This window comes from Panthera leo, chromosome B1, assembly GCF_018350215.1.
Source record: "Panthera leo isolate Ple1 chromosome B1, P.leo_Ple1_pat1.1, whole genome shotgun sequence".
Lineage (NCBI taxonomy): Eukaryota > Metazoa > Chordata > Mammalia > Carnivora > Felidae > Panthera > Panthera leo.
In genome coordinates this window covers 165,094,427-165,510,855 of record NC_056682.1, presented here as the reverse complement: position 1 = coordinate 165,510,855, position 416,429 = coordinate 165,094,427, and the positions used below count along the sequence as shown (strand labels likewise).

Below are 416,429 nucleotides of genomic sequence, written 5' to 3'. Positions count from 1 at the left end.
AGATTTCCCCCTTCAGTGTAGCTACTTCCAATTATATTTTTGTTAACAGATGTATTTAAGATCAACTGAAGATAATAGCATAGATATATCATTTTATTTTATTTCATAGCCTTTCATTTATGCTGTACTTTATATTACTTAAAGAAGTTATATGTTGGGTGTTACTGTCTGAATCTTTAAAAAATATTTTTTTGTCACTAGGAATTTTAAATTAACTCTAACATTAAAAAATTACAACTTACCAGAAGTTACAAATATCATTAAATATGCTATTATTTTTATATACATTTCTATCCATTCTGATTCAGATTGTGAGTGAACCCTGATTGCCTGTATATAACTGTACAGAAATATAAAGGTGTTAAAATTATACATATAAATTCCTTATTTAAAGTTAATAAAAGTCTTTCATTGCTATGCTTGATAGAATTTGAATTAGGTTCAATTACATAACCCCCAAACATCATTATGTTAAGCCAGCCACATATTATAAATTTACCATAAAGCTTTATCTCTGATATGGTAGAATACAAGTGAAATAGATTGCCCTAATGCTGAAGTCTTACTTCAGAGTTCACATACCTACGAAATGCCCTAAAAATTAATACAAAATTTTGTATTCACATAAGTATGTGCATTTTTCTTTGAGGCTCTTTATGACTTTCATCAGAGTTTCAAAAGCTATGGACAACGATAGTACAGACTAATGTTTTAAAATAAAAGATTAAATATATAATAGAACAATCAACCAAATAGGTGGAAAACATTTGTAACTAGTGTGTAGCAAACATCTCTATCCCATTTGATACCCTTATTCATGGCCAGTTTCCATAGACTGTTATGTAGATCTTGGGTCTCCATTGAAGGTACTCAGCTCCATTTACTGTCAATTTATCAAACATCCAATTAGCTTGGCACACAAAACTTTGGAGTGGTAATAAAATGAATTTGAAAGAATTCAACCCGTTTTTGTTTCCATTAATTGCCTCCCTTAATTTTATTTGTGTATATGTGTGTATGTTTTCAAAGTTTCCAAAAAAAAAATACTATTATCAAGTAACAGATTTTTTTCTATATCTAATAGTAATGATTAGGAAGGGAAATTCATGTGTTACCAATAATGCCCCAAGTTAAACTATTGTTAAATTTTCTGCCAAGTGTCTGTCTTATGATATATACATTAGGTTGTCGCCTTCTTCTTCTCCTTCTCCTCCTTCTCCTTCTCCTTCTCCTTCTCCTTCTCCTTCTCCTTCTCCTTCTTCTTCAACAACAGAAGTTAATTTTCTCACACTGAAGGCTAGAAGTCCAGGACCAAGGTGTCATCAAATTTGACTTCTTCTGAAGCCTCTCTTCTTGACTTGCAGATGGCCTCCTTCTCACTGTGTCTTCTCGTGGTCTTTTCTCTGTATTCAGGCACTCTGTGTTCAAATTTCTTTATAAAGACACCGGTCCTGTTGGATCAGGGTTCACCCTAAAACCTCATTTTAACTTAAAGGCCTTTAAAAAAATCCCTATTTCCAGATAAGGTCACATTCTGAGGCTCCAGAGGTTATGACTTTAACTTATGATTTGGGTGAGTGGGGGGACACAATTTAGTGCATAACCGTGGTGATCTTCCTTCAACTATATTTAAAACAAAATGAAAATAATATACATATAGTGAGTTTTAAAATTCATTAAGCCATAAAGGCAATTTGGACATTCTTATACGAATAGTAATAATTATGATGATAATAATCTTTATTATAATAATAGCAATTATCCTTTATTAAGTACCTAATTTCATTCAAATCTTCAGAACAAATATTTATGGTTAGGTATTATTATTCTCATGTTATGAATAAACTGAAGCTTAAACATGCTGAGTAATTTGTTTATGGTGAGCCAAATCAATGGAAAGATCAAGATTTTATTCTTTGTCCCTGGAGGACTAGCTGGATAAAATGTAATTTTGTTGTTCTTGTTGTTTAATTTGACATAGACATATATTCTGAAATGATTACTACAATAATGTTAGTTAAGCCATCCATCATCTCACAGTTATTTTTTATATGTGTGGTGAGAACATTTAAGATCTAGTCTCTTAGCAAATTTCAAGTACACAATACAGGATTGTTAACTATGTACAACAATGTTAACTAAGTACGTCACTACGCTTTACTAGATCCCTAGGACTTATTCATCTTATAAACAGTTGAAAGTTCATACCCTTTGGTCAATATCACCCCATTTCCCCTATCTGCAGTCCCAACCACCTGTTTTCTCTGAGTTCATGCAGCATTTGTCTTTCTCAATCTGTGTTGTTTTATTTCCAGAGCGATACCGGACTAATACAACCAAATTGGAAAGCCATTTGGCAATAGTTGAAGTTGAACATGAATATGCCCTATGATCAAGCCATCTCCTGCCTGTTTTATAGTCCATAGAAGTTCTCAAACATTGCAAGGAGGCAACTGAAAAATAGTACATTGTTTGTAATTGTGGGGAAACAGCAACAAAATAAAAGTCCTTTGATGGGAAAATGGACACACTGCATTATGGTATAAACAGAGTACTATAAGGTAATTAAAATTAAGAAAACCAGGTATAGGAGAAAAATAAGATAAGTAAAATAAGCAAGTGACAGAATAATACCCTCAGTAAAATATCATTTATACAAAATTTAAAACATGAAAAGTAACATTGTACATTGTTTATGGGTATGTATGTAGTGATAGAGAACCCACATGAAAAAAGAAACATCAAATTAAAGGCAATGGATATCTATGGAGAGGAAGAAAGGGGACTAGAATAGAGAGAGGAAATTGACTACTTCAATTATTTAAGTATTGGAGCAAATATGAAAAAATCTTAAATATTGACAGATCTGGTGGTAGGGACTTGAGTGTTCATTATATTACTTTTTTCATTGTCCTGATCATCTATTGCTGTATAACAAACCATTGCAAACCTTGCTGGCTTAAAACAGCAATTTATAATGATCTCTCTGTATTCCTGGTTTGACCGCTTTCATCCGGTGGTTCTCCCTGGAGATGCCTCAGGGAGATGCCTGTTACAGTTACATGGTAGCTGGCGCTGTAGTCATCTGAAGGTTTGACTGAGCTGGCCACTGAAGACAGCTTATTACTTCACATGACTGGCACCTTCGCTGGGACATCTGGAACAGTTGGAGGGCTGGCTGGATCTCTCTCTCTCTCTCTCTCTCTCTCTCTCTCTCTCTCTCTCTTTCTATTTCTTTCTCTGGCCTCCCACTTAATTAGCTTGGATTCCTGACAACATGAAGCTGGCTTCTCCAAAATAAACATTTCCAGAGTTGGGCTGAAACTGTAAGACTTCTTAAGAATAAGCCCCGGAAGTTACAGAGTACCACAACTACTGCATTCTACTGGTCAAATCAAGACGGGAACAAACCACATCTGTGCAGAGGAGATGCACAAGGAAATCACTGGGAGGTATGGTTTTTGGGTGGCCATCTTTGAAGACTAGCCACCATATGTACTTTTCTGTATGCTTGAAATAGTTCATAGAAAAATGAATAACATTTTATAAGAGTTGTATAATAGTTAATTTTATGTGTCAACTTGACTTGGCCACATTACCCAAACATTAAGTCAAACATTATTCTAGATGCTTTTGTGAAAGTATCTTTAAATGAGGTCAACATTGAAATCAGACTTTGAGTAAAGTAGATTACGTTCCATAATGTGGGTGGGCCTCACCCAATCAGTGGAAGGCCTGAATAGAAAAAAGACTGACCTCCCCATAGGAAAAGTGAATTCTGCCAGCAGACTGCCTTCATACTAAAACTGTAACCCATTTCTGGTTTTCCAGCCTTCTGTCCTATCTTACAGATCTTGCACTTCCAGCCTCCATTATTGTGTGAGCCAAAATAAATGACTAAATCCCATCCCCTACTCACCACCATTGATTCTTTTTCTCTGGAAAACCCTAATCTAACACAAGTGGTAGAGGAAGACAAGACTAAATGTTTACTGAATCTCTTGGATATGAGTAAAGTTTAATGGCTCAGCCCATTTAACAAATTAAAAATTTTCTTGCCTTTCAAATGTCACTGAGTTCTTCTGAAAGAGAAATTGTATAAAATTATAATAGAATCTTGAATCAGTTATTACAACATACTGTCATTGTTGCTTTTAGGATGCTTTTTAGATTTTTGTAACACCAGTAAAGGTTCATGACATGTGAGCATTTATAAATGTTGAACATCCATGAGCCATAATTTTGGTTCTAAATTAATCACTTGCAGGACCTCCTGGGTTGGTTCAGTGTGTTGGATGTGCAACTCTCGATTTTGGTTCAGGTCATGATCTCACCATTTGTGGGACTGAGGCCTGCATCTGGTTCTGTGTTGACAGCCGAGCCTGCTTGAGATTCTCTCTCTCTCTCTCTCTCTCAAATAAATAAATAAACATTAAAAACTCATCACTGTATTTAAGTCTTATTGTTTTGATTTTTTTTAATCAGCCAAATAATGCATGCACATTGTAGAAATTTTGAAGAATACAGGGGCGCCTGCGTGGCTTACTTGGTTGATCATCTGATTCTTGATTACGGCTCAGTCTTGATCCCAGGTTGTAAGCTGTGGATCCTGCTTGGGATCTTTCTCTCTCTCTCTCTCTCTCTCTCTCTCCTTTCTCTCTCTCTCAAAAAAATTTTTTTGAAGAATACAAAACAATACAGCAAAAAAAACCTGTACAATGCAATTATTCAAATAAAATGCTTTTAAACTCTAAAAAAAAAAGAAAAGAAGCCTAAGCTTTTGAAGAGATATCACCATTTCCTTAATAAGCTTTGGGAAACACAATAGTAAGTGGACATATTTAGCAATTACATCAGCCCAAGAAACAAAGACGTGAAATGTATTGTATATTTTATGTAATTTTATTGCATATATTTGCATCGGATATGTTAATTTTATCTATTTTTTCACTGGTGATATGAAGAGATTCTCACTTCAAATATATTAATAAACAGAAGCAAAAAATGAACCTGAAAACATATTTATTGTCACTAATTGTTCTAGACACACATATTCTGGTCTTTCAAATTGTTTAAATAACAAAAACCTTAAAGAAAAGCATAACGTCAGGTGTTCAGGTGTCTTTTTTAGTATTTTTAAGTCCTCAATACAGAGCTTAACATGCAAATCGGGTTCAGGCAAAATAAATTGGCAAAATATCAGAGATTTACACTGGCCTGCTATCAAAGCGAGACAGCGTTCAGAATTAAATTTTCCGTACAAACCTGTGAAGTCTTAACGGGACACAGTGGCAATATATTTGGTCCTCTGAAGACTATGTAGCCAGACTGCTCTTCATTACCATCTGGTGGTTGCTGCATGGAGTGGCATTAAACATAACTCTCAGAGAGAGTTAAAGGAGCTGAATATCATACTTAAGAATAGAGAGAAGAACCTGAGTATTACTGATGAATATGACAAACGAGTGAGGATAAAGACCAAAGAATGACTTGGGACTTGACTTACAATAAAAAAAAAAAAAAAAAAGCATATCATAAACAGTTAATTTGGAAACAACTTACAATGGAGAAAAGTTGGATGTCTGGTAACAATGACTTAGGAACAGCATAAGACTCCCAAATCACACCTATTTGCTTTATGACAGAAAAAGACATGCAATTTTTCTTCTGGTGAGGTATTAGATGTAAGCATTTTTTTTTCTGGACTTACTAAATCTTTCAGTCATCCCTGTATATTCATATCCCATCTTCCAAAGAAGCATCCTCTTCCATTTTATCTACCTGGCAAACACTTCTATCTCTCTAAAATTTTAGCTTAAATGGTGCCTCGTTTCAGAAGTCTATCTGTGCCGTCCCGGCTAAGGGTTCTGCTTATCCACCCCTACAGAGTGCTGATCATTTGTGTAATGGTTTCTTTTCATGCCTGTCTGAGTTTCTCAAGGGTAGAGACTGTGCCTTATTTATTCTTGTAAGACCCAGGTTCTAAGCATTTAATGTGTATTTACGCAAGGAATTAATCCATGCAAGTTCATTGTTATTTAGGAAATTTAAACCAAAAGAAACCTCTGACATTTCAAGCTTAACAGACAGTAAAGCAAGGAAAAAGTTAGATTTTAGAGAAAGGAAATGTCCATATTGACCTTTTACATTTCCCACTTCCATCATAGAACTGCAAAGCCAAAATACAACCAGGGAAATCATCTAGTTTTGCCACATAATTTTCAGTGTGAGATAAGGCTCAGAGAGAATATGACTTTCTCAAACGTCTACGATTAACAGCTACCAGAATCAGGATTTCAATCCCTGTCTTCTGACTCTCCATCATTGAGATTTTTATTCTACTGGCTAATCCCTAACTTCTCTTCAGAGAAAACTTAGTTCTAGGGCACGGAACTTGAAATCTAAAAATTAAAAGCCTTTTTATGGATCTGAATTCTATTCTTGATCCATGACCCAGCCTACAAATATTTATGGACAAGTTAGGAAATCATTAATTATGTTATTGGGCAATATAATATATTTAAATGTTTTAAGGGCTTGGATTTTGTGCCACTAGGTCTATGAATTTACTCTAAAAAAATAACAAGGCATGCATGCCAATATTACGAGCACGATGAGCAACAAACAGCATTATTAATACTTACTTCTGACAAAAAGGATAGACTCCCTGGTAAAATTTCTGGAATGTTTTGCTCTTATGAGATATACTTTAGGGCTGAGTAGGAGGTTTTTGAGATGCTCCAAACACACCTTGTTTTTTAATTGCCTACTCTAAGTAGATGCCAAATCCATGTGACCTCACTATACGAACAGATGACACAGTCTCTTGGAATAGGTTTCTAATAAGATATGTTGGCTAAAATCCAGAACCACTTTTCTTCTGGGAATGTGTATATGGTGCCATATCATGCGGTTTTTTCAGCTTTAGAAATTATACTTCTAGAGAAAAAAATGCTTTTGGCATTTGCAGTCTTAACATTTATAGTTTCATAGTTTTGGCATTTCCACAGGTCTCTGGCACATGGTGATTTGTAATTTCTGCTAAGGCGTAAATATAAATAGTGGGTGCTGGGAGGCCAGGGGGCAGACACAGCCAGGCACTGAACCAGAAAGAATTCAAGCCAAGGACGCACCTGGGCTGAGGCCAAACACAACGTGGCTTTGTGGTTCCCAGGGCTACTGTCCCACATGCAGAAACTCTCCTGGGGTGAATTTAAAAAATATAGAGACAAATATAGAAAAAAAAGTGGTTCTTGGTGAAGTAATAACCATCTAGTAAGATTTTAAATTTTGGTGCGTGCTGAAAAATGTAGCAAACTTATGGTTTGAGCACAGTATCTGAAAAGGAATCCTTTGGCACTAAAAGGAATAGGAATTCAAGAGAAAGTAGTGAGGCAGTGAATCCATTTCAGTATTCATAAAGTTGAGACTATCAGTGGTCTACCTTAGAGTCAACTTTTTAATAGCTTTCTGAAGACACAGGCACTGAAAATATCCTTTTTATTAGGTGGTTGTTGTTTTTTTTTCAGTCACTGAGAACATTACTTCTCCCTCTGTAAGTTCTTTAAAACTAGAAACCAGTGGCTCGTCAATGACTAGCAAATCTCTTTAGCTAACTAGGCTAGCTGCAATACACGATGCTTAGTCCGCCTTACTCACAGCCAACTCTCAGCATTTTAACCCCTTTCTGCACAAATAAGTGTTCTCTTCTTTCCCTCTTCTTTTCTTTCTTCCTGCTCTTTTTAAAAAATCTTACCTGAAATTTGCAAGTATCTGATTTTGAGATACTTTTGATATTATGTCTTTTTTCAAGCCATCCCATAAAGATGCGATGATGTCTTTTTGCTTTCTCCGTGCTTGATATAACCCAACTATTTTTCTGATTCATTTCGATGTTCTTTGAGAAGGGAATCTCTTCAATTGAATTGTTTACAACAAAATTATAATGATAAATGTGTTTTTCCTTTCTCCTTCCCTATCAAATTATGACCATAGACTTTGACTTTAGGTTGGAATTGGCTTTTAGAAATTTTATAAAGCTGCCTGACATTCACAGACAGACCCCTCATTAAGTTATACTGAAAAAGTCTGGCTCTTGGGAAAGATATTTAACATATTATAATATTATTTCATTATTCCAAAGTACATATTCTCACAAAGTTCACAGTAACAAAAAATAAAACAAGGAAAAAAATGTAAAAAAAAATATCCTGTAATACTCATAAAGATAGAACTCTTTCCTTTTTGAGTCTGGTACATCTATTACATCTATAATTTGTCTTACATCATGAATACAAAATTACTGCAAAATCAAATTGCTTCACTTGCTTTTGATTACAATGACTTGAGTTATGATAAAGTATCTATCCTATAAGCAAACTGTTCCTAAAATAAGGAATTATAGAAGCCAGGCATTGAAACACATTTTATGTGGGTTTGGCATAAGATTCAATAACTAACATGTTTTCAACATATTTTGCTTTGCTTGTAACACAAAATTCTGCCATATGTGAACCCAAGCAGAACACAGAATAAGTGGGACAAATGGAAAATATAGAAAGATGATAGATTTAAACCCAAATATTCCAATAGTTACATTAAATACGAGAGAAAATATTGCAATTGAAAGACAAAGATTGCCAAACTGAATAACAAAATAAAGCTCCATTATATACCACTTAAAACAGACTAACTTTAAATGTAAGACAATTTTATTTTTTTTGTTTTTGTTTTTGTTTTTGTTTTTTGTGGTTTTTTTGGAGACCACTAGTAAGCTTAATTTTTTTTTTTTATGACACTATTTTTATTTTTATTATTTTTTTTCAATATATGAAATTTATTGTCAAATTGGTTTCCATACAACACCCAGTGCTCATCCCAAAAGGTGCCCTCCTCAATACCCCTCACCCAGCCTCCCCTCCCTCCCACCCCCCATCAACCCTCAGTTTGTTCTCAGTTTTTAAGAGTCTCTTATGCTTTGGCTCTCTCCCACTCTAACCTCTTTTTTTTTTTTTTCCTTCCCCTCCTCCATGGGTTTCTGTTAAGTTTCTCAGGATCCACATAAGAGTGAAAACATATGGTATCTGTCTTTCTCTGTATGGCTTATTTCACTTAGCATCACACCCTCCAGTTCCATCCACGTTGCTACAAAAGGGCATATTTCATTCTTTCTCATTGCCACGTAGTATTCCGTTGTGTATATAAACCACAATTTCTTTATCCATTCATCAGTTGATGGACATTTAGGCTCTTTCCATAATTTGGCTATTGTTGAGAGTGCTGCTATAAACATTGGAGTACAAGTGCCCCTATGCATCAGTACTCCTGTATCCCTTGGGTAAATTCCTAGCAGTGCTATTGCTGGGTCATAGGGTAGGTCTATTTTTAATTTTCTGAGGAACCTCCACACTGCTTTCCAGAGTGGCTGCACCAATTTGCATTCCCACCAACAGTGCAAGAGGGTTCCCGTTTCTCCACATCCTCTCCAGCATCTATAGTCTCCTGATTTGTTCATTTTGGCCACTCTGACTGGCATGAGGTGATATCTGAGTGTGGTTTTGATTTGTATTTCCCTGATGAGGAGCGATGTTGAGCATCTTTTCATGTGCCTGTTGGCCATCTGGATGTCTTCTTTAGAGAAGTGTGTAAGACAATTTTAAAATAAAGTGTACCCCATGTTGTCAAATACAGTAACTTTATGTGCAAGAAGCGTTATTAGAGATCAAGGTGAATGTTTTACATTGAAAAAGATATGGTAAATTGTGGTGAATGTTGGGGCACTTTGGTAGCTCGGTTGGTTAGCATCTGACTCTTGGTTTCGGCTCATGTCATGATATCGTGGTTCGTGAGTTTGAGCCCCTCATCTGGCTCCATGCCAGGTGGCTCCCCTCATCTGGCTCCCTCTCTCTGCCCTTCCCTGGCTCGCTCTCTCTGTCTCTTTCAAAATAAATAAATAAAAACTTTAAAAACATTGAAAAAGATGTAAGCTTATCAGAATAATATAATAATTCTTAAATTGTTTGCACCTTCATTCATAGCTTTAAAAAAACACTATAGGAAACATTGACAAAACTGCAGAGCGTATATTCTTTTCAAATGACGTGAAACATTACCCCTAAGTGACCGCATGCTGGCATCTTAAAACAAATCAAAGCAAACGTGAAGGGATTGAAATTATACCAAGTGTGTTCTTTGATCACAGTAAAATTAACAAACATTAGTAACACATAGATAAGCAGAATATCCTTCTAGAGATTGGAGAAAAGTAGAGGGAGATAGAACAAGTGTTCAGGGAGGTAGGTGGGGCCCAGGTCATGGCGAGGCTTAAGCTGTACCTTTACTAAGGCACTTTTATCCCGACAGAACATTGGGAGAACATTCAAAGATGTATATTTTAGGACTGATATAATCAATTTTACATTTTAAAAACATCATTCTGGCTGCAACTGTGCTGATGGGTTTGAGGGGAGTGAGACTGGGTAAAGAATGGTTTGAAGTGAGGAAAAGTCTAGAGGGAAGGAGGTCAGTTAAGGAGTGCTTACAATGTTACAGGTGAGGGTGGTTGCCTGAACTGGAATAGCAGCAGGGAAACAAGGATGGAAATAAATGGAAAGAAGTAGAGACATATTTAGGTGACAAGATAAGCATTGTTTGCATTTGGTGACAAAAAGATGACACCCAGATTTTTGTGTTGGTTCAGTGGTAGGTTGTGGTATCAGTCACCTAAATACAGGATTCTTCCATGAAGGCAGGGGGGAACTGGTGATAGTGACCACAAGGGGGTTGTATAGTCACACTGGTTCTGAATAGTGTTCTGGACCTGTAATGTACATTTGAGATTGTAAGTGGGAAAGCCACGTGAGTAGATGAGATTGCACCAAAAAAAAAAAAAAAAAAAAAAAAAAAAAAGAGTAGAAAGCTTATTGTAGAATCTAAAGAATGGCAACTTTTAAACTTCTGATACTGACTATCATTTGGGGAAAAAATAAAATATTTTTCTTATGCCTGGAGTTTTAAAATATCACCATTATAAAATACTTACCCTATAGGTTTATTCATTTAATTTAAGGAGTGACATCTAAAATTAATGTATTCAACACTATTAATAAACACCATCTACTAAGCTTCAGATGTGTTCAAAATGTATCAATTTTAACTTTTTTAAGGAGAAGAAAAAAATAGAACCTGAGAATTAGTGAGTCCAATTATACAAATCATGGTTAAGATAGTTGATAAGAGATGTATAAAATGGGTGGCCATGAGGGTCCTGATGGTGTCAGAGGTCATATTCCTGTAAGCATAAATTCATGTAATTGAGAATTGTCTTCAACGGTGCTCTGGAATTAAACTGTAGTAGTGGCAGTCCATTGGTTGAGGGGATTTAAGTTGGACAGTTTCAGGGCTGGTCCAATGGATATGTGTAAACTAAGAATTCTTGCCTGCCACAGCTGACATTTTAACCAAGACTCTGCTCATCTCTGGATAAATGTGACTATTCTGTTCCACATTCTCAGCCAGGCTTAGCTTTAGTATATATTCAGGGAAGATTTCTCAGTGAGTGGAGTGCACGGTCTTGACCTCCCTTTCCTAAGTAACACGGCAATGTAGCAGGAACTGTATTGGCATTTCCCTTCCACAAACCCCAGGTTCGTATCCCTGCCTCTGACATGATGGCTGCAACAAAAATCAATTCTTGGTGGTGTTTCATATGATGAACTAGAAGAAAAACAAGTGCATGGGTCTGGAAGTATTGAGGAGGACACAAATGTCTCCTTTGGAAGAATCTGAGGCAAAGATTCATTTAAGCAGCACCATCAGAACACTCTGGGACTAAACTTGAACTTACTCTTGCAGTTTATATGGTTCCAAACTTGCACTCCAGTGAGGACTTGCTCCCTGTAACTCAGTCTCTCCCTGTAACTTAGATAGAGTCCTATAGTTTTTCTCCTTACCTAGGGAGTGGAATCCTCCTATGCAAAACTTCCAGATTCCTGGGTTGTAGTTCCTCTGTTTATAGATTTCCATGGTAAAACTCTCCATATGTCAATTCGGACATTTAATTGCTGCTTACTCTTCAGCCTTATGGAGATGTGCCCTGATCATTGGCCCGAGCATGTTATTCTTGACGTTAGATTTCACTAGATGCTTGCTATCAATCTTCACAGATACCAATTTGTCAGTTACCCTTCCTGATGTCTATCTCCTCCTTCCAGTATCTGTTTTCTTTTTCTGTCCGTGTCTGTCCCACAGACTGCTTCCACTCCTCATTGTTGCCTACTACGGTATCCTTAGCCCTTTCCACTTGACCTGAGCTAACATCTGAATAGTATATTATTGTTTCCAGGACGGAATCAGCAATGGTGTCACATCTGAAATGGAATGACTGTCCAACAAATGTCAGGACTTGCAAGTCTGCCCACAGTCAGCTGAATAGAGATCAAAACTAAGACACCAAATAGTGAACATTAGGAATTAAGTCTTTCTTTTCTTTTTTTCTTTTCTTTTTTTTTAATGTTTAAGATGTGATTAAATAATCATGTTACTGGAGCAAAAAGCCGTAATAAATTACAACCCCAAATTCACCAGCACCATTTTACAGAGTATTAGAGCAGAAAAAACTTTTAAAATTATCTAGGTCAATTCCCTGCCTCCTATTCCAGTGTTTGTTTAATGATTACCTAGCAATTATTGTGTTGTATACTAATGAAAGAACTATGGTAAGCAATGCTGAGATTACCTTATTTTAATAGTGCAGGTAACTACAATCAATTGAAATAATGGCTCATTTCCCTGAGACCATATATTGTGGTGAAACTATCGTGCCATCATCATATAATCCTTAACATGTAACAAAGCTTCTCTTTTTCCCCAAAGCTGGATATTAGTGACTCTGACCTATTCTAATTCTGGCTACCCCATTTCTTAGCTGTTTGCCCTTGGAAACGTCTTTTTACTACTTTGTGCTTCATTTTCATCATTTGCAAAATAAGGACAATCATAGTGCCTATTTTATAGAATTGTTAACAAGGATTAAATGTGCTAATACATGTTAAAACAATTCAAAGGATGTCTGGAACATAGCACTATTAAAGTGTTAGCTATATTAATAACTAACACATTAAATTTTTGAAGCTCACACTTTTTTTAACTCATTGTCACTGATGGAGAGAAAATCTTTCTACAGCAAGAGGTAAAAAGCTTCAAAGTGTTAAAGCATTAGGGAGTTAACACATTGATGGAAATAAATTTTAGTCAAAGTGAAAATGAGAGCATCCGACAATTTGCAGTTTCAATGGTGGACGAAGGTCAAAGGTCAAGGTACCTACAAATTGAAATGCAACTGAGTGGGGGAAGTTAGCAAATGAGGATGCTGGCAGCCCTGGGACAAACTTCAAAGACTTTCCAATTTGTTGGAGGAGGTCATCGAGAGGACGTGACCACCAGTTGACCCATGGACTGGACCCAAACTATCAGAGGCTCCTCATTATATCCCTGTCTTTGGAATTATCTTGTATCCACCGTCTTCACACTAGGAACCATTTCTTCTCTCTCTTTTTTTTTTAATGTTTATTTATTTATTTTTGAGAGAGAGAGAAAAGAGGGAGAGAGATTGTAAGCAGGGGAGGGGCAGAGAGAGGGAGAGAGGGAACCCTAAGCAGGCTCCCGGCTGTCAGCACACAGCCCAATGCGGCTGGATTCCATGAACCGGGAGGTCATGACCTGAGCCAAAATCAAGAGCCAGATTCTTAGTCAACTGAGCCACCGAGGTGCCCCACGCTAGGAACCGTTTCAAGGATTCACCTTAGGAGAGCAAGGTGTTGTTGGGACCCGTCTGTACTCAGCACTGACTGAATGCAGGTAAGGCCTCTGTATAAAGTTTTAAGATTCTGGCCAGTGGGTGGGGAGCTCTGTTCGTCTGCTGCCACCCAGGAAGGGAGCCAGTTTGTGAACCGGCGCAGTTTTTCCCGACGTCACCTTATTGCCGCAGCAGGAATGAATCCAGAGATGTGACCAGGGTCCCTCTTTCCTGTTTGACCATGCAGACACACACGAGCGGGCAGTCAGACTGAACGGCTGCAACAGGCACTGAGCCCAGCTGTGAACTGCCTAGGCAGCAAGTACTAAGAAAACTGGCGGCAAGATGAATGTGGGGCCAAGTCAAGGAAGTTTGCACTGTGCACTGCTTGCCTGGGGCTGCAAACGAGGTGCAGGAATCATGAGAGTAAGGTCCAAGGTGGGGGCAAATGGTCATGCTTGACTGGAAAGCAGAGACATAGCAGATGCAGGGAGCAGACTATTCCCAGGGAGATCTGCTCGTGGGCACTTATACCTGTGCTCCATGGGGACGGCGTTCCAGCACCTTGTGGGGGGCTTAATGAATCTGACTAATCCCTGCTTCACTTTGTATTTTCCAACCTCTTCCAATTCTGGCGCAGCTCATATGTTTATACTCACTAAGTAGAATACATTTCTGGGCAAAGAGAAAAGACTTCCGTTTTTCAAGTTTTAGGATTTGTGCTTAAATCTAATTTTACATGTTTGATGAATATGCACAAATTTCGTCTCCAACTATTCACAATTTATAAACTTCTATCCAAACTCCTCTCAGTCCTTATAAGTTGATTTTATAAATATTTCACAATCGGTGGGGGGGGGGGGGGGGCGGTGGGTGCCTGGGCGGCTCAGTCGGTTGAGCATCTGACTCGTGATTTCTGCTGAGGTCATGATCCTAGGGTCCTGGGATCCAGCCCCAAGTCCGGCTCCATGCTGAGTGTGGAGCCTGCTTGAGATTCTCTCTCTCTCTCTCTCTCTCTCTCTCTCTCTCTCTCTCTCTCTTTCTCTCCATTTGCCCTTCCTCTGCTTGTACATGCACTCTCTCTCTCTCAAATAAAAATTAAAAATAAATAAATAAATCTTTCAAAATACAGGGGGAATAAAAAACAACCACCAAAAGTTCACCATTCTGGTGCCCCACAGTCAGATCAACTTAATTCTCACATTTTGTCAAAATTGATTCAGAATTTGTTTAGTAAAACATTACAGGGCGCCTGGATGACTCAGTCGGTTAAGCATCTGACTTTTGATCTCCGCTCAGGTCGTGATCTCATGGCTCATGAGATTGAGCCCAGTGTTAGTCTCTGTGCTGATAGCATGGAGCCTGCTTAGGATTCTCTCTCTCCCTTTCTCTGTCCCTCCCCCACTCATGCTCTCTCTCTTTAAACAAATAAACACATAAATAAATAAATAAACTTTAAAAAAAGTTGCAAATGCAACGGAAACTTCCAGAATGCTCCAATACAACTGTTCTTCCGACTTTAAAAATAGCCATCACATTGAATTTTGTAGTTTTTTCTGTGCATATTTGTGTTCTTATTACATTACTATACAAAGTAAATGATGTTATTTATTATGCTTTTAATATTTTATATATATTATCATCATGCAATTTGCTTTTTATATTAACATTTTGCTTTTTGAGATTATTCATTTTTATACATTTTCATGGTAATTGACCCTAGCGTCTATAACAAACAACATAATAATGCATTAAAGTGGGAGAAAGAGGAAAAGAAGGGAAACACACTAGATATGTAACCATCTTGGCCAAAAAGTAACCCATAACATTTCTTTTGACATTTGATTGTTTGGAACATGTCATACAGTCACTCTAACAGCAAGGGAGTTACTGAGATGCAAAATTGATACTAAATGGTTTCAGGGCATTAATTAGAAAGTGTTACCATTAATTGCCTGCTTTAATTTGTTGAGATTTTTCTTCCATTTATGGGCATGGACTAATTCTGCATGGGCTAATTCTGCAATATGTTTATACTCTCCATTAACAAGAAAATGAACTGAGGTTTTTGTATCCATTCATACAGCCGTTGTATATCTTAACTCATTCCATTTTTCATTTATTTAAGATGTACGTTTCATCTCCTACAATGTACCAGGACTTTTGCTATACCACAGATATTATTCTTAGAGGACACAATCTAGCAGAGAAAATGTATATCTAGCTAACTACAGAATTATGGGGAAGATGTTTGAATAGAGGTTCTGGCTAAATGTTGTAGCAGCTGGAGTATTGGGGAGAACTACACTTTAACATTCTTAAGGTTGGAAAGGGCACAGGAGCACTGCTGAAATAAAATCCAGCGTATAAAAGGTTCATTTATGATTACATAGAAAATGGAAGCATTTCAGTGTTTTAAATATCAAGGACATGGTAATAGGGGAGGGGTTCAAAGAAGGAAAAACAATAGAAATAATGTAAGAGATAGGGTCATCGTTCCCTATGTCCCCAAGTATAGCATGCTGCCTTCAACAAAATATGAACCAGACTACAAAAGACAAAAACTCCTTAAAAATGCTTCACACTTTTCCTTATATATTCATATAAGGAAAATTCATATTCTTGGTTAAAAGAATAACCAATAAGCTTGGTGAAAAGCCAAGCTTGTTATTTCAATTATTTTTTCTTTTCCATCATTAAAAATATTCAAGCTCTTTTAATAATGATTCAATAGAAAATTTTGGAAAACCATAATCATTTGATTGATCACTAAAGTGACATAGTAACACTAGTGAATTATAAAATTGCTCAATAATCTTCTGAAGAAAAGGAAAATCAAAACCAGAAATTTTCTTTATCTTCCCCTAGATGACAAAATTTCTGTTATGCAGATAATTTAATGAACAAAGTTATGTTCCTTGGTTGAAATGAGAGTAGAATCAGTTTTTGAACAGGATGCTAAAATGTCCAACCTGCTATAATTAGAAAATTTAGTTTTTAATAAATAGCATGGACTATTTTGAAAGAAGAATTTGAGAATGTGAGGATTAATACTATGTTTTTTGACTGGAGAAAGATTAATGTGTTGTTGTTTGAAGAGAATGATATTTTGAGTTAACTGACCTAGGACATAATTCCAGGAGTGTAACTTACCAAACGTGTGGACTTCTGCATGTCATAAAGTTTCTATGTATCTCACTATTTCTCACCTTAAAATGAGAGTGTTTGGCCAGATTGTTAAATTCCCTGCTGGTGTTAAGATTCCAGGAGCAGTTGGCATCATGCTTTTGATACAATATAACTGGCAGAGAAAAGTATTATGACTCTGGCAACTATATGACATTAAGCACAGCTTCAGGGATACTTTCATAAGTATGATGCTTTTTTGATGTCGTATTTCTTATGTATTTACGCAAACTCCTAAGAAAATTAAAAGTGAATATTTTCTTAACTGAGTACTGCATGCAATATGATTTTAGAGAAATACTGAGAAAAGATGAAACAGACTTCCAGGAGAATTGTGCTGTGACAAACACTGTAGGAAGCCACCTAAGGGCTAAACCTAAAGAAACAATAAGAAACAAGTGAAAACGAATAAGAATATGTAAAATAAGAAAGTAGCTTCAAACAACAAATCATCATCATCTTCAAAATCTAATGATTTATTCCTTACACACACACACACACACACACACACACACACACACACACACACACACTTCTTTTTAACCACTAACTATGGAATATTGTCAAGATACTTAACTTTTGTAGGCTTAACATTCTCATCGTGATTATTTTTTGACTAGCGGCTGGCTAATCTCCCAATCAAAATTTTGCACACTGCTACATGAACACTGCTTTGGAGCCCTGTGAGTATCTATCCAGATTCCTAAGGGAGTCCAACATTAGTTGAAATAACAGGTTATTTTCTCCCAGAACTCAAGTAATTAATTTGTTGTTAAGTCCTAGTTTCAATTATTGACTTTTCCAAACTTCAATCTCTTACCACTTTCCCTAATGGTTACCCATGTCTTTATTTAATTTTTCCTTTTATAAATATTAGTAGCCCTTTCCTTTTTAACAGAGAATCCCTTTTCAGCTACTCAATTGTTGAATTTTAATGTTTGTAGCTCTTAGCAATAAAATGAATACCCAAGAAAACAATGTGGTAACACTGGAGAGCTAAAATTTATAATATATTCTTCTTCATCTTTTGGCTCATTCCTGATAATTTATGAAATTTATATGCATCACTCAGCACTAAAAAGGAACATTGATTTTCTCTGAAAATAAGCTTTCAAGATCTTCCATTCTGATATTTGGTATAGCTTAAAAATCTTCATGAGATGGAGTTAAAGTCACTTGAAACTGAAACACCTCAAATTCACTAATTTTGGAAAAAATAATACATTTATCATCTGCCTAATGGAAGATTCACTGTGTCCTCCTATTGATTGATCTATCAGAAGTAATTGGTACCATAACTGATCATTTCCTTTTCCTTTGCATACTTCCTTCCCTCTGCTTTCAGGACGCCCTACTCTCCTGGTTTTCTTCCTGCTTATGTCCCTTCTCAGTCTCTTTTTCTAGGTCCTTTCCATCTACCCCAACCTCAAAAGATTGTAAAGCCCCAGGGCACCCAGAATTTCTTCTTTTCTATCTATGCCCACAATATTGGTGAGGTTACATAGTCCATGGCATTAAATACTGATATTCGTGTGCTAGGGCTGCTTTAACAAACTACCACAGATTAGGTGGCTTAAATAGAAATTTATTTTCTCATGATTCTAGAGGCTGGAAGTCCAAGATCAAGGTGGGGGCAGGTTTGGTTTCTGCTGAGGCCTGTCTCCTCAGAAATGGCTCTGTTCTTGCTGCGCCCTCACATGGCTCACTGTTTTCAAGTAGCCCTGGTGTCTCTTTTTTCTTCTCCTAAGACATTAGTCATATTGGAATTAGTGCCACACCCTTATAACCTCATTGAACTTTAATTATCTCTTTAAAGGGCCCATCTCCAAATAAAGTTACATTGAGGGTAGGGCTTTAACATATGAATTTTACGAGTAGGTAAATTTTAGGTAAGGCCAATGTTTTTCAAATTTATATCTCTAGTCAAGATCTCTTCCTTTAAATGGAATTATCAAAATATAGTTGGCCCTTGACCAACATGATTTTGAACTGCAGAGGTCCACTTATAAGCAGATTTATGTTGATAAAGAGTCCAGTACTATAAATGTATTTTCTCTTCCTTTTAACTTTCCTAATAACATTTTCTTTCCTCTAGCTTACTCTATTGTAAGAATACAGTATATAATACATATAACATACAAAATATGTATTAAATGGCACTTTGTGTTATCAGTAAGGTTTTTTTTTTTTGGTCATCAGTAGGCTATTAGTAGTTAAGTTTTGAGGGAGTCAAAAGTTACATAGGGATTTTTTACTGTGTAGGGTTCAGAGCCCCTAATCTTCCCATTGTCCAAGGGTCGTCTGTACATCCAGTTTAGAAAGTCCTGAACAGACTCAGGACACAAAGTCCCTTTCCCAAATGATTTCTCCGCGTCTTCCCCAACTCTGGCATCTACTCAGCTTATCGACTTTGAAGCCACCCCTAATTCCTCTCCTCCCCTCACACACCACTTCCAGTCTGTCAGGATGCCCTGATAACTCTAGCTTCAAAATACATCCAGAATACTACCCCTTGTCATCACCACCATTACTATTCTGAGTTTTCCACCTGGACTTGTGACATAACTCCTTCTACACTTGCCCTCTAGCAGTCTATAACCTAGCAGCTAGAGTGATTCTATGAAAAAGCAAGTCAGATCAAATCCTGGATTGTCCACATCAAATCCTTCTGCTGATTTTCCCTCTTACTCAGAACAAATCGCTTAGCTCTAACACCTCTCCTGTTACCTTTTCTGCCCCTCCCTCTGCTCTCGCAGCACTGGCCCCTCTTAAACACACCAACACATCCCCACCTCCATATCTCTATACTTGCTGTTCTCTGTTGGCAATGTTCTTCCTCACCCCATCTACAAGGCTCACTCCCTCACTATCTATGGCCTTTTACTCAAAAGTCAATGAGGTCTTCCCTGACCATTGTTTCTAAAGTTTCAACAAACTCAGCTCTCCCCAGATTCCTATTTCTATTCCCTGGTTTGCTTTTTATTTTTCTTTCTTTCTCTCATCACTGTCTAAATATACAGTATACTTTGCTTATGGTCCATTTCCCTCGCTACAATATAAACTCCATGATGGCAAGGGTGGATTTTCTTCTGTTTTGTTCACAGCTGTGTACTATTTAGAATAGCGCCTGGTTCACATTAGACATTCAATAAATGTGGCTAACTTTATTTATTTGTCCACTCATGCAACAAATGTTTATTGCATATCTATTTTGTGTCAGACACAGTTCTAGACCAGGGATATACTTGGGTGAGTTAAAGAAAATGCTTCTTTCCCTCATAGAGCTTCAATTTAGTAGTTTTATTGTAAGAATGTATGTGATAGTAAAGAACAGAGAAATCTTAGCCACAATACTTGGTCACATAAGGACGTAGGAAATCCTGAGCCATTAGGAATAGCAGTTGCCATGATGGCTTTGGACATGAAGATAGAAGGCAGTCACAGCAGCCCACAAGTGTGGCTGTACTCTCGGCTTCTCAGAAGGTGTGTAGATTTTCAGTCATGTGTGGTCTTTTCTCAAGCGTTTTACTCTTACTGCTGCTCAACTACTGTCTCAGGGACTTCTCATTTTCTAAGGGGAATTTTCCATTATCCCTTCACCAGCATTTGGATATCTCACTCTCTGTACTCCACATTTTCTCCAAGAAGGAGGGTACATAGCAGTTCATAATACTGGCTTTGGATTTTAACTTTGTGAGCTTGAACCCTGGCTCTGTCTCATCTGAGCTGTGCCACCAACAGCAATTTGCTTTACCCATCTCTTCTTCTTTTAAAAAAACTGAAAAATCAAGGCAATGTTACTAGAATCTAGAAATGTTAGATATGCATGGGATAATATTTTAAAAGACTTAAAATAGTGTGTGGCACATAGTAAGCATTAAATAAATGATAGTTTTTGTTTTTATTTCATTATTTCTACTTAAAAATCATGGCTTATTCAAAATATATGTTCCTTCCTATTTCACTGCAGCCCGTCAACTTCATGGCACCTTCTCTAACTCATAAATGTTTAACTTCTATACTTTTGCCTATAGCTGCAGAATAATTTCTTAACATTTGCTTTTGATCTCACTGCATTTAACCTAAAAATTGAAGAATAATTCTTTACCCATTTATTTGCTTATCAGTTCATTTTGTGTCTTAATTTCCTCTTTCTTTTACTGATGTTTTGTTTTGCTGTAGTTATACTTAAGTAATTCCTGCTGAAAGGGTTTGTGGGGGCAAAACTTTCAGTCCTTTTATGTCCCAAACTGACTTTAAGTTGCCAACACAACTCAGTGCTAATTTGTAAGAGTAAAGAATTTGCACTTCAAAGTCATGTTCACTCAGAATTTTAAAAACATTGCTTCTATGATTTCTGGTACTAAATTTGTTGATAAGAATTTCTGATGCATGGGGTTAATAAATTTCTGTTTTTCTCTCATTTTTTTTTTAAATTTTTTTTCAACGTTTTTTATTTATTTTTGGGACAGAAAGAGACAGAGCATGAACGGGGGAGGGGCAGAGAGAGGGAGACACAGAATCGGAAACAGGCTCCAGGCTCCGAGCCATCAGCCCAGAGCCTGACGCGGGGCTCGAACTCACGGGCCGCGAGATCGTGACCTGGCTGAAGTCGGACGCTTAACCGACTGCGCCACCCAGGCGCCCCTGCTTTTCTCTCATTTATAAACAGGAATTTCTGGTACTAAATTTGCTGATAATAATGACAAATTATTCTCTTTTCTATGTTGTTAATATGATTCCCCCCGCACCCCCAGGAGAATTCTACAATTTTTTTCTTTATCCAAGATGTTTTGAAAATTCATCAGAATATGACTAATTAATGCTGTTTAACTTCCAATGAACTTGTTCAATCACAAAATGAATAACTTTTGTCGTTTCTGGGACATTACTATTTCTTCTATTATTTGCTCCTCTTTTTGTCTTCTATTCTCTCCTTATGTAACTTCTGGATCTCTTTTCAGTGACATTTTATTTTGTCTTCTGCAATGTAATCTTGATAACTATTTGATTCTATTATTTGGCTCACTAACAAAATCATCAGTTGTGTCTTTCAATTCATCTACTGAATTTTCTTTTAAAATTTGCAATTACATTTCAATTTCTTAGAATCCCAGCTTTTAATTTGTGTCCTTGTTGACTTCTGTTTTCGCCTAACAGTTTGTTGTTTTTACTGGCTATTATGTATCTACTTAACTCTTTCTCAAGCTATTTATGCTTGCTTTAAAAGAGTTCTCTTTCCCAACAGGATTTGGTTTCCTTCTTATGGAATTTATTCCTCTTCTTCATGATGTTGTTTTTCCTTAAATGTGCTGACTTTTGACTACCTGTCTCTATTTGTATATGAAGGTCCATATTACAGTATTTGATTTCTTGCACCCAAATTAGAACCATTCCATGCCTGTGGTCTGTACATTTCTGATTCCAGGAAGTGAAGGAGGCCTGCAACTTTCAAATATTTTACCCCATATTTATTCAGCGTTACTATATAATAGAAGTGACTTATGACCAAAGAATATATTTTGTTGTTTAAAATGTGAGAAGATTTAGGTTTTAACTTTAAGAAGGAAGATGGTTTTATAAGTTTCATTTCTTTACTCAAAAATGATAACAGCAATTTTGAAAATAACTAATTACTCTGTTACAATGTCTTATCTGTGATCAGTCCAAATATCTAGATCTTCCAATTTTGCCTTCAAATACCTCTTAAAATAATTGAAAGAATTATAATGACAACAAAATAAAAATGATAGGTCAGTCGTGTTTTGATCTCCATTTAGCAATGGGCAGGGGAAAAAAAAACAGTTTTATTTTCCAACCAAATCTCCTATTTTCTTTTTCTAGTCTTGTTCCTGGTTAGCTAAAAGTTGGAATATCTCCCTCTCCTTGGCTTCCTCCCTCCCTCTTCTCTGGAGTCCCTCCAGTTCTCTCACCACTGCAAACACCATCTATGCTCCATTCTCCCTGTAATACTACCATTTCTTTCATCAGATGGACTGTGCAACCCAAAGCTTTTGCTTGTGTTTGTCACCTGCCCCAACTTCTCCCAACTTCTTAATTCCATGAACTGAAGGTCTAGCAGAAGGTTTCAACTTATTGAGGTGTTTTTCCTGATATTTCAAGGTTGTGTTAGAAAGAAAACCGAAGTCCAAAATGGAGTCACCAAACCAGAGTTTGATACCTACCTTAACTGCAGTTCCAAATGTAGTCTTAGCTGGTATGTCAGCACCTTCAGGATAGGTAAACTGTCACAGGAGCCCTTTCCATCCCCCAAAGGAAGATGAAGTAATCCACCTAATAAGACCCCCTCTCTCCTTCCCCTCAGGGGAGAAGACTTTGCCTGAAGCCATCTTTTCTTTTCTTTTGCTAATAAAAGCCCTCCCACCCTCTTTCCTATAAAAAACTTTAATTTTGTACAACTTCTGGAACTCCTTTCTACTTGCTGGGTGGAATGTTCCCTGATTTATGATGGGCTTAATAAAACCAATTAGATTTTCAAATTTCTTCAGTTAAATTTTCTTTTTTTTTATCAATATGATGGAATGTTCTTTTCTCATTTTTAGTATTGTTTGCATTATATACTGGTTATTTGGAAGTGTTTACCCTGATAGTTTTTATCTTTTATTGTTGCATAGCTCTAAAAATATTTTTGAGTAAATAAATGAATAAGCCCTAGGGCCATAGGTTTAGACAGAAAAGTGTTCACCGGGCTAATCACCTGGCTAGTTGTAATACTTTTGTTACTTAGATAATCTCAGGTACCAAAAATTTAGTCTATGAAACAAGTGAAATGAAAAGTATAAGCAGTTTCTACTAAGAAAATAACAGGAAAATATCTGCACATTAACAGAAGTACAAATGGCAACACTTCTAAAAGACAGTTTCAAGCAGTAGTAACTGGTAACAACCTTAATAGTCATTCTCTTGAACGCATACCCACAGCATCCCACTGGTCAAATGAAGGTCAGCTGAAGGTCAAGACACTATGTGTACTTCCAGTTTTCAGAGTGACCCTTTACAGGTTCCACTTGGGAAACATAGGTCTGCTGTGTTTCCGGAAAAAAATCTCGAATTTTGGCTTGTTCTAAAAATGTAAGTCACTCATAGCATAGGGTAAACTCTAAATGCTTGTAATTACACAGGAGAATTTGCAAAAATCATATAATTAACTCAATAAAGGTTAAAGGAGTGTTTTATGGTGGCAACATTTTTTCATATTTAGTAGTGTACGGGTAAAAAGTATAGACTCCCATTAGACTGCCTGAATTTAAATTCTGTCTCTATCATTTAATCGGATAACCTTGGATAAATTAATGAACTTTCTGTGTCCCAATTACTTTATCTGTAAAACATAGTATGACCACCTAATAAGGTATTATAAGCACTAAATATATCAAGTGTTTAAAATTGTGTTGGTAAATAATAAGCCTATAAAAGTGTTAACTATTCTTACTAACATAAATTAGTATTTTTAATATATTTAACAACTTGGAATGTCTTTATTAATAAGATAGAAAATACAGTGTTGCATGTAAGTGTTGAATCACTAAATTGTATATCTGAAACTAATATTACACTGTATGTCAACTAGCTGGAATTTAAATAAAAACTTAAAAATGAAACAAAAAACATGAAATCATATATTTATTTGGGTAGACTTCTCCTTAAAACAAGAAAAGAATATTCTTATAATCACTCCAAACACTAGAAAGAGTAGAAATACTATAAATAGTAATTTCAAAAGAAATTCAAAACAAAAATAAATATAGGGAAAGAATAAAACATGAATTTATTTATTAAAGATAATTATAAAATTGCTATAGCATTAAGATGAAAAAATAAGAGTAAAAGGAGGTAAAAATATACTTGGCTCTATTACATGACATAATTTTTATCTTCAAAAGTCCACATTATAAAATTTGAATAGGAAGAACTGAAAAATACAAAGTAAAAAAAGGCATTTTTTTATATTAGCAGCTAAAAATTTGTTAACTACCTGAATATTAATATAGCCTGAAAATAATAAGCCCTTAGAGAATAAATTCATATGCAAAAAATAAAGTAAGGCTATTTCCATTAAGACAGATAAAAATAGTATTTAAATTAATTAGTAGACTTAATGTAATATCAAAGTTATACAAAATTTATAATTTTAATAAATTAATGCAGAACTTAATCTACTAAAAAAAGAAAAAGATGAAAGCATAACAAAAAACATATAAATATTTTTTAAAGTAGTGATAGTGTGGCTATCTTACCAAAATTCAAATCTTCCTAACAGTGGTTTGATACAAACATATCATATAATAAGTGAAAGTTTGTACTCTTTGACCAGTTATAAGATGAATTAGTTCTGGGGATCTAATGTACAGCACGGTGATTATATTTAATCATGTATTGTATACTCAAAAGTTGCTGCAAGTAGATCTTAAGAGTTTTCATCACATACAAAAATTGGTAACTATGTGAGATAGTGGATGTGTTAATCAACTAGGTTGTGGTAGGCATACCACAATGCATATGTCTATCAAATTGTCATTATATTTATATATATAGAATATAGTTTAAATCAGAAAACCTGATCAACTAAAAGGAATGGAAGTCTACAAATAGATTCACAAAGTAGCATTGTATGGCTATTAGTATTACAAATTGTCCTTAATAGATTGTGGTAATTTATACTACCCCAAAAGTGTATAAAATTATATTTCTTTGCAGCCCTCATGATATTTGATGTTATAAACCTTTTTAAAATAGAAAACTAATAAATAAAAATGGTACTTCATATTTTTAAAAAATTCTATTCATTGTATTGCTGCTGAGGTTGAAAATTTGTAATATATCTATTGGTCACTTTCTTTGGTGAAATGCTTGTTCTAATCATTTTCCTACTTATATATTTGGTTTATTTTTTTCTCTTATTGATATTTATCAACATTTAAAAAATATAAGTTTCAAATATATCTTCCCAATTTGTCACTTACTAGTTTTAATCGATTTTTATAAAATATTTCAAATACCTGGAAATAAAGAGTAGAATAATGAACATTCACATATCATGTTTTAATTAATTTGCTTGAGGGTTTTTTTCTTGGATAAAGTATTATAGATTCAGTTGAAGCCTGTCTTATATCCTAAAATCTAGTATCTTTCCTGTCTTTGTTTATTTTTACAATAGATACATATCCATCTAAAACCTATCTCTCTATATATATAATAATATATGTTTTGGTTTTTGCACTTAAATGTTTTTAACTTTACTTAATGCTATCATAGTCATTCTGCACCAACCTCTTTGTTTGGATTGTTTGTACTTAATATTTTATGTTGTGATCTATCTATGTAAAGCATGTGATATTTGTATATTTTATTGTTGGATTCCATTGTGTAACTATGTCAATATTTATTTATTCCCAATAGATAAAACATTTAGGCTGTTGTCAATTTTACACCATTAAAAGCCACATTGCAATGGGCATTCTTAGACCACATGAGTGTATCTCAAGGGCATATTCCTAGTGGTGGAAATTCCGTGCCAAAGGACATGTGCATCTTCAACTTTACCAGCTGTGCCCAAATTGCTTTACAAAGTGCTCAGATCAATTTGTATGCCTACTGAAAGTATATCAAAGTTTCTAACCAATATTTGGCATTCTTACATTTTGCATACGTAATAAGTTTGAAATGGTGTGCATTGTTTTAATTTGCAGTTCCTCATTTACAGTGGTTCTTTGTCTTTTTTTCTTTCTCTCTTATTTACTTATAGGAAATTTTTCTTTTTTGGTAAAGAGTCATACTAAACCGTTCACAAGTTCACAGTTAAATTTGCTGCGTGGATGATAATTTTTAGGATCCCCCTAGGAGTCTATCAGTAGAAGATAATAAGAGTGGAGATGGCCAATGGCTTTCAGGGACAGCTTTAATTAAAAAACAAAAATGGAAATTGAGTTGAATCTTGAAGGGGGAAGGTCCTAATTAAGAGGATTAGTTTAGAAAAGAAATAAGCAACTTCACAGAGGAAGTAACTGTCGACATTTGAAGCCATAAAAAAAAAAAATCCTACAGTGGGTCTGGGTCTGATGATTTTTAGCATGTTTCAATTATTTACTTATTCTTTTTTATTATTTTGAATTTATTCCCATTAGTTCCAAAATTTATTCAAGACAGTTTACACACTATATATAATCAGTGCAGCATATCTGTTTTTAAATTAGGAAAATGTGACACAGAAAAATTAATTTAGGATTGGAAGGCATCAGGGAGAAATGTAACATAACAAAATGCAGGTCATTAAGACCTTACATAATGACGAAAGCTGAACTGTACTTATAACTCAGAGATTCCCAGTGACCGAAGCAAATAAGGAAATTAATGAATTTTAGGATTCCTATTGCTTTTCACAAAGTAGGGTCTGGTAAAAATTTTCTTCCACAACTCCTCATACATAAGATACTGAGTGATGCAGTGGGTTCCATCCCCAATAGCACTCCAATATTAGATGCTATTATAAGTATCTAATGACTTTTTGTAGTGTCCTTCCATATAAATGGAGACATAATTTAAAAGCCATATTCATTGAAACTGACCCAATAGCACCCCAATATTAGATGCTATTATAAGTATCTAATGACTTTTTGTAGTGTCCTTCCATATAAATGGAGACATAATTTAAAAGCCATATTCATTGAAACTGACTCACCCCAATATTAGATGCTATTATAAGTATCTAATGACTTTTTGTAGTGTCCTTCCATATAAATGGAGACATAATTTAAAAGCCATATTCATTGAAACTGACCCAAATTAAGGTAAACTAAACATTAGGATTCAATTATATGAAATGACCCCATAATCCTCCTCAATTCCAGGATAAAATCTTGGCTCTTTTACAGACGCTGGTAAATACAATCCTGGCTGTTATTCAAAAAGGAATTTTGGGGGTTTATGCGCAAATGGAAAACATGTATCCCAATAAAAGCTATATTAACTGGCAAAACTTAAGAACACTTAACTAAATACTTCTTTTATGAATTGAATTCTGTTAGCAAGGCTAAAATCTGCCACCTCCAAAACATGGGTAAATTGACAAATTTCATGTGGAAAGGGACCCTGTTTGCTATTTTTTTTTTTTTTACTGTTGTATCACCCGGTTTGAGCAGTAAGTCTGACACTTAGTAAGTGGTCAATGAATATTTGGAGAAATAAATGGATGGACAAATGAATGAAATAAACCTCCACAAATTTCATTTTCTACAATGCAGCTTTTGCAGAGTTCTGCCACATGAGAGGTTCTATGCTTCAGCAAGGACCGGAAGCACAAATAACTCTTTTCTTTTGCTCATTAGAAGCAGATACATATGAATTAAAAGAGGTAGCCTTGACATACTTCTCAGAAAATTAAGAAACCTGATTAGGAGTTAGGTATCATTGTCCCCGGAAGAAATGGCCTCAGTGTTTAAGGATGTTATGAGGCTCAAATGAGAAAATGAAGTTAATATATGAAGAATGTCAAGATGTACACATGTGTACATGTTTGTACAATTCTTTAGTTACCGTCCACATGTCTCCATGGGCTGACCTTTCCAGCTATCTGATGTCTCCATTACACTTCTGAAAATTTGCACTAGTGGGTCACCTCTTCTCCATGCTAAACACTATCTGACTTTAGTTCCTTTTGCCTGGGGCATTGTAATAACCCTTCTCCCTTCTCCTTGTTTTCCGTGTCTCTGGTTCCTCCTCTTGGGGTCAATACTTCATGGCATAGAGTAGTCAGGTCTGTGGATTCTGGGTTGAAATGCTGATTCGACCATTTATAAGCTGTTTGATATTGAACTAGTTACATCACTCTGATTCATTCTCAGTATCATCTATAAAATGAGAATAATATTAATATCTATCATATTTGAATTGTTATGAAGGCTCAAATATGATTACCTACGTAATGTGCACAATAACCAGCAAATAGTCAGCAAGCGATAAATTCTAATTATTCTCATCATGATTATTCTACCAAAACATTCTGCCTGAAACCGACATCTGACCCTGACCATCCCTACTTAAATCTTTCAGTGATTTCTAGAGGCCTAAATTGGCAAAGTACAGGATGTAACTTCCGGTACAGTCTGGCTTCAGCTTCCCTTTGCACCCTCTTCACCACCATCCCTACCCCTCTCCTTTTATATTCTAACCAATTATTTCTGGGTTCAGCTCTCCCAGCAGACAATAGCCTTTCAAGTCTCCAAGATTTGGCAGAACAAGAGTTGGCTGTTTTCACCTTCTGGAATACCCTTCCCTTTCTGCTCTGACAAAAAGCTTTCTCCTTCTCTGGACACCAATATCTACCTCTCTCTGGTCTTACTAACGAGCCCCCCGTCACTTTGTAAACTACCTAGAGATACACTGAATTTGTTTCTATTTGTGTCCGTCGTCCTGACAGAGAGCCTGTGAACTTCTTTAGGTGGGGAACCCTCTTTAAGTCTATTCTAAGTTCCAGAATGCCTAAAACATAGTAAAGATTTAATATATACCATTAAACAAACGAACGAACTCCTAGCCCAGGGCCTCCCGCATAACATGTGCTCAATGGCATTTACTGAATTGCATTGACTGAATTTAATATAATTCAAACAACTCTTGCTCCTTCAGAACCCCAATCTATTTTCGAACAGAGATTAGACCCTCCGGGTGTTTCACAGTTCTGTTCTGGGCTACTAATGCGACTTAACATGCCGGCAATTTTAAGAAAGAGGTTTTCCTTACCAGAACCTTACAAAGAAAGTGGGACTTGCGGCAGATGGCACCAGAAAAAGGGTTGCCTGCCCAGAGATGCTGCCTCATCGCTTGTTTCCCTTAAATCCCGTGCCTGGAGAGACACGAGAGGGGGAGGGAAGAAAAGTGGGAGAGCGAGTGAAAAAGTTGGCCCGCCTCTTCTCCTCCCCCTCCCATAGAGAAGGACTACACTCAGGCAGATGTCCTAAGACGCCTCCCAAGGGGACCTGGTTCTTGGTTGGAGTCCTCAAATACGTTCTGAGTTCCCTCTGCCCCTTCCCTTCTTCTGTGGGTCTTCTTCTCCACTTATCAACCCCTCCCCGCCCCGACCCCCTCATCCCCCTATCACACGAACAGAGGCACACACTGGAGACCAGAAAACCTCCCGCCTCCAGACTCTCAGTTCTAGGACCACCGTGGCTGCCAATGAAGGAAGCCAGTAGCCAGATCCCTGGGAGTTGAGTAAAAAAAAAAAAAAGAAAAAAAGAAAAAAAAAAAAATCAGGTTGAGGACAGAAAGGAAATGCACATAGCAACCTCCAAAGCACGAAGAAATCTCAGTATGCAAATGCCTACAGGATCCCGAGCAAGGAAAGAGCAGGATATCTCCGACTACCCAGAGGACGTGCAGCACCACAAACAGGAACTTTAAAGGGATTGAAATCTGTTGCCTGTTCCACTAGGAATATTGTTTGCAAGGCACAAGGTGTCTTTTGGTAGTGAGCACCCTCTGCGCATGCGCAGGTCCATTCGGGAATTACTGCCCTGCCGCCGACTAAGTTGCATTCCTTGAATCTTCGCAGAAAAGACAATTCTTTAATCAGAGTTAGTAATGTGGACAGTACAAAATCGAGAGAGTTTGGGGCTTCTCTCTTTCCCTGTGATGATTGCCATGGTCTGTTGTGCACACAGGTGAGCTGCTGATCTTGAACGTCTCTTTTTTTCCTTGGTGTTTTTCTTTTTTACATGCTTGCTGGATCATGTAGCTTGTTATTTGGGGGTAGGTGTGCTTGTCTATATTTATGTCTGCTCGCAGTTTGTGTTCATTCTGAATACGGTCCCTACTTCTTCCCTTCAGCGCCAATGAGCCCAGCAACATGTCATACGTGAAAGAGACAGTGGACAGATTGCTCAAAGGATATGACATTCGCTTGCGGCCGGACTTTGGAGGTAATGCTTCATCTTTTTTCAACCTGTAACCCATATCTAGTTCTCCTTTCCTGTCAAAGATAAATGTCAAAAAAAAAAAAAAAAAGCATGTCATTTCCGCAAGTGTGCGCTACGCCCAACGCCCTGGACACACACACACACACACACACACACACACACACACACCCCGGACCCTCAGTCTCAGGTGGATGAAGCCCCAGGCAGAGCCGACCTTCCCCGGCCCGACACACCCTCTGCATAGTCACTGCATCACGCGTGTGCCCACACCTGTTTTCCCAGGCTGTCCCCTGCAAGGGGGAGTGGGGGATGGAGGAAGCCCATTCAGACGTAGAAGGCACAGGGAAGCCCCCCGCCTCTCCCCATCCTGTCGCCACTCTGAGAATGTGTCCATAATGTGTCCCACCTCCCCGCAGGGCCCCCTGTGGACGTAGGGATGCGGATCGATGTCGCCAGCATAGACATGGTCTCCGAAGTGAACATGGTGAGTGGCCTCCCGACGCGCCCGCGGCCGGGCTTACGCAGATGTGAAATGGACCGGTCCCCGCGCCCTCTGCGTTTCATTGGCGGTCACCTCGCCCGGCCCCGGGAGTCCCACTCCGCGCGCTCCCCACACTGGCACACACTCCCCACTCCCCACTCCCCGTTGCCCCTGGTTTGTATTTCCAACACACACACACACACACACACACACACACACACACACACACACACACAAGCTACTGCAGTGTTCCGGAGGAAACGTGCTCGGCACTATTTGGGGAAGGACGGGTGACTGTGGTGCTGGAGGATCGGGTGGGGCGGAGTCTGAGCGTTACTTTAGCAGGGTTTCCTTTGGTGTTCCGATGAGGAGGGCACCACCTGCCGGCGGCCCGGCGGCCTGCAGCAGGGTCCCCGGACCGCGGTTCGCCGCCGCCTCCGCTCCGGGAGCGGTGGCCCAAGCCCCCCAGCCCGCCCAGGTCCCGCCACCGAACGCCCAAGCACTCCTTCAGGGTTTCAGACTGTCCCCTCCCTCGTTCCAGGCTCTGGCACACCTTGTGGCAGGAGCAACAGGCTGAGACAACAGTCCATGCTTGTTAATGGGAAAGTGCTCAAGACAGTTTCTGGGGAGGCTTGTATTGTTCCCTTGTGAGGGTTGATGAATTTGTCTTCCAGCATCTCGCAAATTTAAGTGGAAACCGAATGGGTCGAGATACTGCTTTGCTTTATCCTAGAAACTTAAGCAGGCCGGAAAAGCCTGATGATTAAAGGGACCGTGGAAATTGCGGGGGGGGGGGGGGGGGGGGGGGGGGAAGAGGGCGGTAGTAACATAGCGCCCTCCTTTCAAAAGGTTAGCATTCTTTTATTTCCACATTTTCTTCTCCCTTTCTGAAGCTGTTGCACAGTAGACTGAAATCATAGCCGTCATCTTCTCTATTGGCTGTTTCCAACCACTGCGGGGTAGCAGTTTTCTAGTTGTTAGAGTTTCTAACTGTTGCATCTCGTAAGGTAGGGGGAAAAAAAGCCTGTTGCTTTTCTAGAACCAACCATCCAGGGAATAGCTAGATCTACGTGAGCAAAATGCCATTTTTATTTCATTTGCGAAAAAATATTGTGGCAGCAGAAATTTTAGACAGCCTGAATAATTTAAAGACTAAAACCCTCTGGGATTTTGTCACTCTATAGCTGTAAAGGCTATTGAATTGTCATTTCATTACGAGTGTGCCATGTTATCTTAACATGCTAAGATTTAAGAATTCTTTCTTTTTTTAGCTTGTGTCGAGGAAAAATAAATGTGTTTATAATCTATTGAAAAGGATTAGAAGAAGTCTATTAAATTTCTGTATTTTATAGTTGTAACTTCTCCTGCTTTAAATAGCTTATTTAAAATAAGGTGTCTCTGGTGGTTGTATTGGAAAAAGAAAAACAATTTTTAAAAATGAATGCATGGTGAATATTTCCTGACTCAAGGAAGGTTTTTTAACAGACTGGCTTATTAATCATATTCTGTTCGTATACATCTCAGTACCACAAAGCAACCCAAAACACACTATTTACAAACACTGGAGAACGTAGTAACGTGCACATACACAAATCATACCTAATCTATGCCATTGCAACTGGATAAATTAGATAATGAATTACAAAGTAGTCTATATCTTGTAGATAAATGATGATAATATTTTCCTTTCCAAGTCATTTATTTTGGCATCTTGTAAGTACCAACATAGATAATTTATAAAATGGGAGAAGATTCAGACAGCTTAAAAGGTAAACAGTGCCTTTGCTGGTGGTCTATTTTCTGTATAGGGTACTATGCTTTACAGAATTTTTAAAAATGTATAATTCTGTTGACTATATTTACAAACAACTTTGGAGCTACAAAAAGAAACTGAATTGAATAGGGAAGTTGCTATTAACCAAAACAACCATTTCCACAAAAAAAGCTCTGTGTAACTAGTTGTTCAACTGAATTCATACGTAGCCCAGACAAAGAGGATTGAGTTTAATTGCAGTACCCTTGGAAAAAGCTCCTAATGATGGAATAATACAGCCTACTTACTTACTGTACTATGTATATATGTACTTGAGGTTTTAAAAATACTCCCCCAACAGATAAGCCTTTGAAAAATATATTGTACTAAAATACCAATTACCTTTCCACTGGGGTGTTAGAAACATGGTGGGAAAATAGAAAACACTAAACATTGAAAAATAGTAAACCTTGATTTACTTACTGTTCCTTGTTTCTCCTTTTAAATGAGAGCTACCAACAAGATCCAAGGTCTATTTTACCTTCTCTAATATATGACAAAGCATTGAGATAAATAGGTTGGAAAAAACACCAAGAAAAATTGAAACAAAGAGGACTTTTAAGATCAAGGGTTATCACCACAACCTCAATAGTTAGTTCTGGTTAAGAGCATTGTCTACAATATGCTTTGAATTTTAGATAATATAAGTAGGGCTGAAATGTCAGTGGGAAATAAGGCTCAATGATTTTTATATTAAACATGTTTTAGTACCCTAATAGGCAGTAACTTTTGAGGTTATTTAAAAGGAATTTTTTTTACCAAAATTGACAAAAATTAAGAATGGACAAAGAATATAATAAAAAATAGCTCTAAAGAAACTTCAGACTAAAGTCCATTCCTAAAACACTGTTCATTTTTATATTTTTATTCATTAGCATTATTACCCACCCATTCCATAGCTGGGAAAATGACATGATAATTGTACATTACATTAATGGGTTGGAAAATGAGGCTTTGTTAGGTTTTGTTCTTTTCTTATGCTACCCTATGTGAAATATAATTCTATGTTGGTTTATAACATTATCAGTTTTCAAGACTAACATAACATTGAGTATTTTCTGATTCATGTTCTTCAGGACATAGAATGCTATTCCCAGATTAAGAAAATAAAAGCTAGCTTTTATGGTCAAGAACCTATACAATCCAAAATTATTGACTCTGAGCAGTGAATTCTGAGCAGCATTCCTCTGAGGAGTAATTCCAATGCAGAAAAAAAGAAAACTATACTGAGGAGCAAGACTTTTCAGGAATTAATATTATTGATTAAATTAGGAAGAATTTTTCTTGTGGTAACATGGGATATACTATGCATGCGATAGTGATTATACACTGTTATTTTTTGAACAGTTATATTTTAAAAACTACTGTGATTTCCATTTGTTGTTTTATTAAACACTTCAAACCTCCCCTTAGTTTCTGCCAAGCCATAAACCTACTCTGTCTCTCTCTGTCTCTGTCTCTTTCTCTCTCTCTGTAGACTAAAGATAAACAGAAGGCAGTTGGGGCAAAAAGGAGACAATAGACCCCATAAATTGCCTTTAAGTAACACTAATATCTCTCAATATAAATTCAGTGAAACACAAATGATAATAAGCAGATCTTCTCTTTGAGCAGAAGACTGGGGAAGCATGATATTAACTACCTGCAAACAAGAGTTGAATTCTTGCATTTTAGATTCCAATAACTAGTTGTTCCTTCTTATTAAGGAGGTGGCTTCTGATGATCAGGTAGGAGTTCCAAGCATAAAACTCTCTTTCCCTGACCTAGAGAACAATGTTCCAAGTGGGCACTCCCAGAAGACTTTACATCTATTGAGTCCTGACCCAAGTAGCCATTCCTAGTAATAGATAGCACCATGCATTCATGGTTTCTTTTCTTCCTTCATGCATGGGTGGATGCAATAGTGAATGCTCTTACAGGCATTGGAAATAACAATGAAAAGAGTAAAAAAAAAAAAAAAACAAAACCTTACAAAAGCCTCAAATGAGCCAGTTACATAAATAATACCTAAAAGATAAACAAATATAATTTACCAAGTATCCACTGTTGTTAAATTGCCCTGTTGTTGCTGTTGTGATTTTAATATTTGATTGCAGAGGTTTCTGGTGCATACTTTAGTTATGTCCAATTATCATCATCTTGGTGACACAAAACAGTCACTACTTTCAGTATCCCCCTGCCCATTTCTTTAAGTCAGTGTTTTTCAATCTATACTGCATACCTGAATTGCTCTGAGATCTTAAAATGATAAAATGCAAGTTCTGAATCAGAGGTGTGGGATGCGGTTGGCATTCTGCATTTCCTAGGTGACACCCCTTACTAGCGTGTGGACGGCACTCTGTGCTGCAAGGTTGTAGTGCGTTATTCTGAGATCTTGCATTATTGAGAAATGAGCACTTTTTTCTCTTAAATTTCCTGAGGAATGCTATTATTTCAAGGTTCCAAATTGAGTTTTAAGTTAATTTCTAGATAACCAGGTAGCTGTGCTCAAAGGGGAACATTAGTTTAGTAATTGATGATTAAGCAATAGGACAAAAACAAGAGCCTGGATGATGGGGCTTGACTTTAACTAATAAGCACTTCTCCTAAATGTGTCAATACTCATGAGTCAGCCAACCTTACATGAGGGCTATGAAAGTGTTTCCAAGCACAGTAACTCCGACAATACTATCCTGCTGCTTTACAGAACACCAGTGACTTTTCTTAGTCAGAATAGAGAACATTGCAAACTGTCCCCTCCCCACCCCCCGCCACTAAAGAGCTTGCAATAGCTTTGTAAAATAGCCTAAACATTCCCTTGTTGCTGTCAGGAAATTCTCTGAGGTTATAACAAAATCACTTTGCAAATAGAGCAAATAGGTCAGTATCATTTAAAAGTAGGAACAGCTATCAGCAGTTAAATAAAGATAGAAAGGCATTTTTCTCTTATATGAGTAATCAACCAGGTCTCACTTCTAGGTGCTGGGTTACAATATTACACCATCTTGAGAAGCTGAGAGAGGAAAAATGTCCCTTTGCCATTCTGTTTCGAGATAACAGAAAGATCTTTTTGTACCCTAAGCCACATCAAAGCAAGGCTATTCAAATTTTTTGAATGTTTGGGTTCACATTTGAAAGCCTATGTTCTTGGAATCATAAGGCCCTGGGTATTAAAGTGTGCAATACGATGAAAATAAATAGTAACACTTATTGAATACATCCTGTGCATGAGTTATGTTTATGGGGTGCTTTATATCACTAGCTCATTTAATCCTAGATTTAAGGTTATGGGGTTATTATCCTGCATTATAGATGGAGAAACTTAGGCTATAGTGATTAAATGTTTGCTCAGATGTTACAGAGCTAGTAAATGGCATGGCCCAAGTCTGAAACCAGGCAACCTGACTCCAGGGCCTGGCTCCTATCTGCCACGCAAACAGAAATATATTCCCAGTATGTAGCTTTGGAACCTTGAGTGAGTCATTTGACTTCTCTGGGCCTCAGGTTTCCCCTCTGTAAAATGAGAGTAAATGGCACTATCGCTAAACCTGTTTTCAGTGCAAATATTCTATGACATAAACTTAGACCTTTAAAGATTTTAGACTCTGCCCAAAATAAGATTCTTCCATTCCATCTTATTCTTCTGTTATAGTCTATCTTCTTCCATTTAGTTCTCCTGTTAGATATGTCAATCAACAAACATTTATTGAATTCTTATGGAGTACAAACTATGGTGGTCTCCTGGGAACAGCACAGCAATGATTGTGTGTCATCTGGGGCCTCTTAAATCACCATTTTCATTGGTCATGGCATTATTGTCCTTTTTTTTTTTTTCCTAAGCACATTTCCAAAGACAGCAATAAGAAACAGTGGATCAATGGTCTTCAAAATGAGACTTGACTGATTCCTGGTTTACATTGTACCGAATGTTGGAGCCAGCACCTAGACGGAAATATTTCTATCCAATTCTGTCCACTGTGTTCAAACTGGGAACATCACTCAACTCTAAATTAATAAATTTTTCAACACTTAACGTGAAACAGTAAGAAACCATTACTCTCCAGGATCTGGGTATCCCAAAGATTTACCCAAACCACTTAAAACCTTTCCATCAGGTGGTCTGGTGGCAACAGTAAAGCTAAAGTGTTCATCTCAGCTGAATATTACTTGATATCAATTCTCTAAGTGTTTGATACTTTTTGTCTTGGCAGACCCCCAAAGTCTCAATAGCACCCTCAAAACACAGAGGAATGAAATCTTGCTATTATCAAGGAAGGTAAAAAATTTCAAAAGAAAAATAATGGTTGTAAGTGTTCCCAACTGACTTGAGTTTTAATAACTCAAATGACATTACCACACTTGAAGATAATAGGAGGATAAATGGATATATGCTAATAATTGATTAAATGTTAGTACAGAGCTTCCTCATGAACTTTTTCAGAGCACTAAATCCTATTTTTTTTTATAATACCAGAATACCATTCTGTATTTTAGAATACTTGTTTTCAGCAGATTGTACATTTCATGAAATCTTTTGATTATCCACCGAAGGAAGTTAATAGTCTGTGACATATAACAACTTATATTACATACAACAACATATTACTCAGCCCTTGACAGAAATGTTCAAGAAAGGATTTACAATTAATTCCTATAAGTGGTTATACATTAGAGAAAAGGTTGGCCAAAGAGTAAAAGATGTGTGGGTTTTCTTTTTTGTCAGCCCTGTTATCCTGTTTTAGAATCTTTAGTCCTCATTGTTTTTCTACTAGAAGTTTTTTTCTGCTACCCCTCTGTTAAGCACTTAATGTATGCCCCCTCTTTCAGCCCAGTAAAACTTGTCATTGTATTGCATATTTAAGATTAAAAGGCTTTTTTTCCAAGAGCATTCATTCAACTACTCTACTAGTCTCTGTCCTCGTAGAATTTACATTCTTCTCAAAAAAATTATTTAAAACTTTATTTGGCAGAATGAAGATTCTTCCCCTTTGAGAGATTTGGAAACATTTATAGTTATTTTGTTCTTGGGGTGTTTTGGTTCAACACATACTTATAGAACAATTCTTTTTTAAAAAAATGTTTTGAAATGGGTCCTAGGGATGGAAATATGACTAACATATGCTCCAAACCTTCAAATATTTTACAGTATACAAGACAATGTATACCTCAAGTTATTTTATTTATTTATTTGGGAGGGGCTGCTTGAACCCATGAACCATGAAGTCATGACCTGAGCCGAAGTCAGATGCTCAACTGACTGAGCCACCCAGCCACCCCACAAATATAATTTCTTCATTAAATGCATGTAAATTGTTTCAAATTGTGTCTATCACATAGTAAGCACTAAATAAATGTTAGCTATTAACAATTATTTTTTAATATGAAATTTGTTGTCAAATTGGTTGAAGATATTTTAAAATGATGTGTTAGGTGCTATGATGGAGACATGTATGTCCAAGATTCTATGGGAACATGGAAGAGTGGTTTCCAAGGTGTAGTAAAGGGTTAACCCTGAGGAGAATCTTAAAGAGGAATAGTAGTTAGCACCATGTATAGGCTACAAATGAAAAGAAGAATCTTTCAAGCAAAAAATAAGGGCATAAGCATTGGCAGGTGTGTATGAAAATAGCCTGAGTGTTCCAGAAACCACAGGTTAGTCACTCTTGTGAGAACTTAAAGAGCACGGGGAAGATTGTCAAGAGATAAGATGATATTAAAAGCAAGGTGTAGGACAGTGTTATTGAATGTTCTCCTGTGTATAAAAAGAAGGCTGTCTGTCTCTGTCTCTGTCTGTCTGTCTCTCTCTCTCTCACTCTCTCTCTCTCCCTATACATATATATATATATATATATATATATATATATATATTTATGTGTGTGTATATACATATATATATATACATATATATACATATATATATACACATATATATACATATATATACATATATATACATATATATATACACACATATATATACGTATATATATATACATATATATATATACACATATATATGTGTATATATATATATATACATATATATATATATACACACCACATACGTATTTACAGAACACACACACACAGTATATGCACTGACCATTTCTGGAAGAATATACAAAAAATGAATGGTTGCCTCTTGGAAGTGGAACTAGGAGTATGGCCTGAAGGGATACTCATTGTATTTTACATACCTGCTTGAGTTGTTTGATTAAACAAAAATCTTACACATGTTTTAAGCTTTCACTCTAAAAAGACACACACAAACGCACACGGAAAGAAATGATGCTGGAATATGTATGCTAAGAAAATGAATACTAATCCTGAAATACAGAAAACGTGCTAAAGGTTTTAACAGGTGCTATGTTTTACAGGTCAGAGAGATCATTCTGGAAGTGATGTGGAGGATGAGGTAGAGGAGGATAAAATTGGGGGCAACATTCCTAGTTAAGAAGCTAAGAGGGTGGTTCAAAATCCAGGTGAGAGGGGATAAATGCCTAAAGTAGAAGAAGAATGACCTTAGGAATTGGAAGTAAAAAAGAAGAAGAGATAATCAAACAGAGGCAAATTGGAGGGACTTTATGACTGGCTATTTTTTTTAAATTTTTTAAGTTTATTTATTTATTTTGAGAGAGACAGCCTAAGTGGGGGAGGGACAGAGAGAGAAGGAGTGAGAGAATCCCAGGGAGACTCCATACTGCCAGCACAGAACCAGACCTGGGGCTCAAACTGAAGAAACCATGAGATCATGACCTGAGCCGAAACCAAGAGTTGGACACTGAGTTGGACACTTAACTGACTGAGCCACCCAGGAGCCCCATGTGACTGGTTATTTACTGGAGATTAGAGAGAAGATGATCCTAGAATGCCCTATGAGGTTCCATGTCAAATGATCGGCACATGTGGTACCATCTGCCCAAAGATGGAACACAGGAAAAGAAGCTCCAACCATCTTATTCACCACTGAAGTGGGTATGTTATCAGAATTTTAAAAAACAAAATTGCCAGAGCATGTTACTATAAGCTTACTTGTGGGGATACTGGGGTAGAATATTGGAGACTGAAACTGTACTGAAGAAGACTAGTTCTTGGGTGAGTTTTCTAATTCTGTTCACAAATAAGGCAAGCTCTACAGGGAGAAATCCTGGGGTGCATCAATGTGGTGGCTCAAATGAGCTGATTAGAGATAAGGAGAAAGGGTGTTGGCCAGAGACAGAATAGAGTGTAGTCAACTTTAATCTGTAGCAATATTGGTCTTTCTCTGTGAGGACCTAGACCCTGATAGTATGTAAAACATACATCGCAAATTCGTCCAGGGATGTAATCTTTGTACTCTGTTTTAGTTGCCTTTATAAAACCAAATAGGTGGGGGAAAAAGATGTGTGGAGAACTCACTTACGCAGCATCTGCTCTCTTCTCTACCACGTCCCCAAAATGATTCAGAGCCCTTCTGGAACACTGTGTTTCCATGTGAAGTCATGTGCAAGCACTGTGAGTTCTTGCAGAAAGTGTATTTGGTGATGACATGAGACCAACAGAACACAAGTGAGGCCAATAGCATGCCTCGAGAAGTGAATCTTAGCTGCCAGGGAATTAAAAAGTAATTCCCAGCTTTGCTGAAGAACTGAAACATCTGAATGGCCTGATGGGAATGATTTTAAACAAGAATTCAACAGAGCCCTGCCCCTCACAAATGTTCTCATGGAAAAGGGATAGCTATTTAAGCAGAGGTGTATTCATACATTGTAATATTTGGTTTAGAGAAAAAAGGTAGAGATGTAGCTGGAGAAATAGATCCAAATAGAAAAGGAATCTTAGGTAGCTATTAGCAATCAGCTAACCCATACTAGAGTATGGGTTAAGGCACTTCAGATACAACAGGAAAGTTAGACGCTAGATGCCTCGCTCTTGTTGCTGAATGGATTAATCAGGGAAGTTGCTAGAAGTGAATCCTGCTTGAATGAGAGGGTTATTTGGGATCCTTCCTGAAAGCGGGGGAATAGATTTGTTGAAAGCTCAGGTTCCCTGCCTACTCTAACCCTCTGTGACTCATGGTGAGATTTTTTTTTTCTCTCTTTTCTTCTGATCTATTATTTTCAAGAGAATGATACACAATTCTCTAGTCAAGAGGAACAGCTTTGTGGTTTCCATAGAGACATTTCAGTGACATTTAGTTGAAATCCTACCTAGAATATTTCTCATGTCAGAGGCCTTCATTTCTCCCTCCTACCACCTGCAATCCCTCTCCCACCCAAATCCATCTAGATCTACTTTAAAGCCCACAGGAAGTCGTCTTTCTTCTGTGGAGCCTTTTCTGTAGCCACACCAGAGAGAATTATGCTGGAGAAAGAGTATACAGGGCATATAAACAAATCAAGACTCCAAAGAGGCAAAAGACCCAATATAATATAACGATCCTCTTTTAGTCCCAATAAGGTTTTTATTGACCTTGTCTTTTTAGCCTGCACTATGTAAGCTCCAGGAAGTTTAGGATTATATTCTTTATGCTCTCTGTGTAGCTCCTAGCATATTATGGGAACTTAATAATAACATTTATTAGGATTATAACATGATTTTCTGGTCATAAAGAAGTGTTAGTAATAATGTCATTTGAATTTATTAATTCAGAAATTAATAGGTTCTCTGTCAGGTCTACCTTATGCCTGAATCTGTAATTTTCTTTTAGGTTGACCATGAATCAGGAGCCGTTTCTATAGAAACAATTTTATCACATGGCACAGTCAGTTTCACACACACAAAACTACTTCATGACAAATATCAGTGCAATGTACACACACACACACACACACACACACACACGCAACCACCTAACTTTTCTTCAGCATTAAAAAATAATGACTGCTTTTCATTCTTCAAAATGTCATTTCCATACCGGCACCTGGACTATCACTGTTTCTGGAAATATTTAAGAAATTGTTAAAGAACCACTTGATTGATGACTATAAGGCGAGTGACATTTAAAAAGAAGGAAAATCAAACTTAACAGGTAGCATATGAAAAGGGATTCCTCAGCCAATCTGGAGAGGTTATGAATAAGTAGATTTTAAGAGATAACCCAATAACTTTATTAAGTTTCAAAATATAAACTAAAAAAAACATGTCTAATTGAGAAATATACATATTTAATGTATGTGTTTATAATCTATCTATCCATGTAGTTATTTTTGCTCTAATTGTATCCTTGCTGCTACATGCTAAGTTTGCTTTCAAATGTCAACTTTTGTCTGAAACTTCCAGATCCACAGAGTAATTGGTCATAACTAGTAAATGTGTTTATTCAACTGCCACACTAAATGGTGATAAAAGATTCTTTTTTAAAAATTTTTTAGATGTTTATTTATTTTTGAGACAGAGAGAGACAGAGCATGAATGGGGGAGGGTGAGAGAGAGAGGGAGACACAGAATCCGAAGCAGACTCCAGGCTCTGAGCTGTCAGCACAGAGCCTGATGTGGGGCTCAAACTCACGGACCGCGAGATCATGACCTGAGCCGAAGTCGGATGCTCAACCGACTGAGCCACCCAGGTGCCCCATGATGAAAGATTCTTTCAACTGACATCACCACCTCTGTGCCCACCCCTCACACACACACACACTTCAGCACATCCCAAAGAAACAACTGAGAGAACAGATTCCCAGTTCAAACTGACTGCTGAGTTGAGGCTGGTGAGAGCAGACAGAGAAAATTCTCTATAAAGCTTAGTTGAAATATAATTGAATATATTCAATTTGTGAATTCAATATAATTGAAACTCTTGGCTTAATGTGATAGGAACTGCTTTTTAGAAGTTTTGAAGTTGGAAATTGGAAGAGGAAGACTGGCTGAAAAATTTGTAGAGTAGAAAGTACTCACAAAACTGGAAAATTATATTCAGTCCTTGTGGGTTATTGGTCCATATCTCCTATGTCATGCTACCACCAGTTTTGGATATGCTCCTATGTGCTCTGTTGCCATGAAGTTTGAAGGGGACTTTATAACCAGGGGCTCTGAAATTATGGAAGGATATCACAGGTGACACCTGCCCTACTGTGTTCAACATCACTACCATAGAACATAAGCGTGTCTTGATGAATCATGTGTTTGAATAGTCATAATGAAGTTTTTCCACATTTTGAAGGATTTGTACCTTTGGTTCTGCAAAACAGACAGAGATACGTGAACCCAAACTCAAACAAAGCAGTTGCTATTATTCTTTTCCAATACTGTTAGGTCTCACTGACTGGAGGTTTGTTATTGAGGCAAAATATGGGATTCTGTCGGTATTTAGGTTGGGAGTACCAGTGGGAAGCTAACAGCTTCAAATGCCATCATTTGTTCCCGATACCCTCAGTTTTGATTACTGCTGAATTGCAAATAACCCCAGAGAGAGGCAACAATAATGCCAGAGTTTAGTTCCTGTATTTACATCAGAGTATGAAGGAGTGGTTTAGTGAGGGAATAGGTTTGCTTAAGAGACAAAGATTAGAAAAGGATATGAAGAGAGGAAGGAAACAGGAGTTATTTCATACTTTTCTTAGAATCAGCGGTTTCCTGACTTTGCGAGCTGATATGAAACAGCTAGAAAAAGTGACTGAGGTGTGCTGAGACAGCATTTGTGTGGTCCACACTGATCCTCTGCCCTCAAAATGTATTTTGCTTGATCTGACAGCAATGCCTGATATTTTGTAACCTGAGATATGAAATCAACAAACTCACCTCCATTCTCTGGAGATGTACCATCCATACTGATGGGCAAGGTGATGATAATATCTGGCAGTTTTAATTATAGGATAATATCTTGTAGTTTTAATAACTTTGTAGACAATGAATCTTATAGTTAAAATCAGTGTCTAGTGGGCAGCATACTGGCAACTTTTTAAGTCCAGACACTCCCCATCTGGCGTATATAATTTTGGTTTTTCTCCTGAAGTACATTCCCCTTGAATGTGCTTCTGTCAAGTTATATTTGAATAATTTTAAATCACTTTAAAATGTCAGGATGATGTTGTATCCTCATTTATACTCTCAAGCATAAATCTTGTGACTTAAGCCCCTTGATTCTCAGTTTCATGTAAAATGGAAATAATAATTTCTGCTTCACCTATTTCAGGGAGCTGTGAGAATCAAAAGAAATAAATCATATACAAATATATGGTCTGTATATGTGATATATAAATTGCAAATTACTATATAAATATTAAATGCTGGTTTTTTCATTATTTTGCCATCGTCTCCAAAGCTTATAACGAATTTCTCTGTCTTTAATGCCAGGACATCAAGAGTAACATTGATTCACAACATGAATAATCAAATATAGTATTTTTGTTTAATATTGGGGTTTTCATCATGCAGTTGAAATTTATAGTACTTCTAATTGTGAAACTATTCTGTGAGATCTGAGAGAAAGAAATGGAAAATTTCGTTGACTTTCTCTTGGTTCTCACTTCTCAAACTTAAAGTTTCAGTCTGTGTAGGGTCCTCCCATACCTCTCTAAATTTCATATTTTGTATTACTCCCTGGTAATGTGGTTTTCCATAGGCTTAGCCTAGGAATTAGGGCTCTGGAGTTGATTTCTTCAATTACAGACCCTCCACCTGCAGGATCTGTTACCTTGTATAATTTGTTTTCTAAGCATGCACTTTTGAGAATAAAAGGGAACACTGTTAATATTACCTGGGACAGGAAGTGTAACCAACACAATGCTGGGAAAGTCAAGACTACGACCATTTTGTGACACTGAAAGCCTGAATTTTTTCGTCTTTAAGATGAGGATAAGTGCTACTTTCTTCTTAGGTCATTAAAAGCAAAATAAGATAATGTGTTCCCAGGCTTGGGGAAAATATTGGTTATTTTTTAAACTGATGCTTCTTCTTTATTGGGCACTTACTGTGTATGAGGCATGTTATGAGTGCTTTATATGTCAATATCAACATAGAATTATGTGGATGAGATAAGATAATAAGAGTTTTAATCCTAAAGTTTGAGATAATCAAATTAAAATATCATCTATCAACTTACTTTTGCTTACCAAGAACTTCATAAGAGCTAAGAATTGTGAAAGGTTATTAAAAATTGTAGCATTTACTTTATTCCTTCAAGGAACATCCAAAAATCTCATGGAGAAGGTAAGTTAAGAAAAAGTAACTGTCTTCATGAGGTCATAATTGACCATAAGTAGCACTAAAAAAAAAAGTGCCCTGAAGATGAGATCACAACTCAGGACATCACAGAGAAAATGCAAACACGCTGAGATGTTCAAGATGAGATCATGTAGGTAGGAAGGTGATGAGTATTTCGGGCAGAGAAAATAGAACTAAAAAGACTGTAGAGAGATAAGAATACTAAGAATACTCAAGAAGAGAGAAATTCACTAACAATATTTGAATTTTAAGGCTTGGAAAACCATTCCTGCATCTTAATAATGAAAATTGATACTTATTGAGCACTTCTACAAAACAGGTACCATTTAAGTACTTTATAATTATTAACCCATTTAATCCGTCATGCAGCCATATGAAGTATGTCACTATTGTTTCTTTTTTTTTTAAGGGAGAAGTATTTTATTTTTTCATTTTTTTAAATGTTTATTTTATTTGTTATGTTATAAAACATTCATTTTAAATGTTTATTTATTTTGAAGGAGAGAGGAGAGGAGGGGCAAAGAGAGAGGAAGAGAGATAATCCCAAGCAGGCTCCACACTGGCAGCATGGAGCCCTACATGGGGCTTGAACCCACAAAGCAGGAGATCATGATCTGAGCCAAAACCAAGAGTCAGATGCTTAACTGACCAAGTCACCCACGTGCCCCTCATTATTATTTCTATCTTATGGGTAAGGGAACTGAGACATAATAAAGTTAAGTAACTTCCCCAAAGTTACACAACTAGTAAGTGATAGAGCTGTGATTTGCACTCAAGTCTGTGATCTGCATGCCAGATCTGAAGATGCCTTCATAGTCTGTGTGTGGTAGTTTTGTCATGAAATCAGGTCATAAAGCATCATTATTTCCAATAACATTTTTAAGTTGATTTATTTATCTTGAAGGGGAAGGTCAGAGAGAGAGAGAGAGAGAAAGAGAGAGACTCCTAAGCAGGCTCTAGTGCAGAGCCCAATGTGGGCTTGAACTCATGAATCTCTAAGATCATGACCTGAGCCAATCAAGAGTCAAACACTTAACCAACTGAACCACCCAGGCACCCCTCTAATAACATTTAAACGTAGGTTTCAAAGATTAGGAAACACGATTAATAGTTAGCAAAATGTGTCCTACAATGAAATGCATTAGCAATTGATATTACTTAGCCCAAAGTTAAACTTTAAAAAGATTAAAGAGTACCTTGATTAACGTCTTTAGGTTATGAAAATGTTTGATCCATTCACGGATTTAAGTCACATTGGACGATTTAATGCAAGGTGTCACTTAAAGTGCTGTGTAAGGTACTTACTGGAAATAGAAAGAGAAAATGGATTTGATGCTGCCGCTGAGAGAACTCAACTTGAAAAAAGAAGCAAAGTTTAGATTGGACATAAGGAAGAACATCTTGACTGTAATGAGTAAGAAGATGCTGGAAGGAGCTATGAAGAGTATCTGGGAAGTGTCCATCCTTAGAAAGCCTCAGAACAAGAAAAGTTAATTATATCTGTCCCAGTTGGCTTATATGGCTCTTCTGTCTAAAGGCAAGAGGGCGACATAAGAAAGACCATTTCTCTAAGACCCTTCCCAATTGAGAAATTTGAACTTCGAAGATTTTTACTTGATAGTTACAAACAATTCATTGTAAGATCTTCAAAAATCCCCACATTTTGATTACTTTTGCAGTATATACTTAGTTAAGAGGATTACAACCACACACTCAGAGCATGTGAACAGGGCACTTGGCTGGGCTGTCATTAATTCAGTGGCTCTTTCTGGAACAGCTAACTTATTGACCTTATAGTGCATGTTACTCAAACTTCTATCTCAGAAAAAGTTGCCATGTCACTAACTTTCGGGGTAGTTAATGAAGAAGAGAGATGCAGGAGATATTAAATCCTCAAATGCCAAGAGTTTCCTGTAATGAGAGCTTCTTAAAGATTGTGCCTAATAAATGCCTTCTGCACAGGGCAGGCTGAATAAAATTATGTTGAATTAAATTGAAATATAATGCATTCAATTCAAGTCTGTGTACACATTATTACATCAGTATTTAGTCCTGGGAAAAAGGGCAACTCTTAATGTTAAGAATAGAAAGTTATTAAAATATAATGAATACATACCATGTATTGGGTATCAGAATAAGTATTTGAAATCAGTTTTTACAAGAGCCACCTGAGATAGGAATATTTAATATCTCTCTTCCACAGAGAAAGAACTGAGAATAGTAAGGCTCTGGGACATTTGAGATGGAGTTGTGTTTAAAGTTCAGGCCTGCTTGACTTCAGAGTCATACATCTAACCCCCTCTCTTTGGTTCTGGGACCCAAATCCAATGTGTGTGTATTGGGGCAGGGAGTGATTCTGCACACATACAACAAGCAATTCTCTGGAAACTAGCTGGGTGTCCTATAGTTCAACTTAATTCTGACACTATCTATCTTGAGATATCATCAGGTTCTCCAGGTTAAAGTTCAACCCTACAAGACTGTTTCCCACTTCAGATTCTAGTCTCAAACCCTCGTTTTTCCCTGTACTTCTGACTGACTGGCATTAAATCAGAGGTTCCCATGATCTCCTCCTTGGGTTTGATTCTTTTTTGCTGTAGTGGCTGATAGAACTCAGAGAAACATTTTACTTATAGATGACAGTTTATTATAAAAGAAATATTTTCTCAGAAATAACCAGATGAAACAGATGCATGAGACAAGATATAAGGAAAGGCTTCTATGTCCTCTCCAGGAATAGTGTTGTCCCAGCACCTCCAATGTGCTCGCCAAGTGGGAATCTCTCCGAACTCCATCTGAGGAGCTCTGTGGCAGAAAATACGGGGGCAAGGGTGGGTGAGGGGAGACCAAATATGTATTTCTTATTCTAAATCACAATATCATATGCCCCTTCTCATATTATCCAGCCATCAATTCTTTCTGTTTTAGAGTTCACTCAGGGGGCGCCTGGGTGGCGCAGTCGGTTAAGCCTCCGACTTCAGCCAGGTCACGATCTCGCGGTCCGTGAGTTCGAGCCCCGCGTCAGGCTCTGGGCCGATGGCTCGGAGCCTGGAGCCTGTTTCCGATTCTGTGTCTCCCTCTCTCTCTGCCCCTCCCCCGTTCATGCTCTGTCTCTCTCTGTCCCAAAAAAAAAAAAAAAAAAAAAAAAAAAAAAAAAAAATTGTAGAGTTCACTCAGGTCTGAATTGTGTTATAAAAACAGATCTTTTTTTTCCCTCTACATGAAGGGTCAGGCAGAATCCTACTCAAAAGGATCAAGTTTTGGGGTTCCTGGGTGGTTCAGTCGGTTGAGCCTCTGACTCTTGTTTTCAGCTCACGTCATGATTTTCTGGTTTCGTGAGTTCGAGCCCTGTGTGGGGCTCTGCACTGCCAGTGGAGAGCCTGCTTAGGATTTTCTCTTCCTCTCTATCTGCCCCTTCCTCACTTGTACTGTGTCTGTCTCTCTCAAAATAAATAAATAAACTTTAAAAAATTTAAAGAAAGGATCAAGTTTTGACTTTCAGGGCTCAAAATAAGCATATGCATAGGAGTAGTTGTCATTCCTGATCCGGTTCAGCAGGATTACAGATCTTTCTCGACCTGAGGATGGAGTTACATCTCGTTGACCCATTGTAAGTTGAAAGTATCCTTAGATAGAAATGTATTTAATATTCGCAGCTTCCCGGACATCGTAGCTTGGCATAGTGTATCTTACTCATCTCAGAATTCTCCTATTTGCCTACTGTTGGGTAAAATCATCTCCAAAGCCAATTTTATAAGAGAGTGCTGAATATCTCATGTAATTTATTGAAGATGGTATTGACAGTGAGAAGCAGAATGGTTGTCTGGGTACAGGATGGGAGTCAGTGTATGGGCTGCTGACGATTGTTCCTGATCTTCCGGCTGACTGGGAGCTGGGACTGCTGTCGCTGTTGCAGCCCAGCGTTACGAGAGTATCACACTGCGTATCACTAGCCTGGGAAAACATCCAAATTCAAGATTCCAAGCGTGGTTTCTGCTGAATGCCTATCGTTTTTGCACCCTCCAAAAGTCAAAAAAAAAAAAAAAAATCATAAGTAGAACCATCATAAGTCAGAGACTGTCTGTATTTCCCTGGACAGAGCCTTACCTCTTAATCTTTGCATGTTCAAAGACTTAAAAAAAAAAAAAAAATGACTCACACCAGAGGAGAGTGTCGTTTGGTGGGAGCCCAGTTTCTTGCTTCTCCCTCCATTGACATCCTTGTCATGGTCCATAAAGCAGGCAACACAACATTTTTCCTGTCAGGTTTGCCTGCAAGGGTGATTTCTTTGTTTGAGTTCAAGACGAAGACCCAGAAAATCTAAAATCTGTTATTTTTCAATTCACAAGATTTCCTGCAAGCGGAAAGAAAGAATTGCTCTCCACTCCAGGATTCTCTAATGGGGACAGGCGGCAACAAACAGGAGGGGGGCAGCATGCCAACTGTTTCTTGGTGGGGAGAGTAGGGAAGCTAATTAGACAACCCATTTCTGGGTAGAGAAGACAGAAAAGGCTCAGGTATATTTAGCTCTTCTTATTTTTCCCACTGACACTGAGAGAGAAATCAGACAGGAATATGTAAAGGTCAGATCATCTCGTCACTGTCCTTTTAGAAATGGGAAATTACATTATGAAACGCGGATGGCATCTTGAGGTTAAAATAGCAAGTTATTATACCACAAAGCTTACAGGGGATATTTTTCACTTTTCCGCCTCATGGAGGAAGATACATTCAAAATACATTTGTTTTACTTTTTTTTAATGTTTATTTATTTTTGAGACTGAGGGAGACAGAGCGCGAGTGGGGGAGGGGCAGAGGGAGAGAGGGAGACACAGAATCTGAAACAGGCTTCAGGCTCTGAGTTGTCAGCACAGAGCCCGATGCGGAGCTCGAACCCACGAACCGTGAGATCATGACCTGAGCTGAAGTCGGACGCTTAACCGACTGAGCCTCCCAGGAGCCCCTTAAAATATATTTATTTTAAAAATTAAATACAGATACTAAAACATGTGAAAACCTGTGTTTCTTTGGCTTCATCGGAATGATGGCAATGGAGATATAACAATTACTTCGCTTACCTCCACCGCAATAATAAACCGAAAGGATTTCTGTATATATTTCTGACTTCTATATATATTCGATATCTATTTCTAAAGTAGAATACAGTCATGGAACACAGTTTGGGGGAAAAACAACTTGCTTGAAATAAACTGTTGTTCCTGTATTTCAAAAATGCAGAGTTAGCCTATTCAAGAGACCACTAAATTCTGCTGAAGCCATTACAGGCTTTCACGCTTTCTTTCTTGGGGTACTAAATAAGGCATAGTACTGATACTCGCTAACATAGATCTTGCTGCATTTGTTGATTCCTCGCAGCTGAGGAATAATATGTGCTCTTACGTCTCAGTGGGGAGTTTAGCAAGGACATGCTTAACTATGCATGTGCTTTTGCCACAGACTGAAGTCCCACACAGGTCCAGGCACACCTGGATCAGGTCACGTCAGAACTTTATTATCTTTGGTTCCAGGATTTTGCCAAGTTCCCGGGCTAAAGGGTGGGTGCAGCACAAAGTGGCTTCAAGAAAAGTTATAATTTTCGGCGTGATGCATTGTGGGTTTTACTGAGGTATGAAAATATGTAATTTTGGAATAATGTTCATAATTCACATCATCAGACTAGCACATTATTTTATAACTTCTAAATTCCTTTAACTTCTGATTGTATTAGAGAGTTAATAGGGGGGAAAAGCCCATGTCAGCCAATAAATATATGTATTTTTAAGAGTTTGCAGCTAGGAATTCCAAAGAAGGCGTTTGTTTTTGCTTTTTTGAGAGATTTCAGATACAAAGGGGAAAATAAAGGCCAGGGCAAACAGTTCAGGGAAGCAGAGAATTATTTTGATAAATTAGAGTTTATAGATACCTGCCTATCATTTTTGTTGAACAGCTGCTTTGCACATGGCTTGCTATAAGCATACATTCAGCATTGGGAGAAAGACTATTTTCCCTCAAATTGCCTCCTTTGCATTGAGAAACAAATTAACAGCAAATGTTCAGTTCTGTCTCCTGACTCCTCACATCCCCCCCCCGCCCCTTACTCTACATGAATGCAAAGAAAAACTTCAATCACAAACTCAATTTCAGTGTCATTGACAATTCCTCTGTCTTCTTCCACCTTTCCTTCACTCTCCTGCTCTTTCCCCCCATGTTTCCTTAATTTAGTAATTAATGGAGACTCATCTGACCACCATCTGTTCTGAAAAAACAACATGGTAGAAAACGTATGGGTTGTTATTTAGCCCACCCTGGGTTCTGGCGCTGTTTTTGTGAATGCTCTCTCTGTTAATTTCCTTGTCTCTGAATGTTGGAGCAAGGGAAAAAATGCCATTCAGACTCACTGAGTCTGCTTCTTCTTTCTCAGGCAGGCAGGCACAGATTATGTCAGTAAGAAGATACATATTTAGGTTGCCCCTTCTGCTTACTGAGGAAAGCAGGAAGGAAGGAAAAGAATATTGAGATTTCAAAGGCTCTACCAGTTATTCCGTGGAGCTAAAGGGCAAGACCCAGAATAACTGGCCGTTTGGGTAGGGGAAATGTTAGTGAGCTTTTGGAAATATAAATTATGTCTAGAGTTAGGAAGGGGAGAAGAGCGAAAATTCTCTGAGCTATAATCCAAGAGGAGTTGAGGGCAGAATAGAAAATGGAGGACCAGGGTGAAAAGGAAGACTGGAGACAAAAAGAGCTGGGGAAACTAGTCAAGAAGTTGAAATTCTCACGAAATAATTCCCAGTGCCAGAGTGGCTGAAGGACTTTAAAACTGGGGTTTTAACTGTTTGATGTTATGTTATTTTTCATTGCTGTCATATAAACCACCATTGCTTCTCTACATTTTCAAAAAAGTCTGTGATTTTAGAAATGCTTTGTTGGAATGGTTTTGAGGAGTGAGTTCCACATCTGGGTCAGCTTGGAATATAGGGAAGACAACAGCCATGTACTTAAGACCAGAATGATAATAAGAATGCAGAAGAAATAGGAAATCAGAGCCAGAGGTGACTGTGACATGTCTGGACATGCACAAAAATCCCAGGGAAAACACTGGAGTTTTAGTAGTATATGATGAAGGGCTTGGGTTAATTGATTTCAGTCTCAGAGGATGTCAGCTGACATCTGGTTATGCATAAAGTATGATCAAAGCCACCATGTAGGAAGCAGAGAGCCTGGTGCCTAGTAGGTGCTGAATAAACTTGGGGCCCCTCATTTCACAGAAATAATATGGAGGCCACTGTGCCACTACAGGAAAGGATTATGGGAAGACTTGAGTACATAGGAAGTCAAGAGCATGGCAGTAAGGCATGATCAGTGTTTTCTTTCCTGATTTCCTGTGGGACCTCCCATGGAGGCTGAAAACTCATGCGTGAATATTGATGTGCATTTTCAGACATAGACCGAAAGTGTGGGGAGAGGGCTTTCTGGCAATTCAGTCCCTGTAACACATGCATAATTACTTAAAAGAACATGGCCACCAATTTAAAGTTGTTTTGCACACAGACTCAAAAGCATGAAGCTGCCATAGTCACAATGTGCCTTAAGACCTAGTTTGTGCTGCCCCCTTTTAAGTACCAGAGGTAGTGAAGCCCAAGAATTCTGAACCAGTGCCTTAAACTCATCAGAGACATGTACCCTGTTCCTGGCTATTGCTGGTTCTGCTGATCTTTCTGTTTGTATCCCATGCTTTCTAACTTCCTGTTCAGTTCTTCCATTTTCCTCCCTGGCTTTATCTTAGCATTATGATTCTTCCTGTCAATGTACCTATTCTTTTGTGGATTAGCTTCCAAAATATTCAGTGGACTTACATACCAGGTGATTTGAACCTGCTGTCCCTATGGAAACAGATGAGGCCCCTAGCTGGGCATACGCTATTGGGCAAACTTGGGGATAAAACAACTGCAGAGTCCATAAAGGAGATAGGCATGTTGACAGGAAGACGCCTAACGTTAAGGCAGATACAAGGAGGTAAATTAGAGATCCAGGCAGAACACTTCCATTTGTGAACAAAGCTGAGATGTCCAGAGGAGAGAGAGAGAGAGAGAGAGAGAGAGAGCACCAGCTAGGGCTAGGGTGAACTCAGCAGGTACAGTTAACTGATGGAAATCAGAGAGGAAATTCAAATATGAGGAAAAAGAGAGGAGTAGGAAGGGACGTGTTGCAGGTTGGGCTTTTCTGTTTATCAGGACGTATTGGAGGATGCTCTCAGGAACAACTGCTGTGGGACAGTGAGAGCACAACACAAGGCAAAAGGAGAGGTGAAACTTTGGACTTTAATAGTACATGATGCAGTGAAATTGAGTTAAGATGCCATTGCCACAAATGCATAACTAACCCCAAGGGGAAATTTGGAGCCAGAATGACATCAAATTACCTGGAGTTGAGGCATATGGCCTGGGTCTTTACATTCTCACCTTTGCACCCCCACTCCACCATCACCAGCTCCTGGAAAGGAGATGTGAGTGACTGTGATGGGGACATTCTCCAGCCAGGGCATTCCTGGAGAGGGACTCAGCAAAGATATCAGCCACCACTCCCAAGAGCTGGAGAAATGAGTGTTTCAATCTTGAAAGGGCTGCGAGGTATGGGCTGGGCCTCACAGCATCTCCCTCACACCCCTAGAGACAGAACACAACCGACTTAGAGTGAATTTCCCTGAGAAGCTCTACGGAACTTAGTCTAGCATCATCCACACCGATTGTTTCATGTGCATTGGTCTTGCTTTTTACCTAAGCTCTAAACCCATTGAGTACCAGTATCTCATGTCATATAATTTTCTGTCTCAATAATTCCTTTAACAGAGTAATTGGCCCAATCTAAAATCAACAGGAAAGCAAGCCCATTGCCTGTGGTAATATGATGCTGAAATATTTAAAAATTCTTTCTCCATATTTTGAGAAGGTTTAAATGATCTCTCACTTACCAAGTTTTGTCTTTCCTACCATGCATGCACGTAAATGGTTCCTGACTGAACAGGTTATGAAACTCTGTAGCAGTAACAGGCAGCTCTGTATCTTGAAAACTCAAAGGGAAAGGTAAGGGAGACCAGGAGAATGTAGGTGTGAAAGCGAGAGTCTGTGTTCTTCAGTGGAAAGAACACTTGACCAGAATCTGAAGACCAGCTTGTGTTTCTTGCTGTTCTGTTTCTTACCACAGGATCTTGAGAAAATCAGCTGAACTCTCTGAGACTGCCTTCTTTTCTCCTGTAGTGATCAGGCATCATGTTTGTCTGCTTTATCTTCTTGAGTAGCAGTGGGGGTTGGGCTGAAGGATTGTGATAAGGATCAATAGATGATTGTCTAATATGTGTGACGTCTAAAATGCAGTTCAGGAGAAGTTTTATTATTATTATTAGTTTATGAATGGAGTTTCTAAAATTTTTAAATTTTTTTTAACTTTTATTCGTTTTTGAGAGACAGAGACAGAGTGCGAGTGGGGGAGGGGTAGAGAGAAGGGGAGATGAAATCTGAAGCAGGCTCCAGACTCTCGACCAATCAGCACAGAGCCTGAAGCAGGGCTCCAACCCACGAGCTATGAAATCAGGACCTGAGCCAAAGTTGGACGCTTAACTGACTGAGCCACTCAGGCACCCCAAGTTTCTAAATTTTTTTCCCACTTGTTATATTGTATAGAGTAACAAAAACATCATTTAGGCTTTTTTTTAAATCGGTAAATGTAATAGAAGAAATATACTTCATTCATGATGGTAGGACATGAATTGTTACATGGGCTTCTAGATTCCTCATTTTTGAAGTGAACAGTGAGGTAAGTTAGATGGTCTCATAGATAGATAGATAGATAGATAGATAGATAGATAGATAGATATGGTTTCTAAACTTCATAAACATGCATCTTCCACACCAACATTCCCATCAACCAGGGGAAATGAGACATTGATGCTTCTTGTGTGGTTAATAAAGTTACTTGTTCGAGGGAAGAATGGTACTGTGGATGTGTATGTAGCATAGAATCTGGGAGAGAGTTTAGAAGAATTTCAAAATGCCCAGGGAAGAAAGGTTAACCTCAAATAATTTCAGACTGCCAAACCTAATTATGGGTTGGAATTAAATGTTCTCCATTAATGCAGTTATCCATTGAGTTGAGATTGAAGGAGCTCAGTAGTGGGCTTTTTAATTACCTGTTTTGGTGTAGAAGGTGCTCAAGTGGTAACCAAGCAGACACCATTTACATGGGCAAGCACTTTGTCTAAATATTGTTCAGAATTCTAATTACATTCCTCAAATGGAATGACTTTTTTTTTTTTTTCTTTTTTTTTGCTGATCTTAAGTTAAACAGGTCCTCCCATAGCAGAGGCAGAGATGCTGGGTGAAAGGTGAAATGGTGACAGAGTTAAGCATTATTGTTAGCACCCAAACAGACACTGCTTGTTTGCCAAGCAAACAAGTGTTCGGGGAGTCACCAGCCATGGAACAGGACACCTTGAGCAAAGCTGTCTTTTCGCTCCTACTTTTTCATATCTAGGTTTGGCCTTTCCCAGGTTTCCATGGGTACCTGTTGCTTTCAGATGTTTTATACCTAGTCCTCTATTAAAGAAAAAAAGCCTATCTTCACGATTGGGTACGACACCTATTTATAATCATATTCAATCCACTGAAAAGGCTTATGCCACAAATGTGCTTGGGGGCATTTTGCTCTTACAGAATACAAAGGCTTAAGTTCATGAATGGGTTTTTATTAGTGAAAGTTCTGGGATTGGTAAATCCTAGGCCAAGATATTCAAATCATCAATGAACACCTATTAAGTATCTTCCATGCGATGGTATCAGTTATGTTCTATTGATACATCTAGATTCCAACTCTTATTCTATCTATGATCCAGTCTGCATCCTTTCTAGAGCACTTAATTCCTACCCTTATTGAAAAATAGAACTTAAATTGATTAAAAACAAAACCATAGAAACATAGGAAGAACTATTCTCTCAGAGGTCTTTAAATTTGTCTCCATTTTCTTTGGTGAAGAAAAATTAAAATCAATTATTTTCACTGTGTCCTTTTGAGAAGCCAACTTCTCTAATTCAGCTTCGAAAGCATTTTCTCAGGGGTGCCTGAGTGGTTCAGTTGGTTAAATGTCTGACTTCAGCTCAGGTCATGATCTCATGGTTCGTGGGTTCAAGCCCCACATCTGGCTCTGTGCTGACAGCTGGGAGCCTGGAGCCTGCTCTGGATTCTGTGTCTTCCTCTCTCTCTGCCCCCCCCCCCCCGCCGCTTGCACTCTGTCTCTCTCTCTCTCTCCAAAATAAGTAAACATTAAAAAAAAAAAAGATATGTTTTTTTTTTTTTTTTTCAAAATCAGTGTTTCTGCTTCACTTGAGTTTGCCTGGACTAATAAATACTGATTTCCCACCTTTTACGCCTGGGTTTGTGCAAGGACTCCTAAGGCCCTAACTCGTCAGGGGATGAATGAGGTAGGGCGGGGTGTCTAGGAACTGGTGTCCTGACACAGTCTTTACCACACTGTTTGAAATGAGTGGGAGGAAAAGAGAGAGAAAGGGAAAGAGACTGAGAAGTGATTTATAAGACCATAACTCATGGTCCAACATATAGTTCTTCATTCTACTTTTACACCACCAATAACAATAAGGAGGAGACAAATGAACTAAGGAAGCTAGGTCTCTATCGTTGTGTCTCTGATTGAGCCTTCAATCTGGTAAGAAAAGACATGATTTCTTTAATGATCCTGGTGAAAATTTTCTAGTAAATAGCAGCCATTTGTGATTTTTTTAATGTCATGTGATCCAACGAATTGTTACTAAGATGATGATTCTCATTATTTAAAACTAATTTCTCCAGGATCAGGTCATGATCCCGGGGTCATGGGATCGAGCCCTGCATTGGGCTCCATGCTAGCATGAAGCCTGCTTGAGATTCTCTCTCTCTCTCTCTCTCTCTCTTTCTCTCTCTCTCCATTCTCCCCTGCTAGCTCTCTCTTTATCAAAAAAATAGATGTAATTTCTCCATAGTGTTGACATTAGATGCAAAACAAAAGATTAACTATGAAAATCTTAAATAAAATTAGAAACCATCAGAAGAGAACCTAGATAGGACAATTCTAGCACATTTAATGCCTAGAATAAAGATGACTTCCTTTATGTAGTAACACAATTGGAATTGTTTTCTGAGAAACTAGTTTATTCAGTGCACACCCACTACAACTAACGTCCAACGAATAAGCTTAGTTATGTAATATGTCACCGTCTTGCACATCCACCTTGGCTAACTACGTACATCATAATAAACTTTCCAAAATTGATTCACTTTTCCCCCTCAACTCATAAGATGAGCTGTGGATCTGATACAACTCCTGAGAGGAGTGTGTATACTTTGTGCAAATACAGACAGCAGTTTGGCATTGGCCTGTCCCAGAAAGACACAATCATCAACATGGAATAGTCACTACTATTGAAGCTAGGCAATTCTTTCTTACCCTAGTATAGAGATCTTATACAGAATATTGACAGAAGTGGGATTAAGTAGGTTCCTAAAAGGAAGTGATTATAGCTATGGTAAAGGGAAAAGCTCTGACCAAGAGATGGAACCTGGAGAACACACAACGTACAGCATGGATGTTCCATGACAATATGCAATAGTAAAAACGACCACCTGCAAAAGATGCCCAGAGCTGTAGTTGTAACGGGCAAATGATTCATTTGGAAGATAGTTTTATATAATCTGTAAGGTTAAAGAAGGCCAAGACTTCTTTAGATACACTGATAGTATCTAGAATTTCTATTTAGAGAACAAAGCTTTCATTTCTGTGCAGAAGGGTCCATCATCATTCAAGAAGCTCTCATTAGTCACTGACCTGTATACAGAAGCAGGTCATTGAACAAATACGCAAATAGAATCTATTGGGAAAAAGTCTATATGGTTTCTATAAGTGGAAATCATGCCTGACTGAACAACCTGAATTCTCTCAGGCATAAATAGATCTTTTAAAAAAAATAAACGAATGCCTTGTAGACAAGGAATTACTAGTAGAAGTAATTTAATTAGACATGCAGAGAACCTTTGGCAAGGTATACCTCATAAGATATGTAACTAGAGGAACTTTCCAAACCCTGGATATTCATGCATCCACGTTTGGAAAGATGATTCACATCCAGTGGGGAGCTGGATTGCTCAGGAATGTTCCAACTGTGCCTCTTGGACTTACACATACGTGCCCTGAAAGCCATGCATGCCCAGAGAAGCTAATGGTGGACTTTGCATCATTGGGGAAGTTCCAGATTTGTTTTACATATTGCACTCCTTGTAGGGTTTCATACAAAGGGCTTGAAAACAGTTGTATTAGAGTACCTCTGAAATCCCTTCTACTTGTATGACGAACCTGTAATTGTCATTCTTGCCTACTTTAATAGATATAAACAGTCATTTTTCTCTACCCCTTATTTACTAAGGGACTTGGATAATTTTTTGAAACAGAAAACTGGATTTAAAGCAGGATATGAAGCATAGTGACAAATGGAATATCTTCTAGTGAAAAAAATAAAATGGCAGTGCCTACTAAGGATCAATGCTGAGGTTCATCTAATTAATTGATTAATTAATTAATTAATGTGTATTTAGCGAGATTGCAATACCCAATTTTGCAGTTGAGTCTAATTTATCTTGGAGAAAAATGTCAGTTCAGTTGGCACAAATATCACCTTAATGTTCATGCTAGGCAAAATCGAGAAGGAATGCTATGAGCTAATTCAATCTTAGAGAAAGTTCTCTACGCTATGGAAGATTTAGGATACTCTAAATAGGAGTCACTTCCTAGTCCTTTCACAGTCCAGTTTTACTCACCGGTAGCTGACTGGGTTGAGAAGCATACTGTTCAACCCTAAGTTTTCTTTGTAGTATGTGACATCCTATGGTAAGACTAGGCCCCATGGCTTCTCTGTTTCATATGGCCAGTTCATGGATGTTACTTTAATTAATGTCGTTTCCTAGTGTTTGAGGAATAATGAATGTATTAGACCTAAAGGCTATTTAATAGCATAGATTTCTGTGTAGTTCTCAAGATATTTTCTTAGTACAACATAAAGACCAAAGGAAAAAAAATATATAAGCAATTCCATGCTGAATAAAATCTAGAATACATGGACACCAGGGTTCTGTCCCTGATAGTCAAAGATGAGTTGTAGAGGGCCAAGTCATCTCTCTAAAATACGCATTTTAGAGATCACATCCAATTTTATTACTTTCAATATAATCTGTATGCTGTTGACTTCCAAATACATAGCTCCAGTCCCAATCTGTCCTCCATATATTTAGTCCCTTATTCAATTGCTTGCTAGTCATATAATTTCCAGTTATAAAAATGAGCAATTCTCAAACACAATATTCCCAAAATGGACATACTGTAACCTTTTTCTCCCAAATTAGCATTTCCAGTATTCTCAATTTCTGTTAATGGGACTACACAAGCATCAAACTAGGGAGTCATCTTTGCTCCTCACCTGTGTTCTTTCTACTACCTTATACTCTACCCAGATAAGTATACTTGAATGACCACTCTCTGAGAGCAGCCCCTTAGGAAAGAGTTCACAAGGTCTTCCCATGCTTTATAATTCATGGATTTCATTTGTCAGAACAGGCTTCAAGGAATAAATATGACCTCCAGTGGTGAACTTTCTAACATATATTCCACGTGGGTGATAAGCTGTAACCCATATACAGCATCATGCTGTATAAGGGAAGTAGAACTAGAATATAAGGGAAGTAGAATATAAGTAAGGGAACTAGAATATAAATACAGGCCTGCCAGACTGTAACTGTAAGGCCACTGTAAAGTCATCATCACCTGTTGAATCCCAGAGAAAGTAAACAGTGGCTTTGTCATTTATCAGTGTGTGTGTGAGTGGGGGGGGGGACCCCAACAGAAATATCTCAGCTTTCCAGAGGTTTACCTTATAACTGAAGAATGAAGGCAGCCCTTTCACCAATTCTGCATTTGCATTGGTGAGGATTATTTGTGGAATTAACCTTCGTATGTCATTTTTAGTCATAGAAGTGTAAGTAAAGAATTACAGAGTTTGCAGTTGAGTAGAAAGCATACAAGAAATTTCTCCTTCGACTTTACATGTGGTTAAAAAACTTGTTATGGTGTCTCCTCAGGCTAGTGGCATGTTTGGTACCTCTGAGAGTTTCCCACTTTAACACTTCTCTCTACAAGGTGCAGATTGGCAGGCAGATCTTAGTGGATTCAGAAGCTTCAGTTAATTTCCAGTATAGAAATGGCCTTAGGATGAGTCATGTAAGCTGCCCAAAAAAAGATGGCACTTGAAGGTCAATGTGCAGTGTTGATCCACCCCATTTCCCTATTCGTTCTCCATTATGTTATTCAGAGTTGGTTGGACAAATCGTACTATTATTCATCTTAAAGCATTCTGCTGTTAAAAGTAAGTGTCTAATTCCAAGATTTAATGGTTTCAATTGAAGAATTAATGTCCCGTGGTGAATCTACAATAAACATATTTAATCTTCTATCCCATCATTGTGAGCCACACAATTACTACAAAATAGTTATCAAATCCATCTATTAAAAAATGTTTTCCTAAGAATATAATGATGCTTCCTGTGCTCCCACTTTTCAAATGGCTTTGATGTGTGATTTGAATTTCTCTTTGGGTCAGAAATCTGTATATCAGTAATTGGACTGTCAACTCTCCCAAGGCAAAACTTGATTCTGAAAAATAAAATGACTTTTTGCTTGTTTTTCCCCACTGCATACATTCTAAAGATGCTAACAGAGGTGAACTACACGTATGATACTTTTTTCTATTGCATTATTGGTCTCCTCTATGAAGATAATTCAATTAGAGGTTTGAGGAGTCATAAAATTGAATAAAATTGTTATTTTTCCTTTACTGGACTCAGTGAGAGAGAAAAAAAAAGCAGGTTGTTAGAAGTAAGGAAGTTGGGCTTCCTTGGGAACCCTCCCAAGAAAATAACCTGCTTTTCTGCAGGAATACCTGCAGTTACCTAGTGTTTTGAAGAATAAACTGAACTAAAAGAAATAAGTCATGTTCGTGAGCAAGGCAAATTCCACGATGCCTTTGCTTCACGCAGAAGGTACACGGAAAGCATTTAGGTCAATGCAGGAAAATGTCTCATCTTCAAAGCAATTCCTCTGGGGGAGTGGTCTTTTTAGAATCACATTTATCAACCCACGGTTTCTCCCCCAAATGCTCATCACTGTGTGACTACCTTGTTAATACTTTCTTTTGATTCATCTTGTGGTGCGCCCTGCTTTTCCTCAGGTGAATTTGTCACATGAGCCTTATTTCAATTTATCCCCTCTCAACTTCCAAATGGTAATAGCCATTCTTACTTTTCATCCTCACATTGAATTCTGCATTCTGTAATAGCGACAGATATGATGCTGCCAAGGTAGATCAGAGTCATATTTATCTTCTCCTTGGAGACCTTCTTGCATTATTTACTATTATGAGGTCTTTTCATTTATGCCGCTGTGCACCTTGTTGGGTCCCGAGGTCCTGGTGAGCCTGCTTCCCATCTGATGTGACACTGGTGATAGCATTTGAACTGCATCACATTAAGGGGCACTTGTAAGCCATTTCTATCAAATTCCACTAAGAACAGAGCAAAAACCAGGCAGGGTCATTTTCTCAAAAGGATTTTTCCAGTCCTGAGCTATTCTCGTTAGATTTCTAGTGACTCCTTCAGGTCAAGCTTGAAGCAATGTCTTTTTTTTTTTTGACAAGGCAGAGATTAATTTATTGCTTGGTTCTTTTGCTGACTCAATAGAAACTTGTTTCCACCAGAAAAATATTATGCCTTTCCCTGGATAATTTGGCCTAGCTAGAATGTTCTTTGAGGATGTGTATGTTTTAAATGCCAGCGAGACAGATAAGGCAGTTTGTTTTAAATTGGTTATATTGACATAACTTGATTTGAACATTTAAGTTTATTCTAGAAAGACACAATATTTTATTTTTCTTCCTCACAAACAGAATTTTCTAACTTTCCATAACATTCAGAAGATTGTCTTACTGGTCTTCTGATTCTCATAAAAAGATTGCAATGGAAAGAGAACTGTTATCAATGTCAGGAGACCTAGTGTTCTCACGGCAAGCAATGAGTTTTTTAAACTTCTTTCTGTCGTGGTTTCTTCACCTACTGGTGGTCTTATCCAGTCCTTGTCCTTAAACACCAACAGTAGTGCTTTGATAACTGAAATTTATGTGACCAATATCTCTGATTGGATGTGTGGAAAACATCTCAGATTTTATACATACAAAGTCTAGAATTTACTCCAAACCTGTTCTTCCCTTAGTGTTTTCCATTTCAAAATGGCACCACCATTGACTCAGTTACCTAGGCCAAAAATTTTGAAATCACCTATAATTCTCTCACACTTCACATCCAACCCATCAACAAATCCAAAACAAATTTGAAATCCTATATATTCAAATATACACTTGGAATCTATTCCAAATTTGACCACTCTTACCAGGTTCATGAGCACCACCCAAATCCAAGCCATATCATCTCCTTCCTGAATCACTGCAGTAGTTCCTAACTGATTTCCCAGTTTCCAATCTTGCCACTAATGAATCCATTCTCCATATAGAAGCAAGAGAAATATTTCTAAAACACTGTTCAGGTTATATCACTTCTCTTTTTAAAACCCTCTAGTGGCTTCTCCTCTTCATTAGAATAAAACCTGTGAACCTTGTTCTAGCTTCTAAGGCCCTAGGCAATCTCCCTGGAACTTTCCAAGCTCGTCTCTCATCTTTCTCCCTGGTACTCACTTTGCTCAAGTTCTACTGGCCTCCCCCCATGCAGGTATTGAACATGCCATTTGCAGCAACATGGATGGAACTGGGAGGTATTATGCTGAGTGAAATAAGTCAGTCAGAGAAGGACAGATATCATATATTTTCATTCATATGTGGATCTTGAGAAACTTAACAGAAGACCATGGGGAAGGAAAGGGGAAAAAATAGTTACAAACAGAGAGGGAGAGAAGCAAACCATAAGAGACTCTTAAATACAGAGAACAAACTGAGGGTGGACAGGGAGGTGAGGGAGAGGGGAAAATGGGTGATGGGCATTGAGGAGGGCACTTGTTGGGATGAGCATTGGGTGTTGTGTGTAAGCCAATTTGACAATAAGTTATATTTTAAAAAAAGAACATGCCAAGCACACTCCCTAGGTGCTGCCTAAAAGGTTCTACGAGCCTAATGCTTATTCAATTTTGAGAATTGTTTTCAGGCAATAAAAATACAAACATTAGATATAAAAGTGAATATTTAACCGAATAAATGGCAGTACTTTACAAATTTGAATAAGCTGGCAAACAGCATAATGATATTTTTATTAATTAATTATATATTTTTTGCCTTGGCACGGTGGATGTAGGCATATACTTGGATACACCTACAACTGGGAAGGTGGTAATAGCTTAAGTAAACAATGACTACAAACCACATAAACCCATGAAAACCAAAATAAATGAGTCTCCTTGTGATCCCAACAATGCCCTGGCCACACCAATACCACCTGATAGGAAGGAGAGAAATGGGCTGGAGGTAGGAGCTGGAATGGAAAGAGTCAGCAAACATATAACCAATTGTGGTTAAAATTCCTTATTGTGCAAACTTTACAAAAAATATATGACCCTGTGAACACATAGCTAGGACCCTTTCCAGGGCCTTGGCAGAAGTCTGTTTAAGTGAGGGACTTTGAAAGCTTCAGCCTCTTTAGCTTCAAGATGAGTCTACCTGTAGCCTGGAGTTACCTTCCTGAATGCTATGTCCCATATGGTTCTCTACTTAAATGTCCCCCTTTCAATGAGACCTTTCTTGACTATTCTAACAAAAACAGGACAACTCTTCAAATAGTCCTCTTGACTATTCTAACTAAAACTATTCTAATGGAAACACTTCTTCTCCCTTCCTCTTCCTTATTTTTCTTCACAGCATTTATCAGCCTAATATTATTGAATCTGTCTACTTATTTATTTACTTATTATTTACTTCCTCTGCTAGAATGGCAGCACCCTGACTGCAAGGACATTGTTTTGCTCCCCAGGGTCTAGAACTGTTTTTCGTATGTAGTACGTGTTCAATAAATATCTACTGAATGAGGTAATGGGTGTATTATCCCTCAAAATGTTTGTGAAAGCCAATGGGATTAAGGCATTTGAAAATGATATGAGAACAGAAAGGTTTCATTGTTATAAAGACATTAGTGATTCAGTTTTGGCATCTCCAGAAGCCTGCTTCCTCATAGAAAGGATATTTAATTGGGAAATACACAGGAAGGACGTTGGCAGTGCAAGGAGAGATTTGGCTGGGTTTTAATTATGAATTTGTTAAAATTGGCTTGTACTCTGTGAAGTGGTTTGAATGCCGTTCCCATGGTTTTACCTCACCACTGGGAAAAACTGGTGACATTTTAAATGGCAATAGATGTTGGAAAGACAAATGGCATATTAAAACCCACACACCAGTATGTAATGCTGCCTCAAACCAATTACAACCCTTCTTAATAAAAACAGTGTCTCATCCCTTGCATAATAAAGGTTTCTTCCCTTCAACCCAAATGTGCATTGTCTATTTTGTGCAGACATGTGATATTTTTCTCCCCTTTAGCGTAAGTTGGAAAGCTGCCTTGTTGTTGAAGCCATGCAATTTCTCAGCTCTCCCAGGTTAGCTAGGCAGCTCGTCACTCACAATGATAGCTCCATTCACAAACTGACATCCTAAAAACACGAAGGAAGATAAAGAAAGTATCATGTAAAGAACTTTAAGACCAGAGAAAAAATAAACCCTTTGGATACTTCAGAATACAATCCCAAAGAGCAGTGAATGGCAATGCCTTGAAATTTCTCTGTTTTAAATTCCTCTTGATATGAGAACTCCAAATCATTGGGTGAAATCACAGCTTGCCAGTCTTCAGATTAGCCAAGCACTGTGAACAAGTCCCACAAATTGAACAATGATGGTTGTTCTGCTTTCGTACCCATAGGCTACGAAATGTGGGATGAAAAGATGGCCTCCATCTGAAGTACAGAAAAGAATGAAACCATTGATAAACCTGGGGTCACAGAATTTCTTAAGCCTGGAAAAAACTAGGTTAACCTTAATAAAAATTGATGATGGGAAAACAGCACTTATTTAATTATTATTGAAAATTTTTTTTGGTGGAGGAGGGAGACACAATAGGTTCCAAATTATGTGTTAGTGTTTGTTATATGTCCCTACTCAGGGGATAAATGTTAAGCGGGAGACCTGTAACTCATCAAAGTGTCTTCCATTTTGAGTCAACCAACTTAATAAATTAGCCGTAAGATGTGTGGATCAGCTTTCAAGGCCCTGAGAGCAGTTGCTTAGATGCCTGGAACAGAAAATCCCTGGCTTCAGGAAGGGGAGACAATGAACAACAACAGAAAGAGAGCCAAGACCGGACTTCCTCCAGAAAGTGATGATTTCTCCATGTTTGTTTGTTATCACTTTGAGCTTTTATTGCAATCGAATCTCTTCTCTGAATTTTACCTTCCCATCCCCAGTTTTGAAGGACTCAGAATCGCCCTACATAGGATTAATTTAGATCAGCATTGGATCAGGAAATCTGGTGTAAAAAGGAAATCTACTTCCCCAAACCAATATTTTCCTCTTCTCTTACCCACATGAAAAGCATCACCAATCTTCCCAAACCCTCCAGAAACCTTGGTGCTGTCACCAGACTCCTTTTCTGCTCAGTCACTGATTATCTACTTTGGAAATATTTCTCAAATTTGTCCTATTTCTACCTCCTGGTTGAGGCCTCCACCCCTCCTCTAAAAAATAAAGATATTTTCTAATTATCTCCATCCATTCCGCGCAATCCTCCAATTTACTTTCCAACTCAAACATTCTGCCAGAGGTACCATTAAAAATACACATCTGTTGAAACATCTCTGCTGTTCTGTGTTACATTACGTAAATTCTAAACTTCTCAGTCAATGTGCAGTAGTTTCCACAATTTGACCCTCACCTACTTTCCTGGTTGCATTTTCTTCACTCCAGTTTATGCTCCCAGGAGCCATATTCTCAAGCCACATCTCTCACTGCTATTCCTAAAATAATTCTGTGCTTTATATATGCTCTTCTGACTAGAACGGTCTTCTTCCCACCCCTGTTCATCAAAATCCTTTAGATTGCCACCCCTTTAGGGCCTTCCATTTCCCGCTCCAGGAAAAAAAACAAAACAAAACAAAAAAACCTTCCCTTTTCCTATTTTCCATGGTATATTTTATTTTTAATATAGTCCAATTTTTCTCTCTATAACAAAAACATTAGAAGAAGTGTTGACTATACGAGTATCTCCAATTTTTCTCTTCATATTTCCTTTTGAACCTATTGAAATTAGATTTTCATTTCTCCACCATTTCTCCACCAAGACAACTCACATCTGAATCAACAAACCCCTCTCTGTTACTATACCTAATGGCCAATTCTCAGACACCTTACTCAGGGAGGATATTACATTTGCCCTCTTTCTTGAAATATTTTGTCCATTTGGCTTCCAGGATACAACTCAGTGTACATTTCTCCCTACCTTGTCAACCACTCCTTCTCAGTTCCCCTTGCTAGTTATTTATTACCTCCCAACTTCTAAACTTTGTAGTAACCCCAGACTTCATTTTTTCCTAGATTTGCTCTTTTCAGCCTGGTCCCTGAGTGGTGATTTTATCCAGTGTAATGGCTTTAAATATCAGCTTTACTCTAGGGACTTTCAAAGTCAGCTATCTCAAGCATGAATTCCAGACTCCTTATCCAACTACCTATTTGACATCTCCATTTAGATGTCTAATGTGCATATCAAAGTTAACATGCCCAAAAACAAAGCCTGATTCCCTTATCCCCGTTCTGACCTAGGCTTCGCCCATAATTTTTCTAACTCAACAAGACAGAATACTGTCCTTCTAACTGCTGAGATCATCCATTTAAGAGCGTCATCCTTAATGACTCTCACATCCTCTACTAGATCCCTCAGCTAGGCCCAAATGCTCTGACTTCTTACTATGTTCAGAGTCTGATCACTTCTCACATCTGCTGCCATTGGGAGTACTGGATGGTGGCAAAAGCTTTTGATCTAATTTTTCTGCTTCTGTGCTAAGCCCCTACAATCTATAGGAAACAGAGCAGCCAGAGCAATACTGATGCTCCTAAACCCCAAGTCAGACCATGTTCCTCCTTTGCTTCCACATTTCAGTGGTTTCTCTTTTTCACTCAAAATAAAATACCATGCCTTAAGTTGGCCTATAAAGTCATTCTGGCCCTAGCTACCTTTCTGATTGGACTTTTTCCCACTTTCCCCTGTACTCCTACAGCCCCAGCCACGCCTGCCTCCATTCCTTTCCTCAAACATTCCCCGCATTGCCTTCGCAAGGTCCTTGCAATAGGTTCCTCTGCCAGGAATGTGTTTATCTAGATCCCTGAATGATTTTTCTCTCTCCCTTCTTTCAGGTTTCTGCTCCAATATCATTTCCTCAGTGAGGATTTCCCTGAATACCCTACCTACACACCCTCTAATCAGCCCCCACCTTGCAATCTTTATTCTCATTACCTTATTTTTACTTTATCAATAGGACTTACCAACAACCAAAATAGCACATATTTTCTTATGTATGTGTTTTCTTTTCCCATCTCTTTTCAACAGACAATGCTAACTGCAAGAGGATGGGGGCTTCTATCTAGTTCTTCAGTGTATTCCCAGAACTAGAAGTGTCAAGCATATGGAAGACATTCAATAGATACATATTGAATAAACTTTATTCTATTTTTAGATTCCTTATTCTCAAGTCAACTAGTGGAAACATAGTACATATAACCTATTTTTCAGTAAAGCATAGAATTCCTGTTCTATTTCAATTGGGTGGTGAAGGTGATGGGGATGATGAAGCTGAGGTTAGAATATCTTGAGAACTATTATGTGATTGTAAATTACCTGAAACAGCTCTTTTACAGAGGAAATGAAGTCATTGTAATCTCTTAGTCATCAGTAAAAAAAACAAGTAGAGACGATGCAAGGCAAAAAGTCATTTTGACTGGATATTTTCATGCTTTGGAAAAGCTTCAGATTTCTTTTTTAAGTTGTGCCCTCTCAAGTAAACTTTGACTCTCAAGTATATTTATTCAATCAAGAAGATTATTATTACATTGCAGTGCTTAGGAGTAGTGGCTTCCTGTGGCTTTACAATTTTAAGCAAGTGATGACATTTACCATAGAGATTACACATGGATTACAGTTTGGTAGAATACATTGTTGAGGTTTTCTTTTGGTATCACAGTCAAAGGAAGAAGGTTAGAGTTTAATATTTTATAACTCACAGCAGGTTACATATTCAAGCTAAACATATTTTAGTAGCAATTCTTCAAGCTACAAAAGGGCATTGCTCCTAGAGAAAAAGGAAATGTTAGTTTGCTACTATGACTCCCAGTGGAGTCCATACTATATAAGCAGCATTATAAAGGAATCTACTGGTTTATTTCTATATTTAGCTAAATACAATTTTCACTATGTGGAACCATGTTTGATAATATTTCTCTGTCTGACGGAAAACATGAGTTTGCATAATGATCAGGCCGTGATGTAAATTTTAATCTACTCATATATGTTTTGTTCCTAAGAGTGACATTTCCGTGGCACTTAGTTATATACTGTACATACTGTTACAATGATATCATGGCTACAAATGGATTTAATAAGCTGGTTTCTATTTTCTCCTGTGATAAATTTCTTGAAAACTGTTATTTATTTGTTGCCATTAATTTAATTAACATTCAGAAATTATACAGCCCATTTGGCAGTGCTTTAAATTAATGTAACAATTTATCTGGAATTGTTAATGTGATTTGAAACACTGATAGCGTCACCATTATCGAGTATTTGCTGAATATTTCTGCCATTTAACACCCTTACAATGTTTTGTCTTTTTCATGTAGATAGTTCTTATTAAAGACCTATACACTGTCACTTATCAGAAAGGATATTAAAGCACTACATAGAGTTAATCTGAAAATGTGTCCAGAATTGAATTAAATACAGACTCTTAACGGCCCTGGCTGCTTCTCTCCTTATCTGCTTTGGAAATTATGAAAGGATGAGGAGAGTAAACTCATCAACGACATGCTAGGAAGGAAAATAACATCATCCCTCTGCCACCATTCAGAGGTGTGAAAGTATTTACAACAGTCTTTATAAAAAATGGATATATTCTATCACAAGCATATAAAGGCAAGTTATTTTCCTTAATTTGATATAATTCTTTCTTGTTTCTTCCATACTCTCAAAGTGTTTGAGAAAATACTTTCAGTTAAGCATCTTTGATGTTACGTTGAAACTGCAAACATACACCAGGTAATACAGTATTCTAAGTGGGTACAAAGCTCAGATCTATATGGGAAAGTGACTAAAGTGGATGTGAACCCAATAAGAGAAGGCCAAAAGAGTAAAAAGCAGATTTTAGGATGACTCAAAACTGGAAAAGCTAGAAACACTGGCCTTTTATTTATACTTTGAAGAAACTCTTTGTTTCCTGAAATTACTTTGGCCTTTCTGTTGAGCCACATTCTCCTGCTTTTATTTTATTATTATTATTTTTTTATTTTTAAAATTTTTAAAATTTTTTTAAATTTATTTTTGAGACAGAGAGAGACAGAGCATGAGCAGGGGAGGGGCAGAGAGAGAGAGGGAGACACAGAATCCGAAGCAGACTCCAGGCTCCGCACTGTCAACACAGAGCCCGATGCGGGGCTCGAACTCTCGGACTGTGAGATAATGACCTGAGCTGAAGTTGGACACTTAACCGACTGAGCCACCCAGGCGTCCCTCTCCTGCTTTTAAACAACCAACAATTATAAATATAAAAGTTTGGTGCTCAGAGGAAGGATTCAACATTTTCTCTTACTTAGGCACCATCTAGAGTGTCATGTTAGTGAACTGGAGGCCGCTTGCTACAGAGATAGGAAAGTTATCTTTCCGTTACTTAAAAATAAGTGACTTAAGGGAACTCTTTATCTGATATGAGGTCAGTAAGCAGCCAGAATACAGAGATGTCATTGAACACCATGGGATGAGAGTTTATTGTGAGTTGATGGCTAAAATATAGATTACTAGGTATCTCTCACTCCCATTTTTTTATTGGGGAATATCACTAATTTCAAGGTGTCATTGGATCATTTTTAAAGTACATAGAATATGTATAAGATAAATACAAATTTCTTCTGATAGAATTTCATAAACAACATTGCTCTTGTCAAAGAGTTTGTAATGATATTTTAACAGTAGTTTTTCTAGGGAAAAATGGGATGGTGAACGCTCATTATATATATATAAAGAACATCCTTACAAACAAATATGCTGAAAGACTGCATATTTTAAAAATGCCTGTATAAAAAGGAACGAAATTAAAGAACATGTACAATGGGCTCAATCGCACCGTTGAAGCCTCTGTCTACAAGTAGCATACAATTCAAGAGTTTAAAGTATTTTGCAGCTCTTCAGAAATAGATCCTCCTTGTAGCATGTAAAGCTACTGTTTGGTTAAATTTGATAAAATACTTTCTAAAATGCACTAAGTAAGGAAGCAGGGGGACTGCCTGGCAGAGATGCGAGAGGCAGGGCATTTTTACCCGTGAAATGGGGATACTAATTTTACATCTCTCGTAGAATTCTTGCAAGTTTTAATGATATCATGGCTATAAAGTGCTTATCATGGTACTTGATGCATAAGAATTGCTCATTCAATGTTTGCTATTGTTACAGAATTATTACTATATTTTTAGGGCATACACAACATGCTAAAAGTTCAGGGGCAGGAGTCACAGAAGGAAGGGTTCAGAAGATGTGCCACCTGAGCCTTATCTAGAATATGAGTATACAGCTGTCATGTAAAGATCGAACGGGGCTCCCACTAAAAGAATTATAATTATCAGTGAGGTTGCAACTGTTAATTGAATTTCAGACCACTTATCTTTTCTCTGCACAGTACCAAAAGTAACTAAATGGCAGATGTGGTACTAGGAAAATCTTAGGATTATCTCAGCATTTAAGGGCAAATCACTTAAAATATCTATGTTACTGAAATGGAGGAATTTCCTTCCTTTCTTGCCAAGGTCTGGTGAGGAAGAGCTGTTTTTAGAGCAAGTTTCTTCCAAAATTAAAAATGGCTTCCATGAGGATTTTCACTGCCAATATGAGGCTGTGTAAGTCGTTTCTGTTTCATGCAGGAGCCACTAACACTTAGAATTAAATCAGCCGAAATCGGAGAGCAGGGCTACTGCTGGGAATGTTCCTGCTGCAGCAGCAAATCAGAAGCATCCTGTGATTTTTTTTTTTCTTCCATGCAGCTTCTGGCCCCACAAGAGTGACGCTCGAACAATCCCACTGGTACCAGCGAAATTAGCTTTTGCAAATGTTATGAGAATTTAAACTTACTCTGAAATACACACAAATTGGAGACACATACATGATGCTATCAGTTATTAATGTACTGACGCAATTAGAAATAAAGCCTGCAGACCAAGTTGAGTTGTTTTCATGAATGCTGGGGTTGAATAGGCCATCTATGCTTGGTCTTCCTGTCTCTCCCAGCAGGCGAATCAAGCAAGTGAATCAAATGTTAAACTTTCTCTCCAAAAATAATGAAAAAAGGACTGAAATTTGTACCCCAGCTTCCAACCAGCGTGTTTGTGGTATCTGGAGAATTCTTCTTGATATTGTGTGTTTCTGTCTCTTTCCTTAACAAGAGATTTGGTCCTTTCAAAGATATTTGTTCTTTATGGAAATTGCTGGTTTTCACACCAATATGGGGTCATATGAAATAGAACGCAGGTGGAAACAACGTAAAGGGAAAACAAGAGATGCAGCACATCGATGGGGGCAGCTCCTGGCAGTGGATATTTAAGACCATTAAGATTAGCGCTTCCAGGACTTTAACTCTCCTCTTCCTTTTCCAAAAATGTGAGAGTCACTGAGGCCTGGAAACCTAGGCCCCCTTGGAACCTGCCTGAATCAATCCAGAAATGATTATTAAGTTATAGCCAGAGATGAAAATCTACCAGCCAGTGGAGTCTGGAATGAGTTTGACTTGTGTAACCTTTGCATGGATGGGGGACTCCTTGTCTTGGAGTGTTCACCAAGCCATAAACACGCCCTAATCTTCACTCTATTTTCCCAGTCAGATGCAGCTTCCCAAGCAGGTGCCTTGTTTCTTGGCTTCCGTTCCAGTTCCCCAGGTTGGACTGTCTCTCTTTTCTGTCTTCAGCAATCTTGGCTAGGGCCCTGACCTCCTGTCTAGGCCTGGTCCATCTTTTCCTCAGCAAAAGCTGGTCTCTGTTACTGTTCCTTCAGTCACTGGGGGAAGTCTTGCTCCCATGAAGCTCTTGATTCAATGGTCCACTAGCCTAAGGTACCTCTGCTTTGTCTCATAACCAGACCAGCCACATGTCCCTTGAATACACACCTGTTTAGGCCCAATAAGAGTTCCATATGTTATTTTAAACATGGGCTTCTGGCCATTTCTTTTGTGAGTCATCCCTACAGCCGAATTGGTCTACTAACCCCAGTCTAGAACGTTGGGGGCCGGCCTAGACTCCCGAGAAGGGTCTGATGAATTTGTTCTCAACAGCTGTGAGCAGACCTGTGAAGGATCCCAGTGACTCCCTTTTTTGGAGAATGCCTTTGTTTCAATGATATTCTTGCTTGATAACTTACCTACACTCTTCTCAGCAGCCAGCAGTCAATGATATAAAAAGGGAAGCATCCTGGTCTCAAGGTAGGACCGACTCTGTGGTACAGTTTGTGTTCCAGGGTGAGGGACAGACCAAGCTTTTCCCCACACTTGCTTAACTGTTTTCCTCATCTGATCCCCATATCTCTTGCTACCTTTTTGAATGAATCCCCTTATATAATTGGCTTTTCCAAGAATCCCCCTTCTAGGCTCTGCTTTTAAAGAAGCTGACTGAAGACAACTTTCTTTCCTCCTTGGCCCACTGCTAGGATCCCAGGCTTGAGACCCAATCATGAATTAACCGTCTCTCATGCCATAAGTTAGGCTATAAAATCATCTCAGCGTGGCATACCATCTGCCAAACCAGCCAAGGCTATACTCAACCTTATTTTTCTCCTTAACCCCCACAGACCCTAAATATCACCTCCTCTTTACCCCTACCCAAAGGAACTTTGGCAGGGCACAAAGCTTGTCGCATAAGCCTGGAAATACAATGGAACTCTATCGGAAACTGAAATGTATCTGAGTCCCCCAAATCAATGTATCTTACTAAGGGTATCACTGGATCTTGACTTAAAGATGTTAGTTTCTATAGAAGGTTATTATGTACTCCCTTATTTCTTAGTTTGTTGGGATCTGGACTTCCTTTTTGAATAGAGCGGTCCTTTACAGACTTTAGGCCACAAACTATTTTAAGTTTTGCACGCAATATGCATTAAGCAACCCACGTGGAAAGGATGACCTCCTTACCATCCACCTGGAGCATGGAACAAAAATAATGAACTGAAGTGAAACATGAAATATCCATAGACTAGCTATTTTTCTTATTCCTTGTCATCTGTATTATGTTCCTTAAAAATGCCTTTGAGGCAAGTGTATTTTGAGTAGAATATACAATCAGCAAGTTTTCTATTATTTACAAATTGCTAAGTATATCCTGTCAAAACATTCCCTAAAAATACTTCACATTCTCTCAATCATGCTAAGAAATACACAATAACTCAAGGAAGAGTTTGCCTACAGAATATCACACCCTTCTAAATAAAGTTTTAGGGAAACCACATGAGATACTTGGTTCCACTTTCACCCTTTGCTAAAAATTAGCTTATCCACAACCTGCAGAGAAGTTTTCCAAAGGCTTCATTAGCTCATGTTTTTATTAATGATTAGAAATATTGCTGTATTATCAGTCACTAGAAAAATTTAGTGGATGCATGGCTAATTGCAGGTATAGGCTATTCTTTCTTTTTCCCCCCTCTTTCACAATTGTTTTTTATCCCACATTCTTACCCTTTCCATAAAAACTGCCACTTCCACGCCACAACTTTTCACTATTTACTGAAATAATCTTAATCTAGTTAAAATTCTGTCTAAACCATCCTTCAGCCAATTGCAAGGCGAATAGAAGCACCTTATATGAAGTCAGGAAGCCTGACTTATTTCAGCTCTGCTTTTTTTCCCCTTTCTGTGTGTGTTGTCCTGTTCGTTTCCTAGTCTTTCTTACAGCTCTCATGTTGATCATCTGTAAAATAAAAGTGTGAGAACACTGAACCTGAAGATATCTTTCAACAGTAACACCCTAGAAGACTGTAATCTATTTCTAGGTGTCTTTTCCCTGTCATCCTATTTCCAGCTTTTCTTACAGCAATGACTTATTATTGGCCACTGCTCCTGGACACAGAGCTACTCCTTAGACTTTTGTGTTTTTTTTGTTTGTTTGTTTGTTTTTTTTTTTTGAGAGAGAGAGACAGAGAACCCATACAAACAGAGGGAGGGGGTCAGGGACAGAGGGAGAGAGAGACTCTTTAGCAGGGGCTCTATCTCAGGACAGTGAGATCATGACCTGAGCCAAAATTGAGTTGGACTTAACCGAATGAGCTACCCAGGAGCCCCTAGACCTTGTCTTTTATCCTCCAATTCATCTTTCCATCCTGTGTCCTGTTCCTTCAGAATTTTACTCTCTGCATAGAAAGACCCTTGGCCATTCAACAAAGAACTAGGGCCCTGTTTTACCACTAATTAGCTCTACACACATGACGAATGACAGGCACTTCCTGCTCCTCATGGGTGAAACGGAACTAATAATAGCATTCTGTAAGTTTTGAGATGTTAAGAGTTAGAAGAATGAGAGAGAAGTGAGTGTGAAGTCTTGTCAGAAATGCAGTGTATTATGATAAATGGACACATTAGCATGGACTGCTGTGTAGTCTATCCTAGGTAACTCCTGTTCTTTCTAATAAGACCTTCAAGAGACAAATTTCTTAATCAAAAACAATGACCCTGAAGGTCTTGTGAACGGTCTGCCGATCTGGTGGGGGGAGATGCATATGGCAACTCTCTAGTCATACTCCAATTGACAGTTTTGTAGGTAAACACAAAGGGGATTTGTTTAGATTTATGTCTTTATGGGTCAAATTGTTCTAACTATACTTAACAGTATTGTGAAGCCTTCTCAATATGCAAGCTCAGCGCATCAGGTGGATCTATGTTTATAGTTTGAATAGTATGCAGAAGCTGGGATGAAAAGGAAGGGGATTTAAGTCAAATCCTGTAAGATTATGTTTTACAATGAATAGTCATCCTGAGGAACGGAAGATTGTGAATTAAAAATAATCCCAGTTTAAGATGATATAATACAGCCTTTGATACCTCTGAAAAACTGTCCAAAACTAAGACCCACGGTATTTAATGGATCAGCCACAGCCACAAAGTCAGATTTTTCTTTTCCCAAATCATTATGGGGATATGGCAATGGAGGCATATTTGTCCAAATATCAGGGCACTATTCAACAAGCCTTAGCCCTGGCATTTAGGTTCTTGGAGCCTCTGTTTCTTCGTATATAGAATTAAGATAACCTAAACCACTTGGTTGTTTTGAAGGTTCAATGAAATGATGCGTGTTGAAGTAGCACATATAAACTTGACCCAATTCAGGTGATTAGTCCAGTCCACACATTTAGTATTATATCTGTCTTTTTATTCTCTGAATTTTATACACCATATTCAAATAAGGTATTGGATTTTTGTGTTTAGGAATCATAGTATTATACTTTAAAAACATCTATCACTTCCATCTTCCTTATACACGATGACTAATGCATATCAATTTATCCAATTATCATGCATTGAAAGTTTTAGATAGGAGAGACTGCAATAGCTTTTCCATAGTATTAGGTGTTAAAACCCATAAAATATCTAACCGATATCTTACCGGCTATTTTGTGCAGCAGACTTTCCATTCCCATTAACTGGTGGGGCAAGAATGTTTCTTGCTAGAAGAGTGGGCTATGTAACAGGCAGATTAACCTCTGTAGAAAATGATTTTAACTTTTCTTGGGACTCTGCCATTTGTTTATTTTGTGATCATATAGAAATTGTTTCATTTCTCTGAACTTCATTATCCTCCATTATGAAATAAGGACAGTAAAGCTGGCTTGGCTAATTTCACAAAATTGTTAAATAGCTGCAGATGACTCTAGATAAGATATGAAGAGATATGAAGTTATAAAAATATAACACTTGATGATATTACAATTAGTGGTATAAATAATTCTGCCATATTGGGTTTCACTCAACTTTAGTCCCCTGATACCACTTTTACAATTTCTGTAGCAGCCAGGGATCACCAGAGCTTTTACTTACATAATATTTTGTATCAACACTATCTTGTTACCAAAATTAATTTGCTTTTAAAAAGAAACCTATCACTGTTTTAAATGGAAAACAAGTGTCACTTTGAAAAATAGTAGATAACTTTAAAAATGAATGCAATTAATAAATGCCATTGAATTCTAGGTAGATGCTGCTGTCTTCTGTGACCCTGACCTGCTCCATTTGTTAAAATCAGAAATTAGTAGATGTTACGAGAGGCATTAACCATTACGCTAGTTTTACACCAAGGCTTTCCACTAGATGTAAGTCAGAAGTACTGAAAAATATTTAAAAGGGGTATCATTCTCACTGTATCATTTTTCTGGCTCTTTCTTAAATGACTTCAAATTATCTTGCCTACCTTCTGTAGGTCATATCCCCATTTGTAGGGGAATTGGTGCCACAGGAAGTGTATTAGGCTGGAAGTATATGTTCTGCCTCAGACCTTGACATGTCACTAATATCCATGAGCCTTAGTTCCTCAACTTCAAATAAGGGTGTTAAGATATAGTATCTCTAAGGTCTCTCTTCCCTGTAATACTCTGCAGGGTATTTTATTTATGCATGAAAAATACTTCATTTAGTAACTATCCGAGAACGTCTAGATTTTCACTTTTAGAAGAATGATCTTGTTCATCATAATGTTCTATCTTTGTAAATAAGGTAATTCTGAACTTCTTTTGACATCACCCATTCAAGAGATGGCCAAGTTTATGGGGGAAATCATGGAATTCACTTTAATACTGCCTGCAGTGGAGGATTATATACCATCAAGTATGTGAAATTATCAGGTATTCATGAGAAATAGGCTCCCTTGACCTCTCCTGCTAGAGTGCTACAGAAAAGTCTTGATTGATAGTATGCTTTTACAACAGAAAAGTAAAAAGGATAGATTACTCTGCTTTGCAAGCACACCTGAATCAATACAGCACTAGATGAATTTGGGGGACCATTAGTTTTGTGTCGATGGGTTCTGAATGATTTAATGATGATTTGAAACTCGGGCCTTTGATAATGTCCTCAATTCTGCAAATAAGTTCATTTAAATTGGTTAGTGACACTGACCTATGCTTCCTATTGGATGTTTTATACTTTAGCTTTCTTGAGACTGTCATTACACATGTACACACACACACCTGTCATATATTATGTATTAGCACAAGGTAGGGCAAAGCTTATTTGCCTTTTTAAAATTTTTGGTAACCAGCTTTTCTTAATGTCTTATTTTATTAAATATATGCTCTCATAAAGTCAATTATCATATCATATGATTATCATAGTAAAGTGACAAATGTATACCAAGAGCTTCGTATTTAAGGACTGGGATGAGAGGCTTGCTTAAGGGAACTGATCAGTGATTAAAGTGGGGCAGTCCTCCCTCAGATCTTCCCTAAGTCTTCTGTCAGGTATACAATTGTTTGTCAACGTAGCTAATCAATCATTAGCTACTTATCCCCACTCCAAGACTCTTCATGCCCCACACCAATGTCTACCCTTACCTGACTTACCTCTCCTTTGGAATTGCAGTCCTTACCCTGAAAACCTTAGATCTGTTGATGATGCCCCAAACTTACCTTTATTACACACCACTCATTAATTGTTCTGGATTTCTCCTAAACTCTACTCATCTATTTTCATCTTCTGATCAAAGACCTACCTCACTAGACTCAGCCACAATTAGGCCCCCAGAGATCTCACTCTGTCACCTAACCCCAGTCCCCCAGCCCATGTGTATGGGTTATAGCATTGTGTTGCCTCACATGGAAAACTCTCAACTGTAAAGGGGTGGGGGGGGGCAGGCAGGGAGAGGGAAGACAAGAAAAAATACAGTTTGATTCCTTTAAATTAAAACTGATTATTTTTTAATCAAAGGAATTCTTAGAGTAAGTCATCAATATAAATGTAAAGTAGCTGTGGTTTCTTTCATGGAGGATAAATTAAATTAAAAGTCTCAAGGACAAACATCAATAACAGCTTAAATAAATAGAATGTGTTGGACTGAAATGTCACTCCATTTCTATTTCAGCCTTCTCTGGGAATGCTTCTGCCAATATGTGGTTTTGGCTTTGCAAGGCAAACACAGGAGAAGCTGTATTTTGTCTTTCAGATCTTCAATGGTAATCAGTATAACCTATCACTACTGAATTGGTTAAGCCTAATTATTTTCGACCTTCACATATGCCTTCAAACCAGGATTACTCATCCCTGTACTTCAATATCAGCCTAATGAAAATAAATGTAAAGTACCAGAGCATCTTTGATGCAGGACTTATAGGCTCTCTCTCTCTTTCACAGTGTTTACATCCTCATGGGGTGCCTGGGTGGTCTGTTGGTTAAACATGGGACTCTTGATTTCAGCTCAGGTCATGGTCTCATGGCGGTGAGATGGAACCCCTCGTGGGGCTTCACGCTGATAATGTAGAGCCTGTAAGATTCTCTCTCCCTCTGCCCCTCCCCTGCTTGTACTCTTGCTCGCTCTCTCTTTCAAAAAAAAATCTCATGATTATCTGGGTTGTTATCTGAGCAGTGCTCTGCTAGTCTAATCTGGAGTCACTCATGTGTCTGCAATTATCTGACAAGTCAGTTGCAAACAGCTTTATTACCACCTGGCATTCCGGGCTGGCTCTACCTGTCACTTCGCTGGCATCTCACTTCCACAGCATGGTAGTTCAAGGTTCCAGGAAGGCAAGAACAGAGCTGCAAGGCCTCTTAAGACCTAGAGAGAGTTTACAGTGCCATTTCTTGCCACATGGCAAGTCACGAGGCCATCCTAGATAGATGAAGTAGACTCCAGCTTTTGATAGGAGTAGCCAACTCACATCGCAAAAGGGAGTGGATACAGGGAGGAGTGATTTATTATAACAATCTGTCATGCCGATATACTGTTTCCATAAAGACAATTTAGAAAGAGCTCTTTTATCCTCATGGTCTTACTATTCTTGATTTTAAATACTATGTTACCCAAAGATTTGTAATTCTTACAATTAGCTCAAAGTATTCAGAGAATAACATAGAGAATTTCTAAAGATGACAGCTTTCCAGATGTTGAGGATTCCTAGTCAAACATTCAACTGTTTAATAATAAATTTTTAGTCTATGGGAAATGGTTAATGGTTCTTCTGAATTTGAAATGGAACTTCCTTGCCAAAAAATCCTTTTATTTTTCTTTAAGAAAGCCATTGGCTACATAATTCTTAAGATATTTTATCTAAAGCAACCCACCCAAACGAAGTCTTTGATACATTCTTTTGTATAGAGGCTTTTTAAATAAATATGAAAAAGGCAAAAGCTGGAGAAAGGACAGTATTATTGCAAATTATTGATATAAAAAAGGAAATTATGAGCATTCGGCTCATCTGAACTCAGAACGTCATTAATGAAGAAGTCAGAAGTCACCGAAGTATCAGTAATGGGCATGGTAAGCCAAGCCGAAAACTAGAACAGAAACCCCTAGCATGGTCTGTGGAGTGAATACAAATGCTCCTGTACCTGTCAGATTATACCACTCTCAATTCATTGGCTCATTAACCCCTACCTGTGTCACAGGATGGCTTGGAGTCCACAGAGGTGCCTCATGTGATCACTCCAATAGGGCTCATAGTTCTTGCAAGACAGTCCTCTTGCTGGTGTTCAGTGTCTGGGGGGCTACTATTGTGTGACGCTTCCGTACTGCCTCTGACACCTCCAAGGGAGTGATCACTCTGGTTCTCCTAATCCTGACATATTCATGGTGCTAAAATGTTACTAGATTTCTTTTTGTTCTCGTAGTGCTGTGATCATACTCTATCCTGTGTAGAACTGAGGGCAATGTTGGCTTCCCCATTGTGTACCACATTTTTTTTTTACCTGTGGCCCTAGGCTCTACTGCTTATACTCCTATGTCTCACAAAGTACTTCAGGAATTTGAGAAGTCCAGTCAACCTCTGCCTGCATTTTCTCCAGAGTGTTTATACTTAGTCAATGAGGATGGCATAGGGTAATTGTAGTAGTCAGGGTTAGAAAAACAGAACCAAGAGGATATATGCAAATATATATTAGAGAAGATTTATTGTAGGAATCAGCTCACTTTGTTGTAGAGGCAAAGAAATCCCACAATCTTCCCTCTGCAAACTGGAGAAACAGGAAAGCCAGGAGTAGTATAATTTAGTCCCAGTCTAAAGGCATGAAAACCAGGGGTGGGAAATGGTGTAACTCCAAGTCCAAAGCCCCAAGAACCAGGAGCTCAAATGTCTCAGGGCAGGAGGTGGATGCCCCAACTCAAGAAGAGAGAGAATTCGTCCTTCCTTAGCTTTTTAGTTTCCTTGGGACCGTCAATGGCGTAGATGATGCCAACCCACATTTGTGACTATAGGTGTCTTTACTCAGTCTACTGAAGCAAATGTTAATCTCTCCCACATATACCCTTACAGACACACCCAGAAATAATGTTTAACCAGCCCTTTGGGCATCCATTATTTCTGTCAAGTTAACACAAAAATTAACCATCACAGCAATGACCCAGGCTATTTTTCCCATTGACCACTTTTCTCTCCGTTTAAACAAGCACAGGAAGATTCACCCCCTCATCCCCTAGGCAACTTTCCCCACTGAAAATAGGCAGGTACAGTTCTCCACAAGCAAATAGACACTGGGGAAAGATGACCATCTGTCGATTTCATCAGTTCATGAGACATCTGAAGACATACCTGAAGTTCAGTCTAGACTCAGCTAAGATTTCGGGCATCTAACTTAACAAATATGTTAAGTCATGACATTAATACTTAATTTTCAGGGTTTCTCAGGCAGGAAAGTCAAATTCTAGAATATATAGTGTCAAATCATGTGACAGGTAACCCTAAAATTTTCCATAGTATTATGGGACTTTCCTTTGAATAAACTTTTTGAAAACACATTGAGAAAACAGCATAGTATGGTGAAAAGAGTTTGGAGTCAGACAGATCTTTGTAAACTAGCTCTCTCTCAAATTAGCATCATGTTTTTAAGGCATGTTTTCCTCATATGGAAAATAAGGATAATAAAACTTAATGTAGGATTATTTCAGGGATTAAAGAAGAACATGTGTGTAAAGCTTCTAGCACGCTATTTAATAAGAGGTAACAGCCTTTTGATACAAAGAAGCTAGCATTGTTTTTGCAATCCAGCAACTTACTTCAAACCTGAGAGAAATTATTACCTTCTTGATTATGTATATATTAAAACAGTAATTTCTATATATCATAATATTATATGGAAATGATAATTTGTATATTAATTCTTAGTATTGTTATTAGAGAAGAGTGATGATAGAGAAGAGATATGAAATAGTATAAGACATCCCTACTATGACAGCACTTTAAAAGTAGAGGGGTGCCTGGGTGGTTCAGTTGGGTAAGAGGCTGGCTTCAGCTCAGGTCATGATCTCGGGGTTTGTTAGTTGGAGCCCCACATCAGACTCTCTGCTGTCAGCACAGAACCTGCTTGGGATCCTCCTCTGTCCCCCCCTCTCTCTCTGCCCCTCTGCCACTCTCTGTCTCTCTAAAAAATAAACATTTTTGGGGCACCTGGGTGGCTCAGTCGGTTAAGCCTCCGACTTCAGCTCAGGTCACGATCTCGCGGTCCGTGAGTTCAAGCCCCGCGGGGCTCTGGGCTGACGGCTCAGAGCCTGGAGCCTGCCTCCGATTCTGTGTCTCCCTCTCTCTCTGCCCCTCCCCCGTTCATGCTCTGTCTCTCTCTGTCTCAAAAATAAATAAACATTTAAAAAAAAGAAAAAAAAAAAGAAAAAATAAACATTTTTTTTTAAAAAGTAGAAATATTGGGGCACCCGGATGACTCAGTCGGTTAGGCATGCGACTTGACTTTGGCTCACGCCATGATCTCACGGTTCGTGAGTTCTAGCCCTGCATTGTGCTCTGCGCTAACCAGTGCAGAGCCTGTTGGGATACTTTCTCCCTCTCTCTCTGCCCCTCCCCCACCTGCTCTTTATCTCTCTCTCAAGAAAAAAAGTAGAAAGTACTACTTTTTCTACTTTTAGAAAGATATGAGGCATTAGAATTCATGCAGCAGACATTTATTGAACACTAGATAGGGAGGAATACAGTCCAGGATGCTGAGGATAGAGTGCAGAAGGAGACATGTGTAATCCCTGCCCTCATGAAAGAGAGGCAGACAATAAACAAATGCTATATTATACATAGGAGGATGAGAAAGGAATATTTGAGTCAAAGAAAATAATTTTCAGTGGTGAGGTGGGGGCATCTCTCTAAGGAAAAGACATCCAAATGGAGACCTGAAGAAGGAGAAGCATCTAGCAATATAGAGACTGGGGGTACTAGTCTGGGGAAGAGCCAAAGCAAAATCCCAGGAGAAAGAGCCTGGTATGTTTTCATGGCCAGGCTTACAGAAAGGGAGAAATGTGGTAGGAATGAGGCTCGAGAAGCAGGAAGCAAGGTAAGGTAGAACCATGGGGTTCTGAGCCTTAAGCCCTGAAGAAAGGGTTCTTTCTTTCTTTTATAGCTGTGTCATTGAGAAGGCCAGCTAATATCACAAGGATCCAAATGTTTGAAATTCTTATTGTATTCAGTATTTAACAAATGATATATTATTAACCACTGAACTACCAACTGCTATTCCTTATGCAAAGAATGAGCTACTGACCATCATTCTGTCTGCCTGCTTGATTTTGCAAAAGACCAGTTAACTATAATCTCCCCTAGCTATAGTCAGTGTTACAGGACCTGCTTTTGTTTGCAAAAATAAGAAATATTGTATTTTGTGAAAGAGAGGGCAATATGGCTGTCCCTGCAAAACACACAAACCGTTCAGAATTCTATCCATGACCAAAGTTGACCTCTTCGCTTTGTGTGAAAAGCAAGGACTCCATCTAGTTTTCTTATCTTCAAGTTGCCAATTAAACTTTAAAAAAAAAAATGGGGGGTAATCTTTCACCTCAAGCCTAGATGATGGGTATGATTTGATCATTCCATCTTCTCTTTTTGAAACAAAGAAGTTTTCATGTGACTCACTGCCAGTCACAATGATTGACTAACACTGGAGAGAAGGAAGGGGTAGAGGAAAGATCTTTAAAACTGAGATGTTGTCCTCTTTGGAGATGTCTGGTCTCTAGCTGCTTTTGTACTTTGGAGGTTCAGAGATGATTCAGTGGATTGTGTCCTTAGATTTTATTCCTGAGAGGAGAGCTCATCATTTTCCCTTTCCTTCTTTCACAATCTGCCTTTTCTCAATAGCACATGGGCCTATGGGAAAAGCCTTGACTTTGGGAACCAAAGGCACTGTGCTCTAACGTAGCTTCACCTCAAGGTGCCAGTCTGAAGTGTGCTGTGGCTAAACATTTGAGACTGTTTTCTCATTAGGAAGTGAGAAGAGTAATCTCTACCCCTTCACAGAATTTGGGTGGAGAACATATGAAAAAATATCTGTATGCTAAAAAAAAAAAAACACGCAGAATCAAGAGGCTTTAAATAGAAGGTATGAAGCATACTGTATTTTACAAATAAAGGAGAAGAAAATCAATTATTTAAGAATTTCAATATGCTTATAATCACATAATCAGATAATCAATAATCAAATATATGATCATTATTCTATTCTATTCAAATCTGGGAGGATAACAGAAACTATATATGGAAGTAGGTATTATAGAAATAAGGCTGTGTTAGTAATTATGTTTTTAAAATAAATTATAGGATCTTTTTAACCATAATAAGAATAGTTGAGGGGCAGCTGGGTGGCTCACTTGGTTAAGTGTCTGACTCTTCTTTTTGGTTCAGGTCACTATCTCACGGTTCATGGGTTAGAGTCCCACATTGGGCTCTGTGCTGGCAGTGCTGAGCTTGGGATTCTCTCTCTCTCCCTCTTTCTCTCTGCCCCTCCTGTGCTCTCTTTCTCTCAAAATAAATAAACTTAATAAAAAAGAACAGTTGAAAATATCCCAGTTGTTACCACATTATTTGCAAGTAGCATATTTAGGGCAGAAGCCATACTTCTTCTTTTGATAATTCTAGAGAATAATTTCTGTCTAATGTCATCTTAGTTTTATCACATTTGTGACTCTTCTTCCTTCAGTAGATTTTCTCATCAAGAAACTGCTAATGTTATCAGACTTTTAGTTAAATATACAAACAATTACTGCTGTGATTGGGGAGGATATTAATGCCATACGTGACCCATCTGAGGGATAGGAAATTGGAAATAAGTTGTTTACTTTTATATCCTGTTAGCAAAGAGTTTTGAATGGCATGCTATTAATTTCATGAAATAGAAAATGTCTAGTACAATCAATGGTAACCAGGCTTTCCTACGATAGACTTACACAATCCCATCTATTTTAGATTATAAAATTGCACAAAATTTGTCATGGCACGAAAAATCAGTCAAACTGGTGGATATTTCTCTGGCAACTGACCTAGACAGACACAGTCTTGGATAAATCTTGAGGTGTTAACAAGAGAATATTGGAATAATTTGAAATTTGCATGGTCTTACCCTGATTATATTTTCTATCTCTCAAGAATTAAGGACAGGACCTTATGCTGACTGTTTCTACTGATCTCATGGCATTAGGGAAATAAAAAGAAATTCTACCTCACCAGTTGCTGAAGATTAGAGAACTTACTAAAATTAAAGTGTGGATATAAGCACCTTACCCAGTGACCTCAGAAAGGCGAGTGTGGGTGGACCAGAAAGTATGGACCACTGTAGCATAAGAAGAGTTGTCAATCTTGAACAAGCTGTACAATTTGAGATATACTTACCTGGCCTACCACTTTTCTACTGTTTCTTCATGAGCCACCCCAAGTATCATGTCTTCTATGAAACTTTTCCAAAGGATGTCTCCTCAACAAGTAAAGGTTTCTTATACTCTGGTCCCATGTGTATAACTCAGTATTGGCACTAATCACATTTTAATATGATCAGTCCATTTATACCATTGGGCAATTTTGTCCCCTGGGGGACACTGGGCTGTGTCTGGAAATATCCTTGGTCATGACATGTATGGAGAAGGTGGCTTGCTACCAACATCTATTAGATAGAGGCCAGGGATACTGCTAAACATCCTGCAATGCACAGGACAGCCCCCCACTACAAACAGTTGTCTTGCTCAAAAACCAGTTGTGATGGGGTTGGGAAACCCTGTAACTGCTCATTTTAAAACTCTCAGTAAGTATCAGAGCCTGTGCTAGGTTCAGAAGAAAGAGAAAAATAGTTAAGTTAACAGGGTCAACTTATTTGTTTATATGGCTATCTCTCTCTCCCCATATTAAAGTGATGATGTTGTTCAAGGAGAAACCATTCTTGTGACTCTCCCAGATGACCAGGCTCTTGGCTGAATGGATAGCACAACTGTTCATTCAATCACTCTGCTCCTCAAGACCAGGAGTCTCTGTGGTCTCTTATCTCCTATTTCCAGTTGATTACCAAGTCCTTCAGATGTTACCTACTCCATCCCACCTGCTAGATGTAGATTAAAATTTTCCACTGACCTTTAGCTACTGTTAGGATAAAGACTAAATTCTTCCAAGGCTTTTCACTTTGTTCCTCTGCTACTCCCCTAGCATCATCACACATTATGCCCTTCCCTGACCTCTTGTTTTCTGCTTTCCAATGATATAAGCTTCCTTTCAGGTTCTTGGGCTATTTCCCATTGCTGGGCCTTCCTACACCCTATTACCTCTGAGTTCTGTTTCCTTTCCTTTGTTTTCCTGGTTAAATCTGATTCATCTCTCTTCAATTTTTTCTTCCTCAGAGATACTTTCTCTGCTCACACACTGGGTCTGTGCTCTCCCCATACCCTCCTAGCCCCTTTCTTCACAGCATTTGTCATTGAAATTATGCCTTAATTTGTGTGATCACATTTGCTTTTGCTCACCATTAATCTCTAGCAATTCTAAAGGGCCCAGCTCATCTTTAGAATTCATTAAACACTTGTTGAATGAATGAATAAATAAAGGAAGGAAGGAATTTGTGAATCTGAGGCCATGTTACAGATATCAGTTGGCAAAACCAGTTCCTGACATCATTCACAGTGTTTTGTTTTGGAGTAAGGACGTATGTTTTATTCATTTATTTTTTAATTTAAATTCAAGTTAGTTAACATATGGTGTAATAATGGTTGCAGAAGTAGAATTTAGTGATTCATCACTTCCACATAACACCCAGTGCTCTTTGAAACAAGTGCCCTCCTTAATGCCCATTATCCACTTAGCCCATCCCCCACCCACCTCCCCTCCAGCAATCTCAGTTTGTTCTGTCTTTAAGAGTCTCTTATCATTTGCTTACCTCTCTGTTTTTATCTTATTTTTCCTTCCCTTCCCCTGTGTTGATCTGTTTTGTTTTTTAAATTCCACATGTGAGTGAAATCATATGATATTTGTCTTTCCCTGACCTATTTCACTTAGCATGATACCCTCTAGTTCCATCCACGTTGTTGCAAATGGCAAGATTTCATTCTTTCTGATCACCAAGCAATATTCTACTGTATGTCAACCTGAACTAGAATTTGAGAAGATGCTTCAAGAGAAAAAATTCCAGTAGAAAAGCTTGGCTTAGGGCAAAAAATCTCCAATACAGCACAGCGTTTGTCTGAGGATTTAGCGAAGAATGTGGCTGCTAAATGCAAACTTAAAAGTCATTCCACGAAAATGTAGTAAGACATGGGGCACAACGCTTTGACACCCTTTTAACAGAGTATCAAACAGAATTTACATAAGAATGAGAGAGAAATGCAATTATGAATTTTTTGATGGAACTCCAAACAACTCTGGGAACTTAGATGCCTATGGGGTACTAGGAAGGGCAAACAAACATGGCAGAAGCATCACCGGCACCTGGCAGAGGTAGTGGTAGCTGGCAAGGGCAATAGCAGTCTATGGCAACATGCGAATGATTCTCAAGTTCTCAGAAAAGAGGACCAGAACAAGAAATGAAGAAAAGGACTGTGTTTGGCAATTAAATAATGGCTATACTTGAGGGCCTGGTTCATGTGCACAGGTAAGAAGTTTATCAAGAGGTGGTGTTGTGCATCTTGCGTATGCAAAGGGGGACCAAGAGCCACTGGAACATGGTAACTATTCTGAATGCCTACCATTTGTACCAAAAGACTGGTGAGGACTGGGGGAAAGACTGGGGACACTTATGACTCATGAAACTCATAACTCAGTTCTTGATTCATACTGATCTTTTAATCTTCACATTCTTCTGTCACTTTCATGAGCTGTCAGTACTGAGTTGGTCTCTTTCATAATATCACAGATGTGGATATCAATGTATTCTTTGCAAATTGTGCTTATTCTTCAATGGAAGTATTATCTTCAATCATTTAATGAGGACTTTTATTCCAAAAATCAGTCACATGCATCAGATTCCATAAGCCATGGGTCAACCTTTACCTAGAATTTAAATGAGAATGATTACTTAATTAACTTAAACTTTATCTTGAGGCGAGGTGGGCAGGAAGAAACATCTGACAGACTAACCATATGTTTGAAGAACAATGCAAAATCTTTTCAATTATAAAATGCTTAGAGTAGGATAATGACAAATATTTCACTTTTCTTTTATTGAGCCCGTTTTTATTCTATGTAAAGGACTTTTGTCATGGAGTCATAAAGCTGGAAACATACCTCCACATGTCATATATAGTCTATTCTCCTGCCACACAGATGGTGGTCTAGCACACTTTAATATATCTTCAGGGATCCCTTTTTCTGAGCTCATGCCAGTGTGAATATTAAAACCCCTATTCATGGAGAGAAAATACAGCCTCTTATATTGCTTTTAGATCCTAGAAGTCTTTTTGGCATTCCATTATTTTTGTGTTTTGCCTTCTTACTGATTAGAATGGATACTTCAAGCTAAATAGGTAGGAAACAGGTCAGACTAGGAGGGACGAGATGGTGGAAATAAAACATGGCTACTGAGGTGAGTCTATCCCTGCAGAGAATTAGTGGTTTGTAAAGGGAACAGGACACAGGCACAAATAAGAATAATATAGGTAAAAGAAAGATTGTGGTTAAGTTTGTGTGGTAAACAGAATAATACTTCCCCCCTCCCCACAATCAATTATAGCGCCCCAATCCTTAGGACCTATGAATGTATTAGTTTATATAGCAACAGGGACTTTGCAGATATAATTACGTTAAGGTCCTTGAGATGAGGAGATTATCCTGGATTATCCAGGTAGGTACAATCAAATCACATGACTCCTTAAACATGGAGAATCTTTTCCAGATGTGATAGGAAGGAAGAATGTTGAGTCAGAGTGAGATATGCTTATGGAAGAACATCAACAGAGAAGCAATGCTGCAGGCTTTGAAGGTGGAGGAAAGGCCCACGGGCCTAGGAATGTGGGCAGTCACTTAAAACTGGAAAAAAGCAAGGAAATCAGTTCTTCCCTAGAGTTTCTGGAAAGGAACTAGCCTTACAGACACCTTGAGGTTAGCCCAGTGAGACATGTGCAGACTTCTAACCAACACAGCTGTAAGATAACAAAGTCATACTGTTTTAAGCCTCTAAGTTTCTGGTCCTATTTTATAGCAGCAGTAGAAAACGAATGTGGTTAGATCTTCCTTCTTCTGCCCTTGACTCCCTACATTTTACCCTTAAAATAACATCTGAAGTGATCCTATTAAAACAAAAGACAGACTATGTCTCTTTGCTCCTCAAAATTCTCTAGTGGCTTCCCATGTTAGAATAATAACAAAAATCCTCATGGTGGCCTCTAAGGCCCTACACCATCTGTCTCTTCACTGCTTCCGACTTTTCCCCTACTCCTCTCATCCTGACTCCCTCTGATCCAGCCCCACTGATCGCCTTGTTCTTTCTAGACCACATCTGGCATGCTTCTGCCTTAGGACTTGGTGTTTAGTGTCTCTGTGACTGAAAACCTCTTTCTCTTGTTACCTGCCTGACATGCTTCTGTATCTTTTTTAGGTCTTTGTCCCAATGATACCCATCAAACAAATCTTTCATGACCACAAATAAATTGGAATTTAAACCTCCTATTTTCACCCCCAGAATAATATACTCCTTTGTTTTTTGTCACAACACTTTTACATATAATATGCAACACCATTTTACATATATTTCACTTATTGATATTGTTCATTATCTTTCTTCCTCCATGAGAATGTAAGGCCTATTAGGGCATGGATTTTTTTTTCTATTTTACTCATTGCTGATTCTCCAGTATCTAGAATGTTTCCTGGGAAATAGTGGATGCTGAATACATATTTTTTAATACATTGAATGAAGGTGATATTGGAATTAAAAAGAGGAAATTACCTCTTTTTGCTTATTCTGTCCTTGATGCTATAATGACATTTATATTCAACGCAACCCAGGTATAAGCATTCTAAAAACATATGCCTCTCTACAGAAATCCACAAATCAGGAATTAGGTTGGTTTACTTAGACTCACAATTAGTCTTTCTCTAGTTCAAGATTTCTCTTGAACTTATTTCTCAAAAACTTAGCATCGGTACAATGTATGAGTATCTGTGATTATGAATTTTGCCTTGGGGTCCTGTTTGTTTCACTCATTTGGTCTTGTCAGGTTGGCATATACTTAACCACATATGTGCTATCTTTCCACACCTCTTCTTAAATAGAGTTCATTGGGCACAACAGCTGTAACTCATTTCTCTATCACTAACAGTTAGCATGGTAACCTGGAATGTAGTTTGGCCACACACACAAAAGTTATTTCCTGATCGAATTTCTTTCTTCCTTCTCCCTTTATTTCCATTTCAACTTCAGTAAAATTCGCTAAGCCTTCCTTAGAGTTAGGTCTCCCTTTCTCACTCCAAATCAATACAAGTATCATTTACTTTGAGGGTTTATTGATTCACTGTACATAGGTTAAAGAGCTCATTACTGGGTTGGCATTTTATCATGAAACTTTGTCAGTGAATGCTGTCATTTTCACAGAGGAATAGCTCTAAACTCTTCTGCTGTCTGCCATTTGGAACTGTTTATTTCCCCAATTCGGGTTTCTACCAAATGTTATTTAAAAACAATTTTTTTTTACAAATGAGAGTCCTGATTGGGCAGGGTATTGAGGCTAATTTATCACAGAAGGCTAACGGTGCTTTATATTTCATACCACTGATATCTGTTATCTCACAAGAATCTCACCACAGTATAAAGCCTATGTAGGATAAAACTTGACTATTACTTAGGTTTAAATAAAGCCTAAAGTTAAGCAATTATTAAGGAATTTGAGGTGATGGTGAGGGAGCTGAGGCACTGTGGTGTTGTATTATATTGTGATGCCCAGTATTGAGATGCTGATCTGGAGTGTTCCCAATGAGCCATGTTCATTTTCTATGATAACCCCAGGTAGACACCACCTAGTCCTTGTAAATTTTCATTGAAAGAAAGTGCAACTCTTTAAAAGTAAACCATTCTATTTTCAGTCTATCATATGTAAGGCAGCTCTTATACTCAAGGGGAAAAATAGCTAAGTGATTTTTATCCATTGGTTGGAACATAAAGTGCTGGTTTCTGGGAAAACACAAAGTACTTTCTATTCTTGTCTACATTTGACAGTATAGGTAACAACATGGTATAGGTATAGCCTTGATAAAGAAACTCTGTCTTGGGTGTGACAATTCCATTATGGAAGAAAACATGCAAATAAGTTACAGAACAGTGTTTCTCAAATAAATAGGAGGAACATACTAACATCATGACTTCCAGGAACCACTGTACTTCATGGGATATAGGAGTTTGGTCATATTCCTCATGTATATTAAACAGAAAAAAGATTGAAATTTGCTGCTACAGGGAATGATTTCCATCTCTCCAATGACCGTATTATGACGCCACTGTTGAGCTTCGATAGGTAGTTGTTATGAGCGCCCTCAGTGGCAAAGTAGCTCTTCCAGGTTCCTTGCTTTTTCTTTAAGCTAGACAGATATGTCCACCTGCTGATGAAAGTTCACAGTGAGCAGTAAAACTCTAACTCTCCTCCTAAATACAAATAAAGTTCATGGCGGCTTGTTGTCTGCTGCGTGCAGAACCCTATGCTTGTCCTTTAAAGCTATAGAAGCAAAAAATATTTCAGAGCTAGAATTTAACTTTAAATTTTTTTTTTTTTTTTTTACTCACCACACCTGCAGAGAAGTCTCTCTGGGGATGCTGGGTGGTTGTTGAGCAAGAAAGTTAGGAGGAGTCACTCCCCCATGAAGGAATTCATGTGGATGTTTCCGCAAATGCGTGAAGATTGGAAGTGCCTAGTGTTGTTAGCGTTCTGCCTTAATGAGCATGAACTTAACTTTGAAACAGCCCACCAATTTTCTGTAAACAAGCTTCTCAGTTAAATGCCTTATTTAGTGATTGCAGAAAAGGCATTTAGTTGTAAACTCGCCTACATGATTTGATTTAAGAATATTTATATTCTATTTTACTCTGGAAACTACATCGAGAAATTATCCAAAGAGGAATATAATAAAGCAAACAGATTGCATATACTTACTTAAGTCTTTTACATTAAAGTTAAATGCTCCGAGTTTCAAATACTTAAGAGACAGTTTAAGAGAATGCTATTTCATTTTATGTTTTCAGAGAATGGGACCTATTTTTAATTAAAGGGCAATAAAAAGCGAATCACAAGAAAATTATTTCTGGAGAAATTTTGTTAAGGTAAATGTTTATTTAATAACATTTTAAGGATAATAACTCATGCAGGATCATGTTTATTGTATATTACTCATTTATAAAATTATATCTAAGAGCCTAAAATTGCTGATACAAATTTCAAAATTGCTTTTCCTTCAGGAGACTTTTTGACTTTTTAGGATACAGGGTCTGGGCAAGAAAAATTCAACAAAGAAAAGCTGATTAGACTTTCTTGAGGAAAAGGAGCAGTATAATATTTTCCCGGCTTTTTGAATAGTATTATAAGTGAGTCTGAAATATTTCGATTATTTTTATGTGCAACTAATTTTGGGTTTATTTTTTAATTTTTTTGGAATAATTTATTATGAAGCAGTAAGTAAATGAAACATGATCTTTTTTTTAAAATGCCCTCCTTAATGCCCATTCCCCATTTAACCCATCCCCCCAACCCACACACTCTCCAGCAGCCTTCAGTTTATTCTCTGTATTTAAGAGTCTCTTATGGTTTGTCTCCCTCTCTGTTTTTACCTTATTTTTCCTTCCCTTTCCCTGTGTTCATCTGTTGAGCTTCTCAAATTCCACATATGAGTGAAATCATGTGATATCTATCTTTCTCTGACTGACTTATTTCACTTAGCATAATACCGTCTAGTTCCATCCATGTTGTTGCAAATGGCAAGATTTCATTCTTTTTCATCACTGAGTAGTATTCCATGGTAAATTTTGGTGTAATTTTAAGTGAAACGGGCCCCTTCTTTCTGGAAGTCTTTCCTGATTCTTCATCTAGAATTAATCATTCCTTCCTCTTCTCCCACCAAATTTCCTTGGCTTAAATAACATTTTAGTTAGCTCTGCATGTAGCTTGTCACCATGCGTTGTGGAGAATAGGGATGGGAAGGATAAGGAAGAGAATAACAAATATATGTATAACAAAGTACTTATAGCAAAAGTAAAAAGTAGAAAGCTATAGAAATAACCATCAGAGGCCAACTCTACCCAAGTATTAGGCTTAAAGAAGAAAAAACTAAGACAATAACAGCAGGAACTTGAAGGTATTTCTAAGGACAGGTCAGCTTGTGTGAAGTCAAGAATGTGTGGAATGGGTATACATATGAGGGTTATCTGAAAATCAGGTACTGTGTCTGTTACACAGGGTATATATGGCGTATGGACTTAAGTGAGGCTGGAAAGTTAGGTCGTAGTGAAATTGTGAACAATTTCAAATGCCATGCTAAGAAGGTTGGACTTAGTCTTTGCATATATTGGGGGTTTTAGATGACAGTCACCCTCACTAGAGTAGACTGCCTTAGAACAGGGTCTGTCTGCACTCACATAAAACATGTGAGTAAGCTAGACTCTATGCCCCAGCATATACCTCAATGCATAGCATACTAGAATTGTAAATATTTGTTGAATGAATGCATAAGTGCATGAATCATGCGTGAAACCAGATTATTTCCATAAAATTAAAAGCTCTGGTGTGGGAGAGGAACATGTCACTTAATAGCCTCAAAACAAGAGGAACAGAAATGTAGAGTTAAAAGCAACTTTGCCTTGTAAATGATTTTTAAGTGTGAAAAAAAAGGGGACTTTAGAAATTTTCATTACTTTGTTCCATTTTTCCAGAATATATACAATATGCAATTTCTTGAAGCTGAATTTAATTAAGATGCACAGTATCTTTATTTTAACCTCCTTTATTTGAGCCAGATTCCTTACTGCCACTCTAACCTACAGCTCCTTTTGACAGTAGAACTGAAGAGAAGAAAAAATATCACTTCTCCCTGAGATCATCTCTGCCGACCCGCCTCCTGTGATGGTTTGCAACTATTGTTTATGTTTGGTTCTAAGTGCTTGTATGTGAAAAAACATGCAGATTACATGGCAGCAAGCTGAAAACACATTTCTATTTTGAGTGCCAGAACCGATCAAATGATGGAGAAATGTTCAGGTATAGAGTATTTTCTAATCTGATTTTGAAAACTTGGTCCTGAGATGTGAAATGCTTATTTCAGAAAGACAATGAAGTGACAGATGGGTGCTCGTTTTTGTTTTTTTCTTTGAACTTAGGCATTTTTATTTTTTTTATTTTTATTTTTTTAAACGTTTATTTATTTTTGAGACAGAGAGAGACAGAGCACAAACGGGGGAGAGTCAGAGAGAGAGGGAGACACAGAATCTGAAACAGGCTCCAGGCTCCTAGCGGTCAGCACAGAGCCCGACGCGGGGCTCGAACTCACGGACTGTGAGATCATGACCTGAGCCGAAGCCGGACGCTTAACCAGTTGAGCCACCCAGGCGCCCCTGAACTTAGGCATTTTTATAAAAGCACTTCCTTCACCTCTGAAGTGTATCTCTAGATAGGAAGAGGGAGAGGGCTATTCTTTGTAGGAACAGCAAATAAACACTCTGCCATCGTAATTAGCAGAGAACCTGACTTCTACTGCAGAAATTGAAAAATGAAATGATCAGGACTCAACCAACATTTGGCCAGTTGTTATAAGGACTTGACTATGAAGGTACAGGGTGAAGGAACCCCACAGTTTCACAGGTCTTAGTAATCTGCCTTTACAAACAGGGTTGACTGTTTAAGTAACCAAATAGGGAGGGAAGTTTTGATTTAAGTTGGAATTTAAAATCAAGGTAAGATGTTTTGCTTTGGTTGTGTGTGATTCAGCCAGAAACCATTAACAACAAATAACCACGTGGTGCCTACCTACCCTCAAGGACACTCTTCTAACAGATGTGGATCTAAGAATGAATATAATCTTTCACCTAGTCTCAAGAAATTTAAGGGATTGTTGAGGCAAACAAGTACATAGGCAAATTGGATAGCATGAATGTATATTAAAAAGGAAGATTATGGAGAACAGTAGGAGTAGGTATGAAGAGTTGAGTCCCCTCACCGATCTGGGAGTAAGGAGTCAAGGTAAGATACCAGAGAAGTGAAGTCTAAGCTGAGTCCTGAAGACTGGTAGGAGCTATCCATTTGAAGGAAGGGAGAAACAAAATGTCAGAGATGAGCAAGAAAATAGAAGCTTTGAGAGCTTTAAACTATATAATGTGACCAGAATATAAAGGCCACAAGGGGCAGAGAGATAAGGATAGAGGAAAAAGCAGGGTAGAGTGTATGAAGAACAGGGAACTTAAACCATCAGGGTAGGATAAACAGATTTGTACTTTAGCTACATAGGCTGAAAAAGACTAAGACTGGAATGAGGGAGAGTCATGATGTTATTTCAATAGTTTAACATATGACTTCACTCATATGAGGACTTTAAGAGACAAAACAGATGAACATAAGGGAAGGGAAACAAAAATCATATAAAAACAGGGAGGGGGACAAAACAGAAGAGACTCATAAATATAGAGAACAAACTGAGGGTTACTGGAGGGGTTGTGGGAGGGGGGATGGGCTAAATGGGTAAGGGGCACTAAGGAATCTATTTCTGAAATCATTATTGCAATGTATGCTAATTTGGATGTCAATTTAAAAAAATAAAAAATAAAACAAGTTAAAAAAAAAGAAATAAATATAGATGTTGACAATAAATAAATAAATAATTAAATAAATAAATAATGTTCTGTTAGCCACATTTAAAAAATTAAAAGTAGTTTAGCAAAGAATGACAAATCTCTGTCACATCCATGGCAGAGAGATCCAAAAAAAAATGTAAGGGAGGTGGAATTAACAGTTCTTAATAATTACAGAGGGATAATGGGGAGAAGGAAAGGATGATTTCCATTTCCCCATGTGGACAACTAGGGAAGTGGTTGCACATTCTTTGAGATCTAGAACACAGAGGATAAGCATGGAGGCTGGTCTCCTGGGGTGAAGAAAGATGAGGAGGGAAGGGATAAACAATGGCTGCAGAATTTGCAGGATATCCAATGAAAAAAATTCAAAACACTGAACTTAAAGTAAGTAATTTATATAAGACTCTGAATATATAAAAGCAAAATAAAGGAAAAGCTTCTGTTCTTTATATCCTTGAGTTACCATTATTACGTATCTTTCAGTGTCAAATGTGAAAAACATACCTGTGGCCTCCAGAAATATTGAAGAGATATTTTATAGTCTCTGGCTGGAAATCTTTTCCAAAATAGTACTTTTCTATATGCATCTTGAAAGGCCATAAAGTAAACCCTATTGCAACCCAAGTTATTTTATTGAACTCATAGTTTTTGGTGTCAAAATTACTGTGTAGTAAGTTTGATACTTAGAAATAATTTTATTATTAGATTACTTATTGTACTATTCTATTTAACTATATCATTGTGTTTATCATTAAAAGAATTACCTTTCCACAATATTGTTTTTGTTCAACACAAGAAAGTTTAGATTGTTCAAGTTGTTTCTGGTGAAATTCAAATTGCATTTTATATTTCTACATAGAAACTAGTCAATAGATAGCCAAGATTGAATTAATCATATGGATTAAGTTGGAAAAACAATAAAATATTTTAAAATATAATTTGTTTGGGGTATAACAGAAAGTTTGAAAGAATTATACAAAATTACCTTTGCAACCATAACATGTAATACACCTATAGGAAAATAAATCAGACAAACTTCTGGCTAGTGATCATCCTACTATGAAAGCCAACATTTTGAAAAAACTATGAGCTAACATCTGTCAAATATGAACTACGTGCTGAGGATCATGGGAAAAGTTTATCCTGCCCTTCTTTATTAATTTTTTTGCTATAGTTTATGTGATACAAAAATATTTAGTTGAATTTTTGATAAATGTATAATTTATATACAATAAAATTCCCCTTTACACTGTTTAGTTGTAAGTTTTTAAGTGTACGTACAGTTACTTAACTTACACAATCAAGACAGAAAACAAAGCTCATCATTCAAAAGCCCAATCCTGTGCCATTTTACAGTCAAGTTTTCTCCCAACCCTTAACCACCTCTGGTCTGTTTTCTGGCTTTATAATTTTTCTATATAAATGGAAGCATATAGTATGCAGTGTTTTAAGTCTGGCTTCTTTCACCAGCATAATGTATTTGAGATCCATCCACATTGTTGTGTATGTTGTTACTTTGTTCTTTTTTATTGTTGAGTGTTGTTCCATTGTATAGATGCATTGCGATTTACCATTCCGTAAGGAGATATTTGGATTATTTTTTGGTGATTACAAATAAACATTCACATATGGAATAGTGTGAAAATAAGTTTCTAAAGTGGCTATGCAATTTTGTATTACCATCACCAATCTATGAGAGTTCCACTGGCTTGCTTTCTTGACAACACTCTTGGAATTGTCCATGTATTTTGGTCAGTTAAAAATAAGAAAATCAAAAACAAGAGCAATCAAAAATAAGAAAAAATAAATTTTGCATTTGCTTTCACTTATGCCTTATCTAGAACTCTATTTCCCGATGCAATATTTTTATTTAAATAAAATTTATAAAATAAAATTGTTTTATTTCAAATTCACTTAGTTAACATATAGTGTCATAATGGTTTCAGGAGCAGAGTTTAATGATTCACCACTTACATATAACACCCAGTGCTCGTCCCAACAAGTGCTATCATAATGCCCATCACACATTTAGCCCATCCCCCCACCCACCTACCCTCCAGCAACCTTCAGTTTGTTCTCTGTCTTTTAGAGTCTCTTATGATTTATCTCCCTCTCTCTTTTTATCTTATTTTTCCTTTCCTTACCCTATGTTCATCTGTTTTGTTTCTTAAATTCCACATATGAGTGAAATTATATGATGTTTATTTTTCTCTGACTTACTTTGCTTAGCGTAATGCACTCTAATTCCATCCATGTTGTTGCAAATGGCAAGATTTCATTCTTTTTGATCACTAAGTAATATCTCATTGTGTATATATATACACATGTCAGTCAATAGATATTTTTCTTTCCATAATTTGGCTATTGTTGATAGTGCTGCTATAAACATTGGGATGCATGTGCCCCTTTGAATCAGCATTTTTGTATCCTTTGGATAAATACCTAGTAGTGCAATTGCTGGGTCACAGGCTAGCTCTATTTTTAACTTTTTGAAGACCCTCCATACTATTCTCCAGAGTGGTTGCACCAGTTTGCATTCCCACCAGAGGCGCAAAAGTGTTCCCCTTTCTCTGCGTCCTTCCCAACATCTGTTGTTTTCTGAGTTGTTAATTTGCCATTCTGGCAGGTATGAAGTGGTATCTCATTGTGGCTTTGATTTGTATTTTCCTGATGATGAGTGATGTTGAGCATCTTTTCATGTTGAGCATCTTTAATTCTAGTCATCTGGATGTCTTCTTTAGAAAAGTGTCTGTTCATGTCTTTTGCCCATTTCTTTACTGGATTATTGGTTTTGGAGGGTTGGGTTTGATAAGTTCTTTATAGATTTTAGATACTAACCTTTTATCTGATAGGTCATTTGCAAATGTCTTCTCCCATTCTGTCGGTTGCCTGTTATTTTTGCTGATTGTTTCCTTTGCTGTGAAGAAGCTTTTTATCTTGATGAGGTTCCAAAAGTTCATTTTTGCTTTTGTTCCCCTTGCCTCCACAGACATGTCCAGTAAGAAGTTGCTGTGGCCAAGGCAAAGAGTTGTTGCCTGTTTTCTCCTCTAGGATTTTGATGGTTTCCTGTCTTACATTTAGTTCTTTCATCCATTTTTAGTTTATTTTTATGTATGTGTAAGAAAGTGGCCCAGGTTCATTCTTCTGCATGTCACTGTCCAGTTTTCCCAACACCATTTGCTAAAAAGACTATCTTTTTCCATTGGATATTTTTTCCTTCTGTGTTGAAAATTTGTTGGCCATACATTTGTGGGTCCATATCTGGATTCTCTGTTCTGTTCCATTGATCTATGTGTCTGTTCCATTGATCTATGTGTACTGTTCCAGTACCATACTGTGTTGATGATTACAGCTTTGTAACACAGCTTGAAGTCTAGGATTGCGATGCCTCCAGCTTTGGTTTTATTTTTCAACATTGCTTTGGCTATTCCTTGATGTAATTTTAAGTTTGGTTATATTATATTCTTTCTGTATGAAAAATGTCTTTTAAATTTTCCTTTAGTGCAAGAATTCTGGTAATAAATTCTCAGTTTATATTTATATGAAAGGATCTATTTCCCCTCTATTTTTGAACGGTATTTTCACTGGATATAGAATTCTGAGATGATGACAGTACCCCCACCCCCAGCACTTTAAAGGTATCACTCCATCTTCTTCTAATTTGTGTGGTTTTGAATGGGAAATGAACTATAATTCTTATCTTTGTTCTTCTGAATGTAATGAAAGAAATGTATGATTTCTTCTTTTTTTTTTCTTTTTTTGGTAATGAATTGTAACTAGTTCCCATAAAGACTAAGCAGATCCTGCAGGATACCATTTCATGTTGAATTCAGTCAGATTTTCTTTCAGGTTCTGAAAACCCTACTAACTCTTCTGTGCTTTATAATGACCTCAGTCTATATATTTACTTCACTATATTCTTTCTTGCTTTTTTCTTTTTCTTTATTTCTTTCTTTTTAAATAAGGTTTTGTATAATAAGAAGACTTCCATCTCTTTTTAGTTTCTTTTTTTTGAGAGACAGAGAGAGAGAGATCGAGCATGCATGAGAGTGCAAGCAGGGGAAAGGCAGAGCAAGAGAGAGAAAGATAATTTTTTTTTAAGTTTATTTATTTTGAGGGAGGCAGGGAGGGGCACAGAGAGAGGGAGAGAATCCCAAGCAGGTTCCACGCTGTCAGCGCAGAGCCCAATGTGGGGCTCAATCTCTCAAACCATTAGATCATGACCTGAGATAAAATCAAGAGTCAAAAGTTTAACCAACTAAGTCACCCAGACACCCTCCTTTTTTTGAGAGAGAATCTTAAGCAGGCTCCACGTCCAGCATGGAGCCTAATGTGGGGCTTAATCCCATAACCATGAGATCATGAATTGAGCCAAAATCAAGAGTCCAATGCCTAACCAACTAAGCCACCCTGGTGCCGCATCTTTCCAGTTTCTTAATGTGTAGTCTTCACTTACTGGTGTTAAGCAGGCCTGACTGTCCTAAAATAAACCTACAAAAATGAATAACTGTTTTTGTTTATCTCTCAGATGTGGGTTCACTTTCTTTGAGTGATCTTCTCTTCACTGCCTGGCTCTATTCTGAGCAACCTTTGTTTTCTGGGTAGCTGTTTCTTATTCTGTTCTGTATTCTCTATCACATCATGGCGATTGGGTGCCTTCTTAGTAAACTCTTTAGAAGACTTTCCCAATGGAATGTTATTTTCTTTGGGGCATGGAAATAAAGTTGATCTAACTCCCTCTCTGAAATATTGTCATTTACCAGCTAAAGAGCATCTGAAGGGTTGTAAACCTCTCAAGGCAACCATTGAATGGACTCTACAAAATTTGGTTTGACAGAAATATAGCATATTCCCTAGTCCTTTGGCTTATTATGACTTCCATCATCAATGTGTAGTGATGTATTTAGAATTCTAAATTCTTAGGATTGGATAGAGCCTCTGGGACCCTTCCTACACTATTTCTCATGGGTTGATATCCGGCTTCTACCTAATGCCTCTCTCAACTACTCAGCAACCTAATTACTTTCCTCTGGACAAATTCTAGTTTTTGTGTCCTATTGAGATTTTTACAATATTGACTTCACCTACTAGAATTGGGACAATTAATAAGGAATAATATTTTCATTGGGTATCACTGCTTTTAGCAAAATAATAATGATATCTTGACTATACTACTTTCTAGTTGCATCATATTGGAAGTTAATCTCCCTTCACCTCTGTGTGCTCATCTGTAAAATGGAGCCAATGATATTAACTTCTATAAATAACCTTTTAGGGATTATAAAAAGTAAATGAGTTAATATGAATAACACCATTAGAATCGTGTTTGGCACATAATAAGATTCAGCTACTAATTTGTGCGTTGGGAGGAAAATCAATCTGGAGAAGAAACAAAAGTAGCTGCTTATTAATTATCCCAAATGTCTAGGGGGTTTTCTTAAAACAGAATTTTCAGATAAACTTAAGAGAGACAAAATCTCATAAGGGAGTAACTTTTAGATAGTATTATTTTATCTTTAAGAATGACAGAGTAACCCAAAAGAAATTAATAAAAACTGCTAAAGATTGAGGGTTTTTTTTATCAGTCATATTTTGTTTTTGTTCTTATTTTCCATTTTCTGGAAGCCAGCAATTGTGTTTACAATAACCCAAATCTCCTCTCCTTTCCAATTTAAATGAACCCACTTTGAATCCACTTCAGAGGCATGGTTTTATAATTTTATATTCGCGACGTGCTATTCATCTTCTCTGAACTTGCCTTGCCACCACTGACAATCAGAATCCCCTCAGATGAATTTCGCAGACCCTTGCAAATTAATCCTGCGAAAGGTTGAGGAGGCCATTGAATTTTTTAGAGAACACTTTCGGCTCAGATCTCAGTAGTCATCTGAATTAATATATCCAGGCTTATCTTCCACTTTTTGAATAATAAGTATATCCATAAAGGAAACGGGAAAGGATCAATGGAGAGGAAATTTTGAAAAACCTTCTGGAGTAGATGCTTCATGATTTTATTCTGAAATAATCCTAAAGCCATCAGGTAAATACAAATCTAGTAAGAAACACATTGATATCAATAGTATGTTATGGATTTTCAATATTTCATTACTTCTTTAATAAAAATGCATAAATTTCTGGCTCTAAATTTCAGAGGTTCATACACAGTAATAACTATTAATTACAAAGCAAAAACAAAAAGAATTTTCCAACTAGTCATGTTTTAATAAATCATCTATTGCACTTGAGCCATACTGTCATATTAATGAGTTTAGAATTATGTGTTCTAATCATTGTGCCTATTGCTTTTGGCTTGTATGAGGGCCTCTTCAATGAGTATTCGTTGTTATTCTAGGAAATTGTCAAACAATGGCATAATTTCACTACAGGTGTTACCTAAACAGTCTTCTTTTTTTGACAAATTTCTGACAAAATGAATGAATCCTTAATAGCCAGAACACGAGGTGGATCATGGAGAAAATAAACATCATTTTCCATGGACTTCAAATTATCTACCTTATTTATTATTGAGACATTAACTCAGCTGCTGAAGTAAAGCTTGGTGAACTTATTTAAAGTCGTTTGCTTCCTGGGGCACCCTGGTGGCTCAGTTGGTTAAGTCTCTTGACTCTTGATTTCAGCGCAGCTCATGATCTCCCAGTTCCTGAGAGCCCTGTATAAAGCTTTGTGCTGACAACACGGAGCCTGCTTGAGATTCTCTCTTTCTTCCTCTCTCTCTCTCTCTGCAAAACCCACACCCCCCCCCCCCGACCATGTGCATGTGCACACTCTCTTTCTCTCTCTCTCAAAATAAATAAATAACTTAAAAAAAATGGTTTGCTTACCGAAGTGTCAGGGATGAGGAAAATGCTTTTCACTCTGAACTACTTTGAATATTAAGATTGTTATGAGAATTAGGGGCACCTGGGTGACTCAGTCAGTTAAGCATCTGACTTTGGCTTGGGTCATGATCTCACAGTTTGTTTGAGCCCCACATCAGGCTCTGTTGCTGACAGCTCAGTGCCTGGAGCCTGCTTTGGATTCTGTGTCTCCCTCTCTCTCTGCCCCTCCCCTGCTCATGCTATGTCTCTCTCTGTCTCAGAAATAAATAAAACATAAAAAAATTAAAAAATATTGTTATGAGAATTCAAGTGAAATCATGTGAAAATTCTTTGAAACATTAAAGCATTCTGCAAGTGTGATATGTTTTGGTACACTATGGTATATCATTAATATTTATAGCAGAGTACAGATATAATCAAATTTATTTCAGGATGATTAAATTATGTGAATATAGTTTGAAGGATGGCCTACAGTGGGGAGAGATTACAGGTTAGATTATTGGCTTGTGAATGAATCACTGGGACAAGAACGGGCAGGACAAACACTATGGAAGTGGGTAACTTCAGTGATCATTAAGGTTCCTTTAATATTGACATTCTTCATTAGAATCTGATAAACACACACACACACACACACACACACACACACAACTATGCCTTGCCGTACATTACACACAATTTTATATGATTCTCTCTAAAACCTACAAATACTTAAACTTCTTATAGAGTGTGAGAGAGAGGGAAATGCTACATAACCCAGATGTTTGGTTGCAGGTTGATTTGGAAGAATGTTGGCATTCAATAAAAATAAGAACAGCAAGAGGAACTTGCAGGTGATGGCATGCAAAAAGCTTGGGGGTTAAGATAGGAAAGATATGACAGATAAGATGCTCGGGGTGTTTTTAATTTTAGAGGCTAAAAGGATATACAAAGGGAAATATGTATTATGCATATCACTTGGGGTCTTGATGCTTGTGAGCATGGTCAATTTAGAGAGTTAACTCTTACTTTTGGGGTTGTCTGCATATGGAAGATGAATGTTGGGAATACTGAAAACTTTGGAGTAGTTCATTTCTGACCTTTCGAAAATTCTATTTTTTTTTCAATACCAAGGATTAAACCAGGGCTTTGGGTGTGCATTTCTAGGTCCTTATCATTACTGAAGCACTCATCTGCAAAGCTAGTGTCATTGTGTAAGTCCCTGTGAGCTGAAACGGATCAGCCAGAAGCAATAAGAGGAGAGCACTGCAGTAGAAGAAGGAAGCCAGAAATCAGAGGTTAAGGACCAAAAGAGTGATACTAAACATCACAAAAGAAGCTGTGATTAGTGAAGGCATAAAAATGAAATTAATTAGTTCAGGAATAGATGGGAACCTAAGGAATCAGTAGATTGAGGTTAATGGTTTGGGGCTATTTCTGAGAACACAGCAGGTTGTGGGGAGGCTCTTTTTCAAGATATTGGGCCAAGTCTGATTGTAGGACAGACTTACCAAGATAATCAGCCCATTCTCCATCTTCACTATGTTTTCCATCAATGTCTCCCTTTCTAACTATGTACAAATCTCAAGATACACTGCTAACCTTATCTTATCATTAAATAAAGCTTTCTTCCATAAGCAGCAGTAACTTCATTTCCTCAATACATGCAATGCTATCTTTTCTTTTGTTAACTGCATTATAACATAACAAAAAGAGATGCGAAAGCCATAAGTGTATATATCTCTTGGATAAAGCTGTTTAATATACCTTTGTCAAATTTTTTTCTAATAAAAATTTTAAAAATCATGGTGTTAATTAAATAAGTTTATTATAGTCAGTTCCAATAAACCATAGAGATATTTTGTTCCAAAGGCATTGAAGGGAATCAATTTTATAAGTGAGAAACATTTTTATTGATGGTATAGAAGATTGGGTCTGATTTTCACTCAATCAAAACATTTTAAAATATTAATGAAAGACAAGTTTGGGAAATCATACCTGCTTTGATACTGGTAGAATGATGGTTCATTAAACACCATCAGTTCTGCCAGTGGAAACTAAAAGATGGAGCAACATCGATTCCTTATTCAGAAAACCAGTTGCCAAAATGTGGAAGTATGTGAGTTTCAATTCATTCAACAAATATTTAGTGAGCTCTTACCATATGCCAGGGACTTTTAACCTATATTTCTCTGAAGAAGCTGGGTGAATTTCAACTATGAGGCAAGTGAATTCAGATTACAAGGGCAAATAATAAAAAGATATTATAACATGAAGCTGGAATCTTTTATTCCTATAAGAACTGAATTGAATTGGATCTAGTCAGTGATACCTCTCACTGTGGTTTGGGGGGAAAAAATGATGTATTCGTTTTCAGTTGCTCTTCAGAAGACCGTATCTCTGAGCACTAAATCAGAAGAATTTCTAGGTAAAAATTAGTTTCAGTTTGGTATGTCATTGTATTGCTCTATGACTTAAAATGTAGGGGGTACAACTATAGTTAGAGAATATTTTTCACAACTTCTCACAAGTATCTGGTATTATTAAGCTTATGAGGGGATAAGGACAGTCTTAAGTGAGATCTGCATCCAACTAAGAAATAAACTGTGATGGGTCACCTGGGTGGCTCAGTCGCTTAAGCATCTGCTTTGGATTTTGGCTCAGGTCATGATCTCATGATACGTGGGTTTGAGCCCCACATCAGGCTCCGAGTGGAGCCTGCTTGGGATCTTCTCTGCCTCTCTTTCTCTGCACCTCCCCAGTTGGTGCTCATGTGCACTATCTCTCTCTCTCTCTCAAAATAAATAAACTATAAAAATAAAAAAGCTGTTATAGTTCAAAACTGAACTATAAATTTCTTAGAGACATAAACTCATGCTTCTAAGTATATATATCAGAATTAATTTCAAATTAAGATTGATCTTTCTAAATGTCGTGTTAGAAGGTGGAGGGTAGTAGAATTATAAACTTGAAATTGGTGCCTAGGCTGATGCCATTGCCTGTCAAAGAGATCCTTACAAGAAATCCAATAAGCCTTAGGGAGTTTTTTACCTATGTCCAATTTGAAAAATTATTTGGTATATCAGATGTCCTATTTTCTCTTGCTTCCCCCAGTGAATAAAAAGTAGTATACTACTATTTTGTTACTGTAGAGCAGAAAGTAAATGACTTTTGGAGGGACCCAAGCAGGTCTTGGTTTGATTATCTGATCCTCCCTGTACTGCTTTATATCGTCTTAGTCCAGTTATTTAAACTTTGGGAGCCTCCTTTATTTATTAAGTCTGGGGATGAAAATGGAAATAATGCATAGAATGTACACAGTGCCTGTCAGTTTCTTTCCCTTCTTGTGCTGGATACTCGGTGTCCATAATTCATCCTTTCAATTATTCATTTAACCAGTTAATTCAATTAAATCCGTGAACATTGAGCATCTACCCTATGCCAGACATTGCATTAAGCACTGGGGAAGCGGCAATGAAATAAAAATGCCTTGCCCTTAAGGAGCTTATATCCTTATTTGTGAGATGTTACTACGATCCTTTTTTAAAAATATTTTTTTAATGTTTATTTTTGAGAGAGACAGAGCACCAGAGGGGGAGTGGTAGAGAGAGAGAGGGAGACACAGAATCTGAAGCAGGCTCCAGGGTCTGAGCTGTCAGCCGAGGGCCTGACGCAGGGCTCAAACTCGCAGACCAGAGATCATGACTTGAGCCAAAGTTACATGCTTAACCGACTGAGCCACCCAGGTGTCCTTACTGCATTCTTATTAAGAAAGTTAATCACATGCTTGCTTCTGAAGTTATAAACATATAATTATAAAATTATTTAAGCTAAAATATTCCTATTTCTAAATCCATCTTTCTTTTTTCTCTTACTTCCTTTCTTTTAGCCCTTTCTGTTTTCCCTTCAAACTTTACACTTAAACTTGAAATGAGTTAGAGGGTTGGGTGATGAGGGTATACAAAAGTGTAAATCCCTAACTTCAAGAAGCTGAATGTCACAGCAAAGAAAGAAAACATATAATTAGGAATAATAGCTCAAATCACATTATAAAACATAATCACACATTAAATGATAAATATCAATATAGCCAATGCACATTCAGAGAAGAGATAAATATAAGTCAATGGAATTTGCCAAATAAACTTCATAAAAGAAGTGGAGTTTAAGCCGTTAAAGAATTAGTAAATTTTAGAGACATGGAGAAAGGAAGAACAATCATGAAAGGGTAAGTTTTTTTTTTCCTCTCAGCTCCTAATGCCCAGGTTCTTAATTAGTATCATTACTCTAGTTGTGCTAGATTTCAGATTGATAAAACACCTTGTCAATTTAGCAAAGCACAACCTGGAAACAAACTAAAGATTTTCGTTGGCTTCCTCAATAAATCCAAATTTCCCAGGTATCGTTTTTGATCATTCAATTTATCCAGCTATAAATGAGAAAGATCCTTACAGTTTTGCTTTTAAATAACAGAATACATACAGTGTCCTTAGACTGTCTATGGTCAAGTAGGGTCCACCCCCTACTACGGAGGCCGGAAGGCAAGGTATATGTCCACAGCCTGTTGGCAATTTGTTATGACTGACAAGGCTCAGTTCATTCTACATTGATGGTTAGGGTTATCCACCCGAGTTAGAGATGCATGCGCAGTTTGCAGTCCTCTGGCTCTGAAATACTCTGCCACAGCTCATCAGCAGCATTCACTGTTCATGCCCTTACTGTCTTCACCCCTGCGTACAGTGGTTTTCTTGGGCAGCTAAGCATTCCAGGGTGTAGGAAGAGAGGGGTGGAAACCTCTCTTGCCACCCTTTACTTCCTTCATGGGCCATTCTCCAAGTGCTTTCACAATGCGTGCAGCAGTTGAGAACTAGTTGGCTCAGGTATGGGACTCTCACCTTGGTTCCTTTCAAAGTTAGTTCCTAAATATTTGGGGGAAGTAGGCCTTTTTCTCTCTGGTCTTGGCAGTCCCTCCATACCAAGATTAGGTACGAAAAGTGGCAGTGAATCACAGGGTTCGTCCCCATCCCTGCCTAGATTTTTTGTGGCCATCTGCCTGTAATTCTGGGCATCCAGTATTAGGTATGTTGTCCAAGAATGTGTTTTTCCATTCATCTTCATCAAGGAGGCAGATCATTGAATTTCTTCCCAGATTTTTGGCATGTGGCTTTTCTAATTTATTCGTTTGTGGCATTATTGCCAGTTTTTTGTCTGTTTTCATACAGTCACAGGTATTTTAATAAGAATCCTGAGAGTCATTTATCAGTTCACCCCCATGCTGACTGGAAAGTTTCTCTTCCATTTTTGAAATCAGGACCAGCTACATAATTTGTGTGGCCTGGTGCAAAGTGAAAATGTGGGGTCTTTTGTTTAAAAACTCTTCCTAAGGGCCCACAAAAACAGAGTGCTCAACAAACATTGCAACCTCAGTGCTGGATCCTGGGCATCTGCCCACAAAGCTGGCCCAGCTTAAAACTGTCTCCATCTTCGGCTCTGATGCCTTTGCTGTCTCCCGGTGTTCTCTTTCTTTCTCCTAGAGCTTCTCCATGCCTTAACTGACTTCATTCTTCTTCTTAAAACCCCTAAGTACAAGTGGACCCAAGATTACACCTTCAGTTTCCTCACATTCTTTTTCTACCATGTAATTCTCAGAAATGCCAACTAGTTTAATGATCTCAATCACTCCTCTCTGAGGATGGCTCTAAACTCACTACCTCCAGCTTTACTGGTTCCCCTAAGTATGAAGTACAAATTTCTAATTGCAAAGAGACATGCGCACTGACAGCTGAAACACCTATAGTGGAATCCTTCGTCTTATCCTTTATTAACCTCATTCTTTCACATGAATTTTCTTTACGCTAACTCTTTGAATATTGTCTCTCCCTGGATTCACAAATCTAAGTAACAATCAACCTTTGATCTTTTTTTTTAATTGGGGGTACTAACTCAGTATTTTTCTGTTTTTTTTGTTTTGTTTTGTTTCAGTTTGTTCTATTTTGTCACGTTCTCTGAGTGTTTTAAGTACTTTAAATATATTTTTTAAAGTTTATTTATTTTGAGAGAGGATACAGAGTGAGCAGGGGAAGGGCAGAAATAGAGGGAGAGAGAGAGAGAATCACAAGCAGGCTCCACACTGTCAGCACAGAGCCCGATGCAGGGTTGGAACTCACGAACTGTGAGATCATGACCTGAGCCCAAACCAAGAGTCAGACATTAACTGACTGAGCCACCCGACACCCCAGTACTTTAAATCTATTTTGGGGGGCGCCTGGGTGCCTCAGTCATTAAATGTCCCACTTCGGCTCAGGTCATGATCTCATGGTTTTTGAGTTCCAGCCCCACATTGGGCTCTTGCTGTCAGCGCAGAGCCCCCTTCAGATTCTCTCTCTCTCTCTTTCTCTCCCACTCTGCCCCTCTCCTGTTCACACTCTCCCTCTCTCTCAAAAATAAGTAAAGATTAAAAAAAAATTTTTAATAAAGTGTTAAAAATAAATAAATAAAATAAATAAATCTATTTTTTGGGTGGGGGCAGAGATTAAGATTTAGTAAAATAAATAAGATCTTGACAAAAACGAGTTTGGGCACATAGATGAAAACATAAAAAATACTTTTTTTTTTAAGATATGTTCAACTTATATCATCTTTAAATCTTGGGTGATATACTTGGTTTTCAATTATTATTATTACTATTATTATTATTATTTTAATTTGAGAGAGAGAATGCATGAGCGGGGAGAGGGGCAGAGAGAGAGAATCCTAAGCAGGCTCCATGTTCAGGGTAGAGCACAATGTGGGTCTCAACCCCATGACCCTGGGACCATGACCCAAGCCAAAACCAAGGGTGGGTTTCTCAACCACTGAGTCACCCAGGCACCCCCTTGATTTTCACCTTTGGTGTTAAATTGTAGGAAGCATCCCTGCTAAAGAATCAACTAAAAATTGTTTTCATATATTTTGATGTGTGTAAAAGGAAAAAACACATAACTTTTATAGTGTATAAATATTGAAGTGGAAAAGACTTTTTTTGAAATATCAAGATCATTGAGTCAAAGATACTGTGTGAACAAAATATCGTAAAACAAAGTTTTAAATCAGAATTTTCTCTGATTTTTAAATTTTTTTTAATGTTTATTTATTTTTGAGACAGAGAGAGAGACAGGGTGCAAGTGGGGGAGGGGCAGAGAGAGAGGGAGGCACAGAATCTGAAGCAGGCTCCAGGCTCTGAGCTGTCAGCACAGAGCCCCACGCGGGGCTCGAACCCATGAACCATGAGATCCTGACCTGAGCCGAAGTCGGATGCCCAACCGACTGAGCCACCCAGGCACCCCTCTGATTTTTAAACGTAAGGATATCATTTCCCAACTCATAATTTTGAGTCCATGTTGCATTAATGTAAAACAAACCACATGGTACCATGCTTTTCTTTGTATTGTACTTTGTAACTTCCCATTTGTTAACTTCATTTTATTCTTACTGTTAATGACCGTGTTAGTTGGGCCATGTCATTTTGCCAAGGATAACTTTGGAACATTTTATACATTTAACCAATATAAGCCACTTATAGCATTGGTGTTCTATCTTGCTAATTTGAGGGAAAGCAAGCTTCAACGTTTAAAAATATTTTTGCAGGTAGCCTCTGATTTTTAGCTGTTGCTTTTATTTGAACATTTTGTAACAAAATAAATTGCTAAGGTTGGTATACTCTACAGCTAGTTACTTAATGCAGTGTTTATGGGCTTCAGAAAGAGAAAGGTTTGTTTTGTTTTCTTAAGAATTATTTTTCTGTCCTGCTAGTGAAGTATTTGCAAGTTCATTTCTAGCCAAAGACATTCATCTCAATTATTTGAATTGGCTCCCTGCAGATAACCCTTAATATGGAATATTATTCACTTACAAAATAGTTGCCACAGACATCTGCCAGTGCTCAACCTGGCGGCAAAGATGTGTAAAACCGTTTCAAATTATGTCTTCGGACACGCGGTGACTATCACTATACCATCATGTTCAGTGCTATGGTTTGTCTTCATTCACTATCTCTACTTATCTGGTCTCCTAAGTCAGCAGAATTGTCACAGCTAAATATTTTGGAACATGTAATGGTAAATTAGTTTGGCTGTTAAACTAGGTGGGAGAGTAAAAGGTATACATTTACTAATTTTTCTTTGGGGCTTCTGGTTAGATTTTATGGTTTATTGGTTCCATATTTCTTACTGTCATAATGATCACGCTCTGGAACTTTTCTTTGGGCAAGAAGAACAAAACACAAGCTGTTAGAAAGCTCAGAAACTACCACGTTTGTGTATAATGGAGGGGTCACTATATTTTTTAATAGTATTTTATGCCATATTTTTATATTATGAGAGAAACAGGTCCTCTGAGTTTTTTAGAGAAATATTTCAGTTGTTTTTGAAGTCCACGGACCTCAAAGTACGCACATACAGATGAAGTTCAACCACCTCTAACATGCATGATAGAGCCATGTGACATGTGCCATCAGACCTCCAGATCTTTGCATGAGGAAGACTTTGTGCTCTAGATACCTTCTTCAGCCTTTCTGATTGTTGGGGAGGATGCTGCTTTCCGCTGGGAAGGGCCATTTGTCAAGATTCAGTTCAGATACATTCTCCCCTGTAAAATCCTCTCTGAGAACAATAGCTGTTTATCATCGACACATTCCAACTCTCAAACTCCTCCCCAATAGTCTAGTTAACATCATCTTGGAACTTAGGTAATGGCAATGGTTTTGCAATATCTCTGGTTTGACCACTTAATAGCACTAACATTTAGTAGCCATAGGGCTACTTTTTGGTGTTTGGCTCCAGAAAACATCTCTGTTAAAGAATCAATCGAAAAATTCTTCTATTTTGGTTATGAAATTCCATATAATATCCCATAATAAGGTTTGATTATGAACTACACTGGGAGGAAATTATTTATAGTACATAAGACTGTTTTTGTAGTAATACTTGCAATCTGTACATGCATATGAAAATATGCTCTACCAGATTTTAAAACTTATAAAGTTACTGTAGTTAAGACAGGGTGATATTGATATGGGAAGAAATGAATAAAGGAACAAAAATACGTGTATATGTAAATGTATCTATCTATACATACAAGAAAATTTGGTATAAAATCGGAATAGCTTTACAAATCAGGGGAGAAAAGATTGACTATTCAATAAAAACATGCTGGAAAATTGATTATAAATATGAAATAATACAGAATTCTATTTTTAATTATTTTTATGATGTTTATTTTTTAGAGATAGAAAGAGACAGAGCACAAGCGGAGGAGGGGCAGAGAGAGAGGGAGACACAGAATCCAAAGTAGGCTCTAGGCTCTGAGCTGTCAGCACAGAGCCCAACTCAGGACTGGAACTCACACACTGCGAGATCATGACCTGAGCTGAAGTCGGACACCTAACGAACGGAGCCACCCAGACATCCCCAAATTCTATTTTTATTCACACTTAACCTTAAGTAAATTTCAGATATACATACAACCAAAAGGAAAGCATTCAAATTTACAAGAAAATAGAGGCAGATATATATGACTTCAGGAGAGAAAATCGTTTTTAAACAAATTACCAAAAAGACGAGACACAAAATAAAAATTTGGTAAAATTGACCACATCAAAATTAAGCCATTAACCTCAACCTAAGACACCAGGAATAAAGTTCAAACACAATGCTCCAAGCTGAGGGAAGATTTACAAAGTGTGTACAAACACATAGCATTACTATCTGTAATATATAAAACTACCCAGTAGAAAATTAGGTAACAGATTTTAAAGGGTAGCAGAAAAGAAACCCCATGAGGCCAATAAGCACCTACACTAGTTCACTGTAACTAGTAATCAAGGACATGCAAAATAAAGCAATCAGACATCATGAAATATTCATCATGGAGATACAAATGAAGGTGTGAACCGATGGTAGTGAGGGGCTGGAGAAACAGGTACATTCTGGTTCTGTAGGAAGGAGTGTTCATTGGTGCAAGCCTTGTATTGACCCTATATAGTATGGTTGAAGATGTGTTTAACATTCAAACCAAAGGACCCCACTTCTGGCTGTGTACCCAAGAGAACCAGAACTCATAAACGTGAGGAGATATGCACTATAATGTTCATGGCAGCATTGTTTATTTAAGAAAATACTGGAAACAAATTTACTATTCATTATGGAAGCATATATAAGTGAATTGTAGCACACTTATAATGAAATACTTAAAGCCAGAATGGATGAACTAGTGCTACCACACGTCAACATATATAAAGCTCGGGAATTTAATTTTGAGCAGAACATATATGGCGGAACGATATGTCATATATAACTTATATAACATTTGAGAAGTTACAAGAGAATTATATATACTTTGAGAATACATATACATGAACTAATAGTATAAAACACAGATGTAAAAGAAAGACATCAAGGGGCGCCTGGGTGGCTCAGTCGGTTAAGCGTCCGACTTCGGCTCAGGTCATGATCTCGCGGTCTGTGAGTTCGAGCCCTGCGTCAGGCTCTGTGCTGACAGCTTGGAGCTTGGAGCCTGTTTTGGATTCTGTGTCTCCCTCTCTCTGACCCTCCCCCATTCATGCTCTGTCTCTCTCTGTCTCAAAAATAAATAAACGTTAAAAAAAATTAAAAAAAAAAAAAAGAAAAACATCAAAATCAGCTTAGAGTTACTTTAGCAATGAAATTTGGGAAAGGATTTTTGGGGCATGCAAAATTCTTCAATTAAATGGGTAATTATTTACTATAAATATTCAAAATCAAATCTAGCAAACTGTTAAGATTTAATAAAATTAAGTAAGTTCTCAGTGCGTTATCCACTCCTATTTTCTGTAGCCTTAAAAATAGTTCATAATTAAAAATGTGTCTTCTTTACAAAAGAGCCTATTGTGTGCCCCTTAAATATTAATGTCTCCTAGATGGTTTAAAAAAGAGTTTTGTTTTTTGGGGTGCTTGGGTGACTCAGTCGATTAAACGTCTGACTCTTGATATCGCTCAGTCTGTGATCTCTCAGTTGGTGGGATCGAGCCCTGCATTGGGCTCTGCACTGACAGCATAGAGCCTGCTTGGAATTCTCTTCCTCTCTCTCTGCCCCTTCCCAGCTTGTGTGCACTCTCTCTCTCTCTCAAAATAAATAAATAAAAACAATAATAATAAAAAGTTTTATTTTCAAAATTTATATACTAAATGTATATAACATATAAAAACACATAAATACCATTACACTGAGATGAGCTGTACTTAGATATTCACAGATACAAAGTATATCTGTAAAGATATATTTTGCATATAGAAATGGATTCTATATCAAAGGATATAGACAAACCAATTTCATATAGTGCCGTCATATTTAAATTATTTTATATAAGGGAAAGAAAATACTTATTTGGGGCAGGGGACGCCTGGGTGGCTCAGTCAGTTAAGTGTTGGACTTCAGGTCATGGTCTTGCATTTCATGAGTTCGAGCCCCACATCTGGCTCTCTGCTGTCAGCACAGAGCCCGCTTGAGATCCTCTGTCTCCCTCTCTCTCTTCCACTGCCCTGCTGGAGCTCTTCCTCTCTCTCTCAAAAATGAATAAACATTAAAAAATTAATAAAAAAAAAAAAAAAAAGAGGAGAACCTGGGTAGCTCAGTCAGTTGGGCGTCCAACTTCAGCTCAGGTCATGATCTCACGGTTCATGGGTTCAATCCCCACATCTGGCTCTGTGGTGACAGCTCAGAGCCTGGAGCTTGCTTCAGATTCTGTGTCTCCCTTGCTCTCTGCCCCTCCCCAGTAGTGCTCTGTCTTTATCTCAAAAATAAATAAACATTAAAAAAAGAAAAAAAAAAGAAAAGAAAATACTTGTTTGGGAATTTTGAGGTGGTTTCCTTATAGTAGAGACTTATAAATAATTGTGGTAAATAAACACCACATATGTATAATCCATGTCCTTTGATTTGAATACATCTCAAAATATTTAATTTCTTAATGATTTAATTTTTAATAATTAATATAAATTTGTTAGGTTTGATCTTGTGAATTAAAAAAATAGATATTTCTATTGTCTGGTTTTGTAATCCACTTCCATGATGTCTATATCTTTAATTCCTCTCCCGCTTACTGTTCAGGCTCTCCGACTCCACAAACAGCCTAGAGCAGAGCTTCTGGGGAAACCCTGTCATCATTTAATGTGATCATCCTGTCACTGTAATATTGCCCAGAGCTGTACTTCCAAAATCATATAACTGGATTTATGCTTGAAAACTTGGAATCATCAGTGGTCAAGGAAACACTTTTTCCGCAGAGAGGTTTAGAATTTTAGTTGATAATGTTGAATCTCAATTTGCTGAATTCATTCTGGGTGAAATAACTTTCAGACCATTTGGTTCTTCATTTTTTACAGGAAAACTATTCTTTTTGCATTTGATGTAGTAGGCAACTGAAAGAGTAAAAAGAGAATTCAAAGACATCATGGAAATAATCATTCTGAAAGCAGCTACCACCCCCATGGCTGGTGAAACAAGGAAAGAGGTTGGAATTATTAAAACAGACACTTGGGGAAGGGGCCCCATGGAGTAGAAAAGTCAGGTCCCTGAGAAATGGCCAAGCTCAGCAGGAGCTGGTGCCTCTGAGGGGCAGCAAGATGGAGATGTTCTGCCAGTGTTGGGAAAAGTGCAACAGCTTCTGTTGCAGGGCAAACTGTCACCACGAGGGTGAAGAAGCCTTCCTGAGGGGAGGCTCACAGAAACCATGTGGACAGGAAGCTCACAAGAAACCCACGGGGAAGAGCACAGTTCTTTCTCTAGACTTGCAGACTCCCTCTAGCTGTCTCCACTGGCGGAGACTAAGACTCAGGAGCTGGCCACACTTGAATTTAGTGGAATCACGGTCCCAGTAAAGTAAGTTGGGGTTGGAACTGAGACACAGTAACTTAGAGCTGTCATGCTGTCTGTTTCAACATACAAAGTAGGAGGCTGTCATTCTACATGATCTGAAAGCAGATAGATGGGCAAGCCAGAACTCTCCTGATCTCTTCAAATGCTCTAACCTTTGACATCATAAATGTCTCTTGGGAATGTTCATTCAATAAATCCAGTATTTCTTTATTCACTATTTTAAATAAAATGTATTCATATCCACTTTACAAGAAGTGCTATTCTGGGCTAAGATGACATAAACTCAGTTCCTCTCTTCAAAGAATTGAAAACCTAAAAATGAGATTTTATATATATATATATATATATATATATATATATATACACACACACACACACACATATATATACACATATATATAATCTGTATATATATAAAATATGTATTATGTGAAACCTAAAACTGAGATAATATATAATCTGAATATATAAAAATATAAATATATGTAAGAATATATACATATACATACATATATATATATATAATACATATATCTAAAAAAACAAAACAAATGAACCAACACCAGACTTTTAAATACAGAGAACAAAATGGTGGTTGCTAGAGGGGAGAGATGGGTGGAGGAATGGACGAAATAGACAAAGAGGATTAAGAGATACAGACTTCCAGTTATAAAATAAGTCAGTCACAGAGATGCAAAGTACAGCATAGGAAATATAGTCAATAATACTACAAGAATGGTGTATGATGATGGATGCTGACTACAATTACCATGGTAAGCGCTGAGTAATGTATAGAATTGTCAAATCTCCTGGAGCTAATATAACATTGTATGCCAGTTATACTTCAATAATGAAAACACATTTATCTATGTATATATACATATATCTATATGTAAATATAGATATATTTATTCATATATACATCAATATATATTCTATATTTAAATTAATAGGAGAATAAAAGCTGTACAACCTAACTATACATCCTAAGGTCATAGAGCTCCAGATATGTGTATTAATTCTTTAACTGATAAAGGGATCAAAAGACTGAGGGATCATTTATAAAAGACTTTATAGGAGGAGTATCTGGGTGTCTCAGTCGGTTAAGCGTCCAACTCTTGATTTCAGCCCAGGTCATGATCTCGCAGTTCCTGAGTTTGAGCCTGGCTTGGGATTCTCTCTACCCCTCCCTTAGGCATGCACTCCCCTCAGCCAAATAAATAAATAAATAAATGTTAAAAAAATAAAATAAAAGACTTTCTTGGAGAGACTGCAAGCTTTTGAAAATGGGTAGGATTTTAAAATTGGATATTGGCATTAGGAAAGTCTTTACAGACAAAGAGACTGGCATGTTAAATCTGGGCTTACAGGAAAAGAAAAAAAAAATTTTAATGGCAAAAAAGCATTGGATTTACACTAACTATGATGTTGATGTAAGGATAATGAGAGAGAAGTCTGAGGATGAAATTAAAAATCAGACTATGAAGACTTTTAATGCTATGCTAGGAAATTTGTTATTTATTTAGTGGATAAGCTACTGGAAATTTTTACACAAATAGGTAAAAAGCTTCACAGAGTCAGGCTAATGGCTGTGTACAGGTTGAGTCATAGGAGAAAGAACACACTGGCAAATAATACAGGGAAATCAGTAATGAAGCTGAACCAGTAGAAAAGAAGGAATAAAGGACTTCAACAAAATATATATTTCCATCTATTTTTTTTTCTACAGTGAGCCTCCATTCTGCATAAGCTAGATGAGGTGCTAAAAATGTTTTTTATGTAGGTGGTTAGCCTCTGCTTCCACGTTCGTAATACAGCTGTCCCTGTCCATGTTATTTTTAAGAATTATAAAAATAGGGCAAAATCAGATACAGTTTGAGTAAAAAAAAAAAAATTAGAATGCCTCCTTATATTAAGCCTCATATTTTTAAAAAATGTTTATTTATTTTTGAAAGAGACAGAGAGACAGAGCGTGAGCAGGGGGACAGAGAGAGGGAGACACAGAATCTGAAGCAAGCTCCAGGCTCTGAGCTATCAGGACAGAGCCCGACGTAGGGGTTGAATTCACAAACTGTGAGATCATGACCTGGGCTGAAGTCGGACACTTAACCAACTGAGCTACCCAGGCCTTAAGCCTCATATTTTTATTATAGTATCTTTTATGGATCAAATACTTACAATATTAATTATGAGAATAATCAGCTGAAGAACTTTATTTAGATCAGACATATAGGAATGATATCAATATGTTCATAATTTATAAAGCACTAGGATTATAAAAAGAAAGACTAACCCAAACATAATCAGATACATACACACATATAGATATATATGCATACACACACACACACACACACACACACACACACACATATATATGTACTCATTTATCATTAGAACATTTGGAAGTACAAATTAAATTAGCCTCAACTAGTTTCCATAGCCAACAATGTCCAGGGAAATAAATAGAAAGTTTTAAGAAAATTATTTTTAGGAAATTATTTTTATGGAAATTATTCCTTCTTTTCTCCATTGCTACCAGTTTCTAGGACCTTATTGTTTTCTTCATAAATTAATTCATTAGCTATCAAAGTACTTCAGTATCTGGTCTCTTTCTCTCTCTCTCTTTTTTTTTTTTTTTTTCGTATCTTTCTTTTACTGTCTGTCATTAATGTTTTCTCACTATATCATTGCTCACATGCTATTCTGCACATGAGCTCCTCCATCTGGGCTAAACTCTGTGTTTCCCTTTCAACAATTTTCTTTGCCTCTTACAAGCTGTATGATCTCGGGCAAGTATATAAAGCTTTCTGTGCTTCTAGTTATTTCATCTGTAAAATGAGATTTAAAATATTGCCTCCCACTGTGATCAATTATAGATGCATATTGTAAACATAGAGCAACCACTAAAGAAAGTTAAATGTAGATGAGTAGATAGTAACCCAATAGTGGGCAGAAAATAAGATACTAAAAATTTAATTCATCTAAAAGAAGGCAGAAAAAGAAAAAAAAAAACAAATAAAAAGATAAATAGAAAACAAATAGCAATAAGATAGATAAGATAATAAACATAACTGTATCATTCATTATCTTAAATGTAAATCATATGTAAACACTCCAATGAAAAGGCACAGTCAGAATAATGTCTATAAGAAATCCATTTCAGATGCAAAGATGCAGATAGGCTAAAGTAGAGTAATATGAAAAGATGCAACATTTGAGCATTAGTCATAAGAAAACCAAAGTAGTGGGGCACCCAGGTGGCTTAGTAGGTTAAGTGTCCGACTTCGACTCAGGTCATGATCTCGTGGTTCTTGAGTTGGAGCCCCGAGTCGGGCTCTGTGATGACAGCTCAGAGCCTGGAGCCTGCTTTGGATTCTGTGTCTCCCTCTCTTTCTTCTCCTCTCCCCGCTTGCTCTCTCTCTCTCTCCCTCTCTCTCTCTCTCTCAAAAATAAAATAAACATTAAAAAATTAAAAAAAAAAAAAAAAGAAAACCAAAGTAGTTATATTTTGGACTAAATTAAAATGATGATTCTATAGATCAAAATTATGGAATGTAGCTAAAGTAGTGCTGACAAGAAAATATAAAGCTTGTAATGCTTATATTAAAAATAAAGACGGGGTGCCTAGGTGGCTCAGTCGGTTAAGCGTCTGACTTCAGCTCAGGTCATGATCTTGCGGTCCGTGAGTTCAGGCCCCACGTCAGGCTCTGTGCTTCCAGTTCAGAGTCTGGACCCTGCTTCAGATTCTGTGTCTCCCCCTCTCTCTGCCCCTCCCCTGCTCATGCTCTGTCTCTCTGTCTCAAAAATAAATAAAAGCATTAAAAAAATTTTTTAAAAATAAAAATAAATTTAAAAAAAGAAGAAAGATCTCCCATCAACCATCTAGGCTTCATCTTAAGAAGCTAGGAAGAGGAGGGAAAATTAAATCAAATTAAGTATAGGAAAGGAAATAATAAAGAAAAAAAGAGAAAATCAGCAAAACAGAAAGACTTCTACCTAGACCTAAACTAAGAAAATAAAAAGATAAGATACAATTTAATAATATCATTTAATAAAAGAAAACTGTTATTTCATCTCAAAAACATGTTGAACATAAGAAGGTAGATACAAAAACTGTGTTGTATAATTCCACTTACATGAAATTCTAGAATAAGTAAATCCAACCTAGATAAAAAAGCATATCATGCAGATGATTTCATATATAAGTTTCTTATTTTATCGTCTTTCAGAGAGCTACCATATTTGAGAGTATTCCCCCTTCTGGAATGTTTAGACATAACTGCTAATGGGGCAAAGGACTTTATTACCCAGGAAAAAGGAGAGAGCCATGGATCTCGCCAGGCACTGGTCTTTTCTTCTATTGCTTTCAGTCTGTATTATACCAGCATTGCTTTCATAAATTACCGAAACTTGTTTAAGTTTAGGGAAATTGCTTAAGTACAAAGCTGTATATTGGTAAATAATAGTAACCTACTGGCAACCTATGTCTTGTGGCAAAAGATAAAGAAGTTAAAGAAAAATAAAATAGTATCATCAATATAAAATACACGTACTAATTGTACTAATGCACCACAGATTTGCTGCTGTGAATGTTTTCCTTTGGGGAAAAGAGATTGGAGCAACCCTATGTAGACTATCCATAGAATTAATGATTTCTTGACGTTGGTCATGGATTCCCCCAGGCATAGGATATGCTTCAATGGGTAGCTAAAATATCATAGGCTATTTCTCTCATTTCTCATAAATATTTATTCAGTGTTGTGATGGCTTTTATAGCCAAAAAAAAAAAAAAAAAAAGAGAGAGAGAGAGAGAAACGGGTTTCTTGTATTTTTGAGAGGAAAGTCATATTCATATGAATGAAATCCGTCTCACTTCAAAAGAGGGTGACCCTGGGGGCTCTGAAACTAAATTTCAACTCTTAGCACAATCAAGTGCTGCAAAGTGACCAGGTCATAGCAACAGCCCTAGAGTGTGATGATTAAAGGTGGAATCTCTCTAGATGAGCTGATATGTTGCATAAACTTTGAGTCTTAAGCAGAATTCTTAGTAGTGATTGAATTTGCCATGAGACTATCTTTGCCAAAAGGCAGCTCACAGGTACACAATGTCAAAATGATTCCAGTAAGGAGTGAAATTCCAACATCATTTATTTCCAAATATATCATTCCTTCCCACCTATCCACCTACCTTTCTCTCTCCTCTCCCACCCAAAGTTACAGAAATTAGATATCTTCTTCAATTAACTGTTGGTCCATACCAGAGTCTGCTCTCAAGAGTATTCATCATAAGAGAGGCACGATGGATAACCACTAGCAAAGCAGATCCAAAACTGATATAAATTAGATGCCCCTCCTCAGAAAATAACATAAACCAAATACCAACATGGACTGTCACCCTAAAACACACACACACATACAGATATTTCAAAATACCTGGATTTGATCTTGTCAAATAAATTATATTGTATTGCATTCAGTTAACTGACAAATACTTACTCAGTTCGTATGATGTTCCAGGTGCTGTAGGTATGTGACATAAAATGATGTCATGATAAACATAGTTTCTACCTTCAAGGCACTTATAGTTGAGTGAGAGAAACAGAATTAGATTAGCAGTTATGAATAGTCAATTAAGGCCCATGGCCTATCTTGTCCAATGGGAGCCACCATGAATGTAGCAACCCCTGACTTAAAGAGTCAATTTAAGGCTTCCTGGAGAAAGGCATACTTAACTAAGTCCAAAGCATGATTAGAAGGCAAGAGCATTCCCTGAAAGAGGATATGTCAAGTGTTCAAAGACACCAGGCAAGAAGAGATAACCAACCATCCAGGAATGGAAAATAGGTCAGCATAGAAGAAGAAAAATTAAAGCAGGAAGATAAATGTATAAACAGATAGATGGATAGGTAGATATAGTCTGGCTTTCCTTTTTCAGTGTATAAATCATTGTCTCATTTTTAAACATCTGTTTTTTGAAACGTATATTGAAAATTCTGCTAAAAATGTCCCAGGAAATCGCGTGTCCTCAATTATCTTGCCTGGTTGATTGTTTCCTGCATAATCTCCCAACTGATCTCCACTCCTCTTCCTCCCCCCACAATGTCTCCCCCTCACCAAACCAAGGATTATCTTTCCAAAATGCAAATTGGATCATGTCTCTTCCCTGTTTAACCTCTTTAATGTTTTCCCACTGCCCTCAGGATAAAGAGCACAAACCTTAACCAGCCCTGGGGGTTGCTGGCCCTGCTCATCTCTGCAGCCTTGTCACTGCACACTACCCCATGACATCTGGCTCCAGCTACCATGGCTTTTCTTTCACACACATACCCCACCCCAAACCAGGAATGCTCAAATCCTCCTGTTCCATGCTTTTCTAGAGACATCCACCCTCTTTTATGACACGGGTAGTTACTGTTTTATTTTTATATTTAATTGTATAATTGTTAAATAGAGCCTGTCTCCTGCCGTAGGTCATGTACATAATGGGCGCAGGTACCCTATATGTTCTTAGGGCCAAGAGGACAGGGACTCTTTTGTGTTTTTTCCATTACTGTATCCCCAGCTCTCAGCACTGTGTTTGGGACATAGTAGGGCTTAACAGGTCTTTCTGGACTGAAAGAGTCAGTGTTATGTTCAGGAAAGCTGATTGCAAGTCAAGTTTTTCATGTCCTTGAAATGCAAGTGCAGGAAACAGGCCTCCTGAAGACGGACTGCTGATCAGACTGACAGGTGGCATAAACCAAAACTGAAGGTCTGTCTATGCATTTGCAAAACTATTTCCACTTATAACACACCGCCAGGATTCAAAGCTTCTGTATGCCCACATTCACACATACATTCTGTATTGTCTTTCACTCCGGAAGAAAACTGAAGTAACTATTTTCTGATTGCTGAAGTCCAGTGTTCCTTTGTGAGAGGCCTGTTATTTCTGAGTGCAAGTCAGTTTTATATAATGTAGCCATTGTTTCAGATTTTATCACTGCCTGCTTCCCTAGCATTGCAGAAGTCAAATTTGCCAGAGTAGAGGGAATATTTATTTATTTTCAAATGAGCCATGCCGTGTTATGATACAATGAAAGGACTAATACCTGGAGTTTGGTGGCCCAGTTTATATTTCTATTATGCTGCCAACTCACCATTAATTTGTGCAAACGACTGAACTCTTAGGTAAGGTTGACTCTGAGAAGGGATTTAAGGACTCTGGATGTCTTCTGCATGACAAGTACAATACCTGAGAACCATTACTGATTTCTCTGGCAAGGAAAACAATTTTTTATAGCTCATAGAATTAGTTCCATATTTAGTTATGTTTTCTCCTTTCCTTTTTTTTTTTACATTTATAATTTAATTTGACAAACAGCCTCTTGCCTACTGCCTCAAAAAGAGAAGAAGTTTCATGAGTTTTCATATATTTAGGACTTAAGTTTATTTTATTTGCTTTGGTTTATTGAATATTTTTTGAATATTTAACTATGGTGATATTGAAGGTGAGTAAAAATTTATAAAACATTGCATGGGCTGATTGTATTGGGAAGCTGCCAATCAGTTTTAATTTTTCCCTTTTTTTACAGTTTTATTTTGTTTCCTTTTTGGCAATATGAATCACTGTTTATCTGTTATGTGCCAGCTTTCTGTCTTGATATTTTCCTGTTGACGTGCGAGATAGCATAATGACACAGATCCTCATGTTAGCATTACTGTTAAAATACTCCAATGTTCTTAGGCTGGTTTAGAACCTCTGTGAAAAAGTTATCTGTTTTTGGTTTGTATTGAAATTACTTTTAAAAAAGCATACGAGTTCATTTTCGAAAGATGGTTTTAAAAAATCTTTTTGTTCAAGATAACAACCTGAACCTACTCATTGAAGTTCATAGTTATAAGCTAAACTTTCCTGGCAATCAACAAAGGATGAAGTCATTAATGAACTAGAAATCTCAATGAATTTCCTTGATGAAGGGAAGTACATGAATAAGCGTGGTGTGATGGAGCTGGATGGAAATAGACACTATATAGATTATGTTCTGAGGACCTTGCTGCAAGGTAGGAAGTCAGCATTTCTGCAGAACCCCAGACAGTCTCGAAGGCAAGAAAGAGAAGTATTTATAATTACTTCAGGAAAAATCGCATCTTGCCTTGCATTCCTGATCCCTCTGCTTACAGCATGCTTCCTTTTTTTTTTTTCCTTAAGTTTTTTTACATTTATTTTGAGAGAGAGCGAGAGAGAAAACAAGTCGGGTAGGGGAAGAGAGTGAGAGAAAATCCTAAGCAGGCTCCGCACTGTCAGTGCAGAGCCCATATGGGGCTCAAATTCACGAATTGCGAGATCATGACCCGAGCTGAAGGCAGACGCTTAACCAACTGAGCCATCCAGTCGCCCCCAGCATGCTTCCTTTTAATACCTCTGTTTTTCTTCCTTATTTCTTTCAAGTCCCTATTCAAATACCACTCTATCAAAGAGATACTCCTGAACCATTTTATTAGGCAAGAACTGTCTCTCCTTTTTCCCTCAAACCCATCACTCTATATCTATTCTACCCTGCTTTCATTTTTTTCATTATACCTAGCATATTATATCTTTATGCTTTAATTTGTTCAATGTGTCTCTTGCAAAAGAAAGTAACCTTCAAAAGAGCATAAAATTTATCTGTTTAGTTAACTAATTTGTGGACTATCAATAAAAATTTGTGGATTTTTTTTGATGTTTATTTTTGAGAGAGAGAGAGTGTGTGTGTTTGTGTGTGTGTGTGTGTGTGTGTGTGTGTGAGCAGAGGAGGGGCAGAGAGAGAGGGAGACACAGAATCTCAAGCAGGCTCCACGCTCTGAGCTATCAGCACAAAGCCCAATGCAGGGCTCGAACCCACAAACTGTGAGATCATGACCTGAGCCGAAGTCAGACGCTTAACCCACTGAGCCAACCAGGTGCCCCAACATTTTGTGAACTTAATAAGTGAATGAATGGTTGAAATGTAAATATGAACCTGGGTATGTTACCTTCACCCCATCTTCACACTTCCTCAATACAATATTTACAATATCTAGTAGCCAGACATTTCTCCCAATTTGGAAGGGTAAGGAAAAGGAGTAGATTTTTCTAAAATGAATGAAGGGTCAAAAGCAAACTACAGCAGCTAGAATAGATGTTGGTACTTTGGGCAGTATATTGGCTGGGGTCCCATTAATTCATCGAAGTCCACAAACTTCCAGTCAACATATTTGCTTCATTCTTAAACATAATGATCGGTCAAGATTTGCCACACATTTGAAGAAAGCATGTGGGATGACAAAGATCAAGCAGGACAAACAGAAACACCTTACTCTATAAAAACAAAGAAAATGATTTAAAAACAGAAAACTTTAAACAAAATCTAATTCATATTCTTAGAGAGTTTTGAGAAGATATTGCATCCTCAACACTAGAACAAGATGCTATGAAGAGCCCTTAGTAATTAAAAATATACCAGGTAAAAATTAAAAAGAAAGCCAAAAGAAGGAAAAAATAAAAGTGAAGGAATTCCCCGCAATGTAGAGAATAAGATATAAAGAGGCTCAGTCTAGGAAGTTCAAATTTCAACTATTAGGAAGTCCAGAAAGAAAAAAAAAAATATAGAAGCGGAGATTCTCAATAAAATAAGTAACATTTCCTAGAAATGAAGAAAAGCATGGATCTTTAAATTCAAAAGGCCTAGTAAATATAAAGAAGAATAAAGGACAAAAGTAGCACACATAGGAATATCATCGTTAAACCATATGCCACTGAGGATAAAGAAAAAACCTTAAAATCCCCAGTGAAGTGGAAAAACAAAGGAACAATAACAGTACATGTTAACCAGCTAGAATGTAAATAAAAACTTAAAAAAAAACTGGTCACCACTAAAGAATGAGAATCATACTTCCATAAATTTCAGCAATACCAAATGCTAATATACATAGATATTTAAGTTCAAGTCTTGAGAGAAATAGTTTGAAATCTAAAATCCAATGGCCAGAAATACTATCAGTAAATTAAAAGGGCAAAGTACAGGCATTTCAAGATTTGCAATAGCTTAAATTTATCTATGGTAAACTCTTACTTAGAAAATCACTTGAGGATATTTATCAGAAACTTTAGGGAGTAAATTTTAAAAAGAAATAAGTATTCGGGGGGGTGCCTGGGTGGTTCAGTCACTTGAGTGACTGACTCTTGATTTTGGCTCAGGTCATGATTCCATGACCCATGAGGCCCATGATTTTTGGCTTCAGATTGAGCATGGAGCCTGCTTAGGATTCTCTCCCTCCCCCAGTACCCCTCTCTCCACTTAGTGTGTTCTCTCTTTCTCTCTAAAAACAAAACCCTATAAAGACATTTCTGTAAGCAATCTGAAAGGGAGCCAACCCACATAGGATCAAGCTGATGGAGGACTCCAGGAAAGAAGTGTTCTGGGGAGATGGTGTGGAGTGTGTCACAAAAAAGAAAACAAGGTTGAAAGTTAGAAAGAATTTAAGATTAGGTCAAAAGAGTAGAATATAAGTAAAAATAAAGAAAACTAAAACCTTAAGAAGAAAAATAAAGTTAAAAGTCAGTGTTTTTCAAAAAAAAGAAAAAGAATGAATTCCAATCATGAGTCAGAAGACATGGGGAATATGGTTTCTTCTCCTGTCTTCCAAACACACACACACACACACACACACACACACACACACACACACACTTTTTTTTTTTACAGAATTATTTGAGAATAAATCGCAGACATTATGTTATTTTACCCCTAAATACTTGAGTGTATATTTTTTAAGAACAAGGACATTCCCTTATACAATCATAGTATAATTATCAAAATCAGGACCTATATCATTGACACTTTGCTATCTGTTCCAAAGTTCACATTCAAATTTCTTCAGTTATCTAGATTTTTCCTCAGTTCAGTGGTCTTTTAGAGCTAGCTATATTTTTTTTTTCCAGTTCCACTATCCAATCCAGGAGCACAGATTGTAGTTAGTGATGATGTCTCTTTAACATGAAACAGTTCATCAGTCTTTCTTTGTCTTTCATGATCTTGACATTTTTTAAGAGGCAGACAAGCTGTTTTATAGACCATCTCTCAATTTGAGTTTGTTTGATGTTTCCTCATGATTAAATTCAGGTTATGCATTTTTGGCAGGGATCTCACAGAAATAAGACTGTGTTCTCACTGCATTCCATCAGAAGCACGTCATGTTGGTTTGTTCCAATATTCCTGACATTACCTTTGATCATTTGGTTGAGGTAGAGGCCTTCAGATATTTTCATTATAAATTAGAATTTTCCTCTGTAATTACTAGAGAGTTCTTTGACACTATACAAATATCTTCTTTCTCATCAAATTTTTATCCACTGACTTTAGTGTGGAAATATAGTATTTTACATGGTAAGAAGGTGAGAGAAAGTTTTAGGGAATAATAATCTTTCGTTTTTATGTCAGTATTCAAAGAACTTTCAGTCAATATTTCACCTCTTTAAAATAATTATAGGGAGATTTAGAACCAGCAGTGCTGATTTCATTCATACATATTTTACTATTTGTGATTTTTAAAAAGCTACCTCTTTTACATTTAGTAATTTAGGTCATTTCTAACAATAGATTAATAATCAGTTGTTTCTAATCATACTCCACTGATTCACTCTGAAGCTGAAAATAAAGGTGATGCTACAGTCTTCGTCTGTGCATTGGAAAGGATTAGTACTTTTTATCCTATCACTACAAGTACTAGATAATTTTACCCTCTATTTGCTAACAATTAGATGTGGGGTTATATCATAGGAAATATACACAATAAAACCACCCATAATTAGCTTGAGTTGAAAAAGGAGGAAAATAAAAACAAGGTAACTAATGTCACCAATGTGTAAAGTTGAAAAAAACAAAACAAATAAAATTTTCAAATACTAGTGACAATGCAATGATAAATGACCTTGGGAAAAGAACCAAAAAAAATCTATTATCTGTCTATCTATCTATCTAGATATAAAAATTGATTTATTTTGCATACTTGATTGTATTAGATTCTTTTAATAGGTAAATAAACTACCAACTTAAAAGTATTACCAATAACAAAAAAATTTTCTGCCAAATTTATCAATAAGTATGACTTTACATTACCAGAAAATTTGAGTTTAGTCTTGAAGTAGTTAGTGATAAAAAGGAAAGATTTCTGTTTTCTAAATGTATGTCACACTACGTTAAAAAGGGCAGGAAGGGACATTAGCAAAAAGCTTTGGCTGGAAATGCAATGAAGGACAAGTAAGACTAGAATACTTATTGTCAAAATAAGCAAGAAATAACAAGGGTTGGAAAGGACGTAAAGAAAAGGGAACCCTCATACATTGCTGGTGGGAATGCAAACTGGTGCAGCCACTATGGAAAATAGTGGAAAAACTAAAGAGTAGAAATACCATATGATCCATCTATTCCACTACTGGTTATTTATCTGCCAAATACGAAAACACAAATTTGGAATGATCCATGCACCCCTCTGTTCATTCAGCATTATTTATAATATCAAGATATGGAAATAACATAAATGTCTACAATGGATGAATGAATAAAGAAGATGTGGTATACACACACACACACACACACACACACACACACACACACACACACACAGTGGAACATTACTCAGCCATAAAAAGGAATGAAATCTTGCCACTTACAACAACATAGATGGATCTGGAGGGTATTATGCTAAATGAAATAAGTCAGAAGCATAAAGACAAATTCCATATGATTTCACTCATACATGGAATCGAAAAACAAATGAACAAATGAACAAATAAACTCATAGATGCAGGGAATAGATTGGTGGTTACCAGAAGGGAAGGAGTTTCGAGTGGGCAAAACAGCTAAAAATAATCAATTGTAGGGTGATGGATGGTAACTATACTTTGGGGGTGATCACTTTGTAGTGTATTCAGATGTCAAATTATAATATTGCATACCCGAAACTTATATAATAAAACAAACAAGCAAAAGACTAGACTACTTAATAGATACAATAAGTAAAGTAGAGAATAATAAAAACAATAAAATATTGCCATTCTGGGAAATCTACAGAATGACTATTGGAGACTTTTTAATGATAATGGTGAGATGTTAGTTTTAGGAGGAAGATGTTGAGCTCCATAATAATATGGTAAGCTTCAAAAATTGGCAGCATACGCATGGAAGATAGCCTACCAGCAATTGGTTAAAGGGACAGAGAGATCAGAGCTATTAACGCTATCATCATTCAACAGATGAACCTATGGCAGATGCCTCCCAGGAGAATCAGAGATGGGACACAGCACCAGGGGTTTCAGTTTTGGCACAGCTTATTCAAAGTGTAGAAAAAGAAGAAAACGCACTGGAGATTTTCAGTGGGTGGAAGAAAAATAAGTAAAAGCACCATTCACAAATATGTCACCAAAGTCCTAATGATTCTCCCTTCTTAGTATCTCTTCAATCTCTTTTCTCCATCTCCACTGCCTATTTCTGGGTGCAAGCTTTAATCAGCCAGCTAGTGGTCTCTGCTTCTAGGTTCCTTGGCCTCCCTTTCCCAATTTATTTTCTGAACTGCTGTGTGATCAGAGTGATCTTTATAAAATATTCAACTAACCAAAGCATTCTCTTGATCATTCTTTTTACTGGATTCCTCATGTCTTTATATTTAAATCTAAATTATGATACTGACATATTTACTACTCAAAATTCCCAAGTCCTCTATGTTATTACACATGATGGTCCTTCTAAAAAAGGTTATATACTTTGCTTGAAACAGACTCCTCTCTTCCTCGCCTGATAATTCCTACCCATTCTTAAAAACTTAGATCAAATGCCACCTCTAGGAAGACTTTCTTTCCCTGGAAACAGGTGTCTTTCCTATGTGCTTTCTTCTGTCATAACTTCAGTCACATTACAATCACTTTGAGTGATTTGTACAGCCTGAAAAGTAATAGTACTCAGCAGACTTTGTTGAATGAAAGAAGCAAGAAAAACAACAACAAAAAAAGAATGGATGAAGACAATCCTTGGGAGGCTTATGAACAAAAAGCAACTATGCTACAGAGACCTAAAAAATACAGAAAACTTATAAAAGCAAAGAACAAGTCAAAATGACTGCTGAATTCACCTAGAGGCTCAGGGGAGACCATAATAGTTTCACTGAAATGGAAAGGTTTGCATATTCTAGGGAAATAAGAGTATGCCCCATCGCTCTGATAGGGCCACATCACAAAATCTTGTTGCTTAATGCATAGATTCTTCTATTCTGTTAATAATATGACAGCTTCTAAGTATCCACATGGTAGCCAAATGGATATCTATAGACCCAGATATACCTGCTCTATCTCTCCAAACTAAAATATCAGAGTTATTGTATATATCTGGTCTTTAATTTTATTATAGAATTGGAAACTAACAAAATATAACGAAGAACGACACCATGACAGCAAAGCCTACGGTGTAGAGGACAAATTTCCAACAAAATTTTGCACGTATCAAGCACTTACAAAAAAGTTACCCAAAATCATTATACAAAGAGTATAATTACAGGTAGAGTAGGACTAACTTTACCGACATAAGAATGGAGGAAAGGGGATGTAGGAGATTAACTTGCCCTGAAGGTTGATTTATAACCAACTTCTCCCCTGGAGTTAAATTGGAAAGTCAAAGCTTGAGAAGTCATTCTCAAATGGTCTTTAAAATGATGAAGGAAGGGGAGGTTTCAGGTGGATAAGAGATCCAGGGGAGAAGAAGGAACAGCAAGAAAGAGGGGTTTGGAGGTAGACTGATGAGCACCAGAGATTCTCAGGATTGCTCATGTCAGGCCTCTGCTGGGTTTCTAGTATGACGGTATGTGGGCTGACTGGACCACTTGAAGACTGAGAATAGAACAGATAGGAGGTAAGATATTTTAAGAAAAATTTTAGAAGTAGTAGTTTTTGTCAGATGAAATAAAATGCGGTGTTTATCATTGTTCACCAATCTGTTCATCTAATATAGATGCCTGTGTCCTGTTGAGATGATTACCATTAGTGGGTACCATTAAACACAAAGTGAGTACCATTAGTAGGAAGTAGCCATAAAGACGATTGCCTCTCTAGTGTGAAATATTTATTTCTGTTTGCAAAATAAAAAATTTTCACTGCTAGTAATGAGCAACCACAACATTTATATCCCAACTCCAAAACATAGGCTAATATAGACTGACATCTGCCAAATGCTTGTCAACAATTCTTACTTAATGACAGGAATTTAAGGCATTTGGTTATTCGACCATGTGTTTCTTGCAAATTCTCCTAAAATGCAGTAATATGTAACAGTAAAGCAAGTTAACCTTTAGGGAACTTTTCAAGTAAAATTAATTCAATCTGTTTCAATTCAATATATGTATATATAAACAAATGAATGCAAAAACTAATTTGACCCAGGGAACTAGAGGGATCGAAATACCCGTATATATCAAAACAGTCATGATTAAATTGATTGTTTCCATTGTATTGAGGTAAGCTGTCCAGAAAAAAAATATTGAAAGTGTGTCTGATCAGAAGGTATTGAAAGCTGCATGGACAGCATATCACAACTTACCACTGATTCTTCATGAAACAAACTAAAACTGGTGAGGTTCTACACTCTTCAGTTTTTGAGACAGTCTCTTCTGGGCATTTAAAGGAAGTAGTAAATTTACTGATTCGGGCCACCGGAATAATATGGATGTTTCAAAAGTAAAAGAGAAGTATGTTAACCTGAGATCAATTTGGAATCAGTGTCTTGTGGATGGCCATTATTTATTAGTATCATAAGATATTGAGCCTGACTACTACAGTTCAACCTGACTACTACAGTTAACATACATATTTTTGCCCAGAATTCCTTGCTCAAGGCGAATCACCTGCCCCTTTCCCTCAGTAATCCTTTTTAGTGCCCGTAGTTCTGATAGGACTGATAAGGTCGAGCATGTTCCAAGCCCAACCAGAGTTCTTCATCAGCCTAATCAGAGTGATTAAGACATAAGCATATAACCAAAGCTGGACCTGTGAGAAACTTCTAGGGGACTATTACCAAAGTTATCAAGAAAAATACTATTCCCTTCTTTGGGAATCACAAGTGATAAGAGCTGGATATTCTTTGCACTCCAGAAGCCATCTTTCAGGCCTCTAAAGCTGTGTCGTTTGAGAAGGAAGACAAGCAGAGTAGAACAAAGGTGAGAGATGGAATAAGGCAGAGGTCTGACATTTAATACCTGGATGTAGTTGAGCCCGAAATAGAAAAGATGCACCTTTTTGGCCCTCTGAGCTATGAGAATGGGTGAATTCCCTGATTTTAGTTTAAATGAGTGTGAATTGGATTTCTGACATTGAAATTAGAGGCCTGATAGGGGCGCTTGGGTGGCTCAGTCAGTTGAGCGTCCGACTTCAACTCAGGTCATGATCTCACAGCTCGTGGGTTCGAGCCCCACGTCGGGCTCTGTGCTGACAGCTCGGAGCCTGGAGCCTGCTTCGGATTCTGTGTCTCCCTCTCTCTCTGTCCCTCCCCTGCTTGTGCTCTGTCTCTCTCTGTCTCTCAAAAATGAATAAATTTTTTAAAAAATTTAGAAATTAGAGGCCTGAGTAATTCACCATGAATGACTTAAATTAATGGCTCCCAAGCATTTGGGGTAAAAGTACAACTATAAGAATGCAAAGGTCAACCTTCTTCCACTTCACTTCTTACACATTCCGACAGAATATTTCTATTCCTGCATTCCCTTGTGCACATGATTTCTCTACAAAGATAGTTTAATTTTTTAACTTGATCACGATTGTGAATCTATCATTCTCCCCACAGACTCTGAATCCTTGCAGGCCTAGAAGTATAACACCGGGAAAAGACAGGCTTCGAGAGAGCAATGCTTCAAAACAGTTTCCAACAGTAAATAAAAACATCATTTACAATATTCTTTAGACCTCAGCAAAGCAGACATGTAATGACAGCCTCCAGACAATATTCTCTATTACGTGCAGGGTCTATATCATCTCAGTCATTTTGCTTTTAACTCACCACCAACTTATAAATTTACATTATTTATCCATCTTAGAACAACTGAAGAAGGTTTATTGTGCTTGAATTAGGTACCGATATTTTGAAATCATATCCTTGAGAAAGTGAAGATTTCCAGGGCATAAGCCTATCATTTGATGTTCCTAATCACCTGAGGAACCTGACAAACGACAGACTCCAGGGGTTCACTCTGGCCCTGCAGGATTAAAGTTTGAAGGTGAGAGGTCTTTCATTTTTAGTCAACACTCCAATTGGCTTAAGTCCATAATTTGAAATGGCCAGAATTGAAACCAGTACACAATTTTAATCAGTAACTTAAATAAATTTGTTTTAGCTTGCTCTTTTTTTATTTTTATTTTTTAATATTTAAGTTTTGAGAGGGAGGGTCACAGAGAGAGAGAGAGCGAGCGAGCATGAGCAGGGGAGGGGCGGACAGAGAGAGACACAGAATCTGAAGCAGGATCCAGACTCCAAGCTGTCAGCGCAGAGCCCAGTGCAGGGCTAGAACCCACAAACCCAGAGATCATAACAACCCCTGCTGAAGTCTGACGCCCAATCAACTGAGCCACCACAGCGCCCCTGTGTTAGCTTATTCATAATACTCTAATGGCAGTTTTATCTAACTTTTTTTTGATGTTTCTTTATTTTTTGAGAGAGACAGAACGTGAGCAGGGGAGGGCAGAGAGAGACACACACACACACACACAGAATCTGAAGCAGGCTCCAGGCTTCGAGCTGTCAGCACAGAGCCAAACGTGGGGCTGGAACTCATGCGGGGGGGGGGGGGGGGGGTCATGACCTGAGCTGAAGTCAGTCACTTAACCAACTGAACCACCCAGGTGCCCCGGTTTTATCTCACTTCATAGTGAATATGAAACACCTGACTCTTGTTAAAATGCACATTCAGTAGATCTGAGGTATGGCCTGAGATTCTGGATTTCCAATCAGCATCCAGGTAATAAGTTCACAGACTGTACTTTGATTAAGGCACCTCTAGTGCATTTCGCAAAAGATATGAAAAACTCAACAAAACTAAGTTGTAAGTAAGTAGTAAATCTGGGCTATGAAAAAATAAAGGTAGAACAACAAAGATAAGAATATCACACAGAAGCACAGGTTTCATGACCCTATAGAGTTGTGGAAGACTACATGTCTATTTTCTAGGCACTAAATCACGTAAGGGAAAGCACCCTCTTACAGGGTTCCCAAGATACGTGAAAAGAGCAAATTAAGTCTTAGGAAGAAGCACAAATTCTGTGAACACTATGAGATGTAACAGCTGTTGTAATGTTATCATACAATAAATGTGTCTAAATTTTTTGTTAATTTTATTTTTTATTTTTTTTAAATTTACATCCAAATTAGCATATGGTGCAACAATGATTTCAGGAGTAGATTCCTTAGTGCCCCTTACCCATTTAGCTCATCCCCCCTCCCACAACCCCTCCAGTAACCCTCAGTTTGTTCTCCATATTTATGAGTCTCTTCTATTTTGTCCCCCTCCCTGTTTTTATATTATTTTTGTTTCCCTTCCCTTATGTTCATCTGTTTTTTCTCTTAAATTACTCATATGAGTGAAGTCATATGATATTTGTCTTTCTCTGACTAATTTCACTTAGCATAATACCCTCCAGTTCCATCCACATAGTTGCAAATGGCAAGATTTCATTCTTTTTGATTGCTGAGTAATACTCCATTGCGCATACACACACACACACACACACACACACACACACACACACACACATATACCACATCTTCTTTATCCATTCATCTATTGATGGACATTTGGGCTCTTTCCATACTTTGGCTATTGTTGATAGTGCTGCTATAAACATGGGGGTGCATGTGTCCCTTCGAAACACCTGTATTCCTTAGGTAAATACCTAGTAGTGCGATTGCTGGGTTGTAGGGTAGTTCTATTTTTAGTTTTTTGAGGACCCTCCATACTGTTTTCCAGAGTGGCTGCACCAGCTTGCATTCCCACCAACAATGCAAAAGAGATCCTCTTTCTCCGCATCCTCGCCAACATCTGTTGTTGCCTGAGTTGTTAATGAGCCATTCTGACAGGTGTGAGGTGGTATCTCATTGTGGTTTTGATTTGTATTTCCCTGATGATGAGTGATGTTGAGCATTTTTTCATGTGTTGATTGGCCATCTGGATGTCTTCTCTGGAGAAGTGTCTATTCATGTGTTTTCCCCATTTCTTCACTGGATTATTTGTTTTTTGGGTGTTGAGTTTGATAAGTTCTTTACAGATTTTGGATACTAACCCTTCATCTAATATGTCATTTGCAAATATCTTCTCCTATTCTGTTGGTTGCCTTTTAGTTTTGCTTATTGTTTCCTTTGCTGTGCAGAAGCATTTTATTTTGAGGAGGTCCCAATAGTTCTTTTTTGCTTTTGTTTCCCTTGCCTCTGGAGAAGTGTTGAGTAAGAAGTTGCTGCGGCCAAGGTCAAAGAGGTTTTTGCCTGCTTTCTCTTCAAGGATTTTGATGGCTTCCTGTCTTACATTTAGGTCTTTCATCCATTTTGAGTTTATTTTTCTGTATGCTGTAAGAAAGTGGTCCAGGTTCATTCTTCTACCTGTTGCTGTCCAGTTTTCCCAGCACCACTTGCTGAACAGACTGTCTTTATTCCATTGGGTATTCCTTCCTGCTTGGTCAAAGATTAGTTGGCCATACGTTTCTGGGTCCATATCTGGGTTCTCTATTCTGTTCCATTGATCTGACTGTCTGTTCTTGTGCCAGTACCATACTGTCTTGATGATTACAGCTTTATAGTATAGCTTGAGGTCTGGGATTGTGATGCCTCCTTTGGTTTTACTTTCCAGATTGCTTTGGCTATTAGGGGTCTTTTCTGGTTCCATACAAACTTTAGGATTATTTGTTCTAGCTCTGTGAAGAATGTTAGTGTTATTTTGATAGGGATTGTATTGAATATGTAGATTGCTTTGGGTAGTATCAACATTTTAACAATATTTGTTCTTTCTATCCAGAAGCATGGAATCTTTTTCCATTTTTTTGTGTCTTCTTCAATTTCTTTCATAAGCTTTCTATAGCTTTAAGTGTATAGATTTTTCACCTCTTTGGTTAGATTTATTCCTAGGTATTTTATGGTTTTTTGTGCAACTGTAAATGGGATCGATTCCTTGATTTCTCTTTCTGTAGTTTCATTTTTGGTGTATAAGAATGCAACCGATTTCTGTGCATTGATTTTATATCCTGCAACTTTGCTTAATTCATGAATCAATTCTAGCAGTTTTTTGGTGGAATCTTTGGGTTTTCCATATAGAGTATCATGTCATCTGCGAAGAGTGAAAGTTTGGCCTCCTCCTCGCCAATTTGAATGCCTTTTATTTCTTTGTGTTGTCTGATTGCAGAGGCTAAGACTTCCAATACTGTGTTGAATAACAGTGGCAAGAGCGGATATCCCTGTCTTGTTCCTGACCTTAGGGGGAAAGCTCTCAGTTTTTCCTCATTGAGGACAATATTGGCATTAGGTCATTCATATATGGCTTTTATGATCTTGAGGTATGCTCCTTCTATACCTACTTTCTTGAGGGTTTTTATCAAGAAAGGATGCTCTATTTTGTCAAACGCTTTTTCTGCATCTATTGAGAGGATCCTATGGTTCTTGTCCTTTCTTTTAGTGATGTGATGAATGATGTTAATTTTTCTGTGGATATTGAACCAGCCCTGCATCCCAGGTATTAATCCCACGTGGTCGTGGTGAATAATTTTTTTAATGTATTGTTGGATCTGGTTGGCTAATATCTTGTTGAGGATTTTTGCATCCATGTTCATCAGGGAAATTGGTCTATAATTCTCCTTCTTAGCGGGGTCTCTGTCTGGTTTTGGAATCAGGGTAATGCTAGCTTCATAGAAAAAGTTTGGAAGTTTTCCTTCCATTTCTATTTTTTGGAAGAGTTTCAAGAGAATGGGTGTTAACTCTTCCTTAAATGTTTGGTAGAATTCCCCTGGAAAGCCATCTGGCCTTGGACTCTTGTTTTATGGGAGACTTTTGATTACTAATTCAATTTCCTTACTGGTTATGGATCTGTTCAAATTTTCTATTTCTTCCTGTTTCAGTTTTGGTAGTGTATATGTTTCTAGGAATTTGTCCATTTCTTCCAGATTGCTCATTTTATTGGCATATAATTTCTCATAATATTCTCTTATTATTGTTTTTATTTCTGCTGTGTTGGTTGTAATCTCTCCTTTTTTCATTCTTGATTTTATTTATTTGGGTCCTTTCCTTTTTCTTTTTGATCAAACTGGCTAGGGGTTTATCAATTTTGTGAATTCTTTCTAAGAACCAGCTTCTGGTTTCATTGATCTGTTCTACTGGTTTTTTGGTTTTGATAGCATTAATTTCTGCTCTAATCTTTATTATTTCCTTCCTTCTGCTGGTTTTGGGTTTTATTTGCTGTTCTTTTTCCAGCTCCTTAAGGCCTAAGGATAGGTTGTGTATCTGAGATCTTTCTTTCTTCTTTAAGAAGGCCTAGATTGCTATATACTTTCCTCTTATGACCGCCTTTGCTGCATCCCAGAGGTTTTGGGTTGTGGTGTTATCATTTTCATTGACTTCCGTATACGTTTTAATTTCCTCTTTAACTTCTTGGTTAGCCCATTCATTCCTTAGTAGGATGTTATTCAGTCTCCAAGTATTTGTTACCTTTCCAAATTTTTTCTTGTGGTTGATTTCGAGTTTCATAGCATATTGTCTGAAAATATGCACAGTATGATCTTGATTTTTTTGTACTTACTTAGGGCTGATTTGTGTCCCAGTATATGGTCTATTCTGGAGAACATTCCATGTGCACTGGAGAAGAATGTATATTCTGCTGCTTTAGGATGAAATGTTCTGAATGTATCTGTTAAGTCCATTTGGTCCAGTGTGTCATTCAAAGCCATTGTTTCCTTGTTGATTTTTTGATTAGATGATCTGTCCATTGCTGTGAGTGGGTTGTTGAAGTCTCCTACTATTATGGTGTTACTATCGATGAATTTCTTTATGTTTGTGATTAATTGACTTATATATTTGGGTGTCCCACATTTGGCACATAAATGTTTACAATTGTCAGGTCTTCTTGGTGGATAGACCCCTCGATGATGATACAATGCCCTTCTGCATCTCTTGATACAGTCTTTATTTCAAAGTCTAGATTGTCTGATATAAGTATGGCTACCCCGGCTTTCTTTTGTTGACCATTAGCATGATAGATAGTTCTCCAGCCCCTTACCTTCAATCTGAAGGTGTCTTTAGGTCTGAAGTGGGTCTCTTGTAAACAGCATATAGATGGATCTTGTTTTCTTATCCATTCTGTTACCCTGTGTCTTTTGATTGGAGCATTGAGTCCATTGATGTTTAGAGTGGGTACTGAAAGATATGAATTTGTTGCCATAATGATCCTTGTAGAGTTGGAGTTTCTGGTGGTGTTCTCTGGTCCTTTCTAATCTTTGTTGCTTTGGGTCTTTATATATAAATATATATATTTTATAAATATATATATATAAATATATATATATATATTTTTTTCATCTTTTCTCCCCTCAGAGAGTCCCCCTTAAAATTTCTTGCAGGGCTGGTTTAGTGGTCACAAACTCCTTTAATTTTCATTTGTCTGGGAAACTTTTTTTCTCTCCTTCTATTTTGAATGACAGCCTTGCTGGATAAAGAATTCTTAGCTGCACATTTTTTTGATTCAGCACACTGAATATATCCTGCCACTCCTTTCTGGCCTGCCAAGTTTCTGTGGATAGGTCTGCTGCAAACCTGATCTGTCTTCCCTTGTAGGTTAAGGACCCTTTTTCCCTTATTGCTTTCATGATTCTCTCCTTGTCTGAGTATTTTGTGAATTTGACTATGATATGTCTTGTTGATGGTTGGTTTTTATTGAATCTAATGGGGGTCCTCTGTGCTTCCTGGATTTTGATGTCTGTGTCTTTCCCCAGGTTAGGAAAGTTTTCTGCTATGATTTGCTCACATATCCCTTATACCCCTATTTCTCTCTCTTCCTCTTCTGTGACCCCTATGATTCTGATGTTGTTCCTTTTTAATGAGTCACTGATTTCTCTAATTCATAAACTGTGCTCTTTTGCCCTAATCTCCCTCCTTTTTTCTGCTTCATTATTCTCCATAAGTTTGTCCTCTATATCTCTGATTGTCTGTTCTGCCTCATCCATCCTTGCCGCTGCAGCATCCATCTGTGATTGCAGCTCAGTTATAGCATTTTTTTATTTCATTCTAACTCTTTTTTACTTCTTTTATCTCTGCAGAAAGGGATTCTAATCTATTTTCGACTCCAGCTAGTATTCTTATTATTGTGATTCTAAATTCTGTTTCAGACATCTTGCTTGTATCTGTGTTGGTTAAATCCCTGGCTGTTGTTTCTTTGTGCTCTTTCTTTTGGGGTGAATTCCTTCGTTTTGTCATTTTGAAGTGAGAAAAGGAATTAATGAGGTAGAAAAATTAAAATTAAAAAATATTAAAATTAAAAAATTAAACACACACACACACACACAAATCAAATAAATGATGCTAGGTCCTAGGTGTGTTTTGGCCTGGGTGTTGAAAGTAGTTTGACAGAATAGAGAAAAAAAAGGGGGGCGGGGAAAGGAAATAGTTTGAGAATTTGAAAACCTGAATACACTGAAGTAGACTAAAATGAGACGATGGGAGTAAAATAGAATTTGAAAAAATTGACACAAAAGTAAAGAATATAGTAGAAAAATAAAGAAAACTATTTTTAATAAAAATTAAAAATAAAAATGAGTTTTTTCTTTCTTCATTCAAGAAAAATAAAAGAAATGAAAAAGAGAAAAAAAGAGAAAAAAAGGAAATCATTTGAAAATTTGAAGAAGTGAATACACTGTAGTAGACTAAAATAAAATGATGGAAGTAAAGTAGAATTTGAAAAAAATTACATAAAAGCAAAAAATATAGTAAAAAGAATTACAGAAAAATATTTTTAATAAAAATTGAAAGTAAAAAGGAAGTTATTCTGTTTCTGCATTCAAGAAAAAGAAAAGAAACAAAAAGAAAAAAGAAAAATAAAAAGGAAATCATTTGAAAATTTGAAGAAGTGAATACACTTAAGTAGACTAAAATAAAATGATGGAAATAAAATAGAATTTGAAAAAAAATACACAAAAGTAAAAAATATAGTAAAAAATGAAAGAAAATATTTTTAACAAAAATTGAAAATAAAAATGAATTTTTTCTCTTTCTGTATTCAAGAAAAAGAAAGTTAGTGAAAAAGAAAAAAAATTGAATAGATGGACCTGCTACCAGATTGAAATAGGGCTGAAATTACTTTGTTTTCCTGTAGAAGTCAGACTATGAAACACTTTATAGTCCATAAGCTAAGTAGGCAGTGAAACTTGTGTTCTTGATTAGCAAGGTTGGCCCAGTTGGGCGTGGCTCAGGGTAACGGCTCCATTCTCCACTAGATGGCGCTGCTCGCCTTCTGGGGTGGAGTGTTGTGGCGTTCATAGGTGTGTATGCTCATGCGCTGGAGCAGTGAAAATGGCGTCACGCAGCTAGCCAGTCTCTAGTATCAGAACTCTGTTCTCCCGGATCAGCAATTGCGCACCAGTCCTTTGTCTTCAGCTTTCCTCCACTCCCCGCTTCTTCACTGTCCATGACGAAGCCCCAGGCAATACCTCTCTCCTGAGTTTTGTCTCAGATGCAGCTGTTTTCCTGGTGCCTTACTTCTGAAGGACTGCAGCTTTGACCTGTTCATCCCCTGTGCAGGAGGGTCTCACCAAGCAATGGCCGAATGCCGGCTGCACGCAGTAACGCCTGCTGCTGCCAGTGCCCCAACACTGCGGCCAGGTCCCAATCCGCCCCAGAAAAAGTTCACAAGATAGTGTAGCAGCAGCTTTTCAGGGATTATGGAAAATCACAACACACATCTGGCACCAGGCTTCACCCTTAATGACCTTGTTCCAGCACCAGCGAATGTGGCCATTTTCTGGGGTCTGCTGGGACCAGGTGGCTTCAACAGTCTCTACCAAATGTCCTTCCATCAGTGGAACTACTTTTCCCCATGTGGCCCAAGAACCTCCCAGACCCCACTCTGTTCCTGGGGATTCACCCTTCCCACTGGAGCACTGCCAGGTATCGAGCTGCAGAGTTGCAGCCTTTGTGCTCCCCTTGTTTACAGTCTTAATGGACTTTAAACCCTCTCCTTTCTCCTTTCTCCCTTTTTAGTTTAGTCCCTGTGGCTGTTTCCAATTTTCCACTTTCTCTCCAACTGTTTTTGGGGAGGGGTGCTTTTCCTGTATTCTCCCCTGCCCCCGTCTCCATCCTCTCTCCACTCGCAAAAGCACCTCCCTTCCCACGGCTTCTCACTGCCCACGTTCACCTCTCCATGCCACGTACCTGCTGAATTCTGTGGTTCAGGTTGTGCAGATTGTTGTGTTAATCCTCCAATCAGTTTTCTAAGTGTGCAGGATGGTTTAGTGTTGGTCTGGCTGTATTTCATGGATGGGAGACACACAAAAAACTTCCATGCTGTTCTGCCATCTTGGCTCCTCCCTAAATTTCTTACTTTATCTCTTATATCAGACCTGAGGTCATAATAAGGAAGGAAATGTAATTGAGAAAGACTAGTTTTCTTGGAGCCAAAGAATTTCTGATCAAAATATGTAATTCTCTGGTGGCTTTGCTTGGTACAAATGTAAATTTTACAATTGCTAGACAAATGAATGTGAATGACTGTCAAGCAAGTTAAGTGCCAGGGAAATTTAGAAAATTCAAAAGGCTCTTAAAATGTTTTTCCTACCTTGAGGAAAAGTACAGAATTGTCTTAGCAATGATCACATTTGTCAGGTATGAGTTAAAAATAGTACGTGGGCCATGACATGCAAAACAAAATGGGTAATCAGATCACAGAAACATTCCTCTCTTCCTCCTAGTTCTTTTTTTTCTTAACTCTCCCAAGAGAAAAGAGCCCCCCTCTCCTTCTCTACCATGAGTCATGTATACTTTTGCTCATTATTTCTTTGATCTGTCCTTCATAATTAAGAGTTCTTTGGTTCTTTTTTATTCTTTCCAAAATCTTATTTAAATTCCAATTAGTTAACATACAGTGTAATATTAATTTCAGGTGTAGGGTTTAGTGACTCATCACTTACATACAGCACCCAGTGCTCATCACAAGTGCCCTCCTTAATCCCCATCACATATTTAATCCATCAGTCTGCCTACCTCCTCTCCAGTAACTATCAGTTTATTTTCTATAGTTAAGAGTCTGTTTCTTGGCTTGATTCTCTTTTTTCCCCCCATGTTCATTTGTTTTGTACTTCAATTCCACATATGAGTGAAATCATTTGGCATTTATCTTTCTCTGACTGACTTATTTCTCTTAGCATAATACTCTCTAGTTCCATCCACATCATTACAAATGGCAAGATTTCATGGCTTTAATAAGTCATGGCTTATTAATTGCTGAGTAATATTCCATTTTATATATACCACATCTTCTTCAGCCACTCATCAGTCAATGGATATTTGGGCTTTTTCCATAATTTGGCTATTGTGGATAATGCTGCTATAAACTTCTGGGTGCACGTATCCCTTCGAATTGGTATTTGTGTATCCTTTGGGTATATACCTACTAGTGCAATTACTGGATCACTGGGTAGTTCTATTTTTAACTTTTTGAGACACTTCCACACTGTTTTCCAGACTGGCTGCACCAGTTTGCCTGCCCACCAATAGTGTAACAGGGTTCCTCTTTAAGAGATCTTTGGTTCTTAAAAAATAGAACCAACTTAAGCTAGCTTATCCAAAGAGAGAGAGAGAGAGTGAGAGAGCGAGAATATTTTCTCTAATGGATATGGAGACACATGTGATATTCAAACCATTTAACAACTCCCAAATCACAACCTTCTTTGCCAAGAGCTTAAATAGGCCTTCAGTGATTGTGTATCCTCAGAGTGTTTGTAAGACAGATATTTGAAAAATCAGATTTTACTACTAATGGCTTTAGGATGACCAGGACTGAAAGATAGAAAACACTTAAAAATGAATATATTATAGGTGCCAATCAGTTTGAATGAATTATAGTTGTAAACAAACTGATATTACTATACTAGTATATTCAGCTAAATTCTATCCCTATACAATCTTATTATATATATTATATGTATATTATATTATATGTATATATTATATATATATATATATATATATATATATATGTATATAACTTTCCTGAAGTTGTGAATCATTTCTCAGAAACACTTGAAATCCTTATTAATGGCTTTTAATCTATGACTAAAAGGCGTATTGTGTTGTATGCTTGGGGTTTTTTTCTTCTATAGATGTACATCCCTCATTAACTTCAAGGTGAATTCAAGTAAATATAAACACTGATCCCACCAAGCGTCATCCCAAGACCATGTGTTAATAAGTGACTAATGTATTAAAGATATTCCTGGGCCAATTACTCAAGTAACACAGAGGCAGACTCTATAACCATACCCCCCTTGAAATGACCATTTTGTGACTCATTTACCAATTAATTCAAAGAAAATCATGAGAACAATAAGTATGAACTAAGCACAGTTAGATGCTAGAAAAAAACAGATGAATAAAATATAATTTCACCCCTGGGGAGCCTATGCTATAGAGGGAAGACATTAAGAAAACAGGTCACTTCAATAAGATGATAAGCACAGGGGGTTATGAGTGTCTCTAGGCTTATGAGGTGAAGAAATGATCCCAGATGAAGGTATATCTAAGATAATATATAAAATTAGTACTAGAAATTAGGAGATGGAGAGGAAGCATAGGCAAGTGTAGTCAGGGCTGGGATAAAGGAAAGACAAATAGAAATGCTAAAAGGCATATTCTGAATGTAAGGATATGAGAGAATGAGACAGGACACACACAAAAAAACATGGTCCATTCAATAAATGACAAATACGATTTTCTGACTAGAGAGTAGAACTCAAGATGGAGAGAAAAATGAGAGATGACACTGAGCATAGAAAGAGATCACCAATCGTCTGAGAAATCATGTCAGGAAGTTTGAATTTAATTCTGAGAGCAATGGGAGCCATTTGAAAAAAACAAGGATATAATCAGATTCTCATTTTAGAATATAATTACTCTGACAATAATATGAAAATGGATTTGGAAGGGTAGGTGAATTGAAGGCAATGAAACCAGTTAGAATTGTACAGTTGTTCAGAAGAGAGGCGACTGTGGCCTGAACTAAGATCATGGCAGTAAGTAGGAAAGGGGGATAAATTTGAAGTCTTTAGAAGTTATAAATGAAGAAATGGATAATTGATTGAATGGGGAAGGACATGGGTAAGGAGGAGAAGACAAAGTCAAGTATGATACCTAAATAAACTGAAAACCAAGATGGTGTCTGGGATGTGAAAAGTAAATAACTACCACTTGACTCAGTGATTTTCAGTCTCCCTTTATTAGCATCTGTTCATACATTATAGGATAGATACATATCTTCCTTTTCAATTTTCTTCTATTAAAATCATCTCTCTTTCATATTTACCTAGCCTTCATGGAAAGCATGATTTCTTTGACCTTTCTGCTGGGATCAGAACTGCAGATATATCTTTCATTATGAACTAAAAATATGCCGTGAACTGCATTCAGATAGTTTGCCCCAATACTCTCATCAGCAGTACCCTGCTATGATTTTTCTATGTTATTATGGAAAAAAGAGCAGCAAGCTAAAACGCTGCCCCCACCTAGTGGCTGGTGGGTCAAAACAGGAAGCTAGGAAGGTGTCACCAAAATAAGGATTCCACACTTTCTCTCTCTTCTTTTAACTTGGTAGTTGAGTGAAGGCAAAATAAGAATTGTATGAAACATATCTTCCATGATAGTTCTCATTTTCTTTGCCTTTATTATTTTCCTTACCTTTTAGGGTATCTTGTTTTAATATATAAAGGGTTTCTACTGATGGCTCTGTCTCTGTGGGAGGAGCACACGCATACATGTAAACACTTTCAGGCAAATATTTTAGAGTAAACCACTGGGGACAAGAATACTGACATGTTCATTTTTTTTTTAGTGTGGTTCCCCCTAGAATTCTAGATAGAGTGTGGATATTCCATGGTACATAGATGAAGCAAACGTTTTGGAGGTGCTTGTCTATCAGAACCCATAAGTCTTCACCTACATCACCACTGGGTCCCATTGACCCTGTAGCTGGGTGTTGGTTTTTGTATATATATATTTTTAAAAAACACTATTATTATCTTTTGCTCAACAAATTCTAAATATACTATTTAGATGTTAGTGGGTGAATAATAATAACAGTAATAATAACAATAATAATAATAGCAGACCATCTCTATTGAAATGCTTAATACATGCTAGCTTTCCTTTTTGTTTTTGTTTTTTTTTTATTTCCCACTACATATTTTTCTTAACTTCCACAAGCTTGTTTTTCATAACCATCCAAGCCCGTTCCCCTTCGTAGGACCAAGAGTAGCTGCTGTTTCTCCCTGGAATCTCATTGGGAATGGAGAAGTTTTCTGTCTTATTCATTGTTGAATCCTCAGCACCTAAAACTATCTTTGATGCATAATATGAGTGGAATAAATATTTCTGAGTATATTGCTCATTAATTGTTTTATGTGCATCTTTCTCTTCTCTCTGAGCACACTGAAGGCAGGGACATGATACATTTTATATTCCACGTAAGGCTTAAAATTCTAGAACATAAAATTCAAAGTACTAAAATATTACTTATAAGGCTGAGTGACTATGTTAGTGAATATCCAAAAATATATACCAGATTTGAAAGAACAACTTCAGGAGGTATGTTTGTTTCCTACACCTGCAGTAATAAATTACCACCAACCAGGTGGCTTCAAACAACAGATTTTTTTTTTTCTCTCAGTTCTGGAAACCAGAAGTTTGGCATCAAGGTGTCAGCAGAGCTGTGCTCCTCTGAAGGCTGTACAGGAGATTTTGTCCTTGTTTCTTTCAGCTTCTGGTGGCTCCAGGCATTCCTTGACTTGTGCCATGTAACTCCAATCTTGGTTTTCATCTTCCCATCACCTTCTTTTCTCCCTGTATCTCTCCTCTGTATATGTCTATAAAGACACATGTCATTGGCTTTAGGGCCCACCTGAATAACCCCAAATGATCTTATCTCAAGATCCTTAACTTAATTGCAGTTCCAATGTCCCTTATTCCAAGTAGGGTTACTTTCACAGGTCCTGGGAATTAGAATATGGACATATCTTTTGGGAGGCTACCATTCAGCCCACTATGGCAAGCATGAAAGGTATAGTAGAAAGTGTGCAAATTTGGACTTGGGCATACCTGGATTCAAACCCCAGATCATAACATTTACAAGCAGCCTTTTCGATCCCTCTCAATCTCAGTCTTTATATCACACCAGCTCTTATGAATTGCTAAGTGCACCATGCGAGAACACGTATACAAAATGAAGAGCAAAGTATCTGGTCCACTGTCAATGCTCAAGAAATGTTAGTTCCATTCCTCCTGTCTTTGTCAGCACCTTGAGAGAAGGTACTTACCTAGTTCAAGGTTTCCTTCTGAATGCCAGTTGTAACTCATACAGTATTTCAGTAGCTATTTCTCTTGTTGAAATCTTCTCAGCAAACTTTTCAAACAAATCTTCAATCTTTATAATTAAATTCATCAAATAATATGGTCTTACAGCTAAATATAACTACCTTTAGAAATTAAACTAGGCTTCTGTCCTTGGTTATTTGGAGGGAATTACAAATGAGGGGGTTTGGCCCTTGTTTCTTGGTACCACTGAGTGGAAAAAACTAAACAGATCATAAGTACATCATTGTGCCTTCTATGACATTGTGTTAAAAAAAAAAGTCTCTCTGAAATAACAGAAACGCTTGTCTCAAGTTGTTACCTTTTTTTTAAGTTGCTCTTTGACAACGCAAAGAATCTCACAAAATAGACTTTGCTTAGAGCAAAATTAAGTACGTGTATAAGTGAGATAAAAGACTTCAATAAAGAGGCATGATGTAGAAATTTCCAAATGAAGGACTTAGAAAAAGTGCCTATATATATGCCAACTCAATTAACATAAGCTTGAGAGGAGCATTCACATCCTCATGGTTAAAAATAAGATTGGTCTCAGTATTATATACTGCTCTTCAAAAAACTTGTATTAGTGTCACCATGAAATCAACCTTAGTTCTGTTTGATCAATGTATTCATGATTGTAAACATCCAAGATTGTTAACGAATGCCTATTACGTTCTGGACCTTGTGCGAGATACGGGGAAAAAAGAACACATAAATACTGCCTTCCTGGAAGAAAGAGGCTAGGAAAAGATACATACATGTAGCTCTAGACAAATGCAATGTTGGACTCTGAGTTTAATGCTAAGGTGTAGGACTGGCAGAGAGGAGGGAGAAAGTAACTCTCCCTGGGGTTCCAATGCCCAGCAGAGTCCTTGACACATGGTAACTACTCAAAAAATAGCTGGTAAGTGACTAAGTGATGGCCTTGGGATAAATTTCAAATGGTAGACATTTCTAAATCAAAACTGTTGACATCATCAGGTAGGCATTTTCAGGATGTAAAGAATAGAGGGGTTCCTGTTATTTGAGTGATGATACAAGGAGGGGTCTAGAATTACTGACAATAGTCTTAGCACCCACACAGTGGGGCTTCACTGGGAAATAGAACCTGACTCAAAATCCCGGATTAGCTCTAGAGAGTCTCAGCAATAACATTAAGGAGACTCTGCTGCCTGTTGTCTTTGCTTCTCTGTAAGCACTTCCAAGTCCCCTGTTTTCCCCAGCAACTCATGCTAAACTCCCCTTTTTTTCTAAACATTGCTTCCTCTTGCTGTGTCTTTGTTTCTGCCCCATGCTATTAACTGTGTCCTTGTCTGTGTGTCTTACCTTCAGAAGGAAGAGAGTCTCCACTGAGTATAGAGCATACATAACGTGCAGCGTGAATATTTAAGGCCAATCTGTAGCCCACTGCCTAATCTATAGAAGTACTTTATTTGCATCAGAGAGTTGCGCCTAGTCTGGGAAAGTTATTTGACCAAAGTACGGTCAGATTCGTATCAGAAATAATGGCTGTGGACCTGGTACACCCTCAGCAGACTATTTCATGTGCAGTATAACAATCACAAAGAGGATTCCCAGTGGTACCATGAGAACAATTGAGATATATTAACCTCCTGAAGTATCTCTGAGTTATACTTGCAGTAGTAATCACTACTATTTATGGAATGCATGTTTGTATATGAAGCGCTGCACGAAGACTTTTCTTATATTATCTCAATTAATTCCAATCTAATGGTGAGGAAACTGGACCTTAGAAAGGCAAAATGATTTTGTAACAGAGCTAGTAAATAACAAAGCTGAGGTTGAATTCAGATCTTTTTTACTTTAAGGCCTATGCTCTAATCATGATACCACATGACTACAGTTTCTAAAAGTGCAGCTTGGCAGTGGATTTCAGAGAAACCATCATAGTCAACAGCCCATCATGCTTACTTCAGAAATGGGGTACTCATAAACACCATATTGCAAAGACGCCAGCCTATGTGTACTAGGAGTGTTGTATTACACCGTGACCAACCAGGATCTCAAAGCTCTTCACTTGGCTGTTTTCCGTGAATATTTTATTCCATTCACATCAACATATTTAAGTCTAGTGAACATCAGCTGGTGTCTATGTGCTAAATATTATGGGCACACAAAGATGAATGAGACATGGGGCACAACCTCTAAAGCATAGAGTGAGGAGACAGGCCTCTGAATAGCTACATCATGACCACACTAGGTGGAATGTGTCAATGCTCCATAGAGACATTGACAAAGTAACAAAGAGCAGAGTGGGGGGAAGGTTAATTTGGCCCGGAGGGAGGATTGGCAAAATCTTTGACCTTGTAGGTAAGTAGGATTTTGATTTTAAGAAGAGAAAAAAGTATAACCAAACACTGAAGTATGGGAAAATACAAAATGTTAAAGAAATAATGAGTAGCCCTTTGTGTCTGCAGTAGGACATGCCTGAGTAGGCAGGTAGTCAAGAAGGAAAAGGTGTTGGAAAAGTACATGGAGAGAGATTATTTAGAACCTTGCTTGTCAAAGAAAAGTCTGGACTTCTCTGTTTGAAGGTATAGCAACTACAAGCAATTTTATTCTGTCAAATAGATTGTTCCTAGAATATAAATCAGAAACCACACCAACGTTGCCCATAGTGACTACACTCTAAATGACAGCATCATTTACATTCATGCACAGTTGCAGCGTGGCAGTCTGCAAGTATTTTCAACCACTCTCCTGAAAATAGGGGCTTATGATTGCTGTCTAGAGTGGTCTCTTCAAACATTTCAAATATGAAGGACACTGGTTGCCCACATATGTGCCCACATTTATGCCCAGGAAAGGGGTGAGGGGAGCGAGAGAGACTGGTTGTGCTATGAGCACAGGAAGGATTTTTATGGACTTGTCTTTCATCTGTGGAAGAAAGGAGGATGACGTAGCAGGTCTATTTATAGAGCTCTAAAAATGATTTCTAGTCAGGTAATCTTGAAAAATCAGGGAATGCATATATAACATAATGAATATTTAAATCTAGGAGGAACTTCAGATCCTCCTGAAACTAAGGTATTTCTGCGGCAACGTTACAAGGGGATGGACTCCAAAGGGATGAGCATTGTTACCATGGCAACTGTCAGGCTGACTCATTCATAGATAACTCCTTAAACTTGTGACATGAGAGAAATAGCTTGAGGATTTTTAACACTGAACCAAAATACACATTGCTCCATGCAGATGAAAAAATACATCAGCATAGTGTGTGTTTTTTTCTTCCTAAGGCTCTCTGTGATGTTTTTATACGAGACCTCCCTTGTCCTTGTCCTTCAGTCTCTTCCATATTCAGGATGGAGAAACGGCCACAGATGAGGTATGAAGAATTGGAAAGAACTCAAGCTGCTCTTCAAAAATAAAATCTGCATTATTCTTGCAGATATTGTTTCAGTGGCCATATTACTTGTTCATCCTTTATTTCCACTCACATCTGAGCTAGGGATTCAAATTTCAGTATGCTTCTGAGTTACATGTTTTAAAAACAAATGTGGGCTAAATGGGTGAGGGGCGCTAAGGAATCTACTCCTGAAATCATTGTTGCACTATATGCTAACTAATTTGGATGTAAATTTTAAAAAATAAAAAATAAAATAAAATAAAATAAAACAAATGTGCTAAGCTAAAAGTAGTGAGTTGGAAGGGCAGGAAAATACACAGTACATGAAAGTAAAGATAAAGGACCTTCTCTCCTTTACTTTTTCTCTCTATCCTTCCCTTTTCCTCTTTCGTTATTCAAGAAAATGTGTTTCTTGTAGAGCAACACTAAGAGAAGTTTCCAAGGCTTATATTTGTTTTGCTTTAGTGAAAAGACAACACAAAAGGAAATTGATAAAATAGGGAATGACATTATAAGTGGAGACAGGGGGGCACCTGGGTGGCTCATTGGTTAAGCTTCCAACTCTTGATTTCAGCTCTGGTCATGATCTCTTGGTAGTGAGATCCAGCCCCTTGTCGGGCTCCACACTGAGCATGGAGCCTGCTTAAGATTCTCTCTCTTCTTCTGCCTCTGCCCCTCTCCCCCACTCATGTGCGCTCTCTCTCTCTCTCTCTCTCTCATCACTAACTAAATAAATAAGTAGATAGAGACAGGAACAGATACAGATTTTATAGGACTAATGAAAGCATTGACATAGATCATTTAGGATTTTGAAGAAAAATACCCAGGCCACCATTTCTTGAATTATGATCCGAGAATTTAATAAGCATACTAATGTTCTTGGAAGCCTTCGTCCAAAAAATGTAAATTTCAAGATGGTGCTCCTTAGAATCACATTCAGTAGTCCAAGTGGTCCTGACGTTAATTACATACATTGAGTGTGAGAATCATTGATCTGGGCAACCCCCTCATTTTACTAGATGAAATTGCTCACTGTCTGGGAATTTGATTTGACAAAGATTATCCATAGATCTAAAACCCACTTCTCCAGATCCTTAGGTTTATTCTCATTAGCAAACCAAATCCCCATGTGAATTTTTTAAGTAATATATCTAGAAAAATTTTATGACAAGGAAAAGGCTAGCATATGACTAAATTAATACATTTTAAATATGCTTAAAAGGAACATGTTGGTGTGTGACTCCACAGTTTAATTAGAAACTTGATTGGCTGGGTGGTAAATTATTCAAGGCAATTTCTTTTTCTGGGTCATTTTTGTTGCTGATGCCTAACTTTGAAACATACACCTCCCTTAGGAGTGGATAAGACACACTAAAAATAAACAAAATGATATAGTTTAAGAAGTGAGTCTTATTTGTCCTTGACATCTTTCACTTTACATGAGAAAACAGTTTTCTCAGCTAAATATTAGAATTTTGTAAAAATGGGTTTGGAGTTTATCTGTAGATTTTGATATTCAGACTGTTCATAGTTACTAATACCCCATCTCTCCTCTTGAGTGATAATTGATCAATTGCCCTGCATTCACACACTGAAAGAGCATTTTGGCATTTAGCCAGTGCAAGGTGGTGGGTGGGAGAAGACTGATATGCACCAAGCTTCTGTCCTACACCCTTGTCTTGCCTCTATCTTTGATACATTCACTTTGATAATCTCATTTAATTCTGTCCCCATAGAGTTGATGAGGGCTTATTAAATATGTGCCCCTGATATCTATCTACTTATCTCATGATCAGTTACAATACTTATATCTCCACTTCAAGCTCTTTGAATTAATGTCCAGAATAAATACATCAACTTTTCCCTGAATTCTGGTACTCCTCTAGTGATGGCCTTGTTTTCTTTATTTCTCATATTACCAGCAACCAGTTTAAATCCATTCTCTTTCCTTCCAATGTTTTGTTTCTTACTCCTCTCCTTAGGCTACTCCTACTCTGCCGCCATTCAGATTCCTAGTATGTTTCACCTCTGCTACAATCTTAACTGGGCTGTCTCCCTCTGGATTTACCCCTCCTCTCAACAATTTATTGCTTCATTCAACAAGTTGTTAGATACCCTCTGGGCTGCAGGCCTTGTCCTCAGCACAGGGAGTAACAAAATAGATATGTCTTCATGGAGCTCACAGGCTGGTGGAGGAAATGGAAGAGCACCCAGCCTGTTTTCCTTGCAGAGAAATACAGGTTATGAAGAGAGGGCCCTGGGGGAGCAATAGGAGAGACCAAACCCAAACTTTCTCTTTTCTGATTAGGGATAGAAAGGTACAATTTGGCTTCCCATCTGAGGCCTGGATCAGTAGGGCGTGGCCAGGGGCAAGAGAAGAAGAATGATGGTTCTAGGGCAAGAGGACTTCACAGCAAGAGGAAATACCGTGTCTCTGAGGAACTGAGAGAAGACAAGCATGGCTGGATGATAGAGTGGAAAAGGAATCGAGTAAGGAAGTGCAATTAGAGAAATAGGAACAAAGGAAGCACATTGTTTGCCCTTGGGCAATTTGTATTTTTATCTTCACAACTTGGAGGGACCTCCAAAGTTTAACCTTGGGAGCAACATATTCATCATGCAATTTTTAAAAATGGAAATGCCACTTTACCTGCCATATATCAAAATGCATTAGGGAAGAAGAACAAGACCAAAAGTAGAGGACTAGTTAGAAGCCGCTTACAGTTAATCAGGTGAGAAATGATAAATGCCAAACTAAATCGTAGCATCTGTGGATAGAATAAAGAGATATTTTCATGAAATAGAAAGGTCAGGTTTTATTGACTCATTTAATATGGAAATTGAGACAGAGAAAAGAGTCCAGAAAGATTTTTAGCTTCTGATTTGATCAACATGGGGAATGGAGATGGGGGTGGAGGTAGAGAAGCAGACTTAAGTGTGGGTGGGCGTGATTCTGTTTGGGGCCATGAATAGTTGTTTCATTCAGCATTCCATCATCCGGTGCCGGAGGCATAGAAGTAAAGCCTAATAGCTCCCACCCTCAACAAATGTATGTGCTCTCTTCTCCTAGAGTGTTATCATACACACATAATCTAAATTAAAAGATCCTTAACCTCTAGGCACTTGCCATGTTTGCCTTTCATCTTACTGTTACTTAGAAATAACTGCCAGCAAGGAAAATACAGTTGCTATCATAGGCAATGATTAAGAAGGCCTTCACTTAGAAGTAGTAAAATACTTTGGCAGGCTTTTGAACGGGAAGCCATCCTACCAAAAGAAAATTATCCTACTTCCTATACTCCTTGAGGATATCGTAGAACGAAAATGTTCTTTCCCTTAGCTAACATCTGAAGAATCATCCAGGGCAGTGATGAACAATTGATTGTATTTAGCATTCTGTGGGGATGTCAGCTGCACACAGATAAGAGCATGGCAGTGGTGTTCCTTACCAGCAACAGCCGATGAAGGAGAATTCATGGATAAAACATCAGAGAGGACTGAAAAGTCTACATTAGAACTGATTGTTAATGATTAATCCATAATAAAGCAAGTCAGAAGTCAGCCTTAGGCAGGAGACAAAAACCATGTCCTAGGAGAAAAACCTTTCATGCTTGTGATACATACTTAAGCCATTGCTTGTTATATACTGGAAAGAACTAGGAATTTAAAGTCAGACAGATGTGGGTTCAAATCACAAATCTGATGTTTTTTGAGTGGAGTCATTTTGGGCATTTCATAAACTCAGAGTCTCATTTATAAAAAGAGAATACTAATTCCAACTTCATAAAGGTGCTGTGAAGTTTAAACAATAACATATAGAAAGCACCTACTACAGGTAAACGTTCAGTAATAGGCAGCTCTTATTAAGTATTTAGAGAGGGGTATTGATAACTCAGCTAAAGAGAGTACAAATATATATTAAGCATTTCATTGTCCTGTGACATGTTTAAAGCTACTTTGTTTTCTTCATTTATTCACATATAGTTTTTAAATATTTTAGCACTATTACATACATAATTTTGATTTACTGTTACAACAGACCTCTTCATAGTTTTTCTGCCATTCACACAGACAAGGAGATTGAATTTCAGAATAATTGACAAATTTGCTCTAAGATCACAGGACTAGTGAGCAATAAATCTTTAACTAGATTCCAACTATCTTAGTTCTATTTTTGCCAAAGACTTAGTTGATGGGTCAATTTGTTTTAGCATGGTGTTAGCATGGAGGTTTTGTTCCTAGTTGGGTCCAGTGTATATCCTTAATGCAAATCTCTTTAGATATGCGTGTTTGATATGACCAATGACTATGAAATTGTATTAGAGGACTATTCAGTTTATCAGAATTATTAACTTTACAATCCACAAACCACTTTTTCTATACTACCAAGGAAATTCCTAGACTTTAAAGTTTCATTATTGTTTTGTTTTTCTCATTAAATGATATAACATTGCCAAGGTCCTTCTCTGCAGCAAGGTCTACCAAGTCACTTTTTAGCCGGATCCAGTCAAAGACCAAGAGAAGTTTGAACAGATGCTCAACGAGTTTGAGCCACCAAGGATGGCCAGTATGGATATTGATGTAGCTCTTTAGTTCTATAAACTTGACTTTAAGATACCTTACTTAGTTAATGCTTTTTATAAATTTGAATTTAGTTTAATATTTAGAAAATTATAGTACTAAAGGAGCAGTCTGTGGTTTTATTTTTGTCTTAGCAAGTTGCCATATTAAGCTCCAGAGCATAGCATCACACAAGGCAAAAGATGCACTGAAACACCAGTACTTGTGATCTACCTATCTATCCATCATCTATCTATCAAAAAATATTTATTTCAATGCTGTTTTTAGTTGTTTAAAAAACCCTGAAATGTTCTTCGTGGCCATTAATAGAATATGATTAATTTCTATATTATAGTACACTGTATAACCACCAAATGGAATGTTATATCTCTACCCATAGATTTGGAGGAATTTCTGTGCTGTTCATTAATAAGAGAAAGATTCATAGAAGTGAATATATATAATGCTATTTTTGAAAAAACAATGATAAATTCCCATCTATAAATATATATGTTCCTATATAATTGTATGAGTATGAGCAAACATATAAAATGTTGCTCACCAAGTTACCAATTAGTGAAAGAAAGTAGGATAGAGGAAGAAAGAGCTCTTGATAAACAATAAGCAAACAAGCAAATGAATACATAAATAGCTGTGTAGAAGTAATAATTTTCTTGATAAAAAGGTAGTGTATATAAAATGATCTTATTTTTTTAAGTAGATAGAAAAACTAGCCACCAAAATGTTGATAGTGATTATCTCTAAAAGGAAAATTAAAAGAAAACTAAGCTAAGGAAGACGGTACAGACAAGAGAGAATGGAGCTAGAAGGCAAACATTTTGATAAAGTTGACATTTGAGCATTTAATTTGGCTACCCATTCTATTTTGAAAGTCCCGCAGGGACACCCAAGAGACCATTATCCATGGTCTCTTTAGGATGACAATCTGATGGATAATTTGATGGAAATCCATCTTCCTGTTAGAAAGTCTGAAAATAAAGTTCCTGAGAGTTTCTATAGGATTCCTTCCTGGAAGGGTAAGTGACAGCTCTCAGAGATATCAGAAATACTTGGCTCTTGAGAGAGCTATCATTGTATCCCATAACAGTCTCTCCTTTTCACCCTATTAGTTTTAAGTTAAGAGTTCTTGGGGCTCCTGGGTGGCTCAGTCGGTTGAGCATCTGACTGCAGCCTAAGTCTTGATCTCACAATTCATGAGTTTGAGCCCTGCGTTGAGTTCTGTGCTGACAGCTGGGAGTCTGGAACCTGCTTCAGATTCTGTGTGTGTGTGTGTGTGTGTGTGTGTGTGTGTGTGTGTCTGCTCCTCCCTTGCTCACACACTGTCTCTCTCTCAAAAATAAATAAACATTAAAAAAAAAGTTAAGAGTTCCTTACTCGGTTATCAAAAAGAATGAAATCTTGCCAACTGCAACAACATGGGTGGAATTAGAGTGTATTATACTAAGTGAAATAAGTCAGTCAGGGAAAGACAAATATCATATGATTTCAATATATACAGAATTTAAGAAACAAAACAGAGGAACATAGGGGAAAGGAAGGAAAAATAAAATGAGATAAAAACAGAGAGGGAGGCAAACCATAAGGGACTCCTAAATACAGAGAACAAATTGAAGGTTGCTGGTGTGTGGGGGGGTGGGGGTGGGCTAAATGGGTGATGGGCATTAAGGAGGGCACTTGTCGAGATGAGCACTGGGTGTGATATGTAAGTGATGAATCACTAAATTCTGCTCCTGAAATCAATGCTACACTCTATGTTAACTAACTTGAATTGAGGAGCACCTGGGTGACTCAATCTGTTAAGCCTCCGACTTCAGCTCAGGTCATGATCTTGGGGTTCATGAGTTTGAGCCCTGTGTCACGCTCTAATGACAGCTCAGAGTCTAGAGACTGCTTCAGATTCTGTGTCTCCCTTTCTCTCTGTCCCCCCCTCCAGAAAAAAAATAAATAAACATTAAAAAAATTAACTAACTTGAATTTAAATATAAATAAATAAATATGTATGCACCATCTGACTTGGGGGGAAAAGTTCCTAATATCTAATTTTCCTCCCACAAAACATAATAGAATCCTTACTTTATATACATATATACATGTATCTTTTTAATATAATTTACTGTCAAATTGTTTTCCATACAACACCCAGTGCTCATCCCAACAAATGCCCTCCTCAATTCCCCTCCTTACTTTATACTGACTGTTCCCTTTTAAGCTCTATTCACATTAAAAGATCACAATTCACGAAAGAAGACTACCTTCCTGGGCTAGAAAATGATGGCAAAGTTTTTTCCATCTCTTCTAAGTAGTGTGTGTTTTAACAGAACTTTAGTTTGATTCTGATTCTCATGGTTTTTTCCCAAGCTTACATCACTTTATAGTTTAGTTTTCTTGAATTGCCAGGCATACCACATAATGGTTACCATCCTGGTCATATAATCATAGTTCAACTCAGGATAGTCAGCCAAAACTACCACATTCTGAATGTTCCACTCCATGCATATGTTTTTACTTCTGCTCTTACTGAGATATTAGAGAAAATGGAAACACTGTTTTCCTAGGGATCTCTGCAACTAAGGAAGTTTGAAAAAACTTAGCGTGTCATATATATGTAATTACTTATGTGGTTTTACACATCAGTAACATTTATGATTCTCTTGATGAATGAATCACCAATCTAGTATTTTACTGATAATTTTCAATATTGACTAATTTGTGAATGAGCTCAAAAGTTTCACTGAATACGGTCCATTTTTAAAGCTTTGGTGTAAATAGCCTTATGCTTCCAAAATGAGAAGTTACTACTGAAACTATCAATGAAATTTCATTTGATATATTTCAAAATATGTCTCTTAGTATTTTGTAGAAAGTCACCGTGACTTCAGCCCTAAAAAGTAAGTTTGTTTTAAACTCCATGTGCTTTTCTCATTTCCCAGAGATTTATCAGTTACGTAGGTTAGTGGGAGTTATAGACCCATTAATCGTGAACAGTTAGAGCAAAAATACTCCGGATTAGAAATTATTTTAGTTAACTGTAAGTCCCCATGTATGTTATCTAAGGATGACAAGTTTTTTTTCAGAAAATTGGAACGTGGCAAGATGAATTTGTACTAACACACTTAATGCTTATATCCAGTGCTACAGACACACAACACTACTTAATTCACGTTCAGCCAGCATGTTTGTGCTCTCCACTGCACACTATGCCAGGGCCTAAAAATTAAAAACAAAATAAAAATCTTTTGCCCTTGGGGAGCTCAGAATCCAGTGGGACTGAGAAAGAATTGCAAGTGCTACAATCAAAGTGGGAGAACAGTGTTGTGGGAGCTCAAAGGAGTGAGTGACTAATCACAGAATCAAATTTCCCAGGGGTTCTATCTTCTCACCTTCTACTGTCTCCATGGTGAGCCAATTCATTCTCATGACTTCATCTATCACTCATGACTCACATGGCTCTGTTTCCCCCTGAGCCCTATCTTCCTATATTCTGGCCCATAACTGCTTACTTGGCATCTCAATGTGCAAATGCCACTGACACCCACAACACACACCAGCCTGAAAACCATTAGTCATCCTCAGCCCCAAATCTTCAATTCTTATTGTTACCTCTTTACTCACTTACGTCAGAAACCCAGTGGTCATAGCCGATGCTCTCTTCTAACTTCACTGCTGCACACGTTTTTCCTCTTCCCCTCTTCTCCTTCAGTGCTGTGTTAAGTCAACTCTGACTTATCTATCTATTCCCTAGGTGAATGCCAGAGCTTGTTAAACCGACACCCTCCTACTCAATAATCTTGTCTCCTTGAGTAGGCAGCTACCAATGAAGATGGGAGGAACTACTTTGCTTCAGAGTATTTGAAGTGGAGGGAATTTCATGCAGGAATCTGGTTACACAGGTAAAGGAAGAGCTGAGAAGACTACAGAGAACAGCAGGACAGCTTGGGACTAATAGTGCTGAGTCTCGCCCACTGACCTATGAGTTCCTGGAGGCAGGCAGGAAAAATGTGTTACTCAACTTTTTCTCCTCAGCATTTGGCATAATACAACTCATTAAGCATAGTAAAAAAACCATTAAATGTTGACACAGTGACTCAGTCATTCTAATACCCTAAGATCTTTTTGCCTCAGAAGTTTCTAGAAAATCATCCCTGCTGCGGGCCCAACATTTCAATATATCTTACCATGGAAACAACTCTAACCATTTGAGCTTCTGATTATTTAAACTTTAGAACATAAAGACATTTAAACTGACACTGGATGAAACATTAATCTTATCACATCCATTTGAAGAAATTGGATTTGTTGTGTAGAAAAATGTTTTTATATTTTTAAAGGCAATATGTCTTTGTACCTTCTACAGTAGATATTAAGTTACAAATGCTGAGGGGTGCCTGGGTGGCTTAGTCGGTTACACATCTGACTTTGGCTCAGGTCATGATCTCACGGTTTGTGGGTTCGAGCCCCGTGTTGGGCTCTGTGCTGGCAACTCAGAGCCTGGAGCCTGCTTCGGATTCTGTGTTTCCCTCTTTCTCTGCCCCTCCCCCATTCATGTTCTGTCTCTGTCTGTCTCTCAAAAATAAATAAACATTAAAAAAATTTAGATTACAAATGCTGAAATTCTTATATTGTACAGTCTCAGTCTCCAATAGTACTTCCAATAGTCTCGTAGTTCATTGCATCAGAACCCAAGTGCATTCTCTAGCTGTCACATCCCATGTCATCTGTGTGTTCATGTATCACAATGATCACAACGGCCTGTGTGATTTTCTTAGGTGCCTCTGATTTGGTACAAGGCCGTAACTAGCTGTTTCCGTTTTCCCACGAGGTTGATTGACTCTAGAATTGTTCAGAACAAAACTCAAGACTGACAAAAAGCCTGACTGCCCAGATGGATAAACCAAATGGGGCTATTTAGGATAAGGCAAAGGTAAAGAAGACTATGTTCTCTGAGGCATAATGCAAGGCTCCAGTGCGTGGGCAAAAAATCAATAATAAATGAGAATATGGGCTTTGGAAACAATGACAGTGCATGTATTTTAAAGGTACTGTAGCAAAACATGGCTAAGGAGTAAGCACAACAAACATATATAAATAGTTAACTTAATAGTAGACGATGTTAAGATAAAAGATTATAAATTAACGGCAAACCTGGAGATACAATAATGAATTTCCATGGCAGAATGTATTTAACGGTGACACTGATACAGAAACATTCATTTAAGCAGGAGGTTGCATTAGAAACAGATGTTGTGCGGTTCATTTCAATTACAACTTAAATTGGTTTATTTATCAGACCATTTTTCACTAAATTTTGTTTGCATGAGATGCAAGTTGTGTGGGTTGTTTCCCCCTATCTTTATAAGCTATACTACTTGTTGCCAGCATACACACCTAGTCTCCAGGTTACTTTTTTAAAATCTAATTTATTGTCAAATTGGCTAATATACAATATGTACAGTATGCTCTTGGTTTCGGGGGTAGATTCCGTGGTTCATCGCTTACATACAACACCCAGTGCTCATCCCAACAAGTGCCCTCCTTAATACTCATCACCCATTTTCTCCTCTTCCCCCACCCCCCATCCACCCTTAGTTTGTTCTCTGTATTTAAGACTCTTTTATGGTTTGCCTCCCTCCCTCTCTGTTTGTAACTATTTTTCCCCTTCCCTTCCCCCATGGTCTTCTGTTAAATTTCTCAAGATCCACATATGAGTGAAAACATATGATATCTGTCTTTCTCTGAGTGACTTATTTCACTTAGCATAATACCTTCCAGTTCCATCCACATTGCTGCAAATGGCATGATTTCATTCTTTCTCATTGCCAAGTAGTATTCCATCGTATATATAAGCCACATCTCTTTATACATTCATCAGTTGATAGACATTTAGACTCTTTCCATAATTTGGCTATTGTTGAAATCACTGCTATAGACATTGGGGTACATGTGTCTCTATGAATAAGCACTCCTGTATCCTTTGAATAAATTTCCAGGTTAACTTTTCTTCAGAATTGTCATTGCGTTTGATAGGGAATCGTCTTGATTAAAGTTAAATATCTTTTCCTCCTCTCTCTTTGCTCTTCCGGTTAATAAACAAAGCCAAATATGTCTCTCTTTTTGTTTTTCGGTCATTTTCCATCTCTGGGTCTCAAATTTCTCATAATACCTCCCTTTTTTGAAAACAGGAAGATAGGCCAGATGACTGAGGTTTTTGTTGGGTTTCCTTAATATGTGTAATTTTTTCTTAATTATATTCTGATATGGATGTTGATCAGCATCATTATTATGGCTTTTTTCTGGTTGGAGAAAATAAAAATGAAGTTAACCAGCACAAAGAAAGCAGAGTTTATTGCAATGATATAAAGAGGGCTCCTAAGAGGTTAAAGTATTAAACATGTCCACATGTCCAGACCTCATGAGAACTAGAAATAAGAAGTAAAAAGCCTTCATGAACTCAGTTGTTCATTCTCTCACAATGTCAGACTCTTCCTCTTACGGCTGTATTTCCCTTTCTCCGGTCGCTTTATGTGTAGGCTGGCTTCATCTTTTTTTCGTAGTCTCTCTTCTCTCATAACCTCATAATAGCAGTGCAGCCCTAGTTCTATGTCATGACTTTTGCACTTAGTCCTACAGCTCCCGTCAGATTCTTTATGCAAGAGCTAATTTCTGGGAGAGGGCTCCGATTGGTTCATCTCATCTTTTTGATCCAGGCACAGGTTTATTTCCTGCCTGTGGATCAGCTGCTTTTAAATTAGGTATCTACTCTCTGTTCCCAAGGTGGGGGGGTGGGGGGGTGGGTGGGACAGGATCATGAGATTTCACTGTGGCCTTGTTCGGTCAGCAGGCAGGGCAGTTTCCATCCTAGAAGGGACCACAGAACTGGCAGGCAATGATGCACAGCTCTACCACAATCAGCTCTTAGGAAAAGCAGCCTTAGCTTTGGAAAGAGCACATATTAGAGTTCAACTAAACTGGCATGAATATTTTACAGGGAACACGGATTTGTGGTTGGGATGCTTTATAATGTATGTTCGAACTTGTGAAAGATAAAATATAAATGTGTGCGAGAGCACTGGTTCTTTTATACACACGAACACACACACACACACACACACACACACACACACACATCCCCTTTCCTGAGAACAGTTTGAAAAGAAGGGATTGTTCGTATGATCCTTCTGTGTGGATGCAATATTACTAGACGTTAAAGCAATATTTTGTCTCTTCACTAACAAGTCAACCAGCCTGAGATGTGCTGGTTGTGGAGGCAGCTCATAAAAGACCACTTTTTTTAGCCCAGCATAACATCTAAGAGCTCATTCTAGTCACAGGCATACCCCAATAAAACACACAACTCTTTTTCCCTAATCCAATGCAAGATAATGCATTTTAACCAAATGATTTCTTATGGTAAAGTGGCAAATTATAAACCATCCAATGTCAGAATTACCTAGCACAAAGTTTTGAGGAATATGTTAAAAGCCCAAGTAGACCAGTGAATATACACAATTTTCATGGTAAATAATGGCAGAGGATTTTGAAATATTTTATTGATATTAAAAGGAAGGATATTTTCATCTAAGGCAGGGTTTCTTAGCTTTGGCACTATTAACATTTTGAGCCAGATAATTCTTTGTTGTGGGGTCTGTGCTGGGTAGTGCATTACGTGTGTGTTGAGAGGGAGCACCCCTGGCCTCTGCCCACAGAGGCCAGTAGCACATATCATCACTCCCAGTTGTGACAACCAAAACCATCTCCAGACATTGCTATATGTCCTCTGGGAGCAACATTGCCTTGAGTTTGAAACCACTGATTTAACCTTTGTTCTCCACAAGAATTATTTATTTATTTATTTATTTATTTATTTATTTATTTATTTAATATGAATTTTATTGTCAAATTGGTTTCCATACAACACCCAGTGCCCATCCCAACAGGTGCCCTCCTCAATACCCATCACCCACCCACCCCTCCCTCCCACCCCCCATCAACCCTCAGTTTGTTCTCAGTTTTTAAGAGTCTCTTATGGTTTGGCTCCCTCCATCTCTTTTTTTTTCCTTCCCCTCCCCCATGGTTTTTTTTTATGATAAATAATTTCTTATTCCCTTAACGTTTTTAGATTTATAAAAAATATGTCCTTTTGGAGTCTAATGGAGCACTACTGATTTGGTATCATCTGTCTTGCTTTTCCTCAATGAATCACATTCTCTCATGCCTGAATTAGCCTGACCAATTTCATTAGCCAACTCAAACCTGTTAATCCCATTAATTTGCTTCAGTGTCAGAGAATCCCTGATGGCCCATAGTTTTTAAATCCATTGCTCTTCTTCCTCTCTCAGAGTAGCTTGCATACTTGAGAAATCTGGTTGAACACTTGTAAATACACCCAGAAGAAAAAAGGCTTTAGTGTTCTTGTTCAACGTATTGCTACCTTTAATTTCTTTCTGCAAGATTTTCCATTCTCCCTTGAGTGCTTACACCTTGATTCATAAAGAAATAATAGAAAATCTGGTGTACAAGACAACAAAATGCAGCAATTTTAAGCCTTCCTTTTCTGTCTAAAAACGTAGTATACAAAAACAAGTCATAGACTTTTACTATATTCAGATGTCATTGTTAATATTACTATTAAGATGCAGATAGAAAGAATAATTTCTTTAAAATACAGTACATCGTTTCTCTGACCTGTAAATAATAAATTCTCTCAGAGAGAATTGGCCTGTCTTGCGAGGTTGTAAGAACAAAATGTGATGGGATTGGAAAGACTACAAAAACCACAGAGCCTCCTCCAGGAGAAAGAGATTATTGTGATGCTCGTGCCATCATACAGATAGTACAAAAGAGACACGGCTGTATTTTCGGTCTTTCCATAATCATCATTATCACCACAACCAAACTACCATTCTCTTCCAAAAGTTTTCATTAAGGATATCAATCTCATATGTCCATATTTTCACTTATCATGGGAATGTCATGGATTAAGATAATAATGCTAGACATACATAAGACAAGTGCAGAAAACTACTTGTGCCACATCACCCACTTCCAAATGTAACATACAAGCATAAGTACATTTTCACTGAATTACTTCTTCTGGAAAATAGGGTAAATTACTGCTCTAATTTAGAAGCATGATGTGAAGTTTAGTCCTTATTTAGTAAAAAAAAAAAAAAAAAAGAGCGAGTTGTGGAGAGCAAAGATCTCACTGCATGTGTAGAATTCTCTCTTTACGGGAAACAAAACAGTTTCCAGAAAGGGAAAGGGAAAAGTCTATGCAAATGCACACACACACACACACACACACACACACACACACTCACACACACACACACATACACACACATGCACACTCAAATCTACGCAGAGATTACTCATGTTTACATTATTTTCTCCTTTCCACTCTCCGTTGTTTACTTACCACAAACTCATATTTTAATTATAGCATTTATTATCAGAGTATTGTTTGCCATTATAATCCTTTATAAGTTTTCCCCCATCACATATTAAAATTTTATTGAGGGAAAGTTGGTGTAAGGATTTTGCCCCATGTTCTCATTGTGAGGAAATCCTTTGTATCACCTGTGAAGGTCTGGAAGCTAATGGCTATTCAGCATGAGTACTAAAACATGTTTTCCACTGCTGACTGTGCTGATCATCATGGCAAAGTTTACAATAACATGTCTTTGGATAGTTATTACTTTTCTTACATTGGCTGAATTACAAATAAGAACCGAACACCCAGACTTACAATTGATCACATAAAATTGCTTATTTTTGTGGTCATTGGGGTCCTTCTGCCTGTAAGTTTTTTTTCATAAACATCTCTTTAAAAATAGAAATGCTTATGAAAATGAATATGCACACTCAAAGTAATTTGGAAGTATGATATCAATCTTTAAATAGCAATAATTTTGAAGATCATATATTTGTTTAGCACATTACAGTTTCTAAAGAGCTTTCACCATAATTTCCCAAGTAATGTTCACAATACATTGTGAGTGCTAGTAAATGATATTATTTTCATCTTTAAAATGAGGCATCTGATTGGGCATCTGGGTGGCTCAGTCATTTAAGCATCAGACTTCGGCTCAGGTCATGATCTCATGGTTTGTGGTTCTGAGCCCGGTGTCGGGCTCTGTGCTGACAGCTCGGAGCCTGGAGCCTGCTTTGGATCTGTCTCATTCTCTATCTGCCCCACCCCCACTTGTGCTCTGTCTCTCTCTGTCTCTCAAAAATAAATAGATGTTAAACAAAATTAAGATTAATTAATTAATTAATTTTAAAAAACGAGGCATCAGAGATACAAGGGGTTAAGTTAGTTACTCATGTTACATAGGTCCACATGTCATAGGCTTTGGAATCAAGGTATTTTGAAATCTAAGGCCCAGAATCTGTTCAATTCATTTTTCCTCCAAAAAGGTGCTATGGTAAAAAATTGAAGAGAATGCAAATGCGAATAGTAGCGGTTGAGAAAGGAAGTGTATGTAACCCTGTGGATTTTCTTTTCTGTTAAATGAAGGTAAAGTGGAAGGAGATTTTAGAGCTTTAAGGGATATTGTGTGATTAATAGTGAAGAGCTAATGTCCTTGTCATTGAACAAGAAAGAATGGCTTTGAATTATTGCAAGATGCCACTTGAGTAAACAGTGTGAGTGTTCTTGAGTATAATGGTTAAAGGACATTGGAGCTCATTATCCAGAATGAATATTGTCTTATATTTTGGGATATTTCAGAAATGGCATACAGATCCATAAAGGGATCTATATAAAGTGCGGTTTGCCCAGATGTAAGGCCCGATGTGAATCAATGTTTCTCAATTAGTGGTATATGCAACAATGGCAGGACACAGACATTGTTCAGGAGTTATGTAGTGTTTTCTTAACTGTCGCTAAAATATTCACAATCACTACTGACAGATAAATATCCTTTAAAAGAAAAAGGGAACTCTCTCTTTTTATTATATTGAGACTCACATCTTAAAGACTTCATGATTTTACTGCTACCATTTTTTAATGGACAATTACACTTTATAGTAATGAAGTTCTTTAAAAACAGACAACAACTAAAACTCTAAGATAATCATCACAGTCCCTTTCCAGTAGCTTGATCTATTTATTGAACCCAAATCTTCCTGACTCTCACTGCCAGGGGAAACTTGGGCAGAAAAAAAATGCACAAAGGGAAGTCCTTAGTGTTATCTTGTACAAGAGGTTTGGAAACAAACTCAAATACAAACCCAACTCTGACGTCAAACCAATTTCTACACTTGATCTTAGCCAAAAGGCCAAGAAGCGATCCCAATTTCTAAAGCAAAGCAAGAGTGAGGTAAGAGAGAAATGGCTGAGCAGTTCCACAGCTGATTTCAGTTCTCAGGCCAAAATGATTATCTCCATCCAAAGGTGATTTTTAGTATCAATAGACAAGTTGTAATTTGCTAGAAAGATCCAGATAACGGTAATTGATGACCCTTATAAGACAAACAGCAGTATTCATTCAAGAGGCAATTTAGAAAACACCCTCTCCTTTTAAGTGCATAAATTTTTAAGTTATTATTGAGCACACATTCCCCTCCAAAACGGTACCATAACTATAATATCCAGATGTTAATTTTTGTGAACATGGATCTTTCAGTACAACTTTCCTTTGTGACCTTCCTCGTGATCATGACCTTAACTTCAAACCTTAAAATTCATTTAAATGGATTTACCCTACATTGGAGGGAATTCTTGTCCATACATTCAATTATTACTCCAACACTTGTAACCTACTGGTTGTCCCATAGTTGGAGGTGAAAATTTCAGTGTATTCAAGTGTAACTTCCTCAGGGACAGCAGGACAGTGGATCTCTGGGATTACACAATACTACGTATTATCACTTTCATACAGAAGGCCTTTGATGACGGCGATGAGAGTCCAATTTTTTGTTTCCTTTATTTCACAGGATTATACACTCACCATGTATTTCCAGCAATCTTGGAAAGACAAAAGGCTTTCTTATTCTGGAATCCCACTAAATCTCACGCTAGACAACAGGGTAGCTGACCAACTCTGGGTGCCAGACACCTACTTTCTGAATGACAAGAAATCATTTGTGCATGGGGTTACAGTGAAGAATCGAATGATCCGACTGCATCCTGATGGAACAGTTCTCTACGGACTCCGGTAAATGACTTTGTGTTGTATGATTCACTGTTGCTGCTGCTGTTGTTATTGTTGTTATGTTTTATTTTTTACTTTTGGAAATGGGCAGAGGGAAGAGAAGCAAGTAGGAGAATATATAGACACTTTCATCTATGTAACAAAGTTATATTAAAGACCAGAAAAAACTCTTTTGGAATCATTTGAACTAAGTCTAGGCAACTTTGTTCATCAAGGTAAGTGAATTATTTGCCCTAAACTTCAAATAATAAACATAGGCATAAGAAAATGTATGTTTGCCAGATTTTATATCTAACTTACTGTAGAAGTTATATCCTTTTTTAGCAAATTGCTTGATTACCTCAGAGCCACACAGACTGAACTGAAATGTGTTCTAAGTATTGGGTATAGCTACTTAATTATGAAAGAGAATTGGGAACAATACTTTGAAGAAGGAGGAAAATATTTTGTAGTGACTTTGAGAAGATTCATACTGTTTTCATTCCCTTAAGTCTCTCTTTCAGTGTTTGTATTTAGGTATATGATCCATATGGAATTAATTTTTGTGTTTCATGTAAGGTAGAGGTTGAGATTTAATTTTTTTCCATATGAATATCCAATTTTATAATTTATTGAAAAGATTTTTCTTCTCACGCCAGATTGTGTTGTTGCCTTTGACTGGATAAGTGGGGGGGGGGGGGGAGGTCTAATTCTAGGCTTTATTCTATTCCATTGTTCTATTTGTTGATTCACCAGCAGTATCACACTATTTTAATTACAATAGCCATATGATAAATCATGAAGTAGTGTAAGTCCTCCAACTTTGTATTTATTCTTTAAGACTGCTATAGATATTCTAGACCATTTGCTTCTACCTATAACTTGTAGAATCAACTTGTTGATTTCTACCTGAAAGCATCTGCTGGAATTATAATTGAGATTGCATTGACTCTATAGATCAATTTGGGGAGAATCAGTATCTTAAAATGATCTAACACTCTAATCCGTGAACATGATATATCTTCACTTCTTTAGGTTACCTTTAATTTATATCAACAATAACTTGCACCATAGTGGATTTTGTTTTGTTTGTTTTTAAGAATCAAGTATAAAAGAGGTATCATATACTTATTATTAACCCTCATTTGGTTATGGGTTTATTAAAAATTTTAAGACTAAAATTCAAATCAACTTCCCATTTTACCAAAGAAATACCTGAATTGTGACATTATTGTAAGATATGTAGAGTGGTGGTTCTTTAACCTTTGTTGTCACCTTTAAAAAAAAGAAAACAAACCTTTGTTGTCACCTTATCCTTTTGGGAAACTGTTGATAGCTATATCCACAAACTCATGTATGCCCCAAATTTTCCTATTATTTTAGAGTCTTTATAAGCCCCCTAAAATTCTTCACACACCGCCAACACTAAGCTAAAACTCTAGGTAAAGGATAAAATCATACAACTAATTTCTGTACATTCACAAATACCCCAGAACACTATGCAAGTGAAAAAAAAAAAACTAGATGTGTGATAAAACTTCTGAACTTAACCCAGTGGTTGACTATGTAGTTGATAGATTTGGACTTTATTTACATAGTAAAATAGATTCAGATAAAAATAATGTTTGGAATTTCTTCACTCTTTCAGTACCCCCAAAATCTTTTGACTCTAGTTTAAAATCTCTGACCTAGGGGCGCCTGGGTGGCTCAGTTGGTTGAGTGTCCGACTTCAGCTCAGGTCATGATCTTACAGTTAGTGAGTTCAAACCCCACGTCAGGCTCTGTGCTGACAGCTCAGAGCCTGGTGTCTGCTTCAGATTCTGTGTCTCCCTCTCTCTCTGCCCCTCCCACACTCATGTTTTCTCTCTCTCTCTCTCTGTATCAAAAACAAATAAACATTAAAAAAAATTTTTTTAATCTCTGGCCTAAAAGTCTCTGAGAAAAATGGCAAAATAAACCAACAATTCCCTTGAGTGTATTGATAGTGACTCCTGATGAAATCTACTAATCCAAGATCAGTGGTGATGTTAATAAAGGTATATACCCTAGAAATCAGTTGTAATTTTTTGCCACCTATGAAACTTCTATCAGATATAGCCAAGGTGTAAAAGGGACAAATCACTCTTCTAAAGTATTCTGGGAGAATAATTTCACAACCCAACTTAGTAAGCTAATCAATCACACGTATGATCACTTTATGTGATTAGTCAAGAATGCATAAAAAGTTGTTTTTGATTTTAAAAAAAGGCAATCAGGTGTTTACAGGCAAGAAAGTGGGTTGCAATCTCAGTTTACAGAATCTCACTTCAGGCATTTCTCAAATTATTGGCAGCCTCTACCAATGGGAATTGATGTAAAGGAAGAAAAACATTTGAGAATCTTGAAATTGAACATACCTCATTTTAAACAAATAAAACTGAGGCACAAAATGGCAAGGACTGTTTCTAAGCACCTTGTCTATCTAAGGGATTGGGACTAAAATGTAGGCGTCCTGACTCCCATAGTTGTGCTCTTTCACTGCCTTTCAAACACACTTAGAAGAAAACACCTCCTTCCTAGTTGTCCAACCTTGCTCTTTCCTCTTGGGAGCCAACCCAGACTTGGAGCCCGCAAACAGATCTACCAAGGGAAAACACAAACGCTTTGTCTATTATGCGGACCCTGATTTCTTTTAGGCACCAGCATTCTCCATAAGAACCTCACACCACTTCTGATCTCCTTCTCCTCCCTGTCTTCTTCCCTACTTCTTGCCTCACAGGTTTATTTTTCTTTTTCTGGAGGTTATAAACATCCTGGAGAAACCATAAGCTCTAGCAAAGAAAGCATGACTTCTGGAGTCAGAGGACCAAAAGCGGGCTCAAATTCCAGCATTTCTGATTGTTTAACCTTGCACAAGTTATACAAATTTACTGAATCTACAATAATGGGCTAATAACCCCTTATTCATTGTTGGGAAATTCTTATTAAATAATGAATATGTTAACATATGGTGAATTCTAAATTGTATTTTTCTAAAGTCATTGTGCCTTATATAGCTATATTAGGTGCTGGAGGGTGGTTTTCTAACTCTCAAGAATATCAGTGACCAGAACAGAGATACAGTTATCCAATTAAAAAAAATCATTGAGTACCTGTATATGTTCATATACTCACTGTTCTGGCCCTGGAAATAATTCCCCAGAAGCCTGATAGAAATTTGTCATTATGGCAAAGGGGAAATCACCAGCGACTATGAGTCAAGAGACTTGTGGCTGAACTAGATTGTGCCCTTAAGTAAGCTATTTCCTCCTCTGGGCTTTGGATCCCTCAGTTTTAAAGGGAAGAGATTGCATAAAATTATACCTAAATTCCCTTCCAAATCTAACTTCCATTGCTTCTCTTATCCTATATATTAAGGAATGTTTATTTTAATCCCTCTGATATAACATTTTCTAGTCTTAGAAATGACAACCTGTATTTTTTTTCTTTGTAATTGACTTTTCAAGAATAACTGCCATATATCACTCCCTAGCACATGTACTAGAAAATCCTTATCATACAACATATGTATTGGCATATTTATAGCTGTACTTATTTTAGATACGGGTATTCAGGAGAATGAAATTTCTTGCCTTATCCCTTTTCATAAGTCCAGCTAATAGTCATTATGAAATGAGACCATATACTAATGGGTTGTTTTTAGCAATGATGGGATCAATGGGATTTTCTGAATGTCCCTGAAAGCCCCTTTAACCAGGTATTCCATAATCATAAGACTATATCATTAAGCTAAATAAAATTTTTTCTATATTCAAACTCAGTATGAGATGTTAAAACTTAATGTATTTGAAGCCGCAAGAATAGAGTTGGTTGTTTTCTATTTTTGTGAACTATGTCAAATCAGATTTTATACACAGGGAATGACACACAGTTGCGTTAACACTCTAAAATAACAGGGTGGTGTCTGATGTAAGTCTAGTGCTTTTGGAGGAACCAGACTGCAGTGCAACAGGCATTCAGCAAATAGAAGAGACTCCATTCCTCATGTTTTTTGCTCTCAGGTTACCTCTGCAGTGACAAAATGCATTACACCAAGCAACAGCCCCATCGTCACTATTGCTTCCTCTTCCATTTTGCTAGGGATCTAAATAAAAGAGGTCTGTGATGTGCTGTGAGATGTGGCAGGAGACCGGAATTTATGACTATGTCCCATGATCACTCCACCCTGCTCCTTTCAAAGCACATTATGTCATTTCCTTTCTTTTTTATAATATGTTTATTGTCAAGTTGGTTTCCATACAACACTCAGTGCTCATCCCAAAAGGTGCCCTCCTCAATACCCATCACCCACCCTCCCCTCCCTCCTAACCCCTCATCAACCCTCAGTTTGTTCTCAGTTTTTTAAGAGTCTCTTATGCTTTGGCTCTCTCCCTCTCTAACCTCTTTTTTTTTTCTTCCCCTCACCCATGGACTTCTGTTAAGTTTCTCAGGATCCACATAAGAGTGAAACCATATGGTATCTGTCTTTCTCTGTATGGCTTATTTCACTTAGCATCACACTCTCCAGTTCCATCCACGTTGCTACAAAAGGCCATATTTCATTCTTTCTCATTGCCATGTAGTATTCCATTGTGTATATGAACCACAATTTTTTATCAATTTGTCAGTTGATGGACATTTAGGCTCTTTCCATAATTTGGCTGTTGTTGAGAGTGCTGCTATAAATATTGGGGTACAAGTGCCCCTATGCATCAGTACTCCTGTATCCTTTGGGTAAATTCCTAGCAGTGCTACTGCTGGGTCATAGGGTAGGTCTATTTTTAATTTTTTGAGGAACCTCTACACTGTTTTCCAAGAGCGGCTGCACCAATTTGCATTCCCACCAACAGTGCAAGAGGGTTCCCGTTTCTCCACATTCTCTCCAGTATCTATTGTCTCCTGATTTGTTCATTTTGGCCACTCTGACCAGCGTGAGGTGATATCTGAGTGTGGTTTTGATTTGTATTTCCCTGATGAGGAGCGACGTTGAGCATCTTTTCATGTGCCTTTTGGCCATCCGGATGTCTTCATTAGAGAAGTGTCTATTCATGTTTTCTGCCCATTTCTTCACTGGATTATTTGTTTTTTGGGTGTGGAGTTTGGTGAGCTCTTTATAGATTTTTGGATACTAGCCCTTTGTCCGATATGTCATTTGCAAATATCTTTTCCCATTCTGTTGGTTGCCTTTTAGTTTTGTTGATTGTTTCCTTTGCTGTGCAGAAGCTTTTTATCTTCATGAGGTCCCAATAGTTCATTTTTGCTTTTAATTCCCTTGCCTTTGGAGATGTGTCAAGTAAGAAATTGCTGCAGCTGAGGTCAGAGAGGTTTTTTCCTGCTTTATCCTCTAGAGTTTTGATGGTTTCCTGTCTCACATTCAGGTCCTTTATCCATTTTGAGGGTGTTTTTCTGAATGGTGTAAGAAAGTGGTCTAGTTTCAACCTTCTGCAAGTTGCTGCCCAGTTCTCCCAGCACCATTTGTTAAAGAGACTGTCTTTTTTCCATAGAATGTTCTTTCCTGCTTTGTCAAAGATTAGTTGGCCATACTTATGTGGGTCTAATTCTGGAGTTTCTATTCTGTTCCATTGGTCTATGTGTCTGTTTTTGTGCCAATACCATGCTGTCTTGATGATTACAGCTTTGTAGTTGAGGCTAAAGTCTGGGATTGTGATGCCTCCTGCTTTGGTCTTCTTCTTCAAAATTACTTTGGCTATTCGGGGCCTTTTGTGGTTCCATACAAATTTTAGGACTGCTTGTTCTAGCTTTGAGAAGAATGCTGGTGCAATTTTGTGTTCTCAGTTTTTAAGTCTTTTATGGTTTGTCTCCCTCCCTCTCAAACTTTTTTTTTTCCTTCCCCGCCCCATAGTCTTCTGTTAAGTTTCTCAGGATCCACATAAGAGTGAAAACATATGGTATCTGTCTTTCTCTGTATGACTTATTTCACTTAGCATAACACTCTCCAGTTCCATCCATGTTGCTACAAAGGGCCATATTTCATTCTTTCTCATTGCTACGTAGTACTCCATTGTGTATATAAACCACAATTTCTTTATCCATTCATCAGTTGATGGACATTTAGGCTCTTTCCGTAATTTGGCCGCTTTGGAAAACAGTGTGGAGGTTACCCAAAAAGTTAAAAATAGATCTACCCTATGACCCAGCAATAGCACTGCTAGAAATTTACCCAAGGGATACAGGAGTGCTGGTGGATAGGGGCACCTGTACCCCAATGTTTATAGCAACACTTTCAACAATAGCCAAATTATGATGTCATTTCCTTTCTTACTCAAAAGTGGAGACCAAACAACCAAATTCCTCAGTGTCATGCATCGAATCCTTAAGCTTCTGTCTTCCTACCTTCCATTTAACTCTGAGGGAGATTTTCTCCTCTTTTGAAGGCCAGTCTCTCCACGTATGCATTTAATTTTATTGCTGCACACTCTTTTCAGACTTTGATCCCTGCTTTTAGCGAATCTTCAGTCTTCCCTCTCCATGGGTTCCTTCCCCTTGGTTTTGTCCTCAAATCGGTCCTCTCACACTTCACCTCTTTGGTTTCCTCTACTCCCTCACCATTTACACCTTGGTCTCCAAAACCCTGGCTGCTGCCCATGGTGCTTTCCTAAAACAGCTCTGTCCAAAATTAACGGCACTGTTGCTGGTTCTCAATCTATACTCCTGACTTCTCTGCATGATTTAAGAGTGGTGACGGACCTCGACTTCAGGACTTCCAAGACCTGCCCCCAAGTTTTTCATTATTGCTCTTCTTTTGGTCTTTTTGCTATTCCCTCACCAGTTGCTCTCTTGCTTCTAGTGAGCTAGAAAGATTCCTTGAGTTTTGACCAACTCACTGATGTGACAGCTTAGATATCTAAAATCCCAATTTATTGAGCTCAGAAAAATATTTGTAATTACTTACTGAGCATTTGTATCTGGATGCCCACCCGGCCAGATACTCCTGACATGGCCCTTATTTCCCTATTATCTGTTTTTCCTAAAACCAGGTTCTCCTCCTTACACAGCTGTTAACAAAAGCCATCATTCTCCAAGTCAATAGGGATATACTTGTAGGCAGTTTTGCCTGTACATCTCTTTTGTCCCGAGGTCCAATCCGTTGCTTCCACTCTGCTGTATCTCAGCTATGTCCATTTGCAAACCATTTCCGTCATCTCACTTAACATCCTCACTGTCTGTCACTTCCTGGCCAATTTCCTGTCACAGTTTTTCTTGTTCTCATCACTGCCATCTTATTCCTACAGCCCATGTCAGATCAAATCACTCCTACATGAAAAAAAAATCTCTCCACCGTCCCCATAAAATTACATTTCCATTCTTCTGTCTATAATCTAAGACCGTGTATATGTCACCAAACAACTTGCCCACATAATCAGCCATTTTCTTCCTCTCTGAAACCTAAACTTTTATAAAACAACTTACTTGTTTTCTCTAAACACATGCAGGGTGTTTCAAACTCAAGTATGACCCAAATATATGACCCAAATAGATTATATTGATACTAAAGAATGATTTGCTATTTACCTGAAATTCAAATTTCACTAGGTATCCTGTATTTTATCTGACAACCTTACAGCCCTGCTGAGATGCCCTTCCCTTCTCTATCCCCAAACCCCCTTTCCCTCACTCTACCACTGTCTCCCACTTTATCCCTTTTTCTTACAAGCCTCTCTCAAATTCCACTTTCTCTAGGAGGACTTTCACAATCTTTTTAACCAGATAAAAACTCTCTCTGATTTGATACCTTACTTTGCTTTAATCTCATGTAAGCCCATGGGATTTGTAATACTCTTTTGATGTTATATCTTTCTCTGTCTTAGAGTTATTTTCCTGTGATACAAACAAGATTGTATATCCACTGAAAATGTGAACTGTATTTCTTTAACCTTTGATCTCCTCTCTCAAACCAAATAAATGTTTGAAAAATTGAAATGAAAATTTGTAGGATGTGGTCACCTGACTCACAATAGATGTCAGCTGCAACATTTCCTATAACTAAATTATGGCTCTTAACCAAAGAGCGATTATCACTATTAATGACCAGATGTGTTCTGCCTCTTGTCCAAACATGATCCAGCTGGCTGCAAACACTGATTCTCTCCAAGGCCTGACCCTGTGGATGCTGAAAAACTGTGTTTATCTTTCCCCGAAAATGGCAGAAATGGATGACTTAATTCTGGGGACGTATTTAGTGGGATGTTTAACCTTCTTAAAACTGCCCTTCCTTTTGCCTTTCCCTCCTAACCCTTGCCTTGGTTTTTCTTTCAAAAGTTCATAATGCTTCTTTCCTGCATTTTCTAGCAAAGGTGAGCATGGGGACAGGTGGTTTTGAGGAGCTATGTGAGAATGGGGAGTGGACTGAATAGTGAAAATCTTTCTGGCCCAATACTGCTCACATTGGACCTTGTAAGTATGTTGAGTGTTTATGTGGGCTTGTGTGCACATATAAGCACATACAGAGTAAGTCACACATACCACATCACTTAAATGAATATCTATAGCGATGAAGTCAAGGGATTTAGCTAAATAACCAAGCATATAAATAATTGCAACTATACTATGCACAAGTGCTATTCTACTACCCAAGTATGTAAGCGTGCTAACCAATACCCAACTATGTAAATAGTTAAAACTATACTATGCTAAGTGCTCTACCTCTATTTCCATATTTAATCTTTACCACAACACTATGAATTGTTTACTACTTTATACTGTAGGACAACACTAAGAGAATCCAAAGTAACTTTTCTTCCCTCATAATTTATTATTTGTCAAGGTGAAACAGGTCAAACAGGTACACACATTACATTTAACTAATAAACTATCTAAATACCAAAATCTCCTTTACTTCCTGTTCCTATATTTCCCTCCCTGTAAATTGCTCTAAAAAAAAAAACATGAATCTTTTACGATTACATCCACTTATTGTAAATGTGTTTCTCTATGCCCTGTATTTGAAGCTTGATCAGATTTAGATTATTTTGTTGTGCTTTGGCAACACTGCTTTGTAAGTCATATCGTACACCTCTATCAGGAGACACAGAATGCCTGCTTGTCTCTGTGTTTGTGAGGTGAAGACTGATGAGCAGATTTAGCCATTGACAACTTGATCTTATAATGGTGTAATAATGGTATAATAATCCTGTTAATTTTGTATGTAATCATATTAGTTTGCTAAGGCTGCTGTAAGAAAATACCACAACATGGGTGACAACAGAAGTCTGTAGTCTGACAGTTCTGGAGTCAGCAAGGTTGGTTCCTATTGGGGGCTGTGAGGAAAGGATCTGTTCTAGACCTCTCTCCTTGGCATGTTGGCATGACCGGTTTCTCCCTGTGTCTCTTCACATTGCCTTCTTTCCATGTGTATCTCTGTGTCCTCATTTTTAAAGGACACTGGTCATATTGGATTAGGACCTACCCCAACGACCTCACTTTAAATTGATTACCTCCATTAAGAACCTACCTCCAAATAAGGTCACACTCTGAGGTACTGGATGTTAGAACTTCAACATATTAATGTAGGGAAACACAGTTCAGCCCATGACAAGTTTAGCAGCTACTGATAATCTTTGCCTACGCCTATTTAGACTTTGCAAACTGGTGATATTCCATCATTCCTTCTTAATTTCTTATCTAGATTTTTCTCTAAACAAGAACTTCCCCTGATCAACTGTTTGGTAATCCTGAAATAAACTTGTTGCAGGGAAGACAGGATAAATGCTTGATTGTTTCCCTTTATTTAGCAGTTTTAAAAATAACTGCTTGTTTCCCTAGAATCTCCCAAACGTGACCACTGAGGTTTGACGTTTTGTTGGTTTTTTTGTGTGTGTTTATCATGAGATCATGGGTTGTGACAGGTATGTCTGTTGCAGTCCACTCCACCTGTTGTTACTTTTGACCCTCACTTCCTCTCGTCTTTGGCCACTGGCCTGGCAATCCCTTTAAGTTGGCTCCTGAGTTCTTTCAACATATGATCTCAGTAGTCATTGACAGCTTCCTTGTCTTCTGATACCTCAGCTTGTCCGTCGTCTGTCCTACAAGTAAAGGAGACACATCACAAGTTCATTTGGACATTTCTAATTCAAATTTAAAATTATAGGGCTTTTAAAAAAATTAAAAAAAAAAAGACTTTAAGGGGCGCCTGGGTGGCTCAGTCGGTTAAGCGTCCGACTTCAGCTCAGGTCTTGATCTCGCGGTCTGTGAGTTCGAGCCCCGTGTGGAGCTCTGGGCTGATGGCTCGGAGCCTGGAGCCCGTTTTGGATTCTGTGTCTCCCTCTCTCTGACCCTCCCCCGTCCATGCTCTGTCTCTCTCTGTCTCAAAAATAAATAAACGTTAAAAAAATTAAAATTATAGGGCTTTTATTCAACTTCTTTGATTTTATGTTTGTTTCTTTCATCTTTATTATAAATATTGATTCCTAATGTATAAACATGATTATTTATTTAGTTTATCCTGTTTTATATATAAAAATTATATTTATATATATAACATTTTAAAACCAACAATAATAATATTTTTTAATAAAACTACCAACATCATTGTTACTAATGATGGGATTACTAGAAACAGGTTAAGAGTTCTTTGCAGTGATTTTGCCTTTAGGGCATATCCTATTAGGGACATAGAGTAGAATTACTATTTTGAGAGTTACATTTTAAGCTTCAGTTTAGGAATAGTTCTGCACTATATGGTTAAGCCACCACTTAAAATGCATTTTGCTTTTGGTTTAGATTTTTTAAATTTGATTTAATTCTTGGGGCGCCTGGGTGGCTCAGTCGGTTAAGCCTCCGACTTCGGCTCAGGTCACGATCTCGTGGTCTGTGAGTTTGAGCCCCGCGTCAGGCTCTGGGCTGATGGCTCAGAGCCTGGAGCCTGCTTCCGATTCTGTGTCTCCCTCTCTCTCTGCCCCTCGCCCGTTCATGCTCTGTCTCTCTCTGTCTCAAAAATAAATAAATGTTAAAAAAAATAAAAATAAAATAAATAAATAAATAAATAAATAAATAAATTTGATTTAATTCTATTTCATAATTATATAAAACATTGACATAGTTCTAAAGTCAAACAATGAAACAAAAGAAGTATTACTTCCATTGTGGTCTCAACGCTTTCCCATTTTCTTCCCCTGTAACACTTTAATTTTCTTTAATATTTTCCTTCTATTAGACACACACGTATTGTCACCACCTTTGCCTGAATACAGCACAGTGTACCTGCTACTCTTTACCTTGGGAAGTGATTTTGCAAAGCCATCATAATTTTGAAAGCAGATTTTAACCCAAGTTTCCTCATTTCAGCCTATATTCTTAGCTCCTACACAGAGCAACTTTTCGCCGTCCCGTTTAAGCTTGTCTTTCCCTGCGTGTTATTTCCGAGAAGACAGTCTTCTCTGTCTGATGCTTTCATTGCTCACCATTATCAGAATGAAAATACTTGGAGAGGGTACCCAGCATATATGGGAATAGTTCTGCCAAGTGTGTGAGCTTTATAAAATGTACACAACTTTGTCAGGTTTTCTAACGCACAGTAATGACTCAAAATTGCAAGAGACGCTTCTAAGTTTTAGGTTTCAGAAATGAATTTAATGTTAACCAGAAACCTGTGGCCTGACAGGGATTTTGAGAACTCCCTTGCCGTATTTGCTTACCTAGCTCTACTCTGAATCGATTTTTTGATGTTCTTGATAGTGCTTGGCCGTGAGTTGTGCATGAGAATAAAATGAATGGCTACATTTATTGAATGTAAAAGAAAAACAGTTTCCCACTATTTCTTGGAGAATCATTTCATCTTCATGATAAAGTAAAGTAAAACGTAGAGGCAATTATTTTGAAAATACTGATCCAAAAAAAAACCCCACCACTATTGATTTTTAAAGCAGTTTGGGGTCCTAACTGTTTCATATTAGCTCTCCACATTGATTGTACACCCTGAAAAAAATTATTTCTCTCTCCTAAGGACTTTCTGTGTATAGAAGCAGTTATGATTACATTCAGGAGTCCTGGGCAGATCACACAGGGCTTACTGTGAGATATGCTGGGCAAAGATATTGTTGAGTTGATTGCAGAGAATAAATATGTGGGCTGACGCAGTGTTTGCAGAGGAAGGCTGGCTGATATTGACAAATGCATCCTGTTAAGAGAAAGAAACTTCTTACTTCAAATGGAAGAGAGAAAAAAGAGGCCATGCATAAAGAATAGGTAGTTCACTCTATTAGGAAGAATGCCTGGAGACTTTCTTTGCAATTCCAACCAAAGAGCACAGTATTGCTATTCCCCTCACACTGTAGTTGACATATTTTAGAGTTTCATCAGCGGCATACAGAGAAAGCAATCTGAAATGTTCTCCAGTGAAAGGGCTGCTATTTTTTTCTTTTCAAAGTTTTTATTTTTATTTTTAATGTTCTTTAGTCATGTATCTACATGTGAAACTCTTTATGATTAAATATTTGTCAGTCTCTTTTTTGATAAATATGGAGATGTGACTAATTCGAGTACTAAAAGACCAATTTAAATCATTATGCAATTACTATAACGATTGTTTGGCCATGTGATCTGTGGATGTGTCATTATGATTAAACCTCCTTAATGAAATTAATGTAGATGATTAAGTAAAAACGGTGACCATAAATATCTTAAAAAAGAACAGCATCTTCTGAAATTCTTCACCTTGATTGAGTCTCTTATGGTATAATCCAAAATCTGAACTCTTAGCAAAGAAGAAAAGAATGAGAGGGAAAAATGTAAGAAGAAGAAAGAAGGAAAGAAGAGGGATGGAAGGCAGGAAGGAAGGAAGGAAGGAAGGAAGAAAAGAAGGGAAAGAAGGAAGGAAGGGGAGAACAAAAAACGAAAGGAAAACCAAATATGTTAAAGATGTGTTCTGAATTTTAGATCCTAGTTATGGTATTAAAAACACCACACATAGTTTCCAAGAAGATGTATTAGGTTTTGACAACCTAATAAAATTTGCGAAATTTTAAAAATAATCTTCTCCAGCACCCTCAGTTGATTCCATTAAGCCATCATTTCCATCTTCAGTATCTTAGTACCACTTGCATGAATTCTGCCATATCATCTGAAATTGACTCATTTTTTGCATTTGTATGTATGTATATCATATATACATAAATACATATACATTTATTTTTTTTAGTGTTTTTATTTACTTTTGAGAGAAAGACAGAGCGAATGGGAGAGGGGCAGAGAGAGAGAGAGAAGGAGACACAGAATCTGAAGCAGGCTCCAGGCTCTGAGCTGTCAGCACAGAGCCCGACGCGGGGCTCGAACTCACAAGCCGTGAGATCATGACTTGAGCCAAAGTCAGACATTCAACCAACTGAGTCACCCAGGCACCCCCATATATATTTTAAAGGAAACTTTTATGGCATCTGTATGTAGAAAGCTATTATTTTTAAATAGACATTAAAGTACATCTAAGCTAGAAATTTTATTAAAATATAAAAATTCTTATCCATATTCCACCTACAATGATCTTCCCTCATTTATAGAATTGAGATAACAATATTACTTATCTAATGGGATATTATTATGGTCAAATAAGTTAATACAGTAAAGACCTTACAACATTCTCTGACACACAGTAAAGGCCTAACGAGCACTGATTTGTCTTGTTTAAAAGTTTTGGCACGGGGCGCCTGGGTGGCTCAGTCGGTTGAGTGTCCGACTTCGGCTCAGGTCACGATCTCGCGGTCCGTGAGTTCGAGCCCCGCGTCGGGCTCTGGGCTGCTGGCTCAGAGCCTGGAGCCTACTTCCGATTCTGTGTCTACCTCTCTCTCTGCCCCTCCCCCGTTCATGCTCTGTCTCTCTCTGTCTCAAAAATAAATAAACGTTAAAAAAAAAAATTAAAAAAAAAAAGTTTTGGCACATGTACACATGGATAATAAACATATACTGTTGACATAATAATGATCATTATCAAAATAAAGGCCTAAGTTTTTCTACTAACCTTTTGAGGTACCAAGTTAAAGCTAGCTTCCCTTTCAGTGTTTGTGTCTCAGATTATGAAATGTCCAACCCAGAAGTCACCAGCTGGCTATATTGCAATTCAGCTTCTCATTTTGAATACCAAAGGGAAACCAGAGGATGTTCTCAGACCTAAAATCCCACCTTGGTTTGTCTATGCCTGATATGTCACTTCTTTTTTTTTTCTTTTTCTTAATTTGAGAGAGAAAGAAAGAGCATGAGCAAGGAAAAGGAGCAGAGGGGGGGAGACAGAGAATCTTAAGCATGTTCGGCACAGAGCCCGACGTGGGGCTCAATCCCATGACCCTGGGATCATGCTCTGAGTTGAAATCAAGAGTGTTGGAAACCCAAACAATTGAGCCACCCAGGCATCCCAAATCATTTCTTATTTTTAAGTATTATGATAACTTTCCAGATGTGGAGTGACCAATGCAACACGATGCTTATAGATTATGCAGCATTCCGTACCATTATGAAAGAAGTAGCCTACCCTAGACCAGAACGGAAATGTCTAGAGAATTTCTGGAAGACTATATTCCATTAAAATACAAGAGAAAACATTTTCTTTAAGGAGAGATCTTTTAGAAAAATATTAACTTATTTTTTATACCAATGTAAGCAATCTCACTGGTGTTAATGACACATATTTGTGGTAAACCGAATATTGCTTAATTACATCTAAAAGAAGTAATGGAACAATGAATACCGTATTTCCTAGAATTAACGCCTCATCCTTCAGAGTGTCACAAACCACAAAACATATTTTGGGGAAAAATGTTTTCCTGCATGACCCAATTTCCCTCCTGTTTGGAAACAGGAATAAAATATTCTTGAAGAGATGAAGTTCCTTTTTCCTGGTATTGGCCATTCTTTAATTGAAAAGATAGAAATATTCAGATTGCATAGATATGGTCATGACACCTTAAGCAGTGCTCACAAGTACTGTTAGTCCAAGTCGAGCATGCTTTGTTCTTCCCAGGACATAAACGTTATATCAAAGAAGCAGCTCGTTGTCCAATGAATTGATATTCACTTTTCAATGTCTTTTAGGAAAAATTTTGTCTTATTGTTCCTAAACCTTGTTTTCTTCTCTTTAATATATACAGAGATAGTGGGGTAAAGCCAGCCTGTAATGAAACCACAAAGAGCTGAAGCTTAAAGAGCTGCTGATCTATTTCCTTCTAATTGCAAAGCAGGGGTAGACACTTCGACAAGAACAATAACAAATAATGTAAACACAGGTTTTATTTTTTATTAAATCCTCACATTCTTACCCCTGTTTTTTGAAACTTGGAAAAAAGTTGCTTAAAGCAGAATTCTTTGCTCTTCCTACACATCAAAGGATTACTGAAGATAGAGGAATATATTGCTCTAGAATCCAAACAACTGTTTGCTTTGAAAACCCAGGTCATTATGCTTTGACAACTAAAGTGAAATCCTGAAGATTTGTGAGCACTGCTTAAGGTGTCATGACCATACCTATGCAATTCGAATATTTCTACCTTTTCAATTAAAGAATGGCCAATACCAGGAAAAAGGAACTTCATCTCTTCAAGAATATTTTATTCTCAAGCCTGATAGTCTCAGGTCCCAAGACCTGCCAGCATTTCAATGTTTTTTGAATGAGACATGAAAAGCGAGGCTTAACGGCTTCAAACTAGAAAACTGTGAGATAAAAATTAGAATTATTGATTAAGTGCCTCAAAATATGACATTGTATCTACAAGTCACTCGCAGATTTAAAAAAATCATAAAACTCAAGATCATAAAAGTTATTTTTCATATTATTTTTGCTGCATTTGCTCAAGAATGCCTTAGGCTAAAAGAATGCTCAAAAAGACCCAATTCCTGCTCTCTTTACTTTGGGGTTTTCTACCAGTTCTCTTACTTCTCTTTTTGTTCTATCCTGCAGCCTGCCAGCAGATTTGTTTTAATAAAGCACCATTTCATCACACCGTTCTCTTGCTAAGGAACCTATTGATTCCCAATTACCTACCACATCAAGTCAAAGCTTTTCTCCAGACATTCATAACACTTCACAATTAGATCTACCCTTGTTACACAGCCTCATTTAAGATTTGTCCCAACCATGAAGCCTTACACTGCATGTGCAGGTTTCTTTTTACTTTTCCTAATTACCAGACTGATTCTTATTTCCTAGCTTCTGTCAGTGGTTCCCTTTTTTTTTTAACTCATCGATGAAAATTATTTTTCCTTTCTCAGGTTCCAAGACCCAATTTAAAGATCCCCTATAACTAACTACCTTAAACCTTATAAGTCTCCCCCTCCTTCGTTGTACAGAACCTGGAACCACTTACAAGTATAGCATTTAATTATGAAATGTCTTCTCCGGTTAACTACTGTTTACTATGTTATTCTCATCTCCCCAAACACTGTAGCCTCTTTTGAGAATAGAGTCTATTTTTCATACTTCTTTTCCCACAGTGCATACCACACTCAGCATATACTAAGCAAATGGTACGCTTGCCATTTTACTTATTACTTTTTTTTTTATAATTTTTTTTAACGTTTATTTATTTTTGAGACAGAGAGAGACAGAGCATGAACGGGGGAGGGTCAGAGAGAGGGAGACACAGAATCTGAAACAGGCTCCAGGCTCTGAGCTGTCAGCATAGAGCCCGACGCGGGGCTCGAACTCACAGACCACGAGATCGTGACCTGAGCCAAAGTCGGCCGCTTAACCAACTGAGCCACCCAGGCGCCCCTTAACTTATTACTTTTAAAACTCAATCTTGGTTTTAACTATATCTCCATGACTATGATTTTTGTGCAGATTTACTAAATTTTAAGGAGAAAGCTAATGCACTTTATGAAAATAAATCTGATATGAAAATGGAACCCTTAAATGAAAATTGTTAATTCTAATGCATAACATTCTGCTGTAGCTTATGGGCAGGGGAGCTTTTTCCTAAGAGTATAAATCATTTTAAGATATGAGGAATATATACAGTGTTATGGATCAAGTTCTTCTATTTTTATCAATGCATAAATATGTGCATAAGTGCTTTCTCTTCAAAGTAGCTCCTTCAGAAAACTATGTCCTTATTCTTCAAAGTATCTTTACAACTTCTCTTTAGAAATTTCATTTAAACCCTGGGTCACATGTTTAAATATTCAAGGTGTTGGAAATTGTTACCTTGAAGGTGATGATTAGAAATAAATAAGAGTGAAGTTGCTGGATCATAGGGTAGTTCTATGTTTAACTTTTTGAGGAAACGCCATACAGTTTTTTAAGAGTGGCTGCACCAGTTTGCATTCCCACCAACAGTGTAAAGGGTGCCCCTTTCTCCAAATCTTCACCAAGCTACTACTACTACGAGGTATTTACCCAGAGGAAACAAAAATACTAATTCCCAGGGTTACGTGCACCCTGATGTTTATAGTAACATTACCAACAACAGCCAAACTATGGAAACAGCCCAGTGTCTAACAACTGATGAATGGATAAAGATGTTGTATGTATGTAAGTATGTGTGTGTGTGTGTGTGTATGAATATTACTCAGCCATCAAGAATAATGAAATCTTGCCATTTGCAACAACATGGATGGAGCTAGAGACTATTACACTAAGTGAAATAAGTCAGAGAAAGACAAATAACATGTTTTCACTTACACGTGGAATTTAAGAAACATAGTCAAATGAACATGGGGCAGAAAAAGAGGAAAACCAAGAGACAGACCTTAATTATAGAGAACCAACTGATAGTTACCAGAGGGGAGGTGGGTAGGGAATGGGCTAAATAAGTGATAGGGATTAAGGAGGGCACTTGCTGTGATGAATGCTGGCTGTTGTATGTAAGTGATGGACCACTAAATTCTACACCTGAAACTAATATTACACTGTATGTTAATGGAATTTAAATTAAAACTTGGTGGGGGGAGAAAAAAATAAGAGTAGGAAATAAACTTGTGAACAATATTTTTGGTCAAAAACTGATTGCGACACTCCCACACACACAAGTTTTCCTGTATAGTTTGCTAAATAACTATAAACACATAGTCCAAATTAAAGTAGAAAGATGCTTTTAGCTGAGGAAGCATACAAATCAAATAATTTCATATATCTTCAATGGGATCACTTTAAAGAACGTGAACACATCTATATTTATTATAACCTGTTGTTCATAGACCAGAGTCAGTAGAAGAACTACCCAACCAACTACTATCTGACCTCCATCCTATCGGGTAAGGAGAACTATTTTCCAGCTGGCATTGTTAAAAACAAACACGGTTTAGAAATTATTGAAAATAAGATTATTAGCAAATTACAGGAGGGAGGTTAACTATTCAAAGGACATTTAGTTAAATCAGTGCACTGATAGATTTGCTCATAGTTTGGATCCATGTCGTAAAAGAAATAGAGTAATTAAGGATGACTCTAAGATTTTTGAACTGAGGAACTGGAAGAACAGAGTTGAGGAAACTGTAGACAAAATACTTTTGGGGAGAACCTAAGCTCTGTTTTGGGGGATATCGTATTTGACGTGCCTGCAGACTCGCCAGTGGAGAGATTGGTTGGCAGTTCGATGCAAAAGCTTGAGATCCAGGAGGGAGATCTGAATTCAGAATCATAAGTATATAGATGGCCTTTAGAACTATGTAACTGAATGATGTCACCAAGGGAATGAACATAGACAGAATGGAGATGAGACCCACATCAGGAAAAAACAGAAGTACTCCAATATTCAGAGTTAGAAAGAGCAGGAGGGAAACCAAAAAGAACCAGCTAGTGAAAATAGAGGGAAGCCAAGAGCGTGTGGATTCCTGGAGGCCAAGTAAACAGAATCCTTCAAGAAGGTGAGAATAATCAAGTGTTGCTGATCAGCAGAATAACGTGAGGGTAATTGGTGACTTTGACATGATCCAATTGACTGCAGTGGTAGAGGAAACAGTCTAACGAGTAGATTCAAGAGAGAGAGGGAGGATTGGAATTGTAAACAACGGGCATATAAGAGTGCTGTTGAGAAAAATACATTTAAGAAGGGAAATTTCATGATTCGGAAGAGAGTAAAGAGATACTGGGGCAATGTCCTTGAATAGTCAAAAAGGTATGGGAGCTACTGCCAAAGTGGAGGCTTAGCCTTTAATAGAAGCATGAGCAGTTCTTTTATTGTTACAGGAGAGAAAGCAGAGTTAGGGATGAACTCAGATGGAGAGCTCAATGCAGTGGTGGTATTTAATCATCCCATTTTCTCTGAGGAAAACTGAGGCATCAACAAGTTAAAAAGCTAATTTAAAATCATATCGCTGGAAAGTGACTGAGCCAGTATTTGAAATCAAGCAATCTGACTTCATGGCCTAAATGCTTAACCACTATTCTATTAGAAATACAGAGTTTAGCGCAATGTCTGGTCCTGGCTAGACTATTTTTCTCAGGCCTGGATGACACAACTTGAGAACAACATTGACAATCCAGAGAAACACGGGTGGGATGGCAAAGAACAAGGAAGTCTGTCCCTATGCGGAAAGTAAATTTCTTAAGAAGCTCTGAAGATTAACACTCCCAGATCTTTTTATCTTCAAAGAAGAGGAGATGCCACTATAGTTGATTATTTTTTTTAAAAATGTAAGAAAAACAGAAACTATGGTTTTAAACAATATTTGAAGGAAACAGGAGGAAAATGTAGAGGGAATTAGGGAAGGAACTCATTTTACCTAGGCTGAAAATAAGCCTAGTTGCTGGAGACATATGATAACTCGCCTAAAATTTTTGAAAGTCTGCCATTTCAAAGAAAGCTTAGACTTACTCTGTGTTGCTCTTTAACAGAGGATCAACATGTGAGATTTTCAAAAAATATGTCATTCCATTTGTCTGCTTTTGTGGGCCTAAGGTGAAAAAAGTACACTATAAACATCGATCCTACATTCAAAAGTGGAATTAATGCCTTGTTACGAGTGTCTGTCCAGAGGTGGGTAGGCTGGTGGAAAAAAGAAGTTAAGCTTTAGAATCAGAAAAACCAGCCACACCATGTACTGGTTGCACGTCTTAGGAATCACTGACTCAAATTTGCTGAACCTCAGTTTCCTTGCTCATAAAATGTCTGTAGTGATATCCATCTTTCTTTCAGGTTTTTATAAGAACTAATGTGTGTGAAGTGAAAAGAAAAACATTTTTTTGCTTGTTTTTCTCTTACCCTTCTCTCACACTGACCTTTCCATTGCCAGCAATGCTTAGACAGAGCTTCGATAAGTACAAATTTATGTCAAAGATGCGACAAATAGGGTTCCCAGCCCTGAGTGTGAGGTTGATTAAGTGGGTTAACAGGTGCACGGTAACTCCATATTGTTACAGACCTAACAGAAACCTTATTCACAGAGATGAAAAGCATGGATGTTAGAGGCAGACAGTCCTTGGATATAATCAGATAATTCTCCAGTATGTCAGCTCTATGACCTTGCACATGTTAACTAACCTGTCTGTGCCACAGTTTCTTTAATGGGATCATGATATGCCAGTGGGATTCATTGTTGAGACAATTAAATGAGAAATACATCTAAAATGTATAGCAAAGTGCCTGTCAGGTAGTAAGCACTCAGTAAATGGTAGCTATTCCTATTCGTAGGGGCTGCTCTGTGAGTTAAGAGCCTGTCTCTCTAAAGTGTGACTCCGCTTCCTTGGGACGTCCTGCTGTTTTCAAGATTGAATGGAAGTCTCTTTCATGGCCCTTATAGAATCATTTGGATTACCTTTGATGGTATCTGTTCTTAACCTTTTAGAATCTCAGTAGGTTTGTTCAAACTGGACAAAGAAGAGGACTATCATTCTTAGATTTTCAGTCATTAGATTTTTGAGTCATTGGATTAGTGAGGCCAGAAAAGAATGAAGTCATTATCTTTGTGCAGGGAATTCTGTTATTGCTCATTATTTTCAAGTGTTATGTACTTTCATCTTTTGGGTCGCAGGATAATTCTGTACCAAGGAAACCATATGTGCTGAAAATATGGAGTCATTTTTATTCACCCCATATAAAAGGGGCAATGAGGAATGCCATTTTTAGATAAAGATGAAAAGTCTTTGAAGATAAGCCTCCTTTGTGTCTTTCAGCTGGAAATGCACATGCCAAATGAGATGCCAAGAGATTTCATTTCTGCTAAGAGGCTTAATAAAATTAAAGGCTACAGTTGTGTGTAGCGTTTATGGTTTAACATAGAGAAAAAATATGGTATAATGAGTTTCTTTGTTACAGGTTTGACTTTCATGTTCTGTTTTTATCCCCATCTTTATTGTCAAGGAATTTAAAATGTTACTATTTCAGGCCTGTGAGAATCATGGGCCATACTCTTAAGTCATTTACGTTTTCCAAAATGGATGTTTTACTTGTTTCCAATGTTGGGAAAGAGTGGAAAGGAAATAATAGCAAAATATTTAGCCTATATGGTGTATTCTAAAGAAAATACAAAACTAATGTCCAGTCAGAAAGGTGTGGTGCTACCAGGGTCATCTCTGGGATACTCTAGAGTATGAAATAGTGCTGGAGAAATCTTTTGCCCATGACCTTCAGCAGCTGGAAGAACAAATTTGAGAAGGGCCACCTAAATGTTCACTACTCTATGCACTGACTCTATTCCCTGGACATCCTCCCTTTTCCTCCTTCTACTGGGAGAATCAAGAATTGGCATTGGGAATCAAACAAGCCTACACTCTGAATCATAATGCATCCACTAGGACTCTGGGATTAGTACATTAAGATAAGATCATGCATTTAAGATAAAGTTTGGAATTTAAGGAGATATTAGTCGTCTGGTCTAAGCCAGAGTCACTGATGAGCATCTGGAACACAGCAAAGGCATTCCCTCCCTGCTGTGGATCTTGTATTTTCCCTCCGTTCCAAATATTGTAGGAACAGAGTGGAAAGTCCTCTTTGTTTTAGCAGGGCTTTAGGAACAAAATCACAGGAATCAGAGGGTAACAAAAGTGGCATTATGACTCCTTCTGGAACTAGAATACCAGTCCAAGTCAACCAGTATGCCAGGCAAATGTCTGTGGCAATTCTAATGAAATTATCTGGGCCTCTGAGGTCACCAAGTCCCTGCTACTGGCATGCGCCGGCTCTCGAGACCTGGGAGGGGCATTAGGCCCTGGTGATAACACTCACTCAGAAGTAAGACACAAGGTTCAGATGATCAGCTAGATGTCCTTGGGCAACATTCTCAAATTATAAATCTCAGTTTTTCCTTTGAAATGAAAATAGTAGCTACTTCATGGGTTTTTTTTTCCCCTGAGAATTAAAGGTGAAAATTAAATTTTAGGGTGAGAATTAAAGGTTAAACAGTATAGAGCCTTGCACATTAGCAGAGATTCAACAAATACGTATTGCCATTCTTATTAGCTGGCCGATTATCTCCATCCGAAGATTCTTCGGTAGAAATTAAAACTATAGTTTAACCATTAGCTTATCAATTAGCTCATGCATTCATTCGCTACGTCACTACAGATCCTGTTGAGAAGCCACTACACCCAAGGTGCTGTTCTAAGCGCCCTGATTTCAAACCCTTTCAAGATCACCAAACAAAAGAAAAGAAAGCTGCTGCTACCTGGGAAAGAGTGAAGCCTCTTGTTTCGAGTGTCAGCTCTATCCATCACCGGGCAGCATAGGGGACATGTTCCTGGCGACTAAATCACCTCTTGTCAATGCAGCAAATGAATAGCAACCCTCATACTGGCACTAACCACTCTGATGCTCTGAGCAATCCACTCCTCCCCATGCAGTGTTTTATATTCTCCTGAGGGTTCAGCTGCTGATCCAGCATGGTCAATATACATTTTAAGAGCGTGCTCTTTGCACAGATGCACACGGTGATAGCCCAGTAGCACAGGCATAAGCCACAGTCTCTTTTTCTGTCTAAAGCTCCTTATACAGAGAAGGAGGCTGCATGACATACTCATGTGATCACAGATGCCACTCACCTAGTGGAGGAAATGTATTCCAGCAAAATCTGCTCCAAAGTGAATGTGTACTGTGCATAATATTTTCCCATTGAGTTACTTAGCTAGAATTGTTTATTCTTTGGATGTAGTTAAGAGTTACATTAAAATTGAAGCAACACATAAAGATGCTATGTGTTTGAATGGAGAATAATATTTTTGATAAAATAATATTAACATTAAAACAATGATAAAAATATAAGGTACTCACATCACAAGGCAAAAATGATATGAAGCACTCTATAAAACATAATCATTTGCCTTAAAATGCTTTTCCTACCACTCCTATTTAGAGAAGGCAAACCTCTAGACAGTTATTTGCCTGCTTTTGAAAATTCTCTTTGAATCAATTTAGCATTTGTAAATTGACAGTTACATGTATTTATCCTTTTGGGATTTCTCTTCACTTGAATTTTCTGATGTCTTTCTAAGTATCTTACTAAGTCCTGCATAGTTTTGGATGGGAGCTAATAATTATTGCAATAATAACAGCTACTATTTATCAGGTGATATTAACTGCCAAGCACAAATGTAATTTTAGTTAATTCTTCCATCAGTTCCAGGAGAGAGTATTATACTTTCTCTTGCAACAAGTGAGGAAACTAGAGTTCAGAGATGTTAGATAAGTTCCCCATGGGAACTTTACTACTAAGTCCATGAACTTTACCAGAATAGTATTAGGCTTTGTATTGGAAGTTCTCCCCATTGTCTGTGGAAGCATCATTCCCTGGCAATTAGCTGGTATCTGCCTGAAAGACCAGAAACAAATAATTTTATTGTGTCTATATCAGCTCTTCTGTTTCTAGTTTATTAGATTATTTAACTATTGACTAGAATTTTCATTAGAGGTCATTAGGACTTTACATATTATTTATCACCCTTTTGGCAAAGCTCTTTTCATTGAGGGACATTAGCCAGCTTGTAGAATTTGTCTGCAGTCAATAACTCAAAATGAGTCTGGTCATATATGTATGGGGCAATTTCTTCAGCTTATCCCTTTAATTCATAATCCTGATTTATGTAATCCAAAACTAAGAAACAGTGTCCCAACAGGCAGTTTATATGTTATAGGTCAAACTGTCAATACCTCTGACAATCAAAAGTCTTTCTGATTTTAGGAAACTACATGAAAATAGTATTTTCTAAAGTCCACTTTATAAATGTCTGTGAATGAGACATTAGCATGGCAGTTACCACGATCTAAAATATCACTGTAATTTTGTATCATTGTACTCTATTTAATTTGTATACAAACCTTAGATAAAAATAGACATGATGGTTTTCAGTAATCCAGGGAGAAAATAGGTGTTTAATGTTAAGGATCTACTAGGTTAGAAAAGTTCCAATTAAATGTGTGATCTCTCCATCTAAAACCCCCAAAATAGCCTCCTAGAATGAAGCCAACTTCATTTATTTGATCAGCTCATCCAGAATGACCTGCCAACAATGTTCATAGCACAGGTTCACTATATGCTTAGAATCTTATTTCTTTCCAAACCCAGCAGGAATGACGACGATAAAAAACAAAACTTACAAAAAATAAATCATTCAAGAAAACAAAACAAAACAAACATTTAGTCAATCAGTTAAGGGAAGTAGTCAGTTTTTCCTGGATCCTGGATATTTCTACATCAATAGATAATAGATACTTCCTGGATATTTAAGTCAAAGATTATGCTAAGAGAAAGAAGTCAGAGAAAGACAAACACCATATGAGTTCACTCATATGTGGAATTTAAGAAACAAAACAGATTAACATGATGGGGGGAGAGAAAGAACAAACCATAAAGCAGACTCTTAACTACTGAGAACAAACTGAGGATTGCTGGAGGGGTGGTGGTCAGGGGAATGAACTACATGGGTGATGGGTACTTGTAGTGAGCACTGGATGTTGTATGTTAGTAATGAATCACTAAATCCTATACCTGAAACTGAAAAAAAAGTCAAATATAATTTACCTTTTATCTGAAGATAAATTAATTAACAGACATTGTCTCTAAACTAGCATTTTGCTTTTTTTTTTTTTTTTTTTTTTAGGAAGTTAATACTGTCCTTAGCCTGAATAGGAGTCTGAGCAAGTCAGATATGACATGAATACCTCCAAATTTTATATAATCCGTATTTGAAATGCTAAATTTGGCCTGGTTTCACACCTAAAGATTGTATCCAGATTACTGGTGTGTTATTTTATGTATTTATGTATGTATTTATTTATTTATTTATTTATTTATTTATTTATTTTTACTTTAGCTTTATTTTTAATTTTATGAAGAATTAAAAAATATTGAGAAATGATATTCTTTTAGTTTCTGGATATACACAAATTTATATTTTACAGTCATACAAATGCTGCTTGAACATAATACTTAAATTTGTCTTCTTCTAGAAAAGTCTAAAGTAAACCCATATCTCTAATCCCTTCACAAATATGACAAGATCCTCTGCTTTAACTATCCTCTGCATTTCTTCCAATTTTTATTGTCAAGAATTTTAATTACAGCTTATTTTTGAACACACAAATCTATTGTTATTGCTTTGGTATTTTAAGAATCAATGCCATTGGCATTTATCAGCAGGAATTAACAATTTTTGTTGTTACTCATTCTTGTTTCTTACACTCCCCAACTTCCTTTTTATTTTATTTTTCTTCTTGCCCAAATGTTAAGCAGCAAGAGTCTGGTTCATACATCAGAAAATGTATTAGTTTCATCTGGGTTCATGTGTTAGATTTTGGGTATAGAATTCTACTTTTAAAGATATTTTTACTCAGCACTTTGAAGGTTCATCTCCACTGTCTTTTGAATTACATTACAAATTTAAAAACCCTCAGTCTTTCTATTTCATTTTAGAATTTCTGTCATTGATCCTATACCTGATTTGACTATAGTGTCCTTTGGTATGGGGTTTTTTTGATGATTTTTTTTTCTTTTTAAAGTTTATTCAGCATTCTGGGATATTTTATTCAAATTGAAAACTCATATATTTTATTAATTCTGGTAAGTTCCCATCTATCATATCTTCAAATATTAATTTACCACCATTCTCCATATTCTCTCCTTTTAAAAAAAAATTTTAGCTTATTAATTTTGAGAGAGAGAGTGAGCATGAGCAGGAGAGGAGCAGAGAGAGGGACAGAGAGAAGACCAAGTAGGTTCCACGCTGTCCGCACAGAGCCTAATGCAGGGCTCAATCTCAAACTGTAAGATCATGAGCTGAGCCAAAAACAGGAGCTTAATCTATGGAGCCACCCGGCCACCCCTCCATATTCTTTCCTTTTATAGCTCCTATTAAGCTTATGTTGGAGCTTCTGGTTCTATTCTATTCATCTTTCTTAATATTTTTTATAATTTTATTTATTTTTTATTTTTTTTAACGTTTATTTATTTTTGAGACAGAGAGAGACAGAGCATGAATGGGGGAGGGTCAGAGAGAGAGGGAGACACAGAATCGGAAACAGGCTCCAGGCTCTGAGCAGTCAGCACAGAGCCCGACGCGGGGCTCGAACTCATGGGCCACGAGATCGTGACCTGAGCAGAAGTCGGACGCCCAACTGACTGACCCCATATTTTTTATAATTTTAATATTATATACTGAATTCTAGGGCATTACATCATTAACTTTTTAATTCAATACCCCAGGCTTCAGTTGTGTCCAGGGTACCACTTGGCTTATCATTTGGGACTTTTATTTCAACAGGCATATGTTTAATTTCCATGTTTTCTAATGGATTTTTTATAACCACCTAAATAATTTTATAATTTTATAATTTTATTTATGCTTTTTACTCTTTTATCTACTTAGGAATATTAATTACACGTAAACTGAAGTTCTTTCACATTGCAGTAGAACCCAGTGGCTGGGAATAGGAACACTGCAGTTGGATGCAGGAGTTGTAATTCTGGCTCCATAACTTCTTACCTTCCCGCTCTTGAGTAGTTACTTAATATCCCCATCTTTCACTTTCCTCACCCACAAGAGGTGGAAAATACCAGTATCTATCTCATAGTGTTTTTAGACCAATAATGGGATATATATGTAAAGCATTTAGTATAGTGCTTGGTACCTAATTAGTGTTCATGAATAGCTGCTATTGTGGTTGCTGTTATTATGATTATAATTACTATTTGCCCAAGTGTAAGATTTCAGAGTATTTATCTCCTCTGCGTATCGGGTAAATTTTACTTATTATCTCATCTTCCAAGGGAGATTACTCCTGCAAGCATCCTGGGTTTTAGTGACCTCACAGTAAGGCTGCCTTGTGAAAGCTTCAGCCCCAAATTTATAGAGGAAAGTGACTATACCCATATGTTGCCTCAGACTACTTAGTTCAGAGGTCTGACTCTGATAGTATGGCCAGTGTCCCACCCTGTTTCTCAGTAGTAGTTTGAGCCCCCATACTTGCTCAGACCATATGAGTAGAGGCACTGGTCATTTTGACCCCAAAAGTGAGTGATCTTGTGTTAGTAGCTAAAAGGACTTGTTCATGGCAACATGTGAGAAATTTCATAGGATATCACAGAAATTGCAAGGGAGATTTCTAGAATACGTTTTTGTTTATTTTCTGTGTGTGTGTGTGTGTGTGTGTGTGTGTGTGTGTGTGTGTGTTGGAGGGGAAATCATAATCAGATATGCTATTGATTACTATTAATGCAATACTTTTTCAACTCCAGGATGATATGATGCAGCAAAGCATGTTGTGGTTTCACGTGACAGAAAATAAAGCATGACATTCAGATTTTTCACATAAAGAATTAGAAATATTTTCTTTAATAGTTTTTCTAAATTTATTTATTTACTTTGAGAGAGATAGAAAGAAAGAGAGTGCAAGCAGGGAAGGGTCAGAGAGAGAGAGAGAAGGAGAGAATCCCAAGCAGGCTTCATGCTGTCAGTGCAGAGCCTGGAGCTGGGCTCAATCCCACAAACTTTGAGATCATAACCTGAGCCGAAATCAAGAGTCAGACACAACTGACTGAGCCACCAAGGTACGCCCCAGAAATATTTCCTAATGTTTTTAATTGATGTGCAAATATTCTGTAGAATCTTGTTTACTGAGGGGTAATAACCATGTTTTATATCGTTCCCTTGATGTTTAGAAAGGAAGACATTTTGCTTCTTAAGTGCATGGGAACATTATTTGACTCAGAAGACAAAATCTTAGGGGCGCCTGGGTGGCTCAGTCAGTTAAGCATCCTACTTCGGCTCAGGTCATGATCTCACAGTTCGTGGGTTCGAGCCCTGTGTCGGGCTCTGTGCCGACAGCTCACAGCCTGGAGCCTGCTTCAGATTCTGTGTCTCTCTCTGTCTCTGCCCCTCCCCTGCTTGCATTCTGTCCCTCTTCCTCTCAAAAATAAATAAACATTAAAAAAATTTTTTAAGAGGATAAAATCTTATTTCATGGCACAGTGAATAGATGTAATGTGGAATTTTGTTATAATTCTCTGGTCCTTGTTTGTTAAACTTTTAATGTTCTACCTTGTACACGATATAAAAATTGACACAAAGAATTAAGTTGATTCTTTTCGTCTACATTCCCTGACCAGATTTAAGTCAGGAATAGGGAGTGATTAAATAATGATGATTAAATCAAAGTAAATATGTTGCCTTAATATCTGTAAAATAACATGTAAGTTTATATTTATGAAAGGACTCCTCTGCCAGTGCTATAGCAGGTGCAAACTCGTATTACAGTTCAGAGATTTTTACATATTGCTTTTAGGAGTAAAACCTCAACTTATATAGCAAACCAAAAAATAAATTCCAAAGAATCTACGATTTTTATCATGTCTGAAGATACTCTTATGCCAATTATTTATTTATTCATTTATTCAGGTGCTTCCTTTTGCTGTGAAAATTACAGGCCTCCTATGTACTGATTTTCCTTTCACATGGACCAACGCCACTGTTGCTAGTGGATGTATTAGCTTATTTGTCAAAGCTCAGGTTACATCTGTGATTGTAGTTCAGCAGAGTGGTTCATTGAAGGTACCAAAACACATGGCGTTGGTATTAAAGAGGTGAAGCAGTGTCAATCATATGCTTCTGTGACATCTCTATGACCCTCAAGCACTTCAGGAGTATCTGTGATGGTGAGAGAACTGCTGACATTTGCAAGAGCGGTCCCAACACATGAACTGGCACACTATCGGCTCTTCTGCCTTGTTGTGTATAACTGATTTAGCACCTTTCTTTTTAGGCTCAGTTCTCCTTTCTTAATTCATATCTGGTAATTCCATGAATAACATAGGATAACCAGCACCTTTCTCTCTCTGCTGGATCTGTGATCTGCTACTCTTAAAGCATGACCAGTCCACTCATTTCTTCCATGGAACCTCCCACCTTTCCTCATTCTACCGAACTCTGGAAATGAAATGCCACATAGATATCTTCATTCTTCCCAGATGCTGCTTCTAAACAATTAAATCACTCCCCTTTTTCCATATTTGTCTATACCCCCCTCTTCCAACCCCCACTAGTGTTGCTTTGCATCCACATGAGGTTATAGCTATTTTCTTATATAACTCACAGTTTTGTTTTTTGCTTTTCCATCCTATTCCATCTTTAACCCAATGCATGCTATATCCAAATAGATCAAATTATGGACCACTTCACTTCTCAGTTGATTTACCTCCAGCTTCATTCTTATCAAAAAAATTGGCAGAAAGTCTGCACTTGATCTATATGCTTTTTTACTTTAATCTCTTCACCCAGTCTTCCAAAAGCCCTCAACTGAAGGTTCTGCCCTGATAGTTACTCCAATTCATGGTCCCTTCCCAATTTACTCACATTAGAGTCCTGTTCAGTCAGGATACCATGGTTGGCTAGTATAATGTGGCTCCTCACTATACTTTAAAGCCATCCACCCTCTCTAGGAAGCTAGTGGCCACCCTTGGTTACTCTCATAATCCACTTTCTTTGTTCCCATTTGTGGGCACCAGAACAACATGGGAGAAAGCCACTGTTTTTCATCCATTCTTTGTATAACCCCACCGCTATACCAAAACAGCCACCCTTTAAGTCATTAGTCATCTTATAACCACCACACTCCATGACCTTCCATCTGCCTTGTGAGTATGTATTGTGTCTCCAACCAGATTATCAAATTAAGGGAACAGATTCTCTTTTTTTTTTAATTTTTTTTTTAAACATTTATTTTATTTTTGAGACAGAGAGAGACAGAGCATGAACGGGGGAGGGGCAGAGAGAGAGGGAGACACAGAATCTGAAACAGGCTCCAGGCTCTGAGCCATCGGCCCGATGTGGGGCTCGAACTCACGGACCGTGAGATCGTGACCTGAGCTGAAGTCAGACGCTTAACCGACTGAGCCACCCAGGCGCCCCGGGAACAGATTCTCTTTTATACATTTCTCTATTTCCTTAAACATTGGTTTCTTGAAAACATGTAATTTTTGAATGAATGAATGACTAGATGGATGAATGAGTGGCCTCATGGATAGGGGAATGATTGAAATTCCCCCAAAAAACAATAAAGCCTATGTTGCTCCACCTTACGTTACTTCACATCACTGTAACTTATGCACAACAGTGGTAGAGTGGCTTTAGCACTACACTAAAGCAATGGAAAGTCCTGCTCATGTCAATCTTTCCCCCAATTTAATTATTTCCTTTTAACAACTTTGGTTGTACTCCCATGAGCTGGGTCAGACAACAGAAGCCAATCCAAGGTCAAAATTCAGGTAAAATGGTAAATTGCACTCAGCTGAGGTTAATTTAACTTGGTTTGTTCTTCAATCAGCAAAACTTAAGGACAACAAGATGGCCTAAGTGGCCATGGCTCCCAGGTCTCACCTGCCTCATCATTCACAAAGATACACCTACTAAACTTTGGTGATTTCAATGGTCCTTGCCACAGGAGGGAATCCTAAGATCAGAGAGTGCCAGAAATGCAGGATTTTTGAGTATTGAATATCTTAGGCAGAGTAGTTGAAGAACAGGTCAGGAGTTAGAGATCCACCTTCTTACCACAAAATGATTACATTGCTATACCAAGATGATGTGTCTCAGTTGTTATTTCTTCCTGAGCCATGATTCGGGTTACAGGTCAGCAATCTTGACATACCTGCCTTTCCTCCTCTAAAATAGGCATTAGATTTCTTTTTAACTTATTTCCATCATGTCTTAAAAAAAGTTCTGCTTATGTTTTCTAGATTCTTTTCATTTTCCTTTGCCAATGAGTCATTTTCTCTGTGCTTATCTCTGTGCTTTTCTAAAGATGACCAGTCTTTGGAACATAAAGGTTAACAAAGCCCTTCAATTTTTTCACTGGACACACTGTCCCTCAAGATTATTCACAGGCAATTGGATCATTGCAAATCTCCTCCAGTTATTCCAGAAACAGGTGATCTTCCTGCTCTTAGTTCTTTTCCTTCCTTCCTCCATAATAAATTCCTAGAAGAAATCAGTACTACTGCTTTTGGGGAGTTGTTCGAACCACCTCCCCACCATGGAGGAAAAGGTCATGGCTTACATGAAATCAGTCATATGAAAAAATTAATTAAATTTCAGCCTCAAATCTAAAGGTCAACATTAAAACTTCCTGACAGAAAATATATGGAACCGTCCACTGCTCACTCTTCTAGTTGTAAAAGATAGTGTTCTGTATTGTCAGGCAGAGTGATGGAATCATACAAAACTGTGTTCAGTTTCTAGTCCTTTCTATTAGCTGTGAAACTTTGGAGTATTCAATCTCCCAGCACTTCAGTTTCCTCATCTGAAGATGCTGATAACATCTCACAAGATTTTCATATTAGGTATCACTGTGTGCAAAGTAATGGGCACAATAAGGGTTCAATAAATGGTAATTATGGACCCACTGTGATGAAAACATTGATCAAAAATTGGCCTGCAGATCTCTGCTCCAAGCGCTGGAGCAGAATCCCTTGAAGCTAACCGCAACAGATTGCTGCTCTCCTCTTGTTCAGATGCCTCATGGCGGAGCACCATGCATGGCTGTGCTCTACTTAATCAAGTGAAAACATCAAGCAATGTTCAAAACTGGTCATGACTGGCCTATATATAGCTTTTTCCAGAAGGTCCCCAAAGTGCTTAATCAAATGTCTTTTCACATACTGCATGAATCCCTAATAATTGCTCTGACATCAAGCATGTGTCTAAAATGTCTTAAACACATTAAATTCCATTCTAATGGTAGGATTTTTGATCAACATTTCCTGGATGCGCCTTTGATTTTACAAAACCAAGGAACTAATTGGTGGGAGGAACATTTCCAAGTACCACTAAAGCAAACCCGGGGAGTCAGTCCTGAGCTCGCTCTTAAAATCATTGTGTTTAAAGTCTTTAAGTTGTTCATCAGAAAATCAGGAACTGTGTGCTAAGCACACCGGCTCACATACTAAGCATCAGATCATGGGCCCCAAATAAAAAAAAAAGGTCCCTATTTGTAATATTTTTAATTTGGCTAGAGTTAGAAAAGCAGGTGTAAACATGAATTTGTAGAGGAAACTTGTCCAAACACTTTTAGCTGTTCTCAAATGTACATTAAAAAATGCCTAACAGTTTAGAGCATCTAGTGTCTCAATGCAAGACACATTGGTGAAAATGGTCCATGCATTTGGAGGTCTCATGAAATTATACATATTTTTAACCAATTTACTTTTCTGAATCTTCAAAGGACTCCACCTATCACAAATTGGCTGTCACGCACAGACAATAACCATGGAACTCAGAAATTATCTCTCATGAAAAATAAGTTAAAAATAACATCCTATTGGGGCCCTGGGTGGCTCAGTCGGTTAAGCGACCGACTCTTGATCTCTTGATTTCCATGCAGGTTATGATCTCAGGGTCCTGAGATCGAGCCTCATGTTAGGCTCTGTGCTGACAACATAGAGCCTGCTTGAGATTTTCTCTCTTCCTCTCGCTCGGCCCCTCCTCCACTCACATGCGTGTGCACGCACACACACACGCATGCGTATGCACGTGCACATGCGTGCACTCAAAATAAATAAAGAAGATTAAAAAAATAACATCCTACTAAGCAATGATACCTTCCACTAAACAGGACAATATTAATTCCATCATATTATTTATAGTAGGTCCCCTTGTCTGAGAGACAATTTTGGCTTTGTTGTTGGTTAGCTTTTAGAGATGCTTGGAAGTCGTGGTAGATAACAGTTGAATAAAATGCCAGATTTTACTGAGTCCTTGCTATATGCCAGGCACTATGAAAACCAGTTTGCATGGATTATTTTATGGCAATCTCACAAAATCTCTCTGAGGTAAACTAATATCCTTATTTTAGATGAGGAAATAAAGGCCCAAGGATGGTCAAATAACTTTCAAAAGATTGCACATGTAGTAAATATTAGAAGCACTATTATGAAGAAGTAGGATCTATGGTTCCATGCTTTTAGAACTACATTTAGCTTCTGTCTAAACAAATTCTCTAATCTACAAAGCATGCAAACCTACAGGTAACATATGATCTTCATAATAAACTACTTTGTAGATAAGCAAGTTTATGGCAAGAAGTGTTAAGGTCACAAAGCTTGCTGTGACACAACTTGGAGCCCAAGCCTGGCTTTCACTTTAAGTCACTCAAAATTATTAAGAAATTAAACTAAATCCACATTGGCAAATAAATGTTTCTTTTAGTGGGACCCACTGTGTATATACATGAAGGGTGACTATAAACTAATTATATCCTCAGTAAATCTTGGATCCAACTACATTTTGTCATGAACATTGTGTCTCTCTAGTTGGAACCACCATTATTTCTTACCTGAACGTGCCTGCTCTCGTTCCTTTACAGCTGCAGCTCATGGGATCACGAATATTTCTGAGGAGTTGGTATAAGAAATGAACATCACCCTCCATGAAAATAAATGTTCATGCATATTCACACATACAGACATATGCATAACTGAGCATGAAATTTCATGGACTCTCCTTAGTCGAGATTCCTTCTCTGAGTTTTTAGCCTCTCCTCCAAGTCGATTAGATGCACAGCGGCCCTGGTGATGCTTAAAACAGAAATCAGTTCACTTCTCTACCAAAAACCCTCCAAAGACTTCTCATTTCAGTCAGAAAAGTATCCAAACTGAGGTACCACACAATCTGACCCCAGGGTACCCTCTTGCACCTTGTTTCCTACCTCATCCCTTCAATCATTTATTCTGGTCACAAAAGCCTTCTTGCTTGTAAACAACAAACTGACTCCTGCCTCTGGCCCTTGTTCTTATATTCCCTCTGCCGAGAAAGCTCCCCCTCCAGAAGGCCACACAGTTCGCTCCTTCACCCAGATCCCACAGTGCCACCTGACCAGAGAGGTCCTCTATCACATTCTCTCCTCTTGCCTTGATTTGTTTACTGCCTTAGCAATTATAACTATTTTCAAATTATGTACTTCCTTGTACTTTGATTCCTGTCTCTAAACATCAGATTCTCTGTTCCCTGAGTACACAAGCTTTGTTTTGTTAACTGCTGTAATCCCAGTGACAAGATCATGGTTGGCACACTCATACAGTATTTGTTGGATAAAAGCATGAACTAGATAAAGGACTTAATGAGTAAATATGACACAAAATACAAATCTAAATGAGTGTCTTCCCAGTCAAATTAACCACTTAAAACAAACAAACAAACAAACAACAAACACCCTAACTTATTTGTCTTCAAAGTTGTTCAGAATGAGGTTAATTTCATTATTCTAGAATAATATTCATTATTCTTGCCTTATTTGTCTTCAAAGTTATTTCAGAATGAGGTTAATTTCATTATTCTAGAGTTACTTTAGAACTTTTTTTAAGTGCAAGATGGTATATTTTTAGATGAATAACCCATTTCATTTACCAGATGTGTTGATGGTTGATTTTTCACCCCAAATCTAATTGACCTTTAAAAGGGAAAATTGTATTTTGGGTGCCAAGTTAAATGATGCTGTGCTTGTTGAACTGCAATCAATAGTCCGCTCTGAAATTTCTTATATATCAAAAAAATATATTGTTACTCTAGGAGTTCACTGGTTTGTCAGAAATCCAATATGCTTTAGAAGGAAAATCAAGAAACCATTCCCTCTGTTCCCTCCTTTTTGATGTGTGACGTTGAATACTGGGCCAAAACAGTCTTTAAAAGGTGTAAAGAAAGTATGTTCTCACACTAAGGTAGACTTAATTAAATAATAACATTTCATCAATTAACATGTTTGAAGATCGCTGATAGAACCCAAATAAAATATTCAATCTTCCTTTGTGCTAAAGTTGGTATGTAACTTCCTTGCTTATACAAATTCAATGTGTTTTGGATTTGGGGGGTTACAATAAATGTCAATCTATATCAGGCAAATACCCTATGTCATTGATCTCTAGTTATCCATTCAACAAACTTTTCTGGAGCACCAACTATGTTCCAGGAGGAGAGAAAGTTTCTGGAGATACAAAGTTGAGTCGTACATATAGTTTAGAGAGAGAGAGAATCTGGGAAAGGAAAAGCAGCTGCACAATGTACAAAGTATCCTGAGTGAAAATGTCCAAAATGGAATAGGATCACAAAGGAACAGAAGCCTAAGTCTTCAAAGAAAAATGAAAAGAGTAGATACTTATGAAGAAGGTGATAATTGAGCTCAGTTGTGAGGGATGCTAAAAAAGTTAAAGAGAAGAGGTCAGGGGAGGAAACAGCTATCAGGGCAGTGGAAATTGTTGGAAAGGCTTTGAGTGGATGGAGAATACACTGAGTGGGTAAGCATAGGAGTCAAGCATGGAAGGGTATGTGGGGTCCTTATACAGAGTATTACAGCAGAGATCATCAATCCTGAATTTAGAAAATAGGACAGTGACTATTTCAGAATTATTTTTTAGCAAGTCGCTTTCTAGGAGCAATGTGTAGGTTGAAATACAGGGAAGGTGAGGCTGTGTTGGATTTTTAGTAGCCAACTTGAATTTCTTTTTTTTTTTTTTTAGTTTATTTATTTATTTTGAGAGAGAAAGTAAGAGAGAACAAGAGCAGGGGAGAGGCAGAGAGAGAGGGAGAGAGAGAACCCCAAGCAGGCTCTGCACTGTTAGTGATTGAACCCAGGAACCGTGAGATCATGACCTGAGCTGAAACCAAGAGTTGGATGCTTAACCGACTGAGCCACCCAGGCCTCCTGGTAGCCAACGTGAATTTCTAAAAGGAGCTAGGTATTTTGTTTGTTTGTTTTATTTTTTATTTTTTTACTCAACTATAATTAACATGCACTGTTATATTAGTTTCAGGTATATAATATAATGATAATGATTCCACAATTCTGTACATTTCTCAGTGCTCATCAAAACAGCTGTACCTTTAATCCTCTTTATTTCATCCATCCCCTCACCCACTGCCCCTCTGGCAACTATCAGTTTATTCTTTGTATTTAAGAGTGGTGTTCTTTTTGTTTGTTTGTTTGTTTGCATGTCTCTTTTTTTCTCTGTTTATTCATTTGTTTTGTTTCTTAATTTCCACATATCAGTGCAATCATATGGTCTTTGTCTGTCTTTGACTGATTTCACTCAACATTATACCCTTCAGGTCCATCCATGTTGTTGCAAATAGCAAAATTTCATTATTTTTTATGGTTGAGTAATATTCTATTGTATATATCCATTCATCTTTACATATTCATCTATCAGTAGCAATTTGGACTGCTTCTATATCCTAGCTATTGTCAATAACACTGCAATAAACATAGAGGTACATATATCTTTTCGAATTAGTGTTTTTATTTTCTTTGGGTAATACTCGGTATTGAAATTACTGGATCATATGATAATCCTAGTCTTAATTTTGAAGGTAACAGGAAGGTAGGTAATTTTATGCTCATATTCAAAGATCTGACTCTATGCCACACTGGATTATGAGTTCCTAAAGGTAGAATACATGGTCTTAATCATCTTTCTTTCCCTGGGGTCTAGCAGAGTTCCTGGGACCATAGGGACTCAATAAATAATTGACTCAGACTGTTACATTGTTTTCTAAATGCGGTGAGTTTCCAGGCTCTGTTGTACAACACACTATAACACAAAGATAGAAACATCCTTATTAAGCCTTTACAGGTGTCCACTGGTCCATCTTTGCTAAGAAGCAGCTATGCTTGCATTTACTCTCCGAGACAACCGCACTGAAAAATTCAAGAAAGCACTTGATACCACCTCAGTTTGCTCTCCCTCCTTGGCAGGATAAAGCCAGAACAGACAGTTCAATTAGAAGCAACTTGGATTTCCTATTTGATCCGATTCCCTTAATCCTCTACCTCTACTAGGTTCAGTGAGTAGTGTAAAGGAATGTAACAAGATTTCTCCGAAAAGGGGGCTGGAGCCATCACTGGGAAAATTTAGTTAAGAAAATAATTGTATGTGTCATATGGCCCATCTTCTGGCAGCTTGCTCAATAGCTGAGGTAATAATAAGTACAGCCCACCCATTCCCTTCCAACCCTATTCAAACTCTATCTAAATTAGTTTAATTGATGGTTCTTTTTTAACTGATTTGGCAAACAAGAGAAGTTTAACTACCATGTTGTGTACACACACTGAAAATCAGCATACAGTATGTGCTAATAGCTGTATACAATTTTTTTAATCTTCCCCAAAAAACGGATCATGGTTAACGCCATATGTGCTTTTGAAAGCCATCACAAACATGTTGAAAAGCTTCTAAATCTCTTGAATCCAAAACATAATGAAGCTATTATTTTGAGAGAAAGGATATGGAGCTAAAATTCTGAGAGGTTAAGCTGGGAAACATAGGTAATAAGTAGTGGGACCAGGATTCAAATTCTGACTCCCAATCCCCTTGGTTCTCAAATTTTACTCCCCCTCCCAGTTTTATTGAGATATAATTGGCATATAACATTGTATTAGTTTAAGGCACCCAACATAATGATTTGATACATGTATGTATTGTGAGATGATTACCATAATTACTTTGGTTAGCATCCATCACCTCATATAGTTATAATTTTTTTCTAGTGATGAGAACATTTAAGATAGACTCTTTTAGCAACTTTCGACTGCACAAAGCAGTATTGTTAATTATAGTCATCATGCTGTACATTACATCTCCAGGACATTTTTATTTTATAACTGGAAGCTTCTACTTTTTGACCACCTTCACCTATTTCCCTTACCCACCACCACCTCCACCTCTGACAACGACCAATCTGTTCTCTCTTTCTAAGAGTTTGGTTTTTGTGCATTTGAATCACCTTGGGATCTTGTGAAAACCCATATTTTGATTCAGTAGTGTTATGTGTCAAAGGTGGGGACTGAGATTCCAGGGACCATACCTTGAGTATAAATACTCAGCCACTATGGTTGTAAACCACTGCACTGGACTGTGAGCACAGAAAACTCAGTCCATGCCAATGACTGTGATAGATATCTGATTTAGCTCTGCGAGGGCTGGACTCGGGTCTAACCGGCACATGGCATTCTTCTTTGGCCTGGCATTGTATATCTAATTACTTGAATTTTCAGATTTTTAAGAACAAATTCAGGTTGTTTTGAGACATTAAACTCCCAGCAAAGTATTTATGATCCACTTTATGTTTGTCCCCTCACCTGGAAAGAAAATGCCCGCATAAAAGACAAGTTAGAGATAAAGAAGGGATGATCAAAGAGTCAGAGGACCCACAGAAAGCTCCATCACTAAACCCATGTTAAGATGTAACAGGATAAGGAAGGCAAATTCCCCCCAAAGTTTTTTTTTTCCTTGCAGTTCCTCTAAAACGCCTGCTTTTTGGTACCTCAGGGCCTCGTTTACTGTCCCTTTTCTGGAATATTCTTTCCCCAAATCACATGGTGGTTTTCATCTGTCAGTTTTCAGCTCAATGTCGCCCCCTCAGAAATGACCACCTTATCTAAAATAGATCCCCCGCCTTTATTTCTCCCCCAAAATTTCCCATTACCTCCACAAATGCAGGGACCCACTTCCTCCTTATTCACCAATTTCCATCACTGTCCATGATGAGTGAAATGCATGGTAAGATTTACAAATATTTGTGAAATGCATAAATGATTTGATGATCATCCCTCTATATGAGCTTTTGAAAGCCAATGCAACCATTCTTCAAGGCATTTCAATCACCTGACTTAGTTCCAGTCAAATTTGAATAAAGTAAAAATGATGAAAAGAATATTTCAAAAATACATTTCAGTCTATAATTTAATTATTAGTCATTATATATATTTTCATTATTATATCATTGATTAAGATGTTCATACTACCTATTTCCAAAAAGATTCAAAGGAGTTTCTGGATTAAACTAAAATTTGAACATTTTATAAAACTAAAGCAGAAAAGATTCTATCTTAATATAACAAATCATTTTTTAAAATATAGGGCAGTTGAATTACACATTTATAATTGAATGTGTTATGTTTCTCCCTCCACTAAATGGTTGAAACCTTGGAATAAAAGATTATGCTCTCCCACTAATCCACAGTGGTTCTAATATAACCCATGGTAGCTTCTGCAATATATTTTCTTTATTGTAAATTTTTTTTTAAATCAACATTGAGGAATATAAGACTAATAATGGATTCAGTAGTCAAAAGAAACCATTAATAATATTAGTTATATTAATTATAGCTAATGTTTATGGAATGAAGGTCTCAGGTCCTATATTAAAGTTCTGTTCTAAGACACTAAAGTTCTAAGGAACATGTATTAACTCATTTAATCATAACAATCATATGCTGTGAGCACTACTTTCATCCCCATTTTAATAGAGAAAACTGAGATATAAAGCAGTTGAATAACTTCAAGTTTACATAACCATGAAGCAGAAAAGCTAGAAATTCAAACCAAGGTGCTCAGTATTCAGAGTCCACATGCCTAACCACATATGGAGGGAGTTTTCAATCCACATGGAGCCAGCACTGTATAAAAAACATGAACTTTTAATTCTTCCCACAGCTCTGTGAAATATTTGATGTTATCCATGTTACAAATGAAGAAATTGGGACTTAGAGTCAGGATTCTTATATCTGTGAGCATTGACAATTTACTTAATCTCTCAAAGACTCAATTCCCTCATTTGTATAAGCTAACATCAAGTGTGTTTTAGAGTTTGGGGGGACAATTAAAACATGTCTGTAAAGTGGCAAGTAATAGATTCTACACAAATGGCTTTTTGTTGAAGGTGTTACCTAAATCTGTCTCCCCAGGAATGTCTTTCCCAAGGACCTGGAAGGCATTCCTTTGAAATGTAATCATTAGGGAAGATCAGGGCCCTCTCTCCCAGTCTCTACAGTAGGGTAAGTGTAAGTACCAACCAGCAAAACACAGGTGGCATTATCACATTGAGCAACCTCACCAGTAAGATTCACTAGTATTTTCTACTAACTCACCCAAGAGCTTAAAAACTCTCCCATCTATGGTTTCAATGGAGTTACATTCACTCTCTCCCCTTACCGTAGAGTTTTGGAATAAGGTCTTTCTTGCCTGTTTAAAAGTCAATCAATCAAAATTTTTTCCATAATGGAATAACAGTCTACCTTGAAAGCATTGAATCTAACCTCATTTTATCAATATAATGATTTTGTGCAGAAGGGATGATGCAGAAATAGGATAAAGTGTATACATATATGCAGTTGACACTTGACAAGTTTGAACTGCATGAGTCTACTCACACGTACATGTTTTTATGTAACTACAGCCCAATATTATAAATGTACTTTCTCTTCCTCATGTTTTTCTAATAACATTTTCTTTTCTCTAGCTTACTTTACTATTAGAATACAGTATATAGTACGTATACAAAATATGTGTTAATCAACTGCTAGTGTCAACAGGAAAGCTCTGGATCAAAAGTAGTTAAGTTTTTGGGGTGTCAAAAGTTATACTCAGATTTTCAACTGTCCAAGGGTTGATGCCCCTACCCCGCCATGTTGTTCAAGAGCCAACTATATAAGTGTGTGTGTGTGTGTGTGTGTGTGTGATTTAAATTTAATTATTGCACCATTCCACAATTCTTCATTGAAGAGTTAGAATCTTCATCACTCGACAATAAGGCAAGATTATGAAAAATGTGATTGATATCTGGGTGCCATTTTTATGGCCAAGAAAAGGTCAGCAGCTCCTTTTTATCATCTAAATTCCATACAAAATGCATTATTTCAGATACAATACTCAAGGATGAGATGCAACAGATGATTATTTTGAAAATGACAGCATTAACTATACTCTGCTTCTCTTTCAATTTTCACCAGTTTCGCTAACGATAAAATGGCTTGTGCTTTGACTCTGGTACTCACATCTCAAGCTCATTAATATACTGCTTTTATTTCTTGCAAAATTCATGTCAAACTGATTAAACCAGGACATAAGTTCAACAGCGTGGAATAAAATTGACGTCATTTTGTCAGATGGTCTCCTTGCCTGGAATCAGAAAACAGCCTGAACTGTGTATTCCAAATCTGGAATGTGTTTCTTTAGCCAGCCTAAGGACCACACAATAATATACATACTCTTTTTAACAAGCTTACATTTTTTCATTGGCTGAACTCTATTTAGAATGAGTAGTTGTTTCTGCCAGTCTTCTTGTTTTGCCTTCCCCATCTGTCATTTCTGTTATTTAAAATGAGTGAAAATACATAAAATTACCATTTGGGGGTTATTTTATCTCTTCTTCTCATTCCAAAAATGTTGTATTAAACTTCTAATTTTCTTTTTACTTTCTTTAATAATACAGAGAGTTCTATGTTCTTACAGCAAATACTATTTTTCCCATGATGAATCATCGGGTGGGTGTTATTCAAAGCAGCGCATCAATGCACAAAAGTTACCAGATAGAAGTATATTCTTAAACATTTAATAAGATATTTTATTGAAGACCTTCTCAATGAGGACATTTCCAAGAGTCACTCTAGGACTCAATGAATGCATTCTAAAGAGAAGGTTGGTGTCATTGAGAGGTTGAATCATGATTCTTCAAGATGTGGTGCACTTCGTATCCAAAGGATATAAAGTTCCTTAAATAACTATGGCCACGAACTAAGAGGAAGTGGCTAGGGACCAGAACAGAGGCATATCTAGGATTTAGGGGCCCAAAAGTTGTACAATTTGATATATAACTGCAAGACTCCTTCTAGAGTCTTGGAAAGGATCCAATGAAAATAAGAAACCTTGAAGTTGAAGACTCATTAGTTGTACAGTGAATCTGCCTCTTGACATCAGGTGGGCAGAGGCAGGTGAGGCAGGTGGTGATTGTGCCCTACCTACATAAATTAGTATCCCAAATTATGATTCTTAGCTTTTAAATGCTCCCATCACTTCATGCTCAAAATTAAAACTATCTAAACTGTCCTTGATAAGGATTACAATTCTGGACCTTAATATTTTCATTGAATTTTATTCCCATAAGGACACAGGCCTCCAAATGCAGTGTAACTGTATTTTGTTGTTGTTGTTGTTCTTTCCAAAAACGCTAACATTAAGCACTTAGTAGGTTCTAGAAACTGTCTTGAAGAGTCTACTGAATAATTTCACTTAATTCTGTCAATAATACAGAAAGAAACATGATTTTTAAATTTCTATTTTTGAGAAATTAAGACTAAAATCACCTATAATTGCCTAGTGTTACCAGTGATTCAATAAGAAACGTTGTCTATCTGAAGTCAAATCTATAGCTATCTTTTCTCTGGCCCCTCATGCAACACTGCTTCTGTGGTATTGAGTGAATAAGGAAAGTAAAAGCAAACGTTGATAGACATTCCTAGTAGTGTGGAAAGCTCAGAACATACATAATAGGAGTAAATATTTTAAGATTTCAGAACAGAATTGATGACACTAATGGCTATTTATTTACCAAATAATACCTCCCCCTGAGGTCCCCACACACATGCTAAATCATAACCTTGGAAAGCAAGGGATATAGATCTAAAGAAGTGAGACAGTCAGCTCTCACATATTCCCCTGAAAGAAAATTCTTGAGCAGAGAGTAGTTTGTCAGCCCAAACAACTCATACATGGAATATAATTGAATTGTCACAGTTGGGAAATACGGTCAGAAGTACTTGGGCTGGGTCTTCATGGGATTCGTTCTCTAGTCATCATGCCCATAGTGGAAACAACAGGGGGATTCAGCACCAGGTAGATCCAGTCCAGAATCTTGGACGGTACCACAGAGGCAGACTGAGGGGAGCATTGAGGGCTCTGTGTGTGTGTGCAAACAAGGAGACAAGATGGGCACAAAAAGAATAGCCAAAAGGATCTTCACTCTCTCCTAGAACAGACCCAGACACTCCCCTAAAGACACCTGGAGTTATGGTTCAGAGGACAGAGGTGTTTTGGGGTGGAAGGTATGTATAGAGAGACTAGAAAAAGGTTCAGACATATTGTTAGATTCTCAGAAAATATATGCCCAAATGAGTTAAAATCTGGGAATTAGTATTAAAAACCAAACAAACAAACAACACTGCCATAAGCAAGGCAGTTTTTTTAGAGTAAAATTGTAGGTACTTTTCATCCATCAGATTATGCTGTAGCTAGAATAAATATGCTCTGAGTTCTTTTCTGTATTGTGTACGTACACTTTACATTAAGCATACTATGGAACATTTCTTGTTAACTTGTCTTCACCGCCACTAAAGTGAGCTCCTTGAGGGCAGTGTTTATGATTCCTTCTGTCATGTGGCCCTTATGTCCTTCATACATAGACTCTCTCAGTGTGTGCTTGTTGAGTTACTGACAAGAAACTGAGACAAAGTGAGGTTTAAGTAACTTGCGTTGGATAACAAATACTTGGCACAAACAAAATTAGAGCTAAGTCCATGACCTCTGGGTTCTTCTGAAGGGCAGGGTTCTTCTAATAAGCCGCCCTAACAACTAGGTGTCCTCTGGAGGTGGCCAGACATCACTGAGAACTGCTGGAGTTCCTTGGGGCATCTGGTATTACCACATGTGGAAAAATTGTGTGCTATCGTCTACATAGCTTTCTTTCGCTACAAAGCCCATAACTTCCTGTGTGTATGCTTAATTTACAGTTCGTTGTGTGATTTGAGAGGATTTGTTCATTGGGCTTTATATTTCCTGGATTAATAAAAACTGCATTTTCCAGGCGCTGATCGCTCCACTCTGCCCCCAATTCATTAATGGCAATGTGGCACAATAAATAAGCCCCATCTTCTGGCCCGTTTTTGTTGACCTAATGGGGTGGTTCATTACTACTGTTGCTTTTCTTTAATATTTACAACTGAATCTGCTGAAGGCAAATAGTGCTACATTGTCCATTTCCCCAGGCAGAATCAATAGTGCTATTGCTATAATATAGCCTCTGAGCTCGTAACTCTATCATAGATACTACTTTCTGAGTCATATTATAAAATGTCAGAATGTAAAAGCTATGATCCCCCCACTGGAATACAGGCATACCTTGGAGATAGTGTGGGTTTGGTTCCAGATTACCACAATAAAGTCAACATCACAATAAAGAAAGTGGAATGAATTTTTTGGTTTCCTAGTGCCTTTAAAAGTTACATTTACACTACAATGCCGTCTATTAAGTGTGCCATAACATAATGTCAAAAAAAGTATACACCTTAATTTAAAAATATTATATTGCTAAAAATATGCTAACCAGCACCTGGCTTTCATTAAGTCATAATCTTTTTGCTGGTCTTGGAGTCTTGCCTTGTTATTGATGGCAGCTGACTGATCATGGTTGTCGTTCCTGAAGGTTGGGGTGGCTGTGGCAATTTCTTAAAATAAGACAGTAATGAGGTTTGCCACATGGATTGGCTTTTCCTTTCATAATGATTTGTCTGTAGCATGCAACACTGTTTGATAACGTTTTACCCACACTAGAACTTTCCAAATTGGAGTCAATCCTCTCAAACCCTGACACTGGTTTGTCAACTAAGTTTATGTAATATTCTCAATTCTTTGTTTTCATTTCAACAATCTTCACAACATCTTCACCAGAAGTGGTGTTCATCTCAAGAAACCACATTCTTTGCTCATCATAAGAAGCAACTCCTCATCCATTAAAGTTTTATTATGCGATTTCAGCAATTCACTCACATCTTCAGGCTCCACTTGTAAGTTTAGTTCTCTTGTTATTTCTGTCATATCTGCAGTAACTCCCTCCATTGAAGTCTTGAACCCCTCAAAGTCATCCATGAAGGTTGGGACCAACTTTTTCCTAACTCCTGTTAATATTGACATTTTGACCTTTTCCCATGAATGTCCTTAACTGGCCTCTACAATGTTGAATCTTTTTCAGAAAATTTTCAATTTACTTTGCCATCAGAAGAATCACTATCTATGGCAACTATAGCCTTATGAAATGTATTTCTTAAATAATAAGACTTGAAAGTTGAAATTACTCTTTGATCCATGGGCTGGGGAATAGATGTTGTGTTAATAAGCATGAAAACAGCATTAATTTCATCTTGCATCAGAGCTCTTGGGTGACCAGGTGTATTGCCAATATTTTGAAAGGAAATTTTTTCTGAGCAGGAGGTCTTAATAGTGGGCTTAAGATATTCATCTTGTAAACAGATGTACTATTATCTAGACTTAGTTGTCACATTTATAGAGCACAGGCAGAATTCAGCATAATTCTTAAGGACCCTAGGATTTTTGAAGTGGCAAATGTATATTGCCTTCAACTTAAAGTCACCAGCTGCATTTGCCTGTAACAAGAGAATCAGCATGTTCTTTGAAGATTTGAAGCCAGGTATTGACTTCTCTTCTCTAGCTCTGAAAATCTTAGACGTATCATCTTCCAGTACACGGCTGTTTTGTCTACACTGAAAACCTGTTGAGATGCCTGGGTGGCTCAGTCAGTTAAGCATCCGACTTCGGCTCAGGTCATGATCTCATGGTTGATAGGTTCAAACCCCACTTCAGGCTCTGTGCTGACAGCTCAGACCCTGGGGCCTGCTTTGGATTCTGTCTCCCTCTCTCTCTTCTCCTCCCCCATTCATGCTCTGTCTCTCTGTCTCCCAAAAATAAATTTAAAAACTTAAAAAAAAAAAAAAAGAATGTGTTGTTTTGTGTAGCCATCTCCAGTAATTAATTTAGCTAGATCTTCTGGATAACTTGTTGCAGCTTCTAAATCAGCACTTGCTGCTTTATTTTGCCCTTTTCTGTTCTAGAGATGGCTACTTTTCTTAAACCTCATGACTCGACCTCTGTTAGCTTCAAAGTTTTCTCCTGCAGCCTCCTTGCCTCTCTTGGCCTTCACAGAATTGAAGAGAGTTTAGGTCTAGCCCCAGATTAGTCCTTGGCTTGGGGGACTTGCTGTGTCTGCTTTGAGCTCCTGTCCAGACCACTCAAACTTTCTACATGTCAGCAATAAAGCTGTTTTGCTTCCTATCATTCATGTGTCCAACTAGAGTGGCACTCTTAATTTCTTCCAAGAACTTTCCCTTTGCATTCATAACTTGGCTAACTGTTGCAAGAGGTCTAGCTTTCGGCCTATCTTGGCTTTTGCCTCACTAAGCTCAATAATTTCTACTTTTGATTTAAAGTGAGAAACATGCAAATTTTTCTTTCACTTGAACACTTACAGGCCGCTGTCAGCTTATTAAGTGGCATCGTTTCAATATTGCTGTGACTCAGGGAATAGGGAGGCCCAAGGAGAGGGAGAGACAGGTGAACAGTCATTGGTGGGGCAGCAAGAACACACGCAACATTTATCAATTAAATTCCATACCATATGTGCCACATTTTGTGGTCTCCCAGAACAATTGCAATAGTGACGTCAAAGATCACTGATCACAGAACACCATAACACGTAGAATAATTATTAAAAGCTTGAAATAGTATGAGAATTGCCAAAATGTGACACAGAAACAGTAAATGAGAAAATGCTGTTAGAAAAATGGCCCAGGGCGCCTGGGTGGCTCAGTCGGTTAAGCGTCCGACTTCTGCTCAGGTCATGACCTCGCGGTTCGTGAGTTCAAGCCCCGCGTCGGGCTCTGTGCTGACAGCTCAGAGCCTGGAGCCTGTTTCAGATTCTGTGTCTCCCTCTCTCTCTCTGACCCTCCCCCATTCATGCTCTGTCTCTCTGTCTCAAAAATAAATAAACGTTAAGAAAAAAAAAAATTTTTTTTAAATTAAAAAGAAAAATGGCCCAAATAGATTTGCTGAATACAAGGTTGCCACAAACCTTTAACTTGTAAAAAAAAAAAACACACACCAAAATAAACAAACAAAAACAAAATTGCATCTGTGAAGTACAACAAAGCAAAGCATGATAAAAACAGGTTATGCCTCTAGTGTCACTTCTGTCCTGTGTGTTCCAATCTTTTGGAAGAACATTATCGTCTGTTGCTTCATCCTATTTTAGATGAACTTGCATAGAAGAGTACCCCCATAGCCTTAAAGGAATCAACATGGGTCCTCCCATCCTAATGCAACATGTACTACCTTCACTCCACAAGAAATATCCTGTCTTTCGTCTTTCCACCCTCACCATCCTGGTTTCCATGGTAGAGATCTTGGCACAGCCTTCATTCACTTAATAAGTACTTTGAATATTGTGTATGGGTAAGGAATCATGAATTTTGAGGTCCCTTCTATCCCATGTGAATAATGCACTTTGAATTTTACCAATATATAAACTCTTTGGGTAGTCCACTGGTTCCTATGGAAAAAGGGGACAATTGGGATGTACTGTGGCACCAGAGCTAGTGAAAGGAAAACAAGCACAGAATTGACATGACTGTCTCAAGGACGCATTTCCTTTGTATGGGGCTAACACTTAATTCCCAAGGAGTGGTTGATACAGCCTCCATAATCAGTGTGAATAACTCTTTCCCAGGAATGGAAATATCCTATCTCAGAAATCTCCCAGGAACTCTCAGCACTATATAAACACTACTTCTTTTGAACTAGTGGCCCATCTCTTGGGCCATCTGGGTGACTCAGTCAGTTGTGCATCTAACAGTCTTGATTTTTGGCTCAGGTCATGATCCCAGGATTGTGGGATCAAGCCCAGTGTCAGGCTCCATGCCTAGCATGGAATCTACTTAAGATTCTTTCTCTCCCCTTCTGCCACTCCCCACAAAATAATTTTTTTTTAATTTTTAAATGCTTTGAATTGTCCATCTGTTATAAAATAAAAAGAGAAGCAGGCACTGACTGCCTGGTTCGTTGTCTGCCCATGTGAACAGGAAAAGCCCACAGTGTTCATCAGCATCCAATATCAAGGCCCGAGAAGAGATTTGTTGCACTCAGTCACTCTCAAAAGGGACACAGTGTCATTGTTCTGCGAAGTGAGCATTCAAGACTTGGAAGATGGAAGAAATGAGGCCTCTGCTGCCTCTACCTCCCATGTGGACACCCTCTGTGCAGGGCTTCCTGAAGAAAAATGCTGGTCCTGTAGACTTTCTAGGTATGTCATCCATATTCACTCCTTGGTTGACAATGTTAGTTAAGAAAATAAGCAATCCCGCTCACTTTCAGCTAATGAGAACTTATTTCTTCCGCCTCCCCACCCAGGGCATTCAATGACTCTAAAATCTACCACCTGCCCTCCCTCCTCAGGAATTGATGTGTGTGTTTCCACTTTGTAAGGAGTTGTTCAATGTATAAAAGCATTTTGTGATGCTTCACTTTCAGTGGTCAAATGCCACCAACTGCCTCTACCTAAATCTGAGTCAGGGGTGCCTATCATTCTTATTATTTCGATCAGTAACTGAGCTTCTCACCACAAAATCCACTTCTTGGCTGAATACCCAGACATATCATAGAACCGATGCTCCCTCATAGGAGCAGAAGGGTAAGTAGGGATTTTTGAAGCAAGTGGAAAAAAAAGAGACATAAAGGAGTGGGAAAATCTGCTTCTGCTGTTACAACTATCACTCCTTCCTTTTAGTAATTGTTTTAACACAGAGGTGCCCTGGCTGTTGGTGGCAGCCTTCATTTGTGACACACTGATGGCACACAGCATATCTTCTCTCCATGGTCCCATGGGCACAGAACCAGATTGCCATGCATATTGATTTTTCTCTCATCCCATCGAGACATCACAGCTGCCCCCTCAGAGTGTAGGTGGAGGCGAAACCTCGCTCCTGAGCAGGACAAATGTATGCTCACAGCACTGCTCTTGGAACAACTCCCATGCTTCTCTGAGCCTTTTCCATTTGCTCCTTCTGGGGTTGAGAAAATGAAAGCAAGGACCTCAGAGGACCTTAGACAAGTCTGAAGAATAAAAAATAAAACAGCTGGGTTAAAACCAGCTCAATAATTTTTCTGCACTTTGCACTCTCCTCCTCCAAAACTGTGGCTCTGGAAGATGCTGAGAAAGAGAAAATTGAATCTGGCCTTGAGGTTTAAAGGAGGCAGATGCATCTGAATGTAAGTGGTAAATCACTGTGGTCTTCTTTATGAGATGATTACATTATCTGACTGGATGCTTGCATAATTAATGTTCTAACACATTGGGCCTGGGATTTGTGGTTACATCCTTGGCATACATGTGGTCTGGTGTCTCTGCTCACAACTGGCTACACATCGTGATTTCTCTGTCTGTATTTGAAGATCAAAATCAGAAGAACAAGCAGAAACTATGGCGACAAACAGCACTGATTTGGACATAATGTTTTCAGGGGTTCTGAAGCTTGGAGCCTGGTCCAAGTGATTTTTGGACTTTAGACCACAGGTCAAATAGTCAGAAATTATCGTTTCGGTAGTTTTCTTCTGATTAATGGGGATCTTGAGAGCTAATTCTTCTCACTCATCTCCCATGAGAAGTCCCCAAGCATACCCATCAAAAAAATTGTTTGTCTAATCAAACACAACTCTCATGGCTCGTCTTGGGCTTTAATCTGTTGATAAATCAACAGCCTTACACATAAGCGAAGTAAATTAGTACGTCGGGGGTTTCGGAGACGGCTTTCCTGCCTTTCCTCCACTTACCATTTCACCACACAGTTACACATGTGTTCATACACACAGGCCTACAAATTCGGTCTGAGGCTGCAGGTGTATGAAATCTCTGAAGTCATAGACTTTACTTTTAATTCCAAGGCTTAATCTCCAAATACTCTTGAAAAAGTCAATGCAAATTTACACTGACAGATACCAGATTCTTATATAAGAATTGTTTTTACTTAAAAAGGCATTGGTGTTACAACTGGATGGAGAGAAAATGTGGCAGAGCAGATAAATTTGTCTATTTTCCGGTGTTATAGGAAATATTCAGTTCAAGGGAATTATGATCAAGTCACATGTCTAGACTTGGTTTATGTCATCTTCATAAAATATGTTGGCTTGTAAGAATTATGGGACAACTTTGATGCTGTATTCATTTTTTCCTTGACTTTATTTTCTTTAAATTAATTTTGTCCAAAGCAAATCCTTGAACGTATCTTGATTTCACCTCAAAATTTAAAAACAATTCAGTTTAAGATTTATGTGAATGTATATTCTGAAATATCTTCTCAAATTCTATTTATAGAATAAGGCATTTTAATGCCTTATAGGGATGGTTCTGGAGGCCATGCTCTTAAATGTTGGTATTACAGCCTCTCGAAGTTTTTCTAATTCCAGTTACCATCTAAAACAGAGGTGAACATTTTCCTTTGTTCTTAATTCCCCATCTCCTCTTTTCTCTTTGAGTTCCTGCAATTATTAAATCAAGGAATAGTAATGGAAGAGAAGAAAATATCTTCTATGTAGTGCTAAATCAAACCCCTCTAAAGGAGATCTTTAAGGAAATCTGCTAAACATACGTTAAGATATTTGGGGGAGATAAATGATTATACTCATTTGTTCAGAGATATCTTTATCATTCTCCAGTTTTTTTTACTCAACTATCTGTGAATGCTTAAAAAGACTAGCACAGAGTATATTCCCAGAGTTAGTAAAACCTTACAGGCTTAACTACACAAGAACCATGGGGATTTTCTTAATAAAACACTTCACATTTGAGCATTAGGGTCACAAGATTAAAAAAAAATGAATGCCTTCAAATCATGAGTTGACCTTAGGGCTGTTGGCTTTCCCTCTGCCAGGATGGGCCTTGTTCATCTTTTTTTATCCAGATTCTCTGGTGTAAAAACATACTTAAAAAAGGATTAGTTAACCTGCTGGGGGTGAAAGAGTGAAGGTGAAAATGTTTCGTGCTGGGTTTTTGTTCATTGTTTGTTTTAAAATTAACCGTGGCTCTAAACCCTGTCACAGTCTATAAATAATTCTAGTAAAGAATGCCAAGGGTAGAAATGGATTTCTCTCCATGGGAGCTGGATGGCATTTGATCTCCTTAAATACACAATGACTTCACACCTCTTTCAAAGGTATCCCTAGTCTTGTTCAACTTTTGCAACTGGGTCTCAAAATAATAACTGATAAAATATCTAAAATACATTTATTGAATCCTTATTTTCAAACATATTGAATATCATAATCGAAAAATAAATGTAATCGCTAACATTGGTTTACTACATACTATGTATCAAGCATTGAGTTTTGTCACTTCACTTAACACTCCCACCATTAAAAATCTAGGATTTATGATTTTTCTCATTTGACTGAGGAAACTGCAGGATGGAGGTAATTTCTCCAAAGTCAGAGGGCTAACAAAGAACAGCCAAACATATGACCCACACTGTCTAACTCACAACCAAACACACACCGAGCATAAACACAGGGACAAATATTCAACATTTAGAGAATAATTTCATTTTACTGAATTATGTTTATTACTTCCCAGATTACACCAGAAAAAGTTATTTGAATTTATAAACTTATTCAGGAGTCTGAAAGGCATTAAGCCACTGTGGCAATGCCTTCTGTGAGTGGGTTTTCCATCTTCCTGGCAATCAGTGTTACTCTGAAATGAACTCAAACCTAGCTCCCTGACAGGCAAGGAAGGAACAAGATTTTTTATAAATAGATGGTTAGAATTCACAAGTGTATACCAATGACTCTGACAGGGCATGTGGAAACTGGCAGCATCATGCCACAACTTGTGTGAATCCCATATAAGGTTAGCTTATTTATCTACCTCGTTGAGCCATCAGCTTTATGTTAACGTGGCGTTACACTCAACTTGAGCTTCTCTCTGGTTCTCTTGTCTTTAGAATTCCCACTTATGATTTTGTTTGCTTATTAGTCTATGAACTCTAGCTAGGTTCTAGGAATTGAAAACTATGCTAAGGATTCCCCAAAGCTGGCCCCTGTTATTTACTCTTGCCACAAGGTTCTGCATCTGATGCCAGTGAGAAAAGCAGGTGAATCAGAGCTGATTTCTCTTTTGAAATGAGTTTTCAGGAAAGTATCATACAATTGGATGTGGCTTCCACAATTCTCATACTCTTAAATACCTTTCTAGGCTTTGTATACAAGAGACTAGAAGTTAGACAGCAGTCAACCTTTGTGATAAAATCTGGATACTGTAGGTATTTAAAGAATTGCTGAGGTTTTCATCCAGTGATTTCAAACGCGCACTATTTTTACATAATATTGTTAAAGCACTCACAGAAGCCTATTATACACGCTAATGTAAGAGTTCTTTCTCTTCACCTATATGGCCAGCTATTTAATTACATTTATTCAGGTTCCATTCTATGTCCCACCTCTGTAGCACATGGAACTCCAAACTCATTTTAGCCCCAAAGGTACCCAGGTTAGTTGTAATTATATATTTAATCTAGAGGTGTCAATCCATCTTGGAAAATAGAGTGTGATGGAAACGCAGTCTTTAGAAACTTCTCCTGGCTATGACTTCTTCAATGACTTTGGAAGAATTGCTTAACTTTTAAAATGTTAACTCTATGGATTTACTTAGAGTAATCGAATAATGACCGTAAAGATGGATTGTTCTGATTTGTATGCCAGTGTTCATAGCAGCATTATTCACAATAGCCAAAATGTGGAAACAACCCAATGTCTATCAACAAATGAGTGGATAAACAACATATGGTATACACAAATAATGAAATATTACTCAGCCATAAAAAGGAATAAAATTTTTATATTTGCTACAGCATGGATGAGCCTGCAAAGCATAATATTAAGTAAAATAACCCAGTAACAAAAAGACAAATATTATATAATTCCAATTATATGAAATATCTAGTTTAAGCAAATTCATAGGGATAGAAAGTAGATTAGAGGTTACCAGGGCTGTTGGGCAAGGAGAACGGGGAGTTAATGCTCCATATGTACAAAGATTCTGTTTGGGATAATTTTAGGATTTTGAAAGCATATAGTGGTAATGGTTGTACAACATTGTGAATACAATTAATGCCACTGATTTGTATGCTGAAAAATGCCCCAAATGGCAAATTGTGTTAATACATTTTATCACAATGTTTAGAAATTAATATTTAATACTATATACCAAAACTCATTGTTCACTGTAAATGTGGAAATGGTATGGTATATGAACTGTATCTCATTAAAGCTGTTAAAAACAAACAAAAAACAAATTGTTCTGAGGTACAGATGGATATCAGTAGCTAAAAGGGTGAGGGGGTGGAAGGACTCGGGGCCACAGGGGGAGGTCAGTGTGGTAAACAAGTGAGAGCTGTGCTCCTGTAAATTGCTCGGGCTGTCTCTTTTCCCTTCTGGTCATGCTTTCTAGCTTCGAGCATCTTCATTCTTCCCTAGAGATGGGTCCACTCTGAGAAAACAGACAGAACCAAAGTTCCTTAAACCAACTACTCTGTTCGGCTTTTGGCATCACCTGTGTAGCTAACATGTTATTGAGAGTTGAGGAACAGACTTGATGTTGGCCTCTCCTGTCCCTGAGGATGTGACTGTGCTTAGCCAAAGATAATATTGCTAAAATTTGCCTGTCTTTCCCCTTTGTTACTCAGACAGCACTTTAGATCACAGATGAGGTTGACCACCACCTCAGAACGTTGACGATAGTAATTATTACACTATTCTTAGACCTTTCCATTTCCCCCTAACTGACATGTCTCCCAGGTATTTTATATTCTAAGAAGCCAGTAATTGTCTTTTCACTAAAGAAGGAAAAATTCCTGAGCTGTTAAATCTAATCTCACATTTCACAAGTTTAGACTCAGATTTGATTCTATACCTCAAGTGTTTCAGTAATCCGTGGCTGTTGCCAAGCAAACCACATCTCCTGTTACTCCCTTTGATCATAATATTTCTATACCATGTAATTACAATAATATTCTCATAGTATTCACCGCAGTGCACAATTTTTAGTATACTTGTCAGTCTCCCCCAATAAACTATGAACTTCAAAAAGGCAGGCACCGTGTGCTATTTTTCTTCTCACTTCCACCAGAGTGCCTGGCCTGTAGTAGATGCATGAAAAAATGTTTGCTAAATGAATCAATGAACAGAAAAAAATCAGTAAGTGAATGGCATTGAAAGAGCCCAGTAAATAAAATAAATCCTTTACTGATTAAAAAAAAAAAAAAGACATCTCAGTGAAAAAAGTGCCCAATTTTGTGAGTAGTCAAATATTCAGTGGGCCAGTCATCAGTCACCTATGTGGATATGCTTTCCCACCTGCTATGGCCTCAGTAGTCACAAATACCCTTTCCTAACTGGCTATATACATATATATATATATACACACAGTCCAATAGTTGTAGCTCTGTTAGAGTAAGCATAATTTCAAAATAAGTATAATTTGATACCTAAATGTATCAAAATCTGACTAACTACATTTTTCAAGTTCCAAAGTGCAGTTTACTCACTTAAACTTGTCCTTAACTGATGTGCCATTAAATATACACCAGGAAGGGCAGAATGCAGAACGTCTAGTAGAATGGCTGTTAATGGCAATACTGTCATTCTTTTCTAAGAAATCATATGTATTAAATATGCACTCCAGGTTTTTGACTCAATTCCAGAAGAAAATCAATGTAAGTTATTTAACCTGATAGCTTGTACACTCACTAAAGCCAACAGCTGAAGTGCAGACAGAGGCTGTAAAGCACATGAATGAACAAAAGCTGGCATGTACTTGTGATAAATTACCCACATTAAATTTAAAATTTTTTTAATGTTTATTTATTTTTGAGAGAGAGAAAGAGAGACTGAGGGTGAGTCGGGGGAGGGGGAGCGAGAGGTAAACACAGAATCCGAAGCAGGCCCCAGGCTCTGAGCTGTCAGCACAGAGCCCGACACAGGGCTCAAACCCATGAACTGCAAGATCATGACCTGAGCTGCGAGATCATGACCTGAGTCAAAGTCAGACACTCAATCGACTGAGCCACCCAGGCGCCCCATCCACATTAAATTTAGATAGCGGAAGGGAAGTCTCAGGAATCTAAGGATTTTTTATTTCATATGAGCATTATTTTTTCATTCTGATATCTGGCTGTTCCATTTAAGGTAACTATTTTCACATTGTGGCATTACCCTTGCATTATTTTTGTTCTAAAGTCTTGAATAGGGCTGCTGGGTATATTAAAAACTTTTAATTTCAACTCCGGAATGGATAACACTTAATACTAAGAACAGCGCTGTCTTCATACAATAACAATGTAGATTTAACTCTAGATACAGTATATTGTTCACTGGTTCACTCATGATAGATTCATTATTTATTAAGACTTTTCTATGAACCATAAATTATGCCAGGTGGTAAAGACATAGAAAGATAATAGACATAGTTTTTCCCTAAATGAACTCAGTTTCGTGGTGGGAGATGAACAAGCAAACAGACTTCCAATATTTGACTAGCAAAGATGGATACAACCACAGGAGTTATGGGAACATTGAGAGTGGACACCTACCTCGGCCTGTGGGTCATGGATGGCTTCTAGGAGGAGGTGACAAGTAGGAATTAGAAACAAAGCACAAAAAAAAAGAGGACTTTCTGGATAAAGACAGCATGTGAAAAGCCCAGAGACATGAGCAAACCATCCTGCAGGGCAGAATGATGAGTTTCTTGGACATTTAAGAGCTTTAGGACATTAGTTAACCAACAGCTGACACTGACTGGGCTTTGGCATTATTTCTTTCCCAAATCACCAGAGTCAACCTGCCTTTTCAGGTTTATCCTGAGAGTATATCATACCCCATTCTTATGATTTGGACCTAAGCCCTAGGAGGCCAGATAGCCTCTATATCCTCAGCCCCTACTACAGTGGTTGGCTATAAGGAATTATGTGTCTATGTGTGTACCCTGAGACTCATAAATATGGAGAACAAACTGAGGATTACTGGACGGGTTGTGCGAGGGGGGATGGGCTAAATGGGTAAGGGGCACTAAGGAATCTACTTGTGAAATCATTGTTGCACTATATGCTAAATAATTTGGATATAAATTTTAAAAAATAAAAAATAAAATTAAAAAACAAATTCCAAATCTACAGAAAAAGTTCAAAGTTCATGGCAAGGAATTACATGAATATTTAACATATTTGCACATTTGTGCACTCTCTCTCTTTCTCTAGCTTAGTAGCTCTCCTTTTTTTCTCCTCTCCCATTTTTTCTCCTTTTCTCTTTTTCTCTCTTCATGTTGATTTATGTTCTAATTTTTTAATTTCTAATTCAACTGCATTTTGATATCTGAAAATTTTCCTTTAAATTTGTTTATTTATTTTGAGAGAGGGAGAGAGAGAGAGAGAGAGAGAGAGAGAGAGAGAGAGAATCCAAAGCAGGCTCTGCACTGTCAGCACAGAGCCCGACCTGAGGCTCAAACTCATGAACCATGAGATTATGACCTGAGTCAAAACCTGAGCCACCCGGGTACCCCTGATATCTGAAAATATTTAACAATACTTAACTAAGACTGGGGAATTTTCTTACTGTTTTCCTCTCCTTTGTGGTATGTTTTGGGAAGACTGTTTATCATCCGACATTCTATGATTATCATTTCTATTTTCATCTTATATTAACGTTGATTGCCATCTTCTGTTAAGTATGAAATGTCTTCTGTCCTTCTGGGCCAACAATAACAGGTGCATGGGGTGATTTGTGTGGCTTACACAATTCTTAGTTGAAGAGAGCTTCTTCTGTTCATCTCAGGAAGCATTTTCCCTTGTTCTGTGCAGAAGGTGTATCTCCTTATTCTGTGATTATTTTCTGTTTTGGTGACACTCTTAATGTTCACTGCTTTTTTTTCTTTTTCCTTCTTTATCGCCAAGACTTCAAGGTTGTTCTCCATCTGCAGCAACAGTGTCTTCATGAGATAATCTCCTTCCCTTCAGCCCTCTGAGCTATCAATTCCTTGTCCTGTCCTCAAGGTTTCCCCTTTTATGGTGGGACTCTTTTTATCTGGAGTGAATATTATCTGTGTTCTATCACCCCTGCCCCCACTGCCCCCTTCCCTCTTCCTCATAGTTTCCACTTGACTTGCAGCTCCGACATGAGCTCTGCAGCTCGGCTCCATTAGTTTGGAAATATTTCTCTACCTGCACACAAATTGTAGTTGTGGTGTTCACCGTCTTGTAGTTATGCTATAGGCATAGGTTATCTGCGATTTTCTCTGCTCCCCTTGTGAATCTGTGTTGGTTTTTTTTAGAGAATGCATAGAAAAAGCTGTATTTAGAAGGAAATGAGAATTTCAGTGGTGTTTTGAAAAAAATGATAGCCTCTCTTAGGCAAAATATGGCTATAGAAGTCTTCAAGTATCATATATTGTATTGACTCATATTTTTATTATTAAATTATAAAACTCCTCCCAAAATGGATCTGCCAGCCACATTGAAAACAGTATTCTCCCTAACCTTCATTTTATTTCCAAAGTCATCAGTCAACAGAATTTCTCTATAATAGAGGAAGGCTGATTAATGTTGGGTGTAAAGACTAGTAGAAGTCACCAAATATCTATTCTTCACTTCTTTGGGAACAGAACCCTAAGTTTTAGTTAAGCATATAACTGTTCTAAGTAAAGATTACATTTCTTAGCTTCCCTTACGGAAAAGTATGGTCATGGAACACGTACTGTTCAGTTATATATAACTGAAAGTATCATTTTGTGACTTCTGTAGGGATCTCTAAAAAAAAAAATGGGTATACCCTTATTTATCTTCTCCCATTTCTGCTGATTGGAATACCAACATAATGGTTGGAGCTCAGTCATCTTAAACTAGGAGGAGGAAGTTCCACATGTTCAAGATGGAAGAGCAACAAAATAGAAATAGTTCCTGATAACTATGGAGCTACCATATCATTTCAGGAATGCTGAATTCCATATTGTATTTTATTTTGTGTGTGTGTGTGTGTGTGCGCATTACTTATTTATATTTAATTTTTTAAATTTACATCCAAATTAGTTAGCATATAGTGCAACAGTGATTTCAGGAGTAGATTCTTTAGTGTCCCTTACCCATTTAGCCCATCCCCCCTCCCACAACCCCTCCAGTAACCCTCAGTTTGTTCTCCATATTTATGAGTCTTTTCTGTTTTGTCCCCCTCCCTGTTTTTATATTATTTTTGTTTCCCTTCCCTTATGTTCATCTATTTTGTCTCTTAAAGTCCTCATATGAGTGAAGTCATGTGATTTTTGTCTTTCTCTAACTAATTTCACTTAGCATAATACCCTCCAGTTGCATCTACGTAGTTGCAAATGGCAAGATTTCATTCTTTTTGATTGCCGAGTAATATTCCATTGTTTATATATATACCACATCTTCTTTATCCATTCACCAGTTGATGGACATTTGGGCTCTTTCCATACTTTGGCTGTTGTTGATAGTGCTGCTATAAACATGGGGGTGCATGTGTCCCTTCTAAACAGCACACCTGTATCCCTTGGATAAATGCTTAACAGTGCAATTGCTGGGTCATAGGGTAGTTTTACTTTTAGTTTTTTGAGGAACCTCCATACTGTTTTCCAGAGTGCCTGCACCAGCTTACATTCCCATCCATATTGTATTTTAAAAACAGAAAGCTAAGTATCTGTGGTTTTTAAGCTGCTGTTATTTTACATTTTCTGTTATTTTACATTTTCTGTCATTCTCAGCCAGACCTAATTTTAAAAGCAAGCAGGGAATTGGGGATAACTACAGACATAAATAACTGCTTCTGCATCAACTGTAGCTGCTAAATATGGGGCTAAAATCACCTTTGGCTCATATAAATATAGTTCAATTCTGAATCATCAGCAATAATGTTGCTTCATCTTTGCATTGAAATGTCTGCATTATATATAAATTTCCTTCATCTTCTTGTTGATGTAATTGATTTTGTATCATAAGACTCTTGATATATTATCTTTAACTTATGACTACCATAAATTCTTCTAGCTTTATTTCTTTAAAAAAAACTCATGCATCTTTTGTAAGATTGATCTTAGATAATCTTAGAGTTAATGATACAAATGAAAATGAATTCCTATGAATTCATCTAGTATATTTTATAAGTTATATTTATTATTGCTGTTGATTTGCATAGGCTTGCTCTATACCTTATTGAACTCTCATATTTATTCTAAAAGTTTTCCTGCAGACAACTTAATTCTGCATTTGAAGTATTCAATAAACATCATTTATTTATGTAAATTTATTTATTTACTGAGCAATGACCAGTCCTAAAGACTGCTAAGTAGAGAAGGGAGAACATAAGAAGATGGATATATATACGATGGAATATTACTCAGCCATAAAAAAGAATGAAATCTTGCCATTTGCAATGACGTGGATGAAGCTAGAGAGTGTTACGCTAAGTGAAATAAGTCAGTCAGAGGAAGACAAATGCCGTACAAATTCACTTTGAATTTAAGAAATAAAACAAACAAGAGAAGGGGGAAAAAAGAGAAAGAGAGAAAGGCAAACCAGAAAACAAATTCTTAACTATAGAGAACACACTGAGGGGTTGCTGGAGGGGAGGTAGGTGGGGGGATTGGTTAAAGGAGCAATGGCAGTTAAGGAGGGCACTTGTCATGATGAGCCTTGGCTGATGTATGTAAGTGATGAATCACTAAATTCTACACCTGAAACTAATATTACACTGTATGCTAACTAACTGGAATTTAAATAAAACCTTTAAGAAATATACAAATAAATAAATAAGATATACCCTGAATCAGACAAATGCTAATATACTTTGATATACCATAAGATATTGAGTTTCTCTATTCTCATAAATGATAAGAAGAATAAGAATAATAAGATTCTATCATATCCTTAGAAGAATCACTAATTTTGATTTTTATTCTCTGGATATTTCAATAAACTGATCAATGTAATTATTGGAATCCATTTAGGTCAATAAAATAACTTATCTACAAGGAATAAGCCCACTTTAGAAGTTTTGTTCATACTGGATATTCAAACACTCTAGAATGGTCTTGGAGTAAGACTGGATACACCCTCTTCAAAAGCCAGCTCAGTCAAGTTCTTTATTCATATTGGATGACACAGCTCTGCTCAAATTATTCACGCAGGAGCTTTGCAGCTGCATAAATTATTTCAAGTGCCTGATATCACAGTCTATGAAACCTTTTACCTTAAATGAATGGCTAGTGTGCTTGTCTATTATTGACGAATGGGAGTGGAATATATTAGTCATAAAGAATAGGCTTTCCAAGTTAAAAAATGGAAGTAAGTAAGAAAAACGAACCATGAATAAATATCACCTTTTCAGAAGAGAGCTGAGAAAATATGCCAGATTTTATGAGAAACTTTCCTCTTTTTTACAGTTCAAAACCAGCCTTTTCAGAGTGATTTGATCATTTTTCACTCTTGATTCATTCAAAGTTCATTCTACTTCCTCAAGCTATTGATAATATTATTGTACTATATTTGATATTTTAGAAGAGGAAAGGGTATCTTTGGCCATAAAGTACCATACTATTGTTTGATACTCCATTAAGAAAAAATCATGGTGATTATAGAAAACATGTGATGGGAAAGTAATCACTGACATTCTTAAGCAGTTCTCCCCAGAATTAACCTCAGGGATTATTGTTGAGCTGCAGGAGAACCACCTTGAGCATCATTCAACATTAGGGCTCTTTGTAATGTGACACTCTTTGCTGCCATTTTCAGTCATATAAATAATTCATTTTAATAAAAACTATTGTCAAAGTAGTATCTAGGCCAATAGCTAAAAGTCACACATGGATTTTTAATGAGAATTAGAGAAGTTCAATGACAAATGAACATATAATAAGATTATCAACTCTGCTAGTAATTGAGGAGAGAACACTTCACATCCATTTGACTGGCAAAGCTTAAAAAAAGTTTGACAATGATATGTTGGCATTAAGAATTCTCATGCATTGCTGAAAGGAATGTACATTTGGGACAACCACTTTGATGAGCAACTAAATCATATCTAATAAACTGAATTTGTGCATGGTTCAACCCAGGAATTCCAGCCTTAAGTTTATATTCTTGCACATGTGTTTAAAAAGAATTGCAAAGAACTGTTTATTGTAGCATTGTTTTAATAGTAAAAGAAAATTGAAAGAAACCTAACTCTTCATTAACAGGAAAATGAAAAAATGAAACATGATACAGTCACACAACAAAACACCACACTGCAGATGAAATAAACAAGTTAGATTTGCATACATCAATACAGATAAATATTTTTTTAAACTCATTATAAAGAATACGTACAAGATGGAACAATTCATATAAATTTTAAAACATGGACAGCAATACTATAGTTTATGAATGTATACTTATAGAATGAAGACATTTTTGGAAATGAAAACCATTGAGTCTAGGAATGTATAAAGAATACCAAAGTAATAGAGGACAGCTACACAAGGATTTTCAACTATATTTTTAGTGTTACAGATCTACAGTGAAGATATCTATATGCTTGTTATATTATTCTCTATATTTTTTTCATTTCTTATATATAATAATAACAATAAAAATTATTTGTGGTACCCTAGCATGGAAAGAAACAGCATTAATATCAGACCCTTATACCCTGTTGAGGCCTGAGTTTCTTCAGGGTATAATCTGACACTTACCTGGGAGATAAAAACTCCCAACAGGAAAAGGAAGAGCTGTCTACTAGCCATAGACATCTTCTACCAACTCATGCCACCCTCTAGAATTGACCCAGAAACATGATTTTGAAGCAACTCGTGAACAAATTCCGTGTTTGAGCCCTCAAGCTCAAGCACTGTTTCCATAAGCAAGTCATAGGAACTTTTCCCATGCTTTTTTCATTTCCTTGTTGCTTTCTCTAGCTTACTTGTTCTCATGTCTGCTTCTCTTGCTTTGATAGGAAGTAGTGGTTATGTATTATTCATTTTTTAATCTCTCTTTTCTCCTTATTCCAAGGCTAATGGTATTTTATGTGTGTTTCATTCTAAAGTTTATGTACAATACACAATAAATTGATGCCCCGCTATGTAAGGCAGATGCCAAATCCTGCTAGGCTAGAGCAAAGTGTTCCTGAAGTGATGTTCCAGCTTGTACATCTGGGACAAAGGCAGAAAAATAGACCTAAAATGTGTGCTTATAGAGATACCTCTATCACTATGCACTCTTCTTTTGTAAAAATTAACATTAAAAGAAAGTGGAATCTATGGTCAATAGACTGGTTTCAAAACTTGGTTCTATGTATGATTAATGAGCCATTTGATCTCTGGAAAACTTTTAACAACCTCTTACTCTGATTATTTCCTCATTTTAAAAAGAAGATTAATATTTGTGGGTTTCTCATGAGAATTAAATGAAACCAAATATGTAAATGTTGATAAAAAATATACTTTAAAATGTCTTATGACATGTTGTATAATTGTGGTGACCATGTCAAAATCTGATGATATAATATTAAAGTTCAATTCACTGAACATAATTCTGTAAAGAGCTACTAAACCAACATGAAAGAGTCCTATTGCCTTCCAGACTTCCATTGCATTAAATGTGAGATCTGACACTCCCCACAGAAGCTAAGTACTGAACCTAGCCTAGTACCTGGTGCCTAGCTAGGTACTCCACAGATGTATTACAGAGCACTATAAGAATTTTTTGTTATTATTTATATTCTAACATTCTTCTGTTAATTGCCTTAGAAACCTTGTAAGCAACTATGCCTGAACTCATTCATTATAACTGGGCCATTATAAATTCTTTTGGACTCAATGTTGTTCATATTTGCTTTGTGGCCCTCCTCTCAGTTCCCTCTTAGTCATTGTTCTTTGATAACGGTCCATTGAGACCATCAACCCTGTTCCTCACACTCCTCATTCCAGTGTCTGTCATTTCCATCTTATTTTATATTTAGGTATATCAATATGCCTAAAATTACTCTACCTTCCAAAACCAAAACCTATGAAAGCCTCCTCTCTAACTCAATCCACAAGCTATAGTTTTTATTTCTTCACTTCTTGATCTTACTCAATCTACTACTTCTTATCTACAGCGTGCTTTGATCTTGACCTCTTTCAGTTCTTTCAGAGGACCGCATCCACTCAAGAATTATTTGTTTCCTTACAGAAGCCTAGATCTCATGGTCAATCATTTCAGAATTGCTTTTGTCAGGAACAGAGAATTCTTATATTCTAATTTTTTGCCATGCCAGCCCTCCACTTCCCAACTGTGATTGGACCCATTATGTTATTCAAAACTCCTCTGTCCCAAATCACAAAATCCATCTTCAAAGCATGCTCCGAAGGGTCCCTCTCCTAAATAAACTTCTTCAACTGAGCTACCATCCCATTTTTTTCTTTAGACACTAAATATTCCTCAACTTCTTTCAATCTGACCTCCCATTGCAAGATTTCTTGAATCTTTTATTTTTTTAATCTTTAAGATGTATTTAAATCCAAGCTAGTTAACATACAGTGTAATAATGATTTCAGGCATACAATTTAGTGATTCATCACTTACATATAACACCCAGTCATCATCCCAACAAGTGCCCTCCTTAATGCCCATCACCCATTTAGCCCATCCCCTTACCCACCTCCCTCCATCAACCTTCAGTTTGTTCTCTGTATCTTAAATCTTCTTTTAAAAAATGATTTACAAGGATCTTCTACTCATCCAAACAACCTTTCCTTGATAGTTGATTACAACTGGGCACTTTCCTCCTTCTTCTTGTCTCTCCTGATCCCTCCACTTTGCATTCTCCTGATTCCTTCTGTTCAGTGAAGGCATTCTTCATACGTATATTCTCCATCTTCTTCTGCAATTACCTCAATGTGGAAATGTTATCTATCATCACAGGTTTATTAACTACCTCTCTACAGATGGTTCCCATGTATATACTGCCAGTTTAGCCTCTTCTGTTTTTCCTGCTTCCTAATGGTTACCTCTCTAAAGAGGTTCTACCGGAAACAAAAATAAACATGCCCACAGCAGATCCTGAGTTCCTCTCAAAAACTGTCTTTCCAATTTCAGTTAATGACATCACCAGTCTGATAATCAGATAGCTTAGAGTCTCATGCTTATCTTTCATTTCTGAATTCTAGTCTTGTTCCACAGTTCTGTGCATTAGATCTCTCCAATATCTGTGGAATCATTGCCCTCCTTTTGGATTTTGATGTCCCTTTTATCTATTATCTGGCTATTGTGATAATATGTTAACTCTTCTCCCTGCCCCTCGTGTGATTCCCTCTCTCCAGTTAATCTAATCCTGCTGCTGAAGAGAACTTTTGACCTAAAGCATAGCTCTGATTTGACTGCTTCTTTCACTCAGAAAGCATCAGTTGTCTAGACATTACAATTTAAGTTATTTAATATGGAATTAAAGACTCATCATGATCAGGATTCAATTTTTTTTCTTGACTCTATGCAACTGTAACTACTACAGAATAGTAGTTACATGCTCAGCTCTGGAATTCTGTAAACGTGGTTTCTGTCTTGGCTCTACTATTTCATTGTTGCCATAAATACTTACTAAGTACCTTAACACATTCCAGAAATTATTTGGGGGGCTGGAAATACACAAGTGAACAAGAGTCCGAGGTTCCTGCTCTCTCAGAACTTAATGCATTTTTAAAATTAGTATTTGTTAAGTGTGCCAAGAGTGTCTACTACCATCTGGTTCCAGGAGATACAGCTGTGAATAAAACATACAAGTAAATGAATAAATAAATGGATGACGCAAACACATACAAATATGTATTATTATAATTAGTATCAAAGTTTGATAGGGTGTTCAGGCTAACCTGTCTCAAGAGCTGACACTTGGGTTGAGACCTAGCAGAGAGCATTCTAGCAGAGAGATCAGCAAGTGCGAATGTCATTGGCGAGAATGGCGAGAATGTGCTTGGCCTTGTTAGAGAAATAGGAAGGGACTCCGAGATGGAAGAGTACTGTGACTCTCTAGGCAAGTTTCTCTGAGCCTCAGGCTTCACCTCCGAAACAATATCAGTACTCTACTTCATAAAATGGTAGTGAGGGTGAGATGAAGTCATGCATGTGAAATGATTAAAGAGTATGGTAGCTCTTACCAGCTTTGATGAAACCACTTCACTAGACGTTCATTATACACTTCCCAGTGTCCAAAACTTTCTCCCACTCCCCCCTCCAGCATATCTATTATGCATGATGCTCCTTTCTTACAAAAGAAATTTCATTTTCCCTCCTCTTTATCTGTTAAAATAGCATCCATATTTCAACGTCTCTTCTATGAATGCTGCACTGATTTTGCCAGCCAAATGCATTTCTCATCTCTGGGCTCCCTTAATACTTTGTGAACATCTCCCCTCTGTGTGATCCAAATCACACTCCCCACTGCCTTATTTTCTCTACCAGATTCTGAGCTTATTTAGGATAAAACCAAGTATTCAAATTTTGGTCCCCAGCCCCAGCAACCTACATGTGATGATGCCTTGCCCAATCATATAAATACTTGATAAATAGTTATCAAATGAATTGTTATTGAACTAATTCCATTCACTTTGAGCTTGGAAGTCACACAGCTCAGTCCATAATACTCCATCCCGTGGACCCCCGAAATTCATCTCCTTCTCTCATGCAAAATACATTAATACCTAAAACATTTAACCTGTCCCAGTGTCAACTCTAAAGCTAAAATCTCTTCTAAATATCATCTAAATCAAGTTTGGATGAAACTCATGATTCATCACAAGGCAAAATTCTCCAGCTGTGAACCTTTGAAGCCAGACAAGTTATCTGCTTCTAAATTACAGTGGTGGGACAGGCACAGGATAGACTTCCATTCTAAAAAGGAGAATCTGGAAAGAAGAAAGGGTCATGGGTCCCACATGTGTGGAATATGCTACCTCCAGAAGGCAAAAACAGCCTACCAAGTATTTTCCTTCTTTCTCAGTGGTGAGAAATGTGAGATACAACAATCCCTTTAACTTTGAGTGGCGCACCCTTGCATTCTAGGCTAAGAGATCCTTCAAACTTCATGTAGCAGCTACCTGGATATTTGTCAGTCTATCATTCACCCTTTGGAGACTGTCTTACCAAAGTCTCCAAATTGCTGATTAACATGGTATAAATAGGACTGGACAGATGGAGAATTTGAATTGCGTAGTAATGACAACAGAGGCCTCGGCGAATTCCGCAGGATGATCAGAGTTGTATAGGCTTTCAGGGTTGACTTTGTACCCTCCCACAGCTGTGAGCAATTATCTGATGCCTCTGGTAAGGGGGCATAGCTTTGGGCCACACCGTTGACTTCAGTGAGGAGCAATTCCTGGAAAGAGACCTGTAGATGAGTCTTTTGGTCCTAAAGGAAGTTCTTTGCCATCCACCATAAAATCCACTACCATATGGATTAGTGCTTTCATTCCTAACGAAATATGAGATAACTACTTTTTTTTTAAATAAGGCTGAATAACTTGTCTCAGACAATAAGAATAATAAGTTGCAATGCTGAAATCAAATCAGGGAGATTAGCACATGCTATCATATGATCTGATATTACATACTATCATATGACCTCACCACGATGTTATCATACCTATAAAGGAGAGAAAGAAAAGAAAAGAAAAGAAGAAAAGAAAAGAAAAGAAATTAATCCACATTCTCAAGGAACAAATCAATATCAGATTAGTATCAGATATTTAATGAAACAAATGAACAGGATAATTTCCACATATTCTCAATAAAATGGTGTTCTTACCATGATGAATCTTTCCACAAGAATCTCCTCCCACCTCAAACTCAAGAACCTTGCTTCAGGGTTAAGGCTCAGCTAACATGTTTGCTCATGGTGGACATGGCTTTATTAAACTGCCTTTCAAGCCATGTAACACCAGGGATCTTAGGATCTTTCTCCAGGTGTAAAAGTGATTTGCAAATCCAGGCATTCTGCTCCACCCTTGGAGCTGACAATACTATTCAAACTTGCTGTGTCCCCCAGGATAGGAAACAGATGGCACATTCCAACTAGCCTATTTGGATAAAATCTAATCAAGGGACTCAGAAAAGGTGAGATAGAGTCTAGGGAAACCAACAGACACATGGTGTGTTACCTAGAACTACCAATAGTGAAGTCCCTTAAAAGAAGAGGTAAAGGAGAGAGTAGCTTTATAGGAGGATCATCTGACATCAACAACCAAGGGGAGCCCACAGGAGGGAGCTGGAGTAACAGGTACCCTGACTTCACTATCCTCCTACGTCTAATCTTCTGCTTCTGCCTTCCATTAGCCAGACCCAAAAGGAAGCCAAAAGGCCACAAAGCCCTCTGTATAGTCCACATAGGATAGCATCCTGGGGCATGGAGGAAAATGGATAAAGGGTGGAGAGTAGGTCTGGAAGGGCAAATGGGAATATCAAACACACTTTCTAACTCTATTGTACTGTGCCTTAGGTATCATCAGTTTTGGTTTAATGGATCTCACAAGCCTGACCCAAGTAGATAACACAACTAGAACTCTCTTGTTGTCAGTATAGATGTATATATTCATAGTGTGGTGGAGAAAGAGGAAGGAGGACATATTAAGGAAAAGTAGAAGGAGTCTCTTAAAACTCCTGTATGTTACCCATAAGGAGACAATTGAAGTTACTATGCATTTAATTCAGGAACAAGTATCTGATACTTGTGTTTCTTTAAGGGAATTATCCTTGACCAGAGATATTTATTACATAATGTTATAGAACATTGGTTCTTTCTGTCCTTGGATTCAACCCACTGAAACACTCTTTATCAGTGAGGCCGAGTCACAATGAGATTTTTGTAGAATAATGGAATTGACAAGGCAAAGGCTAGAAGTCAGATTCATGTATGTGAGATGGAACAAATTATTTTACCCCTCAAATGAGCCCAATTTCTTCTCCAAATGGGTATAACAACATCAGTTGTCTGTAGAGTGCCAGGCATTGTGCGGGTGCAGTGGCTATTCATATACCCATTTTACAGATGAAGAAACTGACACTTAGAGAGGTGAAATAATTCCCACAGCTAATAAGTGGTGGAGCTAGGATTGGAATCTAGTCTGTCCAACTTCAAAACTCTATATCTTAATCACTATGCTAAACTCTAGTTCAAATGACTTTTGGGAAATTAAGTAAACTAAATTATTTGGAGTGTCTGACTCAAATGTGACAGATATATGAGGCTGAATGCATGTTTGCTGAAAGAAGTTGAATAAATGAATGAAATTCATGCTGAATGCCCACTAGGTATTTTTATAGTTTATATTATAAGAAAGGCCCAGTGTATGTTAAGGATAGGAGACAGAGAGAGAAGTAATATTTGTCACTGACTGAACCACATGCATTAGATATGCAAAGGTTATTGAATGGTTTGTGTGACATCCAAGTATCAGATAATTCTATATTGATTTCTAGAAAGAAAATGAGAATGTCCAAGCAAAAATGGAGTTTCAATAACCATATCTGTGGTATGCTGAATATAATGTCCCCTCAAAGATAAAGTCACTTCCTCATCCTTGGAACCTGTGTACATTACCTTATGTGGCAAAAGTGTAAATATTACTTTATAATGCAAACAATGTGACTAAGTTAAAATTATAAGAGTTGCTCATCTTGGCACAGAGGTGGGCCCAAATGCAATCACACGTATCCTTAAGAGAGAGAAGCAGAGGACACTTTGAGATAGACACACATAGAGAAAAAGGTGATGTGAAAACAAGGGCAGATAATTGGAGTGATGCAGCCATAAGTTTTAATATCTATTTATTTTTGAGAGAGAAAGAGTTGGGGAGAGGCAGACAGTGGATCTGAAGTGGGACCGTGCTGAGAGTAGTGAGCCTAATGTGGGGCTTGAACTCGCAAACCATGAGATCAGGACCTGAGCTGAAGTTGGTGGCTCAAGTGACTGAGCCACCCTGGTGCCCCAGTGCAGCCATAGATTTAAAAATGCTTATCTTCAGAAGTCACCAGAAACTGGAAGAGACAAGGAGGGGATTCTCCACTGGCTTCTGGAGGGAGTGTGGCCCTGCCACAACACCTTGGTTTTAGGAATTTGGCCTCCAGAACTATAGGGAATAAATTTCTGTTGTTTTAAGCCTCCAAATGTGTGGTGATTTGCTGCAACAGCAATAGAAAATGAATACAATGTGCTTACAAGTGATACTTTATTGGATTATACTAGCTTTCAAAGGAAACAATTGGCAAAATAAATTATTGCCACTATAATAAAGCCTGAATTCTACAGAAAAAAATTATTGTTATAAAAATACGGGAACCCCAACATTTTGTTGAAGACCTACTTTTCATTTCCCCAAAGCCTCAAAGCTAGCTAAGAGAGAGAGGGTGTTGCCAATGAATTGTGTGAGCGTGTGGTGTGGGGGAGGGTTAGGTGACAGGAAGGAAGAAAGCTGAGTCTGGAAGTGGGCACTGTCACTGGGAGCTAAATGCTGCTGGAGGGGATGCCCACTGGATCTTCCCATAAACCACAACTTGGAGCACAATGCCATGATTACCTCAGAAAATGATTTAAAGGGAAAAAAAAAAAAAAAAAAGACCACTCAAATCCATGCACAGAAGTAAGAAGGAACTCTAATCATTTCAGTGACAGGTTTTTTTTTTGACAGATATGGTAGTGGGGAGACAGAGTATATTTAATGCACTCCCCACCCCTTGGAAGAGCAAAGAGTTCAGTGATTATGACAGGTTTGGTTCCAGGCCAGAGAGATATCCTTTGAGGGAAGTGACCAGGATCACAGTTCAATGGGTCAAATCAAAGAAGGCATGAACACCAATGCCTAACATCGAACTTGTTGTGTATTTTCTCTCATGCATCTATGTTCTCCCACAATAATGTGAAGACTGGGGTCCATTCCATTGATTAAAAATCCCCGTGTCGGGGCGCCTGGGTGGCTCAGTCGGTTAAGCGGCCGACTTCGGCTCAGGTCATGATCTCGCGGTCCGTGAGTTCGAGCCCCGCGTTGCGCTCTGTGCTGACAGCTCAGAGCCTGGAGCCTGTTTCAGATTCTGTGTTGCTCTTGCTGACCCTCCCCTGTTCATGCTCTGTCTCTCTCTGTCTCAAAAATAAATTAAAAAAAAAAGTTACAAAAAAAAATTAAAAAAAAAAAAAATCCCAGTGTCTAGGGGCACCTGGGTGGCTGAGTCAGTTGAGCATCTGACTCTTGATCTCAGCTCAGTCTTGATCTCAGAGTCATGAGTTCAAGCCCTACACTGGGTGTAGATCCTACCTAAAAAAAGAAAAGAAAGAGAAGAAGAGAAGAGAAGAGAAGCAAAAAAAAAAGAAAAGAAAAGAGAAGAGAGAGAAGAGAAGAGAAAAGAAAAGAAAAGAAAAGAAAAGAAAAGAAAAGAAAAGAAAGAAAAGAAATCCTAGCATCTAAAACAATGCCTAGAACTTGGTGAGTATTCACCAATTGTTTGTTGAAAGAATAAACTTCCAGTGAAACCCACCTTGGGCATTTATGCCATTGGAGAAGGGTCCATTATATGGAATTTGGCCTTCATTGTCTTAGGAACACATACTGAATATCCCATGGAAGGCAGCCAAAGAGATGCCCAATTTCGTATAATAGACCCTCATTTGAGGCTTCAGTCAGACTGGGACTCTTGTCAGGGCTGGAATTATAAAGTAAAGAGGCTTTAAGGTCTTCCATACCTACCAATTCAGTCTGAAGTTAGAAACTGTGGGGCTAGGGATAAGGTTCAAAATGTTGCACCAGAAGCAGAAATTCTTGAGTCCCAATCCTTTGTTCCTTCCTAAAGCCACACAGGCACTGGTGAGGCTTTAGAAGCTACTGGAAAATTCATAGCAATTAACTAACAATTAAGGCATTTGTATTAAAACAACAGTGCATGATGTTTGGTAAAATTGATTTTTCCATAAGAGAAGTTTAAAATAAATTAGCTATTTCAAGAGAATCATGGCTGTCAGCAAATAGAAATGTCATATGCTTAACTCAAATCACAGTAATGCTCTGTGTTAGTCATCTGACTTCTTTGGGTCTCCGTTCTTTCATTTGTAAAAGGAGGAGATTGAAAAAAATAATTATAGCCATGTCATAATCACCAATGGTCTAGCAACCTATGACTCAATCACTAAAAGCTGGAAATGTTCTGCTTCTATGATGATAAATCACTTCCTTAGTGCTGTAAATGTACTTAGAAGGAAATCAAAATTTACTGGATAGCAGTGGAAATTAGTCTATTATATGGTGCTTTTTATTATTGGAAAACACAAAGTAACAATGCAGCCATTACCTAGGAAGTGGGGACCCTTGGAGACAGACAAATCTAATGAATTTGAGGGACGAGGTTAGCTTTTTGTATTGACCAGAGAGGTATTGTGAGCTCTTTGAGTACGTGAACTGTGTTTACACCATGCCTGGAACATAATGGTAGGTACTCATGCCCTTTGTGAAAGCCTATTGTTATGCCTTTATTTCCAGACACAGACATGATGAGGAAAATCACAATTGCCTATAAATTTTTGGCATTGTATCCATGTTCAACTCTCTTGGAGTTTCAATAAAGGTTTTCCAAGGCAACTGATGATGCTCATAATTACGGTCAGTACATTGTATTTTTAAAATACTGTATCCAAGTTCCAAGTATCTTTAAACCCTTCCTGTAGAGCTTCTTATTCTTTCCAACAGTTGCCTACAAAATAGTAGGTTATTATCCTTCTAGCCTACAGATAGAGGAAGCAAATTATAAACATGACTGTACATTGGGGTTTTGTCCAGGGTATTAGAGTTAACTTCTGTATCACCTGTTCCAACAGTGTCAGGGTCAAGGTCCTTCCTGGTGCTTTAAACAAGTGTCCAACTCTAAACTTTTCTTCACAGCTTCACACACAGCAGTCATGAGCTGGGTCCTCAAGGATGATAATATTGACTTCTGATATTTCTTTCATGGAGATCAACAGGAACTCCTAAAGGCCAAATTCAGATAACTATTTTTAATTCTCATTCTATTTAGGCACATCTTAGATATTTACATATTTATGTATTTTCCCTGTTCTTTGGCTTTTGAGATAGAACTTTCGTACGTCTTCTCTTTATTTTATTGACTGTCTTTCACCCTCTAGCGATCCTTCAAATTTTAATCTTCTCCAGGTTCCTATACCAACTTTTCTCATTTGGCCCATCAGCGATCCCCTACTCTTGTGACTTTGAAAAAAAAAACATTTCTTTTTTTTTTGCTGAAAACTTTGACCCATCATCTGACCCCAAACTCAATTACACATATTCCCATCTGGACTCCCTGCACTTACCTCACATCTTAAGTTCTACAAGATGGATCTTAAGTTCCATCTACAAGATGGAACTTGTAGTCTTCCCTTGTAAGTCTGCTTCATCTTCAACATGATGCACTTCCACTATTCCCCCCCCACATCATTCCAACATCTTCATCAGACTAACTCTACTTCTAGAGGTAGAAGTTATCAAATTCTTCAGATTCCCCTTTGAAAAATGCTTCTCTAATTCCTTTTCTTGTCTCCATGCCTGCTTCCTCTGCCATAACTCAGATTATCACCACCTTTTTTGTGTGCTTTTATAACTCTACTCTTCTTCCTACTGTTTCTCTCCCTCCTTTTGACCATTCTCTATACTGCTGCCAGAGTCCCTTCCCTCCAAAATGACACTAACTGTATTTCTCTCTTACTTGAAAACTTCGCTGAGCCTCCAGAACCTTCGATAATTTTAATTAAAATTCTCACTTCTGCCCTGATATGAATCGGTTGACAATCTTGTTCCAACTCCTTTCTGGCAACATCTTTTGCTTCTCTTTGCAAACACTTAGTGCTACTGGCATTGAGCTTCCTTACTCCCTTCTCATATCCAAATCTTTTCAAGATTCTACTTCTTTTAACATATTCTTTTTTCATGATGTATGTAACTTCTCAATAAAATAGTTTCTTATTTGGGGCACCTGGGTGGCTCAGTCTGTGAAGCATCTGACACTTGATTTCAGCTCAGGTCATGATCTCACAGTTCGTGAGATCAAGCCCCACATCAGCTCTGCACTGACAGCATGGAGCCTGTTTGGGATTCTCTCTCCTTCTCTCTCTCTGTGCCTCTCCTCCATGCTGTCTCTCTCATTCCCTCAAAATAAATAAATATTTTTAAAAATAAAGTATTTCTTATTTTTTGAGGATTGATTAATTGCTCCTGTTCTCAGAGTCTTTGGATCTTATGTATATAAGCACCATGTACTGTACTATACTTTTTCAATTTATGTCATTTCACACCACTAGACTATATTATCAATTTTTAGGTGCAAGATTCTTGACAAATCCAAAAAATGGAACGTAATATGCCGTACATTTTAGCAATTATGTGCTAAATACATATTGTGGTGGTTTTTTTTTGTTTTCTTTTTAAAAAGCTGTAGTTTCAAATCGTGCAAATGCTAAGCATGCCAGACATTGATAGCTTATAAACTTTGGGGAAAAGTATTTAACTGCCAGTCACGAAACTGCATATAACATCACTAACGTACTGTTGAAGAATAAACTCCACTGTCTTGTGTTCTTCCTTAGAATATTCACTTTTTGAAACCTATGGTGTGACAGAGTAATAAGAAAAATATGATCCTAGAACATTCTTTTCACTGGTTTTAACAGAAGATTTCCTTGAGAGTGATGAATTACTTTCAATGCAAGCTATGCAGTTGTTCATAAGACCTTAATAAAACTTAAAAGTTCTAAAGCATAATGCAGTGTTTCATCACTCTGAAATATGGCAGGGACTCCATCACTTTGGGGTTTGTTATGCTTCCCCAAGTTCAAAAACAAATGCTCTATTGTATTACCTTGGCTTCATTATTTGAAAAAATTCTATTGTCTACTACTTTTATAAAAATTTTTATTGCTTTCCTTGTTTTGTAAGACTTTGTTGATGTTCAGATTGCTGGCTTAAACTTGTGACCTAATTCAGAGCATTTTAAAAGGAAGAAAAAATTCTCCCTTTAGTAACATCTTTGATCTGAACAGCTTTTGATATTGCCACACACACAACTGAAATTCTCCTTTCATTCTATCAACATAGCCAGATTTGGGCATAAATATTGGTGTTGCTACATTCCTTATTTTCAATTTGTTCTTGAGCAGCAAACAGTCATTGAGAAAGTGCAAATGAGAACTATGGGTAAGGTCTTTGGAAACATGGAAAAAGGAACAATTCATTCTGACTGAACATAATGGAAGATAAACATCTTATCTTAAAAGTCAATATAATTAAACTGCACTACTTTATTTGATAAATGGAATAAAATACCAATTCCAGTTTTCATGGGATATTCTAAGACACTTTAAAGGTAAACATCTTCAAAACCATTTATATATTAATGCATAAGCAGCAGGCAAGAAGCATGAAGAAGATAGAGCTAAATAGACAGACAGACAGACATAGCTACACACAGGTGATTGATGATAGACTTGCTTATTAATTTTACAAAGGTTTTAACACAACAACTCCAAATGTTGTTAGACTTTTAAAAATCAGGAGTAAACACTCAATGGAATAAAAATTGGGGTTTTAAAATATATTTATTCTTTATGACCATTTGAGCAAAGAACAACATAACGGTGGGTAATTTTTCATAGTTTTTTGCCTAATTAGATATTCTTATGAAGAGTCATGAATTTGGACTTATATTTCACATTTTACACTGCAATAACTACTGAATCAAAGAACATATAACATTTTGTAAAATATAAAAAGAAGCATAATAGCACATTTAAATATGAAGAAAGAGAAATTTAGGCCATTCAAAGAATGAAGATTATTAGAGACAAAATATGCCTGACCATACAAAGATAAGTTTTTGTAAGCCAAAATGCAGTAAACTTAAAATAGCAGAATTAGGAAAATATAACAGATGAACATAATAGATAAACACTTGCTATTTGAAATATATAGAAAACTGAGATTAATAGATATGGTCAGTATACAGATTCTGTTTAAGAAATGATCAAAAAATAATACACAAATGGAGAAATACAGGAAGTTAGCTAGTATTTGAGAAATCTACCTCCATTCTAACAAAAAAAAAAATTTAACTCCATTAAATGATTTTAGAAGCATTGTACTTTGATTTAAAAAAAGTGACTTTTTAACAAGCCCTAGTGTTGGTGAAGACGTAACAGAAAAGGTAGTCCTATAAATGTCATTTGAAAATGAATAATGTCAGCCCTTTAAAAGTAATATGGCTAGGAGGTTCCGGAAGATGGCGGCGTAGGAGGACGCGGGGCTCACAACGCGTCCTGCCGATCACTTAGATTCCACCTACACCTGCCTAAAGAACCCAGAAAACCGCCAGAGGATTAGCAGAAGGGAGTCTCCGGAGTCAAGCGCAGACTAGAGGCCCACTGAAGAGGGTAGGAAGGGCGGCGAGGCGGTGAGCGCTCCACGGACTGGCGGGAGGGAGCCGGGGCGGAGGGGCGGCTCGCCGGCCAAGCAGAGCCCCCGAGTCTGGCTGGCAAAAGCGGAGGGGCCGGACAGACTGTGTTCCGACAGCAAGCGCGACTTAGCATCTGGGAGGTCATAAGTTAACATTTCTGTTCGAAAGCGGGAAGGCTGGAGGACAAAGGGAGGGAGAGCTGCTGAGCCCCCGGACGGCAGAGCTCAGCTTGGCGGGGAACAAAGGCGCCAGCGCCATCTCCCCCGCCCATCCCCCAGCCAAAATCCCAAAGGGAACCAGTTCCTGCCAGAGAACTTGCTCGCTCCGCGCAAACACCCAACTCTGTGCTTCTGCGGAGCCAAACCTCCGGCAGCGGATCTGACTCCCTCCCGCTGCCACAGGGCTCCTCCTGAAGTGGATCACCTAAGGAGAAGTGAGCTAAGCCTGCCCCTCCAGCCCCCGTGCACCTTGCCTACCCACCCCAGCTAATACACCAGATCCCCAGCAACACAAGCCTGGCAGTGTGCAAGTAGCCCAGACGGGACACGCCACCCCACAGTGAATCCCGCCCCTAGGAGAGGGGAAGAGAAGGCACACACCAGTCTGACTGTGGCCCCAGCAGTGGGCTGGGGGCAGACATCGGGTCGGACTGCGGCCCCGCCCACTAACTCCAGTTATACACCACAGCACAGGGGAAGTGCCCTGCAGGTCCTCACCACTCCAGGGACTCTCCAAAATGACCAAACGGAAGAATTCCCCTCAGAAGAATCTCCAGGAAATAACAACAGCTAATGAACTGATCAAAAAGGATTTAAATAATATAACAGAAAGTGAATTTAGAATAATAGTCATAAAATTAATCGCTGGGCTTGAAAACAGTATACAGGACAGCAGAGAATCTCTTGCCACAAAGATCGAGGGACTAAGGAACAGTCACGAGGAGTTGAAAAACGCTTTAAACGAAATGCAAAACAAAATGGAAACCACAATGGCTCGGCTTGAAGAGGCAGAGGAGAGAATAGGTGAACTAGAAGATAAAGTTATGGAGAAAGAGGAAGCTGAAAGAAAGAGAGATAAAAAAATCCAGGAGTATGAGGGGAAAATTAGAGAACTAAGTGATACACTAAAAAAAAATAATATACGCATAATTGGTATCCCAGAGGAGGAAGAGAGAGGGAAAGGTGCTGAAGGGGTACTTGAACAAATTATAGCTGAGAACTTCCCTGAACTGGGGAAGGAAAAAGGCATTGAAATCCAAGAGGCACAGAGAACTCCCTTCAGACGTAACTTGAATCGATCTTCTGCACGACATATCATAGTGAAACTGGCAAAATACAAGGATAAAGAGAAAATTCTGAAAGCAGCAAGGGATAAACGTGCCCTCACATATAAAGGGAGACCTATTAGACTCGTGACTGATCTCTCCTTTGAAACTTGGCAGGCCAGAAAGGCTTGGCACGATATCTACAGTGTGCTAAACAGAAAAAATATGCAGCCGAGAATCCTTTATCCAGCAAGTCTGTCATTTAGAATAGAAGGAGAGATAAAGGTCTTCCCAAACAAAAACTGAAGGAATTTGTCACCACGAAACCAGCCCTACAAGAGATCCTAAGGGGGATCCTGTGAGACAAAGTACCAGAGACATCACTACAAGCATAAAACATACAGACATCACAATGACTCTAAACCCATATCTTTCTATAATAACACTGAATGTAAATGGATTAAATGCGCCAACTAAAAGACATAGGGTATCAGAATGGATAAAAAAACAAGACCCATCTATTTGCTGTCTACAAGAGACTCATTTTAGATCTGAGGACACCTTTAGATTGAGAGTGAGGGGATGGAGAACTATTTATCATGCTCCTGGAAGCCAAAAGAAAGCTGGAGTAGCCATACTTATATCAGACAAACTAGACTTTAAATTAAAGGCTGTAACAAGAGATGAAGAAGGGCATTATATAATAATCACAGGGTCTATCCACCAGGAAGAGCTAACTATTATAAATGTCTATGCGCCAAATACCCGAGCCCCCAGATATATAAAACAATTACTCATAAACATAAGCAACCTTATTGATAAGAATGTGGTCATTGCAGGGGACTTTAACACCCCACTTACAGAAATGGATAGATCATCTAGACACACAGTCAATAAAGAAACAAGGGCCCTGAATGATACATTGGATCAGATGGACTTGACAGATATATTTAGAACTCTGCATCCCAAAGCAACAGAATATACTTTCTTCTCGAGTGCACATGGAACATTCTCCAAGATAGATCATATACTGGGTCACAAAACAGCCCTTCATAAGTTTACAAGAATTGAAATTATACCATGCATACTTTCAGACCACAATGCTATGAAGCTTGAAATCAACCACAGGAAAAAGTCTGGAAAACCTCCAAAAGCATGGAGGTTAAAGAACACCCTACTAACGAATGAGTGGGTCAACCAGGCAATTAGAGAAGAAATTAAAATATACATGGAAACAAACGAAAATGAAAATACAACAATCCAAACGCTTTGGGATGCAGCGAAGGCAGTCCTGAGAGGAAAATACATTGCAATCCAGGCCTATCTCAAGAAACAAGAAAAATCCCAAATACAAAATCTAACAGCACACCTAAAGGAATTAGAAGCAGAACAGCAAAGGCAGCCTAAACCCAGCAGAAGAAGAGAAATAATAAAGATCAGAGCAGAAATAAACAATATAGAATCTAAAAAAACTGTAGAGCAGATCAACGAAACCAAGAGTTGGTTTTTTGAAAAAATAAACAAAATTGACAAACCTCTAGCCAGGCTCCTCAAAAAGAAAAGGGAGATGACCCAAATAGATAAAATCATGAATGAAAATGGAATGATTACAACCAATCCCTCAGAGATACAAACAATTATCAGGGAATACTATGAAAAATTATATGCCAGCAAATTGGACAACCTGGAAGAAATGGACAAATTTCTAAACACCCACACTCTTCCAAAACTCAATCAGGAGGAAATAGAAAGCTTGAACAGACCCATAACCAGCGAAGAAATTGAATCGGTTATCAAAAATCTCCCAACAAATAAGAGTCCGGGACCAGATGGCTTCCCAGGGGAGTTCTACCAGACATTTAAAGCAGAGATAATACCTATCCTTCTCAAGCTATTCCAAGAAATAGAAAGGGAAGGAAAACTTCCAGACTCATTCTATGAAGCCAGTATTACTTTGATTCCTAAACCAGACAGAGACCCAGTAAAAAAAGAGAACTACAGGCCAATATCCCTGATGAATATGGATGCAAAAATTCTTAATAAGATACTAGCAAATCGAATTCAACAGCATATAAAAAGAATTATTCACCATGATCAAGTGGGATTCATTCCTGGGATGCAGGGCTGGTTCAACATTCGCAAATCGATCAACGTGATACATCACATTAACAAAAAAAAAGAGAAGAACCATATGATCCTGTCAATCGATGCAGAAAAGGCCTTTGACAAAATCCAGCACCCTTTCTTAATAAAAACCCTTGAGAAAGTCGAGATAGAAGGAACATACTTAAAGATCATAAAGGCCATTTATGAAAAGCCCACAGCTAACATCATCCTCAACGGGGAAAAACTGAGAGCTTTTTCCCTGAGATCAGGAACACGACAGGGATGCCCACTGTCACCGCTGTTGTTTAATATAGTGCTGGAAGTTCTAGCATCAGCAATCAGACAACAAAAGGAAATCAAAGGCATCAAAATTGGCAAAGATGAAGTCAAGCTTTCGCTTTTTGCAGATGACATGATATTATACATGGAAAATCCGATAGACTCCACCAAAAGTCTGCTAGAACTGATACATGAATTCAGCAAAGTTGCAGGATACAAAATCAATGTGCAGAAATCAGTTGCATTCTTATACACTAACAATGAAGCAACAGAAAGACAAATGAAGAAACTGATCCCATTCACAATTGCACCAAGAAGCATAAAATACCTAGGAATAAATCTAACCAAAGATGTAAAAGATCTGTATGCTGAAAACTATAGAAAGCTTATGCAGGTAATTGAAGAAGATATAAAGAAATGGAAAGACATTCCCTGCTCATGGATTGGAAGAATAAATATTGTCAAAATGTCAATACTACCCAAAGCTATCTACACATTCAATGCAATCCCAATCAAAATTGCACCAGCATTCTTCTCGAAACTAGAACAAGCAATCCTAAAATTCATATGGAACCACAAAAGGCCCCGAATAGCCAAAGTAATTTTGAAGAAGAAGACCAAAGCAGGAGGCATCACAATCCCAGACTTTAGCCTCTACTACAAAGCTGTCATCATCAAGTCAGCATGGTATTGGCATAAAAACAGACACATAGACCAATGGAATAGAATAGAAACCCCAGAACTAGACCCACAAACGTATGGCCAACTCATCTTTGACAAAGCAGGAAAGAACATCCAATGGAAAAAAGACAGTCTCTTTAACAAATGGTGCTGGGAGAACTGGACAGCAACATGCAGAAGATTGAAACTAGACCACTTTCTCACACCATTCACAAAAATAAACTCAAAATGGATAAAGGACCTGAATGTGAGACAGGAAACCATCAAAACCTTAGAGGAGAAAGCAGGAAAAGACCTCTCTGACCTCAGCCGTAGCAATCTCTTACTCGGCACATCCCCAAAGGCAAGGGAATTAAAAGCAAAAGTGAATTACTGGGACCTTATGAAGATAAAAAGCTTCTGCACAGCAAAGGAAACAACCAACAAAACTAAAAGGCAACCAACGGAATGGGAAAAGATATTTGCAAATGACATATCAGACAAAGGGCTAGTATCCAAAATCTATAAAGAGCTCATCAAACTCCACACCCGAAAAACAAATAACCCAGTGAAGAAATGGGCAGAAAACATGAATAGACACTTCTCTAAAGAAGACATCCGGATGGCCAACAGGCACATGAAAAGATGTTCAACGTCGCTCCTTATCAGGGAAATACAAATCAAAACCACACTCAGATATCACCTCACGCCAGTTAGAGTGGCCAAAATGAAGTAATCAGGAGACTATAGATGCTGGAGAGGATGTGGAGAAACAGGAACCCTCTTGCACTGTTGGTGGGAATGCAAATTGGTGCAGCCGCTCTGGAAAGCAGTGTGGAGGTTCCTCAGAAAATTAAAAATAGACCTACCCTATGACCCAGCAATAGCACTGCTAGGAATTTATCCAAGGGATACAGGAGTACTGATGCATAGGGGCACTTGTACCCCAATGTTTATAGCGGCACTCTCAACAATAGCCAAATTATGGAAAGAGCCTAAATGTCCATCAACTGATGAATGGATAAAGAAATTGTGGTTTATATACACAATGGAATACTACGTGGCAATGAGAAAAAATGAAATATGGCCTTTTGTAGCAACATGGATGGAACTGGAGAGTGTGATGCTAAGTGAAATAAGCCATACAGAGAAAGACAGATACCATATGGTTTCACTCTTATGTGGATCCTGAGAAACATAACAGAAACCCATGGGGGAGGGGAAGGAAAAAAAAAAAAAAAAAAAAAAAGAGGTTAGAGTGGGTGAGAGCCAAAGCATAAGAGACTGTTAAAAACTGAGAACAAATTGAGGGTTGATGGGGGGTGGGAGGGAGGGCAGGGTGGGTGATGGGTATTGAGGAGGGCACCTTTTGGGATGAGCACTGGGTGTTGTATGGAAACCAATTTGACAGTAAATTTCATATATTAAAAAAATAAAAAAATTTAAAAAAAAATAAATAAATAAAAGTAATATGGCATTAGAATAGGCTCTGAGAATTCACTTATGGCCTTTCTCTGAATAGCCCCATTTCAGCGAAATAAACTGAGAATGGAAAACTAAAATAATTCGTTTATTCTGAATGCAAAATTGAAAACATCATAAGTTCTGAAAAATAATGGAATGGTTAAGTAAAGAGTCTATTAATAAAATGCTATCGTATAAAGTAATCAAAATGTGAGCTATGACAGTGCTAGGAAATGTTAACATAAAATTATATTAAGAGTAGAAGGCTCGGGGCGCCTGGGTGGCTCAGTTGGTTAAGCGGCCGACTTCGGCTCAGGTCATGATCTCGCGGTCTGTGAGTTCGAGCCCCGCGTCAGGCTCTGGGCTGATGGCTCAGAGCCTGGAGCCTGTTTCAGATTCTGTGTCTCCCTCTCTCTGACCCTCCCCCGTTCATGCTGTCTCTCTGTCTCAAAAATAAATAAATGTTAAAAAAAAAAAAAAAAAGAGTAAAAGGCTCATTAGACCAGACGGAATGAACAGACATATACAGAACATTCCATCCAAGAGCAACACAATACAGATTTTTCTCAAGTGCAGATGGAACATTCTCCAGGATAGATTATACGTGAAACCACAACACAAGTCTTAACAAATTTAAGAAGATTGAAAGTATATCAAGCATTCCTTTTAAACCATAATGGTATGAAACTAGAAATCAGTTACAGAAAGAAAGCTAGAAAATTCACAAAAATGTGGAGATTAAACAATATCCAAAATTAAAGAGGTAGAAGCCTCAATGTAAATATCAAACAGATACCAACGTTTTGATTGTCCTAATTCTTTTCTCAAAAGGGGAAACATGAGCTAAAAACTAAGCAGACATGGAGTCCTCAGCTGTGGTGGGAAGAGATTGAGAAACATCAGTTGGGGACATAAGTTCACGGTCATTGACCAAATTGTGGCTCAGAGTATTTTATTTTTCTGGCACAGCTTTTGTTTTATTTGTTAGTGTTTTGTTTTGTCCTGTCATGACGTAATTTTTAACCTTTGAATTGAATTATGACATAGACTAAAACAGTAAAATGCAGACATAGAGTAAAACCAATATTAAATGTTCAGTTCGATGCAGTTTTACAAATCTGTACATCCATGTATCTACCCCCGATCAAGATGTTGAATAATTTTCAACATCCTAGATGATTCTTTGTAACCCTTTCCAAACAATACCCCAGCCCATTAAATAACCATTATTCTGACTTCTGTCATCATCTATTGGTTTTGCTTGTTCTCAAACTTTACATAAGTCAAATCACATGGTCTTTTTAAATTTTTTTTTTTAATGTTTATTTATTTTTGAGAGAGCGAGAGACAGAGCATGAGCAGGGGAGGGGTAGAGAGAGAGACACACGCAGACTCAGAAGCAGGCTCCAGAATGTCAGTACAGAGCTCCATGTGGGGCTCGAACTCACAAACTGTGAGATCATGACCTGAGCCGAAGTTGGGCACCCAACCGACTGAACCACCCAGGCACCCCAAATCACAGTCTTTAATCCTTGGCATGTGTTTTCTTTCAAATCAGCATAACATCTGTGAGGGTCCTTCATGTTATTGAATGTATCAGTACTTCATTTTTATGGCTGTGTAATATTCCGTTGTATGAATATACCATGTTTTAATTATCCATTTTCCTATTACTGGATTTCTTTGCGCTACTTCCCAGATTTTGGTAGTTATAAATAAATTTGCTTCTAAATGACTTTCGGTGAACATACACAGTCGTACCTCTTGGATAGATAGATAGGAACAGAATGGCTGAGATGAGGGCTAGACGTGTGTTTTGCTTCGGTAGATTCTGGCACATTTGGGAGAAAAATGAATTAGCAATGGGCCTGTGCAGTTAGCAACGGGCTCTATCACCTCTGCAGCCTTATTTATCTGTGTTGCTTGGTCCAGAAGGGCTTTTCATTTGCAACCTCTGCCAGAAAAAGAACTTAGCACACTGATTCATTTGAAATTATAAACGTCAAATTTCCAGTGGTAATGGCTTTTAAGTATTTCAGTCAAAGAAAGGCAGAATCGTTAAAGTACAGTCAACCCATCCTCTCAGGAGAAAGGTTACTTCAAAGTCAAGAGCAGTCGTTTTTCACATTCCCGGCGATGCGCACAGGGTATACAGTGTCCCACGCTCTCCAGCCTTCCTCGCTCAGCCTTCAGCCTCGCGCTCTGTGCCCGGGCTCTGCCTTATGAGCTGCCTAATTGGCCGTGCTCACTTCGTACGGCCACAGGGCCCAGCGCTCGGGCCAAGGCAATCATCTTTGAGCACATTTTTACTACAAGGATCTTTCCTTTTCTTGTATTTCACTTAATAAAATTAGTCACTACACATGGTGGATTAGCAGCCGCTCAGCTTCCTCGGATTTACATGAATTTATTCTCAGTGGAGAGATCAAGAGGCAATTTATTCAGTTCCTGGCCTTGTTAGGAGTTCCCATCATCCGACCCTGCAGCTCTGTCTGAATAGCATGTTTGTGATTATTTATTATTTGGGGTGATTCTTCCCACTTTTGCAGGCAGCTACTAGGAGATCATTTCCTGATTCGAAATTTTTCTGAGCTGGTTTTAAAAGAGCAAGAGGGAGCAAGAGAATAAAAGGTAGAAGTTTTTAATAGTGGGCTTAAATGTCAAAATTTCGACTGAGCACAGAACTCCTCCCGAAGCCTTTATTTTTGACAAAGTGATTAGCAGGATATTTCTCCATGCGATAAGAGCTGTGCTTTCAAGTAGACTGTATCTATACATTGTGCATGCATAGTTAGTAAGCAGAGGATTCAGTTTTTCAGGAGTGGTAGAAATTAGCATTGTACTGGCCTACAGCTACAGCGAGAGAAGAGGCAGTCTTTCCGGACATCTAGACCAAATGGAAGCTAAACAGGAGGGAAGATCTAATCGTGTGCAACCATCCTTGCTCCTTTCATGTCCAGAGATATTTTTGCAGCTCCACAGTTGAAAAGAGCTGCATCTGAAATCACCAAGAGCCTGAATGTAAAGACACCTTTTCTTTCTGGCTTCTGCATATATGAAGAGGCTAGGCAAGTAATTTACAAGTTCAGTGGCTTTTTTTTTTTAAGTTTATTTATTTATTTCAAGAAAGAGATCGCACAAGTCGGGGAGGGGCCGAGAGGGAGAGGGAGAGAGAATCCCAAGCAGGCTTCCACGCTGCCAGTGCAGAGCCATATGTGGGGCTCAAACCCATGAAGCTGAAGGATCGTGACCTGAGCTGAAACCAAGAGTCGGATGCTTAACTGACTGAGCCACCCCGGGGACCTAAGTAATTTACATATTCAATGCCTTATTCTTCTCACCTGTAAAATGAGCATGACAGCAATACCAATCTCAAAGGACTCTGGTGGGGATTAAGTGGAATCAGGCCTTGCAGGAGCACAGCACTTGGTGGCATTTGTTAATATCCACTTTCATCATTATTGTGCCTGTTCTTGTACTTGCTTTCTTCTCCTTCTCCCTCATCCTACTCCTGTTCTTCCTCCTCCAGCCTCCAAGTCCTAGGTAAAAGAACCACAAACTGTACATTAAGCTAGGCTCTGTGATGAGAAAGAGCCACAGAAAACCCAGATGTCTACACGCTAGCCTTCTTTTGTTATTGTTGTAGGTAATACATCAGCGTTCGCCATTTCCCTTGCAGATCAGTTTCAGACTTTTGCAATTCAAAAAGCTATTGCTTCTTGTGTTTTAGCTGTGCAGCCTCATTTGTAGCTTTACAGGTCATCCTCCCAGTGAAAGAAACTGAAAATCTGTGTACAGTGACTTCTTATGGTGGGTGGCAACAATACAGCTTTCATACCGAAAATTACTTTTTCTTCTTTTTCCTCCAAAGTGATTTGGGCTCAGAGGAAAGGTGCTAAAATATCGTAGGATAAGGTTGGTATGTTCATTCCTCCCTCCTTTTGCCCCGTTAGAGAATGTTAGCCAGCTTAAGGGATTATTATACATTAGCACTGACTGATGAGAGGAATGTCGAGGTCATGTGGTCTTGCCCACAGTTCTGTGGGAGAAAATCGCACACGTGCCTAGCTGACCGTGAAGTTAGCAGACTGGCACACTGTAGGTGTGCTCTCACCTTGACCCTCTGTATGCTCCAAGCTTGCATCACCCTGTAGAAAATTTTCACCAGCAATCTTTGCTCGCCATCAACACCCTTACTGGAATGTTGGTAATCGTTGGCTTAACTTCTTATCTCTTAGATGCTGGAATCAAACTCCCAGAAAGGTCACCTCCTCATCCACCTAGGAATGCCCAAGGGTTCCTAAACTTTTACCTCCAACTTCCCCTTGCAGACTAGGAAACATGAATTACGAAGACACTTTTTAATGTTTGTATAACACATATCTTATTTCCTCTGATTATACAGAAAGTATGGGCCTGCCTCTTTGAGAGTTTTAAATATACTATTCTCTGTAAGAAATTTCATAGGCTATCTTCACTTAATTTTTTTTTCCGCATCCAGTATGCTAAAGTGTAAAAGTGCACTATTTTCTAATATAACCAAGTAATAAAAAATGGATCAAGTGCCCAGTATTAACATTTTACAGGTAGCCTATCATTTTTGCTTTCTAATTCCAAGTTCTTAGTTACTCAGGGAGAGATGTGGAGATGCTGATGTTCAATTATTCCGCATTTAAAACAGTCACGTAAGGAATTGCCAATTTTCCTTGCTCCCTGGAAAACTTTTTAGGGAATCTGGATGTTACTAAGGGATTGGAAAAGAAGAGGGAGCAAGATTTATATACCTCCAGAAAATCGGGGCAGTGAGGGCTGGCTGCAATAGACAGCAGTCTACACACATAGCCAACAATATGACACGGCTCCGTGAGACCAGAGAGCTACATGTGCAACAAGGAAAGTAGTTGATAAGATATAAAACATGATGGCACAAAATTCCCAAATACTTGAGCTGGCCCACAAGGGTACCATGTTGAGTTTTCACCACCATATTTTTATATTTGGCACCATGAAGAGCATTGTGCATGCTCTGGTCTTTCCATTGAAAGAGAGAGACAGAGAGAGACAGAGAGACCCAGTCAGCACAGTAATGCTCTGAAGGAATATCTAAGACTATTACCAGTGGTTGCCTTTGCTTTTAATTGTATACATTTATTTACTGTTCAGATTCCTTACCATGTCTATAAAACTATCTTTATTAAAAATAAAATTGAGAGATTTTTTTAATTTTTTTTAATGTTTTATTTATTTTTGACAGAGAGAGAGCATGAGTGGGTGAGGGGCAGAGAAAGATGGAGACACAGAATCCAAAGTAGGCTCCAGGCTCTGAGCTGTCAGCACAGAGCCCAACACAGGGCTTGAACTCGCAAACTGTGAGATCATGACCTGAGCTGAAGTCGGACGCTCAACTGACTGAGCCACCCAGGTGCCCCAAAATTGAGAGATTTTTTAAAATCACTTGGAGAAATTCAAAAAGGTGATAACAAAAATAATAATAATAATACCAAACACCTTTGTAGTGCTTGATATATACCAGACACTGCTCTAAGAACTTAACATAGATTGGCTGTTTGGGGTGCCTGGGTGGCTCAGTTGGTTAAGCGTCTGACTTCGGCTCAGGTCATGATCTCACGGTTCGAGCCCTGTGTTAGGCTCTGTACTGACCACTCAGAGCCTGGATCCTGCTTGGAATTCTGTGTCTCCCTCTCTCTCTGCCCCTCCCCCACTCATGCTCTGTCTCTCTCCCTCTCAAAAATAAATAATAAATTTTTTTTTTGAATTTTAAATATATAGAGAGAGATTGGCCATTTAATTCTCATAATAACCTTATCATACCATTTTACAGATGAGCAAAGTGATGTACAAAGAGGCTAAGTAACTTGACCCAAGTCAAATGGAAACCATGATTTAAAACAAGGCAGTGCAGCTCCAGGTTCTGGGCTATTGAACAAATACACCGTAAAGTAATCAAGTTAAAGGAAGAAGGCTGAAAGATAGTGTGATTTTTATCTGTATGCATAAGAGAAATTTAAAAAGGTAGGGAAGTTTGTTAGTTGTTTAGGTCCACAGAGAACCCCATTCGTAAAACATAAGCTCTAATCAAAGCAGAAAGAAATGAAATTTAGTATTTGAAAGAACTTGACTTCAGTTGAAGAAACTCTGGAATGGCAAAACAGGAAGATGACTTTGAAAACATGGGTTTCTTTATTATTAAAAATATCTCTGTAGGGTAATTACAGTAATTAAACTTTCCATCTTCACCATTACCACTGTCTTCTTTGTAATCTAATATCTCTCCATCTCTAATTCCATTTCCTTACTCTTATTTACAAATTGTTCCCCTCCACCGATCAAGTATATTCAAATGCCTTAAGGGATACTAACTTGAACACTATCCACCCTCCTTTATTACAGTAACAATTTCATTTGATTGGCCCCATCACTCCTATAAGGATGAAATTAAGATGATTAAATAAAACATATAAAACGAATCATTAGGGTAGTCTATGTGAAGTTCATACAGGAAAACTAATGGAGATTTTTGAGTTTCACTTTTTTAGGACACAATTTTCCAGTACATAAGGAAAAGGCCATAATAGTCATGTTTTCCAAAGAAATGTCATAATGAAATTTCTTTAGTGAAATAGCTAATGGACTGGTAATTGTGTACTTTATTGAATATGCCAGTACTTATCATTAATGTGATCCATAAAATGAATAGTATCTCTTACTTTATTGAGATTAGAGTAGCAAATGAGCTAACAATGCTTGCAAATTAAAATCTAGGCTATAGCACTGACAATGGGGGGGCATCTTATTTTAAAAAGAAGGAAAGTATTGAAACTTTAAAGTGGTGATTTTGTAAATGTGGTAGATCATTTTCTCTCTGAGTTGTGACTAAGGTCCATGATCAAGAAGATTGAATCTTGCCATTTCTGCGCCAGACAATGTACTATCACAGAACCTCCCTACCTTTAGTGAGAGATCAAATTAGGAGAGGCTTTCTCAGGAGTCCTGATATCCCTTATGCCCACCCCATCATACATTCACCAGTCCCACAAAGTGCGCATGACATTTTTCTCTTGCTGGAATGTATGTGATGGAAGATGCTCTCATTCGCACAAAATAGATTGTAATTTTTGCACAATTCCTTGCCCCAAACCTATATTGCCCACCTTCCCCTCCTCCCTTTACCAAAGCACAATGAAATGCCAAAATCTGAAAGAAACATTATTATATAGATAACCTTGATTCCTTCTCAATGTATGCAAGGATAATTCATAAATAAAACCTATTATAGGTATTTTAAACCGTATTTGTAGCAAACCCATACCTAATCAGTGTGAAAGAAATAGTCTGTCATGACACTGTGGGAAAGAACTGACACTGGACCATGTCATAGTAAGTCTGCCATTTGCCTAGTGACTAATTGAAATTATACATCATTGCCTACAAGACAAAAATGCTCTCCTTTCTCGCTGTTCTTTGTTTGAATTAAAAAGGGAATCCTTGAGAGAAAAATAGAGGCAATTTCTTTCTCTGTGTTTCAAAGACAATATGATGTTTAAGTATCTGATCTTGGAGGTCAGGCAGACCTGAGTTCCAATCCTGGCTCTGCTATTTGCTAGATTTGTAATCCTGAACAAGTTACATAACGCTTTTGAGTTTTGGTTTCTTCATCTACAAAATGAAGCCCATTAAACAGAGTCAAATCATTAACTGTTATTAGTAGGAGAAGAAGTAGTTATTCATCATTGTCTGCCACATTTTCAGGAAAAATCTGATTACATAAAAGTTCCTTCCTTTCTCCTAAAAAATTCATCAACCTTTCTGAATAAATATTTGTAGAAAAACTTTTCCCAAAAAGTCACCATGAGAATTAGTTTCATTCTTTTCAAACATGGTGGTCATATAAACAAATAGTTATTTAGATTCAGGGGAACTAAACTTAATTTGTTACAACTAATCAGCAAGTCAATCCTGGAGTCTTTGCCGCTTAAAATGAGTCTTGAAGATGAAATAAGTAGAATTGCCATTCCAGGAAGAGACTCCCAGCATAACCCAAGATGAAGAGGCATAGCAATGGATCTCAAAATTGAATGTGTCCCAGAATGACCAGGAGACTTTGTTAAAGCATAAATTTTTGGACCTCAGCCCCAGAGTTCCTGGTTAAATAAGTTTCAGATAAAGCCCAAGAATTCACTGTTCTAATGATTTCTAGTTGACTCTGATTCCACCGGCCCGGGGCCACATTCTGAGAAGCATTGGAATAGGATGATGTACTGGGGGACTGCAGAGACTGTGCTTTGTTGCTGATGAAGTGGTGCAATGAGCACATAGCCAGAGATGGACCAGAAGAGACAGATAGAACCCAGATCATGAGGCAACTTGGACATCTACTGAGGGATATAAGTTTAGTCCAAGGCCCAATTTGGAAGGATCACTGCTATAGGAATAGATTGGGGAGTGGGAAGCCTGAGGCCTAGTTGGTCAGTTGAGAAGTTGGTGTAATCATCCAAGGGAGAGATGCTGGGGCTTGAGTTAAGTCAACGTGGGAACAAAGATGAAACAGACAGAGCTTGATGATGTATGTGGTAAAAGGATGGAAGGAGCCTGGTTTGAAGATGCTCTTCAAGGACTCAATCCATAATAAACTATGTAAACTATAACAGTTCTAATTATATGTCAGAAATTGTTTTTTAATTCCTCCAGATATTTAAATCCATAATAAAATAGAACAGGTTTGAAAAAATGTAATATGTTCCAACCATTTTAGCAATCTCTATCCATTTAGTAAATGATTACCAAAGTATAACAATGATAGTAGTGTGGAGTTTCCTCAAAAAATTAAAAATAGATCTACCCTATGACCCAGCAATAGCACTGCTAGGAATTTACCCAAGGGATACAGGAGTGCTGATGCATAGGGGCACTTGTACTCCTATGTTTATAGCAGCACTTTCAACAATAGCCAAATTATGGAAAGAGCCTAAATGTCCATCAACTGATGAATGCATAAAGAAATTGTGGTTTATATACACAATGGAATACTACTTGGCAATGAGAAAGAATGAAATCTGGCCATTTGTAGCAACGTGATGGAACTGGAGAGTATTATGCTAAGTGAAATAAGTCAGGCAGAGAAAGACAGATACCTTATGTTTTCACTCCTATGTGGATCCTGAGAAAATTAGCAGAAGGCCAGGGGGAAGGGGAAGGAGGATAAAAAGAGTTACAGAGAGGGAAGGAGGCAAACCACAAGAGACTCTTAAATACTGAGAACAAACTGAGGGTTGATGGGGCATGAGGGAGAGGGGAAAGTGGGTGATGGGCATTGAGGAGAGCACCTGTTGGGATGAGCACTGGGTGTTGCATGGAAACCAATTTGATAATAAATTGTGTGTGTGTGTGTGTGTGTGTGTGTGTGTACACAATGATAGTTAATGTGTATTTAGTGCTTGCTTTGCACTAGGAACTCTCCTGCACACTCAGTATTTTACTTAATTCTCACCACACTCTAGAGTGGGCACTATGATTAGCCCCACCTTACAGATGTGGAAACATGGCTCATAAGTTAGATCATTTCCTGTTTCAGACAGCTTTCATGTGCCCCTCCAAAGCCACTCTCCATTCTTTTCTATCTGCTTTCTGCCATAGGAAGCTGACCTGTGTGTACAAGCTTCCATGTGGGTTTAGCCAATAGGAGAACCTGGCAGGAGACCAGAGGTAGGGAACAGAGTGAGGTCAGGTTTTATTCCCTCCTCACATGTTGTCTCACACTGGCTATGTTCCTCAACAAAATGCCATAGATCTCTGAATGTGGCCCTGTCTACACAGCTTTCTCCTTCCTGGTTCCAGAAACTAATTTTTCTCCTCTTCCTTTCGGGTTTAGGAGTAGTAACACCTCTTCTGTTCCTATGGCCAAGGTACCACACTAGCTGTTGTAGTTTTCTTGCAAAATGCTTACACTTTTAAATGAGTCCCTTTATGACAGTATCACTAAATTATCCCACATTGAACAGTCAAGGAATATAGGGAAAGGGTATAGGAGTCAGGGATTCAAAATCCCACAGTCTGACTTTAGACACCAGGTTCCTAGAGTCTGCTGAAGTTGGGGAGAGGGAAGGAGAAAAGATTGGTCAGTAGTGTCTCTTCTCCTGTATTTTGGAACTGAGTCTAGACAAAGGCAAAGAACCATCTGGTTAAATAGATTTCTACAAATCAAGAAAAGCTAAGAGTCTGAAAAAAGATTAGTGAAAAATCTATTCCTTGTCCTTTTGACCAGTTCACCCTAATTGGGAAAGAAAAGAAGAGTTTCTACATGGCCCTCAACATCTTTATATGACAGCAACAGGATGTTTAAAAATAGATAGGGTTTTAAGTAGCATCATTATGAAGATACTAAGTGGGAACCGTTGGTTTTCTCAATCTCACATCACACTCCAGTGCCTGCCCCTTCCATCAGCAAGACAAGGAATTAAAATAGTTTGGTGAGCAAAATGAGACAGGATGGAGTCAAAGCTTCTGCGAAGTTTCTAAAGGGGCTGTTTAAACTAACAACCTTGTACATGATGTAGGTGACTATTTTTTTTAAATGGGTGACGGAGGAGAAGCACCATTCTGGAGATTAGCTTTTTATTCTCTCATATTCATATCCTGTTTAGTTAAAAGAACTCATTTTCTTGCAGTGTGTGGTATCATATTCCTGATTATAGAGTGTCATATATAGTGATACATACAGTTATATGTAACTAAAGTTAATATACATGAAATCTTCAGAAAACAGATGGATGTTCAACTTTCCAAAACTGATTAGAATTGTTAATCAGAGTTCAGAGAAGAGATAGTCATAGCCAAGATACCAGCTCCATCAGCTTGTGATGATTTCCTTAACATCCTAACAAGCCCCCTATCGCTATCCTAACCATAGATAAGCTTAACCATGCAGCTACCATTTTACATTTAAATATATTAGTTCCTGAGGCACCTGGGTGGGTCAGTTGGTTAAGCCTCTGACTGGCTCAGGCCAAGATCTCCAGGTCCGTGAGTTCAGGCCCCGCATCGGGCTCTGTGGTGACAGCCCAGAGCCTGGAGCCTGCTTCAGATTCTGTGTCTCCCTCTCTCTTTCTGCCCCTCCCTCACTCATGCTCTCTCTCTCTCTCTCTCTCTCTCACACTCTCTCTCTCGCTCGCTCTCTCGCTCTCGCAAAAATAAGCATTAAAAATAAATAAATAAATAAATAAATAAATAAATAAATAAATAAGTTCCTTAGCCCAGAAATCAAAAGTTATGGAGATGTTGCTATAAAATTAAATGTTAGATCGTGAAAAGTCACATGGTAATGTGACCACCACTGAGAAAATAATAAAAGACTTGAGAAAATTAGAACAAATAAAAGTCATTAGATGTAGCAAACCTAGTTTTTCCAGGAGTTATAAAGCACAAATATATATATATATATATATATATATATATATATATATATATAATACAAAGGAAGTTTAAAATTTTTAAACTTAAAAGAAAAATACACTTATCAAGACTTGATTTCTTAATGAATTACAATATTAAATGTATTTCATTTATGTACACAAAATAACATGCAATTTTCTATAAAACCACTGTGATAATCACATTCAATACATATATGGTCAAAACAGTTCAATTTCTTTTCCCAGAAATAATCTTATTAAATTAGAAATGAGTGATATACCAATGCACTGTAAAATCTAGATCTCTTGACTCTAAGCCCAGGATTATTATCAATCTAGTAAATTTCTATTCTAACAAATTACACAGAAACCATTAATAAAATGTCTTAGTTCCCATATGTCTACCCAACTTGTTCCCTTGGCTTTAATTAACTTTCTACTTGTTCCTTGGCCTTAAGGTCATACCCATATGCAGCTGACTTAAGTGGACTGCACCTTTAAATGAGACTTTCATTGCTGCCATTGATGTAATCAATTCAGTCCCCACAGCCAAACTGATCATTGCAGCAACAGACATCCATCTTTGAGACAGCTACATTTAACAATCCCAGCATGCCGCTGTCGATTTACTTTTAGCCACAGACAAGTCTGGCCCTCACCTTGGGCAAGCTTTCCCAGACTAGAAAGAATGATGCAGTTGGTCCAAAATTTCAGGGTTAATGATGTGAATGATCCACCAGTTTATAATTATAACTGTGTCAAATGAGAGGATGGGGGGGGGGGGGGGACCAAAACTGTGAAAGTAATGAGTAAACCAAACCTGGTCACTAAAACCATTAACTTTTTCTTCTGTAATATTTGTAAGGCTTATTTGTGTTTTAGAAATAGTTAACGTGTATTGTACCCTGTATGAGCAAGGCAGTGTTGTGGGTTAGTTTTTTTTTTTTTTCCCCATCTACTGTTTCATTCAATCCTCTCAACATCCCACGTTCTGTTTTTTATTCCTATTGTTTCATTCAGTTCTTTTGACATCCTACAAAGTATTATTAACAGCAGTTTATAATGAGGCTATGGAAAGTTAAATAAAGTCACATGACAAGTGGCTAAGTTAGGATTCAAACTCACATCTGAAAGGTAACATTGGGTAATTGGGTTTTAGTATTACAAACTTTTCCAGTCACAGCTAAGGTCATAATGACTTCCCATTCTAGTGATAAATACATCAATCTTTGTGTCTCATTTTTCTAGTTTTCTCAACCCCAGCTCCTACTAAACCTTACAGAAAGGTTGAAATTTATTCCAAATTATTAAAAATGGGAAGAAGCTTAAAAAATTAACAAGAATTGAAGTTTTTAAATTTTTTAAAATATTTATTTATTTTTGAGAGAGAGAGACAAGAGTGTGAGCAGGGAAGGGGCAGAGAGAGCAGGAGACAGAATCTGAAGCAGGCTCCAGGCTCCATGCTATCAGTGCAGAGCCTGATGTGGGGCTTGAGCCCACAAGCTGTGAGATAATGACCTGGGCCGAAGATGGACGCTTAACCAACTGAGCCACCCAGGCGCCCCAAGAATTGAGTTTTTAAGGCAAAATTAAGTCTGATTTGAAGCACATATAGAAAGACTTAATTAAGGGAGGCAAGGGGGATTTCTTTGAACTCTTAAAATGACCCATTGGTAGTCACCTTCTCAGGAACATAGGCAGCTGATATGAGTACAGAGACAAGTTAAAAAAAAAAAGAAGTCACCATGAAGGTCAGGTGATTAATACTATCTCAGAAAGGGCAGAGACCAATCACTTGCATGTTTGACTCAGCACTTCACTTTGAAGGCTTCTTAAATATTCAACCACTAACTCATTTCAAAAATGTGAACTTGGGAGGTGGGGATCTGGTTAAATATGGAGGAATAAACACTGGGATAACACTGGGAATAACAAAGTTCCATGAAATGTCAGGGCAGAGCTTAGGGCTGAAGATAGCAGACTGGGAAGTCTATTTCTTCCCAGACTTGTCACATTACCAAAATGAAAGAGGAAAAATAAAAGTAGTATAAACCCTCAATGGTAAAACAGAGAAAGAAACAAACATACAAAAAAAAAAAAATGGAAAGGGGACAACGGTAGAAAAGAAGGAAAGAATATAGATAAAAATTTTATAGGTAGGAAGTTGGTGAAGGAGAGATCACTGACTTAGTGGAGAAGAGAAAGCTAAACTCTTATATAAGTGCCATAGTAAATAATGACGAGGCACAAAATACACCCCTCAGATATCTCAAGACTCGGGTTTGGGGCACAATGTTCCATGAAATGTCAGGGCGGAGCTTAGGGCTGAAGATAGCAGAGTAAGTGGAAAGGCTTCATAAAAAGAAGTTAGGCCCAGGGGTGCCTGGGTGGCTCAGTTGGTTGAGTGACTGACTTTGGCTCAGGTCACCATCTCACAGCTCATGAGTTTGAGCCCTGCGTCGGGCTCTGTGCTGACAGCTTGGGGCCTAGAGCCTGCTTCTGATTCTGTGTCTCCCTCTCTCTCTGCCACTAACCCACTCACATTCTGTCTCTCTCTCTCTCTCTCTCTCTCTCTCTCTCTTTGAAAAATAAATAAACATAAAAAAAAATTTTTTTAAAGAAGAAAAAGAAGTTAGACCCAGATTTCTTCCTGCAACATTTGCTACCAGGCAACTATCCATCCCCAACTTTCAAAGACTAGAAGAGTTTTATTCTCTTATGAAAATGAACCAGAGAATTTGGACTCACGTTCCCCCTGTGATGGGGCCATGGTGAGTTACTAAAGAGATAGCAGGCAATTAAATGAAAGTCTCAGTAGTTTCTTACTGGAACTCCCAGCCCCATTCCCACACATCTGCTCACAGACCATTGGTAACCCAGGGTATATCTACTGCTTGAAGATTTGTCTCTAAAAAAATTTCAGAGGAAACTTGCAATTAGTAACATAGATGATGGTCCCTGAATGCAAAAAGCTAGTCTTAAATTCAGTCCATCAGCTGAGAAGCCAGGCACAGCTTTTAAATGCCTAGCTCTCCAAATGAACAAACAGCAAATAGTAAGGGCAACAGCAATTTGAAGATAAAGCAATTTGAAGAAATCCTTCTATGTGGGACATAGAGGAGGGGGAATGGAATTTAGAAGAAACAGAGCCAGCACAAAGGACAAAAAATAATTTCAAACAGGGAAGAATTTAAAAATATATCCATAAACAGAAAGAAAAGATTATATCCATAAACACACAAATGGGATGCAAATGGGATACACAAATGTAAAAATTTTATAGCTCTGGGGAAAAACTGTCCATGAAAGAGTAGAACAAATAAGCAAGAAAACTTCAGAGAAAGTGGAATGAAAAGCAAACAGATGGACAATGAAAGAGAAAAAAAAACTAGGAAATTCAAGTGTTAAGAGGTCAAGCATCACAGCAACAGTTTCGTAAAGAAGGAAAAAAATTAGTGGTACCTGGGTGGCTCAGTGGGTTAAGCATCAGAGTCTTGATTTGGGCTCAGGTCATGATCTCCCGGTTTGTGAGCTTGAGCCCCATGTTGGGCTCTGTGCCAACAACATGGAGACTGCTTGGGATTCTCTCTCTCTCTCTCTCTCTCTCTCTCTCTCTCTCTCACTTCTCTCCCCCACTCACGCTGTCTTTTTCTCTCAAAGTAAATAAATAAATAAATGAATAAAGAAAGAAAGAAAACTAATTTTAAAAAAAAGAATGAAAAAAGTTAAAAGGAAGAAATCCTCAAATTAACTCGAGAAATTTTCACAGACTGAAAAAATTAAGTTTCCAGGCTGAAAGAGTTCCCCAAATACCCCAGATGAGTAAATGAAAGAGACACATTCCAAGGACCATCACAAAGAATTTACAACCTCCAGGAGATAAATGAAATTCATGAAAGCTCCCAGGAAGGAAATGTAAGTCATATCCGAAGAATAGGAATTAGAATGACAGCTGATTTCTCATCAGCAGAACTAGAATCTAGAGGTACTAGTGGGAAAGTACCTTCAAAATTCTGAGGACAAATTATTTCACCCTAGAATTCTATATATGATAAATCATGGAGAATAATGATATTTTTTGATATTCAAGACCAAATAAAATTTACCTCCATTTGTACGCTTTCTTTTATATATATATTTCATAATGCTCATCTATTTTTGAAAGAGAGACAGAATGAAAGTTGGGTAGGGACAGAGAGAGAGGGAGACGCAGAGTCTGAAGCAGGCTCCAGTTCTGGGCTGTCAGCACAGAGCCGGATGCAGGGCTCAAACCCACAAACCACTAGATAGTGACCTGAGCCAAAGTCGATGCTTAACTGACTGAGCCACCCAGGCACCCCACCATTTATATGCTTTCTTAGAAAATTGCTGTAGAATATGCTACAGCAAAATGAAATAAGAAACTGAAATAATAAACTAAAGTAATAATAGCAATAATGATAATAATAATAAAGAGACAGATGCAATCTAAGTAAGACAATAGGAGAACCCAATGGGAAAGAAAATGTGACATGTGAGAAATCTGCAGATGACTACTGTGCACCAAACATGGAAGGCAGCCAGCCCAGAGAGAGACAAAAAGAGCTGTGAGAGGGGACAACGTGGCTGTGGGTATGGAGTGGGGGCACTGTTTGAAAAACTTAAAGACAGTCCAAATATCCATGTGACAAAGAGCAATAGCATTTGAAAAACATGTGAAAGCAGTTTTAAAGTTTTTATTAATTTATTTTGAGAGAAAGAGAGAGTGACAGAATGAGCAGGAGAGGGGCAGACAGAGAGGGGGACAGAGGATCCAAAGCAGGCTCTGTGCTGACAGAAGAGACCCCAATGAGGGGCTCAAACTCACAAAACATGAGATCATGACCTGAGCTGAAGTTCGACACTTAACCAACTGACCCACCCAGATGTCCCAAAACAGGATAAATTTTTTAAATGAGGAAATTAATAAAATCAAAGAACACAACTTGTACAAGAAAGGAAATAACAAATATGGTGCACTACTTGGCTCACGGTGAGCAGTATTTATATAAATGTAATAATACAAACACTAACCCCTAATTGAAACAGGTTTGTGTATATATATATATATATATATATATATATATATATATATATATAAAATATATAATTACGTAAATAACATATGATAATAGCATAATTATATGATTAATGTAACAATTATTGCATTGATAGATATAAATTTTATCTATACATGTAAGTTTTGTGGTAAAATAAAGGAGGTGGGTATAAGAAAGCTGAATATTCAACTATGGTAAGAGGAAGGCAGTAGAAAATAGTGGTTTTGGTTTAGTAAAAAATAAACATAATTGGTGTTTGCTCTTGGTTCCTGGCATGAACCTTCAACCCCTTCAAATTTTCTCAGTGATAGGAGTATGTCTTGTTATGCATAAAGACATGTTTGTTTCCAACACGTGTTATTTTATACTAATGAGATGGGACCCTAAATAACTTCAGGATGGGAGTTGGTCAGCAGAAAAAAACAGGTGACTAGAGCAGTGGAACTTTCAGCCCCATCTGCCAACCTCCAGAGATTGAGTTCAATCATATAGCCAATGGTAGTAATCAATCATGTCTATGGAAACCTTGAATAAAAACTCTGGACAACTAGGCTCGGGGTTTCCAGGTTGGTGACATCAATGTGCTGAGAGATGGCATGCCCAGATTCCACTGGAAGAGGGCATCGAAGCTCCGGGTCCTTCCCACACTTCCATCCCTCAAGAACTTGCCCTATACATCTCTCCCACTTGGCTGTTCCTGAGCTGTATCCTTCATAATAAAACTGTAACTTAAGTATAGTGCTCTGAGTAAGTTCTGTGAGTTGTGTAGCCCACCAAACTTTTGAACCTAAAAGGGGCTTGTGAGGACTTCCAAATTTGTAGTGAACCAGGAAGAAGTGTAGGTGGAGTGGGGACATCTAGGATTTGCAACTGGCATCTGAAATGGAGGAAATCATGGGTGACTGAGCCCCTCAACCTGTGGGGTCTGTACTAACTCAAACTTTAATGGATTTGTGAGACACCAAGTTGCTGTCAGAGAATTGGATGTTGCAAGCGCAGTGGTCAAACAAAATGTTCAGAAATATGAAAATTAGTACCAGAAGAAAGGTAAAATGGTTCAAAGTTATTTTCTCTAGAGAGCTGAATTGAAGGGCAGAAATGAGTGGGCAGGTGCTGCTTTATCTCCTTAAAATCTTTTAGATTTTTTTTTAATCATTTTCATGTATTACATTGACATAAATTAATTTTATTAAGTAAGAATGAATTCATTTCTAGGAAGTGAAAGTATCATTTTATTTTATTATTCACTAAGCTCTCCAAATTATGATGCCCATTATGTGATCATTAATTAGCACCTTGATTTGTCCCCTCTTTATTAAATATCTGACATTCTGTGCCCAGCAGGGAATAAAAATACTTTGGAATGCATATTTTGATTGGGAAGAGCTACATGAAAAACATGAGGATAAATGCAGAGAATAAGTACTACAATATTTTTTAAAAACTCATTATCAATATTATTATCAACTGGTAGAAATAGGCATTTTTGACTGGGCATATTTTCATAATATACATTGGCATAACATGATTAACTAAATATAGGATGCAATTTTCATTGTACATATTATCAGTAATTATTATACCAAAGTCATAAAAATTATCAAACTACTAAAAAATTACATAGTATGTGTGGAAAATCAGTCTGTGAGTATGTATCATGGGGAAATGCATGTTTTATACAGAATATGAACTCAAGACGCTTTATCTTCGTGCCTAGCTTCTCGTTTGGCATCACTTTTTAGTTTAATATTGGAGTTGTGATCTGTGCCACAGTTCGTTTTGATGGTCTCCAAAATCATTGATTTTGGCTTGATCTTACATACTGTTCAAGATTTACTCAATGAAATTTAGGCCGGTTTCTTTGTTATACATTTGAATGTCAATTTATTATTTTTAGCTTGCAAAACGAATTTCAAATGCATTTTCTTCTCTGTTTAAATTCCCAGAAGAGACATAACTCTGCCTTGGCGGCGCTGGAACCTCCTAATCCCAAACCCCCTCCTTCCCCATTGAAACAGTGGTTTTCATTATGCACTTCTTTATTAACTTGAGGTTTCTCAGGCAAACATCACTACATCAGTGTAGACACACACTGAGACATTTAACAACAGAAAGCAGAATTTCATCGGGACATAATCAGATGATGAAACCAGTATATTAACGCAGTGAATTCTGTAAAATCATCTCAGGTAGTTGCATCCAGTGAGATGGGGCCCCGTGAGGTCTAGGGCTGGGGTAGGAATTGCGGCAACATTTGACAGTTGAGAAACTGGTAATGCCATTAACCCAATACAGCCAGATGCACGTCATTCTTTCAGGGTCCTTTCTCCCTCTTTCTTTGCCTTGTATCATTTTATTCTTCCTTATTTCCCAACACTCCTGTTTCCCCCCATGCCTTTATCCTCCAAATATTCCCTTTTATCATGTATTATGTGTCAGAGCTGATACGCAGCGTATACGTGATAACTCTCTAATCCTCCCTACAACCCTATGGGATGGGTGTTATTAATATTGCCATCATACTGATGAAGAAACCGAGACACAAGATGAACTCCCCAAATTCACATACCTACAAAATCTTACATTCTTAATTATTACTGATACACTGCTTAAGAAGCCAGATGCTCTAAGGAGCCCTTGTCAACGCCTTCCCCCAAGTATACACAAGGCTTTCTGCATCTAGTGATTCTTAAAGAAGCCCCCAAAATTCCAGCTTCAACTAGTTCACCCAAATCAGTCAGTCTGTTGCCTGCAATGCAGTTGTTCGTTTTCCAATTTGCGTTTGGATTCTTAGACCACATCTATCTTCCAAAGCAATGTGGAGTGTTGTTACAGACAAATAAAAGGAAAATGTCAGATTTTCTGAATCTGAATTTACCCATGTGACATGAACTGTTTTGGTTTTAGCCTTAGGGAGCCTTTTTCCTAAAGCTTACCTGTGCTTTATAAGATGGTGTGGGCAGACTGTTGCTCCTAAAATGAGGAATAATTCCTGCCCATTAGCAAGTGAGTTTGCCTCCAGGAAACCATTGAAAGTAGGTACAAATCAGAAGAGTTTCCGCAGGGGCCTAAATTAACCTGCAGGGGCCTTTCGAAGCTGCAAGCAGTATTACTCCCAAGCACAGCAAGGTCAGCCCAGTCACGATTTTGGCTCTGCTTCTGAAGTGGGAATAATTTTTGAAAGAGACCTTGCCTGTTGCTTTATGTTGTGGAGAAGAAAAAAAATAAATAAGAAAATTTGACTAATCAAGTGCTGGAAGACTTGAAAACAGAAGTTTTCTGATTAGTAATGCAAAGCTGGGATCATGTCTTCTTGTATTTGTCAAAATGGAGAACATAAAATCCTGCTAACCTATTCAGCTAGCTAAAAGGTTTCCATGACAACTGTGGGAACTTGGAACATTCAGTACTCTTGTCTTCAAAAATAACCTTTCCGTATAGGCAAGAGATTGTTAAAAGCACTAACCCACTTCACCTCTCCAGTCCAAGGTAACTACCTGACCATTATGTTGGTCTCTTACTACCCTGGAAAAACTTCAAATCGTCTGTTTATTCTACAGTGTAGGAATAAAAATTCAGATGACTAGCCCAGTATAAACTGTGTTTAATCTCAGCATGTTTTAGCCCGTTCACTTTGTGCACTCATTAGTTTTTCTGGAGAAAAGAGAACTTACTTCTATGCAAGGAATTACAGATTTAAAGGTTGTATCTTCTCTCCTTTTGAAGCCAATCAAGTCGAAAATAGAAAATATAGTTATCTCTTATGAAATTTTGCCCCTGAAATGCCAGCAACACGTGCTCATGGTAGATAATATAGGACTCACAGAAAATGATAAGAAAAAAAAAAAAAAAAGGATCCATTATCTCACAAACCAGAGAGCCTGACCATTGTTGAAATTTTTATATATCCTCTTCTAGTGTTTATATCATATCTCTGTTTCATTAGTTCATTTTTTAAACTGAATCATTCCTTAAGCTTGACCCACCCACAGAGATAAGCTTGGATAATGGAGGGTTTATTGCAAAAAAAGACAGAAACAAGAAGATACATAGTAGATAATCACTGGGGTGGCAGTGCCTCTAAGACCAACTTCATGAGGATCCAAAACAATAGCTTAACAAGTATTCAAGATAATTAACCTACCTCATTTGTGCTTTGGCGTTCATATTTTCCCAGAGAGAGGTTCTGATTGGTCTGTTGGCCTTCATCCAGCATGGAACATCTATTTTTCTATTAATCCTCGCCCAGGTTGCAAGTTTAGTTTCATGTATCACGAATGGCAGAACCCCAGAAACTTAACTGGGCCATTTTAGCCTTCCTTGAGTAGAAGGCAGTCTCAAAGTCTCCTTATTGGTATATCTTATACACAATTCTATATTTACTTTCCCCCTGAGAGTCATCATCTATTTCAAAAGTGGGAGAGTAGAAATGGTTGAACCGAGGTGCAAGCGATGGTGGTGGGAGGAGAGACAGCATTTTAGAGAAAGTAAAAGCAATAACTAATAAATAAAAACAATGGAAATTCAGGGTGCTTTGTAGTATCACAATGTTTCAGCAAGTCTAAACATTGGGAATAAAATACTCCTTCCCCAAAATATTTTTTGTTGTTCTAATTTCTAAACAATCAGTGAAGACACTGATGGGTTTTACTAAAATAATATATATTTAAGCTTCAAATTAGCACATCTTAATTACTTACACTATAATCAACCTTGTAATCTATGTGGGAGTTAATTCAAAGGACTCCCTGTGTGGCCCATGACAAAGAGGATTAATGTTCCTCTCTTCTCAAAAGCAAGTTCCATAGGGTTCAGAATTATTCAAGCTCACTTTGGGCCCAGTTCATTTATTCAGCTCCTATGTCCTGTACATTTCTGGACGTAGCCAGTAAATTTGACATAAACAATGGTAGCATAGTGGTTGTAAAGATAAATGAACAGAACTTCAGTTACTTCAATTCAATCATTCTATGCACAAATCATTTTTGGAAATGGGGAATTCAGTCTTTTGAAAGTATTTCTCCCTGTGCTCTTCCTTCTTTACAAAAAAAAAAGTACTTTAAAATATTAATTTACTCATTTTTCCTTTTTTATACCATAAATATTTATTTTTAAAATATACTTTAGTCTATTTTCTTTTTTGGCATAAAATCATATAAAAAAGTTCAAGACTAGAGTTTTACTATCCATGGTTTTTTTTCTGACTATTGTTACTGTTTGTTACATTTTTTTTTTTTTAATGTTTATTTTTGAGAGAGAGAGAGAGACAGACAGAGCGTGATCAGGGGAGGGGCAGAGAGAGAGGGAAATACAGAATCTGAAGCAGGCTCCAAGATCCAAGCTGTCAGCAGAGCCCATCACGGGGCTTGAACCCACGAACCGTGAGATCATGACCTGAGCCAAAGTCGGTCACTTAATCCACTGAGCCACCCAGGTGTACCTTACTGTTTGTTACATTTCATGATTATTACTGAAAATAATTTTGTCCTATACAGGAGGAAAGGGTATTTAAAATGATTCATTCCAGATGTCAACTACTCTAGATATTCCATTGTCTACCATATTTTAAGCATCTAATAATATTAACTTCTCATTGTAAACTATTCTACTATAATAATATTCCTTTATCCAGAGACACCAAAATCTATTTAACTCTTAATCTGTTATTGGACGATTAGCTTGTTTCCAGGTTTTGTTATTATAAACAGGGCTAGATGATACCTCTGTACACATTTTATTCCTACTTTCTGACTTTGTCTCAGTCTAATTTTATGGGACTGATTTTAGGCAAAAAACAGTGCCAAAAAAACTGGACGAGAGCATCGCAATTGATTATCCACAAACTAGATGGTGTGAATCATCACTGCAGTGAACTGTAGCTTATTCAATAGTTAATTATCCAGAGTATCCATAATTTATATGACCTACCTACAACATCCTCATAAAAATAAAAATTAAAAAAAAATCTTATGGTGCACTGTCTTTAAAAAGCCTTAAGAATCTCCCCTTTTTTTATATGCATCTATTATTTATGTGCAGTATTCTTGAACATTTCCATCTAACATGTTACGCAGAAGCTTTGCAGAATAAAATCCTCCCAGGCAGCTCCTCGTCATCTGGGGCACCCTAATCTGCTATATTTATTCATGTTCCAATGCACATGCTAAATAAGAAATTGGCAAGATGATGCAAGGGGCTATGGATATTCAGCTTTGTTCTTAAGCTTAGAGTCAGACAACATTTCTCTGGGTAGTTTACTTCCTACCAAACTGCGTGCAGAATATAAGGAGAATTTGATTTACACCCACACAGGAGGAAGCAGCTCTGCCCTAAAATCACAATGCAGTATATTTGGGAGAGGATTGTTCTGCGAGAGACAAGGCAAAGCCGTGGTATGAGTTTGGCTCTAGTGCCAGACTGCCTGAGTTTGAATTCCAGTGGCTGGTTGGGTGACCCTGGGCTAGTCAGTGGCTGAACTGGGTTCTGTGATAAAAGAATAAACAAATTATAGTCCCTGTACTCATGGAAATTTACGGTTTAGAGAGAGTCAGATAATTAAAACAATCATTATGTAAAAGAACACAGATCAGGACATCCCACCCAGCCTCAGAATATCTGTCAGTTATTATTATATTATTATGAGATTGATCATGTTACCTCCCAAAAAAGATTAAATATCTTTGAAGGTAGACCACACACACACACACACACACACACACACTGAAGGTAGATTTTCTCTCTCTCATAGATAAATACAGATATAGATACATATATAGATATACATATACACATATATGTATATATATGTGCACACATACACTGAAGATAGACTCTCCCTACACATACATATACACATTTACATACATACCTACACATATTTTTCCTTTAGGAAAAATGAAGGGATGCTTTCTCCACTCTCCTCTACTCTACAGCCCTCTTCTTCATAACTTTTTTCCCTTGCTTAACTAAAGCTACATGACTCAAATCCAAATTCCCCTCCTTTCTTTTTTTTTACCTTCTTCAAAATTACTTAGTCTCACTAAACCTCAGGTTATCTTAATGAAAATTAAAAACTATATAATCTCATAGGGATTTTATGCAGATTGTAAACAATAATGTATACAAAATGTTCAACATAGTGCCAGGTACATAGTTAAGAATTCAATTAATGTTGGTTGCTTTTACAATTAGCACTCAGTCAATATAAGAATCATCCACAGACTTGGAGCTCATTATTATTCCCTTCCTTCTGGTATCTTATAATTATTAGAGAACATTTATTGAACACTTACAGAGAATATAAAATTATCTACACATGGAAGGGATTATTTTCAATGGCTATATATGAACCGTTAGATATAGCAGGCTGATTCCAATTACCATGTGTTGTCTGGTTAAGCATTCCTTTTTCCACACACATTCCCCACCCCTATAAGTGTCACATGACCCCAGTGCTCAATCCCAGCATGAAGAGAATTTTGCTGCCCATACAAGTAAGCCAAATGGAGAGCTGAGCAATGTCTTAGGCACATAGGCAAGTGAAACTTTCACCAATAGGCCATGAGAAGGAAAACTGAAAGCATGGGCTTTGTTTATGCCTGTTCACAAGATCTATGGTATCTCCTCCCCAGTGCTGTTGGCCAACAGTACTTGGAGATCTTTCCTTTCAGACTTAGCTTCTGTCCAAATGACTGTGCCCATTCAGCGGAAGGGGATCCCTTTTTCAGTTTAGGGAAATTGGTCAGCAGTTGGGTTAAGTCTGTTTTCAAATCATTTTCATGTCATACTTGAAATAAAGCCTTTGAAAAGTCCAAGAGCTGAAATGTTGACAGCCGTTCTACTGAATCTATTTTGACAACTTCCTTTTAAGCCTCTGAGTGGTACACATCCAGATACCTTGGCAAAGGAGTGAGGGAGGACTTCAGGGTACAATTCAATGAAACACAGAAGAAAGAAAACTTTATAGGCCCCAACTTACATTTATTTCCTCTCTACATCTATAGCCAACATCGCTGCATCTTTGCCTTGGTAAAAGAGCACTTCAGAGTGGTCTAGCTCTTTGTAACCTATCCCACCCCCAGTCCAACTGTAAACGCAATGCTTAAATAATCACCTTATTGTTGGGGCAGGGAAGAAATAAAGGATTAGATTAGGAAAGACAGACTCTAGCAATGGCTAAGACCATAGACTGTGGAATCAAAAAGACCTAGGTTCCTATCCTCCCTCAGCCACTTACAAGCTTAGTAACTTTAGGCAAACTACTCAACCTCTCTGAGCCATGACTTCCTTAGTTGGTAAAGTAGATGATGATGACAGTTTTGACTTTACAAGGTTCTTTTGGGAAAATAAATAATGATAAAGTCTTGGCATAAGAAAGCACTCAGTAGATGTTAGTTTCTGCTACTCTTAAGGGAGATGGATGGAGAGCAGTATAAGTCAAGAAAACTTTATCATATCTGTCTTCTGCTGTGCCAAGCCTGTGTTATTAGGTTTCCAAGATCAGGAAACCACTAGGTGCCTTGTCTGATGTTAGCAACTCATTTTTGTTGTGCAAAATTCACATTTGCAGGCCTCCCAGAAACTGTTGTAGAATGAGGCACATAAAAGATTCATGCACATTCAGCGGTTACCTCCTGGATAACACTTCTCAGGGGATTGATTAAGGAATTTAATTTAAACCAACAGAACCAGTAATATTTCTGCTGATCCCTTGTGTAACTGTGTTAGTGAACATAAATATACATAGACAGGCTTGGGGTATTCTGTGATTCTTACAATTATCTAGTTCAAAGGAAAGCAAACTGATTACCATATGCATGAAACCGAGACAGAGAAAGTTCTGTTCTGTGTCAGCAGGAGGAGGAAAGGTGGTTTTGAAATATGAATGTCTTGCTACTTTTATTTGATGTGTTTTCAATGCTCGTATAGAGAAAATAATTGCCAAAACATGACATGTAGAAGCAAATTGAGTGTGTATTTTTCTTTTCAAGCTGCTGTGTTCAAATTTTGACCAAAAGTAATGCCGGTTAACATAACTCCTGCAATATGTGCATCCAGGTGATTAAATGCTAAGAAATTAAAGGATCAGAATCCTTTTTTAATATTTGATTATCATGATATACTTAAAATAATAATTATGTCTAGCGTTATATTGAACAGCAAAGAGCTTATCTGTTTCAATAATATCTTTCACAGAAGCTCAATATATAAGACAAATAAAAAACAGAGATTCTCTGGTTAAAGTGTGGGTTAGATGTCTAAAATTCTGACCTTGTGTCCTCCTCATCAGTCCCCAGAAATAACCACTAATGACCCTGTGTAATCCAAAAACTCAAGAGAACATAGCTTAAAAACCATTCCTTTGATGCATTACTCTTTTTTATACACTTTCACACTATTTTATTTTATTCTCACAAATGTCCTGTAATGTAGATCTTAACACCTTCATTTTACAGGTCAAGAAACCAAGATTCAGAAGGAAAAACATTTCCAATATCACTCAGTTTATGAGTGCTCGTATTTGAAGCGAAACCCAAATCTTCTTGCTCTAAAACAGTCTTTTTTTTCTTTATTTAAACTCAAGTTAGTCAACATACAGTGTAGTCTTGGTTTCAGGAGAAGAACCCAGTGATTCATTTCTTACATATGACACCCAGTACTCATCACAACAAGTGCCCTCTTTAATACCCATCACCCATTTAGCCCATCCCCTCACCCAACTCCCCTCCAAGAGCCCTCAGTTTATTCTCTGTATTTAAGAGTCTCTTATGATTTGCCTCCCTCTGGTTTCGTCTTATTTTTCCTTCCCTTCCCCTATGCTCATCTGTTATGTTTCTTAAATTCCACATATGAGTGAAATCATGATATTTATCTTTCTCTGACCAAATTATTTTGCTCAGCATAATGTCCTTTAGTTCTATCCACGTTGTTGCAAATGGCAAGATTTCACTCTTTTTCATCAACAGAAGTAAAGCAGCGTTTCTTAATTTGGCACTACTGATATTTTCAGATGAATAATCATTTGTTCTGTGGAGCTATCCTGCAGATCATAGGATGTTTAACACCATCTTCAGCCTCCACTTACTAGAAGCAAGTAGGATGCCACCCCTGTAATGACAATAAAAATTGTTTCTAGACAGTACCAAAGGTCCAATGGAGTGGGATGGGGGACAGAATGGCCATGGGTGGAGAACCAGAGTTCTAAAATCAGGGCTCTTAATCTGGTATTGGTGGATCCCCAAAAGGGCCCTTGGATAGAATTCTACTGATCCTTGAACTTGGATGGGAAAGATTTACATCTTTATTTTTACTAACCTCTGTTAGAAAATGAACCTTTCTTTCTATGATAAATGTAGGCCATAGACCTTAGTAGAATTATCGGTACTTGTGACCGATAACCAATAGAAAGTATCAATGTACCAAATTTTCTAGTTTCAGTTATTGCAGGTACTTCAAAATATCATTGAAAAATAGAACAAATGACTCTAATTACTACTTCAAAATTATGGTAGCTACTTAACACACTGTCCAATCTTCTTTAAGACATTACTAAAGAGGTATGTATATATTACTATATTATATTTTTTAGGCTTCTATACATATGATTATGGGGTTTTTTTTGTAGGTTCAAGTGTTTATTTAAATTCCAGTTAGTTAACATACGGTGTAATACTAGTTTCTGGCACAGAATTTAGTGATTCATCATTTATATACAATACCCAATGCTAATAGCAACATGTGCCCTCCTTAATACCCATCACCCATTTAACCCATCCCCCCCATGAAACTTCCTTCCAGCAACCCTCAGTTTGTTCTCTACAGTTAAGAGTCTGTTTTCTGGTTTGCCTCTCTTTCCCCTCCTCCTCAGCATGTTTATCTGTTTTATTTCTTATATTCCACATATGAGTGAAATCATATGATATTTGTCTTTCTCTGAATGACTTATTTTGCTTAGCATCATACCCTCTAGTTCCATCCAAGTCATTGAAAATGGCAAGATTTAATTCTTTCTGGTGGCTGAGTAATATTTCATTGTATATATACCACATCTTCTTTATCCATTCATCAGTTGATGAACATTTGTGCTCTTTCCATAATTTGGCTATTGTTGATAATGCTGTTATAAGCATCGAGGTGCATGTATCCCTTCAGATCAGTATTTCTATAGCTAGAAGGCAACCTTTGGAAGGGGAGAAGATATTTGCAAGTGACATATCGGATAAAAGGTTAATATCCAATATATATAAAGAACTTATAAAACCAACACCCAGAAAACAAATAATCCAGTTAATAAATGGACAGAAGATATGAATAGACATTTTTCCAAATAAGTCATACTAACAGACAGAAGAAAAAAAGCTCAATATCACCTACATTAGAGAAATACAAATCAAAACTATAATGAGATACCACCTCACTGTCAGAATGGCTAAAATGAGCAACACAGGAAACAACAGATGTTGGAAATGGATATGGAGAAATGGGAACCCTCTTACACTATTGGTGGAAATGCAAACTGGTACAGTCACTCTGGAAAACAGTGTGGAGGTTCCTCAAAAAGTTAAAAATAGAACTACCATATAATCCAGAAATTGTGCTACTAGATATTTACCCAAAGTATACAAAAGTACTATAGTATATTTCTTAAATTTCATTAACTCTATTCCAAAAATAATTGCTTTCCTGTGCAATCCTTTTTTTTTTTTTTTTTTTTTTTTGCATCTGTACAGTTTCTGAGAAGATGTCTGTAAGTTTAACTTGACTGTGGAAGGGGTCCATGATGCAAGAAGTCTACAAAACTCTATTCTAAAGCTTCTTCATCTTACCTCATTATCCTTTGGGAGACAAGTGGTAAAGTTGTATAGTGGCTCCTTTCTACCTGCACTCAAATTACTTAACCAGATTAAATAATTTTCTAAACCTCAGTTTCTTCATCTCTAAAATGAGAATAATATTAGCACAAGGCTCATACAGGATCTCATAAGGTTAAGTATTTAATACAGTACCTGACACGTACTAAGCACTTCATAACTGGAAGTTACTATTTTTACTGCTTTAGTGTTTTATAATATGGCCTCTGTTCAGATGTAATTGTCTAGTAAGTATTTTGCCAATAGCAGTGGCACTGACAATGCATAGAAATCTCTGAAACATATGCCAGGGAATATAAAATGCTTACATTAGTCTCTCTCCTGGCTAGTCCTGGTTAGCATTTTCCATTTATAGGGGATATACAAGAAATTCATTTCCTTGAAGAAGGATTTGAAAGTGCTCAAAATTCCATTTGTTCCTAGACCCTGTGAGGATAGAAACAATATTTATTTCACAGTGCTGTGCTCAGTGGTTGAGAGGCAGGAGGAACAATGACAACAGAAGTGAACGGGGAATTGGTGGACTGGGTAGAGCCTCAAGCCCCAGGTTTCTGCCTTTTGCCTGCCCCTCAATGCCAATTACCAACAGACCCCTGCTGATCACACTTCCCATCCTTGCTCAATTCCGACTTGAAAGAATTTCTTTTCTCATATGATGCCAATTCATGATAAATGCTCACATAGGCATGACGATTTCAATTGCCAGACCATCTGCCTACTGGATATTTTACTGTGGTTTTTAGAGCCAAGAGCTTCACCAGTTGCCCTGTTTCTAAGGAAACAGAAGCTATAGTGACAATTCGTGACTTAGATGAACTGTCTCACTGCTCATTAAAGATGGCCTCTGGGGGTCAGCAAGCACAAGCTGTACTTGTATTCCTGGAGCCAGAGCTCTGGGTACTGTACTGCTCATTTTCATTGTTCTCATTTCCATCTTCCCTTCTGAATCACTTGGGGAACCACACTGAAGTGTGATCTGAGCACAGAAAAGTCTTTATTCCATCCTCTGTCTCTGAGATGTTTAGATGGGATGGATAGATGGGTGGATTCAATCATTTAGTCAGTTAGTCAACAAACAAATATCGAGTGTTTGATTATCAGGTCAATTTCAGGATAAAGTCCAAGTTTCTTAGGTTAGTAAATAAATAAAATCCAGTGAGGTTCAAACCACAGCCACTCATTAACAGGTGAAATCAATTTAGTGGTTAGTGACAAATTTTTATAAATGAATAGAATAGAACAGAGTAGAGCAAAGTAATTTCTAAATACTAAGGGTAAATGATGCTTCGTGAAACTACTTAAATATTTTTATGTGTGTTGTATTGAGTTGAAAGGTAAAATGTATTTCCTGTTCAAAAGTGGAGTGAAGAAAAAGTTTGAAAGCCACTGGCAGTGAAGGACCTTTCACCCATCTCCCAGTCCTGTCTCTAAATGCCACATCAAAATTCGTTTTCTGGTCATGCTGCACTGGTCTCTAAAAGCACATAGCTCTGTGGCTCTAGACCTTTTACACAACACACTCTTCCACCAGTGCCTGCCTCACGGCTCTTTGTCCCCTTCTAGCCTTCTCCAGGAACACTCTCCCACCCACCCCATCAACCTGGGGGTGTACTGCATGTATGGGTTGAGTCTCCTTCTAGAAGATTACAAGCCCCTCATGCATCCTAGCACATACATACCTTTTAACCGATGTGTACTTGTCTTTCATGTTTTCAACTATATGCTCTTGAAGATCACGACTGTGTATAATTGGTTGTTGTAGCCACACCTTTTAATTTCCACAGGTGACTGTGAAGAGCAGCCAAGCCTGAAAAACAATAATCTAGTTCAATAGTGTCAAAGTGTGAGATGCTTCTTGATGGTAGTGGTACACTGGCCGACTTTCACCTGGAGACTAAGTTCTAAGGAACATTAAATGATAATAACATTAAATAGTATTGAATCACACAGTGAGGAAATTATTCCCTTACAAATCGTACCCATCCCACTGATTCCAAAAGGAAGAAAGATTTTTAGGGTGTGTTAAAGGATAAATTTTTTTCAGATAAAATTATGATTTCCATACCAATATAACATGACACACTAAAGATTTAACTCATTGATCAATAAGAGAACCAGTAAGATTTTGCAATGAGATCAAAGGAAGGTTCAAAGGGCCCTATGCACATAGACAAATAAAGAATACTGAAATGAAATTACACATAGATGCAAAATGGGTCTATCCACAAGGCAATGATCAGTTTCAATTCACCTGACGCAATGAATTTCTGTTTCTAAGGATAAGAATCCTTTGCATTATCATCATTTTCTACAACTTATCAAGTTGTAAAATAACTCAAGGAACAATGAAGAGCTAAGATAACATAGAAGAGTTCTTTTCTGGTTCATTTAAAAATCTTTCTTAATTTTTTCCAACTGGCACAAATCTTTCATCCCCTTCCAATAATTGCTAATCTTTGTAACAGAGAGCATGCCCCCCTCTCTGAGCCTCTGGTATGTAGCAATGACTAGCTGGAATTTTAAAATATCATTTTACTTTCATTGTGATCACCTCACACTTACGTTTCATTATTTCCAATAAGTCAATTTTATTCATGGTAGTCGTATGAATTTTTTGAAATATATTAATATGATGAGTCTGTTAAAGGAAAATAATGAGAAAATCACAACACAGTTACAAATATTAGGAAACCATTTGTATACTGGTTAGAACAGACACTTAGAGCCAGCTTCTCTGGGATCGAGTGACTTAAGATAAATTACTTAATCTCTTAATCTCTCTATGCCTCAGTTACTTTATCTGTAAAATGGACATAATAATAATATCTACCTCATAGTGTTATTGTGACAATTATTTAATGCTTCGAATAGTATCTGCATATAGCAAATACCCAATACATATTAATTATCATTATTATTCTTTTTATTATATGATGAAAATTGTGAAGACAGTATTCAGACAACTATAGTTTGGAAAACACTGGCATCTATACCAACAAACAGCTAATAAGATTTTCTCTTTTAGTTGCCACTACCTGAGAGGGTTTCTGAAAGGCATCAATAGTTTCTTTCTGCTAGCTCAGAATCTGTTACCTTATATCTCTGTAATTCCTCTCAGTTTTTCAAGACCCTTCGGTAATATATCAGTCCCACTGACCTTCAAATCCATTGACCTTCCTCCCAACGATGAGCTCAATTCTTTCCTTACTGAGCTTAGAATCCATTTTCCATCACTGTGATCATTCATTTACATATGTACTCAACTCCCTTATTCTTGTCATATAATATTTGCCTAGAAAATCTCCAACCCTAATTAAATACAATTGCCCTATGCCTGTATGAATGGAAGAACATGATAAAGAGGAAAAACCTAACAATGATAACTAATTAAATTATGAATTTATATCCAAACTTTAAGGAGTTCTCAGCACTGTCCACCAATCCTATTACATTTCCTTAAACAATTGATTTTCCGATCCCCGAGACTACTATTTACACCTTTTCTTATCTCCTCAAGTCTTCAATGCCCATCCCATTTACAGCAATCATTCTTGCCTCTATTTCGTTAAGAAATTACAACAATCAAGGGCACCTGGGTGGCTTAGTTGGTTAAGCATCCAACTTCGGCTCAGGTCAGATCTCACGGTTTGTGGGTTGGAGCCTGTGTTGGGCTCTGTGCTGACAGCTTGGAGCCTGGAGCTTGCTTCCAATTCTGTGTCTCCCTTGCTCTCTCTGCCCCTCCCCCACTTGTGTGCCTGCTCTCTCCCTCACCCTCAAAAATAATAAGCTTAAAAATATTTTAAAAATTAAAGAAATGAGAACAATCAGAAGAGAGCTACATCTATCCACCAGCAAATCTACCAGGTCTCTGAAAATATCCCCACTCAGACTGACACCCATTAGTTACAATGGATGAACTGTATCAGTTTCAGTTATCTAAGACCAAGGACTCTACCTAATGCACTACCATTCCGTCTGACTACTCAAGGACTTTGTTCCTACAATCCTTTTCTTTTATTGGACTATGGCCTACAGCACACAAACATGCTGTATTATCCTTTTTGACCCCCTGCAAACTCCAGCTAGCACCCATATGTTATAGTCAAAGTCACTGAAAGGCGATGTTGTCTCCACTTCTGTAGAATATCCTCCCTGCCATTCCAACTTACAGGTCATCAATGAACCTCCATCTTGTTAATTTCAGTGGAAAGCTATCAATATTCATCTTACTAGACCTCTTGAGTCAAAACGTTGACTCAAACTTTTTCTTGAAACACAGTCTCTTGCTCGAAGGATGTCACAGCCTCTAACCTTTAATCATGCCTTCTTAACTGACTGATTGCTTTTTCTCAATTTTCTTTACCAATTCTTCATCCTCTATCACATATGTGAATATTGGATTTCCCTTCAGTCCTAAACATTGTTCTCAATCCTACAACCAGTTCCATGGCTTGAAATATCATCTCTTCCCCCAATTTCTGGTCATTCCCAAATTTCTATCTCTAACTGTGACCTCTTCCTGAGCCCCAGATTTGACAACTCACCTGCTTATTTAAAACTTCTGCTTCAGTGCCAGTAGGCATCCCAAAATCAGTATGTCCAAACAAGAACACTTAATGATCCTCTCTGACTTAGTAAAGATACAGATTAAATTAATGTATCAAATAAACTCAAAAATACACTGCCTTAAATAAAAGCCAAGTTTATTTCTCTCACACATAAATATCCAGATAAGTGGTGGTGTCAGAGTACAAACATGAAGGATTTATTAAAGGAATTTATTAAAGACTACAAACTTTCTCATTTGGGGGAGAACCTGTGGAAGTTAGGGTCCAGAAGGGGATGCTGGAGCATGAAAATCTCTAATGAGGTCTCATGAAGCACTATGGTGAGGAGATAAATTGGAGATTACAAGGGGATCTGAAAATGTAGATGCTTTCAACAGCCAGTGTGAGACAATGAACAGGAGCTGGTGAAAAAGTCTATTAACATATATTACCTCTGCCAAGCTATCAGTTCTGCAGGTCCTCGACCAAGCATCTAGAGGTGGGATTGTGGCCATTGTGGCATATAGCTAGCAGTCAGGAAGAATAACCAAACGCAGAGCAAGCGAGAGCAAGTACAGAACTGAATCCACCATTACCTAGAGAACAGATGTATAGAGGAAAAAGAAGTGGCCCAAAGAGGATACTGAATGAAATGATGTCATCAAAGGGATAAACAAAACAAAGGGTGTCCATTAAAGGGAGGAAATGGGAAGAAATCCAGAAAGTGGTAGAATGGAGACCTGAGAACTTTATAAAGCAGAAAGTGAACTCTGTCCTGTGCTTCAGAGATACTCATAAGGTAAGCACTGAAGGGTGGCCATTGGATCTGGCAGTATGACAGTCAGTGGTGACCTCTGAGTGCAAAGGTCTAAGTGCAGTTATTGAGCTGTATGCTAGGAGGAGCATGTAAACATTCCCAAGAAGGGAAGGAAAGAGAGAAGGTAGCAGCCAGAGCAGAAGGCATGGCCAAGAGAAGAGTGCTATTATTGTTATTTGTGGAGTTCTTTTTGTTTGTGTATCTGTATTGCAAAGCTTGGAATATGTTTATGAGCTATAATGTCCTGAGCTATACTACTTCAGAAAAGGACTAATAAAACATAAAAAAAAAAAAAAAACATAGGATAAGTAATTGACTGATTAAGATTCTGGCTTTGGTGGAAAGGGATAGAGATGCAGGAACAGTTGAGGTTTTTCCTCAACCAGAAGGCTAAGGATGGACATGTAAGCACTGTAGGTGAAGGGAAGAGGAGTGACCCGTCTTATTGAGGTTATCTGCTAAGCGATGTCCCAGACGTGGTTGCTATTATCTAGGGAACTTAAGAAGAATAAAAACGAGGGGCACCCGGGTGGCTCAGTTGGTTAAGCGTCTGACTCTTGGTTTTGGCTCAGGTCATGATTTCACGGTTTCATGGGTTTGAGGCCCACATCAGGCTCTGTGCTGATGGCAGTGCACAGCCTGCTTGGGATTCTCTCTCTCTGTCTCCCCCCACCCCCCACGCTGTCTCTGTCTCTCTCAAAATAAATAAATAAACTTTAAAAAAAAAGAATAAAAAAAAAGATTTGGAATAGTTCTTGAGTTTAATGGGAGAGATAATTCACCAAAGATAATTGAAAGAAATGTAAAGTTGAATTCAGAGCCTGACTGAGGTTGGTGACCATGAATTTGCAGTGAAACTATCCTGGACAATTGTGCTTCAGTGTCCTTCAGTATTTGATCTTAGTATAAAGATGGATTTTCAAGTTGGTCACTCCAAGATTAGTGTTCTTCACTGTGATGGAGTCAGTTGATCGGTTAGGATGCATTCTGCTTGCAAGAAATAGAAAAACTGAATGAGGTATAAATTTCTCACACAATGAAGTCTAAAGGTAGATGGCTATGGACACTGACTGAACAACTCAATGAAGGTAATATGACCAATCTCTCTGTAACTCTTTCTGTTTTTTGATCACATTCGCAGTTGATCCAGTAAGACGAGAGTGGAGGAGGGATGATATCTAGGACATTTATATGAAGTGTATTTTAGCATAGTGTTTAAAAACCTGGACTCTAGGGCCATATCTCTTGGGTTCAAATTTCGGCTTGACAACTCACTATGTGGTCTTGAGCAAGTTCATCAATTTCTTCATTTGTGAAATAAGGTGACAATAGCACCTAACTTAAAGGTTGTTTGCAAACTAAATGAAGTAAGCTCTATAGAGTACTTAAAATAGTGTCAGGGTTATATTATAGCAAGTGCTCCATGACTGTTGGCAATTATTATTTATGAGGTCCCAGCTGTGAAGCTGAAGAGTTAGACAGTCATACATCTGTGGCAGCCTGAATTATAACCTTCCCAAAGCTACCCATGCCCTAATCCCTCCAACCTATGAATAAGTTACCTTACATGACAATAGTGACTTTACATATGTGGTTAAATTAAAAGTCTTAAAATGGGACTAATAACCTGTTATTCATATGGGCCCAATGTAATCATAAGTGTTCTAGTAAGGGAGGCAGGAGACTAAGAGTAGGAGATATGACTAAGGAAGCAGAGGTCAGAGTAACACAGGATGGGTCATGAGCCAAGACATATAGGATATCTCTAGAAGCTAGAAAAATCAAGAGAACAGATTGTTCCTTGAAGCCCACAGAAGGAATGCAGCTCTGTCAATGATTGGATTTTAGATTTCTGGCCTCCAGAACTACAAGATAACAAATATGTATTGTTTTAAGCCACTAAGTTTATAGCAATTTGTTACAGCAGCAATAGAATACATATCTGTTCATGGAGAACATTGAACTTGATGGCAGATCCTAAGACAAGAAGATGGTTATGCAGCAGATCTTAGTGATTATGAATAAGGGGTCAAGCCTAGGAATCAATTCAGAGTAAAAGATTAGAGGGGCACCTGGGTGGCTCATTCGGTTAAGTGTCTGACTTTGTCTCAGGTCATGATCTCATGGCTCATGAGTTTGAGCCCCCTGTCTGGCTCTGTGCTAACAGCTCAGAGCCTGGATCCTGTTTCAGATTCTGTGTCTCCCTCTCTCTCTGCCCCTCCCCACCTTGTGCTCTGTCTCTCTCTGTCTCTAAAGAATTAATAAACATTAAAAAAATGTTTGGGAAAAAAAAAGAGTAAAAGTTTAGAAAAGGAGACACAGCTTCTGAATGGCACCGTATTATACAAACTCTTTATCTTTTATTGTGGCCAAATATTTTTTCTTACTTATTTATTTTTTTCTTATTAGCTGAACTCTGCACCCAATGCATATCTTTATGAACTTCAGTTTAGTGGTGTTGTGTCCTACACACTAGTCATTTCTAACTATTCAGTCCACAAAATTCATACTAGTCCTCAACACCTTACTATGTGGGCAATAATATCTGTAATTTTTATTTCCCTTCTTCTAATCAGGAAATTATTTTCATTTTTCTCTTAATAGAGTTTGTGTTATATAATCCTGAGTTATGTATATTAATTTTTCATGCAGCATTAAGATTGTTTTTTCTAAGAAATCCTAAAGACCAGAGCTAAAGTGGTTTCCTAGCTGTGTTCTCTCATCAAGATGCTATAACCAAAGCTAAAGGGCAACCCATGCTTGGTATTTCCTCTTGGTTCTTGTCAGTTCTTTGAATCTCAATGTCCTAAAGATTGGACTGTAAAAGTACAAAACAGTTTCATAATTAAATAAAGGTATTCTCAGAGCAAGCAGAGGCAAAATAAAACTTTAATCCTGTTGTGAAGAAAAGAGATAATTGGTTTCAAAAATACATTAACAAAAAAATGTAACACAACAGTACTTCGTAAGATGTGTCACATAGTAACATTTTAGAATGGACGGCAGAGGTTGGAAGTCCACATTCTGTGAAAAAAAGGTCTCTACCGTCAGCATGTAGGTCTGCCTTTTTCTGGGAATGTCTCATATAGTTTCCAACACAATGTGAGAGTAGCTACAGAGGTTTCATTCTAGTTTCTGAAATAACAGGCCTAATTTTTAAAAATTGAGGTTATGGAAATAAATGATGTACCGTAAAACTTGGGAACACGTACAGAGTAAGGGTTGTAGCTGACCTGTATGCTATGCTCACTACTATCACAGACCCTTGACTTTCATGAGGGGCATATGGTCCCCGGTTCTTGGAAAGATAGAAGCTTGTTTTTCCCCAGAACACATTCCCATGAGAGTCTCATGTTTACTATGCATAACATGAGTGTAACAGCTTTATTTTTTATTCAGGCAGCAATTTTTTTTAATTGACTAGGAACTCACTAAAATGGTTTTAAAACCAATGGGTACATTTCCTTATGTAGTATATGATAGATTATTTCACAACTTATTACAAGCATCTGATTAATTCTACTTTTCTCTTTTAGTTTATCCAAAGTATATACTATCAAAAAACAAACAAACATACAAACAAAACACAAACAAAAAGAACCCCAAAGTGTATACTCTCTAGGTACAAAATATTACCTTCTTATACCTCCTCACTTTCTCTTTGTTTCCTTCATCAGCACCAACAGAGGAAGGTTGGCTTGCATAGGGGTTAGGGGCTGGACTCCAAGTCTAACTCTAAGTCCAAATTCCTATACCAGCATTTCCCAACTGTGTGACCTGAGCAGGTTCACTCTTTTCATTCATCCTGAATTCCTGATGTCTGAAAAAATCTACATTTTAGGCTGGTTGTGAGGACTAAATGAGAGGTACAACATTATAACATGCCTAATACATAGTTAATAATTGTGTGATTTCTTTGGAGGTCCATATTTCACCCACCCACCCCCAAAACAGTTTTCCTTTACTTCTGTTAAAATAGTATTTTGTGGGGCGCCTGGATGGCTCAGTCGGTTGGGCATCCGACTTTGGCTCAGGTCATGATCTCACAGCTCATGAGTTCGAGCCCCGCATCAGGCTCTGTGCTGACAGCCCAGAGCCTGGAGCCTGCTTCAGATTCTGTGTCTCCCTCTCTCTCTGCCCCTCTCTTGCTCATGCTCTCGTTCTCTCTCTCTCTCTCTGTCTCAAAAACATAAATAAACATTAAAAAAAATAGTACTTTGCACTGAGATTCATTTGCTAGGAGAAAGGGAAGAAATAAATCAACTAGTCTTCGTCACTACTTAATTTCCAACATAGGTGATTTAAATTTGTGCTTCAGCTCAATTACAAATGAACAGCTGAAATGAACCCTTGTCATTACTGGAAATGAGCCAAATTAAGTTATGAAATCCGTGAAAACCTTGATCATGAAGCACAGAGGGTAATCTTATTTTTTTTGACCTATTGGTTATATCAATAGAAGGCTCAGGGAACAGATCCATTTATTGATATCCTTCTCTCAGCCTAGACACTTCCATCCTCAACTAGTCATTCCCTTCCTACACAGACTAAACAAACACACTGCATCTTCCTTAAAGTTTACAGCAGAGGGACATCATTTTGCCTCCCTTGCAGTATATGCATCATCTTATTTGATACACTCATTGGGAAATTGTCATATATTGCACTCATTTTATTTATTCACATACATATGTGACATTTCCAATAAAATTTTATTTCTGCTTATATCCTTCAGCAATTTCCCATTGCCTGCAAAATAAATTCCGTGTTTCCACACAAAGTTCTCTTTATATTTATCTCTTACCCTTGTTTGGCTTCCGGCTGAAGCAGAACTTTTCAAGTTCCCTGATACAATCTGCATATACTGTATTCAATTGTACTATGAAAATAAGAAAACAAACAATATATATGAAACCCAGAGGAAGTGTTGAGAAAGGAAGGAGCTTGTGAAACATAGGCAGAATTCATAAGATGTGCTTAATATGGACAATAAATTAATAACACGTATGGATGAACCAAAGAAAAAATAAATAGAAAAATATGATGGAACAAACAAGAATGTTTACTTACAGAGAGAAATAGGGAAAGATCAAAGTCTTGGTCATCAACTGACAACCATATATGACAACCCCAATTCTGGCCACACATTAGTGATGCCCAAGAGCCCCAGTTCTGGCCCCACACATGTTCTATTCAAGAAATACAAATAAAATACATGGCTGTTCAAGGAGCTAATTATCAAGACTCAGCTATGGTTAGATCTAATTGTTTTTATATCTCTCCCTACATTTCAGTGGCTCAGAGTACCTTCTGTGGGCTACCTTGCTTAAACCTCAACTCTAGCCCTGGTAATCACACCATCACTGGAAAGTCTGAGTCGGCAAAGAAATAAGAGGGCATATGAACACTGTGTGTCCCAGAATTTAGGTGATGAGATTCTTATACTTAATTGTACCCTATTCTAAGTGTAGGTTGCCCCATTTGTTTTGCCTTACTGCCTTACCGTACCTTGACTTAATATGTCAAGTATTTAAGTATTTTGATTTGGTCTGTGAAACCTTGTGTTCCATGACCTCTGGGAAGTTTGTTTATTTCTGTGTTTAGAATGTACCAAAGAAGCAAGATTTCTCACATGACACTTAAACACATCAGGTTCTTTCACATGTTTTTTGCACGTATTTTTTTGCATTTCTGTTCTTTTAATTTATTTTTTTAATCTACATTCAAGTTAGTTATCATAGCTTTTTGCATATATTTTATTCTCCATACCTAAAATGCCACTTCTCTACATCTTTCCTTTGAATAACTGCTTATGCCTTAAAACCCAGATCACACTAGTCCTACTTTTATTTTTCTTAATTTTGTTTGATGTTTATTTATTTTTGCGAGAGAGATAGACAGAGTGCCAGTTGGGAGAGGCAGAGAGAGAGACACACACACAGAATCAGAAGCAGGCTCCAGGCTCTGAGCTGTCAGCACAGAGCCCGATGGGGAGCTCAAATCACGAACCATGAGATCATGACCTGAGCCGGAGTCGAACACTTAACTGACTGAGCCACCCAGGTGCCCCTTGTCCTACTCTTAAAGTCTTTCTATCTGTGCCCTTTGTTAAGTAGCTTTTAAATGGATGCCAATGATTCCTACCTTCTGGTATTCCCATCATGTGTAATTCTCTTCCCTTGAGTGCGTCTGTACCCGGACACTCACTTTAAAGGTATAGAATGGAAGCAAACATGATACGATGTCACTTCTGAGATTAGGTTTCAAAAAGACTCTTGCTTCCATCTATCTGGCTATTTCTTTTTTGCTTTTGCTTTTTGGCTTTTTTGGCTATTTCTCATTTGCTCTAATGGAAGCCATTTGAAAGTTGCCCTATGGAAATGCCTATTTGGCAAAGAATAGAGGGAGAGCTCCAAATAACAGCCAGCAATGTGGCACCAGTCCAGCAGCATGTATGGAACCAAATCCTATTAGCAACCACGTGAGTGAGCTCGAGAGCTTTCAGGTAAGACCATAGTCCCAACACCTTGACGGCAACCCTGTAAAAGGCCCTGAGGCACAGGCACCAAATACATCGGGGTCCACAAAATCTATGAGATAACAAAGGTTTGTTTTAAGCTGCTAAATGTGGGGTGCAGCAATAGATAGCTAGTACATTTCTTGCACACACATCTATATTAGTACTAATCACAGAGCACTGATGTAATATGTCTATACAATCCATGAGTTTGTTTGCACCTTAGAGACAGAACTTCTATCTTAGTGGGGCACCTGGGTGGCTCAGTAGGTTGAGCACCCAACTTTGGCTCAGGTCACGATCTCACAGTTCGTGGGTTCGAGCCCTTCATCAGGCTCTGTGCTGACAGCTCAGAGCCTGGAGCCTGTTTCAGATTCTGTGTCTCCCTCTGTCTCTGCCCCTCCCCTGGTAGCATTCTGTGTGTGTCTTTCTCTGTCTCTCTCACAAATAAATAAACATTTTTTTAAAATTAAAAACAAAAGAACTTCTATCTCAGTGATGTTTTCCAAGAGTCTGGAAGCTCTTGGAATGTAGTAGTTCCATGACTAAGATGTTTAGTGATTTGGAAGCTCCTTGTAGTAATCAATTAAATCATTATAATAATTCCAAGCATTATTGAACCCTTGACCCTCCAGGCAATTTTCTAAATGCTTACAGGTATTATTTTATTCAATCCTAGGAAGGAGAAAACTGAGTCACAGAGAAGTCAGGTAACTTGCCCAACATCAATAACTAAAGGAGGCTGGCTATGAACAGGAGCAAACTACCTAGAGCTTACATTCTTACACAAAGATTACATCCATATCTCATATTTCTAATATTATATTCAACTTATATACATATTACATGTTTTTGTTTCACATGCACAAACACAGTACCTTGCATAGAAAGGATCGATAAATATGAATGAGTAAATGAGTGAGTGAAGGAATCAACACCAGAGATTTTTTTTTTTTTTTTCTGGCTGAGTTTTTATCTTCTGAGCTAAGGGGACATGCACATCTGCAATGGAGGAATTCTTTGACTCTTCCCTGAGGATCCATTATCATCTGTGATGATGTGAAACCGACACCATCAGTCCACAGAGACCCTTTCAATTCCCCATTCTGTCTGAGTGAAAACTGGAGAAATGCCACATTGTCGAGGGCCTTTATTTCTGCCAGTGTTTGTTTTCGTTTTGAAACTATTATTTTAAATGAGCTCATTCAGGACAAAAAAAGTCCTCTCTCTGAAATAAGATCCAACTGACATACAACAGTCTTATTACATCATAGTTATAATTCAAATCCAAAATGGTAATCCCAAATCAAAGACTCTGCTGCTATATATATATAGGTGGGGGGAGATTTCTCATGCATTATAACAGACCAAATAGAGGTGAACAACCTACACATTCTGCTTTCAACCTTCAGCCTGCATTCTGGGAAAATTATTTCACCGCCCAGAACTCCTTTATCTATTGTTCTTTTATCCATGCTCACTAAGGTAGATTAGCCTCTGCCTAAAACAGTATATGCCTTATTTTTAGGAGTTTAGTCTATCAATGGATAGATTCAGCTGTCAAAATTCTGGATGAATACTAGCTAAGCAGTGGAAGTCTAAGTGTGCTACCTTACAGTTTGCTAGCCTCATTACCTCTCTATATAGAAGAGGTTGGTAAGTTTAATCATAACAAGACACAAACTATCCAAACACCTGACCCTACCACTGCCTCAATTATTTCTAGCCTTGGCACTTTTGTAGGGCCCTACATTTAAGTTATTTTATAGTTTTGTACTACCCAGAAGAAGAAATGAGATAACAATGAATATTGATGGCCTCCAGGAGGTGGGACTCGGGGAAAGGAACTTCAGGGTCTGGCACTCAGGGAATGGAGCTCAGGGAATGAGGTAAAGAGAATTGGGCTCAGGGAATGGGGCTCATGGAATAGGGTTCAGGGAATGGGGCTCAAGGAATGAGACTCAGGCAACGGGACACGAGAATGGGACTCAGGGAACAGGACTCAGGAAATGGGGCTCAGAGAATGGTGATCAGGGAATGAGACTCAGGGAACAGGGCACAGGAAATGGGGATCAAGAATGGGACTAGGGGAAAGGGGCTCAAGGCATGGTTTTCATGGAATGGAGCTTAGGGAATGAGATCAAGTAATGTTACTTCTTAAGGGAATGGGGCTCAGAGACTAGGACTCAGCTGTGCTGAGATTAGCAAAATCTAGCAAATGATGTATATGGTCTTCAAAAGCAGTTGGAAATGCTGGAACGTTGTTATCTCTACTTTGCAGTATTGTCTGAGAAGTAGGTCTCAGTAGCACACATGGGGCCAGAATAGGACCTTACTGTCTAGAAGCTGCTGGATTAATATTCATGAAGTGAGGTTGTGGGGAAGTAAACACTTCAAATAATAAATGAAATTATGACTGAAAATAGTATTATTGTTAGTGCTTAATATCTCCAGGTAAAGCACAATCAGGACTCTGATAAAATAGGAAAACTACAGAAAGTTACTTGGTAAGAGTCAGTGTTTTTCCTAAAGTTCATATATGTGATGGAAAACAAGAGCACTTACAAGTTTCCAGAGACTTTTCATAAAGCCTACACTACTTGAAATATTTAAATTAATAACATTTTACCTATACAAATTTACTTGGGGCAGAATGAGCATATCTTCTTGATAACTCCTCACATGGAATTCTTACAAAGTACTTTGTGATTGTTTTCAAGGGCTGTCTCGGAAAACCAAGAGATAGTTTTACATGTAAAAGGTACAATAGATATAGATGTAAAGGTGTTGGTGTTGGTGTAGGTGTCGATATGGATGCAAATATATGTGATCTGATTTCAGAATAGTAGGTCAAGGGAGCCTGGGTGGCTCAGTTAAGCATCTGACTTCAGCACAGGTCTGGTCTCACAGTTTGTGGGTTCAAGCCCCATGTTGGGTTCTGTGCTGACAGCTCAGACCCTGGAGCCTACTTTGGACTCTGTGTCTCCTTCTCTCTCTCTCTCTCTCTGCCCCTCCCCCACTCTCACTGTGTCTCTCTCTTTCTCAAATATAAATAAACGTTTTTTTAAAAATTTAAAGAAAATAATACCAAATCAAAAGAGTTGTCAGAGATTTGAACATTTGATTAAGATTGGGTCATGGGTGCCAGCTTTGTTTTTATTTTCTTTCTTAAATAATCAAGGATGTATTAAAGTAAATATAAAGCACAGAAAAAGAGGAGACATTATGTTTGCTATCTAAGAAGCCATATACATAGAAGATAAAGAATAATCTTCACATTGGAGGAAAAGGCATTACAGTAAATCAATAAGCAAACCCATGTACATTAGTTAAACTTTGCTAAAATTTTAATGCATTTCATAGCTTAGTGTCAGACCCAGGTATTATAACTCAAGGCAATAAAATTCATTTCCCAAGTGTGTTCTCTGTCATATTTTGGAACATACATTCTCTTCACTTTCATACAATGCTTTTTTATCAGGGGGTCTATGCAGTCAGAACTATTTTTATAATAACATTAAGATGCTGGGGTGCCTGAGTGGCTCAGTCGGTTAAGCCACAGACATCGGCTCAGGTCCTGATCTCTCCGTTTGTGAGTTTGAGCTCCGCGTCGGGCTCTGTGCTGACAGCTCAGAGCCTGGAGCCTGTTTCAGATTCTGTGTCTCCCTCTCTCTGACCCTCCCCCGTTCATGCTCTGTCTCTCTCTGTCTCAAAAATAAATAAACGTTAAAAAAAAGATGTTAAAATTCATTCATCATTGCTCTATTAAAATAAATCAATAAATATATAGTAAATTGTTTTTCAGTTTTAATTTCAAATGTGGTAAACATTGATATTTAACAGTATAAATGTATCAGAAGACCAAAATATTTGAGAATCACTTAAGGCTTTAGGCTAAAACTATCTTTTTTTTTTTTTCTTGGATAGTGAAGACACAAATACAGGTGTATTTCTTTGCCACTATTACTCCCAGAATAGTCTCAGCTAGTACTTTATTTAAAAAAATACTGGAAACCAATTTGACAATAAATTTCATATATTGAAAAAAATAAAAAATTAAAAAAATTAAAAAAGTAAAAATAAAAAAATAAAAAATACTAATGTACTCAAAGCATAAGAGACTCTTAAAAACTGAGAAAAAACTGAGGGTTGATGGGGGGTGGGAGGGAGGGGAGGGTGGGTGATGGGTATTGAGGAGGACACCTTTTGGGATGAGCACTGGGTGTTGCATGGAAACCAATTTGACAATAAACTTCATATATTGAAAAAAAATAAAAAAATAAAAATGAGAACAAAGAGAGACAGAAATTAAAAAAAAAACTGCTCTCAGTGTATATAATCCAGCTATATTAAAGATTGGTCCAAATAAAATCTCTATTAATTGAATAAATAAATAAATAAATAAATAAATAAATAAATACTAATGTACTTTATTGAAAAAAAAAACTAGGCTATGGAAAATTGAAAACTATCTATCTGACATAAGTATTTCAGCAGACTAGCAGAGCTCATGAACACACATAACACAAATTTTTGCAGACATACACATCCTTTTAATATTTTTCTAAAGTCGCGAAAATAAACACTATCATTAACATCCTCAAAGCTATGGCCAGTTCATAGCATAAAAAAGTAAGAAGCAAAGGTATATAAATTTAAAATTATGCTCAGTAATCAATGTTTAAGTATTCTACTTACTTAGAAATTATTGATAATGACTATCCATTAGTTAATTTAATATCTAAGACTTTACAGCAGATATCATGAAAATTATCTTTATACTTACGTGTTACAAAACATAATTGCTGTTAAAGTTTGCCAGAATTATGATCCAATTTATTTGAACACAAATTTACATTTTTTTCATAATCTTAAATATTATATAACATGAATGTTAGCATATTTGATCAGTTAACCTGTATGAGTTTAGGGAAAGCAAACCAAAGTACAAAAAAATGTATGCTTTCATTTTACTTAATATTGATAAAGCAGAAAAGGCATAGCTGTTTTATATTAAACTGAAATTATTAAGCTAAATCCATTTACCAAAGATTTATCTTAATTAGATGAACTTAGATCCTTAAAATGTTTCTGTGCTTGCTTCTTTTTTTTTTTTTTAAAGTGTTGATTTATTTATTTTGAGAAAGAGAAAGAGAGCATGTGGGAGAAGCAGAGAGAGTAAGAGAGGGAGAATTTCAAGTAGGCTCCACACTGTCAGTGCAGAGCCTGATGCAGGACTCAAATTCTCCAACCGTGAGATCCTGACCTGAGCCAAAATCATGAGTCAGACATTCAGCTTACTGAGTCACTCAGGCACCCCTGTGTTTGTGTCTATAAAAATATATTTTGTTTATACTCAGGTTTATCTTCAGATAGTATATATCTTTTGCCTTTTTACTAAAGAAAATATTTCGTTTAAAGATATTTAACGAATATATTTAAAATATTAAAATATTAAAATTTAAAATATTAAATTTAAAATATTAAATTTAAAATATTAAAATTTAAAATATTAAAATTACCATTTTCCTTATTTTTTAGCAATTTAGGAATATTTGATTTTTATTAGCACTTATTTAAATCAACCAATCAGGACATATTAAAAGCTTTATAATCTAATTTATTAATACTTTCCTATAATAAAAGGTAAAGGCCCTTCTGAATTATACATACAAAAACACAAAGATGATTATAAATTTAGATCTATACATTTGCCACAGGTCAATAAGGAATATAGAAACACAGAAATTCATGGTCCAGACTCCTTTCCATTGCACTGGGCACAAGATTCTTAATTAACTTGAGCTCAAAATGGGCAAATAGATAAAACAAACAAAAAGGCTAATAAACCAGACTCTCTGGTGTCTCTCATCCAACAGAGTATAGAACTCTAACTCTATAATCCATTAACCTATTTACAGAAATCATTAAAAGGTCAGACTGTGAAACCAAATTCTCAATCGCTGCTATCACCAAGGGAATAACATAACTGGCAGTAAGCAAACCAGAAACAAAAACAAACAAAAAACCAGTATGGAGGATAAAAAGAGAATCAGAGTCAGCAAAGTTAAATATTTGGTTTTCACCTTAAAATGAATCAATAAATATATATTTCACCCCTGTGAGTCAAGAAATATACATACCTGAGCTTAAGTCACCTATAAGATAACACTTTTCTGGTAACACATTTTACCTGGCTCTGTTAGGTAAATCCACTGGTCATCTTGATAGATTACCTCCAAAACTGTTAAAGGAAAATAATTTCAAAAATAAAAAATCATATAAGAATATGAAACAAAAGTGTCAAACATTTCGACAACTCAATTAATGAGAGAACTAGTAAGATATTACATGTAGTTCAAAGGGGAATCCAAGGAGAAAATATACTGAAAAGACATATCATACTGAAAAGAATTTACAGATAGATGCAAACTGGCAAAATTAGCCAATTATCCAGGCAATTATTAATTACCATTGCACTTCAATGGATAAGAATTCTTCACATTGTTATTTCTCTACAGCATACAGAGTTGCAAAATAGCTGTTAGGTAATGAAAAGTGAGATAATCCTCACCATTAGACAAAACATCTAATAATCTTTCTGATTCATTTAAAAATCTTTCATAAGTTTCCCTACACAGTAAGAGGTAAAGGGCTTTTTGAATTACATATACAAATGCACATAATTTACACGTTTGTAAATTCAGATATATGCTTTTGCCACAGGTCCAGAGTCAACAAAGAAATGCAAAACTATGGTCATCATATGACTTCCTCCTCTAACAAGAGAGTTTTCTCTTCTGACCCAAAAACAATTCCCAACATAGAGGGATACTATGAAGATTTGGGGAGATAATATGAGCAAAGTGCATACTGCTTTTCCTTCTCATATTTCTATGCACAGTATTAAATACAACATGTAAATTTCTCTATTAAATAAAGCAATTTCTTTGTATAAGATTTGAATTTGAAATATTGAGAAATGATTCTTAAGGGGGAGATGTTAATTACACTTTCTGCTATTATATCACTATATTATTAATTATAGGATTAATAATATTATATTATTATATATAATATTATATAAGTCCTAAATGTTTTATATATGAATATTTCCAATGTACCATTTATTATAATATTATTGGCAATTATTAGCCCAAGGTTCATAAATACTAAACTAATAAACTACATTCAAATATTTTAAAATATGTAAAACTCAAGACTCCTTTACTATGAGGCATCAGGCTATTTAAACTCAAATTATTACATATGTGGAATATTCAAAATTAGGTTCTATATGTTTATTGTGAAATATTTTCTTAATAAGTAATTATAATTTAAGAACGATTTATTGGTGACGCACCTGGCTGGCTCAGTCCAAAAGGCATGCGACTCTTGGTCTCAGGGTCATGAGTTCTAGTTCTATGTTGAGCGTACAGTTTAAGAATAAGATTTATTGGGTACAGCGTTTTGAATTTACCTAGCAGGCTAATGGTCTCTACTAAAATGTAGTTCTAATTTAGGCAGTTGTTCGACTATAGGACTGAACCATTTAAACAATAAAGGTACTAAAACAGTCTTTTGTCACAGTAATTAGTTATCAGGCTTCACTGGAACATTCAGGTTTCCATAAACCTAAAAATGATATTAATGAATCTTATTACTCTTGGGGTTAATGGTGAGAGAAATCTCTTTATGTTTAATGTAACATAAGCAAAGCTATATGTATAATTTCCCTTGTTTAGGAGAAAATATTTTGACTTCAAAATCCGTATATGTAAGCAGGTATCCTTTTTGAGTCCAGTATATTTAGAGGTTTTGGGGTTTTTTAATTTTTTAGTTTGAGGGGTGGTGGTGAGAGACGGTATACTAGAAGAAATGTACATTTATTTACTCTGAATTTCCAGCAACTAATACTTCCTTTGTTTAAAAAAGAAGGACTACTGGGGCGCCTGGGTGGCTCAGTCGGTTGAGCGCCCAGCTTTGACTCAGGTCATGATGTCATGGTTCATGGGTTCGAGCCCTGCGTCAGGCTCTGTGCTGATGGCTCAGAGCCTGGAACCTGCTTCAGATCCTGTGTCTCTCTCTCTCTCTCTCTCTGCCCCTCCCCTTCTCACGCTCTGTAGCTCTGTCTCTCTCACTCTCTCAAAAATAAACATTAAAAAAAATTTTTTTTTAAAGGAAGGACTACTCTGCAGGGCACCTGGATGTCTCAGTTGATTAAGCAGCTGACTGTAGATTTTGGCTCAGGTCATGATCTCACAGTTCATAAGTTCAAGCCCCACATGGGACTCTGTGCTCACAGCACGGAGCCTACTTGGGATCCTATGTCTCCCTCTCTCTGCCCGTCTCCCACCTCAAAAATAAATAAGTGTTAAAAAAATAAAAGAAAGGATAACTCTGAAAAAGTACTTCTGTGAATTATGTAATTTGACTGCACTTGTGCTTTAAGAAATTAATCACAGCCTTCTCTAGGTATAACTAATAATTAAGGATTCCAGTGTAAATAGATAGAAACATAGTAAAATGTGCATTGCCAGTATTCAATGGAGAATAATGATGGTAGTAGAATTACAGATATGCTATTCATACATAATTTACATACATAAGAATAACATCATGTTAGTTCTTGTTACAAAATATTTTTAAGTTTCTTTCTTTATGTCCATGTACACTTCACTTCTAGATTGTCCAAATATTCCTTCATTTTTCTTCAGTTTTTAAATTGAAAAATAAGCCAGACAACAAAACTTACTAATTATTAATTGCCTAGGAAGTTGGCATTCTAATGAAACAGATGAAAAATTAATATTTTAATGATTAAAAGCAAAAACCTTCTCATGCCAAGTAAATTCTTCCTTTTCACATAGAAAAGTCCAGCCCCTAATCCACTCACCAATCACAAGAGAGAAATCTAACACAGATTAACCACGGAAGTCCCCTTCCATTCAGCCATTTAATAACGACAGTCCCTATGCTGTGCCTAGAAAGAAATCCAACTTTTTGTTGAGGCCCTAGTGTGCATAAGTTCTCTTAGTAGCAAGGGAAGGGGGCTTATGGGAACCTATGTTTATGTTTGGACTATTTAATGCAAATACTAATGTTATGGCCACTCTTTGCTCACATGACCTCTAAAAACCCTAACAGATGAGACATCCTATGATACGGGGTTCAATTTAAGGATACATCAAAGCAGCTTCGTGGCCCTAGAAATTATCCAACTGACAACAGCCTCTGGATGTTTACTTAGCAAAGGCACCCAAATGATTTTTCAATAAGAAATTGAACCGGTAGAGGGGAAATGGATCTTCATTTTAAATCTGTATTCCAAGGTATACCAAATCTGTATTGGTGCAGCCTTTTAATAAAGACAGCATGGTGGTCTTTTTCCCTCTTCTCTAGAGAAGCAATGATTTGCGTGTTTCCTGAAGTTACATATTAATTCCATTAATTTACCCCTCAATTCTGTGCCAGACACTGGGCTGGACACTGGTAAACGAATCATTAAGAGGTGAGTTCTCTTGTGGCACTTACCATCTATCTATTCAAGCAGCTACACACAAAAAACAAGTAATCAAACCAACAAACATATAATTGCAAATTGTGATGAAAATTTGAAGAAATATATATATATATTTCATGTATATATATATATTTCATGTATATATATGTTTCATGTATATACATGTATATATACATATATATATATATTTCATGTATATATATATATATTTCATGTATATATACACGAGGAAATCTGTACAAGTTGATAGATCTCTTAAATGAAAGGACTCATTTCAGATTATAATCATCATTCACTACTAAATGCCAGTTAGGTATAGAGAATGTTGAGGGAAAGGTAAACTTTGTGTTCCTTTACTTTTTTAATGGTAATTCTAGGATAGGGAGAAGAAGGTGGCCATAGCTAGTTCAAAATAACATTTAAAATAAGAGCATAAGTGGGTTATTTGAAGATTTATCTGTTCAGGTATATAGACAAAGGAGGGAAAGGGAGGGGAGGGGGGGAGGAAGGAAGAAGGGAGAGGAGAAAAGATGGAGGAAGGGTAGGCAAACTTTCAGAGATTGCTACAAGACCATCTCCATCCCATCCTATCTCCTCCTTCCCCTACCTCTCCCTGCTGAGACCCTACTATGCCAAAATTGCTATTTATTAATCCAAGGTATACATTTTTTAATTTTACTACATATGTACACACATGTGATTTCCTAAGGCATATAATTTGTTCTTGAAAAATCATATTTTAAGTTTTTATTGAAATTCTAGTTGGTTGACCTACAGTATAATATTAGTTTCAGGTATACAATATAGTGATTCGACCCTCCCATACAATACTTGGTGCCAATTACAACACATGCACCCCTTAGTCCCCATCACCTATTTAGCCCATCCCCCACCCACCTCCTTTCGGATAACCACCAGAGTCCGTTTCTTGGTTTCCACCCCCCTCTCTTTTTTTCCCCCTATGTTCATTTATTTTGTTTCTTAAATTCCACATATGAGTGAAATCATATGGTATTTGTCTTTTTCTGACTGACTTATTTGGCTTAACATAACACTCTCCATCCATGTCATTACAAATGGCAAGATTTCACTCCTTTCTTTGGCTGAATAATATTCCATTGCATACGTACCTTTTTGTAGGCACCTGTTCTGGTTTCACATTATGTGACATATACCCATGTTTATACATGTAGATCTAGTTCATTCATCAACTGCTCTCAGCATAGACACCTGAGTTGTGTATCCATTTTGCTTTGCCGGACAGTTTTGGTGTTTACCTGTTTTTGCTATTACACGGAGTCCTTGATAAACATCCCTACTTTTGTTCTCTTGTGTGCAAATGAGTAGACATCTAAAAGCAGAATGACTGGGTCTTACTAAACTCTCCAGAATTTAACTCTTTAACATTGTACTCACAATAAAATTAAAAAGAAAGAAACCTTATTTTATTCTATAGTTCCATTTTGGGAATTTATGCTTATAGAAGCACAGGAACATAGGAGCGCCTGGGTGGCTCAGTCGGTTAAGCGTCCGACTTCAGCTCAGGTCACGATCTCACGGTCCGTGAGTTCGAGCCCCGCGTCGGGCTCTGGGCTGATGGCTCAGAGCCTGGAGCCTGCTTCTGATTCTGTGTTTCCCTCTCTCTCTGCCCCTCCCCCATTCATGCTCTGTCTCTCTCAGTCCCAAAAATAAATAAGCATTAAAAGAAATTTAAAAAAATAAAGAAGCACAGGGACACAAATAATATTATTTTATTTATTATATTTTATGATTGCACTATCTGGAATGCTTCATCATTAACTTGGAAACATTAAATCGTCTTTCTATTTTTGTCTTTTAGAATATACAATCACCTCTCAATTAGCTTATTTTGTTTTTCACGTTTTTATTTAAATTTCAGTTAGTTAATAAACAGTGTAATATTAGTTTCAGGTGTAGAATTGAGTGATTCAACACTTCCATGCAATACCCAGTGCTCATCACAGTAAGTGACTTCCTTCACCTCCATCACCTATTTAACCCATACCCCCCTCACCCACCTTCCCTCTGGTAACCATCAGTTTGTTCTCTATAATTTAGAGTCTGTTTCTTGGTTTTCCTCCCTTTTTTTTTTCTCTTACCATGTTCGTCAGACATGGATAGAGCTAGAAAGTACTATGCTAAGCGAAATAGGCCAGTCAGCAAAAGACAATACCATATGATTTCCCTCATATGTGGAACTTAAGAATCGATTAGCTTAATTTTCATGGTGTTCATTATGAACCAACAAAAGCAGCATGGCTTTATTTGAGATTTTTATTTCTATAATTTACATTTGCCCCTCAAAAACTGTGCATAGTAAAACCATAAAAATACATGTCAACAAAGATATTAAGTTCCACATATATTTTTTCATCTAGTTAATTGAACAAGACAGCAGTGAAGTCACTCTATAAGCAGATTGTTCACTCCTGCTTGATATTTGGTAAAATTCCATTATTGGTCTTCTTTAAATCACAAATTTCTATAACACTAATGACTTTAGTTTCAAAGAAAGAATGTGTCCAAATACATCTTTAAATAAATATAAAAAGATTTTACTGTGCTAGTAATCAAAAAATTAAAATAAAATTTAAAGTACCACTTTTCATCTGTTAACAAAAAGAATACGATATCCATTTGAGCAGTAGTATAGGGAAATTGATACTTTCTTGCACTACAACTTAGAACAATTCTTTAAGAAAGTATTTTGACCGTATATATTATGAGAAGCCATAAAAATTTTCATATCTTTGGATAGAGTAATCCTACTTACTGTATCTCTATCCCAAAGAAATAATTCAAAATCTGGAAAAGCCATATATTCATGTGTTTATTTTAGCTTTATTTTAAACTCACTAGATTAAAAACCACCTAAATGTCCAACATAAAGTGTATTGTTTCCTAATGAAAAATTTGCAGTCCTGATGCCAAGGAGGAAAATGTTTGTAATATTAAGATTGAAGGGAAGAAAAGGGAATTCTAAACATGGTTTTACAAGAATGCAAAAAGCCCAAGGACATTGCGGGGGTGGTGGGGGGATAAAACTAAATAACCATAATGTTTATAGTTGTCATGGTAGAAGTAATAGTTACCCACTAACTTCGGAATATTTTAGAAAATGTATTATGTATTTAAAAAGGAAAAGAATGGTGTCCCAAGCCCTGCTTTTCTTTTGAGATAGGGAGCTGGAAACTTTTCATAATTTACACTCCTGTCTTATTTATATTCATTTTTGGTTTTGCTTTTTTTTGTATTTTTTTCAACAGAAAGCCATTGTCCTAGGACACTGCAGTATTTTAATGCTTTATCACTCCTGAACTTTCTTTCACTCCTTCAGGAATACCATTTCAAGATTACTCGGATTACCTTTCAGTAAATGTCTGAGTCCTTTGTTTTGGTAGAAATCATCATGAGGCAAAGTGACAGAGCAGATTTGCAAATAAGTCAAAAAATTAATAATTGTAAAAGAAGATCTATAACTTTGCTTTACCTCCTAATTCTGTCTGACTCCTTGTTTAACTAACATGCACTTTCTGATTACCAAGTCATGGCATTCCAGTCAAGGTAAACATCTGACTTTGACTTCAATTTTTAAGTTCCTTCTCATTGTTTAAGGGCTCGTTATCATCTTAATTCTTCACAGTTTGTCCACCACAGAACTTCCTGATGATCAAAATGATAATAAAAATGCTCTGATTTGGGGGAGGTAGCCATATTTTTTCAACACCTTAACACAGATGTCAGATAATTGTTGCTGAGGAATACTAAATATAATAGAAATTTAAAAGATGCTCTTACACTTCACAGTTATATGCATATAGTGATATAATTGGGAAAAACAGTCTGACTTAAACTCAGCCAGATACCTAAAGTAAAAGAAGACTGAGGTCGGCATAGCATCCTTGGCAAGGGTCTATTAATCACTATTGCCCTATTTTTACCTTTTTTTTTTCTCCCCTGCCCTAAGACTCTCTGATTTATGAACAGCTTTTCATATTCACAAAATGGTTCATGAATCACCCTGGCCCAACAGAAATGAATAAAAATGAACCCATTTACACAACATTTGGTATATAGCTAATTACCAAAAAACAACTGCTTGGGATTGCACTGAGAAAAGTGTCGTTAACATTCAGCAGTAAAAGTAAAAAACAAAGGGAGAAAAGAAAGCAAAAACCTGGAATCAAAAAATAAAAAGTAAAAATGTAGAAGTAACAATGAGAATGCTATTTAATTAGTGTGGATTTTTAAAAATGTAACCAAAGAGTACTTAATGATGTCATCCAAGAGGAATGGTTAAGTACTATAACAAGATATCTACATTTCAAAATCTTGAATACGCATTAAAAATGTGTTCATGAAGACTATAAATGTATTATGAAAATTCTTACCTTTAGGTTAACAAAAAACAGCAAATGAAATTTTTTTTTTAACATTTATTTATTTTTGAGACAGAGAGAGACAGAGCATGAACGGGGGAGGGTCAGAGAGAGAGGGAGACACAGAATCGGAAACAGGCTCCAGGCTCTGAGCTGTCAGCACAGAGCCCGACGCGGGGCTCGAACTCACAGACCGCGAGATCGTGACCTGAGCCAAAGTCGGACACTTAACCGACTGAGCCACCCAGGCGCCCCGCAAATGAAATTTTTAAATACAGTGTAATTTCACTTTGCTAAACAATATACTTAGAAGAAAGGAAATTAATAAGATTGTGGTAATAAGATTATAGGTCATTTGCATTCTTTTATCTGTATTTTTCTATATTTCCCAGATGTTTTATTATGACCACACATTACTCATACAATATTTTTGTATCAGTAAACTTACATGTATTTATTTATTTATTTATTTATTTAGAAGCATATAGTTTAAAAGTAATAGCTAGAGTTAATTGAGTGACTACTATGTATCAATCACTGAACTTGTATGCGCGTATAATAACCCCCTTCTCTTTCCTTGTTTCACACCACATCCGCTTCCATAACACCTCCATTCTTGGAACGTCACAAATCCAGGTTAAAGCATCTTTTGTCCAAATGGCCACCAACAAAATAAGCATAGGATTGAGCTCTATTCCTTGTGAATGATTTTCATGCTTTCTTGATAATATAAACATTTCTCTGATGTAAGTTATTCGGATTTCTAGAAAAATGGTGAAGATGGCTTACCCAAATGAGAAGTGAGCATACCATACATGGCTATTTTGTGAAACCAATTGACTGGCTCTATCTTCTATCTTCTGAGACCTGACAGTATACTAAAAACAACCCTCCAAAAATAAAAAAAAATTATGACAGGATGAAAGTGTAGCTGGATATTTTTAACTGCTATAGCCTCAATGCTCACAGGATTGCCTGATTCCTGTGCATCCTCTTTCATTTTTATACTCATTGATTGGTAAAGTATGTCTTGAATTACTGATAATTAATGAATACTACATATATACGGTAAGATCAGATCTTAATATTTTTTTACACTTATCTTACTGCCTATAAAAGAAATAAATAATTCCTACACTGAACCAATAGTTTTCTGCTTAGACTTATCTGCCCTGAATATAGTAACTAAAGAGAAAATAAACCTCAGGTCTTAAGTCTGGCATATCTGAATGTGAATCCCACTGTTACAATTTAGATCATGCAAACTTGGAATTACTTCTTAACTCCATCAGGTATCCATTTCTTTATCTCTGAAAATAGCATAAGAATTACATCAACATAATAAGACAATTGTAAATAATAAATCAAATAATGCATGTGTTGTAGTCAAAATAATGGCTCTCCAAAGATGTCCATGTCCTAATTCTCAGAACCTGTGAATATGTTACCTTACGAGTCAAGGAGACTTTGCTGGTGTGATTAATTTAAGGGTTTGAGATGACATTATTCTGGATTATCCGAATGGGCACAGTGTAATCCACAGAAGGGTTCTTATAAAAGGAAGGCAGGAGAGTTAGAGGGTGAGGGGATGTGAAGCTAGAAGCAGATGTTGGAATGATGGTCTTTGAAGATGGAAGAAGGTGTCATCAGGCAAGAAGTGTAAGCAGCCTTTAGAAGCTGAACAAGACAAGAAAATGGTCCTCCTCTAAAGCCTCTAGAAGGAACAAAGCCCTGCTGAAACCTTGATTTTAAGACTTCTGACCTCCAGAATTGTAAAATAATAAATCTGTTGTTGTTTTAAGCCACTAAATGTTTGGTAACGAGAAAATAATAGAGTATGCATCAGAAACTAATACAGTATGCGTGATGCTTAGCACAGTGTCCATTATGTAAGATTCCAGCATAATATTAGCTAAGATCAGCCCGCCCCTTGATCTAGGTAAGAGTAGCTTCAGTCTACAATCTATTATTTGTGGGAGTCCAGTGCCTTCCCAGGATTGCTGAATCTTCTCAAAGGGTTTTACACGATTTGAGTATCTAGGGCTTGGAATCTTGGCTCTCATTGAATTGGTTCAATTATAGAGTACTGTTCCATGAATGCTGTCAAGATATGAATTCAGCCCCTTTCCAAGAATAAAAATAAAACATTTACATAAAGCTTTACTGTGTTTGTGTGTGTGTGTGTGTGTTAGTATTGGTTTAGGTAAATAGAGAAAAATTATCACGGTAATGCAAAACTGTTTTAATTGAATATTAAACATAACTGTTTTTTAAAACTTTGCTACTCCATCATTTTTCTTCCCCATGCTTAAATTACTCTTAAATCTCACATAGCAGTTTATCTCTTTTTATTTTCTCACCATTCATATCTCACACCCTCAGAATTTCATTTTCAAATACCAAAGCATTTTCTTAAACATGGTAGTCTACCTAAAATAAAACTTGGTGCCAGCTGTGAAGATAATACATATTCTTTTCACCACTCAGTGTTAGCCAAGGAAACAAATCTATATACTACCTGGTCATGACTCAGACTAACCCACCCATCTTCCCCCATCAGTTTCTTCGGGTGATATACCTAACATGGATTAAGGTGTAGCCCAGAGATCACAAAGACCATTCCCCAAACCAGCTTCACTAAGTGATAGTGATATCAACCTTATATCTGCTACTCACCACCAATCTCACCAATTTTAAGGCTGACTTTTTTTTTCCTTTGTGGGAGAAAGAAAGAGAGTGTGAGCAAGGGAGGGGCAGAAAGAGAGATAGACAGAGCCCAGTCAGAGCCTGATACAGGACTCAATCCCTGGAATCATGACCTGAGCTGAAATCAAGAGTTGGACACTAAACCCACTGAGCCATCCAGACAACCCAAGGGCCACCATTTAGACTTAGCATTTTCAGGCTGCCTTTTCCCTCTCTTTCCTCATATTTTTTTTTTCATGTAGAATCTATTAAATAGTAGAATTTTGCTCTACAGAGATCACACTCAAAACTTGGGAGCTCATCCCTATAGAACTGAAGATTACAGGAAAATCTCAATCATATGTACATATGTACAATTTGTTCATTGATTTGTTATTTGCAGAAGTGCCCTCTTCATATGTATACGTGGGCACTTGTGTGTGTGTGTGTGTGTGTGTGTGTGTGTGTGTGTGTATGACTGGATTTTAACGTATTTATAGGCCAGGACTTACTGGGTTGTGTTTTGTCAGCAATGAGAGCCATACAGCTCTTAGATATCAAATATACATGATTTGCAATTACAGTGATTCTTAAGGTCAGTGACCATGCAGTATACACCTTAATAAATGAATACTACAGCAACGTGATTTCCATTCACTCTAAAGTCTCATGGGACCATAGTTTCTAACTAACAGCCTGTTATAGTGTTCTGACCTAACCTTCAAAATGTCAATAAATTGGATTATAATGTAAGCCACTCCAAATGTCTTTGAAAAAAGACAGGTAAATGTTAAGCTGTCATGACTGTACCTCTGGGAAGTCTGTGTTCAGAAAAAGTTGATGCTTTTACGTTTAGCTGGTTCTACTCTATTGTACTTTCATTTACTATCAAGGAATAATAATGTTTTCACATATTCAGAATGAATAACCTGGGTGTTAAAAGTGAAAAACAAAATTCAAAAAAACACTTCAATGTTGAAGCCCTCAACCCATCCAGTTTCGTGATCTTTGACACCTTTGATTCCATGGAAGATTTAGACTATCAGGCTGCTTGAGCCACAGTGTGAGTCCACTTCCGTGTGGACGTGTTAATCACTTGTGGAGGTGACTAACCACTACTGAGCAATTACATTCAGCAAAGTGAACAAATGGAAACATAGGGAGCAGTCATTCTTAGAGACTCTCATTGCTGCTTTGCACCCAGAAGACAGAACGGCTGAGCAGAAATCTGCCCAGGGACATCTCTCTTTTTATTGATGATCCTGGGAATTCTTGCTCAGCAATTTTTTTTCTTACAAAGGGCTAAGGGCACTCAGCCTCAGCTCACTTAGCCATAAGTATTACAAAATCTGGAAATGCCAAACCCTTAAGTTAGCGGAGATCAACACTCGGTTGCATACATTTCTACAGATCACAACCTAAATTTATGAGTAACTGCTTGCATAGAGGTCCCTATCTGAGCCTCAATGATTCCTCCCTTCTTAGATAAGAGACCCTTGGGGGGGGGGGGGGGCAGTGACAATATTTGTATGAGTGCAACTTTCCTTCTTGCTCTTACAAAATAATTTTGGAAAATTTGGCACCTAACCCAAGTGGAGCCAATGAGATCCTCTTGAGAAGTTGAAATTTGGAACAGAGAGATCCCAAGAAGGAAGTTATTTCACTAATGTCCGTCTTCCTCAGAGAAAGTCAGGCACTTTTCACAGCTCAGATTCCTGGAGCTGCCCTGATTCTTTCCTTTTCTGAGTTGTGATTACTTAACTCTGCTTGGGTTCATAATGGTACTTGAGGCAAAAATAAACTGGTCCAGGTGGTACTAGTTGAAAAATCATCAGGTCATGGGCAAGCCTCTGATGTGATGTATAGTTTCCCAAGGTGATTATCAATTAAATTATATCTGTTGGGGGGTGCCTGGGTGGCTCAGTCGGTTAAGCGTCTGACTTTGGCTCAGGTCATGATCTCGCGGTTCGTGAGTTCAAGCCCCGCGTCGGGCTCTGTGCCGACAGCTCAGAACCTGGAGCCTGTTTCAGATTCTGTGTCTCCCTCTCTCTCTCTGACCCTCCCCTGTTCATGCTCTGTCTCTCTCTGTCTCAAAAATAAATAAACGTTAAAAAAAATTATATCTGTTGATTGTTGAATGAATTGATCATAACAAATAGCAGCAGTAAATGCAGTTATGCTTTACAAAGATTTTTTTTTAACACTCACAATTCTAGGACCCATACATTCGAAGCATTTGTTAATCATTTATAGACGGTGCTTTGTTGGTTTTTCAAATTGCTTTGTAAAAATTCCAGAGCCTCACAATATGTGAATCAGTGGTTCAGCATGAGCTTTCAGTGCATGTCCTTACTCTGAGATGATGTGGTTTGCTTACTAGATGACACATTTCTGAAAATGAGGTCAATTAAATGAGATATGCTGACCAACACTCAAATGATGCTCTCAAATATCCCTAAAGTTTTTCAATAGCTCCACAAATATTTTATTTTAATTTGAGTTTAAATATTATAACTATTTTATACTATAATAAGCATGTGCATTACAATGTGTCTTATGCCACATTTTAATGCATTCAAGACCATCATAGTATTAACTTTTGTTGCCAGATTAACTTATGCAGAGCATGAAGCACCAAATAAAGCTTCCCTTTAATCCATCATTAAACACCAACTAGAGTCCATCCACCTAGGGGTGTATCTGAACCATTTGCAAAGGTGTGATTGACTATAGAGGAGGTTACTTGATCACCTGGGGGATCCCCCTGCCAGTTCAAGGTAGCCCATGGCCAGTCATGTATGATTTTAGAAGCAAGTGTTTCCTTACTTACTAGGACTTTTTGATATTATACAAATAAAACACAAGACAAAAATAATTGGTGCTGAGAGATTTAAGACCATAATTCTAATCATAACCCCTGCTTTCAAATTTCTATGCTTATTAAAATAGATGTCAACATGTTAATTTATAAGAGAATTTCATATTAACAAAATATATATAGCTTTCATTTCATTTGCATTTTATATGCTGAAGTTCTGTAGATTTCACTTTATTAAAGATATCCTCAGAGGAAAAATGTTTGAAAACCACCATTGTGGCAGGGTCACTCAACCTTGGCACTACTGACATTTGGGGACAGATAATTCTCTATTGGTGACCAGTATCCTGGGCATTGTAGGATGTTTAACAGCATCGCTGGCCTCCACCCACTAGATGCTGCTATCAAGCCTCTACCCCCCAGACTGATGATCAAAAACATCTCCAGATATTGCCAAATGTCTCCTGTATGGAAGAGTTATCTCTGGTTGAGAATTACCAGATAAAGTCATAGGATCAGAGGGCTGGCCACACTAGTAATTTCTAAGGAATGTTCACATCCTCCTGAATTTTTAATTCATAAACAGCTGTTAAACAAGAATACAGTAATGTAGATAGGTGATTTTTAAAGCATTTTAAAATATTCATTGTGCTGCCTTATTGGGGGCGTTTGAGACACTACACAGGCCATAAAAATAATGTTGTGGAATTATCTTTTCAGGCAACAAAAGATCTTCATGATATATTATTAAGTGAAAAAATTAATTCATATGCTAATGGGAGTGGGAAGCAATAAGGAATGTAGTAAAATCCTTTTACATGCTAAATTCTGGAATACAACTAGTCTTCATATTTTTTTGTAAAATACTTTGAAGAAATTTTTTTAATTGAATTTTAAAATTCTTTTTGCCCCTGCTTAATGCTCAAATAAATCTGATTAAATTGACCAACATCCTAAGGAAGGTTTCAAAGGGAATATGCAAATGTTCACCTCAGTAAACTGTAATTTTTCATAAGGAAAACCAAAGAGAAATTGGAAATGGCCAGTATTTTTCCTAATAATGTTTTTAAGAAGAAGGTTCTGTTAGGTTAACACAAATGACCAAAACAATAACTCATCTTAGAAGCCACAAAACACATAGGTTTGTGAAATACCTTGTCAAATTTAAACACACTGTTGATGGGAGTATAAGTTGGCACAACCTCTATGAAGAGCAATGTGGCAAAATTTCAAATATACATACCATTCTTTCTAATAATTCTCTTTCTAGAAATGACCAACATACAGTTAGCCATAGTAGGGTATACCAGTATATTCAGAGCATCTTCATTTATAAAAGTAAAAAAAAAGAAAACAATGTAAATGTCCACTGAAGTGTGATTGGAAAAATAAATTATGATATTTCCATATAACTGAACCTATTGTAGTAAATTTTTTAAGACAGCTTATTTACCACATGGGACCAAATCCAAGATGTACTGTTAATGAAAACAAGCAAGATTCAGAACAGGAGACGTGGTAGGATGCTATCTAAGAATTTTCCCCCTAAGAAGACATACCTGACTTCTTTGGCATTCAGAGTATTTATGGAAAATGTCCAGTGTTGTACCTCCTATGGATTAAGCTAGAAAGAAAATATTACTAAATTTGAATCTTTCAAATTCATTAAAATATGATTATACATTACTTTGTATAGAAGGATTATGTAATTTTTTTAAAGAAAAGTACTTTGTCAATTACAAAGTGATACCAACTGTTTGAAGGCATGGACTAGCCAAAGGAATTTAAGGTACTCTCACACTCCACATTCCAGGAAACTTTAGAGGCAAGAGAAAAAGGAGAGATAATGGAAATCCCAGTAGGATATCTAGAGTCAAGGTCCTGGGATTTGCATAAACAAATAAAGTCAATGGAGAGCGGAAACTGGTAAATACTCTCTGAACACCAATCCTAGGATAGTGTTTCTTTACTGGTTATATGCTACCTGCTGAGTATAGGTAGAAGAGGATCTCAGATGAATCCAACAACTCTTTCTAATAGTGAGGAATGTGAGGACCCAACTGTCATAGAAGGCGGGTTTTATTGTTCTTGTCATTTTTGTTGTTGTTTTATTATTAGTCTATAGCAGGAGAGGGAGATAGGTTTTGATGCATAATGTTGATCTCCTCTTACTCATAAGGCCAGACCCACTGTAGATACTGTCACAGACATTGCTAGATGCTAGAAAGTATAGGAAGGACCATGGGATAGTAACAGCTGTAAAATGACCATCATTTGTGGAGCACTTACCAACTACGAGGCACCAGGCTAGGAGCTTTCCACACATTATCTCTCTTCATCCTCACGGCCGTCCTTTGAAGGAGGTATTTTGATTGATGAGGGGGGCCTAGTCTTACGGAGATAAATAAAACTAGATCAAACTCACACAGCTAGTGGGCAGCAAAGAAAGACTTGAAGTTAATCTGCCCACCTTCAAAAATTGTAATCACAGGGGCGCCTGGGTGGCTCAGTCGGTTGAGCGTCCGACTTCAGCTCAGGTCACGATCTCGCGATCTCCCGGTCCCTGAGTTCGAGCCCCGCATCGGGCTCTGGGCTGACGGCTCAGAGCCTGGAGCCTGCTTCCGATTCTGTGTCTCCCTCTCTCTCTGCTCCTCCCCCGTTCATGCTCTGTCTCTCTCTCTATCTCAAAAATAAATAAACGTTAAAAAAAAAAAATTTTTTTTTTAAATTGTAATCACAAAATTTTGATGCCAACTGGTAAACACGATTGGGGGCTGGGAAGCCTGGAAATGAAAGTCATCATCTTTATGATGCTGTCTTTTCTCTCTCTCCTCCCGACAGGATCACAACCACAGCTGCATGTATGATGGATCTACGAAGATATCCTCTGGATGAGCAAAACTGCACTCTGGAGATTGAAAGTTGTGAGTTACTTGGACAGGGGAATGAGAGAGAGGGACGTTTGCTTGACCCAATTAAATTCAACCTTGCCCTGAGTAATTGGAACTGGGATACTTTTAGCTACACTTTCCTGCCAATTTTTCAAGAGATTCACAGTCCAGTGACATTTCCCTCATATCGGTGGCTCAAGGGTCATTTCAATGCAGTTATACTTTTGAACCACTAGAGAAAGTCCACTTATTTTGGCTGGACAATGTATGAACTCATGCTTTCTCCTTAGGGTAGAGTTTCTCCCAAAGCCTTCTAATCCCCAAGCTGCATTAATAAGAGAGGCAAAACATTTTAACATGAAAAGACCTTGTGAGATTGTTTTCGGTTCTGTAGTCTGGACATGTGAATGACTGTAAATTGTTGTCTTTTAGAACAACACTATGTTAGAGTCTTGTGCACATTTGGCTTTCTTCATGGGAAGAACAGGATGATAGTATTCATGAGGCTTGTGCTCTGGGCCAAAGAGTTGATATTTTTCAAGTCTAGTAACTGCTTTTGTTTGTCTTCTGGGATTGTGTTTCATTGATTGCTTTCTTGACAATTAGAATATCTTAGTCACTAATATTTAATCTGATTGACTCTGTTTCGTAGTTTCTCAGCCATCAACATGCAGGCAGTTGAGCCCATCAATTGTGAATACCAGGCCTAGGTGATTTCCTGGTTTTTAGAGGCACAGACGGGTGCAGGAGGTAATTCAGAGCATTCTAAAACTGCTTAATGTAATGTGAGAAATAGAGAGCTATTTATTTAGATAACCTAAAATACTCCCAGATCTAGATATCAAAATACCAAAGGAACATTCCAGATGACCCTATATTATTATTAAAGAGCAAATGTATTCACCAGTGTCTGATTATTAAGCAATTACATTAGTTTTCTAGTTTGTTGTATATAGGCTTGGAAATAAATAAAAATGCTTATGCAGATATAGCTATATATTTAGACATGCACATTGATCTACTACCACTAGAACCTGGAATGAACAAGAACATTCATGAGTTATTCCTTAATTAATATTCTAACTTTAAAATACAATGTATAAATAAGTTGGTTGAAGAATGTTAATATACAAAAGTATTGATGGTGACTTTGGTTTAAATGCCAATGACAACCAAAATTAAACCATAGAAATGAAATATGAACCCAACTGTTTATTAATGGCTAATGAGGTTTTATAAATAAGGCTGAACTTTAGCTAAGCAAGTAAACCTTAGCTTTTAGAACTGATATGGAAAGAGCAGGATGAATAGCTTATTCGTATGGGTTGGCTTTTACCCTTGACCTCTCTTCCATTGATTCTACTGATTTGTTATCTTTGCTTCTATGCTGGCATTAAGGTATGACAACCTCTTGAAATTACAAGATCTTCCGGTTTACACCGTTCATTTAAAGAAGCAATGAATTTTGACAAGTATTTGAATTATTTCTGTGTTATAAATTGCAAGTCCTGAAATTAGCAGCATTTTTCTCACAAAATATATATTTTATAATTCACATCAAGTTTTTCTGTTATCATAGGTTTATACTCCTCTTTAAACAGAGATTCTCTTTGTTCATATTTAGAAAATATATGACTTTTAGGTCCATTTATCATACCATATAATGACTCAAACAAAAACTGTAAATGAGGTATTAAGTTAAACACAATTTTTGTGGGACAGGTATGGGGGGAAGCCCAAGCATCCTGATAGTCCAAAGTTATCATAAAATATGATATCAAGCAATAGGTGGTGACCCAAGTATGTCATAATCATTGAGGCATTCAGTAAAATACAACCAGATATCTGGACAGGTGGAAGGCCTAGTAGCTAGGACCCTAAAATCAGCTAATATGTATGAATGCAGGAAGATGGTAACCATCATCAAAGTGATCCAATAGCAGTTCACAAAAATCTGGTCCCTAAAGGTATTTACCTAAAGCAAAGCAAAACTCAAGCCGGGAGAATTTGTGCAATGAGGAGTCTATGAAGGTAGGAACATGGGAGAAAGGGGACAGGAGCGGGAATGGAACTGTCTTCTACTCACCAAACAACACCTCTGTAACATAAGTATTTCTAATAACATTTGAGAGTATGTATCTGAGGCTTAGAAAAGTAAAATAATTAACCCAGAACCACAGGCAAGGATAGTGGTAAAGAGGATTCAAACCCAGGTAATGTACTTTCCTTCACAGAATCCTCCAATCAATAGGTGAGCAAAGAAGCAAAGAGCACCCATCATTAGGGGTGTAACACCTAATAAAAAAAATAAAGAAAAAAAAGGGGTGCCTGGGTGACACAGTCGGTAGAGGGCCCAACTCTTGATTTCAGCTCAGGTCATGACCCCAGGGTTACAGGATCGAGCCCTGCTTCGGCTCTGCAATGAACATGGAGCCCGCTTATGATTCTCTCTCTCCTCCTGCCCCCTCCCCCTCTCATGTGCACACTCTCTCTCTTTCTCTCTCTAGAATTAAAAAAAAAAAAAAGTTAAAAAAAAAAGTATAACACCAATTGGAATCACTCTCAGCTGGGTTAAGATTGCTGAGTCAACCAAAGACTCGTCTGTAGTTCCTAAAATTATCCCTCATAAAGGTTAGAATAGATCTCAGAAGCTGAAGCAAAATTTTGCATTTAGGTTAAAGGTCAAATGATTGCAACTGTGGAAAGAGAGGATAGTCTGTGGAGGCAGGAAACTGAGTAGTCCTTGATTCCATTGACATTAACCTAAAAAAAAATTAAAAGCCTCAACATTGCTTACTAAATCAACATTATTTTACTTAAAAATGTGTCCCTTTTAAACAAGAGATTAATCAGTGTAAAGAGATTTTAAATCTTTTTTTGTTAATTTTTTTTTTTAATGTTTATTCATTTTTGAGAGACAGAGAGAGAGCATGAGCTGGAAAGGGGAAGAGAGAGGGAGACAGAATCTGGAGCAGGCTCCAGGCTCCGAGCTGTTAGCACAGAGCCCGACGCAGGGCTCGGACTCTCGAACTGCGAGATCATGACCTGAGCTGAAGTCAGATGCTCAACCGACTAAGCCACCAGGCGCCCTGAGATTTTAAATCTTTATTTTTTTACATTTATTTATTGTTGAGGACAGAGAGAGACAAAGCATGAGCAGGAGAGGGGCAGAGAGAGAGGGAGACACAGAATCCAAAGCAGGCTCCAGGCTCTGTGTCAGCACAGAGCCCGATGGGAGTCTCAAACTCAGAACCATGAGATCATGACCTGAGCCGAAGTCGGACGCTCAGCCAACTGAGCCACCCAGGCGCCCCTCGAGATTTTAAATCTTAAGAGTAAAAACTTCAAGTAACTAAGTAACATATGGCAATAATATGGAGTTTGAATGAGCTTTGCTTGTTCTTGCCTAAGTATATAATTGATGCGTTGCTAAGTATCAATAAATACTGAATCTGTCAGTCATCTATTTTTTAACTCTACATGGAGAGACATGTGTTGCATTATTTGCTGAAACAGCTCTCCCTGAACTGACAATTTATGAAGACTGTAACTGAGCTTTAAAGTGATTATAAATGAGAAGCTCCAGTATTAGTTGGGAGATAAGAATGATAAAGTAGAGATTCTGCCAAGGTAAGATTGCACCAATCACACTTTTGTGACCAGTGGAGTAGAAACTTTACCTACCTTACAAAATTTACTGGCTTATGTTCTCTCCCATCACAGTCCCAAGGATGGGGAAATGTTTTCCTTGGTTAGGTCCTTTGAGACAAATTAAAGGTGTTTTGCTTCACTTTAATGTCATCTAGTCAAGTAAAATTGGAAAGGCCATAAAGCCTTATTAAATTGAAAATTTACTTGAACTTGGAGCACATTAATAGCTTCTTGCCCCTGGGATGCTATAAAATGAGTTAATGGCACATAGAAAATTCAATCAAGGAGTTTAGTATTAAGAGCACTTGGAATTTGAAATCAATAAAGCTATCATGTGAAGGCTTGATAGCCACAAGCTTCATAAACATACGAAAAGGGTTCGGGGTAACAGTCATGGAGGTTTCAGGTGTCTTTTCCCATTCCCAGAAGCAACAATTGAGGAAAATCTCCATCCTAATCTTACCCTCTGACTATCAGCAGATAGTGTCACCTCTCACTATACCCCAAAAAGTAGAAGCCATTTCAGGCCTGGAATCTCTCAGTGGTCTGATCATTATGTCTTCATCATTCTGACTTAGCCCTCTGTATTTCAAAGGAAGAGATGCTTCTATTCCTTGAATACACTGACCTGATCCCAGTGTTCAGGATTCCATTGCTTTCTCCTCTAATTGATTTTCCCAAGTTAACACACACCTCTACCCCTGATTTCCTAGATCCTCAATCTCACCCAGTCTGCTATCTCTCTTCACAGCCTAAAAACTAGCTGAAAACTCTTCTTATCATAAACATCTCTACTCTGTGCCCACATCTCTCCTTAAACGTTTCCTAATCTCTCTGCTTTCTATTTCTACAAACTGCTTGAAAGATTGGTTTATATTTCTTGTCTATTGTCTCAACTTCTTAACCTACTGTAATCTGGCCACCCAACTCCCACCTTCACTGACAATGTTTTCAGAAAGGTTACAATCTCTTTACATTCCATCTTTATTCCAATGATCCCCAAATTTGTAACTCCAGCTCAGATCTCTTCAAGGTCCCAGATCGATACATAGCACTGTTCTTGACATATCTATTTTGGTGTTGCAAAGACATCTTAAATTTAATTTGCTCAAAACTTATCAATTTTTCCCTCCCAAATGAGTTTCCTTTTTAGTCTCCTTCATCTCACTATCCAACCACCACCCTAGGATTAATTGTTGACATCTCCCTCACACTCCTCCTATTCAAGTACTCCTATTTTCAAGTACCGTCCATTCTACTTGCAAGGTATGTATCAAGTTCTTTCACTCTTTTCAGCCCTACTGCCACCACCATTACTTCTTACCTGAATCATTGTAGCCATGTTTCCATTGGTCTTCTTGCTTTCACTCTTGACTCCAGCCCATTCTATACCCAGCAGCCAAAGTGATCTTTGCATGGTATAAATCAAGTCATATTACTTCAATGCTTTAAAAATATTCTGGGGCACCTGAGGGGCTCAGTCGGTTAAGTGTTTGACTTCGGCTCAGGTCACGATCTCACGGTACGTGGGTATGAGCCCTGCATTGGGTTCTGTGCTGACAGCTCAGAGCCTGGAGCCTGATTTGGAACCCACGTCTCCCTCTCTCTCTGCCCCTATCCCTCTCCTGCATGCACTTTCTCTCTCTCTCTCTCTCTCTCTCTCAATCTCTCTCTCTCTTTCTCAAAAATAAACATTAAAAAAATAAAAAATAAAATGAATAACAATATTCAAAGGTTTCCCATTGCACCAGACTCTCCATGCTTCTTAATTTAATCTTCAAGCTCTGTGTGACCTGCCCTCCCTTGATATCTCCACTCTTATCTATAGTTATCTTTCCCTTCTTTTACTACATTAACTCCAAAACCCTAGATTCTTTGTGTCTTGCAGACTAAGCTTTCTTCTATCTCATTATCTTCACCACCTTATTCCTTCAGTCTGAAAATGCTTTTCCCCATTTTGGTGATTTCCTCTTCTCATCCTATAGTTCCCACCTAAGATGCCACCTCCAATCAGAGGCTTTCCTGAGAATCCAATCTAAATTAGGAAACCCTACTTATTCTCTTTCAAAACTCTGTTAGTTTCCCAAATGGCACTTAGTATTGTAGTATTTGTTTCCATCTTTATTGTTTTTTCCCCTCTGTGGACTATAAACTCCAGAAGGGAAAGGAGCATTGTTTTGTTCACAACACAATAATTAAAACCTAGTCTCCTACCTGATAGTATCTGTGGAGTGTATGTATGCTAAATATTTTGGGTCCAAACTTTTCAAGTCTTTTGAGTCTTAGAAGATAAGTCTAGCTCTAATTTTCTTAGATAAAATTTAAGGCAGGGATTTTTTATGTGCAATAAAATATTCTTTCATTTGTACAATTTTTATGTTCATGCTTTAAGACTAACTTAAAAATTTTAAATTGTAAATGTGTCAGTCAAGAGCCAGTTAGGGAAAGACAACATTTTACTTGAGGAACTTTGATAGGCTGCTAAATGTGATCAATTACTATCAATTGTGGGGTGGAGGGGGTGGGGCTTGACTTGAGTCATTAACTATGTCCCTCCTACTTAAACCACAATCAATTTATCAAGCAAAGGTACCATGTAATGACACTGGGTTATTTTTATACCTGTTTCTTTTTAAAAAATGATTTGGAAACTTTTAATTTAGGCATTGCTTTAATGTATTCAATTTAGTGAACTATCAATCTATCTTTTAGTCTAGGAATATTGTCATTGTGTTGATTTAAAAGTCTTGGTAGTAACACCATATACACAGAATGTCAAGCCATAGTCATATTGGATTATTTCCAAAATAAAATTGTTTCCTTGTCCAAAAAATAGCAAGTGATAAGAAAAATGTGTCTACCCAATAAGGCGGCCCAACTCAGCGATGGAAAATTCCCTGAGAAAATGTGATGTTTGCGAAGTGAAATGCTAAGATTTATTTAACACCTATAAATAAAATCAAAGTAAGTGTGGTATCCAGACATGAGACAGAAGCAGTTCTACAAAAGTCTGTCCTGGTAAAACCACATGTATCCAGTTCTTAATGCCATATTAAGATAATTTCCTTCGGAGGAAGAGACCAAGATATCAGGTAAGAAAATTTTAGGGAGGCATAACAGCTATTTCCAAATGTTTTAAATGCTACCATATAGAACAGCAACATTATCCTTGGTATTGTCCAGTGTATTAGTCAGGATTCTCTAGAGAAACATAACAAATAGATAGATAGATAGATAGATAGATGATAGAGATTTATTATAAAGAATTGGTTCATGCAATTATGAAAGCTAATAAGCTCAAGATCTGTAGGGTGAGTCAGCAAACTGGAGAGCTGATGGTATAGTTCTAGCCTGAGGGCCAGTAGGCTTGAGACCCAGGAAGAGCCAGTGTTTCAATTTGAGTCTGAAAACAAGAAAAAACTGATTGTCCCCATTCAAGGATAGGCCGAAAGAACTCTTTCTTATTCTGGGGAAGGTCAGTCTTTTTGTTTTCTTTGGACCTTCCATGGATTGGGTGTAGCCTGCCCACATTAGGGATTGCAATCTACTTTACCTAGTCTGCCAATTAAAATGTTATTCTCATGCAAATACAGCTTCATAAGAGCATGCAGAATAATGTTTGACCAACTCAAGTTGACACAAAACTATCACAACCAGAATGCAAGATTTGAACCCATTCAATTCAATTCAATTCAATTCAACTAGCCTTTCTTAAGTGGTGACCACATGTGGCTCTATGTATAAAGTAAATGCTGGTGATATAGCAGCAACCAAGCACACAGAGAGGCAAAAGTTATAAGAAGGGAGATGCAGAATTTGAGAGAAATACTTCCAATGAGCAAATGTGCCCGTTCACGAAATAAGTCTTTGCTAAAGAAAGACTTCCCATCCCACACAGAGTTTTCAATTAATTGGAAATGGCTACTTACCAGTATTAATGTAAAAGACATTCCTCTTTGAGAGGTCAGTTAATTATATAAACTTAAAGATGTCTTTAAGCCCTAAAATCTAGGACTCTGAGAGTGTATTTAATTCAGTCACATCACCAGTAAATTATTTTATGTGCTTTCCTAAAATATTGGTTCTAAAGTGATTCTGATATGTAAAGGATATTAGAATATAGAAAAAATGTTATGAATACATGAACACATACTCACAAGAAAAATATGAAATATAGGATAATTACAAGCAAAGCCTTTGAATCACTCTTACTTTATTGCTGCCTGCCAGATCATTAATTCTGATCTGAAATAATTTAAAAATAACATCTACAACATGCCGCACACTTTCTATTCATGGATGCTAAACACCAAAAATAACAGAAGTAAATTGAACTTCATGAATGATTCATGGCTTCCCTTGCTTTATGTCCCCATTGTCAAGGAAATTAGCAGCATTGGATATCTCCTTAGATAAATTTGATTTTGCCATATTCAGTAGACTACTTAATGAAAATGAATATTTCACATTTATGTTCATAGAAATGTTAATGAATTTTAGTGCCTGTAGCTTTTTTGATGAGCAGAGGGGTGGGTGTAGGGAAGAAGGGAATATTTCTGAATTAATTTATTCCTTTTTCCAGGCTGCTTCTTTGAAACTGTGAAAAAGCACTCTTTGTGAAAAGTCTCTGATCCTTTAAAGTTATAAAATAAAAGCCAGTGGAGGAATGGAGTTCTTTTCATGAAAATTAGTTTTGCAATCAACCTGACTATAAAGTTAGCCTTATAACTGTTCATTTCAATCCTAGAGACAGTTTAAGTTTATTTTCCATACTTGGATGAGTAGCTATGGAGATTGATGAGGATATCTCTGATTTACAGATTTAGATTCCTAGAAATTTCCTCTTTCCTTGCTGCTGTGAGGGATGACCATTTTGCTATCAGCTTCCAAAAAGGGAGTCAAAATAAAGATTATTACTTTGCCTAAATGATTTAGGTATTAACCAAACACTTAGAGACATATTTTATAATGTAACTTTGATCTAGAACTTGATACCCCTGCTAAACTGAGGGCTTTGGTTCACTTGGGATCCAAACTTAATAATAATGATAGCTAATATTTCTTCATTCTATACTGTGGGCCACACACTTAACAAAGATTTCCCATTGAATCTTCACCAAAACCCTACTGTTCTATCCCATTTTGTAGAGGAGGGAATCAAAACATCATGGTAGTAATTTGACTCAAGTCACAAAATGATAGTGGTCCAAATGGGATTTGAAATCAAGAAATCTGACTTGAAAGTAGAGATTTGGCCCTTCTTTGTAGCCTCTTAAGAAAACTCTTCTCTCTAGCTTCCCCACTGGGTGTGAATTGCATGGTTCTTAGGTCTGATATATCTGAATGCAAAGTAGACCCCTGAGAACAAAGCAGGTTTTAATTGGTCTTCCTTTTTCCTGAATCTGTCTCAGTTGAGTTCCTATTTGGGCATTTATTTTCTGACATTCTTGCCAACTAAACCAAATATTGATATAATTTAAAGAATAGCCATTATTTTACCAGGTCACTTCTATAATTGCAACAGATCCCACAATGGTCAGAAATCCTTTCTCTTCTAAATGGCTACAGATACTAGTTCCCAAATCATTTTCATATAGTGTTAGGTCTGACAGATTGCGGTGGTTCTATAGTTTCAAAATCTATTCATTACTCATAATTCTGATGCACAAGCACCTGTAATCTTGGAAATGCACATATTCTCTTGAGAGGTCTGGACTTGTATTGTTCTGTGAACCACATCCATATAAAAACTGTGTGACAGTATGTATAATTCAGTTTTTATTTAGGTGTCAGTTTCCACATTTAAATTGCTTTATTCTTATCTTTAAGATCAAAGATTTTAAAAAGGAGCTAGGGACGCCTGGATCTATTAAGTGTCCAACTTTGACTCTGGTCACAATCTCGGTTCGTGGGTTTGAGCCCCTGTTCAGGCTCTGTGCTGTGCTGACAGCTCAGAGCCTGGAGCCTGCTTCCGATTTTGTGTCTCCCTCTCTCTGCCTCTCCCCCTCTCGCACTCTGTCTCTCTCTTTCAAAAATAAACACTAAAAAAAAATTTTAAGGGAGCTTGCGAAATATTGATACCATGACCCCACCCTGGACAATAACATCAGAATTTGTGGAAGGTGGGCCTTTGCACATTCATTTAGCTCCCCGATGATTTCGATATGCAGCCAAGTTTGACAGGCACTGCATTAAGGCTATAATGCTTCGAATTTCTGCTCCTCTCTTTCTAATAGACCCAGTTCCCTAAATGGGAAACAGAATGGAAACAGAACTGAGAGAAGAAAGTATAGCAAAGAACACAAAAGAGCATGAAATTCAAAGAAAGAAATTATTGAAATGATCAAAGGAGAAAATTTAAGCTATTCTTTTCTTTATCCCCTCTGGCAGAAGGCTCTTTTTTTTTTTCTTTAAAAGTGGATGCCTTGAAATAAATAGATAGACCAATGGACCCTGCCTTTCATTGGAATTAAGTGCTTGAACCAGACATTCAAATCCATGTAATAATAAGTCAAGTTGTTACAAGATGCTACTCTATCTTTAAAGCCCCAATATATATACCACATATTAATATGAATGCAATCAATGACACATTAATTTGTATAATAATTCTGTGGTGAATGGGGTTATCTACTTGGGAAAGAGAGGTATGCACATTGGCTGCTTTAGTAACATTTTCTTTCATTTTAAAAAAAGAAAAAAGCTAGTCAAAATTTATATTTGAATTGAACACACAGCAACAGGCTTTAATGGGAATAGTTTATCAAACCGAAATCAAGTATAGTTTATTTGTTTCAGCCACAAAAAATAATATAATAATAATTTCTATATTTATCTTCATTTCCCTGCAACCTGTCCTATAGGCACTAACTGAACTCATTTGATTGTGTAGAAGGGCAGATTTGTCACAGAGCTCCCACTAGGTGACTGCATTGACTTCAAATAGATTGTATTCCCTGTGCTTAGATTACATAGACCTGCAATTCTGACAAAGAAAATTCCACTGAATAGAGCCCAAGCATTTCTGCTTTTACCTTAAAAACTGTCAGAGTGGAAACCCTTCACCTGTCTGATGCTCCCTGAGGGGCTTGTCAAACGTTAATGTGCATATGGGGATCTTGTTAGAATGCATTCTGGTTTCATGAGTTAGGCTGGGGTCTGAGAGTCTGAACTTTTAACATGCTACCCGGTGATACCTATGCTATTTGTGCATGGACCACACTGAGTAGTAAGAACTGAAGTAAAAACAAAAAACAAAAACCCTGTTTCACCTGTGTTCCTAGATCTACATTACCAGCCTGTTTGCTTCCTACTGAGATTTACATAATTAGCTAAAAGCCTTTGCCACACTGGTGGGTCAGCACTTGATTCAAGAGAGTTTCGGGTTTTAAATTAACCGAGGCAGAAAAGTCATTTTCAAGTGACCTGAATAACTTCCAAACACTGGAACCGGAACAGCTTAGATTTTGTAAAGTACCCCACGTATGGGACATTTGTGGTCTACCATTTTATATGTGAAAGATTCCCAGATATGGTATGTCATTCATTAGTACTTTTAAACCCACAGTGAAAATAATACTAATTATTTATATGCATATTTATATGCAGACTGCATATACACACGACACCAGCTCTGAGCCTTATACACCAGTCCAAAAGAAGTCACATAGGAAGCCTCTTATCTGTGGTAAGTTCTTTCTTAGGACAGTCAAGGTCTGTGGCAAAATGGAAGAAATTATTGGTGTAGCAAAAGAGCTCAAAAACTTAAAGTCTGGTGTATAGAAAAAAGTCTACATGTACATTGGATTCCCAAAGAATTAAAACAGGATCGTGTGGGTGAAAAAAAGCTAAACATACAGAGAAAGGAAAAGAATTAACCTTGGATTGGCCCATGACGGTAAGATGACATGAAATTCTAAGTTAGAGGTTTTTAGAAAGGAGGAATGGAGAACAGCCTGGAGGAGACGATGAGGAACAAAAAGGCACTTAGTGCAACTCCCAAGTCCAATATCAGAGATGTCACAGGAAAAACAGCCAGTACATTGAGAGGGCTACTGGGTAAGCTGTGTTTGCAAGGCTTTGGTGGGAGCAAGTGGTAAAGACAAGGACATTGAGGACAGAGGAGATTTTGCTTATGCTGGACTGCATTCCACTGGGCACTGGAGGAGGAATTTGGGAAATTGTGGAGGGTTGGAAGATAGAAGCAGAGTAGAGAGTATATAAGTCCTTAAGAGACCTCATTAAGACAAAGCTAAAGTGCCCGGTACAGTGTTTAAGGTAAAGTAAGTGGTAATCACAACCATCACCGATGTACAGAGCAATCAGATGTTTGCTCCCCCAGAATCCTGAAGTTTCAACTTTCACATCAGTTGTGAGTGCTCCTTTTCCTCAGTTTTGTCATACCTGTCCTCACCCTGATTGTTGCCACTATTGCTGCAATGTCATCATTGCTCTCCCCTCTTCATTTCTAACCATTTTCTCCCGTCTCTCTTAGCTTTTTCCTAAAAAGCTGATCTTTCTGGACATCACCATCCAATCAAAGCCCTCTTCTTCTCCACTCTTGAGCTGACTGATGACAGAGTGCCAGGAGCAAGTACTTGTTTCACTCTTCCTGGCTCTCTTTGTCTATTTCTGGGTTCCCAGAGGTTTCTGATTCTTTTATCATATACAAGCGATTATTGTGCACATCTCATTCCCAACACTGTCAGTACTTCTAGGATGACAAGATGACTATATCATAGTGCCCCAAAGACTACATTCTTAAGGTAGCACGTGTCTGGATGCACAAATACCATTCCCAAAAGTTTTAGATTATTAGAAATTAGATCATTGATCAACAACTAGAGAAACATTCCATTGATATTTTAACATGGCATTCAAGACCAATGCATATATATATATATATATATATATATATATATATTTGCATAAATTTATATATTTGCATAAATTTATATATTTGCACAAATATATATGTGTGTATATATATACACACACATATATATGTATATTTGGTCAGGATCACAGACCAGTGACTCAATTCCTTTTAGATTAACTTGGGATCACTTGAAAAGACTCTATAGGCACTTCTCCTATCTTTGGCTGCTGAAATACAGCTACTGGTTGCATCATATTCCTGTGTATCTCACTGCCAAGTGGACTACTTTTCAACATTCTTTTGTGTGTTCTGTGAAGCACCATACAAATGATTGTTCAGCCTACTTTATAGGCAAGAAAGTGATGTGACAAAGAATTTGGCCCACAGTTTCTTTCCCTAATTCTCAGGAAGGAAATCTCCATTTGTTGCATTTGAACAACTATGGCCCCCTACACAATTATAGATAAAGCCTCCATTTCCTTAAGAAAGGAAAATGGGTGGCCCATCAATCGGCACACTTTCAAAAAATATCACTTTGTGGATTTATCAGTCCAGTCTCTCCCTAAGAGTTTCGAGAACAAAGCAGGATATTTAAAATTTTTTTTTTAACGTTTATTTATTTTTGAGACAGAGAGAGACAGAGCATGAACGGGGGAGGAGCAGAGAGAGAGGGAGACACAGAATCGGAAGCAGGCTCCAGGCTCTGGGCCATCAGCCCAGAGCCCAACGCGGGGCTCGAACTCACAGACCGTGAGATCGTGACCTGAACTGAAGTCGGACACTCAACCGACTGAGCCACCCAGGCGCCCCTGAAGCAGGATATTTTAAAATCTTGGTTAATTAATTTAAACACACATAACTTTATTCATTCACTCATATTCTGTCTATAGTCCTTATGAGGTATCATGAACTGTTCTATACAAAGCAAAACCCCTAACTAGATATACCTTACAATCTGTTACAGGGAATTAGAAAATAAAACAAAGTCACTGATATGAAATAGAATTCTTGCAGGAGTATGATATGCTGTGACAAATGTGTTGAAGAAGAGAAAAACTGGGTAGAGGGATGGAGAAGTGTGTGTGTGTGTGTGTGTGTGTGTGTGTGTGTGTGTGAAAAAGAGAGAAAGAGAGAGAGTAGGTGTAGAGTGTATGTAACGCTGTTTTGGATCAGAAAGTTATGAAGAGTCAGTAATTTTAACACTACTGAAGGAAGGACAAGCCAGTGTACGTCTACATTTCATAGTTATGAAACAGAGCACTGAAGTGTTAAAAGATCTATTCAATGCTACCAAGACAGTCAGCAATTCTGAACTGCTGGTTTATGTCTTTTTCCCTTGTTCTAGTTCATAGCCCTATCTTGCCTCCGTGCAATGAATAAAAAGGGTTTGCTTTAAATAAATGGCATGTGTGAAATCCTAACCATGTTTATTCAATAACTTAAGGATAGTATCACTGCCAGCGAGTATGTAGAATTAGAAGGTATCTCAGTGGCTTGAGAAACTTGTCTAATGTATCCCTGACCAAATACCACAAAGTAAAATGTGATTGCAACAGTGACCTTCGAAGTAGAGAGCAGTTTACAACTCCATGCAGTGTGGTCTGACCTATGTATGCCTCAAGCAGTTGGAGAACTGTCCATACTGGAGCAACAAAGTTTTCCACTCTTGACCATGGAGTTTCAGCCCTGCGACATAATGTCTTTCTCAGCCACTGCCCTTTATATCCACAGGGCCCACTGGGCTAGATTTCATGGAGGTAAGTGTGCACGTAATCACATGGTTACCCTCAAAGGTAGTAGAAATGCTGCAGTGCTCTGGAAGTTACTTTTATTGAATCCTTATCAATCCCCATTATTATTTGCATTTGACCAAGTATGAGTGTAAGACCAGAGAATAATAGCATACGTATACATGTGCATATACAAATACATATCATGAAATATTTTCATACATTTTCATTTGAGTCCCACAACAACCTATAGGAAAAGTAAAATAGCTGTCATGACTCCCATCATGCTGATACAGTCACCAAGCCTGAGAGAAGTTAAATGAATTTGCCAAATACACAGTGTGAAAACATGGCAGAGCCCAAACTAATAGCCCAAACTAATAGCCCAAACTAACAGGAAACTTTGCCCTGTTGAACCTAGTTCTTCTAAGAGAACAAAATGGGACACTTTGGAAAACTTCATTTGACTTTCTTAAGTCTCAAAGGTATTTCTGAATGCTGAAAAGCAATAGTTTGCTAAATAAAATCTAAATGGCTTAAAACAATCCTATGGTTTCTCCCAAAGTGCTAATTATAACTCTGTGTATATAAATGCATTTAGTTAAAACTTAGATTCACATGGGGCACCTGGGGGGCTCAGTCGGTTGGGCATCCGACTTCAGCTCAGGTCATGATTTCACAGTCCTTGAGTTCAAGCCCTGCGTCAGGCTCTGTGCTGACAGCTCAGAGCCTAGAGCCTGCTTCAGATTCTGCATCTCCCTTCTCTCTCTGCCCCTCCCCTGCTCATGCTCTGTCTCTGTCTCAAAAATGAATTTTAAAAAACATTAAAAAAAAAACAGATTCACAAATTTAACATTTGTGATTCTATTGCCAATCAAGGTTCTGTCAAGAAAACAGAAGAGCCACTCAGTGTATTCAAGATATTAAAGGTTTTAATATAGAGAAATAAGAGCATATCCAAAGATTGGAAAATCTGCCCATGCATCTGGCAGCAATTGCCCCCAGAAAATAATGGCCTCTCCTCCTCTATCATCCAAATCTGGTGCCAATGCCTCTCTTTGGAAAACCATAATCTGGGGAAGCAGATTCTGGCAAAACTGTATCCAACTTCTTTCCAATGATATTTGGGGAGGTGATTCCAAGTTGACAACAAGCAATCTAACACAGGCATGACAAAGTGATCTCAGAATTCCATGTTATTATCTTTAAGTTTTCTGAAGCACACCCTGGAATCCTATATCCTAACTGGCATAGTAAAGGAGCAAGCCACATAGCCAGGGAGAACACCTCATGATTAAATTCCCTCCGTATATTCAACAAATATTTGATACAAAACAGACATGGTTCCATCCCTTCTAGTGCCTACCTCTTGATAAGGCTTTGTCTTCAAATCCATTGAATTTGAAGTTGGGGGAGAATTTATACGTTGTTGGGTCTTCACAGACTTGAAGAGCATCAAGAGTCTAAGATTGCTTCAGCCATCTTAATGACCAACTTTGAGAAATCATCCAGTTTAATCATAAAAGCAGTCCAAAATACCCACTGAGTCATCAGATGTCATTTCTTGATTCATGGCCATGCTCTCAGGGAATTATCAAAGTAATCCTCAACATTTGCATAGCACTTTGTACTTATTGAAAGGTATTCTCTAGCATTGACTTGTTTGACCCTCACAAAACAGATATGGGCAGATAATTTTCTTTTTAACTAATGAAAAACCAAGAACATAGATAAGGGCAATAAATTGTTTATTAATTAATGATCAATGTAAGACTTGAAATTAGGTCTTAACTCTCAACTTAGGGCCCTTCAACAGTATCCCACTGTCTCTTTTGTACTAAATAAACTCGAATCAGCACTTGTTATATGTGATGTTATAGAATTAAGAAGGCCTTGCCCTTCTACATCATTTTTATTGCCCACTTGTAATTGTTCTTCCAGTTTAAATTCTGAACTGAATTGTCTCGAAGTATCTAGAAGTGTCCTCTTCTTTGTTTAATGGAAAAATGAGCGAATGCCTCTTGGACAGAGCTCTTTCTTTCATGAACATTCTGTGCAATAAATAGGTCACCTGGTCACATTCATATCTTTAAGGAATTTACTAAGTCAGTTCTGTCCTATAATATCCGTATCTGGCAAAAATACTTTTAGAGAACACAAGCACTTATGACAGAATTTTAAAACCAGAGAGGACACTGAAGATTACTTAGACCAATTCTCTCACACAGAAAAGAGTGAAATCCTGTGGAGCTTGTACTTTTTTCTTTTTTCTTTTTTTTTAATGTTTATTTATTTTTGAGAGAGAGAGAGAGACAGAGCATGAGAGGTGGAGGGGCAGAGAGAGAAGGAATCCGAAGCAGGCTCCAGGCTCTGAGCTGTCAGCACAGAGCCCGACGTGGGGCTCGAATTCACAGAGTGTGAGATCATGACCTGAGTCAAAGTCAGATGCTTAACTGACTGAGCCACCCAGGCACCCCGAAGTTTGGATTTTTTTGACCTTGAGGTCAAAAATCACATGGCCAATCACTTAGAAACAGACCTGTGAACAGAAGTCTGGTTTGAAGATTCTTGGGAACTGCCAGTATGTGGGGGGTATCATAAAACGTAAAGAATATTCTCAGGCTTAAAATCAAGTTGTGAAGACGTGCAACAATGAAAGAAGCACACAAGCCAAGAAATAATTCCTAAATAATGGTCCATAAGCTATAATTGCTGTAATTCGCTGAAAAAAATAGATCAAGAATTTTTTTTTTAATTTCTGCCTCATTCTACAAAAGATGTGAGGCACCTCATAAAAATCCTTTCAATACAAAAGAATTAAATTAAGCAGTTGTGGTGACCATGGTGAAGGGAAATTATAGGCATAAAAATGGTAAAGCCAGATCTGCTATTAGGGGTGAACCATACAGTTGAAATAAATGGACCCCAGATTTATCACTAGTTTTCTAATGGCCAAGCAAAGTAAACACAATCAATTTATAATATTCATATTGTCCACAAAACAAAACCTAACTTACTGTTCAGTGGTATTCTTCAGTAGGTATTTAGAAAGAGGGCCCTGAGTTTCATCCAGTTCTTTCTTAACACAATCCGTCAGTGTGCTCCCTTGGCATAACACCAAAGTACAATTCAGTAAAGCAATCATATTAGATCCAAAATGATGTTGCTGAAGGATCCAGCAACCTTGTGATATGGCTTGATTCAAAGGCATTATGCAGAGTATGTAGAGAAATGGATAATTACTTGACTCTCAAGTGTTTCTTCCAAAACTTTTATGGAAATATGTGAAGCAAGGAGCTCAACATAATAATATCTGGCAAGAACCTATGGTGTAGATGGTCTGTCATGCTGATTGATGGCTGTTCTACAAGCTTGGATAATCGACCAAGCAGAGATGTGTGTCATTAAGGGAATCTGTGAAAATGTAGGAGCCTAACTGAGTCGTATTTAACATCTTTGCACAGGGATGAATAGGGTCAAAATCACTTAGGAATTTAGGAACGGCTTCTGGAAGGAGATGGGACCTGAACTTGGACAGGCAAGGAGGAGAAATGAGGAATTTTAGACTAGCAGAAAATCACATGACCAAATGGTGGGGGCGTTGCAAATAGAAGACAAGTCAGTTTGCCATCAAAATTTATGACTTTAAAATGAAGTAACAATGGAGCATGTCTAAACACAATTCAGCTTGATCCTTTTTATGGAAATATTGCCAGTAGAAAGTTCTCTAATTTAATATGACAGCACTGGTTTGATAGGATTTGAAGCCAATGAATTCAGTAAGTAGATTTGTTTTGATGACCTTTGCTAATTTGTTGAATGCTGTGAAAATCCCCTGCAGACTTTCTAACAGTTCCAAAGCTAAAAATAATGACCTCACTGAAGATTCCGTCAGCTGTTCTGATTCAGAGAATGGCTGCGAATGGCTGATGGACTCCGGTTCCCAATGAGGCTGAGAGATTTGCAACCTGACCCGTCTTGTACATACCAGAAAATGATGTCTGTACTTCACTAGAAAGCATACGTAGGGTCAGAGGGAACAGTAAGGACTATCTCTTATTATAAATAAAAATTGTAATTACATGAGTATTTAATTGTAGGCTATGTGTCAGGTGTTGTGCTTTACCCTACATGTATTATTTTTTCATATTATCCTCACAACTTCTCTGTGAAGGAAGAAGTATCACTAGCCTGTAGGTGGGGTGACCAAGGCTCAGAAAATTTAAGTGACTTTCTCGAAGTTACAGTTAGTTAATACCACAGGCTTTGAAACCAGATCTTTGGGACCCAAAAGCTAATGTTTTTCACCTTTATGTAATACAGATTCTCTGTCTCTTAGGGGCGGTTGCTTTAAATTATGAAACTAAAGCATTTTGGTTTCTATTATGAGACACAGTTTAAAAAGGGAATCCCTGCAAGAATCATAGAGTTTGAAGGTGAACTAAAGGTTGCAGAATCAGTAACCCGCTCCTCTACTTCTGGGTATGAGATACAAAAGAGGAATGCCAAACTGAGCTGTTGAGAGCCCTGCAGCTGGTTGAAGGCGAATCAGGCCATCCAGTTGACAATACTGTGTGTTTTGACGCTCCGGCTGCCCTTATGTCTGCTCTGGGACAGGTCAACAATTAGTTGTGGAATGAGAAAAGAACTGAGCCTGGATGTTTAAAAGGCAAACTAAATTAATCAGGTGCTACCATGGTATTACGTGGTCAGAGTACCAGAAGCTGGATGTCTTCTTTTTTAACGAAAATATCCTGAGGACTCAGAGAATATTAAAAGGTGATTGTCGATAATTTGGAGAGGAAAAAAATCAAAGAATATACAGAGTCATATGCAACTCTGGTTAAAATCGAAGTTAATGGTCTGTTTCAGGCTGCCATCTCCTTGAGGTTAGCAATGGATATGAGCACAACTGCTAATTTTCACAGTTGGGTTAAAAATTTCTTGAAATCTTCTTGAGGATCAGTAGGGTATCTCCAGCCTATTACTGTCACTCAGCATTATCATGAGTGTGACCCTCCACCTATATGGTGCTTTTCAGTGCCTAGTGAAACATTTATCTACGCTATTAAAATTTATATCTGATCTTACCAAAATATGTGATTTCCTCCCTTCTCTGAATAATTGAATATTCTCTCTTGAAAACATAAACTGTTTCTAGAATCGGCATGAAAGAATCAGAAATGTTTGGTTGACTAGTTAATTATTTCCGTAATCCATCCAGCAAGCATTCATTGTAGCCTGGGTAGTGCCTGACATTCTCCTAGATAACAGTGGTAACCAAAAGTAGAGAGGGACAATAACAGACACTCAGATCAATGGAACAGAATAGAGAACCCAGAAATGGACCCAAAAACCTATGGCCAACTAATCTTTGACAAAGCAGGAAAGAATATCCAATGGAATAAAGACAGTCTCTTCAGCAAGTGGTGCTGGGAAAACTGGACAGTGACATGCAGAAGAATGAACCTGGACCACTTTCTTACACCATACACAAAAATAAACTCAAAATGGATGAAAGACCTCAATGTAAGACAGTAAGCCATCAAAATCCTCGAGGAGAAAGCAGGCAAAAACCTCTTTGATCTTGGCCGCAGCAACTTCTTACTCAACATGTCTCCAGAGGCAAGGGAAACAAAAGCAAAAATGAACAACTGGGACCTCATCAAAATAAAAAGCTTCTGCACAGCGAAGGAAACAATCAGCAAAACTAAAAGACAACCGACAGAATGGGAGAAGATATTTGCCAATGACATATCAGATAAAGGGTTAGTATCCAAAATCTACAAAGAACTCACCAAACTCAACACCCAAAAAACAAATAATCCAGTAAAGAAATGGGGAAAACACATGAATAGACACTTCTCCAGAGAAGATATCTAGATGGCCAACCGACACATGAGAAAAAGCTCCACATCACTCATCATCAGGGAAATACAAATCAAAACCACAATGAGATACCACCTTACACCTGTCAGAATGGCTAACATTAACAACTCAGACAACAACAGATGTTGGCGAGGATGCGGAGAAAGAGGATCTCTTTTGCACTGCTGGTGGGAATGCAAGCTGGTGCAGCCATGGTGGAAAACAGTATGAAGGTTCCTCAAAAAACTAAAAATAGAACTACCCTACGACCCAGCAATTGCACTACTAGGCATTTATCCATGGGATACAGGTGTGCTGTTTCCAAGGGACACATGCACTCCCATGTTTATAGCCGCACTATCAACAATAGCCAAAGAATGGAAAGAGCCCAAATGGGCACAAAAACAGACACACAAACCAATGGAATAGAATAGAAACCCCAGAACTAGACCCACAAACATATGGCCAGCTCATCTTTGACAAAGCAGGAAAGAACATCCAATGGAAAAAAGACAGTCTCTTTAACAAATGATGCTGGGAGAACTGGACAGCAACATGCAGAAGGTTGAAACTAGACCACTTTCTTACACCATTCAGAAAAAAACACTCAAAATGGATAAAGGACCTGAATGTGAGACAGGAAACCATCAAAACCCTAGAGGAGAAAGCAGGAAAAGACCTCTCTGACCTCAGTCGTAGTAATTTCTTACTTGACACATCCCCAAAGGCAAGGGAATTAAAAGCAAAAATGAACTACTGGCACCTTAAGAAGATAAAAAGCTTCTGCACAGCAAAGGAAACAACCAACAAAACTAAAAGGCAACCAACAGAATGGGAAAAGATATTTGCAAATGACATATTGGACAAAGGACTAGTATCCAAAATTTATAAAGAGCTCACCAAACTCCACACCCGAAAAACAAATAACCCAGTGAAGAAATGGGCAGAAAACATGAATAGACACTTCTCTAAAGAAGACATCCGGATGGCCAACAGGCACATGAAAAGATGCTCAACGTCGCTCCTCATCAGGGAAATACAAATCAAAACCACACTCAGATATCACCTCACACCGGTCAGAGTGGCCAAAATGAACAAATCAGGAGACTTTAGATGCTGGAGAGGATGTGGAGAAATGGGAACCCTCTTGCACTGTTGGTGGGAATGCAAATTGGTGCAGCCACTCTGGAAAACAGTGTGGAGGTTCCTCAAAAAATTAAAAATAGACCTACCCTATGACCCAGCAATAGCACTGCTAGGAATTTACCCAAGGGATACAGGAGTACTGATGCATAGGGGCACTTGTACCCCAATGTTTATAGCAGCACTCTCAACAATAGCCAAATTATGGAAAGAGCCTAAATGTCCATCAACTGATGAATGGATAAAGAAATTGTGGTTTATATACACAATGGAGTACTACGTGGCAATGAGAAAGAATGCATTATGGCCCTTTGTAGCAACGTGGATGGAACTGGAGAGTGTGATGCTAAGTGAAATAAGCCATACAGAGGAAGACAGATACCATATGTTTTCACTCTTATGTGGATCCTGAGAAACTTAACAGAAACTCATGGGGGAGGGGAAGGAAAAAAAAAAAAAAAAAGAGGTTAGAGTGAGAGAGAGCCAAAGCATAAGAAACTGTTAAAAACTGAGAACAAACTGAGGGTTGTTAGGGGGTGGAAGGGAGGGGAAGGTGGGTGATAGGTAGTGAGAAGGGCACCTTTTGGGATGAGCACAGGGTGTTGTATGGAAACTAATTTGACAATAAATTTCATATATTGAAAAAAATAATAAAGAAGATTCGTGGGAGAAAAACTTAAAAAATAAATAAATAAATAATAAAATTAATTAAAAAAAAAAAAAGAGCCCAAATGTCCATCAATGGATGAATGGATAAAGAAGATGTGGTATATATATACAATGGAGTATTACTCGGCAATCGAAAAGAATGAAATCTTGCCATTTGCAACTACGTGGATGGAACTGGAGGGTATTATGCTAAGTGAAATTAGAGAAAGACAAAAATCATTTGACTTCACTCATATGAGGACTTTAAGAGACAAAACAAATGAACATAAGGGAAGGGAAACAAAAATAATATAAAAACAGGGAGGGGGGCAAAACAGAAGAGACTCAAATATGGAGAACAAACTGAGGGTTACTGGAGGGGTTGTGGGAGGGGGGATGGGCTAAATGGGTAAGTGGCACTAAGGACTCTACTCCTGAAATCATTGTTGCACTATATGCTAACTAATTTGGATGTAAATTTTTAAAAAATAAAAAATAAAATTTAAAAATAAAGTAGAGAGGGTACCTACCTTCCCTATTGGAGCTTCCAGGCAGGGGAGGGAGACAGGCATTTATCAAAGACTTGCACCAATAAAGGCAAACACTGCTATGAAATAGTGGCACTTCATGCTATTAAAGAGCAAATCAGTGAAGATTGGACTTATGGAGGCAACGGAATTTCCTTGAGAATGTGCCTTTGTTGTTTGGAGATCTAAAGATTGAGTAAGGAATTTAACTAGGCAAAAAGGAGAATAAAGCACAGCCCAGGCAGAGAAAACATCAAATTCAAGAGTCTGTGTGTGGCAGGAAGGATCTTGACAAACATGAGAAGCAGAAGCAAATCTAATGTGGTTGTAGCAACAAGAGAAAAAAGACCATTGTGTGAGTTAAAGCTGGAAATGTAGGCAGAGAACCTACCCTGGAGGATCTTGTAGGAATTTTGTCTTTATCCTAAGAGCAGTACATCAATGGAGGATTTCTGAGCTGCGGGAAGGAGGCTAACATAATAAAATTTGTATTTGAAAAGTCACTGTAGCTATAGTATTGAAAACAGACTGATGCAGGTAAAGAAGGCAAAATAACCGTTTTGGAGACTATCAGAATGGACCACAGAGATATGCTAACTTGGACCAGGATGGCAATGGAAGGAGTAGATGGATGCAAGGAGAGTTAAAAGGGAAAAACAGGGTTGCCTGGGTGGCTCAGTCGGTTAAGCCCCCTAGATCAGCTCAGGTCATGATCTCATGGTTCATGGGTTCGAGCCCCACGTCAAGCTCTGTGCTGACAGCTTGGAGCCTGTAGTCTGCTTCAGATTCTGTGTGTCCCTTTCTCTCTGCCCCTCCCCCTGCTCGCTCGCTCACTCTCTCTCTCAAAAATAAATAGACATTAAATTTTTTTTAAAAAAATAAGGGAAACACAGATGGGACTTGGTGAAGAAGTTAATTTGAGAGAGACAGAGAGAGAGAGAGAGACAGAGAGAGAGAGAGACGGAGGAATAAATAATGACTCCTACAATATCTGGGGGGTTGTTTGTATTAGTGGAAGAACAGTGATTAGTGGATGAACAAAAATGAGAAGAATGATGTTTTAAATTCTGAGTAGGGAACAAGGAAGAGATCACAGGTATAGTTTGGGGTTTCTTGAGGTGTGGTACAAGTCTGCAGCACAGAAAGACATCTACCCTGAAGATATAAATTTGTGAATCATCTGAATGTTTTGATAAGTATAGCTGTAGGCATAGGTGAGTTTCCCTGTGGAGAGGATGCAGTATGAGGAATGAAGAGTGTTCAGGAGGCTCAAGGAACTGCAGTATTTAATGACAGGACAGAATAGAAATTAGACTGGAAAGGAGACAAGGAAGGAATAGCCAGAGAAATAGAAGAAAATTAGAGTATGGAGTTGGAGTAACCAAGAAAGGAAAGGAAAGGAAATCGTGGGCGCTTAACTGAAGATTTATATTTATATTTATATTTATATTTATATTTATATTTATATTAATTTATAGTTATAGCTTTGTCTCATGTGTAAGATTGAACATCCTTCTAGTCAAAAGCGGGGCATTCCATCCTCAGTGGCTGCTGCTTTCTTCACCTCTTGGAAGCCTCCCTCTGGAAAGGAGTTGCTTGTTAATGGAGATTTTAAGGTCTACAGGAACCCTACTCATCTGACTGTGTGGGGGAGAGACCAGGCCATGGAGGCAGAATCGCAGCCATGTGTCAGCCCGGGTTCTTGTGGCACACACAGATTATTGCCCACCACACATTTCTGCAGCTGTTTCTTAGTTAAAATTTATGGACCCTGTTGCTGTTGAATATCATTAGAAACTCCACACCATTTAGGGTGTTTGTAGGGCAAAACAAAGATGAGAATTGTGTGATGTTAAGAACTGTGTGATGTTTAATGGAAAGGTGCTAAATTTTGAGATAGGGAGTCATGTAATTTTTTTCTAATATAAAAGTGAACATCCTGGGGTGCCTGGGTGGATCATTTGGTTAAGTGTCGAACTTTGGTTCAGGCCATGATCTTACAGCTCATGAGTTTGAGCCCTGCACCAGGCTCTGTGCTGACAGCTCAGAGCCTGGAGCCTGCTTCAGATTCTGTGTCTCCCTCTCTCCGACCTTCCCCTGCTTTCTCTCGGTCTCTTTTTCTTTCAAAAATAAGTAAACATTAAAAAAAAAAAGTGAACATCTATATTCCTAACAACAACAAAAAAAAAGTTCAAGTTCAAAATGGAACAGAGGAAAGATCATGTATTTTGAATCCTGGTTCTAATACTAATTCTCAGATCTTAGGCAGTTCAGTCTTTGGATATATTTCTCTCATCAAAATTATGAAAATATGTCAAAATATATTTACACATACACACAGGTTAGAGCCCTCTCACATGTAGTGGTATTTGCTTCTGTTAGTTGTTTCTCCATTTTAGAAATACTTTCTGGGAAAAAAAAAAAGTAAGAAAGAAAAATACTTTCTGACTTTGTGCACATGAAAATGCTAAGCATGGAATATCATAATCTACACTTTTCAGAGCTCAAGATGCTCTTTTGCAAGATGACTTTAATATGCTCTCTTGGTCTTATCTAACTTAATGTCTGAAAAAAATAGATTTCACTTGATTAAAAGAAAGTTACATCGGTTCTTATTTTCTCATTATTTAAAAATATATATATACATATATATATATATATATACATATATATGTATATATACACATACATACATATATAATGAGATTTAAAGGTATTCATTAGTGAATATATATCTAAATCTATTAAAGACTGGATTTTCAATATACATTTTCTTGAGAAATTTGAACTTATGTATATCATGTTAATATAGTTGGCCTTAATTCATTATGAAGATAACAAGCCCTACTGGCCAACTCCTCTGTAGCGTAATAGGGAAGGAATGGTGTGAACTCAAGCATCTCTGGGTTTGATGCCAGATTCGCTACCTGTGCAGATCTCCATTACACCACATTGTGCCTCATTTGCTTCACCTGTGAGATAGGTACAATAATGCTTACCCCATGGGGTTGCTCCAAGGAAATGCCTACCACATATAAGCATTCATTAAACATCTGCTTGACATCACAATGATACTACATCAGGATAGCAGCCTCCAGAAAGAGCAAGAATTGACACCTGAAAAATTATGACTGTATTCTAGCATTCATGTCTTACAGAAAGATAATCACGTGAATATATTCAGGGTGCTATGAACCCTGATGACATGATGATAACAGACCAACTCTGGGTTTAAGGTCATCTCATAGTCTATGAATTGAAATGCTTCATGGTCCTGGACAGTATGGACACTTAACTTCCCTATGATGTGAGAGAAGAAAGTGATGGTTTCTCCTGTACTAGTTTTCACTAAAAGGTGCCCATCTTTTATGGGCTCTTATTGAAGAGAATTTCTTCAATAATGATTTGCTGAGTGAATGACTAAAGGGAAAGGGAATGAGATAAAAGTTTATATGCATATTCTACGAAATGTATAGAAATTAGAGATTACACTAGTTTTGCAGACTTAGCGCTCTGTAGAAAAATTAGTGAGTGCTGTGCTGGGTTCTTTAGTCATTCATTTACTCAACAGATATGGTGCTCTACCATGTTGCTACTCTATTAGGTTCCATGACGGTCAAAAAAAGAATCACATCAGTAGGTCTCTGCCCTTGTGTCAGATAGGAAAATCATGGACCAGGTAATCACAAGATTATTCCAAAGCCAGCCAAATAGAGTAGCCCTCTCATCTAATTTTCATCTAATCTTTCCACGTTAGGCCAAGTGTGTCTATCTTGTTTCCCCCAACAAAACAATATCCAGTCTAACCAAACCAAAAGCCAAGATAAATCGATGACATTGTTTCTTTTAACTTCATGCTATAATTTTGTCTTCTTTAGGATATTGTTTCCTTCTGATCCCGAGCATAGAGGTGTATTCTAATTGGCCTATTGCCTGATTGATATTTTAACAGCCACAGCTTTTTAGTTTAAAAATTAAACATTTGGGGGGCGCCTGGGTGGCTCAGTCGGTTGAGCTGCCGACTTCGGCTCAGGTCATGATCTCGCGGTCTGTGAGTTCGAGTCCCGCGTCGGGCTCTGTGCTGGCAGCTCAGAGCCTGGAGCCTGTTTCAGATTCTGTGTCTTCCTCTCTCTGTCCCTCCCCCATTCATGCTCTGTCTCTCTCTGTCTCAAAAATAAATAAACGTTAAAAAATTTTTTTTTAAGAATTAAACATTTGGATTTGCTTATTTTGGATATTTTATTTCCTCATAGCAATGCAGGTTTCATGAGAAGAAAGTATAGAAGTCTCAGAGATGTTTCCTGGTATACTTCTAAATCCAGTTGCTTTGCAATGTTTTTTAATTAAGCAAAGAATACTAAAAACATAAAAATGTAATATTGAATTCCATCAAAGGTCCTTCCACTATAGTATTTTCTCTGACAGTGAGGTCAAGCCATCTTTGGGGGGAATTCATGCTAAGTAATTCCTTTGATATTTCTCTCACAGGTCCATAATTATTGCTAACTTATTTTTAAGGCAAATCAAGATCAATTTTTAATTCATTTAAGTTGACGGTATGGAAGTCTTCTTGATATAAATTCCTTGAATTTGTTTTCTAATATATAAAAAAAAAATTCCCTCTCCCAACTTGATAGATTAAATGGTATAGGAGAAAAGACACCAACTCTACCAGTTCCTTATAAAAATGGGTATGATCTCATCTGTCTTGTAATATTACTGGGCCTGATACACAGTAGGTATTCGTTTTCTATTTTTGTTTTTGTCAGTAATACATGTAAGTGGTTTAAGATTTCAATAACTTTTCCAAGACCTATTATAAAAGCAGCAGTCCTCTGTCCCCATCTGCACACCACCTTCCCCCTTTCCATTAACCAGCAATAGTGGGCGTCCACATTTTAAGTTTTTTTTTTTTTTAATTTTCCTTCAGATTTCTAAATAACATCACTTGTGCTGTGAGTTCTTGGCTTCTCACTTTTTTTTATACATACCTTTTTTGTACATTCCCATAGCCTCACCCAACACTGATACACACATTTCCCTTTATCTCCCTAATATTAATGTCTGATGATCCACTAATAGTAAAATATTGAAATGCTTCTTACAGGTTGAAAAATAGCTACTGCTCTGTAACTATCAAGTGACCCACCTCCACTCTATTAACCCAGCCTTATGCATAGACCCCTCCTAGATCTTCCCCACCTAAAATCTAACAGTGAAGGGAGTGATGCCTGGCCCAGCAGCTTCCCTCAGCATTACCCAGTGTCCATTATACCTCAGTTTGTGGTTCATACCAGACAAGTTGGTAAATACTTAATAGTTTTAATATATTATCCCTGGCTATATTATAATTTTAGTTATACTGATATTCAATGTTCACATTATTACAATTCTGTGAGTATTATTTACAGCTGAGTAAATAATACTCACAGAATTGTAATAATGTGAACATAGTATACTATGATTATGACTATACTATGACTAAACTCACTGTCCTGTACTATTTAGCCTCTTTTCCATTATTAAACCATCTGTAAACTCTTTGCTCTACGTGTACATCTCTTCTCAAACACACAAGTGATCTATCAAATTAATCTTCCTAGAGACATCTCTCCTAGAACTCTGTGTTCTCTTGCTTGCATCTGAACTTATTGCTCTCCAGACCTCCCTGCACTTTTACCATATTACAATCTTCTTTCCCATCATCCTAGGGATTTTTTGTCTGTCTTTTGTATGGGAGTCTGTTTCCCAACTTCCACGTCATCTTCTTCCTTAATTTACATCCTGGTGGATCTTTTCCCTGTAGCTTCCTGAGAGTAGCTGAGGGAAGATTAACTTTTTGAGAATTTGTGTGTCTGGCAATGCCTTTATTCTCTCCTGACAATTGATTGAATTTTTATGTATATAGATTCCTATGTAAGAGATCAATTTCCCTCAGATTTTTAAGGCAATATTCCACTGTCTACCTTCCAATATTCTATTAAGAACGTCAATGCCATTCTGATTCTGGAATCTTTGTATATGGATAGATTTTTCCTCTGCAGCATTTTAGGATATTTCCTTTGTTTTTGAATATTCTAAATTTCATAATGATGAGGACTTTGGGAAGCTATGTGATCATGGTAAGGATCAGATTGGTCTTCTAATCTGGAAACACCTATAATGACATATAGTTGGAATCTTAAATGTCTTAGTCCATTTGGACTGCTTTAACAAAATACCATAGATTGGATAGCTTATAAACAGCAGAAATTTCTCGCAGTTCTCAAAGCAAAGAAGTCCAAGATCATAACACCAGCTGATTTGGCTTCTAGTGAGCACCTGCTTCCTGGTTCATAGATGGTCATCCTCTCATTGTGTTCTCACATGGCTGAAGGTAAGGAATCTTTCTAGGGTTTTCTGTAAGGGCACTAATCCCATTTATGAGAGCTCTGCTCTCATGGTCTAATCACTTAACAAAGGCTCCACCTTCTGGTACCATCATATTGAGCATTAGGGTTTCAACATATGGATTGGGTGGGCACACTAAAATTCAGCCTATAGCAGTATGGCAAGTAGGCTTTTCAAATTGGCTTCTTTCACTTACCAATATTCATTTAAAGGTTTCTATGTCTTTTCATGGCTTGATTGTTCATTTCTTTTTGGCACTGAACAATACTCCATTCGTGCCATTTAAATATTGAAGGACATCTTGGTTTCTTCCATGTTTTGGCAATTACAAATAAAGCCACTATAAATATTCATGTGCAAGTTTTTGTGTAGACATTAGTTTTATACTCATTTCAGTAAATACCAAAGAGCACAATTGCTGGACAGTATGATAAGAATATGTTTAGTTTTGTAAGAAACTGCCAAACTGTCTTCCAAAGTGGCTGTGCCATTTTGGATTCCCACCAGCAATGAATGAGCGTTCCTTTGCTCCACATCCTTGCTAGAATTGGAGTGTTGTCAGTGTTTTGGATGTTAGCCATTTCAATAGGTATATAAGTGTAATTCATTGTTGTTTTATTTTACAATTCCTCAATGGCATGATATAAAGCCACTTGTGTTTTTACTTTGGTGAGGTGTCTGTGCAGATCTTTTGCCTAATTTTCAATTGGGTTATTTGTCATCATAGTGTTGAGTTTTTAAGAGTTCCTTATATATTTTGGATACCAGTCCTCTTTCAGATAGATGCTTTTTGCCACTTTATTTTTAAATTGTTTTAATAGCAATGCATTTACAAAACTAAAATATTTAAAAAAAAACAAAATTAAAAGGCAAATATTGGGAAGCCTCACCCACACTCCCTTCCAAATTCACTCATTCTTCACCATTTGTATTAGTTTTTTATTACTCTTTCTACTGTCTCTTTATGCAAATACAAATGTATACAAATATATATTTTTATTTTTCCCACTTATTAACAAGAGTGAAAGCCTATATATATCATTCCACACTTTGCTTTTCCACGTAACATTTCTTGGGCATCCCTCCATATCAAGCATAGTGATCTTCCCCATTGTTTTATATAGCTACATCATGTTCCATTGTGGGGATGTACCATAGTTAAATTAAGAACTTCCCTGTGGCTGAACATTTATCACCCTGACTTTCAAAGGTACCTGGTACTCAGAAATTGCTGAGATTTTCTGAGTCTCCATAATGAAAATTGGGTGCTTCTTAGCTTTCCCCCATTGCCAGCTTAGATTCTGGTTTGCTTAAATGTGCTAAGACAGTTTCCACTTGACCATCTGCTTTCTAGCTTCCAGAGTTTCTTTAGTGCAACACTTCATAGCATATCAGAATCATCTTCAAACTCAAGGAATATATCCTTGATTGTCTAGATGTATGTGACTAAGTTTGTTCTTATCTTGTATATTTCCACTCACTGTACTTTTCCAGACTTTGATCACATCCTTTCAGAAGGAAGAGACTCAGTTTTCACAAATGAAAATAACCTTAGAGAGAATTCAAAGGTAGGGGAGGAAATTGTTTACTTTTTTAGAGACTAAAACAAAGAAACAGTATGTTCCAAAGACTTCCTAGGGTCATTCGGCAAGCCAATAAATTGCTTTCTATGGCTTTTGCCTCCCTATCTGTGGCTGTAACTATTACAGTACCATTTCTGTCCCTGGATTTCAACTCAGTGGGTCTAATTACTGTTTTCCTAATTTATAGAAATTGTTAGCACCATTACTGCAGATATATCAAAGGCCCTGAGGGAGCAGTAATTCTCCTGCTGTACACTTAAATTGATATAGTCATTTGGCTCATCAACTGTGTAAGTCACAAGATGGACCTCTCCTGAGAGGTTATAGAGCAGCAGTTGAGTTTGGGCCCTGCAGTCAGACAGATCCCACAGCTCCCCCACTTTCTAGTTACGTCACCTTAAGCAAGTTACTTAACCCCTCTAAACCTGTGTTTTCCCTATCTACAAAATAACGTACTCCTCATAGGTTTGTGTGAAGATTAAATACATGTAAAGCAACTAGTACAGGGCCTGGCATATAATCAGCATGTGATGAATGTGGCTATTATCGACTAGCCCATAGCAAACTACTTGGTACCTAGTAGGCATTTGAGAAATAATTGTTGAATTGATAACTGAATGGAGGAATGAACACTTCCTTTTAACAAAAATACTGAATCTGATTAAAGTGTGTAAAAGGTTCAGCTCACCAATTCCAGTGTGTGTGTTCTGGGGCACGGGGGTGGGAGGGGGTGCTCCTCCTCCTCTCCCCAGTCAACAGTTCTCCATCACCTGCTGGGCGTCCTACAATCAACTCAGTTCTGACACTACATGGAGATAATATCAGATTCCACAGGTGAAGGGCTCAGTCCCACAAGACTGCACCCCACCCCACTTCAGATGCCAGTCACGAGTTCAGATTATCATCTGCACTTCTAATTAGCCAGCTATAAAAAAGAGGTTCCAATGATCCCCTGCCCCTTGAGTTTTAATTTGCTAGAACAGCTCACATTACTCAGAGAAATATTTTGCTTGCGAGATGACCAGTTTATTATAAAAGGATATAACTCAGAAACAGCCAGATGGAAGAGATTCATAGAGCACAGTATGGGAAAAGGGCATATAGGTTTCATGGCTTCAGAGGGTGCCAACCTCCCTGAATCTCCACCTGTTCACCAATCCAGAAGCTCTCTGGACCTCATCATTTTGTGATTTTATAGAGTCTTCATTACATAGGCATGGTTGATTAAATCACTGGCCGCTGGTGAACAAATCAACCTGTAGCCATTCTCCCCTCCCTAGAGGTTAAGGGGTAGGAGTGAAAGTTCCAAACCTCTAATCACATGGTTGGCTCCACTGGCAACCAGCCCCCATCCTTAGGTGCTTTCCCAAAGTCACCTCAACAGAAACCTAGTAGTGTTGGAAAGGGGTTTGTTATGAATAACAGGACACCCATCTCACCTTTATGGCTCTGAAGAATTTTAGGAACTGAGGACAAAAGACCAAATATCATGACAAAAGATACTCCCGTTGTTCTTATCTTTCAGGAAATTCCAATGGTTTGGGAGCTGTGAACCAGTCACTTTGGAAAGACCAAATATACCAGAGAAGTATCTAAGGCTAGCTGCTTGGCTAGCCTATAAACCACTGCCTGGCTCACAGCAGAAACTGACAAATGAATCTTCCAATAAAGGAAGGAGCAAATAGATATGTTTTACCTACATTAATTTTCAGGATGCAAAAACAAAAATTTTTTTAAGAAAATTATTGGGTACATGTATTTAGGAAAGTCAATTTGTTATTAAAGGAATATCCTCTATTATTCAAATTTGAGGCTCCAAACACTCTTCCAAGGTGCAAATTTTAGACAAAGATTTCTTGACCAACCGTGAGCAATCAGGTACTCACTCAGTCTTGTCTGCAGTGCCCTCTCTAGCCGCACTTGTACTAAAGACTAAAGGAGAAATGGGAAAATTCTGTGTTTAGTATTTGAAAAGCATTTGTCACAGGTAAGATGGTGTTTGTGCTCCTTGTGTGATGAGGGTGCTGGTTTGATTTAGCAGAACAGAATAGGTCATAGACCTTAGTAAAAATGCCTTGGAAGAGGCATTTTTTAAAACTCTAGGTTTTTTATCCAAAAATCTCCATCATGTAATGGACATTAATAATGTCACCCAGAAAAAAAGGAACCATTCAAAACAATTTACATTTATTTGTTGTTGCTTTGTGGATAAAAATCTGATAAGATGAGATTTAAAATAGTTTCTTTGATCTTTTCGATGCCCATGAAGGCTGAGAAATGATTACAATAGGTTCCATTTTCGCCTAGTCCCACACTACAGGACATACGTTACATCCAGTTCTCACAAATATTCTTCAGGGTCATCAATTTATTGTTATTCCTATTTTACAAATGGAGAAATGGAGACCCCACATAAAAAAATATGTCAATGATCACTAGAATGTTAAGCAGAAAGGCAGGATACAAACCATGTTCTTTCAGATTCCAAAATTCATGTTTCTCAATACCTTTCTCTCTTGTAATGAGATGTTTTTCCTAGAAATCACAATGAGGTATCTTCATAGACAATGAAATAATGTTAGACCCATCATGTGACACTTGTCACACTAAATTTCCTAAACCAACTCAACATTTACAAAAAGGTTAAGAAGTTTAGGTATAGGAGTTTGGGAGTTATCATAAGCAATGCCAGAGAAGGAAAGAAGAAAAGAATTGTAAAAAATAAAATAAAATACTAGTAAAGAGAAGAGTTTCTGTGAGTTTCATATATATGGTAAATGCTGGCCACTTTTTGAATACTCAACATTTCTATCTTGTATGCCCACCCCCATCCACCTCCCACATCCTGTAAGGCAAAACTTGTCTCTAACTATAAAACCTGAAAATCCATGATATTAATTGTTCCAGCCACCCTGCATATGGGCACGAGACAGACCTAGGTACTATCATTCACTCATACTCGTTGCAAATATCAAATCAGAAGTTCTTGACATAAAGAGGAAAGGAGCACAGAGAAGCCACCATGACAGGAATGACCTCATCACAGCAGCTTCTAGAATGGTTTTAGTGGCTTTCTCTGGTCTCCAGCTTCAATGGTGTTGATAGAAGCAACATCCAGGGCAGTAGCAATAGGGTGTCATGGGACCAGTTCTATGGCATCTATTTTGGCAATGGTTCCTGGCTTTGCCACCTCACAGCCTGGTCCTCTGGTAGTCTCAAGCAACCTGTGAGCTTCCTAATACCTTTTAATAAATTCCTTTCTATTTAAACTAACTTCAGTCAAGTCTATGGCCCATAACTAAGAATCATGACTATCACGATATATAAATAATAGCAATAATGATCATTATAACCAGCATATCTTGAGAGCCTATGACTTGATAAAATATTCTGATAAATGCTTTAACAGCATTTTATTCATTAAATTCTCACTGCAACCCAATTGCTTCCATTTTACAAATGAGGAAACTGAGAGGTTGAATGGCATGCTGAAAGACATATTGCCAGAAAGTGGCAGAGGCAAATTTTGAACCATCATTTTGACTCCAAAACTATTCACTCAGCCACTAACTTTGAATATATAATTTAGGGGTAGTTTGTATTCATAGTTTTGGGGGTGTAAGTGGCTATAGGTAATTGTATTGGTCAAGCTTCTCCAGAGAAGCAGAATAGGGTGTGTGTTTATGTATATACAGAGAGATTCATCTTAAAGAGTGAGCTTACAAAATTTCAACGGCTGGCAAGTCTCAACTCTGCAGGACAGGAGAGCAGGCCAGAGACCCAGGGAAGAATTAATGTTACAGCTCAAGTCCAGAAGCAGTCTGAGGGCAGAATTCCCTCTGTAGGTGTCTATATCCAAATTCCCTCTTCCTTTTTTTTTAATGGTTTAAGTATAATTTTTTGTCAAGTTAGCTAACATAGAGTGTATACAGTGTGCTCTTGGCTTCGGGAGTAAATTACCACGATTCATCACTTACATACAACACCCAGTGCTCATCCCAGCAAGTGCCCTCCTCAATGCCCATCACCCATTTTCCTCTCCACCCCCGCCTCATCAGTGATATATGTCAAATTCACTCTTCTTATAAGGACATCAGTCATATTGGATTAGGATCCACACTAATGACTTCATTTTAACTTGATTATCTCGGTTAAGACCCTATCTCCAAACACGGTCACATGCCGAGGTACTGGGGTTAGGACCGCAACATATGAATTTTGGAGGGGACACAATTCATCCTATAACTGTAGTAAATTTCAATGCGACATTTTGGATAGCTTTTAATATAAATGTAACCTCACAGATTTTCTGAGTTTGAGTGATACATCTGCAGTTTGTTTATAGGTCCCCTCAGTTTTTAAAAGACCAGTCCTGCCCATAGCCATCAGCAAAATGTTAACCTTAATATTATTAGTAACCAAGGTCTCCTATGTTCTAATTTAGTTCCTTAGGGATGATAATACCCAGCTATATGGGAGTTTTAGATTGTGTTTTCCCCGAGAAGTACAAAAACGAGTTGCACTAGTTTCCTAGTACTTAAAACCATTGGGAGAATCAAATGAAATAAACTGCATTATGGCACAGTTAAACAGCTACTCAAAATATCCTGTTGTTCAAGGACTGATCGCTTTTAGCTGTAATTTCATAGTTCTTGCAAAGGTTTCAAACCATGAGGGGGTCAGACAGCTTTGTGAAGTCTGAAGTACACCTCTTAGCAATGAACATCATGATAGGAACATTTGTCATGTTTTTCGTCTAGAGATTTCTTATTCAGTGGTTGCAAGTGAAGGTAAGTGTTTGGAAAAGCTACCTTAACTCTTCCATCAGTTATTTAATAGCAGCAAAACCTTTTTGCATTTGTGGAGTGCTTTATACTTTTCAAAGTGCTTGCACACGCCATTAGTTCATTTCATCTCAATGGTCCTTGATTGGCCTAAAAGTTAGATCCGCCTTCCCAATGTGTCTAACAATCTTAGAGAGCACTTTATGAGCCAAAAAAACATGACCCAAAGTAAGGAAATTTCTCTGAAATCGTTCTGTAAAATCAAGGCACCATTATTATACAAATTCACAAATAGTAAAGCTACTGAGTTAAACCCTTAAGGGAATTGTGGGGATTATGCAAAGATTTTCAGTCCTTTACTATTTACTTTGTTTTTAACAACATTTTCTGTAGGGCTAGCTCTTAAATCCAATTTTACCTTATTAAAAATTTTAGACAAAAACACGCCTCTATTACCATTTTTCTATTCTGTTAATAGGCAAACCTACACATTCCCTTTAAAGGAAAACTGAGGGTAATTTGTGGTCAAAAGATCCTAAACTGAAAATACTTGCTGTAATTAGATAGGGCCTGAATATTTCTCCCTACACAAAGCAGATGGTGATTTCTTTTTTAAACAAAATAGTGATCTGTGTTTCTGCCTGTGTGCCTTCTGCATCAGACATGAATTAAAAATGAATTTCTATTTTGTTTCACTCTGGGAGCCTGTTACATTGACCAACATTGTTGGGGGGAGGGAGAGAATCACCTAATTTGTCCAAGTATAATCACACGCTGTACAACAAAGGCATTGGCTGTTTCAACTCTCTGCAGGCAAGCTTTAAAAAAAAAAAAAATGAACAAACGCAGCATAATCTTGAGAATCCTCTTGTTATTCTGCTGGTGGAGTCTGTAGCTACGGAGACATCTGTGATGTGGGATAAGGAAGATCGCTTTTCTGAAATACAAAGGGTACAGCAAGTAGAAAGATCACTTTTAGGATTTAAAACCTAAGGAATAACCTTATTCTTTGCCCATATGTTTTTTAAATGATTGATTGCAGGATCACTGCGATTCAGAGTTGATTTTTTCCCCATTTATTTGGTGTTAGAAAATAAAAATGGAATCCAACCTCCTAAACCATGTAAGGAAATAGCTAATTTCATACAACAAGTGTGGAAAGTATTGCCTGTGTTGATAATATAACATGCCTCTAATCCTGGGTTCTAATTATGGTGTGCAGCCATATTTCTGTTGAGGTGGGAGTTTAGATAAAACCTTGCTTCAAAGATACTTTCTGCTGTTGATTTGATTATACAGTTCTATGGAGCAAATCACAATGCCCTTACAGTTAGTCTTACAAATAATATCTTTCCTATTTTAATATAAAATGTCTATCATTACAATGGAGAGTCTCCATTTCTATATAATCTGATTTTGAATAATCAAAACTATTCTTCAAATACTACGTTATTACATGCAAAGTAAAATGGAGCATTGGGTCAAGAATCCACACAACTAAGATCCAGAAGTAACTTAACATGAAGCACCCTGGCAATTTAGACTTTGATGAGATAGGAAATAATAATAATGCCAATTTTTATTAAGTACTTGTTATGCCCCAGACACGGTTCTAAATGTTTTTGTGCATGTTAATTCATTTTCTTTTCACAACACTTAGAGAATAATTATTATTACTATTTCAGTTTTATAAATGAGAAAATGAAGTCACAGAAATGTTAAGTAGCTTGACAAAGATCAAACGGCTAATGAATATAGGAGCTAGAATTCAAATCCAATTAATTTGGCTCTAGAGCCCAGGCCAGTAACTATTATACAGTGTGGACACTTGAGAAGCTAGTGACAAGAAGGAAAAATGGTACATTTTAAATGGCTTATTGTGTCTGTCAGATTAAAACAAAATGAAATAAAATAAAGAGGTCAAGAGAACTCCAATGATTTTTTTTTTGGTCTTAATATCCAAAGAAATTTTTCCTGGGGACTTAATTGAAAACATGCTTATGAAAATATCTTACAGACTGATAGTAAAGTAGTCAAAGGAACAGGGGTAAAAAGTACTCCAGGGCACCTGGGTTGTTCAGTCAGTTAATCATCTCTGCCCCTCCCCGACTTGTGCATGCTCTCTCTCTCTTTAAAAAATAAATAAACTTAAAAAAATTTTTTTTAAATTATTCCAGATTCAGGCAAAAACAACAGCATATGCAAAGGACCTGTGGCAAAAAGAAACATGGGTGTTTGAGAGACTAAAGTTAAAGCCGGAGTATCTAGAATCAGAGTGAGTGGAGTCTGACTGAGGGAGAAGAAGTTAGAGAAGAAAGGGAGCATTCCACTCAGGGCTTCGTGAGCTGTGTTAAAGGTCTTGATCTGTGTCCTAAGAGAAATGGGAAAACATTAAGAGAATTGGTGGGGGAGGGGGTCAGGGGGAAGGGGAAAAAATACATGAACAAATTTATCACCTGGCTGCCACTCTGTAAAACCAAAAACAATTTTGAGAGGTACATTGTGAAAACCATTACACCAGTTTAGAAAATATTGCAGTAGCATTACCCAAAAATCATGAAAGCAATTATATCAGTGGAGATGGAGAAAACTGAACAGATTCAAGAGATACTCCAGTGTTGAAATTTTTTAAGTGATGACAAATTAGATATTGGAGATAAGGAAGAAGGTGTCAAAGATGATTCTTCAATTTCTGACTAGTGCAACTAGAGATGATAGGTTTAGATGAGGAAATCAAGAGGTCATGTTGAAGATATTGAACTTGAAGTGGCTCTAGCTGTCAACTGAAGTTGTCAAGTTCACGGTGTGACTGTGAATCTAAAGCTCAAAAGACAGGTCTAGGCTGGACATATATATACATTCAGAAGTTACCAAGGTAGAGATAGTTGTAAAAGCCAACAGCATGCACAACTTACCTAGGGAGAAAATGAGTAAGAAGAGAGGAAGGCCTGAGACCCAGCTGGGGAGAACATAAGCTTGCCAAAAATTATAAAACAGAGCTTCCAGGTAAGTAGGAGCATGACAAAAAGAAAATGGTGTCAGTGAGGCCAAAGGAGTAGAGTTTCAAGAAGGAAGGCAAAGATAATAGAGTCAAATGCTGCTGACAGGTCAAGTAAAATGAGGACTGAAAAGCTGAATATAGCAAAATGGCCATATTGGCATAAACTGTTTGGAGGTGATGGGAGTGAAATCAGACTAGAGCAGCATAAATGGGTAGTGAAGGAACACAACCACTGTGGACAATTCAGTAGAAAGTTGGCTATGAATTGGGGAGAGGGATTAAAGTGGCAGCAAGAGAGACAAAATGAGATGAAGAAAATGACCTCAGCCATAAAATTCAAATCTCTGATGATAGTATCTCAGAATCTGCCCACATTTCTAGACTATTAAACACACAGAAGATTGTAATATTTGAACATTTTCAAAAGAATGAGTAGTTTATAATTGACCATAAATTTTTATTGAGTCCTAAGAGAGTTCTTTTTCTTTCTGTAGTGATCCATTAACCTTGTCACAATTTTAACTACAGAGAAGCCTTATCCATCTAGACTCAGAGAACAGAACAGGGGACATGTAGATGTTTACGTGATTGTCCATCTGTTGCACAGAATGTAAAAGGAAGACCCTTTCCCTTAAAGCTTCAAAGATGTAGTCATCAAAAGTCCTTAGGCATCCACTATTCATCATCATTTTTATCAAATATTTATTAAACACTTACTGCATACCAGCTATTATGTTAGATGTTGAGAATACAAAGGTGTCTAAGACATAATACCTGAGCTTAAGATGTTTATCAAATAACAACAGAAAATGTACATGTAAACAGATACCACTAGGACATTGTAAAATGCCATAAAAAAATATTCACAGGATGCTACATAGAAGGGGTATATGAAGTGCCAGATTGAACAAAGAGGGTATGTGTCTAGGCACATGAACCTACACACGCACACACACACACACACACACACACAAACACACACACAACCATGGGGCTCAATCATGGAATGTTTCATGGAGACAGGAACCCCTGAACTGAGTCTTAAATAATATTGATAGTTTATATTTATTAAGAAATTATAATTAAGAAATTATTTATTAAGAAATTATTTATTTCTTATTAAGAATCATTTATTAAGAAATTGTTTAGGGGCGCCTGGGTGGCGCAGTCGGTTAAGCGTCCGACTTCAGCCAGGTCACGATCTCGCGGTCCGTGAGTTCGAGCCCCGCGTCAGGCTCTGGGCTGATGGCTCGGAGCCTGGAGCCTGTTTCCGATTCTGTGTCTCCCTCTCTCTCTGCTCCTCCCCCGTTCATGCTCTGTCTCTCTCTGTCCCAAAAATAAATTAAAAAACGTTGAAAAAAAAAAATTAAAAAAAAAAAAAAAAGAAATTGTTTATTAAGAAATTATAAAGTGGTAAGCAATTTATATCTTAACCAATTTATTACACCCATTATAGAAATAAAGAAATAGAGGTAGAAGGAGTTTAAGTAGCTTGTCCATGGCAGCATAATCAAGTGTTAGGGTTGGGATCCAAACCCAGTCTCCCCCCAGAGCCAGTCTTCTGGACTGCCATGTTACATACCATATACCAGGAACCACCATATACCATGACAGACAATTAGACATTAGGCAAGCTTTGTGCATGTTGGTAATTGGGGCAGGAAGGGCACATCCCAGGCCTGAAAATTAGTCCATCTTATTTTTCTTTGTTTTCTAATCTCAGTCTGGCTGTAGGATGTTTTATCCCAGGAGTAAAAAGAGGAGGCATAGCCACTTTCCCAGGTTAGGACATCAGTAAGCAGAAAGGAGCTTATTGTAAGATTGTCTAGATTCTGGTCCCCAAGTTACCAATATAGAATAGAAATAGAATGAATAACAGGTTCTGTCCATTTTAAAGTAAAATTTAGTAAGGATGACCTGGAGGACAAGTTTCTATTTAAGTTAATAAGTTCATTTGAAAAAAAAAAAAAATGGCTCAAGTTAGGCTCCATCACACCACCTGGCAGTCGTGGCACTTAGGAAACCATTGGTGATTGATTCCACTCTGGGCTATAAAGAACAAACAGATCTTAAAGGAGAAACAGTTTAACCTTGACAGGGGCAGATGGACTTTAGGATTAATCATGGCTAGCTTCCAGAACACTGTATCAGGACAGAAGAAAATTTTGTCTTATGAACTGGGGACCCCAGCAACAGTAGTGAGATCAAGGGAAGAAAGAGGCTAATTGACTTCTCACCAACGATACTCTTATCTAACCACTGAGAATAGAGATGGTCTACAATCACGCAGTACAAACTGCCTGCATCAGAAAAGCAACATAAGGAAAGATTTATCCTTAGAACCTGTAAAGACTGGTATTTATGTCCCCCCAAATTCATATATTGAAATCTAATCCCCAATATGATGGTATTTGGAGGTGGAGACTTAGGGAGGTGATTAGGTCATCAGGGCAGAGACCTCACAAATGAGATTAGTGTCCTTTTAAAAAAGAGCCCAGAGAATTTCCTTGCCTCTTTTTCCATGTGAATAACCAGCAAGAAGATGGCTGTCTATGAACTGGGAAGAATGCTCTTACCAGATACCAAATCTGCTAGTACCCTGACCTTGGACTTCCCAGCCTCCAAAATGATGAGCAATAAATTTCTGTTGTTCATAACCTTCCCATTCTATGGTGTTCTCTTACAGCTATCTGGACAGACTGAGACAAGACCTCAACCAAGAAAGGAGGGACTAGAAGAAGCTGGTATTGCTATAGACTATTTTAAGAATTTTGGTGTAAGGATTTGGGGGAAGATTGCCCTTCCATGAACTGAGAGGTCATTAAGGTGCTAGTAGAAAAGTAGCTGCAGGGATAAGTGGGCAGAAGAAGGCTTCCAAACTGTTCAATCGACTTGATGGGTTTTTTTTTTTTTCATGTTGCCAAGTTCCTTACCTTCTTGTAATGACAAAAACAAATTACAAAATAAAGAAATAGGAGAAGTAGATGCAGAAGTGGAAGTGGAGGTGGAAGTGGAAGAGAAATAAGAAAAGGAATCAGAGCAGGTGGAAACGGAGAAGTCAGAGGAGGAGGGAGAGAGAAGGAAGGAGAGGAAGAAGAGACAGGAGAGAGGCAAGAAACTTATGTCAAATGATAAAGGCAGAGAAGAAATTTAAGGGAAAATCAAAGCATAAAACTAAGACTAAGGATGAAAATAAAAGATAATAAAATACAATAAACTTTTAGCCTAAAAACTATAATGTTTTATAAAGGCAAAACCTAAAGAATAGCAGAAAAGAGAAGGAAAAACAAGTGAAATTTAAAAAAAATTAAAACATGAAAATAAGAAGGATGAAAGATTAAACCAGGATAAATAAAAAATATAAAAGTGCTATAACCAGTGAGATAAAAAGCTGGAAACATGAAAGTCAGAGGGATAAAAGATAAAAGCTAAAACAAGAAAATCCAAGCTAAAAGCAATACTTAGAAGTTGAGCATGAAATTATTTTAAAAAACTGTTTAAAATTCACTCTTTCCTTAAAATAGAATAGAAAGAGGGAATTTGAGATAGAAAGTGAAGACAAGGAAGAAACAAGAATCCTAAAGAATTAAGCAGAACAAACTGAAATAGAAATAGGGAAAATTTAAGTAGTCAACATACACCACGGCAACAAGAAATTCTAACATAATGCTGAGATGCTGATTTGTACCCCAGCATATGTTCTCGATGCAATAAGGAAACAAAAACAATAGGCCAAAGAGGAGAAAGAGATGAGCTCCTAGTAAGCCACACTCTGAAAATGCATCCTTGGTGTCTGTCCATTCTCCCACCTCTCCAGTCCTCATCTGGAAAAAATAAAATAAATAAAATACTATTTTTCTCTCATCCCAGGCCAACCTCCACAACTGCTTACAGTAAGGAACAGACTTCCACAGCTTAGGTACAATGAGCCTTAGGTACAAGTGTAAAATTGCAAACGATACAGAGTTTGTTTCATTTTTTAAATCCGTTTGCTTGTCCTTCCAATATGCTTCTACCATTTAATCTCTTATTCATTCATTAGTTAATTACCACTTAGTTTGAATTAATCTAATTCTACCATTTCCAGAGTAACTTTCCTTTTAAAAGGAAGTCCATTGGAGAGGTATTTTGGATAGAGATCATTTCTTCCCTCCCTGGGTTTTAGTAATTAGCAACACCAGGAAGATTCACGTTAGATGTCATCCCTTTGCTCCACCCCCAACCATACCCTTCCACCCTTGTCCACCCTGTCTGTGTTTTGGGAGGTTGATTTATAGACTGTGTCCATGGGCCTGCTTACTCACAGTCTTCTGGTTAATTTTACCAGTTGGAAACATGGGCAGGATATCAGAGAATAAGAGGAGAGTGAGACTAAGGTATTTATATCTGGGTTCCCTCACTGCTATAGATTGACTCCATCTCTTTATCAAGGCCATAGCTCCTGTCTGATGGACTTCTCCTGTAGATATTCCCTCTAGACTGTGAGCACAGATAGTCTGCTTTCTCCTCCTGTCCCTTCAATCCTGGGAGTGGTTGATATCTAGCTCCCTGGAAGTAGATAGTTCGGGGACATTTAGCCATCCCTTGTTAGTTTCTCCTAGCCTTGTCTTCAGCGTTGTAAATAGCCCTTTCATTAACTCCTCAATATTGAGTGTGCCATCTGTTTCCTGCCAGGACCTTGATTGACACAGTAGGTAAAAGTATGTCGTAGGCAAATTTAACTTTGGCATTCTCCACCCTAACATGCAGTACCCTCATCCTGCCCATGGGCTGCCTATAGATCCCCATTTTGACATACCTCTAGGATTCATAAAGCCATGGTTATCTAGAATGTGTCTGGCTTCCTTTTCCATCTAAACTTATCTGCATAGTGAGCCATTTTCCCAAGATGCAGGTCTCTTCAATGTGCATGGAAGTGAATTCCCATAACCAATCTCTGCCAGGAAATGAATTGTCTCTCATGCAGGTCGGAAAATGTTTCCTAATGGCCTTCAAATAACAACAGCATGAATTATTGCAGAAAGAAAAAAATCTTACTAGCATCTCTTCCTCCAGTTTTGTTCTCCACCCATATATTCGAAGTACTGCAACCAGATTAATTTCTCTATAAATACATTCTCATTATGCTACCCACAGATTTTAAAAGCCTCAGTTGCTTCTCACTGTCCATGGGATAAATTCAGCCATTTAAGATCCACAGTCTGGCTCCAAGTGGCAGATAAGTCTAGCATTAGGGGACTAGCATAAGGTGGAAAGGGGAAATAATCTCAACACCACTCCGATTTTCCAAAAATATTTTCTTCTTGTATTCTTCAATAACAGAAGAACAACGTCATGAGGCAGGGATGGACTCCTCCATGAGAGAGCAGCTCATAATTTTTCCTTGACTTTAGTTTCTGTCATGATGAAAAGTGGCAAAGTTTACCCAGCCATACAAAAATCGTACCGTGACTTATGCTTCACAATGTACTTAACTGACTTCATGTGCTCTTGAGCTTCAACTTCTGTTGCTTTTTAGACTATTAAAATGTGTTCTGAGATTTTGTGACATTAGGTTGCAAGATTGTAAGTAGGTTCTAACTTGAGGTATCGAGGGTATGTGGTGCCTTCCATTCCCAATGGTGCATAAAGCCTTCCTTCAGCAAAACCTGGACATACCCATCATGTACATTCTGACTTCCTTCCAAGCTTCATTATTCCCTTACCTGAAATGTCTTTTATCTTCCTCTCTGGTTATCCAAATACTGCTGGCACATGTCCTGTGCTAACTAATTAGTAGGCCTTACCATTATTATTACCCTGCCACTCAAAATTCATTTCAAGCACTATTCTGAAGAGACCTCATTGTTTACCAGTGGATTTGTCATATGCTTCTTTATAGCATGTGTCTCTTAATATAGGTCAGGTCTCCCCGATTAGACTGTAAGTACCTTTAGGAAGCTCCCATATCTTTGTACCCACATTAGCACACCATCCCAGGAATTGAAAGAAAAGAGAAGAAAAAACATGTCTAGCTGAAGTCAAAGCTTATTTTATCTACCAAAGGCAGATCTAAGGAGGGAGACAACCTGACAGAAAAGGGAAATTTTACTTTACTTCTTTTATGTTCTCATATAGACCTTAAACTATCCCCAAAAGGAAAGTATTGATAACTGACCCTCTACCTGAACAGAGTCAATGATTCCAGGAAAAGTTTAATCAGGCAAACGTGGGGCACCTGGGTGGCTCAGTCGGTTAAGCGGCCGAATTCGGCTCAGGTTGTGATCTCATGGTCCGTGTTCAAGCCCCGTGTTGGGCTCTGTGCTGACAGCTCGGAGCCTGGAGCCTGCTTCTGTTTCTGTGTCTCCCTCTCTCTCTGCCCCTCCCCTGTCCACGCTCTGTCTCTCTCTGCCTTTCAAAAATGAATAAATGTTAAAAAAAAATTTTTTTTTAAATCAGGCAAACATTATATGTTCCCTAGAATTCTTTTCGTGGACTCTTCTTTCCAACGAATCCCTTTGCTGTCCCATTGGGTGACTCATTATAGTCTCCATCCTGTCTTCATCCTTTATCTCCTCAGTCATGTTGCTGTGTATTAAGTAGGACACAAACTAGCTTTCAAGAACAAATAAACCCTGCAATTTACTGGCTCAAACAAGACATCAAGACATTTGCTTCTCTCTTGGTTATCTGTCCAGAGGTAGGTGGTGGTCCAGGATGAGTAAGTAGCTCTGCTCCAAAAGCATGTCCAAAGACCTCTCATCTTTTGGCTATGCCAGCCCCTGAGCACTTGCCCATGTCCACATGGTCAAGGCTGGCTGATCATATCCACATTCTAGCTCACAGGAAGTGGGCAAAAGGAAGCAGAGGGCAACCAATTTCCTTTGGGCAGTCTCTGTCCCACCACGTAAGGCTCTTGTCTTAACTAAGACCCTAAAGCCCTAGGTTGCCAGCCATAATTATATATTGGCACTGGGGAGGTAAGTCATGTTCTGGGAGTGGAGGCTTCAAGCCCCATGTCATACTACTACCACTACCCAGAAACCTGAAGCCTTTGGTTGTAGACACCCAAAAGTGTGTCCCATGATTAGCATCTCATCCCCAGCATGAATGTATATGCAGCCTACATGTGAGTTAATAAATAAAGACTCTGTAATCAAAGGGGATCAAGAACCGCCATGCTTCCTTTCTCCAGTCTCCCATTCCTGCACTTGACTAGTATTGTCTACTCCCCAGCATCCATGAGTTCAGGCCTAACACTCTAAGCCAGCGATTCTTCAACTCGGTCACTTCCTCCTGGCCCCCCTGGGAATATTTGGTAATGTCTGAAGACATTTGTGGTTGCCATAACTGAAGAGGGCCTGAGGTACTATAAGTATCCAGTGGGCAGAGGCCAGGGGTGCTGCTAACCCTCCCACCATACACAGGATAGTCCTCTATGACAAGCAAGTATCCAGCACAAAATAGAATATTAGCAATTCTGAGAAACCTTTCTCTTGGACAGCTCTGCTTCCTCTCAGAAATCTTAACAAGGATCCAGGGTCGAGCTCTTAGCACAGTAGATTCTTATGATTGGCACTGTGCTTTTTACCCATGCTTTGGCCTGCTTTCTCACTATCCATTGTTTCAGACCCTTGATCTAGGTTCCTTAAAAACTAATAGTCTCAGTAGTCTGTGACCACTAACATTGTTGAAGTCAGTCTTTTCTAGTGAAATAAAACTTTATTATCTTTTAGGGAGCATTAAAGATTTGTTCTCAGTTCTAACAAAGAATGAACACAGGCAGTTGGCTTAGTGGGAAGAGCGTAGGCCCGGGGAACAGGTTCTTGACCTTGATCGTGAGCAAATTATAGTCCTTGTGAGCTGTAGTTTTCCCTTTCAGTGAAATGAACAGTGGGACTCATTTAGTCACTAAATCGTTCTTGTTGTGTCTGGTCCCCAGTTGCAATAATTACCTCTTCACATCTCTTTTTTTTTAATTTGTTTACACAAACACACACATCCACCCCCGACGCGCACACACATACATACACATTTCTGTAAAAGAGGTGATTTCCTCAGTTAAGTTTATATTTCCTAGAATTAAACCAGTAGTAGTTTGCAGTAACTATTATTAAGCCAACAGGCAAATCTTTCTATATTCCCATCTAATTATTTTTTCTAATTTCAAACTTACCACTCCTCAACTTGAAAGTGTGAGCTCGTCCAAGCCTTAATCTCTCTGGGTCTTAGCTTCCACTTGGCAAAGTAAGAGTTAATTTCTCAATTCCCTTCCAGTTCTGATACACTATGCCTACCCAGAACCTTCTCTGACCTAACCTTACACCCCCTAAGCCTGTGTGATGATTGGTATCATGAAAATACAGTAACACTTATAAGTGAAGACATCAACGTTCCTAAAGTGGCAGTAGGAAAAATGTTTAGAATCATGACTGACCATGAACATACAAAAAAGGTGGTTATTTTATGACTTCATACAGTGTTTTCTTTTTTCTTACTGTATTTTACAGCCCAAACTAAAAGACAGAGCAAAACATCAAGTTTAAATATAGACATATCATCGAGATGCTTCTCTTCAATTTCCTAAGTAACTTGCCCAACCTGATTTTCTATATCATTAAAAAAAAAAGGTACACATACAATTTTATTTTTGTCCCAAACGTTGCAAAAAAAGACTATTTAGAATTTGGTAAGTACATCTTTCTGCATCCTGGCAATTCACCTTTAGTTTAAGGATATATCATGGGAACAGGATTAGGATATTGATCAAGCTAAGTTTCGAGTGGCTAAAGTTAAAGTTCATGATGAAAAAGTCACAATATTTGTGACTTCTGGGTGTCTGGGAAGTTGCTCTGTGCACCCAGATGATGGGCAGATGGGTCCTGTTTTCCAATGCAGCTAACGATCTGGAACATTAGAGGCAGAGAACAGTACCTAGCTGCTTGTCTTTCCAGGGTCTCCCTTCCGGTAGAAGCAAGTAGTTGCCTCTAAACCCTGAGGTTTGACATCCCAGGGATACGAGAAAACTGCTTGAAAGTGGGTCACAACTACTGAACAGGAATGAGTACTCAGGCATTCCCCTAAGAAGAGGAGAAAGCTTTCTTCACCTTCTACTGCCTGAATTAAATTCTCTTGTGTGAAGAAATCGAGGCTATTACTTTTAACAATCTGCTTTGATGACTGGTGAACTGAACAGTCAGAACTGGTTCAATACAAACAGGCAGAGGTTTGATTTTTTTTCCAATCATGGCTCCTGATGCGCCAATGAATCTCTTTGTCATCTTTGCAAACATCTCAAGCAAGTTCCATATCTTTGTGACCACTTTCAGTTATCTACCCAAAAAAACCCTGAAAGCCAAAGAACAAAAATCTCAGTCCTGTTTAAAATCCTAGTCTTGGGGCGCCTGGGTGGCTCAGTCAGTTACTTGGTTTCGGCTCAGGTCACGATCTCACATTTCACGGGTTCAAGCCCGAGTCAGGCTCTGCCCTGACAATGAGGAGCCTGCTTGGGATTCCCTCCCTCTCTCTCTGCCCCTCCCCTGCACTCTCACTCTCTTTCTCTCTCTCTCTCTCAAAATAAATAAACATTAAAATTTTTAATAAATTAATTAATAAATAAATAAAACTTAAAAGAAAGTAAGTATCCCAATCTCCTCCTATCTACCACTCCCCCCTACCCTGCAGTTCCAGAAACTACAATAAGAAGGGAAGGGAGAAGTTCTGCTCTGTCATCTTGCCTCTGAGAATAGATATTGGGAGAAGGAATGTACATAAAGGAAAAAAATAGTGTTCGCCTAATAACTAAGTGTTGTCAGGTGTTGAAGCTCCTGTAGCTAACCCCATCTGGCCAAACACGACCTCTGTACAACAGGCTTCAAAAAACTGCCTGTCTCTTTGAGTATCTGAATGAGTTCTGGGGAGGTGTGGGGCCTCCTGGCTACACACTTACCTCATATGAAAATAAACAGCCTTCACCACTAGGTACCACCCTATCCCACCCACTGTCCCCATACACACACTCATGCCTTGATCCTGTAACTGGAGCCACCGGAAACTGAATCTTGCCACATAGCACATGCCCCCTGCTGCCTCTCTTTCTTTCTGCCCTGCATAGTAGTGTCTCACATCCTTGTCCCTGTGGGGACAGGGACATGTCAGAAGTCTGTGCCTAAGTAAACAATCGCTGCAGGAATGAGGTACCAAGTGTCTCTTTCCTGCGGGTATTCCCAATCTTCAAGTGGTTTGTCCCTTTCTCCCTGGGAAGAGTTGAAGAGAAAGCCGTAACATGCTCTACTGGCTGATAAATCACACCGTGGCAATTTTCTCAATGCGCTCTTTCTTATTCTCTCTCACTCCATATCCCCTTTTCTCTCTTCGTCTTTCCATTACTTTTATTTGGACTAGGGTGGGAATGGTGATTCAAATGACAGTGTCTGCTGCCTCTCAATTCGCCCAGGAAGGGACAGCTAGTCCCACCCGTTTGTGGTGATCTTCAGAGCGTGAGGTACCTTGTACCTCATTCGCCCCTGTTGTGGATTCCACCCAATCTGGGGAAAAAGGGAAAGTGACACCTGCATGAATTTCACTCTCCTGTCACCGAGTCATCTGGTACATCAAGGCTCAATGACTGAGAGCAGTACCTCCATCCCATATAAAAATGACAGTCTTTTTTTTTTTAATTTACATCCAAATTAGATGGTGAAACAATGATTTCAGGACTATAGTCCTTAGTGCCCCTTACCCATTTAGCCCGTTCCCCCCCCCCACAACCTCTCCAGTAACCCTCAGTTTGTTCCCCTTATTTATGAGTCTCTTCTGTTCTTCCCCCTCCCTGTTTTTGTATTATTTTTGTTTCCCTTCACTTATGTTCATCTGTTTTGTCTCTTAAAATCCTCATATGAGTGAAGTCATATGATTTTTGTCTTTCCCTGACTCACTGAGTTCACTTAGCATAATACCTTCCAGTTCCATCCACGTAGTTGCAAATGGCAAGTCTTAAGAGACATACCTGGGCTCCAGATCCAGCTCTGCCTCTTAATGTTGTGTTAAGGCAAATTGCTCAATTGGGGCTCAAGTTCCTCATCTCTAGAATAGGAACAACATCAACCCTGTGGAGCCTTGGGCTCTGATTTATAAAAGTGCTCAATAAGACACACTATTTAATATTTCCATCAGATTGACAAGCAACATTGTGACAAGAATGTGCAAGAAACTCTCTAAGTAAGGGTGACATCAAGGGGTTCACAATCTAACACAGAGATTGACACATAAAGACATCACTACAATAAAATGTGGCGGGTTCAAAGAAAGCTACATCTCGAGTGCTTATGGGGTCAGAATGAACCAGGGGAACCGTGAGGCAAGGGGGCTAGGAAGATCTCGGTTTTAATTGCCTTCTCTTCATCCTGTTGGCAAGAAAGGGATTCCTGCCTGGGTTCTGGGATGGCTGAACATGTAACACCTGACAGTGGACAGAACACATCAGAGCAGTTTATTAGTCACATAGAGGAGGAGGGTTGTACTCAGGAATAGAGTGAATAATCAGGGGCTATGTGAGGTAGATTCCCCTGGTTCCCAAGGTCGGGGGGTGGTATGATTGGCTTATTTGAATAACTCCACAGGCTGACAGAGAAATGAAACCCATAACTCAGAGATAAGTAGAACCTGTGTCTGGTCCTCATGCTAAGGAGGACTGTATATCTAAGGGACAGGAGCAGAGTAGACAGGGGATCTTGCAGGTCATTGACGGCCCTCCTGATCTCACCAGACATCAAGGTAGCACGTACTATTGAGCTTTAGTGTTAGGTCTTACAACAGCGTCCTGCAGCAAACACCATTTGAACTTGGTCTGAAAGATTAACCATATGTTATATGAGTGACTGATATGGGTTGGGGTCATGACATTCCAGCTGCAGTAAATTCCACTGCCGAAAGCTAAATTCTCCCTGCACAACCTATGTAAGATCTGTACACATTTAATGTTACTGAAGCATAAACTGTGAAGTAGAAGATGGTAGAAGCTGGAAGAATAGACAGAAGGTCTATAAAGAAGGTGCATAAAGAGCCTTGAGGCCAGGCAAGGAGCTTAGACAATTCTCTGATATGCTGATGTTAAAAGAATTCTTCTAAAAATGGTTAGAAGTCCAATAATTGGAAGAAGGGCTATTTAAAACAAGTTACTAATTTCTCTACCGCATGAATATTCTACCAATATACATTTGTAAATCTCCAAGACAGTGTGCATTACTGCACAATCTTCTTGAACCTGAGGACATTAGTCTTTTAGGAATTTTTTTTTCCAGAACACCAATTAACTGTTCCAAAGAACAAAGTTTAACAATTACTGTTATAGGTAACAAAGGATCATTAAAAGATTCAAGCTGGGAGTGACATTGTCATGTTTGTATTTTAAATTAAGCATTCTGGTACATGTGTAGAAGATGAATTTGAAAGGATAAAAGAGTATTTAGTGATCCCAGCCAGGAGGCCGTGGAAGCAATCCAGGAAAGCAATCGTGAATAGAAGTAAGATAGTAGGGACAAGAAAAAGTGAAATTCGAAAGAAGCTTTTATTATTAAATGAAGTATATGTATCAGTGGGAGAGTTAGGTCATCCTACAGTCAGAAATACACGCCAAAATCTCAATGACTTTCCATAACAAAGGTTTCAACCCTGTTTACACTAAATGCCTATCATAAGTTGATACAGGGAGGGGGTCCTGCTCCACAGAATCATTCAGGGATCCAATTGATAAAGATTCCACACTCAGATAGCAGCACCATCTGGAAAAGAGAGCTCCTTGGGTCATTCTAAAAAGGGGAAAGAACATAGACATTCAGACTTTGGCTCTGGCCTCAAGTAACACCTGTCACTTTTGGTTACAGCCAAGTGATTAGTCACAGGGCTCAGACTAATTGCAATGGACCTGGGAAATGTGATGGCCCATGTGCCCAGGGATGGTATAAAAACCAGGTATAGGTAATAACCATTCACAGTAAGTGAGGAAGAAAGATTCAAGGATGCCTCCCACTGATAACAAGGTAAATGATAATGCCCTGAACTGGGAGCGTGAGGGTACCACAAGAGAGATGAAATGTTAGGGAAATGAAATAGGTGAGAACTCCCACTCTGAGCATTTTGAATTTTATGTGCTGAAGGAATTTTCATTTGAGGATGACAGAGAGACTGTCAGAAATTTAAAGTCTAACTGTCAAAGGAGAGTTAAATACTGGAAATAAGATTTAGGAATCATCATCAGTCATTGAAACCAAGAGTGGAAGTACTATCTAAGGAGAGTAAGATGTTCCCTAAGGACCATCAGAGTTTTTGATTTGAGAGAAAACCTGAAGAAAAAGAGAAAAAAGCTGTCAAAGGCAGACAAGTAGAAAACCCAGAAATGTCATTTCAAAAAAGTGAAAGGTGGTGAGGGTTTATGAGAGAAAGTAATCAGCAACAACAAACAGAACTAAAAGATCAGGTGATAGGGAGGCTAAAAAGGGCCCAGTTGATTTGGGAGTTAAGAAGCCATTGATTTTACATGTAAGTGAGATCATGCACTATTTGTCTCTCTGTGTCTGACTTATTTCATTTAGTATAATGTCTTCCAGGCTCATTCATGTTGTCACATATGGAAGGATTTCCTTCATCTTTCAAGCTGAATAATATTCCAGCATGTGTGTGTGTATGTGTGCATTATATATGTATATATATGTGTGTGTGTGTATGTGTGTGTGTGTATAATCATTGTCTTTATCCATTCAATGTCATATATATTATATATTTATGACATATAATATATATGTCATATTTATGTCATATAATATATATGACATTGAATGGATAAAGACATTTTATCCATTCATTGTCTTTATCCATTCAATGATCAACAGACATGTAGGCTGTTTTCATATCTTGGCGATTGTGAATAATGCAGCAACAAACGTGGGACTGCTAATATCTCTTTAAAATCTTGATTTCATTTCCTTTGGATATATACCCAGAAGTGCAATTGCTAGATCATAAAGCATTTCTCTTTTTAATTTTTGGAGGAACCTCCACACTGTTTTCCATAGTGGCTGTACCAATTTACATTCCCATTTAGCGATGCACAAGGATTCCTTTTTGTCCACACCCTCACCAGCAACTTATCTTTTGTCTTTTTGAGGATAGCCATTCTAGTAGGTATTAAGTGATAATCTCATTGTGGTTTTAATGTGCATTTCCTTGATGTTTCCCTGATTCATAATCAGTGATGTTCAGCACCTTTTCACTTACCTGTTTGTCATTTCTATATCTTCTTTGGGAAAAAGTGTAATTAGGCCCTTTGTACATTCTTTAGTTGGGTTATTTGGTTTTTTGCTCTTGAGTTTTAGGAGTTCCTTGTATATTTTGGATATTAACCCATTTTCAGATGTATGGTTTGCAAATATTTTCTCCCATTCAATTTTTTGTACACTTGAAATATTTCTTAGTCTTCCCTTTTCTTTAAATTTTGATCCCAGTATAGTTAATATACAGTGTTATATTAGTTTCAGGTACAATATAGTGATTCAACAATTCTATACATTATTCAGTGGTCACTGTGGTAAGCGTACTCTTAATCTCTTCATCTATTTCACCCATCCCTCTATCTACCTCCCCTCTGGTAACCATCAGTTAGTTCTCTAGAGTTAAGTGTCTGTTTTTTGGTTTATCTTTTTTTTCTTTGTTCACTTATTTTGTTTCGTTAATTCCATGTATGAGTGAAATCAAATGGCATTTGACTTTCTCTGACTGATTTATACTCTCCAGATCCATCCATGTTGTTGCAAATGGCAAGATTTCATTCTTTTTTTGGATAAATAATATATATATATATATATATATATATATATATATATATACATATATATATATATATATATATATATATTCCACATCTTCTTTATCCATTTATCTATTGATAGACACTTGGGCTGCTTCCATAATTTGGCTACTGTAAATAATGCTTCAGAAAGCATATGGGTGTATATATCTTTTCAGATTACTGTCTTCATATTATTTGGGTAAATACCCAGTAGTGGAATTACTGGATCATAGGGTGGTTCTATTTTTAACTTTTTGAGGACTCTCCATACTCTTTTCCACTGTGGCTGCACCAGTTTGCTTTCCTACCAACAGTGACAAGGGTTTCTTGTTCTCCACATCCTAACCAACACTTACTGTTGCTTGTGTGTTTTTATTTTAGCCATCTGACAGGTGTGGGGTGATATCTCATCATGGTTTTGATTTTTGTTTCCCCGATAATGAGTGATGCTGAGCATCTTTTCATGTGTCTGTTGTCCATCTGTATGTCTTCTTTGGGGAAATGTCTGTTCATGTCTTCTGTCCATTTTGCAATTAGGTTATTTGGTTTTTTGGTGTTAGGTTGTGTAAGTTATTTATGTAGATTATATATTATATAGATTTTGGATACTAACCCTTTATCAGATATGTCATCTGCAAATATCTTCTCCCATTCTGTACCCTGTCTTTTAGTTTTGTTGATTGTTTACTTTGCTGTGCAGTAGCTTTTTATTTTGATGTTATCCCAACAGTTTATTTTTGCTTTTGTTTCCCTTGCCTTAGGAGACAGATCTAGAAAGGTATTGCTGGAGCCAATGTCAGAGAAATTACTGCCTGCTCTCTGCTAGGTTTCTTATGGATTCAGGTCTCACACTTAGGTCTTTAATCTATTTCGAGTTTATTTTTGTGTATAGTGTAAGAAAGTGGTCCATTTTAATTCTTTCGCATGTAGGTGTCCAGTTTTCCTAACACCATTTGTTGAAGAGACTGTCTTCTTTCCCGTTATATATTCTTTCCTCCTTTGCTAAAGATTAATTGAGTATGTAATTGTGGGTTTATTTCTGGGCTCTCTATTCTGTTTCGCTGATCTATGTCTATTTTTGTGCCAGTACCATACCATTTTTATTGCTACAGCTTTGTAGCATATCTTGAAATCTGGGATTATGATACCTCCAGTTTTGTTCTTTTTCCAATTGCTTTGGCTATTCGGGGACTTTTGTGGTTCCATATTGTATGGATTATTTGTTCCAGTTCTGTGAAAAATGCTATTGGTATTTTGATAGGGATTTCATGGAATCTGTTGATTACTTTGGGTAGTATGGACATTTAAACAATATTTGTTGTATCAATCCATGAGCATGGAATATCTTTCTATTTGTACCATCTTCAATTTCTTTTATCAGTGTTTTATAGTTTTCAGAGTAGGGGTCTCTCACCTCCTTGGTTAACCATATTCCTCAGGATTTTATTATTTTGGTGCAATTGTAAATGAGACTGTTTCCTTAATTTCCCTTTCTGCTACTTCATTATTAGTGTATAGAAATGCAACAGATTTCTGTACATCAATTCTGTATCCTGTGACCAGACTGAATTCATTTATCAGTTCTAGTAGTTTTTTGTTGGAGTCTTTACGGTTTTCTATATGTATTATTATCTTGTCTGCAAATAGTGAAAGGTTTACTTCTTCCTTACCAATTTGGAAGCATTTTATTTCTTTTCTTTTCTTTTTTGTGTCTGATTATTAGTCTTGCCAGTTTAAAATCACACCAGAAATATGTTTTCTTCTTTGTTGAATTGCAAAGAAGGAGGAGGAGGAGGAGAAGGAGAAGAAGCTATTACAGAAAAACGTTTATGAGAAGAGTCAAGGCACAAGTTATGATTTGAATAGTGAGAGAGCAATGAGGAAGTGGAAGAGACAAAGAAAGTGAAGTTTTATTCTTCAACCCCATGAATCACTTATTTATTTACCAATACTTAGTAAAGCCTTATTAGAATATAAACATGACACATGAGCTTTCTGCTCTTAATATTCTGCTCTAGTGGCTGTATACTGTATTTCCCCCTTGCTGTTCCTGTAACATTTTGTAGATTCCTTTACTTTAGCACTTTTAACAGTATATTGTATTTCTTAAGACAATGAGCTCCTTCAGGATAAAGACAGGGTAAAGATTTTATTGATCTGTTTATACCGAAAGCTCATCACAATGTCTGGGCATGGAATAAATTTTTTAAATTAAATTATTTAATCCTCACACGGAAGGCGGCGGTTATCATTAGCTTCATTCCCCAGAAGAGCTAGCTGAGACTTGGGGCAGCTACAAATTACCAGAAGTCACAAGCAGTAAGTGGCAGAGCTGAAACCAGAATCCAAGCTTTTGATTCCATGTCTGCTACTCCATCACACCAGAATTGCTTTGACATCTTTTCTCTGAGGGTGTTGAGGGTGATGGATTCCAAAGGACTTCTGCATTGCTTTTCAAATAGTTCATTGTATTCAAGATTACAGATTAACAATGCAATCTGAGGTGGGGGTAGCTCAATAGATCAAAACCAGTCTGTGGATTCCCATAGTGCCCAAACCCATAATCATGACTGAGCTGGGTCACTGCATACCATACTATAGTAGGAGTAACCATATGAAATTGCTGTTTCAGGTTCAAAAAGGGTCGAATATCAGCACTGTCATATTGTTCAACCTAATAGGATATAGAGTAATTCCTTCTATGGTACGAAACTAAAAGTATGAAGTAGCAGTATAAATTCATTAGTATGAAAGTAGGCAGTGTGATTTTAGAAACCGTCTAACAAGGTTTATAACCATGTTACTTAAACTTTCTAAACCTCTGGTTTTCAATCATTCAAATGAAGATCATTTCTTCCCAACATGACTGTTATAAAGATTGAATGACGTGGTCGTGTATGTAAAATGTCTAGCTCTAGACATGACCCATTAAGGGCGTTAAATCAATGGCAGCTAAAATTATGATCACAAGAGAACGTGGATGCTTTTGCTATAGGGTGTTTATTTATTTCCAGAATTTATTCCGGAACACAATTTCTAACTTGTTGGACATATTTTGTATATAACTTCTTTGGAATTTCTTGTGATAATGCGTATCACTTGCCTTAGTATTGAAAAGTCCACTATATGGAGTCTAACCAGGTGTCACAAACAGTTGTCTGCCAAGTAATACCTTTTAACTTTATTTTTGTTAATTTTTTTAAATGTTTATTTATTTTTGAGAGAGAGAGACAGAGACAGACACAGAGCACGAGTGGGAGAGGGCAGAGAGAGAGGGAGACACAGAATCCGAAGGAGGCTCCGGGCTCTGAGCTGTCAGTACGGGTCCTGACGCACGGCTCAAACTCATGATCTGTGAGATCATGACCTGAGCTGAAGTCAGACGCTTAACCAAGCCACCCAGGCACCCCTAATTTTTTTTTTAGTTTACTTCCAAGTTAGTTAGCATATGGTGCAACAATGATTTCAGGAGTAGATTCCTTAGTGCCCCTTACCCATTTAGCCGATCCCCCTCCCACAACCCCTCCAGTAACCCTCTGTTTATTCTCCATATTTATGAGTCTCTTATGTTTTGTCCCCCTCCATGTTTTTATATTATTTTTGCTTCCCTTCCCTTATGTTCATCTGTTTTGTCTCTTAAAATTCTCATATGAGTGAAGTCAAATGATTTTGGTCTTTCTCTGACTAACTAATTTCACTTAGTATAATACCCTCCAGTTCCATCCACATAGTTGCAAATGGCAAGATTTCATTCTTTTTGATTGCCGAATAATACTCCATTGTGTATATATACCACATCTTCTTTATCCATTCATCCATCGATGAATATTTGGGCTCTTTCCATAATTTGGCTATTGTTGATAGTGCTGCTATAAACATGGGGGTGCATGTGTCCCTTCAAAACAGCACACCTGTATCCCTAGGATAAATGCCTAGTAGTGCAATTGCTGGGTTGTAGGATAGTTCTATTTTTAGTTTTTTGAGGAACCTCCATACTTTTTTCCAGAGTGGCTATACCAGTTTGCATTCCCTCCAGAAGTGCAAAAGAGATCCTCTTTCTCCGTATCCTCGCCAACATCTGTTGTTGTCTGAGTTGTTAATGTGAACCATCTGACAGGTGTAAGGTGGTATCTCATTGTAGTTTTGTTTCCCTGATGATGAGTGATGTTGAGCATTTTTTCATGGGTCAGTTGGCCATCTGGATGTCTTCTTTGGAGAAGTGTCTATTCATGTCTTTGGCCCATTTTTTCACCAGATTATTTGCTTTTTGGGCGTTGAGTGTTATAAGTTCTTCATAGGTTTTGGATACTAACCCTTTATCTGATATGTCATTTGCAAATATCTTCTCCCATTCTGTTGATTGCCTTTTAATTTTGCTGATTGTTTCCTTCACTGTGCAGAAGCTTTTTATTTCGATGAGATCCCAGTAAAGTAATACCTTTTAATAAAAGGTAATCTTCAACAGGGAAGATGTAGCCCAACAGTAGGTTTTTTAAGATAAATATTTATATGGAGTTTCTCAAAGAATTCTCGGAAACATTGGCTATTCTAAGCTCTAGAAAAGTAATCCAGTCATAATCTTGTTTTTGAAATGAAAATTAATGATGAGAAGTGGTTGTTCCAAAAACATTCTAGAAAAATGGCCAGTATTATCTTCACTTCCAGGGTCTTTTGGTCGGCAGTATGTGGACTAAACCAAATTATTCTGAAAAAGTCTGAAAATATACCACAAAAAGACTATGCAATAAGACTCTTTTAGCAGAATTTTATTTGAAATTCCACATTTTAGGGGTGTCTGGGTGGTTCAGTCAGTTAAGCATCCAACTCTTGATTTTGGCTCAAGTCATGATCTTGAGATTCATGAGATCGAACCTCGCATTGACCTCTGATGATAGCATGGCGCCTGCTTGGGATTTTCTGTCTCCCTCTCTCTCTGCCCCTCCACACACCCACTCCTTCTCTTTTCCTTAAAATAAATAAAACATTTAAAAAATTAAAATCCATATTTTAGTAACACGAACTTCTGGAAATTCAGCACCCATCTATATAACTGAAAGATCAAATTAGAGATTCTTCAGGGAGAGAAAGTAATTCAATCTACTCTTAAAGTCCCAGCCATGTTGTTTCATGGGAATCTAACTGTATATCTTCTTGATGAAATTATAATACGGCCTTTGGATATTCTATGGAAATTGGGTATGAGACACTAGACTATAATCTCTTTAACTTTTTCCCATAGATATAGCAAAATGGGTAAGAATTTCAGTCTACAAACTAAAATATGTCAAAATACATTCTTTATTTTCTACAATTTAATTTTATATGTATGGATCAGTCTAGTAACTTCCATATACTCTTTTAAATACAGCCATTGCTCAGACACTTTAGGTGTAAATGCAGGAGCACCAGGACTGCCCTTTTCTTCCTGCTCTTATGCCTGGTATTGACAGTAAGCTCAGAGGACACAGGGGTAAATGGCATCAGGACAGCAGACAGGATATACTTTAGTCAATTCATACTTCAATTGTGACACTTCTTCCTCTAGGGTTGATTCTAAACTCTGGAGGTGCTTATAGACACATCACCCTTGGGGCAGGGAAGGGATACTCACCTTTCCTGCTCAGTCTGTTGGGTCCTGGGAGTCTGACTGGCCTCAAGTGACCTCAGAGAGAACTTGTCCTGTCTGGGGCCCAGCACAGGTGAAATCAGATCTTGCTCCCATGGTGATTAGACATTCTGTGGGTGTTCACTCAGCTGCCACTCTCTAGCACTAGTAATATGCCCAAGACGGAACTGGGTTTTTGATCCCTGTGCATGCTGCATCCTTTCAATGAAGCAAGCCTGAGAGCTCTTAGAGGACCATGAGTTCTCTCCCAGTGTGTGTCTGCAACCAGAAACCTTCTGGACTCCTCCCTCACTGTTGTGAATCCACAAGAAACTCAGACACAGCTGTCTCTGGCTGTGTATACTTCCCGTTCTCCCAAATGGTAAAATAAAAAGTCTCTACAATCATCTTCAGCATAAGGCACAGGCTCAGCTTGTATCCTGGACATTGAAGAGGCTCTCTAGAGTCCCCCAGAATCCAGCTTGAAGAGGCAGAGGCAAGCACAGGGCTTCCCCAATTCCCATCTGACTCTTTCCTCTCTACTGCTCTTCCCCCTCACCCTTCCCTTGAAGCCTTAAATTATTGCATGCACTGGGGGAGTTCAGGATGAAGAGAATTCTTCAAAGAGTTTGCATGTGTAGACATCCAGCTGACTTTCAGGATCTTTCAAACTGAAGAACCAAGAACTTGCCATGTTTATTGCTCAGGTTCCCCAAGAACCCCTTCCCCTTCTATCCCTCTCCAGTAGTGTATGATCACAATTTTATTGTCTAGACCAGCAGTGGGGATGAGGTTCTTGGATTTTAAGTGAAGAAATTCTGTTTGGGATTTGATTACATAATAATTCTGAATCTTCCTTTCCTACAAGTTCTGTCTGCTTAGAATAAGACCTAGGTATCATTAGGAACCATGTATCATATCACCAATACAAATACTTTTAACATGAACACTTTTACCAACCACAGCTTTCTATAGCCAGGGTTTTTCAACATTGGCACTATTGACATGTTGAGATGGATAATTCTGGTGGAAGACTATCCTGATCATAACAGGACATTCAGCAGAGCCTCTACTCACTAGAAACTGGTAGCATCCATCCCAAATTGTGACAACGAAAAATGTCTCCAGATGTTGCCAAATGTCCCCTGGGCAGGGTAAACGACTCTCATTTGAGAACTGCTGCTATAGACTGATCTTGGAGATGCCTGTGTAATGTTTCCAAGTATTCTGATGATAGAATGCTTCTAAGAAGCACTCTGTAGCTGTAACTTTGCAAAATGACCTTTTTTATCCTCCCTATGAGTCAGGTAGCACAGATTACTGGCCCCGTTTCCACAGTTAGAAACTTGGAAGCATTCAGCTTTCCCAATCAGGTCATGGAAGTCTGTACTTTCATTTTCCCCCTCTGAAAAGTGAAAAGGGTAATCACCGCTTTTCTTCCCAGCCTGAGATCAGGCAATAACCACAGAGCAACGCCCTTCCCTAACTACTGTTCCCAAACCTCCACACCAAGCAGCTTCAAAGATAAATTTACGTTTGCCTGTCCTTCTATTTCGTGGGCATCAGAAATAGAGCCCTCAACATAAATAAAATGGCAGCAACCCACATGTTTCATCACTGTAACTGCCAAACTACACGGAGTAAAAAATCAATTCCATTCCAGCAAAACCAGTCATAATCAGATTGGGTTTTTTTCTGTCATGCCCAGACACAATGCAATTTTTAAAACACAGATATTAATGTGCCCAACATGCCTACCACAATAACCTCCGTGACACCAATCCAGCACTTGGAAATGAGTGCAGATAAACTATAGATACAAGCAACTGTGAACTGTCAGCTCTACAACATTCTGTTTACATGGATTTCCAAAGCCAAGAAATTACACAAGAAACGCAAAAATACATGGCCTCCTGGTTGCCAACCTGATCCTGGAGGGAAGCCAAAAAAATATGAGGTATTTGAAGATGGCTGGGAATTGCAGGAGAAATCTATCTTGTTGGAAACAATTTACTTGACTTGGATACAAGAGCTTGCCACTATATGACTATGATAGGCTGTGTGCAATACATCTGTGAAAACCCAGGGCACAGATTACATACTTCACGTCCACAAATGGGGAAATTTAGAAATTTGGAAATTAATTTAGAAATTAAATTGAGTGAGTCTCAGTAAATATCATCAGAGTGTGAATGAGAAAAAGATATGAGACTAAAAACATACCTAAAGGAAATCAAGAACAAGGCAAATAATTAGTATAAATTGAAAATAAACTCTGACCTCCTGGAATGGTAATTTTTAATTTACTGTGCTTTATTGCTACCAGCTACAAAAGCATAATAATTGAGAGATATGAAAAATAAGTCCATATCATTTGCTGCACATAGATATTTGTTAACTCATATGCATAGCTAAAATAGTATAGACTATCCTTTTCAAAACAGTACTAAAAAGATTATAACTTAAGCATTAAATATAGCAAAACAGGTAATTTATTATAGTTACTATAGCAATCAATTAGAGTTGCATGTATTTAAATGTAAACAGATATTTCTAGCTGAAAATCTGAATTTGTGACAAGATATATTAATCACAATTTTTCTAGTGTTATTTAACATAAATGAATTTTAAAATAAAACCTCGTAAGAATCAGTGATCCAAAGCTGAAACCATCAGGAAAATACCTAAAACTCCTGCAACTAGAAAAATAAAATTTTCAGAGACTATCCCCGCTCTGCCTATGAATTTGGAAGGTCTTGAGTGCCCTCTACAGGTTACTTAAATAATAGTCACAGATTTGAAGTTCACTGTCCCAAAATAATATATTTGGGCAATTTCAGAACACAAAAACAATATATTGGGGTTTTATTTTTAAAAGTATTAAATGTTTACCACATAAAATTTTTGGAATTAAAAAAAATCACCCATAATCCTAACATCTGTAAATAACCAGTATTAACTATTTCTATACTTATTCTTGATTATATATACACATGTGTGTACGTTTTTATGATGTTTTTCTTCTCTTAATAGCATGCTGCAAATATTTTACTATAAGTTGTTTAGGTTTTATAAATTTACCACAAGTTTTTTAGTTGTATAAATGTAATATTTAATGGATTCTCCCAAAATGTGTTTTATTGACAAATCACCATTTCGTATGGTCAGAATTTCTCAGTGAAAAGTGACACTCCATAAAAAAAGGAAAGAATTTTTCAGCAACCATTCAAGGGTGGGTTCGCAAGCAATAAAACTAGGATGCATATGAATCTTCAAAATAAAAGTGCCATAAAGATATTCTGAATAATTTTCCACATTTTGGATATAAAGTGGTCATAAAAATTAAACTACGTAACTGCGGTTATCATCTCAACTATTAATCGAGGGCTTTAGGCCAGTGCCAGCAGTAACATTGGCAGAGAGGTAAGGTTAAGGTAATACTGCAGTTAGATTAGCTGGGTAATTGCCCTGGTTTCTACTTTACTTGTTCCCGCTCTTATCTTCAAAGATAGTTTACACTTCAGAAATAAAGCTACATGTATCATATTGGGTGCTTATCAAAATCAGAGGTGACTTCTTTCTCTAGGCATGATTTCCATTTTTTTCTTTTAAATAAAACAATAATGTACACTATTAAGAATGCCAAATAAATCAGGCATTCTTTCTTTTCTTTTCTTTCCTTTTCTTTCTTTCTTTGTTTTTCTTTTGAGAGGGGGGCAGGGGGGAGGGGAAAAGAGAGAGGAACAGAGAGAATCCCAAGCAGGATCTGCACTGTGCACAGAGCCCAACGTGGGGCTTGATCCCACAGCTATGAGATCAGGACCTGAGCTGAAAGCAAGAGTTGGATGCTTAACCCACTGAGCCACCCAGGTGCCCCTAGATCGGGCATTCTTAAACAATCTTAAATAGGATTTCAAAACAATTTTAAATGACATTCTGATATTAACCTATTAGAGTCTCTGCTTAAGGGTCTTTTTTCACATGTTCAAGTGAATGTGGTCATTCCATGAGCATTAGGACCACAACCAAACAACTGTTTCAAAGCAGAGAGGTTTTAATCTTCTTTTTTATCCAGAGCAGAAATTGCTGGCAGAGGTGGTGACATCTAATCACAATAACTCTAAGACCTCATATGAGGTGAGTTGAACAAGCAAGGCCCTCTCCATTCTGTGACAGCAGTATTAAGCAAACTGTCTCAATTTTGGAACAGAGAGTTCTCACAGAACTTTACAAAGAGTACAAGTTTTATTTGGTTGCAATGCTGTGAAATTCATCTTTAAGACAAGGTGCACCTAGATCTTGGCAGAACTTAGAAACAAGAATTAATAATCACAATTTATTTTCATCTTTTGCCCAAATCATTTTTTAAGAGAGTGTGCACAAAGTTGGGATGTTCATTAAATATATACACAGTGTAAGAGCGTTTTAAGACTATAAAAACATTGACCATAATTATCCCAGAAAAATCTATTTTGTGATTGTTAATGTAAATTGGAAGGAGATGGATAAGAATTTTTTCCTGAGGCATAAAATATTCTCCCTTTGACTATTAAGGCAAATGAAATATAGCTGGTGGCTATTTGTTTTGAGAAAATTTTATTGGTAACAAACATGTAAGACAAACATTTCATAATAAGATTTTAGGATTTCCAGATGTGATTATCTTTTACCCCATCACTGATTTTGGCAATAGTTCTTATCTGTGACCAATAATGTCCCCTAAAACATATGCACCTACATAAATTATTTAGCACTTATTACAAGAAACTAGATATTGTGAAGGGAACGTTATTATCATGAGCCTATAGACTTACATTAGTACACCAAATGGTTATTGGTGGGAATAGAATGGAATACCCCATTCCATTGTTCCAGAGGGCAAGAAAGGAAAATAGTAAGACACTGAAGCTGATAAGACTGATAAGTCCGAGTGAGATTCCAGCCCTGGATCCCATAAAAGGGGAATCTGTAAACTATGGAGGCAGCTTGATTTCTCTAAACACAAGTCAAAACAGACCTCACTTTCTGATTTGATAGGATTGCAAAATCAGCAAATCAGGAAAATACGATAAATACAGAGATAAAGGCTCAAAGCTAAAACAGTTAGGCAAATATTAAGTGGATAAATGATGGCGCCACCCCGTAAAGTGCTGATCAAAGACTTTTGATAGCAACCTAGAGGGATATTGCCAAGAGAATGTTACAGGGCTCTATTTTTGTCTATGCCATTCCACATTTGTCTCAATCAAGGGAATAATGATAAAAGGCATGTTTATCAAATTTGAAGATAACATGAAACTAAGAGGGTGAGCAAATAAGGATTAAAAAAAAAAAAAAACCCTCAACAGGCTAGAAAGGCAAGTCACATTGAATTAGATAACATTTAAGGGGACAATATAAATCCTATATTTGAGTCTGAAGAGGGGAAAAATGTGACTGTCAAAATGCTAATTTGAACTTGTGCTCCTGTAATAGAAGACCAGTAAGACTAGCAACTAGAACTTAAAAGTCTTGCTCTGAGGCACCTGGTGGCTCCGTCAGTTAAGCACCTGACTCTTGATCTCAGCTCAAGTCTTGGTCCCAGGGTTGTGAGTTCAAGGCCCTGCATTGAGCTACACACTACTTAAATGCATATATATTTATATATATACATATAATATATACATATAATATATACACATATATTATATATACATATAATATATACATATAATATATATACATATATTATATATATGTTAAGAAGTATTAAATATATAAATACATAATAAATATATAGATATATAAAATATACATATATATGTGTATATATTTAAAAGTCGTGTTCTTTGTTAGCCATCCACACTGAGAGTATCATGAGTTAGACAGGCATGGCATAAAGCATGTAAGAATCTCATCAGCATGGGGCCAGAAAAATGATAGAGAAGGGCAGAACAGAGTCAGACAGACTTTCAGTCTCCGAGACTGCACCTGGACTGCCCAAGGGTAGAGCGATTGCAAGCAGTCCAACCTGGCAGGCAACTTCATCCTGGGAAATTACAGGTGGCTAGCTAATTTAGAATTCAGGAAGGGCCAACGATTAGGGTCAGGAGATCTGATGATCATAGCAGGATTCCCATCAGTCAGAGATTTAAGAGGAACTGGATGTATTCCAAATAAAGAAACCTTGGGAGATGTTAGGCAATACACTAAAGCCCTATTGGTATCTGGGATCCAGCCAAGCCATTTTGCCATCAAGCACTATAGGCAAAATGTCTTATATGCTATGAGTTTCTCAAGGGTCTTAAATTATTGGCTTGAAGATACATAAAGAGAACTATAATCTTAAAACAAATATAGCGTTAACAAGTCAGCTAAAATTCAGTGCTTTTATAGTGACATGTAAATTATGTTTAACATGGGATGTTAATGCATTTTAATGTAGTTAATATAATGTGAGAAGTTGTCTCTAAAAGCAGAAGTGCCTGGGGTCTAAAAATCTTTAAATGGAGATAATCTAGTGCATACAAGGATTAATAGACTAGGCAGTATTAAGCAATCAGATATGGAGGAGCAAGACTCTTGAAAAGTCATTCTGGGAATTTACATATTGGGCAAACATAGGAGATGCCAAGGCTTGACTGGAGTGGGTAGAAACTAGAAAACATGCCTGGGCTGTAAGATTCCAAACCTGAAGGACATGATATAATTCCAGATCTGCCACTGCCTAATTCCTAAATCCGTCAGGAGTGGCTCAATGACCAGGACAGAATTAACCTTGGGAGTCAGGGAAAGGAGCCAGATAACTCAGAGAGGTGGAAGAGACAAGGGTGTTATAGCCACCTCTCAGTTTGGGATTCCACGCTTCAAGAGGCATACCAGCAAACTGGATACTACTGAGCAGAGAAAAGTTTCACAGACAGGATATCCTGGGAAAGATCAGAGCTGGGAGAATGAAAGACTGAAAGGGATCCTGAGAGGTGTACTCAAAAAATGGGAGGTGCTCTCACGTAGAAAAGGTACTGGGTTTGTCTTCCTACTAACACGACAGGTAGACAAGGATTAGATAATGAATACTCTCTAAGAAGATGAATTTTTACTTATTATAAGGACATATTTTCTAATGTTTACTTATAAACCTAATTAACAATTGAGTTGCCTGAGAAAAAAAATGACAGCCATCCCTAGGGACTGGATGACCACTCAAACAGTACCTTATCAGATAGGAGTCAAACACTAAGTGGATCACCGCATGGATCTGTACTTAAGGTTTTTTAATACTGTGACAATACTTTAAAAATATGCCGTCCATAGTTTGTTTACTGCTTCTTGGGATATCACAGAGATACAGATGTGAGTGAGAAAGGAATCCAAAGTAGCTCTTAGAATAAATGTTGTAACACATTTGGAGCCACTGGAAGGATTACGCCCCGTTGGCTTCCTTAGCTGCTGCTGAGATGCACGATTACAAATACCCGATAATCTTGTAACATGAAGTATCTACACAGTTATAAGAACAGAGATACTGATAAACTCCCAATATTTCTGCCCTCGTGTGGAAGGAGAAGGAAGAACCGGGGAGTGGTGGACTACTAAGTGTATTTCAATAGATCATTTTCTAACAACAGTTGAAATGCTGATCATGAGTGTGATTTAGGACCCTTCAAACAAAGGCAAGTAGGAACTGATGAAAATAGGAAGGGAACATATTGGCTCTTGTAACTGGACCAGCCACTTTCCACTAAACACTTTTTGTTTGCTGACAGCTAAAAAAAAGGGAAATCTCTCCTCCAACTTTTGAACAAAAGTCCCAGGTTTCTCTAGGAGTGAACTTGGATCACCTGCTTATTTCCAAGAAATAATCTGACCGAGGGATTACAATGAGCTGATTGTTTTAAACCTAGATTATTGCCTAATCCTGAGCCAGTCACTACAGCAAAGGGGGTGATATTTTAGCAAGTGACCTAAGCCAATCAAGCTCCACACTGTGAAACTTAAGATGAGGCTATGGCTGCTCCACAAAGGGAAATACATTTACTTCTGCCCACTCATGGGTTAGAAGCTTAAATATCTACAGGATCTAAGACACAATTTAAATACAATTTTAGACCATCCTCTTGGGTCTATTAAGCACAGTGGGGAGTGATTTTTATTTTCAGATTAGAAAATGGATCCAAAACAGAGTGTTTCAAATAATAAAGAGAAACACTAACATCCAGATACTTCTACATTTGTACTAGTCCCATGCATCTTTATCCATTGACATCAACTTAATTTTATCTGTACTTTCTGCACCAAGAAGTCCCCAGGGACAGAGAGGAAATTTTGAGAGCTTCTGTGTAGTTATTGTTGCTAGGAAACAATATCCTTGGTATCCAAGTGTTCAGGCTTTGAGGCACGGTGTGAAGTCACTGGTTCATAAAGGAAAGCCTTTGGTAAATAGGTTGTTGAGGTGTGAGTAAATTGCTGTTCGCTCTCTGTGGCAAAATGTTCTTGTGTAACCTTTGAATAATAGTGTATTTTTAGGCCTCTATTCTTTCCTTTGGATCCAGCTGCCATTATTGCTCTCAGGAGAACTCAAACTTCTACCTGAAATGGAGTGAGCATTTTCTTTTTCCCCCAAATCATGTGTAATTATCTCAGTGCCTTGAACGCTAAGTCTAATGGGTTTTAGTTAAACAAAGCATAAGTGAGCTTGGAAATAAAGACCCAGACCACTGAGCGTATGAGCAGTTGAATACTATTAAAATCTGTATTGGTTGATGGCCATATTCCAGCCCTTTTTCTGTGTATGGCATTGAAGTGTTCTACTTCAGGAGTGGGAGACTTCAGAAGTAGGAGACAATGGGAGGTGTTGTTTTGACTCATTCACTGCCTTCTCCCCTCTCAACGCCAAGCTGCAGACTGTCTCCGGTCTCACAATTCTAATTATTGCTACCATTTCTCCCATAAGATCCTATTATTCAAAAACTGGCTTGAGGTTGTAACTTATCACCTCATTACTCAGTATGTCTAAAATTAACAAGCAGGGTTTTCCACGTCCTTGATGCCCGGACCCACCTGCAAGTCCCTGATGACCAGAATCATCTGAATCAAGGAGTAAATCCAGCTCAAGAATACTACCATACAATTACCTATATCAAGTTACCTGGCTGAGACAATAAATTTAGAACTCTAAGCTTCAAACAATATTCACTAATCCATTTATTCAAAAATATGTATTGGATGCTGACTGTAGACAGAATCTGTTCTAAGCATCAGGAATTTTTAAAAAATGAATCAAAGAAGGTCTTGCTTTCATAAGGTATATAGAGAGGGACAAAGGACACAAATGGCAGAGATAAACACAAAGCTACATAAACAGATGAAATATTTACATGATACGATGTACTATGTAACTGACAGGATTCCATCAGGAAAGCAGAAACTGCTCAAGTTTGTTCAAAAAGGTAATTCAATAGAGAGAATTGGTTATAGAAACTGGAAGGGCTGGAAAAGCGAAAGGGAGAAGGAGGATGGGATGCTGAAGGAGCAAAAGACAGAAATGGCTAATACTCCCGTGCTGGATGGAGCCCATGAGTCTGAATCTGCTGAGATCCTGTCAGAGATGGTGTTCGAAGTGTAGAGTTGCCCAAAGAGATGCTGCCTCTTGCTCAGCTTCAAAGATCTGGCATCACCCTACTGCTCCAGCAGCAATCACCAGCAACTGCAACACAACTACACTGCTAGAGCCAGAATCCAGAACCTTCCCTCCCCTTCTATCTTCTAAGCTTCAGCCAGTTCTTCTGAGGGGCAGCATCTAACATGAAGCCAAAGAGACAGGGAACCCAGCCTCAGCAGTACAGTGTGTAGAAAGCGGGACATGAGGCACAGAAACACCAAATGAAAGGCTGGCACGAGCCATAACAGAGGTTTGTTTTTATTATTTTTTTTTCAAGTAGGCTTCACGCCCAGAGTGGAGCCCAACACAGGGCCTGAACTCATGGACCCCAAGATCAACACCTGAGCTGAGATCAAGAGTCAGATGCCCAACTGACTAAGCCACCCAGGCACCCCCACAAGGGAGGTTCTAATGAAAAGCGCTGGTAATCCCAAACCTGGAGCAAATAATTCTGCCCTAGAAGAGAAAGAGAATGTATCAATCCAGTTTCTATTGCAGACAACAGAGGCCCATTTGGCTAGCTTAAGCAGAAAGAGATTTAATAGAGGAAAGTGGTGCTTACAAAATTAAAGGATTGAAAGAGTGGGCTCTAGGCTGAGCCACTGGACATGACTCCCAGAGTGACAGTGCAAACTGGCCCTTCAAGGGAACTGATAGCACCACCACAATCAGGAAGCTGGTCATCAGGTAGCTTCCACCACCATGTTGATTCGAGCTAAAACCAGAATTTCTGGTTCCACAGCCATCTATACTCTATGAGCTGTATAAAAAAAAAAAAAAAAAAAAAAAATGAGTACCTCAAATACCATCTCTGACATCACTTAACTCCATCTAATCCAGGGAGCCTAAATCATATCCACACCCTTGGTTGCAAGGAAATCTGGGAAATGTAGTTGTCTTTCCTGAAGGAGATTAGAACACATGCTAAAGAAAGCCAATACACGTAATACCTGACATAGAAGGAATTCTATGGTGAAAGATGTAGCATTTTAGATGACATTTACAAGCTCCCAGAGGACAAGAGCCATGTCAACTTTATTTACCATTATACCTCCAGTACTTTTCCACCACCTGGCATATAGTCAGCACTCAATAAATATCTACACAATAAATGAGTAGAGACACGTACACAGGTTCGTGCCTGGTTGTCAGGTTAAGGTTGGTAACACAGAACCAGGAGTCCTAATGACAAGGAGCAAAAATTCAATATTCTACAAACTTTTATTGGATACTGATTGTATGCTAGGAGCTTGATACATATGCTCCTGAGGTACCAAAAGGAAGGAAAACTGGTTCCTGACCTCAAGGGCTCAGAGCCCGGTGGAAGACAAAGAAGCCAAGTAAAATTCAACATTGTTTTGTGCTTTGTTCAAGGCAAGCGCATAGTTGAGTTGATAAAAGTCACTTGGGGGCAGAAGAGCTGTGACAAGTGCCTTAGGTATCTGCCTACACTTCTTCCTACACTCAGTCATGGCTACCAACCACTGTCCCCTTGTCAGCCCACTCTTACCTTCGCATACTGGAATCTTTGAAGATTTTATAATGTTTGTATGTATTTAACTTTGCCCCTTAAATTTCAGTTTTCCTGATAAAATTGGGTTGCTTATTGGGTAACTTCTATGAAGTAAACCACAGTCTCCCGCCGACATCTTCCTAATCTTATGTTATCCCCTCTATATGTTTATTCACTGTACATATTATTCTCTCTGGAAGTAATAATAGATGCTCCACCACTCTGGCCAATTTGCTCAACCTGTTATTAGACCATTAGATCCTGAAAAGCAGTGTCATGTGTGACCCACTGTATATCCTTAGTTCCCGGCATAGTGTTCGATACATAGTAGGCACTCAAAATATGTGTATTAGAATGTTAAATATAATTTCCATTGATCTGTCTTTGCCAATTTAGAGGTAGTTGGTATTTGTGCTTCAGCAGAGGTCCTGATGGGTATCCAGGAAGATGAGAGGGTGAATCCAGAGTTGCCCATGGCAGGGGAGAAGAGTCAGCAAAGACCTTGTATTAGAGCACTCGGGAAGGGGAAGTGAGCAAGCAGGTGCCCCTGATAAGCAGCACATAGAAGCTAACGTAGAAGCTGTGCTTGATCATCCCTGTTTTTACCGCCTACTAGAAACAGGCCACCCAGGGCCACAAAGTAATGATAGAGGCTTAATGAGGTCAAAAGCTGTAGGTGAAACCATCCCCAAACTGGGACAAGGTCAAGGGTTTGTACTCAGGCTTTGGTCTATAAATACTATGTCTCTCCACAGAGAGTCTCTAGATACTAGGTTTTAGAACTTCCTCCCAAACAAATACTTACAGTTTAAATACTCTATGTTGCCAGCTAAAAGCAAAATCATGTGTAATCTAGCTTAGAATAGGACAGTATCTCTTTGTGAAACGTGACGAGACAAACAAGAGCCTGCCTGGATGAAAACCACTCCAACCCCATATAAAGGTGAGCAAAGGGTATGAGACATGCTAGTCTAAACCCCACACTCCGTTCAAGTGTGACAAGAAGGCAGCTTTAAATGTGAAGTATATTGTCTTGGCTTCTTTAAAGGATTTTTTAAACTAAATTGTATTTATTTTGATTCCATCTATCATTTTGGAAAAGTTTACCTTTCACACCATCTTCCTGAATGGATGTGGCTGAGGTATTTATCATCACATAAAAAAGGTGCATGGGAGAAATTTTCCCCAGGCCTAGCATCAGCACTTTGTTTTTTTCCAAGCCAATTGGTTTGTTTTCATCTCAGGGGCATTGTGAATTTTTAAACTGGTCTGATTTTGTGTTGATGGAAGGCACTTTTATGGCTCTGAAGAGATACAGGTCTGGATGATCCTGGAAGCTCATTTCCTCCTTCCTGACGGACAGCAGACTCAGCAGATCTAAGTGAACTTGACAAGCAAGGGCTGGTCCCAGCTGCCAAGTTCCTAAGGCTATGCCTTTATGACCGATCCACCTCCACCACTGGGACCCGCCATTGTCACACAGTCACGTAGTCATATACAAATGTCCAGCCAGTCCTTTAAAAAGTACAGCGTTACAAGGCAGGGCTCCTCTCTACCGGAATCTTGGCTACAGGGCCCTCAGTCTACCTCTGATGAGCCTAAGAGCAAAGGAATTTGGGGAAATTTGCACTCCACTATATCTCTGCTGGATAGATTTTGAAACTCAACCCCATTCTGTATCTTTTCCAGGTCACACTGGTCATATGTATTTGAAACCATATTGCTCACATGTAGAAAATATACAGGATTCTAGGACATCTTTTTTTTTAATTCAGTGTTTTCATGTTTTAACAGATACACAGGATTCAAAAATCAAAAAATATTAAGATAAATATAGTGCAATTTTCCCTCCCATCCCTATCGCCCATCTACTTAGTCCCCCCCAAAGGAAATAATTACCAATTTGTTATCTGACCCCCCCCAAGGTTCTTTTATACATATAAAAGTATAGACAATTATGTTGTTGCTTTTCCCATATTTTTCTCACACATATTACAATGTTATAGCTGAACTTTGTGGGGGTTTCTTTTCATTAAAAGTAGTTTTGGAGAGGGGCGCCTGGGTGGCTCGGTCAGTTAAGCGTTGGACTTCGGCTCAGGTCATGATCTCACGGTCCGCGAGTTCGAGCCCCGCGTCTGGCTCTGTGCTGACAGCTCGGAGCCTGGAGCCTGCTTCAGATTCTGTGTCTCCCTCTCTCTCTGCCCCTTCCCTGTTCATGCTCTGTCTCTCTCTGTCTCAAAAATAAATAAACGTTAAAAAAAAAAAAAGTAGTTTTGGAGAGTTTTTCATATTACATGTAAGAATTTCCTCATTCTTTTTTTACAGCTTTACAATAGTGCATTAATGTACCATAATTTAGTCAACCACTCCTCTATTGAGAGACATTTATATTGTTTCAAATATTTTGTTATTAGAAAAAGTGCTGCAATGAATAATCCTATGCACACCCTCTTCAATCTATGGGACGAATTTCTAGAATAGGAATTTCTGAGTCAAAGGATATATACATTTGTATTTTTGCTAGATAAAGCCAAACTGCATCCTGTACGGGTTACATCAAACTACACTCACACCAGCACCACATAACAGGGTCTGCTTCTCCACATGCTCAGCAACATACTGTGTTATCAATTTGTGGATTCTTACCAGATTGTCAGGTTTAAAAAAAAAAAAAAGGTATTTTGATATAGTCTTAATTTTAATTTGTATCTCTTTTTATTATGATTGAATTGGGTATTTTTCCCTTTTTAATGAACCGCTTTTGAATATCGTTTTTCCATTTTGTTATTAGGTTTTTGGTTATTTTCTTTTATTGTTGTTTGTAGAAAAGTCTATATATTAAGAAATGTAGTTTTTACCTGCAATATGCACTATAATTATTTTTTGTTTATTATTTGTTTTTGATGTTGTTTATGGGGTTATGCCACACCTTTTTTTTTTTTTTTAATATGCACAAATCTGTCATTTTTTTAAGTGACCTCTGCTTTTTGTATTACAGTTAGAAAGGCTCCTCAAGGGGGCGCCGGCGTAGCTCAGTTAGTTAAGTGTACAACCCCTGATCTCAGCTCAGGTCATGATCTCACAGTTCATGAGTTTGAGTCACGCATCAGGCTCTGTGCTGACAGTGCAGAGCCTGCTTGGAGTTCTGTATCTCCTTCTCTCTGCCCCTTCCCCATTTGTACTTTCTTCTTCTTTTTTTTTTTTTTAATTTTTTTAATGTTTATTTATTTTTGAGAAAGAGAGAGACAGAGCATGAGCAGGGGAGGAGCAGAGAGAGGGAGACACAGAATCTGAAGCAGGCTCCAGGCTCTGAGCTGTCAGCACAGATCCCGACGTGGGGCTTGAACTCACAAACTGCGAGATCATGACCTGAGCAAAAGTCAGAGGCTAACTGACTGAGCCACCCAGGCACGCCCCCCCACCCCATTGTACTTTCTCATTCCCTCAAAATAAATAAATAAACAACAACAACAAAAGTCTCCTTGATGCCAAAATTATAAAAGAACTCTCCCTTGTTTTCTTCTAGTACATACATAGTTTTATTTTCTAGATAAAACTACAATTAATTTGACGTTTATAATAATACACGGAATGACATATAGGTCCAAACAAATTTTTTCCAGTAGCTCCCCAATTTTTTCTACATAATTTATGAAACTGTCTTCTTCCCAATTTTTCCAGGTGCCAATTCTATTATATACTAAATTCCTCTGTTCTTTTGGCTCTAGTTCTGAATTTTTAAGTGCGGCCCATTAAGCTCTCTGTCTATACCAGCATTAGAACAACACTTGTCGTTATTGAAGATTTTTAGTACATTTTACTACCTAATAAAAATAGGTATCCTTTATCTCTCTTATTTTTTGGAGTTTTCTTGGAACTTCTAATTTGTTTATTTTCATTTTGGGATTATTTTGTTCAGTTTCCAAAATAAAAACCTATTGGTGTAGTATTCATGTTAAATTACAAATGAACCTATGATGTTGAGTCTTTCTACTCAAAAACATGAGATGCCTTTTTGTTTATTTAAGGCTTCTTTTGTGCCCTTCAAGAATGTTTTCAATGCTGCATATGTCTTGCATATTTTTCAGTTTATTGCTATATATTTTTGTATCTATTTTTAAATATTCTTCCATTACACATTATAAATTGTTGTCTTTACATCTGAAACTACCCATTTCTATACAGTAATTTTGTACCCCATTATCATGTCTAATCCTATTATTTCTAATTGTTATTAAGTTCACCGTTTGGGGTTCACTGAGTATGCAATTGTATGATTTGTAAATTAGCTTAACCAGCAGCTTTACAACTTTATACTTCAATTTTCTTTACCTTGCCTAATTCATTGGTTAGTATTTCCAGACCACTGTTAAATAAGAGCAATGGTAGTGAACACCTTTACCTGGTTAACTCTGTAGGAATGTTTTAGTGTTTCCACAATAAATATGATGCTGGCTTTGAGACTCAGCTATATCTTGCTATGTAAGGAAGTATCTATTCATATTTATTGGGTATTGTTTTGTCAAAAGACTAAATGGCTATTACATTTTGTCAAATGCCCCTTTGGCACCTCTGTAAATAATCATATGCTTTCCTTCTCTTTAAATCTATTAATATATTAGATTATATTACTACATTTTTCTAATATTGAACAATTCACACTCTGAATAAACTCCACTAGTTATTCCTTATTATTTAGTGTACTGCTGGATTTTGTTCACTAATATGTTTTACTTACTTAGTGAAAATAATTTGGAAGTGTTCAATCTTAGCCTTTACTTTGGAACTGTTTAACTAGTAATAGACTTATAAGTTCTTAAATATTTGAGTCCCGTGGGTGTTTGTTTATAGGAAATGAAATCAAGCTGTTTGATATCCTATCTCTCCTGATTTGGACAAATGCTTTTCTTATGAAAAAATTACCCATTTCATTCAGATTTTCTAATTTGTTTGCATAGATTTGAACAAAGTAGTCTTATGATTCTTTACAAGCCCCCTGTTTCCAAGGTGATTTCCCTTTTTATGTGTTAATTATCCGTCCTGATTCATTTATTTGATTAGACTTCTCTGTAGAATAGTTTCCTCAAATAGGTCCCTGGGTGATATGTTCTCTAATCTTTGTAGCTTTGTATATCATCTCTGGAAAGAAGCAATATTTTGGCAGGGAATGGGACCCTTGGGTCTCAGATTTGCTGTCCTTTTTGCCTATATTCTAGATATTCTGTGGATGTTATTCCATAAGCTTTTCCTTTCCATACAAGAAGTCCAATATGTTTTCCTTTGAAAATACCTTATACTTTCTGTCTAGGAAATCCTAAGATTATCCTTTTACTCTTGGAGTTCAGGAATGCTATCACAATTACCTAATATAATGAGCCTTTCAATTTGCAAAATATTTATTAAGCTCAAGAGAACTTGTGTTTTCTTTTTACTTATTATGGTTCATCTTCTTTCAAGACTGCCTACTATTTATTTATATATTAGATCTTTTAGATGAGTCCTTCAAAGCCATTATGTTTTCTTCATACTTTCCAAATCTCTGTAATTTTGTTTTCTTTTGAGATATTTCTTTCAAGCTGTCTCTTAAAATGTTAATCTGGCCTCACCAGTGACCATCTCCTCAATTTATTTAAAACATCTTTTATTAAAATCTATGGGTTTTAGTAGAAGGAAGATTTCTGTGCTCTAATCAAATATACTTAAGTGTTCCTATATATATGTACATATATATATGTGTATATATATATATATTTTAGGTTTTCCTATATTTTTAATAAGGATGGGAATTGAAGAGTTCAAACTATTGTCTTCCTCTTCCACTAGTTATTTTCACAAGGGGCCATATACTCTGGATGTTCTGCTTGCTTTTCTTCTCTAGGACTATTGGATTCTCTTATAAGCATTGTTGTTTTTTTCTTACATATACCTTGTGGTTTGGACCCAGCTGCCAGACCACTGAAAATGGAAACAATGTTTTATGGTGAAAAGTACAATGAGTTCCTGGTAAAATGTCATTCTCCTGCTGGTAGACCAGGAGGTAGTCTCTGTCTCTGAGGCAGCCTACCTTTTCAACTCTCCCACCACTCAAAACAATTCCTCCAGTTACCCAAGTGTTCGTGCCCTTTATTTAGCGGGTCCAAAAAGCCCCTGCATTCAGCTTTCTTCATCAATCTCACTGTCCCAATCCCCATTCAAGAACTCCATGCCACTACTCCCCAGAGTGGGGGAAAAAACCCACGACACAATTGTCCCCTAGATCCAGACAGAGCCGAGACCTCACATTCCCCAGATGGTACTTCATGCTGGGCTTTGAAATAGTTCATAGCTGAATTGAAAATGGAGGGGAGAGCATCAGGGTTGAATTTAAGCTATCATAGTGCCACTAGCCATTTTCTCATTCTAGAACCATAAATAGGCTCCACAGGGATCCATGATCCTCTGAAATTACCATCAAATTTTATTTATTTATGTATTTATTTATTCACTCATTCATTCATTCATTCATTTATCTATATATGTATATGCATGAATATGTTTCTGTGGAGTTTTTTTAGAAGTTATTTTTTAATTTTTAACTTTTTTTAATGTTTATTTGTTTTTGAGAGAAAGAGACAGTGTGTGAGTGGAGGAGGGGCAGAGAGAGAGGGAGACACAAAATCCGAAGTAGGCTCCAGGTTCCAAGCTGTCAGCACAGAGCTCAATACAGGGCTGGAACTCACTGACTACGAGTTCATGACCTGAGCTGAAGTCAGGTTGGACGCTCAACCAACTGAGTCACCCAGGTGCCCCTAGAAGTTATTTTTTAAAGAATTTTACTTTTTTAGAGCAGTTTTATGTTCACAGCAAAATTGAGAGGAAGATACAGAGATTTCCAATATGCCACAAGCTTCCACATACATGGACTCCTCTGTTATCAACATCCCCCACAGGAGTAGTACGTTTGTTACAACTGCTGAACCTACGTGGACACATCATAAATCCCCAATAGGCCAGTAAATCAATAAGCCAAGAAGATGTAGATCACTCTAAATCCAATAGGTAAAGAGGGTCTCACAGCTTCTTGGACACCAGGGATCATAGCTAAAATAAATATCTTCTGTTTCTATGGCTACACTTGAGTCATTGTAAAACGGGTTACTGAATATGGAAGATTACCCTTTGAAGAAAAGGCAAGTTCTTAGACCTAGAAGGAAATGGTTTAAAGAGAAATAAAATAAGCTAAATTGAAACCTATCACACAGTAAATAATAACCTCTATAGAGGGGCAAAAGTAACAAACATAAAAAGGTTGTGGGTTCAATGAGTTTAAGAATAAGAATTCAAAAAAGAGCTCTTTGTGAAGATAAGTTAGAAATGTGTAAAGCAATAAAATTGAGACAGGTTTATTTCCCCTCAAAAAAAAAAAAAAAAGAATACATTAAAATTTCCTACATCCTTGCACTGGTATGTTTTCAGTGAGCCTGACTGAAGACTTGGCACTCTTCTAAATTTTAAATATATTCTTTTTTTTAATCTCTTGGAAAATATTACTGGCTTTAATCAAAAGTAGGTCAGCATCATATCTACTATATTATATGGTTATCTTCGAAACACAAGCCTTAGTAATTCTAATGGAAATAAAGGATTTGATGGGTTTTTTTTTTTATCTGAGATGAATATAAAGACAAAATGAACTCAGAAATATCTTCTTTATGTCTACCAGGTAGAAAGAGACAACTATAGCCTTCTATATGCCGGAACTGATTTTTAGATTTTTAAATATACCCATACATTGTTTTTATAGAAGTTAATTTTTTATGCGACTATAACCCAGCTAGACCACTGATAAGGGGAATCAGAAGTAGAAAAGAGAAGACAATAGACTTCAGGGTAGACCCTAATAATGCAATCTACAATCCTCTATACATTACTCTTAAATTAACAAAAGCTCACCCTCATGAATATTAAGCTATAAATGTATTATCAAGAATTCATAGGGGGCACCTGGGTGGCTCGGTTGGTTAAGCATCTGACCTCAGCTCAGCTCATGATCTCGCTGTCTGTGGGTTCAAGCCCCACATTGGACTCTGTGTTGACAGCTCAGAGCCTGGAGCCTGCTTTTGATTCTATGTCTCCCTCTCTCTCTGCCCCTCCCCCACTCATGGTCTGTCTCTCTTTCTCTCTCTGTCTCTCAAAAATAAATAAACGTTAAACAAAAATTCATAAAGTTCTTTACACTTATCACAGGGAGCAAGCATAAGGTATAGAATTATTGATCACTATGCTGTATACCTGAAACTAATATAATGTTACATGTAATTATACTTCAATTTAAAATTTTAATTTAAAAATTCATATAGTCCTTAATTTTTCACCTGTATATTAGATATAATAAAAATATATGAGGGGGACCTGGGTGGCTCAGTCAGTTGAGCATCTGACTTCAGCTCAGGTCATGATCTCACAGTTCATGGGTTCAAGCCCCACATAGGGCTCACTGATGTCAGCCTGTCAGCATGGAGCCCCCTTCGGATCTTCTGTCTCTCTCTCTCTGCCCCTGCTCCACTTGGGCTTTCCCCAAAATAAATGAATAATAAATATATATGTACATATGAATGGAAGTTTACCTATTTTCTAAAATAAATGTGTATTTCTTTTTTAAATGTCTTGATCATATAATCAGTATGTACAAATTTGGTTTTTCATTATACTCCACCATTTTATCTTTTCCATATCCCTTTTAACAAATACGCGTTCAATTATTATTATGTATTATTGTTAAAGGATGCATAGTAAAAATCTATGTTCAGGTACTAGAATCCCGCTATTGCCTTATCTAACCAAAGAATTCCCATTAGTAGATGCAAAGAAAATAAATAAGGAGCAGTGATATCAGACATCACTGAATGAGCACAGAGTTTATGTCCACTAAAGCAGATGCATCCGCCTTCTCAATGCAAGAATAGTGCTCATCATGAGACCTATATGCCATCCTATTTAAAGCATTGTTGTCTTACCACCACTTGCTGGGAATTTTCTCTCCAGTTCCAAGACTCTTCAAAATGAATTTCTAGACCAACCTAACTCTATTTAACCATGCTGTATTTCTTGGTTTCAGATGGCTATACCACTGATGACATTGAGTTTTACTGGAATGGAGGAGAGGGAGCGGTAACTGGAGTTAATAAAATTGAGCTTCCTCAGTTTTCAATTGTCGACTACAAGATGGTCTCCAAGAAAGTGGAGTTCACAACTGGTGAGGTTATTTCCCTCCAAATGAACTCGGGGCACTGTGAAAGAAAGAAGATGATTCCTACCAAATGGAGATCTGATTTTTTTTTTCTATTTTTCTTTTTTAATTCAGGGGCATATCCACGACTGTCACTAAGTTTTCGTCTAAAGAGAAATATTGGCTACTTCATTTTGCAAACCTACATGCCTTCCACATTGATTACAATTCTGTCCTGGGTGTCTTTTTGGATCAACTATGATGCATCTGCAGCCAGAGTTGCACTAGGTAAGGCATTCCCAGCACTGAAAAGAGCTGGTAGGATTTAGCTTCAACCAACCAACCATTGTTAGAAATTATAAGCAATGGCTTTCTCTCAGAGCAAGTCAAAGAATGAGATTACCATAAGAGTCCTTATAGTAAAATATCAAAGGGTAAGCATTTTCAGGATGAATGTTTTACAATGCAATATCTTCTTAGCATTTTACCAAAATAATCTTGAAATATAATTAATACTAGCTATATTAGTGCTTCTTAGAGTCTATTTTTAAATTTTCATTACACTAATTTTTACTAACTTTGTGATGATTTCCTCTTTGGTCTCTGCTTTTTACAGTGAAGAACATTTACAATGCATTATTCTCTTTTTTTTTGTATGTTGTATTCTTTTTTTTTGTAATATAATTTATTGTCAAATTGGCTTACATACAACCCCCAGTGCTCATCCCAGCAAGTGCCCTCCTCAATGCTCATCACCCATTTTCCCTTCTCCCCCACCCCTCATCCACCCTCAGTTTGTTCTCTGTACTTAAGAGTCTTTTATGGTTTGCCTCCCTCCCTTTGTAATTATTTTTCCCTTTCCCTTCCCCCATGGTCTTCTGTTAAGTTTCTCAAGATCCACATATGAGTGGAAACATATGATACCTGTCCTTCTCTGACTGATTTATTTCACTCAGCATAATACCTTCTGGTTCCATTTACGTTGCTGTGAATGGCATTATTTCATTCTTTCTCATACAATGCATTATTCTCAAATGGATTTGGAGAAAGTTAAACCTTGTGACTGTTAACAAGATATGTCAATTGTTAAAAAATACTATTTTTCGAACATTAACTAAAGTTAAGTTGTATCGATCTGAGTTTTCCTTAAATGAAGCCCATCGCATTTGAATAGGGCACAGACATTCATCAGCTATATTAATGACCTGTGATCAGCACAGAATAAAAATGGTTTCCTTCCTGGAGGAACAAAATTCAAAATTAATCTTGCCATGGTTGAGTAATTGCAGCAAGCTGAAAGGCTATATTTGAGACTTTAAAGGATTCCTTGGAAAGTTAGAATATATAAGGTCCTTTTGATGAATCTGAGCATGTATGGGTGTGCCTCATTATTTGATCCTAGACCCCTTTCAGTTATCATATTCTGGGGCTTATTCTCATACATGTGTGCACATGTGTGCGTGCACACGCGCACACACACACACTCTCACACACACACACACCAAATATGTAACAGCATCATTTCCAGTTAAGCTGACATACACATCACTTCTTTTGAGATTGCTCAACTGGGTTAGATGTTCAGCATCCCCTTCACACTCAAAGTAATTGTCATCCCTATAACTTATTTCTAATGACTAATTTCTAATGGCTCACAGTCAAATGCTGGTAGCCCCTTATCAACCTTTGAACATTCCAAAACTAAGGAAAGGCAACAAATAGTTGATCACATCATAGGTATGAATCTGCATATATTATATGAATGTGAACATGAGTATGTGTATACTATGGTTAAGGAAAAAACAGTGGATGATGTCAACAGCAGGGAATACAACTATCAAGGTCATAAATTGTGGTTCTCCTTACCCATCTATCCCCAAAGCTAACGGTATTTTGATTAAAGATGTTAGCACATAAAATGCTGACTTAATCTTCTCTTTGAAATGTAAAATCTGTGACATTTTAAAACTTAACTAAGTAAAAAAGGCATTTGTTTACTAACCCTTCTTGCTTAAAAATTTAAATCAACGAGTAGAAACCAAAAAGTAATTAGTGGATTTGTAAATGAACTGTTTATTTCTGCTGAGGATATTAGCTAGAATTATATTGGGTGAACTTTAAAATTTTATTCAAAGAAATAAGTTCATGATGGCATTTCAGATCAGTGCAGCACTTTTGAATTCATCACTGATCTGAACCATTTTAACTTTTTATATGCTAACTCCGACATCCTATTTTATCTGTTCTCTTAAAGTTGAATAGTCAAATCAGGGAATTTATCCAGAATAATCTCATGGGCAAATGAGTGCTAAACTATTGTTCCCCCTTTTCAGTTTCTACCTTCTATTCTCTTTGCCGGATGTCCTTTGTTTTTAACACCCATTTTAACATTTCCTGTCTTTATTTTTAAGGACTGTCATCAAGTTTCAAGTTTTATCTTCTCATCTTTCTGTTTTCATTTTAAGTGCCTTTTGTTTAACACTTCCTTGCTTTTTTGCCCCTAGCTGGGTGATCTATGGAAAATAACTAATCTCAGAATTTCTGTTTATGCATCTATAAAACAGAAATCATAAAGCTGCCTTATCATACTCAGCAAGCTGTTATGGCAGTCATATAAGATAATTCATAACTGTGTTTAAACTGTAATATTGGGGCACCTGGGTGGCTCAGTCAGTTAAGCATCGGACTCTTGATTTTGGCTCAGGTCATGATTTCACTATTCGTGAGATCAAGCCCCATGTTGGAGCCTGCCTGGGATTCTTTCTCTCTCCCTGTCTCTCTCTCTCTCTCTGTCCCTAACCCAGTCTCTCTCTCTCTCTCAAAAATAAATAAACAAACTTAAAAAATAAAATAAAACTGTAATATGCTATATAAATATGTAATATTAGTATTATAGCACAAATTATCTATGTAAGATTCCAATTTCCTCTTCAGTTTTGTTTTTCCCAATTACATTTCATCATTGCCATCATCAACACCAAATATTTATTACACTCATGCAAAGATTATATGGTTAAGAAAGCTTGTGCTTAACAAAATAGACAAAACATAATTTTCCTTTTAAGAGTTTACAGTCTTAACCTTCTTTAACAAATCCAAGTTGAATTTTTCAGGAAATCTTCTCTTGACTCTAGGGAACTAATTCATTCTAAGCTCTGGAATCAAGAACCAGAGGTAATATTTGAAAAATCAAAGCAACAAGGTTTTATTTAAAAAATACATAAATCAAATGTTTGATGCAAATCGCGAACTTTCTTACGTATATCTTCTTTTAGTGTTGTTTCACTATGAATGATGCATTACTATTTTAACGTGTAATACTGACCTTGTATATATTATAGACTTATGGAATGAAGTAGGTCTCCTCACGATGGTTACCAACTTTCATTTTGGTAGTGGCTGTTGTGGGCGTTAGTGTCACAAGGACAGATTTAGTAGGAACAGTGAGCATATCAATGGGATTTTGATATGCAGGCCCATTTGTTTTTCTTTCTTCTATGTGTATTATTTTTTAAAAAATGGTTTCCAACCCTCCATTAATGGTACATCCTGTTTTACGATTTGTTCATGGCCTGTATGGGGAGTCTGAAGCTTTGTCCTTCCAAATATCTGCTCCTTTTGCCTAGTGGTTTATCACATTGCTGCCATCATTCTGGGACACCAATAAGGAAATAGCATCTGTCTTAGTCTTTCAAGGGCAGCTTAACAAGTGCGTTCAGCTAAGATGTGTCTTTCTGTTTCATAGGAATCACCACCGTGCTGACAATGACAACCATCAGCACTCACCTCAGGGAGACTTTGCCGAAGATCCCTTATGTCAAAGCGATTGATATTTACCTGATGGGTTGCTTTGTGTTTGTGTTCCTGGCTCTCCTGGAATATGCCTTTGTAAATTACATCTTCTTTGGAAAAGGCCCTCAGAAAAAGGGAGCTAGCAAACAAGACCAGAGTGCCAATGAGAAGAACAAACTGGAGATGAATAAAGTTCAGGTAACATATTAAATATTCCTTACAATATTCTTCCAAAATGTATCAGCAGCATGGTGCTCAGGGCCCCCATAACAGGGGGAAAAAAAAAGTATATTAGTTTATCTTTAATATGGCTCAAACACACCTCCCTTTTACATATTTGAGAATTGGGGATTGAAGAAGTTAGGTTGAAGTTACCATAGGTTAGTAATATACCTGGACCTAAAACTCAACCCTAAATCCATTATTCTTTATTCTAAACCAAATAGTTGTAAAACTATAGACAGAAGAATAATGCCAGATTTGCTTGATAAATGAATGAGACAACTAAAATAAATCAGTTCTGTACTCGGTGGAAATGAAAAGATATGGCCCAGTAGCTACAACCACAGACTGGAATTAAACTGCTCGGGTTTGAGTCCCAGCTCTGCTACTTACTGGCTTTATAACCCCAGACATATCAACCTACACAACTTCTCATCTAGTCTCTGTTCTCAATGTCATCATGTATACTTATAGAGTTGTTATAAGGACTAAATAAGGTGTTTTTTTTTTAAGTCTAATATTTGTAACAATACCTGGAGCATGATAGGTACTCATTAGCATTATAGCTAGCTAGCTATTACCCTTGGATGTAAGACACTGTCACTATTTTTCTTTTGCTTTTCGTTGGTAGATCTTATGACTTGTGCTTTCACTAGTGCTTTCTTTATTCTTTAAGAACATCTCTTTAGCCTCTACTTCTATGCCATGTTTCACTGAAATCAAATTAAAATTGTGAACATTGAAATACTGCATCCACTATAAATTGTTTTCAAGATGGCACCCAGGGTGACAGCTCAAAAGATTCGCTCATTTAGCCACCATTCTGAGCATTAGGGATACTTCCCTGAAGGAGACAAAGCTGGCTCTCATAGAGTTTAGACTCTAATGTGGGAAGACAGACCATAAACATGTAAGCACGGATTAAGAGGATAATTTCAGGTTGTAGTAAATTCTGAAGAAAGTAAAACAGAGCGATGGGTAAGAGAATGATTTGGATCAGCTTCAAGGGAACAAGGAAGGTAGATCAGGAAGACCTCTCTGAGACATGACCATTTGATCTGAGACCTAAGTGATGAGAAGCACTAACCACACCATGCCCATTCGAGGCAGAGGACACGACAGTGCAGTGGCTCGGAGGAAGGAATTGCTTGAGGTATGAAAGTACTAAGAGGACACCAATGTGGCAAGTCCATAGCAAGTGAGGGAGAATATGTAGTATTAGAGGTGGCTGGAGAATCAGGCAGAAGCCAAACTATAAATCTTCAGTGTATGTATCTTCATGCTCTTTGGTGGGATATCAAAACCAAACACTGTCAGGTAATTAGAAAATTATAAGCAAAATACCAAACAGATTCAGCCAAATGGTCAAAATTCAAAGTAACTCATTCAAATAATATTTTACTCTTTTTTTAAAGTTCCTTCTTTTAAGTTTAATTTTTTTGAGAGAGAGAGAGAGAGAGAAAGAGAGAGAGGATGAGCACGCGTGAGGGAGCAGCAGAAAGAGAGGGAGAGAATCCCGAGCAGGCTCCATGCTGTCATCTCTGGCCTGATGCAGGGCTCGATCTCACGAACCGTGAGATCATGACTTGAGCTGAAATCAAGAGTTGGAAGCTTAACCAACTGACCGACCCAGGCGCCCCAGGAAATTTTCACTCTTATGTGAAATATTATGCTGGATTCTAGGAGGAAGCATGATACTCGCCCTGAATAATCTTCTGATCTTTGTGGGAAAGAAGATTATATTCAGATGAGGTGATTAGGTTATAAAATGAAACAGGACAGCACCTACCTTGAGGAGTGTTTCTGAAAGGAAAAGGCTGATTCTGACCTACTAGCTTTAAAAGTACGTTAGCAGATTTTAAGGCCACCTCTTTTCTGTTCCCACTCTCATCTCACTTGCCTTCTAAGCCTCTGCATAGCTTGGAATGTGTATTAACGGATATATCATGAGGGAAAGCCCTACATAAATAAAGTGGCATAGGTTCACTGGTAGGAAAATCTGAAGCCATGGACTGGATGGATGTCAAAGATAAGTAGAATTTGGAAAGGTAAAGGAGAAAATAGGGCCTCTGAATTGGCTAGAAAAGCAGTGTTCTCTAGAAAGGTAATTAAATGGAAAGGTCACACCTTCAGCAAACTGAAATCAATGCATTCAGATAATTTAAAAACATCATAAAACAAACTTTAACCACACTCTTTGGTCATTTACCTTGATTCCACCCCAGGATATCAGAGAATTTTTCTAAGATGCTAAGGGACAAATAAAGGCCAAATGAAAGCCTTGTATGCCACATCATATCTAGATGTATAATACATATTGCCCTCAAGAGGGCTTAGTGACTAATAAATAAGTAAAATGTTTCTATCTAACTGATCTTTGTGTTTGAGTAACATTGGGCTCAAACATAGTAAGGTTTCACTGGATCTCAAATCAGGAACTTTTTATGCCAGATGAACTGACGTTTTAAATTTGAATTCCAGTAGATAGGATAGAAAAATCCCTCAATTATCAGGGTTTTTTTTTTTTCTTATGAAATTTATTGTCAAATTGGTTTCCACACAACACCCAGTGCTCATCCAGGGATTTTTTAAAGAAGATAAAAATGTGCTTTTATCCATGGAAAGTTAGATTAGAAACTTCACAAATGCTTTTCAGAAAAACACAGACAAAATCATGCCCAAATTAATTTAAAAATCATGTTAAGACATGAAAGAGTAGTTTATATTGGACTAACTCTCTTATGGATTAAAAATTATAAACCCCGAGCAAAAAATATATATATATATTTTTGAGAGAGAGACAGCTTGAGCAGGGGAAAGGGGCAGAGGGAGAGAGAAAGAATCTTAAGCAGCCTCCACACTCAGCATGGAGCCCAAGGTGGGGCTTGATCTCTGTGAGATCATGACCTGAGCCAAAATCAAGAGTCAGACACTCAACCGACTGAGCCACTCAGGTGCCTCCTGAGCAAAAAAAAATTTTAAATCTGCTTGAAGACATGAGACTAACTGAAAACAAACAAAAACTAAAGGAGAATCAACCCTCAAATGAAGGGAATGACATTCTCTTAAATCAGTATTTATATAGCTTTGTCCCGAGGCCACTCCCCAGTCTGCAGAACTTCAGCCAAAAAACCTGCTGTTTTATCAGTCTGATGAGTCAGAACATGGAGTTTGATACTTCCAGAGTTTCAAGAAATCCTAGAAAGAAGTGAGTCACAAGAGAAATGCAAAATCTGAATTTGGGGCGCCTGGGTGGCTCAGTCAGTTAAGCATCTGACTTCAGCTCAGGTCATGATCTCCCGATCTGTGAGTTTGAGCCATTCATCGGGCTCTATACTGACAGCTCAGAGCCTGGAGCCTGCTTCAGATTTTGTGTCACCCTCTCTCTCTGTCCCTATCCTGCTCATACTCTGTCTCTGTCTGTGTGTCTCTCTCCCCTCTCTCAAAAATATACATTTCTTTTTTAAAAAAGAAAGCTTAAAAAAAAAACCTGAATACAAACTTCCCACAAATCCTTGGTTGACCTCTGAACTACAAAAGTATAAAATGCTAGGAAATCTGGAAGGGGGAAACAGCTGAAAGACTGAAAAAAAAAGAACAAAAATAAGGGATTCTCCTTGAGTTAAGGGAAAAATTAAAATAGATTCACCGTAACTACACATAAAACCCACTCACTACCCATTCTAGGTGACCTATTAGTAATTTAACTGCCTTTTATTACTATTAATTTTTTTTTATTTTGGAAAGAGAGAGAGAGCAAGGGAAAGGGACAGAGGAAGAGAGAGAGAGAGAGAGAGAGAGAGAGAGAGAGAGAGAGAGAGAGAATCTTAAGTAGGCTCCACTGTCAGCACAGAGCCCAAAACAGGACTTGATCAAACCACTCTGAGATCACGACCTAAGTCGAAATCAAGAGTCGGACACTCAACCAACTAAGCCTCCCAGGTGCCCCTTAACTGCCTATTAAAACAAAACCCAACATTTGTTAGGGAAAATAACAGAATCCAAAGTCTCTACAGAGCAGCATCAACAGCTACTATATAATAAAAAATCACTAGACATGAGAAAAAAGCAGGAAAACATGCCCATACTTAAGAGAAAAGACTTAAAAAGAGAAAAGAGAAAAGTCACTAGAAACAGAACTGCAAAAGTCTCAGATGTTGGCTTAAAAGATAAGGACAATAATTAAAAATAATAACAGTAATTAATATATTTAGAAGTTCGTAGAAAATAGCCCAAAACTAAAAGGAGCTGAAATATCCTGTAATAGGCAAATGGTGAAACAAACCATGGTAGGTTCATACCATGGAATACCAGCCCAATAAAAAGTAATGAACTATTGATACATACAACAACTTGAATGGATCTCAAGGCATTATGATGAATGGGAAAAAAGTCCATCTTAAAAGATTATACATTGTCTGATTCCAGTTATATAATATACCTGAAATAATAAAATTATAAAGATTAAAGAACAGACCAGTGGTTACCAGGAGTCAGTGATGGGTGGAGGGATTGAGTGTGATTAATTAGAAAGGGGTAGCACAAGGTAGCACTAGTGGTGGAATAATTCTGTAGCTTGCAGTGGTGGTTATGTGAATCATCACATGTAATAAAACTACATAGAACTACACATACTTTATACCAATGTCACTTTCCTGGGTGATATTGTACAGTAGTTAAGTAAGATGTCAATAGGAGAAACTGGGTGAAGGGTACATGAGAGCTCTCTGTGCTATCTTTGCAACTTTCTAGGAATCTACAATAATTTCAAAAGAAAAATTTTTAAATAATGTCCATAGGAACAGATTAATATAGGTAGAGATGGGGAGTTTCAAAAAAAGACTTGAAACTGAAAAAGAACCAATGGAAATCATAGAATTGAAAAATTCATTAGACTGGGTATTATATGTAAGTGATGCATCACTGGGTTCTACCCCTGAAGCCAATACTATGATGTATGTTGACTAACTTCAATTTAAATAAATTAATTTTTTAAAAAGATTACATACACTTCAATTTTTCTATTTAGATTACTGCATCCTTAGCAAAGCAATGCATAAATCAGATCCCCTGCCCCCCCCTTTCAGATAGATGAAAGAATATCCATTATATATTACATATATCCTTTTGAATAAAAATTGCCTATATATTTAAAAAAAAGAAAAATGCATTAGATGAATCAGCATCAGATTTTATAAAACATAAGAAAGGGTTAGTGAAATTAAAGTTAATATTGGCCATCTCTCAATTTTTCCATTACACTGGTTCTTATCATAAATGTTACTACCTCAAAGAAGGCTTAACTGACACCCCCAACGGTGGATTGTATTTTGTCCCATTGTTATGTGTTCTCATGGCTTTCTGTGCTTTTCCACCATAGGATTTACCACAATAGTGAATATATGTTTACTTAAGTAATTTTTTTTTAATGTCTATCTCTCTACTAAACTATAAGTTTCCCAAGGATTGGGATCAAGGTCCTCGTCTATTATGTTTATTGTTCATCAGTGGCTAGAACAGAGGAAAAAACAAATAAGTATTTGCCGAATGAATAAATTTAGAGAGGACTTCTCCATTCAGGTTGAGTTCTTAGCTACCATAACCCAAGGTCCTGAATGCTACATCATGTTTTATAAAACTCATATACATTCGTAATAAGTAAGAAAAAGAGACTGTAGTCCACTTCAGTTTTTGCTCTTACTGTTTCTATCACTTTGATTTTTAATATTTTCTAAAGCATGATTTGTATCAACCCCTGCTATTCTCTCCGAATCACAGTGTCATATAACAACAGATAGATATAATCTTCAATAACAAAGCAAGTGTATTACTTCGTCTTTTCAGTGTATTATCTCCAGCAGTTAAGATAATAATGCAACCTGTGTGGTATTTAAAAATGCTATCCCCTGGTGAAATTTAAAAAATAGAAAATAATATCAGATTTTTTCCTTTCATATAAAAGTTTGGGTGGTCCTCCCCTTTCCTTTTAGATCCTTGTAAACAGTTGAATTCAAATGATACATGTGCTGTGGTCCCAGACAATTTTCATTTGAGGGACCCTAATATTTGCCTTGGTACCCTAGAGCATAGCATGGCATCATTCATTTATTACACATTACTCTTGATAGCCTTGGCTGGGCAGTCATGTCAAGGGTCATTTGTACCGAAGTTAGAAGTGCTTGCTTTGTCTTGATTTATATTACCACCAGCTGCAGTGAAGCATCTTTTCTGTAAGAGTACAGATCCTGAATCCAGACATTAGGAGAGTTTCAACCTCTGAGGTGATAAAGACTGTAGATTCATGTACCCCTCAGGCATCATTTGAAACTAGAGATGGTATTTAGAGTTTTGAAAGATAGATTTCACAGTACTAGTAGGCTGTAAGTATGATACTTCTGGGCCCCTTTTACACTAACCTGGAATATACGTGGTTGTGTCTGTTGGCCACATGCCTGCCCATTTGCAAATAGATCCACCTAGGATGGATTGGTCGCATGGGCAGTCTATAGTCAGGTACTGATTTGAAGTCATTGAAGTCATGCGGGACACCTTGCAACCCCAACAATTAAGACATAGAATTTCCATTCAGATTCAGATATTGATGCTGTAATCTGTCCTCTTTCCTCTCATTCCTATTCTCTGTGGTGTGTTATCTACATTTTCAGACACTTTTAGACATCTACACTTTCAGACAACTTGCTAAATGGAAATCAGCTCTGTACTGTGATTAATTCCAGGATCCATAATGCATGTGAAAGCAGGCATCCTAACAGTCAACAGCTTTTCCTTAAAACTAGCTTGAAACAGATGGATACCTACATTAGCCTTTGAGCCTAGGACGTACCCCACATCACTGCCTTGTCATCGGGCCAACTAAGACACTTCTCTCAGCCTTTGATGAAATTTTAACCTTTATGACTTAGCATCTTGGATTCTGGAGAAATTCAGGCAGGACCTTTGATTTCTGTGGATAGCCTGTGTTAGCAATTCATGGACTTCTTTAGCCCTTAAATCCGTGCCCAAATCTGGCTCGGTTCATGCTTTGTTCTCTAGTCTTGGCTTAATGTAGCTAATCTCCAGATGCTTCAACAGCTCTTTTTCCCTCTGTCTCTCTCTCTTCCTCTCTCTCTGCCTCCCTCCTCCCTCCTTCCCTCTCTCCCTCTCATTTCCTTCTATACCCAAACATCTAGGATTCTTTTGTAAATGAGGAAGAAATCAAATTCACTTAACAGGCTTAAGAAAAAGGTGGGGGATATATTTTGGCACACACAACTAGACGGTCCATGAGTGGTTCTAATTTCCTATGTGGCTATATCCATATATTTAAACATTGTCATCAGAAAGCATCTCTCTTCATCTGTTAACTCTGCTTTCCTTTATAATGGCTTTACGTTCATTAAACCCTTCCTTCATGGTGTTCCAAAACGCCGAAGTTTATATGTTCCAAGCTCTGCAACCTTAACCCAAAAGTACTTTCTTATCACCAATAGTTACAACAAAAAAAGTCTTAGGATTGAGTCTTCTGGATCAGCTTGAGTCATATTCTCACGCAGAAATCAATCTCTCTGACTAGGAAGTTGGGAAACAATAAATGCACAGGTCTGCATCACATGCCTGTCCCTGGAGCCTTAAAGATGCAAGTAGGTCCACTTCTACCACGTGCACCAAGGAAAGTCAGGTAATGTTATCAGAAGAAGGTGGAATGGAATCAGACAGGCCAAACCAATAGGCATCCACCAAAACTCACCCTAGACTCTGCCTAGAAGAATCTTTAATGCTACATCCAGCACCCACTGTGATCTCATGCTGCTTTCCTCTTCTGCCTCATTCCTCCTCCCTCTCCCCTTCACCGACACACACTTTGCTCTAGAAGTTCAACTCACAGTTTTCCCAAATTTGCCATGGTTTCACTCTTTGCTAACTTAGCTTGGCTTGTTCCCCAAAATTCACCTCTTGCCTGATGTCTGCCCTCACTCATCAGGTGCTTCTCCTAGAGCTCTCCATTGCACACTATGCTTACCGTTTTTTTTTTAAACTTAAAAAATATTTAACGGGTGCCTGGGTGGCTCAGTCAGTTAAGTGTCCAATTCTTGATTTTGGCTCAGGTCATGATCTCACAGTTGTAAGATTGAGCCCAGTGTCAGGCCCCATGCTGAGCATGGAGTCTGCTTAAGATTCTCTCTCTTCCTCTTCCTCTGCCCCTCCCTTACTTGCACTCTCTCTTTCTCTCTCTCAAAAAATAAAAGTCACTTAAAAATATTTAATATTGGGGCACCTGGGTGGCTCAGTCGGTTGAGCATCCGACTTCAGCTGAGGTCATGATCTCGTGGTTTGTGAGTTCGAGCCCCGCGTCGGGCTCTGTACTGACAGCTCAGAGCCTGGAGCCTGCTTCAGATTCTGTGTCCGCCCCCACCCTCTCTCCGCCCCACCCCTGCTTGTGCTCTGTCTCTCTCTGTCTTTCAAAAATGAATAAACATAAACAAATTTTGTTTAATATTTAATATTTAACTTTAACAAATATTTAATGAGGGTATACTATAAAAATACTCTGTATGCACTAGGTATAGTCAGCAATGAATAAAAAAAAAAAAAAAAAACCTTTCATTTGGATGGGAGAGAAAGATGAACATTATACATATAAATACATCACACACAATCAACATGACACCCACAAACACACATATAATGCCAGGCAATAATATACACTGTAAAGAAAAACAGAGTAGGACTTGAATGCAAACACTTTATCTTCCACTTTGGGTTTTCCAATGCCTGCCAAAGAGCCCGGCACAAATCAGGAACTTAAATGACTTTTAAAACAATAAGTGAACTAATGAATTAATTACAAAACCAAGCAGAATGCTCTTTAAATTCATGTATAATTGGAAACTTTTTTTCTATTATATTTCTATTGTTACAAAAATAAAATATTTAAGCCTCTCTCTTTTTTTTTTTTTTTTTTAAGCCTCTCCTACAGTGAAAACTGTTTGGTACCTGTCCAAATTTAAAACATATATATATATATATATATATATATATATATATATATATATATATAATAAATCTTTCCTAATGAAGGAGATATATTTTGATTAGGGACAGTTGATGGTAATAATAGATGTGTGCTATTAATAGATTGCTTTCTTTTAAGTTGTTTTGTTTTGTTTTTTTATTTTTGAGAGAGAGAGCATGAGCAGGGAAAGGGCAGAGAGAGAGGCAGAGAGAGAATCCCAAGCAGGCTCTGTGCTGTCAGAGCAGAGTCTGATGCCAGGCTCGATCTCACAAACTGTGAGATCATGACCTGAGCCACAATCAAGAGTCAGACGCTTAACCAACTGAGCCACCCAGGTGCCCCTAGACTGCTTTCAAACGGTGTTGATACTTTTCTTTTCTCAGCAATTCCTTCTCCTGAAATCTCTATGTTAGAATCTAAAGTGATTGATAACTCTACTCTGCCGTTACTTCATGATATTCTCCAGTGGGGAGGAAGAAAGTGTAGAAGTGCTTTGTTGATTACCTTAGGAGAGGGGCAGAGGGAGAGAGAACCTTAAGCAGGCTCCATGTCCATCATGGAGCCTGAGACCATGACCTGAGCAGAAATCAAGAGTCAGACACTTAACCGACTCGGCCACCCAAGTGCCCCGACATCATACACTTTGAATACCTCCTTTTCAAACATCCAAAAAGTAATGGTTACTTTGACCAAAATCACTTTTTTATTTTCCTGAAGAGCAAAACATTACTGAAGAGTTTTTGGATGACTTTTTAAGGGGATTCACTGAAGATGAATCTGAAAACTGACCCTTATTTGCATCATTTAGAATTCAGTGAATTTGCTGGTTATAATGCATTTTATATTTAATTGTAAAAAGCACTCATCTCACATATTGGGTCTACCTAAGTCTATGTATAAAATGCTCCTATGCATAAGATAGTTTCTGGTTTCTTGTTTCTATCATTCTCTGTTCAAAGCTCAATAAATTCCCACTAACATCAACTTAAGAAATTACTCCCTAACCTTCATGTCACGTATCTCAGGCTTGAACAGTGCATATGTGTAATTAATTCTTAGCTCTCTGAAATAAGCTAACCACTTTGTGCATTTTAGGTACACCAAAATCAGCTAGGACCCTTGGAATGCTTGTGTAAAATGCAGACTGGGAAGACCTGAATCTAGTATGAAATGAGCTCAAACCTGTGTTTTTAACAAGCTTCCCAATAGATTCAGATGCACAATAATGTCTGAGAAGCACCACTCTAGAGAGTCTAGCCACTTATGTGTCCCTTAGCCATTGAAACTCAAACAGAGCTTAGAGAGATGACTCCAAGTCAGAGTTTCAGAGTTCCTCATTCTATAGACATTTACTCAGCCCCTCCTTAGGAGTATCAGTCTCTTTTCTGGGAGAGCAAGGGGGATATACAGTGATGAAAAACACAGTAACATCAGAGCAGCTGTGCTCCTGGAGCTTACATTTCAGTTGAATAATTAACAAATATGTAAATAAGGGCACCTGGGTGGCTCAGCCAATTGTGTCTGACTTCAGCTCAGGTCATGATCTCATGGTTCCTGGGTTCCAGCCCCGCGTGGGGCTCTGTGCTGACAGCTCAGAACCTGGAGCCTGCTTTGGATTCTGTGTCCCTCTCTCTGCTCCTCTGCCATTTGTGCTCTCTCTGTCTCTCTCTCAAAAATAAACATTAAAAATAATAATAATAAAATAAAACAAGTGTGTAAATAAATATACGCTATAATGGCAGATGATGATAATTATGGTGAAGAAAATGGTGAGGAGCTAGTCAGGTAACCATCTGAGCAAGATCATTCCAAGAGAGAGGAACAGCAGTTGACAATGTCCTGAGGACTTAGGAGCATCAGGGGAGACAGTCAACAAATGACAAGTGTGGCTGGAGCAGAGAGCTCAAGGGGCAGAGTGAGGGCAGAGGTCCTTGTAGGAGCTAAATCACATGGTACTCTGTGGATTTGGATGAGAAATCTGGATTTTATTCTATGTCTTAGGAAGTCATTTGATTTAAACAGAGGAGACATTGGTCTGTTTTACATTTTTTAAGCGTCACTCCAGCTGCTATGTAGAGAAAAGACCAGAGTTCCTTCCTGGAAAGAGGAAGACCAATTATGCAGCAAGACATGATGGTGGGGGAAAGCTGGTCAGAATCAAGATTTATTCAAAAGTAAAGCCATTAGGATCTGCCCATACCAATGTATGGGAGAAAGAAGGCAAAGAAAGGGGTCCAGGATAAATTTATCTACCTGAGTAACACGCTGGAAAATTGCCAGTTGTTTCATTTGTCATTCTTCCATTTCTATTTCTTAAATAACAGAGTGTGGATTTGTTTAGATTTATGTAGGTTTGTACTCAACCTTCTATAGCGTCTTGAAACAAGTTGTCAGGAAGTTTGCAAAGAGACATGCAAATCACCTCCAGCAAAGCCTCCTATTTCCACCCCCACACACCCCACCCCCCACCCCACCCCCTAAACCAAAAGGTTTCAGGAATTTGAGACCTAGGGAATTGGCGTTCAGCACAGCCCTGGTGAGAGCTAATGACTGACAGCAACAGCCCGGATGTGGTACATTCTAGGAGCAGGATGGGCAGACGTGACATGTGGCTATGTGGCTCTCTGCTCCCTACAGGTGAAGGCAGCCATTCGCACTGGACAAACTCAGTTAAATAGACTGTAGGCTTCTGGAAGGCAGCTCCTTATGTGGCGAGCACCACTTCACTTGGCTTCCTGCACTGTACTTCAGAACCACTCAGTAAATGTGAATCCGATTGAATTAGCTAGCAAGAAGGAAATAACTTCCTGTTTGCAAAGTAGATTGAGCCCGGAAGGTATTTCTCAACAGGGCTTTAAAACTGCCACTGGAAACAAGATTATATTTTATTCCAATTACACTGCAATGAGTTCTGCTCTATTTACATATTGAAAATATCCAGAACAGTTCGATTCAGTGAGTGGGAACATTTTTCACAGCCTACGGCACTGTTTGCGTATGTTGGGAATGAGAGGAGAGAGGGAGTGAGTTGGAAAGGGTGGGAGAAAGGCTAGCCCCAAGCTAGAATATGAATTTGTACATTTGCTCAGGGTTCTATTGAGGGAAGAAATACAGCCATCACATCAATGTGTTCCGGACTTGAGTCATTTAAAAACAACTCTCATGATTTTTGTCATACCCTTTCTATCAGCCAGAGTTCTCCAGAGAAACAGAACCAATAGGAACAGAACAGACTTTATTTTAAGGACTTAGCTCATACACTTGTGTGTGAAATCTGCAGGGCAGGCTGGAAGTTCAGGCAGAATTTCTAAGTTACAATCATGACCTGAGCTGAAGTCAGACACTCAACCGACTGAGCCACCCAGGCGCCCCGGTCCTCCTGAAGTCTTAATTATGACTTTATTCATTTGCTCTAAGTTTAGGCTTAATGATAGATCTAAACTTAAAAAAAATCAGTGATGTTGGTCTGAGGAATATATAGTTAATATAATGCAGTAAGTAATTCACCCCACTATTAGGTTTATCTCCCCAATCACTGGAACCACCTGACAATTACAGGCCTTACTCACCAATGCAGCAAGTTCAACACGCACATCCCTAACTGGACTGTACCTTCTCTGCAAGCAGATCAGAAGGGGAACAATATTCAGAAGACAAGGAGCCAAGTATGCCTGCCTCCTTCTCCCAAATATGCCCAGTGGGGAGCAGTGGGAGAGGAGAAAGGGAAAATAAGCTGGAAGTATTGACCCCTTAGTTTCTTTCCCAGGGACTGGAGTGGAAAGTCTCTTCCTTTATGGCATCATGAGGCATGAGGAGTGATTATCCAAACGAACAGCTATTTCAACATTAGCAATGAATGCTTTAGGAAATCTGTCTGTATATGCCCTGGAAATCCACTGTAATGACATTTTCATTTGCCTCACTTCCTTCTGTTTCAAGGTTTAAAAATCCTTGATGCTTAGACCATGCCCAATGCAGATGTTGATCTGATCTCTTATTAACTAGGCAGCATTTAACCATTGCAAATGTTGAGGTGATCTATGACATGGCTCCTTATTGTTTCTGAGGATGTGAAAAGACCACTTTCCCGCTGGACATTATTTTTGGAAAGCTGTGCCAGCTGTGGATATAAAGATACCTTGAGTGTTTTTATACTGTTGAGGTAAAAGGAAAGCCACTCTTCTCCAAAGGACAGGGGTTAGGCCAGAGCCAACCAGAAACCTGCTGGTGTCACCAGTGGTATTCTGACCACATAATCACTTTACCGAGAAGCAAAAAGCTTAAAAGGTAGGGAATGAAAATGCACTTCAGGAGAAATGCACAAGCACCTATCACACACACACACACACACACACACACACACACACACACACAGTCTGTAACACTGGCTTTTAGGATAAGTTCTAGACTGTGTAGGAGAAAGACTAGAGATAGGTCATAAGCGTTATATGAAACCTCTTAAATTTTCCTAATAAGGGACACAGTAATGTTGATTCAACTATACAGTAATGCAGTCAGCTTTCATGGGTAGTTATAGAACCAGATTCATTACTTTATATGTCAAATCACTTACAGCTCTGATTTCTAGCCCAATGACAAAATATTTTGAGGGATTTGAACAAACCAGTAAATAAGCATCATGCAATTTATAGGTGCATTAGAATCTGTACCAAAGTTAACCAAAATATCTTAATAAAATGTAGTTTTGCATGACCTCTGTTTAATGAGGAGCATCTCTATGTTTCACTGGCAGATTCTAAATTCTAGCAACTTGTTTACTTAGGGAGATTTCATAATAATGGAACTTAATGATGCATACAGTACAGAAGAAGTGATTCAATTTTATAAGTTTTCTTTGTTTGGTTTGGTTTTTAGTATGCTGTGTCTTCTGCCTGGAATATTATTTGTAATCAAAGACTGCCAAAAATCAGAAGCAAACCCTTGAGATTACCTAGTGAAAACCTTTTATTTATAGATGAAGAAATGGATTTAATAACAAACCCAGGATGAGAATACAGTTTTCACCTCTCAATCCTTTGTTCTGTCTTTAAGGCCTAGTATAAGTTGCATCTCCTTCATGAAGCCTTCCTTGACCTTCAGACTTTTATGAACCCCTAATCATGGTCTATACTGTACCATTTATCACTCCCAAAATTATATCTTACTCTCGTATAACTTACTCTTGTATATTTTATCTTGTATTACAAGATACTCTTGTATCTCTCAGGAGACTTTTTTTTAAGTTTATTTATTTTGAGAGAGAGAAAGTACAAGTGGGGGAGGGACAGAAAGAGAGGGAGAATCCCAAGCAGGCTCCATCCTGTCAGCACAGGGTCGGACGCAGGGCTCAAACTCACGAAACTGTGAGATCATGACCTGAGCCGAAATCAAGAGTCAGATGCTTAACTGACTGAACCACCCGGGCACCCCTCAAAGGAGATTATTATCTCAAGGACAAAATCCATGTTTTATGATACTCTTGACTGAAACACCATAGTACCTAACAGAATTATGGACACCATGATTATCTTCTAAGGTTCTAGTCCCTTTTCTAATGGATTCAACACTTTGTTCCATGTCACTTCAACCCCACCATCCTCTTTCATAATGTAAACTTTCATATGCATGACTTTTCATCTATAGACATACACACATGCACACACACACACACACCTGACACCTTGCACTGTGCCTGGCACAGAGTAAGTACTCAACAATGCTTTCCTGAGAGAGGGAGAGGAAGTTGATTTTTGAAGTTACTATAATCAGGGAAGGTACACAGGTACACACAAGGATTAGGATTAAATTGAGCCTTAAAGAAAATACATTGATTAACACGCAAACAGGAGGGAAAATTATATTTGAGACAAAGAATATCCTGTATTTTAATCCCATATTAGGCACTTATTCCTTGTTTAATTGCAGGCCATTAAGCTCTCTGGGTCTATTTCCCTATCTGTTGAACTAGAATAATATTATATATTCCATAGGGTTGTTATAAGAAATAAGTGAGATAAATTATGTAGTAGGATTCAATAAAGAGTAGTTTTTAACAACAAAATTAATAATAACTCCCCGAATAAATAAGCCAGTAAAGGTGCCAGTGAGGGCATAATAGGTAGCTCAATTAGGCTAGAGCCAAATACTTTACAGAAAGAAATGATTGATGGGAGTGGAGGGAGAGGCTAGATTGAGTCTCTCTCTCTCTCTCTCTCTCTCTCTCTCTCTCTCTCTCTCTCCAACTACCTCTGAGCTTAAAGCTATCAAATGCATCATTAAGTTCACTGCGGGATGTGGTGAAGGCCAAGGACTATGAAGCGGTCCTTTCTCAGTAAAAAGCACATAAGCTTTGAAACAGACAAGACACAGGTTGTAATCTCAGCTCTCCCAGTGGAGTAAACTTGAGGCAGTTTCCTGTTGCAAGTGATAAACAAGGTATACAAAGCAGCTACCATAATGCTAGGCTTTGGGTGGACACTCAATAAATCTTAGTTCTCTCATCTGTGATGTACCAGCCTCACACCCCACCACTCTCTGCACCTTTCCTTCTATTTTCCTTCCTTGTCTGTCTTTGCCTCCTCCTACACTTTACTCTGTCTTTCTTTGTTACCCATTTTTTTTTGTCTCCTTACCTATACCTTTGACACTCAAAAGTGTTTACTGAGATTAATTTCATTTGAAAGCATTTATAGACCACTTACTGTAACTCAGGCACTTGTGTTAATAACACTGGAGTTAAACACAGCTGCCTGTACTGCCCTTGGAAGTATTTCAAACTCCTTTGTATGAATGAGCATGTCCTCTCAAGGTAAATCAGTTTGCAAAGTGCATCAGCTTGAAGTTAAACAAAGCCACTTTATAGGCCAAATGTGCTCACGTATGGAGTTCCGTAAATGTGTGTGGGCATAGCACAGACAAAAACCAGGAAATCTGAGATAGGTACTACTGGAACGGCACGAAGCAACAAGAAATAATGGGGGAGACGCAAAAGTCAAAGTACAGCTAGTCATATCCTTTTGAGCCCTGAATCCTACTTTTGGCAATTTAGCCTGAGGAAATAATTGGGGAGATGGACAAAGATTTACGTAAAAGATGTCCCTTGTTTATATAATACCGCAAAAGTAAAACAAGCCTTCACGTCTCACAATAGATCAACCCAGTTATGCTCTATCCATATAAGCTGTTAATAAGTGATATCACAGAGGAATAATTATTAACATGGAAATAGGACCATGCTACACTATTAAGTGACAAAGTGTATTGTAGACCAAAACATACCAGGTGAGTCCACGTTTGTAAGTAGAAAAAACAGAAGGCGGCTAGCAGGATACTAAAAATAATGAACTCTAAGAGTGAAATTACAAATTTCTATTTCTTATTTGTTTGTTTCCTGTTTGTTTCTAGTTTTACATATTTCCATGTGCCACTTTTGTAACACGAAAAAATGCCATATACATATACATAAAAATGATGTATGGATTGATAGATGATTGTAGATTATATAGACGGTAGATTAGACAGATGGTAATTAGATAGACGATAAATAAAGAAATAGATGATAGATAAATAGGTGGCAGTTTGGATAAGGAGACTAGATAAGTGGTAGACGGATAGATGAAGGATTAGATAGAAAGATATAGATAGGATTAGGTAGGTGGTAGAATTAGCCAGACAAAAAGATGGTGGATTAAATAGGCAGACAGATTAGACAGCTAGATGACGGATGAGACAGAGACGGATATAGACGGGTGATGGACTAGATACATACACAAACAGACACAGACAGATGATGGATTAGACAGCGGTAGTTTAGGTAAACAGCCAAGGATAGATACATAGATGCTAGATCCGGTTGCAGGAGGCACGCAGAGCCGGACGTCCAGCGACAGTCTTTAAAGAGTGGGCTGCGGTGTCATCAGTTACAGGGTCACGAGCACAGACCGTGCCCCGGCAGTTGGGCCTGAGCGTGTCCTTTCCCGTCAGGTGGACGTCCACGGCAACATCCTCCTCAGCACCCTGGAGATCAAGAACGAGACGAGCGGCTCGGAAGTGCTCACGGGCGTGAGCGAGCCCAAGGCCAGCAGCATGTACTCGTACGACAGCGCCAGCATCCAGTACCGCAAGCCCCTGAGCAGCCGCGGGGAGGCGTACGGGCGCGCGCTCGAGCGGCACGGCGCGCACAGCAAGGGGCGCATCCGCAGGCGCGCCTCGCAGCTCAAAGTCAAGATCCCCGACTTGACTGATGTGAACTCCATAGACAAGTGGTCCCGAATGTTCTTCCCCATCACCTTTTCTCTTTTTAACGTCGTTTATTGGCTTTACTATGTACACTAAGGTCTGTCCTAAGGGTTCGTAAACGACTACTTTCCTCTTTTGATTTTTGACCCCACAGGCCCCCCGCAGCGCCACTGCTGTGCTTTTTTGAGGTAAGAGATTCAGCCATCCGATTGGTTTGAGGTCTTGCATATCAATTTTATTACTGCACCATGTTTACTTCCAAAAACAACACACACACACACACACACACACACACACACACACACGCCACAAAGAAAACTCTATATTTTTTTCCAGTCTACTGTGGTCCAGGTTATCAGCTCTGTCAGAGCTCTATTAATTGCCGTGTTTACAAAAAAAGAACAAACACACACAAAGAGAGAAGTTATATAGGTAGATCTTTAGCAGTCCTATCTTTTGGCCCTGGATTTTTTTGATCTATTTTTTAAAATGAGAAGGAAAACAGGACCTAGCTCTCCGCGGGCACTGCTTCCTGGTAAACTGTAACAATCTCATGCTGCCAAAACAAAAAACAAAAAACAAAAAACAAAAAAACCAACACAATTTCCAGGATCTCAGAAGAAAAAACAAAGCCATTGACAAGTTACAGATTTCCAGGAAGAAGGGGGGATAAGAGGAGCCTAGAAGAGGAAGGAAGTCTCCCCTCCAGCCTCAAGCCCCCCAGCGCCCTTGCAGAAGGGGTCCCAGCTCCACTGGCGAGGAGGGAGGGATTGACAAGGGCTGATGGAGGTTGTGCAAACCAAACCTGCCATCTTCACCTCACCATTAAGCTGGATATTCTGAAAAACAACAACAGAACAAAACAAACAAACAAACAAAAAACCCGCTTCTTTCTCAGACTTGCAGGCAGATTTAAAATTAACACTCAAATCCATCCTGGTGGCCATTGAGAACATTTCTCTCTTCTTGTTGAGAATAAGGAGTCTCAGGGCAATGGAGATTTATTTAACGGACTATCTCAAATGAGCAGCCCTGAACTCATTTTATTACCCTGGAATCACTTGCCTCTGTGCCCTGAAGCCATGCCTTCACATCTCCTTAGTTCCTGCTCCAGAGAGAGTGAGAGGAAGGGAATGGGGGAGGAGGGCTTTAATAATGGGCTGGTGAGCATTTTTTGCGTGTAAAACACATTGCCCTTTCCACGAGGAAGGCAAGACTTATGTGCTGTGAAAAGGGTGCCTGGGCAGTTACCTAAACTGCCAAATCTTAAATCAAATAGTATATATTTCTTAGCCTTCCAGAGAGCACCTAATGGTGACAGGCCTTGTTGCACAGGCCCCGGCTAATAACCTTAGCGCTCACCTCTCTGAGCTCTGCATTCCAAAGTAGGAAATGAATGCTTCCGGAAATGCACATACACCCATTTTGCTGTCACTCTCATCTGAGGCCAGATTACCTTTTTAAAGAAAAATCTCAAAATAGGAAAACCACAGATATCAACAACAACCGTGACAAAATCACTGGGCCTTCAAACATTTATACCAGCCCCTAAAGCATAGAACACATCTGCACTCATTAATCATTAATCAGCAGTCATTACTGCTCTGCCTTATCTCTGCTCACGGATTACTGTGGTCATGATCGTCATAGAAGGGGCATCCCTCAGTAGCCCAACACACAATTCTAAACACATCTAACCAGCTACAGTTGAGGTTTATCCCATTTTATGTCATGAAAGCCTCATTAATTTTTTTTCACCCTGAGTATCTTAAGAATTCTGTATGTTCATTCACAAGGTTGAGCGAAACCCTAAAACAACCAACCAGTGATGGAGGCAATTGGGGATCTGACCCCTCGCTGTCAAATATGGGTTTAGGTAATAATAAGGACGATTGCATCATTTGATGATCTGGCTTTCTCCCTAAGGCTGTGATGAGGGTCCGTGTCGACAGTAGCATCAGCTGCTAGAAATTATAGTCTTAATTGGAAAGATAAGGCCAAATTCCTGCTGATGAGCCCAAGGGGACAGAGTTTTGAGATACTCTTTTTAGAAAGCAAAAAGAAAAGAGAAACCTAAAATAAATGAATGGTTATAGCCAAAGACAATATACGTTAGTAAGAATATAAAAACTGTGCTTTTACTGGAAAAATTATCTCAATGGTTTCATAACCAATTAGTAGGGTATGGGGGCCAAATTCTCATTTAGATTTTCAATTGCATAATCACAGTTCCATGGTCAAGGAAATCTCCAGCCTCTGGGGATGAAGGGATCCATTTTGAAACTGACTACTTCTTGGCATGGAAAGAGGCTTTGCCATCATGAAATGCCCAAATAGAATGGAAGGTGCCCATGCTGGTGACTGTAAGGTTAATATTCCCAATGACCACTCAGGAAATACTGTGTATTTTAAACACAGGAAGGTAGACTTTGGGCTGATGCTCAACAGGAATGAATCATCTGATGTCAAAGTTTTTTAAAAAGCTTTTAAGGATGAAATGCTAAATTAGAAAGGAAGTATCTATGATCTATGTTCCTTAACAAAACAATTTTTCTTTATTCACCTGTTTAGATCATTCTCCTTGGAAAGGATTGAGGTAATTTATATCTTTACTAATTTTTTTATCTTGCCTTAAAAGTCTAAAGAATTTGATGCTTGTAGTTCAGATGTAAAGCATCTCTGAGAAAAAATAGAACATTTTTAAATCTTATATCTTAGCCTTTGTAAATTGCAAAATTAGTAAGCCTGAATCTACCATCAGGCACAAAATGGTATCATTGTATGTCTTCGTAGGCTTAGAGAGGGCACAGCCACAGGATTGTGCAAATTCTGTTAATAGCTCTGACTTAGAGGTAATGGTAGCCTGAAAAATGGAGAAGCTGATGTATTTCTGGTTAATGACCTTTGTCCCCACTTCCTTCTTTAGGACACTTCTCAGCCAAATCCCCTCCTCTGTGGCCCCCACCCAAACTCCCTCCAGGCTTAACAGTGCAGGGAAAAAAAACTGCTTCCTTCTCTGCCTCTCTCCCTTGTCTTGCTCTAAATGATGTACATAATACATAAAAATTGTTAGACATTCCTAAGTGCCCTCAAACCGGTCCCCACTTCTGAAAGATTCAGATCAGTACATTATCGAGGGGTTACTCTCCTGCTATTACTGGGTTGTTTTATCTTTGCCATGAAAATAGCCATAATCTCCTGCATTACTGAAGTGGCAGCAGAGACAGAAAATTGCACAGACTCACTCTCCTTTGCCACAGTCATGTTCAGGGGACCCCATGTTCACAGTTCATAAACTGTGTCATATATTTAACCTGTGTAGACCCAGCAGAACCTCATCTTTCATTTGACAATGACGACTACACATTTTTTTCTACTCATGTTCCTTGGCTTAAAATAGAGGTGACACGTGTGTTACGCTTACCAGCTTTGTGAGGCAGACCCAGATAAAGACACATTTTTGGCTTAAATTATCCAGGATTATTGCCTCAATCCTCTATATTGCCAAACAGGAACAGCAGACTGGTTGGTAATTCTGCTGATTAAATGATATGTGTTTTCATATCATATATACCATCTTTATTGTGCATTACAATCAATGAAAGATCTTGAAAATGCAAAGAGAAAAATGTGGTGCAGAGAATAAAGTTTGGTTTATGGATCCAAGGATAGCCAACAAACATTATGTACAATCTACAGAAATGTTGAGTAAATGCCATCTTTCCAAAATCAGTTGACTCCTTCACGAATACTTCTTTAAGAAAGAGCTCAATTGAAATTCGCCAAGTTAAACAAACAAACAAGCAAAATATATTTATCATGCTAGAAGGAAAGGACCTCCACGAATTCTCATATGGACAGTTTTGAATAGTATCTCACCAAAGGGTGATGTGCCACTTTTTTTTTTTTTTTTTCCTAAACTAAATGTAATCCTATATCCCAGGAGGGAGGAAAAAGGAATGTGCAAGCGTTTGTTCGTGTTGGTTCAATCAGCAATTACTGGGATGAAAAAGACAGAAAAACGAACAAATATCTCAGTTTCAGGAAAGCAAACAAAGGTAAACTTGTTAACGGAATGTAGAATATTATGTAAACTTCCTTGTAAATTCTGTACATAGTTCATTGAATTGTTCCTTGTTGTGTGGTGGTCCTCGGCTTTGGGTGGATGTTTGAACAATCCGAGCATTGTAAATAACGTAAGCTTATGAGGCACTTGCTTTTATTCACGAAGTGAAGCAACTAGTGATGTGGGCCCAAACCAGAATCTTTTTAGCTCTTGCTCTCTCTCTGCCATTGTGCGTGCGCAGTTGCGTCACTCTGCCTCATGCCCCACCCCCATAGAAAGGTAGCTGAGGAGAAAGCTGTACTCCCTTGGGGCTTAGGGACGGCACACCAGCAGAGACAGGAACTGTATCATGAAAAATCAGGGGTGTTTCTATCAGTCATTCGTGGCTACTCATATAGTGAAATACCAAATCATCCATGCTTGTTGAGGGGTCAGGAATGGAAGGGATGTTCAAAATCCACAGGCAATCCAAAGCATCATTTGCACCAATAGCTTTAGTTTCTACCTTTTTTCCTTCCACGATGTTTCCCAGAACTTTGAATAAGACAGGAAGTGAATGGATGGGTTTGACCAGGGTAAACAAACAGTGAAATGTCCAAATGATGGGAAGGAAAAAAGGAAGAGACAGTGAATGACACTGATAACACCAACTGGCCGATTCATCCTGCAAAGATTCAGAAGTAACCATGTCACATTTCTAAAAGGTAAAGAGAAATATTGGTAATTAAAGCAAGTATTTTTCAACTGGGAGTCCGGGATGTGTTTGATATGTGCTAGTTAAACTTAGAATCTGGTGATTAAATATTTTCATATGTATGTCTCCCAAGTCCTAGTATTCTTGAAAAAGACTTCAGAATGGTGGGATATTCAGCCATAACATGTGTTTCCATGCAAGCTGGCAGTCCCAGAGATGGTGATAGTGTCTGCAGAAATTTGGAATAGCCTAGCAAGCTGGGACATAGATTGGTTTCTTAGTAACATTTTAGGGTACACAGCATCTTTCTTGGAGTTAGGAATTTAGCAAGGCAGAGTTTTTTGTGTAAAGATTCTATGTGCTTGGAGACTTATTCTGGCTCCAAAATGTCCCAATCAGTGTCCACCAGCGATGGAACTAACAAGGTTAGTCAATTTCTAGGTCTAGAACCCATTGTGCTTTTACGTGAATCATGCTTTTTCTATATAACTGAAATCAACTAAACTGACAGAAACCTAATTGTTAAAGGTTGTAATTTCACAAGCAACGTTTGCAAGGAAATCCTTTTTAATAGAAGAATTGCAAACCAGAAAATGCTAAGTTCCTAGAAGGGTAAGGATAAAGAGTTTTGAGTTTATTTTTACCTCTCTGATAGCAAGAACTTCCTTATTTCAACTGTAGAGGCCTAACAGTTGTTTGTTTTGTTTCGTTTTTCCTAATCAAAAAGTCTTTGGTATATTAAGGGTCTCACGGTCATTCCTGACTGGCCCCTAGAGACCTTGCAGGTCCTGGAGCAACCAGCACTCATCACAGACTTCAGTAGGAATTCAGTGTGGGGGAAATAAGTATATTTTTTAACCAGCTGGAAATAAAACCATTCTCATGAATGATTCTACCTGCATCTCCTGTTCTGAAGACAATAGAAACATAAATCAATAAAAAGAGAGGCCAAATAACATGATGCATTTGCCTTAGGTACACAGGGTCACAGATTCACTTGCTTAAAACAGCTCACGTTAGAAGCCAAAGGATGAATAAAAGCAATCAGTATTGCTGTCTGGCTTTCATCTCTCCCTGGGTTTCCTTTCGAAGAGAAACAGAAAAGGGGGGACATTTTCCAATATAACTTTTTTATAGGTGAAAATCATTAAAATGTGTTATGTGTGTGCATTGTGTGCGTGTGGCCGTGTAAAACAGATTACC

At 37.7% G+C, this 416,429-nt stretch overlaps 1 protein-coding gene, 3 long non-coding RNA genes and 1 other non-coding gene across 6 annotated transcripts; 2 read left to right on the top strand and 3 right to left on the bottom strand.

Annotated features, from left to right (window-relative positions):
• Positions 1–30,580: 30,580 nt before the first annotated feature.
• GABRB1 (gamma-aminobutyric acid type A receptor subunit beta1) lies at positions 30,581–410,589 on the top strand. Of its 2 annotated transcripts, none has more exons than XM_042936466.1 (9): positions 30,581–30,660; positions 30,827–30,918; positions 31,332–31,399; positions 166,140–166,360; positions 310,159–310,241; positions 389,091–389,228; positions 389,337–389,489; positions 392,947–393,185; positions 410,212–410,589. In XM_042936466.1, exons 1-9 carry the CDS (start codon positions 30,581–30,583, stop codon positions 410,560–410,562), a joined length of 1,425 nt encoding a protein of 474 aa, XP_042792400.1. In that variant the 3' UTR covers positions 410,563–410,589. The 2 variants fall into 2 exon arrangements, with proteins under 2 accessions (XP_042792400.1, XP_042792398.1); XM_042936464.1 differs by having other exon boundaries at positions 392,947–393,191.
• LOC122218264 lies at positions 45,460–79,020 on the top strand. The gene is made up of 3 exons (XR_006201961.1): positions 45,460–45,651; positions 77,446–77,556; positions 78,809–79,020. It is a non-coding gene; the product is annotated as an uncharacterized LOC122218264 (long non-coding RNA).
• Positions 87,941–91,532, bottom strand: LOC122218266. The gene is made up of 2 exons (XR_006201963.1): positions 91,463–91,532; positions 87,941–88,166 (listed from the first exon to the last, which is right to left on the bottom strand). It is a non-coding gene; the product is annotated as an uncharacterized LOC122218266 (long non-coding RNA).
• Positions 165,311–165,494, bottom strand: LOC122218879. Its single transcript, XR_006202168.1, has one exon. It is a non-coding gene; the product is annotated as a U2 spliceosomal RNA (small nuclear RNA).
• On the bottom strand, positions 393,050–406,117 carry LOC122218265. The gene is made up of 3 exons (XR_006201962.1): positions 405,976–406,117; positions 405,798–405,845; positions 393,050–393,132 (listed from the first exon to the last, which is right to left on the bottom strand). It is a non-coding gene; the product is annotated as an uncharacterized LOC122218265 (long non-coding RNA).
• Positions 410,590–416,429: the final 5,840 nt, after the last annotated feature.

Bases quoted from the DNA above. Each gene is read 5' to 3' on its own strand.
- GABRB1 (XM_042936464.1), top strand. From the start codon at position 30,581: ATGTGGACAGTACAAAATCGAGAGAGTTTGGGGCTTCTCTCTTTCCCT. The intron at 31,400-166,139 runs GTGAGTGGCCTC...TTTATTTCACAG, and splicing joins TGGTCTCCGAAGTGAACATG to GATTATACACTCACCATGTA. The intron at 389,229-389,336 runs GTGAGGTTATTT...TTTTTAATTCAG, and splicing joins GAAAGTGGAGTTCACAACTG to GGGCATATCCACGACTGTCA.